This window comes from Schistocerca serialis, chromosome 6, assembly GCF_023864345.2.
Source record: "Schistocerca serialis cubense isolate TAMUIC-IGC-003099 chromosome 6, iqSchSeri2.2, whole genome shotgun sequence".
In the NCBI taxonomy this organism is placed as follows: Eukaryota; Metazoa; Arthropoda; class Insecta; order Orthoptera; family Acrididae; genus Schistocerca; species Schistocerca serialis.
In genome coordinates, this window is record NC_064643.1 from 209,559,942 (window position 1) to 209,969,407 (window position 409,466).

The 409,466-nt window shown below is 43.3% G+C and overlaps 2 protein-coding genes and 1 long non-coding RNA gene across 4 annotated transcripts; 1 reads left to right on the forward strand and 2 right to left on the reverse strand.

The window, feature by feature from the left end:
- Nucleotides 1–79,863: 79,863 nt before the first annotated feature.
- LOC126483819 (SET domain-containing protein SmydA-8-like) lies at nucleotides 79,864–268,807 on the forward strand. Of its 2 annotated transcripts, none has more exons than XM_050107017.1 (8): nucleotides 79,864–79,997; nucleotides 144,111–144,799; nucleotides 156,671–156,867; nucleotides 167,680–168,057; nucleotides 176,409–176,733; nucleotides 240,306–240,401; nucleotides 245,465–245,535; nucleotides 268,513–268,807. In XM_050107017.1, exons 2-8 carry the CDS (start codon nucleotides 144,130–144,132, stop codon nucleotides 268,636–268,638), a joined length of 1,863 nt encoding a protein of 620 aa, XP_049962974.1. In that variant the 5' UTR covers nucleotides 79,864–79,997; nucleotides 144,111–144,129; the 3' UTR covers nucleotides 268,639–268,807. The 2 variants fall into 2 exon arrangements, with proteins under 2 accessions (XP_049962974.1, XP_049962973.1); XM_050107016.1 differs by having other exon boundaries at nucleotides 79,904–79,997; nucleotides 144,108–144,799.
- A 10,106-nt stretch (nucleotides 268,808–278,913) lies between these two features.
- LOC126484755 (SET domain-containing protein SmydA-8-like) lies at nucleotides 278,914–367,271 on the reverse strand. The gene is made up of 7 exons (XM_050108350.1): nucleotides 367,236–367,271; nucleotides 355,915–356,031; nucleotides 348,929–349,273; nucleotides 323,314–323,638; nucleotides 294,991–295,086; nucleotides 286,951–287,036; nucleotides 278,914–279,481 (listed from the first exon to the last, which is right to left on the reverse strand). The coding sequence occupies exons 1-7, from the start codon at nucleotides 367,269–367,271 to the stop codon at nucleotides 279,302–279,304; spliced, it is 1,185 nt and encodes a 394-aa protein (XP_049964307.1). The 3' UTR covers nucleotides 278,914–279,301.
- Nucleotides 367,272–369,711: 2,440 nt separating this feature from the next.
- Nucleotides 369,712–393,565, reverse strand: LOC126483886 (uncharacterized). The gene is made up of 3 exons (XR_007587783.1): nucleotides 393,384–393,565; nucleotides 377,342–377,712; nucleotides 369,712–369,781 (listed from the first exon to the last, which is right to left on the reverse strand). It is a non-coding gene; the product is annotated as an uncharacterized LOC126483886 (long non-coding RNA).
- Nucleotides 393,566–409,466: the final 15,901 nt, after the last annotated feature.

The window sequence follows — 409,466 nt, forward strand, 5'->3', positions numbered from 1 at the left end:
AAAGTAACACAAAAGAGGACGAGGAAACAAAACTCGGCGGATTAAGACTGTAAGTGATGTTATTTCAGCGATTATAAAATCGAGTTGAATTTAAAAGGAAGTTAGTAGTAGCAACACACTTATCAGTACAACGTTGCACTCCATCTGGACAGGATGTATTCACTGGTTTGAGTGGAAAGATGTCACAAAGCCATTGTATTGTCTCCAGAGGCAAGCTGGCCCAAATATGCTGCAACTGGTCTTTGATGTCCTGACTATTGTGCTAGGATGGAGTAGTGCGAGCTGGTCCAAACCGTTTCCTATGGGGACCAACTTGGGGTTTTGCTGGTTCAAATGGTTCAAATGGCTCTAAGCACTGCGGGGCTTAACAGCTGAGGTCATCAGTCCCCTAAACTTAGAACTACTTGAACCTAACTAACCTAAGGACATCACACACATCCATGCCCGAGGCAGGATTCGAACCTGCGACCATAGCAGCAGCGCGGTTCCGGACTGAAGCGTCTAGAACCACTCGGTCACATCGGCCGGCGATTTTTCTGGTCACAGGAATACCTCAGGATTTCTTTCCTGAGTGGACGAGCAATGTCCCGTTGATAAATGGTACCACGATACTGTCACGTGAGAGGTAACACATGATGAAGCAGGATGCCTGCGAGGTCCCACTGCGCCGACGGAGATCGTTCATTTACCACCAGTGTAACGTTAAGTTCTACCCAGTGGCTCTCCACATGATGAAGCAACGAGTAATAGCCACGTGCCTCTTCTAGGCCGCTGCCTACCCGCCAACGATGGTCATCCGTGGCAGTGCAGAACTGCGATTCACCGTCTAACACAGTGCGACGCCATTTAATAACAATCCATGGATCCCAGGCGCTGCGTCGCTCGAAACGGGGCCGTCTGTGTTGTGGTGTTAACGTCAGCGGGGACGGTAACTGCCTAGTGCAGCTGCTGCTAGTCTGCTACCAATGGTGCTGGAGACACAGATGTTGCAGGGTTGGGGGAGGGGGGAGGGGGGCGTTACTTGCTATGGCGGTCGCAGATGTACGTGAAGATGATTGTGAACTGCTTGGTGCACAATAAGGCGATGGTCCTTTATGATGGTCAAATGTGATCGACTGGAACATTGACGAGTATGTCTGCCCCAGCGTTCCCATTAAGTCCAACATTTGAACACTGTCACATATCGAGTATCCCGAAATTCTGGATCTTGGATGACTCGACCGGCTGGTCAACTGGAGGTACACAATAAGTAATATATAAGAAACTATCAGCCTCCACTGCGGTAATGAAACCAACCTTTACCTAGGTTTCAGCCCAAGTAATTCAGCCTCCTTCAGAATATAAATCTGATTCTATAATATGTCTACGAGGGCATGTTTTAGTTTTATTTCTAGACCATGCCCTCGTTTTCTTATATATTACATTATCACGATTGCTGACTGGGCTCCAATGTTGAAAGTACTGAAAAGTAGACAATAGGATTCCTTTTAAACTCTCTTAGGTGCTGATAACGCTGTCTCACACGATTACGAAGCGTCTCCGTGTCCTTCGCAGTTATCACTCAGTATCAGAAGCTGTTCATCCCACTCATAGACTCTACCACGAATGGCAACAGCAGTACATACGAAAACCATTAATGTATTCTTTTGACTGTTCTACTTCTAACACAGAATTGCAACTCTGTAATCATTTACATACCCATCGATGTTGTGTACATGGACGAATCTGGTGGATCATGACATATTCTTAATATCGAAGGTACTGCAGCGTAATAATAATGTTATCCATATCGGCAACGGGATATTTATTGTCTGAACTTCTGGGAAGAGAATTTTGTTGCGCTTGTCTCTGTATCGTGTCCTTCTTGCCATAAACTGTTCACCACCGACTTGCTTACTTTTAACATTTTGCCTTACATATCCATTCACCCTTCCCGCCTGCGCTGCCACTCCTTTCTCCTTCCCATCATCTATAAATTTAATGATGTTAATGGAAAGAAGCCCCCAGCTGCCGGCAAAAGCATTTTCTGCGGTCTCTTGTAGTGCAAGCTGCACTGCGAGGTAACTACTTATTACACGTTTTTTAATAGCGCTCTAGTGAATATGACTAAAATGACGTATATGCGCACATTCAGATACTGGAATTACCAGTGGACGTGTCCCAGGGTCTCAGATACCACTATGCTTAAGACATCGTCTTTGTTAACTGCCAGGTGGCAGAAAGTATTTATCTGTGCTGGATGCCCGCTGTGTCATCACCCACGCAGTACTGCCAATGCCACCAAGATGCACTGTGAATTTAGACACGATGCAAGACCTAGATTATCCAATTTCATCTCAGTAGTTCTTACAAATACTCCGAATCTAGCTGCTCACATATTTATGATAACTACGGTATTTGTAACACAAAAACTGAGGATAATAAATATTGTTTTGCATGTTACTCATTAACATGAAGCAAGCTTAATTTCTTTCCGGGTTCTGGAAACTGTTAGGAAGTATAGTTGATTGGAAAAGGCTCTAAGGCGGAAGAATCTGTAGATTGTTCCAATGAGAAATCGCAGTTAGCTTGACAACAAGTCAGAAAAACAGAAAAATATATATTTTCAACATAAAAGAAGTAGTGACTTACTCAGGGGAAAAGTGGATTCATAAACGCTACACTGTGACTAAAAGTTTTCAGAATGGTACTGTGTGAGGAATATTGTCAAATGAACGTGCCGGTCGGTGTGTAATTGTTGCGCTATGCAGGGCATTTGTTGTATACAACTGCCCCTTCTGACAGCGCTCAATTTGTAACAGTGCTGCATCGTTATCTGTTACTGCCTTTCTAGAGCCTAAGCGCGATGTGCTTCCCATCAAGTCTCTAATTCATTTCGCAATGCAAGACGGCTGACACACCACTCCGACCCTCTAAGCGAACCATGTCATACGACTACTTATACAGACGGTAACATGTTTTACTAACCGTTCATCCCAACAAAGTTTAGCCATATCCCCTTAAGTTACCTTGAAATCCGCCCTAGAACTGCTCATTTTCTAGGTTTATTAGAATACTTCTCTTCCTCCTCATATCAGGTCCCTCTTCCCCCATCCAGTTCACCCTCCTCCAACTCCCTCCCAAGCTTCCTCCCTCCCTTTCCAAACGGTTGGTTCCGAGTCTTCTTCTCCAAATCTTCCAGTCCACATCGTTTCCAAAACACGCTTCTTCCAGCAGCCCTTCTCATCTACTGTTCACTTCCTGCACTCCCAGTGAAGTGAAGTGCTCCGTTTTATCCATCTTCAATCATTAATTAATATGTTTTGTAAACTATGTATTACTTACATTCTTGAATGTACAATTGCCTGTTTTAAAAATTGCCGAAACATGTAACTAATTTATACATTAAAATTTTTAGACATTATGTTTCATATTGTATTAATGCTCTCAGCTGAAGAGCAGCAGCCCGCAGCAATAACACTGAAGGTATAATAAAAACGTAATTAACAGAGACACATGGGTCTCGCTGTTATTTTGCTGAATATTGTGCTCGAAGACCGCCTCTGTAGCTGAATGGTATTAAGCATATGGTTGTGTCAGGAGCTGTTTGGCAACATTTGTTTAGCAAGATAGGCGGGGGTAGTTAATTTGTAGCAAGAAAAGAGCTGTTATAATTTTTTCCAGTTTCAATTGTAGTAACGAGCAGCTTCTAACAGCGGCTCATTCAGCAACCTTTCTTTCTTTCTCTCATCTTTTTCTTATCTTTTGAGAGTCTCTTTATCTTCTCACTGTGGTTTTTCTTGCATACGTCTGTCCATATCCTTTTCGATGTAACAGTTGGTTTAGCTTTAAACTTGATGCTTCTCAATTAAAGATGCAGCTTTGTCCTGTACAATTTTGTTTGTAATGCCTATTTCCTGAAGATCTCTTTCGGTGTCATGTATCCAGTTCTCTTCAACTTTCGGTCTGAGGACAAGGTAAAGAATCTTTCAGGTAAGTTTTTTATCGTTCATTCTGAAAATGTGGCTGTAAAATTTAAATATTGTTTTCCTGAGAGTAGTTCTTTCCAGTTTGTTGTAACTCTTTAGACTTCGGTCTCATTCAGGTTCCCTCAGCACAAACTGGACCCAAAATTTTCCTTTTCATTTATCTTTCTGCTTTTTCTGTGTCTTTAGTTAATGATCTACCTCCAACAATTAAAGGCTCTGTTGCACATAACGCCTCAGGTTTGGCTAATGTGAAGTAGTGTCTTAATTTTGCGTTGCGAGATACTGATTTTTTGTTGTACTTGTTCCGCGTAATTCCTTAGCTTTTTTGTAACCACACAATTCTCTTTGCTTCCTTTACGATTTCATTCATACTGTTGAACGATTTCTCCCAGGTATTTAAATTTAGATACTTGAGATATTTTGTCAAACTCTGAATATGGATTGCCCACCTACGCTCATTTTTGTATCATTTGTCTCAACATAACAGTACAGTTATGTCAACATCCAAATAAAAGAAACCCAGATTACTGCAAATTCATTTTTGAGTGGTGGATTTTCATGTAATAAAAGAGGAAGTAAACAGTTAAGAAATTAATTAATACTCGAAGCCATAGAATTCTTTAATATTTGACTGTTATTATTTCTATGTCATATCTGATCCTGAACTACAGAAAGAAGAACGCGCCATCCTGACATCGCTTTACGACGGCGATCAGGCCTTTCACCAGCTTACAGCCACATCATTTCAGTGCCAATGGGGACCCGAAGATATTTCCCTCACACAATGAAGAGACAAAAGCCATGAGATAGCAATATGCGCATATACAGATGGCGGTAGTATCGCGTATAACAGGTATAAAAGGGCAGGCCATTGGTGGAACTGTCATTGTGATTCATATGAAAAGGTGAACGACATGATTATGGCCGCACGACAGCAATTAACAGACTCTGATCTCGGAATGGTACATTACTGACCGTTAAAGTTGTTACACCACGAAGATGACGTGCTACGGACGCGAAATTTAAACGACAGGAAGAAGCTGCTGTGATATGCAAATGATTAGCTTTTCAGAGCATTCACACAAGGTGGCGCCGGTGGCGACACCTACAACGTGCTGACATGAGGAAAGTTGCCAACCGGTTTCTCATACACAAACAGCAGTTGACTGGCGTTGCCTGGTGAAACGTTGTGGTGCCTCGTGTAAGGAGGAGAAATGCGTACCATCACTTTTCCGACTTTGATAAATGTCGGATTGTAGCCTATCGCGATTGCGATTTATCGCATCGCGACATTGCTGCTCGCGTTGGTCCAGATTCAATGACTGTTAGCAGAATATGGAATCGGTGAGTTCAGGAGGGTAATACGGAACGCCGTGCTGGATCCCAACGGCCTCGTATCACTAGCAGTCGAAATGACAGGCATCTTACCAGCATGGCTGTAACGGATCGTGCAGCCACGTCTCGATCCCTGAGTCAACAGATGGGGACGTTTGCAAGACAACAACCATCTCCACCAACAGTTCGACGACGTTTGCTGCAGCATGGACTACCAGCTCGGAGACCACGGCTGCGGTTACCCTTGACGCTTGCATGGGGGCTAAATTAATTAAGATTGAAAATATTTTTAGTTTTTAGTAGCTGTATGTCCGATTACGCTGTGTCTCGTAATCGGTTGGCCCTGACTAGTTTTTGTACGCAATCTGACTGCATAGAATAACAACAAACAATGAAAGAAAATTTTCGTTAACACAGTTAATTAATTAAGTCCCCAGCAACTATGAAACCTACGAAACCAAAGCACAAGTATAACTGTTCTGTATGTGGAAGTATGACTCAACGCACATCTGGCACGGTTCTTCTTCAACAAGACAAGAATTTTTAAATACCAGTTTTACTGACGTGATAAAAGAAAATTACAAATACTATAATTGCGTAAGGAAAGCAGAATTAAACTCTAATACAAGAACACACGCCAGATGCTTTGTTGACTGAACCTGTAATGACGCATTATTTAGGACACTGAAATAATGAGAAAAAAAGAAACGGAGTTTGTTACCTCATTTATATTGATGAAAATCACTCTAATCCTTACAATATATCTCACACCGACTCTCTACTATCACATCTCAACCAGAACTCTCCAATATCACATCTCAGCAAGCACTGCCTACTAGCACATCTCAACAAACACTCCTCACTACAACATCTCAGCAAAGACTACCCCGAGTCCTCGACAGGCACTGACTACTACGAGCTCTCGACAAGCACTCTACTACGAGCTCTCGACAAGCACTGTGGAGGCGGCTTAATAATACTCTTTGGCGCAATCTCTGGCGCAGTGGCTCAGTGTAGCCACCTTTCATATGCCCCTCCTCCACAGGCCAGAATTTGATGGTATTTTTGCCAGCATTGGTGGTGAAAATACCACCAAATTCGTCCAGAAAAATACAGACAAAAATAAAAGATAATATTAATACCTAAATATCACATAATTAGTTAAAATTTTGGCTTTGCACTGACTTTTCAATAACCTAATATATGAAATACAGTAAGCAATACAACTTCTTTTCATACATGTGACTTTACATAAGAGTTCACACAAGACACAAAAAATCAATTTATACAAATGTTCACATAAAATGCTTTCAATGATTAGTTTATACAAAAAAAAGACACCAACAGGTGACATCTTTTCAGTAGAAGCAGTCCATCAGTGGCACCCAGTAAAGTTGAGCAGGTACACCCAGCAACAAGTCACATTTCTCAGCAAAAGCAGTTCCATTAGTGGCACCCAGCAATGCTGAGTAGGTGCAGACAGCAACAAGTGACATTATTTCAGTAGAAGCAGTTCCATCTGTGGCACCCAGCAATGTTGAAGAGGTACACACAGCAACAAGTCACATTAGTTCAGTAGAAGCAATCCATCAGTGGCACCCAGCAATGTTGAGTAGGTGCAGACAGCAAGAAGTAACATCATTTCAGTAGAAACAGTTCTAACAGTGGCACCCAGCAATGTTGAGTAGGTGCAGACACCGGCAAGTGACATCATTTCCATAGAAGTAGCTTCACCTGTGCACCCAGTAATGTTGAGCAGGTGCAGACACCAACAAGTGACTTCATTTCAGTAGAAGCAGTTCCATTAGTGGCACCCAGCAATGCTGAGTAGGTGCAGACAGCAACAAGTGACATTATTTCAGTAGAAGCAGTTCCATCTGTGGCACCCAGCAATGTTGAAGAGGTACACACAGCAACAAGTCACATTAGTTCAATAGAAGCAATCTATCAGTGGCACCCAGCAATGTTGAGTAGGTGCAGACAGCAAGAAGTAACATCATTTCAGTAGAAACAGTTCTAACAGTGGCACCCAGCAATGTTGAGTAGGTGCAGACACCGGCAAGTGACATCATTTCCATAGAAGTAGCTTCATCTGTGCACCCAGTAATGTTGAGCAGGTGCAGACACCAACAAGTGACTTCATTTCAGTAGAAGCAGTTCCATTAGTGGCACTCAGCAATGTTGAATAGGTCCAGAGAGCAGTACATAATATTCACTATCACTGATCACACAGTTCATCAGCAGAAATTAAACGTTTCTAAGTGGCACCCATTATGTTGAAGAGGTGCAGGTAACAGTTCATAATATTCACCATCACTAATCAGACAGTTCAGGCATGAACAATAGTTTGAATACACATACAAATCCTTGTACACACTAGACATATAAATTCTAATAAACACACAAATGATATCAGATAATTGTCATATTAACTATTACAAATACTCAAATATCAGTAAACCTATAATATTTATGGGTGTCAGTGCAAGCCACAACAAACAAATAAAATAATATTTAGGAGATAGGTGGGTAGGATTAGGAAAGGAAAACACACAAAACACACTCACTCATCTTTCATCCATATTAAGTACTACTGTGTAATTGAATAGTGTTAACTGTGTAAATGCAATTCTGTCAAAATTTGATGTTCATCTTATTTATCAAGTAGTAGTGGCAGCAATGTATAACAGTCAATAATAGTTAAGTCAACGTCATAGTCATCATGTCAAGACCAATGTTTGCCAAGCCAGATCAAATGTACTGTTGTTGAACAACTGTCAGTGAGCCAAGATATGCAAATACTTCCTCTCTTCAAAAAAAAGTATGTACTGCTTAGTGATTTAACAAAGTGTGTGTATAGACTATCTTCCTTCTACTTTAGTGTTCTAGTCTGCTATTTTCATCCTCCTTGTTCCATATAGACCAACAACAACAACAAAAAAAAATGCTCCTCACTTACTTTACCTCTTATACACCAAAACTCCAATAATCATCAGCATCACATAATCTCAATACTTCAATAATACCTCTTACGTCGATACATATAAATCTTATCATCAATATCATTTACCTTACCCCTTGTCCACAAAAACTCCAATAATCATCAACTTCACATAATCTCAATAATACCTCTTCAATACGTCGATACATGTAAACCTTATTACCAATATCACTTCACTTCCATAACAACTCTTTCCTCTAGCCAGTCTCCTCGAACAAGTACAGATAAAATCCTAATGCAAACCTCATCATCCCATACAATCCGAAGACACATTGTCAACACACAACCTCTGTGTAATCCATCTGACCCAAATCTTCTACTCAATATGAATTATAAACAAAGAAATGCATACATGACCTCTAACAGACTTAGTTCTAATAACTCTCAGTAATTAAGTACGATTACGGAGTGTGAATGATCATAATATTTCACAGTGTGTACACCACTTCAAGAATTATGGCAGAAGCAAACATGTGGAGTATTTCTTGTGTCAAGTGTCACTTCCTATTTCAATTGCTCACGAAGAATGCAGTGTAATAATTGTTAATGGTCTAAACCTAGTAATGGTATGTCATGTCGTTAGCTTCTTTCCTATTAGCATAAAGTTATACAGCTTCCATAAAACCTCCAGCTCATGTGACTTCAACGAAGTTCTTTGTACCAATGTCGTTCGTCGAATTATAGCAGTTCATTTTCTTATCTTAAAAATATAAGGCACTGAGCGTAAGCAAAACATGCAATAGCGAGTAAATATACCAGTAGTGAACAGAATGTCAACAAGTGGATGCAGCACAATTCTTGCAACGAGGCTCTGCCAAGCGAACAATCTGTAACTAATACCATAGTGTAACCTAAACTCTATGTTCGTACACTGTACATCAGCATTGCTATATACCAAATTAAAGAGTAGTTGTGACAACAACAGATATGTATAAATATGCAATCCATACGCATAGCAGCAAACAGGTCATTAGCATCATATCAGCATAAGCAAATAAGTGTTCATATGTAATCTTAATAAGTAAACATGAAGGCGCAAGCAGATAAATCACAAAGTATAACTTACATACATATCAGCACAACTAATCAGGTGACAATTATAATTTAAATAAACAAGCACAGCAGACACATAATAAAAAAATATGACATCAGTGAAAAAGCAGTGCAGCCAAGCGATGCATAATACACACAAGTTACAACCCAGTTCATTAATAATCATTGTCAAAATCAGTTAACGTACGCAAGCACGTCGCTTCACACGTAAATTCATAGAACATGAAATTAGCACAAAGTATGAATCACGTAATCGCGAGCAGCAAATTACGTCTAAAGTACGTACCTAAGTGGAAATATGTTACCTGAAAAATAAACTCAATTAATAGTTACCTTTTTAGTTTATTAGTTTCTTCTTGGAAATTACATTCTTCCTGAAAATTTCTCGATAGCAAGTCGTCTTAACGTCGGACACGCACAGAATTTACCTGAAGTTCTTAAATATTTTATAGAACCGTATCCTGAAAAATACTGAATGTTAATAACAGAATTCATTGAGTCACTATAGCTTTATACTGAATTTAATCGGAGAAATTAAACTGTGTATTTGTTTACGGCTGTCAGTGCATTCGCACTGAGCGCTCGATCAGCTGTTGATGCGTGACGTAGGAAGCAATTGTTTGCGGCCAACGACTGCCTTGTGCGGCGCGCAGACTTGACTGTTGCTTTGAGTATGTGCCGCCGCCAAAACACAGCGCGGTATCCTTGCATTCTCCGTGTGTTTACGTAAACTGTTGGTTTCTCGAAAGTATGTCATTCCACAAATTTTTTACGTTAGATATATGATGTATTCCTTTAGAGCGTCGAGATTTAAGAGTTTCTACTTCGATAGTGTTATCATGAATAATTTTACGAATTCTATATGGACCGTTATAAAGCAGAAAAAATTTGCGACACGAGCCTTTTCCTTTGTGAGACAAACGATGAGACTTATTTAACACCTTCTGACCAACTGGCAAAATTTTTGTACGACCAGGACGCTTAGCTGATTTCTCTCTTCTAGCAGCCGCAGATGCAATATTTTGTAGAGCCAGGTTGACAACTTCAGAATGCCGTAGTTTCCGTGTAGGCGGAAAAGGAACGATTTCAGAAATGCGATTTGTCGGTGCTTTGTTTTTTAATATCAGTAAAGGCGGTAAAGAAGTTGAATCATTAGGGAGTTCATTCAGAATGTTTTGAAAAATATGAAGATACTGATCCCAAGTTCTGTGATTCTGATGAGAATAAAGACGACACAATTTATTGATTTCCTTCATCCATCTCTCTGAAGCGTTAGATTGAGGGAGAAAAAGTGAAATGAAAATTGGTTTAATTTTACGATGCTGTAGAGTACGAAGCCAAATTTTAGAACGAAACTGTGATCCATTATCTGATATAACCTTATCAACATGACCAACTTCTTTAAGAAAATGGTTAATGAAAGCATTAGATACTGAACGAGCTGTTGCTTTGCGTAAAGGTGTAAAACACACATATTTTGACGTCAACTCCACTGCTACGAAAATGTACGCAAAACTATTAGTAGAACGAACCACTGGACCGAACAAATCGACTGCAGCCATCTCCTTTAATTTCGCTGGAATGATAGGAAACAACGGTGCTCTGTGAGAAACTGTTGGCGGCTTAGCCTTTTGACATAATTTGCATTTGGCCAGAACAGATCGAATACGTTTTTCCATATTACTGAAGTAGCAATTTTCTCGTAATTTATGAAAGCATTTTCTGGGACCAAAGTGTGCATAACTGAAATGCGTCTACCAAATCAGCTTATTAACCCACTCATCAGGAATACAAACTAACCAAACAGAGTTGTCGACCGATTTTCGTTTAAAAAGAATGTCATTGCGGACTAAATAATGCTGTCTAATCGCTACGCTTTCCTTTCTCCTCCACTTCTCCTTAATGTCCTTCCAGATTGGATCCTTATTTTGCTTCTTAGCGATGTCCTGGAGCGAAGACGAAATAAAGTTCTCAAACGCAACACCGTGAATATACATCAAACAATAATTGTTTTCTATGCAGTCCTCTTCAGCACTTTGTTTCAAACCCATAGGTGCACGTGATAAAGCATCAGCAACAATATTTGAAGAACCCTGTATGTAAACAATACTAAAATCAAACTCCTGTAGGTACAACGCCCATCGTGACAATCTGCCGTGAGTTAATTTTGTTGACATAAGAAATTCCAGAGCTCGATGATCAGTATAAACCTTAGTATGTCTGCCAAACAAAAATGTGCGAAATTTTGTGAAAGCCCAAACAACAGCCAAAGCTTCAAGTTCCGTAATCGAATAATTCTTTTCAGATTTAGAGAGAACCCGACTTCCAAATGCAATAGTCTTCTGTACTACAACGCCGTTTTCTTCTATCTCTTGAAATAAATGTGCACCTAGGCCTTTGTATGATGAGTCCGTCGCCAAACAAAAATCTTTAGATAAATCCGGATGTGAAAGAAGTGGAGCAGCAACTAAAGCATCACGGAGTTGTTCAAATTCTGACTGAGCTTCCTCATCCCAACACCAATTAGAATTCTTTCCGGATAGTTCACATAAACGAGGTGTGGCCAAATTGTCCTATCTAACAAAGCGTCTAAGAAAATTACAGACACCAAGGAAACTACGAACCTCACGTTTTGTGGTAGGAACAGCATAATTACGAATAGCATCTAATTTTTCTGGATCAGGAAGAATACCTTCTGTAGAAATAATGTGACCGAGAAATTTCACCTGAGAACGACCAAATTCAGATTTTTCTAAGTTCACTGTAATGCCAACTCTTGCAAAGATACGTAATAATGAATCCAAAATTTTGTTGTGCTTACTCCAAGAATGTTTAGCAATAAGAATGTCGTCAACATATGAAGCAATATTGTCACGAAGATAAACAGGTAAAATTTCATTTAAGCTACGAATGAATGCTGCTGAAGATACAGTAAGTCCAAACGGTAATTTCCGAAACTGGTAACAGTTACCAAAGGATAAGAAGGCAGTGTATTTTCTACAATCAGGGTGGAGTTTCTATTTGCCAAAAACTTGCGCGCACATCAATCGTGGATAAAACTTTAATTCCATGGAAATGTAGAAGAAGTTCATCTAAATTTTGTGGGCGGTCGGTTTCAGGAATGATGATATTATTTATCTGTCTGGAATCCAGAACCAAACGAATTGACCCATCCTTTTTAAGAACAACGTGTAATGGGCTGGTATAAGGACTGACTGCTGGCTCAATAATGCCCTTATCTAACATGTATTGAAGTTCATTCTTAACCTTGTCTCTGTAAGCCAAAGGAATAGCGTACGTTTTCCCCCGAAATGGTGTGTGTTCTTTTACTTTAAACAGATATTGTAGGCCTTGTGTAGTTCCTGTGTGATGACTAAATACTGTAGCATGTGAAGTCAGAATGTGGTACAGCTCTTCTCTTGCAACATCATCTGGCACTTCAGCTTTCTTAACCTTTTCATTAATTAATTCTTCGCTATTAATTATATCATCCATCGCGTCTCTGTATCTATTGTCATTGTCATGAATAAACACACTGTCGTCATAATGCTCAACGAAAACATCAGAAGTAAGAAACCTTAAACATTTTGTATCTGACTCAGATCTTGTTAAACACTCGAAACATTTCAAACTTTTCGGCATTCCGGCAACAGTCAAATTCACACTTCCTTCTTTAAAGTTCAAAATTGCCTTATGTGCGTTAAGAAATTCCGTACCTAATATAATTTGGGTACTGAGTAATGGAACAATAATAAAATTAGCAGAAAATTCGTATCCTTGACAAATGAAATTTAAATTGGTCTGCTGTTTGACTTCCACACTTTTTCCAGAAATCGCTCCTCGAATTGTAGTTTTTGAAACAGGTAACACAGGACAGGCAATAGTTATTTCACATATACGAAAAACTGATTCACTAATGACATTCAGTGGGCTCCCAGAATCTAAAACTGCAGTGAACTTATTCTTACCCACACGTACTTCAATAACAGGATGTAAAAACGCGTCTACATTATTTTCCTTTTCGTCTAACAAAATGTCTCTCATGTCTTCCAGGCGTACGTAGTGTAAAGTCGTAGTGTCATTACTTTCTGAACCGTCTATATTGCTGCCAGAAGCCGAAGCTGCAAGTCATTGTCGATTGTTTGCGTCACGTCTTTGATTATTCGCGTCATTTCGAGGATCAATTTCTACTATTTGCACTTGTCTCTCTGAAGTTCTGTCACGTGGAGGATGCCAATTAGGTCCCTCCTGTCTGTTAGATGCAAATTCTGGGTTGTGTCTGTTATTAAAATTTCTATTTTCCTGTCTGTCTGCATAACTACTTCTTGTATAATTTCGACTGTCACTTCTGAAATTATTGTTGTATCTACTACCCTGATTATTTCTGTAGTAAGAATTTCTATTACTGTTTGAATAATTTCTGTCTTGATGATACCGATTACTGTTTCCGTATGATTGATCATTCCGGTACGAATTACCGTTATTATAATTGTCTCTGTAATTTCTGTTATAACGTCTGTTATTGTCATAAGGCTGGTATCTATTGTCCTGTCTGTTACGTCTGTCATTCTCAAAGTTACCCATATAACGCCCGTTCCGATCACTATCTCTTTTCTCTGAAAATCTATTGTAAATGCTGTTACTGAAAAAGTTACAAGAAGTCCCGTCGTCGTTGTCATACTCAAGTTCTTGCAACAAAGTCTTAAAAGTCTCGATGTCGTCTTTACATCTTCCGGCTAAAGCAATTTGTCTTATGGATTGTGGCAGCTTAGTTAAACAAATGCGAATTAATTCAGTCGGGCTGTAAGGGTTGGAAAGGAACTGATTCTTTCGAATCATGTCTTCAAAATATTCTGCTGGCGTGCGGAACTCAGACTGTTTGAAATTACGCTGCATAATAAGACTGTGTTTGACTCTGTCTTGCGTGTTTTCGGACCAATATGCCGATAGAAATGCATGATAAAAATCATTCAGATTATTACAATCTCTAATGAGTGCGCGCATCCGCGTCGCCGGTTCGTTTTCTAAATATCCACACATAAATTCCAGTTTGTGACTTAGTGGCCAATTTGGTGGGAGTGCGTACATAAATTGATCTAACCATGCACATGGATGTATGTCATTCTTAGAATTGCGGAAGATCTTAAATTTCCGAACAGTCAAAAAGTGTTTATAGTCAAAATTTTCGCCTCGTGGCGACAAAGACCTACCGCGTCTGTCCCAGTCCCAATGTTGATTATTGTTAAATTCACGCGCCTGGCGCTCTCTTGTTGCATCCCGTAAATGAAACATATTATTTTCTTCAAACCCCTCTGGTATCTGTGATCCTAAATTTCTTTTGCCGTCTTTTCCTATAATTTCGCCTTCGATATGTTTGACTTGCTTTCGTAATGCCTCAACTTCCCTTTTAACGCGTTCATTAAATTTTCCCTGATTTTCAACATGGTTATTTATGTTCTGGTACTCTTCGGTTTCTGCGAATGGTAATGGAGCTGTATCATCCGAATCTCTGTCCCCATGTAAACTAAGATTTGTCAATTTATCTGATATCTCCTCAACTCTTTCCGCTAAATCACCTATTTTTTCTTTCTGTTTATTTACGTCTTCCGTAAGTGTCGCAACTCGGGTTTCAGTATTGACACATTTGGTAGTTAACTGTTCATATTGTTGTGTTAGATTATTTATTCTGTCATTTGGTACAGATTCCTCGATTCTCTCAAATATTTCTTTCTTATCGTGTGCACCTTGTAAATTTAACTCTGAAAATTTTTGTACTATCACGCGATCTCTTTCTTCCTGTTCTTTATCCTGTTCCCTTTGTCTAATCTCTACTGCAATTAATCTATTATTGTGAGAATTCAAAATCGGTTGTACTTCTTCTCTGATTTCTTTCTTTAACTCATCTTTCATATTTTTGAAACATGTCCCTATTCGTGAGTCTAACCGTGTTTCCATTGTTTCCATCTGTGTTTTTAATTCAGATATAAACTGTGTTTCCATTGTTTCCATATCATTTTTTAATTCAGATCCCAAAGTTCCCATCTCTGTTTTAATTGTTCCTATCTCTGTTTTAATTGTTCCCATCTCAGTTTTGATTATTCCCATCTGTGTTTTTAATTCAGATCTAAACTGTGCTTCCATTCGTGCTCCCAAATTTAATATAGCACCCATCAACTGCTCCATATCAGCCGGTTCGAAATTCTTTTCGCCCGTAACATTTCACGCAAAACTAACTTCCTTCTGCATAGCTGTAAAGCTATCTGTGTTCGATACTATTTCAGAATCTTCTATCGTTAATCTCGTATTCTGTGAATTTTCTGATTGAGAAAAATTTTGAAATGGTTCCGGACTGTCTTCCCGACTTATTAAATTATTTTCAACTCCATTATTCATCATACTGTTGTCCTGTGTTGGCGAGTTCGCCATGTGAAAAATTTCGTCATTCTCACTATTCATCATTTTTGCCTTTTTCATAGATCGAGTAATCATTTACAAAACATACAAAAAATTCGTCACTGTACGAAAATTGCACACAATGACTCTTTATCTCCAATAATACCATTCACATGAAATGTTGCCCTCAAACACGATTAATCGAACAATTGAAATAATTGCACTAAATTGTCAAACGCGTATACAAGACAACAAATCAAATTCTGAGAAAAAATACCATTAGAAGAATGACAATTACCAAATCTACACATGCAAAATAGACTACAATTACTAACTACAATTACTACAACAATACTACTGTCAACTATTTTTACAATCAGAAGAATTCCAAGGGACGATCCTGGCAGGGTCGCCACGTGCATGGGGGCTAAATTAATTAAGATTGAAAATATTTTTAGTTTTTAGTAGCTGTATGTCCGATTACGCTGTGTCTCGTAATCGGTTGGCCCTGACTAGTTTTTGTACGCAATCTGACTGCATAGAATAACAACAAACAATGAAAGAAAATTTTCGTTAACACAGTTAATTAATTAAGTCCCCAGCAACTATGAAACCTACGAAACCAAAGCACAAGTATAACTGTTCTGTATGTGGAAGTATGACTCAATGCACATCTGGCACGGTTCTTCTTCAACAAGACAAGAATTTTTAAATACCAATTTTACTGACGTGATAAAAGAAAATTACAAATACTATAATTGCGTAAGGAAAGCAGAATTAAACTCTAATACAAGAACACACGCCAGATGCTTTGTTGACTGAACCTGTAATGACGCATTATTTAGGACACTGAAATAATGAGAAAAAAAGAAACGGAGTTTGTTACCTCATTTATATTGATGAAAATCACTCTAATCCTTACAATATATCTCACACCGACTCTCTACTATCACATCTCAACCAGAACTCTCCAATATCACATCTCAGCAAGCACTACCTACTAGCACATCTCAACAAACACTCCTCACTACAACATCTCAGCAAAGACTACCCCGAGTCCTCGACAGGCACTGACTACTACGAGCTCTCGACAAGCACTGTGGAGGCGGCTTAATAATACTCTTTGGCGCAATCTGTGGCGCAGTGGCTCAGTGTAGCCACCTTTCACGCTGCATCACAGACGGGAGCGCCTGTGAAGGTGTACTCAACGACGAACCTGGGTGCACGAATGGCAAAACGTCATTTTTCGGATGAATCCAGGTTTTGTTTACAGCATCGTGATGGTCGCATCCGTGTTTGGCGACATCGTGGTAAATGCACATTGGAAGCGTGTATTCGTCATCGCCATACTGGCGTATCACCGGGCGTGATGGTATGGGGTGCCATTGGTTACACGTCTCGGTCACCTCTTGTTCGTATTGACGCCACTTTGAACAGTGGACGTTACATTTCAGATGTGTTATGACCCGTGGCTCTACTCTTCATTCGATCCCTGCTAAACCCTACATTTCAGCAGGATAATGCACGACCGCATGTTGCAGGTCCTGTACGGGCCTTTCTGGATACAGAAAATGTTCGACTGCTGCCCTGGCCAACAGATTCTCCAGATATCTCACCAACTGAAAACGTCTGGTCAATGGTGGCTGAGCAACTGGCTCGTCACAATACGCCAGTCACTACTCTTGATGAACTGTGGTATCGTGTTTAAGCTGCATGGGCAGCTGTACCTGTACACGCCATCCAAGCTCTGTTTGACTCAATGCCCAGGCCTATCAAGGCCGTTATTACGGCCAGAGGTGGTTGTTCTAGATACTGATTTCTCAGGATCTATGCACCGAAATTTCGTGAAAATGTAATCACATGTCAGTTCTAGTATAATATATTTGTCCAATCTGCATTTCTTCTTGATGTAGCAATTTTAATGGCCAGTCGTGTTGTTGGAGCTAGACGCATGGGACATTCCATTTCATTAATCGTTGGGGAACTCAACATTACGAGAACCGCTGTCTCAAGAGTGTGCTGAGGATACCAATTTTCAGGCATTGCTCCTCACCTTGGCCGACCGGCTTCACTTAACGACAGAGAACAGCGGCGTCAGAGCGACCACACAAGCAACACTGCGAGAAATAACCGCAGAAATCAATGTGGGACGCACGGCGAACGTGTCTGTTAGGACACTGTGACGAAATGTGGCATTAATGGGCTGTGGCAGCAGATGACCGACGCGAGTGCCTTTGATAACAGCACGATACTGACTTCAGCGGCTCCCTTGAGATCGTGACCATATCGAATGGACTCGAGACAACTGGAAAACCGTGGCCTGGTCTGATGAGTCACGATTTCAGTCAGTAAGAGGTGATGGAAGGTTCGAGTGTAGCACAGATACCACGAATCCAAGGACCCAAGTTGGCAACAAGGCATTGTGCGAACTGGTGTTGGCCCCGTAATGGTGTGGGCTGTATTTACATGAAGTGGACTAGGTCCTCTGGTCCAACTGAACCAATCCTCGACTGGAAATGTTTATGTTCGGATACTTGAGACCACTTACAGTCGTTCACGGACTTCATGTTTCCAAACAACGATGTAATTGGTATGGACTATGCGCCATGTCAGCGTGCTACCTTTGCGATTGGTTTGAAGAACATTCTGGATGATTCGAGAGAATGATTTGATCACCCAATCGCCCGACGTGAATCCCATCGAACATTTATGGGACATAATACAGAGGTCAGTCCGTGCAAAAAATACTGCACTGGCAACACTTTCGCAGTTATGAACAGCTGTAGAGGCAGCAGGATGACTCAGTATTTCCGCAGGGGATTTCAAAAAACTTCTTGAGTCCATGCCACGAAGAGCTGCTGTACTAAGCCCGGAATAAAGGGGGTCCGACAGGGAGGTATCCCATGACTTTTGTTACCTCACTGTAAATATCATGGGGTAAAACATATCCGAACTACAAGCCGAAGATAAATATGCAAACTTTTATAGCAACCACGTATTACCAGAGGTGCAAGCTCATACTGTATCGGAAGTTGATAAAGAGGTTGAACGCTATTTAGGAATAGCTTTGACGTATTGTTTGTTCGAATTTGTTAAAGAAAAAGAACGAGATCTAATGTCATCACAACCAGAAAGCACTGTAACTGGCATTTCGTCTGCTGTAGAGAACATTTCTCTGATTCACAAGCTAGTAACCAAGAAAGCAGTAAAACAGGACCCGCTTAGCAAAGCTCAGTAACGGAACCAGTGGGACACAGTTGATGCAAAAGGCGATCGTCTACGCGGATGAGACTGGGAAATACGAGGGCAGTTCAATAAGTAATGCAACACATTTTTTTTCTCGGCCAATTTTGGTTGAAAAAACCGGAATTTTCTTGTGGAATATTTTCAAACATTCTCGCTTCGTCTCGTATAGTTTCATTGACTTCCGACAGGTGGTAGCGCTGTACGGAGCTGTTAAAATGGCGTCTGTAACGGATGTGCGTTGCAAACAACGGGCAGTGATCGAGTTTCTTTTGGCGGAAAACCAGGGCATCTCAGATATTCATAGGCGCTTACAGAATGTCTACGGTGGTCTGGCAGTGGACAAAAGCACGGTGAGTCGTTGGGCAAAGCGTGTGTCATCATCGCCGCAAGGTCAAGCAAGACTGTCTGATCTCCCGCGTGCGGGCCGGCCGTGCACAGCTGTGACTCCTGCAATGGCGGAGCGTGCGAACACACTCGTTCGAGATGATCGACGGATCACCATCAAACAACTCAGTGCTCAACTTGACATCTCTGTTGGTAGTGCTGTCACAATCGTTCACCAGTTGGGATATTCAAAGGTTTGTTCCCGCTGGGTCCCTCGTTGTCTAACCGAACACCATAAAGAGCAAAGGAGAACCATCTGTGCGGAATTGCTTGCTCGTCATGTGGCTGAGGGTGACAATTTCTTGTCAAAGATTGTTACAGGCGATGAAACATGGGTTCATCACTTCGAACCTGAAACAAAACGGCAATCAATGGAGTGGCGCCACACCCACTCCCCTACCAAGAAAAAGTTTAAAGCCATACCCTCAGCCGGTAAAGTCATGGTTACAGTCTTCTGGGACGCTGAAGGGGTTATTCTGTTCTATGTCCTTCCCCATGGTCAAACGATCAACTCTGAAGTGTATTGTGCTACTCTTCAGAAATTGAAGAAACGACTTCAGCGTGTTCGTAGGCACAAAAATCTGAACGAACTTCTCCTTCTTCATGACAACACAAGACCTCACACAAGTCTTCGCACCCGAGAGGAGCTCACAAAACTTCAGTGGACTGTTCTTCCTCATGCACCCTACAGCCCCGATCTCGCACCGTCGGATTTCCATATGTTTGGCCCAATGAAGGACGCAATCCGTGGGAGGCACTACGCGGATGATGAAGAAGTTATTGATGCAGTACGACGTTGGCTCCGACATCGACCAGTGGAATGGTACCGTGCAGGCATACAGGCCCCCATTTCAAGGTGGCGTAAGGCCGTAGCATTGAATGGAGATTACGTTGAAAAATAGTGTTGTGTAGCTAAAAGATTGGGGAATAACCTGGTGTATTTCAATGCTGAATAAAACAACCCCTGTTTCAGAAAAAAAATGTGTTGCATTACTTATTGAACTGCCCTCGTAGTTTTGAAACGGCTTGAGAATACTGCTCCCTCAACAGGCTGATTGAAGCAAAATAATAATACTTCCGGTCATATTCTACAGTGGGACTGCTGGTGGCAAACGGGATAGGCAATATTATGATCCAAAATATGAGGCGTGTCCAAATGGAAAGGGTACGAAACGTCGTAATAACCAAACCGGATCAAATTTGAATATGCTGATTTAGGGTAACGTAGCGACAAATGCATGCAATGGAATCGTGCCTCGTCACTTTCCACTAAAAGATTCAACGCCTGGCAAGGTGATGCTTATTGTCCTTTTCGATGGCCAAGGTCCGATTCTTCGAAGACGGAGCTGCTCACGGAAGAAGTGATTCTGCTCCACGATAACGCGCGTCCACATGTCTCCAAGGTAACACAAAGTGTAATGGCCAAGTTCAAGTGACAGCAGTTTGAGCCTGGATATGTCGTGTGACTAGAGCCTCCCGTCGGGTAGACCGTTCGCCGGGTGCAAGTCTTTCGATTTGACACCACTTCGACGACTTGCGCGTCGATGGGGAAGTCCGGACATGTCGCCCTGCGACTTCCAAAAGCTCTTCAGCTTGGAGGACGAACTGAAGGACACAGTGGAGGACTGGCTCCTTTCACAGCCAAAGGAATTCTGAGAATTCGGCTCGTGAAATAATGGGATTGTGCTGAGACCTCTGGTGATTAATTTTGAATAAAGCTTCCAGTTATATCTACCGCATTATTTCGTGCATTTTCTTTTGAATATCCCTTATACTTGTTCAATAAAAATATTAACACTAAAAATTAAGTTGGCGTCGCTGCCTTCGGTGCGGAAGGACTCGGGTTCAATTCCCAGTACCTTCTCAAATTTTTGTCTGAGTCAGGAAGGACTAGACCGGAGTCCACTATGGCTCTTGAAGTCAAATGAGGACGTGCTTGAGTGAAGAAGCAGCGGTATTGCCAGGTTTTATCTACTGGCAATAGCGACTGGAAGGATTGGCAACATGCTAGCTCCCTGTCACATGTCAGAGATGGCTCCTCGTACTGCCTTGTAGGCAGTGGCCCCTGTGTAGTGTTTACTTTTATTGTACTGCATCAAGTGTTGAAGGCACTAGATATACCATGGAAACGTTCCTTCTACGTTACTGAAGGAATGTTTAGAGTACAGTGTGGCGAAGAGAACATCAAGTGCGGGCTGTACGGTGATGGAGAAGAAAATTAGTCGTGACTTATTGAAAGCAACCATGCTTTTAACGATTAAGAGAAATAATAGAAGCGCTACATTCATGTCATCAGTTGAAGATTTGAATCACGACCGTTCTGAAATGGTGGATGTATCACTGGGCTGTGATATATTAACATGGAATCACTGCCGGACCTGATGTTCCCTCTAACACCTCTAAGCACAATCAGACCATACAGTGACTCACGATGTAATTTTAATCCTTTCTTATAGGCTACTGCCCTTCTGTGCAACCTTCGGGATGGACACAGCTCATATGAACTGAATATCAACATGACGATTTTCTGTCGTCTTCGACAATTTATGAGTGACCTTGAAACTTCTTTATTTAAATGTGTGTCTCTGTACTTAAATTGCTGAATGACTGAGAAGATGAAACTTCTACTTTATTTGATTCTGAAACAGCTGAGTAAAACTGAGCGTACTGGGCCTACTTTCTCTTTACTTTTTCTTATCATGTCAACACTGACCCACAATATTCTAGCGCAACGCAATCTGAGTGCTCAAAAAAAATTAGAACCTGACTTCAAATAATTAATTCAAAAGAATAGCCCTGACTAAAAAGAAATCCTAACAATAACCTATACATTTCATTAAGCACTTACCTCACAAAAATCTTCATTACGCGAACTACTGCAATACAGCGAGCGTCAATACTGCAAGCTAAATAAAAGATTCTAACTACTAAAGCCACTAGCTACTAATAGTCATGTGGTTAGCAAAGGAAAGATTTTGTTGCAAACCAAATAATGTATTCTTTACCTTAATAATGTGACAGTCAGTTCAAACACGAATATAAATCGTCATTGTCATCCAGTACAAATACATATAGTCATGAATAATTTTCGATCACCAAGTCAGATACTTCCAGATCGTTAGCCTACGCTAGCACTTCAGACCTCTACCCTCCATCAATGCTAACTTCTCACATCTAACATCCATCACTGCTGGCTGTTCACCTCCAACTGCCCAGCAGTACTTCCATCTCTGCTGGTGACTAACTTCCAACTGCCCATCACTACTGCCGATTAACTTCCAACAACGAGTCTGACCAGCCACAGAGTCTCTTACAAAGAAAGCGCGATCAGAGATCAAATGCAACGCGTTGCACAGTGCTGCCAACACAGAAGCAGCCCACTTACAACCTGTGGAACACACCTCACTCCTCACATGATTGTACGCTTGTCCCTAAACATGGCAGTTCTACATAATCTGAATGCATAAGAAGCTTTCAGTGCACTCTATTTTATGTCTAGTCCCATAAACGTTCTAAGTGGCCCGCTTTTATCACTGTCTATTCTTCACTAAACTGCTAGTCATACTCAAAATCACGTAGATTAGAAATCATAGCAGCAGATCAATGCAGAAGTAACGTTTTCGGAGTAATGATCGTCACATCTTCGTGTCACGTGACTGCCGTTCACATTTTTTGATGAAATATTATTTCTTGCACATCCATTAATTTTCACAAACAGCATGTCAACTTCACTAACACTTGGAATAATTAAATCGCAACTCTATAATGCACCAACCTCTATTTACCACAAAACTTGCCTTTCCCTTCAGGACCAAAAATTTTTCAGCTGATGGACTCCGTTCCAGTTGCGGTACTGAATTAGATTCGACATTGTCACATCTGCATTGTCAAAGCAAGACTTATTGACGACAGAAATGTGGGTCGTGCGTAGACTGCTGGCACTCTGTTTCCACTAAACGTTAGTCGTGAATGTTGTACAAAGACTCTCCGCCCTTGTAACAGGAACTTTCTTCTGCCTCCCTAACTCTTCCTCACAGTTGATCGTAGTTGATGGAACTGACTCGTTACAAAGTAAAACTTGCTACATTCATACACTACTCCAGTTTACCTTGATATCCGAACACAGCGCTTTGGCCAAAATTCTGAAAGGCGACAACTGTCTACATGGAAGAAGCCGAGTCCATATCTAATTAACGAGATGAGAAATAGAAGATTATTACTAGTTTTACTACTGACGTTTTAATGAAAGTTAATATTAATTAATATTCCACCGACAACCCACAACAGCGACAAAGTCAATCAAAATATTTCATATAAGAAAAAGATTTCCGGTGAACAAATATTGCTATCGTCAGAATCTCATTTCCATGAACCAAGTCAGGAAGCTCCCCCCATCATTGATGTGCTGTCTTTTTTCCTAAGAACCGACCCGTAGGCCCTGTCAAAAGGAATGCTGAAAAATGTTGCGACTAATATTTCATCACATAGCCCATGTCACCGATCATGCGCAGAGTTATCAATTTCCCAAACACTTAACAACCACTTAGGACAATAGGCCGCTTGTCAATGTGACCGCCATTTCCTTGCAACATTGGCTGCTAGAATAGACGGTTAATCACAGCTATTGTGACTGTTCACTCGATATCAGCCAAGCTTTAGGAGTCAGTTCAAAGGTAGCAGTATAGCTATATGTCGAATTCTAGTGCGTATTTCGTGGAAGTAGCTAATTGGATTTAAAATAAAGTGAAAGGAGTCCCACCATTCCCATGTACATCTAATTGATTATTAGTGATAGCAAGATACCCCATAGAAGTGATTCGCAGAGTTTCTCGCTTCTAAAGTAAGTAGTTCCAGTAACGAAAAAGATTCGAATTTAATCAAAGTTGTCTCGCATATTCCTCTGCTCCTATCATCAACGTTCTAAACGCAAAACGATAGTGTGTAAGTATCTAGCTGATTATCTCACATGGGGCCTGACCTGAATTCTTTGGAATAATGAGGAACGACTACAACCTGTTGTTCGTTTGGAGATTTTAGCCAACGATAGCATGAAACTAAAGAGAAATGCAGACTGTGTGCGTATAACCCACAGAATTTTTAAGTATCATGAGCAACAGCTAAAATCAAATGTCAGGTTCCTCAGAAAACTGATATCAGGTCATAAGAAAGCCCTAAGAGCTGCCGGCCGCTGTGGCCGAGCGGTTCTAGGCCCTTCAGTCCGGAACCGCACTACTGCTACGGTCGCAGGTTCGAATCCTGCCTTGGGCGTGGATGTGTGTGATCCTTACTTTAGTTTGGTTTAAGTAGACCTAAGTCTAGGGGACTGATGACCTCAGATGATAAGTCCCATAGTGCTCAGAGCCATTTGAACCATTTTGAACCACAAGAGCATCCGTAGAGGTATCTTGCTTAATCTACTAAATCCAAACGATCATACGTTATTGGTGAGAAATTACTTCTTCCCGTCGAAATGTGCGAAATCATGCATAGAGAAAGTTTTGCTTAGAGTTTTAAGTCGACACTACTCTCAGATGATACCATGGCTCTTGCTATTGATGCATAGCCACTGACATGAAAAATCAATTGATACCATGTCTTCAGTATAGCCCATAATTCGCCTTGCAACTTGATGACACTACTAATATCAGAAATACTTCCCAGATTCTTTTCTTTTGCACGCTACTGTTACGAAAATGAAAATGAGCAAAGACTGTCTATTTTGCAGAGCTTTGGAAAGGAGAACACCAGCAGAAGATGTTTTCTTTCTTGTGAATTTCTGTGTTGTTGACAACAACCTGTCATGGAAAAATTGTGTTACTATATGTACCGATAGGGTAGCGGCATTTTCTGGAAATGAAGGGGGGTTCATGGCAAGAGGGTGTGCTGTTTCTCCTTCTGTAAAATTCGCACACTGCATGGTACACAGGGATGCATTGACTTTTGAATAGTATAACCGGAAGCCAATAAAGAGCTGAACGATGTAATCAGTGTTGTAAATTTTGTGAAAGCACGAGCTTTAAACAGTAGGCTATTTTCCATTCTTTGTAAGGAGGTGGGTAGTCCTGATTCTCTTGTATTGCATACGAAAATACGTTGCTTGTCTCGTGGTTAAGTTCTTCGTCGCGTTCTGTAGCTGAAGGATGAACTCCATCCTATCCTTCTGAACAGTTGTGCTACACTCACGTCAGTAATCTACAGTGTTTCAGGAAGATGATAATTGACTGGTTCAAACGGTTTTTATAAATGCTGTATTCTCAGCAAACATGTTAGTTCATGTATATGTATTTCTGATCGATCGCTGCATGGTGAAGGTCAGTTAGTAAAATGTCCTTCCAGGAAGTCTTTGAAGCTACAAGGGTCATTTCACAAAATGGTGGCTATCCCTTCCTTTAAGTGGCGCAGTAATCGGCTTGCATCTTCACTGTAGAGACTAGTAGCCATCTAAACCATGCAGCTTGGGAGATACGAATTGAATTCTGGTTGGAGTCCGCAGAACGGCAGCGGATGCGTCTCTTATGATGGTAGCGTCAAGAAGAGTCAGATATGACGGCCTACTCCAGATCACGTAATACTCGTGCGTGATGTGGGCTCTTGCTTTCTCCAGATAGCGCCAACAGATCCCTGCTGATTGTTATTGTCGCCACGGGTTTTGCCGACACACAATGGCGAGACTCTGCGCCTGGAAACCCTTTCCCCCTGCTGACACAAAGGATTCACTCTCGCGTCTCTTCCAACTTCGGCTGCCCCCACAAAGAATGATCACGTTGGTTTTGAGTCATTTTTCTTGTTTTACGTGAATGACTTAGATCCTTACGTGCTTCGGAGTAGTAGAAAAATTTAGTAGTTTTTTCTTTGTCCAAAATAAAAAAATAATCTTATTTGAAAATGAATGTTCGGTTCAGTCCCTTCAATGTGAGCACCACCTTTGTTCGACGTCAGCGTGCAATAACAACTGAAAGACGGCAGGTGACATCACTAGCAGTGGAGGGTATATAAAGTGCGACGCGGGGACGCTAAAAAAATATTACAGTTATGGTCGTAATGCGAAATGGAGCGATCTGTCTGACGTCCAGAAGAGCATGACCATTGGCTTTCGGGCCATGGGTGGACGCATTTCCGTAACAGCTCAGTTTGTAAACTGTACGCGTGCCGCCATGGTTAAAATATACCGGTGACGAGGCATCTGTGGAACACCACAGACCATAGAAGTCAGGGGCGAACTAAGGCTGAGGAGATGAGTATGGGCGAATCGACATGCAACTGTTGACCAACTGACCATCGTTGGGGGTGTTGTCGTTGGGGGTAGCGGTGTTGGTGTGAGCATTGGCAGCATCTGGGTTTGGGTTCAGAGTGGCATCCCAAAGGCCCACATGCCTGCCTTAGGTGTAGGATATTGATAACAATGGATCCACAACAAGCTACTTCCGGAAATATTATCAGGTGTGGATACAGTCTACATTATGTCTGGACATACCGCTCAGGGTAGATCACAGTGTGTAAAGACTGGGATAGCGGTTGTGCTGGATCCATCTGCACAATAATTCCTCGATAATGTTTGGTATGGATCCACCAACGTATGATCTGAGGTAGTGTCTGAAAGGTGGATCCAATCTGAAAACATTGATGACGATGTTTGGTGTGTGGAGTGCTCAACTGTGCAGTCATCAGCACCGGTACAAAGTCCCAATTTTTACACAGTCCAAATTTTTTTTCGCAGTCCAATCTAGTCATTGTCACGAATAATGATGTTGATGAAATGATGACAACACAAACACCCAGTCCCCGGGCAGAGAAAACCCTCACCCCGTCCGGGAATCGAACCTGGGACCCAATGATCCAGAGGCAGCAACTCTAGCCACCAGACCACGAGCTGCAAACAATGTGGAAACATTTTTCAGATCAGCACCACCTGCACAAAGTCCATGATAATGGTTGAGGGGGATTCTATCTGGTCAATAATTTCTGGATGATGTCTGGCATGGGTCCACCAATTTATGATCCATGATAGTGCCCAATATGCGGATCCAACAGCGCTACGTCCGGCTCTACCGACGCTCCCATCGCCACGGCAACCACTGCTACCTGGTTACGTAAGCTATAAATACAGAGTGAATCACCTAAAACTTGCACCACAGATATTGTAGAAATGAAAAGTGATGTGTCGTGTGGTTTTCATAAAGAGTATTGGCAGTTAGGGGCACGTATTTTTAGCAAATAAACAAATTGTCATATTTGCAAAGTGCTTTTTCTGTGCTAACATACACTTTTTAAATAGAACGAAACCTACTGCCATTAAAAAAACTAAAATTGGGGTAAATTAGAATGTCAGTGATGTTTGTTAAAGAATTCCATCGCGAGTCATTTACGAGAGGCCGTATTTCGAAAAGTTTCCAAGCCAACAGTTGTTTGTGTCATTCAACCTGCGTAGTTGTTACGTACGATGTTGTTATGTTTGCTTACAGTGTGCTTGTGTGTCCCTTGAGTGCAGTGCAACTTGCTAGTCAGTTAGTGTGCAACAGTCCAAACAGTTGGTCGTGGGTGGATGCTGGGATTTACCTGTACTGAAAAAGCCGGCAGGCTCATGGTATATGGAGAGTGTAGGAAGAATGCATTTCGTTCTTGTACGATGTACGCGGTAAGATATGCCATTAGATTTCAACCATCTCGGCAATTATTTACGAACCTCTTCAACCAGTTGCGTGAAAGTGATATTGTAATATCTAATCAACTTATTAGGCGGAAACAAGTGACGACAGAGGAGGGGGAAATTAATGTTCTTGCTGCTGTAGCAGTTGATCCGCACATTAGTTCTCGTGCCATCGCACGAGTAAGTGTCATGAGTCAGGCAAGCGTCCTGTGGATTCTCCATCGACATACATTCCATCCCTATCACGTATCTCTCCATCAAGAGGTGCATGGAAACGATTATGAGAACCGTGTTAACTTCTGTACGTGGGCATTACGGCAGGGTACCCCAGATCTGTCATGGTCAGATAAACCGCCGAAATGTGCACTATTGGTCTGTTGACAGTCTCCGTTAGCTTGTAAGGTGGAACGTTAGCGTCCATGGAGTGTAAACGTGTAGGGTGAAGTAGTCAACCATCAGCTTGTAGACCTCTTTTTCATAGACGTATCACTTGCTCTTAACAGACCATCTTCCACAGATGATAGAAGACGTTCCACTGCAGACAGGAGTAATCTGTGATAACAACATAATGGCTGTCCAGCCCATAGTGCAAGAAGTACTACAGCGTGTCTTCACGAATTGTTTCCAGATCATTGGCTTGGACGCAGAGGACCTGTACCTTGACCGGCCAGTTCCCCTGATTTGACGGTTATACATTTTTTTTCTGTAGGGAAAGCTGAAAGACGCTGTCTACAAGGACATACGAACTACACCCAATAATATGCAATGACGTATTACTGCAGCCTGCTCGGACATCTCCGCTGAAATGCTAGCACCTGTGCAGCAGTCGTTCCACACCAGACTGGGAGAGTATATTGCCGCTGCCGGTGGTCACTTTGAACACAAACTGTGATGGTCAGATATCTCGTTACTGATCAGAATCCACAAAACTAGTTTATGCACTTGTTTTATTCTTTAGTGTGTGCTATCGCAGGTACTGTACAAGTGTCAAGTGTATGAAGTTTTCAAAATACGATTTCTCGCAAACGACTAGCACTAGGAGCCTACGACAAACACCACTGACATTCTAATTTACCGTACGTTTAGTTTGTTAATGTCAGTGGTATATCAGTCATTTACGAAAGCGTATTTTTCCACAAAACATACATTTTCTATAACACTTTCCATTTCCGCAATACTTGTGGTGCAAGTTTTAGGTTATTAATCCTATGCTGCTCGTATTGCTTGGTATACACTATGAGGTCTAAAGTATCCATATCTACAAACCCCCAAAAATATACTTTTCATATTAGGTGCATTGTGCTGCCAGCTACTGCCAGGAACTCCATATCAGCGACCTCAGTAGTCATTAGACATCGTGAGAGAGCAGAATGGGGCATTCCGCTGAACTCACGGACTTCGAACGTGGTCAGGTGGTTGGGTGTCACTGGTGTCAACCATCTGTACGTGAGATTTCCACACTCCTAAAGATCCCTAGGTCCACTGTTTCCGATCTAATACTGAAGTGTAAACGTGAAGGGACGCGTACAGCACAAAAACGTACAGGCTGACCTCGTCTGTTGACTAACAGAGACCTCCGACAGTTGAAGAGGATCGTAATGTGTAATAGGCAAACATCTATCCAGACCATCACACAGGAATTCCATACTGCATCAGCATCTACTGGAAGTATTATGAGAGTTAGGTGGGAGGTCATAAAACTTGGATTTCATGGTCGAGCAGCTGCTCATAAGCCACACATCGCGGCGGCAAATGCCAAACGACGCCTCGCTTGGTGTAAGGAGCATAAACATTGGACTATTGAACAGTGGGAAGACGTTGTGTGGACTGACGAATCACGGTACACAAAGTGGCGATCCGATGATAGGGTGTGGGTATGGCGAATGCCCGGTGAACGTCATCTGCCAGAGTGTAGTGCCAACAGTACAATTCGGAGGCGGTGGTGTTATGGTGTGGTTGTGTTTTCTGTTGTTTAGCATGACACTATCATAGCACAGGCCTACATTGACGTTTTAAGCACCTTCTCGCTTCCCAACTGTTGAGCAGTTCGGGGATGGCGATTGAATCTTTCAACACGATCGAGCACCTGTTCATAATGCACGGCCTGTGGTGGAGTGGTTACCCGACAAAAAGATCCCTGTAATGGACTGGCCTACACAGAGCCCTGACCTACACCCTATAGAACACCTTTGGCATATTTTGAAACACCGACTTCGTGCCAGGCCTCACAGATCGGCATCGATACCTCTCCTCAGTGCAGCACTCCGTGAAGTATGGGCTGCAGTTCCCTAAGAAAACTTCCAGCACCTGATTGAACGTATGCCTGCGAGAGTGGAAGTTCTCATCAAGGCATGATGGATGCACGACATGTGTATTTTGAATCATAAAAAAATACTTGCATGCAGTGTAAAGTGATGTGATTCCCGAAACGAAGGAAACTGACTGCTTGTTGACGTTACTATAGATGAAATCACGAAAAGTTTGCAGATTCGTGATAAAAAGAGGCTCTGCGGACAGCAAGGATAGAACAGTTTTTTTATTTACATCATTTAGATTAGCATCTAACACTATTCCTCATCGTTTGCTTAACTTTTAAAATCATTTATCCTACATTTAACAAATTTCAAATTGTTCTTGTGTGGAATTTATTGCTTTTCACATAAATACGATTAAGTGTTTTAGAGGAGAATTAACGCGCACTGGAGAGTCTCCAGAGATGCTGTCAGCCTGACTGCTGTTTCCTGTCACCTTGCTACGGTTATGTGTAGTCGGTCCCGTCTATCTCACAGACTAGGACACGTCTGTCTCACAGCTGAGTCGTCAGGGTCACTCACATTGCTCTATCTGCCTGCCTGCAAATTTCTGTAGCCATCCCCTGTTATATATTTTACCATCATACCTTATTATTATTTAAAATAAAAGCAATTTTGCTCTTCCTACAAACTGACATTGGTGTATTTTAAGGGAATTTCCTCCATTAATAAATATTTTGGGTAATGTCATGCATACGAAAACAAAACACATCCATACTATTGCTGGTTCTGCCCCACATCATAGCACACAGTATCACACTCTTCCAGATAGTAGTCATGTTTGGGAGCTTGTGAGGTAATGTGCGAATTGTGGCGCCCTGAAAATATTCTAAGTTCGGAGTTGCGTGACCGCACGGGTCAGTCGGCGGGCGCAGGCCTCTCGGCTGGCCGAACACGTGGTGGCTGATGTTAGCCGGACGAGAGGGGGTAGCCCCAGCGCGTGGTCTAGCCGCGTGGCTGGGAATTCCGCTGTGACGAGGACGGTGCTTTGTGTCGATGTAGGAAATGTCTATGCCTTGAGTGCCAAAGATGGCGGACTTTGTGAAACCCTAATGGCAGACAATTCACAGTTCGTATAGAAATTAATAGTAGCCAGATGAATCATGGTACCTCAAAAAGAAACATGTACATTACTGTTATTTGCACGACGATTCTGATGGTGTAATCAGATTTTCAATATCTTTATTAGTTTAAAGTTTAGTATCCGACGGTAAATTATACAAGTAACACCCAGCAACGAATTTCCAAAATATAAACACTTCATCTGGTTTTGTCAATCGCCGAGTCTTCAGAAAGCTATTGGTGTAAACCTAAATTGGTATGAATTACAGGCATGTAACTTAAATAGTACATGAGTTGTTGGAGGTCAAAGTGGCCGATTACTATCGATCGCGTCAGGCCATAAGTACTCCACAGTTACACGAAACAACGGTAGCAGCATGCTTATAAATATATTGATTCATCCATGTTTTTGTTAATATCCGATATATTCCATTCATGAAGAAATTGGTTAAATATTTACTGTGGTTTAGAAAGCACAGAGACATTAGGCTCCTGGCCTACCTTTATCTTCTTTTCTTTTGATATATGTTTATTTAATTGTTTATGTTTTTAATAATGTGTGTTAGAGCGTGATTATGGTCCAGCCGTAGATATATTTATTTAATTTCAAGTATTTACATGTAAATCCTGTATTTCGAATGTGTTTCATTACGTTTGTGTGGGTGCGTTGGAATGAAGGCATGGCGCGAGCGCTTTAGCCAATCACAGAGCTCGTGAATGGGAAGATTTCGATGGAAGCGAGTACTGCCTGTGGGCAGTTCCGGACAGGGCGGCACAAGACGAAGTGCTGGATGCGGACAGTATAGCGCGACGGACGCACAGTCGGCGGAAAGACTTGGACAGTGGAGCAGTTTGCGCGTGGTCGCGGAGGATAGACATATTTCTGAATGCCGACCTGTGCTCTGTGTGATTTCCGTGGCTTCTGCAGTGAAGTCGTAGTATGCGTCCAGAAGTGAATATCTCGCGAGCTATGTGGTTGTTCATAACTAATTACGTGGAGTAGAAATCTATTATTTCCCTGCTATTCAACTTATGATGATGATGAGGTCCCATATTCCGAGGAGCGTAGGGAACGATGCGGGAGACCCGCACCGCCGACTAGGCAAGGTCGTAACGGAGGTGGTTTGCCATTGCCTTCCTCCGACAGTAATGGGGATGAAATGATGGCTTAAATGGCTCTGAGCACTATGGGACTTAACATCTATGGTCATCAGTCCCCTAGAACGTAGAACTACTTAAACCTAACTAACCTAAGGACAGCACACAACACCCAGTCATCACGAGGCAGAGAAAATCCCTGACCCCGTCGGGAATCGAACCCGGCAACCCGGGCGTGGGAAGCGAGAACGCTACCGCATGACCACGAGCTGCGGACGATGAAATGAAATGATGATGACGACACAACAACAGTCATCTCGAGGCAAGGAAAATCCCTGACCCGGCCGGGAATTGAACCCAGGACCCCGTGCGCGGGAAGCGAGAACGCTACCGCAAGACCACGAGATATTATATTGTATTTAATTGCTGGACCACCGACACCAATAAGTGTTTTGCAGAAATTACCGCATTCTCATAAGTACTTCACTATTGTACTCATCATTTGCAGTCGCTAAGATAGTAACTGCAGATTTTATTTGATTGCAGTCTTTGATTTATAAATTTATATGTTACTTTCATAATTAGCTATTGCCGAGTGATAGAAACCTTCGACCATTCGAGTCATGTGTGTATTCTTATCGTATACTGTAGACCCAGCAGTATTGGGACTGTAATGCGGCAACTACGTATCCCAGCCCCTAGACAACGAAACCAGCTAAAACTATTAACATTGCAACTCCGAGTCGGAGGGTGCGTATTTATTTGAAAGCCCGCAAGCTGCATCTTGCATTTTTCACAGACTTTGGGCTGTTACTTTAATACGAGGGGCGTTCAATGAGTAATGAAACACATTTTTTCTGACAGCAGGTTGGTTTTATTCAGGATTCCAATACTCCATATTCTTCCCCACTCTCTTGGCCTTAAAACCCTATTTTTCAACATAATCTCCGTTCAGTGTGAGGGCCTTGCGCTACCTTACTGGGAGGCCTTTGTGCCCTCATAGTACCACTCATAGTACCACTATACTTGTCGACGTCAGAGTCAACGTCTTGCTGCGTAAATAACCTCCCAATCAACCCCGCATCACTTCCCGGGGCGTGCATGTTTCAATACATCAAATGGATGGAAGTCGGAAGGTGCGGGATCCGGGCTGTAGAGTGTATGAAGAAGAACAGTCCAATAAAGTTTTGTGAGCTTCTCTCGAGTGCGCCTTCCACTGCTGTCGTGTAATATTTGTTATTATTATTTTTATTTATTGAAGGAAAGAACAGGTACTTTATTTCAGTTTCTATAGCAATGTGTTACATCACCAACAACTTTAATCTTGGCAAAATTCAGTGCACCATTAACCCATACGGACACAGACTCTGATTCATTTACTTTACTACGGTTCCTTATCCTAAGAACCAACGGCGTTGTAGACATATAGTAAGATGAACCACGATCTCTGGTACACACTTCACATATCTGAAATGTACGATAAGCAATAGCTTCTCGGCTGTTAAAAGTCTCCAGGCCTGATACAGTCTCCACTTTACCACCACGAACTAGAGCCACAGTAACCCAACCGTTACCATGTGCACTAGTTTCAGCACTGGTAAGTGTAAAATTCAGTACGGATCCACAAACACTGAAGGACCATCAAGAATAACTTGCACACCTACTCCGCTCTTTGTAGTAATCGATATACACTGCTGGCCACCGTAAATGCAACACCAAGAAAGACAAGAGGTAGCACAACAAAATTTATTTTGTAGATAACATGTTGACCAAGTATCAAATGATTACGTTTACAGACGTCTGTGACATGTGGTTCCTGCCAGAATCAGTAGCCAGAGTAGCCGCCATTGTTGGAGATCACCGCTGCCACACGTCTCGGCATAGAGTCAAAGAGACGTTGGATGTGTTCCTGGGGTACAGCAGCCCAAGCAGCTTCCACACGTTGCCAAAGATCATCTGGTGTGGCAGCTGGGGATGTAATCTGGGTCACTCGTTGAGCAACCATGGACCACATGTTTTCTATCGGCAAAAGATCCGGAAAGCGAGCCGGCCAGGGAAGCAATTCAATCTGGTTATTGACGAAGAACCTTTGGACAATGCGTGCCACGTGTGGTCGCGCATTATCCTGTTGAAATATGGCTGTGGCCGAGCCCTGAAGGTACGGAAGGACAACTGGCTCCAGCACCTCGGATATGTAGCGCCGGCTATTTAAAGTACCGGCAATGCGTACTAGAGGCGTGCGAGAGTAATATCCAATACCGCCCCATACCATAATACCCGGTGCAAGACCAGTGTGGCGGTGCATAATGCAGCTGTCCAGCATCCTCTCTCCACGGTGTCTCCCCACTCGAATCCGACCATCGTGGTGCTGCAGACAGAAGCGTTCCTCGTCAGTAAAGACAACGTCATTCCATTCTGCCGTCCACATCCGTCTGTCATCACACCATTGGCGACGGAGACGTCTGTGGTTCTGCGTCAATCGTAGACGAAGCAATGGACGTCTTGCGGACAGACCACTCTGCTGTAAACGGCGTCGAATGGTACGCGCAGACACTGGATGGTGCGTTACAGACGCAATGTGCTGTGCTATGGTTCGGGATGTCACTGAGCGATCTGTCACTGCCATGCGCACAATTTGCCTATCAGCAGGTGCAGTGGTGCACCGAGGTGAATGCGATCGATCACGTCGGTCCGTCGTACCCTCCTGCATCCAACGGTCACATATCCGCATTACAGTTGTTTGGTTTCGTCCAACACGACTAGCGATTTCTCTGTATGATAATCCACAATCTCGGTAAGCCACTATCCTTCCTCTGTCGAACTCGGATACTTGATCAAAATATGTTCGCTGTTGTCTACGAGGCATAACTGATCGTCTTGTGGAACAACCACAAGGTAAACACACGTGCCGAACGTACACTCGTCGAAATCGCCAAGCCTTAAATGGCGCTATGAGGTGGCGCCTCAGGCGCGCGTGATGTGCGTCTGCGCTGAAATTCTAATCAGTTGCATATCTCATCGCTGCAAACTCATGGTGTAAATTTCACTTGATTCGGATGCTTCCTGCAGGGTGTTGCATTTACGGTGGCCAGCAGTGTATTATCAATAGCTTTATACATTGCAAGGCGCGAACGCCTTCTCCTCCTAAAATGACACAACTAGTCTGAAGCCTTGACTGCTATGGACAATGAGGAGCTCGTTTGCATTTTTGTGGCAACGAACTCACTGAAGTCGTTTCTTCTGTTTCCTGGGAAGCAGAACAATACGCTGCAGATGTGATCGTTGCACCACGAGTGAGGACATCAAACGGAATAACCCCTTCAAAGTCCCAGAAGACTTTCGCCATGACATTACTGGCAGAGGGAGGGACTTTGAACTTTTCTTCAGAGGAGAGGTGGTGAAGAGCCACTGCATGGATTGCCGTTTTTCTCCGGTTCAGAGTGATGACCCTGTGTTTCATCACCTGTGACGATCGACCATAAATTGTCAGGATCAGCCTCGTAATGCCTTTATGGCCTTCTGTTAGGCGGCGAGGAACCCATTGGCCGCACACTTTTGAGTACTGCAACTGGTGGACGAATGTGGCAACACTACCGACAGAGAGGTCCAGTTGCGCACCGAGACGTTTGATTGAGATCTGTCGATCAACTCGAATAAACTGTCCACACGTTCCAACATTGCAGGAGTTACGACTGTAGCTGCCGACCGGCACTCGGGAGATCGAACAGTTTTGCGGGACCTTGTTGGGATGCTGACAGACGCCTAGGCCAATGACTCACCTTGCTTTTGTACACTGGCAGGTACCTGTAGACATTTTGAAAGCGCCTGTCAACATCACAGATGCTCTAGTTTTTCGCCAGCAGAAACTCAACGACAGCTCTCTACTTATAATTCACCTCCTTTACAGACGCCATTTTGAAGGATATGTATGGCACCCCCACCTATCGGAAATACGAGAAACTATATGGGCTGCAGTGGTAATAGAGCATGATGTTCTGCAACAAATTCTGCATTTATTCTTCCGAAATGGATGAGAAAAAAATGTTTTACGTTACTTATTGAACGCCCCTTGTAAATATACACCGCTAAGTATGCTACTGTAGTGTGCAAACTGACACTATGCCACTATGCTAAGTCCATGGCTCTAGGGTATCCATGTCGTGGCACACACAGTACAGTCTAATTGGATTTCAAGTTCGATCACATTTTGAAGATCTCGTGACTGGAAGTGTTTTCGTCATGACCTATATCCGATGCATTTTTTTCCTACTAGAGTGAATAGCGGTAAGTGAAAAGCATTTGCTCCTGGTGCTCAAATTTCAGTGATAAGACGTATTCCAGTATTTCTCCGAAACTCTTACGAATACTAAGGCAGACTTCTGAAGAATGAAAATAATACTGTTACCTTGTGTGGCTGTGTATACATTTCTTATAATCAGGTCCGACAGTTGGTTATAATTATATGTTCTGTACGTCTATAGTTTTAATTACTTGAATTTGAAATCGATTACCTGAGTTACCGATTAGCGATGCTGTCACTTCTGTCCTAGACTATCTCTAGGTTCGATGACTGTTCTTCGTAAGCACCCCAGTACGGGGTACATTAAATTCCCAGAGTTCTTTTCTTTTAGTGTTAAGAATATGGGAGATTCTAGTGACGTACATATGAGAATGCAAAGAATGGTTACACATAGAGGGTCTATTTATCTTGCTGGCAGAGATGTAGAACAAATTACATCTTCCTGATACGTAAAGGAGGCAATGCGCGTCGAACAGACTTAGGCCGTTACCAACCGAAGTTTTCGTATATGCTGTCTTATAGAGGAAGTAATACTACCTTAGATGTTTTTGATCATGAAATGTTTTCTGGTTATGATTCCTAAAATTGGAACAAATAAGTGTTATATTTTAGATACATGTGTACTTATTGTAGAAAACCAATTTTAATGGTCTTCAGTGTTCATCTTGGGTATTAATAACTGCTTCAGCTGTATTTAGTCCCTTATTACTTGATCACTACCGGTTTCGTGGCAGTAAAAGCCACAGCTTCAAATGAATTTTAATGGCTTATTCAGTAACGCAGATGAAATATCCCGATACTCTACTTACAAAAAAAGGCAATCAGGGTCTGTAATGGTTTACAAAAATATGTACTGTATGCCTAATGTCGAAATCGATTACACAGAAACATCGATAACGGCAGCTATTTTGCAGCCAATCTGATGGTGAAAATCAAAGTTACTCCGCCATATCACTGAAATCATCTCGTTTGCTCACGTAACTTCCTATACAACCAAGACTGGCAAACTTGTTTTATTATGCACTTGCAACAATGGCTGGAATTTATAGTATTTCCAGATCTGTTATGGTTCCATCACGCAGTGTAATGTCAGTATGGTGTTGTAAATAGATAATAACGACTGGCCTTCGAATCTATAATTATTTATCATACACATAATATGTTTAGAATTTTCGTGGTGTGTTATAACAAAGTACGGCATTTGATCGACAGAGACATTTAACAGCTTGGATTAATGTATGTGGGCGATAAATATCATCTCTCCTCCTAACGCACAAAGCGAAATGTATGCCGACTACGAACATTAGTTATCAATAGTGTTTCCGTGAAAAGAGCGTTGTACGATTTGAGTTCGCGTAATATTAGCACGTTGATTGTACCTACTGGTACCAACTGCAGTATTAGTTTAAAAAAAAAAAAAAAAAAAAAAAAAAAAAAAAAAAAAAAAAACGGAAAGCACAGAAATGTGCACTTACCTATTTATTTACTGTAGGTAACTTCCAATCTAAGTACCTCAGGCAAATTAATTTTGTGAAATGTAATTATTATTTCATAAATAATACCTTTGGAGATAAGAGAACCACTTGCATGAACATAAAGAGCTCAGATGGAAACCCAGTTCTAAGCACAAAAGGAAAAGCAGAAAGGTGGAAGGAGTATATAGAGGGTCTATACAAGGGCGATGTACCTGAGGACAATATTATGGAAATGGAAGAGGATGTAGATGAAGATGAAATGGGAGATACGATACTGCGTGAAGAGTTCGACAGAACACTGAAAGACCTGCGTCGAAACAAGGCCCCCGGAGTAGACAACATTCCATTGGAACTACTGACGGCCTTGGGAGAGCCAGTCCTGACAAAACTCTACCATCTGGTGAGCAAGATGTATGAAACAGGCGAAATACCCTCAGACTTCAAGAAGAATATAATAATTCCAATCCCAAAGAAAGCAGGTGTTGACAGATGTGAAAATTACCGAACAATCAGTTTAATAAGCCACAGCTGCAAAATACTAACACGAATTCTTTACAGACGAATGGAAAAACTGGTAGAAGCCGACGTCGGGGAAGATCACTTTGGATTCCGTAGAAATACTGGAACACGTGAGGCAATACTGATCTTACGACTTACCTTAGAAGAAAGATTAAGGAAAGGCAAACCTACGTTTCTAGCATTTGTAGACTTAGAGAAAGCTTTTCACAATGTTGACTGGAATACTCTCTTTCAAATTCTAAAGGTGGCAGGGGTAAAATACAGGGAGCGAAAGGCTATTTACAATTTGTACAGAAACCAGATGGCAGCTATAAGAGTCGAGGGACATGAAAGGGAGGCAGTGGTTGGGAAGGGAGTAAGACAGGGTTGTAGCCTCTCCCCGATGTTATTCAATCTGTATATTGAGCAAGCAGTAAAGGAAACAAAAGAAAAATTCGGAGTAGGTATTAAAATCCTTGGAGAAGAAATAAAAACTTCGAGGTTCGCCTTTGACATTGTAATTCTGTCAGAGACAGCAAAGGACCTGGAGGGGCAGTTGAACGGAATGGACAGTGTCTTGAAAGGAGGGTATAAGATGAAAATCAACCAAAGCAAAACGAGGATAATGGAATGTGGTTGAATTAAATCGGGTGATGCTGAGGGAATTAGATTAGGAAATGAGAGGCTTAAAGTAGTAAAGGAGTTTTGCTGTTTGGGGAGCAAAATAACTGATGATGGTCGAAGTAGAGAGGATATAAAATGTAGACTGGCAATGGCAAGGAAAGCGCTTCTGAAGAAGAGAAATTTGTTTACATGGAGTATAGATTTAAGTGTCAGGAAGTCATTTCTGAAAGTATTTGTATGGAGTGTAGCCATGTACGGAAGTGAAACATGGACGATAAATAGTTTGGACAAGAAGAGAATAAAAGCTTTTGAAATGAGGTGCTACAGAAGAATGCTGAAGATTAGATGGGTAGATCACATAACTAATGAGGAAGTATTGAATAGGATTGGGGAGAAGAGAAGTTTGTGGCACAACTTGACCAGAAGAAGGGATCGGTTGGTAGGACATGTTCTGAGGCATCAAGGGATCACCAATTTAGTATTGGAGGGTAGCGTAGAGGGTAAAAATCGTAGAGGGAGACCAAGAGATAAAGGCGCCAAGCGGATTCAGAAGGATGTAGGTTGCAGTAGGTACTGGGAGATGAAGAAGCTTGCACAGGATAGAGTAGCATGGAGAGCTGCATCAAACCAGTCTCAGGACTGAAGACCACAACAACAACAACAACAACAAATAATACTTCAAAGATAAAGCGGCAGTCATTCATAGGCTGACTGCGATCGACGGCAATACTTTTTTGTTTTGTTTTATAAAGTAAGTGAAGAGAGTTCCTAATCGGATGTTTCTCTCTTGTCTGTTAGCCTTCATACTGACAGTGCGCACGACAGTTGCATTCCTTGACTATCTTCAATTAATCTTACTTCTGTGTAGAGAACTGCGATGAAGTGTCATGTATTAGCTTTAGAACCATTTGCAATGAAATTAATATAAATTAATGTAGTCTCATGAGTTCTCATTTTAACATTTCTCCTAATAGATATATGATACATGAAGTGTTTTAATGCTTTATTGTTACAGCCAACCACCAATACCAGCTTAACGGATCACGGCGTGGACACGCAATGGCCGAACATAATTCTTATCCTGCCATTTATTCATTTGAAATCTAGTAGTTGCCGATCGTCACGACGCGATTTTGCAAACTTTATGCAAGCGCGGAATCTTAAATGACCTGGCCACTGTCTCCTAGCTATGATTCAGTTTCGCCGGGATGACACCGTATCCGAACAAGACCATCCATGCGATGTAACAAGAATCGCGATGCACCCCACCAGACTACACTGGTCCACAGTCCAATCTCGATGATCCCGTGTCTGATGTCGTCGTAATTAACAGTGTCGTCTGGTCAAAGAGGCAACACGTAGGGTTCGTTTTCCACGGAGCCCCATGTTCCACAACGAGAGCTGGACTGTGCTCTCAACAATTTACCTTGTCGTCATATCTGCCACAGAGATATGCTTACAGAGAGAGCAAACGTCCGCTTCCTGTGATGAGGACTAGCTGTCGAAAATCATGTCATCGTCTTAAACCATTCTCCATAGATGCAGACGACAGCTCAAAGCCGACCCCTTCCGCCGTTTCGGAGATACTCGTTCACCGGCGCCTGGCTGTAGCAATTTTCCCTTTACAAAGTCGCTTATGTGAGCGGATTTTCACATATGCGGCTGGTATCGTTGCTAGAACGATTTCCTCTCATCTGTGCTGCGCGTGTGTATTAGGTTGGTGCACAAGTTCGTAGTTTTTTTGTTTTGCATGTTGGTATTCCGGTTGCTACGAATTTATTTATCGGTCGTCATTTTTATTTGTAGTTCACTGTTGCGGTTTGAGTTTAGACATTGTTATTTTCACATTTGGAGCAGTGAACGATAGGAAATGGAGTTCCAAATGGAGGAATCGGAACATTTCCGGCATATTCTTCTGTTTAAGTTCAGTAGACGGATGACAGTAGTGGAGGCAGCAGAAACTTTTACGCCGTATATGGAGATAATGCCGTTGGACAGAGTACGGCAAGAACATGTTTTTCTCGTTTTAAGGATGATTCTTTCAACGTTAGTGACTCTCCACGTTCAGGAAGACCTTCGGGGTTTCACGCAGAACGTTTAAATGCATTATTGCACAATGAACCACGTCAGCGTACCCGTGAACTGGCAGATGGGTGAACTGTTAATAATTCATCACTCTTTCTCAGTATCCTTGAGAACGGTCGGAAAGCAGCGTTATTTCGCTGCTAACTAAAGACAACACCATTTTAAACATATACAACTGCAAACTAGCAAGCATTACTGGGAACAATTCATGCCGGCACACACACAACAGATCATTTGGGAGGAACCATGTGAGGGGTCCACTTGTATGTGGAGCCCGATTTTGTAATATTTCATGAAAAATGACATGTAATAGTTATTACATGAAGAAGAGATCGTATCTTTGACACCACGGAACCAAAGATGTTGCCTGAGCGGCAGAATCGATTGTAAGTAGGGGCGCAGAACGCATTAGCAGTTGCGGTTGTACTCTGTTAAAGGTAGCATGTAAGACTTTAAGCTAGAGGTTAGCTGTAAGAATTTAGCTAATGTATCCAGAAAGTCCCGTACAGGACTTGCAACATACGTTCGTGCATTATCCTACTGAAATGTAGGGTTTGGTTGGTTTGGGGAAGGAGACTAGACAGCGTGGTCATCGGTCTCATCGGATTAGGGAAGGAAGTCGGCCGTGCCCTTTCGGAGGAACCATCCCAGCATTTGCCTGGACTGATTTAGGGAAATCACGGAAAACCTAAATCAGGATGGCCGGACGCGGGATTGAACCGTCGTCCTTCCGAATGCGAGTCCAGTGTCTAACCACTGCGCCACCTCGCTCGGTAAATGTAGGGTTTCGCAGGGATCGAATGAAGGGTACAACCACCGGTCGTAACACATCTGAAATGTAACGTCCACTGCTCAAAGTGCCGTCAATCCGAACAAGAGGTAACCGAGACGTGTAACCAATGGCACCCCATACCAACATGCAGGATGATACGCCAGTATCTCTATGACGAATACACGCTTCACCGCGATGTCGCCAAACACGGATGCGACCATCATGATGCTGTAAACAGAAGGTGGATTCATCCGAAAAAATGCAATTTGGCATTAATGCACCCAGCTTCGTCGTTGAGTACACCATCGCAGGCGCTGCTGTCTGTGATGCAGCGTCAAGGGTAACCAAACCATGGTCTGCGAGCTGATAGTCCATGCTGCTGCAAATGTCGTCGAACTGTTCGTGCAGATGGTTGTTGTCTTGCAAACGTCCCCATCTGTTGACTTAGAGATAGAGACGTGGCTGCACGATCCGTTACAGCCATGCGGATAAGATGCCTGTCACCTCAACTGCTAGTGGTACGAGGCCGTTGGGATCCAGCACGGCGTTCCGTATTACCATCCTGAACTCACCGATTCCATACTCTGCTGATAGTCATTGGGTCTCGACCAACGCGAGTAGCAATGTCGTGATACGATAAACCGCAATCGCGTTAGGCTACAATCCGACCTTTGTCAAAGTCGGAAACGTGATGGTACGCATTTCTCCTCCTTACACGAGGCATCACAACAACGTTTCACCAGGCAACGCCGGTCGACTGATGTTTTGTGTATGAGAAATCGGTTGGATACGTTCCTCATGTCAGCTCGTTGTAGGTGTCGCCACCGGCGCCAACCTTGTTTGGATCCTCTGAAAAGCTAATCATTTGTATATCATAGCATTTTCTTCCTGTCGGTTAAATTTCGCGTCTGTAGCTCGTCATCTTCGTGGTGTAGCGATTTTAATGGCCAGTAGTGTATTTATCAATCGTCATTTTTATTTGTAGCTCACTGTTGCTGTTTGAGTTTAGACATTGTTATTTTCACATTTGGAGCTGTGAACGCTAGGAAATGGAGTACCAAGTGGAGAAATCGACACATTTCCGACATATTCTTCCTTTTAAGTTCAGTAGGTGGATGACAGCAGTGGAGGCACCAGAACAAAAAAAAAAAAAAAAAAATAAAAAGAAAAAGGAATGGTTCAAATGGCTCTATGCACTATGAGGTCATCGGTCTCCTAGACGTGGAACTACTTAAACCTAACTAACCTAAGGACTTCACACACATCCATATCCGAGGTAGGATTCGAACCTTCAACCGTAGCAGCAGCGCTGTTTCGGACAGAAGCGCCTAGAACCGTCGGCCACAGCGGCCGGCGCAGCAGAAACATTTACGCTGTGTATGGAGATAATGCCATTGGACAGAGTACGGCAAGAAAATGTTTTTCTCCTTTTAAGGACGATCGTTTTGACATTAGTGATTCTGCAAGTCCAGGAAGACCTTCGCGGTTTCACGAAGATTGTTTAAATACATTAGTCCACAATGAACCACGTCAGCGTACCTGTGAACTGGCAGATGGATACTGTGTTCATTCCACCATCGACGGAGATTTACGTGCAATGAGGAATGTCTAAAAATAGGGTGTACAGGCACCACATGCTCTAAGTCAAATCACAAAAATCAGTCGGCGGCCATATATGCATCTCTGCTTGCTCGTCATCGATTGGTTCGTGAACAACACCGACCATCCCTATGCTGTATCGTTGCTGGTGACGGGAAATGGTGTCTTTATGCTAACATAACGAAAAAGAAAAAGTAATGGTTGTTCGGTGAGTAGCTGCTTTCTATGATCATAGAGACCTGCAGGCAGCCACAAAAAATAATATTGCGCATCTCGTGGAACAACTACAGTTTTATGTACTACGAATTTCTTTCTCGAGGTTTAATGATCACTGCTGGCATGTACTGTCAACAACTGATACTTCTCGCAGACGGAGTCCAGGAACAACAACCAGGAATACTGCGTGAAGTGATGCATGCTACTCCACGGTAACGCCAGCCCGTATTCTGCTAGAGTCACCAAAACATTACGCAGGAGTTGGATGGGGAAATTATTCTGCACCCATCTTATTCACCTGATCTTGCTTTCTCAGATTTTCACCCTTTTCCACTCTCTATCGAGCAACTTTCAAGGAATTTTCCTTCCGGGTGAAAATGCGCGCCGAATATGGCTCGGCGAGTTCGTCGCCTGAAAACCACGTGATTTCTACTGTCACTGAATCGAAAAGTTATCCCAGCGTTGGCAGACAATTGTAAATAGTGAGAGAGACTGTTATTTATGACCTAAATCTCTCTATCTGTTATGATTATTAAACGTATGCAAAAACACTACTAAATTATGCACTAACATAATACTTCCATAAGGCGTTACATACCACAACTCTACCAGGCCCCATTCAGTCTCGCAGTGTACAGTAGATATAACGTTTTGGCCCGTTAGTGCGTGTGTGTGCCTCTTGTCTCTGTAAACAATTCGTACTAAGCAAGTCTGCAAGCTTTCGTGGCCGTTGTCACTGAAAGTAAAATCTTCCATGTTGTTAGACCGCATCATATTTCTTCTATGTGATCAACATATCGATCCCTTAGCTAGAATCTTCTTCAGGATCTCGTAGTGTCCACAGCTGACTGAACACTGTCACCACACCGTACACACCATAGTATTCTGAAGAAGATTCCAGCAGAGAGATCGAAACGTCGATCGCATAGAAGATATGTGACACGGTCTAACGACATAGAAGATTTTACTTTCAGTTAGTATTAAACTAGAAATTTTAGAATAATAGCTATGAGAGCTCGCTCTCTCGAGGGCTGTGTTGAATTAGCCTCATCTGTATTAAGGTCTTGCGCAGCTATGGGAGTGACCACTTAGCTTTAAGGGGGACGTTCATGAATTTTGGCCGAAGATGTCAATTTTGAATTTATTTTTTATTTATTATTGCACCAAGGGACAGTAAGTTTTCAAAGTTTCAATGGTGAAATCGCATCCGAGGTGGTTGAGAAATAATTAAATGCGTGACTCGATCTTTCTGCGACGCCCACTTTTTGAAGCAACACTACCGTGTTATCTCGGTCAACAAAGATTCCGTGTATTACTGTCAAGCAAACTTGCAAGGGCTACATCTAGAAGGCTGTGACGTATAATATCTGGTTTTACAGATCATCTGCAACTGTTTCGTATCTTAGAAACAATTACAAACTAGCTGCTCTATTTACGAACAGACAGTTCTTGTTTTGCCTTGTGCTATTGACGGAGATGTACGCAAGTGTATTACGACTAGGCCATCAGACAGAACCTATCCAGTGTAAGTAACATGAAAAGTACAGTGTGGGTCACATATTTCCACATGGTGTCAGCAGATGAATATCCCATTCATCGTCTGTGCAACATTAGATGTTGTAAATATCTACAGCCTCAGAGGGATAAAAACCCGTACATTCACGAGAAGAGGCTTTAAAATTGTATCCTGGATGTTAAGCTCATTTACAGACTTCTGGCCGAAGCTGAACTTTCAGAAATGTGTGTTAGTGCCCGGAATCCAAATGACTCTCTAAATTCCCTCGTATGGAAACGATGCCCTAAAATCACATTTTTATCTGTTACAGCTGTCAGAATTGCAACTTATAAAGCAGTTCTTGTAATTAATGAAGGGTACATAGGAAGGTTGAAGGTATCATAGAAAATGGCCTTTAAGAGAGGAAATTTCAAAATAGATTTACCGCGCCTCTCTGCAACTGAGAAGTCAGTTGAAGACCTGGTAACGGAAAGAAGGAAAAAACTAGAAACTAGAAGAGAAGCCTTGAAGGGAAAAAGGAAACGAGTAGAGACCTGGGTTCTTCTGAAGAGGTGACATAAGAAAAAAAAACGTTAGGTTGAACTTTAAGTTGCATTTCCTGGAAATCATATTTGTTATAAAGTTTGTGTACCTTTCTCTCAGAATATATGAAGGCTAGAATTATGAAAATTGGTACACTTTTTTCTATAAACCCAATAAATGTTGTCTCAAGAGTAAATCTTAAAAGTCTGAGAGATGGCTGAGATATGGGGAAAAGTGCTTGAAATTTTGCACGATTTTTACGTTGTACTTATAAAGTACTAACTAAAAGTTATTAAAATTCTCCTATTCGATACATTCAAAAAGTCTCATGACAGACGTTCACTGTATGCAAAGAGATTAAACAGAGAAAATTTTGTAGAAATCTCTCTGATAGTTTCTGAGAAAAAGTACGTATGCTATTTTTTGAAGATAAAATTTTTAAATTACATAAATAAGGTAAATGTATATAATCCGAGTAACTTTACAGTAAATGCGTTAATTTCATGTAATGCATGTGACAAAATTTCATGGCCGTATCTTCATAACTGTGGATTTAATGCATTTTTAAATAGTGTGTGTATTTCATGAACGTTCCCCCCTTAAACCTTCTTCTTGTGTATAAACTCTGTTCCGTTTCTCTCGTGTCGTAACCACACTCAGGAATTCAACTGCACGCTCCCGCAGTTGCCAGTGCGTTTCTCTGTGCCCTGGAACGCGCCTCGGAGCGGAGACAAAGCTCTCTCCATCTCAGAGAGCCATGCCTGGCCTTGGAGGACAGCCAACAATGCAAAATACTTTAGGTGCCACGAGATGTTGCTTTGTTGTGTTTTTTTTTTATTTTTGTCTGTGACTCTCTACCTTTACCAAGATAAACAGTGTATCTAATTTTGGGCAGCAACCTCACACATCCACTTAAATGAGAAGATAAACTCAGTTGCATCCGAAGCAGTGTCGACCCGAAGAGCACATTAAATGGAAGTATGCCGCAGGTCGCCAGAGAGCTATTCTGTGCAGTGTAAAGTGGGTTGATTTGTAAGAGTGCAGATGCTATGGAGCTAATGGGGGGGGGGGGGGGGTGCTGTTCCTCATGAATATATAAGAAAAAACCTATCTTCAGTCATCTGATAATGAGATGACGATAGCTGTACCTGCATTCTAGGAATCTTTAGAGCAGCAACAACTTGTTCCCTTCTGTCTATGAAGGTGCTAAATGAAGGTAATCGGTATATCTACGTCCTTCAGTGCTTTAAAATATATGTGCAATGTTATTGGCGTTTTTCTAAGTTTTCTCCTTGCTATCCATTAACCTGTCTCATGGTTATCAGAAATATTTATTGTCAGTTGGAAAAAGCTGGTTTAGAAAAGCGCTTATAGTTGCCGAAATTTTGTTCTTACTTATTGAGATAGAAACAGTAGTTTATTTTGCATTTCTTCATTTGTTTACTTCAATTTCTCTACATCTCCTGCATGTATTCTTCATTTTCCAGACTGAAGTCGTAGTATACAGTATAAGATAGAGTTTAACATGGTACACTTCCCAGAATTTCGGATATAGCCACCCCTGTAATTGAACTTTATGCGCTCCTAGATTTATCAGAAATTACAAAAATTAGTCAGGAAAATTCAGATTTTTTCAAATGTGAAACATATTCCAAACTACAACATGATCATGAACTTTGGAACAAAAATGCTTTTGAGATTGAAAAGCGTTGAAATCGAGAAAATATTGTCAATACCTTATTTAATCGTCTGTCTGTTACATTATTGCTCTATTACACACCAAAAATCAGTAAGTGAAGTCAAATTAAATATAAGTATTATCAAGAACCAGCTACAAGTAAAGCATACTTCGAAGCAGAAAGTATTGGAACCTAACATAAATTTCTATTTTCAAGAGAAGTAAGATTGTTAAAACATCAGAGAAATGTAGCTCATTTGCAAATATTACATGTTCTACCTTCCTCCGTTTCACGGTACAAGATGGTGCTCGATGGACGAAGTATGGTTTGATCGTCCACACATTAAATAATTGATTCTTAAAATGTATAGAATTTTACTCAACATAAAATCTTGTAATTGAAGAATTAGTAACATATTCCAAATTGTTTTAATATATTGCCGCGCGGGATTAGCCGAGCGGTCTGGGGCGCTGCAGTCATGGACTCTTCGGCTGGTCCCGTCGGAGGTTCGAGTCCTCCCTCAGGCATGGGTGTGTGTGTTTGTTCTTTGGATAATTTAGGTTAATTAGTGTGTAAGCTTAGGGACTGATGACCTTAGCAGTTAAGTCCCATAAGATTTCACACACATTTAAACATTTTTTTTAAATATATTACACAGAACTTAAAAGCATAAAACGTGAAATAATTTCAAATCCTGCACGAAACACAACTTTATGTCTAACAGCAACAAAAATTATAGAAAGTCGGGGAAACCGCTCATGGCTGTCTCTAGTGCGCTTTCCTTCGTGTGTTTCTAGATTCAGTCGGTTGACTGATGTACCGTGCAAAACATATCATATGTTCCTAGATACGAAAGAAAGGAAGATTAACGTCCCGTCGACATTGAGGTCATTAGGGACAGAGCACAAGATCGGATTGTTAGTAGCAGTAGTCAAATGAACACGGAACACCTGCCAAAGCGGGATGGTGGAATGGTTCCATGCAAAAGTAATCACCAGTCACAACACGCGGTAAGACATTTATCCCACTCCCGACGAAATGATCGATTCCTGTTTAGTAAAACGCGGTCAGTCGATGACGGAATCACAACCGCATCCACACTTGCAATTCCTCGTCCGAGTTAAACCAACGTCCACGCATGTCTTTCTTCAGATCGCCAAAGATGTGAAAAGCACACAGTGAAAGATCCGGGCTGTATGGATGATGCTGAAGTACACTACTGGCCATTAAAATTGCTACACCACGAAGATGACGTGCTACAGATGCGAAATTTAACCGGCAGGAAAAAGATGCTATGATATGCAAATGATTAGCTTTTCAGAGCATTCACACAATGTTGGCGCCGGTGGCGACACCTACAACGTGCTGACATGAGGAAAGTTTCCAACCGATTTCTCATTCACAAACAGCAGTTGACCAGCGTTGACTGGTGAAACGTTATTGTGATGCCTCGTGTAAGGAGGAGAAATGCGTACCATTACGTTTCTGACTTTGATAAAGGTCGGATTATAGCCTATCACGATTGCCGTTTATCGTATCACGACATTGCTGCTCGCGTTGGTCGAGATGCAATGACTGTTAGCAGAATATGGAATCTGTGGGTTCAGGAGGGTAATACGGAACGCCGTGCTGGATCCCAACGGCCTCGTATCACTAGCAGTCGAGATGACAGGCATATTATCCGCATGGCTGTAACGGATCGTGCAGCCACGTTTCGATCCCTGAGTCAACTGATGGGGACGTTTGCAAGACAACAACCATCTGCACGAACAGTTCGACGACGTTTAGAGCAGTATGGACTATCAGCTCGGAGACCATGGCTGCGGTTACCCTTGACGCTGCATCACAGACAGGAGCGCCTGCGATGGTGTCGTCAACGACGAACCTCAATGCACGAATGGCAAAACGTCATTTTTTCGGATGAATCCAAGTTCTGTTTACAGCATCATGATGGTCGCATCCGTGTTTGGCGTCATCGCTGTGAACGCACATTGGAAGTGTGTATTCGTCATCGCCAACTGGCGTATCACCCGGCGTGATGGTATGGGGTGCCATTGGTTACACGTCTCGGTCACCTCTTGTTCGCATTGACGGCACTTTGAACAGTGGACGTTACATTTCAGATGTGTTACGACCGGTGGTTGTACCCTTCATTCGATCCCTGCGAAACCCTACATTTCAGTAGGATAATGCACGAACGTATGTTGCAAGTCCTGTACGGGACTTTCTGGATACAGAAAATGTTCGACTGCTGCCCTGACCACCACATTATCCAGATCTCTCAACAACTGAAAACGTCTTGTCAATGTGTCCGAGCAACTAGTTCGTCACAATACGCCAGTCACTACTCTCGATGAAGTGTGGTATCGTGTTGAAGCTGCATGGTTAGATGTCATAGAGGGACCGATTAACCTAATTTTGTCAGGTTGAGTAAATTAATAAAAAAATGAAAAAAAGTTTAAAGAAGGAACGCAGTACCATCTTACTCAGTGAAACAATTTGGAACAAAGAGTTTTGTATTTCGACCGTCTTTTTGTTATCTCCTGCTTCGATCTCATTACGAAATAAGAGCGTCTGAATATATGGCTGTGACCCATTTACTGACCATTTACTGTACCTGTACACGCCATCGAAGCTCTGTTTGACCCAATGTCAAGGCGTACGAAGGCCGTTATTACGGCCAGAGGTGGTTGTTGTGGGTACTGATTTCTCAGGATCTATGCACCCAAAAATGTAATCACATGTCAGTTGTAGTATAATAAATTTGTCCAATGAATACCCGTTTATCATCTGCATTTCTTCATGGTGTAGCAATTTTAATGGCCAGTAGTGCATTTCCCACCCAAATCGCGCAAGCATAGCCTTCGTCCGATTTGCAGTGTGGGGGCGGATGTTATCATGCGACAGGATGATTCCGTCCTCGTGAGTGTTTTGACTTCATGGCGTGTCGCAGTTTCTGAGAAGTGCCTTCACAGCGCTGCGCGGGCCCCTGCACTCAAACAAAACGGTTATCATGACCTTACAGGAACTCGTGCAGACAGCTTGGGATTTATTTGGCCGGAGAGATGGGGGATGTTTCCATCGTTGGCTTTGCCGTTTACCGTCGGATTATCGGAATGCTGTCGGACGGATTCATCCTGTTAGAAGGTAACGCCCGCCTCCTCGCTGCCAGTCGGACGTAGGCTACGTTTTAGCGATTTGGTTGGGAAACACTACAACATCCTCCGTGCAGCCGGGCAGTTTCAACGTGTGTGTTTCATATCTTTGGTGTCCCAACAAAAGACATGCATGGAAGTCTGTTTCAGTCGGACGAGAAAGTGCGAGAGTGGGTGCCGTTGTGGACCCGTCAGCGGCCGATTGCGTTACACGGAACAGGAATTGGTTTTAAGGTTAATTCAGTAAATGGGTCACAGCCATATATTCAGACGCTCTTATTTCGTAATGAGATCGAAGCAGGAGATAACAAAAAGACGCTCGAAATACAAAACTCTTTGTTCCAAATTGTTTCACTGAGTAAGATGGTACTGCGTTCCTTCTTTAAACTTTTTTTCATTTTTTTATTAATTTACTCAACCTGACAAAATTAGGTTAATCGGTCCCTCTATGACATCTAACCATACGTTCCATACATTTCACATCTGTATTACTGATCGACTATCCCAGAACGCGGAATCCATTTGCAGTTTCTTTTTGCCTATCTAACGCCTTCCAGGGGCAACAAAAATTTAATATTCAGTATTGCGCCTTATATTGACCGTATCCGAAAGTTTAAAATTCTGTCGTAAGCTATTCAACACGAGGTATAATATTATGTTAAATCTTTAAAGCTGTAAGACAAGAATTAAAGTTAGAAACTGTGTGTTTGGCTTCAGCCATCCTAACTGATGGTTCGCAAATAACCGGAGCCTATTCATCCAGTATTTGAGATTGAGAACACTTAGCGACTTCAAACAAACTTTTGCAATGACTGAAAACCTTTATAAAACTTTTTCTGGCTGACACGCCTCACAAAATGATGAAAGGATAAAAACGTTTATCGCTTACTAAGTTGTCGCTGTTATGCAGTAAAATTTCAGCGTCAGGCATTGCATTTCAATTTATTACTTCTTTAGTATCGACTCTCGCAACACAGTTTGCTGCAGGCTCCACATACACCACTTGATGCACTACAAACTTATATCATTGCACGACGTTTAGTTCAGGAGATACGACATCGTAAACATTGAGATGCGTGAAAAATTTGCTTCTGCGTGAAATGGAGCGCCGCGCGGAATTAGCCGAGCGGTCTCAGGTGCTACAGTCATGGACTGTGCGGCTGGTCCCGGCGGAGGTTAGAGTCCTCCCTCGGGCATGGCTGTGTGTGTTTGTCCTTAGGATAATTTAGGTTAAGTAGTGTGTAAGTTTAGGGACTGATGACCTTAGCAGTTAAGTCCCATAAGATTTCACACACATTTTTTTGAAATAAAGCACAAATTACCGAGATTACATTCATCCAGTGTTTCACATTGAGAACCCTTAGCGACTACCAACAAACTTCAAGCACAGTTCAAACCTTTTCTAAGCTTTTTGTCGCTCAAATGCTTAACGCCAAATATTCAACACATTAACACATTTGTAATCGGTCGTTTCGAGCTGTTTCATACATGATAGTTCGATTGTTTAAAGAATCTAAGGTTTACTGGTTACACATATTATGATAAGCATGTTATGAGCTACATCTCATCTCATGTAGGACACAACATTGAGAAATTACAATACCGCAGAAAAGACTCAATTTGCATTCATTCATGATAAATACAACAATAAATATAAATTACAAGAAAGTATGTTTAAACGATGAGCGCTGGCGAAAACGCACGTGATAGGATTGGATGGAAAGAGAGAGAGAGATAAGGATGGACGTAATGACACACAGTTAAAGGAGATAAGGGTAAAGAAAATAATATGACTGAGAGAGAAAGGAAAAGAATTAAGAATTATGATGTTTTTGGGAAACGAAAGGCTCCTCTATAAAAATCAACATTAATCCCTCAAGCAGAAATCCTACGAAAATCAGCTCATTGTTTTCCTCAGAGATATCCATAGTGCTACAGATTGCTGCTCTCAGGTCTATGTCGTATTCAATGACATCAGGAAGGCATTTGACAGTGTCTCGCACTGATGTTTTGTGGAAAAAAATCGGACCAGATTTGGACTGAATTCAAAACTTCCTTGCAGACAGAACTCGACACGTCGTTCGTAACGGAAAAAAATCGACAGGGGTAAAGGTAACTTCCGAAATATCCCAAGGAAGTGCAGAAGAACCGTTCTCGATTAACATGTATGTCAATGATACAGTAGCAAGTGTCGGAAGCTGTTCAAGACTGTTCGCAGATGATGTAGTTATTTATAAGAAACTAGCGACGCCAGAAGACCGTATCGATTTGCAGAGTCACCTGCTTGGTGCTGGCTCTGGCAGTTGACCCTGGACGTAAATAAATGAAACATATTGCGCATACATTGAAAAAGAAATTCACTACTGTGTTGCTACACTGCTGATGATAAATTGCTGGAAACGATATCTATGGTAACTGTCCAGGGCAAACATAATTGGAATGACCACATAAAACGAATAGTGGGAGTAGCAGATACCATATTGAGACTCATAGGAAGAATCGTAAGGAAAAGTAACTCATCTACGAAAGAAGTGGCTTACAACTTGGTTCTTCCACTGATTCTTGAGTACTGTTCATCAATCTGGGACCCTTACAAGGTAGGACTGATGAAGGAGATGGAGAAGATCCAACGAAGAGCGGCGCTTTTCTTCACGGGATCGTCTGGTAGATGCTCAACAGACGCCAATGGCAGACGCAACACGGATATGTTTACTGCTGAAATTTCGGGAGAGTACTTTCCGGGAAGAAACGGACAACGTATTAGTTGCTGGTATTTAGCAATTATCTACAACCACTCGCTCACAGAAAGATCCGTACCTAAAGACTGGAACATTGCTCAAGTCACACGAATGCCCAAAAAGGGAAGTAGGAGTAATCCGCTGAATTTAGGGCCTATATCACTAACGTCGATTTGCAGTAGGGTTTTGGAACATATACTGTATTCGAACATCTGGAAGTACCCCGAAGAAAACGATTTATTGACACATAGTACGGTTTCAGAAAGTATCGTTCTTGTGAAACACAACTAGCTCTTTATACTCATGAAGTAATAAGTGCTGTCAACAGGCGATGTCAAATAGATTCCATATTTTTAGATTTCCAGAAAGCTGTCGACACAAGCGCCTTCTAACCAAACTGCGTGCCTGCGGAGTATCACCTCAGTTGTGCGACTCGATTCGTGATTTCCTGTCAGACAGGTCACAGATCGTAGTAATAGAAGCAAAGTCATCGAGTAAAACAGAAGTAATATCCGGCGTTCTCGAAGGAAGTGTTACTGGCCCTCTATTGTTCCAGATAGGAGACAATCTAAGTAAATATCTTAGATTGTTTGGAGATGATGCTGTCATTTACTGTCTTGTAAAGTCATCAGATGATCAAAACAACTTGCAAAATGATTTAGGTAAGATATCTGTATGGTTCGAAAAGTGTCATTTGACCCTGAATAAGGAAAAGTGTGATGTTATACACATGAGTGCTAAAAGAAATCAGCTAAATTTCGATTACGCTACAAGTCACACAAATCTGAACGCTGTAAATTCAACTAAATACTTAGGGATTACAATTACAAATAACCTAAATTGGAACGATCACATAGATCATATAGTAGGTAGAGCAAACCAAAGACTGCGATTCATTGGCAGAACACTTCGAAGGTGCAACAGGTCTACTAAAGAGACTGCTTACACCACGCTTGTCCGCACTATTCTGTAGTTTTGCTGTGCGGTGTGGGATCCGCATCAGGTGGGACTGACGGATGACATCGAAAAAGTACAAAGAAGGGCAGCTCGCTTGGCATTATCGCGAAGTAGGGGAGATAGTGTCACAGACATGATACGTGAATTGAAGTGGCAATCATCAAAACAAAGGCGTTTTTCGTTGCGACGGGATCTTCTCATGAAATTTCAATCACCAGTTTTCTCCTCCGATTGCGAAAACGTTCTGTTGGCACCCACATACATAGGGGGAAATGATCATCACGATAAAATAAGAGAAATCAGGGCTCGCACAGAAAAATTTAAGTGCTCGTTTTTCCAGCGTGCCGTTTGTGAATGGAACGGTAGAGAGACAGCATGAAGGTGGTTTATTGGTTCGTCTGCCAGGCACTTTATTGTGAATAGCATAGTAATCACGTAGATGTAGATGTACATCTCGGGAAATGCCCACAACAACAAAATTTGAGAAATTAGAGATAATATGAGGTGCCTGCTATGTTTCTATGTAGTATGGAGTGATCCAACGGTAAACTAATGAACTTAATCTGTGATTTTGGTTAAGAATAGGCAAAAATTGGATTTGAATATATTAACTACCAATCCCTATTGCTCTTTTTATAACATCCACTGATGCTGGTGTGTGCCCTATAAGTGCAACAGCCACTCTGTGACTAGTTAAAGTAGGATAAATTTACGCCCTGAAAGCATGCAAGGAATTTTTTTTACCTTGAATCAAACAGCATATTATCGCCTTATGGGAACGAAAACAAGTTGAGCAGTATCCTAAAAACGACCTGGGAGGCTTGAAATAAAAGATTTAATTTAAACCTCGGTATTTATTGAAGTTACTTATACATGAATGAAGTTTAATTGCATCATAAACAATAGTCTTACATGCTCCTGTCTCTTAGGAGATGCAGCCATGATACAATGATCAGATAAATTGATCAGCTTGGGGCGGAGGGCGGGGGGGGGGGGGTGTCTCTATGGCAACAAGGGAAAAGATTTTATAATTTTGTGCATGATCCAGCATGCTGCAGCGTAGATAAGTATTGCCAAGGGCAAAGGACAAGAGAGAAAACTGTTATTACTCATAACAGAAATTCGCCATGCTGATAAACTTAACGCTTCGTTAACCGATGTGCACGGGACAGTAGCAGGACGAGAGAAAAATTGATGCGAGTTACAGTAATTTAAACAAGAGAACGAGCACGCTTCTCAGCCTAAAACAGAGCGGTGTCAGGAATTTAGCTTACGACACACGTGGTAAAGACATCAGCAATTCGGAAAGAGGTTGATGCAAAGAACTGTGACAACAAACAAGCTATGATCGTCACTACCCGTGCGCCAGCAAGCAGTTGCATCACGTCTCATTCTGCCTCTTGGAACAGCTGCACAGTGTGTCCCCATCAGCCTACAGCATCTCATATGCGCCCAGCCTGTAGCACATCCAGTCTTCAACTGCCCGACCGCTCCTCTACACGCGTGAGTGGACACACTTTTTGGCGCACCTTCCGACCAATCACAGCTCTAGTTTCCGTGTGCAACGCGACGGCTCAGTCAGATCACGTTCAAAGCGCGCCCGGTGGGTTCCTTGGCCACCTGCTTTTAATGGACAAATTTTATCGAAAGATCTCGAAACTTCTGCCGCAAACATCCAGCAACCAATCGAAACACGCACCCACAAATTATTCGGGAAAGATCATTCCACCTACGTGCCCCAAGTCACGTTCACCAAGGCAAAGATGGTTGATGTCCTCTGCTACCATCTCTCTCTTTGCTCTGCCACTCCTCTCCCTGCTATTGTCCTGTGCATTCCAACCGTTCAGCCCTCCGTTTCTAAGCTTGGAGAGAGTGGAAAATTCGCCTAAGCCCACAGCCAGACTAAGTGAATGGATTTCATACAAGACATGGAGTGCTCACATAGTAGAGGCTGCTGATCATAAAGGGAAAATCAGGATTAAATAAAACACATAACCCACAGATCACTTTTTTTAGGCATGGGTCAGAGGGGAAAATGATAAAATGGCATATGAAAATGAAACACTGAAGAGCCAAAGAAACTGGTACACCTGCCTACTACCGTGTAGGGCCCAGGCGAGAACACGGAAGTGTCGCAACATGATGTGGCATGCACTCGACTAATGTCTGGAGGGAAGTGACACCATTAATCCTGCAGGGTTGTCCATAAATCCGTAAGAGTGCGAGGGGGTGGAGATCTCTTCTGAACAGCACGTTGCAAGGCATCCCAGGTATACTCAATAATGTTCTTTTCTGTGGAGTTTGGTCCCAAGCAGAAGTTCTTAAACTCAGAAGAGTGTTCCTGCAGCTACTCTGTAACAATTCTGGACGTGTGGGGTGTCGCATTATCCTGCTGGAAATGCCCAAGTCCGTCGGAATGCACAATGGACATGAATGGATGCAGGTGATGAGACAGGATGCATACGTACGTGTCCCCTGTCAGAGTCGAATCTAGAGGTATCAGAGTCCGCATGTCACTCCAACTGCACTCGCCCCACACCATTACAGAGACTCCACCAGCTTCAACAGTCCCCTGTTGACATGCAGGGTGCATGGAATCATGAGGTTGTCTACATACACGTGCACGTCCATCCGATCGATACAATTTGAAACGAGACGCATCCGACCAGGCAGTATGTTTCCAGACATCAAAAGTTCAATGTCAGTGTAATGCTTTGTGTCGTACAGTCCTTAAAGGTACACGATTGGGCCTCCGGCTCCGAAATCCCATATCGACGATGTTCGGTTGAATGGTTCGCACGCTGACACTTGTTGGTGGCCCAGCACTGAAATCTGCAGCAATTTGCGGAAGGGTTGCACTTCTGTCGCGTTGAACGATTCTGTTCAGATGTCGTTGGTCAAGTTCTTGCAGGATCTTTTTCCGGCTGCAGCGATGCTTGAGATTTGATGTTTTACCGTTTCTAATACTCATGGTACACTCGTGAAATGGCCGTAAGGGAAAGGCCCCACTTCATCGCTACCTCCGAGAAGCTGTGTGCTATCGCTCATGCCCCTCCTATAACATCACATTCAAACTCACTTAATTCTTGATAACCTGCCATTGTAGCAGCATAGCCGATCTAATAACCGCCCCAGACACTTGTTGTGCCGTATTCTGCCTGTTTACATATCACTGTTTTTGAATACGCATGCCTATATCAGTTTCTTTGTCGCTTCAGTATAAAATACCATATCTAGATGATAGGCTAGGCTCTGATGAAAGATGTACTCAAAAAATGGATGTCTTTCACTAATACAGAAGCCTACCGACACTCATTCTCCCACGCGCCATTTGCGAGTGGAACAGGGAAAGGGGCATCACTTAGTGGTACCAGAAGTACCCTTTACCACGTACCGTCAGGTGGCTTGCGGAGTATTGATCTAAATGTAGATGAAGAAGCGTAACTGGCAGAACAAAGGAGCGTTGGGTCTACTATTTGAGAAAGGGGAATTTGGCCATGTACGTTAATTTTTGGGGAATGTGTGACGAGGGTGATGGAATGAAGTGCGTCAGTTCCCACTTAAAATTGGCAGGGCGCAAAGTGCAGTGTAGGTCGTTCCCAAGATGAATGGCAGCAGTAGAGGAGTTTGCGAATGTTGTCGTTTTGCGGGTGGGTCCAGATAGGATACTACACTCATTCTCATAAATTCATAATGCTGATACATGGTGAAACAACGCTCTGGTGGGCAGTTTGCGGATATAAATCACCTCGAGGTATGACCATGCGGTGTATTTGGCCTGTGGTCGTCGCACGGTGGCGCTGGCAGCAGTCCACATACGTAGAGGTGTGTTGGTGCATGTCAGAGTACGGTGCAGCGAGTAAGTTTGCAGACGTTTTCAGACGTGCTAATGGTGACTGTGTGTTGAAAATGGCTAAAAGATGACATATGTATGACATTATGAGGGATAGAATACTAGGGCGATTGGAGGCTGGTCAAACACAGCGGGTCGTAGCACGGGCCCTCCGCGTGCCACAAAGTGCAATCTCAAGATTACGGCAACGATTCCAGCAGGTAGGAAACGTGTCCAAGCGCTTCAGTACGGGACGTCCACAGTGTAAAACATCACAAGAAGACCGATATCTCACCATCAGTGCCCGCAGACGGCCACGGAGTACTGTAGGTAGCCTTGCTCGGGACCTTACCGCAGCCACTGGAACAGTTGTCTCCAGACGTACAGTCTACAGACAACTGAACAGACATGGTTTATTTGCCCGGAGACCTGCAAGGTGCATTCCACTGGTCCCTGGTCACAGGAGAGCCTGTAAAGCCTGACGTCAAGAACACAGTACACGGTCATTGGAACAGTGGTCTCAGGTTATGTTCATGGACGAGTCCAGGTATTTTCTGAACAGTGATTCTCGCCGGGTTTTCATCTGGCGTGAACCAGGAACCAGATACCAACTCCTTAATGTCCTTGAAAGGGACCTGTATTGAGGTCGTGGTTTGATTGGTTGGGGTGGGTTTATGATTAGTGCTCGTCACCCCTGCATGTCTTTGACAGAAGAACTGTAACAGGTCATGTGTATCGGGACGTCATTTTGCACCAGTATGTCCGCCTTTTCAGGGGTGCAGTGGGTCCAACCTTCCTCCTGATGGATGGTAACGCACGGACCCACCGAGCTGCCATCGTGGAGGAGTACCTTGAAACAGAAGATATCAGGCGAATGGAAATACCTGCCTGTTCTCGAGACCTAAACCCCATCGAGCACGTCTGGGATGCTCTCGGTCGACGTATCGCTGCACGTCTTCAAACCCCTAGGACACTTCAGAACTCCGACAGGCACTGGTGCAAGAATGGGAGGCTATACTCCAGCAACTGCTCGACCACTTGATCCAGAGTGTGCCAACCCGTTGTGCGGCCTTTGTATGTGTGCATGGTGATCATATCCTACATTGATGCCGGGGTACATGGGCAGGAAACAATGGCGTTTCGGGTCGGGTTTCTCAACTTATCACCAATACCGTGCACTTACAGATCTGTGTCGCGTGTGTTCTCTATGTGCCTACGCTATTAGCGCCAGTTTTGTGTACTGCCACGTTGTGTGGCACCACATTGTGCAATTATTCTTAATTTATGAGCATGAGTGTAGGTAAGTGAAGCCTTGTGTCTGGATTACAAGGAGATGACAATTATTTAATCTCTGAGACTAGGTAATGGTTTGTGAGCTCCAAATGTACATTTTTCAAATATTAATAAATGCAATGTATTGAGCATTACTTTTTTGCAGTATAAACAATGTAGGAATTGAAAACAAAAGTGTTTCTACATAGGGACTCGACGGCACGACCCTTGGATTATAGTTCTGTACTCTTTTCGCTGCGCAAATCGCTTCCTTAGCATAATGTCTCATGCCTCGTCCGACCCGCGCCACATATGTTATTACACTCCTGGAAATTGAAATAAGAACACCGTGAATTCATTGTCCCAGGAAGGGGAAACTTTATTGACACATTCCTGGGGTCAGATACATCACATGATCACACTGACAGAACCACAGGCACATAGACACAGGCAACAGAGCATGCACAATGTCGGCACTAGTACAGTGTATATCCACCTTTCGCAGCAATGCAGGCTGCTATTCTTCCATGGAGACGATCGTAGAGATGCTGGATGTAGTCCTGTGGAACGGCTTGCCATGCCATTTCCACCTGGCGCCTCAGTTGAACCAGCGTTCGTGCTGGACGTGCAGACCGCGTGAGACGACGCTTCATCCAGTCCCAAACATGCTCAATGGGGGACAGATCCGGAGATCTTGCTGGCCAGGGTAGTTGACTTACACCTTCTAGAGCACGTTGGGTGGCACGGGATACATGCGGACGTGCATTGTCCTGTTGGAACAGCAAGTTCCCTTGCCGGTCTAGGAATGGTAGAACGATGGGTTCGATGACGGTTTGGATGTACCGTGCACTATTCAGTGTCCCCTCGACGATCACCAGTGGTGTACGGCCAGTGTAGGAGATCGCTCCCCACACCATGATGCCGGGTGTTGGCCCTGTGTGCCTCGGTCGTATGCAGTCCTGATTGTGGCGCTCACCTGCACGGCGCCAAACACGCATACGACCGTCATTGGCACCAAGGCAGAAGCGACTCTCATCGCTGAAGACGACACGTCTCCATCCGTCCCTCCATTCACGCCTGTCGCGACACCACTGGAGGCGGGCTGCACGATGTTGGGGCGTGAGCGGAAGACGGCCTAACGGTGTACGGGACCGTAGCCCAGCTTCATGGAGACGGTTGCGAATGGTCCTCGCCGATACCCCAGGAGCAACAGTGTCCCTAATTTGCTGGGAAGTGGCGGTGCGGTCCCCTACGGCACTGCGTAGGATCCTACGGTCTTGGCGTGCATCCGTGCGTCGCTGCGGTCCGGTCCCAGGTCGACGGGCACGTGCACCTTCCGCCGACCACTGGCGACAACATCGATGTACTGTGGAGACCTCACGCCCCACGTGTTGAGCAATTCGGCGGTACGTCCACCCGGCCTCCCGCATGCCCACTATACGCCCTCGCTCAAAGTCCGTCAACTGCACATACGGTTCACGTCCACGCTGTCGCGGCATGCTACCAGTGTTAAAGACTGCGATGGAGCTCCGTATGCCACGGCAAACTGGCTGACACTGACGGCGGCGGTGCACAAATGCTGCGCAGCTAGCGCCATTCGACGGCCAACACCGCGGTTCCTGGTGTGTCCGCGGTGCCGTGCGTGTGATCATTGCTTGTACAGCCCTCTCGCAGTGTCCGGAGCAAGTATGGTGGGTCTGACACACCGGTGTCAATGTGTTCTTTTTTCCATTTCCAGGAGTGTATTTTCTAAGCGCTTGGCGACATGGAGCTTCCACTTCTGTCACTTTCGTTTCTGCCCAGCACTATAATGTCATAAATTTGGACGAAACCAGTTACGACGAGTAGGTGAGGTTCCCTTGTGACCTGCTTAGAGAACTCCACAAGAGAGGCATTCCTCATAACGATTTGGTTTACTGTTCATCGAGAGCGTACGTTTCACGAAGAGTAAACAAATATGCTACTCACTCCTGGGTATAATTCATGAAAAGTCCATGAAGGCAAAATTAGAGATACGCGAGTTGACACGCAGGCTTACCAACAACTGTTTTTCCCGCGTACCATTCACAACTGTAACAGGAGAATGGTGTGACTTCACACCGAGCGCGCCGCGGCCTTCTCTTTAGAAGATGGTTGTAAGTGACAATGGTCCATATGACAATGTCCGCCACTCATTATGAGGGAGCTCGTGGAGTGGAGATGTACACTGCTGTGCAAAACAGCCCCTCTTCAGAGGCGCTTTCTGCCCTCACTTCATTGTTATTGAGGACTATGCGCGACTGCACTGAATTGTGCAGGTGAAGGAGCTGTTGGAACGACAGGATATTCTGCGAATGGACTGGCCTTTTCGTTCCCTCGGCTTAAAACCCATCGAACAGATTTGGAGTGCGTTGGGGATACGTACTTCAGCATGTCCACGAGCACCAATGACTATCCACCAATTTTCAACCCCACTGGTGGTGGAATGGAACGCCCTATCACAAGAACTTCTGCATCTAAATGTCTACATCCACACGGATATTCTGCAAATCACATTTAAGTGCCTGGCAGAGGGTTCATCGAATCACCTTTACAATTCTCTATTATTCCAATCTCGCATAGCGCGCGGAAAGAATGAACACCTGTATTTGTCCGTACGAGCTCTCATTTCCCTTATTTTATCGTGGTGATCGTTCATCCCTATGTAGATCGGTGTCAACAAAATATTTTCGCATTCGGAGGAGAAAGATGGTGATTCGAATTTCGTGATAAGATTCATCCGCAACGAGAAACACCTTTGTTTCAATGATGTCCATTCCAAATCCTGTATCATTTCAGTGACACTCTCTCCCCTATTTCGCGATAATACAAAAAGTGCTGCCCTTCTTTGAACTTTTTCGATGTACTCCGCCAGTCCTATCTGGTAAGGATCCAACATCGCACAGCAGTATTCTAAAAGAGGACGGACAAGCTAGTGTAGGCAGTCCCCTTAGTAGATTCTAGAAGCTAAGTGTCCTGCCAATAAAAGGCATTCCTTGGTTAGCCTTCCCCGCAACATTTTTCGTGTGGTCCTTCCAATTTAAGTTTTTCGTAGTTGTAATTCCTAGATATTTGGTCGGATTTACGGCCTTTACATTTGACTGATTTATCGAGTAACCGAAGTCTGACGGATTCCTTTTAGCAGTAATATGGATGACATCATACTTTTCATTATTTAGGTTCAATTGCCAATTTTCACACCGTACAGATATTTTTTCTAAATCGTTTTGCAATTTGTTTTGATCTGGTGATGACTTTGCTAGTCGATAAACGACAGCGTCATTTGCTAACAACGTAGGACGTCTTCTCAGATTGTCTCCCAAATCGTTTATATAGATAAGGAACAGCAGACCGCCTGTAACACTACCTTGGGGAACACCAGAAATCACTTCTGTTTTACACGATGACTTTCCATCAATTACTACGAGCTGTGACCTCTCTGACAGGAAATCGTGAATCCAGTCACGTAACTGAGATGATATTCCATAAGCACGCAATTTCACTACAGGTCACTTGTGTGGTGCAGTGCCAAAAGCCTTCCGGAAATCCAGAAATACGGAATCCATTTGAAATTCCTTGTTAGTAGCACTCAACACTTCGTGCGAGGAAAGAGGTAGTTGTGTTTCACAAGAACGATGTTTTCTAAATCCGTGTTGAGTGTGTGTCAGTAGACCGTTTTCTTCTAAGTAATTCGTAATGTTCGAATACAATATACAGGGTGTTACAAAAAGGTACGGCCAAACTTTCAGGAAACATTCCTCACACACAAAGAAAGAAAATATGTTAAGTAGACATGTGTCCGGAAACGCTTACTTTCCATGTTAGAGCTCATTTTATTACTGCTCTTCAAATCACATTAATCATGGAATGGAAACACACGGCAACAGAACGTACCAGCGTGACTTCAAACACTTTGTTACAGGAAATGTTCAAAATGTCCTCCGTTAGCAAGGATACATGCATCCACCCTAAGTCGCATGGAATCCCTGATGCGCTGATGAAGCCCTGGGGAATGGCGTATTGTATAACAGCCGTCCACAATACGAGCACGAAGAGTCTCTACATTTGATACCGGAGTTGCGTAGACAAGAGCTTTCAAATGCCCCCATAAATGAAAGTCAAGAGGGTTGAGGTCAGGAGAGCGTGGAGGCCATGGAATTGGTCCGCCTCTACCAATCCATCGGTCACCGAATCTGTTGTTGAGAAACATACGAACACTTCGACTGAAACGTGCAGGAGCTCCATCGTGCATGAACCACATGTTGTGTCGTACTTGTAAAGGCACATGTTCCAGCAGCACAGGTAGAGTATCCCGTATGAAATCACGATAACGTGCTCCATTGAACGTAGGTGGAAGAACATGGGGCCCAATCAAGACATCACCTGCCCAAACGTTCACAGAAAATCTGTGTTGATGACGTGATTGCACAACTGCGCGCGGATTCTCGTCAGCCCACACATGGTGATTGTGAAAATTTACAATTTGATCACGTTGGAATGAAGCCTCATCCGTAAAGAGAACATTTGCACTGAAATGAGGATTGACAGATTGTTGGATGAACCATTCGCGGAAGTGTACCCGTGGAGGCCAATCAGCTGCTGATAGTGCCTGCACACGCTGTACATGGTACGGAAACCACTGGTTCTCCCGTAGCACTCTCCATACAGTGACGTGGTCAACGTTACCTTGTACAGTAGCAACTTCTCTGACGCTGACATTAGGGTTATCGTCAACTGCACGAGGAATTGCCTCGTCCATTGCAGGTGTCCTCGTCGTTCTAGGTCTTCCCCAGTCGCGAGTCATAGGCTGGAATGTTCCGTGCTCCCTAAGACGCCGATCAATTGCTTCTAACGTCTTCCTGTCGGGACACCTTCGTTCTGGAAATCTGTCTCTGGCGTGAGGTCAGGCGCTTGACGGCGCGTTTCGGCGCGGGCCCGCCCGTTGCCGACGCGCCGTAGGGCACGGAAGCTCGCACTGGGGCGTATCGCTTCCAGTCGGGCGTGCCGCGGCAGTCCTCACAGGGGAAGTGATGCGTCTCTCATAGCCTCTCCTTCCCAAGTGGCTCTTTCCGCCTTCCCGTGGTGCCAGACGTTAAGCTCGGCATTCTGCCTTGCGACAAAAGGGAGAGCTGCGACTCAACCCGATGCGAAAGCGAAGGGTGCGTGGCACAGGGGGAACTGTGTCGAGGGACCGAACATCTGTCCCTTCTGTTCACAGGGCACAGACCAACAGGTGCTCTGCGTGCCGGCGACCTCGTTTGTCGGCGTGGGATCGCGGCGCGAGTCGACAAGGGTGCTTCGCCGCGCCCCTGGGTAACCGGGGCGTGTTCTGCCAAACCCAGGAGGTGGTGACATCGCCTGGGCCAGGTTAGAAGGGTCCAGACCGCCGAACGACTGGGAGACCGACCCGCCACCTGAGTAGGAGTGGGTCCTTGGCCGAGAGGTGGAAGCTCGGGCTAGTAAGTGGCGATGGGCGAGGGGTGCATCCGCCTCTCCGGAGTGCGGGGTGCACTTGCCGAGGAGCGTCGCGTGAAATCGTCGATGATGGGGCCACCGAGGGGGACCAGTGCGCTGGCAACGGCGCGTTGAACCCGGCAGCTCGGGAGTGCCCTCGACCTAGGGGCGAGGTCGGTGGGCGAGCTGCAGCAGTCCGCTCCCCCCCCCCCCCCCCCCCCCCCCCCCCATGCCAGAGGAGCCGGTCCGGGGCAAGAGACGGGCTCCCACATCTTTTTATCACTCGTTACCTATGATGGCTGAAAACGAAGCGAGTGATTCGAGTGCGCCTTTACGGGCATCTACGATGTCTGCTCCCTCTCCACAGGACGGGATGGGACAGGCAGAGGATGAGAGTGTCGTACAGAGGCATGCAAGGATTGCCATGCTCTTAGAGCAAAATGTGAAAAACGGGAAAATTAGTCAAGCGGTTCTTAATACAATCAAGAATGAGCTATCGGCCTGGGCCATAGCTCATGCAAGACTTGCAGGCCGCGTTTTGGAGTTAGAAAAAGAAAATGAAAGGCTAAGGAAGCAACCCACTAAGACTTGGGCGGCTGTGGCTGCACAGGCGCCAACTAAACAAATCTCAACCAAAGACACTATTGAAAGAGTTGTAAAACGGTCAGACACGGCAGTCTTCATGAGGACCCTGCCCGGCCAAGATACTAGTGTTAAAAGAATACAAGAGCTGTTAACAAAAACAATTGACCCAGTCAAGGATAAATTTAAGATTAAGAGGGTTAAGCCCAGCAGAAACTCTGTAATTGTGGAAGTTGCTAGTGAGGAGGACAAAGAGAAATTATTAAATAATCAAAAACTAAATTCTGTTGTGAAATGTGAACGACCCAGAAAGAGAAACCCACTAATAATACTATATGATGTACCCACAATAATGACGAATGAGGAGCTACATGAGACAATTAGAACACAAAATTTCGATGACATGGACAAACAGGAATTTAAAAACTCTTTCAAGTTGAAATTCAAAACAGGGCCTCGAGATCGTGATGTGGTACATCACGTGGCCGAGGTCTCTGCGCAATTGTGGAAAAGAATAAGATCAATTGCCAGACTAAATGTAGGCTTTCACGCCATTAACACCAGAGATTATATCGTGGTACCTCGTTGTCATAATTGTGGCGACCTGGACCACATTCTGAGGCACTGCACCAGGGGGTCGGCTTGCTCCAGGTGCGGTGAGAGTGGACACAACCGTAAGGAATTTAAAGCAACAGGGGTCTGCATTCCGTGTAAAAATCGTGGGAAGAAATCCTGTGGTGCCACGGGACGGAACTGCCCACTTACCGGATGCTAGAACAACGCCTCATTTCTAGAATTGACTATGGCTGAGCAGGGCTCAGTTAACAGGATGCTTAAACGCAAGTCCCCGAGTAAAAGAGGGCTAATAGATTTAGGGAATTTTTAGGGTCGCTTTCGGGCACCGTAAAAATTACGACAGTCGAGAAAGAAATTCAAACAGATCCCTTTATGGTGGACAGATGTATGCAAACTGATTTCCCGGAAAAGAACACAGCTCCCCCTTCCCCAAACTGGGGAGAAAGGCCGAATAAAGATCTACAACGGCAGAAGAATCCTGTGGTGGTGGCGGCCTCCCTGGCCGCTACTCACGAACCTAAGCATACTGAACGACAGCCACTCCAAGAAAGTACAGTTACTAGCACCAGTGCAAACCCAACCGTGGCATATACCCCAGTAATCAGGCTACGGCCTGTAGGCCCGGTTAGGGTGTATCCCAACATTGAATTTACAATGCAACTGGCAAGATTGGAGCAGCCGGCTATCCTGACCACTGCCTTACGACATGTGGTCCGGGTAGGACATGAGAATGGAAGAAAGGTCACTTTCTCGATAATGGAGGCTGTAGATAGAATATAATTAAAGTATGTGAACCTTCCCACCGACTTCGGAGCCCTGCGAGACTTACTCAAGAAAGTGTTTGAGAGACGTGGGGAGAAATTTGACCTAGACGACATCTACATTCAATCAGTCCTAGCTCATGGTCGAATCGCCTTTGATTGGAGCAAGACTTTGCCTGACGATAGAATGCATACTTACTTCCCATAATGACTAAACTAACTGTTGGACAACTAAACACGCATAACAGCAGACTTGTGATGCAGGAGCTCCGAAGGGAGGTGGAGGAGAGGAGGCTTGACGTACTCTGCTTACAGGAGCCGTACTCTCAAGCTGGGAAACTTTCATTTGCAGCCGCTACATGGCAAACAGCTAGTAGTGGGGACGCCCCCAAAGCGGCAATTGTCATTAAAAACCAGTCTCTACGTGTAACAACACTCGCACAATTTTCCACAAGTCACTGCAACGTCGTGGAGATACAGGCTCCCATGGGAATTATAACCTTTATAAATATGTATTTCCAATATGGAGACAATATTGAACAACGTCTGGATCACCTAACAAGAGTAGCCACGGCGTTGCGGGGACACAAACTGGTTATAACAGCCGACATAAATGCAAAATCTCCCCTATGGTACAGTGGCACAAGAGATGAAAATGGCGAAAAAGTGGAGGATATGATTATGGCTTTACAACTTGTGGTTGCAAATAGACCTGGCAACCCTCCCACCTATACGGCGGGAGGGGGCCTCGGCACCAATATAGATGTAACGCTAGTTACACCCAGACGGCATTGTGGCGGAGGTGGTGCAGTTCCTAGCACCCCAACTGGTGGCGCCACTAACCTAGCTATACAATGAGTGCCTAAGACAGGAAAAATTCCCGAAAATCTGGAAAGAGGCAAACGTTGTGATCATCAAAAAGGGACCCGACAAGGACCCAGAGGATGTCAAGTCCTATAGACCGATCTGCCTACTGGACATCTTTGGGAAATTACTTGAGAAATTGCTAGCTCACAGACTGACTGCACACCGAGTGCTGTGCGGGATGAGTAGCAGGCAGTTCGGCTTCAGGCAACCGATGCGATCGCTCTGGCGGCTGAGGTCTGCGGCTCTACCCCATAGAAGTACGTTGTTGGCATCATGGTTGACATCAGTGGCGCCTTTGACAACCTGTAGCGGCCTTCGCTCTTCTCCTGCTTGCGGGAGAAGGAGTGTCCAGGGTCGCTATATGGTTGCCTGAGGAGCTATTGTGAAGGGTGGGAGGTCTGGCTATCATCCCCTAGCGGCAGAGTAGGAAAAACTATAACTAAGGGATGTCCCCAGGGTTCCGTCTTAGGTCCCCTGTTCTGTTCTGGGACATCCATATGGAACCGCTTTTAGATAGTTTGCAGCAGAGTGGAGAAGTGCTAGAGGTGATAGCCTACGCAGATGACCTCCTTCTGCTGGTCCGCGGCCGGAGCCGTGAGGACATTGAGCCAAAAATAGACAGAGCAATGACCAAATTACAACTGTGGTGTACAAATACTAAGATGACGATCTCACCAACAAAATCGACGTACTTATTACTGAAGGGACAGCTGGTAAGGAATACTACAGTCAAAATCGGAGGCTCACCAGTTATAAGACGACAAGAGGCTCGCTACTTGGGCGTCATCATCGATGAAAGGTGGAACTTTGGAAGGCACATTGAGTCCGTGACCCAAAAAGCACTACAAGTACTTAACAACCTTACTTCCATAGGCCACAAACGATTTCACCTTCCACCACACCTAATCAAGCTGTATCACAATAGTATATTAACGTCGATAGTGGGTTACAGATCGGGAGTCTGGGCACATAGGCTCACGAGGGTGGTGCCTGCCATGGCAGTGAGAAGAGTAGAGAGAAACATGCTATTAAGATCTATAGGGGCGTACAGAACATCCCCAGGAAGTGCACTATTAATAATAATGGGGCTCTGTCCTTTAGATATAAAAATACGGGAGCAAGCAGCATGGTATTGGGTTAAGAAGGGGAACAACACGAAAATAGAGAATATCCTGGAAGCACTGGTGAGGGACAAGGGAGAAATACGCAGAAGGGGTGAGGACTTATGGCAGCAGTCTTGGGAAACGGAAGAAACTGGCAGAAGAACCTTTGGGTTCCTGCCAAGTGTAAAAGAAAGGCTAGGGATGAAGTACTTCGAGCCAACGCGGGGTCTAATACACTTTCTCACTGGTCATGGGCCCTACCCGACATACTTGTGTCGGTTCGGGAAAAAGGCTACACCCGAGTGTGACTGTGGCGCTTCGGAGGGCACTCCCGACCATGTGGTTTACGAGTGCCCCCTTTTCGATGATGTAGCAGTGACACTAAGACAACAGCTTCCACACAACAATACATATGACCTATTAAGACATGAAGAGACTTTTGAAACTCTAAATAAACTGGCAAACGAGGTATCACGGAAAGTACTGACAGCATACTTGAGGGACTTTCACGACTAAAGACAAATACTGAACGTGTCCAATTACCCTGATCCTATACCGCCTGTGCGTGGACAGGTCGACTTTTCAGTTGCAATCCGCCACGTGCAGGACTAGGGGGACCGGGGTACACTAATCTAGACTATATAGCACCGGAATTGACGTAGGTTAGTACAGTAGTTGTAGCTTTAGATATAGACATTAAGTTAGGAACCTGCAGCGACGAACAATCTTGGCCTGCCCAGTGTCAGGGGCACGCTCATCGGGATTAGCTCGATGAGCAGGGCCTAAAGCAGTAGGTTTATATCTACGCTGACACTCCTGTAACGCTGCAGGCAGTTAGGAATTAACAAGTAGGTAAGAAAACTAACAATTAGCGAGTAGTATAGATTAATAGCTGTAGTCTGCCTATTACTCTGTATTGTATCCTGTCTGTAGCTCACAATAATAAACATAGTACCATTGTAATAACAATAAAAATAGCTGCTGAATATATAACATTGTAGTATTGTTATGACCCACTAATCATTAAGGTGGTGGGTTCCTTTTGTATAAATATTATAGATGTTGTAATAAAGATTTAAAAAAAAAAGAAAAAAAAATTGTCTCGATACTAACGTACCGCGCCACGGCTATTGCCCCGTGCTAATCCATACATCAAATGGGCATCTGCCAACTCCGCATTTGTAAACATTGCACTGACTGCAAAACCACGTTCGTGATGAACACTAACCTGTTGATGCTACGTACTGATGTTCTTGATGCTAGTACTGTAGAGCAATGAGTCGCATGTCAACACAAGCACCGAAGTCAACATTACCTTCCTTCAATGGGGCCAACTGGCGGTGAATCGAGGATGTGCAGTACATACTGACGAAACTAAAATGAGCTCTAACATGGAAATTAAGCGTTCACATAACACCTTTTCTTTATTTGTGTGTGAGGAATGTTTCCTGAAAGTTTGGCCGTACCTTTGTGTAACACCCTGTATGTTCCAAAATGCTGCTGCACCAACCTTTTGACCAGCATGCGTGCACATTGTATGCCATGCATTGCCGTCCATGTTGATTACACACTCTATTAATCTTTGATTTAATGAACTATAATATTTTCAACTTTTGCTGAGTGGTTAAATTTCGTACACACTTCTTTTTTTGAGTTTGTGCCTTATTTCATAATGTGAATTATTATCTAAACTTTATTATGATTGCGAAACACATTCCGACATAGTTTTGGATGCCAGTCACCGAGTACACTATTGAAAGGTACATTAAGCTACATTTTTATTCAGATCTATTCCATATACAGTATTTTAACAGCAAAGTTTAATTTAAATCCTACAATGTGATGTTAGTCTATTTATTTCGTTGCCAAAGAGAAAATTTAATTGAAAACACCAACATTATTTGGAACAGTTTCTACAAACTACACATATTATCTTATAGAGTGATCGCTGCGAACCCATTCATTATATTCGTCGCACTTCGAGTCTGTCTTGCTGTTTTTTTCTTGATTCACATAGAAGGTAACTTCCACGCCGCCTGCCTATAGTTTTTTCTATTGTTCGGCCTTGTTGAGTTTTCGTAGATACGGCCATCAAATTTGTCGCACTGACAACATGTTTGCCCAAGTTCTTTCCATTTTTTGTCTTTGTTCAATGTGAGGTCTTATCATTTCTTGTCCCAAAGCAAGCAGAAACAGATGCCCCGACATTTCTTCTTTTGCTGACAGGCTAGATTTTTCGTTGCAGAGAACGGTTCAAATGGCTCTGAGCACTAACTTAACTTCTGAGGTCATCAGTCCCCTAGAACTTAGAACTACTTAAACCTAACTAACCTAAGGACACCACACACATCCATGTCAGAGGCAAGATTCGAACCTGCGGCCGTAGCGGTCGCGCGATTCCAGACTGTAGTGCCTAGAACCGCTCGGCCACTCCGGCTGGCACGGAGAACGGAAATATGGATACTGGCAACATCGATCAGATTAAAGAAGTCATACCACACATATTGCCTCACTAACCTGTCCATTACATCAGCACCACTCTTCGCAGCATTATAATGCATGATGATTCACAGCTTGTAGTCAGTTGCTTTGGTAGTACATTAATCATCATAATTTTCGGCTGAAAGAAGTATTTCAATTGTTGGCATGTAAGACGCCAACATTAGTTGGAAGAGTGTATTGCCCTGGAATCTCTGACTTATTTTCTCGCATTGTGCTTATCAGCGTCACATTGTTAGAAAGCTCACAGCTAGTAACAATATTATCAGTAATCTCGATCCTGCCCGTTCCAAACAAATTACTGACCAGATTCATGACTGCATGGAGACGATGCTTCTTTTCTCTTTACCCGTTATTTTTTTCCCCAGTATATACCTGCATACTGTGTGCATAGAAAATTTAGGCGTCCACTGCGTATTTTCCTAGTTTTGATTTCATAAGACAAAAAAATGGGCATCTACCCCTAAATGCAACAAGTTGTGCGCCTACCGTAACATTCGGATTTGGTGTGTAAGTCGTTTCAAATCTGCTGACAACACTGTCAAAAAATTTTCTAATCGGAGCTAATTTGTTTCTACGTTCATTTCTTGTGGTTTTATCATCAAAAGGAAAGACACCTAAAATTTCAACTAATCTATCTTGTCCACCTGGGCTTACTGTAAAAATGTGATGGTGTCTGCGACGGCTTTGAGGAGGAATTACCTTTTCCATAATTTACCATTTTTTCCTGTGTAATTTTTGACCATCTCATGTGTGTTAGAACTGTCTTCATTTTAAGATAAATGATTCACTACTTCTACGTCTGAATGTTCACTCGGTATATGGTCAGCATTATCGCCAGTATTACCACCAAAGATACTCGTTTTGCTATCATTATCTAAATTTTAATCTAGTACCTCTTTTAATTATTTTTTTTCTTTCGTACTCTCTGAATTGGAAGCCATTTTCGCTAATTAAATGCCTGCAGCTGTTAGTGTGTCGCTTGTCAACAAACAAGTGAACGTAACGTTTATTTTTAAATGATCAAGTTTGACAACAGTCTAATTAGAACGACCAGAGTATAAAATACAAATTAACTGCAACAAACACTAAGTAGATACACATTGGTACACCGCTACTTTTATCAGTGCATAAATATATAAATATAAGTTTGACTATATGTATGTAATAATAATGCCTTAATCCACAATTACACAAACTGCTTAAAAGTTTCTTCCACAAAATTGAGTAATAACTAAGAAAATATATGACCGGGGTGGAATATGCCCTCACTTACACTGACGGAAAGAAATCAGAACATCAAGAGAGAGTTGTGCGACAGAAACGAAAGTTGGTAGGTGCGTTTCTACATCTGAACGGTGATGTCTGTTCCGGTTTCGCGCATAAGAGTGGCGCTAGTAGCCCGCTAGGAGGATACAAATCGGGTTTGCTTTAGCAGTAAATTCACGCTGCAACGATCGTCAGCGCTGGTTACCTTTGAAACTGGACGTGGTAAGTTGTAAGTCAAGAATGCCCTTGAGGCGACAACGACGCCTTTATGAATCCCTCACTGAGTTTGAACGAGGTCGTGTAACAGGCCTACGAGAAGCTTGATCTTCCTTCTGCGACTGTAAAAGGCCTTGGCAGTAAAGTAGCCACTGTTGCTTCAGCCGTAGTCACGAGAAGACTGGACTCTGGACGGCCACGTGGAACTACCAACAGGGAAGACCGTCTTTTCGGCTTATGGATCTCGCTCATCTTACTGTATCTGCAGCAGCAATTTGAGCAGAAGCTGGCACCACAGTGACGCAAAGAAATGTTTCAGACTGATTACTTCAACGACAGCACCGAGCCGGATGCATTGTACGTGCATTCCACTGATCCAGAAGCACCGCCATTTGCGACTTCCGTGATATCAAGCGAGAGCCCATTGGAGGACAGGATGGAGGTCCATTGTGTGTGGTGGTTCTGCCTCCGTGCCAGTGATGGCCGTGTGTTGGTTAGAAGGCGGCCTGCTGAGGGCGTGCAACCAAGCTGCCTGCGTGCTAGACACACAGGACCTACACCTGGAGTTATGAATCGTCTTGGATGCGATTTCGTATGACAGCAGGAGCACCCACGAACCCTGACTGCAAAATTTATACGTTTATCTGGTGATTCGACCTGTTGTGCTGCCTTTCATGAACGGCATTCCAGGGGATGCTTTCCAACAGCATAAAGTTCGTCCAGTTACCGCTGTTGTAGCCCAACACGCTCGACAGGTTGCCTTGGTCTGCCCGATCACCAGATCTGTCTCCAGTCGAGCACACATGGGACACCATTGGACAATATCTTCAGCGTCATCCACAATCAGCATTAACGGTCCCTGCATTGACCGATCAAGTGCAACATACACGTTTGCATGCTTGCATTCAACATTCTGGCGGCTACACCATTTAGAAGTGTACCAGATTTTCTCATTTTCGCCGGCCGCGGGGCCGTGTGGTTCTGGGCGCTTCAGTCCGGAACCGGGCGACCGCTACGGTCGCAGGTTCGAATCCTGCCTCGGGCATGGATGTGTGTGATGTCCTTAGGTTTAATTAGTTCTAAGTTCTAGGCGACTGATGACCTCAGAAGTTAAGTCGCATAGTGCTCAGAACCATTTGAACCATTTTTTCTCATTTTCAAAGGCTTATCTCGGCGCTTACATTAATCTGCGATCTTGCAATGTTAATCACTTAAATATGTTACCTAGACAAATGTATTCCCGAAATTTCATAACTCTACATTAATTATTTTTTCGGTGTTACGATTTTTTTTTCAGTCGATGTACATGACTGGGGTACAATATGTCTCCGCTTAGCAAATCACAAGTTTAGGACCATGTCCTACTTTTTGTAATATCCAGGGAACCATCCTGAATCACGTGCCTTCAGTGTAATCATTGCCTTTGAACAAAAGTGTCGTTTCTGTTTACCTCATTGCGAATTTATTTTATTTATTTTCTGTGCTATGCTGTCATATTCTTTTTCCGTGACCCGGTTTTCATCGAGTTATATTAGTTTGCTGTGACACATACGAAAGTTACTTTCGTCCTTAAAAGAGCATTGCACACTCACCAACCGACCGACCGACCGACAAATTGGACACGTCTTTGGGGGTTCGACAGACCGACGGATGAACTGATTAAATGCTGTTCTAACATAGATGACAGGGTGCGAGATGGACGAAACTTCGATAGATTTTCTGGAGAAATTTAAAGACAGCAGCTGTTTGTCGGACACTTCATGCGATGAGTATAGCGACATAGATGCAAGAAATGAAGTACTTTTTTCATTTTTTAACGAATCCATAATTGTTTCGCGTTGCTCACAGTGAGAATAAAATTCCGTCGACCTTCTGTATTACTGCTTTTAGGTTTTAGTTCGGATACTTATCGGATATGAAATCTAAAAACCGAAGTACCGACATTCAATGCACGTCAATTCATAAAATATACTTGCTTCGATGTTCTAAGAGTTTAAAAAAAGTCCACCGTACATCCAAGCGGTCTATTATGAACAGGAAAGCGTGGAATGTTTTTACGATTCTAACAGTTGCTAAATGCTTCGTTTCTTATGTACCTTTTCTTGTACTTATTAGACAATCTGCGCTACTATCACGTGTAATCTTTCTTCTTCGAATATGAAATGAGTTTCTTAAAGTTACAAGTCATCTCGTGCGCTACATATATAAATAACTTAACGACGTTTATCAGAACGTCTTTTATCTATTTTGCTTTGCTATGTTGTATTTCCTCAGTCAAATAAAAACACGTCGCAGGTTTCAGGTATCGTTTTAGTTAATAATATTGTAGGGATGCAACAGCACTGAATCTGAGGTCATCTTAACTTCTGCCAGTAGTTAGAAACCGTAATGTAGCTAACAGCCACTCCTTGCAGCTTACAGCCCGTCTCATGACAGCATTCTTATTCGTGAAGAATTTTTGATGATGCCTGTCTCATCACTCTATTCTTTTTTGTTAAGAATGGTTTGATGATGTTCAGCAGCTTCAAAATTCCTGAGTCATCCATTCTTACAAGGGAAACTCCCCATTGTACCCCCCACAGATTTAGTAGTAAGATGGCCCAGTGGACAGCACGTGAAAATCTGAACACAGATCAAGCACGAAAACAGGAAGAAGGTGTACTGAAATGTGAAAAAAGAAGCAAAATAGAAACAGTGAACGGTCCAAGCTCAAGATGTGCAACAGCGAGCGAATTTAATGGTCACAGTGTTGGAGGTTACGGTGTTGGACTGCGAACGCGGAGATCCGTGTTCAAATCTCCCACGTACCTCATTTCTTTTTTCTTTTACAAAATTATGAACCGTCCGTCTGTCATTTACGTGTCTGTTCGCTGTATTCAGTTACGTGTCTGTGTCGTGGTGCAACGTCAGTTTGCAGCAGTGAGGTGTAAGGAAGGGACCTCCAGACATACGTATCTCCTATCTTTTGCGTTTCGTTTCGAAAATTTTGACTCTTAAATTCCTCTACTGTAACATAGGCTACACTAGTTTAATTATTGTTTTCATTTCTGTTAGAGGCACATGTGACACATCGCCTGCTCTCACTATTCGTTGCATTTACCTCCTACGATAATAGGTGTAGTCTTACTACCTGACTCATATTCGATAATCAATGTATAGTAGTATGACAATTGCCAAGATCACAGAAGGAGAACAGAATGATCAGACGAAAAGTCCATAACTTTGCTAGACTCGTTATCCACTGGGCCATGTGGCGGACTGGTTTATAGTATTTCGTTACTTTAATTACTTACAAATGAAATTTCAGGAAGATCAAAAAAATATATAACCAATTACCTATTGTCAGCGTAACAATTCGTTTGATCTCGAAAATGATTATCCCGGCTAATATTTGTCACTTTGCTAAAGAAATCTCCATCTGACGTTGTGTAGAAATGTTGTCTGTAAAGTGGTGTGAGTGGCACTAAATTGCATATCATTTATCAGATTTTACACAACTGTTACTTAACATGGAAGCACTTTTCTCTAGCAAAAGAAACATTTAGTCGCAAAATACTACCCGCGCACAACACTGACATATGTCTCCCATTAAAAGATTTCATGTAAATCGTCAGAAATAATTAGGCTTCATAGATCAGCAAATAAGAAATTGATACTACGTAACGTGCTGTGAACACTATTTTTAAAGATTCAGTCTAAGTTGAATTCTGTCTTTTAAAGTAGATTCGGGGCCACCAGTGCACATTTATTTCCATTCATTTATTTCTAACTACATTTATGTTTGCTAAAATTCTCGATTCAAAACTGCCGCAGAGATATTTTTGCTAAGATGGCGGCAGACAGACGATAGTCAATTTGTCTATTGATATTCTCGATTTATGTTATCAAGGTAAAAAATTTAGATAAAACTCTTTAAGCCTTTTATCTCTATTCTTTAGCATTTAAAATCATTTTCAATGATAAATACCGACATATTTTTTATACCAACTACTATTAAACTCCGCTGTAAGTTACTTGCGCTAATGGCTGCGCTCCTAATTGCGGAGCTGAAAATTAACACTTAAAAACATTAATTAGATTGGCTTACAATTGAAATAAATACAAATCCGCGTCTACACAATAGCGACTCTATTTTTCAAATAATAATTAACAATACATAGTTACAGGTTTTCTCTTTACAGACCTCACACGTCCCACGTCGGAACAGTTCATCCGTTAGCCCAGGAAGAACAACTGAACCACAACTATCACAGATAACAAAAAGAGATTATAATTGTCGTTGTCTATGAATGTAGTTCTCTGATAATAGTTTTAATTCACACAGAAATTAAATTATTACAGAAATAATGAAATAATTACCGTCATTTTTACACGATACAGTCTTTTTATACGTCGTTGTTGTTGTTGTTGTGGTCTTCAGTCCTGAGACTGGTTTGATGCAGCTCTCCATGCTACTCTATCCTGTGCAAGCTTCTTCATCTCCCACTACTTACCGCGGCCGGCCGGTGTGGCTGTGCGGCTCTAGGAGCTTCAGTCTGGAACCGCGTGACCACTACGGTCGCAGGTTCGAATCCTGCCTTGGGCATGGATGTGTGTGATGTCCTTAGGTTAGTTAGGTTTAAGTAGTTCTAAGTTCTAGGGGACTGATGACCTCAGACGTTAAGTCCCATAGTGCTCAGAGCCATTTGAACTACTTACCGCAACCTACATCCTTCTGAATCTGCTTAGTGTATTCATCTCTTGGTCTCCCTCTACTATTTTTACCCTCCACGCTGCCCTCCAATGCAAATTTGTGATTACTTGATGCCTCAGAACATGCCCTACAAACCGGTCCCTTCTTCTTGTCAAGTTGTGCCACAAACTCCTCTTCTCCCCAATTCTATTCAATACCTCCTCATTAGTTACGTGATCTACCCATCTAATCTTCAACATTTTTCTGTAGCACCACATTTTGAAAGCTTCTATTCTTTTCTTGTCCAAACTATTTATCGTCCAGGTTTCACTTCCATACATGGCTACACTCCATACAAATACTTTCAGAAACGACTTCCTGACACTCAAATCTATACTCGATGTTCTTCAGAAACGCTTTCCTTGCCATTGCCAGTCTACATTTTATATCCTCTCTACTTCGACCATCATCAGTTATTTTGCTCCACAAACAGCAAAACTCCTTTACTACTTTAAGCCTCTCATTTCCTAATCTAATTCCCTCAGCATCACCCGATTTAATTCAACTACATTCCATTATTCTCGTTTTGGTTTGGTTGATTTTCATCTTATATCCTCCTTTCAAGACACTGTCCATTCCACCGAGCGGGGTGGCGCAGTGGTTAGACACTGGACTCGCATTCGGGAGGACGACGGTTCAATCCCGCGTCCGGCCACCCTGATTTAGGTTTTCCGTGATTTCCCTAAATCACTCCAGGCAAATGCCGGGATGGTTCCTCTGAAAGGGCACGGCCGACTTCCTTCCCAATCCTTCCATACTCCGATGAGACCGATGACCACGCTGTCTGGTCTCCTTCCCCAAACCAACCAACCAACCACTGTCCATTCCGTTCAACTGCTCTTCCAAGTCCTTTGCGGTCTCTGACAGAATTACAATGTCATCGGCGAACCTAAAAGTTTTTATTTCTTCTCCATGGATTTGAAGGCCTACCCCGAACATTTCTTTTGTTTCCTTTACTGCTTGCTCAATATTCAGATTGAATAGCGTCGGGGAGAGTCTACAGCCCTGTCTCACCCTGTTCCCAACCACTGCTTCCCTTTCATGTCCCTCGACTCTTATAACCGCCATCTGGTTTCTGTACAAATTGTAAATGGCACTTCGCTCCCTGAATCTTACCCCTGCCACCGTCAGAATTTGAAAGAGAGTATTCCAGTCAACATTGTCAAAAGCTTTATCCAAGTCTACAAATGCTAGAAACGTAGGTTTGCCTTTCCTTAATCTTTCTTCTAAGATAAGTCGTAGGGTCAGTATTGCCTCAGGTGTTCCAACATTTCTACAGAATCCAAACTGATCTTCCCCGAGTATTTTGCAGCTGTGACTTATTAAACTGATAGTTCGGTAATTTTTATAGGTAGTATCGGTTATATTGGTTGAAGTTTGTACACTTAGCTCATTTTAACATCTCGTGGCTAGGACACACTGTCGTGGATATTACAGCCATTTTACCACTTCATCTGAGGGGGATGCGATGCAGAGATTCTCTTGTTACGTAACTACGAGACTCGTCCGCTCCCAGCTGCTGAAGTAGCATAACGTGGTCGAATTTGTTTCATTAGCCTCTTCTTAGCCAACAACTCTCTCTCGGCATCCTTTGGCTTTGTTGCCTCTAAAACAGCTAAAGCTAATCCCCGATTTTTCTGTTGTCTGAATTCAAGTTGAATCTCGTAGAACATGAGGTCAATGAAATTGAGATGAACAAATAACAACAGCGCGGCGCTGTAATCACTGAGTGCAGTCGGTCGGGATATTTGTAGGCTGCTACCAAATTGGTCGGTCGGTCGGTTGGTCGAACGGTCTGTCGGTCTATTTGTCTGTCGGTCGGTCGGTCGGTTGGTCCGTCGGTCGATCGGTGGACCGATAAATTGGTGCGCGCGCGCGTGTGTGCGTGTGGGCGTGTGTGTGTGTGTGTGTGTGTGGGGGGGGGGGGGTCTTGAGTTTTGCACATGCCTGCTACGGAGACCTGCGCGCGATCACAGAGGCGGAGCTCGGTGACGTGGTTTGGGTTCACCGGCGGGGCGACAGAGACGGATGCTCGGGGCCGCGAGCCGCGGCGAGAGGGCGCGACGAGTATTTCTGTTTACCGGCGCGCCGCAGAGGCCGGCCAGCAGCGGTGGGGCAGTGCGCGCCGGCCCACCGACTCTGCGGTTGCAGCCACAGCGTGGCGACGGCCACCACTCGCAGGTAGGCCGCGCGCTGCGTCCTGACAACGCCTCCAAAGCTCTCCCCATACGCAACCTAGAGGATGCTAATTGTTCACGTCATGCATTGTGGTCTGTTGCGCAACATTACGAAACTAAGTGAAAACAGGAATCTGAACGTGGTGATATACTCTAATCGGACTTCAGTGTGGGCGATCCCTAGTTTTCCCCTTATTCCACTGGGTTTTTTTTTTTTTTTTTTTTTTTTTTTTTTTTTTTTTTTTTTTTGCCAGACAGAGAAAGGTGTCAAATTACGGCTTAAGGCGCAAAGGGGCGCCCACGGGCTGTGCATGTTCGCAGTGTAAAACAGATGACAAAATCTCTGTGTCTAATTGAAGACGATAAACAGTTGATAACTAGATATGTCTTAATATCGCTGACATACGAATTAATCGCATTGTATAATATTTTGTCGTTAGGCCTATTACAGCATTAGACATCACATGCATAATATACAGTTAATAATGAAAAGTAACAACAGGCTAGGTAGTGGCGTAACAATTTCCTGTTACGGTTGGTAAATTGCTTTATATCATAGAATTGGTGGGCTATCAACCAGTCATTGCATTTTTTTTAACACTTGTTCTGGTAAATCTTGTACAGTTTCTGGAAGCTTATTGAATAATTTGTGCCCCATGAGGCCATAGCTGTTACATGATTGTGACATTCTGTGGAACTGAGTATTAAGGCAGCTATGCTACTTGCGTTGTAACTGAGTATATTTTCTCTGCGTTTTGCTTCCGGTAACTTATTAATTAAATTAAAACATAAGTTTGTGTCAACCTCTTCTGTTTACATGAGAAGTTTACAGCGTGCCTTATGTGAACCAGTAATTACCCTAATAGCTTTCTTCTGCAGTATTAAGATGTCGCGCACACAACTCGTTACCATAAAATAATACCATGTGATATTATGCTTTAGAAACATGAAAAATAAAATTTTCTGACATGTCAAGTACACAATCCATAAGTCGCCTTAGCTTGCAAATTTCTCTTGATAACTTGCCACTAATGTACTATGCATGTTGCCCCCTAGATAATTTATAGTCTAAATATATGGATGGCCTTTATTCAAATTCTGATTTAGAGGCATACCGATGCTTGTTGTCGATATTTGTACGTTTGATTTTGAAATGCTATTCGTCACTCCGTCTCGAAAACGAATGCTGATTGTAGTGACAAAATGGTACGATTTACTAGCACCCATTATCTGATTTTGCCGCTTACCGAAGTTTCCTTCACTGTGTTGAAATATTGTTTCGTCTTAAAGGCGGAATCTAGGGTGTAGCTCCCGTCTCGAGCCATCCTGATTGGGATGGTTCCTTTGAAAGGGCACGGCCGATTTCCTTCCCCATCCTTCCCTCACCCGAGCTTGCGCTCCGTCTCTAATGACCTCGTTGTCGACGGGACGTTAAACACTAATCTCCTCTCCTCCTCTAGGGTGTAGCGGTGGATTGATCAGCAACATGGCCCGTGGTCAAGGATAGGTCGGAAGGAGACTACATGAAATCTTCGTTAAGCGTATTACACTGATCTATAGCGTTGCCGGAGGTTTGTTACCTTGGAAGCTAAAGTTTCATTTTTCATAATCTTGAGCTTATTGCGTCGAGGGTCCTGCAGTATAATCAATAAAAGGTCTAGATGTGCCAAAAGAAATTAACTGTAATCACTTAAATTTCTTATGCGTTTTTGTCTTTTTGCACCTGCTTACGGAGTATTTGGTAATTTCCAAGAATCATTGCCTATCGAAGTTGGAGCGCTCCAAACGATACATATGGAAGTTGCGATAGTAAATCGATTATGGAAGTCTCGTGGCGCGTGTTAAGAGTGTGTTTGAAGGTGTCACTACAGAACGACAAATGAAAAGCGTTAGAGCAGCACTCGCATGTTCAAAGGAGACGACTTACCTCAGTCGTCGTCGGTGTTATCGTCCTGTGACAGTTCGCGTGACGTATAAGCTGCAGCGACAAGTCCTTTTGTCCCATACCCAGGCTAAACTCTGCCAACATCGCGTAGGATTATCGGCAGTGTGTCGCAAGCGTCGACTTTCCCCTGCAAACGCAAGTTGTGAAAGTATAGGTACTGGAACAAATACAGTTGGTCCATCTGTCCTGGACGTCCTCTTTTTTATGGTTGACTGACAGACTTCCACATACGTTCTATGTTCTGGGTATGGACACTAGCGTCATCTGAAGAGAGAAACTCGACAGAGTGGTTCACAAATTCGTACTCGATTCCTTCAGCTTTGAGACTCTGGTATGACTGAAACCCGTCGGTGATGACTTTTGTTCCTGGCAGTATGAAATGCTTTATAAGACCCACTAGATCCACCTTGTCTCGCGACAATACCCTGACAACGAAACACTTGCGTGACTACCTTTCTATGCCATCAAAAACCCAAATATGATCTACTTCAGTTTTTGTAGCCCGCCCTCTCTGATTCTTTCGCCTAGCAATGTGAAACTCGTCTACTTCCACTACTTTATGCGGTCCACCAATGACCACACTGTCGTTTCACTATGACGCAGCACACTTCTCGGCAAAATCCAAAGTAATCACAGACGGTATTCGCCAATAGCCCAGTTTCTGATGCTGTGGCTTGCAGAGTGTACTAACGAATCCAGCACAACACAAGAATTATGCTCGTCTCAATCGATAATTTAAAGGACTCTAACCACGTATTTTTCCTGATGCTGGTTCGCTTTCCACAAAGCCCGCAATGAAATTGCAATGGAATCTGTGTCCGCACTCCCCTTACGCAGTTTCACAGACTTGGCAGCACCACAGTCAATACAGTCTCTCCTGTCGTTCGGCAGAAGTCCATATTTCCGGGAAAAGTCAAACATTTGTCTACACTGCATATGCATGGAATTAGTTTTCCATGTGAGGCAATCCGCAGAAGGAACTTGAGAAGCAGGACACATTACACTCGCTATGAAGAGAAACTGTCACAAACAATTATGGCGGGAACGTAATGTACTCAAACTGAAGAAACAACGCAAAACTGATACAAATGACGATCACAAGTAATTTATCATAACGCGCGCCACGAGACTTCCATAATAGATTTACTATCGCAACTTCGATATGTATCGTTTGGAGAAACTCTATAGGCAATCATTCTTAGAAATTATCGAGTATTTTTCTCCGATTTAATTCGTTCCAATCTAGTACCTAGTATGTTAAAGTTTTTCCTAGGGTTCAATATTTCTCCTGTGATCGAACCGGAACCCCCCGCCGTTAAGTCATCGGTATTCAAATCAGCCGCTTTTCATCTCAACTTCCCATGATACAGTGTCACGCCTTGCTAAAATAAACTTTCGGGTTAGAACGCGGAGGAACCCTCGTAAAGTTTTCCTTCAATTACCAAGACGACCTGCATATTCAAATAAGTGTGATGCGGAATTGCGGCAAGTGTGGTGTCCTCGCTAAGAAATAGTTTCCATTGACTCGCCAGTGCACTGGGTTCTTGAGTGTCGGTGAACAATCTGCCCTTACTTGATCGGCCCTGCAAAGAAAGTTCTATATTAAGGTGGCCATGTGCGTAATTGTAATAAGTTGCTGTCTAAACTTTTGTAAAATGCCAGAACCGGTGACGTAATTGCCCCTGATATGTAGTACTAAGTTAAGAGTATGATCCTAAGCTAATCGCAAAGTTCGTAAACGGGCACCGTGACAAGAACAATTTTTGTGGTAGCTCAGTCGTTAAATTTGACAACTCATAACCAAGCTGTCATTTAAATATCCTTGAGGCCACAGTGCACGTTACAGTTAATTTTGTTACCGCAACACTGCATTCCAAGCAATAGCAGCAAAATAGTGTTTGCTTTCTTTTATAGATAATTCGTGTTTGTATTTTCACCTAAGACGCTAATATTGGTTGTTTGGTTACTTCGCACTCCTCACGTTATTTCTTTGGAACTAGGAGTACGCTTCTTTCTTTGTCTGATGGGGTAACGCATTCTGATGCCTTGTACCAGGTGAGTAATATTTTCTCAATTTTGAAAGAACGTCGTGTACTCCAGGTACTCCACCTCGTCTAGATGTCTTTCAGTGCTGTCAAATCCCTCTCCCTGTGTCACCTTCAACCTCATCTATTCCTCCTTCCCTTTATATAACCTTGTCTTGAAGTTTATTTCCTTCATATTGCTCTCCGTGAACTATGTCTCGCCCTGTCTTTAGTACTGGCTTGCCATCTGAACTCATCTTCGTACAGCTACTTATTTCTCCAAAGATATCTTTAGTTTTCCTATACGCGGCATCTAACTCTCCGGAATCCATGCATACTTCCACAGTTTCGAATTTTTTGTCCAGCCATTTCTCTTGTTACTTTGCACCTTTGTCACTCATTTTTTATACGTCTGTATCCCTTATGAGTGTTTGATGTGTTACATTTTGTCAATTCTCCGTTCATCTATTAAATTTAATATTTCGTGTTGGCAATGGTTTCCTACAGAGCATTCTTTTTGCTTAGCTTCCCCTCTGATACCTTTACTATTGCATCTCTGAAATCTATTCGTCGTCAGATATATTTCGTCTGTCACTCGGTTTTAATGTTCTAATTGAAACTCACAGTAATCTCCGGTTCTTTCAACAGATCGAAATACCTTTTCCATAATTACCTACCAATCTGCAATTTTTCCAGCTTTAGTTTGCATTTCGTAAGTAATAAATTGTGGTAAGAATCCGCATCTACTTCTGGAAAGAATTCGTAGTTCAAAATAGGATTTTTAAATCTTTCTAACCCTTACTTACCCAATCTATCTAAACCTTCCAGTTTCTCCAGGTCTCCTGCACGTCTACAGCCTTCTCAGATGTCCTTTCAGCTATGATACGGCTACCAGCACAGTTGCAGTGCATAAATACCACAGCAGGTCACGCCCCATGGTTCGTAAGAGAACCTTATAACACAAAATTTCTAAAAAATAAGCATAGATGAGTTTCTTTCTACATTGCTTTGCCCCTGTGATTGGTACAAAGGATCTCGCATGAGCAAACTAATCTTTCACGAAATGATACGGCCATTGGCAATAGGTATAAATTTTATCATTGGCAGCAAGCATATTAGGTGGTCCTCAGACTGTCATTTTTTATATAGTCGACTCTCTTATCGAAACTCTGAAACTGACTGCTGAGCTAAACGAAACAATTTTGCAGACAGCGCTCATATACCACTGACTGTACCTGCAAAATTGTCATTGTAAGACACAGTTCGAGAGATGACGTCATAAACACTGATACATGAAAAACTGCCGCGTCGTGCATGATGTTTGATTTTATTACTACTTTAGTACTAACTCTATTCACCCACATAGTGCTGACTGTACCTGCAGAGTTATTTGATTGTACGGCACAGAGAGACGGGGAAGAGAAGATTGAGAGGAAGGTGAAGAAGAGGTGGACAGAGAAAGGAAAGAGATGGGCGGAGCGGGGAGAAGAGGTGAACAGAGGAGGAGTTGGAAATGGTCAGAGGGAGGGGGGAGGAAGAGACTAATATAACTGAAATATATACCGGGTGATCAAAAAGTCAGTATAAATTTGAAAACTGAATAAATCACGGAATTATGTAGATAGAGAGGTACAAATTGACACACATGCTTGGAAAGATAAGGGGTTTTATTAGAACTAGAAACATACAAACGTTCAAAAAAGTCCGACAGATCGCGTTTCATCTGAGCAGAATAGCAATAATTAGCATAACAAAGTAAGACAAAGCAAAGATGATGATCTTTACAGGAAATGCTCAATATGTCCATCACTCCTCAACAATAGCTGTAATCGAGGAATAATGTTGTGAACAGCACTGTAATGAATGTCCGAAGTTATGGTGAGGCATTGGTGTCGGATATTGTCTTTCAGCATCACTAGAGATGTTGGTCGATCACGATACACTTGAGACTTCAGGTAACCCCAAAGCCAATAATCGCACGGACTGAGGTGTGGGGACATGGGAGGCCAAGCATGACGAAAGTGGCGGCTGAGCACACGATCATCACCAGACGACGCACGCAAGAGATCTTTCACGCGTCTAGCAATACTTTTTTTTTTGTTCTAATAAAACCCCATGTCATTCCAAGCAAGTGTCAATTTTTACCTCTCTATCTACATTATTCCGTGGTTAATTAAGTTTTCAAATTTATACTGAATTTTTGATCACCTGGTACATATGCGGGCAATGTCGGGCACTCAGTAGTGAATAAGATTAGTTTTGGTTTCGATTTGTATTTCTTTGAATTTCCGATATTCAAGTAAGCAGCCCAACGGCATGTTGTTAAATTAATCTGAATGCTTGATTAGGTTTTAAATTTAAAAATTAGCTCACGTAATGATGCAGTTTGCAATATCGCACATCGAAAATAATCAGGAATGGTTTTTGATGTTGGTTAACTTTAATGTAATCAGCGTCCTCCGCTGATTCTCAATCACGTTTCTGTTTCCACAGTTATTAAAAATTCACAAATTAACTTCTTTCTGTTATAATAGTATCTGACAATACTCGACGATTTTACTTCCGATTATTTCTCTACTTTACGGGAAGTTTATTCACCCACGGACGGTACTGCACATGATGCATGTGTAATAGCATTTGGCATGCGATCTCGTGCGCTATTAGCAGTGACCTGAATTACGGAGTACTGATTTGCATATTGTACTCCATTACAATAATGGAATAATCTGAATAATGATACTAAATTCCGTTAGACTGCTGACCCATCTCAAGCTTTTACGTTACGAGATTCTAGTGTTGATCGCTTCACGACTACAAAAAAAGGCTGCGCGTCGAAGTAATAGCAGTTATCTAACGCAACACATACATAGAAACACTAATTACTTAAATTAAACATGTATATATTACCAGCCTTTTTTGCGCATCGTGTGTCCTCTGCGTACAAAAATCCCCTACATGAGATTGTAGCAACATCTATATGGTTTTCATCTATAGTTTTATAAAATGATTTTATGTATGCACATACGTTTCACATCTCGTAAACTACGGTACAGATTATCAAGCTTGCTACGCATATCACTATCTGAAAAGATGGAAGGTGTGCTGAGATCCATCTCCCACCCATAGCGGTGGGTGTGGGAGTTACTAGGGGTGACCTATCAAAACCCAGGGACGCTGAAGCAATTTCAAACAAATTCATTTACACCTGACTCATCACTTTGTTAAATATACTCGTACTGTGGGGGTCATACACCTCTACCATCCCTTGGGCTGGCGGTGAGAAGCTTAGTTATCTAATACCTGAAACTATTTCTAACAAACTTGGCTCACGTCACATGCTATGTGGAAAATGTTACTGTGATAGCAAGGTACCCCTAGCACATCTATAGTTGGAGGTGAGGGTGAAAAAACGGCTAACACTTAAGACCTGTCGGTCTTTTTCCTTTATGTAGTTTGTTTTGAAAGTATGAAGTGCGGTCTGCCATGAGCACTGTTGCTGTCAATTTGTCAGCTGAACAGCATACGTAAATTTACCGTCTCTGAAGCCGCATGTGACGTGTAAAATAGTCGAGAATCACTGTTACCAGCGACAGTCCTTTTCAACAAAGTCACTATCGTCGGTATTCCTCAAACGAAACGGAAGTGTGTATGTCAGATGAAACGGAAAGGAAATATGTGAAATTGTTACGAATAAATTATCAACATCATCGATTTTAGGCTACGCGTCAACATGTCACAACATTGCAGGCTAACAGAACAATAATGCTTGTACCAAAATTTCATCCCTTACACATTTTTGGTAGCAAGTAATTTCAAGAAAAGGGCAATTTGACAACATTGTCACATTTGCAGCTAATATCTTCCTCCAGTACTTCGTAACTGTGCTGTACAGTTAGTGCAGCTGGTACAATTTTGCGTTACAACATCACAAAAAATGGTTCAAATGGCTCTGAGCACTATGGGACTTAACATCTGAGATAATCAGTCCCCCAGAACTTAGAACTACTTACACCTAACCAACACACATCCATGCCCGAGGCAGGATTCGAACCTGCGACCATAGCGGTCGCGCTGTTCCAGACTGAAGCGCCTAGAATCGCTCGGCCACACCGGCCGGCTACAATATTACACTTCGGGTTTGGATCTAGGTGTATTTTTATTATTTTTCCTAATTTTGATCCGATCAATAATGCTGTAGTACAGTCTCTTAGATGATAAATGCCCTTCCACAACTGTTTTTCTAATCTTGAACACAATAATCATTGATAGACAAATCATAAATATTCATGAAGAGTAATAATCAGTCAAAAATAAGTTACCTGTCGGAAGACACAAAAAAATAACTACGGAATTGATCGCTGTGGGGTGATAACATGCATACTAAAATCTGTAAGGGGCCAGTCGTCATATTTTAAATACATTATCAATGAAATGTCAGTATCCCGGAAAATGTGAAAGGGTGTAGTATGCAGAAGGTAACATAATGAACCTTAAAAATCTAATTACATCTTTAAAATTGGAGTGATAGAAACGCTTGTACTCCAATTCTTCAGTTAGTATTAAATAACTGCATGTTTTTCTCGTTGAGAAAGGATATAATTACCCTGTAACAATAAAGATACCAAGCAGCATCGTGCAGTATATCACTAGAAAAAAATATTGCATCTAGAACAAGACTCTATCTGGTAGTCTAACGAAAAACTTTATCAACTGTGAGTAGCGACGGAGGAGGTATGGTAAGAATAGGTTGGACGCCAAAGTTAGCGGCATATGGATTGCAGTATAGAATTCGATAATATCTACTGAGGTTATCACGGATTTGTAACGTGACTTAATTTGAGTTTACTCAAGCATCAAACGTGTGTCAGAAGTGGTAATCGGATGCTTTTACAAAGCACCTGCGACGGAAGTTCTACTGCTAGAGAGCTTTACACAGAATTTGCGGAAGTTTGTGAATGTTTCCCGCGCATGCTATTCTAATAGGATGAGAGTTCAACTGATCAGGTACAGAATGGGAGTTAGGAGATTAAAATTGGTGCCAGGGACGAGGATCTGTGTGACATTATCCTGGATGTGTTGCGGAAAATTACTTCGAGCAGATGGAGACCCAACTCGTGAAGGAGGGGCTTACACCTCCTAGCAACAAACAGATCTGAACTTCTTGAATCAGTTAACTTAGGAAAGGGTATGAGTGATCATAATGAAGGGATAGCATCTGTCACTACGCGTATTAAAAGAAATGTCAAGAAAGGTAGGAAAATGTTTTCGCTTAGCAACAAAGACAAGATATAAATTTCAGAATATCTGTGTAGTCATCAAATATTCAGTGCTATGACGATGATGTAGAGCACAAAGGGAAAAAGCTCAAAAGCATCGTTAAATATCTCTTAGACAAGTACGTTCCGAGCAAGGGCTTAACGGACGAGAAAGACCACTGTGGTTTAACAACCGTGCTAGAAAACTGATACCTGAGAAAAGAGCTTACAGATTCAAGAGAACTTCTTAAAACCTAGTTGACAAACAAAAGCTGAACGAAGTGAAAATAAGCTTAAAGAGAGTAAAGTGCATCGCGTTCATGGACTTAGGAAGCAAAATTTTGTCAACCGATGTGACTAAAAAAATTCGAGGTTTTGTCTTAACGTAAAATAAGCCGATAGAAATCATCTATTCAGTCAATTAGGAACTATTCCGGCAACGAAAGGGAGGATGACAAAAAGCCAAAATACTGAATTGTCTTCCGGAATTTTCACCGCGGAGATCGTAATACGGTACCTCCTTTGTCATCGTACGAACATCGAAATAAATACTGAGAACTGATAGCGGAATAGAAAAGCAGCTACAGTCGCTTAGTAAAGGAATCAGGACTATATGAATACTTCTAAGATTCTAGAGAGATTATGCGAAGGAACCACTAGCAGCAGTTTATCGTACGTCGCTGGGGCAATAAAGGGGACCTGGTGACTATAAAAAAATCATTCCAAGAAGGGTCGTAGGACAGATGCACATAATAATAGGCCTATATCGCTGACGTCAGTCTGTTTTCTCCCCGCTATTATAACGTTTTTGGAAAACAATTTTCATAAAAATAAACATGGATTCCGCAGACAGACGTCTTGTGGAAAGCAACTCGCTCTGTTCCACCATGAGATCCACAGTTCTGTAGACATCATCTCTCAGATTGATGCTGTGTTCGTGGTCTTCAGGAAGGCATTTCATACCGATACTGTCATTAATGAAAAAGATGACTTTGCCGAGTATCGGAGCACATTTGCGACTGGATTCAAGACTTCCTTGCAGAGAGAACTCAATGTTATTTTAACAGAACAATATTGACAGATGGAAACGTAATTTCAGATACCCCAAGGAAATGTCACGACCGTTATTGTTTACAATGAGGCCCTTATTACAAAAATTGGGAATGTCCAAAACCGGACAATTCGAGCCAATGTCCTCCTTCGTTCTTCTGTCAGCTAATCTGATTCATAGCAGAATTTGTTTCGGGCATGTCCAGGGTTCTTGCATTTCCGAATGAAGTCATATGCGTGATTTTCAACTACATAAACATCCCATTAGAAAACAGTGGTCAACTCGTCCTCCTAAGAGATGAATGTCCTGAGGAAAACAGTTACGCTTCAGTTCCCTGGATTGCAGACGAAGGACGATGTTTTAATCATGCAGCTGCATTTTCCTAAGAACCGAGAACTGAAGATAGGGATATTCCTATTTGTAAAGTAGCATTCGTTAGATTTCATGGAATAACCAGAGACTGTACAGAACTCAGAACAGTGTTATAATGTATGGGCATTAGGGCAGCCCTTAGCTACATATGTTTTAGAAAGTTAGAATTTCGATTCTCCCACCCCCAGTTTTGTGAAAATTGACATTGTATGTGAAAAATTCCATCTCAATATAAAAAAATTCTAGGTGGTCCTCAAACGCAACACCTACAGGGTGTTTCAAAAATGACCGGTATGTTTGAAACGGCAATAAAAACTAAACGAGCAGCGATAGAAATACACCGTTTGTTGCAATGTGCTTGGGACAACAGTACATTCAGGCGGATAAACTTTCGAAATTACAGTAGTTACAATTTTCAACAACAGATGGCGCTGCAAGTGATGTGAAAGATATAGAAGACAACGCAGTCTGTGGGTGCGCCATTCTGTACATCGTCTTTCTGCTGTAAGCGTGTGCTGTTCACAACGTGCAAGTGTGCTGTAGACAACATGGTTTATTCCTTAGAACAGAGGATTTTTCTGGTGTTGGAATTCCACCGCCTAGAACACAGTGTTGTTGCAACAAGACGAAGTTTTCAACGGAGGTTTAATGTAACCAAAGGACCGAAAAGCGATACAATAAAGGATCTGTTTGAAAAATTTCAACGGACTGGGAACGTGACGGATGATCGTGCTGGAAAGGTAGGGCGACCGCGTACGGCAACCAGAGGGCAACGCGCAGCTAGTGCAGCAGGTGATCCAACAGCGGCCTCGGGTTTCCGTTCGCCGTGTTGCAGCTGCGGTCCAAATGACGCCAACGTCCACGTATCGTCTCATGCGCCAGAGTTTACACCTCTATCCATACAAAATTCAAATGCGGCAACCTCTCAGCGCCGCTACCATTGCTGCACGAGAGACATTCGCTAACGATATAGTGCACAGGATTGATGACGGCGATATGCATGTGGGCAGCATTTGGTTTACTGACGAAGCTTATTTTTACCTGGACGGCTTCGTCAATAAACAGAACTGGCGCATATGGGGAACCGAAAAGCCCCATGTTGCAGTCCCATCGTCCCTGCATCCTCAAAAAGTACTGGTCTGGGCCGCCATTTCTTCCAAAGGAATCATTGGCCCATTTTTCAGATCCGAAACGATTACTGCATCACGCTATCTGGACATTCCTCGTGAATTTGTGGCGGTACAAACTGCTTTAGACGACACTGCGAACACCTCGTGGTTTATGCAAGATGGTGCCCGGGCACATCGCACGGCCGACGTCTTTAATTTCCTGAATGAATATTTCGATGATCGTGTGATTGCTTTGGGCTATCCGAAACATACAGGAGGCGGCGTGGATTGGCCTCCCTATTCGCCAGACATGAACCCCTGTGACTTCTTTCTGTGGGGACACTTGAAAGACCAGGTGTACCGCCAGAATCCAGAAACAATTGAACAGCTGAAGCAGTACATCTCATCTGCATGTGAAGCCATTCCGCCAGACACGTTGTCAAGGGTTTCGAGTAATTTCATTCAGAGACTACGCCATATTATTGCTACGCATGGTGGATATGTGGAAAATATCGTAATATAGAGTTTCCCAGACCGCAGCGCCATCTATTGTTGAAAATTGTAACTACTGTAATTTCGAAAGTTTGTCTGCCTGAAAATGTACTGTTGTCCCAAGCATATTGCAACAAACGGTGTATTTCTATCGCTGCTCGTTTAGTTTTTATTGGCGTTTCAAATATACCGGTCATTTTTGAAACACCCTGTATTTCCGTCAAAACGCCCTTTTTCTTCCTTACTCCACTGTACACTAGTCATTTGTAAGACTAATGTATGTGACACATTCAAGCAAATCCAGTGTTTGTTTAAAATCATTTTGACTTATATTACTGAAAATCATTAGAGGAGAGCAATAAACGCACAAAATTTGAGAAGTATCAAGTTTATTTTTGATGTACACACTTTGCCTGGGAAACTTTTTATTTACAACAATCATTTTACGTTAATCTGTGTATAATCAAAATATAAATCGACTGAATGAACACTATACGTTACTTACAACTAAGAGAAAATCTAGTAGAACTGCTGCGTATTATTTACGGTCTCCAGCAATAAGTGAATGTTTTTGTATTCCTGAATGAGTTTGATGCCTCTTTCTGCAACATTCTTCCCAGCAACCATCTCAGCAAGTTTTGGATTGCTGTGACGGGACTCGTCTTATGTTGAATCTTTGTGGAGAAAATCGGTACTGACAGGAAACCTCACGAAGAAAGTTTGAGGCAGGTGTTACAAAAGACGAAAAGTGCCTTAATTTTGTCAGCTCTACCCCGCTTCTCGACTGCCCGCTAAACATAAACAACCATGGCTTGATTTTCTCCAGGAGATGTTGGGATTTGACACTCCCAACAATTACTTGCCCTAGAAGGTTGCAGATGCTGACAGTCTACCTTTTCTATACCTTTGATTGTTGAGAATCACTTTCCGTCCTAGTACACCAGTAATTCTTGGCAATCATATAGGTTAAATTTGTGCTGAATTTCTGTATGACTCTTCCCTAATTTTTTTTTTCCGAGACGTCGATAAGAAGTTAGATTCATAACCACGTTTCCATTGTCATGTCCGGAAGCTTCTGAAAGAGTCCTTTATATATAAACATCATTTCTATCACTGATTTTACGCCTGTCAAACGCTACAGTGAGACGGGGAGCAAAAAACTCCAGTGCAACCCGATATTTTGTTACTGATGTTGGTTTTGCTCTTAGTTATATTTGCTGAATAACAGGAATTTTCGCTGTCGTCACGGTCACTCTTGCCTCATTGATGCTGAATACTCACTCCCTGAAGTAGTAAACTCGTAATCTAAAAAATGTTGTTAAATTTCGTCATTCGTCCTTTTTCTTCTGGTAACTTGTATTGCAGTTAGCTTCTATGGTTGATCTTCCTTGCGTCTTATGATAAACATCAGCCATGAATTCAGGTCAGCCTCTTTGGCACTCAAGTGTTACAAATGTCTAATCTTCATTTTTCATCTGTGTCAAAGAATCAGCATGAGCTTCGTCAAAGAGATGTTACACGTTTTCCACAATGATAGTGCTTTACTTTTTTCTTCTGTTCTACTAGGAATTGGGGCTTTTTGCCAACAAATGAAAACTTTCTAAATCGCAAGTTCTGCACTTTGCCTCGTTGTAAGATTTTAAACTTTCACATTATACTGCAGAACAACACACTACAAACTGGATAGCGTAGGTAGTTTGGCTCGAATAACTTAATTGGGAGCAGAATCAACAAGATATTGAAGTCGTTTCGTAACATCCATAATGAGAGACGTAAAGATCTTAACGCCATTTTCGTGTAGGAAGAATGTATTATGACAGTTACTTTTCACCAGCAGGACAAGCAGGTCTGGAAACAATAATTTGTCTTCTTCACTGCGTTCCTCAAAAAGCTTCTTGTTGGACTTCACATTTTTCGAAACAAGACAAATTGCAAAAATACCGCAGTTTTTCCATGACTAGCAACTGACGAGGGACAACCATCCCCGAAGGGACGCCATTGTACTAACGTTGTCTGTATTGAAATGACATCAAAGTTACAAAAATATAGTTGCTACGTTTAGAATATAGCAGGTTTGCTAATACTGTAACTACTAACGATTATGATATTTATTCCAATACGAAATATCTTTCACTTACCTTACTTCACACATACAGGAAACACAGTAACAGCAGGCGATAACATGCAACTGTAGTTTCGAAACTCGTTGGCAGTACTACAGCAGACTCTTCGTTTGGTTTCAAATGCCCCCACTAGGCTGCAGCACTCTCCAAATCAATAAAAGGAGTCATTTTTATGTCCACCTGACTACTATGGCCGTATTTATTTACTTTTAACGATTTACTGCTACTAAAATTATCTACTACCTGACAAATCCGGCATTGCACAGGTATAGATTTATGTCAATTTCCTATTAGAAACGTATATTATCTGTGCGCTGGGTGCTGCTGCTTCTCGTATGTATAACGCGATTTTGTAAACGTCTCTGGGACAACGCCTCTTCATAGCTCTATAGACGACTAGTGTTTTCGCTCGCAGCTGAAAGCCGTCAAAAGCGCTGTCAAGTGTCAGATATCATTAAGGTGCCTCGACAGTATGTCTTAGCAGCAAACAAATGTGTTAAAACTTCATGCACGTTGCTGAATTCTTTCATGTTCTAAATTTTTCGTGCATCTCAGTGTTTATGACGACATATCTCCTGAACTTTAATAGGTAGGCGATTCGTACGCCCAGACTGTTGCGTTACAGTGGGAAATGTGTGTACAAAGTTTGGATGAAATCGGTCGAGTAGTGGTTTAGGAGAAGTAAATCGATCAAGAGCTTTTGAAAATCATTGCTAGCATCATTTCCCTATTCTCCATCTTACACACATGGCGCTCCAGTAGGTATATAAAAACACGCGCGTTTGAGTGCAACGTTCTGTCAGATTTCAAAATCAATCGGTGATGAACTTGGAGGAGCCACGGCCAAATGACAAGTTTTGTGTAAGATGCGGAGTACCAAATAGCAGTAGCCTCAAATTTTGAAGTACGAAAAACCTATATCATTATAAGGCCAAAAGGCCATGACGTACAATTTGATCTTCATTGATTCATAAGGAATAAAATGAAATGAATGAATGAATCACCTTCGGTGACTATCTAGACCCTGTGGGCGAGTTTCAGTAATCTGAGAAATGCATCGCTGACTTTCCTGCCTTGTAGACAGAGGACGCGACTTAAGTCTCCGCAAGAGTTGGTCAGCGAGTGCGGGCAGCTGACGAATACGTTGGACTTCCCAACAGGTGCGAGCCCTCTGCTTGTGTCCGCTTCGACCGTATGAAACGACGCGTAAGTTGGAGGGCAGCCGAGCCAGAGCGAGCGTGTGGTGGTTTATGCCAAGGATGAGATTGCCAGTGGTGTGTGGTGGTACCGACTGGTGCGCTCCGAATCCTATCATGGAAGGTGTCGAGAAATGGTATATCTGGCAGCGAATGAGCTTCCAGGCTGCGTGTTCCAACATAATTTACGTGCCACAGTAGTAATTGTACCGACGACAGCACCTCTAGAGTATTTATTAAACACAGCTTTCTGAAATGCCTTCACCGAAAAAGGTGCAGTAAACATCAAACAACTCCTTATGAAGAAGAGCAGCTGTCAACATGAGTGATTCGGAATTAGAGTACATTAAATAGTTCGTTATTGTGGGCCGATTTGGTAACTCTGTGAATTCCAGCTCCAGTACGCGCAGCAGTTATTCAGTGAGTGCACCGTTCGGCTCCCCGTCAAGAATCGAGCACAGGTACGCCATTCCATTCCGTACCTTCGCCATCGACGCCCTACAACAGTAATGGCGACAACACAAATAGTGTTGAAGTATGGCTCATGAATAAACTTGCTGATACGGAAATGAGATAATAAACAGTTAACACAGAGCGAATGGCCCACTTAGATAAAACTCACAGCATTAATAACTGTCATTCCACATAACGGAACTCTGTCGTTCCCTAATTTTATCCGACACAACACGCCACGCCGCAAGGAATCTACCCCAGACGTATTTAGTACCGCTGCAGTGACCCAGTTACTGTTACCCAGATTGCTAGTACGATCTTAGCCAATACAGACAAATATTAATGGAAAACGAATGAGCTAAACGTAGCTAACACGCCATGGTACTCGTGGCTTTCAGAATACCTCAGAGAAGTATCTGTGAGGTCGAGGACCGAAGGGCACTTCACGATTCCAAGTTTATTTTGATTTTTTAAATTCCTTCCATTCTATCAAGGGACAGGTTCAATGCGCCTTCAATTCCATGTCATCTACGTTTTGTAATTAAAGCGATGAAAATAGCTGTCCTGCAAATGGTGGTAGACGTAGGAATTCAATGCATGTTTTTCAAAAAACTAAAGCTGACGGTAAATGAGTTATTCCGAAGGCTGGTTTCCTCTAGCATTTTCTAACGACGGCGTTAATAAAACATTCACGTTCTCTACTGCTGCTGGTTTTTACAATCATATCACATGGTGATTCTCTTAGTTCACAATAAAACGAACTGCGTGGCGTATTAAGGGTATGATATAATGTCTGATTGCACTGACTTGCGAAGAAGCATTATGGACTACAAATTATGTAGACCAAAAAGTGCACCTTAGATAAGAGACATGTACGAGGGACTTTGAAAAAATCCGTGCAAAATAAAAACTACTTACATGTTTGGGGTAAACCTTTTTATTTTTCGACATAGTCTCCTTTTAGGCTTATACACTTCGCCCAACGATGTTCTAATTTGTTGATCCCTTCCGAATAATAGGAATTGTCCAAGTCTGCAAAATATCTATTAGTTGCTGCAATCACCTCCTCGTTTGAATAAAATCGTTGTCCAACCAGCCATTTCTTCAAATTTGGGAACAAATAGTAGTCAGAGGGATAAGAGTCTGGAGAATAGGGGGTGGGGGGTATGAAACGAGTCGGAAACCTGTTCCCATTAATTTTGCGACCACGACTGCTGAACTGCTGAGGTGTGTGCTGGTGCATTGTCGTGATGGAAACCCCCCAGGGGGTCCACAACTCTTTCGTGGATACGTGCGTGGCGAGCACGGGGCCCCGAGCCATTGCAGCCTTCTTTCTCTCCCGGGCTGCATTTCCTTTCCCTTCCCCTCCTTTCCCCTCCATACCCCTTTCCCCTCGCCCTCTCCTCTCCCTCTATTGGTGTCCTTGCTTATGTTGCCCCCTGCTATCCTCCTGGTTCTGTTGGTTTTACACTCTGGCTTTGTTGCGTAATCATCTCCTCCTTTTGGCATTCCTTGGTCCCCCTCTGGGGTTTGACCTCCATTCCAAAATTTCTCTTCCGTAGTGTGAGCCATTTGGGGAAGAGCACCTTACCTAGTGTCTCCGACGTGTGCCGTCCTAGTATATTCCACCTTTTCTTCTACGTCGTTGTCTGATGCTAGGGTGCATAGCCAGCACGGTAGCCAGCCCGTGTGGTGGGGTCGCTATGTACCCTTTTGGTTGAGCCCCCTGAACACACAGGGATCACACTTCTGATACCTGAGCTGTGACCTCCTCATGCATGCCTTGGAGTGGTTGCTCGTCATCCTGGAGCATCGGAACTCCCGGCAATGGCCGCCGTGCCAGACGGCCCTTGCTGTGGCTGGGTGGCGCCCGTGAGGAGAGCCCCTGATCGGAGTGGGTGGTATCAGGGCGGACGCTATGCAGATGAAACGCATAAGGGTCCAAACCTCTGGCCGCTCTTCTGCGGCCGTCTCTCTGCGTGGTACTGATTCCTCAAGTGCTGCTTCTCTTGCCCCTTCGGCCTTCCCTTCCGTGGCTACCCCCTGGGAGGAGGGTCAGGCCCGTCGTCTAGGGGCAAAACCTTTCCCCCGTTATCTAGTTTGCACCAGGACTGATGGAGATACTTTCACCAGTGTCAAACCTTTATTCTTTGTGGAACACATTGAAGACAAGTTCGGCGAAGTGGACTCCCTGAGCAAGATGCGGTCGGGTTCATTACTGATAAAAACTGCTTCGGCTGCCCAATCTGCGGCCCTTCGTGCCTGTACACATCTTGGCACAATTCCCGTGTCCATTACCCCTCACCAGTCTCTAAATATGGTACAAGGTGTGATTTTTCACAGAGACCTCATCCTTCAAACTGATGAGGAACTTCGGGACAATCTCGGACGGCGGGGTGTTCACTTTGTTCGGCGTGTTCAGAAGGGTCCTAAAGATAATCGTATTGATACTGGTGCCTTTATCCTGGCCTTTGAAGGGGATACCCTTCCTGAGAAAGTTAAGATTATGGTCTATCGCTGTGATGTGAAGCCGTACATCCCACCTCCTATGCGGTGTTTTAAGTGCTTGCGTTTTGGCCACATGTCTTCTCGCTGTACCCAAGACCCTCTCTGTGGTGACTGTGGACGTCCACTCCATGAGGGGAGTCCCTGTGTTCCCCCTCCTGTATGTGTAAATTGTCATGGTAGTCATTCTCCACGTTCAGCAGATTGCCCAGTCTATAAGAAAGAAAAAAAGATACAGGAGTATAAGTCTCTTGATCGTTTAAGCTACACAGAGGCCCGTAAGAAATATGCACGATTGCACCCTGTGTCCATGACATCTAGTTACGCCTTGGTTACATCTTCATCCCTTCCTCCCCCTTCCTTACCCCCGTCCCGGACCCCTCTCCTTCCCCCCTCCCCTGCGGCTCCCACACCTTCTCCTCTGGGCGCCGCTCCCCCTCCCCAGCCGGAGAAGTGTCCCACTCCTTCGGCGTCTGCCGGTCAAGGGCGCCTCTCCCGGGATGCCCCTTCCCGGCACCTTCCAGGTCAAAGGTCTGCTGCAGCGCGGCGACCGCGAGAGCCGCGGTCTATCGGCCCCCAGGTCGCCCGGTCTCTTTCTGTTCCTGATCTTGCTGCAGCTGGCTCCATTATGCCACACAGCCCTCCTCGATCTCAGCCTGAAAAGAAGAAGAAACATAAGTCCCGGGACAAAGAGCCTCTGGTGTCACCGGAGGTCCCTTCTCCAGCTTCACAACCGGATTCTGACCTGTCGTTTATGGATGTCGCCCCCTCCTTGTCGGTGACGGGTGGGGACCCGGCGGTATGACTGGATTTAGCGTGTTCAGCCCTCATTTAAACCATCGTTCTGTGGTTCTCCAATGGAATTGTAATGGCTACTATCGTCACCTTCCGGAATTGAAATCCCTTCTTTCGTCCTACTCTGCAGCTTGTGTGGTTCTCCAGGAATCTCATTTTACTGATGCTCACTCACCGACCCTCCGTGGGTTCCGTGTTTTCTGTCGAAATCGGGTCGGACCCTTGCGGGCTTCTGGTGGCGTTTGTACGTTGGTCCGTACAGACATTGCTAGCACGTGGATTCCTCTCCAAACTACATTGGAAGCAGTTGCTGTTAGGGTCCACTTAGACTCTGCAGTCACAGTATGCAATCTTTATCTCCCTCCTGACAGGACTCTTACACCTGCTGCCTTAACCACCCTTCTTCAGCAACTTCCTCCTCCCTTCCTCCTCCTTGGGGATTTTAATGCTCATCATCCTTTGTGGGGCAGTGCCTTTCCATCTAGACGAGGTCTTCTTATCGACCAATTTATTGCAGACCACGACCTGTGCCTTCTTAATGATGGCTCCCCTACTCATTTCAGTGCTGGTCATGGTACTTTTTCTGCCATTGATCTTTCTCTTTCTTCTCCCTCTCTCCTCCCTTCATTACACTGGTCGCCACACGACGACCTTTGTGATAGTGACCATTTCCCGTTGATTATCACGCTCCCTTCCCGCTCCCCGATGGAGAGGTTACCTCGTTGGTCTTTCCACCGCGCCGATTGGCCTCTATATACTGCACAGGTCGAGTTTTCTCCCTCTTTGTCGGGTTGTATTGATGACGTCCTACGTGACGTGTCTGACGCGATTGTTCGCGCTGCTAACCTTGCTGTCCCGCGCTCATCTGGACAATTTCGTCGTCGGCAAGTCCCGTGGTGGAGTACGGCCATTGCCATTGCCATCCGTGATCGCCGTCGAGCTTTGCAACAGTTTAAGAGGCACCCATCTGTAGCCAGCCTTTCTACCTTTAAGCGCCTTCGCGCTAAAGCCCGTTATTTAATCAAACAGAGCAAGCGGATATGTTGGGAACGATTCGTTTCTTCCCTTGGTTCCACTGTCCCTCTGTCACGGGTATGGGCTACACTTCGCTCTCTCCAAGGTTGCCATCGGCAGTCCACCCTCCCAGGCCTTCACCTCCCAGATGGCATTTGTACGGACCCAATAGTTCTCGCAGAACATCTTGCAACCCATTTTGCAGTGGCATCAGCGTCGGCCTCCTATCCAGCTGCTTTCCTTCATCAAAAACAGCAGGCTGAAGCTGTCACCTTATGTTTCACCACTTGTGAGTCAGAATCTTACAACGAACCTTTCACTGACTGGGAATTTCTTTCTGCTCTATCTGCTTCTCATGATACAGCTCCTGGCCCAGATTCCATTCATAACCAGCTGCTTCAACATCTCAGTGCTCCACAACGGCACCATCTTCTTCGGGTGTTTAACCGTATCTGGCTCCAGGGTGACTTCCCTTCTCAGTGGAGGGATAGCATTGTGGTTCCTGTCCTTAAGCCTGGTCAGAACCCCCTATCTGTTGACAGCTATCGGCCAATTAGTTTGACCAATGTTGGTTGTAAGTTACTTGAACGATTGGTAGCCCGTCGGCTCACTTGGGTCCTCGAATCTCGGGATCTATTGTCCCCTTACCAGTGTGGCTTTCGAGAGGGACGATCTCCAATCGATCATTTGCTTCGCTTGGAATCCGCAGTTCGGCAGGCTTTTTCCCAGCGCCGCCATTTGGTTGCAGTGTTTTTTGACCTTCGCAAGGCCTATGACACGGCCTGGCGCCATCACATCTTACTAACCCTTCATCAGTGGGGTCTTCGGGGCCCACTCCCGATTTTTATCCGCCAGTTCCTGATCCATCGGTCATTCAGAGTTCGAGTTGGTACTGCTTTTAGTTCTCCACGGACCCAGGAGACGGGCATCCCACAGGGTTCTGTCTTGAGTGTCCTTCTTTTCCTCATTGCTATCGATGGACTTGTGGCCTCTGTCGGTCCCTTGGTCGCCCCTGCCCTGTATGTGGATGATTTCTGCATTTGGGTTAGTTCCTCCTCTATGCCATCTGCAGAACGGCAGCTCCAGGTGGCTATACGGCGTGCCTCTGCATGGACCCTCTCCCACGGGTTTCAATTCTCTCCTTTAAAATCGCGGGTGGTCCACTTCTGTCGCCGTACTACGGTCCACCCTGATCCAGAGCTCTATCTCGCTGCACAAAGATTGCCTGTGGTTCCACAGTTTCGTTTCCTAGGTCTTCTTTTCGACAACAAGCTCACTTGGCTGCCCCATATCAGACTCCTGAAGGTAGGATGTTTCCGTAAACTCAATGTCCTTCGCTTCCTTGCCCGCTCCTCCTGGGGTGCGGACCGTTCCCTCCTCCTCCGTCTTTATCGTGCTCTAGTTCTGTCACGTTTGGACTATGGTTGTCAAGTTTATGGTTCAGCTGCTCCTTCCACGCTGCACGTGCTGGATCCAGTCCACCATCGTGGTATCCGTTTGGCCACCGGTGCCTTCCCTACTAGCCCTGTTGATAGTCTCCTGGTTGAAGCTGGGATCCCCCCCCTTTCTGTTCGGCGGTCCCAGCTTCTGGTGTCTTATGCCCTTACTATCCGTTCTTCTCCCGCTCATCCTTCCTATTCTATCCTATTCCCAGACCATGGACGTCGCCCGCCTGACTCCCGCCCTCGGGCGGGTTTACCGGTTGGGCTGCGCCTTGCGTCTCTTACCCGTGATTTTCGGCTTCCTTCTTTGTCCTGTCTTCCTCGCTCCCTCCCCTCCACCCCTCCTTGGTTAGTTCCTCGGCCTCGAATTCGGATGGATCTCCGCCGCGGTCCGAAAGATTCCATCCCCCCGGTGGTGTTCCGTTCCTTTTTCCGCCAAATTTTATGGGAGTTTCGGGATGCTGTTGTTTTTTACACTGATGGCTCTAAATCTGCTGATCATGTTGGGTATGCCTTCACGTCCTTTGTTGGAACGGAAAATCATCTACTGCCACCCTCATGTGGGGTGTTTACTGCGGAATTGATGGCAATTTCCCGGGCCCTTACCTTTATTAAACAATCCCAACACAACCGCGTTTTGTTATGTACGGACTCGATGAGTGGCCTTCTTGCTATTGACCGGTGTTTTTCGCGCCATCCCTTGGTCTCTGCCATCCATGACCATCTCGCTGATCTTCACCGTGCTGCTTGTTCCATTGACTTCCTATGGGTCCCGGGCCATGTGGGTATCCCGGGTAATGAGCTCGCTGATCGTTTGGCTGGGGGAGCAGTTACTTACCCCCCGTTTTCTGTAACCCCTCCTGCAGCGGATTTACGGCTTCACATCAAATCCCACTTTGCACAGTCATGGGCCAATTCTTGGGAGGCTACTCCACTGTCTAATAAACTTCGTGCCATTAAGGTGAATACAGGCCCATGGCGTTCTTCCTTTAGCCTCTCCCGCAAGGACTCGACCACACTGTGTCGTCTCCGCATTGGCCATACCAGGCTGACCCATGGTTTCCTTTTGCGTGATGAGCCACCCCCGCAATGTGGTTGTGGAGCCTTCCAGTCAGTGGCCCACATTTTGGTTGAATGCCCCCTTCTTTTGGCTCTGCGTGCTAAGTACAGACTCCCCCACACTTTACCTTTGATGTTGGCTGACGATTCCCGGATGGTCTCTCTGGTTCTAGGTTTCCTCTGGGAGAGTGGTTTTTATTCTCAGTTTTAAAGTTTTTAATCTCCCTCTGGTGTTGGGGCAGGGCGGTGAGTGTTTGGGTGTCTCCCACTGTAGGCAGTGTTCAGAGATTCCCGATTCACCTCCCTGACCGGAATCCTCTTCTCTTTCCCTTTTACTCTGTTTTTACCCCTTCTTTTTAAGGCTTGGTTAGTTTTTCTATTCCCATACGTACTTTCTGCATTATAGCAGTTGTACCTTTTAAGTCACAGGTGGTCTTGCCTATGCTGTTTCAGCATAGTGTTGGGTTCGTTCTCTTGCCAACTTCCCTCATTTGTTTTTACTAATGACAACGTGACTGCCCTTTTACGTTTCCCCTTTATCCGTTTTATTTTTCTGACTATACTGAGATGTCCCGTTAGCAGAATGGAGTCTATTTGAAACAAGGGACTGATGACCTTGCTGTTTGGTCCCTTTAACCTCAAACAACCATCAAACCAACCATCGTGATGGAAAAAGACATTTTTGCGGTTCAATCCCCGGCGTTTTTCTTGCAGCTCGGTTTTCAAACGGTCCAGAAACTATGAATAATATGCACCTGCAATAGTTTTACCCTTTTCCAGATAGTCGATGAGGATTATCCATTGCAAATCCCAAAAGACAGTTGCCATAACCTTTCCGGCCGCAGGAATATTCTTCGCCTTTTTCAGTGAAGATTCTTCCGTGGTAATCCATTGTTTAGACTGTTGTTTGGTCTCAGGAGAATAGTAGTGTATCCATTTTTCATTCACAGTGACGAAACGACGCTTAAAGTCCTACGGATTCTTCCTGAACAGCTGCAAACCATCCCATCATTGCAACACTTCACACGATTCCGGTTTTGGTCAAGCTTGAGCAATTGCGGATCCCATCTTGCAGATAGCTTTCTCATGTCCAAATGTGTATGCAAAATATTGTATAGCCGTTCATTCGAGATGCCCACAGCACTAGCAATCTGACGCACCTTAACTCTTCTGTCATCCATCACTGTATCACGGATTTTATCAATGATTTCTGGAGTCGTAACCTCCACAAGGCGTCCAAAACGTTCAGCATCACTTGAGCCCACATGGCCACTCCGAAAATTTTGAAACCACTTATAAACTGTTCTAATCGAAGGTACAGAGCCACAGTAATGTTTATCAAGCTTCTCTTTAGTCTGCTGAGGCTTTTGTCTTTCTTAAAGTAATGTTTAATCACCACACAAAATTCTTTTTATTCCATTTTTTGATAATCACTCGACTTGATTCACATGAATGCCAAACACAAAGTAGTAGACCAATATGGCTGAAACTGGGTGTGCGTTCTTTCCGAAGAGGCTACTAACTAAACATGACCTCGATACGTGCAGGTGGTGCCATCTCTCTGACTTTGCACTGACTTTTAGAACGCCCCTCATAAAAAGAATCACAACATATAAACCAGTTACAGGCTACCTTTTAATTTCTCACAAGCGCTACTGCAATGTCTCTAAATACTTTGCCGGAAAGACGACGTCGATTTTGATCAGATGACTGCATATGCAACCTAGGGGAATAGTAGACGTGCTAATAATGGTTTCAGCGTCGTCCGCCAACAGACCGCGTAGTGGCGTAGCTACCAGAGCGCCATCTGTGCCTACCGGTTCATAGGGAATTCTCACAGCCAGAAAACTCTGTGTGGTGCAAACGTGTGAAGAAAGCAGGCAAGCATGCCACGGCGACGCACTCGTGCTTCCTACAGCTTGGCGAGGCTCAAATTTGGCCTTCCGAGTGGCTGGATGGTCATTGCGGAGAATTTCCACACAAGCTGGAGATGGTACTCAGTCGTGAAACGATGCTGGTATCAATGATCAGCTGAACATTCCCGAACCGGTAGACGAGGTTCAGGACGTCCACGGAGCACAGACGCCTGCCAGGATCGATGTATTGTAAGAGTAGCAGTAGAATGAAGTACACCAAGCAGATAAGTAGGTACCCCGTGGAAACAAATGGGAACAAGTATGAGAACAATGGCTCACTCACCCCCTGTCCTTGTTGTGCATTGTTGTGCTTTGTTGAGACCTTGGCGTGTCTGAGGTCAGTGCACTGCCAGTTGGCTCGCAAAGCGCTTGGTTATGTTAAGTTATCGATCGTTGGCACGCGTAACAGTTGTATTGTATTCGTTCAGGTGTAGTGGTGTACGTATTTTCGTCATGAGTAAACGGAAACATACAGTGTTGACTCTCAAAGAAGAACTGAATGCTTTGAAGCGGATACACAATGGTGAGACTGGCAACAAAACTGGGTGTTGGTAAAGCAACCATTTGTGATTGGAAGAAGAACCGAGTGAAGCTTGAACAGTCCTATGCAACATCTTCGGGAAAAACACTCGAAATTCGGCAGACTTTGAAACAGTCCCAGTACGATAAAGTGGATGCTCCTCTTTTCCTTTGGTTTACGCAGGAAAGAGAAAGGGGAACTCCTTTGAGTGGAGCACTGGTTCAGGAGAACGCTGCTTACTTGTTAAAGTTAATGAATGGTAATAACTCTTTCAGTGGGAGTACGGGTTGATTGGACAGATTCAAAAAACGTCATAGAATCCGTCAGCTAACAGTTGTTGGAGAGAAGCTTTCTTCTGACCATGATTCAGAGAAGGAATTCTTGGGTGAATCTGAAAAAATAAGAGAGGGAAAGTATTCTCCCCAACAAATTTATGAAGCTGACGAGACTGGCCTTAATTTTAGGGCATTGCCAACAAAAAGCCTGGCATCAAAAGAAGACGACCATGCTCCTGGTTTTAAAATCAGCAAAGATCGTGTGACTTAATTTGCGAGCAGCAACGCTGATGGTAATCACAAGCTGCCTTTAATGTTGTTCGGAAAATCTGCTAGGCCTAGAGCTTTTAAAAACTGCAACATGAATTCCCTGCCCGTATATTATCGCAACCAGAAAAAAGCATGGATGGATGGTAAGCTGTTCAAAGAATGGTTCCACGGCCAGTTTGTTCCCTCTGCTCGACGGTATTCTAAGGAAAATCATTTGTCTCCCTGTGCAATCCTTTTGATTGATAACGCGCCATCTCACCCCCCCCCCACCCCCCCCCCCCCACCCCTCCCACGCACACACAGAGGAATTATGTGATGGAGAAATTGTGGCGAAGTTTCTGGCGCCGAATGTTACACCACTTTTACAGCCGATGGACCAGGGCGTACTACAAAGATTAAAACTGATTTACAGAAAACAATTTTTAAGAATAGTGATCCAAGATGATAGCAGTCCTTTAGTGGACAAAATAAAAAGACCAATGTGAGGAAAGTTGTTTTTTGGGCCGCTGAGGCTTGGCAGAATATTTCAAAAAATACTCTGATAAAATCGTGGAGAGAACTGTGGACATCTCTTAAATTTCAGGACAACATAGTTGAAAATGAAGAGGAAAATAGACAACAAATGATACAATCCCTGGATGTGAAGAACTAGTGAAGAAGACGTAGATGAGTGGATGGCAGCGGATGGGGCATTTGTGAAGAACCTTACTGACGCTGATTTAGTTTCTGCTGTCACTCAAGACCATGAAGAAGTGGACTTCCGTGCCTCAGGAACTAGCTGACCAACAGGGCTCCTAGTAACGTCTTTACTGTATCGTTTTCTACTGGAGCAACGAAGTATATCTAGGTAGTTGAAGAAAGAGCAGGTCGTTCCCATTTTCAAGAAGGTTAATCGGACAGATGGAGATAATTTTAGGCCTTTATCGCTGACAAGAACTTGGAAGTAAGCGATCGAAAGGAACAAGCTGGTTGTTTAGGGAAATTTCAATGAAATCTCATAAGTAAAACATTTCAAGCATTGCAATGTTGTTTTCAAAGTGGTAAGTCACTGTTTTCAAGTATATTTACAAGAAATAATGATTTCACCCAAACTCTTTTCTTAAAAATTTGTAAATTCGTACTAAGCCCTGTTTACCTGAAAAGTTGGGCTGGTATTGGGTTACCACAATTTACTTCCTGAAAGAATTAACGCAACATTACTGCGAAACTTCTCCAAAAACTACTTAAAAAGGTTCGAATTACTTCAGGTTTTGATACTATGATTCGCATTATCAATTCTTGCAGTAACAGACGATAAAAGCCTCAAAAATCATTTTGATTCGGCACAACATGAAATTAATTTTAACAAGAATCTTACTACAATGTTAAAAACGGCCCTTAACGGGTCTATCGCCATTCTGTCACTTCAATTTACGCAAAGTATGGTGACACAACTTAACATTGCTCATTTGCTTAAAAAAAATACTCATTTTCCTTATTCACAACAACTTTTGAAGCACATTTTGCGTTCAGGAACTTCGAGCAGTAGTTATTCACATCACCCTCGGATTCGTACAAAAAAGTTTACCTGGCACGAATTCTATACGCATTAGCACTACTACTAACAATCATGGTTTTGGCGTTCACCATTGTTTACATGCTCATATTCTAACATTCTGCGTGGTGTGTCTGTCTGTTCTATATCGTGTCTCCCTACCACTTTCGCGCAACGACGCTCTGAGTGTTTTTTTTAGGGAATTGACTAGTTTGAACCTGGGACCTGTTGCTGGTAAGGAGACGACAGACCACACATGACATGTAGAATTCAGAAGAGTTCAGTGAGACTAGCGATGATATAACCAAACACTTAATGATTTCAGCGTCAGCTCCATTGCACTCCCTGTAAAAGAATCTTAATACTGACTAAATTTAGTGGAAGGGGTTCAAGGCTTTCCTATTTTTAGTTAGCTGGTAAAAATAACGTCGAAAAAGCAGTTAAGTTTACCATTGGAAATTTTATTCTACTCACAAAACATCGTTTACAAATTGCACTATTGATAAAAGGAAATGTTTTAATACAGGATGGTAAAAACCAACTGCGTTTAACAAAAATGTGAACGGATATTCCCTGAATGGGTTTCCAAGTTCTAGAATGGATCGAAGGATGACCTATGCCATATCACATCTATAACTTATAGCCTTCATAAAGTGTGGATGACTGATTTGTAAAATCTAATTACCGTGCACATAGCTACAGTTTCGCAGGTCTCCATGTTCATTATCATCATCATCATCTTCCTGTGGAAATTTGTTATTCGTCTGCCAGAAGTGCATTCAGTTCGACAGCTGTGCTATGGTAGTCTTAGGCACGCAGAGCTGAGATATTTGTATGCTTACCTTCTGATTGGTATCGTTGCTCCGTGTTCCTACTGCATTCCATGGTTTCTCTAAGACTTTGTTGACTGGAGATTGATGCATCTGTTACTCGACAGTCGTCTCGTCTCAGACTGATGCTAAACAACGGCATGTTCCTCTGCAGACACAAATTATTGAAGAGTGCGTCTTGTTGCGATACTCAGAGGAAAATATCGAAAGATAATAGTAGGGTTGTAGCTAGGCTGGAATGACAGGAGCAATGCACTTCAGGAGGAAGTGTCACATGACAGAAGAAATAGGGAAAATTAGGAAATTCATACCGAAACAAAATGTAGAAAAACGAGGAAAGTTAACAAAATTCGTTCGGTATGTTGTTTTGGAACTCATTCTTACGTAAAGATGTGTAACCACGACGTAGCTCCATTCTATTAATGATATACTCGTTCGTATTTCTAATGTTCAACTTTACTGGGAAGCAATGAGCCAGACATTAACATAAAACATCTAAGACAAAATCAAACACAAAGCAAAGAGTAAATGATAACGTGCCCACTAGAGTCTTTGCCGCTACCCCTGTACTGCACACACGCAACTATTCGTCTGCGTGCTCCCGCTCCCACAGATGCGAATCGTTTGCCTCCTCGACGAAAGGTCAAAGATCGTTGTGCATTACCACTGCAACATCAATTAGCTGAATTTTTCGACGTATTTCAGGGTTCTGATTCTTCGTAAAAGTATTATTGGTTTAATACAGATTCTCATTAAGAAACAGATAGGTTTTGGATTTAATTAAGATGTCTCTTCGATAATATGTATTACGTTACGCATAATCATGTAGGGATGAATAGCTGCTTCATGTGCTGACAGATCAGGGAAAAATATCTCGTTTCAACAAAGAATTTGAAAGAAGGAAGCATATAGAATAGATTTATTTCCGTCTACGATCACAAACTTGTTAGGTTCTCAGACTACCGGTTTTCGTCTGCAATGACCATCATAAGCAAAACATTGTGGAAAAACACACACAAGTAGTGGACTGTCCACAGTTTAAAACAAAACAGGTCATAATGAAAAGTATTAATGACATAAAAGTGAAAATTATGCGCTTCAAATATGACGAGACAAACCTACCCCCAGGGTCGTTCTCCGCCACTATTATGCTCTCCTGCCCTCGCACGCCATCGAGTAACCACTTCCCGATCTGATCTGCATACGCTAACCAGTTAAGACCGTCCAGTAAGTCTGTAAGTAGGCTGTTTAGGTTTTTATGTTGGTAACGTCACGTAGCGCTCTGTATGAAGATCGCTGACTGCGCTATGGGCAGCCTGTGGCTGGTTGGACTTATTGTGGAGCATTCGCTAATGTGTAGGTTGGGCTGTTGGATGTGAACAGCGCGTAGCGTTGTGCAGTTGGAGGTGAGCCGCCAGCAGTGGTGGATGTGGGAAGAGAGATGGCGGAGTTTTGAGAGCGGACGATCTGGACGTGTGTCCATCGGAAAGAGTAAATTTGTAATACTGGATATCATGAACTGATACATATATTATGACTTTTGAACAAAATTAAGTTAAATGCATTTTGTTCTTTATCAAAATCTTTCATTTGCTAAGTATGCCTATCAGTAGTTAGTGCCTTTAGTAGTTAGATTTTTTATTTTGCTGGCAGTATTGGCGCTCGCTGTATTGCAGTAGTTCGAGTAACCAAGATTTCTGTGAGGTGATTCATGAAAGCTATAGGTTATTGCTAGTCACGGCCATTCTTTTGTAGGGAGTATTGAAAGTCAGATTGCCTTGCGCTGAAAATGTGTCTCAGTTTAGTGTTGATGAGAATAAGTAAAGACAGAAATGTCTGAGTACGTTCAGTTTTGCTCAGCTGTTTGAAAATCAAATAACGTAAGAGGTTTACCAGCACAGTAATTCATTAATTTTTATAAGGCGAAGCTTCAAGACGAAATGGGTGCTGAAAAGTAAACTGGATTTGTTCTTCGGTAAAAGTGGTGCCCAAAGGAGAGAGGGCCACATGACCGGCAGGATACTCCGTGCTAATGATGCATCCGTGCCAAAGTCTTGGGAATAAGTTAGAAGACAACCTATCGCTCGGTGGTGTGACGAATGCTACTCTCGAGCGAGAAATTTGTTAGCGGTTCTTCTGGAATGTAAGATCATATGGTGAGAAAGTTACAGCCTTCCTGATAACGAGATCAAAATTCTCTTCCCCCCCCCCCCCCCCTCCCACTTGCATAACTACATCCGTGGCTCCTCCTCTGCATGCTGTCTATAAGGCGGTATTTACGGTGACTTTACGCTCAGGCGACTAGTCTCATCTTCGAAAGTAGACCCCTGTCATCCTGGGAAAGTACTAACAGTTCTGCTCTTTGGGCAGCAAAATAACTGAAGATGGCAGAAGGGGAGAGCGTATAAAGTGCGGACTCGCAATAGCAAGAAAAGTGTTTCTGAAAAGAGAAATGTAACTAATAAACGTGTTTGGAGTCTCTCCTGAAGGTACTGGTCCGGTGTTTAGCCCTGTTTGGAAGTGAAACAATTACCGTAAACATTTCACACAAGAATAGCTTTTAAAATGTGATACAGTAGAAAAACACGGAAGACGAGATGGGCAGATCGGGTAACTATTGAAGCCTACCGAATCCATTGAGGGAGTAAAGAAATTTGCGAGAGCTTGACTGACAGGAGGAATAGGTTGAAAGGGCACACTCTGATGCATCAAGAAATAGCCGTTTTGGTAACATACGACAGTGTTGGGAAGTGAGGGTGGGGAGGGGGATACTGTACAGGGAGACAAAGGATGGAGTGCAGTGAGCAAGTTCAAATGGACGTGGATTCCAGTAGTAACGCAGATTACAGGACTCAGTCAGGATAAATTAGCATGCACAGATGCATCAAACAAGCCTTCGTGCTAATGACTACAGCAGTTTGATCCCCACACACGATATTTTCTCCGGACTCGCTCGTCATGTGCGTTATTAGAATCCAAATTCTGCTTAATACATTTCTTTTACGGTGTTGCTGTACACCTTCAGCACCTCTCATTTTTGGATGTGTCGATGCAGACTGTTTTTAGTATAAGAAAAGTCCAGATGTCAACTATCGGTACACAGTTTGCCATCTCTCTTCATCCACACTGAACATTTAATTTTACCATACACGCGGAACTAATTTCCTTGTTCTGTACATACCTTTTCCACGTTATTAAATACAATCAAACTTCCCGACTTACGGTATTAGTTAGAATAAGTTGATTCCAGCTTTCTCTACATTAGCAAACATTAAAACATGTCTTTGATTTTCGTTTCTAACATTTTATCTTACATTAACACGTCGACTATGTTACTGCAACGTTATTTCCGAAGTACAGCTCAAAATTTTAACGAATTAAATCAGGTGACGCTGTAAAGATTATTAGAGAACGACTCTAAAAGTAATAAACCAGTTTTGTTATTTGAGTAACAAAGTAAATGATGGTTGAAATAGAGGCTAGACAATGCAGACTGGCAATAGAAAGTACCTCGAGAAAGAGGAATTTGTTGACATCGAATAAAATTGTTGAGAGATGTTTCCTGGGTGTATTTGGAAATGAAACGTAAACGGTAAGCAGTTCACACAAAAAGAAACCTTTTGAAATGAGGTTGTAGAAAAGCGCTTATGATTAGTCAGATGAAAAAAACAAATAAGGAGATACTGAATAGAAACGCGAGAGAAGAAATTTATGGCACATCGTGACCGAAAGAAGGGGTCGGTTGATAGGAAAAATTGAGGCACCAAGCAACTGTCGGTATGGTACTAGAGGAAAGCGTGGAGAGTAAATAGTGAAGAGGGGGACGTAGGTATGAATGCAGTAATGGATGTAGGTTGCGGTAGTTATTCAGAGATCGAGCCACAGGATCAACTATAGTGGAGAGCTACATCAGACCAGTCTTCGGAATGAAGAACACACAATACTCACATATTACGGAAGTCAATTTAAGTCTAAAGTTTGTCCGGTAAAACTTAACACTATGTAACGTAACCAGCCACGGATAGGAATTTAAAGTTGCTTGGAATTACTGTTAAGATAAAACCATTATAATCTAATTAGTAACTGAGATCTTCAGCATAATAGAATATTAAATGGAGCATATTAGTTCAAAGGCCCAACGTGTTAGCTTGCCTCTGATCGACTGTAGTTTTATTGTGGTAGGTCCACAATGGTGCATTTCAGACCTGTGGATACCTGCAAATTGTTGTTTAATTAGAAGTCTCCTATCCTGATCCGACCTTACCAGATTGTTTTACTCCACCACGTACTGCCATTAGAGTTGAACTGCTTTAAATTAGAAATTGTTCGTAGGATTACAAAACGTGGTAAAGTCATTTCGAAAGTAGCGGGAAGCGTTACGTGACGTAATTTACACCATAAAAGAATTTTATGGTTTCATGCACTGGGCGAATTTTTGTCTTCCGTTCTCTTTCTGCCTGCAACTGACCAGAATTTCCGAAATAGAACTCAGTCTTTAAATATAAATCTACCGCCCATGTGCTGCCATTCATACTATCAGACATTCCGTCCCACTCCAATCCACTAAGATTAGTAATAGCACCTTTATATAATTGGCAGCGTTCCATGTGAGATCTTTCACCTCTGAAAAACTGTGTGGCCTGACAGAAGTATTCGCGAGATGCATGTGACATATTGCAAGGTCGATCCATTTACTATTTCATCTGGTTTCAGTAAATGTCAGACAGTAGCAGTTCACAGGAACTCTTCAGCCACAGTTACGTATAGTGTGCCTGTAGAGTAACTTACAAACACGAGAGGACTATTCAATATAGTACTTCGTCTCTGTGCTACCTTAAGCTTCATAAACAACACTAAAACATTATGGTGTAATATTTTCTTAGCTCATCTGCAGGAAAAATTACTGAATTACACACAACGTTTACAGAGTTCATATTAACCAGGTGCCCTTCAGTACGTGACTGTACGAAAGACGAGCTACCCTCTAGTAACAGACTTTCGCCACTAGCAACAGTACTAGCCTACACACAAATGTCAATCTATTTCGGTCGGGAGTTACATCGCGTCATGACTTCTGGCTGTCACAATCTGAGTCGCAAACAGCAAACGAAATATACAGTCATTACTGTAATTAATAGTTGGATACTGTAATCTTACCACTACATTTCTTTGTCTGAAATTTAGCCCAACTTTACCTTCCACTCTATAAAAGTCTACGTATTATCAAAACTATGTATTTACAAACTGTTATTCACTCATATAACCTTTGACTAAACAGAACCTAATTTGAACTGAACTGAACTGTAACTGATCTGAACGCAGTTGATCTTTGTAGTAAATGCGCAATTGACGTAAACGTTATCTGGCCCTAATCAAAATTTACATTTACCTTGCGTTTTGACAAGTGTTGCAGATTTCTCGAAAGCACAGCGGCAAACCAGGCAGCGGCTATACTAGATTTCTATTCCTAAGTATATATTCAAACAGTTGCGTGGGGTAATGCGTATGGCAAACAGTGGGATGGAAGAGTAAATATTCCTATGAAATAGTATTCCAAGACAAAGATCTAGAATGAAGTATATATTCAAGAAGACAGTAAAATTTCGCATGATCTACACACATTGGTCTGAACAATACTACGCTTAAGAAAGTGAAAAATTATTTAAAAACCGTAAAAGGTCAACAGAGAATTTTTTTAAAGCTTAAACAGCTTACTCAATATGTTAATGCATGTTTCAAGGAAGTTGGTCTTTCTCAGCTCTGACCAAGTTAACTAGCTGACAATAATTATTCCGACAAATTAGGTGTGCAGTGCTGCAGTCTTACGTCAAACTACTTATCTTCAAAAGGAATTACATTAGTCAAAATTTATATTCCTTTCATCTTTCATTGTCTACATGACATTCATCCTTGCTGTCCTTTCTTCATCTAACAGACACAATCACAAATTCACACAGCACTACTGAATTCGTCCCTCACCTACCACACTTCAACTAAGAATGTATCAGACTGCTCAGAGCCAAAGCCTGTGCCTGTGCCACGACAGAGTGTTTAACAGTGACGTAACACACTCTCTCTCTCTCTCTCTCTCTCTCTCTCTCTCTCTCTCTCTCTCTCTCTCTCTCTGACGTGCACATAGATGACACACAAAAATCAAAATGACATGACCACCTTACAATACGTATTTGTAATGTTCATTTTTCTGGGACTCAGCTCTTCATACAGTGCTGGATAAAGTGAATTTCCAAAAGGGGAGGAGGAAAAGTGAAACTTCACTGTTTGAGAAGGCGTATTATTTGTGATTCCAAAATCCATTCAAATTTACGAACAACTACGCAGTATAACACCATTTATCAGTATGACGTCTCACCCCCCAAGCCGTTGTACCATCTTCTAAGGCAAGCTATCCCACAACTGTTGCAACTGCTCCTTGACGCCTCGGTACTGTGGTGTTGGAATAGTTGATGTTCGACTTGATCTCTCACATGTTCTGTTGGGGACTGTGCTGATATCGTCTTGGCCACGGGAATACCTCAACATCACACACAGTCCACACATGTCATACGAGGACGAGCATTGTCCTGTCGCTCATGAGATGACATGTGGGAACGCAGTATATCCGTGATGTAGCATTTTGCCGTAAAGTTCCCTCAATCACAAGCAGTCATGAACTAGTCATGCCCGGTACCTCTTCGCACCATGACTACAGGAGTAACACAGCTGTACCTCGCCAAAATACTGAAATACTGGGATCTCTCCCTAAACCGCCAACATAGCTGTCACCGATGGTCATCCGAGATATCGCAGAACGGCGATTCGTCGTTGAAAACACTTGGCGCCATTCTTCGGCAGCCCATGCTCCACTGTCACGGAACCGCTCCGAAGGCAAGCTTTTATGTTACCGACAGCCTACGCTTGGGACGTTAATTTCTGGCTGCTGCTAGTCGCCGACAAATGGTGCGATATGACACAAATGTTGCAGGGAGTCATTTACTTGTTCTCGTATGGCAGACGTAGATTTGAAGGGATTATGATTAGCTTGTGGCACAATATGGCGAGCCTCTCTTCTGCTGGTCAGACCTGGTGACTGGAACCTTGGTAACTAGTATGCCTGCCCCCACGTTCCCCTGCACTCCAACACTGGGCCCCTGTCACATTCATAAGCCCAACACATCTGGACATGGCACGATTTGACCAGCCGGCAGTATGGACACCCTCAGTGAGCCCCTTGAAACTTTCAGTTGCTGATAACGCTTTTCCATAAGAGTACATCGTATCTGTTTCCTTGAGTAACTACTCAGCACCTAAAGCTGTTCACGCCTCTTATACAGTGACCAGAAAGTCTGAAAAGGTCGTAAGGGTGTTGCAGGGGAGATCGTGCTGAGAAATACTTGTTAAGGGGAAGAAATCGGTACGTTCTGCCGTTTGAGTTATTTAGCAGTGAAATTAGCCTACTTTGAAGTCGCGAGCGTAAATACAAGCAGCCTGCCGAAGACAGTGTCGCCACATTTTTGCCGGCCGCTGTGGTCGAGCGGTTCTAGGCCCTTCAGTCCGGAACCCCGTTGCTGCTACTGTCACAGGTTCAAATCCTGCCTCGGGCATGGATGTGTGTGATGTCCTTAGGTTTATGTAGTTCTAAGTCTAGCGGACTGATGACCTCAGATGTTAAGTCCAATAGTGCTTAGAGCCATTGAGCCAAACTTTTTCTTTATTTAGTTTCCTTAAACCGAACAAACTTAGTTTTTGCTAGCCTAGCTTAAATCTGAGGTCCGAAAAAGCACATTTTAACTTGTAATCAGGATTTGACAAAGTGTTAACTCGCGGACCCACAGATATCTGTGCATAACCGCATTTTAACGCGTGCAAGTGCTTAATTTGCGCGTGCAACGACCTGGATTGGCTAACGTCAGTGCCAAATAATTCGGAAACAGCGTAACGTATAATTTTTTTTCTGAACAACTATTTCTCAGCACGACCTTACCTGCAATAAACTTAGTTCTTCAGAGTGTTTCTGACAACACTGTACATCCTAGCAGGACTGGTGGTAGCACTACGTATAACTGTACTGCGATGGCCGTTCTACCTTTTGCAGAGAATTGAAACGCTATTCATTAATATACCCGCCGATGGTGTACACCTATTCGCAGTTACTTTAATATCCAACCATCTCTTCTGGGTGTTTCGCTTTTATCAGGCTGTTTGTGTGGTCGGAAGTTCTGCTGGGTGCAGCTCCAAGAGTGTAAATACTGTCACAAGCTCAGTGTCTGAGCATATATTTAATATTTAATTGCGAATAATGTCATTCCAAGCCCTACAGACGGTTACAAAATGCTAGAGTTTCTTAAGAAAACAGGCTCGTTGTTAACGGCGTTCATGTCACTCATTGTGGTATGACCGTCCTTGTTTTGTCGAAATACCGATAAAAACAACTTTCCATGAGATTCAGCTTTCTAAATGTCTGATGATGTCTTCTCTTGCAGAAACAGCACCACGTGCGATACGGTACAGTACCTAAGAGGGCTTAGTGTGGGTGAGTGCTCTCACAGCATCTGAGAGTTCTTATCCGCGATCCACATTTTCTTGACACTGCCTCCCCACTCGCCAAGACGGGGCCACCCGCGATACGGAGATCATCCAAGCTCGAAGCACGCCCAACAGATGACTCCAGGTAAACGTCAGTCCACACGCCCTTCCGCACACAGGAAAAAATCGCTGTCGTTGGCTACGCTACGACTCTATTTGCTTGCGGTATCTGGCTAATTTTGTCCAAGTATACCAAGTCATTAAAAAGATGCCATTATAGGGAAGCTGAGTCGCCATCAGTCATGTGTGTCTCCTTTGAATATCAAACTCGCAACATACGACCACATAAGCGAAAAAACTCTACCTAATAGACAAACAAGCACAAGTAATTCAATCGAAACGGAAAAACCAAACATTCATAGGCAAATTGGCCAGTGGTTACAGATGGTATGACGTTCAACGTCTCTCTCTTTTCAGGAGGGATAGTGTGTCCTAATGGAGAAAATTTTTATACAGAGGCCAGAGATGTAGTAAAAGTCAGCTACTTTGACCAGTTATCGACCAAAAGCAGTGCTCGTAGGAGAGTCCTTCCCTTGCGCCCATTTTCCCACTCTTGCTTGCTGTGACGTAAATATTTCCTACTCCAACATCACGGACACGAGAAAGAATCGTAGGGGCAGAGCACCTTCAAATTCTTGGAGCACAAAACTCTCCAGCCAGTTTACTATCCAAATTAATAGTCGACGTAATTGTTAATTGCTTGATGCAACTCTCTTGGTACCTTTAATTTCCAGGGTTCCTTTCATATCCATTCTAATCCCGATTGGTCGGAGTTAAAAACAAATTCCTAACCGAACGATGGGATAAGTTTGTTTCATCTACAGATCTTCATGTAGATTCCGCAGTTTGCTGTGCATCGTCAAGTTGACGCTTTGTTTGAAATTTCGCTATCTTATGTCTTCCAATTCTGTAGTACTGTTTGAAGTTATGCAACTATCCACGGTTTCCCTTTTGATCACTGTAATCTGTCGCGCAATTTGATGTGCATTGCGTAGTAGGTCACTATCACGCACATCCTATAAATTGTTTCGAGCATCCTTGAAACTCGCAAACACCAGTCTTAATAACGAATGTGGCTTGTCTTCCCTTGAATATCGGTAGGTCTTATTATGCACTGCACTGTCGTATCGCTCTGGACTTACTCGAAATCTGCTCATAATTATGTTTTTACGTTGCTGCTGGTTATCTTCCATGTCCGTCATTATGATTAGTATCTGCTCCTTGGACAGCCATTGTCCTTAATTACGTTTCACTGGAGACGAGATTTGTACCACCCTGTCCGACAAGTCTGATGAACTACACGGTTTTACACCTGATTCCGTATCGCCTTAACTTGTTAAGAACTCATCTTCATTATTGAACTCCTTACATACTGTCCTCACATTTTGTCCTCACATTCGAGCGTTTACGACACCACACATTCCACTGACTCTTCTCGCAGAAAGGCTAATATTTCATTTGCCACTTCTCACTCAGCAAAATTGCTTTTGTTCTTTTTCCACAAAATGTCAACTTTGCAACTCTTGATGTAGATATGTTTGCTTTGTCTATTCTTGCCATTGTTCTACTTTGTAGCAACGTCACTAGCACTGTAACACTGCCATGAGTTACTCGTGCACTAAGCAGTTAAACTACCCACCGTAGCCTCATGCCATGCTCGCCATGGGATACTTCCAGTCCCGCCCGCTGTTGCCATTAGCAGGCAGTATTGTGGTCGCATAGTAGACAATGTGGGGCCTCTAATGCCGTAAACGGCGTTGGCCTTTTACGACATCGCTCTAAAGGGGCTCCTTGTAAGTCTAACATTGCCACAATTTCATAGCCCTACGGGATGTAGTCACCAATTAGCGGCTCCACCGGAATACAGCCTACCTGAAGAAACTCGTGCACTCTCTAACCGAACTGAGGATGTGATCAGCGCTCGGGCGGCTCTCTCAGCCTTAGCGTAATGTCTCTTGGGAATGACTTCTCTGTGCTGTGTTTGCACTGTAAATACATGCTTGTATCATAAGAAGAAACGTATGATTTACCGATAAGGCTTGTCACTGAGTATAAAGTACCTGGGTAAATTCTGTACTAAACATTCTTCAGAGAGTTGTTTACTCAGCGTAACTGTTGACTCTGTTCCCATGTCATGAGAACTGCCTTTTGATCAGCTGGATGAGAGAACATTGATGCCCTGGTCACTGAAGACGAACTTGTATTAAAACGGTTTCAGTTCCCAATCTCTTAAAGCATGTGGATGTCAACGTAATGGGTGAACAACTTTTAGTCCATTCCTCCAAAGGTTTTTTATCCTGGGTTTGGTCAGTTAACTACGTTTCAACGATCAATTTTTGATATTTCTTGATAAATCATGTTGCACATAAAGCCCACTAGATTTAAATTGGAGAATAGAAACGAGCTGAATTGTGAAATGGTGTCTAAGATGTGCATACTTGCTTAGGCTTATCTTACTTCTTTTCAATTGCTCATGTCTTCTATCACTGAGCTATTGTTCCTCTCAGCTATAGCAGCATATTTTATTTGCTTGAAGCTAGGGTGGAACTTGTAATTTCTAGTGCTGTGCGTTGTGCAATATTTTACATTAGAGCATTTGGAGCAAATCGCCCCTGCAGCCTCGTTACGCAGTCTATGGCGTTCGCCTCTTTAACCTTTCTGCACCATAACAGTGAGGTATTTCTTTATTATTTACAGAACTTAAGATCCTTGTGGATAGGCGTGGCTGCGTGGGTTTCCCCGGCGTGGTTATTAGTGGTTTGTAAATCGGGTTTGCAGACAAATTCTCAGATCAGTCTGACGTATTATTTCGCTTTGCATCTGGTCCCCGCGTTCAGATGCAATGCAAAGCGAGCTGTTGAGAAGCCAGAGCCGTCACCCCTTATTGAAGTGGCAGATCGTCCACGACATGTGCTTCACAAGCCATCAGCGTAGACAGCACATCCGGTGTCTAGCCTTGACCTCTCAGCGATGTGAGTAGTCGCCGGAAACGACGTGGTCCTGATTCGACCTTGAACTGTAGGTCCCATTGCTCCAGTTGGATTACTGGGACAGGGTAGGAACACGGTAGCCGCAGAAGTGGCGTCCAGTAGCAACACCAGCACCACGCCGTCGAGCCACACGAACATTATTATTATTTTTCTTTCCTGTCTCAGACGTGATGTCTGGTTAAAAATTGAAAGTGACGCGGACCTTGATCAAGCGTGACTCCCTTTTAACTGTGCAGTATATGTTACATTGCATTTAGGAACTTTCGGGTAATTGAACATGTATCAATAATTACAGATTCCTGTAGTTGTATATGTACGTTTGGATGTAGCTGTATTGCGTTGATGTACTGATGAATTTTGTGTGGTATGACTCCTGTAGTTGATAGTATAGTTGGTATGTCAACTTGATCCTGATGCCACATGTCTTAGACTTCCTCAGCCAGTTGGATGTCTCTTTCAATTTTTTCTCCTGTTTTCTTCTGTATATTTGTTGTATTGGGTATGGATATTTCGATTAATTCCGTTAATTTCTTCTTTTTATTGGTGAGTATGATGTCAGGTTTGTTATGTGGTGGTGTTTTATGTTATAATGGTTCTGTTCCAGTATAATTTGTATTCATCATTCTCTAGTACATTTTGTGGTTCATACTTGTATGTGGGAACGTGTTGTTTTATAAGTTTATGTTGTAAGGCAAGCTGTTGATGTATTATTTTGCTACATTGTCATGTCTTTCTGGTTATTCTGTATTTGCTAGTATTGTACATCCGCTTGTGATGTGATCTACTGTTTCTAGTTGTTGTTTGCAAAGTCTGCATTTATCTGTTGTGGTATTGGGATCTTTAATAATATGCTTGCTGTAATATCTGGTGTTCATTGTTTGATCCTGTATTGCAATCATGAATCCTTTCGTCTCACTGTATGTATTGCATTTTTTTAGCCATGTGTTGGACGCGTCTTGATCGATGTGTGGCTGTGTTAGATGATACAGGTGCTTGTCATGTAATGTTTTCTTTTTCCAATTTACTTTCTTCATATCTGTTATCTGATCTAAAGGGTTGTAGAAGTGGTTATGAAATTGCAATGGTGTAGCCGATGTATTTATATGAGTGATTGCTTCGTGTATTATGCTAGTTTCTGCTCGTTCTAGAAAGAATTTTCTTAAATTGTCTACCTGTCCATAATGTAGGTTTTTTATGTCGATAAATCCCCTTCCTCCTTCCTTTCTGCTTAACGTGAATCTTTCTGTTGCTAAATGTATGTTACGTATTCTATATTTGTGACATTGTGATCGTGTAAGTGTATCGAGTGCTTCTAGGTCTGTGTTACTCCATTTCACTACTCCAAATGAGTAGGTCAATATTGGTATAGCTAGGTATTTATAGCTTTTGTCTTGTTTCTTGCTGTCAATTGTTTTCTGTATTATTGTTAGTCTTGTCTATATTTTTCTTTTAGTTCCTCTTTAATATGTTTATTATCTATTCCTATTTTTTGTCTGTATCCTAGATATTTATAGGCATCTGTTTTTTCCATCGCTTCTATGCAGTCTCTGTGGTTATCCAATATGTAATCGTCTTGTTTAGTGTGTTTTCCCTTGACTATGTTATTTTTCTTACATTTGTCTGTTCCATACTTATCATTGCTGAATACTTCTGTTATCTTTAGTAATTGGTTGAGTTGTTGAATTTGTTGCTGCCAGTAGTTTTAGATCATCCCTGTATGGCAAATGTGTGATTTTGTTGGTATGTACCAGTAATATTGTATCCATAATTTGTATTATTTAACATGTTAGATAAAGGGTTCAGAGCAAGGCAGAACCAGAAAGGACTTAATGAGTCTCCTTGGTATATTCCACGCTTAATCTTTATTGGCTGTGATATGATATTATTTGACTTTGTTTGGATATTAAGTGTGGTTTCCCAATTATTCATTACTATGTTTAGGAACTGTGTCAATTTAGGATCTACTTTGCATATTTCCAATATCTGTAGTAACCATGAGTGGGGTACACTATCAAAAGCTTTTCGATTATCAATGTATGCGTAGTGTAGCCACCTTTGTTTAGTGTTAGCTTGATATGTCACCTCTGCATCTATTATCAGTTGCTCTTTACATCCTCGTGCTCCTTTGCAGCAGCCTTTTTGTTCTTCATTTATAATTTTGTTCTGTGTTGTATGTGTCATTAATTTCTGTGTAATGACTGAAGTAAATATTTTGTATATTGTTGGTAGGCATGTTATGGGGCGATATTTTGCTGTGTCTGCTTGACCTTTAGGTTTCAGATAAGTTATTCCATGTGTAAGTGTACCAGGGAATGTGTATGGGTCTGCAATGTAACTGTTAAATAATTTAGTTAGATGTGAATGTGTTGAGGTGAACTTCTTTAGGCAGAAATTTGCTATTTTATCTTTTCCAGGGGCTTTCCAATTGTGAGTAGAATTAATTGCTTGGCTGACTTCATGTTGCAAAATTATCACTTCAGGCATTTGTGGTATCATCTTGTATGTGTCTGTTTCTGCTTGTATCCACCGTGCATGCCTGTTATGTTGTACCAGGTTTGACCCTATGTTGCTCCAGAAGTGTTCAATGTCTGTTACGTTTGGTGGATTGTCTGTTTTAATGTGTGTGTTATCTATTGTCTGGTAAAATTCTTTCGGTTTGTGTTGAATGTTTGGTTTTGTTTCCTTCTATTTTCACCTTTTTTGTATCTTCTAAGTCGTTTGGCCAATGCTTGTAATTTCTGCTTCTTTTCATCTAATTGCTCTATCGCTTATTGTTGTGAGATTTTACGTAACCGTTTTCGTTTTTCTTCTGACATTTCATTTCTTTTAAATTGTGTTAGCTGTCCGATGTCTTTTCTCAGTTTTTCTATTCTGATATGTAGCCTGTGTTGCCATGCTGGTTTAGTGGGTTTCTTCTGTGTATTGGTTGGTTCTGATCTCTGCCTAGTGTGTGTATTTAGTGTAGTGAGTGCTCCTATATAAACCAGTAGTTGTAACTCTTCCATAGTTGTGTTTTCATTTATTTTGTTGTGTATGATTGTGTTGATAGTTTTTATTGTTGTTTCGACTTGTGGTTATTCTGCGGTCTATGCAAGAATGGTCTAATGTCTGTATTTATGTCTTTGTATTCTATTTATGCCAGCTGAAATTTTTCTTCTGTATCTAACATGTGTGTTACTTCGTGTTCTATTTGTGCTTGTTCTGGTGGCTGTCTTAAGATTTCGTTTTCCTCTGATTGTTTAATTGGTGCGTGTTGTTCTTTGTTTGTTTGCCCTGGGATGTTTGAGTCCATTACTGTATTTTCTTCTTCTTCTGATTGCACATTATTTTGTTCCAGTATTTGTTGTACTTGTTGTTTGATGTTTTCTAATTCTGACTGGGGTATCCTGTTGTTTTTGATTATTACAAGGATCTGATCAGCTAGTCGTTGTTCTGTTAAAAATTTTAATTCTGGGTATCTGGTAATAAATGTTGTGTATACTTGCGATCTGTATCCAGTTGTGTTGGTTCCTAGGTTTGTTACTTGGTAATAACAGAACATGAGGTGTCGATTAACTTCATCTGACCATCTCATCCTCTGTCTTTGTTTTCCTTCTAGGGTGGTTGCAGGACGCATATCCTGCAAAACACCTCTATTTGGATTTAAATCATTTTCCAGTTGGCTAGCATTGTCGTTACCATTGTCGGCGGGCATAGGGTTCAAGCATCGTCCCCGACCATGACTGCGCTTGTCCGAGGCTTCTTTAGTTCTGTCCTGAACCAACTAATCACACTAAAAGGGGGTTAGGCCTATTAGTGGTTTGTTCTTTTCGTCGCCTTTTACGACTGGCAGAACATACCGGAGGCCTATTCTTTTCCCGGGCCTCCAGGGGGTTTATTATTTTTTTTGTTATTATCATTTTCATAAGGGAAATCCATTGTCACTGTTAACTAGATAATCTGTAAATCAAATTTCCTTCGTCTCCTTAGGACGCAGTCACTGCACTTGGGAGCGCCAGCAGCTGCCTGAATGTCCTTATGTCAAACACTGCCTCTCGGGTAAATAGCCATCGGTCAACGGAGATTTGTCAGATTGTTGGTGCTTCATGTAGATCGACTCGAACAGCTGCGCGCTTTAACATACCACCTCCGGGATTCGGGGAGAGGTGATGGCACCGCATAGAATCCACCTTGGGAAGTAAAAGGACCGATCTGCCAGCCAGCTTGGATGTGGCTTATAGGAAAGTTCTCACATCCGACTAGGTGAATACCTGACGTACCCACGTCCCGCATCAGTTCGCAAACAATCAGAAAACTTTCGCACACTTTCGCGTGGGATAACACAAAGCGCAGACTATTCGGGTACACAAGCTACAACCTGGAAAGAAAGGGTGACGACAAAAACATCGGGCCGCTCTGTACCACAGGTATTGCCAAATTGAAAAAATTAACATGTCCACTCTGTGTAAACAGGGGATAAAGGCCAGGAAAAAGCTGATTCCTTGTGTAGCGGCGGTGTTCCACACACCTGCTCTGCACCATACATGTTGTCTGGTCAATGTAAACTGTCAGAGGGACACGGCATTTTGCACAGGTTGTGCTTCCTTACTAACAGTTCGTCTCTAACTCAACCATATAATGCTCCGCTCTTGGCTGGTGTACGGAACAGTGTTTTAATGTTAAATCCTCTTAAATTTCCTCTAATTTTGTAGGATACGCACCCAGCTTACATACATCTTCCTGTGCATCCAGCGATGTCCAAACGCAAATCTTACCACAGTAGCCATTCTGCTTGAACGCAAGGTTTAGGTGTTCATTTCGTGTGACAGCCTGTCAACACTGGAGGTGGCATATGCTCTCCGTGTCAATGTACTCAGGACCTCATTGCATTGATGCCACGTCTGGCGGCTAATTACAAGCACAAACTAGTCAGTGTGTGAGGAATTGTGATAAGCGCTGCATATTAGCTTCATGAGTTGATCCACAAACTAACGCATCCACGAAAAGCAGCTTTATTAAATCACTTAAAACTTCCATTCTAAATGTAATGCATGCATGAATAAATGCTACGTGACTCACTTAAGAGCAGCCACAGTATGGGGTAGACCATTTAATTATCATTCACTTATGACGAAAAACAGGTTAATTTAAAAGCTGCCATCCTCAGAACCCTGTCCTGCAAGTATTTCGTACGCAAGTTTGCAACTATGAGTGATGTAGTCCCAATACAGGTTAGACTCTCAGACAACAAACCACTAATAGGCATCTGTTTGGAGGTGTCCACCAATATAATAAACGAAGACACACAGAAAACATTTTGCAGCGTACGAGAATAGCAGATATACTACTCAAATACAAATTACACGTATCATTCGTGAGAGCGCACATGTTCACAACCTCTGCCCCTCAACACTTCTGTGATTAGTTTTGGTATAGGAGATACGGATATTGGATAGTCGGACAGTATAGAAGACAGGCATTTCTCCTTTGTTAAGCGCTGCCGCCTCGCGGGGATATCGTACACTACCTGTGAGGTCCCCAAGACGCTCTGTAGTACCAACCCATTCCTAGTCTTGATTTTCCAATTCAAAAAAGCTTGTGTATGTGTTTGTTTTGTGAAATGTCTGCAGATGAATTTGTAGTGTATTACAGTCGGTACAGGAACAGCAAAGTCAGCTTCGCTGGAATCGCAATGTCACTGATACTTATTCCTGGAATTCTTACCACCACCCCGACCCCCGTATTCCAACTGTTGTGGCAGCTCCTCCAGCCAGAAAACCTACGATCTGCAGCTTTTGTTGCCTAAACTGGCCAGAACACCCTCTAGTGCTGCTTTGGTGGCTGCAGTATCCATACGCTCTCATCCAGCAGCTACATGAACAGACAGGCTAGGGGACTGAAACTTCCTGGCAGATTAACCTGTGTGCCGGGCCGATACTCGAACTCGGGACCTTTGCCTTTCACGGGCAAGTGCTCTACCATCTGAGCTACCCAAGCACGACTCACGCCCCGTCCTCACAGCTTTACTTCTACCTGTACCTCGTCTCCTACTTTACAAACTTTACAGATGCTCTACTGTGAACCATGCAGAAGTAGCACTCCTGAAAGGAAGGATATTGCGCAGAGTGAAAATCTCATTCTGGAAACATCCCCCAGGCTGTGACTAAGCCATGTTTCCGCAATATCCTTTCTTTCAGGAGTGCTAGTTCTGCATGGTTCGCAGGAGAGCTTCTGTAAAGTTTGGAAAGTAGGACACGAGGTACTGGCAGAAGTAAAGCTGTGAGGACAGGGCGTGAGTCTTGCTTGGGTAGCTCAGATGGTAGAGCATTTGCCCGTGAAAGGCAAAGGTCCCGAGTTCGGGTCTCGGTCCGGCACACAGTTTTAATCTGCCAGGAAGTTTCATATCAGAGCACACTCCGCTGCAGAGTGAAAATCTCAATCAGGCTAGGGGAACTAGAACAAAAGCGTATACCTTCTCCCAACTCTTACGCTCCATACAATCAGAGAAAAAGTTATTAGCTAGGTATATTTTTTGAACTACATTCTAAATACTCACAAGGCGGCTGTCTTGCATCAGTGTGTGTTGAGGGCTCACGCCAGGCGGGTGCATCAACACTGTTTTTGGTGCCGCGTAATACATCGACGAGAGCTCAGACTTTTCTGTTAATACTAAAAGTTTCTCTCAACTATTCTTTCTGCAGCACATTATAGCTCCGAAATTATGTAGGCCATCCAAGACCTTCAGCCAATGACCATAATGGTGTTAACGGCAGCCATTTTGAAGAATATGCTATGACATCATAAATTTATAACTCCAAAGTGTCTTATTTACAAAGTAAACCGTTCACTTCACTACAGAATATAAATACAGTTGCTCAAAATGTGTTTGACTTATTTTGCTATCTAAATGCTGCCAATTTTTGCGCACAGCAATTGTTTTACCCGTTATCTGTGGCACTTCAATATTACTTCATTTCATTCAAAAAATCTGCAGTCGTTTGAATATGGCGATAGATATGAAAGATTCGCATATTAAGCATATGGCAAAATGCTCTCCTCTTTGCGTACTGTCATTTACCAACATCTTGTTTCAATATCTGAAACCGTTTACGAGATACGAGGAATTTTGATTATTTCATTTTGGCTTTCTCGCTGGCGCGCGAGTTAGAGACGAAGCGGTTTACATACGATCAATTTTCCCCAAGACTGGCAATAGATAAGAATATCCTTCAAAGTTTAAAGAAAAATTCAGTGTGTTAATTACATTTCATATGAGGAACATACGTCATAACATGCACGAAACGCAAATTAATAAGAACCCGTATTTTTCACTGCAAACTTTTCAAAATTCTTGCAACAGTTTACTTTATCCCAAGATATCACAAATATGACGATTAACCAAATGATAGGCAGTTCATCATGAAGCTGACGAACGAAGCTGTAAGAAGTGCGAAAATCAATCTTTTATCTAATAGTTTCTTTACAATCGTTTGAGAAACATTGCAGTTCGGCCAGCTCGCGCGCCCTGCCATTCACAGCATCAAACTAGCCAGCTAGCTTCTGCGCCAAATCACACATTGTGAGAGAGATTCACCATGAGAGGTAGCTATCATCCCACCTAATAGCCGGTAGCCATGCGCGCCATCCAGCAAACTTGCGGAGAACCTTACTGTGTGCAACACAAAGCCATGCCTGCTAATGCATGGATTGTGCAACCGCCACACTGATATGCCACACCCGTCGACTACAGCAAAAGGTTAAGAACTTCATTTAGAACTGTAATAACAGCTTGAACCAGTAAATTTTATGTATGTGAAATGATCATTTATAAAATGGTTCAAAGAACTTAAATTTCCGTAAGACGTATACCTACAGGGGTCATATTGTAATGGAAATATTCTCAGTATCCTAAAATTATAAATAAATGATTAGGAAACATAATTTAGTGAATATTTTGAAAGTTTTTTATATAGCCAATAAATAAATAGAGTAATTCGCACTGATCAGATTTCTGCACCAATCCTGTCTGCTCATCACGTAATGTTCATCAATGAATCACTTCAGTGCCCAAAGAATAAACAGCAAACTTCGACCTTCAGAGATCTTGAGCGCACTAATTTGCCTGAACTTAGAGCGGACGCTCATGATACTTCTTGGCAGACAACAGGAAATGACGTAGACATAAGTCTGTAATTTCGTTAAGAGACTCGGTAACTTATACGATAAACATGCTCCCCTAAAAAACGGTAAGAGTAAGCAGAAAACCTGTGCCCATGGCTCACAGATCATCTCAAACGCCTCGTGAGTGTCGAAGATGTAGCACACAGGCAATTCAAGCTGCACCAGACATTTGAAAATCGCACCACATCGCATGCAGGAAGCTACGCAACTAAGTAACTCAATCCGTCAAGAATGTAAAACTCAGGTATACCCACTCGATAACCGAGGACTTTCACAGTCCTGTCGTACTGTGGAAAAATCTAAGAGGCCTAGGAATAGGCAAACCCAAATCTGCTACTGAACCTCTACTCTTTATTGAAGACCTAAATGAACATTTCGCAACGCCGACATCTCTACTTGAACAATACACTAGGGTACAAACTATAGATTCCCTTAATGCATCAGTGCTTGGTAGATACGAGAATTTTCTCTGCAGACCGTAAGCCCTAACACGATCAGGAAGTATGTTTCACTAATTCGTTCTGCAGCTGCAGGACACGATATTACAACGCCAATGATAAATTTTCTCGTCAATCCACTACTGCCAAAAAAGGAACATTTCTAACAATTTCTTAACTTCTTGCACCTTCCAATCAGATGGGAAGTAGATACTCATAAAATCATTACCAAAGTAGGAATCTGCCAGAGAACCCTCAGATTACAAACCCATTTGCGTTCTGTCGGCACTATCAAAGACTTAAGAATATATAGTTCACAAACAGCATACAGAGCATTTAAATCTCGTAACCTTCCAGATGTATACCAGTCTGGTTTTCGGCAAAATCGCCCCCATGGACAAACAGCTGGGTACTATAATGTGCTTTTTAGATTTCAGCAAAGCACTCGACACTGTGGATTCTGACTTTCCACTTGCTAAATTCGAAAACCTGAACATTTCTTAAAGTGGTGTAGGATGGTCCACTTACACCTTACATCGCGCCAGCAAAGTGTAATGATGTGAACAAAAAGGTCACAGCGGAAGAACATAGTCTCAGGAGTCCTTCAAGGCTCAGTATTTGGCCTGCTACTATTGTTACTATATGTTAATATGTCTCAGTTGTTCTCTCCCACTGTAAATATCACTTGTACGCTGATAACCTCCAGCTACATCTAAGTAAAACCCAACAAAACTGTGCACAGCCATCCAGCATACAAATAATAATTTAGTTGCATTGTCAGACTGGGTGCAGAGATTACGTTTGAAACTTAACCTGTCTAAAATAGTCTTACTCGCTCATTAGACTAATAACCCCTCGATACAGAGAATCTCTTCCACCATTAATCCTAAACAGCACATAAATAACTTTCCTTCTTCTGCAAAGGACTTGGGAATAATTCTAGTCCCACCTATACTGGACTCAACATATAATTACAGCCTTTAAGAATGTGTCAGCGTCACTTCGCTTGCTACAGAAGTACAAAAAATTTCCTTTTGAGCTTAACAAGAAGCTTCTAGAATCACTTATACTCCCTATACTCAAATGTTCTGATGCTATTCTCCAAGGATTTTCATAGAAACATTCATGCAGGTTGGAATTGGCGACGAATGCTTGTGCACAATAACTTTGTGACATTCGCTTTTTCGACCATATCAGTCCTGCCTACAAACAATTATTATGGCTACGTGCCTATAGGCGTAGAGACTGTCAACCCTACTTGCTCTGTTGTTTTCTCAATCACTGCACTCCCTCTTATTGATCGTCAACTTTTACGCTACTATCTAAACAGCACAGCAGAAAAACTGCTCTCAACAAAGTATAATCCTCTCTGTACCAGCACATAACACTGCCATATTCCCTAAAATATTATCCGTACCAGTAACTCGACTTTGGAACAATCTTCCACAAAATCAGAGAAACCATATCCCTTAGAAGCTTCAAGACAGCTGATGGCCCACCTACTGTGACAGTAGCCATCTATCACACTCAGATCCGCAGCTTAGACTCGCAAATTCCTTCTACCCCACAATTCCCCCACACCACCTCTTGTTAGCAGAATTCTTGTTTGTATTTTATTGATCTCATTGTCATTTCAATCTTCTCCATCTATATTAACTCCTGATAACTCTAATCATAGACTCAAATGTACTAAAATAATTTATATTATTCCTTCTTCCATTCATTTTGTTGTTATTAGTGTCTGTTGTTACTGTTACTGTTATTGCTGCGAACTTTTTGTGAAATCGTTTGCATGTGTTGTTCTTGGTCAGATTTAGAAGAGGGCCTTAAGGTCATAATCTAGTCAGGCTAAATAAAAATAAAAAATAAGTGTTGTTTGTGGAACATAAATTTTTTCTAGAAATTACAGTTTTGCTGAACTCAACGTGTTAGTTGTGAAATGAAAGATCTGCCTAATGAAATCAAAAACAGAAAAAAATTATTCATTTAAGAACAAAAGATTTTACTATTGTGACAAATAACTTTGAGTGTAGCATATTCTGATTATATAAAGTAGTACACTAAAAGTGGTTACAGAAATATTATACTGTTGCAAAAAAGATTTAACAGCTTAAATCTATTGATGTAATCAAAATAGGACTGTCAAATTTCTTATCTTTTTGAACAGTGTGTAACACCCCACCCATCACTTAGCTGGTTTTGGCGTGTGTTCACCCCAACTAATTGACTAACAGATCAACAGAGTGCAAAATTGCCGCAATATCGGATAACGCAAAAAAGTAATATGGCCCTGCGACTCCTGATTGAACTGCGGTGACAGTGTTGACATTAATTTATTCAGAATTGATCACTTTTAATTAAAAAGGGGTGCACATTGATGTTATATTCAGCTATTGAAAACCAGATGCAAGTGTAGAACATAAAATTTATGAAGAAAGTGACTTGGGATTTCAACTACTTGATTGAAAACAGATGCAGTCGATTAGCACAAATTTATTATTTAACTCCCGACCTTCAATCATCACATTACAAGACTCTATCAGGCAGTGGTAATAAACTGCGTTTGCATGGAGTAAAGTGCGACGACTCAAAAGTAATTCCTATCGACTGACCCAGGCGTAATGCGAAGTGCGAGAAGAATTCTACAATACGCGGCCCATGAAATCCTCGTGGAAAATTTGCCGACGTTATCCAGCAAATTAATCAGTGTCCGGAGCGGGCGCAATATCACCGAATTCAGTGTGGCGGAGCGGCGGCGTTGTGTGGACGTCGGCCGACCTCGTGGTGCTGCAAGGCTGCGCTCGTCTATTCACTCCTAGCTATCTTGCTCAGTACATAGCTGAACCAAAACTTTCTATCTCCAAGCTCAATCATTCCATTTGCCAATCCTAAACTGCAGAGATGCTCACTCTTTCTCAGGCAAGCTGAGTAAAGAACGCCACGTCTGCACTCTATGCAAGCTGGGAACAGAAGACCTCTACGGAGACTTCTCACAGTCCTCTCTTCGCCTTGGTTTCCCCTCCAGCAAAATCACTTACGCCAATTGCAGCGCAAGTCGCGTTAATTATGTGTCGCTTCCCAGCGCCGACCAATGCCTCCTCTGGGAAGTGAACAAATTCCCACAAAATTTCCCTTCCTCTCACCTTCTGTTATTTAACTCCTCCCAGGCCACCCATCAAGGTTAGCGTCTGCACATACACCATTTTTCCGGAATCCTGATTCCCAGCAGAGTACTTCAAATTCCTCGGTCCTACGTTCCCATCGGAGGCTGGCGTATTTCATTCTGTCGCTCTTCCCTGATTTTCTTCAGACTCTGCGGACCGTGAATTCAGTGTGAAGTTGCTATAGTCACGAACACGTATATTTTGACCTCTGTTGACTGCTCCACCATAGCTTTCTCGCATGTTTCACTGAAAACGGGATGACGGACATTTATCAACAGGCGTAAAAGTTCTCCGTCTGCGTTCTGGTACAGCAGCATGGGGTCAGGGTCAACCACCCATGCTGTCACTCATCTTAAGGCGGCTGGAGGCCACGCCCCGTTACCGCTTTCTCAGAGCTTGAGCTGCCCTAAGCTGCCTATTGTCACTTCCCTTCGCCACTCCACAGAAGTGCACCACGGTCATTTTATGGGTACTTCCCTGGGATAAACTAGCCTCCAGTAAATCGACGCATTTCCACAAAGTTTTCATGTGGTGTGAATTACTTTAAAACCATCACCCGATAATTATTATTCCAATATGTCCATACTATGCCATCTACAAGATGCATTGTGCTTTGTCAGTCATTTTGTTCAGCCCTAGTGTTCGTTCAACGTGAGTTAGGTGATCTTTAATGACTTCATGTAAGGGGCATGGTTCTTGACATCTTACAAGTGGTTAATGAAGATTTTATAAAAAGTTGAAAGTTTCATTCTCACTTAAAATACAGTTTAAGACCACAGTTTGGTTAAGTGCTGAAATGGTCCATAAATGAAAGAATCATTATTTCGAAGTATATGTTAGTATTATAAGATAGTAATTTTGCTTAACTAGCTTAGAATGATAATTGTTTCTTCAAGTCTCAACTATTTTTCATTGCCTACACATAAATATTATCTATGTAAAGAATAGAGGAAGTGTTGATGGATCTTGGTGTTGTAGTATAATTCCTCTGGAGTTGACAAATTAAGAATGAAATTTAAGTTCTATGTTGTATATGCCAAACGGGTTATGGTTTCCTAAGTTCAGTAAACTATATATACAAATAGCTAATAAGAATTACATTTCAGAGTAACCTAATGAAAGTAACTTCGTGCCTGATCAGGCTGGCGATCGTTCATAAATAGTTTTGACAACATAAAAGGTCTAGAATCAAAAGGTTACTGGTGGTGGTGGTGGTGGTGGTGGTGGTGGTGGTGGTGGTGGTGGTGGTGGTGGTGGTTAGTGTTTAACGTCCCGTCGACAACGAGGTCATTAGAGACGGAGCGCAAGCTCGGGTTAGGGAAGGATTGGGAAGGAAATCGGCCGTGCCCTTTCAAAGGAACCATCTCGGCATTCGCCTGAAACGATTTAGGGAAATCACGGAAAAACCGAAATCAGGATGGTCGGAGACGGGATTGAACCGTCGTCCTCCCGAATGCGAGTCCAGTGTGCTAAAAAGGTTACTGATTCCATCCCTGATTACTTGTAATATTGCATCATATGAATTGAGTCTTATACTTGTAGCCATTAGGCATATACTACACGGTCAAACTAATGGCCAATAATGGTAACATTAACTTACGGAGGGTAAGATTTAGAAGCTACTTTAGGAGTAACTTTCATAGGAATTATTAGAGAAGCTACTGATTCGAACATTTCTACAGGAGGTCCCCTTCATAAGAGAAGGCTATACATGAGTGGCGTTATACTTGTCTCTGTGTGACAGGACGTTGTAATGTTAAACAGGGTTTATTTCTGCTGCTACTGTTAAATTTATTTCAAAAAGTAACAAGCAGTCACTGGCTCAAACTTACACACAGGATGATTTTGCTTAATGGCGACAAGCTGTAGGTAACGATCCCTGAGAGAATTAGTAAAAAGATCATAAGGACATGTGGCTAAAGTGTATTCCAAGGGAGCTACTCTTACATGAAGGTGGGGATAAAGGATCTTTGATAGTGTAGGTTACAATGACTGAAAGTGCTCATGAGAAAATACTAGGTAGGTGGAAGTGTTCTTTCTGTACTAGTGTTTAAACTCCACACTGAAGACGGTAATGAGTTGAAGCACTATCATTTAGTAGCCATATTAGCCTTCGTACCACCGAGAAGGGGGAGGGGGGAGGGGGGGGGCACGATTTCCTGCAGAAAATGCATATATGCCTTGTCTATGAGGTATTGTAGAACAATTGGTCGCACAGGAGTGTCGCCAATAGCGCTGGCCCGCAGTGGTTTCTTTGCAGAAACGGAAGTAGACGGTTTTTATATATTTAGATGCGCTGAACGCGAACATCACTATTAAAATTGTATCCTAGCTCATGGTTACAACGAAGGTGGAAGTTAATGTTTCACATATATTGCTACTGCCATCAATATATTTATATTAATTGAACTTACCTAGTTTGTTTGCACCGTTTCTTTGCCTTCCTCTTGTGGGTGGTGTCTGGATCATCTCACTGTAACATCTAGCAGAAATCAGCCAACATAACAGCAGTCCAATGTCCTGTGTACAGCTCACCGATATTTCATGAGAGCAATATACTGATCGAACCGCTCGTCTTGCTCATTACTGAATGCACCTCAGTTCTCTGGGAACACGTCGAGGTGGGAGCAAAGGAAGTGCATCTTGAGCGTCATGTTTCAGTGCCTAATGAGTATGAATGAGTTTGTCCGCGAGGTCTCTGTAATTTTCAGCTCCCCCGTTTCCTCCCCCAGGGGGTCCACAACTCTTTCGTGGATACGTGCGTGGCGAGCACGGGGCCCCGAGCCATTGCAGCCTTCTTTCTCTCCCGGGCTGCATTTCCTTTCCCTTCCCCTCCTTTCCCCTCCATACCCCTTTCCCCTCGCCCTCTCCTCTCCCTCTATTGGTGTCTTTGCTTATGTTGGCCCCCGCTATCCTCCTGGTTCTGTTGGTTTTACACTCTGGCTTTGTTGCGTAATCATCTCCTCCTTTTGGCATTCCTTGGTCCCCCTCTGGGGTTTGACCTCCATTCCAAAATTTCTCTTCCGTAGTGTGAGCCATTTGGGGAAGAGCACCTTACCTAGTGTCTCCGACGTGTGCCCTCCTAGTATATTCCACCTTTTCTTCTACGTCGTTGTCTGATGCTAGGGTGCATAGCCAGCACGGTAGCCAGCCCGTGTGGTGGGGTCGCTATGTACCCTTTTGGTTGAGCCCCCTGAACACACAGGGATCACACTTCTGATACCTGAGCTGTGACCTCCTCATGCATGCCTTGGAGTGGTTGCTCGTCATCCTGGAGCATCGGAACTCCCGGCAATGGCCGCCGTGCCAGACGGCCCTTGCTGTGGCTGGGTGGCGCCCGTGAGGAGAGCCCCTGATCGGAGTGGGTGGTATCAGGGCGGACGCTATGCCGATGAAACGCATAAGGGTCCAAACCTCTGGCCGCTCTTCTGCGGCCGTCTCTCTGCGTGGTACTGATTCCTCAAGTGCTGCTTCTCTTGCCCCTTCGGCCTTCCCTTCCGTGGCTACCCCCTGGGAGGAGGGTCAGGCCCGTCGTCTAGGGGCAAAACCTTTCCCCCGTTATCTAGTTTGCACCAGGACTGATGGAGATACTTTCACCAGTGTCAAACCTTTATTCTTTGTGGAACACATTGAAGACAAGTTCGGCGAAGTGGACTCCCTGAGCAAGATGCGGTCGGGTTCATTACTGATAAAAACTGCTTCGGCTGCCCAATCTGCGGCCCTTAGTGCCTGTACCCATCTTGGCACAATTCCCGTGTCCATTACCCCTCACCAGTCTCTAAATATGGTACAAGGTGTGATTTTTCACAGAGACCTCATCCTTCAAACTGATGAGGAACTTCGGGACAATCTCGGACGGCGGGGTGTTCACTTTGTTCGGCGTGTTCAGAAGGGTCCTAAAGATAATCGTATTGATACTGGTGCCTTTATCCTGGCCTTTGAAGGGGATACCCTTCCTGAGAAAGTTAAGATTATGGTCTATCGCTGTGATGTGAAGCCGTACATCCCACCTCCTATGCGGTGCTTTAAGTGCTTGCGTTTTGGCCACATGTCTTCTCGCTGTACCCAGGACCCTCTCTGTGGTGACTGTGGACGTCCACTCCATGAGGGGAGTCCCTGTGTTCCCCCTCCTGTATGTGTAAATTGTCATGGTAGTCATTCTCCACGTTCAGCAGATTGCCCAGTCTATAAGAAAGAAAAAAAGATACAGGAGTATAAGTCTCTTGATCGTTTAAGCTACACAGAGGCCCGTAAGAAATATGCACGATTGCACCCTGTGTCCATGACATCTAGTTACGCCTTGGTTACATCTTCATCCCTTCCTCCCCCTTCCTTACCCCCGTCCCGGACCCCTCTCCTTCCCCCCTCCCCTGCGGCTCCCACACCTTCTCCTCTGGGCGCCGCTCCCCCTCCCCAGCCGGAGAAGTGTCCCACTCCTTCGGCGTCTGCCGGTCAAGGGCGCCTCTCCCGGGATGCCCCTTCCCGGCACCTTCCAGGTCAAAGGTCTGCTGCAGCGCGGCGACCGCGAGAGCCGCGGTCTATCGGCCCCCAGGTCGCCCGGTCTCTTTCTGTTCCTGATCTTGCTGCAGCTGGCTCCATTATGCCACACAGCCCTCCTCGATCTCAGCCTGAAAAGAAGAAGAAACATAAGTCCCGGGACAAAGAGCCTCTGGTGTCACCGGAGGTCCCTTCCCCGGCTTCACAACCGGATTCTGACCTGTCGTTTATGGATGTCGCCCCCTCCTTGTCGGTGACGGGTGGGGACCCGGCGGTATGACTGGATTTAGCGTGTTCAGCCCTCATTTAAACCATCGTTCTGTGGTTCTCCAATGGAATTGTAATGGCTACTATCGTCACCTTCCGGAATTGAAATCCCTTCTTTCGTCCTACTCAGCAGCTTGTGTGGTTCTCCAGGAATCTCATTTTACTGATGCTCACTCACCGACCCTCCGTGGGTTCCGTGTTTTCTGTCGAAATCGGGTCGGACCCTTGCGGGCTTCTGGTGGCGTTTGTACGTTGGTCCGTACAGACATTGCTAGCACGTGGATTCCTCTCCAAACTACATTGGAAGCAGTTGCTGTTAGGGTCCACTTAGACTCTGCAGTCACAGTATGCAATCTTTATCTCCCTCCTGACAGGACTCTTACACCTGCTGCCTTAACCACCCTTCTTCAGCAACTTCCTCCTCCCTTCCTCCTCCTTGGGGATTTTAATGCTCATCATCCTTTGTGGGGCAGTGCCTTTCCATCTAGACGAGGTCTTCTTATCGACCAATTTATTGCAGACCACGACCTGTGCCTTCTTAATGATGGCTCCCCTACTCATTTCAGTGCTGGTCATGGTACCTTTTCTGCCATTGATCTTTCTCTTTCTTCTCCCTCTCTCCTCCCTTCATTACACTGGTCGCCACACAACGACCTTTGTGATAGTGACCATTTCCCGTTGATTATCACGCTCCCTTCCCGCTCCCCGATGGAGAGGTTACCTCGTTGGTCTTTCCACCGCGCCGATTGGCCTCTATATACTGCACAGGTCGAGTTTTCTCCCTCTTTGTCGGGTTGTATTGATGACGTCCTACGTGACGTATCTGACGCGATTGTTCGCGCTGCTAACCTTGCTGTCCCGCGCTCATCTGGACAATTTCGTCGTCGGCAAGTCCCGTGGTGGAGTACGGCCATTGCCATTGCCATCCGTGATCGCCGTTGAGCTTTGCAACACTTTAAGAGGCACCCATCTGTAGCCAGCCTTTCTACCTTTAAGCGCCTTCGCGCTAAAGCCCGTTATTTAATCAAACAGAGCAAGCGGATATGTTGGGAACGATTCGTTTCTTCCCTTGGTTCCACTGTCCCTCTGTCACGGGTATGGGCTACACTTCGCTCTCTCCAAGGTTGCCATCGGCAGTCCGCCCTCCCAGGCCTTCACCTCCCAGATGGCATTTGTACGGACCCATTAGTTCTCGCAGAACATCTTGCGACCCATTTTGCTGTGGCATCAGCGTCGGCCTCCTATCCAGCTGCTTTCCTTCATCAAAAACAGCAGGCTGAAGCTGTCACCTTATGTTTCACCACTTGTGAGTCAGAATCTTACAACGAACCTTTCACTGAATGGGAATTTCTTTCTGCCCTATCTGCTTCTCATGATACGGCTCCTGGCCCAGATTCCATTCATAACCAGCTGCTTCAACATCTCAGTGCTCCACAACGGCACCATCTTCTTCGGGTGTTTAACCGTATCTGGCTCCAGGGTGACTTCCCTTCTCAGTGGAGGGATAGCATTGTGGTTCCTGTCCTTAAGCCTGGTCAGAACCCCCTATCTGTTGACAGCTATCGGCCAATTAGTTTGACCAATGTTGGTTGTAAGTTACTTGAACGGCTGGTAGCCCGTCGGCTCACTTGGGTCCTCGAATCTCGGGATCTATTGTCCCCTTACCAGTGTGGCTTTCGAGAGGGACGATCTCCAATCGATCATTTGCTTCGCTTGGAATCCGCAGTTCGGCAGGCTTTTTCCCAGCGCCGCCATTTGGTTGCAGTGTTTTTTGACCTTCGCAAGGCCTATGACACGGCCTGGCGCCATCACATCTTACTAACCCTTCATCAGTGGGGTCTTCGGGGCCCACTCCCGATTTTTATCCGCCAGTTCCTGATCCATCGGTCATTCAGAGTTCGAGTTGGTACTGCTTTTAGTTCTCCACGGACCCAGGAGACGGGCATCCCACAGGGTTCGGTCTTGAGTGTCCTTCTTTTCCTCATTGCTATCGATGGACTTGTGGCCTCTGTCGGTCCCTTGGTCGCCCCTGCCCTGTATGTGGATGATTTCTGCATTTGGGTTAGTTCTTCCTCGATGCCATCTGCAGAACGGCAGCTCCAGGTGGCTATACGGCGTGCCTCTGCATGGACCCTCTCCCACGGGTTTCAATTCTCTCCTTTAAAATCGCGGGTGGTCCACTTCTGTCGCCGTACTACGGTCCACCCTGATCCAGAGCTCTATCTCGCTGCACAAAGATTGCCTGTGGTTCCACAGTTTCGTTTCCTAGGTCTTCTTTTCGACAACAAGCTCACTTGGCTGCCCCATATCAGACTCCTGAAGGTAGGATGTTTCCGTAAACTCAATGTCCTTCGCTTTCTTGCCCACTCCTCCTGGGGTGCGGACCATTCCCTCCTCCTCCGTCTTTATCGTGCTCTAGTTCTGTCACGTTTGGACTATGGTTGTCAAGTTTATGGTTCAGCTGCTCCTTCCACGCTGCACGTGCTGGATCCAGTCCACCATCGTGGTATCCGTTTGGCCACCGGTGCCTTCCCTACTAGCCCTGTTGATAGTCTCCTGGTTGAAGCTGGGATCCCCCCCCTTTCTGTTCGGCGGTCCCAGCTTCTGGTGTCTTATGCCCTTACTATCCGTTCTTCTCCCGCTCATCCTTCCTATTCTATCCTATTCCCAGACCATGGACGTCGCCCGCCTGACTCCCGCCCTCGGGCGGGTTTACCGGTTGGGCTGCGCCTAGCGTCTCTTACCCGTGATTTTCGGCTTCCTTCTTTGTCCTGTCTTCCTCGCTCCCTCCCCTCCACCCCTCCTTGGTTAGTTCCTCGGCCTCGAATTCGGATGGATCTCCGCCGCGGTCCGAAAGATTCCATCCCCCCGGTGGTGTTCCGTTCCTTTTTCCGCCAAATTTTATGGGAGTTTCGGGATGCTGTTGTTTTTTACACTGATGGCTCTAAATCTGCTGATCATGTTGGGTATGCCTTCACGTCCTTTGTTGGAACGGAAAATCATCTACTGCCACCCTCATGTGGGGTGTTTACTGCGGAATTGATGGCAATTTCCCGGGCCCTTACCTTTATTAAACAATCCCAACACAACCGCGTTTTGTTATGTACGGACTCGATGAGTGGCCTTCTTGCTATTGACCGGTGTTTTTCGCGCCATCCCTTGGTCTCTGCCATCCATGACCATCTCGCTGATCTTCACCGTGCTGCTTGTTCCATTGACTTCCTATGGGTCCCGGGCCATGTGGGTATCCCGGGTAATGAGCTCGCTGATCGTTTGGCTGGGGGAGCAGTTACTTACCCCCCATTTTCTGTAACCCCTCCTGCAGCGGATTTACGGCTTCACATCAAATCCCACTTTGCACAGTCATGGGCCAATTCTTGGGAGGCTACTCCACTGTCTAATAAACTTCGTGCCATTAAGGTGAATACAGGCCCATGGCGTTCTTCCTTTAGCCTCTCCCGCAAGGACTCGACCACACTGTGTCGTCTCCGCATTGGCCATACCAGGCTGACCCATGGTTTCCTTTTGCGTGATGAGCCACCCCCGCTATGTGGTTGTGGAGCCTTCCAGTCAGTGGCCCACATTTTGGTTGAATGCCCCCTTCTTTTGGCTCTGCGTGCTAAGTACAGACTCCCCCACACTTTACCTTTGATGTTGGCTGACGATTCCCGGATGGTCTCTCTGGTTCTAGGTTTCCTCCGGGAGAGTGGTTTTTATTCTCAGTTTTGAAGTTTTTAATCTCCCTCTGGTGTTGGGGCAGGGCGGTGAGTGTTTGGGTGTCTCCCACTGTAGGCAGTGTTCAGAGATTCCCGATTCACCTCCCTGACCGGAATCCTCTTCTCTTTCCCTTTTACTCTGTTTTTACCCCTTCTTTTTAAGGCTTGGTTAGTTTTTCTATTCCCATACGTACTTTCTGCATTATAGCAGTTGTACCTTTTAAGTCACAGGTGGTCTTGCCTATGCTGTTTCAGCATAGTGTTGGGTTCGTTCTCTTGCCAACTTCCCTCATTTGTTTTTACTAATGACAACGTGACTGCCCTTTTACGTTTCCCCTTTATCCGTTTTATTTTTCTGACTATACTGAGATGTCCCGTTAGCAGAATGGAGTCTATTTGAAACAAGGGACTGATGACCTTGCTGTTTGGTCCCTTTAACCTCAATCAACCAACCAACCAATCCCCCGTTTCCCAAGAACAATGCTGTCACGTTACGGAAACAATGCCACGTATGAAGCTGATCAGGGGTTAGTGGACCCAAAGTGTGCGTCCCTCAACAGTTGGCGTATCTGTGGACGAATGAATACCCGCTTTAGGATCTTCTCTGTGCTGAACCGTGGGAACTTCTTACACACATACTGTTATGCTGCTTCACTCCTGTGCACAGCATTAACAAGTGCTATAATGACTCCCAGCTTAATGTGCAGCTACGGGAAAACAATTTTGTTCTGACACACTTTTCGACCATATTTTTTGATCTAGGCACAAGAGCTATTCGTGGAGGCCATTCCCTCTGTGTGTAGTGTTCTTCTCTTGCGCAACTCTCCCACTCACATAGGTAACAGCAAAACTTAGTGTAACTCCCCTTGCAAACACAACAGCGTGGCACTGAGTTTGAAATCTCCACATACCAGTCAGTCATGCTTATTGTAATTACAATAGCCATGCTGCAAAGGCAGCATATGGGTACGACCTCTCATTACTGTTGAGTAAGAGTACTGCCTTCAGGCTTGTTTTTGAGCTGTCTATAGTCTCCATGATCTGGTTTGTATGTAATGTTTAGGTCTTAGAACAAACTGTCAATGTCACTGCAGAATGTAATGTTACCATCAGTTCTGAAATGACGCTGAAGTATTTCCTGACTTTCTCCAAATACAGAGACTCGTACTGTGTCAGCGAAGAGATTCCGCAACTGCATCGTCGGACCAAGTCAGGTTTTACGCTTTGGAAGATCTAAATACCTGACAGATCGCCGAGATCACGCTGTGCAACTTTGGGTGGTTCTCCAGATGACGTTCGCGTAGATGTAGGGTCAGTGTCACTGTCAGGTGATAGCACTTTTTCAGCTGTATGTGTCTTCAGAACCATCGGTATCACTGCTAGATGGTGGTACGTGTGGGGAACAAGAACTGGCAGTCCTTCACCATGAGCCATGGGATGTCACGGTACTGAATATTTCTGTGCCTCTTCAAATTGACTCCTTTCTTCAAGGGAGGTAGTGTACGAAAATAGCAAGCTGATGCATGATCTGTGGGTTCAAATAGCAGGCTCAGGCAAACTTCATGGAGGCCTTTTTACCGCCCATCCAAACATGCAGTGTAGACGAACAAGAGATGCATGTGTGGAGCCCAAACTTCGTGTTGGACTCCAACTCGAGACACGAAATACAAGGCATGTGCTATTTTAACAGCTTTAGTCACTGGTCGCCTTCTTCAACCACAAATGTAACAAAACCTTTTTTACTGCTAGTGCGGGGGCTTTTTGTGAGTGTGCAACGCACAATAACGAAATTCTTCATGTTTTCGCGTCGCATACATTCACAACCAACCGCTGCGACGCTCACTCGAATCACAAGTGAAATCTCACAGCCGTGACAAACAACTACTAAAATCGCGTCTGGTTTCTACATTCTACAACGCTCACGTGACAAACGACACATACAGCCGAAAAAGCGCTATCACTTGAGTGACACTGACCCTACATCTACGCCAACGTCATCTGGAGAACCACCCAAAGACGCACAGTGTGATCTCAGTGATCTGTCAGGTATTCAGATCTTCCAAAGCGTAAAGCCTAACTGTTGGCCTCATGATTGCAGCTGTGGAATCTCTTCGTTGACACAGTAAGAGTCTGTGTTTCGGGAATGTCCGGAAAAATTTGAGTCTTCAGTACTGAATGTAACATTACATTCTGCAATGACATTGATGGTTTGTTCTAAGTCCTAAACATGACATATAAACCAGACAGTGGAGTCAATAGATAGCTCAAAAGCAAGCCTGAAGGCATTACTCTTACTCAATACTAATGAGAGGTCGTACCTAACTTGTCGGACGTTACAAGACATAAAAAGCATGGCGACGGGGATACCTCTGCTGTGAGTGAGGTGGACGCTTCCAGTGCAATTTGGCAACACTGCCTTCCCGCATGACTCGCATGGTGCACATATGAGTCACGTGGTAAGGCAGTGTTGCCAAATCGCACTGGAAGCGTCTACCTCACTCACAGCAGAGGTATCCTCGTCGCCATGCTTTTTATGTCTTATAATGTCCAACAAGTGACACTGTGAAATGCAAATACCTCATTTACTTGTAACCCTGAGCGAGGGGACAGTTTTAGCCTTGATATTCGCCTTCAGCGCAACTAAATTTACAAGTCACGGCTACTTCCGTTTCTGTAAAGAATAAAAAGTGAAAATTTGTGGACCAGTGTAATTCACGCCCACAGATTGAGGCTGAACCAATACCAGTCTAGCATAGGAATTCCCTGTAGTGCACAGGTGGATGATATGAAGGTTCACGAAACCTCCTGTCGTAAATGTAGCCTCGTCTGTGAATAGGATGGATGACAGAAGTGCCAGCGCCATGGTGGCCTGTGGGACCAGCATGTGACAAACCCTGGCCATGAGGGCAAGTCAGTAGACAATAAGGCCTGCGCATGTTGACACAGATGGTGGCAGTTGTCACGGGAAATGGTCGTCTCACCCCTGCTGGCAGTCCATCTGCCTCATGCTATTAATGGAGTCGCTTTCAAAGATCTTTTATCTCCGCCTTTAAGTGCGTGTACCTTCTTCGGAGCAAACTTCTGGCCATATTTCCTTGTCGCTACTTGCTCCTTACCCCTTTAAGGATAGTTTCCTGCAGTTTTTGCTCATGTAGGAAAACCACTCCATGTATATGCTTTTGTTACTCACTGGTTTGGGGTAACACAGTCGTTAGCACACTCGACCCAGTTCAGATCCGCCTCCGGTCATCGTGATTTAGTTTTCCTGTGATTTCGCCAAATCACTTAAGGCAAATGCCAGGATGGTTCCTTGGAAAGGGCAAGGTCGCTTTCGTTGTCCATTCTTCCGTAATCCAAGCCGGCTGGAGTGGCCGTGCGGTTTTAGGCGCTACAGTCTGGAACCGAGCAACCGCTACGGTCGCAGGTTCGAATCCTGCCTCGGGCATGGATGTGTGTGATGTCCTTAGGTTAGTTAGGTTTAATTAGTTCTAAGTTCTAGGCGATTGATGACCTCAGAAGTTAAGCCGCATAGTGCTCAGAGCTCTAATCCGAGCATATGCTCTGTCTGTAATGACATCATTGCCGATGAGATGTTAAACACCATTTCAGATGAGAATAGCTCGAGGTTGTACCGAGACCTTCTCATCTGAAATAGATATAGGCCATTACTAACCAACATGCTACGTATACTGCATTACTCATCCAAATACAGCATATCACTTCCCTCTATATATTACAAATTACTCTTAATCACGCTCATTGTGTTACTTTTTTCTTTGACATTTGCATTGTATAAATTAAATTACATTCTCATCAAGTAGGTAGTAACAAATTATGTGGAACCATTTTAACAACTGTTAAGAATTCAATTCGCTGTAACCTAGAGAAATCTTTATATACGATGTTCTTTATATTATTTTTAAAAAAGCATTAACAACTGTATACCAATAAAACAATGAGAAGTCTTCGCTATTAGATTCAGAAGCATCCGACCCACCTTACATTTCAAGGCGGTGGGTTACTCTGTACTGTTAATGAAATAAATAAGTAATAAATAATTTCCTCCTCAAGAATCATTTATGTAGAAGCTCTGGGAATGATTTTTATATTTTTTATTCAGCAGACTTGGCGATTGCCTTCCGATGGAAGTCTCGGCAGCAGCTGTTCCAGCTGCTAACAGCGACAGAGCACAAGCAAAGGATAGCACCGTGAGTGGGCTGAAGGCTCGTGTGGAGCCAGAGCACCTAAACGGCGACTGGCAAACGCAGCACTGCAAGGAAGATGAGGTCCATATCAAAGGGAAGGTGTTGGCCAACGGTACCCTGTTGGAGAATGGCTCCATAAGTCACGACCGAGTGTCGGACGAGTACAAGGAGCCTGTTATCTCTCCATCTGAGAGGCCGGAGGCTAGTAGGAATATCAGTGTGGTAAATGGGAGTGATGTGGACGACGGAGGATGGGACAGATGCGACGAACAAGTGCGGGAAGCATCCCCAGGAGAGGAGGAAGAGGTGGACCCGGCTAGCGGAGAGCTGCTGACGGAGGAGCGGCTGGCGGAGACGGAGCGGCTGCTGCGGCGGCACTCTGGGTGCTCGGGCCCGTGGCGGCTGTCTCGCTCGCCGCTGGGCGGCCGCGGCCTGGTGGCGGCACGGGCGCTGTCTGCCGGGGAGCTGGTGCTCAGGGACCCGCCGCTCGTGCTGGCGCCGCGCGCAGCCTCCGCACCACTCTGCCTGCGCTGCCACCGCCGCGCCGCCCCCGACCGCCTCCGGCAGTGCGCCCGCTGCCACATGCCCGTCTGCTGCGACGCTGCAGGTACGTCTGGGTATCAGGGGGTATTTCACTCTGAAACACGTCAGCACTTACCTTATAAGGGAACCGGCCCATCGTATCCCCCTCAGATTTAGTTATAAGTTGTCACAGTGGACAGGCCTTGAAAAACTGCAGACAGATCAATCGAGAAAACAGAAAGAAGTTGTGTGGAACTATGAAAAAAATAAACAAAATATACAAACTGAGTAGTCCATGCGCAAGATACGCAACATCAAGGATAGTGTGAGCTGAGGAGAGCCGTGGTCCCATGGTTAGCGTGAGCAGCTGCGGAACGTGAAGTCCTTGGTTCAAGTCGTCCCTCCAGGGGAAAAGTTTAATTTTTTTATTTTCAGACAATTATCAAAGTTCAGGCACTCACACATAATCAACTTCGATCTCCAATATTCCAGGACGTGTTCCGATTTGCTTGGACATACGCAGGATTTGACGGTTTGCACACGGAAAAATTTGAAAACGTTAAAAACATATGTTTTGACAGAGCACAGGGAAAACTGTGCGACTGTGAAACTGTTGCATTCATTTGTTGCAGTTTATGTGACAAACTCTTATGTTTTCTTCACTTTTTTTGGGAGTGATTATCACATGCACAAGAAAACCTAAATCGGGCAGCGTAAAAGAGTGTTTTTACCCATTCGTCAAGTGTACTAGTTAGCTGGGTCGACAACATATTCCTGTCATGTGATGCACATGCCGTCACCCGTGTCGTATAGAATATATCAGACGTGTTTTCCTGTGGAGGAATCGGTTGACCTATGGCCCTGCGATCAAATGTTTTCGGTTCCCATTGGAGAGGCACGTCATTTCGTCTACTAATCGCACGGTTTTGCTGTGCGGTCGCAAAACAAAGACACTAAACTTATTACAGTGAACAGAGACTTCAATGAACGAACGGACAGATCAGAACTTTGCAAAAATAAAAGAAAGTAAACTTTTCACTCGAGTGAAGACTTGAACCAAGGACCTCTCATTCCGCAGCTGCTCGCGCTAACCTCGGGACCACGGCTCTCCTGAGTTCACACTATCCTTGATGTTGCTTATTTACGCATGGACTACTCAGTTCGTATATTTTATTTTTTTCATAGTTCCACACAACTTCTTTGTTTTCTCGATTGATCTGTGTTCAGTTTTTCAAGGCCTATCCACTGTCCCAACTTATAACTAAATCTGAGGGGGGGTGCGATGGGGAGGTTCCCTTCTTAGAAGAGAAACTACGATAAAGTGGTTTTCTTCTACATTGCCACCACGCATTCAGAAAATATCGTTCTTGTGAAACACTACTAGCCCTTTATACTCACGAAGTAGTGGTTGCTATCGACAGGCGACGTCAAATTGATTCCATATTTTTAGATTTCCAGAAGGCCTTCCACACCGTTCCTCACAAGTGTCTTCTAACCAAACTGCGTGCCTACCGAGTATCGCCTCAGTTGTGCGACTCGATTCGTGATTTCAGACAGGTCACAGTTCGCAATAATAGACGGAAAGTAATCGATTAAAACAGAAGTAATATCCGGCGTTCCCCAAGAAAGTGTTATAGCCCCTCTGTTGTTCCTGATGTATATTAACGACATAGGAGACAATCTGAATAGCCGTCTTAGTTTGTTTCTACATCTACATTTATACTCCGCAAGCCACCCAACGGTGTAAGGCGGAGGGCACTTTACGTGCCACTGTCATTACCTCCCTTTCCTGTTCCAGTCGCATATGGTTCGTGGGAAGAACGACTGCCGGAAAGCCTCCGTGCGCGCTCGAATCTCTCTAATTTTACATTCGTCATCTCCTCGGGAGGTATAAGTAAGGGGAAGCAATATATTCGATACCTCATCCAGAAACGCACCCTCTCGAAACCTGGACAGCAAGCTACACCGCGATGCAGAGCGCCTCTCTTGCAGAGTCTGCCACTTGAGTTTGCTAAACATCTCCGTAACGCTATCACGCTTATCAAATAACCCTATGACGAAACGCACCGCTCTTCTTTGGATCTTCTCTATCTCCTCTGTCAACCCGACCTGGTACGGATCCCACACTGATGAGCTATACTCAAGTATGCAAGTATTTACTCAAGTATTTGCAGATGATGCTGCCATTTACCGTCTTGTAAAGTCATCAGATGGTCAAAACGACTTGCAAAATGATTTAGATAAGAGGTCTGTACTGTGCGAAAAATTGCAATTTACCCTGAATAAGGAAAACTGCGAAGTTATTCACCTGAGTACTAAAAGAAATCGCCGGCCGCGGTGGCCGTGCGGTTCTAGGCGCTTCAGTCCGGAACCACGGGACTGCTACGGTCGCATGTTCGAATCCTGCCTCGGGCATGGATGTGTGTGATGTCCTTAGGTTAGTTAGGTTTAAGTAGTTCTAAGTTCTAGGGGACTGATGACCACAGATGTTAAGTCCCATAGTGCTCAGAGCCATATATCACTCTCAGAAGGTGCAACAGGTCTACTAAAGAGACTGCTTACACTACGCTTGTCCGCCCTATTCTGGAGTATTGGTGTGTGGTGTGGGATCCGCATCAGGTGTCACTGACGGATAACATCGAAAAAGTACAGAGAAGGGCAGCTCGTTTTGTATTATCGCGAATTAGGGGGAGAGTGCCACAGACATGATACGTGAATTGGAGTGGCAATCATTAAAACAAAGGCTTTTTTTCGTTGCGACGGGATCTTCTCATGAAATTTCAATCATGAGTTGTCTCCTCCGATTGCGAAAACATTGTTGGCACCCAACTACATAGGGAGAAATGATCATCACGGTAAAATAAGAGAAATCAGGGCTCTCAAAGAAAAATTGAAGTGCTCGTTTTTCCCGCGTTCCGTTAAAGAGTCGAACGGTAGAGAGACAGCATGAAAGTGGTTCATTGAACCCTTTGCCAGGCTCTTTATTGTGAATAGCAGAGTAATCACGTAGATGTAGGTGTAGATGTGTCATCAGCTTTGTGGCTTCTTGAGGGATGTCGCTGTGCCGTGTAGGCTGATTTTTAGTGTTTCGTTCCTAGACGGTAATAACGAAACCCTCTCAGGATCATTTTGCTGCCAGACGTTGCCAGACTTTTTTTCCTCTGTAACTGGTAGATGCAGCATTCTGAAATTTGCCACATACTAGTGTGTCTGATAGCTTGGCGCTGCAGAAAACTGAAGTTTCTGGCTCAACGAAATTAAAAGATTCTGCCATTTGTCACAGATTTTCGTACTCGCAAACTCATCAAACCCTATAAGATACTTCCCGCTGAGCTAGAATCAAGAAATTTCGCAACAAGTAAGGTTTCACAGTAACGGTACAGGGGAAAAAATCTTAAACTGTTAATTTCTAATTATAGCACAAAAAATATTTTCTTCATTTATGTCCGTCTTTCCATCCATTAAGAACTCTTTTTCTGAGGAATTACAATAGCATTAAACCATTCTCGAAAGTGAGGGAATTCTCAGGACCGAAATCTTGCCTTATCGATATGAGAACCAAAATCGTCGAGATTCTAGAATCCCGCGGTGGATGTACTGTGTATAAGTTTGTACTGAATGCTCAAAGCGCAAGTGCTGTTCGTACCTGGCCAATTTTTTAATCACAAAATAATGCTCAGCATTGGTCATTGAAGTAATCTTTGTTTCTGTTGCAAAGCTATTTCAATAACTACTTGACCATCAGTGCTAGTATCACAGCCCCGTGCACTTGTAATACTAGCAGTAAAACTGCAATATCTGCGCATATCAATGAAGAATACTTCTCATACCGAAACAGTTGAGACAGTCTGGACGGATCGTGCGACTGTCTACACTTTCCAAATGCGACAATTCGTGCAAAGTTATGAGTTTTTGTAGTTGATTGTTTTCATTTTCGCCAAACACCGACGAAGTGTCCTGTAGCTAGTGCTTAGGGATAGTTTATGCAGGGTGCCAAAATCATCAGTCTCTGGAAACGTCATCCATCGAGGCAAAGGAACATCGCATTCATACGAGACAGGAACTGTCTACCCAGCAGCTAGCCCCCATCTTCTCGACTGGCGATCGTGGCAATGCGTCGCGATCACTGCGTCGTTGGATGAGGTTTTCGGACATGGGTGCCTATCCTTGTTTTGTTCTTAAAGACTGCCGCTACAGCCCTCAAAGTTCGTCGCAACATTTCTGGCACACAATGTATATCGGTTTTGTTGAACGAGTGTTGCTTCCTTCAAAGGAACTCTTTTTCGTCCAGACATATCATGGCGTTAGTTTAAAATCTAGGATTTAGGAACACAGACGTACATTTGCTATACTAGGCTGAAATTCTGTGCATCTGTTTCACGTATTTGATAAACAGGAGAGACCGCTCTTTTTCCTGTTGTGCGACGCTATTTCACTGATTCTCTACATAAATATGAGTTAGGAAAGACTCAAAATCTGGAGCGTATTCAGTATGCAGTCTAATAGGAATTCTACTGGGTCTTGTGAGGTGTCAGTTGAGCTGTTTATCAAACCTGCTAACATGGTACAAATCCAATATCTGGTGCTCTACATGGAAGTGAAGCTCCCCATAAAATCGAGCAAGACTAATAATCTCGCACAATGGATAACGTCTCATTGAATGAAAACTATGAGTAGAAGCCCAATTAAGCATGAAAGTATGGGTACCACACCTCAGACGCATATATTAATGGACTCACCTAAATACGAAAGGAAACTTTGTCACTTTTACAATAAGACGTCAAATAAATGTTTACCCACTGAATCAAGCACATAAACATTTAATCAGTAGACAACAGGTTGTGATTATCCAGGATAGCCTTGGTGGGTGGACACATGAAAGCATAACGTGGAGCTATATCGCGGGTTTGCCGGCCGGAGTGGCCGAGCGGTTCTAGGCGCTACAGTTTGGAACCGCGCGACCGCTACGGTCGCAGGTTCGAATACTGCCTCGGGCATGGATGTGTGTGATGTCCTTAGGTTAGTTAGGTTTAAGTAGTTCTAAGTTCTAGGGGACTGATGACCACAGCAGTTAAGTCCTATAGTGCTCAGAGCCATATATCGCGGGTTTGGCAAATGACTGTGAAAGAGGTAAGGGGACTTAAGGACAGAATCGCAGAAAATCAAATATGAGCACCAATAGATTCGCCAAAGTGGATGTTGGTAACAACTACCTCGTTTCGAAAATTAAAACCGCCCAGTTAAACACTGATATAAATTATCTAGTCTCACATTCCCCTCTGTTCAATGACTGCATCGTCAGCTCGTGCTTACCACTCTAAATGGAGCGAGAAAGCGGCAGTAACGGCTGGAAATTCTGATTCCAACTCGACCTCTGTACTCTGCTCTAAGGTGGAGGCACATCTCTGCAGTTGCCTAAGCCGAAGTGCATTCTCGACGGCATCCCTGCAGCAAGTGTCCGCGACTTTACTGTCTGAAACTTACCTGGATCTGCCAGCATAGGAATGGTAGACGACCTTGCAAGTTCCGACCAATTTTATAAAAAAGTGTAACCGATTCGTACATTCGTTTATAGTGGCGCGGTTAACCAGTAATGGTGTGGCATGGTAAGGTAGGCACAAAATCTCTCCCACTGCGTGACATGGTTGTAGCTCCAGCCAACCAAACAGCTTGCACGTAGACGTGCAAGAAAGCGTGCCTTGTATCGAAATAATTATTGTGAACAAGAGTCCCTCTCCACATTAAGTCAGTATCTCTTTGTGGTATGACTGTGGACACTGGCCGATCCAACACTCAAGTTTGGACTGCACATCTGCCTTTCAAACTTTTATCTCTCCAAAAATCATTTCTCCTAATACCTCGCACAATGCAGTTTTAACGGAACGCATGCCATCCACGATTCGTCTACAGTGTACAGAGGGGATATAGTGAATTCCCTGTCCTATACCTGCTCGAGGGTTCCTTTCAGCACCGAACAAGTTTGACACCCCGGTCCTTTTAACTTCAGTTGCATGTCAGGAACCAGCTAAACAAAGCTCCCAACGCTGCAGAAAATAACAGCCTCCTCTCACTATAAAAAAAGGAAATGCAAGGTAGAAGTAATTAGCTGTTGAAGTAGTGAATATTGTCTGCAGTTACCATGCAGTTCGAAGGAATCGACTCTATTGACTATTGGGGTGTGCTTATTGCATTATAAAATAGACTGTGTGGCAATTTGTGCGTAAATGCCATGTAACAGTCTGTTTCCTTACTACCTATGCCAAACCTTACATTGACATGAAGGCAAAACGTAGTTTTCTGCACATTGTTATAGGAATCAACTTGCAGACTCCAATCGGCGTTGCAAGCCCATGGGTTGCCTTCTATGGGTGATAATACTGATTTTTTTCATCTAAAATTCTCCAAGCATTTATTCTGCTTGTATTCAGTTACCACACAATGAACCATTCAGTTAATAGTTGTTTAATATTTAATAATAGCTTTCAGGTATTCTAATATAGACTGCTGTGTTGTTAACCTCCAGTTTAGCGCAGAAATAACGGTTTCCTAGTAACCACCTGCGTACAGAGAGAAACCTTTGGTGATAGGTTCTCTCGTTGTGGAAACAACACATCATTGCGTTTTCCTTTGCGTCTCATGAGCGGTTCACGAGCTGCATGTTGGCCTGCCCTGTATACAGAGACCTGTCGATAGTACAAAATGGTTGCTAGTTAACACCCTAGGAAACAAAATCCTAGGCACGACTAACCAGTACGTGTTGGAGTACGAACTTGGAGGACAGTGGAGCTCACATGTGTTTTAATAGCGAATATCATAGGTAGATAAAACAATTTTCTTTTTAACACGAAAACATTCCGCGTTACACCCAATTTCGCTGGTACTGTATGCATTATTAGTGCAGAATAACGAAATCAATTGTTGTTACATGGAAGATGAATGGCTGTTGCAAACATTTATGTCTAGAAGTTCGTCATAAAATGTTCGTCATATTTAAAATATGACCTGATCAAACGCTATCAGGTGAGCTGGGACTCGTCCTGTGTGTCATATTTAGTATTACTTCTGCAAGTTAGTGCAAAGAGCGATTCCTTGAGAGTCTGAGGAAGTACTTTCAGACAAGACACGTTTCAGGAATCACGTTGCAGAAAGCAAATTGTTCCACTTTACTCCTGAAACCAGACTTGCTGCTGTGTATGTTTAATCTGAAACTGACGGATATTAAGACTACAATGGGCAGACCAATATTAGCAGGATAGTGAACTGCTATGTCTATGCACGCTATTGCCATAATACAATCCGTTATTGATAGTAGTCATTTATTTTCAAGAGATTAACATAATATTTAACTGACAAAATGAAGTATGAGCCGTGTTATGACGTAGTAGTGATACGGATCAACGTGTCGCGCGGATCTTAAAGTAACATGCCAGACCAGCATATCCGAGAATAGAATACATGCCAAAGTTGATCGTAACGTTAATCTTGAGTGCCACTGTCGAATGTATTGTTAACTGCAACGAGCAAAGTGTCTAGCGACCAAAGGGCCTAAACTTCGCAGTAAATATAGAACCGAATCCTTTGTCACTAGTTAAGGCTGGTATGTAGGCCTAGCCTGTGGAAGGACAATTGAGGATAGTTCACACACATCGTGACTATCTGCCCCAGGCGCTAGTTTGTGTGTAACATCAGGGGTCTGTTATAGTTTTACATTACTTCACCTTACTTTCTGTCTCGAAAAAATTTGTATAGTTTTGGACCCCCCACCCCTAGTGTCGAGAATGTTTGTGAATCGGCTGCTATCCAGAACGTTCCATGTGGCAGAAGCAGAATGTAACCTTCAGAACAAGCAAGCTGAAAACTCATTGCTCTCCAGACAGCATTGTTTCAGACAATCTGCAGGGGTCTTAAGTCGCTGCAATGAAACACTCATTGCCTACGTGAAGGCGTTGTTTAGAAGCTGTGGAACCAGTGTCGGATTACGGTGTAAAAATTTTGTTGTGGCTCCTCTTCATTTGGGAAGCAAAGAGAATGAAAACTTTTCGTGAGTTCAGTTCCGTGAGAGTTTACTTACAGAAAAACAAAAATAAAAAGTAATCAGAAACACGAAGAATTTGTCGCTTTCCAAGCTTTACAATACCTTTTCCATCTCCCTTCAGTCAAAACTGTTATTATTTCTCACTTTTTACGTAGATATCCGGAGGAGTTCTAAAAGGTTTGGCTATAGAAGCCAAAAGGCAAATGCTTATCGAAATTCAGAATAATTTTTAACTGTTTCCTGTTATTTCTGTTTCTTAATGCTATTTGTTACTAGGTGTTTGGATTGTATTGTATAAATAATTTTTTTTCTAAAGTGCTGGGACATGTACTTGATCCATTACTGATTCTCTTTAAAAAATATATTTTTTTGCTGCTACCTCCACATTTTTGTATACTTCGACAAACTTCTTAATGTCAGTTTTGTCTTGCATTATTTTGTCTTGCTACTTTTCTTTCTAGTGTCTCTTTTTTTTATAATTAATTTGGACACGTTTGAAAGCTCTCATCGAAATGTGGCGTAGTGACTTTGTTCAGCATTAATAAACACATCTTATTACATAGTGAGCCATATGCTCTTTCCTTTCTCCTGACACTTTCTAGATTCGTTTTAGGAAGATGAGATACACACTTTATTTTTGTATTTCATTTTTGTCGATGTATATTGTTGTGCTTACGTCGTCATGAATTTTTTTCAGCGTTAGTACTCGAGATACCTTCTCTCCGCTCAAAGAGGTGAGGCTTCTATTAGATTTCCAAAAGTGTTATCATAGCTTTGAGTAGTTTCGTTAACACCTAGAACCATATTTTTTATTGCTGGGGATCACGTGTGTTGCTTAGAGTGGTATCACTAAACAGTAGCAGTGTTTCGACGAAGAACCTCTTATAATTGAAAACAGAGACTTTACCACATTTATTACACAGGGAAACCGTGACTCAGCATGTTTAATGTTTACTGTGCTTGTGAAAGATGTTGATTAGTTCATTTTTATTTATTCATCACTATTTGCCTTTAACTTGCCGTCTAAGGGCTAAGACAAGTCAAATTCAAATCTGCTTGCAACTGAACATTTTCTTTGGTAAATACCATATAAATAACCAGCCATTATGTTCATAGTGGGTACTGCATCAAGAAATTTAATTAAAGATGGCGTTTTTCGCTACTGTTTCTATTTTATTGATAGACGACTAGTAATTTTCTAAATAAAAGAAAGGACACTACAGTGTCTCCACGAACATGAACACAGTGACGTGAATGTACCTTAGGATAGTTTCATGCAGTAGAAAAATTTCCATATTCTTTGAAATGGCAACGTCTTTAAATTTGCGAGTTCTATCCGTTGTTGTTAACCCACATGCTATCTCCTTCGAAAAGTTGACATTTTAATAATGTGCAAAATTTGAGAAGATATTACGTTGACCAGAGTAAGGCTAAGTATGGGCTAATAATTTTAAAAAAATTGACTAAATTTACGTGTGTATTTGAGCAAAGTTAAAGTTCTGCAAAATTAACGGCACTTAATAAAATGAAATTAACGTGAGCCTATTCTAACTAAAGCTGTTCTTTAAGGAGGTAACAATAGAAGAGAATAGAACAGTTCTGCTGCCGAAGCTGGTCAGAGGTGAACCTCTTGTGAAACTTCAAATCCATCGCTCAGGTTAGGCTGCTGCTTTCTTGTTCTAATTTCCTAAAGCTAATCTAAAATGTAATGTATGGCTTGAAAGCGCCGTGTTCCCTTCAGGAGGAGGTTGAGGTAATTACTCATTATCGAAGGTTGCTTTTACTGCAGTTTGCAGAATTAAGTTACTGTTAGCTATAAGCTGATCGAGATACAGTCCACCTAAATTAAGTGTACATCGATGTGTTTATCTATTGGTATTTGTCTCTGGGTCTTCGGCCGACGTTTAACGGTCTTCCTGACGTTTCACAGACACGATGGCTGTCATTGTCAGGTTCAACCTCCTTTGTTGGTGACAGACTGGAATCGAGCCGGCCTTAGGATTTTTACATGTAGGATACCTGTTGCTCCAACGCCTGAACCACTGTGGTTCCCCCGACTGATACAGCACAGAAATCCGGGATCCGTTTACCTTGAGGATTTATTTTTACTCGTTAAAACTCTTTTCATATTTGTGAATTTCTATGACTTGGCTGAACAAACAGCTTCCCCTACAGCGAAAACCTTATGTTAAAAAACTTTGTGGTCAGTGGCTCACAGCGCGTGGTCTGCCAGGACAGATTTCGCCATCTGTCCCAGCCTGTATTACCGTTTATGTTCGATGACCCTAGTCTTGTTGAACCGTCAAGACATTACAACGTAAACTTTTCCACGTGTACACGGTATGTGTTAGATTCCAGACGTTCCGAATTGGTCCCTTGTGTCTTTGATCTAATTGGTCGGCTCATAAGAAATCTTTACGCTGTGTTTGTGCAATATACGTCACCATGGGTACGAACTGCAGAAAGATTGTAGCTGATATTTCTTCTTCCTTAGCATCATTTCACCTGATACTACGTTTCGTGACATTTCTTGTGCAACTGATGGAGTACCCATTCCTCCTCAGACCGCATTTCTTGGACGCTACATGCAACATGCTATTTGAGACCCACCACATCATAAAAATCGGCGACACAGAGGTTCCCCCTGTGGAGAAGAGCTTCCGTACACACAGGTTAAGGAAAGTCACAGAGATCGCGATCATGACAAAAATTTCGAAAAGAGAGGAGAAATCCTTAGTCAACTGATCTTAGATTCCTGTCCTACAGCGAACGACTGTTGCAGGTTGAAACTACTGAGTCTCTCTACTTATTTATATCATTTAAAACACTGACCTACAGAATTTTCCCTGACAAATGCAACTTAACCTATTCATTTATTACCAACATTATACAAGCCCAACGCAATCTGACTGTTGTACAGTGACAACATGGCTTCAAATAATTGACACAAAAGAATGGTCTTGATTTGAAAGAAATCCTAACAATAACCCACACATTTTCATAAGTCTCTTACCTCACAGAAAATCTTCATAACACGAACAACGACAATTACAGCAAGCAGCAACTACAGCCAGCCAAATAAAGTGTTTCTAACTACAGTAGACTCTAACTACTGTGAGGCATACGGTTAGAAAAAGAAAGATTTTGTTGTTGAAGAGCAATGTATTTAGATGATTTTACTGTACTCGCGTAACATCCAGTTCCCAAAATTATATAGTTGTCAATAATTCTATTACACAAACATTACCAACTACATCCATCCTCATTTTGCAATGCATGTCCTTACAAACACTGAGTTTCCACATAAGAAAATCATGTCCACACCCTTCTCTATCCGCTCGCTAGCTGCTAGTCTGTCCACCCAAAGAATCTCTTGCCGAGGCCATAGAGCGCTGTCTGCTATATTAATACAGTCTGTAGCACTGCCAACATGCAAACACACAAATAGGCTACTTACAAGGTAGGAAAAGGTGAACCACAGCGGTAATGACTTCGGGAAAAGCTGTCAGACGTTACACGACAGATACAGTCGAGCAAAATCTCCGGCAACAGTATCGACTCCAGTCCGGCCCTAGCAATGAATGGTGAATCTTTAACAGCATCAGCCACTCATGGTGGCGCAACGACAGGAAAATCGTTAAACGTCGGCAGAAGAACCCGAGACGAAAATACGTCAAATAGTGTTCACATAAGGCTTAACAATGCAGCTTTACGTTGCGTTCATCATTTCTAACCTCAGTGTCACACTCGCGCCACTGTACCACATTCTTGATTACGTTTAATAAGTTAGTTTGTGTGTTACGCAAAATACGTTAAAATATGTTGTGTCCAGATAGTCTGTAAGCTAGTAGGGATTAATCGTGTTGGTAAAATGAAATTTATATTTTTGTTGTAAGAGTGGTAACATGTGTGATGCTGCAGGCGACGGCCAGGAGGACCACCACTCTGGGGAGTGCGCGCTGCTGGCGGAGTGGGGGGTGCGTCCGCCGGCAGAGGGCGGCTGGCCGCGGCCGGTGGTTCGCGCCTGCGCCGCCGTGCGCTGCCTGGCGCTGCCCGCCTCCGACCAGAGGCTGCTGGCCGCGCTGCAGGCGCACCAACACCCGCGCTACCGCCATGAGGTACAGCGTCCAGTTTCGCTCCTTCACAAGGAAAGGCTCAGCGACATAGCTCACATCATAAGAGTTGCTGAATGTTAGACTAATGTTGCACCATATCTAGCACAGTTCACTCAGTGCTGTGAAAGTTACTAACATCCAATAGACACTCGCGCCGCCCAGGTGACTAGAAAGCCGGCCGCCTCCTAAATCACACGCGGCAATAAAATACTTATTTTCAAATTTTTTTCTACTTTTGTCATTCATACCAAGAGACATGAATTACAGTTAAATAATTTGGATTCCGCAGAAATATTGAAACACGTGAGGCAGTGCTGATCCTACCACTTATCTTAGATCAATTAAGGAAAGGCAAACCTACATTTCCAGCATTTGTAGACTTAGAGAAAAATTTGACAATGTTGGCTCGAATACTCTTTCAAATTATGAAGGTGGCAGGAGTCAAATATAGGGAGCGAAAGGTTGTTTACAATTTGTACCGAAACCAGATGGCAGTTATCGGAGTCGAGGGACATGAAAAGGGCGCAGGGTTGGGAAGGGAGTGAGACAGGGTTGTAGCCTATCCCCGATGTTATTCAATCTGTATATTTAGCAAGCAGTAAACTAAAGAAAAGAAAAATTCGGAGTAGGAATTAAAATCCATGGAGAAGAAATAAAAATTTTGAGGTCCGCCAATGACATTGCAGTTCTGTCAGAGAAAGCAAAGGACCTGCAAGAGCAGCTGAACGAAATGGAAAGTGTCTTGAAAGGAGGATATAAGATGAACATCAACAAAAGCAAAACGAGGGTAATGGAATGTAGTCGAATTAAGTTGGGTGATGCTGAGGAATTAGATTAGGAAATCAGACACTCGAAGTAGTAAAGGAGTTTTGCTATTTGGGGAGCAAAATAACTGATGATGGTCGAAGTAGAGAGGATATAAAATGTAGACTGGCAATGGCAAGGAAAGCGTTTCTGAAGCAGAGAAATTTGTTAACATCGAGTATTGATTTAAGTGTTAGGAAGTCGTTTCTGAAAGTATTTGTATGGAGTGTAGCCATGTATGGAAGTGAAACATGGATGATAGTTTGGACAAGAGGAGAATTTGGTGCTACAGAAGAATGCAGAAAATTAGATAGGTACATCACATAACTAATGAGGACGTACTGAATGGCATTAAGGAAACAAGAAATTTGTGCCACATCTTGACTAAAATAAGGGATCGGTTGATAGGACAACTTCTGAGACATCAAGGGATCACCAATGTAGTATTGGAGGGCGGCGTGGAGGGTAAAAATTGTAGAGGCAGACCAAGAGATGAATACACTAAGCAGATTCAGAAGGACGTAGGTTGCAGTAGGTACTGGGAGATGAAGCTTGCACAAGATAGAGTAGCATGGAGAGCTGCATCAAACCAGCCTCTGGACTGAAGACCACAACAACACAGTTGCAAACTGACTTTAAAAATCAGGAATAACATGACATAAGCTGAAATATTTCTATTAGGAAATTTACAAATGCGCCATGAATTAGCTGTACTCGGTAAAGTTGATCTCCCTTTCCAGCCGGAAGCTGCCGCAGTGTGTCTCTGGCGTCCCTGCTACCACTGGAGGTGCACATGTCCGATGGATACGTCGATGCAGCGCCACGCCAAGGAGTGGTGTAACCATGTGACATGAATGGGTACTCTGGCTCATAGGACCTTAATAGGCAACTACTACTTAAAGCCAATGTGTGGTGCTGCGGACATTAGTGGACAAGTCGTCAGTTCAGTGGCGGGGCCGTGCATGGTGCAATGCCCACGCTGGTTTTTGTGTGTCAGTGTGGCTGGCTCAGGTATTGCTGAGATGGTGTATAGGGGAGATTTCTGTAGCGAACGGATGGATAACCTCAGTGAAGAGAAGGCAGTTAGGAACAGCCAGTGAAGAACACCACCAGCAGCTTGGAGTACAAGCGCTGCCGCTTAGAGACGAAGCAGGAAGCTTGAGGCAAAGCAGCGAGACAGCCTCTTATACGGGTATCCGAGGTTGGTGGTGGCTGATTGTCAACAGCGGCCATAGTTCTGGCCAGAGCATCAGATGGTGTTGGGCGTCTCCGTTCCAGGGAACACAGCATAGCTGGGAGTGAAGAGCTGACACCTGTCCATTGTTTTCGGATATGACTAGTATAGGAAACCTCTGCGGCCAGTACAGGCTCCTAATGCACACAGTTGAGTCAGGAGTGGCCTACTGAAATAGTCTATTCATCAAATTTGTGACGCACAAGAAGGCCGCCATTAGGTCTAGTGCTTTCAGTTGAAAAAGTTTTACTTGGTCAATGTGTCTAGAGCGATTTTATTTGCCATTGCTGTTGAATTTCCTTTTCCCGTTCATGCCTTCTGCGTGCATCTGAGTAGGTTTTACAGCTAATGTTCTCTCTTTCGTATTGCCTGTCTAGTACAGAGTTGAACCTATTGCTGGTGCATTTAAGATTCGGTTTATGGGTAATAGGTTTTATTTTATTAGGTATTCTCCTTTTTACTATGGTTTTTTCATGTTATTTGGGGCCCCTTTTACTAAAAGGCTTCTCTGTTTATTGTGTAAGGGTGTTACTTTAGTATATGAATCTGTGCCTCCTTTATTGTAGAGTTGATTCTTGCGGGGAATGTTGTTTAATGGTTTATAATCTTGTATTATGTCGTACTTGATATTTTGTTAATCTAAGCATTGAGTTCTTTGCTTGTTTCTTATTCTTTACGGGCTCTGGGATTTTTAGACCCAGTAACAAATTTTGTTAAGCGTTCATAACCACACAAGCCCCACGCACCTTCCACTTCCGTCGTGCCACACAAATGATTTTCATCTTCCATTTTGCTCCTTGTGCTCTCTTCAGTGGAATCGTGATAAGACTTCAGAAAAACATAAACCTATTTTATCGGAAAGTACCGGAAGTCAATATGTTTAAAAAATGCTTTTCTTTTATTATTTGAATTTTGTGCCAATCCTTACGACTAAAAGGACTAACCTTATTCCATAATTCACATGGTGTCTATTGGGGGAGATACAACACTTCTCTCCATTTTCCAACGCATCAATAATGTAAAGAACGGTATCACAAAACCACCAAACGCTGACACGTCTCCACTAGGAGAATCAATTTTCTTCATTAGACGAATATCGTTACAAGGAACCTTCCTTTAAGTTTATGTAATGGTATCCGTGGCTTTAAGATAGATGCTTGACGGAAACTGCTGTTTGTCCGTAAATACATAAAAATTACAGCAGTTTTCGTATTCCATACCACTCTTCTGTATTAACAAATAGTTTGGCTCGTGATCCCATTCTTTTAATACGGCGAAGTTGTGTCGCGCTGTTTAGACAAAAAAGTTTGGATATGAATAATTTTGTTTAATCTAATTACTTCATCTTCAAAAGACGTCTTTGCTCAATATTCAGATGTTGGGTCAGACGCAGCTACAGGTTTCGAAATGGTTTCTTCTGTGTCGGGAACAGCTTCTATTACTTTTGACATTTTATCAATGACAGCTGCGCTCGCTTATTTTGTACATTAAATATTTTAGGTACCGTATCCCATACCGGTCTTCTGCATTCATAAATCGTTTTGGCTGGAGATGCGATCATCAGATTTTTGCTCTGTTATAAAGGCATTATAAGTCTTACTGCAGGAGCTAAAGTTGTTCTATTTACTATTTCGTGTCCCCAAAAGGAAACGTTAGTCTTCAGTGCATGTGCGCAGATTACGACAGAGAAGAAACTAAACAATACTGCATTGCGAGACTTCGTACTTCTCAGGGAACTTACGAAACCTAAAAACACAAGTTTTTAATGTTTTCTGAATTCGTTGTGCCGTGTACACCTTTTTGTGAAAATTGTTACAATAAAAACTATACAATACGCATTCGTCAAATATTGTATTGAACATTGTAGTCTACAAGCCGCTTGTCACAGTGTACAACAAAACTTAGCAAACGCTTAACTGCAATTGTTCTCTATACGGAAACTGAAGATTTAGCGGGTAATACCCCACTCACAAGAAGCGCACAGAGGCTGTTCGACAAAGTTATACCGATCTTTCTCGAACTTTTTTTTTTGCGTGGTGCACAGTGCGCAAACACGCTTGGAGTGTTTATCAGTAAATTCTTCAGCACTATACACAAAATACAAATAAGAAACTAACGTAACTGAAGCAAGGAACGCAAGTGAAAAGAATCCAGGCACATCACCATGCACTGCACTACACTGCTGGATGGAGTACTGTCTCTTGGTGTCCCACACAGCAGTTTCATGGTTCTTCCGGGAAAGTCCACTCTCCCCACGAGCAGCACTGCTAACTATACGGTTTACATGCTACACACAAATAGTGTTAGTCTTCTGAACGTGAAAGCTGCAATACGAGAAAAGATTTAAAACGATATCTTATTTTGAGTACCATGTATAGTCCCATAGTGCTTAGAGCCATTTTAATGTATAGTAAGTGCAATGCGTGATTAAAACTGTAGGCGCTTTGGGTGTGTGTAGGGTGTGAAATTTAGTACAGTTCCCACCACAGGCTAGTTGGCCATCGAGCCAAACTGAGTTTGGATAATATATAATGGTACGTCACTCCAATCTGCTTGATCTCTAACCCGGAATCCATCAGCTGTAGTGCCTGGCGGCTGATGGCATGCGGTGCTCTCGGCAATCCACGATCAGATGCTTTCTGGCTGATGAATCTGAAAAACATGCTTGCTTGAGCAACAGTCGAACACTCTAAAAGAGCTGGATCGGGACAGCACGTACAACAGCGGTTTTGAGGTGCCTTGTCGGAAACTCATTAACTCATCGAAAGTAAGTCACACCCACTAGCCTTAGCTCGTTAGAAACGTAACACCTGCAATGCAAACTACTGGCCATGCGATTCAAAGGAGATCGTTTTGTGTACCCAATGGTATAGCATAGCGTCACGCAAAGTGCTAGGCCAATATGACGATTATGAAGGTAATATGGCAGCGTCCACTCTTCTCGGTTCCTATACACAGTCATGCGCTACTGTAGTGCGGTGGGCAGACCAGGGTTCATCCTGAAAGACAACATGGTACCAGTCCTGTGTCCAGTGGTTGTTGAATGGGGCACCACTGACAGCACGCCCTCTCAGCTGCCACATCTAGAGAAGCCGCTTCAGTGGTCACCGTACCAATAGTTCGTGGTGCTGCGGAGTTCGTCGCTCTGTTCTGTGTACCTGCATGCTGAACAAACCCCCACTTCTTGACTCGTGACGTGGCTGTATATGCAACAACACGGTCTTTACCATTGGGTGGCAGTCACGTTGGGCTGCTGAGATCTTACATTAGGTTGAGTGTGTGAAAGGCGGCAAAACTTATGGTTTCGGCGACTTCCACATTATCGACATTTGAGATGTAATTTATAGTCATATGTCGATAGAATTCATTTGATTTGAAAATAGCATATTCCTTTAATAAAAGCAAAGATTATCCGATAATGTGTGCCAATGCATGTAGTACTCGTAGGCTTTTATTTCTTGAGAATTACATTTGGCTGGGCTAGCAATGTCACAGACAGCAGATCACACGACCACAGAGGGACTGTTGAAATTCTAAGAGATTACTATCGACCTCACGTTCCTAAAGCGTTTCTGTGCAGCAAGGGTGTTGTAAAGTATGGTTAAACTCCCGGAAGGCGGGCAACAATGAGCCTTGAGTGTCGAATGCAGAGAAGATAGCGCCAGTATGCCGGTGGACACTATGCAGGCTCTGTGGAAGCTACAGGTGTTCATGGCTCCATACTCTAGACAGAACACGGCAGGCGAGCTGTGAGGATACTGAAAGTGAGAGACTGAAACTTTCTCGTCCCAAAATACCTGCAGCTGGCCGCTGTTGTATATAGCAGATAGAAATCTTATGAAGGTCGTAGGAAATATGGTTTAACACAAAAATGCGCTCGTTTTGAGGTACCGACAGGACAGAGCCAAAACAGATTCCTTTCTTTAGCTGTAGGCCTCTGGCCGCGAAAATGCGGGAATTTCCTTGGTCAGCCTGGTTCGACGTAGAGAAGTGAGAGGACGCTCCCGGAGAACTGACATCTGTCATTGGATGCCTGCTGGTGAAAGGCTCGTATTGACCCTCGAAGAAGGAGCGAATGTTACGGGGAAGACAGGAGGAACTAAGATGACACTTCGTCCGCTGGTAGTGAATCACTTCGAATTCTGCTCGCAGAATTCGTGGTGGATAGTAGTTATTCTACTCTTCAGCCCCAACTGGGGCATGCTGTAAAGTTTGTGTTAGGTATCTTTTCGGGAACTGTAAGCATCGTCCGACACAGTGGCCGCCGACAGCTGCACTCTATGCTTCGGCCTCCATCAGTTACTTTGCTGCCCCAATAGCAAAACTCATATATATTTAGTGTCTCTCTTCCTGATCTAATTTATGACAATTTTCTCTGTCCTTTTACATAATTAGCTGTAAATAGTTTTTCTTGCCGTTTTAACATATGTTCACAACAAGCTTGTTTTGGCATTTGTGCCATTTTCGAGTGTTCCTATTTGACAATTCATTTATAATGCGTTTTATTCTACACCTATGTCACAGTACAATGATATTATACTTCCGTCTAGATGGAATGAGTCCATAAAACATTTTGGAAAGTAATTTCATTTATTAACTGCACTGTTAATATAGATCATGTATTTACGTTCCTTAGAAATTTTGGGTTACTTTTTGACACTTGTGAAACGACGGTCGTTCCAGTGATGCATTGAAGTAAATTATACCTTAGGTAGTCAGATTTTTTTGTCATGGATATTTTGCATTATGTAGACATGTGATCTTAATACGTCTAGTTTTTTTTTCTATCATGGTAATAAAGTTTTCCACTCAATTTAAATGTTTGAGATCCATTTGTTCTTTTAAGATCTCTTCGTACATCTGTCTGTATGTTCGTATAAATTTCTAATTCTTCCAAAATTTTCTTGCTTTGATATTTTAGTTTCCTATGTAGAATTTTCAAAGTATTTTCTATTATGTTCAGTTTGTGATTAATTGTTAAGTGTAGGTAAAAACTTGATTGGTTGCTTTTGCAGTCTCTGGTGTGTTCTTTAAATCTTATACTAAAACTTCGTTCCGTGTGTCCAGTGAAGAAGCTGTTGCTGTCGTCACAGGAAATTTTGTATACAACTGGATTAGAGGAGATCGCTTGTTGTTGTTGTTGTTGTTGTTGTTATCAGTTTTGTAAGTTGTTAGTTCAAAATGTTAGTTGTATTTCTGTATTTTTAACAATTTGTTTATTGTGTATGATGTGTTACCTATACATGTTGTTGGTACATATATCGGTTTGCCTTTGGTATTGTCATCTCTTCTCAATGTTACGTCTTCATGTATGTTGTTTGATTTAGGCTTACTGATAGATTTTGAGTGCTACAGATGGGTCGAAATTAGTTTTTGTGCTGTTAATTACAGTGTTGAATCTGTTTTACTGCTTTTTCTACCAGCAGCAAATTTAGTTCTATTGATCATTGATTTAAAGTATGCGTATTTGTGACCTGGGATGGAATAAATTTTTATTGATGTTTGTAGTTGTAAGTTTTCTATAAATCTAAAATTTGTACTGCTAATTGTAGTTGCTTATTTTTAGGTCTAAGAAATTTATGGATTTGTTGTTTTCTGTTTCTATTGTAAATTTTACTTTTGGGTGCAGATTGTTTAATTGCTGGTGAATTGTCTGTATATCATTGTCTTAATTTAGTAGTAATGTATCATCTACATACCAGTAATAAATAATTTTGTTGAGGGATGGGGAACTGGAGTTAAGAAGTTTTTCTTCTTCTGCACTGAGAAATGTCTGCGATAGTACCTGCTACGCAATTTCTCATTGGTACCGCATTTTTGTGTGTGTATTCTCTTATAAAATTCAAAGTAATCATGTGATAGTGAGTTATAGTAATTTCATGCTTTGATAAGTGTCATCAGAGATTTCCTTTCTATGTCTGAGGAGATTGTCCCTTATAATTTTAGTTCTCTCAGCTAATGGTATTTTCGTGTACCGATTTATTATATTGAAATAGATGAAATTGCCAGCTTGGGGGATTTCTTTATTTTAAATTCTATGGGCTAGTTTTAGAGTTTTTCATGCCATATTTTCTATTTTATGTGTAGTTCATTCAATACAGTGTTAACCTTTTTACTTATGTTGTATGTCAGGCTGCCTATGTAATTTATTTTTGGACCGACTGGGACAGTTTACTTGTGCACTTTGCGTGGCTATGCCTTATTATAACTAACTGAGACTACTTCTACAGGTTAATCAATCGTTAACTCAATCGCTTTCAGGGCTCGCTTCTGGCAGGATAGGCCAGCTATGGTGCCCACTGCGGGAGTGATAGGTCTGAAAGAAATATTAGTATGGTTTGTCGTGCCAGTTCTTAGTTACATACAAAACATAAACACTTAGAAATAAATGTAAATTACTCACGTTTCATAAGCAAGGAGATGCTGGAAGTGTCTCCCTCCGTTGTTGAATCATTTCTGACATCTAGTTGGGAAATTGCTCGTTACTCTGTTCTGTCTGAGAAATGGCAGGAATATCTTGACGAATGTTAGTTTTAAGTTCATCTGAAGTGTATGGATTTGATTTCTACACTTTCTCTTTTAATGCCCCCAAAAGACAAAAATCACAGAGGGTTAAATTGAAGAATGAGGAGGCGACTTGTTGTTAATGATCAATCTACATTGGAACACGTCATGTGAATTTCCTGTAGCAAGAAATTGGCTGTATGTGTTGTCACAGAGCCCTGCTGAAAAGTCGCAAAAGCACATTCTCTTTCAGTTAATTGGCCAAAAAGGTCCCAAATTTTTCTCACATATCTCGCTGTTGTTTCCTGGAAAAAGTACTCTAGCCACTAATAGCATAATACACTATTTCTTTATCATGCAAGAGAGCCTCGTGTATTAAGTAACGCTTTTGAAAACTCGAGTAACGGTTATTTTGTGGATTAACTTTTCCAGTTAGGAAAAACCATGATTCGTCCAAAAAGTAAGCTGAGGGTAAATTGCTCCCATGCACCTTTTTCAAATTTCTTTCACAAAACCGTAACGTTTTTGGTCAGTCACCCTGTTTAAGTTGTTGCACTGTGGTTGTTATATAGGGCTGTAACTTCAGCAACTTCGTAACAGTTTGAAAAGAGCCATAGGAAATTGCCCTTTGCTGAGAAACATATCGACGTGATTTTCTAAGAGATCTTACCAGAGCATGCCCAAAGTTATCGATAGTTTTTCTGCGAGAACTGTACATGGTTGTCTGTTTCCTGTGAAGAAAAATCCTCGTTCCACAAAATTTATCAATCGATGAAACTCAGTCCGATTAGGAACCTGAACATCGTGAAATTCCTCTGGAATAACCTGTTTACGGCACGTGCTGATTCTGCACTAAAGAGTGAATCATGCATGAACACACTTTAGCGAGTAGAACACTTGCATTTCGGCAGTTTCGCTTGCATTTCGGCAGTTTCGCTTGCATTTCGGCAGTTTCGCTTGCATTTCGGCAGTTTCGCTTGCATTTCGGCAGTTTCGCTTGCATTTCGGCAGTTTCGCTTGCATTTCGGCAGTTTCGCTTGCATTTCGGCAGTTTCGCTTGCATTTCGGCAGTTTCGCTTGCATTTCGGCAGTTTCGCTTGCATTTCGGCAGTTTCGCTTGCATTTCGGCAGTTTCGCTTGCATTTCGGCAGTTTCGCTTGCATTTCGGCCGGCAGTTTCGCTTGCATTTCGGCCGGCAGTTTCGCTTGCATTTCGGCCGGCAGTTTCGCTTGCATTTCGGCCGGCAGTTTCGCTTGCATTTCGGCCGGCAGTTTCGCTTGCATTTCGGCCGGCAGTTTCGCTTGCATTTCGGCCGGCAGTTTCGCTTGCATTTCGGCCGGCAGTTTCGCTTGCATTTCGGCCGGCAGTTTCGCTTGCATTTCGGCCGGCAGTTTCGCTTGCATTTCGGCCGGCAGTTTCGCTTGCATTTCGGCCGGCAGTTTTGCTTGCATTTCGGCCGGCAGTTTTGCTTGCATTTCGGCCGGCAGTTTTGCTTGCATTTCGGCCGGCAGTTTTGCTTGCATTTCGGCCGGCAGTTTTGCTTGCATTTCGGCCGGCAGTTTTGCTTGCATTTCGGCCGGCAGTTTTGCTTGCATTTCGGCCGGCAGTTTTGCTTGCATTTCGGCCGGCAGTTTTGCTTGCATTTCGGCCGGCAGTTTTGCTTGCATTTCGGCCGGCAGTTTTGCTTGCATTTCGGCCGGCAGTTTTGCTTGCATTTCGGCCGGCAGTTTTGCTTGCATTTCGGCCGGCAGTTTTGCTTGCATTTCGGCCGGCAGTTTTGCTTGCATTTCGGCCGGCAGTTTTGCTTGCATTTCGGCCGGCAGTTTTGCTTGCATTTCGGCCGGCAGTTTTGCTTGCATTTCGGCCGGCAGTTTTGCTTGCATTTCGGCAGTTTCGCTTGCATTTCGGCAGTTTCGCTTGGATTTCGGCAGTTTCGCTTGGATTTCGGCAGTTTCGCTTGGATTTCGGCAGTTTCGCTTGGATTTCGGCAGTTTCGCTTGCATTTCGGCAGTTTCGCTTGCATTTCGGCAGTTTCGCTTGCAACACTTTCAATCAATACACAGTATTCCGTTGTCTAACACACACATGCTATCTGTGCAATAATTCTACAAATAAGCCTCGCAGTGGAGGGGAAGTATACTCTCCACCAGCTAGCTGGCTGCCGGCGGTTGCGTTAAGGGTTGGTCACCCTGTAGTGTATCGCTGATACTGTGAGCTGGGTTTCTCACGATCTGCGCCTGCCGGAGGCCTGTGAGTGAAGGTGGTGCCGGCAGATGGAGCTGCTGTCGCGGCTGTGTGGGGGGCGGGTCCCCCCGGAGCGCCTGCGAGCGGCGGGGCGCGCGGCGCGCGTGCTGGACACGAACGCGTTCGAGACACCGCTGGACGGCAGCCGGCGGCCGGAGGCGCTGTCGGGGCGGCTGCGCGGCCTCTACCCGCTGGCCGCCATGATGAACCACGCGTGCTCGCCCAACACCACGCACGGCTACGACGCGCAGCACGCCATGGTGGTGCGCGCCGCCGTCGACGTAGCCCGCGGCCAGGAGCTCACCACGTCGTACGCGCCGCTGATGTGGGGCACGGCCGCGCGGCGCGCCCACCTGCTCGACACCAAGGGCTTCCTCTGCCGCTGCGACCGCTGCCGCGACCCCCAGGTACCGTCTGCTCATTCCCTCCACTTTCAGAACGGTTAAGCAGTCAGCTCACGGGACAAAATCTTAGTCGCTCCCTTAAGGGGAGTTTTACAGTATTTGGCCCGAAAAAAGCATGTTCTTTCAGACATTTTCCTGGGATATTTGGTCAAAATGTTTATTGATGTTTCCTCTAAAAACTGGAATTTTTTCGACCGGAAATGTCGAAGAGCAAAGGCGGAAGTGCCGTCGGAACAAAACACAATTTCGATGCAGACCACCACTCGCAGTATGTCACAGGTTAGCTGGCTCGCCTCAAATCAAAATTGAGTTGACGTTGGTGAAGTATATAAGGTTCTTTAGAGTTGTACCTCGCTCAAGTCATTTGGACAATAGGAAAAAAATGGCGGCCATTTGAAAAAATAGGGCTTTTTCATCGATTTTTCGACTTCGTCGGCCAAGTAAAATTATTTTTTAATGTTTATATTTTATCACTTTACAGATATTCAGTTTATTTTTCTTTACAATAACACACATTCTGTTCACAATGAAATTTGTTGTGGACTGGCAAGACAGCCAATCCACTAGGAGGAAGCCGACAGGCACGCGTTTAAGCTCACGCAGGCTGGCGTGAGGTCTGGAACAGTTAAAGGAATTGAGACTAGTAAAAAAAAGTACGGAGCTGCTGGAATACTTTAATCCATAATTGGTGAACATCGCTCTTGACGGTACATGTTTTACAGCATCAATAGTAATTGGTAATGGCGCCTTGCTAGGTCGTAGCAAATGACCCAGCTGAAGGCTATGCTAACTATTGTCTCGGCAAACGAGAGCGTAATTTGTCAGTGAACCATCGCTAGCAAAGTCGGCTGTACAACTGGGGCGAGTGCTAGGAAGTGTCTCTAGACCTGCCGAGTGGCGGCGCTCGGTCTGCAATCACTGATAGTAGCGACACGCGGGTCCGACGTATACTAACGGACCGCGGCCGATTTAAAGGCTACCACCTAGCAAGTGTGGTGTCTGGCGGCGACACCACAAAATTTACATTATATTTGCCTCTGAAACAATTACTTCATAAGTGGAATAACTACATTTTATACTTGACAATTGGTCTGTTTCTGACGTACTGAGGCTTTTTGCCCATTTGGAACTTTTTCATACATTTCTATTTCGTCAGGAGTACTAGTAAGAGCTCTTCGTACCATTGAATTTTCTGTAGATCGGTTTACGATGATAGTTCTTACACATACCTTTCCGCAACTATTATTGTTATAAAAGTAATTCCATGTAAGTCTAAAACACAAAGGTATTCCACATGGGCTGCAAGCAGCATTAACTGAAATCGATAGGGCGATTTGAAAATTCGTGCTGGATCAGGATTTGAACCTGGGTCTCCAGCTTACTATGCAGTTGCTCTGACCACTAAGCCATCTGGACAATTGGTCATAGCAACTGCGCAGACTGCCCTAGCACGCCTCCTGTCAGACTCAGATTCTCAGCTTAACCACACATTACTAATTTAGTGCCCCTTGCGGTTGCAATGACCACTGTGTCCGGAGTGGTCAGAGGAAGTGCCAAGGAGGAGACCTGATTCGAATTCCTGTCCAGAACAAATTTTCAAATTTCCCCGTAGATTTCAATCCTTGCCCACTTGCAGCCCAAGTCTGTAGTTCCTTTGCGTCTTAATTCATAATGCCTGCTGGATCAGAAATGGTGTCTGTTCTTTCGGACTTGTCCGAAAGAACACACACCACATACAGAAATCTAAAACACACTTTACAACATTTACAGTGTCTGCAGCACGAAGTTAATATAACTAGTATAATTAAGGTTACAATCACATATGGAGTGATAGAATAGTATGTCATTTACTTAGTGTGTTATCCTTTTCTGCTGTTCATTAATCATTTGATCTAAACAATTAGGTGCTTTCAAGTACCCTTTAATTCATCTGTGTGACCACAAGATCTAGTGATAACTCTAAATTTAGCAAAGAAAGGTTTGGTTTCTGTTTTTAACTTCGCAACAATAAATTTGCAACTCTATTCGTGGTATTGCCTCATTTTCATTTGTGTTGGTGCGTAGTTACATTTACTGTATTATATTATTTTTCCCAATTCCTCTTAGCACTACATCTCTCAGGGCTTGTTTAACGCTGCCAGACCTTCCTTACAAACTGTGCATAACCACTCATTATTTAAAGATGTCCATATACTTTGCTATAATACGATAATTCTGTTGTCATATTCACTCTTCCTGGTCGAAAGTACGTGAGAGAGAAATTGGTTGTCTACAAATTGCTCTGTCGATAATTAGTCTAAGTACTTCTTTTCTCGCTGAAGAAAATACACTTACCTTCTGAGTGGTTTCCTGTGGTGAAAGGAACATTTTGTATAAGCTAAACATGTTATCTACAAGGAGACATTTATCAAACATCCTAACATGCTTCCTGCTGTGAAATTTAAAATTTTCCCGGTAAATTAAATGTTCGAAGAGATTTTGGGATTGCAGCTTGTCGTCTAACGTGTAACGGCTCACCTGAAGAAGACTGGCAGGTGTCCCACCGAAATATCGTAGAGTGAAATTTACGATGAGTAGCTGCAATCCCGAAATCTCGTCGAACATGCTTCTTGCATCAGACTGAGAAATTTCACAATTTGTGACTGGTTTATGATGTGAGGCTGCAATACACCTTTCTATGTATAAACTATAGCACTTCTCATTTGTTTATACTATTTTATATACCGAATACATCTGCTAGTGTTACTTCTTGTTGATGTGTGGTTACGTACGTTGCAACTCTTTTAAATCCGATGTCTACCTCCTCAACATACGAAGTAATGAACCTTTCTAGCTTTCCACCACAAATTTTAACGTCTTCGTTTTTTATTGCTCTTAGTGTTCTGTTTACCCCTGATAATGTTGCTCTTACCATTGCCAACTGCTCCTTAAAAGATCTTTCGTATCCCTCTACATATCCTCTGTGTATTCCTGTAATATGTAGCATCAGTCTAATGTAGTGTAAAAAATAGCATTTTAATTACCTCACCGAGCAAGTTAAACAGGCCTCTCTTGGTTTTTTGTCTCATGGCGTATCATCTGGTGAACCAGCCTCTGAACTATTAGCTTTCCTATGTGACATGTCACCTGTTGGTTTTGCAAACAACAATCCGTTAAAACTACATTAAGTTCTTTTACCGTGCCCCTACACCTCCGTACAGTTATTTTACCGTATCTTTGTCTTCTGAAAACGTTCAGTTTACGTATGTTTCAATCCTCTGTGTGGTACTGTGGATTTCTACTTTTCCTTAATTATCATACTAAGGTCCTGAAGACGTACTTATTTTTGAAACTCCATAATCTGTTTTCAGTTGTTTAGCTCTTGCTGTATTTGCTACTACTGCTACTACTGCAGCAGTAGTAGTAGTAGTAGTAGTAGTAGTAGTGGTGGTGGTGGTGGTGGTGGTGGTGGTGGTGGTGGTAGATTTTGTCGTTAATCATACAGTTTATTTGTTAGCCCATTCGTTTTGTATCATTGATTCTCTAGCTACATCTTGTGTATCTTGATTTCTAACTTTGTTCACATAGGGGTGTAGTGATAACTTACCTTTGCGCATTCTCGTTGCAATGTTCCTGGGATGTTTAGTTTCCCGCTATACGTAAATTCAAATGGCGTGTAGTTCGTAACGCTGTGTGGTGTGTTGAATACGAAGATTGTACGCGGTACCCACTTGTCCCACTTTGGTCTCCTGTCGCTGTCTCAGATACTCTAGCAGTGTGTGGAGACTTCTCTCCAATGCACTGTGTGGCATGCCGTTGCGTGTATCTTACTACTATGCAACAATTTACAAAATCTCTTGGAAAGATAACTTAAAAATTTTACCGTTGTTCAATTAGAGCTACTACCGGAATTCCATACCTTAAAACTGTTGTAAAAACGATTCTGCTACTATCTCAGCATATTGACGCTCTATTGGCATGCCTGATGTAAACTTACTGAAGTTATCTTGGAATGTTAGCATGTATTGCTCACTTGTGCTTCACGAATTTAAAAGGCCTACAATGTCAACTGAGCTCTCTTCGAATAGACTTTCCGCTGTGTCTGTTATTTCTGACGGCATCTTGTCTTCGACTGTGTAAGCTTATTCTTTTGGCAAGACGGACACTTACACCTGTATTCGTCCACATCATGTTTCATTCCTTTCCATTGCTTAAACTTCTTTATCCTTTAGAACGTTTTATGTATGGCCTGGTCTCCTCCCAATAGATTATCATGCATTTAATTAGCATCCGGCGCGTTTCCTCAGGATTTTTCATCATTTGTTGCTTTTGCATTAACTGATATCTCATCACGTCCTATTTCATTGCTCGCTTGGGTTTGTCCCACGTTCACCTAATTACCCTTGTTCTTTCCCTCCAGCTGACCTCTGTCATTATCGGTATTCTCAGTAGGCCGTGTCCTACTAAGAGCGTCTGCATTGCTATTCGGCCTACCCGGCTTGTAAATTACGTCATAGTCATATTCCTCAAGTTTAAATCTCCACTTCGGGTCTTGGACTTGGATCCTTTACACTGAATAGCCATTTTAATGGCTTGTGGTCTGTCACCTCTACAAACCATTCTACGTATATGTATAGTAATAACTGCCTTCCTGGAAGTGCTACAGCCAACAGTTCTTTATGTACCCTGTTTAATGATCTAGATGTGTACGCAATGCGCAAATCTTCACCACTTTTTTGCCTTGGGCCAAGATCGTCCTACAGCTGAACTGCTCTCATCTGTTGCCACGATATTTGTAAAATGTGGGCACTGAAGTAGCGTTGGATTAACTAGTTTCTCTTTTAGTTCTTGAAAAGCATTATTTTGTCTGTCTGTTTCAGTTCTTGAAAATCATTCTTTTGTCTTTCTTTAGCAGTTCGTGTATAGGCTTCTCGATTTTACTAAAATTCGCAAGAAATTTGCGAGAGTACGCGATAAATCCAAAGAACCCTTTGAATTATTTCTTTGTCCTTGGCTGTGGAAAGTACTTGACTCTCGCTCCACCCATATCATGTAAAGGGTGATCCCTTTATTAGTTAGACAATGACCCAAGATCTCGTACTTACCAGGTCGCAGCTCTAACTTTTCCTCTCGCAAGCCATTAAAAATTAAACAGTTTCTCATTATGCTTCCATAACACACAATATTGTCTAGGTATGTTTGACGATTGCGATTACGGTCCATTCATCTTTACTTTTTGAATAGTGCAGTTTACGCTTCTAAGGTAGTTGTTTTTATAAGTTACTGAAGTCAATAATTACTTAGGAGGGGCAGGATGGGCTCGTGGTCACAACTTTATGTAACACACTTGTTCTTAATCTACAGAAATTTTGAAGATACGCCACTAGTGCGAAATGCATCCATTTTAAAACCAATACCTGCAACAGACACTGCCTTTTTATTTGAAAAACGGCTATTCTGTTCGTACCTGTTCTGTCAGTCGTACTGCAGAAACGGCAATGCTTCCTTTTAAGGGATACCCAGTGGGAGACGACACATTTCTTTCAGGTGATCACGCACGGACCTTCTCTGCCATTTCACGTCTCATCCACGGACCCGGCGCGTTATCATGAAAGATGACGCAGAATGTGTTGCCCACGTGGTTCAAATAATATTTTATCTCTTTACCTCTTCTGCCAGGGCTAATTAGCCATAAATGTAACAAGCTCCGCCAGCACACCATGGATTGTTGCAGCATATTTCTCCCCATTCAAATACCGAAAACGGATTGCCATATGATACTCCATTTCGTCAGTGGGTGGCATTTTGTTTTCGCTCCTCTAGTGTCGTGCTACGGTACTGCGACGCAGGTCTTTCTGTAAACATACAAAGAATTAATTATAACATTTTCCGATTAATCGCGGTAGGGTACAAGAACCAGTGCTAAATGTTTTGAAGGGATAAACAGTCTTGGGTGCGAAACAGGTTTTATTTTTTTTTCTTTGCCAATAATGCTTATCGCCTCATTTGAGGCATCTTCAGAGTGATTCGTATAACAGATTTTAAGCAAATATGGTGCTGTTCATGCAAATGTCGTAGATGGCAGTCGAGGGACATGAAAGGGAAGCAGTGGTTGGGAAGGAAGTGAGACAGGGTTATAGCCTATCCCCCATGTTGTTCAATCTGCATATTGAGCAAGCAGTAAAGGAAACAAAAGAAAAATTCGGAGTAGGCATTAAAATCCGTGGAGAAGAAATACAAATTTTGGGGTTTGCTGACGACATTGTAATTCTGTCAGAGACAGTAAAGGACCTGGAAGAGCAGTTGAACGGAATGGACAGTCTTGAAAGGAGGATTTGAGATGAACATCAACAAATGCAAGAAGAGGATAATGGTATGTACTCGAATTAAATTAGTTTTGCTATTTCGGTAGCAAAATAACTGATCGAAGTAGAGACGGTACAAAATGTAGACTGGCAATGGCAAGGAAAGGGTTTCTGAAAACGGGAAATTTAACATCGAGTATAGATTTAAGTGTCAGGAAGTCGTTTCTGAGAGTATTTGTATGGAGTGTAGGCATGTATGGAAGTGAAACGTGGACGATAAGTAGTTCAGACAATAAAAGAATAGAAGCTTTCGAAATGTGGTGCTACAGAAGAATGCTGAAGATTAGATGGGTAGATCACATAACTAATGAGGAGATATTGAATAGAATTGGAGAGAAGAGAAATTTGTGGCGCATCTTGACCACAAGAAGGGACCGGTTGGTAGGGCATATTCTGAGGCATCAAGGGATCACCAATTTAGTATTGGAGGGCAGCGTGGAGGGTAAAAGTCGTAGAGGGAGACCAAGAAATGAATACACTAAACAGATTGAGAAGGATGTAGGTTGCAGTAAGTACTGGGAGATAAAGCAGCTTGCACAGGATAGAGTAGCATGGAGAGCTGCATCAAACCAGTCTCTGCACTGAAGATACAACAACAACATGCTGCTGTTGATGCAAATGACTTAGGAAGCAAACATCGTTCTCAAAATTTTAAGAACGTTGTGTGGCGCCCTGATATAGTGTTTAGTACACGGTCAGTCACGTTTAAAATACTTAAAAAGCCTTAGTGGGCAGTTGACCTTGTAAAGTTTTAACCCTTTCGTGAGCCGTGGGAAACATGCTTCCCACTACAATGTACTCGCTCCTAGTCCCGTGAGATTCACATTTCCCACCTCTGTACGGTGCTACCACCTAGTGAACAGTATATGGTACTACTTCCAATCGGAAGTTCCCGCCGTTTTTGCGTACCTTCGCGCAGAGGCATTGTGTAGCTGAGTGTTGCTCTGTAGAGGAGCCTTTCAGTGCTGTTTGCGTGACATCTTGTGATTTTTCCTCAAAGCTATAGTATAAGGTAAATACTATTGATTTACCCAAATTTACGAAGGAAAACGTAAAATTGGAACGAGGAGAATTCCAGTTTGAAAGAGAAGGAACCATTTCTGCAGTAAAATGGATGGATAACCGTCCAATCACTTTCCTGTCCTCAATTCATGACCCATGAGAAACAGCCACAGTGAAGAGGAAAAACAAGGATGGTACTAGTCCAGAGATTTCTTGTCTTGAAGTTGTGGCAGAATACAACAAAACAATGGATGGTGTCTATACATTTGATCAATTACGAGAAAGGTATGCTATTGGCAGACGTTCCGTAAAATTGTGGCACAAAATATTTTATTTCCTGGTGGACGTTGCTGCAGTGAACAGTTTTATCTTGTGGAAAATAAGTAAAAGAGAAAGTGGACAGCATGATCAGCTCACATACAGGATCCAGCTAGCCAGACAATTGATCGCTGGCTTCTCATCCCAAAAAAGGCGTGGACAAAAACCTGTCTTTCTGGCAAAAAGGGGTAAAGTACCTAAAGATTTTAGTCATGTGGCTGTAGGGGAGCATCGACCCATTTTAGGAGAAACCTACTGGACGTGCCGTCATTGTGGTACCAAAGCTGTGGAAAAGAGCACTCGGTGTGTTTGTACATATTGCGTATACCCGAGTTTCAGAAAATTTCTTGGCAACTAATTTTGAACAATCATTGTAACGAGATAAGTAAATTTATCAAATAAATATGACATATATTGAAAAAGTTGTTTTTGTCATTTAACTCCAAGGCAGGCAGTGGGAAGAATACTTCCCACCTTGTTGTGTGACCTCACTTTCACAGTTGGAGCAAATTTGATATTCTGTATGATAAATATACCTATTGTTAGCTATCTGCTCTCCATTCATTAAAAAAAACTGGTCAATAATTTTGCCCAAGAAAGGGTTAAGACACTTGGCACAGTGCCGTTATAGAGTATAAGCTTCTCTCACTGAGTACCCCTTGTAAGTAGGCTACGTGGTGCACGTTGCAGGAGTTCGGGTCGCTGCTTTCGGCGCTGCGGTGCGGGCGCGGCGGCTGCCCCGGCGCCATAGTGAGCGAGGACCCCCTGGACACGGCGTCTCCGTGGCGCTGCAGCGGCTGCGGACAGCAGCTGAACGCCACCAAAGTGCGGGTGGTACAGGCCGCGCTGGGCTCCATGCTGGCCAAGGTGGACACCGGCAGGCCGGAGGCCGTGGCCGCCTACCTGCGCAGCCCGCGCGTCTGCTCGGCGCTCCACCCCTCCAACCAGGTCGCCGTCGAGCTCAAGAGCTGCCTCGTCTGGCTCTACGGCCACACCGACGAGCACAGCTGGCAAGGTTCGTAATGCTGGCGATCGACATTAGATCCCGGTTTTAAGGGAAATGTGCGTCATTTATGACGGCGGCCGAGTTTAGGTTCGTTCTGCGCATCTGACGTCACAAAACACAGTCGGGCAATGAACAGAGAACGACGTTGCCAGAGCTCGACTGCAGTTTTAGAAACGTTCAGTCATAAATCAAGTAATTGAACAAAAGTAGTGTCTTGATAGCAGACTTATGTTCATAGAAAGTTTGGAAAAAGCATTCTTTATACCAATTGCTTCATATTCTATTAATTAATTAAGCCAAACAAGCAATAAGCCTCCTAATTCAGGCGATAGCAAGGAAAGGTGTTTGTATCATACTCACTAACCGCTTCTTCGCAATAAAGAACAGCTGTAATTGTTTATTTCCTATTGTATTTCGATGAAACGTGAGTAATTCATAGTCATACCAACAGTGTTTGTCGGTATTTTGCGTGATATTTTAAAGTCCTCCGGGAGATATGTTGAAAGACAAGCAGCGGTAGTGTAGTGGTTAAAGTGTATGGCTGCTAAGGGAAAGGTTCTGAGTTCAAAACTTGTTCGGTGCCTAAGATTTTCTTTGTTTAAAAACAATATCGAAGTGTCTTACTTCATGAATTTTATTCGTTTGAATGTAATTTTTTGAAATTTCTGGTGGCAACTAAAATCGACCATACAGAAAGTATACGCTATGGACTTACACCTCTGCAAACTCTTCAAAATTTCGTGCAATGGTTTACTACATCTAATGCTGCACAATAACTGCTTTGAACTTCGAAACAAAATTAAGGCATTTACTGGGGGGGGGGGGGTGGTATGGTATGGGTGGTAAGGTATCAGTCAAGAAGATGTGTAAAGATCAAATTTTTGGGCCAAATAGTTTTTGTGAAATCGAATGATAAACTGTGTCAAAGCAGCCGAAACATCATGTGTCTGAACAAGCCAGCAGTGCAATGATGACAAAATCGCGCACATCGCGGAATGCGGGGAGCACGTCTCTGTAGCAGCGAAAGGGTTAATGCGGCAGTGGTGGTTTTACTTCATAAACTGTGCGCTCCCCCCTAAACGTAAGTTTGCGAACTATACTATGGCGCTGCTTCTCTTGGCGCGTACAACTGGCAACGCAGCAATCTCCCGCGTCTGGGCGGGCACGCGTGAACCGCCAAGATAAAAGAATTGAACTATAACATCTGACCACGATTTTAGGGGATGCTTAACCCTTTCGTGGGCAAAATTATTGAGCAGTTTTTTTTAATGAATGGAGAGCAGATTGTAACAGGTAGGTATATTTATCATACAGAATATCAAATTTGCTCCAACTGTGAAAGTGAGGTCACACAACAAGGTGGGAAGTATTCCTCCCACTGCCCTTCCTTGGAGTTAAATGACAAACTTTTTCAATGTATGTCATTTTTTATTTGATAAACTTACTTCTCTTGTTACAATGATAGTTCACAATTACTTGCCATCAAATTTTCTGAAACATGGGTCTATGCAAAGTGGTATTTGACAATATGTACAAACACAGCGAGTACTCTTTTCCGCAGCTTTTGTACTACAATAACGGCACGTCCAGTAGGTTTCTCCTAAAATGGGTCGATGCTCCCCTACAGCCACATGACTAAAATCTTTAGGTACTTTACCCCTTTTTGCCAGAAAGACAGGTTTCTGTCCACGCCTTGTTTGGGATGAGAAGCCAGCGATCAATTGTCTGGCTAGATGGATCCCGTATGTGAGCTGATCATGCTGTCCACTTTCTCTTTTACTTATTTTCCACAGGTTAAAACTGTTCACTGGAGCAACGTCCAGCAGGAAATAAAATATTCTGTGCCACCATTTTACAGAAAGTCTGCCAATATCATACCTTTCTCGCAATTGATCAAACTTATCGACACCACCCATTATTTTGTTGTATTCTGCCACAACTTCAGGACAAGAAATCTGTGTACTAGTTCCATCCTTGTTTTTCCTTTTCACTGTGGCTGTTTCTCATGGGTCATGAATTGAGGACAGGAAAGTGACTGGACGGTTATCCATCCATTTTACTGCAGAAATGGCTCGTTTTCTTTCAAACTGGAATTCTCCTCGTTCCAATTTTACGTTTTCCTTCGTAAATTTGGGTAAATCAATAGTATTTACCTTATACTGTAGCTTTGAGGAAAAATCACAAAATGTTACGAAAACAGCACTGGAAGGCTCCTCTACAGAGCAACACTCAGCTACACAATGCCTCTGCGCGAAGGTACAGCAAAAACGGCAGGCACTTCCGATTGGAAGTAGTACTACTTACTGTTCACTAGGTGGTAGCACCGTACAGAGGTGGGAACTGTGAATCCCACGGTACAAGGAGCGAGTACATTGTAGTGGGAAGCATGTTTCCCACGGCTCACGAAAGGGTTAAGGGATATTTAGTCGCAATAAATTTCAACTGCACAGGTACACCGAATTTCCTATCTAGTGGCTAGCATTGCTGACTTTGGATCGCTGGGTCTCTGTTTAGATTCCCGGCCGGTCCGAGGTTTTTCTGCGCCCAGCGGCTGGGTGTTTGTGTTGTCCTCATCATTTCATCATGGACAGCGAAAAGATTAGGAATTTGTACGGCAATAACCACACAATTAAGCGCCCCACAAACCAAATATCAATCATCACCAATTTTTCCTGGATTGGATGTCAATGGAGAAATATAAAAAAGGCATTTTTCTTATTTTGTAAGGAGCGCTTTGTGCTCATGTGGGAGCGATCTAGATGGTTGTAAAACAATAAACTGGTAGCCAAGATCGCAGGAATTATTTTTATTCCATGATTACCGGTTTCGGCGAAACTAAAGCCGCCATCATCGGATCTTAGGACACATACGGGTTACAATATCAAGGCAAACAATGGTGATATTACTAGTTACCTATAATACGCAGACCTTACAAAATTGTCATACGTAGCACATAGGCGTCCAAGAGAGAGCTAGCGCTTGTGTGTGATGGAGACGCATAAAATTTATAATGTCATCTCTCTTGTACGCCTATGTGCTACGTATGACAATTTTGTAAGGCCTCCATGTTATAGGCAACTAGCAATATCACCATTGTTTGCCCTGATGTTGTAACCTGTGTGTGTCCTAAGATCCGATGACGGTAGCTTTAGTTTCGCCGAAAGCGGTAATCGTGGAATAAAACGAATTCCTGCTATCTTGGCTACCAGTTTATTGTTTCATATTTTTCTTGCTTCTATTCTCGTACGGTATTATATTTTGAAGGACTTCACAAATTGAAAGGGAGCTATCACAGAAAAAATCGTGTAATAAGAATCATTTGTGATGTAAATTTAGAAATGAGTGCTACGTTAAAGTGCTTTATATATTTAAAGTTTAACGTGTGTCGCGCCTAAGAGTATCCTCTCATTCCTAGGTCTGTGGAGTGGAAAATGAATCTAATCCAAACAAAACAATTTTTGTTCATGGCATATCGTACACAAATATAATCACACATTCATATTGTACCCTACAAGCGCTTATTTACACAAGCTGCAGTACTCTGCAATTTATTATCTTGCTGTGCAAACATAAAATACTCATTGCAATTGATTTCAATCGTAAGCTTTGCCTTTGTCTGCTGCTGTTTCTCAGAAGAGTCTTCTTACTGTGTGTTCAGAGGGGGGAAATTCCTATGCCTGCCGCAACCGGTCAACGAAACAATTCATTGGCGACAAACGAAAATTTGCACCAAGGCCACGGTTTCGAGCCCTGGTCTCCTACTTACTAGGCAGATGCGTTAACCATTTACGCCACCTTGCACAAAGGCTAAATACGATTGTACGGACTACCCAAGCACGCCTCCCTCCTCAGTCCACATTCTCATTTACCACACACTACCGAAGTAGTGCCCCTAGCCCTTTTTCCTGTTTGCTCGTCGCATCGCGTCAAGTTCCGCTGCAGGATTAAACACAGAAATGGTGTCTGTTTCTTCTGAAGTGTCTGAAAAAACGCACGACTCATTAGTCACCTCGTTCATAAGAGAGAGAATTCTTTCGAAGCGAAATGTTTTTGTGTCGTATGAGACAATTGACAAATAACGCAACGAGCATTTTTAAGCATAGAAGTCGGCATAATCCGCTTTTGCGTACCGCCCGAAGTGGCCGTGCGGTTAAAGGCGCTGCAGTCTGGAACCGCAAGACCGCTACGGTCGCAGGTTCGAATCCTGCCTCGGGCATGGATGTTTGTGATGTCCTTAGGTTGGTTAGGTTTAACTAGTTCTAAGTTCTAGGGGACTAATGACCTCAGCAGTTGAGTCCCATAGTGCTCAGAGCCATTTGAACCATTTGAACCTCTTTTGCGATTCCTTGTTATTCCACGTGTTAAATGTACAACAGTTGCTGATCGGTACGAGGCGAGCACATCCGTAGGGTGCCAGTACACCACTGACGAAAGAACAAGTGACCATTCTCGCCGTCACGACCCCTCTAAACGCCTAGGCTGTGCGCCATACTTTCTCCACTCCACGCATTCCGTTGAGTCCATCCGACTTCTTTTCGTAGAAGGATGAAGAGCAAAATGATTGTCCACAAAAGTATGACCAACAGATTTCGAAAAACCTTATGAAATCTGTTGGTTAGGGAACTTGTATTATCGATAGTACTTTGCGGGATTATATATTACAACAGTGTTCACTGGCGAAATACACGGGAGAAACAGGCGGTCAACAAGGGAACGTGGGGGATTAAGAGAATATTGCTCAAATACGGGAGATCCTGGAATTACGCGAAAGTTGGCTATCCTAGTGTTGGCATTTGGCTGTTTGTGATACTTCCAGGTTTAGTTTGATTTTTTTGAGGACCTCTGATTTTGTCTTCATCGATTTGGATTCGTATTCCGTGGAAGTATTCGTATTACTGTAATGTGTAAAAGGTGGTGGGTAGAACTTACTAACTCGCAACATCTGTATATCGTTTTTCTTTTTATAACTTATGAACGTTTTGAATGTAACCATGTGTACAAATTACCTTGCGATGTGAATGAAAAATGACTCGTCCCAGTTCATTACGATCTACTGTGAAAACTTATCCATGGAACATAAAACTAACCAACCCATTGACCGAGTGACCGATAGGCTCGCAGATTCCTTAAAGAGTCGAGCTCCCACGTATAAAACAGCTTCAAACGTCTGATTAGCTCATAAATGAGTTAATGTATGAAATATTTGACGTTAGGCATGTAAAACCAATATGACAGAAGATGCGAAACCCCAATTATGTTGCCCGCATCTCGTGGTCGTGCGGTAGCGTTCTCGCTTCCCACGCCCGGGTTCCCGGGTTCGATTCCCGGCGGGGTCAGGGATTTTCTCTGCCTCGTGATGGCTGGGTGTTGTGTGCTGTCCTTAGGTTAGTTAGGTTTAAGTAGTTCTAAGTTCTAGGGGACTGATGACCATAGATGTTAAGTCCCATAGTGCTCAGAGCCAGCCCAATTATGTTGATTTTATTAGCTTCGTATTATTCTCCCGTAGAGTAATGTAGTTTCCAAAAGTTTCCAAATTATGTGCAAAGTTTGTTGGAAGTAGCTGAGTGCTCTCTTTCTCAAATACTGCGGCCGAGTTGACAGGAATGGTTTGCTGAAGTAGTAAGATATTACTATCTTCAATCATTTTGTTGTTCTAACAAGCACATTTGTTTAGTGAGATGTCGCTGAGCCGTGTGCAGCTCTCGTTGGTACCATTGGCATCGTGTAGTAGGGATAGTCCCATCTGGTTTTCTTCTTGTGTGTTTCTGGCGCCACTAAGTTTGCTAGCATTGTCTGTCTGTGAGTGGCGGCGGCAGCAGCAGCAGCGTTTATCGATATCTAGTACCGAGTTACTATCTTTGGAAGGACGTCAAGTGTTTTCCGGGTTGGGTGTGTCGGTAGTTCGGTTCGAACGGAGCTGGAGGGAGGTCCAGCAGCGCAGGGACTTGGCGGGACCGCTGGCGGCACGCAGGCACTGCCGGATCGAGGGGCTGTAGTTGGGGGGCCACAACCTCGTTGTCCACCGGACCCAGGACGTTTGAGTGAACATTAACCCTGTCGTGAAACCTCTATTTTGAGGTCACGCCGTTCGTTCCTACGTTGCTGCCTGCAGGATGACTGAGACAAATAGCAACGAGTGGAATGTTTGGAGTTGGCGAAATTAATTAGCCATCCTCTACCTTTTATTATTAATCATTTAATTCCTTGTGTTTATTGATGAAGTTCAACTACTGGTATTTTTCTGCCTAGTGGCCGCTAACGCCCAGTTACCTGCTCTGTATGTTAGCGTATTTTCGCGGCAGTGTACCTTTCCTCGCCTTGCCGCTGCTGTCCGGTAAAGCGTGTAGTTAGACAGCCTCCTTGATTGTGGTTCGGATATTTTATTTTGGACTACCTTGGTCGTAGTGGTTCCTTCTGATTCTGGATGTTCTAAACACCGGTTTCCGAAGACACAGTGCTGTCCGCCGGTTCCGCCTTGCCTCGGTTATTCCATCGCTCTGTTTGTTACCAGACGTTAGGTAGATTTTGCAAGAGTGTTGGTCTGCGTTTAAACTGTCACCTGTTTGAATTGCCATCCGGTTAAGTGAATACAACTCTTGGCTGCCTGTCTCGTCGGTTACGAAGTTGAATGACTTTTCCCAGGCCGATCCTTGAAGCACTGTCTGAGGCCCACTTCTCTTGGTCTGATCACATTGTGGTGATCTTTTTTTAAATATTTTATTCTCTCTTGGAGAAGTTTACCTGTTCTTAAGAATTGTTATCTAGGCCTTCAGCCGTTAAATTGTTTGAGTTACTAACATTGGGGCCTTCAGCTGACAAATAATTTGAATTTCTGGTCAATAAGGCCTTCAGCTGTGAATGCAATTTCTCTAAAGAATTTTTAATTAGATATTGTCTGAAGTGAAATTTGATAATTGTTTCTTATTGTCAAATTTATATGTAATTGGTTCCAAATAGTGTTCGTGATTTAAAAAGAAAACTGAGCAACCAACGGTAACTGAGTAAGGCTCCGTCCACGCTGATATCCGCCTTTCCCTAAGTACCACGTTTCAGTAGCACCAAAATATCTTATCAGAATGTCAGATGCTCTTAATAATTACTAGAAAGGATCTCTATCAGAGACCAGTGCATTCACTATCGCTCGGTCTGCTGACTACTGGCAACTTGGCTTAACAGATCAGTCATCAGCACTTCGAACTACGTCACTAGCACTGAAGGGCCGCTTGGCCTACTGCACAAGAGAAAATTGCAAAGCAGTGACTTGTTCCTACTATTCACTGAAATTCCTGTATTCTAACTCTTTGAGACAGACAGGCAGTCTCTGTTCAGCAATATTCCAATGATGTCTATAAAACGCTAAATACCTTGCAGTTTGAGTCTGTCACCTTCTCGTAATTGAAGTGTCTACTGCTCCATCAGGTGCTACTGCGAAGTTTTACTGCCCTCTGGCCTCTTCGTACTGACACACTCACTTCTAATCTGCTGCTGGCTGAGCTGTTATTTCGTTAAGTGACTCTGGGAGCATCTGGCCCTCTCCAGTATCTGTCTGGAACATTCACTTCGGAACTTCCCTCGATACGTGACCACCTTAAAGTTCGATTATTGTTCTAAATTCCGCCCGAGATTCTTACATTACACATTTTGGAACTCGTCCTCGACCCTTCGCATAGTTTGGCGAGGTATAAAGTGTATTATTCACTCTCGTATTTGGCCACCCTCTCCGAATCGGTGTCCATTTATTTGGGAAGCATTATCTTCTCCCAATACCCTGTTTTTCTTCGATCTCTCACGTACGCAGGTCGGCCTGACTATGAAACCCTGGATAATCATTTTTGTTACGACCTGACATGCGATGAAAATTATTAAAGGTTTCTAAGGTCGCGACAGTACAATGGACGTGAGTCAGGTCAGTTTTACTAGAGTACTCTTCAAACAGCACAAACAAGTCTCAGCACGAACTGGCAGTCTTCCACTCTGCAACGTGGCGTGCACTATTTCAAACCTTCTTGGTAGATTAATTTGCATGCCGAACTAGCACTAAAATTTCCGACCTTTAAGTTCTACAGGTAATGCTCTGACGTACTTAGTACCCAGTCCCGATTCATGACACGACAAGTTCCCACTGCTCTACTTCTTTCTCTCCTGCTTTCCAAACTGCGCAGTTCTCCTGCATATGGACTAGCACTGCTGGAAGAAAATATGCTGCGAGACCTAGGCTGTGGTTAAACAATTTCTCCAGTGACCTCCCTTCTATGAATGCTACTCTCGCAAAGTATGCAAGAGAAATAATGTGCAGTTCAGGATGTATATAAGACGTACTGGCGAAAGTAAATTAGTGAGGACGGATAATGAATCATGCCCGAATATATTTGTTCCCTAAGAGCATTGCCTGTGATAGGTAACATCCTGGCTTATTCCAGGTTAGGTACGAAGTTTGAATTTGCCTGGACTGTATAAAGTTGATACCAGAATTAGTGTGAGCAAGAAATAGGTAGCAAGCAGAAGTATTATCGAGACACCAAATAAAGAGAAAATCCAGTCAGATCGATTTGAATTTTTACTATGCAGCAAATCAACTTGTGCCTCTAAAGCGGACAATAAAATAGGCCTCACCATAGCTAGCTATTTCAGTTGCTGACGAAATCAGTCCACCCTGCTAGATATAAAAAATAGGTAGGCATCAGGTAGGGGGTGGGGGAGAGGGGGAAGAGGTGATAGACGGGTGGTCGTAACGCAGGGAAGTATACGAAGCAAAACAGACTGGTTTTATCAGACAAAAGATGATGATGATGATGATGATGATGATGATGATGATGATGATGATGATGATGATGAAATAGCTTTCTCTTCAGCTTTCTAGTCTAACGAACTTTCTACCTCTCTCTGTAATTTATCGACTCACTTAATACTGTTTTCTGTTACACAGTGGCGACTCATACAGTTGGTAATGAAATCTGTGAAATACTGGAAATAACGGTTTTCGCAACCAACTTTGTACTGTAGGTTCACTTCAGATTTTTTGTCTGGAAATAACTTGTTCATCGTAGCGGCTCTATCATTTGATTATAGAAAGGAACAATACTTTCTAACGAATGGTCTAACCCACTTCTCTACTAAAATTGGTTATACTCTCAAAAAGACACTATCGCATTAACATGCCCATGTCCATCGCAGTCTCAGTATTTGATTTAAAAGCTAAATTGTAACGACTTCCTAAGTCTTTTACCATATGTCACACTACCGAATTTGTTACATCAAAAGTCGTTTACACCACTAGCGTGTTAAATATACGCTTTCTGCAAAGCAGGCGAATGTTTTTTTGGAACGACCCACTTACAGAATATACGCTACAATAAAAAGCCCTTGAAATGTTTTCTGCAGTCATTTGTTAGGACGTTGCGCACCTGGACACAGAGCCCAATACGTGCTGATACTGTGAATCAGTGGTGGATGGGAAAGTAATCATTTCCTTACACTGTAGCAGCTGCTAAAACAGATACGTGCACAATAAAAATAATCTTAATATTACGTTTGAAATTGCAGCAGAATGTGAGTACTAAGGACAGAGGAACTAAGTTTAAAATGTGGCGTCAAATAATGATACTGAAGAGTTTTATATGAACATAATCTGTATTTTTTTAAATTTGATTGGGATAGCGGTTTCTTGTCTCTGGTTTGACCCTTCCGGAAGCGGCAGGTCATATCGCTCGCCTGTTACTGTTGTAGGATGAGTAAGTGGTACAATCTCACTCCCTGTGAATATGAGCACGTCTTCACTCATTCCAGCTCGCGCAGGTCCGAAAAGTCCGGCAGAGCTCCAAGAATAAAAGCGCCACACAGGCCCCTTTAGTGGTCACTGACATGGTTCCACACTGTTAGCAGTCAATTTCTTCTGACCTTGCATGGGCTGACTCTCCCCTTCGTTCAGTGTCATCCTTAGTTTCTCTCTCCTTTGGTCCTTAAAATTCTTTGCATACTGCTGATTGGCACTAGCTGGCACACATTGCTTTACGGATTATTCTAAATGCTGAAGGAGCCACTTGTGCTCCCCATTTTATGGTGATTTTGTAAGGAAAATAAAATGTATGAATTTACTAGCTAATGGTCTATTTACTACCAGGAAACCCAGAAAGATATTAAATTTATTTTCTGTATTTTATCAGAAAGTAAATGCCATATATAATTCAAATTTCATTTTGTGAAATCTGACTACAAATTTATTTTACTGCAAACTCAACTTACATGAAACATTAGTCACAAAAATGCAACTCTTTAACTGTAAGTCTGTTAACACATCAGTTACTCATTCTTTCTTTGTATGACATATGTATTATATGGAAGCAAATAATACATTTTCATTATATATATATATATATATATATATATATATATATATATATATATATATATATATATATATATATATATATATATATATATATATATACTTGGGCTAGAAAGACACAGTGAGTTTCATTAGATCATAAGACAAACCACACACACATGTGATGGTAGGGGGGAGGGTCAGGGGGGTGTTTGTCTTTTATGATTTAATGAAATTATAAAAATGTTTGAAGTCCAACTTCAGTCTATCATTGACCATTCCCTTGTTTCATCCATTCAAGTTTCACAATTTATTTTTGGTCAGTATCAACTAGAGGACCCACTCAATATACTTTGTGAGTCTTCTCTCACTCTGGAGCCTGCCTGTTGCAACAGTAGTAACTCCAGTGAGTGTCACCTTCCCCGTAAGGGTCAGAGCTGAGTCACTTCACCTATTTTGACATCTTTTCACTTTTAAAGCAACATACACTACTGACACTTTGTCTTTGCCTCCTTATCAATGAAACTCTTCCTTATTTGTTTCTCTGCCTGAGTCTTAAAATTTAAATTACATTTAACTTACTATTTTTCAACCCATCCTGTTGACATTTCACGAATGGTATAATGATTTCAAAAATACGTATTCAGATTCACTCCTTCCATCTTACATACTCTTCAGTTGTGTACCACATTTTCAGCTTAAGAAGCAAATAAATGTATACGACTTTCCACATGTAATATCCAGGTGAGTCTTGCACTTAGCTTGCAAAGCTGCCCCTTTCTGCTTCATTCTTATACTTTTCCACAACTCTTCTAATTTTCTTCTAGGCTTGATGTAAAACATTTTGATATCATTTGTTAAATCCTCTCTGTTCATCTTCCAATCCAATTCGAAAGCAGAACAAAGCATCATGTGTTTTGCCTTGTCCTGAGATGAATTCCCTCTCATTCTGAACTGTTGCAGAAATAGCACCTATCAAGTCAGTCTACTATGCATCAACCTGCACACCTCAAAGTTTTATGTGGTCAACGTTCAACGTGTCTTACGTCCCATAGGAAGTTTCTAAATAACTGTAAACCCCCAGACAACGGTCTCTGTTTCACACTCTGACACACCTGAAATGCACTCAGATTTCGTCACAATCCTACTGGTGAAAGCTATGGTTTTGTGCATATGTTATCCTCTATGCTGGCCAAGTTAAGTTCCACCCCATTATCACAGATACTTTGAGTGGCCATGCAGAATCGTGGCTGAGGTAAGGACTAATTAATAATACCTCTTTAGCTAATTCACTCTTAAAATGTTCAAGGACTTACTGCCATTAGTCACTTCAGACGATTGTAGCATCAACTTTTCACAGTTCTGTGAAACACGTTATTCAAAGCTTGGTTTGACACACATTTGCAAAAGAACTGCATAATCCTTGAAGTGGACTCGTGTTTTTCTTTATTCTTAGAAGTACACCATTCTTGTGTCCCTATCTTCTGGATCTTTGCTAATCCCAAAGCAAAAGAAATGAGGTTTCTCCTCACAAATGTCTGGAGCTCGTGGTCGTGCGGTAGCGTTCTCGCTTCCCGCGCCCGGGTTCCCGGGTTCGATTCCCGGCGGGGTCAGGGAATTTCTCTGCCTCGTGATGACTGGGTGTTGTGTGATGTCCTTACGTTAGTTAGGTTTAAGTAGTTCTAAGTTCTAGGGGACTGATGACCATAGATGTTAAGTCCCATAGTGCTCTGGACATTTGAACCTCACAAACTTAACTTTGACCATGACAGGGTCATGACCCCTCTAAGAGCTACAAATACTGCTCTCACTATTTCACAATGTTCCTTCTACGTCTTGGTGGTGATCAACAAATCTACGTACACGTTCATTTGAGAACTTAGCTCCAAAGACTTGATCTCAATCTATATTAAAGTCTGAAATTGAAATATTGCAAACAAACAGCATCAACGTAAACTAAAACCTTTCCCCCTGTGTAGAAGTGCTGTATACTTCATTTTTCAGGTTTCTGAAGATATCTAGCTGTCAAATAGAAGCTATGCATGCATTTTACACCATGTAACTTAAACATCAACTGATGTTCGTTCTCTGAGCAGTTAATTCCTTTCATTGTTGTAGCATTGTTTTTGGGCGTCGAGGAAGTCTTACCACCCTCTTCTTTATTCCGCATAACTATGGGAAAACTATTATAGTATCTTATACTCTCAATAATGCCTCATTGTATGATTTATTCCAATTACTGAGGAACTGGTCCCACATGGAGGGCCACCGTATGGTGACTTGAGGAGTATCTATATAGATGTAGAAGCAGAATTGTTTGTTCTTTTATTCCTAATTACTTGCGTAATCAAGGATGTGTCCAGGCTTATCTGAAAAGATTTCCCTGTGTTTCCTTATTAAATCTTTTAGTTGTTACCTTTATGCTTCTGTAATTGTACTAATTAGTGACAAAACTTCCTTTACTCTTCTTGCATATATTTATCCATATAATTATCACTGTGTATGGTTTCAAAGTAACCTTCACTTTCAGTTTACACTAGCTGAGAAGCCCAGTGTTGCTCAGGTATTTATAAATTCTAGTCTTCTATTAATCCATCTCCTCCTCCACCCCCCTCTATTCATCTCCTCCTCCCCCCCCCCTCTCTGCACAGTCGTGGCTAACCACTTCTATACTGCCTGCAAGGCATTCCATTGGTACCTGCACAGTGCATCAGTCATGAGGAAATCCAGTTGGACAAGAGGTTCTCTCTACACTTCACAGTAAAGAAAGAATTATTTCTTCATCCTCACCCACACCTCTATGGGAAATAAGTTTTCTTACCTCTACAGCACTTCTTTTGAGACAGAGTGTGCTGTGTCTACGAATTTCATTGTTTGGTTGAGATTGATCTGGAGGGGCAGAATGAGAGGTCGTGCATACATGCAAACATTTTCATAATACAGGGGTATAGAGGTAATAAGCACAACTTTGACCCCTTAATTACCTCAAAATGGGATACTCATTTGTATAGATTTCACCTTAATTTTTCATAAACGCATTGGTCTTCTAACAATTAATTTCCACTTTGTATTTGCTTAGGCACTACCACAAATTATTGTTCCAGCAACAAATCTCCTGGATAAAATTCCACAAATACTTGTTTCTAACTCAGTTTGCCACTAATTCGACTACAGTTGAAGGCATTTACATTGATTCTCCTGTTACCTAATCCATTTGTATATACACTCAGAACTGTCAATTATTTCACTTCCAGCATACTGTTAGAAATCTTCGCTTTAATGAGAGGTAATTTTTTATTTCTTCTGCACTTCCTCTTACAAGAGATCTCTTCCAATTAATTTGTTTTCTCTGTTTTCTAACCCATACCGCTTTTGCGAACTGCTCCCTCCATTCCTATTCACCAACAAGTGACAGGTCACCTTTAACCTGGTAGCCGCCACTGAATAAACTTTCAGTCCAATCTGTACCCTTATGAAATCCTAACCTCCTGTACCATCTCTGTTTCTTCACTTGCCTACTTACTGCATTCTCATGTGGTGACTCTTTTTCTTCCTCCTTTCACATCTTTCTTCATGGTTTTTACAGCTCACCAACTCTCCTACACCATCTCTCCTACACCATTGCCTTTCTATTAATTACTGTCACACTATTGTCTCCCGTTTGTCCTATACATATATAGTTGAACTTACTCTCACTATCACGAATTTCATCTCCCAAACGTTAATCTACTATGGATGTTGCTGCAAATTTATGGTCTACGCCTCATCTCTCGACTTCCTTTACGTCCTCCTCACTGCCATTACTACTGTAATCTCTTTTGCACTCATTATCATGTACCCCAATTCTTGATACGTTAGTGCAGTTATTCTCCTCATTATTATCAACTGCGAGACAGTTTGTGGTGACCATTGTGAAGTTCAAATTCAACCAAAGCTGCCACTGATATTTTATATTCGCTCCACCTCATATTGTCGCCATATTGAAACTGAAGGGTGCTCCAGAGGATTAATAACATCATTTTTGGCTACCATTGATACAGAAGGAAATCGGACTGGCCGATCATGTAGCTGGTCTATATCAATCAATCACTTCTTGTCATTTGTCAATTCTCATATGAAGAATTCAGATATTTGTATTGTTGATGGTATGTGTTTTAAAAGTTGGAATTAAATTGTAGCTTTTAAGTACAATTGCACGCAAAATAGGTTTCCTATTACAGTTTGAAATCTAATTGTTAACGTAAGGGGGCAAATGTATTTATTTCAGTAAGATTCTAAGAAATTTTGTGTTGTTGTTTGTATTATTCACTACATAACTGAAGATTTTTAAACTTTTAAGAGGTATGTTTAGACTAGCTGTATTTTTATAACCATAGGCCAATAAACAAAATAACGTCCCCTAACAATCAGCTCTCTTTCTTCCTTTCCTCTTGCATCTCTGCTTCCCAAAACTCCACTAAATTATCAGCAGAGGCCCACAGCTTCTCTCCTCATTCTGCAAAACTTTAACCTGGACGCATTTTCCTTTAATTATTCGCAACATCCAGTGTCCTAGGAGCCTCACTCCCCCTTATGTGTTTCCTTTCCACACTATCAGTTAACTCCTGCTTCTCCTCCCGAATAAAAATTTCCCCATTCACACTGATAAGTATTATTTCGCGATTTTTCTGGCCTTTTGACCCACATATAACGTTTATCCAAACTAGCTATGTAAGCCATGCCATCTCCTCTGATTTCCTGATTCGAACCAGTTAATTGTTTCTGCATCAGGATTACACCCTTTAGAAATAACTGGCCTTTTTCTGAACAGTCTCCACCATGTTGATGGTAGAGATTGTACCTAAGTCTTCCTCTAGTACCATGATCCTGATTGCTTGTTGTAGCTCCCATCTTACATTAATAATTGGCTAGAACATCCTGGACATTCCACCTTCTCTCTGGAACTCTGAGCCCTCTCCGCTGTAGCAGCCATCGACTTTATTTATAATGTTAAAAAATTGCCCTGTGTTTTATCCAGTAATGCTCACATGCTTCTGCATTTCCTTGGAAACCTTATTATGTAGATCATCGATCATGTCTTTTTCGCCAGCAGGTTGTTAAAGTTATTTTCTTATCCTACAAAACCTTTCACAATATTACTTCATGGAACATCTAGTTTCTCCCACACTGTGGAACATCTCGAAGTTCCACTCGATTCTCCCTTTGCTGCTTCTTGGATCACAACTCTGATCGAAACATCATGAGTTCACCTAACATGTCTCTCGCCTCCAATTCCTTGACTGCCGATTGTTTAAATCCAAACTGCTCCTTTGCTGAATTTCTTTCGATTTTATTGTTCACTCGATTAGATATTATTCTTATCGATAACTCAGATACGTGGTGCTATGGTGCGATATTCCTTCCATTTTATAGTTTGATTTCCTGTTAGGAGACATTTAAAAATATTTTTCGATTCTCTACGTTTCACAATTTCCATGATAAGTTCAAAAACAGTCGCAACTATTTTAATTTTAGAGATCATTGATCTTTGCTAGGCCTGAATATAATTTTTCTCTGTTTCACTTGCAGTTCTCTCTGTTGTTCATTTCCGATTTCATTTAATATGCTGTTAATATGTCCATTAATTTCTTCAGATTGGTTTCTAATCAGTTCATAAGCTTTTTGTAACCTTCCTCCGTTCTTTCCCTTATTTCACTGCATTGTTACATTACGTTCTCTACTTTGGCCTTATTCAGTTCTCTATTGAATGGATTTCGGATACTCTGTAATTACTTCTTATATCTTGGAGCTCTTGAAATTTCTCATTTCCTCCAGAAGTTCAAGAAAACATCAGTAACATCAGACTGGGTCGGTCAGGACAGCTCAATGACTCTCAACGTGGACACGTCATTGCCAGTCACATGGTTAACAATGTCATCAAAGGTATTCCGACCTTTCTTAATCTGCCCAAGTCGACTATGGGTGATGCTGTTGTCACTCGAAAGAACATCCACAGCTAAATGAAGACTAAGCACATTTCATGTGCTGATGAACGGCGACCGTCGTCCATTGCGGAGGTCGGTTGTAAAAGATCGCAAGAAATAAATGGAAGGAATGACTCATGAATTTCAAAATGCTACAGAGGTCCAGCTAGCACTATGACTGCATAGGGAGCTAAAAAGTATGTGGCACAATGGTCGAACATTTCCTCAAAAGCCACATATTTCTATAGTCAGGCTACGATTGGGGTGCAGTAAGAGTGACATCACTGGACAGCAGATGACTGCGAACCAGTGATTTGGAGCGACGAATCACGGTATAGCCTCCGGCAATCCGATGGGAGGGTTCGGGTTTAGTCAATGCCTGGAGAACGTTACCTGCCATCATGCGTAGTGGCAACGGCGAAGTATGGAGGAGGCGCGATGTATCATTGTGTTTCTCGCCGTTACTATGTGGTCCCCTTACTGCCCACTGTCGTCGTCGTCGTCGTCGTCGTCGTCACTCCAGAGACTGATTCGTTGCAGCTCCCCATGCTACTCTATCCTGTGCACGATTCTTCATTTCCGAGTAACTGCTGCAATCTACATCCTTCTTAATCTGCTTAGTTTATTCATCTCTTGGTCTACCTCTACGATTTTTACCCTCCACGATTCCCTCCAATACTAAATTGGTGATCACTTCATGCCTCAGAACATGTCCTGCCAACCGATCCCTTCTTTTAGTCAGGTTGTGCCACAATTTCCTCTTCCCCCCAAATCTATTCAGTACCTCCTCATTACTTACGTGATCTACCCATCTAATCTTCAGCATTCTTGTGTAGCACCACATTTCGAAAGCTTCTATTCTCTTCTTGTCTAAACTATTTATCGTACACGTTTCACTTCCATACATGGCTACATGCGCACAATAAAATGGCAAATGCGGAGGATATGAACGCATATTTCACCATTGTGTACTGCACCCAGTAGAGGAACAGTTGGGAAACGACGATCACTCCGCTGTCTCTCTGGCATGTTTTGTGGCCCTTTCTCCAAAAGAGAATCCCTATTTTTTATCTGTCTTTCCTTCCGTCGCTTAGGCTTAAGGTGTAGTCACTTTTAACTCCGCTTTCGTTTTCGTGTTCTGTGGTTCTCACAAGAGCGAGTATGGCCTTATTTATTTCTGCGCCCTAAACCAGAACAAACAATACAATCTATGATCGACATGACAATGCACCCTATCCTAAAGTGGCATCTGTGAGGCAATGATGTGTGGGCAAGAACATTGCTGAAGTGGACTGACCTGCCCAGAGTCCCGACGTCAACCGAATGGAATGAGTTATAACGTAGGCTTCATACCAAGTCACAGCTTCCAACGTCGCTATTGAGCCGTGCGCACTCCCACCTATGCGATTTCCCGGACTTCGCTGTCTATCTGTGTTTGGTTTCCCACCCTTGTTGCGGTTACGTCGTAGTTCTTCTTCCTTCTACGTGTGTCAGCAGCGATGTGTACCATCTTTGGTTTTGTGCTTATAGTTTCCGGCTAGGGGGTCTGCAGTGTCTCGGTCGGTTGCTCCGGGCCAGGGAAGTTATCTCCTTGTGGTGCAGTCAGCTGGGTCCACTGGCGGTCCCTGCGCAGTCTCGGAGCATATGTGGAGCTGTCCGATCGCTACGAGCTTCGTGGTTCACGGACTCAGGACGTCAAAGTTGAGTAGTGGTTTCAACTACCCAAGCCACGTCCATTCATGTTGTGTGGTTCGTTTCGGTGGTACGCTATTGGGAAGATTTTCCTGTGAGTAACACAGAGTGTTTATATTGCTGAAATTTAGCCATCGTGCGGTGCAACTAACTATATTGGTTGACTACAATTAATGTGCACCAGCGGAATTTTCTGCCTTGTGGCCGTTAATGTTCCGGTTACCTGCCCTGGCCACTAACGTAATTTCAGGGAGCGTTCTTTCCTCACCTATTGTCGCTGTCCAACGTGGTGTGTAGTATTGACGGCTAATACATATTTCATTGTGGATAATCGCGCTCGTAACTTTGTGTTTGAGTGCTCATGTACCGATTGGTGAAAAGCAAGTCGTTTTGTCGGTCGGTCCGTGGCTGTCCTGTCTCACCTCAGTGGTCAGACCGACCCCCTGGAGGCTTTTGAGTGCCGTTTTCTTTATTGACCTTCTTACCAGTGTTTGTCCATTTATAATCTACCATAGCCAATGATTTAAAAAAGTTCTTGCTTTTACTGGATTTTATGTATTTTGAATTTTGGAAAATTAGTTGTGAGCCTCCTGCCACTTAAATCCTTACTGTAAAAACAAAGAAAAACATTGAGGCCTTCTGCCTTTGAAAGTTTATAGTAGTTTATTTCAAAATCTTGAAAAATTTATTGGGCCTTCAGCCGTTTGTGTTGCATCTTGTTTATGTTTGTGTATTCACTTTTGCCTTGAATTTTAACTGCATGTTCTTACCATTTGAGATTTATCTTGTTGCTTTAAGATTTCTTGTTTGGAGGCCTTCAACCGTGAAATAATTGCCTTTATGAAACTCTTAGTTCTAAAGATTCGGCTATGTGCTGCTTTGGTTTAAAGGCATTAAAATAAACTACAATTTTGAATGAACCTGACCGACAACTTATTTGGTCCTTTCTACAATCCTAATCACCTGTTCGGCCCAGCGGGTTTAGTGGGCGTTTCAACTATCTTTTCTGGTTTTGGCTATTGAGGAAAAATTGGCTGCCATTCCTCCAGATATTGAGATACCTCATTGCGTGTCCCCAGCAGAGTTCAAGTCGTCTTAAGAACGGCGAGAGGACAGAGCGCATGTTAACGCCCATCAGTTGGTGACTGAATACTTATTGATCAGACCGTGTACGTAGGTAATGGGTACAGGTTACAGAGACGGAACGTGTCGCATTCGACGTGTTCCTCGCCAGGTCTCTACGTAAACAGTGCAGTTACACGGCTGGCGGGGAAGCAGGTTGAGCGCGGTACGGAGCTGGCAGGCGGGCAGGCGGACAATGGCGATGGTGCGCGCCTCGTGGCGAGTAAACGAGCCCAGCCCAGCCCCGTCCCGGCAGCCGGCCAGCTGGGGACAGTCCGTCACGACGCGTCACCGCGCTCGGCGCCGCCGCCTGGTCTCGAAATAAGCGGCACGCATTAGGGGCATAACTCCGCGACCGCAGCGCTGGCTCAATGGCCGCCTTGCTAGTACTACGGCCGGCCCGACCGGAGGACAATGCCACAGAAATACCTGCGTGGTTGGGGAAGTGGAAGTCGTGCCAGCAGGGCTCAGAAATAGTCCGGGGCTGGAAACTGTCCGTCCATCGGAGTGGCCGTACAACAGGCATAGCAAACCAACGCGTGTGGCGAGCCTTGAATTGCTGCCTCCGTGAATAGCTCTCTCGATCCGCACTGACATCAAAGTTCATAAGTGCACTTCCAATATTACACTACTGGCCATTAAAATTTCTACACCAAGAATAAATGCAGATAATAAACGGGTATTCATTGGACAAATATATTACACTAGAGTTGTCATGTGATTACATTTTCACGCAATTTGGATGCATAGATCCTGAGAAATCAGCACCCAGAACAACCACCTCAGGTGGTAATAACGGCCTTGATACGCCTTGGCATTGAGTCAAACGGAGCTTGGATGGCGTGTACAGGTACAGCTGCCCATGCCCATGCAGCTTCAACACGATACCACAGTTCAACAAGAGTAGTGACTGGTGTGTTGTCACGAGCCAGTTCCTCGGCCACCATTGACTCGACGTTTTCAGTTGGTGACAGATATGGAGAATGTGCTGGCCAGGGCAGCTGTCGAACATTTTCTGTACGCAGAAAGGCCCGTACAGGACCTGCAACATGCGGTCGTCCATTATCCTGCTGAAATGTAGGGTTTCGGAGGGATGGAGGGTAGAGCCACGGGTCGTAACACATCAGAAATGTAACGTCCACTGTTCAAAGTGCCGTCAATGCGAACAAGAGGTGACCGAGACGTGTAACCAATGGCACCCCATACCATCACGCCGGGTGATACGCCAGTATGGCGATGACGAATACACGCTTCCAACGTGCGTTCACCGCAATGTCGCCAAACACGGATGCGACCATCATGATGGTGTAAACAGAACGACCATCATGATGGTGTAAACAGAACCTGGATTCATCCGAAACAATGACGTTTTGCCATTTGTCGTTCGTTGTTCAGGACACCATCGCAGGCGCTCCTGTCTGTGATGCAGCGTCAAGGGTAACCGCAGCCGTGGTCTCCGAGCTGATAGTCCATGCTGCTCCAAACGAAGACGTCCTATTCGTGCAAGTGGTTGTTGTCTTGCAAACGTCCCCATCTGTTGACTCAGGGATCGAGACGTGGTTGCACGATCCGTTACAGCCATGCGGATAAGATGCCTATAATCTCGACTGCTAGTGGTACGAGGCCGTTGGGATCGAGCACAGCGTTCCGTATTACCCTCCTGAACCCACCGATTCCATATTCTGCTAACAGTCATTGGATCTCGACCAACGCGAGCAGCAATGTCGCGATACGATAAACCGCAATCGCGATAGGCTACAAGCCGACCTCTATCAAAGTCGGAAACGTGATGGTACGCATTTCTCCTCCTCGCACGAGGCATCACAACAACGTTTCACCAAGCAACGCAGGTCAATTGCTGTTTATGTATGAGCAATTGGTTGGAAACGTTGCTCATGTCAGCACGTTGGTGTCGCCACCGGCGCCAACCTTGTGTGAATGCTCTGAAAAGCTAATCATTTGCATATCACAGCATCTTCTTCCTGTCGGTTAAATTTCGCGTCTGTAGCACGTCATCTTCGTGGTGTAGCAATTTTAATGGCCAGTAGTGTAGATATTAAGGTCGGAGGGCGCGTAAAGTAGGAAGTAACTAAGAAGGGCGCTCAGTGTCGACGGCATCACCGCCGGCTGCGAATCACGCCCCGCTCACAGCTACGCGAGAGGCGGCACTTCTGAACCTCCCGCCAGCTCTCCGCCGTGGCGAGCCCGTTATGCACTGCTCGCTGATCTGCGTCGGGTGGCGGCAGGCTTTCACACCACCCGAAGACGCGGGACTGGCGTGCAATCGCTACTCGCAGCTCTGATTGATCGGCACATCCTTTTAAGCAGCCGCACTTCAGATCTGTGCCTAGATCAGCATTAGTGTGTAAGACGACCGTGGGGATCAATACGAAGCTACTTACAAAGGGAGGTCCCCAACGGTGAAACCAATTTTTTGGAACTGTCCATACGGTATGTAGATAAAGATCCTATTTATCACTCACTGCAGCTATCTACCCTGGTCAGGCGTCGTTAGCGCGTAATTGATGAAAAAAATTCCGAATTCTGTGTGACAATAGTGTTAAAAAAGTTGCGGTATATATCTGGTTGCTTCGCATGCAGGGTGTTGATTCGAATCTCATCCGGCGCAGTATGTTTTATGTTTTCAAATCCTTATCGAAATGATTTCGATCATAATTTTTATTCGATTTATTGGTTTTAATGTAATTTATTTCTGTTCTTTACCACATTTTAATCACCATACGAACTTTTTCATTCTTCATTTTGTCTTTCTCACCTTTTTCCAATAAAAATTTTTTTAAAACAAAAGACGAAATAATGTGTATTTTCGTTACCAGATGCGAAATATTTTTGCTCGGTAATCGTCACACAAACATGCCTAGATACCTATTGCACCACGAAAAAATAGCGTAGATGAAAATTTAAATGAGAAATGCGTTCATAGGTAAAGAAAATTCAAGCAGAGTTAAAAACAGATATAATTAATGCAGCAATGTGGATGAAGAAACAGGGTGATAAAACAAAAGAAATTACGTCGAAATTCATTGCATACAAATAAATTAAAGACAGATGAACAAAGAATTCAAATGGAGAATGAATGATAGGAAGAAAAATGAGAGCAAATGAAATTGATACGAACAAATTTATCTGACAAAGTAATGGAATTAAAAATTACATTTAAATCAATTAACTGAATAAAAATCTTGATCAGTCATTTCGATAGATTTAAAAGCAGAGTTCCTGCACCTGATGATATTCGAATCCACAACATCCTGCATGCGAAGCTCTTGCCCTATCCATTCCACCAAGCAACCAGATTATACAACGCAACTATTTTTAATGCTACGGGGTGTCACACAAAATTCAGAGAACTTTCTTTTGGTCAAGTATTCGCAAAGGAGGGCCCATCAGTGAATAGCGGCTGTGTGTGATACCTGGGATTTTAACCTACATCACAGAATTCTTAGTTTCAGAATGTAGATCGCACCGCTGGGGACCAGTCCTTGTAAGTGTTATTAATTTTGAGCGACTTATATACATTAATCAACATTAAAGACGATTTGGTCCTATCATCGACGTTATCGTTTCTATAGAACTCAGCACCACAGAAGTACCAACAGCATTTCAAGTTACACATAAGGGGACCTTCCATTAAATACTTGATATTTCCTTTACAATTTGGACTCCCCCCCTTTTCTGTCTTCCCCCCCCCCCCTCCGCTTCGTGACATTTGGAAAAAATTGAGTGGTGACTCTCCCCTTCCATCCTCAGGTGAGGTTTACCCCGCAGTCGCGTAAAAAAATAGGTGAAAATTAAATTCGAAAGAAATTGTTTTAAACGTTGATTGAAACACTTTAATAAGGCCAGGTTTTATTTAGAAAGTGTGTTTTTAAGATGTGATTAAAATACTTTAAACATGCCAACACTGAGTAGTATTCTGACGGACGAACAAAAAGACTGCACGAAAACATTCCTCCAAAATTGACCTTTATTTGTATATTACATTAAATATCATGAAACCCCTACTTTGCAGATGAAGTACTTCATTGTTTGTACCTTCCTTTGAACCGAATGATTCCGTAACTCTTCGCTATCTAGACCTACATTCTCATTAAGAGGCTACTTCACGATGAACTTCAGCTTAGCTTCCTTCCACAGACGGTTAATTCTTGCTCGCACGTGTGTTTCGACTTGTCGGTATGCCGCTTAACACGCGCACTGTAAAAGTTTCAATACAAATTCATGCTGAACAAAAAAATCGGACTTACATGCGTTGCAGAATATCACGAGCTATTCAGTGATTACCACGAGTGATTTCGACTAGACGCGGTAGAGAAATCCCAGAATGAAATCTGACACCCTTGCTGCGCTTGTTTCGACTCTGGGAATCCCAGGCATGCACACCCCGTTCAGTTCAGGGATGGCCCCCAATATTAGGAGGCGCTATAATATTGTCTACGCTCGAGATTAATTATACAGGGTGAACGTTAAAAGGAAAACCGACAATCTTAAGGGTCGGATTCCTGACTGTAAACGGAGGAAAAATGTGTAATGAACATGTGCGGAAATGTATCGTTGCCGTAGTAGATAGCGTTGACGAATGAAAATCCATCTGACCAGTGTCGTGCGTTCCTAGTTTTTTGCATGCAGTATGTTTGACGTAGCATACTGTAAGGAGCACAATTGTGCGGTATTCATGTCCGCAACAAGTCGAGATGATGATCGTGTACGGCCAAACAGATGGAAAAGGCAGAGGCACCACGGCTATACCAAGACAAGTACCATCATAGACATCAACCATCTCTCTCAACATTTCAACTCCTTATTGGGGGTTTGTGTGATCATGGGTGCTTTCAGACGAAAGTACAGGGAGCCGACAGACTGTGCCTACACCAGATTTGGAGGACCGGATTCTATAGGCTATTGAGACCATTCCTGGTACAGGTGCCAGGCAAATTGCCCATCAACACTGTGTAAGCCAAAGTAAGACTGTGTGTATCCTTCATGCACACGCTGCTAACCCTAACCCTTGAAATGAGTGCAAGAACAATCAGCAGCGAATTTCCCTCTACGGGAAGGATTTTGTCGATAGTTTTTGCACCAGACCATCAGAATTATGGGATTTCTGTCATCAGTCCAGTTTACGGCGAAGCATCCTTTACCAGAACAGGCACCATCCATCTGCTTAATCGCCATCAACACGGAACGTGGTCAGAGAAACTGTCATTCACCAGCGTGGCTACGATGTATTTCTGGACCATGTTCGTAGGACTTTTTTTTCCTTCATTTTCAGTCAGGTATCCGTCCCTGCAGTTTGTCGGTTTTACTAATGTTCATGTGTAATTCTAAATGCTATGCGTTGTAATAACGTATATTCTCCGAATTAAAACGTTTATACGAGATTTCCATTGCCTCTCCCCTTCTCAGTGTTGTGAACATGCTGTTACTGTGTCTGTTGTGGGTTTTCCATAAAGTTTGGAAGTATGTGTATTTGTGGTGATATCTATGTTAAGGTCTAAAAAGTCAATGGATTTTTCGTCTAGCTCCATGATGAATTGTATGTTTTTGTGTTGTGAATTTAGATGTTCTAAGAATGTGTTCAGTTGTGTGTTGGTACATATCTGTACTAGTATTTAATATTATTACTGAGGGGTTCATTTTCTAGGAACTCTTTATCAAACTTGGCCATGAATATTTCAGCTAAAAGGGGACTGAGAGGGGACCCATTGCCACTCCTTTTAGTTGCTTGTAAAGCGTACCTTCATATTAGAAATAATTTTGTTTCAAACACGTTTGGGTGGAAAAATTTGTCTTCTACTTGTACTGGGGTGGCACCTGCTCTGTGTAATAGTTCTGTCAGAATGTCAAGACATTTTTGTGTAGGTATGTTTGTAAATAAGCTGCTTACGTCAAAGGATGCTAGTTTTGCACTATGTGATATTGGAAGGTTTTTAATTTTTTTGACAAGGTCCACTGAGTTTACAGTCCCAAACTTAAATTTGAATTTTGTTTTGGTTTTGATACAGAAATGTAATTCCTTGCCAGTTTTGTAGTTTGGTGCTGTGTAGGTTGGGACAAGTGGTCTTAGAGGATGGTCTTTTTTGTGTAGTTCAGGGAGTCCACACTGTTCGGGAGCTGTTGGATTCATATTGGTCAAATATTTAGCTTCATTGTCGCGTATTATACTTTTGCAGGACTTGGTTAAGTTTTTAATTTAATGATTAAAGGTTTTTGTGGGGTCTTTAAGGACACAGTAGGTATTGGGTGTGAGGGGGTTTTCACTTTTCAACATATTTACATTTGTCGAGGAGGACCACGATATCACTTTTATCTGCTCTCGAAATAATTGTTTTGTTTTGGATGATTTTCTTCTTTAGGTTATTCAGTGTGTTGTGGTCACTAGATTCAGTTGTTATACACTCGAGCAATTTTTATATTTCACGCGTTGCTGTGTGTTTAGTTGCAATGTCGTTATTTATACTGTATTCTATATCAACTTCTAATACATCTAACTGCTTAGTGGAAGGTTTATGATGAGAAGCATATTTGAAACCTTTAGCTAACACTTCGATTTCCTTTGTGAGAAGGACTGTTTCTGATACATTTACCACTCGTTCAGAAAAGTTTTGTTTCGGTTTTGTGTGTAAGGTTGCACTTCGATGACGCAGGTTGTTTATACGATTCTGGCGTTTCAGCGTACTCTGAGAGGAACCTGACTGGTAAACAATCTTTAAGTGATTTAAGCTGCCTTGTGACACCAAGGATATCTATTTCTATGTCTCCCATCTTGGTAGTTGTTCCTGATTGGAATTCAGGTATACTTACTTCGTCTTCTTTGATGAGAGTTTCGGAAAACCATGTTTAATAACTCTGCTTTAGTGGCACTGTTATCAGTGATTTCACAGTTGTTATCGCGCAGTGAAGGTATTGATTGCGTCTGGCCAATGGTTTGCTTCGTGTATGAGGTGAAGACTCTGGCGTCTGCTGAGGACCTATGTCTCGCTGGGCGCTCAGACACAATGGATGTCGATCGCACAGGTACTCATCTGGTGGCAGCAGGTGACACTTAAGCGTAGACTGCCTCATTCAGTGTTCCATTCCTTCCCAATCTCACGATTACGTAATCCTCCAGGGGAAATGTGGCGGTTTTTCCGCCAGCTGGCTGAGCTATGGCAACTATTAAGCTTTACACCTGCTTTCTGCATTGCCCTCCAGAAAACCTAGTTCTCGACAATGGAGACCCCTGCCCTCCACGGCTATAAGGGATATTACAGGAACCATAATGACTTTAACAGTTTGTCAGGTGCAGTTTGCACCTATGTCCTGAACTCAGTATGTAATGAACCTGTGCCCCTTTAAAACCCTCTTGAAGCTGTGGCTGTCAGGATAAGGATGATGCGTGAAATAACTGTCTGCAATTTTATATCTCCATCCAGATGGTGCGGTACCTCTGAACGTATTGGCTGCACTGATTGATCAACTCCCTAAACCTTTCCTACTTACGAGAGATTTTAAAGAGCATAATCACATGTGGGGTGACACAGTGCTTACTGGCAGAGGCAGAGATGTCGAAACTTTACTGCCTCTGACCTCTGCCTTTTAAATACGGGGGCCGCCACACACTTCAGTGTGCCTCATGATAGTTACTCGGCCATTGATTTATCAATCTGCAGCCCAGGACTTCTCCCATCTATCCACTGTAGAGCACATGACGACCTGTGTAGTAGTGACCACTTCCCCATCTTCCTGCCGCTCCCCCGGCGTCATGCCCACGGACGCCTACACAGATGGGCTTTAAACAAGGCAGACTGGGGAGCCTACACCACTGCTGTCACCGCTGAATCTCCCCCACATGGTGCCATAGATGTTGTCGTTAAGCTGGTTACTACAACGATCGTTTCTGCGCAGGAAAATGCGATCCCTCGTTCTTTAGGGTGCCACGGCGAAAGACAGTCTCTTAGTGGTCGCTGAAAGTACTGAGGCAATTAGAGAGTCGGCGAGCTCTGCAGCTACATAAGTGGCACTCTTCCCTAGAGCAACTCATAGCTTTCAAGCGGCTGTGTGCCCGTGTTCGCCAGCTTATAAAACGACGCAAACAGGAGTGTTGGGAGAGGTACGTGTCGACCAGTGGGTGCCATACAGTCCTTCCGAAGTCTGGACGAGGATCAGACTTCTTTTGGGTACCGCAACAGGTGCTCCTAGAATTAAAATTAATGGCGTGTTACATACCGACGCACACGCGATTACCGAACACTTTGCTAGAGCCTCTCCGTCGGAGATCAAGCCCCCAACCTTTCGCACACTCAAACGGCGGATTGGAGGGAAAGTCCTCTCGTTCACTACACGCCACAGTGAACCCTATAACGCCCCATTTACGGAGTGGGAGCTCCTCAGCGCCCGTGCACATTACCCCGACACAGCTGCTGGACCAGATCGGATCCACAATCTGATGATTAAACATCTCTCGTCTGAATACAAGCGACATCTCCTCGCCATGTTCAACTGGGTCTGGTGCGATGACGTCCTTCCATCACAATGACGGGAGATCACAATCAACCCGGTGCTCAAACCTTGTTAAAACCCGTTTGATGTGGATAGCTACCGACCCATCAGCCTCACCAACTTTCTTCGTAAGCTGCTGGAAAGTATGGCGTGTTGACGGTTGGGTTGGGTCCTGGAGTCAGGTGGCCTACTGGCCCCATATCAAGGCGGCTTCCGCCAGGAGCGCTCTACCACTGATAATCTTGTGTCCCTCGAATCTGCCATCCGAACAGCCTTTTCCAGACGCCAACACCTGGTTGCAGTCTTTTTTTGACTTATGTAAAGCATACGACACGACCCGGCAACGTCATATCCTTGCCACATGGCATGAGTGGTGTCTCAGGGGGACCGCTCCCAATTTTTACCCAATACTTCCTGGTCGCTCCGTACTTTCCGTGTCAAAGTCGGTGCGTCCCCTATTTACCCCTGTGTTTAGGAGAATGGCTTTCCGTAGTACTCCATAAGGAGTGTCTCTTTTTAGTAGCTATTAACGGTCTAGCAGCAGCTGTAGGGCCGTAGCTCTTTCCTTCTCTGTACGCGGATGACTTCAGCATTTCGTACTTATCCTCCAGTACTCGTGCTGCTGAGCGGCGGCGCCTACAGGGACCCATTCACAAGGTGCAGTCATGGGCGCTAGCCCACAGCTTCCAGTTTTCAGCCACGAAGTCGTGTCATACATTTCTGTCGGCGTGTTATTCATCCGGAATCAGAACTTTACCTTAATGAAGATCCACTCAATGTAGTGGATACATATCAATTCTTAGGACTGGTTTTCGACGCCCGATTGACTTGGCTGCCTCACCTTCGTCAGCTTAAGCGGAAGTGCTCGCAGCACCTCAGTGCCCTCCGCTGCCTGCGCAATACCAGCTAAGGTGCAGATCGCTCTACGCTGCTGCAGCTCTACAAAGCCCTTGTTCAATCTCGCCTTGACAGTGGGTGTCTGGTTTATGGTTCGGCGGCGCCCTCAGCGTTGCGTATACTCGACCCAGTGCACAACTGTGGCGTTCGCTTAGCGACGGGAGCTTTCAGAACGAGTCGGTGACCAGTGTCCTGGGGGAGGCCGGAGTCCCCCCACTGAATGTTAGGCGTTCACAACTGCTGCCCAGCTACTTTGCACACGTTCGCAGTTCTCCTGAGCATCCGAATTACCGTCTCCTTTTCCCAGCCATGGCAGTTCATATCCCGAATCGGTTCGCGTCCGTCCCCCTCCCGTCTGAACTGGAGTCCTTGCCGTTACAACCTCTCCTCGAGGTCCATTCACGTACATCTCCATGGTGTACACCTAGGCCGCAGATTCTTCTGGACCTTTCGCATGGCCCTAAGGACTCCATTAACCCTGCGGTTCTCCGCTATCACTTCCGCTCGATCCTAGACATGTCTGGTGCCATGAAGTGGTTTACACGGACGGTTCGATGGCTGATGGTCACGTCGGCTTTGCGTTTGTTCATGGAGGACATATTGAACAGCACTCCTTGCCAAATTGCTGCAGTGTTTTCACTGCAGAGCTGGCGGGCATATCTCGTGCTCTTGAGCACATCCGCTCATGGCCTGGCGAGTCATCTCTCCTGTCTACTGACTCATTGAGCAGACTACAAGCTATCGACCATTGCTACCCTCGCCATCCTTTGGTAGCATCCATTCAGGAGTCCATCTATGCCCTGGAACGGTCCCGTCCTTCAGTGGTGTTTGTGTGAGCCCCAGGACATGGCGGAATGCCCGGCAACGAACTTGCCGACAGGCTGGCCAAACAGGCTACGCGGAAACCGCTTCTGGAGATGTACATCTCCGAAACTGGCCTGCGTTCTGTCTTACGCCGCAGGGTTTTTCGGCTTTGGGAGACGGAATGGCATAACAGTACGCACAAAAAACTGCGTGTCACTGAGGAGACTACGAATGTGTGGAAGTTTTCCATGCGGTCCTCTCGCAGGGAATCAGTTATCCTCCGCCGGCTCCGCATTGGCCATACATGGTAAACGCATGGTTACCTCCTCTGTCGCGAGGACCCACCTCGGTGTCGCTGTGGCTCGTAAACGATGGTCATCCACCTCTTGCTAGCCTGCCCAGTTGTAATGTTTCTGGCTTTACAGCCGTCAAATTCGGCTACAAGATGATCTTCTCAGAGCAGTTGCGAAGGCGACACTGGAAAGATGGCAGTTTGTTCGTATGGGTATCGTGAGAAAGACCGCCTAAATTGAGGTCCTTCTCCGCGATTGTCTGCGCTCCAATATGATAATCTAGTGTTACTAATATTAGAAAAACTAAATAGTATATTTACTTGTATTTCATGCAAAAGTATCAATAGCAGGCTATCATTGCACTATTTCAAAAATGTTAATTACCAACGGAATAGCAAACAGTTGCTAAACAAGGTACAAGAAGCACTTCGGTGATCTTCAGATCGCGCGTAGCGTGGATGGCAGGCGAAGTGGAGCCGGTTCGCCAGACACAGAGGACAGACATGTCGCCTGTCGCGGTCGGTGTCAGCTAAGAGTTTGTTAGCAGTTTATGTTTACATGTGATTGAGAACAGTTTGATAGTAATTGCTCGAACAGGCAGTTCATTGCTTTGTTTTTATGAAAGTGTGACGATTGTAGATTATTTGTGCCTCATAAAGTATAAGATCAATGTGCAGTTTCTCAAATTCTGCTAATGAAAAACAAGAGGCATTCCGTATAAACAAAGTAATTGAAAATGTAGTTATTCAAACAATATCAATTGTTCGCTAACAGTCTATTGCAGCCTCAAGATAACGGATTGACGATCTACGTACCATATTCTGCGCAGAGGACAACTACTATAGAAGACTGCAGGTTGGTGAACATTAATTAGAGCTTATGTACTCAGGGCGGTGGAAGCACGTAGGCACCTCCCGTGTACTGCAATCTTAGTACAAATGAGATCAGTGACATGTCATCTGTGTTAACACAGAGGAGCTATGAAGGAGAGAAAAGGTTTATCACACGAACGTATGTATCGCCGTCTCTCTTTTACAACTTGCCGTATCCTTCCTAAACTTTGGACGCAAACGGTTATCTACTTTCCCGATATAATTGGTAATGTTCACTCAGATTTTACTTTGCACATCCGAATCTAGTCAATGCTAGAGCCAGTAATGATCACTGTGTGAAAGTTCAGTCTTATAGAAATACTGCTATTTCTGTGTGCGGTGTATTGTTTATTCAGTGCAGTTGTGCTGTGGTATTAGTCAACCACAGTATTATTGTACCTGGGAATAAGGGAGCTTCGGAGGGCTTACCTTGAATTTTTATCGTAATAGTCAGAGAACACGCTGAACCACTTGATAGCTATGCACAACTATCTTGAAATCATTCACAATACTATGTTTTCTCAGCCAGCAATGTGATCGTTCACTGCGACGTCACCGTGGTATTTCCGATAACGGCTACGTGAGATAAAGTGCAATAGTACCGTGGCCCCGTAATTTTCACTGAACCGTGTACGTTATTGCACTTGTTGCCAGGTCGTGGAGCACGTATAATTCCAACAAATCATGACATCATCTGATAGTGCTTTCGTCCTCGATCTGGTTTTGTCTTGTAATGACTGTGTACGAAGCCTTGCGTCTTCTGGTTAACATTGTTGTCATAAATCCGCTCTGCGTACAAAGTCTATATTTTTATATCTCTTCGCTGTAATTTGTATCTGTTAATATTTTCTATAAATTATAATTGTCGTCTTCGCCATGTTGTGTTTGCCGTTATTTAGAGCATGATTTCGTGTAAGAATTCTCACGGTTATAGCAACCTTATAAATGGTGCTCTGGTCTGGTTACAATACTTTCTTAAACATTTCAGAATTTTTTGATTGTACTTATTGTAGTGGGCAGTCCTGTGTAATTCAGTTATTCCAGTTGTTTTTGACATTATGCGGATATTCTTGGGGCCCGTTAGCTGTTTTTATTTTCATTTCGTTTAATTTGATGTGATGCCTTGGAATTCCGGCCTGATTCAGAGACACTCTCTTAATACCACTGAATGATGCAAATTTATAAGGCATGTCATTCTTAAATTTGTGGAAATTATTATAAAATTGTGTTTTTTTATTAAATGATAATTTGAAGAGTGGATTACTCGCAGGTCAATCCAGTCCTACCACTCCCACTAATGGCACACTTGGTTCAAAATACAACCGTCAATCAGTTGTTTCATTTTCACCGAAAATGGGCCAATAATTCGTATTTGGCGAGCGCGGGTCGAGGTGTTTTACCCAAAGTGCGTACAAGCACAGGGCCGTGCGCTAGATAGTAAACACTCGATTATTTTCATATGGTTTCTCTCTAGGCGTACATTACTTTTAGCTCTATTGTGTAGCTAAGAATAACAGAAGATAGGGAAAAATAACTTCGAGTTGGCGGTAAACAGGCGGCTACCTCTGGTGCCAGAAAGGTCGCCTTCATGGGGACAAAAGTCGCACCAATGACTAAGGCTTTTGGCAGCCGCCCTTTCACTCGGTCACAAGTACTGGAGGGCTAAGAAGTTAATGCCCATAGCGCGAAAACTATTCTGCCATCAAGAAATTTCGATTGACATGTCAATTTTCGTCCTTGATCAGTCACAGTACAATTTAATAAACGTGTAAGTTCGTGTTTAATATAGTTAAGTTACAAAAGAAGGTATATTTTGAAATTTGTTAAAGCTAAACTGTAAACTTCAAATCGGTACGCGGATCAAAACAAAATGTCCAGACAATCTGACCAAAATGGTACTGAAACAGAGGATGACAGACTAAAGATCGAAATACTACATGTCTTTTTTCCAAAGCTGTTTCACAGAGGAAGACTGCACTGCAGTTCCTTCGCTAGATTGTCGCACAGATGACAAAATGGTAGATATCGAAATAGACGACAGAGGGATAGAAAAACAATTAAAATTCCTTAAAAGGGGAAAGACAGCTGGACCTGATGGGATGCCAGTTCGATTTTACACAGAGTACGCGAAGGAACTTGCCCCCCGTTCTGGCAGCGGTGTACCGTAGGTCTCTAGAAGAGCGTAGCGTTCCGAAAGATTGGAAAAGGGCACAGGTCATCCCCGTTTTCAAGAAGGGACGTCGGACAGATGTGCAGAACTATAGACCTATATCTCTTACGTCGATCAGTTGTAGAATTTTGGAACACTTATTATGTTCGAGTATAATGACTTTCCTGGAAACTAGAAATCTACTCTGTAGGAATCAGCATGGGTTTCGAAAAAGAAGATCGTGTGAAACCCAGATCGCGCTATTCGTCCACGAGACTCGGAGGGCCATAGACATGGGTTCTCAGGTAGATGCCGTGTTTATTGACTTCCGCAAGGCGTTTGATACAGTTCCACACAGTCGTTTAATGAACAAAGTAAGAGCATATGGACTATCAGACCAATTGTGTGATTGGATTGAAGAGTTCCTAGACAACAGAACGCAGCATGTCATTCGGTATGGAGAGAAGTCTTCCGAAGTAAGAATGATTTCAGGTGTGCCGCAGGGGAGTGTCATAGGACCGTTGCTATTCACAATATACATAAATGACCTGGTGGATGACATCGGAAGTTCACTGAGACTTTTTGCGGATGATGCTGTGGTATATGGAGAGGTTGTAACAATGGAAAATTGTACTGAAATGCAGGAGGATTTGCAACTAATTGACGCCTGGTGCAGGGAATGGCAATTGAAACTCAATGTAGACAAGTGTAATGTGCTGCGAATACATAGAAAGATCCTTTATCATTTAGCTACAATAAAGCAGGTCAGCAAATGGAAGCCGTTAATTCCATAAATTATCTGGGAGTAGGCATTAGGAGTGATTTAAGATGGAATGACCATATAAAATGAATCGTCAGTAAAGCAGATTACAGACTGAGATTCATTGGAAGAATCCTAAGGAAATGCAGTCAGAAAACAAAGGAAGTAGGTTGCAGTACACTTGCTCGCCCACTGCTTGAATACTGCTCACCGGTGTGGGATCCGTACCAGATAGGGTTGATAGAAGAGATAGAAAAGATCCGACGGGGAGCAGCGCGCTTCGTTAGAGGATCATTTAGTAATCACGAAAGCGTTACGGAGATTATAGATAAACTCCAGTGGAAGAATCTGCAAGAGAGACGCTCAGTAGCTCGGTACGGGGTTTTGTTGAAGTTTCGAGAACATACCTTCGCCGAAGAGTCAAGCAGTGTATTGGTCCCTCCTACGTATATCTCGCGAAGAGACCATGAGGATAAAATCACAGAGATTAGAGCCCACACAGAGGCATACCGACAATCTTTTTTTCCCCACGAACAATATGAGACTGGAACAGAAGGGAGCACCGATAGAAGTACTCAAGGTACCCTCCGCCACATACCGTCAGGTGGCTTGCGGAGTGTGGATGTGGATGTAGATGTAGTTTGTCATTGATGACCCTAGATTTTTCGGGCCTGTGTGGGGAAATCCTATGCAGTGGAAATTCCTGTTACATGTCATTTGATCATTTGACCTCCATCTTACCTCTCTGACCTGGTTCAAGCCTCATTCACGAGTCTGAGAGAGTTTAGGCAACATGGTTGAGTAGACGTTTACAAAATACACCGACGTGACCCTTCTGAATGGCGAAGCTGACGGTCATGGAAAAGCTGCTCATAGTCTTCATCAATATCGTTCTCCATGTCAGACTACATCGCATAAGCTTTTCGCCACAATTACGCAACGGCTTCAAAAACTGATACACGCACTGTAAGGAGGCGTGACAGGTGCTCCAAGGAGACGCTACACACCCGAACTGGTAGCCGTACTGCATCACGTTGAAGAGAACGCGTCAAAGAGTACACGAGCACTTTCTTTGGCTATTAATGAATGGAATTGTAAATAAAGTGATGTACCGGGTCACGTCTAATCAGTTGCTTACAAACGTGGCCCGTTACCGACTGGTTTTAAAATGGTTGCTTCCGGATATGCGTTGCTGTTCGTAATACGATCTACTCACTCCTCTCTACAACTTGGTAACGGGCACTCCCGAACGCTCTGTATAACTGTAAACGCTGCATTTTTCATGGATTACCATTAGGCACTACAATGGAAAGTTATATGTTTAGAAGTGTGTGGGTCTTGAATAAGTGGCAGCGATCATGCTACAAAAGAAAAAATAGAAATCCCAATCTCAAGATGTGCTGTTTGGCGATGGGATTAAAGGCTGTTGAACTGATACAGTCGATAGAGTACATAGAAGGGAACACAGTGGATTTCGATAATGTATTGGAGATTTTAATGCCTACAGTATGGGGTAGCAATTTCAATTGGGGATCTTCTTCAGTAGATCTGCCTTACAGTAGGCACTAACTGGACGTTTTCTACTTTCCTCCTTCCCTTGCCTTTCCCGTAAACAGGTACTAACTGCGTCTATTATTTTATTGTCTCCAGTATTCCAACCCTTCTTTTTCCTACCCCGCCCTGAGATATTTATTTCTGTGGCTATTTGTTGCAGAGAAATTCTTCCCGTTGCACGTCCCAACGAAGATATCGCTCTGTTTTCCACTCTTCTTTCCTCTACTGTACAATGTATTTCATCATTGAGATCTATCGGGCCAATTTACTTCGCCACTGCCGAACAGTCTAAAGGACTTTTTCTGAATGTCCTTAGATAAGTCATTACAATACTACTCCACAGAAAGCGATTTGTGGTCATCTTCCATATCTCTGTCGCAATTTTCTATATAATCGCATCTCCCACCATACGAGAAATAGTTTTGGCTGCAGATCGAAAGATAATGAAGGAAACGCATTTGGCTGTCAAGAGAATAATGCGTGAAGCCTTCTATTACTATAGTAGAATACTATCGAAAGCTCTCGTACAAAACATAGAATGCTCTAGTCGTATATTTAAAGGTTGTTAGTGGCACCAAAGTTTGTGTCCACACACGTGCACAAGACAGTAACGGAAACTGAAGGTATCAAAGCAAAAACAAAATGCTGCACTCCCTTTCCCAAACAAAAGCAGTGTTGTCCCAATTTAATTATCGAACCACTCAATGATGAGTGACATGGATACCTGTTGAGGAACAACTGGAAACACTAGAATTGAACAAAGCTCCAGTGTTCGATGGAGCCTGTCAGATTTTATACAGAATTATTCGGGTAAGTTAGACCCTGTTTTAACCACAATGCGCCGTAGATTCTTCGACGAAGGAAACACAGGTCACACACGTCTACATGAAGAGTGGCAGAAGTGATTGACAACACTGCCGTCCAGCATCCTTGATATCAATTTATTGTAGAATCTTAGTACGTTTGTTAATTGAGGTATCTGGAACAAAATGAACTGCGTGATGATAACCAGCATGGATTCCAGGCACATCCATCTTGTGAAACCCAGCTCGCATTTTTTTTCACGTGACATACTTAAAGCCATGGAGCAAGTCAGTCATGTAGATGTAGTATTTCTCGATTTCCTAAAACCATTAGACTCAGTACTACATCTATGCTTATTATCAAAAGCAGGATCGTGTGGGGTATCAAGCAAGATTTGTGACTAGATTGAGAATATTTTGGTAGGGTGTACGCAACATGTTATCTTAGACTGAGTCATGGATAGATGTAAACGTACCTCCAAGTACGCCCCAGTGACGTGTATTGGGAGTTCTGCTGTGCATGTTTTATACTTACGACCTTGTAGACAATGTTGACAGTAACGTGCCACTTCTCGCAAATGAAGGTTCTACAATGATACGGTGAAAACAAAAGAAAAAAGGAAAAGCCCAAATGTTCACTCGCTTCTTGATAAAATTTTTGGAGTGGTACAAATGTTGGCAGACCCTTTAAACAGTCAGAAATGTAGAACTGTGTACTTCGGAAAACGAACTACTTGAATCGGTCAACATACAGAAATATCTGCGTGAAATAATTTGTAGGCATATGAAATAGAAAGACCACATAGGCTCAGTTGAAGGCAGAGCAGATGCAGATTTCGGTACGTTGGTAAAGTAATAGACACATACAATCAGTCTACAAAAGAAAGGTCTCAAAAAGACACTGGTGCGAGCCATTCGGAAATATTGCTCAAGTGTGTGGGACCTGCATCATATAGGACGAGCAGTGGATGTGTAACATACAGGAAAGGACATTAGGAGTAGTCACAGGTGTTTGGACCTGTTAGAGCGAATTAGCCATAGTGACGGTAAAGAAACGGAATTGGTAGGTTACTCAAGATAGACGCAAATGATTTCGAGAAAGCATACTTACGAAGTTTCAGATACCGGCTTTAAATGATGACTTTAACAATACACAACAAGTAAACTAGCTTACTTCAGTATAATGTCTAGGCTACCAGTTATTCACATTGCGATCTACCTGGATCCTAAACACTGGACTCTATCTGTTGCTTGTATTAAATTAATTGATGGTTCAAACATTTAGCTGCCTTGCACGTTTACCACAACAGGAGTGATTTTAATACATCTGCAAACAGATTCGTGCATGATTTTTCACTCTTTCTACTACTGCCTTGGTTGTCATAGGTCTGTTTCCGAGCAGCAATTCTCTTGCGATTTCCTATTCTTCTCAGAGTGTTGGTCTGCACTTTCGTTCTTTGTTGCACTAGAAACGTCACCTAAGAAGAGTGTTGCTGTATTGCTACTGTACACTTCCATCAGCACTTTTTTGTGCACCTTTGTTCTTTTTCGAATGTGCCATTTTGTTTTGGATCCCCTACAGAATGCTGTGGTACTATGGTGTGGGGTTTCATTGCGTACCACGGCTACAAAGGAACAAAACGTTACTTGGATAACTTCACCTTCTTTTCCGAGGTGAAAAGTGAAACAAGTAAAACTGAGACCACCTCTCGCCCCTCAGCCGTTATGTTCAAAATTAGCTGCCGATGCTCAAACTTATTTTTTAGTCTCCACGAGTTGCATACACTCTATTAGCAACACGTGGGGCGGTGCTCTTGAGAGAACGGAAGTTTTGGCGACGGGCTCCCGAGAAGCACTCGGAGACCGTTTCGCTTAGGGAAGCGATTTGTCAGGGCTAAAGGTCTATTTAGGTGTGGGCCAAGTTTACGCGGCCAGCGCCCGCTATTTAAAACGTGTTGGACGCCAAAGGACGCGGATGCCGCTGACAGGTCGAGTGGAGTCGCAACCCCACACCCTGACGGACGGCGGCGCCAGCTGCGGCGGCGGCGGCGCACACACAGGCGCCTTGTAGCGACCCAGTCTACGTCCGTACTGGGACTGCTGACATTTTTAAAAATATCAGTGATCCGGTATATCGATAATTCAAAGGACATCGTTATTGGCTCTCGAAATGCCGGAGAAAAATAACCATACATCGAGAAAAAAATGTCGATATGTCAACGGAAGAAATACCGACATATACCGGTCTATAAAAACATCGGTTGAACATTGTAAATATACTGCCAGTTTTAGAGCTGTATAGATATTGTGTACATCAACAAGCTATCAGTCTCATTATCTCACTTAGCGCAAGAACTGAAAGGAAAACGATGCACGTTCACGCTTCGCGATAACCACATACCTGTAGCTGCGTGGAAGTGACAGGACAAAAGGTGTCCTATGGGTTCGTCGTTCGGTTTTGTGCATATCTGATTTGTCTGGAACACTTCATGTCGACTTCCCTCTTTTTTTTTTTTTTTTTTTTTTTCATTTCTGCAAATGCTGCCGGCCTAGCAGTTGTAGCGTCAAAATTACGTGAAGAAGCCGCGTGTAGGTTGCGTCACTATTTACTCTCGCACGTCTCCGCCCGTGGTGAAGACCGGTCTTATCATTTAGATTTTTGCTCATGATTCCCAGCAACTGTTTTGAAGAATGCCGATGTGAAGAAACAGCTACTTCCGTTAAAAAAAAACTGATTTTAACGCAGCTGGTATGCTATTTCGTCATATCGGAAATCTTGTTATTCCATTCACTCCACCACCACCCTGACCAATCGGACAACTTTTTTGTGCCACCTATAGTTGCTTCACACAGTCAAAGAGAAAGAGTGGGCGTGATTAAAGCTTAAAAACCATTAAGACTACTTCACGTAGTAAAATTACGTTCTATTGCAATTTCAAAATGACGATTTCAAATATTTTCCGAAAATTGCGAAAAAATACAAAATAAAAATCTCGGCACGCGATATTGTCATTTCGATACCGATATTTCAATACATCGTTGGAAGAACTATCGCACATATATGTCGATATTTTTTTGGAAAAAATATCGGTATATCAATATTTTATCAACAGTCCTAGACTGTGTCATTAAAAAGAGCGCTCAACTGCGCCGCCAGGTAAGACGGGTAGGGGGAGCAGCACTGCTCTCGATAGCGTCCTTAAACTTTGAAAACGTCATGTTTCTCCACCAAGAGCTGTTGATAAACTTCATAATGCAAGCAGTTTCGATCCACAGGCCACCATAAGGTACCATAGAATGTATACAACAAATTAAAAGGCGATACAAAATCAGTTGCGTTAAACAATATAAACTCTCTAATACGCCACTGTCATCAAATCTACGATATAAATGTATTTTACATTTCTTGAAGCTATTGATTTTCTAGGCTTGTTAATATTTTAAGATTCCTGATGATGGTCTGTGCACCGAAACTCGTATTGTAAACAAATTTTCCCAGATTTATTGGAACAGTAGAATACTTAACTTCGCAGTCGTCGAAATAAAGGATGGTATAATTCGTTTGAATATGTAACTCGTACATTGGAGATACTGCCTCTGGTTCACTTCCTTCCAATATCAGGCGATTTGTGACGTGCTAACTAGTACAGTTGTTTACACCGAAAAGAGAATTTTACTTAAAAACATTTATTAAAAATTTTTAAAGTCTCATGACACAATGTCGACAACACAAATTCTGTTAAAACACGAATACATGCATGGAGACAACAATGCTGCTTCTATGATTTTACAATACTGAAGGTCCAACATACATTTGAGTACATGTTACAAATTATCTTTAAGGTTTAAATATTTTGTATAGCTGATTAGCAAAGCCATATACTTTTTGTATAAATTTTCATGTGTGACAGCATCATTCACCTTGCTCGCCAGACTGCAATATTTTCAGAAAGAGAGGAAAATCATGGAATATAAGACCCTGGACCGATTGACCTACACTGATGCTAAGAGGAAATTTGAGCGCCTACATCTAGTGGCTATGACCACCTCTTACGTCGCTGCTACGAGAACGGTTGTCGCACCATCAGATCCTCGCATTCTCGTCGCCTGTCAGAACCGGGAGATTACACCTGCTGTCTTGATGGTGAGGGACACTTCCCTCCCTGTCGCTCCCACACCACCTAATTCGGGAGCAACACCCCCCTCCCCCCCCCCCCCCCCAACCAGCGGGGATTTCAGTCCCCACTTGTGAGCCAGAGAAGCGTAAGGCTTCTTCGGCTCCTCTCGCTAGGAAAGGGTCCCTTGGGTCACTCCCTTCCCAGGTTTCTGCTAGTGGGAAAGATGACACCCGCCAGCGGCTGAAGAACCCAAAAGCAGCTGGTCATAGGGCTTCACACTCATCTTAAGTCATGGAGACTGATTCAGTGAAGTCCTCCCAGCCAGGGAAAGTCAAGGAACACTGTGATAAATCGAAAAAGTCCCCCAAGAACAAGAAACTTGCAGTGGCACCCACACCACTGCTACCTATAAGCTCTGCGTCTGAGGATGGGGTGGAGACCCTCAGACACAATGGATATAGTCTGCTCAGGCAGCAGGTGACCCTGAGGCGTAAACTGCTTCACTGAACTTTCCATGCCTTCTCAGTCTCGCAATGATGTCATCCTCCAGTCGAATTGCGGCGGTTTTTTTCCACCGCCTGGCTGAACTATGGCAACTGTGAAGCTTTACACGTGCTTTCTGCATTGCCCTCCAGGAAACCTGGTACCCAGCAACGCGGACCCCTGCCCTCCGTGGCTGTAAGGGATACTACAGGAACCATAGCGACAATAATAGTGTGTCTGGTGGAGTTTGCGTTTGTCCTAATCTCAGTCTGTAGTGAAACTGTGTCCCTTCCAACCCCTCTTGAAGCCGTGGCTGTCAGAATACGGATGAAGCAGGAAATAACTGTCTGCCATGTATATCTTCCTCCAGATGGTGGATTACCCCTGAATGTACTAGCTACACTGATTGATCAGTCACGTGGCCTACTGGCTCCATGCCAGGGGCTTTCTGCCACTGATAACCTTCTGTCCCTCGAGTCTGCCATCCGAACAGCCTTTTCCAGATGCCAACACCTTGTTGCCGTCTTTTTTGATCCCAGCAAAGCGTATGACTCCACCTGGCGACATCATATCCTTGCCACAATTTACGGGTGGGGTCTCAGAGGCCCGCTCCCGATTTTTATACAGAATTTCTCGTCGCTCCGTACTTTCCATGTCAAAGCCGGTGCCTTCCATAGTTCACCCCATATCCAGGAGAATGCGGTCACGCAGGGCTCTGTATTGAGTGTACCACTATTTTTAGTGGCCATTAACGGTCTAGCAGCAGCTGCAGGGCCGTCCGTCTCACCCTCTCTGTATGCAAACGACTTCTGCATTTCGTACTGAATGGTTCAAATGGCTCTGAGCGTTATGGGACTCAACTTCTGAGGTCATCAGTCCCCTATAACTTAGAACTACTTAAACCTAACTAACCTAAGGACATCACACACATCCATGCCTGAGGCAGGATTCGAACCTGCGACCGTAGCGGTCTCGCCGTTCCAGACTGTAGCGCTTTCGTACTGATCTACCAATACTGGTGTAGGTGAGCGGCGCCAACAGGGAGCCATCCACAAGGCGCAGTCATGGGCTCTCGCCCACTGCTTCGAGTTTACGGCCGCTAAGACGTTTGTCATGCACTTCTGTCGACGTGGTACCGTTCATCCGGAACCAGAACTATACCTTAATGACATCCATTCACTGTAGTGGATACATATCGATTCTTAGGACTGGTTTTTGACATCCAATTGACTTCGCTACCTCACCTTTGTCAGCTTAAGCGGAAGTGGCCTTCGCTGCCTGAGCAACACCAACTGGGGTGCAGATCGCTCTACGCTGCTGCAGCTGTTCAAAGCCCTTGTTCAATTCCGGCTTGACTATGGAGTCTGGTTTATGGTTCGGCGGCGCCCTCAGTGTTGCTTGTACTCGACCCAGTGCACCACTGTGGCATTCGCACCGTGGCAGGAGCTTTCAGGACGAGTCCGGTGATCAGTCTCCTGGCGGAAGCTGGAGTCCCCCCATTTGCAGATCCGACGTGCACAACTGCTTTCCAGTTACGTTGCACACATTCGTAGTTCTCCTGAGCATCCCAATTACTGTCTCCTTTTTCTATCCGCGGCAGTTGTTCTTCCGCTTCGGCGCCCAGGTGAGGGCTAACGATTTTAGGTTCGCATGCGGTCCCTTCTGCCTGGAGTCCTTCCCTTTACCACCTCTCATCCAGGTTCGTCCGCATACGCCTCCACAGCGTACAACTAGGCCGAAGATTCGTCAGGACCATTCGCGTGACCCTTTGGTAGCGTCCACCAAGGAGCCCACCTATGCCCTGGACCGGTCCTGTCTTTCAGTGGTGTTTGTGTGGACCCCAGGACACGTCGGCATCCCAGGCTACGCGGAAGCTGCGTTACTCCTGCCGCTCTCCGCTGTCACTCCTGTCACTTCCTCTCGATTCTTGACGTATTCCGAGACTCTGAAGTTGTTTACACCGACTGATTGATGGCTGATGGTCATGTTTGCTTCGCCTACATCCACAGAGGCCATTTTGAACAGCATTCCTTGCCCGATGGCTGCAGTGTTTTCACTGCAGAGCTGGTGGCCATCTCTCGTGCGCTTCAGTATATCCGTTCATGGCCTGTGGATTCGTTTCTTCTGTGTACTGGCTCCTTGAGCAGCCTACAAGCCATCGACCAGTGCTACCCTCGCCATCCTTTGGTAGCGTCCATCAAGGAGCCCACCTATGCCCTGGACCGGTCCTGTCGTTCAGTGGTGTTTGTGTGGATCCCCAGGACACGTCGGCATCCCAGGCAACGAACTTGCCGACAGGTTGGCCAAACAGGCTACGCGGAAACTGCGTCTGGAGATAGGCGTCTCTGAACCTGACCTGCGTTCTGACTTAAAGTTTTTCGCCTTTGGGAGACGGAATGGCATAACATTACACACACAAAACTGCGTGTCATTAAGGAGACTACGAATGTGTGGGAGTCTTCCATATAGGCCTCTCGCAGGGCATCAGTTTTCCTCTTCCGGCTCCGCATTGGCCACGCTTCGTTGACCCACGGCTACCTCCTGCGCCGTGAAGACCCCCCTGAGTGTCGGTGCGGCGTCCGGTTGACAGGGCCCATATCCTGGTGCACTGTCCCACTTTGACTGCCCAGCGACGAGATCTTGAGTTACTAGACTCGTTGTCGCTAGTTTTATCTGACTACGCCTCACCGGTTGATTTAGTTTTACGTTTTATTCGTGAGGGTGGGTTTCATCACTTCATCTAAGTTTTAGCGCATGTCCTTTGTCCCTATGTGTCCTTCATCCTTGTGCTTCTAGGGTGGAAGTTTTAATGTGTTGCAGAGTGGCTGGCTTCTCCTTTTTATTCTCATGTTCAGCCAGCCGTGGTAATCTGCTTTGTTGTTTTAATCTCTTCATTCTGTTTCTTGCTTTTCTGTGGTTTTATTGTCCCCTTTTGTCCATTTACATGTATGTTGCCCTTCATCGTTCTTGTGATTTTTCCTTTCATTCCGTTTCGAGTTGTCAGTCTCGTTTGTTTTATTCTAACACTTGTGGCATTGGTTTATTCGGAACAAGGGACTGATGACCTCGTAATTTGGTCCCTCCCCCCCCCCCCTCTCTCTCTCTCTCTCTCTCTCTCTCTCTCTCTCTCTCTCTCTCTCTCTCTCTTAATCCAACCAACCAATCCATCGCGCATCCTTTTTCGCCACAGTTACGCAACGGCTTCTGCGAAGGGTAGCTTCACCGTTACCAGGCGTGACTGTTGCTCAAAGGAGACACCGCACACCCGAATTGGAAGAGGCTTTACTGCATCACATCGAAGAGAACCCAACGAGTACACGAACAATTTCTTTGACTATTAATGAATGTAATTGTAAAACACGTGTTGGGTCACGTTTACAAAATTTCTTGTAAATGTGGTTGCATTAGCAATATGTTTTCAAATGGTTGTAGCATGGAAACTGTACCTCTCCGAACACTGGTCCCATTTCAACATATTACTTGCTCACCTGCTTCTATACGTCCTAGAATTTCGTATCGGCAATTTCGGAACACCCTGTTATATCAACTGGTTCAGCGTGTACTCGCGAAATACAACCATAGACACTAACTATAAGCCGACAGAAGCGCCCCCACCCCACTGGTGTAACAGTAACTCGTGCAAATATGAGATTTGCCCGTGCAATGCTTCACATCAAATGTTGATTACTTCAGTATCATTTAGTAGTAATTCTTTCTAATATGTTTCCGCTGTAACTTCGTCATATATTATTCAATATTATCATTACTTTTGTATCGGTATTCGAAATCCCTGTATATCAATAACTACGTTTCATTTTACGTGGATAAAAAGCGTAAAAAATTAAATGTGCTTCACACACGTAGCGATTCATAAGGGGACTGCAATTCCCGATAGTTCTGGCATTGATCTGTTCGAAATGTTTGATTCCATGAACTGGTATCGATCTGTTCACAATGAACTGTCCTAGTCAACCAACTTGCAAGCAGCTGTTGGCGGTGAATGATGAAGTTTTACAAATATTTAGGCACTGGGAAAGCACCTTGTTAAAATATGTTGGGATCTTTAATGTTCTCGATGCATCACTACTCACTTGCACTTAACATTATACCAGTGAGTTTGAGGTTACGTCTGTGCTCAACTGAATGTTTTGCCATATGCAATTCGCCATCATGACTATAACACTAAATTGCAGCGAAACGCATATAATAAGGCATAGATTGCACATATTAATACGTTTTGCAAATAAAACCGCCATTTCTTGCTGAAACTTGATTTATTTTCCCCTGACGCGTTTCACCTTTTTCTTTTCTAAGGCATCTTCAGTGGGATCTAGAACGATACAGTTTTGTTTTGAGATTATGGAACAGTTCATGTCGCGTTTATTTATGTAAATAAGTAGTTACTAACAATTGATTGGCATCTGATTTTCCTCTCTGGCCAATAAACTGTAACTACTTATTTACACAAATAAACGCGACGTGAACCGTTTGGTAATCTAAAAATAACAAAAAAAGGCGAAAAGCGTCTGGGAAAAATGTTGCAGCAACAAAAGGCGGTTTTATTTTAAAAAAAAAGTATTTCTGTGCTTGCTGCGAAGGATGGCCATGCAAACTAACTTTGTGTTGCATATGTTCAGTACCACACTGACATAACTTGAAAATTATTAAAGTATCTGAATTTCGTGTTCGGAAATTTTCATCATGCAAGATCTTAACGCGGTCGTTTTTCTTCAGGCGTAACACCAGGGTCTAAATAGCAGAAATGTTGTAATATATCTGTAAAATCAACAGGATCGCTCAACAAAGGAAAGGCATCTACACCTGAAGAAATATCTGTTCGATTCTGTACCGATTATTCGGAAGAACTGTCTCCCCAGCAGTATTTTTTTCCTTAAAATGGTTGTTTTTACTGGGTTAAGATGCTTCAGAGGGACCGCGCGGAGACTCCTCTGCATGTAGTCAAGACAGCAACTCGATACCTGTGAAGCGTCTCTGGCGCTAGTAAAACATTGTCAAAGTTCAGTTATTTATGAACCATGTTTACAGTCGTCTTGTTCTACACAGTGCCTCGTTCAGTTGCGTGTTGGATTCCCGCTGAAGGCTGCCAAGTCAGCTCGTCGTCTGCGCAGCGGCCATGGTACAGCACGAATGGTATCATACTAGCTGCTGGTGTTCGCTCGATCCCGTACCGAATTCTATGTTGACCTTCGATGACCCAACCGCGTGTTGTCGGAAGTCGTGTGGTCGTTAGATCTCCTTCCTACCGGCCAGGCAGTTTTCAGCACCCTGAGGTGCCTAAGTGTCGAACAAGGACGTGGACCCCGTGAGGCCCTGCTGCCGGTTTCCACGCTGTTGTTTGGTGCTGTCAGCACTCTGCGATGTGGTGCTGTCGGAAGACGTCAGCTTGCAGCCTGGCCTGGAGGCCAGCGATGGGCGTGTCCCCCCCCCCCTCCCCCCTTCTTCCTACATTTTGTCTTGTGCCGTTTTTTCTCATTTTCTTGTGTCTTCTTTTCTTCATTCCCTGGTGTCGTCCACACTGCGTCGCCATTGGGCTGTCGCCCTTCCTCAACCCCCTCCCCCTCCTTACTGTTCTTTACTCTTTCTGCTACCCTGATGTTCCTTTTGCCTCTTTCCCTTTCCCATAGATTAGAATGTGCTGTTTATTGTTCTTCACTTAGTTTATCACCTTAAATCGTGGGCTGAGGCCTCCCTGTTTGGTCCCTCCCCTGACTGCCGTCCGCGTCTCGTGGTCTCGTGGTTACGTTCTCTCTTCCAGAGCATGGGGTCTCGGGTACGATTTCCGGCGGGGACAGGGATTTTCACCTGCCTGGAGATGACTGGGTGTTTGTGTTGTCCTCATTTTATAATCATTCATGCAAGTGCCGAGACTGGAGGTTGGGAATTTGTACGGCCACTGATAACCACGCAGTTGAGTGCCCCACAATGCGATTATCGACATCCCCACAGTCAACCAAGCAGTCAGTTATTGTCCCCCATTTTTGAGTTCTGATTGAGTATTTGGAATCCCCACCAGGTCGGATTTAGGGAAGACGTCGAGAGTTAAGCTAGATTTGTCACAGGTGGTTAGATCTACTCATGATCATTAAGAAAATGCTCCATGAAATAGGGTATCCCTAGAGGGAACACGACGTCGTTTTCGCTAAAGAGTGTTTAAAAATTTCCTGGCAGATTAAAACTGTGTGCTGGTCTGAGTATCGAACTCAGGACTTTCGCCTTCACGGGCAAGCGATCTACCGACTGAGATACCAAAGCACGACTCACGACCCGTTCTCAAAGCTTTACTTCCGCCAGTACCTCATCTCCTACCTTTCAAACTTCTCAGAAGTTGAGATGACCCGCCAGCAGGAGTGGCCGAGCGGTTGTGGGCGCTACAGTCTGGAACCGCGCGACTGCAATGGTCGCAGGTTCGAATCCTGCCTCGGGCATGGATGTGTGTGATGTCCTTAGGTTAGTTAGGTTTAAGTAGTTCTAAGTTCTAGGGGCCTAATGACCTCAGAAGTTAAGTCCCATAGTGCTCAGAGCCATGTGAAGCTTTTTTTTTGAGATGACACACTGGTGGAACTAAAGCTGTGAGGATGGGTTATGAGTCATGCTTGGGTAGCTCAGTCGGTGGAACGCTAGCCTGAGAAAGGAAAAGTTGCTGTGTTAGAGTCCTGGTGTGGCACACAGTTTTAATCAGCCAGGAAGTTTCATATGAGCACGCATTCTGCTGCAGAGTGGAAATTTTATAAGATTCAAAAAGTTCAGTGACCTGGCATTTGTAATACACAGCAAAACAACACTATTCCCACCATTCTTATATGAACCACTAATAGAAGACAAACAATGGCTCGTACAGAAGCATGTACCCAATCGTTTTTCTCTGGCGCCATTTGCAAGTGGACAGGAAAGGAAATGACATGACTTAATGTGGCGCAACGTATCCTCCGCAACGCACTGTGTGGTGGCGGCTTGAGGAGTATGAATATTGATGTAGACATTCTTCTCTCCAGAGATAGCCATTCAGGTCGTTGGGATCTCCGTAACACTTTATTGCAAATCAGATAGACTATTTAGGGGTATGAGACAGGGTCTGTTCACACCATTCAGGTGTCTACAAGTGAAGAAACCTTTTGTGTATTCGCCCGATTGCTACGGAATAAGAGACTGTTGGTTGGCAGAGGACCTTCCCTTTGATGTGTCCGGGAACATAGCCGGTGACGGAGTCTTCGCGGGTGGTTTGCCACCGATATGCAGCAGAGTGACGCTAAGTATAACCCCGGCGGCAGCGGCAGCGGCAGCTCGGCCCTATATATTACGGCGGCCAGGTGCCCACTGCCCGGCCCCGCCACTTGCCGACGCCCGTCGCCGACGTCAATTTGGGACGCACTGCTGGGGAGCCGCCAGCTGAAAGGCCGCGGCCACGCTGACCGAGCGCTAGCGACAGGCCTCATTTACAGCTAATTTGTCCTCGCTGTGTGTCTGTGCTGCTCGCCGGCTCTGCCGAGGCGAGTGATTCGGTACCTCCAAAGTATGAAATCGTTGTAGATTTATAGAGGTGGACGCACGTATTAAACGGCCGACGACTTACTAAGAGAACTCGGCAAGTGCCATAATCCAATTTCCCAGAAATTGCACAGAGTGGAAGAGGGGACAAAATAAGCGATCACTGGTTTTGGTTTATCCATGGATACTCTATTTAATTTACATGCATTTTATCGCGCGGTAATCTCAGCTGAGATGGTGGCACAAGAGCTAGCATTACGGCTTCTCGCTTTTTGCAGCCCGTGTTCGAAACCCGGTTATTGTTTCTATTCTTTTTTTCTTCGTTTATGTACCCACGTCCGTAGCATAAAGCATGACGTTTTGATTTATTTCTTTACTACTAACTGCATTCGCAAAGTCATTTCGCGGGTAGTATCCACAAACATCGCTCAAAATCACTGCAAAATCATATCACTGTGTGACACACAGTTAAGGTCGGAATTAACGAAACTGTTATATGAAAGGGAAGACACCACACGAAATCCGCAGCTGTGGTACATATTATGTAAATTGAAGGTGGAGGGAGGGAGAAAGGAAAGGGAGGAATGTATGATGCCAGCTGCATCAGCAATTGTGTAGAGTCAGCGACGACGAGCGAAAGTGTGCCGGGAACTTGTTATTAGGCAGTTAAGTTAACCATTGCGCCACCCGGACACAGTGTTGATCGCAATACCGCACATTACCGCCTAGCAACACCTATCCACAAGCTCTGTCCATGTCCTCAAAGCTCGCTGCTTTGATATTCCCACAGGGGGACGAACGTGATAGTGCATTCGGTTTTGGAGTCATAGCCCATCGAGGCAAACCAGTTGCTTTGCTTTCCCCTTCCCGCCCCCCCCCCCATTGCTTTGCTTTCCCCTTCCCCCCCCCATTGCTTTGCTTTCCCCTTCCCCCCCCCATTGCTTTGCTTTCCCCTTCCCCCCCCCCCATTGCTTTGCTTTCCCCTTCCCCCCCCCCATTGCTTTGCTTTCCCCTTCCCCCCCCCCATTGCTTTGCTTTCCCCTTCCCCCCCCCCATTGCTTTGCTTTCCCCTTCCCCCCCCCATTGCTTTGCTTTCCCCTTCCCCCCCCCAATTGCTTTGCTTTCCCCTTCCCCCCCCCCAATTGCTTTGCTTTCCCCTTCCCCCCCCATTGCTTTGCTTTCCCCTTCCCCCCCATTGCTTTGCTTTCCCCTTCCCCCCCCATTGCTTTGCTTTCCCCTTCCCCCCCCCATTGCTTTGCTTTCCCCTTCCCACCCCCATTGCTTTGCTTTCCCCTTCCCACCCCCATTGCTTTGCTTTCCCCTTCCCACCCCCATTGCTTTGCTTTCCCCTTCCCCCCCCCCATTGCTTTGCTTTCCCCTTCCCCCCCCCCCCATTGCTTTGCTTTCCCCTTCCCCCCCCCCCCCATTGCTTTGCTTTCCCCTTCCCCCCCATTGCTTTGCTTTCCCCTTCCCCCCCATTGCTTTGCTTTCCCCTTCCCCCCCATTGCTTTGCTTTCCCCTTCCCCCCCATTGCTTTGCTTTCCCCTTCCCCCCCATTGCTTTGCTTTCCCCTTCCCCCCCATTGCTTTGCTTTCCCCTTCACCCCCATTGCTTTGCTTTCCCCTTCCCCCCCATTGCTTTGCTTTCCCCTTCCCCCCCATTGCTTTGCTTTCCCCTTCCCCCCCATTGCTTTGCTTTCCCCTTCCCCCCCATTGCTTTGCTTTCCCCTTCCCCCCCCATTGCTTTGCTTTCCCCTTCCCCCCCCCATTGCTTTGCTTTCCCCTTCCCCCCCCATTGCTTTGCTTTCCCCTTCCCCCCCCATTGCTTTGCTTTCCCCTTCCCCCCCATTGCTTTGCTTTCCCCTTCCCCCCCATTGCTTTGCTTTCCCCTTCCCCCCCATTGCTTTGCTTTCCCCTTCCCCCCCATTGCTTTGCTTTCCCCTTCCCCCCCATTGCTTTGCTTTCCCCTTCCCCCCCATTGCTTTGCTTCCCCCCCCCCCCCCGCTCTGTTTCTTTCACAGACAGCGCACTGCAAATTCGCCATCCCACCACGCGTCACGGACCAATCAGATATCGATCTTGGTGCTGTCTCTTTGTCATTGACGACTGGGGAGCCACGGGAAGTTTCTTGCTACTGTCGCTCGTGCCCTACAGCACGTGTACACAGGCTGCGAAATCGCCATCTGTCGACACAGACTCTGCTCGCTGCAGGTCTATAGCGAGATTAAAATTACTTCATGACTGACGTCGGCCTAATCGCATCTTTGTGACAGGCAGTGCATCCTAGAAAATGGCGATCAGCAATCTACAGCAGAACTAAAACCACCCTCGCTTTGTTCACGGACTTTAAAGCTAAGCTCTACGACATAGCTCAAGACGGAAAAAATTCTCCTCTCACTGGCTACACGAGTTGTCGCTTTACCAACTGATGAACAGTCCGCGTTGGCTATAGATTGTAGATCATGGGTGCCACAAGAGGATACCAAATGTAAAAGAGAATGAGAAGGAGAAAAATAAGAGCAAATAAAGTCAATATGATGCTAATGACGCGGCTAAGTATTGGAAATAAAAAATTACATTTAAACCAATTAACTGAATAAAAACAGTCTTTTGATTAGGTTCAGAAAAATAAAATATATTCACTGCATATGACGAGATCCGAGCCTATGATCTTTGTCAGGTTTATACACTAACCACTGTGATACGCCATTATAATGCGTAAGGTTCTTGCATTTATGACTCCTGTGATGCAGTGGCAATGATTAATTGCAGCCAACAAAATTTAGGTTCCACGTAAAGTGGAACTCATCTAATGTAAGCCAGCCTCTGTGATTACAATTACTGACTATGTGACGCTGAATCGTGTCTTGAGCTGAGGAATGCAGCAGTGCTTAGCTAGTGTGTGAAACGTGTGTATTTCGTTGGTGCGTGTGTGTTTTTGCTGTAGTTATCATGTGTGATGAAATACCAGATAAAAGGACCAGAAAGAAGGGATCCAAACAAATCAAGAAAGGAAACCGGAAAAGAATTGGAAGTGAATTAATTGTAATGGCTGTGTGGCAACGGGTAGCGGTTCGGACGTTACGTTGAGCGCTGGCTGGAGGAAACCATCTGAAATGCGTAAAGTGTCAACTATCAAGTAATTTCAATCGGACTATAGGCAGACTTATACACTTCGCAGATAGCATAAATCGTATACCAACTTGTGATTTATTAAAAGTTGTTTCCGTGCACCAATCGTAAAGAAGTTTCAGGAATTTGTTCTATACCTGAAATAATTTCGGAGATACTAAAATTAAGTACTAACAACTAGATGGTATAACTTTCCACTACGAGCAACATTCTGACACACTAATATATTTCTGTGCGTACCTAAGATGACTTAAAGCCAACACTATTTCAGTTAAACAGTATTTTGTTCATGAAAATTCAAGTTATGTAATGTTTCCAGCAGCAATCAATCATTACACTGGTCAACGATGGAAAAACTTTTTTGCTGAAAAATACCTTATAACCTCATGTTCTTTAGTGTGGGAAATCCAAATATGATACTTAAAAAACTGTATCACCCACCATTTATTCACATTTTACAGTTAAATTTATTAAATTAAGCAATTTTTAAAGAATTTAACAGCTTTTATATAGTTAAAAGAATTTAAAAACGAGGTTAATGAATCTAGATGACGTTGGTAGCACTGTTGAACAACATTCGCTGGCAAAAAGGTCGATTCGATTTTTGTGTTAACAGATTGTGTTTTGTTCACTGTCAACCTAACCTCACTTTCCAGTTTCCTGTATGTACGCTGAGTACAATGTCTTAATCATGGTTGTAAGAAGTCTGCTGACAGTTTGTTATATTGGTGGTGAATTTATGATTAAAAAACACCAAAGCAGCATTACAGACTTTGTGAAAAAGGTGTATCTGTCATACTTTGGATCTAAACTTGATAAAGATAAATTTTGGGCGCTGTATAAGGTATGTTATGTGTGTGTTGAAGATCTGAGGAAATGGTCCAAAAAGGAGAAAAAAGCCTTTACATTTGCTGTTCTTCTGATATGGAGGGAGCCAAGGAATCATTCTGATGATTGTTGCTTCTGCCATGTTGATATTACTGGTTATAATTCAAAAAACAAGAAGGTAATAATCTACCCTAGCCTTCCATCCAGCATCCGACCAGTAGGGCATGGTGTAGATTTGCTGGTTCCTGAACCACCAGATGATTTAAATTCTATTCCAACAGAAGTATTTTCTGATGCACAATCTGATTCAGATGAACCAGATGATGATGAATTCCATTGTAATACAGAAAGTCTATAACCCAAATTATTTACTCAGACATAGCTTAACGATTTGGTTAGGGATCTGGGCTCAAAGAAAGAAAAATCTGAATTGCTTGGCTCTAGATTAAAAGAAAAGAACTTATTGACAGTTGCAACCAGAATATACGTATATAGAAAGAGAGCAGCAATTTTCAAAGATCTTTCAGCAAGGTGATTTAGTGTACTGCTCAGACAGTCCCCGTCTTATGGATGTGTTTGGTATTGAATTCAAAAAGGAAGACTGGAGGCTGGTTATTGATTCATCCAAAACTAGTGATGGAGAAACGCTGCCAAGGACTCTGGAACACCAACACGAAGGGGGACAACTGTTGATCACTTAAACGAGAAGTTCAGCAAGCGACTCATCATAGAAAAAAAGTACACAAGAAGCTCTAAAGAAAAAGAGAGACAATACAAACCAATTCCAGCTGACAAGTTGAACCTATGGTAGCACATATCATTGTTTTAAGTAGCTTACTGTAAATACAAACAAAACTTATTTTGTAACAAAGCGTTTCATTAATTTCCCCGTTTACTGTGTAGCATAGGGTCTTTATACTATACTAGCGATACCTGGCGTACTTCGTTCAACCTCTGAAAATCTTTAAGTGTTACAGCTGACCCGGTAAGTGTGTTTTGCCGTATAAATTGTCTCTAGTCTATAATAATGTATACGTGTAACACAATAGTAGTTGTTGGCGGGAGCTCGTGACACAAACAATAACAATGACCAAAAACTGTGTAGGGAGTGAGGAAAAGCTTAGGGGGAAGTCCAGCAGTATTGGCCACTATTAGTTCGTGTTTCTATGGTAGATCGCGCGGATTGAACAACTGCAGCCGATACACGGTTCATCCATTAGCATACAAACATAGCGGCAATTTCATGTCGAAACGTTTTCGCCAGCATTCTGAATAAGGCCAAGCGCACAGGCATAGATTTTTAACGTACGTAAAAATATTGTACGATTAAATTCTTTTAGGGGAACAAAGGAGAGCATAGGAACTTCTTTGTTCCACTAAAATAATTTAATAGTACACTATATTTCCGTACGTTAAAAATCGATGTGTGTGTGCTAAGCCTAAATGTCGGTTTGGCGAATGACGCGTGCTACCTAGTTAAATTTCTCGGTCTAGCTATGTAGATTCAGAGGGATATTAGTTGTTGCTTTTGGTACGTTTTCTTCTATTACTTATCTATTGAATAGTGAAAGACTAACACCGGTAGACACTTCGTGGGGATAACTGATCAAGTGATAATTGATCAGTTATCTGCAGGGGTCGAAAATTATTAAATTACTAAAATCGCTATTAAAAAATAGCGGTTGTTGGTAGAAGGGTGAAAATTTAGGGTTGTGTGTATTTTTTAATGCCACATCAAAAAAAAAAATTGAAATTAAAAGTTCTGTCAAAAAATAAATTTTTTGGGTGGACCACCCTTATCACTTAGGGGTGTGAAAAATATATTACGACCGATTCTCAGACTTAGCGAATATACATGTGAAATTTCATCAGAATTGATCGAGCCGTTTCGGAGGAGTATGGCAACTAACACTGTGACATGAGAATTTTATATATAAGGATAATAAAAAGCATATTACTCTAAAACTACAGGTGATACAAAAAACTAAGGTTATATTTGGACTCGGCTTATAAAAATCTAGAAAGATCAGTTACCAAGTAAAGTTTTCCCAAAAATTTTCCTTTGGCCCGTGTTGTTTTCATCATTTTCAGCCGCCCGGTGTGGCCGAGCGGTTCTAGGCGCTTCAGTCTGGAACCGCGCGACCACTACAGTCGCAGGTTCGAATCCTGCCTCGGGCATGGATGTGTGTGATGTCCTTAGGTTAGTTAGGTTTAAGTAGTTCTAAGTTCTAGGGGACTGATGCCTCAGATGTTAAGTCCCATAGTGCTCACAGCCATTTTTTGAATCGTCGCTTTCGTCTGACATTACTTATTTCATTCATTATGCTGTCAAAGAGAGAGGCTCAATACACTATGTGACTATACGATTGTCTGAATGAATTTTGGATTTTGTCAATAACTAATGATGAATGAGAGAGTGACTCACGTTGTGTAATCATATACTTTGCATAATGTTGTAACTGTTTAATAGGCGAATTAGGTATTCTAGAAACAAAACCTTTTGCAACTGTCACTAAGATTGTATTTTTTAGTTTGATCTTCGTAAAACAAAAACTGTCTTATGAACCAATTAAATTCGTTGCTGAGGACTAGTCAAATAAGGAAATTACCGTGCTTTCGGTGAAAGGCTATGAAATTGATTGGCTACAGCATGTTTCAGTCAGAAGAGAACGACCACGCGTTCCAGAACCGGGAGATAACTGCCTGCGGTGCTCTCGAGGTGTTACAATCCAGCTTTAGCAGCGTGAATACTTACCGCCCTGTTTAGTAGTAGTTTTGTGAAAATGTTTTAATTTCCTTCTGCCGAGAAGATGAATAGGTCGGAAGCGAATGATACCGGTGTAAACTAAGTTTACGGAAGTTTTGGCACTTTAGAGAAGAGTGACTTTCAGCCGGCAGGCTAAGAAAGTGCGTGTGACGTACCATGCAGTTGTAGTACAGAAAATACAAATTACTGAATAGTGGTGAACAGCCAGTGTTGAAGTGTGTTTTGACTGCTTCGTAAGCAACATGTGACACTGGAATCTGATGTGCAACACAAATTACATTTTACTACCCCTACCAGAGTCGACAGCTTACGGGAAGCCCAGTGTTACTCTTAAAGGCCCCGCAGTGAGGAAACGGTGCACCTTTGACATTTGTGCCACGTAACAGGATTTCTTTTATCTCCTCCAGTAAACACGAACTATAGGAAGTACAAACAAAATAATAAAATCTACCTATCTACGTCGTTAATTTGTATACATTTACTTTTTGTTCTTTCCGCGTTCCCGTGCCTGTCAGAAGTTCACTGTGTATGAGATATTCACCTTTGAAACATCCTACATACATACCGTACGTTCGTATAACAGTTCCCATTACAAGCTTGTAGTAGTTGTAGAGCGGACGTAGAAGATACATTTTATAAATCGTGACCGGAAACGTAACGTGTATATGGAAAATAAGTTTTAAGATGGGATCACTTCTAAATCTCCCGCTTCATTGTATCGAGGAGACAGTAAACTCTGACCTGTTCTCTCTGGAGCAGTCTGTGGCATGGACAACATTTCTGTCGTCGGGTCCTCTTCAAAGTCGAGAGCGCAGAGTGACCGTTGAGCAGCCGTCAGCCCTCCTAGTTCCCAACGTGTCTCATCCTTTCAGCCATTGTTGAAGTCGGATGAAGAGGTTACGTGATGTCATTAGAACGTGCACAATGTGCCAGAATCCTGCAAACCTGGCAAACATTTCAAAATTGCGCAAATATGGCAAAAAATTAATGTAGTAGGGTTGCAGGCACTTCTGATATTTTTATATCAAAACTGAAAAATTCAGATCGGTGGATCAAATAAGGCGAAAAGAAACTGGAAAAATGCTGAAGTGGACAAAAATATTTTCGGTGAACATTTATCGTTTTAATGGCAAACTTCATTAAAAAACTACTTCTATAACAGTCTTCATTACGGTAAGTATATATCGGTAACAAAAATTAAAAGTTTTATATCTTCTTAATCTTCCTCTTGTGCTTCTTGTTCGTCCTCATTTTCATCAACTTCTTCATTCACATTTGTATCCTGTTCATCATGCGTAGCCTCTGATCCTTCGTAACCGTCTGCAGCAGGTACCAAGAGGGCAATGGCTTCCGACGACAGATATTTTACTTTCCTGAAAGGAAGTTTCCGCAAGGAATAAATATGTCTCTGTTGTTGCCTGAACTCTCCGCAGCACATCCTCCATACTTTTGCACGCGGGAAGACGTTCCGATAAAGCTCGCCTTGCTAACTTGTTTGTTGATACCCGTCCATCTTCCAACACCTCACCTATTATTGAAAGTGTAGACGCAATTATATACGGTCCATGGATCAACATTTTATGGACTCTCGTCATATTTTATCGTGGGAAATTTTAGACATAATGTCTGCCTGTTCCAATGGCATAGTTTCTGAACTTTTCGGTGTCAATTTCTATTTTCTCAGTATAGATGACGTCATTTTGCAACTGTCACTTAAGAAATGGTTCAAAGCCGAAGCTGCGACTGACAGCTCGATTTTAAGACTGATTCTTGAAGGTAATAGTACATACTTCAGGACCGAACGAAAAATAAGGCGCAATGTCATGGGACCTAAAACTTTTTTGTTTTCCGCTTGCATTTTACAATTTTTTGCTTGGATTCCGATAAGAAGTTAATTATCAAAAAGTGATTGCTAATAAATGATTAAAGACTAATTAAATATCGTAATCAAGTAAATACCTTCTGGAACATTCAATTTTTTTAAAAAGGGTCTGATTTCGCTGAACAAAAATATTTCTTCCTAAAGATGCAGTAGTTTTCCAGCCTGGCTAATACGTCGCGCGGCTCACAAATGAATGCAGCGTTGAACCTGAAATCTTGTGGAAACACGTGGCCACTTCTAAGACCGGGATTCTATTATACTTCCACCATAAATCTACCGAAACTACTAATCGAGCTTTCTCAACTATTTTGTTTATGGCCACATTTTCGGAAGTCTGGCCCAACGTACGACGTCCCCTCTTCAGTTTACGAGCACTGCGAAGCGGGATATTTGAAAGTGTTCCGATCTTCAAGCTTATTTTTTTATTTGAACGGCACACATCCAAACATGGTTTCCTGTCATTATTTGTATCTATTGGCCTTTGGTTCATATCCACAGGCCGATACTTCCCCCTGTTGAGTTCACCTTAACCTTAGACTCAAGTGTACATACTTAATTGTGCCGTGTTTGAGACTAGCTCTTTTTAAATTGATGGAATAACGGTAGTAAGGCCCGGTTAGGAACATCCACGCAAAGGTCCAACAGACCAGTATCAGGAACTTACTTACGTCACTGCAGGATGTCTACCTACAATTAGAATTTATAAGAAGTGTACAATCTCTCATTCCAGCCTATCTGCTATCTCCGCCGCACCCATTAAAACAGCTCATGCTGTACATTGTGCTGAAGCACAGTGGTTAAGGTAGGCCAAGTTGGCTTTCCGCAAGCTTCACGGGAACTGTTCAATCTGCTGCACCTAACAGGTTGCGTTGCCAATCCAACATGACTAACCAGGTATATTTTCCTTGGGCAGTTTTACTGCAGCTCAGTTAGCAGTGGGAGCAATAAAACGAACACACAAACTTAAAGGTGACGGAGCAGAAATTAAAAATTGAGGAATATATAGTAGTCAGTCCAGCAGAGAAAAAATTTTTCGTATAGGAAGTACAAACAAAATAATAAAATCTACCTATCTACGTCGTTAATTTGTATACATTTACTTTTTGTTCTTTCCGCGTTCCCGTGCCTGTCAGAAGTTCACTGTGTATGAGATATTCACCTTTGAAACATCCTACATACATACCGTACGTTCGTATAACAGTTCCCATTACAAGCTTGTAGTAGTTGTAGAGCGGACGTAGAAGATACATTTTATAAATCGTGACCGGAAACGTAACGTGTATATGGAAAATAAGTTTTAAGATGGGATCACTTCTAAATCTCCCGCTTCATTGTATCGAGGAGACAGTAAACTCTGACCTGTTCTCTCTGGAGCAGTCTGTGGCATGGACAACATTTCTGTCGTCGGGTCCTCTTCAAAGTCGAGAGCGCAGAGTGACCGTTGAGCAGCCGTCAGCCCTCCTAGTTCCCAACGTGTCTCATCCTTTCAGCCATTGTTGAAGTCGGATGAAGAGGTTACGTGATGTCATTAGAACGTGCACAATGTGCCAGAATCCTGCAAACCTGGCAAACATTTCAAAATTGCGCAAATATGGCAAAAAATTAATGTAGTAGGGTTGCAGGCACTTCTGATATTTTTATATCAAAACTGAAAAATTCAGATCGGTGGATCAAATAAGGCGAAAAGAAACTGGAAAAATGCTGAAGTGGACAAAAATATTTTCGGTGAACATTTATCGTTTTAATGGCAAACTTCATTAAAAAACTACTTCTATAACAGTCTTCATTACGGTAAGTATATATCGGTAACAAAAATTAAAAGTTTTATATCTTCTTAATCTTCCTCTTGTGCTTCTTGTTCGTCCTCATTTTCATCAACTTCTTCATTCACATTTGTATCCTGTTCATCATGCGTAGCCTCTGATCCTTCGTAACCGTCTGCAGCAGGTACCAAGAGGGCAATGGCTTCCGACGACAGATATTTTACTTTCCTGAAAGGAAGTTTCCGCAAGGAATAAATATGTCTCTGTTGTTGCCTGAACTCTCCGCAGCACATCCTCCATACTTTTGCACGCGGGAAGACGTTCCGATAAAGCTCGCCTTGCTAACTTGTTTGTTGATACCCGTCCATCTTCCAACACCTCACCTATTATTGAAAGTGTAGACGCAATTATATACGGTCCATGGATCAACATTTTATGGACTCTCGTCATATTTTATCGTGGGAAATTTTAGACATAATGTCTGCCTGTTCCAATGGCATAGTTTCTGAACTTTTCGGTGTCAATTTCTATTTTCTCAGTATAGATGACGTCATTTTGCAACTGTCACTTAAGAAATGGTTCAAAGCCGAAGCTGCGACTGACAGCTCGATTTTAAGACTGATTCTTGAAGGTAATAGTACATACTTCAGGACCGAACGAAAAATAAGGCGCAATGTCATGGGACCTAAAACTTTTTTGTTTTCCGCTTGCATTTTACAATTTTTTGCTTGGATTCCGATAAGAAGTTAATTATCAAAAAGTGATTGCTAATAAATGATTAAAGACTAATTAAATATCGTAATCAAGTAAATACCTTCTGGAACATTCAATTTTTTTAAAAAGGGTCTGATTTCGCTGAACAAAAATATTTCTTCCTAAAGATGCAGTAGTTTTCCAGCCTGGCTAATACGTCGCGCGGCTCACAAATGAATGCAGCGTTGAACCTGAAATCTTGTGGAAACACGTGGCCACTTCTAAGACCGGGATTCTATTATACTTCCACCATAAATCTACCGAAACTACTAATCGAGCTTTCTCAACTATTTTGTTTATGGCCACATTTTCGGAAGTCTGGCCCAACGTACGACGTCCCCTCTTCAGTTTACGAGCACTGCGAAGCGGGATATTTGAAAGTGTTCCGATCTTCAAGCTTATTTTTTTATTTGAACGGCACACATCCAAACATGGTTTCCTGTCATTATTTGTATCTATTGGCCTTTGGTTCATATCCACAGGCCGATACTTCCCCCTGTTGAGTTCACCTTAACCTTAGACTCAAGTGTACATACTTAATTGTGCCGTGTTTGAGACTAGCTCTTTTTAAATTGATGGAATAACGGTAGTAAGGCCCGGTTAGGAACATCCACGCAAAGGTCCAACAGACCAGTATCAGGAACTTACTTACGTCACTGCAGGATGTCTACCTACAATTAGAATTTATAAGAAGTGTACAATCTCTCATTCCAGCCTATCTGCTATCTCCGCCGCACCCATTAAAACAGCTCATGCTGTACATTGTGCTGAAGCACAGTGGTTAAGGTAGGCCAAGTTGGCTTTCCGCAAGCTTCACGGGAACTGTTCAATCTGCTGCACCTAACAGGTTGCGTTGCCAATCCAACATGACTAACCAGGTATATTTTCCTTGGGCAGTTTTACTGCAGCTCAGTTAGCAGTGGGAGCAATAAAACGAACACACAAACTTAAAGGTGACGGAGCAGAAATTAAAAATTGAGGAATATATAGTAGTCAGTCCAGCAGAGAAAAAATTTTTCGTAGGTTTGTGTTGTAGCCCCAAATCAATCGATAGGCGTCTCCCACTACAAATTGTGGAAAAAGTTACTAAACACTTATTCAGGAACCTCGAATTACATATTTGTAAATTTGACGGAGTTTCCTTATTCCATAAATATTTTGTACTTAGGCTGAAAAGTGTTTCGGAATGTATGCTAGGGACTTCAGGCCATTTAGCAGTATAGTGGCTTTCTAAATTTAGGACAAACATTGACCGAAATAGGAAAAAATATAGATTAGTGGTATTAAAAGCCGCATTATGGTAGTATGCAAAGTAGTGCAATGAAAGCTTATTCTTTCAGACACATTTTTTAGATTAAAATAATACGAAAACTAAAAACCAAACTTAGTAGTTCCTAAAATGCATCTGGAGAATTCAGAATGAACTATTTTGCCCACTTATAATGCATTAAGCGAACCTGCCATACACATCCTGGAAAATTAATACTGGTATAATTGGGATCACATTCTGCTAAACACACTAAAGTTACAGAAACAATACTTTCAAAACCTTAAATTGGCATTGCAGTACAACAGTGTTGTTCAGGTTCTTAGGTGGAGAGGATCTCGATTTTCAGAGATAGTTTCACTTACTACAAAAAACATGCATCAGAGGTGAACTGATGATGGGTCAAATTGAGAACACCAAGTTCTAGTTGAGAGATGAAGTAGTTGCAGAGAAAACTATTCATATCTAAAATAAACTAAGAAAAGCCTCAAAACGTCTAAAAGTAAAAGAGGAGTAAAAGCGACAATTTTCTGGTCTACAGTGACCAAAAACGAATATTTGTTATACTGAGCCTCGTCCTGTGATACTTGGATAAAAAGATTTCTCATCAACTTCTGAAACTAACCTAACATAACCTGTAACCTACAGCAAAAAGACAGGCAGGCAAGCAACACTCCTTTAACTTGCTTGGGTTGGTCACAGCTTCACTTGAGAGTAAAGTAGCCTGCCCGTTCCGCTAATAATGTGCGGCAGCTTGTACACCACTGGAATTTATCGAGCTCCAGTGCGAGAGGGAGTGGAGGGAAAAATTTCGTAATAAAAATGAATCTTCTAGAATCGTATAAAAACATTACTCAACATAACTTACCACGACTTCACAAGTTCTGAAGCTATGATTATGTCTGGGTTTGGACCTACATATTTAGCGAGTTGCTTTTTTTCCTCAGTGGAGAATGCGAAATCTGCCCTAAAAAGGTTAGTAAAAGACTTCAGCTTAAAAGCTCATTTTGGAATTATCAGTATTCAGGAAGTAGACACTGATGCTTTAGTGAAAGCAGAATAAGTAAAATTCGTTGACATCCTGTGTTTTGATGTTTGGCACATAAGTCAAATAGTCATGAAATGCAAGTTGTCAGTATAAACTTCGTCCGAAAACTACATTCACCACAATGCAGCACCAGTCGTAAAAATTGTCACGTTCCGCATCTAGCTCCTCCATTTTTGCCATTAAAAGAAATGTTTCATTTGTCATTTTCTCATCAGTGTAATGTGACAACGTGCCGTCTAGTGAATGCCAGGCATAGTCAAGGCGCAACGGTGGAGAAAGTGGACGCTTATGCCATCTGTGGACCAGAATCGAAGGCAAAGCGGAAGTGCTTCCGCCTGGTGGCAGCTAAATTAAAGAACGCTATGCGGGAGACAGTGTCTGGCTTGTGCTGCACTCTGACAGCGAAATAACAAAAAAATTAAACTAAATACTATTGTTACGTGTAGTAAAAATATAAATGTAATATTACTTTAATATAATATTGTAATGCTATGGTATGTTTAATTGTAAATAGAGAACTTGGCGTAATGTAAAATAATGTTTAGGTGCGAGGTTGGGGTGAACCCCGAGAATGAGAACAATGAACAGGTTGGCGCGTAATATTGGCGGTAGAAGTAAGTTGGCGTAGCTCTGAGGCAGAACAAGTGTTAAGTGGCATAAAAGTGTCTGCCGGTGTGTGCTACGGGAACGTTGCTAACAGACCATTTAGAAGTGAGTTGAAAACAGATATGGACTTCGTTTATCGTATGGCTACAAGCTGAATGGACAGTAGGGCTTGAAAGACGCTGTATTTCGACGGAGATGGGCTGTGGGTGGCAAAATAGTACGGTTTCCCGCTCTGAGGTACATGGCACTGCATGGTGCAATGCTGTGTTAATTGCGACGAGTTGCTTGTGCCAACGGGGACGTGTGAAGGGACCAATAACCGCATCCAACGGCGTATTGTGATCTCAATAACTGACGAGGTCCATTTGTGAGCTCACTTCGGTAGCAATGAACTAGAAGCTATCTTACAAGAGTATTATGAACAGTGGTTGTTACACCGACGCCATTACCAGTACATTTATATTCTGTGAATCAGTTTGTGTAGTAGTCAAACCAAGTTCTGTACAGTGTGTAAAGTTTGGAAGCAATGATAGTTTTGTGGTTTAAATTGCATTCCCTGAGTGTACTCAATTATTTAAAGGAAATAGCTTATTATTATCCCATATCCAGTGATTTCTATGTGCTGCAACATCATTGAAAAGTTATGGTGCGTGAGTATCGGTGTAGCTATATTACAAGAGAAAATAGTCGGAATTAACACTGAAATTGCCGGCAGACGCCGCATCATGCAATGGATGGAAGATGCCAGGTACTGCACCACCTTAATTACTATCCAACTCGATGTGGTGGCTTTTCAGTACATTGCCATAGTCAAAAATTACTCTGTTCTGTCCGAGCAATGTGATTCTCAATTAGTGTTTCCAGTAACTATATTGACAAGCAGACCTATATCTTTCTTTAATTAAGCGTTCAAGGAAATTGCTGTCACCACAGTACACATTGTGCCTTCAGCAAAATGCAGGCTCAATAACATTAAATTCAGTAATTACAATTTGTGTAGTTTATATTAACCTAAAACAAGTTAAAGTGTTTATCATGTGTGTTTATGTATTGTGAAACGATTTCAGGCTGTGGTATTGTTTGAAATGAATGTCCTCCTGCTAGGCAATATCAAACATACAGAATTAAGTGCTCCCTGTTCAGTTACTTCAAAGTGATTATCAGTGCTGCTAATAATCAAATATAGACGTAAAAATAAATTTGTTACGGGCCATCATCATTATTTATTCCAAAAATTCCATGTAGTAGTTGGATCACCATAGGGTGTCTATTCAAATCTATTACACGTGAGAGCCGCTTTCTGGAAGTCCGATGCCACGTGGTCTAATAATAATACAGTAAATTCGAGTAGTGGCATCGTAAATCATATGCTTTAATTAGCCACACCAAATAGCTAAATCTCCGCAGAACCAAAGTTAGTTGCCGTAGAGTAGATCCGTTGAAAATAATTGGTGCTGTGTACCTTGTTCCTGTTCCCCCCCCCCCCCCCTCCTCCCAATCCAACACCGCTACTCGTTGTGAACCACCCGGTTGCTCACCGCTGATGCGTGAGCTGGGTCAGCACGCACGAGCAGATCGGTTAGCAGTCCTGGAGTGGCACACGCAACAGACACATTACTGTAGCTATGGAGAGGCTGTAGGTGCGCCTACTTGTAAATCGCTGGCTGTGTGTAACTTGATGTGTGTTGTTGCAGAACTGAGCGATGAGGACCTGGAGCTGAAGGAGTCACTGTGCCGGGAGCTGCTGCAGCTGCTGGCGCTCACCAGGGTGGGCCGCTGCCGCCTCAGGGGTGAGTCCACTCATCCTACCTCTCCAGCTGCAATCAGTCCCACCGCCACAGTCCGTAAGAGAACACCACATACGGGGCACCTAGAATATTACTAGGTTCCATACCCACAACTGGTCCTTGAGCCTTTCTGACTACACTTTCATTGGTTGGTTCACGTCAGTCTTCACCGTTTTTCAGCATTTCTGAGAAACTCTGCCGCGCGTGGATCACACAGTCCCGTACTTCCAGAATGAAATTTCTTTCTGCAGCGAAGTGTGCCCTGTCTTGAAATTTCCTGACAGATTAAAACTGTTCCTCATGTCCTACCTTCGAAACTTCACAGAAGTTCTCCTGCATACCTTGCAGGATTAGCTCTCCTGGAAGAAAGGTTACTGCAGAGACATGGGTTGAGATAATGGCGGCAGTGAAGCTGTGAGGGCGGTTCGCAGACTAAGCTTGGATACCTCATTAGATAGAGCTCTTGTCCGCGAAATACAAAGATCCCAGATTCGAGTCCCGGTCCATTCCTAAATTTTACTATGTCAGGAAGTTCCAGTCCTGTAACTGTCCAAGCTGCCCTCCAATGTACACGTTCAGATTGTTAACAAAGGTACGAGCATACGGAATGGGTTTCGAGATATGTGAGTGGATCGAAGACTTCTTAAGTAATAGAACCAAACATGTTGTCCTCAACGGCAAGTGTTCGTCAGAGACAAGGATATCGTCAGGGATGCCCCAGACACGTTTGATAGGACTGCTACTATTTTCTTTAAACATAAATCGTCTGCAGACAGGTAGGACAACAGTCTGAGGTTGTTTCCTGATGACGCTGTCGGATGGTACAAGATGACTTACACAAAATTTCTATTTGATGTGATGACTGGCAGATGGCTCCAAATATAGATAAATGTAAGTTACTGCGGACGAATAAGAAAGACAAACCCATTAGTAGCGCCCAGCTTGATGCAGTCACGTCGTTTAAATATCTAGGCTTAAGGCTGAAAAGTGATATGAAATGGAACGAGCACGTGAGAATTGTGGTAGGGAAAATGAATGGGCGATTTTAGGTCTTTGAGGGAGTGTTAGGGAAGTGTGGTTCATTTGCAAACGTGACCACACGTAGGACGCTGGTGCGACCTATTCTTGAATACTGTTAGTGTTTGGGATTGCACCCAGTTGGATTAGAGGAGGACATCGAATCAATTAGCAAGCGTACTGCTAGATTTGTTACCGGTAGTTTCGAAGAACATGCAGGTGTTAAGGAAATGCTTCGGGAGCTCAAACGGGAATCCCTGGAGGGATTTTCGAGAATCTCTACTGAGAAAATTCAGAGAACTGGCATTTGAAGCTACTGCCTAACGATCCTACTGCAACTAACGTACATTTCTTGTAAAAGCCACGACGATAAGATTAGAGAAATTAGGGCTCATGCAGAAGCAGACACAGACCTTTCACCTCTCTCTGTCTGCAAGTGGAACAGGAAAGGAACGTCTAGTAGTAGTGGTACCCTCAGCCACGCACCGTGCGGTGCCTTGCGGGTTATGTACGTAGATATAATTCCCATAACCGTTACAGGTCCCATATACAGCCTGCTCCCATGGTTTACCTACTACTTAACCCATCCCTATCCATTTCATTTCTTGGGTATTTGTATGAATTGACTGATTCCAGCTAGGAATAATTTATATTGTAATGACAGGATATCATGTTTCTGCGTTTAGTGAATCGCACAATCGTACAGTTAGGGCATATAAAGCAAAGTACCTAACCGCTTTGAAGTCCTATAAGGATCAGAATGGATATTTCTGTAGCTTTTGCGATACTATATCTGAATCATACACAAATGACTCGGGTTAATATTGATAGACCATTAATAAAAGCCATGAGTAGCGTAGCTCATGAGACCTTAAGTAATTTCTACGAGGGGCGTTCAGTAAGTATCGCAGCACATTTTTTTTCTCCCACCACATTTAGGTTGGAAAAATGCAGACTTTGTTGTGGAACATTGTGAAATATTCCCGCTTCAGCCCCTATACCTCCATGAAGTTCCGACAGGTGCCGACGCTATACGTAGCTCTCAAAATGGCGTCTGTAACGGAGGTGCGTTCCAAGCACAGAACTGTCATTCAGTTTCTTTTGGCGGAAAACCGTAACATCGCCTTTCAGAATGTCTACGGAGAACTGACTGTGAACAAAAGCGCGCTGAGTCATAGGGAACATCGACGCATGTGATGAAACAAACAAACCATAACAAAACAGCAACCCATGGAGTGTCGTCATAACACATGTCCTCTTTAGAAAAAGTTCAAAGCCCCACGCTCAGCTGGTAGTCATGGCGGTGGTCTTTTGGGACTGTGAAGGGTTTATTCTGTTTGGTGCCCTCCCTCATGATGCAGATAGCAGTTTTGAAGTATACTGTGCTATCGTCGCGAAATCATAGAAACGAATTCAGGGTGTTCATCTCTACAAAAATGCAACCGAACTACTACTTCATGATAATGCGAGGTCTCGAACAATTCTGCACACCCGACAGCAGCTGACAGAACTTCACTGGACTGTTCCTCTTCGCCCACACTACAGCCCCGATCTTGCACCTTCCTTCTGTTTGGTTCGATGAAGGTTGCACTTGGTGGGAAGCAGTACGTGGCTAGAGGGAAGATAATGAATTTCCTTGAGACAGAGACACGGCTTTAGAAAGCATCGCTCCTGCGAAACGTAACTCGCCATTTTTTCACATGATATCTTGCGAACCATGGATGAAGGATATCCGACGGATGCCATATTCCTTGACTTCCGGAAAGCGTTTGACTCGGTGCCCCACTGCAGACTCCTAAGGTACGACCATATGGGATTGGTTTCCAAGTATGTGAGTGGCTTGAAGGCTTCTTAAGTAATAGAACCCAGTACGTTGTCCTCGATGGTGAGTGTTCATCGGAGGTGAGTGTATCATCTGGAGTGCCCCAGGGAAGTGTGGTGGATCCGCTGTTGTTTTCTATCTACATAAATGATCTTTTGGATAGGGTGGATAGCGATGTGCGGCTATTTGCTGATGATGCTGTGGTGTACGAGAAGGTATTGTCGTTGAGTGACTGTAGGAGGATACAAGAGGACTTGGACGGGATTTGTGATTGGTGTAAAGAATGGCAGCTAACTCTAAATACAGATAAATGTAAATTAATGCAGATGAATAGGAAAAAGAATCCCATACTATTTGAATACTCCATTAGTAGTGTAGCGCTTGACACAGATACGACCTATTCTTGAGTACTGCTCGAGCGTTTGGGATCCCTATCAGGTCGGATTGAGGGAGGACATAGAAGCAATTCAGAGGCAGGCTGCTAGATTTGTTACTGGTAGATTTGATCATCACGCGAGTGTTACGGAAATGCTTCAGCAACTCGGGTGGGAGTCTCTAGAGGAAAGGAGGCGTTCTTTTCGTGAATCGCTACTGAGGACATTTAGAGAACCAGCATTTGAGGCTGACTGCAGTACAATTTTACTGCCGCCAACTTACATTTCGCGGGTAGATCACAAAGATAAGAGAGATTAGGGCTCGTACAGAGGCATATAGGCTGTCATTTTTCCCTCGTTCTGTTTGGGAGTGGAACATGGAGATTATGATGTTAGTTGTGGTACGAGGTACCCTCCGCCACGCACCGTATGGTGGATTGCGGAGTATGTATGTAGATGTAGGGAGGGGGGAGTTGTCAACCAGTGAGGTACCATGCTGGCATACAGGTTCTCCCAGTAGTGTGGCGTGAGGACGTCGCATTGAATGGAGATAGTTGAAAAACAGGGTTCTTTTAGCCAAAAAAGTGGGGAATAATACGGTGTATTCGAATACTTAATAAAACCAACCTGCTTTCAAAAAGAATATTTCCTTACTTATTGAACGTCCTTCATACAGGTTTATGACTTTCCATCCAACAGAATATGCTGCGGCCTCCACATTAAGGTATCCTCAACGTTTGATACTCCGTACAATTTTACTTCAATTAGAAACCGTTGGTTTGATAATGAGTCTAGTAAGCTACTGATGTTCAGACGTTTACCAAGTCGAGGAGGTGAGCCTACCACGGACGTGACGACGTCATTCCTTCTGCATTACGTCCCGCTAAATCTGTGAGTTTTAAACAATCACTTTCCGAGTGAACGTTCGTTGATACTGGGTGTCACGTCTAAGTTTATGCATTCCACTTACAGGAAAACACCGAGGTAGCACAAAATTAAGGTGCTGGACTGAAATTTGGATGGAGTGTGGCCTACATTGCTCTCGGACCGCCCAGTTTTATGTTTCTCGCAGTTGTCTAACCCACTCCAGAGAAATGCAGAATGGTTGCTTTTGAAATGTCACGGTAGATTCCTTGTCAGATTCCTTCACAGTTGAACTTTGGGGCTCTGGTATCCTTTCCTACTTTTGAAATATAAGAAAAGAGTTCTCCATTTCCAATGACCCAGCCAAATTCAGTGAAAGTGTGTAGTATAGGAAAATAAGAAAATCGAGCAGTAAAGAACTGTCTAAATCTTGTATAGTAGATGATGTACTAATACGGAAAAATACGAAGCGTATACACTTGGGGTCATGCTGGGACTCGCTGTGCAATATTTGAACAAATTTTGGGGGTAGGTTCTCATGCAGAAAAAAGAAATTCATGTAAACATATGTGCTAAGGCCAACAACATGTTTTGATCTTGATGCAAATTGTAAAAGTCACGGTATCTACTCTCAGCACAGAAATCCACATTTTCCAATATCTCTTTATAATTGCATGACTTATCAGAAATGACAAACGTTAGGGGACACGACAACACAGCAGAAAACTGTTATGAAGTGATAATTCACGTTGTACCAAGTTATATTCTTGTAACTATCGTTCGGGTTTTGGGATGGTACAACTAAAATCTATCGCGAGAAATGCAGGAAGCTTCAGTTGTTGTATAGATTCAAAGCTGAAAGAACTAAAGTATAAAATAACTAGAAAGAATAGACAGAATTAATTTAAAGAAAAAAAAACAAATAAGTGGTTCATTGAATCTGAAGGCTCTCTACAAATATATTTACTCCAAAATCTGTTTCTTTCCAGGTCTCTTCTTGTACGAGCTGCACTGCACCTTATCTGAAAAAATGCGTCGAAGTCCATCACATTCCATCAAGGTACGCAGAACAATAGGCTAAGAAATAAACGTAAGTTCCTTTACACCAAACTGTTCCGTTGAATTCACGTTGATTTTCATGAACTTCCAAGAACTCAAGGATTCTGGGCACTGTTTTAAGTAATATTTTATAAGATACAGTCTTCAGACGTAACGAGGAAACTAATTAACTTCACATTACTGGAGCAGTGTTTGATGCGTATTTACAATGTCTTCTTTGAAAACCGTCTTGATAGATACTTCCTTACGTCTCTGTTGCAGACCGGAACTCGAACCCGGTACCGTATTTTCGCGGTCGATGATCCAATTGAGAAGAGGACCACATGGCAGTCGGATTTTTTAAATTTTAATATTTATTGTACGTGAAGTTCGGAACTCAAATATCAGTCGCTAGCAGCACTCCGCTGCAGCTCTCAAATTTTAGAGAAATCCGACCCTAAAGTAACGTCGAATATTTTCGACAAGCTGCGTGGGTGAGAGATAGATTGTGCAATATATGTGGGAAACCTGGATTCGGTTCCTGGCCTACGCAAATTTTAAATAGAAATGCTTGTTCTACGAGCATTTCCGTGAAATATCTAAAGATATAAAAAAAGAAAAAAAGAAAAATATTAGCGCTCGAGACTGGTAATCACTAGATCGCTGGTTAGTCTCACTTTCGGTCATTACCTTCTCGTTATTTTAGGATTCCGGGCCTCAGCCTGTAAAAGCAGAGGCCGTGTGTGTGTGTGTGTCTAACGAGTAGACGTATAAAGTTCAAACTTGTAACATTCTACATTCTATTATTCCTTGACTGTGTAAAACATTTGAGCTTCTAAGTCAGTTCAGTCATAAGATTCGTCCAGTTGTCACATATTTTGACACAAACTGATTAACCAAAACCTATAGTGTACTTTCTGTTGAAGCAGGATCATAAAATTTAGCATGAAGCAAGGTTTCACTATACAAATAAAGTAAAAAAAAATCTGAAAATTGTTAAATTTCAGTTATATCCCACAAATATATCTTTCTGCTCTTAGAACATACAGTGCATTCCTCATCCGTCAACTGTATAATAGATAAACATTACTGCATGCAAACATAAAATGTAAGTATTAGACGTGTTTTAGTAAGCGGACAAAAATGTTTTAATCAATCTTCACTACGTACATAAATAAACTGAAGTCTCCTGCTCCCTTGCTCTTCTGGGTCCTGGCTAGTCTCAGGAACTACTGTAGAGGTTCTGATCCAGCCTTGGACTTCCCAGTACCGATGTCTTTCGGTATCTACATCGAAAACAGGCAAAAACTGTGTGTGTGTGTGTGTGTGTGTGTGTGTGTGTGTGTGTGTGTGTGCGCTAGCACTTGGACAATTTTTTTCCCTTCAGTTCGAACACCGACGTTTAAACATAATTCCATCAGGTATATATTAATTGATACACATTTGTCAATTTTGTGTAAAAAGGACAGCGTGTTACTTCCAATTACATATCGCACACAAAAATCCAATTTTTGTTGCAAATATAAATTCTTAAGTAACGGTTTATTTTTGTAAAAAGTTATTTGAACTGAAAATATCTAATTTTTTTGCCCTTACGAATTTTCGAATAACATACGCATGGGACATGCACCTTTATTTAAAAATTTGCTCCAGCTGCGAATCAAACTTGGACTGCCCTCCTTATAGGCGTCATTCTAGCACAAAGCCAAACAGAAAGTCGGGAGAAGAAGAAGAAAAAGATATTCTCGATAACTTTTGAGAGCTGCATGTAATGACTTTGGTTGATTGGCATTTGAGTTCAGAACTTTACGAACCATTAAAAAAAGAAAGATTGCCACATTGTCTTCTCATGAGCTATCCAGACACGATGCACTACATACCTATGCAGATTCATTCTTGCAGTATCTCTATGCTGTTTTTCAACAACAGAATCCATTGTGTACACGTTACTGAGTTAATGCAACTGGAAGAAAGCAGCTTGCGGATTGTTTCCTAAGTTTTGTTACTTTGTCATGTTACAACTGAGTCGGTTCGAGTTCCTATATGGCTCATAGTTTTAATCTGCCTCGCAGTTTCAAAACTACGTACATACTGCCACTGGTAGATTTAAGTTGCGCCATGCCTGCAGCACTGCTGAACTGCGGGAGTAATATGTAATCATATATTTTTGATGAACTATTTTATTTCCATTCAAGATGTGAATCAAAGTACTGTAAAATTTTCATGTAATTGATTTGCTTCGAAGGCCAATTAATCACAGCCTTCAGTGCCGATGCACATTTACGTTTGACCTCCAGCAGGAATCTAAAAGCAGCGAGCGTGGAGGACATGGGCGGGACTGCAGATAGGTGGCGCTACGTGAAAGTGGAGATCAGCCGCGTAGTGTACAGAGATATTCGTGCATTTGCGATAAAAACTGTATCCAGATGGTGCATTTCTTAACACAACTGCCGAGTAAGCAGGAGATCCGAGGTTTGAGTCCTGGCCTGTTACATATTTTCGCTTGTCGCTGCTGATTCCACATAAAGACCCAATGTAGCTGACATTATTAATTGTTTTCCCTTCCCCCTTTGCCATACTCCCCCTTTGCCATACTCCCCCTTTGCCATACTCCCCCTTTGCCATACTCCCCCTTTGCCATACTCCCCCTTTGCCATACTCCCCCTTTGCCATACTCCCCCTTTGCCATACTCCCCCTTTGCCATACTCCCCCTTTGCCATACTCCCCCTTTGCCATACTCCCCCTTTGCCATACTCCCCCTTTGCCATACTCCCCCTTTGCCATACTCCCCCTTTGCCATACTCCCCCTTTGCCATACTCCCCCTTCTGAGGTGTTGTCCGTCACTAAAGGATGTGCCGAGGAAGTGCAATCATAATTTTCAGTTGCAGACCCTCTTCACTGCTTGCAGATGCCGGTTTGTCCTTCAGCCATTTCAGCAGGGGGTCCCTTGCCTTGCTGGCTTCGTTTTCACCGTACTTTATTCATCAGGTTTACGCCCAGCTCGATTTCAATAATACCCGTTATGATAGTCCGAGAACCTGGGAGCCTTCCTCAGCATTACTTTCCGTGGATTGCGTGTATTGCAGATGGTTTTCATCTACTTCAGAATTGCTCGGGTGTCCCGGACTAGTGTAGCGTTAGAGTTCGGCGCGCTGAACTTAACCTTCTCTGGTTGTTCGTAAAGTGTCTAATATAGCACGTTCGCCAGGGATGGTGTAGATTCCTGTCTTTCGTAAGCCAAAATTGTCCTTAGTAGGCGGCTTTTCTTGGTATTGGGAGTGCCAAAGATTCGATGACATATTACTATTGAGTTCTGTAGATCTTCGCAGAGAGAGAGAGCCCTTTGTAGGGTATACAAGGTGAATCACCTGAAACTGTGCTATTGATGCGCGGTTTTCACACAACGGACTGGTAGTCACAGGCTCCCACTGTTAGCCAACAGACAAATGTTAATAGTTCTTAGAAGGTATAATTTTTGTGCAGACACTCTTTTGAAATAGAACAATGCCTATTGACTTTATAAAACTAAATGCAGGGTAAACTGGAATGTCAGTGGTGGTTGTTGCAGGATTATAGTGCGAGTTATTTACGGGATATCGTATACCGAAAAGTTCTCACGCAGACTCTTGAACAATACCCGTGGTAGCACACACTAAAGAACGACACAACTGCGTGGACTGCTTATGTGGATTCTGAGCAGTAACAAGATAATTGACCATCACAGGCTGTGTTCAAAATGAAAAACGGCAGCGGCAATACAGGCTTCCAGTCAGGTATAGAAGCATCGCTTCACGCACGCCACCATTTCAGCGGAGATGCCCGAGCAGACTGCAGTAATACGTCGTTGTGCGTCATCGGATGTGGTTCGTATGAACTTCTAAACAGCGTGTTGTAGATTTCCCCGCAGAAAAAGGTCTCCAGGCGTCAGATCCGAGGAAAGGACTGGCAAAGGTACAGGTCCTCCGCGTCCAGCCCAGCAGTTTGGGGACAATTCGTAAAGACATTCTGTAGTACTTTGTGCGCCGTGGTCTGAGCATTCCTGGTGTTCGTACCACAGGTTCCTCCTAGTCTGCAAGGGAATGTCTTCTAACATCCGTGAAAGTTGGTCTGTTAGGATGCTGCGATACTACCGTGCGTTCAGTGTATCGTCTATGAAAATCAGTGCTGTGAGCTGATGGTTCACTATCCCACATCACACGTTTACGCTCCATGGGCGCTGAAGTTCAGGATGATGATGATGATGATGATGACGACGATCTCCTTTCAAGACCCAGACTGCAGGGTCGACATGCAAATGTAGAAATCCGTAAACAAATACATAGCGCGCTGGTGGGGCGCGATAGTGGCGTCACCAAACCGAGCACTTCTAATATATTCACCAGGCTGAACAGTACACCAAACAGTTTAAAAGCTGGTAGTGAATGGAATTAAACACAATATTATGAAAAAATAGCATTTTTAATCTGAAGTGAATCATAATTTCACCTTAAATCACATTACAATCTTATACACGAACTTCTTGTATATCGGCCCATACGAGGAAAAGCAAGACGACGACTGTGCCTACTTCACTATTTATAAAAAACGGACAATCAAAAGTTAATAGATAATAATCGTAACACAAAAGTAAACCATGCATTAATTATTACACGTTGACAGTGAAATGTAGCGGTTAGTTTCAAGTAGGATTTTGGAACAAATACTGTGTTCTAACATCATGTAACACACAAAAAGAAGCTTTGACACACAACCACCACGGATTCAGAAACTAACCCTCTTGCGAAACACAAATGGCTCTTTATTTACTCGGAGTGACGGAGTGATAACTGCTATCGAAACAGGATCTCAAACGGATATCATATTTATACATTTCCAGAACCAATTTGACACCGTTTCTCATAAGTGGTTTCTAAACAAGTTGGGTGGAAAATCGGCGCAATTGTGCGACTGAATTCGTGATACGCTGTCAAAAAAGTCAGACTGTAATAACTGGCGTAAGGTGACAGAGTAGAGCTAAGTGAAGTGATATCTGGCGTTCCGTTAGGGTTACGGGACCTCTGATAAAAATATACAATGAATTTTTTTGGACGAACGGGAAACTCAAACAGCTTTTTTAATAGCTTTTCATAGGTGTTAAACATGCCCCCGTTGACACCCACGGCATACGTCAATGAGGTATTCAAATTGTTTCCACACTCCAGTGAGCATGTCTTGAGTTACAACTTCCACAGCTGCTGTTATGCAATGTCTCAGTTCATTCATTGTTGGTAACTGAGGCACATGAACAGTCTTTCATAAACCCCCCCAAAAAAATCACATACAGTCGGGTCCGGTGACCCTGGAGGTCAATAATGTATGGCTGAATCATTTGGTCCAGAGTGACCGATCCATCGTTCAGTAATCCTTCGATTTAAAAATTCCCTCACTTCCAGATGCCAGGGTGGCGGTGCCCCATCCTGTTAGTAAATGAAGTTCGAATCAGTCTCCAAATGCGGGAAAAGAAAGTTCTCAAGCATATCGAGATATGTGCTCCCTGTAACAGTGTTCTCGGCAGAGAAAAATGGACCCTACACCTTTTCCCGTGAAGCTGCACCAAAACATTAAATTTTGGAGTCCCTCTCATGTTGTACAACTTCATTTGATTGTTCCGTACCCCATATTATCACATTGTGACGGTTCACTTTTCCATTTAAATGGAATGTTGCCCCGTCACTAAACACAAAGCGTGGAAGAAAAGTCATCCGCCACCTTGCCAAGAACGAAATTACAGAACTCCACACTTTGTTGTTTGTGACCTTTACGTAGAGCTTGCAGTAGCTGAATTTTGTATGGTTTCATGCGTAAATATCGACGCAACACGTGCCAGACAGACATCGCGGGCATGTTGAGCTGTCGATGTGCCTGGCGAACTGATTTATGCGGACTCCTTGTGAAACTGTGGCGAATGCATTCGACGTCTGTGTCGGACACTCGGGGACGACCCGGCGATTTGCCTTTACACGGACAACCTGTTTCTCGGAATTGTTTATACGATCGTCTAATGCTCTGTGCCGTAGGAGGATCCACACCACACCTAGTACGAAAGTCACGCAGAACAGTTATTACTGACTCGCACAACGCTTTCTGTTGTCCCGATAATATTTTTACTAGAACTGAAGTTGCGCAAACTGCTGCAAGCCTAGCGAGAACCATGTAAAACTCGAGAGTTTGCTCTTCCAAACAATAGGCTGTTCATGCACGTATCTCAAATAACATAATAGCTGATTTTTTTAAAGAATCGTATGATTTTTTGATACACCCTGTATTGTGTATGGTATGAAAAGTGGCATTGATACTAAACAATAAAAAGTGAGAAGTCACCAACATGAGTACTAAAAGGAATCCGCTAAATTTCGGTTACCAGATTAAGCAAATACATTTTTAAAAAGTCAATTCAACTAAATACGTAGGGATTAAAATTATGAACAACTTCAATTGGAATGAGCATATAGAAAGTGTTGTGGGGGAAGGCGAAACTGAGACTGCATTTTACTGGCAGAAAACTTCGAAGATGCAACAAATCTTGTAACTACACTTTCTACATGACACTTTTCCGTCCTCCTCTGGAGTATTGTGCTCCGTATGGTATCCTTAACAGAAAGTGGTGACGGAGGACATCGCAAACCTTCAATGAAGGGCAGCTCGTTTCGTATTATCGCGAATAACGCAAGAGTGTCGCGGATATGAGACGCGAATGGGCGCGGTAATCATTGAAACAAAGGCGTTTCTCGTTGTGGCGCGATCTTTTTATAAATTTTTGGTCACTAATCTTTTCTTCCGAATGCGAAAATACTTTCTTGACTTTGCTCTGCCTAGAGAAAAATCACCATAGTAATACACTGAGTTCACAAAAGTCATGGGATACGTCCTGATGTCGTGTCTGACTTCCTTTGGCACGCCGTAGTGCAGCAACCCGACGTGGCATGGACTCAACAAGTCGTTGGACGTCCCCTGTAGATATATTGAGCCAAGCTGCCTCTATAGCCGTCCATAATTGCGGAAGTGTTGCCGGTCGAGGATTTCGTGCACGAACTGACCTTTCGATTATGTCCAATAAATGTTCGATGGGATTCATGTCGAGCGATCAGGGTGGTGAAATCATTTTCTCGAACTGTCCAGAATGCTCTTCAAATCAATTGCGAACAAATGGGACCTAGTTACATGTCGCATTGTCATCCATAAAAACTGCATCTCCGTTTGGAAACATGAAGTCCATGAGTGGCTGCAAACGGTCTCCAAGTAGCCGAACATAACCATTTCCAGTCGATGATCGATTCAGTTGGACCACAGGACTCGGTCCACTCCATGTAAACACAGCCCACACCATTATGGAGCCACCATCAGCTTGCACAGTGCCTTGTTGACGACTTGGATCCATGTCACTGTGTGATCTTCGCCAGCACGCGAAGCCTGCCATCAGCTCTTACGAACTAAAATCTGGTCTCATCTGCCCAGGTCACAGTTTTACTACTGTCTAGGACCCAAGCGATATAGCCACGAGCGCAGGAGAGAAGCTACAGGCAATGTCGTGCTGTTAGCAAGGCACACGCGTCGGTCGTCTGCTACCAGAGCCCATTAACGGCAAATTTCGCCGCTCTGTCCTAACGGATACGTTCGTCGTACGCCCCACATTGATTTCTGTGCAGTGTTGCTTGTCTATTAGCACTGACAACACTACGCAAAGGCCGCTGGTCTCGGTCCTGAAATGAAGGCCGTCGGCTACTGCATTGTCAGTGGTGAGAGGTAATGCCTGAAATTTGGTATTCATGGCACAACCTCCACACTGTGGATCTCGGAATATTGAATTCCGTAACGATTTCCGAAACAGAACGTCCCACGTGTCCAACTCCAACTACTGTTCTGCATTCAAAGTATGTTGATTCTCGTCTTGCGTCCATAACGACGTCGGAAACGTTTTCACGCGGACCACCTGAATACAAACGATGGCTCCGCCAATGCTCTGCCCTTTTATACCTTGTGTACGCGGTACTACCGCCATCTCTGTGTGCATATAGCTATCCATTAGCCTCTGTCATCTCAGTGTAAAGTAAATAAGATCTTGTACGAAAAGATTAGCTGCGAATTTTCCCATATTCTCTGGGACAGTGGAATGGTAGAGAAACACTCTGACAATTGTTCGATGAACCCTCTACGAAACTCCTAAGCAAGATTTTTTTTCTAACAATTTCTCTGAAGACAGTATGTCAGTTTTTGTCTCAAAGAACTGTAGAACTGCTAAGGATACATATGTTAGAGTTTCGATAAACTAAAAGGATGTGGAAGTGAGCAATAACTTAATCAAAGCACTGACTTCAGCTTTTATGAGGCGTTCATAATTGAGCTTTGACAATTAGCAGAGCAGATACTTTGGCTCCAGAATGGAACTGAACGTAGTTCTAAATTCAGCACGTGAGATTTATCATTTATTTCGTACCGTACTTGTTGAAAAACAAGATGGTGTTCGAATAACACTTCATTCCTGAAACCCACAATAAGGCAAATACATTATACACTGAAAAAAGTAAACTGCATGTGTTTTATTAACTTTTTTCCTTTCAGAGATCTGTATTCTTGTCAGTCAGAAACCTTGTGTTTTCTTTTCGTGATGGGCTTGCAACTCCTGCGAAGTAAGAACGGTAACAAATTATATGGAAAAATTGTCTGTCAGAATTAAAACATTCCATTTCAGAAAGAAGCGGCTGATTACCACAGTGTTTGATATGTTCCGAACTGTTAAAGTTTCAGAAACGGCAAAATTTTCTGTCTGGACAGATATTTAACGTATTTATCCACCAAGATCGTAATTTCGGCCTATTATGCCATTCTCAAGTGATAACTCACTGTGAAGTACGTCAGTACATCTTTCCTTTTACGAGGGAACCGTTCTCATGTCATCTGTCTGTAAATATTCCTTGTCTATATTAAAAAGGTTCATTGTAGCAATTCGTAATAAGCTATCAGATTATAGTGACACTATAAGCCGAAATCCCGATCATGGTGAATAAGCAGTCCAAGAAGAGAGTATTGTCCTCTCTAAAGTGTCGAAGGAATGTGTATATAACAGAAAATAACTGATTAGGAAGTCCTTGGGGTTCTATCTTGTTAAAAGGAATGGTTGCTACTAATTATATAACACAAAGGTTAATGTTGGTGGTTGCGTAGATCTAATCGATAATGGAACGTTTACATCTTCAGCTTTCTTTCTACATTTGTCAGACGGAAGACTGAATACTCCTGATTTCAGGAAGAACTGTGACTTATCTGACCTAATCACGATTCTAGACTGAATTTTTTCTCTGTAGTAGTGTGTGCACTGATTTAGGACTTACTGTAAAATTAAAATTCTATATTGAAACAATCCCTTAGGCTAGGGTAGGCCATGTCTCCCCAATATCCTTTCTTCCAGGAGTCCTAGTACGGATATTATGGCGGAGAGCTTCTATGAAGTTTGGAAGGTAGGAGATGAGGTACTGGCGAAAGTAAAGCTGTAATGGCGGGTAGTTGGTCGTGTCTGCGTAGCTAAGTCGTACGAGGAACTACCCACGAATGGAAAAGGTTCCGAGTTCAAGTATCAGTTTTCATCGGTTAGGGAGTTTATAATTACGGTATGGTCCTTATGTATCGACAATGCACGGCTGGTAAGTACCTTCTGAGACAGCAAAAAAGACTCATCACGAAGGAATTATCCGAACGGTACGGGAATCGGTAGCTATGATCTAAAAGTACAGATAAACAAACCATTGCGGTTTCAGAAAAATAGGATGACTGATTCCAGAGAAAGAGCTTCACAATTTGAGAAAGTTATTTCCGGCCCTCATGCAAGCAGTTATTCGGTTTGTCACTGACTGAAAGATGTTAGACGACGTCCTGAGGGATATCGTGTACAATTCTGTCCAGATGGCGCGTTAGATCGTCTAAATCTCGAACTGGTTAAGTGCCCTTCCCATAATTCCCAACGTTCTCAACTGGGGAGAGATACTGCAACCTTCCTGATCGAGGCAGTGCAGTGTGTGTGTGTTACTGTTAACGGTTGTTACAGGGTTGTTCTTATCAGAATAGACAGCAAACCAACAGCGAGAACGATGGTTCAGGTATACAGGCCGATGTCGCAAGCTGAGGATGAAGAGATAAACGTCATGAAGATATTGAAAGGGTAATGGAGTACGTAAAGGGACATTAAAATCTGTCATGGAGGACTGAAATGCAGTTGGAGGGGATGGAGTAGAAGAAATTCTTACAGGAGAACATTGGCTTGGGACAAGGAATGAAACAGGAGAAAGACTAATTGAGTTCTGTAATAAATTTCAACTAGTAATACGAGTACTCTGTTCAAAAATCTCAAGTGCAGGAGGTACATTTGACAAAGGCCCGATGAAACGGCAAGGTTTCAGATAGATATCATGTTAAGACAGAAATTTCGAAATCAGACACTGGGTTGTAAGGCGTATTTGGTAGCAGATACATACTCGGATCACAATGTAGTGGTGAGAAAGAGTGCGCTTAAGTTCAAGAGATTAGTCAGGAAGAATCAATACGCAAAGAAGTGGGATACAGAAGTACCAAGAAATGAGAAAATACGCTTGAAATTCTCTGAGACTATAGATACAGCAATAAGGAATAGCTCGGTAGGCAGTACAGTTGAAAAGAAATGGACATATCTAACAAGGGCAATCACATAAGTTGGTAAGAAAAACACACGTACAAAGAAGGTAACTGCCAAGAAACCAAGAGTAACAGAAGAAATACTTCAGTTGATCGATGAAAAAAAAAAAAAACGAGGTACAAAAATGTTCAGGGAAATTTAGGAATCGATAAGTAACTCACTGAGGGGTGAAATAAATAGGAAGTGCAGGGAAGTTAAGACGAAATGGTTGCATGAAAAAGTGAAGAAATCGAAAATAAATGATTGTTGGAAGGACTGACACAAAAGTCGAAATAACTTTAGGTGACATTAAAAGCAAGGGTGGTAACATAAAGAGTGCAATGGGAATTCCATTGTTAAATGCAGAGGAGGTCGGATAGATGGAAAGAGTACATTGAAAGCCCCTATGCGGTGGAAAAGACTTGCCGGTGGTGGTGGTGGTGGTGGTGGTGGTGGTGGTATTAGTAGAAGTAGTATAGAAGTAGAAGAAATAAGAGATCCAGTATCAGAATCAGAATTTGAAAGAGCTTTGGAGGACTCAAGATCAAATAAGGCAGAAGGAATCGATAACACTGCATCAGAATTTCTAAAATCATTAGAAGAAATAGCAACAAAACGACCATTCGCGTTGGTGTGTGGAATGTAAGAGTCTGGCGACATACCATCCGATTTTCGGAAAAATATCCACACAAATCCGAAGACTGCAAGAGCCGATAAGAGCGAGAATTATCGCACAATCAGCTTAATAGCTCATGTATCCAAGTAGCTGATAAGAATAATATCCAGAAGGAGGTAAAAGAAAACTGACGAGTTAGATGACGATCACACCAGAGGGGCAATTATGATGTTGCGGTTGATAACGGAAGCAAGACTAAAGGTAAATCAAGGCACTTTCTTAGGATTTTTCGACCAGGAAGAATGCTTTCGACAATGTAAAACGATGCAAGTGTTCGAAATTCTGAAGAAAATAGGGGTAAGCTATAGGGAGAGACGGGTAATATACAGGGCGAGTCAAAAGTCCTTAGACACCTTCATAAGTTGGAAGATTAAAGGGAAAATTGATATAACTTGATGGAAACATAAGTTTGATGTGGGGCCGCGACTTTTGGAGTGAACGTCATTCATGGCCGCCATTTTGAAATCCGCTATTTTGGATTCATTTTTTTAAATGGGAAGGGTAGTGTATGACACATCAAATAACATTCGCTTGAGCTCTGGAATTTAGTGGTGTAATTTGTTTTTGTCTATCTTGTACAGTTTAGAGATTATTAATGTTCAAAGTTGGGAAATTACCTCCATACCGACTGCTACAACACATGTTCTACGTGTTGTGCATCCCGTGCAATGCACAACTGTAGTCGCTGCAGCCACTCTGACTGCACACGGAGGAGAGTGCCTCCTGCAATTTGATCACAGGCGTGTTGTATGCGTTCCTCCAGGTGTCTCAAATCACGGGTGCTCTCACCATACACTATCTGCTTAAGATGTCCCCATAGACAAAAATCAAGGGGCGTTAAGTCAGTGGATCTGGGCGGCCACTCCACGGGACCACGGCGACCAATCCACTTCCCTGGCAGTTGTTTTTCCAACCATTCACGCACACCAAGAGAGACATGAGTCAGTATCAAGGTAACTCTGAACATTAATAACTTCTAAACTGTACAAGATAAACAATAACAATTTAGACCACTCGACTCCAGAGCTCAAGCGAGTGTTATTTGATGTCACACACTCCCCTTTCCCATTGAAAAAACAAAGTGACTTCAATCCAAAATGGCGGATTTCAAGATGACTGTCATGAATGACATTCACTCCCAAAGTTGCGGCCCCGCGTCAAACCTATGTTCCCATAATCACATTTCAATTTTCCCTTTAATCTTCCAACTTATGATGGTGTCCAACGACTTTTGACTCGCCCTCTACAATACGTAGAAGAGCCAAGAGGGAATAATAGGACGACCAAGAACAAAGTGCTCGGATTAAAAAGGCTGTAAGATAGGGATGAGGTTTCGCCCAAACTGTTCAATGTGCACATCGAGGAAGCGATGATGGAAATAAAATAAATGTCCAGGAACGGGATTAAAATTCAAGGTGAGAGGATACCAGCGATATGATTCGCTGATAACATTGCTATCCTGAGTGAAAGTGAAGAAGAATCACATGATCTGCTGAATGGAATGAACAGTCTAATGAGTAAAGAATATTAAGTGAGAGTAAATCAAATAAAGATGAAAGTAATGAGAAGTTGCAGTAATAAGAACTGCTAGAAACTTAACACAAAGATCGATGGTCGAGAAATTGATGAAGTTAAGGAATTCTGCTACGTAGGCAGCAAAATAGCCAAACACGGAAGGAGCGAGGAGGACATCAAAAAGAGACTAGCACTGGAAAAAGGACGTTTCTGACCAAGAGATGCTACTAGAACCAAACATATGCCTTAATTGAGGAAGAAATTTCTGAGAATGTACGTCTGGAGTATTGCAGGGTAGTGAATGGCTCAAATGGCTCTGAGCACTATGGGACTTAACTTCTGAGGTCATCAGTCCCCTAGAACTTAGAACTACTTAAACCTAACTAACCTAAGGACATCACACACATCCATGCCCGAGGCAGGATTCGAACCTGCGACCGTAGCGGTCTCGCGGTTCTACACTGTAGCGCCTAGAACCGCTCGGCCACTCCGGCCGGCTAGGGTAGTGAAACATGGACCGTGGGAAACTGAAAGAAAAGAGAATCGAAGCATTTGAGATGTGGTTCTAGAGACGAATTTTTAAAATTAGATGGACTGATAACGTAAGGAATGAGGAGGTTCTGTGAAGAATCGGAGAGGAAAGGAATATGTGGAAAACACTGACAAGGAGGGGGGACAGTGTGATACGACATATGTTAAGACATCAGGGAACGACTTCCATGGTAATAGAGGGTTACAGAGACCGGAATATATCCAGCAAATAATTGAGGACCTAGGTTGCAAGTGCTACTCTGAGATGAAGAGGTAGCTACAGGAGAGCAATTTATGGCCGGCCGCTTCAAACCAGTCAGAAGACTGAAGACTCAAAAGGGTTTGGCAAGCACAAAGACGAGCAGTAGTATCTCTCGCCAGATTCGAGCGGTCATTATCTTGCTGAAATGTGAGCCCACGGTGGCTTGTTATGAAGGGCAACAAACCGGAGCGTACAATATAGTCGACGTACCGCTGTACTGTGACGGTGCCGCGGAAGATATTCAAAGGGACATTGCTATAAATTGAAGTGGCACCACAAACACACTCACACACATGGGTGTCGGTCCATATACCGGGCAACAGTCATGTTGGTATCCCACCATTGTCTGGGGCGTCTCCAAACACGTCTTCGCTGCTTATCGAGCCTCAATTCGAAGGGAGTGCTCAAAATACTGATCCTGTCATAACTATAATGCATTTTCAATTTCATGTGGACTTATCATAGCGTTGACCCATATTACACGGTATGTCTCTGGCAAAAGTCGATGTTTCCCTGTAGACCTTCTAATTTTCTCTCAGATTAAAGTCCAGAAGTGTTAAGCCCGCCAGTGTCGGCCATTTTATGTTTCCCGAAAGATCGATCTGACGACATCCATATTTTGCGTTCACAACTTCTTGTATTGATACGTGCCTAATGGCCGAGACATCAGTCACGTTGATACCTCATGGATTACCTGACGTCCAGCGGGAAGTCCGCCCTTAAATGCGGTAGCATATCTCTTAGACACTGTAAATTATTCTGGCTATTTAGAGTCCTGTTCGTAAGGAGAGTGCAATGATGCGCTTTTTGAAAAGTGCGCTTCGCATGTAGACACGCGAAGGACGGTGTTTATCCACTTGGCTCAACCAGTGTTGATTTTCAACTGATCTGTAGTGCATACTGCTAAGATTGATTCGTCCGTGTTTTGTAAACGTTGTTTCATCAGTAAATAACATATTACATAGAAACGTCGAATATTTTGAAGTTTCGTAGACACCACTCGAAGTACCATAGCGGATTTTTAAAGTCACTACCACGAAGTTCTCGATGGAGCGTGAAGGATGAGGAACGTTAGAATACAGTACTCGCAGACGGAATCTGATAATGTTCCACACATGTTATGTGGCTGAAATCCTGTTCGACATCCCGCTAGTGTCCCCTCTCTCCCTATTTGCGCTGTTGTGCACAATTCTGAATACAACACAGATTTAAAGCTAATTGGAGCTAGGAACCAAACGAAACGCAATAACTAGGAATGAGCAGACAGATGCAGTGGTTTCCTCGTAGCAAAATATTGACGAGATATACCTAAACAACCTCTGAAAGCTTGTGGTGTTCTGGTTCATCTTGAGTTTCCAGCAAAAAGAAGAAATAAAGGAGGCCAATGTCAGAATTGGGCATCTATTAGATTTGTGCATAAGCTCCTAGCGTTTTTGATTTGCGTGTTGGTCTTCCTACTGCTGTGATTTTATTTATAAATTGGTTTTTTTTTTTAGTTCACTGTTGCTGTACGAGTTAACATGTTTTCATCTTGGCATTTGGAGACAGTGAGTGGAGCTGTGAACGCTAGAAAATGAATTGCCAGGTGGAGAAATCGGAACATTTCTGACATATTCTTCTGTCTGAATTCAGTAGAGGGGTGGCGGAGGCGGCTAGAAACATTTGCGCCGTGTATGGGGATAACGCCATTGGACAGAGCACGGAAAAGTAATAGTTTCCCCTTTTTAAGGAGGATCGTTTCGGCATTACTAACACTTCACGTTGCGGAAAACCTTCAGGGTTTGATGAAGCTCGCTTAAACGCATTAATCCACAATGATGCACGTCAGTGTACTCTAAAACTGGCAGATGTGACGAACTGTGATCACTCCACTATCGTGACACATTTGCATGCAATAGGGAGATTCAAAAATCGGCTGTAAGGGTTCCGCATGCTCTAAGCCAAAATCAGCGGGCGGCCATACGTGCATCTCTGCTCGCTCGTTACCAATTGGCTCGTTAACGTAAGAAAAAGAAAGGAATGGTTGAGCTCAAATAAAGTAGCAACTCCCCACATAAAGACCAGTGCGTATCCACAAAAGATGATGATATGCATCTGGTGGAACAGCAACACTGTGGTATATTACGAATTGCTCCCATGTCAACAACTGAGACGTCATGTAGACGCAGTCCAAGAACAGCGATCAGGAGAACTGACTAGGTGATGTGATGCTAGTCCACGATAACGCCCGCCCGCATTCTACTAGACTGACAGAAAACACTATGCAGGAGTCGAGTTGGATCTTGTGCCGTCAGATTTTCAGCTTTTCCAATCTACATCGAGGAATCCTCAAGAAACTTCCTTTAGAGGTGAAAATGAGCCCCGAACATGGCTCGGAGAGTTCTTCGCCTCAAAACAACGAATTTCTTCCGTCGCGGAATCGGAAAGTTGGCAGACTGTTGCAAATAGTGAAGGAGAATACGTTACTGATGTCTAAAGTCTCCGTTATGTGTAACTTGTGTTTATTAAACTTATGGAAAAACGCTAAGAACTTATGCAGCAACTTAATACAAACGCTAAAAATTACTTCAACTCACCAGGAAATTCGCCAAACTGTTCGCTATAACACAGCGATGACCACGTCTTTGTATACTTAATCCTTGGGGATAATTTTGGTTTTTCCGTCTAAGCTGCCACGCAGGGAGGCCAAAATAAAACTGGCGAAAGAAGTGTTTCGTGCATTTTTTGGGAACATTAAACAATAAAGAAACAGGCATCTTCTACATATAAACAGCAGTTCTCCTATTCATTAACTACGGTCCACATTTCATGTCAGGCATGTGAACGTTTTACGAGAGTTTTACATTGGCCACTCATCGTATGCATGATAAACGTAGCTGAATAATACAGGGGCAGTACATCGTCCGTCTAAACGGTCGTAAAAATGGCCTAGAAGCTACACACACCTTCCTGTGTAGCAGACTTCGGCTTCTCTCAGCATTGGCACCACGCCAGGTAGAGCCTGTCCTCAACTGTGGCTTTTGTTTTCCTCCCTAAACTCGTTACCTTTGTATAAATTTAAGCTTAGTCAAGTAATACTACAAAGCCAAGCATTTAGCCACGGCGTTTTGCTCGCATTATCTGCGATATTTTGGTTAAAGAGAGGAGACGAGCAATGCAGCAACCACGACACACATGTTCAGCGGGTTGCCTTAACTGAAAGGCGTACTCTACACTGCAGCGGAGAGTATAGGCGGTTTATCCACGTTACGTGCCCCGCGCTATCAACGGCCTCATTGCCGCAATGCCTATTTTTTGGGAAAAATCATCTGTTACAGTTTGTACTGCGAAAAACAGTGGAATTTCTCATGCTCTTCCGGGGTCCAGAAAAATGTTTCCACTGTTTAGAAGTCCATAACTGGCAAACTAATTGACGGAGTTGTCTCATCTTTCGTAGTGTAATAGTTTGTAGTTCCGGCAATCGCCACACAAGCGTTGTATTGAATTGTTTTGTCAGATGACAATCGCCAGATAGTCAGTGTTTTGTTCTTAGTTGCACCTAGTTACTCGAGTAAACATGGCTGGCGCAAGGCTTACATTCGATGAAAGGAAGTCTGTTTTGAAGTGGTATTTTAAGTACGAAAACATTGAGGTTCATCGGCAGTGGCGAAATGAGTATCAAACAGAGCCACCGACGCGTTTAACGATTCTTCGCATTCGTGACAAATTTGAAGCCGAAGGCTGTCTTAAAGATGTACACAAACAACGATCTCGACTACCGGTAACAGTAACAAGTCCAGATAACTCCCATCGTGTGTTACAACAATTCACTCGCTCAGCACAGAAGTCTATGAGGCAGTGTGCCTGTGAAACTGGAGTGAGTCGCTCAAGTGTTCGGCGAATCTAGAAGACAGCAAAGTGGAAGTGCTACATCCCACGATTGCTACACGCAATGAACGAGGACGACCCAGATCGTAGAATGGAGTACTCCGAGTGGTTTACTAACATGGTGCGTAACGATGAACAGTTTGCAGAGATGATTGTGTGGTCTGATGAGGCACAGTTCAAACTCAGTGGTACAGTAAATCGCCACAATCTGAACGTCCACGTAGACAAAGCAAAGCTGTGAATTTTCCAGGAGTAAATGTGTGGTGTGGATTGTCTGACCGAGGCTTGATTGGACGATTCTTCTTAAACGGCACAGTTACCGGCGAGGTGTACCTTCAGACATCCATTTTACCTGCCATCCTTCACTTGTGTGGAGACGGAAGAGTTTACTTTCAACAAGATGGTGCCCCAGCCCACTACCAAAATCGTGTTAGGGCGTATCTCGATGAAAATCTACCAGGAAGATGGATAGGCCGTAGAGGTGCTGTGGAGTATCCACCACGTTCCCCAGACATAACTCCTCTGGACTTTTACCTGAGGGGAACACTAAATGACGTCGTTTATCGACAAAAGCCACGCGCATTGGATGAACTTCGAGAATCCCTCGTACATTCATGTGCAAATACCCAACTGAATACTTTGCAGTCAGTAGTTCGTGCTGCAGTGTTCGGCGGCATCGTTTGTGTGTGGATGTTAATGGTGACCATTTCGAACACCTACAGTGATATCTTTAATTTGGACTTCAAGCTACACTTTCACCAATAATGAGACAACTCCGTCAATTAGTTTGCAAGTTATGGACTTTTAAACAGTGGATAAATTTTTTTGGACCTACCCCCCCCCCTCTCTCTCTCTCTCTCTCTCTCTCTCTCTCTCTCTCTCTCTCTCTCTCTCTCTCTCTCTCTCTCTCTCTCTCGTGAGCCCAGTCTTGCCCTGATTATAAAAATGTATAACAGAATAACCGGTTGACATAATAAGTAACATTTGATGCCCTTACATAGGTTAGTGTTACTAGTTTAAGATCACTTACGTTAGTAAACCTCAACGTGTGCTCCCTCGGTAGCTCGGAGAATGTCAAGACGGTATTCCACTTCCCGCCAGATGTTTCGTAACATGTGTTCCGTCACAATATCCACAGCAGCTTGTATCCTAGCCTTCAGTTCGTCGACGTCAGCAACTGGTGTGACGAAGACACTGTCCTTGATATAGCCCCCAGAAAAAAAACGTCAAGGGGGCTAACGTCTGGAGAGCGGGATGGCCAGGGTGTTGGACCGTTCCTTCCAATCCACCGATCCGGACATTACGCCCCTTGACTTTTTTTTCTGGGGCTGTACAAGTTGAACAGTAGTAGAGCGAGTCCATCTCTTTGTCTTACTCCTGTTTTGATCAGAAAGGGTTCAGAGATTTCCCCCATAAACTTGACTTTAGATTTTGTGTCTATCAATGTCTGTTGTATGATTGCAAGTGTTTTCAGATCTAAACCCTGTTCTTTTAATACTTGGAATAATATTGACGATCAACTGAATCGTAGGCTTTTTTAAAGTCAACAAATGTGCAAACTACATCTTTGACACTTATTCTCTGATGTCTTAAGATTAGTTTTAAGTTCAGAATTTGCTCTGGACATGAACGGCCTGGTCTGAATCCTGCCTGATAGTCTCCAAGTTTTGGTTCTAGTTGTTGCTGTGCTCTATCGAGAAGGTACTGGGATAGAATTTTGTAAGCCACCGATACCAAGGAGATTCCCCTATAATTGCTTACATTCGACCTATCTCCTTTCTTGTGTATAAAATTAATGCATTTTTCCACGAACGTGGAAAGTCGCTTCATCACTGAACACGATGCGTTGTGCGAAAGTGTTATCATTGTCAATAGCATCAAGGAACTCGTTACAAAATGCCACACGTTTGCGTTTGTCATCAGCACGCAGAGCTTGTAACAGCTGTAACATGTACGGCTTCATAACCAACCGACGTCTCAAAACACTTCAAATTGTTGTTGTAGGCAACTGCAACTCCCAATTGGCACGACGGGTTGATTTTGAAGGACTACGTTGGAAAGCAGTTCGAATTCGTGCAACATTTTCTTCGGGAACACGAGGGCGGCCAGGACTCTTCCTCTACATACACATCCTGTATCTAGAAACTGTCGATACCATCTACGAATGTTCCACCCATTCGGAGGATCAATTTGGCACTTCAACCTGAAACGTCTTGGTACTGTAATCACGGAATTACACTTCGCAAACTCCAGAACACAAAATTATTTCTGCTGAGGAGTAGCCATTTTAAAAATATGACGGTTACCAAGCAAAACAGAAGACGAGACATCCAGCGGCTATTAATATAAACTAGACTATGTTTTCGTTTCTCCAAGAGCCGAGCCGACGCGCAGCGAGCGATCGATAGCTTCAACAAAACAATACTTTGTAATATGTATATTCTTTTTGAAACACCCTATATAATGCATGCTTTCAGATGACTTCATTTGCTGTTCATACAGCAGTCAAAATGCTATGTTTTTGGTCTACTTTCACGAATCGAGGTCAGATTTACCAAAGAACTGGCTCTTTGCTTCCTCTAGATTATCACCGCCAATGAAGTAGACTGTGGGTGTAATAATATCAAAGACGTGGAAAAAGAAGCGGTTTTGAATATTCAGAGAACTTATTCATTATATACCTACATACCAGCATTACAAACATTTATTCATACACACGTTGATATCTGTATCGCTATATGCTCAGATACTCATAAATTACTAGCGTATCTCCTCACCATCACTCGTAACAAAACCACTAATATGCCAGCGCAGTTGGGAGCAATAGTATAATATAACCTGAAGGCGAACAGTATCTGTCACATTTTTGTAATTTATGATGTAATTTACATTACTACTAGCGACCCAGCCCGGCTTTGCACAGATAGTACTAAATATGTGCTCCCGGATGATTCGTCTGCGTAGCGATAATGTTGTTTACGGCCGCTGCCTAGAGTTATTAATAGAAATCGGAGAACACGATTAGGTAACTGAATATCGCCACTTTCTCATACACACATCAAAAAGTGTTTTGGATCACCCTGGTTCCCAGAACTCCCGAAGACAGACGTTGACTGTGGATATCGTATCACAGACACAGTCCCTTTCTGTTTTCAGAGATGTCACTAAACCCTACCAAAAATGTAAACAACCATGCATGAGCAGTGCCTATTAGACTGAGGGGGTCCGACAGCCGGCTCCAGTCATTCCACCATGAAGGAGGTACATGGCTCGTGTTGTCTGCAGTTCAACCATGCCTAGACGGTCAATACCGCGGTTCGATCGCGTCCGCATTGTTACTTTGTGGCAGGAAGGGCTCTCAACAAGCGAAGTGTCCAGGCGTCTCTGAGTGAACCTGAGCGACATTGTTCGGACATGGAGGAGGTACAGAGAGAGAGGAAATGCCAATGACATGCCTCGGTCAGGCGGCCCAAGGGCTACTACTGCAGTGGATGACCGCTACCTATGGATTATGACTCGGAGGAGTCGCGAACTTCACCCCACCAGGCGAAGAAACATACCCGCACCTGGGTTTAATTGAAGGAAAGCTAAAAGCTGAGTCATATGCTACGGTGCTGGAAAACTTTATTGGTGTAAGTGAAGCAAAGTTACAAACCTTGCTGAAATAGTTTCCTGGAAAAGATTAACTTTTTGCATAAAAACTTAAAACCCACCATATTTAGGGAAATTTGGTTTCCTTTCTCTACCCTGTTACATCAAGCAGTTGCAGAGAAGATATCTGGTAAAAACATTAGATTCTTTCGCGTTTTATAGTCACTTAATGTAGGATGAAGCGGTTCTTTTCGTTATTGGCCATATTTTTTATGATACATCAAAGTTATGGGTCACTCTCCGTTGCACAAAGGATTTGTGAAGTGAATTATGAGCACGAGTTGCGACTGCTAACGTGAAGAAAGTATATGCTGGCAATTTGAAGTTGTTGCCTTTTCGTAATGCACTCCTCACCCATCTGTAGAAGTCTTTCGAAATCTTCTGTAGAAGGCCTAATCAACAAATTTTGTGACTCCCATTTCTTCCTTCATGTGTAAGGTACCAAGATCATGCCGATGTGTTTCCTTCAAACAAATAATTTCTGAATACGTTAAGACGCTTCCACACCTAATATGTTGCGCCGAGCACATTCCACCTGTTGTCCGTATATCAAACGCGCGGTGCTCAATTTGATTGAAGCTGTGTCGTTCACCGCTAGATGGGAATGGCATCGTTTTCACAGCGGTGGTGGACTTTATTTCATTATACGTCAGCCAATTTGCACAAAATACCAGGTGATCAAAAAGTCAGTATAAATTTGAAAACTTAATAAACCACGGAGTAATGTAGATAGAGGGGTAAAAATTGACACACATGCTTGGAATGACATGGGGTTTTATTAGAACAAAAAAAAAAACAAAGTTCACAAAATGTCCTCGTGAAAGATCTCTTGCGCGCGTCGTTTAGCGATGAGCATGTGCTCAGCCGCCACTTTCATCATGCTTGGCCTCCCAGGTCCCCAGACCTCAGTCCGTGCGATTATTGACTTTTGGGTTACCTGAAGTCTCAAGCGTATCGTGATCTACCGACATCTCTAGGGATGCTGAAAGACAATATCCGACGCCAATGCCTCACCATAACACCGGACATGCTTTACAGTGCTGTTCACATCATTATTCCTCGACTACAGCTATTGTTAAGGAATGATGGTGTACATATTGAGCATTTCCTGTATAGAAAATCATCTTTGCTTTGTCTTACTTTGTTATGCTAATTATTGCTATTCTGATCACTTGAAGCGCCATCTGTCGGACATTTTTTGAACTTTCGTATTTTTTATTTTTTATTTTTTTTTTTTGTCTAATAAAACCCCATGTCATTCCAAGAAAGTGTCAGTTTGTGCATTTCTATCTACATTATTTCGTGATTTATTCAGTTTTCAAATTTATACTGACTTTTCGATCACCCGGTATTTATAAATTATATACACAAAGATTACTTTTGAATCTGTTCGTCTAATACAGAAAACGGTGTAAAATCTCTATAGTATTAAACCGAACGTACAGACAGAACAGTGCCAGGTGACTTTAACTTACATGTGTGTAGATAGGCGGCGAATCATGAATTTTACGTTATTTGGTGGCATTGTTGTAAATGTTTTATGATACATCATGATGATGATGATGATGATGATGGCGATGGCTGGCGGATCAAAACCGGCTGTATAACAAATAAAATTTTGTCGGTGGCTCTTGGCGGTAAATCGAAAAGTTTCTGCAAAAATCTGATCTGCCTCTGACAATAAATAGTGCGTTCAGAGTCTTTCTTCAAAATATGTTAAGCAATTAGAATGTGTCGTAAGTGGCGATGTGTCTAGACAGACCCCGACCTCATCCTGCGGCTTATCGTCTGAAGTAGTACGCGGTTGTTCGCAGACTGGGGAATTGGAAGTGCTGGAGTGCCTGGAAGAGGCGGCGGACATCTTCCGGCTGGAAGCGATGGCGCCACCGGACCTGTCTTCGCGACTGGAGGCCTGGAGGGAAGCCGCCGACCACCGCTGAGCGACGCTGCAGTCTGCGAACAAGCCGGATACAGCACTGGTGGCGCTCTCGAGTGCGTCTGGAAGTGGCTATGAGATTTGGCAAAACTTTATTATGTTACAATGTTTACGTGTTATACCTCATTCATTATTGGTGAAGAAAATACAAAAATTGTTTCTTGAGCAGTTTATGTGTGTCAGATCTCACTAAATCCTTCAACGCAGAGACGCGTCATACGACGTACAAATGAGTGTGCAGTCATTACGAGGCGAAACGAAAAGTTCTTCAATATTATCAGAGTACAAAATTGTTAGGGCTTTCGTGGCCACTTGTTGACAAACTGTCTATTGGCTTCTGTCTCGGGTTCTTCGGCCGACGTTCATCTAATGATTTTACTGACGTTTCGCGAGCACGAGTGACTGGCATTGTTAAAGCTTCACCCTCCATTGCCGGTGGTGAACTGGAGCCGAGCTCGCGGCCGCAGGCTACAAACTGGCAAAACACTTGGCCTCTCTGCTCCAGCCACACGTGGGGAAGAAAGATGGAAGGTCCCAGGACATTTCATTGAGAAGCTGAAGAAACTGAAACTTGCACCAAACGACATACTGGTCAGCTTTGAAGTTGTTTCTTTGTTTACGAAAGTGCCACTCAGTGACGCTCTGGAGCACATCGGTTCCATTTTCCCGCAAGACATCAAAAAGCTCTTCCATGCATGTCTCACCACGAGTTATTTCACGTGGAATGGCGATTTCTACGAACAGCTGGAAGGCGTCGCCATGGGTAGTCCTCTTAGTCCAGTGGTGGCCAACTTCTTCATGGAACAATTCGAAGCACAGGCACTGGACTTGGCGACTTGCAAACCCAAGGTGTGGTATAAATACGTCGATGACACATTTGTTGTGTGGATCCATGGAAGTAGAAAAGGACAAAAAACTGCCATTTATAGATGTGCTGGTCACGAGGAATGGCGAAAACCTGGGACACAGCGTGTGTAGGAAACAGACACACACGGACCTGCACAAACTATCAAACCAACACCTGAGCCAGAAAAGAGGCATGATCAATACGCTCGTAACGCGAGCAGGACGAATATGTGAGCCGCAGCACCTCAGACGAGAAATAAAACACCTGGAAATTGTTCTGAGGAGTAATTTGTACTCCACAAATTATATTAGAACTGTAACAGAGCCACACACTCGGCGAAGTAAGGAATCAGAAAAAGAAATGTCGGGTACGGCCTTTCTGCAATACATTCCTAGAGTGATGGGCAGAATCGGCCGTATATTGCGCAAACATGGCGTAGAGACGATTTTCAAACCGACAAAGAAGATCAAAAGAGAAAAGGGACCCACTTGCAATGTCGGGAATATACCGTATACCATGCACATGTGGAAAAGTTTGTCGGAATAACTGGACGATCAATCAACACCAGGATCAAAGAACATAAGCGACGTACGCAGGTTGGGGCAGGTGGAGAAATCGGCCGTGGCAGAGCACGCACTGAGACCGACCACGTAATAAAATTCGCCGACAAGTAAGTTCTGTCTGTAGAGAAGCACTATCACACGCGCTTGTTCAGAGAAGCTGTAGAAATACAAAAACACGCGAACAGCTTCGACAAGAAAGAGGAAAGCCTTAACGTAAACGGGTCCTGGCTTCCCGTACTGCAGCAAACGACCGTCGCAGGTAGCAAGAGGAGAACCGCACCGGAAATGACCGCGGAGAAGCCCTCGGACGTTGGCGCGCCAGGTACATATAGTCTGCGCCCGCGAGCTCGGCTCCAGTTCACCACCGGCAATGGAGGGTGAAGCTTTGACAATACTAGCCACTCGTGCTGGCGAAATGTCAGTAAAAATCATTAGATGAGCGTCGGCCGAAGAATCCGAGACAGAAGCCAAAAGGCACTACGATTATCATAGTAGTCTTACGCAGTTCCTTCCTTCCTCTTCCTCCTCTTTTTCTTGTTCTACTTCTCATTCTTATCATGTATTTTAAGACAATACACAAGGTGATTGCGTGATGTGACAAACTTTCAGGGAGAATGGTGAACGGTAAATTTATCAATTTGAGGTAAGGGGCCCTGTTCCGGAAACCGCCGAGCGGAAAGTTATAAGCACAAAATGGTTCTGACATCTCTGACAGTTGACATACAGAAAACAGAGCAAACGGGCTGCAACTGTAGAATATGTGGTTGGAGGTGACTTAATGCATTCGAGTACAGTGCTACACTATGGCGCCCGACCGGAAAAAATAGTGCATTTTTGCTGGGCCTTGGTAGCTGTACTACATTTACAAACAATTTCAGAACTCTGAACGAGAAGTGATGACATGATCGCATGGATAGAAGTGACATTAAATCGATAAAATTACGAAAAATCACGGATAATATTCCAAGCTCTTTGCTTCCCATATTTTGGGATGAGGTAGTAAGGATCGAAACAAGAAAAACTGTCTAATAAACATGTGCTATAAATTCTTAGCTTAAGAGCCCATGTTTACTAGAAATTTGTTCAAATGGCTCTGAGCACTATGGGACTTAAATGCTGTGGTCATCAGCCCCTTAGAACTTAGAACTACTTAAGCCTAACGAACCTAAGGACACCACACACATCCATGCCCGAGGCAGGATTCGAACCTGCGACCGTAGCGGTCGCACGGTCCCGGACTGTAGCCTAGAACTGCTCGGCCACTCCGGCCGGCTAGAAATTTGTCTTTTAGTTCATACTACCTCCTCCAACACTACTGAAAGCAAAGAATTTATAGCGGAAGAGGTCCACTGTCAGAGGTATCAGAACGATTATCGTTTATAACTTTCGACTTGGCCGTTTCCGGACCAGGATCCCTTACCTCAAACTGATACATTTATCATCATGAGTCGTCGCTGAAAGTTTGTAACATCATCACCGAATCACCCCATATAGACACATAGTTATTGACATTATAAATTCCGATCATATTTTTCTTAATGTTTCTTCTGTTTCTAGACTGTCGACTAACAGTAAAATGAAATAATAAAATAATACCTGCAAAAGACAGCACAACACAACCGTAACGAAAGAAAGCATACAAAAAGGTGCTTAATTTTTTCACTTTAAACCACCTACGATCCTTTAACGGAATCTGTAATGTCCTCACTTTCGCGAAGAATGACCAGGGTTTCATGAAACAAACAACAACGCGCTCTCACAACTTCATTAATAATCGACATATAAGCTAAAACTTTGTTCCTGATTTTAAATGGTACAAGGAACCTTTTTTTTTCCAGAATATTTTCACTCTGCAGCGGTGTGTGCGCTGATACCAAACTTCCTGGCAGATTAAAACTGTGTGCCGGACCGAGACTCGAATTCGTGACCTTTTCCTTTAGCGGGCAAGTGCTCTACCGACTGAGCTACCCAAGCACGACTCACGCCCCGTCCTCACAGCTTCAATTCTGCCAGTACCTCGTCTCCTACCTTCCAAACTTCGCAGAAGCTCTTCTGCGAAACGAGAATTCGAAATCTCCAGAATTTTCGTCGAACGAATCGCGAGAAATTGTGGCCTGATTACGTGGCGTATTGTCATCCAGAAAAATTCCATTGTTGCTTGGGAACACTAACTTCATGAACGGCTGCAAATGGTCTCAAAGTTGCCGAACACAACCATTTAGTCAATCATCGGTTCAGCTGGACCGCAGCGCCAAGTTCATTCCATGCGAATAGAACCCATACCATTACGGATCCACCACCTGCATGCGCACTGTCTTCTTGACGACTTGGGTCCGTAGCTCACAGCCGAACCTTATCAGCTGTCACTAACTTGAAATGCGGACTCATCTGACCGTGCCACAGTTTTCCAAACACCCAGGGCCCAACCTACATGGCTACAGGCCCAGGAGATGCGCTGCAGGCGATATCGTGCTGTTAGCAAATGCACTCGCGTCGGTCGTCTGCTGCCATGGCCCATTAATGCCATATTTAGCAACAGTGTCCAAACGGATTCGACCCTATGTTTACTGAGACTTTTTTGCTTCTAGTATCGTGTAGTTTCAACTGTATGAGTTTACGGCATTGATTGATACACCCTGTATACCATATTAGACTTTTCGCCCTAAAAATTAATCATATAGAACTGTTTCTTTTCTCATCGTGCAAGCGCGATTGATAATCACTTAAACCCGATGCAGGTTTCTTAATGCAGTCTTGTTACTGCTCTGTCACCGTTAAATTCTTTAACATTATTAACGCATTTTCATTTTTTACCACCCCAATATTTATGTCGCTTTTAAGACCTGTGCTCGTATCACTTTGTTCCACTCAATACACCAACCACCTCTGCTTGCGACTCCACGTACTGGCTCACACTTTTGCATTCGACTCCCTGCTCCAAAATGCATGAAAAACGACCGCACCCTCAGATCCTAAAAGTAGCATTGTCAGCGCGACAGTGTTCAACGAATGTCCGCCTCCCACAGAACTTGATCGCCGGTAGGTACGGCATCCTGTAAATAGGCCGCTATTTTGTGTAATTCAACTACTAGTAACAGTGGAACTTGTACCACTAACTGTACTTTACCAAGCCCTGATCTAGTGAAACTATGCCTTGTATTCAAATTCATGACCCAGTTAATCAACTTTATAACGCTATCTTACTTCGCCAGTGTAAAAAAAAAAAATAAGACTAGCTCACACTTAAGCAGTGTAATGAAAGAAAAAGTATAACTGTGCGTCAAAGAGTAGGAAGATCGCTCCTAAGATCCTATAAAAGTGTAATATTGACTGATTTATAATAGACCGCTGTGCAGTGGCGCTCTAGACATTATCTTTGTACCTGCTGTACCTAAACAAATAAGAGTAGTGAAAAATTGTTTGCAGTACATCTCAATCATCTGAATAACTTGAATTTCAAAACATTTGAAAATGCATGGCCTATTACGTAATATCGGTCACATCGACGTAAAACACTGCAATCTAGCAACGGAACATGAACATACACATACTATCCGATACAAGCGACTTTGCTTCCGAGAAATACATGCGCATGTATTAACAATACAAGCAACCACACACACTCCAATAGTTCTGCACTAAGAAGCTGCATAAAATGAGCGAATTTACTGGAGAGATGGATTGAGTTGAATGCGTAATGTTACTAACTGAAAGATAAGAACCTGACTCTGAGGCTTACTTCAGTCTTAAGAAACGAACAGACGCAGAACTGTTCCAACATCGTGTGCCAGGAAACACACTCTCCTCCGCAATTTAGTAGCAAGTGTCTCTCACGAAATTTACGAAAATTAAGCCGTGAGACACAAACGTCTCACAAATGTAATGATAGCAGAATCTTCCCATGAGCAACAACTTCAAATAACTGTAAATGAACGAAACATTCTGACCAGTAGCTGAAAATACGGTACGCTGCGTATAGCCCCCACCCTAATCAGTGCCTCGAACGCAGCTGACCTGACTAGACTCGTTCAAAGCGTACTGCAAGAATGTTCTTTTAAAGGTGACGACGCTTCCTCCACGCCGTCATCTCAGTCCAAATCAAACAATCCATACTATATATGTCGATACTGCTTTCGAGCCAGCTGTACCAGGTGTCCACTAAGATAAGATTGCAGAATGAAAACTGACAAATTGCAAGTGGCCGTTTAGCAGGAGACTTGCAACCCTTACAGCATGTCACAAAAGGCGACGCATCTGCAGAACACAGTTCCAACCACCTTGGCCGCAGAGCAGCAACAATTGGAGCACCCTTGCCGTCCACTGCAATACACAACGGTGAAATTTTCCTAATCGGTCCCTGCACGTTGTCCTCATTCCACAACGCGACATGGAATGCTATCAGCCGCATCGTCACGAATGCCAGAAGCGGAAACAACGTAAACATTGGCGGCCCGCAACAGTTTCCGAAATACTACCGCAGCCAGTTCAACGCTGCAGCTACACCACACATTTTTTTTGTAAATAAGATATCACGAACATGGTCAAAAAAATAAAACTGAGAAATGTGTTCAATGTGAAGCGAGAAGCTACGACAAAAATTTCACAAAAAATTAATTGAAATAAATGTGCGAATAACATAAATTGTTTCTATAATTCGTCTTTAATCTTGTAAAATAATAGAAGATACAAGAACTACAAGCCTTTGATAATCTATACACAATTTTTTTCCAGGTCGCAATTCATTATTCCTTACAACGCTTTTCGAGCATAGCCGTAAACAGACGTACATAAAGGGAAATTAAACATACAAGCACCAAATTCATTGTGGGCTAATAGGCAAACTGATGTAAAAAAACCTGAAGCCCACTTACAATTTACCAAGTCATAAAGTGCACTGAGCCTCGTGGGAGCTGGCCGAAGCACTACCGACGACGACCAACTTGCCGCAAGGTGGCGTGAGTCAGATAAGGATTGGTGTACTAGTTAAATATCTTTATTCAGACTATAAAAAAAGAACGGAAGGTACATTACATAACTTGACAGAAAAAAATCGCGCCCCCAATGCATATCACAATTACAAGGTGTGATTACATAGTACAGTATTACGTTGTTTTTGTTCCTCAATTTTAGCCATAAAATAAAAAATATGAAAGAAAACGGGGAGAGATCGATAGGAAAAGGACGGAAGTGAAACAATACGAATTTAGTTTATTAGCGTTGTATTAAAAGTACGGATGCAAATTTGTCAAAAAATAGACGAATTTCGCCTAAAAATTGAATGGGAATAAATACATAATCCTTACACATTACATACAAATACCGAAAGCTTTCATGGCTAAACATGCACATTCAATACAATCTGAGTACATTTGTTGTGCTCGGCTGTCAAAATTCCCAGTACAGGCTTGTGAAGGGTTAAACGTACGTTTTTGTATTTGGAGATATTTCAGTGGATTGCTTCTCAGTAAATGATATAAAAAATATTGCTAATTATATAAAACTTCGCATAAGCTAATTATCACAACGAGAAAGCATGTCTCAATGACGGTGAGACGAGATGCAAGTGAAAATGATAATTCTGAAAACTGATTAATATAGATAATTAGCTGACAAACCTGGCATTGCCTGGATACTGATTTTGCAAATTTTCTATTAGAAAAGTAGTTTCCGTACCCTGAGTCCAGCTGCTCCTTGAATTTACAACACGATTTTATAAACGCCTCTATGGCAGTGCCTATTGATAACTATTGTTGTCGCCTACAGCCATTAGAACTTGGTGGTTGAAAACTGTTAAAAGCGTTGCCAGGTGTCTGGGATCTCCTAAAGTTGACTCGACTATAAGTCGATCAAGCATATACATCTATATGATGCGGCATTTTTTCACAGATCTCAGTATTCATGACGTCATATCTCTTGAATTGTGTGTCGTAAAATTACTTATTCGTATAGGTATTTTCAGCGACATATGTGGTTACTGTCCGCGAATACAGTTATTAGCAACGAAGTAATGAATTTAAACGTCGTGAGGCGGTATTTCACGCATCTCATTGTTTATAACGTCATATTTCCTGAACTATGTGGGTAGACGGTTCTTACTCAGACTTCGGTTGTTGCCTGACAGTAAAGCGGACAAGGTACCAAGTTTGGTTGAAATCGGTCAATCGATTTAGGAGAGGATGTGGAAAACACACATGCGCGCACATACGCACATATATATGATTTTTATAATTTTTACATTATGTTTGGATAACTTAATTATCGCTACAAGAAAGCATGTTTCAATGATGGTGCGAAAAAGTCCTGGTATGAAAGCACCGTGAGGTGCAGTGAATGATAATTCTGAAAAACGGTAATTACAGATAATTAATAAAACACTGTCAGTAAGAAAAGTGTGGCGGTCCGTCAGGCCAGTGAGGATGTTGGGTGGTGTCATTGTTCGATGACGTGTAAGCACGCAAGAAATCATACGCCGAAAATTACCTACGATAAAGTTACCAGAGAGAGAGAGAGAGAGAGAGAGAGAGAGAGAGAGAGAGAGAGAGAGAGAGAGAGGAAGTGAAGAAAGTAATTGGTTTTGCAGTAATTATGCACAACTAAGTATAATAAATAGGTTAATTATTTCCAGCAACGGAAATAAGCAAGTTTACATCCAATCTTTTCGAGCCCTCACTAAAAAAAACGTGTACAGGAATGTTTATTAGACAAGTGCAGTTACACATTCGCTTGTTAAAAATAACATAGATAGCAGTTTAAAAAAATTCACAGGAGGTTTGGCATCTTTGACAGAAATTGTTGGTTTTCTTTGTTTTTTCTTATACAGTAGTTTAAAGAGTGTATTGTGTATTGAACTGGGGACCTAGAAACGACGGAGAGGCTCCGTCCCGCCGTAGCCCTCAGTGGTTCACAACCCCATAACAGGCCACACCAGTCCACCCACTCCACCGCCGCCCCACACCGAACCCAGGGTTATTATACCAGACGAGTGTAACGCCAAATGTTTACATGGTAGAGTAATTATGGTGTACGCATACGTGGAGACAGTGTTTGCGCAGCAATTGCTGACGTAGTGTAACTGAGGCGGAATGAGGGGTACCAGCCCGCATTCGCCGATGCAGATGGAACACCGTCTTAGAAACCACCCACAGGCTGGCCAGCACACCGGATCTCACCACTAAACCACCAGGCAGCTTCGTGTCAGGGACCGGCACGGCTTCCCACTCGGGAAGCAGCGCGTTAGAACGCGCGACTAGCCAGGTGGGCAGTTTTAAGGGTACTCAGAAAATTGTGTTTCAGGAGGACTTGGTGGATGAAGTTTTTTGAGAAGGAATCGATGTCCGGTGCGCCATGTGGATATAAAGTAATTTAAAGATCGGAGCACTTTCAACTCTCCAGGTTCACGGTGCTCGCACGAACTGGAAACAGCGCACTGCCGGCAGTGCGTGTTGTAATAACGACGCTAGACACCATTGTCTTCCGACTATAACAACAATGGCTGCTAGTAACTGGTAAGTTGGGAACGGAGGATTGTCTTCTGCTGCTGCTCGGACGCACCGCACTCGCGACTTTGCGACGGAGGATGTCATCTTCAGAGGACAGGGCACGAGGAAGGGTACTCGAAACACGACCCATACCATAGACTCTTGTCGAGCACAGACGCTACTGCTCATTGCCTCCGCTGTGTGCTTGCCGTAAGGTGGGAGATTAGAAAGTGATCTGGTCTCCGAATTTCTTTTACATCAGAACAGTAAATTTCTGAGGGTGGTTTCCTTATCACACCTTTATCTACCAAAGCCTGTAACGGGAGTAGTGTGGCACGTCCTGTACAATGCTTACAAGTACAGCATCATCTTAGAAGTTTCATGCATACGAAAATTAACGTACTTTCCTTATAGCAAAACATTAAGTACACTTCTGCGATGTAACTTGGGAAGCAAAGTAAGTTTGGGTAGAGATTTCACGACAAGGAGTTCCCATAAGATAAGTTTTTTTAGTAGGTATGAGAGACACGTTTTGTAAAAGGGATTGAAATGTCATGGTAATTATACAGAGACCATTTTTCTAGTCCTAAAAATTAAAGTGTTTCATCAACTGATTTTTATTTTTTCAGCGTATTATGAAAAGGTTATGAAGAAATATGTAAAATGATTTTCTGTACAAACATTTAAAATTTAAGTCTTTATCACTGATACTGTAGTTCGCTTCAAAATGTTCCTTACGTTGCAAATAAGCGCATTTGCGAGAAACTGTTTTCGAAATTTCAGTAACTGTGAAGTTCCGACTGCACGAAGGATGCTCTCAGTCACTAGCCATTTCTTCACCTGCGCTTCTTTTAGCATGTTTTGTTCTTTGTCTAGCTTGCCTCTCCAAATAATTCTGTTTATTCTCGGCATTCTCTTTCCTCTGCCTATGAATGACGTGCCAATGATCATGTACTTTCCAGAGCACATTAAAATAATATTACTTTTGTTGTATGTCGCAATAGCACCGATTACTCCAAATCGTAGGGTATAGTTTATTCTGCCTATATATCTTGAATCTTTACATGGATTATTCCCAAAAGGACAACACAAGTGATGCAGATTGAATAGATGTCAAGTGTCAGGGTAAGTTTACCCTTTTCATAACTCACTTTACACACGTTTCATATTATTTGTCATTTCATCCATATTTTCAGGTCATTTTAGTAACAATTTACCAGGTGCTTTAGGTGCTAAAAATCAGGCTTTTTGCCATTAGAGGTACTTATTCATATTTATGTGCTAAATGAATTCCCACTAGGGGCAGCTGTCTCCATTAACCGCTCCCCCCCCCCCTCCAATCACCCTCCTCCTCCTCCTGCGAGCGCCCCTGCTTAAAAAATTCTTTTTAATGTCTTTTAAGGATTGGCAAGTCCATAAATGTCCTTCACAGTATTCTAAATAAATAAAAAAAAAGAAAAACACTGTGTTCTTAGCTGTTGATCGAATTCAGTGTTATTCATTCTGCCCCCATGTATGAAGTCGCTGCTCCATGTGGATGATTAGATCATCCGTATTTATACAGAAGTATCTTGGTCCACGTTAAGAATTTCTAGTGAAAGAAGTGTGGCCCTTATTCCTTACAGCCTTACGCCACAGTGCAGACAGGGGTCTTCAGTCCGCCGTGTTTCTGAAACATCAGCTCCTAAACACTTAGAACTTTGCAAGATATTTTTTTTTTATCAGTTAATACACAGTAGCCAGTCGCAGCTGCTTTTGTGAGCAACACCGGTGTTATGACTAGGTACAGCAGTTGGACATCACGGCTGCCTGTCCGTCTGGTGGCGCCTCTAGCGGGCAGCTGCTCCACTCATTGGCAGGCAGATTCCGGCCGATGGCCGCTACGCAGCGCCACAGCTCGGGCGGCGCTGTGACGTCACCTGCGAAAACAGAGGCCGCGTCCCGCAGGTAGCTCTCCATCTGAAACACAAGTTTGGAAGACTTATAAAACTGACACGTCTATGTTTTATTCACTGGAAGCAGGTGCGGATCCAGGGATAGGAAAGGGAGGGTGGAAAGAGGGGGGGGGGGGAGGGTAGGAAAGAGCAACCGGGCTTAGGACAACTCTCTCTCTCTCTCTCTCCCTCTCCCTCTCCCTCTCCCTCTCCCTCTCTCTCCCTCTCCCTCTCCCTCTCCCCCCCTCCCCCCCACCCTCTGTCCTCCTAAATTTAATTTTGTCACCCCCACTTTTAATTTGTCACACGTATCTATGATGATCCCCCCCCATGAACCATGGACCTTGCCGTTGGTGGGGAGGCTTGCGTGCCTCAGCGATACAGATAGCCGTACCGTAGGTGCAACCACATCGGAGGGGTATCTGTTGAGAGGCCAGACAAACGTGTGGTTCCTGAAGAGGGGCAGCAGCCTTTTCAGTAGTTGCAAGGGCAACAGTCTGGATGATTGACTGATGTGGCCTTGTAACAATAACCAAAACGGCCTTGCTGTGCTGGTACTGCGAACGGCTGAAAGCAAGGGGATACTACAGCCGTAATTTTTCCCGAGGGCATGCAGCTTTACTGTATGATTATATGATGATGGCGTCCTCTTGGGTAAAATATTCCGGAGGTAAAATAGTCCCCCATTCGGATCTCCGGGCGGGGACTACTCAAGAGGATGTCGTTATCAGGAGAAAGAAAACTGTCGTTCTACGGATCGGAGCGTGGAATGTCAGATCCCTTAATCGGACAGGTAGGTTAGAAAATTTGAAAAGGGAAATGGATAGGTTGAAGTTAGATATAGTGGGAATTAGTGAAGTTCGGTGGCAGAAGGAACAAGACTTCTGGTCAGGTGACTACAGGGTTATAAACACAAAATCAAATAGGGGAAATGCAGGAGTAGGTTTAATAATGAATAGGAAAATAGGAATGCGGGTAAGCTACTACAAACAGCATAGTGAACGCATTATTGTGGCCAAGATAGATACGAAGCCCACACCTACTACAGTAGTACAAGTTTATATGCCAACTAGCTCTGCAGATGACGAAGAAATTGAAGAAATGTATGATGAAATAAAAGAAATTATTCAGATTGTGAAGGGAGACGAAAATTTAATAGTCATGGGTGACTGGAATTCGAGTGTAGGAAAAGGGAGAGAAGGAAACAGAGTAGGTGAATATGGATTGGGGGACAGAAATGAAAGAGGAAGCTGCCTGGTAGAATTTTGCACAGAGCATAACATAATCATAACTAACACTTGGTTTAAGAATCATGAAAGAAGGTTGTATACATGGAAGAACCCTGGAGATACTAAAAGGTATCAGATAGATTATATAATGGTAAGACAGAGATTTAGGAACCAGGTTTTAAATTGTAAGACATTTCCAGGAGCAGATGTGGACTCTGACCACAATCTATTGGTTATGACCTGTACATTAAAACTGAAGAAACTGCAAAAAGGTGGGAATTTAAGGAGATGGGACCTGGACAAACTAAAAGAACCAGAGGTTGTACAGAGATTCAGGGAGAGCATAAGGGAGCAATTGACAGGAATGGGGGAAATAAATACAGTAGAAGAAGAATGGGTAGCTTTGAGGGATGAAGTAGTGAAAGCAGCAGAGGATCAAGTAGGTAAAAAGACGAGGGCTAGTAGAAATCCTTGGGTAACAGAAGAAATATTGAATTTAATTGATGAAAGGAGAAAATATAAAAATGCAGTAAGTGAAACGGGCAAAAAGGAATACAAACGTCTCAAAAATGAGATCGACAGGAAGTGCAAAATGGCTAAGCAGGGATGGCTAGAGGACAAATGTACGGATGTAGAGGCCTATCTCACTAGGGGTAAGATAGATACCGCCTACAGGAAAATTAAAGAGACCTTTGGAGATAAGAGAACGACTTGTATGAATATCAAGAGCTCAGATGGAAACCCAGTTCTAAGCAAAGAAGGGAAACCAGAAAGGTGGAAGGAGTATATAGAGGGTCTATACAAGGGCGATGTACTTGAGGACAATATTATGGAAATGGAAGAGGATGTAGATGAAGATGAAATGGGAGATATGATACTGCGTGAAGAGTTTGACAGAGCACTGAAAGACCTGAGTCGAAACAAGGCCCCCGGAGTAGACAATATTCCATTGGAACTACTGACGGCAGTGGGAGAGCCAGTCCTGACAAAACTCTACCATCTGGTGAGCAAGATGTATGAAACAGGCGAAATACCCTCAGACTTCAAGAAGAATATAATAATTCCAATCCCAAAGAAAGCAGGTGTTGACAGATGTAAAAATTACCGAACTCTCAACTTAATAAGTCACAGCTGCAAAATACTAACACGAATTCTTTACAGACGAATGGAAAAACTAGTAGAAGCCAACCTCGGGGAAGATCAGTTTGGATTCCGTAGAAACACTGGAACACGTGAGGCAATACTGACCTTACGACTTATCTTAGAAGAAAGATTAAGGAAAGGCAAACCTACGTTTCTAGCATTTGTAGACTTAGAGAAAGCTTTTGACAATGTTGACTGGAATACTCTCTTTCAAATTCTAAAGGTGGCAGGGGTAAAATACAGGGAGCGAAAGGCTATTTACAATTTGTACAGAAACCAGATGGCAGTTATAAGAGTCGAGGGACATGAAAGGGAAGCAGTGGTTGGGAAGGGTGTAAGACAGGGTTGTAGCCTCTCCCCGATGTTGTTCAATCTGTATATTGAGCAAGCAGTAAAGGAAACAAAAGAAAAATTCGGAGTAGGTATTAAAATTCATGGAGAAGAAATAAAAACTTTGAGGTTCGCCGATGACATTGTAATTCTGTCAGAGACAGCAAAGGACCTGGAGGGGCAGTTGAACGGAATGGACAGTGTCTTGAAAGGAGGATATAAGATGAACATCAACAAAAGCAAAACAAGGATAATGGAATGTAGTCTAATTAAGTCGGGTGATGCTGAGGGAATTAGATTAGGAAATGAGGCACTTAAAGTAGTAAAGGAGTTTTGCTATTTGGGGAGCAAAATAACTGATGATGGTCGAAGTAGAGAGGATATAAAATGTAGGCTGGCAATGGCAAGGAAAGCGTTTCTGAAGAAGAGAAATTTGTTAACATCGAGTATAGATTTAAGTGTCAGGAAGTCATTTCTGAAAGTATTCGTATGGAGTGTAGCCATGTATGGAAGTGAAACATGGACGATAAATAGTTTGGACAAGAAGAGAATAGAAGCTTTTGAAATGTGGTGCTACAGAAGAATGCTGAAGATTAGATGGGTAGATCACATAACTAATGTGGAAGTATTGAATAGGATTGAGGAGAAGAGAAGTTTGTGGCACAACTTGACCAGAAGAAGGGATGGATTGGTAGGACATGTTCTGAGGCATCAAGGGATCACCAATTTAGTATTGGAGGGCAGCGTGGAGGGTAAAAATCGTAGAGGGAGACCAAGAGATGAGTACACTAAGCAGATTCAGAAGGATGTAGGTTGCAGTAGGTACTGGGAGATGAAAAAGCTTGCACAGGATAGAGTAGCATGGAGAGCTGCATCAAACCAGTCTCAGGACTGAAGACCACAACAACAACAACATCTATGATAATGATTTTTATAATAATAAGAATAATGATTTTTTTAAACCAGGGTAATATCAACTGTGCCAATAAATTTAGATACCTAAATCAGACAACCCAACAGCGTGGCTTACAATAGGAAATGACCAGTCTTACGGTCTGCAAACTAGACCGAGCATTTCAGCTGACGAAAAGCTTCTATGATACGTCGCTCAGTACTGGAGTCAAAATCAGACACCACGGTACGCTTGGCGAAGCACAACGACTATAAGCGTCGTAAACATTGACTGTGAATGGACGGGGACGAGTCAGTTTATTAGTCCAAAGAGAGCGCAGGATATTAAAGAAGATGTCAACCAACAGATGTTTAAGATCAATTAAGGAACTGTACAGAAAGATAAACCAATAACATCGTCGCCTAGCGAGAAAATGTTGTTCTGTGGGCGCATCTTCAGAATGACCAATGATCGTGTAACAAAGGAAATGTACAGTTTGGTAAGACCAAAGGCAAAAAAGATTGGAATGATTCTAAGAATATGTGAAATATCTTAAATAAATCGGTCCCGGAGTACAACAAACTCATGGATAGGTTGGTAAAGTTGGTAAAGTACCGGAACTTCAAGCGCTGATAGAAAGCACCGAAGCTGAAATCGTTATAGGTACAGAAAGCTGGCTTAAGCCAGAGATAAATTCTGCCGAAATTTTTACAAAGGTACAGACGGTGTTTAGAAAGGATAGATTGCATGCAACCGGTGGTGGAGTGTTCATCGCTGTTAGTAGTAGTTTATCCTGTAGTGAAGTAGAAGTGGATAGTTCGTGTGAATTATTATGGGTGGAGGTTACACTAAACAACCGAACTAGGTTAATAATTGGCTCCTTTTACCGACCTCCCGACTCAGCAGCATTAGTGGCAGAACAACTGAGAGAAAATTTGGAATACATTTCACATAAATTTTCTCAGCATGTTATACTCTTAGGTGGAGATTTCAATTTACCAGATATAGACTGGGACACTCAGATGTTTAGGACGGGTGGTAGGGACAGAGCATCGAGTGACATTATACTGAGTGCACTATCCGAAAATTACCTCGAGCAATTAAACAGAGAACCGACTCGTGGAGATAACATATTGGACCTACTGATAACAAACAGACCCGAACTTTTCGAATCTGTATGTACAGAACAGGGAATCAGTGATCATAAGGCCGTTGCAGCATCCCTGAATATGGAAGTTAATAGGAATATAAAAAAAGGGAGGAAGGTTTATCTGTTTAGCAAGAGTAATAGAAGGCAGATTTCAGACTACCTAACAGATCAAAACGAAAATTTCTGTTCCGACACTGACAATGTTGAGTGTTTATGGAAAAAGTTCAAGGCAATCGTAACGTGCGTTTTAGACAGGTACGTGCCGAGTAAAACTGTGAGGGACGGGAAAAACCCACCGTGGTACAACAACAAAGTTAGGAAACTACTGCGAAAGCAAAGAGAGCTCCACTCCAAGTTTAAACGCAGCCAAAACCTCTCAGACAAACAGAAGCTAAACGATGTCAAAGTTAGCGTAAGGAGGGCTATGCGTGAAGCGTTTAGTGAATTCGAAAGTAAACTTCTATGTACCGACTTGACAGAAAATCCTAGGAAGTTCTGGTCTTACGTTAAATCAGTAAATGGCTCGAAACAGCATATCCAGACACTCCGGGATGATGATGGCATTGAAGCAGAGGATGACACGCGTAAAGCTGAAATACTAAACACCTTTTTCCAAAGCTGTTTCACAGAGGAAGACCGCACTGCAGTTCCTTCTCTAAATCCTCGCACAAACGAAAAAATGGCTGACATCGAAATAAGTGTCCAAGGAATAGAAAAGCAACTGGAATCACTCAATAGAGGAAAGTCCACTGGACCTGACGGGATACCAATTCGATTCTACACAGAGTACGCGAAAGAACTTGCCCCCCTTCTAACAGCCGTGTACCGCAAGTCTCTAGAGGAACGGAAGGTTCCAAATGATTGGAAAAGATCACAGATAGTCCCAGTCTTCAAGAAGGGTCGTCGAGCAGATGCGCAAAACTATAGACCTATATCTCTTACGTCGATCTCTTGTAGAATTTTAGAACATGTTTTTTGCTCGCGTATCATGTCATTTCTGGAAACCCAGAATCTACTATGTAGGAATCAACATGGATTCCGGAAACAGCGATCGTGTGAGACCCAACTCGCCTTATTTGTTCATGAGACCCAGAAAATATTAGATACAGGCTCCCAGGTAGATGCTATTTTTCTTGACTTCCGGAAGGCGTTCGATACAGTTCCGCACTGTCGCCTGATAAGCAAAGTAAGAGCCTACGGAATATCAGACCAGCTGTGTGGCTGGATTGAGGAGTTTTTGGCAAACAGAACACAGCATGTTGTTATCAATGGAGAGACGTCTACAGACGTTAAAGTAACCTCTGGCGTGCCACAGGGGAGTGTTATGGGACCATTGCTTTTCACAATATATATAAATGACTTAGTAGATAGTGTCGGAAGTTCCATGCGGCTTTTCGCGGATGATGCTGTAGTATACAGAGAAGTTGCTGCATTAGAAAATTGTAGCGAAATACAGGAAGATCTGCAGCGGATAGGCACTTGGTGCAGGGAGTGGCAACTGACCCTTAACATAGACAAATGTAATGTATTGCGAATACATAGAAAGAAGGATCCTTTATTGTATGATTATATGATAGCAGAACAAACACTGGTAGCAGTTACTTCTGTAAAATATCTGGGAGTATGCGTACGGAGCGATTTGAAGTGGAATGATCATATAAAACTAATTGTTGGTAAGGCGGGTACCAGGTTGAGATTCATTGGGAGAGTGCTTAGAAAATGTAGTCCATCAACAAAGGAGGTGGCTTACAAAACACTCGTTCGACCTATACTTGAGTATTGCTCATCAGTGTGGGATCCGTACCAGGTCGGGTTGACGGAGGAGATAGAGAAGATCCAAAGAAGAGCGGCGCGTTTCGTCACTGGGTTATTTGGTAACCGTGATAGCGTTACGGAGATGTTTAATAAACTCAAGTGGCAGACTCTGCAAGAGAGGCGCTCTGCATCGCGGTGTAGCTTGCTCGCCAGGTTTCGAGAGGGTGCGTTTCTGGATGAGGTATCGAATATATTGCTTCCCCCTACTTATACTTCCCGAGGAGATCACGAATGTAAAATTAGAGAGATTAGAGCGCGCACGGAGGCTTTCAGACAGTCGTTCTTCCCGCGAACCATACGCGACTGGAACAGGAAAGGGAGGTAATGACAGTGGCACGTAAAGTGCCCTCCGCCACACACCGTTGGGTGGCTTGCGGAGTATCAATGTAGATGTAGATGTAGATGTAGATGTAGGAATGAATTTAGAGTGAGTAACGAGCAGGACTGACGGGACACAAAGCTGGCGACGAACAAGAGCTATCTGTGGTAAATATATTTATCGTTAACTCGTGGTACACAGCGGGTCATTTGTAATGTAAAATAATAATAATAATAATAATAATAATAATAATAATAATAATATATAGGTCTACATCAGTCCTTAGTTCATCGCTTCAGCATTAACTTCCAAGAAATTACAGTTCCATATAATACAGCATTTGAAAACAAGGCGCTACAGTCTGGAACCGCGCGACCGCTACGGTCGCAGGTTCGAATCCTGCCTCGGGCATGGATGTGTGTGATGTCCTTAGGTTGGTTAGGTTTAAGTAGTTCTAAGTTTTAGGGGACTGATGACCTCAGATGTTAAGTCCCATAGTGCGCAGAGCCATTTGAACCATTCGATATCTTGATTGTGGGGAATTACAAAAAGAACAAAGCTGGCTAGGTCGGCTATAGTGACGCGCCGCCATAGCGTCTGCAATGAGTGTCCGCACCTGGGCGTGTAATGCGGCATCAGCCTCCCCCTGTTGTCTCCTCAGCTTCTCTTCCAGGGTGCAGCTCAGCTCCAGCATCAGCAGACCTGGAAGTGGGAGAGGGTAAACACAGTTAAGTACAGCACTCATGTTCCAGGAACACCAGGCGGAAGTTACTATTGCCTGGATTTTACGCGAAGTTAAAATTCCAGTACTTCATTCATCTCAACACTACTGTAGAAAAGTCGCCACTGTGTAATGTAGAATTCTATTTGTGAGATGTTTTCAGTACTGCATACGACTGGACAGTATACTGACGGTGATCTTACACTGCAGCTCATTTTTGTTCATCACAGTTTTATCAAGTTTTAACATCCTTTGAATGTACCTATCTTCGCTACAAGATATTTATGTTTTGCTTCCTACTTTAGGAAAACAGGTCCAGGTGGTAGTGATATAATAGATCTAAATCTATGGTAAAAGAAAGGAAAATTTGACAATGAAAGACTCATTTGGATCTCACAAGTTCTTAAATAATATTTCTCTGCATACCTCTGCATGATTATGTTGCACTTCATCCTCCAATATGTCGTGCTCGTAGGGTACAGACTTCAGCATTTTAACTGAATTTATTTCATCTTCACTCAAAAGAGACTGTAGGTTGTTTAATCAATTGATCATCCCTCTATTAGCGGACAGTGGAACTAATATGGTAAGAATTTAGAGATTTTGTAAGATGCCTTGCTCCCTAAACTATTTCGGAGCAGTTTTTAATGTGGTGTTAGGGCATCTTGCTCTTCCTGGTTTTTCTGTAAGTGAACAGGCGGCAACATTTTCCAGAGCTTTTTTTTGGCCTTTATTCTATAATTTACACTGCGCAAAAGAAATAAAGGGTCGCCTTTTTGAAACCCCATCTTATATTCCCACTGCCATGTAAGAGTTTGATATTTGGTTCAAAAGTGCCCACAACCTTCCTCTGTTATGGCGCGAAGGTGTGACGTCCTACATCACCCCCAGACTTGGCGATGCTTCAAACAGCAAGGCATCGACACATGCGGGAAAAAGGCCACAGCTCGGAAGTTCGCGTGAGTTGTAAAGCGGATTAATGATGTCACAAGGACGGCAAATTTCACCGTAACTCTGCCCAACTCCACTCTGGAAGTGCGATGATGGGAAGGTCGTCGCACCCCTGCCCATTACCCGCATCTCACGCCCCTTCTCTTGATACCTCTGCAACAGACGTCAGAACTGCGACTCCAAACCTTGAAAACACGTGACTGTTTGATGAGTGGCCGGGCTAAACATTTCATACAGACCGCCGCTTGTAGTCAACACGAAAAGACTCAGGAAGTAGCGTGAAAGGCGTCATTAAATCCATTCCTTCACTTGGTGCATTCATTTGTACATATTTCGTCATTCAAAACGGCAGTTGTCAGTGTAATGTGCACCGGAACGATGTTCTTGATAATCTTCAACCCTGCTGATCCCCCGCCCCCTCCCCCCGGGATGATTCAATCCTTCTCTAAGGACATCGTGAGTCTGCAACCCCATTAAACATGATCTGACCCCATGGCAGTGCAGCGCAACTCCAAATTTTGCTCTGGTAGATGGGGTAGGACCACTGGGAGCCATTCACAGCCCTTCGACGAAATGCGATGGTGATCAACAGCAGTAGGAGGTGTTCATACTTTTTCGGCCCTCCTGTTTTGTGCCCTGCTCTGGCGTGATCATCGATGGAGTGTGACATTTGCAGATGCAGGAATAAAACGACAAAAGGTCCACTGAAGATCGCCGGGTGCAGTAACACCCACGATACCACCAACGCACCTCTGACAGGCGCTTTAAAAATATACCTGTACAGGGACAAACCTTGACCAATACCTAGACCCATCACATGTGCATCTACATCACAGCCATACTCCGCAAGCCACCTGACGGTGTGTGGCGGAGGGAACCTTGAGCACCTCCATCGGTTCTCCCTTCTATTCCAGTCTCGTATTGTTCGTGGAAAGAAATATTGTCGGTATGCCTCTGTGTGGGCTCTAATCTCTCTGATTTTATCCTCATGATCTCTCCGCGAGATATACTTAGGAGGGAGCAATATACTGCTTGACTCCTCGGTGAAGGTATGTTCTCGAAACTTCAACAAAAGCCCGTGCCGAGCTACGGAGCGTCTCTCTTGCAGAGTCTTCCACTGGAGTTTATCTATCATCTCCGTAACGCTTTCGTGATTACTAAATGATCCTCTAGTGAAGCGCGCTGCTCTCCGTTGGATCTTTTCTATCTCTTCTATCAACCCTATCTGGTACGGGTCCCACACCGGTGAGCAGTATTCAAGCAGTGGGCGAACAAGAGTACTGTAACCTACTTCCTTTGTTTTCGGACAGCATTTCCTTAGGATTCTTCCAATGAATCTCAGTCTGGCATCTGCTTTACCGACGATTAATTTTATATGGTCATTCCATTTTAAATCACTCCTAATGCGTACTCCCAGATAATTTATGGAATTAACTGCTTCCAGTTGCTGACCTGCTATATTGTAGCTAAATGTATTCGCAGCACATTACACTTGTCTACATAGAGATTTTCAGTTGTCGTTCCCTGCACCATGCTTCAATTCGTTGCAGATCCTCCTGCATTTCATTACAATTTTCCATTGTTACAACCTCTCGATATGCTACAGCATCATCCGCAAAAATCCTCAGTGAACTTCCGATGTTATCCACAAGGTAATTGATATATATTGTGAATAGCAACGGTCCTACGACACTCCCCTGCCGCACAACAGAAATCACTCTTACTTCGGAAGACTTCTCTCCATTGAGAATGACATGCTCCGTTCTGTCATCTAGGAGCTCTTCAATCCAATCGCACAATTGGTCTGATAGTCCATATGCTCTTACTTTGTTCATTAAACGACTGTGTGGAACTGTATCAAACGCCTTGCGAAAGTCAAGAAACACGGCATCTGCCTTGGAACCCTGGCTATGGCTCTCTGAGTCTCATGGACGAACAGCCCGAGCTGGGTTTCACACGATCGTCTTTTTCGAAATCCATGCTGATTCCTACAGAGTAGATTTCTAGTCTCCAGAAAAGTCATTATACTCAAACATAATACGTGTTCGAAAATTCTACAACTGATCGACGGTAGAGATTTACGTCTATAGTTCTGCACATCTGTTCGGCGTTCCTTCCTGAAAACGGGGATGACCTGTGCCCTTTTCCAATCCTTTAGAACGCTACATTCTTCTAGAGACCTACGGTACACCGCTGCAAGAAGGGGGGCAAGTTCCATCGTGTACTCTGTGTAAAATCGAACTGGTATCCCATCAGGTCCAGCGGCCTTTCCTCTTTTGAGCGATTTTAATTGTTTTTCTATCCCTCTGTCATCTATTTCGATATCTACCATTTTGTCATCTGTGCGACAATCTAGAGAAGGAACTACAGTGCCGGCCGGAGTGGCCGAGCGGTTAAAGGCGCTACAGTCTGGAACCGCACGACCGCTACGGTCACAGGTTCGAATCCTGCCTCTGGCATGGATGTGTGTGATGTCCTTAGGTTAGTTAGGTTTAAGTAGTTCTAAGTTCTAGGGGACTTATGACCACAGCAGTTGAGTCCCATAGTCCTCAGAGCCATTTGAACCATTTTTTTTTTTTTTTTAACTACAGTGCAGTCTTCCTCTGTGAAACAGCTTTGGAAAAAGACATTTAGTATTTCGGCCATTAGTTTGTCATCCTCTGTTTCAGTACCATTTTGGTCACAGAGTGTCTGGACATTTTGTTTTGACCCACCTACCGCTTTGGCATAAGACCAAAATTTGTTAGGATTTTCTGCCAAGTCAGTACATAGAACGTTACTTTCGAATTCGTTGAACACCTCTCGCATAGCCCTCCTCACACTACATTTCGCTTCGTGTAATTTTTGTTTATCTGCAGGGCTTTGGCTATGTTTACGTTTGCTGTGAAGTTCCCTTTGCTTCCGCAGCAGTTTTCTAACTCGGATGTTGTACCACGGTGGCTCTTTTCCATCTCTTACGATCTTCCTTGGCACATACTCATATAATTGTACGATGGTTTTGTACTTTGTCCACTGATCCTCAACACTATCTGTACTTGAGATAAAACTTTCGTGTTGAGCCGTCAAGTACTCTGAAATCTGCTTTTGTCACTTTGCTAAACAGAAAAATCTTCCTACCTTTTTAAATATTTCTGTTTACGGCTGAAATCACCGATGCTGTAACCCTGTTCTGCATTAACTGTTTCAAATAGTTCGGGTCTGTTTGTCATTAGAAGGTCTATTATGTTATCGCCATGAGTCGGTCCTCTGTTTAACTGCTCAAGGTAGTTTTCAGATAATGCACTTAAAAAAATTTCACTGGATCACGCAGGCAACCACTTCAACATCTTCGGCTGAGAGGCGCCGCTGCGCTAACCCCTGTTTGCAAGTGTGCACAATCTGAGCCGTGTAGGAATCGATGCATTAAAGTGCTCGACGAAGGTGTGCGGGTGGTACCGAGCGTGTTGTCGAATTGGGATGTCTTAGAGAAGTCTTTGCCATTTTATTCGTGCGTTTGTCAATGTCGCATCCTTCCGTGATCAGGAGGGCTTAGAAAGCATAAACACCCTTTGTTAATTCAGATAATGTTCAAATTTCGTCGAATGGTGTTGATGTTCCCTAGTGGTTCCACTACGTGTACCAGAGCAAACATTGCAGTCGCCTTCCGTGTTACGTAGGTATCTATTTCCATGTCCATGTGACATAACTGGATCCTGTCTTTGTAATCTATTTTTGTAAACGGATTTCGGTATAGGCTGTGTTTACTCCTATGTAATCAATTAGAAATGGAATTACACGTTTCTTTCTTGTTATTTACGTACTATACTTTCCTTTTAACTTTCATAATTGGGTCTTTTGTCTGCTTGTTGACAAGTTTTCCTGTGATGCTGCATGGTTTGAATTTAGCTATAGTATCATTTCTTGTTGTCCCGTATTATTTGTTTTATGCATCTGTCTACAGTCCTGGTTGAAAATTTCAATAAAGTTCCATATGCATTGCCAGTGTTTCGGGTCGATTTTCTCATTCGTAATTTTTTGCGGCTAGTTGTGTGTATTTACATAGACTTCCATCTCTTTCAGAATGTCCGTTAACGATCCTTTTGATGTTACGTGTAAAAGTTGCACAGCTTGCTTTATATACTGTGTGCTGTTCGGCCTTTAGGTGATAGAAAAAAAGTAGATGGATTGCTGTTACTGTCACTATTGTGTTCTTGGTATCTAATGGTGAGGTTTCTACCAATCAGAATTTATCAGAATCTTGCATTCAGATACATTGGTGATTTTGCTTTACACGACTGAGTTTGTGATCTAAAATTGTATCTTTTTTAGTATGCGAATTTACAGCTCAGGACCGCCTATTGGTACACAGCACAACACATCTTATTAGCAAAAAGTTAAACAATCTTGTAACATAAAAAACAGCAAACAACTGAAAACGAAGAAGACGACCTGAAACACAGGCAGTACATAGGGAACTTTATTGAAATTATCAACCAGGACAGTGGACAAGTGCATAAGAACAAATAGTACGAGGCAGCTAGAGATTACATTATAACTAATTTCAAAATAAGATATAGATTCGAACAAACAATGCTGTAACCATACACCATTGCTAGAAAACCTGTCAACAAGCTGGTAAAAAGACAAACCATAGAAAATCAAAAAGACTGTGTAGGACACACATGGCAAAAAAGAAATATTTAATTCCATTTATAATTGAATACAAACAAATACATAGGACTAAACACGGGCTACACCGAATCCGTTTACGAAAATAAATTTCAGTGATAACATCCAGCGGTGTCACATGGAAAATCGATACCTACGTAATAGCAATGATAATCAATACTGCCTATCACCATACAATATCGCTGGATTCTCTCTGAAACAAGCTATCACGAAAATACTTACTCAAAGATTATAACCTGACAACTACATAAGGTAATAAGTCAGGTAAGGTGGTACTAAACTAGAAACTAAACTCCTCCCGAACAGGCCGTGAAGGCCCAACGGTACCGATCGGCCGCCGTGTCATCCTCAGCCCACAGGCATCATTGGATGCGGATATGGAGGGGTATGTAGCCAGCACACCGCTCTCCTCGCCGTATGTCAGTTTCCGAGACCGGAGCCGCTACTTCTCAGTCAAGTAGCTCCTCAGTTTGCCTCACAATGGCTGAGTGCACCCTGCTTGCCAACAGCGGTCGGCAGACCGGATGGTCACCCATCCAAGTGCTAGCCCAGCCCGATAGTGCTTAACTTCGGTGATCTGACTGGGTATTACCACTGCGGCAAGGCCGTTGGCAGGTAAGGTCGTAACCAACCATTATTACATCAGTTTTACCAACGGAACGTAACTAATAAGCAGACAGACAGTGACGGAACCACCGATATCGCATAGATGTCAAATCCATCAGACGCATGTAAAAAGTATAATAATGATTGGTTGGTTGTTTTGGAGGAAGAGACCAAACTGCGAGGTCATCGTTCTCATCGGATTAGGGAAGGACGGGGAAAGAAGTCGGCCGTGCCCTTTCAAAGGAACCATCCCGGCATTTGCCTGGAGTGATTTAGGGAAATCACGGAAAACCTAAATCAGGATGGCCGGACGCGGGATTGAACCGTCGTCCTTCCGAATGCGAGTCCAGTGTGCTAACCACTGCGCCACCTCGCTCGGTGTATAATAATGAAATCCATATAATAATTACCTATAAAATGAGAAATAATGTATCAAAATTATGTACCATTTACTTTACTGCCTAAACAGGCAGTAGTAATAGTAGTAGTAGCAGCAGCAGCAGCTTTATTCATCTGTAAATCTCTTTTTACAAGGTTTAGGACATGTTAAAGTATTTACAAGTTTAGATGAATTTAAAATAAGCTAATTCGTATACACATATATTTACAGACTTCTAGCTAGAGACAGTCATTAAATTTACTCCTGGTATACAATACATTTTTTATATCGTATTGAATAATGTAATGCCACACTGTTCACTCATATCTCACACTCAGTCACTGCACACACTATACACACATTTTTTCATAACACTTCACTCACTCACCACACAGCCCGCATCTCGTGGTCGTGCGGTAGCGTTCTCGCTTTCCACGCCCGGGTTCCCGGGTTCGATTCCTGGCGGGGTCAGGGATTTTCTCTGCCTCGTGATGGCTGGGTGTTGTGTGATGTCCTTAGGTTAGTTAGGTTTAAGTAGTTCTAAGTTCTAGGGGACTGATGACCATAGATGTTAAGTCCCATAGTGCTCAGAGCCATTTGAGCCACTCACCACACACACACACACACACACACACACACACACACACACACACACTGATGATCTCTGGACCATTTTCTGCACTGAAACTTCCCATTTTCTATCATGAACTGAGTCAGCATCCCTCCATAATGAGTGAGATGTTGAGCTCAGAAAGAGGATGAGGTGTTAGCGTTGTGCTATGCATAGCTTGGGGGTAAGTATTTATAGAAAGAAAAAGAGAAGGAAAAAAAAATCATAAAGTGAAGGTGTTATGTGGAATTTTGGGTGTTTTATAATCATTGTTACTATTTATTTGTATAAAATTTTTTATCAAACCCCTACTCTGTTTTATCCAAGTAATCCTTCAATGTCTAAAATGTATTGCATAATAGGTACTTTTAGCTGCCTTTTTAAATAAGTGCATTTTTGAAATTTCTTTAATCTCTTTTAAAAGCACTCAAACTTAACAGCCTACTTGGAATTAAATATTATAATGATACATTGTAGCAATGATAAAGTCTGGAATTTTACGCTCTCCATGGCTGTGCATGTACTGGGTAGGTGAATATGGGATTAAAGGGGAGAGAGTGATTTTAAATGGAATTTAACCATATTCACTCAGCCTCTTTTGAGCAACGGCGCTCGTGCCTTCGCTTTTGAAAGTCCAATATCCACTGACACAAGAGTAAGATCTATCGTGATTAGAACAGATTAATAGCAGGATAAGTGGGAAGATGATGACGCAACTGACCTGTGAGCCTGGTGCGGCCCGCGCGCAGCTGCCGTAACAGCGCCAGAAGTTCACCGCATGCTGCCTCCTTCCAGCTCAGCTGGTCGTCTGACAGCTCTGCAACAAGGCGTTCCAGTCACTCCGCACTGTGCGCGGCTTAAGTACTCTTTACTGGACATTTTTAAGGCGATTGCCAACAGCTCTTAAGTACTGTCTTTTATGAATGCAAGACACGCCACCTTCTATTAATTCTTCATCATCACCACTATCGACATTAGTTAATAACCATCATCACAATATCTGCATGGCGCAAAAAAGGAATGGAACAACCGTAAAAGCACAGGATACAGTTGGTGTACATGAGACGGTATAATCTAATACTTCAAAAGTTCATACTTTATTTACTAATCATATCATGTCATATAAAAAACACAATATACTAGCACAGCCTCATCAGTGTTGCTGAATGTCAAATGTACAATCAAATACATATACTCAACAGATGGTCTGTCACATGTGTGAGCACAGATACACTCCTGGAAATTGAAATAAGAACACCGTGAATTCATTGTCCCAGGAAGGGGAAACTTTATTGACACATTCCTGGGGTCAGATACATCACATGATCACACTGACAGAACCACAGGCACATAGACACAGGCAACAGAGCATGCACAATGTCGGCACTAGAACAGTGTATATCCACCTTTCGCAGCAATGCAGGCTGCTATTCTCCCATGGAGACGATCGTAGAGATGCTGGATGTAGTCCTGTGGAACGGCTTGCCATGCCATTTCCACCTGGCGCCTCAGTTGGACCAGCGTTCGTGCTGGATGTGCAGACCGCGTGAGACGACGCTTCATCCAGTCCCAAACGTGCTCAATGGGGGACGGATCCGGGGATCTTGCTGGCCAGGGTAGTTGACTTACACCTTCTAGAGCACGTTGGGTGGCACGGGATACATGCGGACGTGCATTGTCCTGTTGGAACAGCAAGTTCCCTTGCCGGTCTAGGAATGGTAGAACGATGGGTTCGATGACGGTTTGGATGTACCGTGCACTATTCAGTGTCCCCTCGACGATCACCAGTGGTGTACGGCCAGTGTAGGAGATCGCTCCCCACACCATGATGCCGGGTGTTGGCCCTGTGTGCCTCGGTCGTATGCAGTCCTGATTGTGGCGCTCACCTGCACGGCGCCAAACACGCATACGACCATCATTGGCACCAAGGCAGAAGCGACTCTCATCGCTGAAGACGACACGTCTCCATTCGTCCCTCCATTCACGCCTGTCGCGACACCACTGGAGGCGGGCTGCACGATGTTGGGGCGTGAGCAGAAGACGGCCTAACGGTGTGCGGGACCGTAGCCCAGCTTCATGGAGACGGTTGCGAATGGTCCTCGCCGATACCCCAAGAGCAACAGTGTTCCTAATTTGCTGGTAAGTGGCGGTGCGGTCCCCTACGGCACTGCGTAGGATCCTACGGTCTTGGCGTGCATCCGTGCGTCGCTGCGGTCCGGTCCCAGGTCGACGGGCACGTGCACCTTCCGCCGACCACTGGCGACAACATCGATGTACTGTGGAGACCTCACGCCCCACGTGTTGAGCAATTCGGCGGTACGTCCACCCGGCCTCCCGCATGCCCACTATACGCCCTCGCTCAAAGTCCGTCAGCTGCACGTACGGTTCACGTCCACGCTGTCGCGGCATGCTACCAGTGTTAAAGACTGCGATCGAGCTCCGTATGCCACGGCAAACTGGCTGACACTGACGGCGGCGGTGCACAAATGCTGCGCAGCTAGCGCCATTCGACGGCCAACACCGCGGTTCCTGGTGTGTCCGCTGTGCCGTGCGTGTGATCATTGCTTGTACAGCCCTCTCGCAGTGTCCGGAGCAAGTATGGTGGGTCTGACACACCGGTGTCAATGTGTTCTTTTTTCCATTTCCAGGAGTGTATTATCAGGTGATTGTAAACAAGTAGGAATCGATCATATGCAAACAAAAGTAATGCAGGTGCTGCTTCATTCATTTAGTTACTAAATCAAGTTGCAAAAAATCTATTCTAGACATAGAAAAAAGTTAAATATACACTACAATAACAAGTCAGTTTCACAATGAAAAAAGAAAAATTGGCAGTGTGATAACATGAATTGGCAGATAAGTCTTGATAATGAAAATAGGTAAGGTGTGTAACATTAGATAATGGTATAACAACTGTATTAATATTTACACATACATATGTGTGTGTCTAATCATATCAATGTAGAAACAGGTTTTGGAGATAGTTGTGGAAAAATTACATTCAGTGCAAAAGAGAGCTATCCTTCATTTTATCCTGGGTACAAATGATATGCAAGGGGAGCAGATAAAACTGCCCCATCAAACAAAAAAATAAAACTAAAAGTGTATCTGAAGCTAAAATTCTAAACTATTAGTATCAAGCAACCATATCTCATTTTGAATGTATAATCTCTAGCACAGTGGTCTGTAGGAACCATGATGTTTTTGCTTGTTTGAGAAACAGAACTAATAACTAATTTGCACAACAAGTGTTAACTAGCGCATTTGTAGCTTTCAACATCGAATGTATAAGCAGTACTAGCTATATCTTTATTTAGTTTGTTGTTCATAACACAGATCTATCGAAGGTTACTCTTTGTTTCGTTTACAATTAGCTGGTGATAGTTGCAACTGTGCTTTCATGTCTGACACTGAACCTCTTCAGTACTGATACCTGTTTGTTCAATCGATATTCAGCAGTTCTGGTGCGCCTGTATTAATGTTTCCATATTGATTGGCATGACACGACATGATATTTAAATAACATATGAACATTTGGAAGTACTACGTTATACTGTCTAACATATAATTGGTTGTACTTCATGAGTTTCTGGTTGTTTCATGGTTTTTTCTCTCTACTGTGATGATAGCTACTATCCGAGACCAGTAGCGATACTAAAAGACATATACAAAGCTGTGTGTTACACTCTCATTAAAAAAATCTTTATTGACATGTGCTGTTCATACTATGCAACTAGAACCTTATTCGCAGCAGGCACATTTCAAGATTACAAATTACTGCGTAAGGACACAGAGTGCACATAATAGCTCATAAATAGGGCCAGAATTTCCATAACCTAAAAATTACCATAACATGCACAAATACTACATTATTATGACCAAATACAGGAATATTCACAATAATAGAAGGTATGACCTAACAATATTAAATGAGGTAAAATTTATGTTGTAAAATAAATAACTGAGTTTATGGTAATGAACTACTTATTTAAGAATAAAATGCTCATGACAAGCACTTTAAACTAAGGCATTTGACTGTAAGTAGCCATCACGGGTTTGCCACTGGATCACGGTGTGCAAATTCCACAATATTTCCTTGGAGCAACTGTCTGTCATCTTCGGGTGATTCAACCTTACTGGTGGCTAGGTACGACTGACGGTATCCGTTTTTTTTCCCTTTATTGTTATTTTCAAACCTTTACAGAAAGGTAGGCCTGCAGCGGGTTATCTACGCCGCCCTTTGGCCATAGGAAAACATACATTAAACAGGAAGACATAAAAACAAACATACATGGAGGATAAAAACAGAAGACATACATATCAAAATAAAGGAAGGCGTTCACAGACACACTGGTTGTACAAAAAAGTTCAGCACTGTATACAAATGGAGACATAGAGTTTCACGCATGAACGCAGGAGCACTGAAGGAGAGACACTGATGAACTGAAGGGAACAGAAACACTAGCACAGTAGCGACGAACATTGGCGCATTAAAACATACTATTTGCACGAAAAAGTCGAGGGCCTGCCATAGGGACGAGGGTAGGGTAGGAGCGAGGGGCGGAGGGTGCCAGTGGGAGAGAAGAAATGGAGGGGAGGGGAGAGGGTATGGGGGGGGTGTGGAGGCCTGGGAAGGGGGGAGGAATTGAGGAGGGACAGAGGGGGAAAAGAGGGAGTCCTGGGGGAAAAACACAGGAGGAGGAAGGGGAGGATCAAAGCTGGTAGGAGGGGTAGATGGAGGTGACGAGTGCATCATCAGGGAGGGGGAGTTGGCAGAACCCACCTTGAGCGAGGGTATGGGGTGTTTTAAGATGGAGGGTGGGTGTGATGCAGTAGTACAGGCGCGGCAGCGGACGGGGGTGAGGGGGATCAAGTTTACAGGAGGTGTAAAGGAACCGTATCCATTCAAGGAAGAGGAGGAGGTGGGGGAAAGGAATTAAGTCGTAGAGGATACTCGTGGGGGATGGGAGGCAGATGCGATAGGCGACGTAGAGCGCATGGCATTCCAGGATTTGAAGGGACTTGTAGAAGGTAGGAGGAGCGGAGATGGTTCAAATGGCTCTGAGCACTATGGGACTTAACTTCTGAGGTCATCAGCCTCCTAGAACTTAGAACTACTTAAACCTAACTAACCTAAGGACATCACACACATCCATGCCCGAGGCAGGATTCGAACTTGCGACCGTAACGGTCGCGCGGTTCCAGACTGTAGCGCCTAGAACCGCTCGGCCACAGTGGCCAGTGAGGAGCAGAGATCCAGGTGGGATGGGCATTACAGAGGATGGGGCGGATGAGGGATTTATAAGTGTGGACGATGGTGGAGAAGTCCAGACCCCATGTGCGGCGGTATCCACACGTCGACTGCTTTTTTTTTTTTTTTTTTTTTTTGTAGAAAATGTTCGCGAAGAAAGCGCAGGCATGGAAATCATGCATTCCCAGTGATTTGGAGATAGTTGGTGCCATACTCAAACGCCCTCTGCCGAAAATCACAGAGCGGCTCTCCTGTGCGTGTGCTATATGTTGTGTTTATTTACAGTGCTGCCAGACGTTACTCACTAAAAACCGTACTATACCAATGTTATGACGGGTTTGATTTTCGCGTCGTGATTTAATAGCAGCCAGTGCAGAGTTCCAGGCTGTGCTCAGTTGAAATCCGGTATCCCTGTTGATGAGATTATCGGCTGCACAGATATGTGTTAATTCCTTAATGACGCAGTCCCAGAAAGATGATGCCGGGAATAAATCTCTCATTTTTTTCTTCATAAATCATGCGATGTTCTGTATTCAGACTTTTTCGGTTGACGAAGGCGTGTGTGACGCTGATTTTTATCGCAGCGTTCTTGTACTGTGCGACATGTCTGACCTGTTTACGCTGCCCCACATTGACAAGGAATCTTATACACCCCACATTTCCTCAGGCCAAGATCATCCTTAACCGAACCCAACAGGTTTCTCAGTTTTGCAGAGGGTTGAAAAATACACTTAATGCCATACCTTCTGAGGACTCATCCGATTCTTCACTACATGGCACCAAAATACGGCATAAACGCCGAAGTGGTGGGTGTCTCAGTATCTTCGTTCTGCTCCATAGATTGAACTCGCTTGGGCCTGAATTCATTACGTATCTGTCTCGCAGAATAACCGTTTTGTCGGAACACTGTCCTCAAAAGCTGTATTTCACTCGACAGGCTTTCAGGATCAGATACCACATGTGCTCCACGACCTAACGTACGTAATGCAATACCGCATTGGGCAGGATGATTGCAGTTTGTCGTCTGCAGATATAGCTCTGTATGCGTTGGCTTCCGGTAGACGCTGTGTCCCTAGGTTCTACCTGCTTTCCTTCGTACCAAAACATCAAGAGAAGGTAATGTACCATCTTTTTCCACTTCCATTGTGAAGTTTATATTTGGATGGAGCGAATTCAGATCCTGAAGAAACGTCGGTAGAGTATCAAGTCGATGTGACCACACCATATTGTGGAATTTGCACTACGTGAAGTGGTGACAAATCCATGAAGACTATTTACAACATATCCGCCGGGAAAGCTTGAAGAGTCATATATAGTTTGTTGTATGTCATGCATAGTATGCTTTGTGTGCTTTTCTTAAATCCCCGTTTTTACTTCAATTTACGAGATCTTAGTTCCACTATACAATGAATACCTTATGCAAATTTTCAAAGAAAAAAAATTTCCTAATGTCAGACAATTAAGCCTTACACTTCGAAAAACTTGTTTCTACCTCAGATGACGCAAGAGGGGCATATTTAAATGATGAATCTAAATCTAAATGATTAAGAGAGAACTTTTCCCCTAACTAAATCACTGAAATGGAAGTGTATGATGCCCTTGAATTTTGTTCTGACATATTTTCCATTTTCTTTGACATTTCTTTTCCCACTTTACTACAACACCTTCTAATTTGTTCACAATTTTTTCCACATTTTCTGTCTGCTTCACTACTGGCAGTTCTGATTGTCCAAAGCAGTTATGGCACGAGGAATAAATCCAAAATTTGATTTTGTTTACGACAGTTGGCCTGAAATTTCAGGATTAGACGTTAATTCTTGGCCCAGTCCAATTGAAGCGGCATCGCTGCTGCAAATGAATCAGTGATGCTTTTTCCAACGTTTAAGTTCTGGCAGTAGTAGTTGCCAGTATCAGTCCAAGATCTCTTGTCAGATGGGAGATGGTGGTAAGAAAAAGTCTGGAGCTAACAACTTAATGCTGGAACACATGAAGCGACTTTCAAAATACCTTTGCGACACACCAAATAAATTTGTCAATATCGCTGAATTTACCACGAATTTATTCTGCAGCTCTGGGTAAGTCCTGAAGGAAACAAGTAACATGTACCTTTTTATTTTATACTGCGTTTAGCGAATCGGCGGCTTTCCCCGTATGAGGCGCAACATCCTCAACATACATTACAAAGAGTAGTACATTGTCATTCTTAATGTCGTAGGGTCGTATGGAACCCATAGATTTGTCGAACAATTTGCTAATGGTGGAAAAATTTGCTTCTTCTAAACGTTCACAGTTCATTAGAAACTTTTCGCCTAGACCATCTTCTTCCAAAGTCGCAGAATGATATTTTCAATATATTTTCCCGTACAGTCGGTTTACTGACACACACATTTTTGTTATTTGTAATCCGTTGTCTGATTTGTTGCATTTCTTTTTCCTAGCTTTGGCTGGCATAGCCTTTCCTTAATGTGAAAGAATCAGGAAGAGATTTTCCTGTGTATTTTTCTAAGTTCGGATTGTTCAACATAGTTAATGGAATGTCATCACAAAGAAAAGCTGTGCAAAGTTCTTCACAGAAAAGTGATTAATGTTGGTGCGTCCTAGGGGCGCAGGCTGTAGTTTAGTTTTTATATGGTTTTTTTTTAATATTATTTTCAATCCTTTGCATTCCAAGTCTCTGTTTTTCTGTTTGACACATGGTGCTGAACGTTAAATGACTTCTCAGCAGTTAATCTTAGGTCGCACAGATTACAACACAGTACTTTGGCATCAGTTACAAGCTTTCGACTTCAACAAGACTGAATAAGACAATTATAGACTTGTCTTGCCAATTTCCAGTAAACAAAATGAGATGTGCAGTTCTGAGAAACGTACACGGAAGAAAGAAACCGCAAGAGAAACCATTTTTACTTCTTGAAAGAGTGAAAATGTAACGAATGTGACCGTTTACTTACTAAACTACGCTCTGACAGATAGAAATGGTCACATGTGCCAAAATATGACTTAACAAATTATAGTTTTTCATTTCGTTTTTTCATGACAAACATGTATTTAAGGAATACGCCAGTCTTACCGAAAAAATATATGCCCCATGAAAAAAATCATAGTTCTACTCACTACTCATGATAAAAGAGATCATGTTAACTGGAGACGAATTCAGTTCTTTCTGTTGATTGATTGATATAGGCGAAGAATAGTAGGAGTTAACTAATGTTTCCTGAAATGAAATTTCTGCATTATCTTTTGTTTAATGCAGTGTCCTCCATAAGATCTGGCAGATCGTAGATATGACATTATCACTTGACAGGCAGTTCGGGAGATGGTACAGGAGCTCTCCGTGGAAATAAACAGTGAGTAGTATGAATAGGTTAGAAACTCAAGTCCATGGTGTAACAAAGACTCTAACGGCCTCCATTCTGTGTGGAAGAGAACCCACGAGATTTATCAGGCATGCCTTATGCAGCTGAAGCTACCCACTGATTATTAGGTTACTAACAACCTTCCACACGGAGCACGTCTGTATCTCACTACTGGCTTTTAGTATCAGCCGCACGCAGTTGACGTCAACTAGTGTATGGGATTGAAATGACGTTGTTACAACGTTCAAACCAGTTGCCAAAATAAAATCGACATTTTAAGTACAGCTGGAAGAATTTATTCATTTTTAATATACATTTATACCATCTGACGTTCTACTGTCCTCCATTTCAACTATGGATGTACGAAGACTAAATTGTTTGGATGTTAACATTGCGAGTAGAACGCTTCTTTGGCTGTCGATGCACTCTGCGCTTCGTATCATCTGAAAAAAAAAAACGCCATCTCGCAACTTTCTGCTCACAGAAGCTCCCAGGCAACTAACGTCCACTTTCTGCGATGTTTGGGCCGGTGAAGACGTGTAGCTTTTAATGTATCGCTATGAGCGATGGACCTTAGCGACATACCAGCCTCCAGATGTCCATCGTAAGCAGTTCGCTTCGCAATCTTCCCTCGGAGACTAATTAACACGAATCTGTATTCATTCACAATAGTCCGCAGCTCGTGGTCGTGCGGTATCGTTCTCGCTTCCCGCGCCCGGGTTCCCGGGTTCGATTCCCGGCGGGGACAGGGATTTTCTCTGCCTCGTGATGACTGGGTGTGGTGTGATGTCCTTAGGTTAGTTAGGTTTAAGTAGTTCTAAGTTCTAGGGACTGATGACCATAGATGTTAAGTCCCATAGTGCTCAGAGCCATTTGAACCATTCACAGTAGCATTGCCTGTGGGTTTGAAACCGATTCTTGTTAGTAAAGCGTGACCATAGTCTCGGGGTTCATGTTTGTTAGGATATTTTTTACGACCACTGTTTTTATGCCAAGTTACTTGGATGCGATTGGTACACCATTCCTTATAGATGTTGTTGTTGTTGTGGTCTTCAGTCCTGAGACTGGTTTGATGCAGCTCTCCATGCTACTCTATCCTGTGCAAGCCTCTTCATCTCCCAGTACCTGCTGCAACCTACATCCTTCTGAATCTGCTTAGTGTATTCATCTCTTGGTCTCCCTCTACGATTTTTACCCTCCACGCTGCCCTCCAATACTAAATTGGTGATCCCTTGATGCCTCAGAACATATCCTACCAACCGATCCCTTCTTCTAGTCAAGTTGTGCCACAGATTTCTCTTCTCCCCAATCCTATTCAATACTTCCTCATTAGTTATGTGGTCTACCCATCTAATCTTCAGCATTCTTCTGTAGCACCACATTTCGAAAGCTTCTATTCTCTTCTTGTCCAAACCATTTATCGTCCATGTTTCACTTCCATACATGGCTACACTCCATACAAACACTTTCAGAAATGACTTCCTGACACTTAAATCTATACTCAATGTTAACAAATTTCTCTTCTTCAGAAACGATTTCCTTGCCATTGCCAGTCTACATTTTATATCCGCTCCACTTCGATCATCATCAGTTATTTTGCTCCCCAAATAGCAAAACTCCTTTACTGCTTTAAGTGTCTCATTTCCTAATCTAATTCCCTCAGCATCATCCGAGTTAACTCGACTACATTCCACTATCGCCGTATTGCTTTTGTCCTTTCAAGACACTATCCATTCCGTCCAACTGCTCTTCCAAGTCCTTTGCTGTCTCTGACAGAATTACAATGTCATCGGCGAACCTCAAAGTTTTTATTTCTTCTCCATGAATTTTAGTACCTACTCCGAATTTTTCTTTTGTTTCCTTTACTGCTTGCTCAATATACAGATTTAATAACATCGGGGAGAGGCTACAACCCTGTCTCACTCCTTTCCCAACCACTGCTTCCCTCTCATGCCCCTCGACTCTTATAACTGCCATCTGGTTTCTGTACAAATTGTAAATAGCCTTTCGCTCCCTGTATTTTACCCCTGCCACCTTCAGAATTTGAAAGAGAGTATTCCAGTTAACGTTGTCAAAACCTTTCTCTAAGTCTACAAATGCTAGAAACGTAGGTTTGCCTTTTCTTAATCTTTCTTCTAAGATAAGTCGTAAGGTTAGTATTGCCTCACGTGTTCCAACATTTCTACGGAATCTAAACTGATCTTCCCCGAGGTCCGCTTCTACAAGTTTTTCCATTCGTCTGTAAAGAATTCGCGTTAGTATTTTGTAGCTGTGACTTATTAAACTGATAGTTCGGTAATTTTCACATCTGTCAACACCTGCTTTCTTTGGGATTGGAATTATTATATTCTTCTTGAAGTCTGTGGGTATTTCGCCTGTCTCATACATCTTGCTCACCAGATGGTAGAGTTTTGTCATGACTGGCTCTCCCAAGGCCATCAGTAGTTCTAATGGAATGTTGTCTACTCCCGGGGCCTTGTTTCGACTCAGGTCTTTCAGTGCTCTGTCAAACTCTTCACGCAGTATCTTATCTCCCATTTCATCTTCATCTACATCCTCTTCCATTTCCATAATATTGTCCTCAAGTACATCGCCCTTGTATAAACCCTCTATATACTCCTTCCACCTTTCTGCCTTCCCTTCTTTGCTTAGAACTGGGTTGCCATCTGAGTTCTTGATATTCATACAAGTGGTTCTCTTCTCTCCAAAGGTCTCTTTAATTTTCCTGTAGGCAGTATCTATCTTACCCCTAGTGAGACAAGCGTCTACATCCTTACATTTGTCCTCTAGCCAGCCCTGCTTAGCCATATTGCACTTCCTGTCGATCTCATTTTTGAGACGTTTGTATTCCTTTTTGCCTGCTTCATTTACTGCATTTTTATATTTTCTCCTTTCATCAATTAAATTCAATATTTCTTCTGTTACCCAAGGATTTCTATTAGCCCTCGTCTTTTTACCTACTTGATCCTCTGCTGCCTTCACTACTTCATCCCTCAGAGCTACCCATTCTTCTTCTACTGTATTTCTTTCCCCCATTCCTGTCAATTGTTCCCTTATGCTCTCCTTGAAACTCTCTACAACCTCTGGTTCTTTCAATTTATCCAGGTCCCATCTCCTTAAATTCCCGCCTTTTTGCAGTTTCTTCAGTTTCAATCTGCAGTTCATAACCAATAGATTGTGGTCAGAATCCACATCTGCCCCTGGAAATGTCTTACAATTTAAGACCTGGTTCCTAAATCTCTGTCTTACCATTATGTAATCTATCTGATACCTTTTAGTATCTCCAGGATTCTTCCAGGTATACAACCTTCTTTCATGATTCTTGAACCAAGTGTTAACTATGATTAAGTTATGCTCTGTGCAAAATTCTACAAGGCGGCTTCCTCTTTCATTTCTTCCCACCAATCCATATTCACCTACTATGTTTCCTTCACTCCCTTTTCCTACTGACGAATTCCAGTCACCCATGACTATTAAATTTTCGTCTCCCTTCACTACCTGAATAATTTCTTTTATCTCGTCATACATTTCATCAATTTCTTCATCATCTGCAGAGCTAGTTGGCATATAAACTTGTACTACTGTAGTAGGCATGTGCTTTGTGCCTATCTTGGCCACAATAATGCGTTCACTATGCTGTTTGTAGTAGCTAACCCGCACTCCTATTCTTTTATTCATTATTAAACCTACTCCTGCATTACCCCTATTTGATTTTGTATTTATAACCCTGTAATCACCTGACCAAAAGTCTTGTTCCTCCTGCCACCGAACATCACTAATTCCCACTATATCTAACTTTAACCTATCCATTTCCCTTTTTAAATTTTCTTGTAGTATTCAAGTAGGGAGATACGTAAATAGGCAGAATACGGCGGTGAGTCGGCAATGCCTATATAAGACAACAAGTGTCTGGCGCAGTTGTTAGATCAGTTACTGCTGCTACAATGGCAGGTTATCTAGATTTAAGTGAGTCTGATTGTGGTATTATAGTCGGCGCACGAGCGATGGGACACAGCATCTCCGAGGTAGCCATGAAGTGGAGATTTTCCCGTTCGACCATTTCATAAGTGTACCGTGAATACCAAGAATCCGGTAAAACATAAAATCTCTAACATCGCTGGGGCCGGAAAAAGATCCTGCAAGAACGGCACCAACGGCGACTGAATAGAATCGTTCAACGTGACCCAAGTGCAGCCCTTTCGCAAACTGCTGCATATTTCAGTGCCGGGCCATCAACAAGTGTCAACGTGCGAACCATTCAACGAGACATCATCGATATGGGCATTCGGAGCCGAACGCCGACTCGTGCACCCTTGAAGACTGCACGACACAAATCGTTACGCCTCGCCTGGGCGCGCCAACACCGGCATTGGACTGTTGTTGACTGGAAACGTGTTGGCTGATCTAACAAGTCTCGTTTCAAATTGTATCGAGTGGTATGGAGACAACCTCATGAATCCATGGACCCTGCATGTCAGCAGGGGGCTGCTCCAGCAGGTGGACACTTTTTAATGGTGTTGCCTCATGAATCCATGGACCCTGCATGTCAGCAGGGGACTGTTCCAGCTGGTGGACACTTTTTAATGGTTTGGAGCGTGTGCAGTTGGAGTGATATGGGACCCTTGATACGTCTAGATACGACTCTGACAGCTGACCCGTTCGGAAGCATCCCTCTGATCACTTGCATCCATTCATATTCCATGTACATTCCGACGGACTTGGGCAATTCCAGCAGGACAATGCGACAACCCAAACGTCCAGAATTGCAACAGAGTGGCTCCAGGAACACTCTTCTGAGTTTAAACACTTCTGCTGGCCACCAAACTCCCCAGACATGAACATTATTGAGCATATCTGGGATGCCTTGCAACGTGCTGTTCAGAAGAGATTTCATCCCCCTCGTACTCTTACAGATTTATGGACAGCCCTACAGGATTCATGGTGTCAATTCCCTCTACAACTATTTCAACATGAGTCCATGCCACGTCACGTTACGGCACTTCTGCTTGCTGGCGGGGCACTACACGATATTAGGCAGATGTACCCATTTCTTTGGCTCTTCAGTGTACAAATGTGACTGATGCAGGAACAGAAACGTAGATTCACCGAATTTGCATTATGTCCGCTTGCTGGCGATATGAGTGCAGTGCCTTGACAAAATGGCGAAAAAGCAAGGAAAGAGGTTCTGTGTGTTCGAATATGCGAGACGTTTGTCAGTTACAACAATTCAGCGTGGAAAAGAACTGCCATATAAACAGAACATTCTGCGTTGATATCGGCTGTTTAGGGACAGTAATTGTCTCTGTAAACAGGTGCCAGATGGAGACGGCGAGAGAAAGTTTAGTATGGAGTAAAATAGGAAAAAAGAAAAAAAGATAAACATACCGACTGTGTGCAACAATTACAAACGGAAGATTGTGGCGGGCGCCTTCTATTTTGTGCATCGCAATGCAGGAAGCACTTGAGGATGAACACGTTTTTCTTTTTTTGAGAGGCTGTCTTTTCTTATTTCTGCAAGTCTGTTGAGTATCACAGACGACCGATAGAATGGAGTGATTTTCTGTAGTCATCATTCAACTTAACACATTCGCTAGATAATAAGTTCACCGAAAAAAATATTAGTTACTCCATTAAGAAGGCACTCTGCTTATTTTTAGCCTGTATGTGAGACCTTTGTATGTTGCATTTGTGATTGTTTCCACAATTGACTACTGTTTCCGAGAATTTCATGTTCGAACGCAGCGGAGCACTCCCTCGCCCGACCGTCTGCATTGGTGGTTTGCTTCTAGTTGTGAAGATAAGGTTGCTCTGTTCCCTTGGTCCCCCAGTTCGCCTGACGTAATTCTTTGCGGATTTTTCCTTTGGGCGCACATGTAGGACCGTGTTTACGTAAGCCTACTGCCAAGAAAACTGAAACAGCTCAAAGAGCTCATCAATGTTTCTGTGATGACCATTGACGTTGCTACCTAAGGCATGGAACGAATCTGATTACCGCTTCGACATGCGTCGTGTGAGCAAAGGTGCAAAATGCAAACCTGGTGAGTTTATGTTTCTATTGATGTATCAATCATATTTGCAAGTGTAACGGTGTGGAACTAACGAACCATTTATATTAGTCCTTCGTATTAAGCAATCTAGACAGCTTTACTCGCAAAACACCAGTTTTCTCAACACGTACGTCAGCTGCTGGGGGCTACATGACTACCTGGTACCACCTACAGGCTCCAAAGTAACCAATCTGCCTTTTCGAGGGAGTGACTAATATTTTATCGGGTGGCTTATTATGCAGCGAATGTGTTAAGTTGAATGATGGGTACAGCAGATCACTCCATTTTGGTGGTCATCTATGATACTCAACAGGCTCGCGGAAGTAATCGAACCTCGTCTGAACCAGGAACAAGCCTACTCAGAACAGGCTAACATTGCCATATCACAGGTTCTGAAACTAACGCTACACATCGAGGCTAGAATCATCTTCATAGATTCATCAGCTGCTTACGACACGGGCAAGCTATGATTGCTGTTATGAAAAGTATAAGCACTATATAAAGATTATGGTATGGCACAAATGGTTGTGATTCTCCTCCAAAACAGAAGATTCTTTGTAGACTTTCACGGAGGAAAACGCTGATAGAGAAGACAGAAGAATGACTTACCGCAGGGTAGAGTTACTGGTTTTCAATACTTACACCCAATGTCTAGCCACTCTCTGAAGATAGTCAAAGTTTTATAAAAGAAGAAGACTGTGTCATTGCAGCCCCGTCAAATACCTTTGAGACAAACGAAAACAGGGTATTAGAAGCCCTTGAACACCTGGAATTTTGCTACAAGGAAAACCAACTCAAGCTTAACCCTCGGAGACCTAAACCTGGGTTTTTCACGTAGGGAATATACAGGCGTCAATGACACAAGATACATTGGTGAGGAATACCGCTAGAGCATTTCCCAATCGCAAAGTACATGGGTGTCACTTTAGATAGTGCACTCACTTAAAGGGAACACTGCCTGAAGATGAAGCATAAAGTAGCTGCTAGCAGCAACTTTGTGCGCAAACTCTCAAGCACTACATGGAGTGCACAACCCAGGGCAGTACAGACTTCAGTTTTAGCCACGTGTTATTCCACTGCATTGTATGCATGTTAAATGTAGCGTAACTTTAGCCGTGCCAAACATGTGGACATGCTAGTCCGTGAGTCATGCCGCCTCACCGTAGTCCACGCCGACAACCTATGCGGTGTAGCCGGTATCGCTCGCCCTAGTATCAGATGCGAAGTGGCGAGAACGAGAAGACCAGATCATTCACAGCTACGGTCCACCCGGTCCACCGCAGTTTTGGATACGAACCAGCCTTCCGCCGGCATAATCCAGAAAGAGTTTGTTGCACACGACAGAAAACTTCACTTATACACCGCAACAAACCAGTATAGAAATGTGACAGGAAAAAAGTCCACCGCTGAGATAGATCTACGCAAGGGGAAGAACTTCCCCCAGGACACACAGAAACGAGTGGCATATGAAGATCTCTGAACAGACTGCGTTCTGGGGTTGCAAGAATCAAAAGTAAAATGAACAGACGGGGTTTTCGAGACGAACCAGAACTGCGCGATAGTGGACAACAGCAGGCTACTACCTACAGTACGAACTATCGCTAACCATCTGCTTTGTTGAGCAGCTCGTGTAGGTTATCCCAAATGTGCTAGGTGTGGCTAGGTTTCGTTCCAAATTTTCTTATCTTTATAACATTACAGATGCATGTATACTCATGCTCATAAATTAAGGATAACTGCAGAATGTGGTTCCACATAACGTGGCACTACATAAAACTGGTGCTAATAGCGTAGGCACATAGGGAACACAAGCGGCGCAGATCTTTAAGTCTACGGTATTGGTGATAAGTTGAGGAAACCGTCCCGAAACGCCTGTGCTACAAAACACCGCTCTTTCCTGGGCATGTTCCCCGACAACAATATGGGATATGATCGCCATGGACACGTACACAGGCTGCACAACAGGTCGGCATACTCTGAATCAGGTGGTCGAGCAGTTGCTGGGATATAGCCTCCTATTCTTGCACCAGTGCCTGTCGGAGCTGCTGAAATGTCGTAGGGATTTGAAGACGTGCAGCGATACGTCGACCGAGAGCATCCCAAACGTGCTCAATGGGTTTTAGGTCTGGAGAACAAGCAGGTCACTCCATTCGCTGATATCTTCTGTTTCAAGGTACTCCTCCACGATGGCTGCTTGGTGGGACCGTGGGTTATCATTCATCAGGAGGGAGGTGGGACCCACAACACCCATGAAAAGGCGAACATACTGGTGCGAAATGACGTCCCGATACGCCTGACCTGTTACAGTTCCTCTGTCAAAGACATGCAGGGCTGTACGTGCACCAATCATGATCCCACCCCACACCATCAAACCACGGCCTCCATACAGGTTCAAGACAGATGAAAATCCGGCGAGAATCACTGTTCAGACTCTACCTGGACTCGTCTGTGCACATAACCTGAGGCCACTTTTCCAATTACCATGTACTGTGTTATTGACACCAGGCTTTACGGGCTCTCCTGTGGCCAGGGGTTAGTGGGATGCACCTTGCAGGTCTCCGGGAGAATAAACCCTGTCTGTTCAGTCGTCTGTGGACTGTGTGTTTGGAGACAACAGTTCCAGTGGCTGCGGTAAGGTCCCGAGCAAGGCTACCTGCAGTACTCCGTGGCTGTCTGCGGGCACTGATTGTGAGATAACAGTCTTCTTGTGGTGTTGTACACTATGGACGTCCCGTACTGTAGCGCCTGGACACGTTTCCGGTCTGCTGGAATCTTGAGATCAAACTTTGTGGCACATGGAGAGCCCGTGCTATGACCTGCTGTGTTTGACCAGCCTCCAGTCGCCCTAATATTCTATCCCTCATAACGTCTTCAATATGTGTTCTTTGAGCCATTTTCAACACAGAGTCACCATTAGCATGTCTGAAAACATCTACAGACTTACTCGCTGCACCGTACTCAGACATACACCAACACACCTCTGCGTACGTGGACTGCTGCCAGCGCCACTGTGTGACGACCGCAGGTCAAATGCACCGCATGGTCATACCACGAGGTGATTTAAACCCGCAAACCCTCCCACCAGAGCGTTATTTCACCATGTATGAGCATTATCCTTAATTTATGAGCATGGGTGTACAACGCTGGACAAAAATACGGAAACACAATAAACTTAAAACACTGTCGTACCTAATACAGGAATATTGTTGGCATTGATAACAGCTTTCAGTCGTCACAGAACAGATAGGTACAGGCCCTGCATTATTTTCACGGGAAACTTCTACCATTCTTCCTGCAAAATAGTGGCACGTTCAGGTAACGATGATTGTCATGGACAGCGACCACGCAAGCTTTTCTGCAAAGTAGACTACAAAGGCTCAATGTTATTGTGGTGGCCAGGGGAGATGCGACAATTCATCATCGTGCTCACCAAAACCAGTCCTGGACGATACGACCTGCGTGAACAGGGACCCTGTAGTCTTGCAACACTGCATCACCATTGGGGAAAAATACGGTACCTAATGGACTTGATCAACCAAAATGCTCTCATAATCATTGGTAATAATGTGACCTTCAGAGTAAACATGAGGCCCATGGAGTACCAGGGTATGGTTTCCCAAATCATCAAATGGCTCTGAGCACTATGGGACTGGTCATCAGTCCCCTAGACCTAGAACTACTTAAACCTAACTAACCTAAGAACAACACACACACCCATGCCTGAGGCAGGATTCGAACCTGCGACCGTAGCAGCAGCCCGGTTCCGGACTGAAGCGCCTAGAACCGCTCGGCCACAACGGCCGACCCCAAATCATCACCGAACCAGAACCATGTTTCACTCGTGGCAACAAGCAGTCTGTATGGTAGGTTTGGGATGAGGTACGCCAGACGTAAACTGGGCCAAAAGTGGAAAACAGCGTGGAACACTTTATTCCGTTCCTGCGTATTTCAGTTTTTATGGCTTCGGGGGCACGTTTTACTGTGACAAGTATTTACACACTGATGAGTGGTTTTGGACATTCAGCTTGTAGTATGTCTGGCAATGTCATTGATTTTTTGACTGTATTGTATTTGAAAAAAATTATTGTGCCCCAGTTTGGGTAAATCTAATAATAATACGCGCATGATTTATAAAAGGTAATACATCTTCGAGGGAGATGAGCGCTCTTTGGAATCCAGAACTTACTCATTGTAATGACAGTTTTACGAAGAAGAGAATTAAGTAGACTGACTTCGGTCTGAGAACTGTAACAGGAGGGTCGATGATCAAGGTTAGAAATTTGTGATTTAACCATTGTTGGCCGGCGCCATTACCGAAATTTTTACTTCCTGTAGCTTTAGAGTAACTAACCAAAATAAGGAATGTGTACTACTCACTCGAGAATATACACTGTGTCCCAAAAGAATGTATAAACTCTCTGAAACTGAATATCTCTTTAACTAAAGAAGATGCACTATATTTTAATGTTCCTGGTGTACCTTAAAGACCCAAATAAAAGCGGTAAATGTTGAAAATGACGACCTTCAACCAGAATGCACTGTCAATGACAGAACGACGTGCCGACTGTATTGTTCCTAATGTAATAGCATTGCAGACGAATTGAGAAATCTCGTAATGAAAGGCTTAAATTTCTGAGTCTGAAAACTTCTATGGACACTGCTTTTGCAGATGCCAGCCTTGTAAGACCATTGCCTCACATTTTTCTTTGGGGATTGTGTGTACGCCTGCACCACTGCATCAACACTTTCATTGCCTGTAGAATGTCTCTTTCTTCTGCTACGGCCCTTCTTCATATCGTGCACTGTTCCTTCGACATAAAACTTATCTTGGATTCTTGTAATTGTTACTCTTGGTGGCGGTAGTGTTCCAAATTTAGCTCTCCTATGTTGTCATACGTCACTTACATTCTTGGTTTCCAGTAACCCTTTTGCACCCATTTTCATTGATCCAACGATAACGCAATGTTTGTTTACAATCCTGAAACGAAAGTGTTGTTACGTTTTCGCTGCCTTCTGAATTGTTACGAACAGAAATTTTGCTTCGTATTGAAAAGGTACGTTCGTGTTTTTACTAATCAAAACATAGCCTCATGGTAAAATTTTTTTTTTATGGTGGTTCATAGATCGTGCGGATCGATGGTTAATGGGTGTTTAGTAAGATCCGCAGCCACGGTCATATTTGCTTTGGGAATTATTTTTTTTTCTTTTACGGATTTTATATTATCTAAAACCACAAGACGAATGTCATCCACTTCTCGTCGAGCACACGGACGGACATTCTTTTAACCTCCAGTTACAAAACAAAGTCTCAGCACCATCGCCGAAAGTACTATGAGACTTCCTCAGAACAAATCTACGGCAACTCCAAGGAACTTAAGGTGTATTTGATAATTAATTGCCGGCTGGAGTGGCCGAGCGGTTCTAGGCGCTTCAGTCTGGAACCGCGCAACCGCTACGGTCGCAGTTTCGAATCCTGCCTCGGGCATGGATGTGTGTGATGTCCTTAGGTTAGTTAGGTTTAAGTAGTTCTAAGTTCTAGGGGACTGATGACCTCAGCAGGTAAGTCCCATAGTGCTCAGAGCCATTTGAACCATTTTGAGCCAAATTTTTATTGCTGGGTAAGAATAGTGTACAGAACGACAGTACATCAGCATTTATTTCATTTGCAAAATAATAATTATAGCCATTAGAGGTAGTATGTTTTTAGATTGGTTAGTACCTTCTAAGTACATCTGGCGAGAGCAAGCCATGAATGCTTATTTTTTCCTGGGGAGCAGATCAGCTGCTAAAGTATTGATGCATGGATACAAAACAGTTAGTCTATGCTGACTGGCGTAGTCCACTTAGTGGTGCAGTTACCACTGTGCAGAAAACATGAGGTAGTAAGTTAAGTGACGTGTTTGTGGGAAGACTGCCCGACACAGAGGAAAAAACAAGATACATACATATGTGTGCACATATTAAGGTACCACACATTAAAATTCTGTACTTCTTCGTGAAAGGATATCAATAGTAAGTTTCGCTGATATTATTGCTACCCTTAGTGAAAGTGAAGAAGAATTGCCGGATTTGCTGAATGGAACGAACAATCTAATGTGTACATAATGTGGATTGAGAGAAAATCGAAGGAAGACGAAAGTAGTAAGAAGTAGCAAAAATGAGAACAGCAAGAAACTCAACACACGATTTGTGGTCACGAAGTAGATGAAGTTACGGAATTCTGCGACCTAGGTAGCAAAACAACGAATGACGGACGGAGCAAGCAACATTAGTAAATAATGTTAACATGGTTGACATTACTAAACAATGTTAAAGTTTTGTGTTGTGAACAGTTTCATTTAATGACTTCACTTACATTTAAATATCTCTGTCTTACCAGACATGGAGTTTTCTTTTGCGTTCTTTGCCGCAATGGAAAATTGTTATCGTTGCTAAGCGTCATTCTGCAGACTTCTAATAAACCAGTGTGTTTTATTTGTTATGAAAAACTTGTGTCATCCCAAAATAACAGAACATGTTATGGGCCCAGGTGTGCTACTGCGTAATTATTTAAGGGAATTGAAGAAACACAAGTCGCAAGTTTCGTACGTAAGTGAAGTTTAATTCGCATATTGAGACTTTCGTACGTCTGGAATAAAGTTCGACTATGGGTTCGACAAGAGTAATAAGCATTGCTTTACTGGAAGGACAATCGAATTGGCATACACGAAAATACAAACAAAATGTCTGTCTACGTGGTATTCCTGGAGCTCTTGACGTTTTCGAAGGTAGATTAGTTAATCCCGTAGGATCTGCGGAAAACGCTGCTGCTCAAGTAAAAGAGACGTATAAGAATTCAGTAAATAATCGTACTCACTACGAATATGACAGAGGAATCGTTGAAGAAAATAATGCGTCTTAATACAATTCGAGAAGCATGGACAGAATTGCATAAATCATTTGATGGCGTTTCTGAAGACTAAGTTTATGATCTTTGTTTACGATTTTTTGGATGTGTGAAACATTCTAGTAATGAAGTAGCAACTCATATACCAAAGCTCGAAAATGTGTGGAATCATTTGAAACAAGAAATGGCCAAATATGCAGAAAATAATCCAGAATTGCCCGATTTATTTTTAATCTGCAAAATTTTAGGCACACTATTAGATTACTATTTTTCATTTAAATCAAGTTGGATGTTTATGTCTAAAAGTGATAGAACTGTTGACAACTTGATAACTCAATTTTGTGCAAATGAGAAAGCTTTGTCGAGCAAAGGAGGAGATTCGACACCTCAAGAGGCTCTTATGAGTACCTCATTGAAACAGTGTTCTAAACAACAGCAGTGAAAAAAGAAAGTTGTCTGTCATTACTGTAAGAAGCCAATATGGTCAAGAAATGCCGAAAATGGATTGCGGATGGTCGACCGCAAAAGCCTCAGAAAAGTGATATGTCAGAAGGTGCTGAAACTTCAAATGCGAACGTGGTTCTCTTCGCCGGGACGTCTGTTGTTATGTCATCTGAGTGTGATAATGATAACCATTTTCTACGACACATACAGTTACATCAGCAGATGGCTGGCGTTAGCGTTGAGACTATTGGCGAGGGTACAATAGAAATGGAAGCATCAGTTAATGGAAAGTGGCACAAAATCACTTTGAGTGATGTATGGTACGTATCAGAAATTAAGAAGCATCTATTTTCCGTCTTAGCAGCACAAGACAAAGATCCAAAATGTACACTTTTCTCCACAACAGAAAAGTGTTATTTTAAAATTGGCGAAGTCACAAAACTAGTTGGCCATCGTGGTCGTTATGGAGGGCTGTTTAAATTAAAGATGAGAAACATTCGTGCTGAAGTAAATGAAATCAGTTGAGAAAATTTACTCCAACTGCACCGCAAAAAAATTTGACATCAAAATAAGCGACATGTCAAGAAGTTGTTCTCCAAGATCTTAGGCATAAACGTGGGATTGGACTCTGAGCTCTGTGAAAGCTGTATTTATGGTAAAGCACATCAGCTTCCATTTGGCACCCGTAAGAGAGCTTCTAAGCCGACAGCTCTGATTCACGCGGATGTTTGTGGTCCTATTGAAAAGTCCAATACTGAGTATCGTTATTGTGTGTTATACGGTAAAGTTCGAGCCTTTTAATTCATTAATGAAAAATCAGAAGTTCCTAACAAACTAAGACATTTATAACTGACACCAAGACTGCTGGGCATACAATTAAAAACCTCTTAAACGATAATGGAGGAGAGTTCAACAAGAAACAGACAAGGGAAATTTTACAGGAGGAGAACATAATCCACCGTTTTATTATGCCATACGCTCCACAGCAAAATGGATGCAGTGAAAGAGAAAATCGTATTGTTGTTGAAGCAGCCAGGGCTATAATGCACGCTCATGGAAACATTGGTCAGTTGTTTTGGGCCGACATGATAACTTCTGCAGGCTACATCCTGTATCGAACGGGACCATCCAGTATTTTAGGGACTTCTGCATATGAAATACGGCATCGAAAGAAGCCCGGCATAAAGCACCAACGTATAGTAGGGTCTAAACATTATGTTCACGTTCCAAGGACGAAAATGGATCGAAAAGCAGTAAAACTGATTCTGAGTGGCTATGACCACGACGGTGGTTGTCGGATCTGGTGCGAAGAAAATCGCCAGTTAATGAGATCACGAGATGTTATTTTCGCAGAGAAAACTATGCAAAATAAAGTCCAGTTGCTCCTGCGGATCTCGATCTCACTCATCGGAAGTCTCAAGTCTCATCAGAAGAAATTAAGAGCAAAGTGAAATTTAGTTTTCCAAGGGAAAATGACTTCGATAATTATGATGGTTTTCAGGATGAAGCAGAAGAGAGTTTAGAACAGTCTGACGATGGAGGAATTAGGCCACAACTGCGTCAACGTTTAACGCTAAAACGTCCAGAAAGACTTTAAGACTACGTAACGCAGTTAGTGAACTTTGAGGAACCAGAATCTTATTGTGACGCCACAAATTCGAGTCAATGAGACGACTGGAGAGCAGTAATGGATCAAGAAAATAAAATAAAACTTGAACTTTGAAAGATTTACCTCCTGGAAAGAGGGCAATACCATGTAAGTGGATCTATGAACTGAAGATGAAGCGGATGGATCGGTAGACAGATTCTAAGCAAGATTGGTAATAAAAGGATTTTCTTAAAATAAATGGATTGGTTATGAACAAGCTTTCAGCCCTGTGGCGAAAATGTCGACTATTCGAACATTACTCAGCGTTGCAGCCAAAGAGAGGATGAACATTGTACAAATAGATGTGACTACTGCCTTTCTTTACGGTGACCTGAAGGAAAGGATATTTGTGACACAACATGAAGGCTATAATGAAGGTTCTATGGAAGTTTTTCGACTAATAAAAAGCTTATATGCCCAGAAACACGCAGCCCGCTGCTGGAATGAGATATTCGTTGTATCCTTGCCTCTTTATGAGACAGAAAGGTCCTTACGATATTTTCGTTGTACTCTATGTTGATGACGGATTGATTAGGGCCAACAATGACAGTGAAGTTAAAAAGTTTATTGAAGGTCTTGGACGAGAATTCAAAATGAAATCAAAGCCAGCATCATATTTCTTAGGCTTGGAAATTGATAGAAAAGAACGTGGTTCCATTCAAGTCAGTCAGACTCACTTCACCAAAAATGTTTTGGAGCTCTTTGGCATGAGTGATTGTAGAACTGTAACAACTCCAATTATTAAGGCCAACTGCACTGAAGAGAATCCTGTCAAAACTGATATCCTTATAGACAAGCAGTTGGATCCTCGATGTACCTTATATGTCGGACAAGACCAGACACATAGCATATACTGTTGGAGTAGTATCTAGATGTCTTGGAAACCCAACAGAACGTGATACAATAAGGGTAAAAAGAATTTTTCGCTTTTCGAGAGGCATATGTGACTATGGACTTACAAAAGCAGTGAAGACAAAGGCATTCTTGAATGTTATGATGGAGACGATATAGGGATTGGACGATATACCTCAGGTGTTCTCTGCCTGTACTTTGAAGCACCTGTCAGTTGCATGAGTCAGCTCCGAACTTAACTTGCAATCTCTATCAGAGAAGCTGAAATTGCAGCGGCTAGTGAAGCAGCGCGAGAAATGGTCCGGATGAAGAGAGTTTTTAACTGAGCTTTGCCAGCTAAGGGTTTCTTGCCAACGAGTGGACAATGAAGCTACTGTTCGACTCGCACAGAATCCTGAATTTCACCGACGGACAAAAGATATTCGTCTCAGACACTTCTTTGTTCGAGGATTAGTTAAAGCTCCTGAAACAACTATTTCAAGAGTAGATACTAATAATCAGCTTGCGGATTTATTACCAAAACCATTATTTACTGCATAACTAAAAAGATTTTGCAGAAATTTGAGTGTGTGTAAGTTATTAAATAAGGGAGAGAGTTAAAGTTTTGCAATATGAACTGTTTTGATTAATAAGTTTACTGACATTTAAATATCTTTGTCTTACCAGACACGGATTTTTTTGCGTTTTTTGCCGGAATAGAAAATTAGTATCGTTGTTAAGCGTTTTTCTGTAGGCTTCTAATAAAGCAGCGTGTTTTTTCTACGAAAAGCTTGTGTCATTAGTAAATAACAAACAAAAATTACATTCCTGGCCAAAAGAAGTCTAGTAGTACGTAGTGGAGCATGGACTATGGTAAAACCGGAAAAGAAGAGAATCTAGGTATCTGAGATGTGGTGCTATAGACGAATGTTGAAAACTAGGTGAACTGGTGAAGAAAGGAGTGAGGAAATTCTCTGAAGAATTGGGGAGGAAAGTAATATATGAAAAACACTGACAAGAAGAAGTGACAGCATGGTAGGACATCTGTTAAGACATCAGGGAATAACTTCCATGTCACTGGAAAGAGCTGTAGAGGGTTAAAACTGTAGAGGAAGACACAGATTGGAATACAGCCAACAAATAATTGAAGACATAGGCAGCAAGTGCCGCTTCGGGGTGAAGAGGTGGGCAACATCAAAACAGTCAGAAGACTCATGACTGAAAGAACTAATTTATACCGGCTACATCCTTTGTAGTGTTTGATGCTTCTGACACGACTGAATAAAATTATGTATAGAAAGAAAGGCTCGTTAGAAAAGGGGGGAGCGTACAACAGGAGCTACGCATTTCATACCGTCATTGAAAAATGCTCTCCCATTGTCAGTCTAAAGTACGCAAACTCGTAACAGCGCTCTCTGCAGACATGTGTGAGCCGTGGCTGGCTCATGCTAAGCGCTCGATTAAACGTTCGTTGCGATTTTGTGTATAGTTTCCCGCGGTTATCGCGATTATGCTGCTATCCTCTCCTTCCGCAGGTGGCAGCAGCGGTATGTATTAATATTCGCACCTTCGTCTATCTTTGACCTGGCGCTTATAGTTTCCGGCTGTGCGGTGTGCGACCAGTCGGTCGGTTGGCGTGGAGCAGCGAGGAATTCTCCGCGGGACGTAGTTTGGCCGGGTGCGCTGGCGGTCTCTACGTGGTGTCGGAGTGTGTGGTGCTGTTCCCATTGCTACGAGGTCCGTGGCTCACCGACCCAGGACACGAAAGTAGAGTTTTGATTTAATCAACCAGCAAGTGAAGACTGTTCACAATGTGTCGTTTGAAGTTCGTTGCCGGCTGTTGGGATATTCCCACGAGCAACAACGTGGTTTTCAAGTTGGAAAATTCTAGCCACCCCCCGGTGGAGTTTATCTGTACTTGGTTATTTTGAATTGAAGTGCACCAGCGGAATCTTCTGCCTTGTGGCTGTTAACGTTCCGGTTACCTGCCCTCACCGTTGATGTAAATTTCATGCAGTGTAGTTTCCTCATCCTGTTGTTGCTGTCCAGCATGATGTGTAGTTTGACAGCTCCATGTAAGATTGGTTGTGGGCGGCAATATCCTCTACGTTGTTCCGTTGAATTCCCTGTTGTGCCCCGGTCGGGTGAAGTGGAAGTTATCTTGTCAGTGGATCCGTTGACTGTCGGTCGGTTGGGTTGTTGTCGGATCGTGAATGGCTGGCCACAATGCCTGTCTCACCTAAGCGAGCGTTAGTGTTTGAATTCCAGGCCGACCCCCGAATATCTGAGCTCCCTTGGGTGTACTGCCTTTTTTTATATTTGTTCTTGTTATTTGTACTTGTATGGCTTCTAGCCGATTTTCTTAAATTAAGTTTGTTTTGCACTCTAGGCGTAAGATTCTTTAGGCCTTCAGCCTAATTTAAAAAACTGTTCCACGTAAGACTTTTGCATCTTAACGGTTTTAATGTTGTTGAATTTTAAGTGTTGGCCCATCAGCCGTTTTTGAGCTTAAGTTGTTTTGCTCTTAAGGCCTGCAGCCTAGTTCAAAGAGCTGTTTCACGTAAGGCCTTTGGCATTTTAATATTTTAAAGTTGTTGAATTTTAAGTGTTGGGCCTTCAGCCGATTTTGAGTTTGAGTTGTTTTGCTCTTAATGCCATCAGCCTGAATTAAAGAACTGTTTCACGTAATACCTTTGGTATTTTAAAAAAATAATGTTAATGAGTTTTAAGTGTTTGAATTTAACTTGTTTGCTCTTTGAGTATCTGATTCTTTGGACCTTCAGCCTACCTGAAGAACTGCTTTGAGATAAGACTTTGCCTTTTAAATTTCTGTTTTGGTTGAGTTTTGCCTAATTAAGAACTGTTTTATGTAAGGCCTTTGCTTTTTTTTAAAAAAAAATAATGTTGTTTAGCCTTAAGTGTTGGCTTTCAGCCGATTTTGAATTCAAATTGTCTGCTCTGAAAATCTCAGATTCTTTGGACCTTCAGCCTAAATAAAGAACTGTTGTAAGATAAAGCACTCTGCCTTCAGGCCACAAATGGCCCATCGGAACCATCCGACCGCCGTGTCATCCTCAATGAGGATGCGGATAGGAGGGGCGTGTAGTGTTTTTTTTTTTTTTTTTTTTTTACCGGAGCCTCTACTATTCGGTCGAGTAGCTCCTCAGTTGGCATCACGAGGCTGAGTGCACCCCAAAAAATGGCAACAGCGTATGACGGCCTGGATGGCCACCCATCCAAGTGCCGGCCACGCCCAACAGTGTTTAACTTCGGTGATCTGAGGGGAACCAGTGTATCCACTGCAGCAAGGCCGTTGCCTCGTTGTAATATAAGGCCAGCCTTTTTAATTTCTGATTATGCTTGTGTTTTAAGTTATTGGGCTTCAGCCATTTTTAAACTAAAGTGGCTTTCAGCCGGTAATTAAGTCCCAAAGATTAAAGCTATGTGTCAAAAAAAAATTTCTGGGCTCTTGTAATGTTTGATCAAATTATAAAGTTGTATGTGTCTTGAAAGGAGGATATAAGATGAACAGCAACAAAGTCAAAACGAGGATAATGGAATGTAGTCGAATTAAGTCGGGTGATGCTGAGGGAATTAGATTAGGAAATGAGACATTTAAAGTAGTAAAGGAGTTTTGCTATTAGGGGAGCAAAGTAACTGATGATGGTAGAAGTAGAGATTAGATAGAATGTAGACTGGCAATGGCAAGGAAAGCATTTCTGAAGAAGAGAAATTTGTTAACATCGAGTATAGATTTAAGTGTCAGGAAGTCGTTTCTAAAAGTATTTGTGTGGAGTGTAACCATGTATGTAAGTGAAACGTGGACGATAAATAGTCTGAACAGGAAGAGAATAGAAGCTTTCGAAATGTGGTGCTACGGAAGAATGCTGAAGATTAGATGGGTAGATCACATAACTAATGAGGAGGTATTGAATAGAATTGGGGAGAAGAGGAGTTTGTGACACAACTTAAGGAGAAGAAGGGATCGGTTGGTAGGACATGTTCTGAGGCATCAGGGATGACCAATTTAGTATTGGAGGGCAGCATAGAGGGTAAAAATCGAAGAGGGAGACCAAGAGATGAATACACTAAACAGATTCAGAAGAATGTAGGCTGCAGTAGGTACTGGGAAATGAAGAAGCTTGTACAGGACAGCATAGCATGGAGAGCTGCATCAAATCAGTCTCTGAACAACACCAACATGTTCGAGTGTAACTGACAGCCCCTTATTTTGGCCCTTTTCCACAATTTAAACTACCTGCCCTGTCCTGCGGGTGAAGCAGGTCGTTCCAAAAAAATGGCTCTGAGCACTATGGGACTTAACTTCTAAGGTCATCAGTCCCCTAGAACGTAGAACTACTTAAACCTAACTAACCTAAGGACATCACACACATGCATGCCCGAGGCAGGATTCGAAACCGCGACCGTAGCGGTCGCGTGGTTCCAGACTATAGCGCCTAGAACCGCTCGGCCACCCTGCCGGCCAGGGCGTTTGAATGTGTTCACAGAGTAGCAGCTAGACTGAAATTTGCCCGACTGCTACATGTGGACGTGTGACGAGGCAGGGCAGAGCGGTCTCACCTCGCCAGGTGTAGCTGGCGGAGTGTCCGTAGTGCCAGACGAGGCAGCTCTTGAGCTCGACGGCGACCTGGTTGGAGGGGTGCAGCAGCTGGGCCAGCGCTGGGCAGTGGAGGCGCGCGGCCACCGCCTCGGCGCTGCCCGTGTCCACCCTGGCCAGCACGGCCCCCAGGGCTGCCAACGTGGCGCGCGCCTTGGCCGCACCCAACTGCCGGCCGCAGGTGCCGCAGCGCCACGGGGACGACGCGTCCAGCGGGTCCTCGCTGACCACGGCGCCTGGGCAGCCGCCGCGCCCGCAGCGCAGCGCAGACAGCAGCGACCCGAACTCCTGCACACGGCCACAGGCAGCCCGCTGGGGATATACTGTCACAGCACGTCTCTATCTATAAGCAAAACATTAGTCTACCCAGTCTGCACACACAGACGAATAGTTAAGGGCAGACGCAATCCAATATGCATACCGACATTTAAACATCGATATCTCCTACGCTACTACAGTGAAAATATTAAACCTGGAGACTGTTACGTGAACATTGTGCGTGGTTTTCTGTGCAGTTATTGTTTGATAATGTTCATGGTGCGACGGGGCGGTAAATAATAATGTGCGGTTGCAGAGTTCACACAAATGTGCATATACAAATGTTGGTTCAAAAATGTTATTGCAGTTTTTGGCTCTCACGTAAGTCTCAGGTGATGATTTCCACACTTGGCGCATTGATACACTTGAAAGGTATCTGTGGGATTCCTTTCATGTTAATTTTTTTAAACTGTTGTCATTTACGGCATAAATTCCACTTCTAAATTTACTGTGGTATTTCTGACTATCTGGGAGGAGATTGAGCAGTGAAACGTGTTACTTTTACACATAATCAAGAACGATCTGTCACACTACTACACTTTAAAACACAGTTTATATGTAATTCATGTCACACAGTCTCATACGGAACCTACATCCGCTTTCCTTTATATACTGTATATGATAAGATACTGTCATCCCCCTTCCCTTCTGTGTGAAAGGATGAATTAGCAAATGTATTTCTAGTTGCATGCTTGATGGTAGCAGACAAGCCTGTCTGCTAGAGAACAGTAGGACCAGCGTCGGAAGAGGTAGCTACGCTTTCTAAAAGCAAAGAGGTTTCTACTCTTAGTATGGTCCTGTCCATCCCTTGTCATGTTGGGTTAGGAAGTTGCCTCGCTGGTCACTTCCGTTTTGTATCTCGAAGCACCCTTGGTAGGGGCCCACGGCAGTCGGTCCGCGATGAGCGTCTGAAATGGTAAGATCTCCGGCTAAGCGCGTCTCTGCTAAGTCCGTAGGACAATGGATTTCTTAAGTTCAGCCTAACTGAAAATTTAATCACCTTTATTTCAGATTTAGATCTAAAATATCTAATGTTATCTTAAATTGCAAGGCAGTGTAATTCGAGTGTGAAGTTCATAAAGTTGTGGACTGACAAGACAGCCAGTCCACAGTGACGGGTAACCGAAAGGCACGCGCTTAAACTCACGCAGGCTGGCGTGAGGTCTGAAACAGGATACGTAATGAATGCTATGAAGAAAAGTATGTAGCTTCTGGAATACTTAACTTTAATCCACAATTGGTGAACATTGGTCTTGTTACTGTACATGCTTCAGTAGATACATAGCAAAGGATAAATGGCGCCTTGCTAGGTCGTAGCCATTGACTTAGCTGAAGGCTATGCTATCTATATTCTCGGCAAATGAGAGAGTCTCCGTCCGTGTAGTCGCTAGCAAAGTCGTCCGTACAACTGGGGCGAGTGCTAGTAAATCTCTCTAGACCTGCCGTGTGGCGGCGCTCGGTCTGCAATCACTGATAGTGGAGACACGCGGGTCCGACGTATACTAGCGGACCGCGGCCGATTTAAAAGCTACCACCTAGCAAGTGTGGTGTCTGGCGGTGACACCACACATAATATCTTCCAGTAGTTGCTTTGTCACTACTTTGTGAGTAATGTGGGACCACCTGTGGGTGATTCGTAACTCTAAGATCATCAGTCTTAAATGCGAATGTGCGTGAGATTATAACGTGTCGTCTTGACAATATTTTTCAATATAGCAACTTTTCTTTATGTTCAACCACGTGGGCTGTACTTTGTGATACCAGTACCACGTGCTTATACAATTGTTTGACCCATCAGGCTAATAGTAACACAATAGTAACCAGTTCGAGATTTTTCTTTTATAAATTGCGTTTCGATGTAATTTATTTTGACTATCAAAACTATTGTGGAGTTATACTCTTTGTGTGAACCAAGTTGACCACACGAAGCATGTGGTGTCAGCATCAAAGTAGCCCTCAGCTATTCTTTTCAGGAAGATTTCACAGAGAGTTAGTACGAATTTAGTATACCAGTGTGTGGTAATTTCATGACGTACAACATTGCGCTACGACTGTAACTTCTTTGGGTGAAAATTGAATCAGTTGGTTGTGGTTAATTTCCTCTTGCATATGTTTCAACGTTCTTCGTGTGTTATTTCATGAATGCAGTGTTGTATGCAGTCTCCCAATCTTGGCTCAATATTTGATGTGTTCCGTGAGATTACAAACTCACATTTTTACAATCCTAAATAAGGTACCAGTTTAGTTATGAATAAAGTTTAATATGCTTATATTTTAACGGAACAATGATCAATGTTAAAATAAATGTCCAAATATAAACCGATTTATTTATTTTTATTTATTTAAATTGTCTTTTATATATATATATATATATATATATATATATATATATATATATATATATATATATATATATCACCGGTTATCGTAAGATGACTACTGAAAGATTATAATTAATGTTAGTCTGGTTGGGAATTTGGTAAGCTAGACTGGATACCTGGTGAAACAGTTGCTCAGTAATGCAAGGTTAACTTCCCCAGATAGCTCACAGCTTTTAACCCGCCGTTATTGTCTTGAATATCAGCACCGATTTCAGAACAAATTAATGCATCAACATTACACACTGTTCCACACCCGCTCATTTGTTATAGTTTTTCAATTAATTATTCACTCAGACATGAGTACAGTTTATGCTAGGGAACAAAAATTAGGCGATTATTACAGCAATATCAGTTTTTCAAGACACAGTTCAATCACTATTTATTGGCGTTGTCCTTTTCTTTCATACAATGAAATTAGCACTGGTGAGACGGTTTACAGTTTTACTTTAATAATAATTTGACTCCGAGCCCCCAACAGCAGTAATGTAGGCTGCCATAAACGAAAATAACTCAATCAATTCGAACAGAACCACAAGTCCCACTGTCCTCTTTGTTCTAACAGTTTTGGGGCGAAATCACAGGTCGCCACATGTTCACTTACGACGATGTATACCTCGTAAATCGTACTCACACAAATAATCGTAGCACTTCCAGTTCACCAAACATATGCTTGCACACATGCACTGTTAAACAATTCTCTTTGTCGAAATAAATCGGCGCGAAAAATTCTTACTGAATCGACCACATTGGCCACCCAAAAGTGGGGCTTGCTCGCCACCCACCCTCCAAAACGACTGGCCAACGACTGACCCCTGGCCAAGATGGCCGCTCGCTTATATAGGCTCGGATGTCCACCCCCTGGTTATGCAAGTACCAATCTCACCAGTTAAGGTTACAAATTTTGATACATACACCCCTTGACAGAAATAGGTACACTATCGGAACCGTGCTAAAAAGTACATCTTATTTTCTATGTTACATTAATTTCTAGCATTATTCTATCGGCTGTAAATGAAGTTTTAGTTTTTGCAAGATTTCGCCACTTAGCGCAAATTTGTTTGCTCACATCTGTGCTGCAAAGTTTTAACACAGAACTGCATAAAGCACCATCTTTAGACGTAATCTATAGCGATGTACACATTGCGCTGCTCAAAATCTTCATGTCTATAATAATTAATTAATTATAAGCGATAAATGTTAATATTAATTTGCAAACAATGAAAACTATTGCAAGTTAAGTGTATAGTATAACTTAACTAGTTTAAAATACGTGTAATGCCATCCAAAATATTATATAGTGCCGTTATTTACGTCATGAATTTTCTATTGAATTTTATAAACAATTTTCCCTCAAACTTTGATTATTGCTCTTTACGGGCTTAATTATTTATGAATCTTAACATATAACTACAGCACTCGATCTGCTATGACGATACGTTTTTGATGAGTGCTCGCTCATCCCTGTTAGTTGTTATTTACTATTTTTATTAATCTTTCAGTATTAGTGATATTAACCGATTTTGAGATTACTATAACTTTTGCGTCTCATGACTTGAAATAAAGATCAATCTTTCAGAAGTTGCATATTGCTGAGCACAATCCACTGCCGAGTCGCTCTTCACCATAAGTTACATAGTTATCGCGTAATTCGCGAAAAACAAAACAGTGCCCCAAGCTGCGGGCCACATGGCCACCCGACGCCGGAGACCATCTCACCGACCATTGCAAATCTCGCGCGGGCGCGCCACGTGCTTCCGCGAATCGCTCACCATGTAGCGCGCTCGATCTCCACAAAGCTGTCCGCGCATGCTAGAAATATTCGTCTAGTAAGGGGGTTTGTACCGTCACAATGGACATTCATTTTATAACGATTTGAATTCGTAGTTGCCATTGTACGTATACTGTACCTGAGCCATGCACGGCTCGTGTTCGTGCCATTTGTTGTTTGTCATCTTCGATTACGGTACTGCCGCCTCGTTTTCTTATTCCGTGTACTGGCGTCACTAACTTCGTAGCTTACTTGCCCGTGAGTGGCAGCAGCAGCGCGTACCGATTGTGCACTGGAGCGGCCGATAGTATTTCCGGGTCGTTGTGTGTCGGCAAGTCGGTTGGAGACGTAGCAGCAGTGCAGTCGGACTCGGAGCAGCAGTCGGGGACGAAGGAGCGTCGGGCACGGTGGGCCAGTGAAGTGTGGACGACCAGCATTTGCCGACCACTGGCGACACACATGTACTGTCAGACTGAAGAAGACTGGAGCTTCAACGACCGTTGGTTGGTCGTTGTGTCATCGCCGACGTGTATTTGATCTTTTGACCGTTTCCGGGTGTTGGGGAGTCGGTCGGTTGGCGGCAGAGCAGCCTTGCTTAGGCCTTGGGCCCTGGATTTTCGTATGTGGCTTTCAGCTGATTTAAATCAATCAAAGGTGCTCTTTCGTTAAAACCTTGAGAGTTTTTAATTCTTGCTTATGTTATTGTGTGTTTTAACTAATAAAATTTATGTGTTGGGTGTAACTGACAGAAACTTATTTTTATCCCTTTCCACAAATGTAACCTCACTCGCTCTTTCCTGCTAGTCCAGGGATTTCAGTACCTTTTCTCATAACTGAATGAAGTATTAAACTTTAAACTTCACAGTGTACATCTAAATCAAACGCTGGTAAAATAGGTGCAATAGATTTTTATTAAAGCTCTTAGTTACTTTCAAACCAGTTTTTCTGTTTTGTATTAACCGAGACTGCTCCACATTCGTAATTAAGTAAAGGAGAACATTTATCAGACACAAGGTAAAAAAAAGTACCACAAAGGATTATTTAGTAAGTCATTTTTAAGCATTATGAGAAATTTCAGGATTTTAGCTTCTATCATCCCTGAGAAAACGTACATTATATCTCAAAAATAAGGCAGATGTCAATTAAGGTTTTTATTTCATTTTCTAACAACACTCCCACACGTCTAGTCCTTGAATATGTCCATATTCATAATCTTAATTCTCTTCTTTGTCATACTGGGGTATTCTCTTCCTCTGGTTCCTCTCCCTCCCACCCCTATTTTACTTTCTTCTGCTGCTTGGACATTGTCAAGTCTTCTTCATCAATGCCTCTGACTATCTTCATTTGAATGCACTTGGTGGAATCCTACTCTGTGCAGAAATCCTGCTTACATTTTCACTATTAAACACTGGACAGGCATCACATGCAGCTGTATACACAATACTTGGGGACACAAATACTGTTTACGGGAAACGCATCCATGTAAGGTGATTATAGCTCTCATTCGTATTTTGTGTTTTCCGCTGTACACATTTTTTAAGTAGTTCAGGGTTGGCTAGGTATCTGAGAATTGGCTTTATAACATTTAAAACTGCAAGTACCAAACCATGTGGGTATATAGATTTCCACTAGCTTCTGCTGCAGATGTTTTCAGCGCGATATGTCATACATAAAGTGCTGGGGATTCTCACCTGTGGAAAGTTTCTGTAAGAATATTTCCCACACTGCTTAATGCATTGTGTGCACACTGTGTGCATTGTCACTGATGGCTTTTCCACAATATATTTGTAATGTGTTAATTTCTTTGTCTGCCAGTCTGTTAGCACCTCCCAGTGGTTATCCGTCTTCTAATTTCTGCCACTGCACGGGCTATTATAATCATTGTCACAATGTTCTATGTACCTCTGTAGTTCCTTAGGATTGTGTGATCGAAAAATTAAGACAAAAAAGAAGTCAAGCGTAGTGATGGTGTGGATCACAGCATGGGAGAAGGAAGAGTATCTGGCAAAGATGGCCAAAGAACATTTTTTTTAGACCACGAAACTGTGATATGTCGTTCTTAAAACATCAATCAACAAATTGACCACTAAAAACTTCAAAACTTTCCCTTTTTTGCCCTAGATCTGCCCTTAAACCTTGAACATGTTTTTTGTTCGAGTATCATGTCGTTTTTGGAAACCCAGAATCTACTATGTAGGAATCAACATGGATTCCGGAAACAGCGATCGTGTGAGGCCCAACTCGCTTTATTTGTTCATGAGACCCAAAAAATATTAAATACAGGCTCCCAGGTAGATGCTATTTTTCTTGACTTCCGGAAGGCGTTCGATACAGTTCCGCACTGACGCCTGATAAACGAAGTAAGAGCCTACGGAATATCGGACCAGCTGTGTGGCTGGATTGAAGAGTTTTTAGCAAACAGAACACAGCATGTTGTTATCAATGGAGAGACGTCTACAGACGTTAAAGTAACCTCTGGCGTGCCACAGGGGAGTGTTATGGGACCATTGCTTTTCACAATATATATAAATGACCTAGTAGGTAGTGTCGGAAGTCCCATGCGACTTTTCGCGGATGATGCTGTAGTATACAGAGAAGTTGCAGCATTAGAAAATTGTAGCGAAATGCAGGAAGATCTGCAGCGGATAGGCACTTGGTGCAGGGAGTGGCAACTGACCCTTAACATAGACAAATGTAATGTATTGCGAATACATAGAAAGAAGGATCCTTTATTGTATGATTATATGATAGCGGAACAAACACTGGTAGCAGTTACTTCTGTAAAATATCTGGGAGTATGCGTGCGGAACGATTTGAAGTGGAATGATCATATAAAATTAATTGTTGGTAAGGCGGGTACCAGGTTGAGATTCATTGGGAGAGTCCTTAGAAAATGTAGTCCATCAACAAAGGAGGTGGCTTACAAAACACTCGTTCGACCTATACTTGAGTATTGCTCATCAGTGTGGGATCCGTACCAGATCGGGTTGACGGAGGAGATAGAGAAGTTCCAAAGAAAAGGGGTGCGTTTCGTCACAGGGTTATTTGGTAGCCGTGATAGCGTTACGGAGATGTTTAACAAACGCAAGTGGCAGACTCTGCAAGAGAGGCGCTCTGCATCGCGGTGTAGCTTGCTCGCCAGGTTTCGAGAGGGTGCGTTTCTGGATGAGGTATCGAATATCTTGCTTCCCCCTACTTATACCTCCCGAGGAGATCACGAATGTAAAATTACAGAGATTAGAGCGCGCACGGAGGCTTTCAGACAGTCGTTCTTCCCGCGTACCATACGCGACTGGAACAGGAAAGGGAGGTAATGACAGTGGCACGTAAAGTGCCCTCCGCCACACACCGTTGGGTGGCTTGCGGAGTATAAATGTAGATGTAGATACATGACGCATCGATCAAGTTACGTGCTAAACGAGTGCGCCCTGCCTCTGCTTGAGCGTCAAGCAAAACAATCGTAATATAGGCCTACTAATCATCATTTAAAACGTGTTGTATACTTGCAATGTGGCATCGTTATCAGATGCATGATAAATAGCTGTTACCAACCATCATGCCTTTAACCAACATGTGAATGCAGATTGGTTCTAATGCCTCTGAGCCCTATGGGACTTAACATCTGTGGTCATCAGTCCCCTGGAACTTAGAACTACTTAAACTTAACTAACCTAAGGCCATCAGACACATCCATCCGCGAGGCAGGATTCGAACCTGCAACCGTAGCGGTGGTACGGTTCCAGAGTGAAGCGCCTAGAACCGCTCGGTCACAGCGGCCGGCTGTGAAAAGCTACATCACTGGAGCACACACAGCATCTACTGTTGTGAAGCCCATGGCAATACTGAAGTGGCATTTGACCTTCATTCATAAAAACATCGGAAAGCTAGAAGAGTAATAAGGCACTTCAGTCTTGCCATATTCTTCGTCGCAGAATCTGTTGTGTGCTATATGTGCTCCAGTGTAATAGCTGAATTAACATGTTCGATGATGCTTCGTAATAGCTACGTTTTCTCATGCATCTGATTATGGTTCTACATTCTAAGCATAAAATACGACACAAATAGTGATCAGTAAATTATAACTGTTTTCCTAATTACTCGCTGTGCCTAATTTTCGCCTTTTGCGTAGTATGAGGATGGTCAATTTCTGATCGATACCCGTTGTTTAATAATGTGATAATACAGGTGTGCGCAAACAATGACTTTCTATACGTTGGTTTTAACGTAAAAGTTCAGAAATTGAAAAATACCACTAGACTACAGAAATTGTCTGACTTAGGTACCAATCACACTCAAATATTGTTCCACCGCTGAAAAACTAAGCCCGAGGACCCTTCAAAAAGATCAAAAAGCACTCTAGTATTCTCAGAGGAAAGTGGCTGGAACTTAGCAGGTGTCGTGGTTTCTAAACAAACCAGTAACAATTTGTGCAAACTTCATTTCTCCTAAACTATCACTCGTACAGTGATATAATTTTGCATATACATTCAGTGGTATATATGGATACTGTCTGCAAAATGTGTTAGCAGTAAATAAGTTATAAATTACAACGTCATGACTGATGCTAAAGTTTTACTACATAAACAATGGAAACGTAGCTAGCAATAACCCTTTTTCCTTTCATTAGTTTGTGGGAGGGAGTCAGCTAGGAAAAGTTCGAAAATTTTAGTAATATGAGTCAAGTTTGTCAGAAGTCTGTAAATTCTTCCACTCTCAAATACTAGATGAATGTAGACTGCGGAATTTCCGCGTCGTGAGTTCCTCGGTCTCGATACATTCACACAGTCTCTAACTTGAATGCTTGACTTATTTTGCTAAACCTTGAACGCAATATTACGCCTCTTAATACGAAGATTATAACCGTATATAATTTATTTTTAAATTCGGTCAGTAACCATACGAAATACTAAGAATCAAATTTTCCTTGCTGCGGAAAGCTGTTAGATAGCTTCCTGCAACTGGGACAATACACCGTCTTAGCCATTTAGTAATACGGATTACACCTAATTACCCCTATTACTGGATGCGTGTTCGTGATAAACAAGATTGAAGACCAAACCTGAAGGGATCAGATTTAGTATCTGATCGGCGTTGCTGTTATTTTTGTTGTTGTCTTCAGTCCTGAGACTGGTTTGATGCAGCTCTCCATGCTGCTCTATCCTGTGCAAGCCTCTTCCTCTCCCAGTACCTACTGCAACCTACTTCCTCCTGAATCTATTTAGTGTATTCATCTCTTGGCCTCCCTCTACGATTTTTACCCTCCACGCCGCCCTCCAATACTAAATTGGTGATCCCTTGATGCGTCAGACCAAGTCCTACCAACCGATCCCTTCTTCTAGTCAATTTGTGCCACAGATTCCTCTTCTCCCCGATTCTGTTCATTACCTCCTCATTAGTTACGTGATCTACCCATCAAATCTTCACCACATTTCGAAATCTTCTCTTCTTGTCTAAACTACTTATCGTCCATGTTTCACATGGCTACACTCAATATAAATACTTTTAGAAAAGACTTCCTGACACTTACATCTACACTCCATATTGATAAATTTCTCTTCTTCAGAAACGCTTTTCTTGCCATTGCTAGTCTACATTTCATCTTCTCTCTACTTCGACAATCATCAGTTGTTTTGTTCCCCTAATAGCAGAACTCATCCACTACTTTATTTGCCTCATTTCCTAATCTAATCCGCTTAACATCATCTGATTTAATTAGACTACATTCCATTATCCTCGTTTTGCTTTTGTTGATGTTCATCATATATCCCCCTTTCAAGACACTGTCCACTCCGTTCAACTGCTCTTCCAGGTCCTTTGCTGTCTCTGACAGAATTACAATATCATCGGTAAACCCCAAAGTTTTTATTTCTTCCCCATGGATTTTAACTCCAACTCCGAATTTTTCTTTCGTTTCCTTCTCTGCTTGCTCAATATACAGATCGAATAACATCGGGGATAGGCTAGAACCCTCTCTCAATCAATTACCAACCGCTGCTTCCCTTTCATGCCCCTCGATTCTTATAACTGCCATCTGGTTCCTGTACAAATTGTAAATAGCCTTTCCTTCCCTGTTTTTGGCCCCTGCCACCTTCAAAATTTGAAAGAGAGTATTCCAGTCAACTCTGATAAAAGCTTTTTGTATACAAATGCTAGAAACATAGGTTTGCCTTTCCTTAACCTATCTTCTAATGTAAGTCGTATGGTCAGTATTGCCTCACGTGTTCCAACATTTCTACAGAATCCGAATTGATCTTCCCCAAGGTCGGCTTCTACCACTTTTTCTATTCGTCTGTAAAGAATTCGTGTAAGTATTTTGGAGCCGTGACGTATTAAACTGATAGTTCGGTAATTTTCACACCTGTGACCACCTGCTTTCTTTGGGATTGGAATTATTTTATTATTCTTGAAGTCTGAGGGTATTTCGCCTGTCTCACATATCTTGCTCACTAGATGGTAGAGTTTTTTCAGGACTGGCTCTCCCAAGGCTGTCAGTAGTTCTAATGCAATGTTATCTACTCCCGACGCCTCGTTTCGACTTAGGTCATTCAGAGCTCTGTCAAATTCTTCACACAGTATCACATCTCCCATTTCATCTTCACTTACGTTCTCTTCCAATTCCATAACATTGCCCTCAAGTACATCGCCCTTGTATAAACCCTCTATATACTCCTTCCACCTTTCTGCTTTCCCTTCTTTGGTTAGAACTGGTTTTCCATCCTCCAAAGCTCTCTCTAATTTTCCTGTAGGCGGTATCTATCTTAACCGCAGTAATTTATGCCTCTACATCCTTACGTTTTTCCTGTAGCCATCCCTGCTTAGCCATTTTGCACTTACTGTCGATCTCATTTTTGAGACGTTTGTATTCCTTTTTGCCTGCTTAATTTACTGCATTTTTATATTTTCTCCTTTCATCAGTTAAATTCAATATCTAATCTGTTACGCAAGGATTTCTACTAGCCCTCGGATTTTTACCTACTCGATCCTCTGCTGCCTTCACTACTTCATCCCTCAAAGCTACCCATTCTTCTTCTACTGTATTTCTTTCCCCCATTCCTGTCAATTGTTCCCTTATGCTCTGCCTGAAACTCTGTACAACTACTGCTTTAGTCAGTTTATCCAGGTCCCATCTTCTTAAATTTCCACCTCTTTGCAGTTTCTTCAGTTTTACTCTACACTTCATAACCATTAGATTGTGGTCAGAGTCCACATCTACCCCTGGAAATATCTTACAATTTAAAGCCTGGTTCCTAAATCTCTGTCTTACCATTAATCTATCTGAAACCTTCCAGTGTCTCCAGGCCTCTTCCACATATACAACCTTCTTTCATGATTCTTAAACTAAGTGTTAGCTATGATTAAGTTATGCTCTGTGCAAAATTCTACCAGGCGACTTCCTCTTTCATTCCTTAGCCCCATTCCATATTAACCTACTACTTTTCCGTCTCTTCCTTTTCCTACAATCGAATTCCAGTTATCAATGACTTAAATTTTCGTCTCCCTTCACTATCTGAATAACTTCTTTTATCTAATTATACATTTCTTCAATCTTTTCATCATATGCAGAGCTAGGCATATAAACTCGTACTGCTGTGGTAGGTGTGGGCTTCGTGTCTATCTTGGTTACAATAACGCGTTCACTATGCTGTTCGTACTAGCTGACCCGTGCTCCTAGTTTTTTATTCATTATTGAACCTACTTGCATGACCCCTATTTGATTTTGTATTTATTACTCTGTATTCACATGACCAGAAGTCTTGTTCCTCCTGCCACCGAACTTCACTACTTCCCACTATATCTAACTTCAACCTATCCATTACCCTTTTTAAATTTTCTAACCTACCTGCCCGATTAAGGGATCTGACATTCCACGCTCCGATCCGTAGAACGCCAGTTTTCTCTATCCTGATAACGGCGTCCTCCTGAGTAGTCCCCGAGCGGAGATCCGAATAGGGGACTGTTTTACCTCCGAAATATTTTACGCAGGAGGACGCCATTATCATTTAACAATACAGTAAAGCTGCATGCCCTCGGGAAAAATTACGGCTGTAGTTTCCCCTTGCTTTCAGCCGTCTGCAGTACCAGCACAGCAAGGCCGTTTTGGTTAGTGTTGCAAGGCCAGATCAGTCAATCATCCAGAAGTTGCCCCTGCAGCTACTGAAAAGGCCGCTGCCCCTCTTCAGGAACCACACGTTTGTCTGGCCTCTCAACAGATACCCCTCCGTTGTGGTTGCACCTACGAACGGCCATATGTATAGCTGAGGCACACAAGCCTCCCCACCAGCGGCAACGTCCATGGTTCATGGGGGGAGTTGAGTGTTTGGCGCCTTGCGACCCATTTGCCGGTGTAGGCGTGGTGCCAACACAATTACTGCAGACTGTAGCCTCTACAGACACTCCCCATACACTGAACTTTCAGCATGTAAATTACCATTGCACACAATGGTAGCTCCGTTGTGCTGCTCTACTGTTGCATTACATAATTACCCAGTCTGAAATTTTATGAATAGGTGGTCAGAAAAGGAGATGGTTAGTCACCAAAATAATGTAGTTGAGACTATAATGAAAATAATATTTACACTTAAGGACTGTAGTGTTCTCCTGATCGGCAACAGATGAATACATGGGTTTCGTAGCCATAGTCACATTTGTCACCTGCAAATTAGCGAATACACACGAGGGACGTTGACCTCAGGCGCCCACCTCCCCGTGCACACCTTTATGAGACGTCCGTACATCATTTAAAGATACTGAGCGAAATACTCACAAAGTAATAATTACTAACACGTTAGCCGGAATGTGAACGAAAGTAATGTCTAACAAAATTCTGAATTTTTTAAATGTAAAACTTACAAACAATAGAATTTGAAAATGCGCTATGAAGTGGGTCTTTAGGTCGGCCTTTTAAAACAGAACTTGAAATTAAACTTCAGAATGAACGACTTGCTCATTTGCATTAGGAGTTAAAACTTCATCTTGATATAGCAGTGGCACACCCATCATTCTAAACATATTAACAGGCAAAAATTATACTTCTTCTCTCAACTAAAGTCACTACCCGATCGACTTACGTGTATCTGGGTGGAACTAAAACCTGCTACTACTCAGAAATTGTTTCGAACACTGAACGTAGTGTTCAAACAGCGTTAGCATTTGTAAAAGCGCTTTATTAGCACCGAGACTAACATTTTCATGGATAGTTAAATTGCACGTCCGTCCGCCATGGAAATTGTTTATGAAGGCTCAGTGGACTGCGCACCAAGCCTTTAAGCAATCGGCTCTATTCTATTAGCGTGTGCTTCTGCGAGGTAAATTACACGTGTCAGTCTCAGAATTATAGGCTGATGAACTGAGTTTGTTTGTGTGGCCATCCTCCGCTGCAAGCATACAAATACTTGTACTCTTCAGGCTTTCCCGGCGAGATCTTGACATGTGGAATAATCGAGTCTACTGCCGGATGTTTGTGTCGCTCTGGTACAGTATTTCGAGCACGGACGACCGTCGGAGCACCAGGGAAGTGCCAATACCTCAGGAGCAGCGCCAGGCGGGCGCGGACCGCGAATGGAGCGCCCAACAAAGGACAGGCCTCAGAGAACTACCACAGATGGAGACCAAGTCGGGCGCGGACGTCCGAGGGAGCACCGGGGAAGAAACATCACCTTACAAGCAGCGCCAGGCGGGCGCGGACGTCAAAGAGAGCACCCAGCGCCCTCTGGGCATAAATACTGGACAAGATCCTCCAATACGGCAGTCTCAGGTAGCACCTGAAGAAGGCAACGAGTTACGTGGCCGAAATATTGTGCCAGAGCGACACAAACATCCGGCAGTCGACCCGATTATTCCACATGTCATATAAATACTTGTTTTGTAAATAAAACTGCCTTTTCCTGCTGCTAGTTACTTTATCTATCCCATATTTCCAATTCAATAATGAATTTTATTTATAAGAAGATGGATTGCCAGTATGGTCCCCAGTTTCAGGAGCCTTAGCAAATATTTTTGTAAACCACATTGGACAGATCACTTTCACAAAAATAGTAGCAAAGGAATACAACATGTTATATTGGTTCAGGTATATGGATGACATCCTTTGCTTACTAGATGAACCACAAACAAAAATTGAAAAACTACATACTGACATCAACAAGATACATAAATATATAAAATTCGGAATTGAGAGAGAACAGAACAACAAAATTAACTTACTGGATATAACAATCAAAAACAAAACAATAAGCATACGTTTGAAAATTACTGTAAACATACAGCAACAGACATTATCATTCCCCAATTCTCGAACCACCCACAAGCACGAAAGCAAGCAGCACTTCGACACATGCTCCATAGAATCAACACAGTGCCACTCACTGAAGAAAGCTGCCAAAAAGAACTAGACAGAATAATGCAGATAGCGCAAAATAATGCTTACAATAATAACACAGTCACAAAGCTAAACAACAAAATTAAAAGTAAAATAAAAGCAGAAAGATCCAAAGCACAGACAACAACATAACAGAACCAAAATCAACACGCAGTCCCATAACAACTACACAGGATAATCAGAAAAAGATTAAAGAAAACACACGATGGTACACAATGACATACAAACTCAAACTCACCCATAAAACCACCAACATTTTCAAAAGACAGGGAATAAACAGAGCATACACAACAGACAATTCTATACAAAAGTACACCCCAAAACTGACAAAAAACAGAGACATATACCAGAAAGCAGGTATATACGAGCTACAGTGTAACACTTATGAAGACACATACATAGGGCAAACAGGGAGATCATTTGATGTCAGATACAATGAACACATGAGAGCCTGGAAATATGGGACAAAGCACTCCACATTTGCAGAACACCTAAGAGAAAATGACCACAAACCAACCACTAGAGAAGATGACATGAAAATAACTAGAATCAACAATAAAAAACGCTTCCTAACCATGCAAGAAAATCATCACATACAGAAAACCAAAGCAGAGGGGAAAGTCCTGTTGAATGACCAAGTACACATGCCAAGCAATCCATTATTTACACTAATCGATAAAATAATAGGATAACGTTCGCAAAAAGTATTAATATAATAATACTGTCCAATATAATAATAATAGAACCCAACATCTTTACGCTCAATCATCCATGAGCCGCTTCACGGAATATTGGAACGAAAAGTCAAATCAGCTTTCACCAAAGTTTTCAACCACTCGCTAAACAGCTAGTACACACGCCGCCCCCCCCCCACCAAAAAAAAAATCTCGTCGGCTCTATCCCCCCCCTCTCTCTCACTCATACACACACACACACACACACACACACACACACACACACACACGTTATAAACATCATAAATAGAAGTTATTCTCGAACATACACTTCGTTAGGTTGGCAACAAGTAAGTAAACGTACCAAAGAAGATGAAAACACGTAATGGAGTCGCAATATTTACGTTGTGAAAAACAGTGTACGACGAAACAGTTGTATTGAGTGACAAAAGAACAATAGTCAACCACAAAAAAGAGTGAGAAACATGGTGAACAGTATATGGAAGGCGAAAACACAAAGATGTGATTATGTTGTTGTTGTGGTCTTCAGTCCAGAGACTGGTTTGATGCAGCTCTCCATGCTACTCCATCCCGTGCAAGCTTCTTCATCTCCCAGTACCTACTGCAACCTACATCGTTCTGAATCTGTTTAATGTATTCATCTCTTGGTCTCCCTCTACGATTTTTACCCTCCGCGCAGCCCTCCAATACTAAATTGGCGATCCCTTGATGACTCAGAATATGTCCTACCAACCGATCTCTTCTTCTAGTCAAGTTGTGCCACAGATTTCTCTTCTCCCCAATTCTAGTCAATACCTCCTCATTAGTTATGTGATCTACCCATCCAATCTTCAGCATTCTTCTGTAGCATCACATTTCGAAAGCTTCTATTCTCTTTTTGTCTAAACTATTTATCGTCCACGTTTCACTTCCATACTGGATCCATGGCCGCTCATTCACCATCCAAAACTCTCCGATATTGTTTGGAGCTGCATCCAAAGTACACACACCTCTCTCGACGACGTCGGAGATGTTCTGAATCGTCAACTGACTTTGGAGTACACACCCTCATCCCGTGGAGTCGGCCTCAAACCATTCTGACAGTTTAGGAGAGGCTGAATGATCCGTTACCTCTCTCAATGTACACGTCACGAACAGGGTACCGTACACAAACAAACAGATGCAAAAGATTACCGGTGGCGTGAGACGGAGCGAGGCGTATCGGGGACCTTATTTCATCTCATCTATAAATCCATAAAATTATAATACTTCTTCTAGCTGTCTGAATGTTGCCTTTTTGACAAGCAGCATGCATCACAGCAAGTCCAATGAGTACCCCATAATGGCAATGCAGATGCTCTTCTGCGGTACTTCGCGGGTCCGGTCGCAGTCTTTCGTCAACCTTGTTGATCTATATGACCTGTGAAATGTGACTGAAATATTAATTAATATTTATCTCTTTTTTTGTGTGGTCACCACACTCGTTTGACGAGATCCGTAACGTCTCTTGTGGCAACCTCTTCCTCCCGAGTAGCACTTACTACCAACGTACTCAATAATTTATTGGATATATGCAGAAACATTGATGAATGACAGTGCCCTTGACGTTCTGAGAGGTTGTAGGTACTACGATAAGGAATACCACAGTTGCCATTTCAGCTGAAGATGAATAGCTATCTCTAAAAATGGCAGTTATAGAAAGTGGACGGACAAATGTGGGTACAAGAACGGCAACAGCGAATAAACCTCCGGCAACAAACGAAATTCTTCAATTGATTGATGAAAGAAATGAGTACAATAACTTTCACGGAAATACAGGAATAACGCTATATAAATCACTTGGAAATGAAATAATTAATAAATACAGAGTAGTTAAAGCAAAATGGTTGCAGGAAAAGACTGGAGACATCGGAAACGAAATGGTCGTCCGAAGGACACATTTAGCATATAGAAAAATCAAAACATTGTGTGGTGGAATTAAAAATAGTAAAGGGCATCAACATGAAGAGTGCAAAGGTGAATTTCACTGTTAAACACAGAAGAGAAATCAGATAGGTGGAAGGGGTACACGAAGGCCTCTACCAAGGGAAGTAACTGTTGAGTGACATGATAGACAAAGAAATGAGAGGCGACTTGGAAGATATAGGTGACCACTATCTGCCAGATTCTAATAGAACTTTGAAATCTTGCGATCAAATAATGCAGAAGGTGCAGATGACATTTCCTAACAATTTCGAAAATCGTTAGGGTAATTTCCAACCAAGCAACTATTCAAGTTGGTGTGTAAATCGTAAGAGACTGGAGCTGTATCATCAGAAATTCAGAAAAATATTATCCTGACAATCCAAAGTAATCAATGTCAGATAAATACAAGAACTGTCACACGATCACCTTACCAGCTCATGCGTCCAGTGTGCTGACAAGAATGGAAAAATAGAAGAATGGAAGATAGAATTGAGGAGCTGTTATAAGAAGATCAGTTTGGATTTAGGAAAACTAAAGGCATCTAGGACGCACTCCTAACGTTGGGTTTAATAATAGAACCGAATGCTAAGAAAATCAAGACACTTTCGTAAGATCTGCGTCGTGGGAAAAGCGTTGACACTGTAAAATTGTGCAAGATGTTCGAAATCCTCAGGAAAAAAGATTTAAGCTATTATGAAAGGTGGGTAATATAAAGTATTAACAATACTTCACCGCCAGTTACCCAATGATAGAGTGGACACTCAAACTGCAACTGAGATGCGAGGCATTCCCAAAAGCCAAATAGGAGTGGTTTAAATGAATTGTTTGGCTTGCTTGGAAGGTGATGCCCCATTTAAACTTTGATCGATGGCAAGAGGGGTCACTTGGGAAAATCACTGTCATTCACATTAATAATGAGTGAGTTTGTTCTCGGTTTGTTGCTTTTTTGACAACTTAATAATGTAGGTAAACATCTGAAGCGACAAACTATGGGGCTGCAGTCCACAGCGTGAAGTACCGCAACATAAACACCGAAGAGCGATACGAGAATTTTCTAGCTACATATCAGCCTGCAAGATCGGAAATTTTCACCCTGTACAAAGACTGAGAGGCATGGTTATATAGCGTCGAGCGTTCATTGTGTAAATTGAAAACTGAGCCCAAGAATGACAAAGATGAGATAACAGAAAATTCAGTATCCTGGAGACAGAGTTGGGGAGATGGGTTACAAAACTGTCTAGCAGGAGGTGAGACAGTCATATGAGTGCTCAGTCACTGAGTAGGCAAGCAGGCAGTCAGTAATAAACAGCGAATAACCATTCAAAGATCACAGAGTGATTTACCAGTCAGTGAAAAATGTATCAGTGGGCAGTCAGTCAGTTAGTGATCAACGCAGAAAGAGAAGAATCGGAGGAGAGACAGTGAGTATGCCTTCGACCGGTCGTCGAATCAGTTTTTGGACTTTGAGTAAAGTCCCTGATTCATTATAATGTTAATCGCTACTTGGTGACGCACTCATTTTCCGATGCGTGTTGAGTTGACATTCTTTGCAGTCCGATGCGCAACTATTTTGAACTTCTGACTCCATTGCCTGTTTAACATCGACTTCTTTTCCAAGATAACCACTACGGACAATGGTCGCCAACACTGAAGCACAATATCACCGTGAAGACCGCCAGGGCCGTGCTATACTTGAAGGTAATTCAGCCAGGGGTCATCCAGCGTGGAAGATGGAAGAAGGGGGGACGGTGATGAAATTGATCGAAAATGACAGTTGTCCGTTTATTTTTTATTAGTTAGTACAGCTCATGGACAATAAGTTCCAAAGTTTCAATTCTGAAACCGCATCCGAAGTGCCTTAAAATTAATTAAAAGTGTGATGCTGCCTGACTGCCACGCCCACGTTTTGAGCAGCATTTCAATACCAGCTCAGTCAACGATTCTGTGTATTACTTTCAACCAAACGTGTGCGGGACATCTAGAAGGCCGTGATACGTACTCTTTGGTTTCATAGATCATCTTTGACTGTGTTCCGTATCTTATAAACTCATATGGAAACGATGCCCTAAAAACACATGTGCATCTGCTACAGTTGTCGGAATTGCAACTTATGATGCAGTTACTGTATTTAATGATGAGACCGCCGGGAGGATGAACGTATTACTCAAGACATCCTGAGAAAAATAGATTTACAGCGAGTCTCTGCAGCTGAAAAGTCAGTTGAACACCTGGTAAAGGAAAGAAGACAGACAGCAAGAAACCAGAAGAGAAACCTTGAAAAGAAAGACGACCCAGAGTACAAATGTGGTGCCTTCTGAAGAAGTGACATAAGGAAAAAAGTTAGGTTGAACTTTAAATTGCGTTTCCTGAAAAGTTTGCTTTTTAAAGTTTATGTACCTTTTTCTCAGATTCTATGAAAGCTAGAATTATGAAATTTTGTACACATATTTGTGTAAACCTAATAAACGTTGTCTCAAGAGCAAATTTTGAAACACTGCTTGCAAGTTGAGATATGGAGCAAAGTGCTTGGAATTTTGCATGAATTTAAAATTGTACTTGTGGAATTATAATTAAAAATTATGAAAATTCTCCTATTTGACCTATTCCAAAAACCTCATGAGAGAAGCTTACAACATTTAAAGAGATGAAACAGAGAAATTTTTGTGGAAATCTCTTGAATACTTTTTGAGAAAAACGAACATACATTATTTTTTGAAAAACAGCTGAATATATATAATCAGAGGATTTTATATGTAAATGTGTTACTTTCATCTAAACCTTGGTACAAAATTTCATTGCCACAACTCCAAAACTGTGGATTTGGTGCATTTTTGCAATAGTGTGTGTATTTTATCAACGTCCCCCCATATGTCATCCAAGGCGCCACATTAAATTGACATAACATCGAACTGAAAGCTGTTGGTTGTCAACCCGCAGCCAGACAACCCTATAAGAGGTAATCTGTGCATTGCAGTGACAAGGAAATACCTGTCTATGCCTGCAAATGGTATGCTGAAGTGACTAAACCACCTCTATCCCATTTACCCAGTTACTGGGTGATGTTTATGTCCAGTCAAATCCACCCTGAGTTTATATTTGTGCCGTTGATATACACTGAAGCGCCAATGAAACTGGTATCGCCATGCGTATTCAGATACAGAAATATGTAAACAGGCAATATACAGCGCTGCCATCGGCAACGCCCATATAAGACGAAAAGTGTCTGGCGCAGTTGTTAGTGCTGCTACAATGACACCTTATCAAGATTTAAGTGAGTTTGAACGTGTTGCTATAGTCGGCGCACGAACTATGGGAGACAGCATCTCCGAGGTAGAAATGCAGTGGGGATTTTCCCGTACACCCATTTCACGAATGTACCGTGAATATCAGGAATCCGGTAAAACATCAAATATCCGACGTTGCTGCTGCCGGAAAATGATCCTCCAAGAACGGGACCAATGACGCTGAAGACAATGATTCAACGTGACAGAAGTGCAACCCTTCCGCAAATTGCGGCAGATTTCAATGCTGGGCCATCAACAAGTGTCAGTGTGCAAACCATTCAACGAAACATCATCGATATGGGCTTTCGGAGCGGAAGGCCCACTATGTAGCGTTGATGACTGCACGACACAATGCTTTACGCCTCTCCTGGGTCCGTCAACACGGCCATTGGACTGTTGGTGACTGGAAACATGTTGCCTGGTCGGAAAAGTCTCGTTCCAAATTGCATCGAACGGATGGATGTGTACGGGTATGGAGACAACCTCATGAATCCATGAACCCTACATGTCAGCAGCGGACTGGTGGAGGCTCTGTAATGGTGTGTGGCAGGTGTAGTTGGAGTGACACGAGACCCCTGTTGCGTTTAGATACGATTCTGTCAAGTGAGACGTACGTGAGCATCGTGTCTTATTACTTGCATCCATTCATGTCCATTGTCCATTCCGACGGACTTGGGCAATTCCAGCAGGACACATGCAGAACTGCTACAGAGTGGCTCTAGGAACACTCTTCTGAGTTTAAAGACTTCTGCTGGCCACCAAATTCACCATGCAGGAACATTATTGAGCATATCTGGGATGCATTGCAACATGCTATTCAGAAGAGATTTATGGACAGCCCTGCAGGATTCATGGTGTCAGTTCCCTCCAGCACTACTTCATTCATTAGTCGAATCCATGCCACGTCGTGTTGCGGCACTTCTGCTTGTTCGCGGGGGCCCTACACGATATTAGGCAGGTTTATCAGTTTCTTTGGCTCTTCGCTGTAATAATAAACGTAAATGTTACCATGTTTTAACGTTGAGTCTATTCGTTTTCACTGTCACCCGGTTTACATATCAATTTCAGTTCACTACATTACATACAAGACCCAAGGGGGAAAAACGAGAAAAGAAAACCAAGAACGGATTAGTAATTGTGTAAGGTAGGGACGCAGTCTTTCGCCATTACTCTTCCTTTTGCACATCAAAGAAGCAATGATGGAAACAAGAGAAAGGTTCAGTCGTTAAAGTCAAATTCAGGGTGAAAGGAAACCAACGAAAAAGTTAACTGATGGCATTGCTATCCCCAATAAAAGTAAGGAAGGATTGTAGGATCTGTTGAACAGAACTAAAAGTGCAATGACCAGAATATGAGTGCAGACTAAACCAAAGAAAAAAGAAAGTAATGAGGGGTAGCATAAATGAGATCACCAATAAACTTAACATCAAAACTGGAGACCACGAAGCAGACGAAGTGAAGGCATTCTGCTACCTTGGGAGCAAAATAAGACATGGTGTACAAAGCAAAAAAGCACACCGGCACAGGAAAGGAGGCCATTCCTGATCAAACAAGGTCTGCCAGTATGAAACATTGGCTTTAATCTGAGGAAAAATGTTCTGGGAATACATGTATGGAGTACACGATTGTAGGGAAGTGAATCATGGGCTGTGGAGAAACTGGAAAAGCACAGAATGGACACATCTGATATGTTGTGCTGCAGAAGGACGTTGAAACTACGTGGGGACATGTTGATACGACGTATGTTAAGGCCTCTGGGAATATTTCTCGAAGTACTAGAACCATTAGGTGCTGTAGAGGGTAGAAATTGTTGTGGAAGACAGAGACTGGACTGCATCCAACAAATAATTGAGGGCGGTGGATGTTAGTGCTACAAACAGATGAATGCAGTCAGAACTTTGCTGACCAAAAAGAAGAAAAAGATCCAAGCCGTCCTATATCCAAACCATTGTATGAAATCGGTCCACATCGTGATTTGGATTCTTTGTATGTGGTACAAGCCTTAGGTTTTGTAGTTGTTTTAGGACAGATTCATGTGTCTGGCACTCATCTTGCACAAAGTATTTTGACAGTTATCCAAGTAAAATGTATCCTCTTCTGTCTTATGATATGCCTATGGTGTCATATCTTTCATGTAGTGCTAATTATTAATTGTCCAATACAACATGGTGCATTTTTTCTGTTTTCGTAGCAGTAGTTGCAGCATTTGGGCTCACTTCACATAGATAACCGTCTAAAGAAATACTTTAAGTACTAGGGTAATTCAGTAGGCCGTTTCCTTACTGCTGACAACGGAGTAGCAGACTCCGTATAAAACTTGGATGATGCCAATGATAAACAATCCAATATAATGACTTTCTCGAAGCTGAGGTATTTCAATTTGTTCATTTGATCGAAAAATACGTTTATGTTACATAGATGTGGCATAGTTTGCTCTCTAATCCAATACACATATTTAAGACACAAAATTAAACCGGTAAAGCATTTTGAATTTAGACAATTTCCAAGTGGTGGCACGTATGGATACTATAGCAATACATCGATTTCTTTTCCTACGTGTGTGAGTGAAATGGTTCTTAAAGTTTTATATACGAGTGTTTCGTTTAATAAATGCTGTTTAATTTTTGTAATTGGATGGCCTGTTATGTACATGGCCAGAGAAGGCGAACTTAATGTATGCATGAGGAACTGTAAGAAAAATCAACAAAATGTTATTTCTGAATTTTTTTGTTGTTTATCACTTGTACTTAATAAACTCTCTCTTGCCTTCTTCTTAGCTAGCCCGCTCTCTACTGCCTTGGCCATTGCTTGTGCAAGCATTTACGATCATTAGATAATAATAACTAAATTAACTGGGAATTGTGTATGTGTATTATTGTAAGACTAGTTACCACCATTTTCACAGCTGACAGACCAGATGTTTGGATTACTGTAAGCACTTGTAGCGCTTTCTGGAACAACTGCTTACCGACAAACAATTAGCAGCCATTTTCTACACCTCATCCAGATCACTGTCTGTAGTGGTACATCTTCTCAGAGCTTGCAGTTATTATCTCGTTACGAAATCCGATGTCCTAAAGTGAATAAAGTTGGCGCGTCTGTAATAATTAATATGTACGCGCTCACGAATCAGGAAAGGCGAGCTTCCTCTTCTCGCCAAGTCTTTTCAATAACTCCTCGTTAGTTATGTGATCTACCCATCTAATCTTCAGCATTCTTCTGTAGCACCACTTTCGAAAGCTTCTATTCTCTTCTTGTCCGAACTATTTATCGTCCATGTTTCACTTCCATACATGACTACACTCCATACAAATACTCTCAGAAACGACTACCTGACACTTAAATCTATACTCGATGTTAAAAAATTTCTCTTCTTTCCTTGCCATTGCCAGTCAACATTTTATATCCCCTCTACTTCGACCATCATCAGTTATTTTGCTCCCCAAATAGCAAAACTCCTTTACTACTTTAAGTGTCTCATTTCCTAATCTAATTCCCTCGGCATCATCCGAGTTAACTCGACTACATTCCATTATCGCCGTATTGCTTTTGTCCTTTCAAGACACTATCCATTCCGTTCAACTGCTCTTCCAAGTCCTTTGCTGTCTCTGACAGAATTACAATGTCATCGGCGAACCTCAAAGTTTTTATTTCTTTTCCATGGATTTTAATACCTACTCCGAATTTTTCTTTTGTTTCCTTTATTGCTTGGTCAATATACAGATTGAATAACACCGGGGAGAGGCTACAACCCTGTCTCACTCCCTTCCCAACCACTGCTTCCCTTTCATGTCCCTCGACTCTTATAACTGCCATCTGGTTTCTGTACAAATTGTAAATAGCCTTTCGCTCCCTGTATTTTACCCCTGCCACCTACAGAATTTGAAAGAGAGTATTCCCGTCAACATTGTCAAAAGCTTTCTCTAAGTCTACAAATGGTAGAAACGTAGGTTTGCCTTTCCTTAATATTTCTTCTAAGATAAGTCGTAGGGTCAGTATTGCCTCACGTGTTCCAACATTTCTACGGAATCCAAACTGATCTTCCCCGAGGTCGGCTTCTACTAGTTTTTTCATTCGTCTGTAAGGAATTCGCGTTAGTATTTTGCAGCCGTGACTTATTAAACTGATAGTACAGTAATTTTCACATCTGTCAACACCTGCTTTCTTTGGGAATGGAATTGTTATATTCTTCTTGAAGTCTGAGGATATTTCGCTTGTCTCATACGTCTTGCTCACCAGATGGTAGAGTTTTGTCGGGACTGGCTCTCGCAAGGCTGTTAGTAGTTCTATTGGATTGTTGTCTACTCCCGGGGCCTTGTTTCGACTTAGGTCTTTCAGTGCTCTGTCAAACTCTTCACGCAGTATCATATCTCTCATTTCATCTTCATCTACATCCTCTTCCATTTCCATTATATAGCCCTCAAGTACCTCACCCTTGTATAGACCCTCTGTATTCCACCTTTCTGCCTTCCCTTCTTTGCTTAGAACTGGGTTCCCATCTGAGCTCTTGATATTCATACAAGTGGTTCTGTTTTCCCCAAAGGTCTCTTTCATTTTCCTGTAGGCAGTATGTATCTAACCCCTAGTGAGATAAGCCTCTACATCCTTACATTTGTCCTCTAGCGATGCCTGGTTAGCCATTTTGCACTTCCTGTCTTATCTCTCTATCAAAACTAAACATTAGAAAAATACACACTTCAGAGTAGGCAGTAATCACGGGTACTGACATGTAGGGCGTCGCCTACAGAAACCAGTGAGCTGTACTCTGCCTGCCGGGATGGAAGCAGAGCAGACAGCGGCGGATAGTCACCTGGGGGTCCGTGCAGCGCTCGCAGCGACAGAGGAAGTGCTTGGTGAGCTGCAGGTGCCTCTGTCGGGCCGGCGTGCCCCACAGCAGCGGCGTGTACGAGTTGGTGAGCTCGCGGCCCTCCGGAATGTCGACAGCGGCGCGCACCACCATGGCGTGGCTCTCGTCGAAGCCGTGCGTCGTGTTGGGCGAGCACTCGTTGTTCATCATGGCCGACAGCGGGTACAGGCCGCGCACGCCCGCGCTCACCTCGAACGCGTTCGCGTCCATCACGGCGCACGCGCGCCGCATGAAGCGCAGCTGGCTCGGCGTTGGCGCACTGCGCAGCTCTGTGGCCAAATCCGTTACCTGCAACAGTGAAGATGCAGGTAGCGCTTGGCGGAGAGTACATCTACATCTACAGCTACAGCTACACAGATACTCCGCAAGCCACCGTACGGTGCACGGCGGAGGGTACCCTGTACCAGTATTAGTCATTTCAATGATAAGTAATTGAGACCCTCAGCTGCCGACAGATGTTGTTGACATACCTCGATGCGGACGGCTGAAAGTGTGCGCCCCGACCGGGAGTCGAACCTGGGAACTCCTGCTTACATGGCAGACGATCTATCCATCTTAGCCACCGAGGCCACAGATGAATAGCGCGACTGCAGGGACTTACCCTTGCACTCTTCCCGTGAGACCCCCATTCCCAACTGTCCACAATCTACATACGCAAATATCCATTAGGAACAATACATATGTAGATTGTGGACAGTTGCGAATGTGGGTCTCACGGGAAGAGTGCAAGGGATAAGTACCTGCAGTGGCGCTATTCATCTGTGGCCTCGGTGGCTCAGACGCCGGCACGGTAGCTCAGCGCGTTCGGTCAGAGCGTTAGCTACCCTCTGTAACAAAAAAACTGAGTGAACAGATCAACGGAGAACCTAAATGGGTGTCATCGGACGTCCAACCCGAACAAATTCAACGAACAATATAGAACAAAATGAGATAAAAAAAAGTTGGATAGAGCGTCTGCCATGTAAGCAGGAGATCCCGGGTTCGAGTCCCGGTCGGGGCATACATTTTCAGCTGTCCCCATCGAGGTATATAAACAACACCTGTCTGCATCTGAGGGTATCAATTAATTATCATTTCTTCTAGAGAAGCTGCACTGTCATCAAAGGTATGTTTCTTCGAGAACAGTTACCATCTTCATATATTAGTCATTTCCTTTCCTGTTTCACACGCAAATAGAGCGAGGGAGAACCGACTATCTGTACGCCTCCGTATGAGTCGTAATGTTTCGTATCTTCGTGGTCCTTACGTGCAGTGTATGCTGGCGACAGTAGAACCGTTCGGCAGTCAGCTTCAACTACGGGATCTCTAAATTTTGTCGACAGTGTTTCTCGAAAAGAACGTCGCCTCCTCTGCAGGGATTCCCATTTGAGTTCTTGAAGCATCTCCGTAACACTTACGTGTTGTTCGAATCTACCAGCCCACCTCTGAATTGCTTCAATGCCTTCCTTCAGTCTGACCTGTCACGGATCCCCAAAACTCGAGCAGTACTCAAGAATAGGTCCCACCAGCGTCTCCTCTTTCCTAAAATTCTCCCAATAAACCAAAGGCGACCATTCGCCTTCTCCACCACACTGCTCACATGCTCGTTCCACCTCATATCGCTTTGGAACGTTGCGCCCAGATATTTAAAACACTTGACCAACTGGAAATTTTGTGTAAGTCGCCTTGTATCTTCCTACAGTCACTCAACTTCGACACCTTGCCGTATACCATGGTATAATCAGCAAACAACCCCACACTGCTGCCCACCCTGTGCGCCAAATCATTTATGTATGCAGAGACCAACAGTTTGTACAGAACCTTCAGTGCGCCAGACCTACTCGCATCTGGCCAGTTGTTTTTTTCTCTGTTCAAGTAGCAATCGTATCATATGTTTTGTATGCCAGCACAACTCTTTTACACAACTACACAGCATCGCCTCTCATAACGGAGTTACTACGAACTAAAAAAATAGCAGAATGGCCGGAAACAACCATTTATTGAGAGCTAATTTTTCTCATGATTGTATCACTACTTGCCGTCTGATTAGCTGTGTGTGCACTCACTACCCAATGCTAGTCCCTCCTCTTAAAAATCGGTTACTTCCATACAATTAAACAACAGAATTTCAGTATTGTTAAGCTATAGTGGCAACGGCTTCGCCGCAGTGGATACACCGGTTCCGTGAGATCACCGAAGTTAAGCGCTGTCGGGCGTGGCCGGCACTTGGATGGGTGACCATCCGGGCCGCCATGCGGTGTTTCCATTTTTCGGGGTGCACTCAGCCTCGTGATAGCAACTGAGGAGCTACTCGACCGAATAGTAGCGGCTCCGATCAAAGAAAACCATCATAACGACTGGGAGAGCGGTGTGCTGACCATACGCCCCTCCTATCCGCAGCTCATGTGAGGACCTGAGGATGACACGGCGGTCGGATGGTTCCGATAGGCCACTTGTGGCCTGACGACGGAGTGCTAAGGTGTAGTAAGAACGTTCGGTTGCACAGAAGTAACAATACTTGTATCTGGACTGCAGAGTGAATTCTGATCTACCTAGAATTTACCGCTAACTAGAGAGAGCGTGGACTCGCCTTGTTCACTCTTCAGTTAGCAGACAGACAAGAGCCTAAGAATAAATTCCGAGCTGGGAAATGGCTTTATCAGTTGGCCACTTTTTTTACCGTGAGTTATAGTGAAGGAGAGGTAAGTCCTCGATGTGTATGCCCAGTATTCATAATTTGTTATTTATTCACAAGATTTCCTTTGTAAGAAACCGTACGTTAAACTAGGCGGCCATCTGGTATCTTCCTGTTAGTTCCGTGGCGTACGCCAGGATTGCATCGCACGGCGAGAGAACCAGCGAGCTGCAGAAACCTGAGAAGCGCTTTGTTTCGCAACAGGGGGGAAACAGAAGCCTTTGAAACTGACACTCTGGAGTCACACAGGCTGATAATCTTGCTCCGTGTAGAGGCGAGTAGAAAAACCTGTGCCCACGGATACTGCTCCGTCAAATCGTTCACCCTGGTTCATGAGAGCTATCTAGTTCTTACCTGTTCTCCGAAGGAAAGAAAGTATCTTCAAAGTCTTTTATTTAAAATTTTTTAGGTCTGTAGTAGGAATCTAAACGGGACTAAGAACAGGATGGCACAGCACCTGAGAGCTCATGTGAATGCTAGAAGTAACAGGCGATTCCCCTTAGTTCACGGTCTATTTCTGAATGGCGTGGCCTGGTTTAAACTCATGCCAATTCTTGGGCTTTGGAGAACGTGTATCAGTCAGTAACTTGTTCATGTCAGGCACACGTATAAAACCTCTCCCTAGGAAGTTGGATAACAGCTGGATTTTCTCTACTACGGACAGATGACTTGTCAGATAATAGCGAACGCCAAACATCCCACACTCATATCAATCTCCGCAATTTGCCCAGATTACGAGACCGCCAGACTGGCGTACCTGTGTAGTGCAGGATAGACTCACCGAATGTCAGATTGAGCTGACAGTGGAGACTCTTGATCAATGAAGATGGAAAAAGTCTGTGGTATTCAGTGCGAAGACTGGTTTGATGTAACTTTCCACGCCAGTGTAGCATGGGCAAGAATCCACACCACTGAAGACAGTTGCACCCAACATCTGTTTGAATTTGGTTACTGTAAAGCCTTGGTCTCCCTCTACAATGCTTATAACTTATTTCCCTCCATTACCAAACTAACTACTCCTTGATGCCTCAAACATCTTGTGGCACAGACATAAGGCTAAGAATAACTACAGTCAAGGAATAGTTCAACAGAAACAGGAAACCGGTATGTGGCCCACTGGATAAAAGTCTGAGAAAAATATCGGCAAAATGCTGTATATGTTGCACAGTTTCATGAATGAACTTGGAAATTATGAAAACGCGAGGAAAGCAACTAAAAGACGTAGATGTAGAGGAAACTAGAAGGTATGAATTGGGATGTCTGGGGAAGACACAAGGAGGTGTTGTGAAACCTTAGGACAACAGAAACCACTCAGACGTCATAAGCAAAATGAAGAGAAGTTGGCTAAGAAACACGTTGAAATGACAGTCCTTGCACCAGCAAAGAATTCAGGGGATGATAAGGGGAAAGAGATCGCGAAGAAGAAGAAGAAGAAGAAGAAGAAGAAGAATATACCAACTAAAAGACAGTGTCAAGGAGGAAGACGATGACTACGCGTGACTACGGAGGAAACCAAAAGACAGAACTGGCTAGTTATCATGCCTGGACATGCCGCCAGGCGCAACAAGTACTGATCACGATGTTTATGATGATGATGAAGCCTTAATACACTGCCTGGCAAAGAAAAAAGAAACAAAACTAAAAAAAACGGAAGCACCCGGAACAGGAGGAGAAAGCGAAATGAAACCTTTCGCATCTTGAGAGGGTATGTGATGTTATTTGAGTAGTTACAATTTGCAGTCAGATTTAAAAAGAAGTAGGCAGCATGGCCTGGATGCATGCATTGATTCGACTGGGAAGGGTATCAGAAAGCAGTCCTGTCTTCTCCTGAGGCTAACTGACACACAGATGTAACCAGTCCTTGATACTGGCTGGCACTGCGCCGGAGATGACGTCCGAGATTGTGCCAACCATGTTCTATCGAGGACAGACCTGCGCAAGGGAGTATCTTAGCATCAGGCAGACACTTCCTATGGGACACGTCTCATGTGTGAACGAGCATTGTGCTGTTGAAGAATGACGCCACACCACTGTCATATGAGAAGTAACACATGACGACGCAGGATGTCTTTGACGAACCGTTATGGCGTTACAAATATGTTTACCTTTGAAGAGAAACTTCTTGCCTTTATTTCTAAACTTTAATTACGGATAGATAAAAGTGGTGAAAACTATTATTCTGCATTCCCGACATTAAAAGCACTCTTTTGATGACATGATTAGGGCAAACAAACAAGAAACATTAAGAGTTATCTGCAAATGCTGGCTGATGAATTCAATCGTTACTACCCACAATACAAGAAAATGGAATCTAAAGTTGACCCAAAACTGACTCACAACCCTTTCAGCTCTAATGTTGGAGAAGTTACAGGAGAAATTCCAGAAAGACAGAAATTGTAAGGGCGTATTTGAATCTGCTTCTCTTCAACAATTTTGGTGCAATAGAGAAGTTTCGGACACTAAAATTCGAGAAATCGCCTTGCGCTATCTTATGCTTTTCTCCACAACTTATTTATACGAACAATGCTTTTCTGATATTCTGGTAGTTAAAAGCAGCTCCAGTGATCGACTGAAAGTAAGTGATAATATGCGGGTAGCTCTGAGCACCATTATTAGCCCCAGGACATCCGAAATTTTACGGAAGATGCAAGCTAATAGCACACTGAAAAAACCTTATTTAATTTTCCACCAATAACGTTGCGTTTTAAATCACACTACTGGCCATTAAAATTGCTACACCAAGAAGAAATGCAGATGATAAACGGGTATTCATTGGACAAATATATTATAGTAGAACTGACATGCGATTACATTTTCACGTAATTTCGGTGCCTAGATCCTGACAAATCAGTACCCAGAACAACCACCTCTTGCCGTAAGAACGGCCTTGATACGCCTGGGCGTTGACTCAAACAGAGCTTGGATGGCATGTACAGGTACAGCTGCCCACGCAGCTTCAACACGATACCACAGTTCATCAAGAGTAGTGGCTGGCGTATTGTGACGAGCCAGTTGTTCGGCCACCATTGACCAGACGTTCTCAATTGGTGAGAGATCTGGAAAATGTGCTGGCCATTTTCTGTACGCAGAAAGGCCCGTAAAGGACTGAAACATGCTGTCGTGCATTATCCTGCTGAAATGTAGGGTTTCGCAGGGATCGAATGAAGGGTAGAGCCACGGGTCGTAATACATCTGAAATGTAACAGCCACTGTTCAAAGCGCCGTCAATGCGAACAAGAGGTGACCGAGACGTGTAACCAATGGCACCCCATACCATCACGCCATACTGGCGATGACGAATACACGCTTCCAATGTGCGTTCACCGCGATGTCGCCAAACACGGATGCGACCATCACGATGCTGTAAACAGAACCTGGATTCATGCGAAAAAATGACGTTTTGCCATTCGTGCACCCAGGTTCGTCGTTGAGTACACCATCGCAGGCGCTCCTGTCTGTGATGCAGCGTCAACGGTAGCCGCAACCATTGTCTCCGAGCTGATAGTCCATGCTCCTGCAAACGTCGTCGAAATGTTCGTGCAGATGGTTGTTGTCTTGCAAACGTCCCCATCTGTTGGCTCAGGGATCGAGACGTGGCTGCACGATCCGTTACAGCCATGCGGATATGATGCCTTTCCATATTCTGCTAACAGTCATTGGATCTCGACCAACGTGGACAGCAATGTCGCGATACGATAAACCGCAATCGCTATAGGCTACAATCCGACCTTTATCAAAGTCGGAATCATGATGGTACGGATTTCTCCTCCATACACGAGGCATCACAACAAGGTTTCACCAGGTAACGCCGCTCAACTGCTGTTTGTGTATGAGATATCGGTTGGAAACTTTCCTCATGTCAGCACGTTGTAGGTGTCGGCACCGGCGGCAATCTTGTGTGAATGCTCTGAAAAGCTAATCATTTGCATATAACAGCATCTTCTTCCTGTCGGTGAAATTTCGCGTCTGTAGAACGTCATCTTCGTGGTATAGCAATTTTAATGCGCAGTAGTGTACAATAGCGCTTTTAATGCATTTAAATTTGAGTTTAACGAACATGTTAAAAGTTTTGATTAAAGTTTTTTTTTAGATAGATATAATTTATTTTTGTTGAACCTTGTTGTGGTCCCTGCTAACAACAAGGAAAGCGAACCGTTCCCTGGTCAAAAAAAGATTGGGAACAAGTGCTTTAGAGCAGTTGACCCTCACTGAAACGGTGAGGTGCAAATAACTGCGGGTAGCCTTGCGGCCGTACCTCCCAGCCGTGCCTCGGGTGCGGGTGTGCGTAGAGGCGAGCGACCAGCCGGCGCGCCCCCTCCGGCAGGGCGAGGCAGCGCAGGGCGGCCGAAGCGCGCGCCAGCACGGCCTGCTGCTGCGCACGCGCACACGCTCCGACGCAGTCGCGCACGCCCCACCCCCGCAGCAGCCGGCACTCTCCACGGTGCCCATCCGGCGCGCAGTCTGCAACAGGCCGGGTAGCGGAGTAGCAGCCGCGTCCTGGCGCAGGCCGGGACACGCCGGACGTCAGCTGAAGATAAACCCCCCTTTGCGCCGAGGCAGCGACAGGGAAATCTACCTGGTGTAAACGCTAGGCACGCGCGTGGAAATGGCATGCGGTCAAACGCGGTTCACATTCGCAGTCGTTCGCTCGGGTTTCGCTTTTCAGCGAACCGTTAAAGGACCTTCACATCCTCTCCGTTTCGGTGATAACAACACAGAAAGCTTTCGTCTGTTATCTTCTCTACTTTTGTTGCTGTTGACACGAGTTACGTGAACAAGTGGTCCGAAGCGATTGTAATGTGGCTGATAGAAGACAAAGTATAAACGAGCAGCTCGTTATCAAAGATGGGCCGGACGGCCGGTTCAAGGTGCTACAGTCTGGAACCACGCGACCGCTACGTCGCAGGTTCGAATCCTGCCTCGGGCATGGATGTGTGTGATGTCCTTAGTTAGGCTTACGTAGTTCTAACTTCTAGGGGACTTATGACCACAGCAGTTGTCTCACAGTGCTCTTTTAAAAAAAATATAATAATAAAAAAATGGACGACTCCACTTTTCCATTTTTTTCAGAGGAGTGACCAAAGACGAATGTTCAGAGATCTATGTGGTGTAGAGTAATGAACGCTTTTCGGGTCATTCTTATGATCCCATAGAAGTAAATTTGTGAAAAAATATGGGAGTTTCCCGGTTTTGTGGCACCACACGTAAAAATGTTTTGGTCACCTTCCAATTGCTTTTATCTCTGAACTTTTCTCGCTCGTTTATAACGAACTTTTTACGCATTTTCTTCAGTAATTCCACTTTATTATGATAAATTAAAAACGTAAGACATGACTGAAGACACAACGTCGTACAACAGAGGAGCTTTGCAACACTGTGTTTACATTGCAGTATGGGAACGTCAGAGACTCATCCCAGTCATCTTATTGGTTGCTGCTGGAGTAGGCCGAATATGAAGTTGAAATGTAATGGCGTTGTCCAAAGTTTACAGAGCAGATCGCGAGTCACATTCATTTTAAACACGTTACAGTTCGTTTTTGAAAATTCAGAATATTATAAATATATTCGACTTCAAGAATGTTACTGGAATCAGTTAACATCGAAATTTTGTGAAAAATAAAGTTTTTCACATTTGATACTGAGTCCTCAAGTGTCATACGTGCTTCTGGGATCCAAGAGATCCACAGCACAAATGCTGAAGGAAAATCAGTATGATTCATGAAAAATTGCTCAAGCACTCAAAGGTCTTACCGGGGACGTGAGAAAGACATTAAATTCATTAGATTCCTGAATCAGGTGCGAACGGAGCGAATAAGCACAAGCATTGTAACTCTTCCTATTAAAAAGGAAAAGTACAATAATATTCAAAAATGGCTCAAATGGCTCTGAGCACTATGGTACTTAACATCTGTGGTCAGCAGTCACCTAGAACTTAGAATTACCTAAACCTAACTAACCTAAGGACATCACACATATCAATGCCCGAGGCAGGATTCGAACCTGCGACCGTAGCGGTCACGCGGTTCCAGACTGAAGCGCCTAGAACCGCACGGCCACACAGGCCGGTCAATAAAATTCCTTGACAGTAAATAAGTCCGAGTATGTAGCTATTGCACTGATGAAAATTGGAAATATACGAAACACCTGATCATTCTCGCTGCTTACGTTCATGGTATCTGTAACTACATGCCTGATGTATAGCTGCTGTTTCAGAGATCCTTAATGATAAATAAAAATGGTTTATCCCGGATCGTGCTATCTGCCCTATAACAGAGCATATAGCACATTTTATCACGTAGCGAATGTGAAAGGTTGTACGTATATTTCACATTTCTTAGTTCTATTTTAATGACATTATCTTTCTCACGCGTACTTTAACAAAATCGTCACGTGCTTCACCTGTGTCACTGCAGACATCAGAAACTATCTGATATAAAGTAGCTACCGGCTATTATGGCAGATGAGTGTTGGTCCCACTAGAGAACAGATCTGTGTTGATAAGTTCCTGGTGCATGATTCAGGTTTGGATTTACAATACAGCAAATCTTCTGTTGGACGTTGTCTTCTAAAACAGCATATTGGAACAGTGCAGTGACGGATTATTTCGGTGTGTTAAACAGTTTGATTTAATATCGGAAAAGACAGAATGATATGTGGCTTTATAGTTGTACTTTGTTGAGTATTAGTGTTGAACAATGCAGTGGACCTCACACACGCATTTCTACCACATTACTGCATCTGGACCATTTAATATCGCCAGTGTAGTATATGTCCTACCATCGGTTAGCTGTAGTTGTAACAACAAGGCTTATTACACCGAATATTGATCATGAGCTCATAAGATACAGGTTTTAAAGTGAACAAATCTACGTACTTACTTTACTTCAGTTGTGGCCTACATCATTGTAGTGAAATTCCGTTATGGTATCCTGTATTTATTGAACAAGCATATTTTAGCTCATGTATGCAGTCGTCAAGGGACACCGAAGGCAAGATATTCACAGGTTCAAATGGCTCTGAGCACTATGGGACTTAACATCTGTGGTCATCAGTCCCCTAGAACTTAGAACTACTTAAACCTAACTAACCTAAGGACATCACACACATCCATGCCCGAGGCAGGATTCGAACCTGCGACCGTAGCAGTCGCGCGGTTCCGGACTGAGCGCCTAGAACCGCTAGACCACCGCGGCCGGCTATTCACAGGTACTTAAACCATTTTTTAACTACTCACTAATCGGTGGGAAGTTACAAGCACAAAATCTCAAACGCTTCGATTTTCTTCTTTTCCTCTTTTCCTACAATCGGTGATTCACTAGGACACGAACGCCAGCGGCCTTGCCTCGTGCAACACACCGTTTCTCCTCAGATCACGGAAGTTAAGCAACGTTCGGTGTGGCCCAGTTCATGGATGGATAACCGCCTGGGTAGGCCACGTGCTTTTGGCTACGTTCCCTTTGCATTTACAGCAAAGGGGGCGAGGGGTGGTGGCGTAAATTCATGATCACCAAACTTTGCGCCAACGTCCTGTGTTAAATTCCAAACCCCTCCGTAGTGTCACATGAAACGAGTGCATTTGACACTGTTTATCGTGAGCCGTTCGTCAGATGGGAACGTAGAGCTCGGCCGCCCTGTTGGTTCTCTTCGAGTGGAGTAGACTGTGCCGGCGCCGGTTTCACCCTTTCCATTCTCTCATTGTCATACACTACGTACACCCATTACAATCACCTACACCTATCACACTTAAACAAACAACTCTCACTGTTCGCAAAGGGAAGGTGCCATTGTGCGTGGAGAAGAGAAAAACCTTTCCATTCAAGCAGTTAAACCTGCCCTTCGGGTTCTCCCAGCCAACAATAGCAGAGGCCTATGACATTACTTTTACGTTTGCTGTCATACAACGCTGTGCTCCAAACGTACAATCAGAAATGTCGTCCTCAAATTAAGATTAAAAAGACACAAAAGCATATAAGCCCACTACTATAACACGAGTGAGCACAGCCATGATACGTCAGCTTCCGATGTTGTCAAACGAGGCCACCGTTCCCCCAGCAACGTCTAAATCAAAAATATCTTTCCGAGAAAGCTTAGCATTGGTGTCCCCTACCGTCATTCTATTGATGGCCTAAATACTGCCAGTTCACGGTCGAATAAAGGACAGCTGGTAACATGAGCAACTTAGAAGTAGATACCCCCGATGTTGCGAAGCAACTGAAGTCAGATTGTATACCAGTTATATTTCTTTCAAACTATGCTGACGAAATAGCTCCATTTTTAGTAATCATACGCAACTGCTCGCTAACGGAAAATCCGTACCTTAAGGCTGCAGAGGTGCACAGGTCACACCAATACACAAGAAAAGAATAGAAATAATCCGCTCACTGAAGACCCATATCACTGACATCCATTTGCAGCAGGATTTTAGAACTTATATTGTGATCGAGAGTTATGAAATACCTTGAAGAAAACGATCTGTTATCACATACCCCCATGCATTTAAAAACTATCTCTCTTGTGAAACACATCAGGCCCTATATTCAGACGATGAAATGAGTGCTAACGATAGGGCACGTCAAATTGACCCCGTGTTCCTAGATTTCCAGTTTTTGACTCCGTTCCCCACAAGCACCTTCTAATGAATTTGCGTGAGCGTGGAATATCTTCTCCATTGTGCGACTGGATTCGTAATTTCCTGAGCGAACGGTCACAGGCCATAGTAAGTGAAGGAAAGTCATCGAGTGAAACAAAAGTAATATCTAGCGTTCAGCAAAGAAATATTACAGGCCCTCTGCTGTTTCTAATTTATATAAGCGATTTAGAAGTCAATCTGATCAGCCTTCTTAGACTGTTTGTATACGATAATCAAGAAAAGTCATCAGATCAAAACCAATTCCAAAATGATGGAGAGAAGATATATGTACGGTGCGAAAAATGGCAGTTGACTGTAAACAATAAAAATGCGAGCCCCTCCACGTGACAACTGAAATGAATCCGTTAAATTTCGGTTACACGGCAAATCACATAAATTTAAAGGTTGTTGATTCAGCTAATCTAGCGATTACAATTAGCAACAGCTTATTTGGCACAACACACAGAAAATATTGTGGGAAAGACGAATCGACACTGGGTTTTATTTACAATACGCTTATCGGATACAGCAAACCTACTAAAGTGACTGCCAACAATAGGCTTGTCTGTCCTCTTATGGAACACTCCCGCGCGGTACGGGTTTCTCGGAAGGTAGCATTGACAAAAGACATCAAAAACGTACAAAGAAGGGTAGCTCGTTTCGATTATCGCGGAACAGGCGAGAGGGTGTAATAGATCTGAAACGCGAGTTGAGGTGTCAGTCATTAAAACAAAGGTGTGTTTAGTTGTGTCAGGATCTTTCCACGAAATTTCAATCACCACCTTTCTCCTCCGAATGCGAAAACACACTGCCTGATAAAAAAAATGAAGTACGCAGAAGAAGAGGAGGAAACGAAAGAGATTTCATGGGTTGACAGGCCATGAGATGTTATTTCACTGATTACAAAACTAAGCCAAACTCACAAGGCATTTGGCAGTATGGGCCCTCTTATCAATATGACATTGCACCCGGTATAACCTGCATGCCTGCACTCATTCGGTTGGGAATGGTGTCTTAACCTGTTGTATCCTGTTCTGAACACTGAAAGACCTGAGTCGAAACAAGGCCCCGGGAGTAGACAACATTCCATTGGAACTACTGACAGCCTTGGGAGAGCCAGTCCTGACGAAACTCTACCATCTGGTGAGCACGATGTATGAGACAGGTGAAATACCCTCAGACTTCAAGAAGAATATAACAATTCCAGTCCCAAAGAAAGCAGGTGTTGACAGATGTGAAAATTACCAAGCTATCTGTTTAATAAGTCACAGCTGCAAAATATTAACGCGCATTCTTTACAGACGAATGGAAAAACTGGTAGAAGCCGACGTCGGGGAAGATCAGTTTGGATTCCGTAGAAATGTTGGAACACGTGAGGCAATACTGACCCTACGACTTATCTTAGAAGCTAGATTAAGGAAGGGCAAACCTATGTTTCTAGCATTTGTAGACTTAGAGAAAGCTTTTGACAATGTTGACTGGAATACTCTCTTTCAAATGCTGAAGGTGGCAGGGGTAAAATACAGGGAGCGAAAGGCTATTTACAATTTGTACAGAAACCAGATGGCAGTTATAAGAGTCGAGGGACATGAAAGGGAAGCAGTGGTTGGGAACGGAGTGAGACAGGATTGTAGCCTTTCCACGGTGTTATTCAATCTGTATATTGAGCAAGCAGTAAAGGAAACAAAAGAAAAATTCGGAGTAGGTATTAAAATCCATGGAGAAGAAATAAAAACTTTGAGGTTCGCCGATGACATTGTAATTCTGTCAGAGACAGCAAAGGACTTGGAAGAGCAGTTGAACGGAATGGACAGTGTCTTGAAAGGAGGATATAAGATGAACATCAACAAAAACAAAACGAGGATAATGGAATGTGGTCAAATTAAGTCGGGTGATGCTGAGGGAATTAGGAAATGAGAGATTTAAAGTAGTAAAGGAGTATTGCTATTTGGGGAGCAAAATAACTGATGATGGTCGATGTAGCGAGGATATAAAATGTAGACTGGCAATGGCAAGGAAAGTGTTTCTGAAGAAGAGAGATTTGTTAACATCGAGTATAGATTTAAGTGTCAGGAAGTCGTTTCTGAAAGTATTTGTATGGAGTGTAGCCATGTATGGAAGTGAAACATGGACGATAAATAGTTTGGACAAGAAGAGAATAGAAGCTTTCGAAATGTGGTGCTACAGAAGAATGCTGAAGATTAGATGGGTAGATCACATAACTAATGAGGAGGTATTGAATAGGATTGGGGAGAAGAGGAGCTTGTGGCACAACTTGACAAGAAGAAGGGACCGGTTGGTAGGACATGTTCTGAGGCATCAAGGGATCACAAATTTAGTAATGGAGGGCAGCGTGGAGGGTAGAAATCATAGAGGGCGACCAAGAGATGAATACACTAAACAGATTCAGAAAGATGTAGGTTGCAGTAGGTACTGGGAGATGAAGAAGCTTGCACAGGATAGAGTAGCATGGAGAGCTGCATCAAATCAGTCTCAGGACTGAAGACCACAACAACAACAACATCCTGTTCTGATGCAAGCTAGCCCACAATAGTAGTAAGTGGTCCGTGATATCCAGGATACTGGCATTGGAACGGCGTTCAGTCGGAGATGGTCCCACATACGTTCAACCGCTGACACGTCTATGTGTATTGATGGCCACGGAGCACTTCAGCGTAACGCAGGCACTGCATAGAGCGAGCACTGTCCTGTATGAATGCATAGTTCCACGACGATATATACTGACAAAATTCTTTCGGACTTCCAGTCGCGTCAAGTCGTTTGAAAACCACGAGCTTTCCGCCGAGTGCTTCTCGGCCATTTTCAAGTGGTGACTGTTGAATGTTTGCTGCTGGCGTCCTTATATACTCGCGGTGCTTTCAATGACGTCACTGGCGATCGCTCCCGCTTCAACATTCCGATGGCCGGGTTTCAAGCTGTGCTTATGTGCATACTGCCTTGTTTATTGAAATCTCTGTCAGCAAAGAAGGGAAATGAAGTCGCCTTTATGGTAAGAGCTGACTATGGCTCGAGCATCCGGCTGATGCTGGAGGAGGAGACATATCAAGAACAGTCAATGGATCCAACATCATCTCTGCCTCGTGATGACTGGGTGTTGTGTGCTCAGAGCCATTTGAACCACTTTTTTAACAAACATCTAGAATAACGGGAAAAACGCCGTAGCTTCTTGAGCGGTCTTCATTGGAAGAAAATGTCATTAAGAACCTGCTCCCTCAGGCACCTCGATTACTTACATTATGGCCTTCCAAATGTTCATAATAAAAGCATAACCCTACGTCCCATCGTGACCATCATTGAATCACCGACTTAAAAAAATGTCTCTGAGCACTATGGGACTTAACATCTGAGGTCGTCAGTCCCCTAGAACGTAGAACTACTTAAACCTAACTAACCTAAGGACATCACACACATCCATGCCCGAGGCAGGATTCGAACCTCCGACCGTAGGGGTCGCGCGGTTCCAGACTAACGCGCCTAGAACCGCTCGGCGATCACCAACTTACAGGCTCGCAAAAATCTGGCCACTCTCCTTACTCCGCAGATTGGTCACTGTGTACACCACATCAAGAATACGACCGACTTAAATGCTTGCGGCTTGGAGAAGGAGATATGATGGTCAGTTTTGATGTGGAGTCATTATTCACGCGCATTCTCATCACAGAGTCTGTAGATCTGCTCTCCAAGTTATTTGACGACACTGTTGTGGATTTATTTAAGCACACTCTGACGTCATCGTATCTTTTGTGTGATGGAGAACATTTTAACGAAAAGGACGGCTTTGTAGCCAACATGTTTACGAGTACTTCAAGGACATCGCCCTGGACACGGCTCCTGGAGATCCTAGTCATTTTTCGTTACGTCAACGGCACGTTCGTTGCCTGGTTTCATGGACGTGAAAAACTAAATTCCGCCCGAACAGGGCATGAAGGCCCAATGGTACCGACCGGCCGCCGTGTCATCCTCAGCCCACAGGCATCACTAGATGCGGATATGGAGGGGCATGTGGTCAGCACACCGCTCTCATGGCGGTATGTCAGTTTACGAGACCGGAGCCGCTCCTTCTCAATCAGGTAGCTCCTCAAATCTCCTCACAAGGGCTGAGTGCACACCGCTTGCCCACAGCTCTCGGGTCCGCAGCTCGTGGTCGTGCGGTAGCGTTCTCGCTTCCCGCGCCCGGGTTCGATTCCCGGCGGGGCCAGGGATTTTCTCTGCCTCGTGATGACTGGATGTTATGTGCTGTCCTTAGGTTAGTTAGGTTTAAGTAGTTCTAAGTTCTAGGGGACTGATAACCATAGATGTTAAGTCCCATAGTGCTCAGAGCCATTTGAACCATTTTGAACAGCTCTCGGCAGACTGGATGGTCAGCCATCCAAGTGCTAGCCCAGCGCGACAGCGCTTAACTTCGGTGATCTGACGGGAACCGGTGTTACCACTGCGGTAAGGCCGTTGGCTATGGACGTGAAAAGCACGCAGAATTCTTGGACCACATCAACATCATCCATGATAACATCATGGTCACGGCAGAGGTTGAGACAGATGGTGCCTTGCCTGTTCTTCACATCCTCGTCCATAGCCACAATGTTTCCGGAAATCTATCAACAGGAACCGATGTCTGCATGCGACCAGGTATCACCAACCATCGCAGGAAAGTTCTGTTCACAGGACCTTGATGCGTCGAGAGGGAGCCGCTTCAGACGCTGAAAACCTTTCGAAGGAACTGAGCCACTTACGAAAGCTATTCAAGGAAAATGGCTGCAACGACGGCCAAATTTAGAATGCTGTCTTCCCGAAGTAACGTAAGTAAAAGGTCCCTGAGGGGGACACAAAGAAGCTCGCGTTTATGCCGTTCAGTAGCTGAATAACAGGAAATGTTAGACGGCTCGTAAAGAGTGATTAAATCGATTCGGTCTTCAGGGTCCCAGAAGAAATTCGACAACTAATGAGGCCTGTGAAAGCGATGTAGGCCTCAGAATGACAGAACTGTACAAAACACCGTGTGGGTGTGGACAGTTTTACGTCGGACAGACTGTGCGCATTATTGAACAGCACTGGGTACAACACGAGAGATGTTATCACCTACGGTGTCCTGAGAAATTATGTGTAGCAGAACATGCTCTAGAAAATGGACACCGTATTGCAATCGACAAACTATCTGTTTTTACACGGACTAATAGTTTTTGGGCCAGAGTCATAAAAGGAGCGAACTTTTGACAGCATTCTGAATAAAGGCGGCGGCCTGCAGCTAACCACAGCTTGGAACCTGGCCGTCAGAAGGTTGAAGCGGACGCGGCAAGCGCGCAATGAAAAAATTACCATATATGGCTCTGAGCGAGCATCAGTGACGTCATTGAAGGCAGCACAGCTATATAAGGATGGCAGCAGCAATCATTCGACTTTCACCACTTGACAATGGCAGAGGAGATCTCGGCCTAAAGCTAGTGGATTTTAAACCACTCGACGCGCCTGGAAGCCCGAGAGAATTTTATGAGCATTATCCTGTAGAAGAATGGCACCCCCCAGTACTGTCGCATGAGAGGGAACGTATGAGGACGCAGGATTTTCGTGACGTACAGTTGTGCCGTCAGAGTTCCCTCAGTCAGTACGAGCCTGACCTGAAATCAAACACGATGGCTTTCCAGACCATGACGCCGATAATAACAATGCTGTGCTTCTCCGAAACATTGTAAGCTTGGGAATTCTGCCCAAGACGGCGCCACACTCGCTGAGGTTGGTCATCTGGAGTTGTGCAGTACTGCGGCACATCATCTAAACACAATCCGACGCCATTCATCGTCAGTCCATTGTTCCTGTTCACGGGACCACTTCAGACGCAGCCGTTTGTGTTGTGGTCTTGTGCGGCTGCTCTTAGTCTCCGAGGAATGCTGAGAGATGACACTGAATGTTGCAGGGAGTCTATTACTTGTTCTCTGGTGGCAGGCACAAGATGTGAAGGGTTTAAGATGTGCTTGGTGCACAAAACGAAAATCTTCCTTTGTGGAGACCAGACGTGGCCGACCAGGTACATGCCTTGCCTCAACGTGCCATGCAGTCCGACGTCGAGTCGCTGTCGCATCAGTATGTCCTGGATATTGCACGATCCGACCAGTTGGCCAAATGGAGACCCACAATGAGGCCTCTTTGAAACTCTCTCAGGTACTGATGACATTGTCTCACACGAGTATACGGCAGCTTCCTGTCCTTCACATTGATCACTCAGCATCTGACTCTGTCCACGCTCCCTACCACGCCTTGTGACAACAATTAACACATGCAACGGTAATGCTCTCTGATGGCCGTTGTGCCTGCCACAAAGAACATAACAGAACTCAGAACTCGCACGGAAGAATTTAGTTGTTTATTTATCCCACTTTCTGTTCGAGAGCGCAACGGTCGAGATATAGTAGCGAAGTAGGCTATATAATAGTGACCGCTAAGGGTCACAAAAGCAGGTGATTTTATTTTGTGGACGGCTGGTTTGCGCTTGTGAATGTCTTCAGATGGTTTTACATCATTGTTGGAGACCACTGTTTAAATAAAAATCAGATAATGTGATGATAATTAAATAGACCCAACTGAAACAATTGGAAGTTACTAAGCGACATAGAAGTATCAGTATTTACTATATTGTATAACACAGTTCGATGTGTAAACAATCGAAATATTTTTGTAAAAAAAGATGGTAAATGTAATATGGAAACGACGTGGACAGTCCAGCTGTATGTCAGTACTATAACACAGGGTGGTCATAAATTATCTTTAGAAATTAAGGCTTTAATGTCTTTAAAACTATACTAGACATTAGCAAATGGTTTTCAATATGTGATGCAATTACTCATAAAGCTTTTTTCCTTATTCACACACACCAGTGTGTGCGTCCTTAGTGCGACGGATAATGTGTAGTTGGAATTCCATTTTTCTCCACGTACGATTCGAGATCTCCACGGTGGCGCATTCAGCCGCATTACGAATTCGTGCCTTCAAGTCGTGCAGGTCTGAAATCTTGGTTCGGTACACCAGATCCTTAGCAAACGCCACAGGAAGAAGCCTAGTGGTGTGAAATCAGCGATCGTGGCGTCTGTACCTATAAGGCCACACACTGAGCTTTCTCCTGTGGCGTCCACATTTTCAAGTTCAATTTTGCTTCAAAATTGCGTCACCTGGAAGGTAAAAATAACTTTATGAGTTGTCTTATCACATGTTAAAAACCGTTTGTTAATATCTAGTATAGTTTTAAAATGATTGAAGTCTTAAGTGGTAAAGATAAATTATAGAAACCCTGCGCTTTATAACGTATGTACTTCCACTTGCTTCAAATGGATCTATTTAGTCATCATCGCATGATACGGCTTTTATTTAAAGAGTGATCGCCAATATTGAGCACAGAAACATGTAAGTGAATGTAAAACCACCTGAAGATGGGCGCAAGCCCGAAACCGTTCGTGCCTCAAACAGAATCATCTTCTATTATCACTGGCAGTGGTTATTATTCTCCACCCTATAAGGGAGTTCGACTGTATCCATTATGGATAGAATTCACTTAGTGTCAAACTCGTCCCATAAATCTCGTGCTAAGAACTTAATTCTGAATTGCAGAATAGTCACGTAGTGTCCAAGGAGTAGAAAAGCAACTGGAATCACTCAACAGAGGAAATTCCACTGGACCTGACGGGATACCAATTCGATTATACACAGAGTCCGAGAAAGAGCTTGCCCCCCTTCTAACAGCTGTGTACCGCAAGTCTCTAGAGGAACGGAAGGTTCCAAATGATTGGAGAAGACCACAGGTAGTCCCAGTCTTCAAGAAGGGTCGTCGAGCAGATGAGGAAAACTATACACTTATATCTCTGACGTCGATCTGTTGTAGACTTTTAGAACATGTTATTTGCTCGCGTATCATGTCGTTTCTGGAAACCCAGAATCTACTCTGAAGGAATCAACATGGATTCCGGAAACAGCGATCGTGTGAGACCCAACTCGCTTTATTTGTTCATGAGACCCAGAAAATATTAGATACAGGCTCCCAGGTAGATGCCATTTTCCTTGACTTCCGGAAGGTGTTCGATACAGTTCCGCACTGTCGCCTGATAAACAAAGCAAGAGCCTACGTAATATCAAACCAGCTGTGTGACTGTATTGAAGAGTTTTTAGCAAACAGAACACAGCATGTTGTTATCAATGGAGAGACGTCTACAGACACTAAAGTAACCTCTGGCGTGCCACAGGGGAGTGTTATGGGACCATTGCTTTTCACAATATATATAAATGACCTAGTAGATAGTGTCGGAAGTTCCATGCGGTTTTTCGCGGATGATGCTGTAGTATACAGAGAAGTTGCAGCATTAGAAAATTGCAGCGAAATGCAGGAAGATCTGCAGCGGATAGGTACTTGGTGCAGGGAGTGGCAACTGACCCTTAACATAGACAAATGTAATGTATTGCGAATACATAGAAGGAAGGATCCTTTATTGTATGATTATATGATAGCGGAACAAACACCGGTAGCAGTTACTTCTGTAAAATATCTGGGAGTATGCGTGCGGAACGATTTGAAGTGGAATGATCACATAAAATTAATTGTTGGTAAAGTGGGTACCAGGTTGAGAATCATTGGGAGAGTCCTTAGAAAATGTAGTCCGTCAATAAAGGAGGTGGCTTACAAAACACTCATTCGATCTATACTTGAGTATTGCTCATCAGTGTGGGATCCATACCAGATCGAGTTGACGGAGGAGATAGAGAAGATCCAAAGAAGAGCGGCGCGTTTCGTCACAGGGTTATTTGGTAAGCGCGATAGTGTTACGGAGATGTTTAGCAAAGTCAAGTGACAGACTCTGCAAGAAAGGCGCTCTGCATCGCGGTGTAGCCTGCTGTCCAGGTTTCGAGAGGGTGCGTTTCTGGATGAGGTATCGAATATATTGCTTCCCCCCTACTTATAGCTCCCGAGGAGATCACGAATGTAAAATTAGAGAGATTCGAACGCGCACGGAGGCTTTCCGGCAGTCGTTCTTCCCGCGAACCATACGCGACTGGAACAGGAAAGGGAGGTAATGACAGTGGCACGTAAAGTGCCCTCCGCCACACACCGTTGGGTGGCTTGCGGAGTATAAATGTAGATGTAGATTTAGACACAGCTTGTAGTGTGCAGCCGCGGCTCACCGTCAGGTGTGGGGCAGCAGACGGCCATCCCGCAGCCGGCGGGACACGGGTGTAGCGAGTCCGCGGGGCGCGTGCGCAGACAGCGCGCGCACAGTGGGCGGGCGCTGGCGGCGGCTGCGGTGGCGCGCGGCGCCAGCACGAGCGGCGGGTCCCTGAGCAGCAGGTGGCCCGCAGACAGCGCCCGCTGCGCCGCCAGGCCGCGGCCCTCCACCGGCGACGGGAACAGCCGCCAGGGGCCGGCGCACCCCGAGTGCTGCCGCAGCAGCCGCTCCGTGTCCTCCAGGTCCTCCTCCTCCCCCTCGCTCCAATCGCATACCTGTCCAGTTACAGTACAAGTGGCCACCACGTCAAACAGCTTAAACGGCGACTGACATTTATTTACAACGGTCGTTAAATATCGAGCAAAGTGTTTCCGTAATCCCATTTACCACCACAATATCCAAGATAAAAACGTTAACTACGCTTCTTTAAAAAAGAAGTATCCTGTTTTTACTCCAGAATATAATTCGCTACTGAGATAAAGAGTAACAATACTTCTGAAACTGTAATTTTTCTGTAGCTTTCTTATCTTATTTGGTTTCAGGCAGTTGACCTTAACCCTATAAACACTTGAGGAAGGGTATATGGCCACGATAGAGTCCATTATCTCGTGCTAAAAATAAAATGTCTTATCTCTGCGGTTGTTGTTGATGAACATCAACAAAAGCAAAACGAGGATAATGGAATGTAGTCAAATTAAGTCGGGTGATGCTGAGGGAATTAGATTAGGAAATGAGACGCTTAAAGTAGTAAAGGAGTTTTACTATTTGGTGAGCAAAATAACTGATGATGGTCGAAGTAGAGAGGATAAATGGCAAGGAAAGCGTTTCTGAAGAAGAGAAATTTGTTAACATCGAGTATAGATTTAAGTGTCAGAAAGTCGTTTCTGAAAGTATTTGTATGGAGTGTAGCCATGTATGGTAGTGAAACATGGACGATAAATAGTTTGGACAAGAAGAGAATAGAAACTTTCCAAATGTGGTCCTACAGAAGAATGCTGAAGATTAGATGGGTAGATCACGTTACTCATGAGGACGTATTCAATAGAATTGGGGAGAAGAGGAGTTTGTGGCACAACTTGACTAGAAGAAGGGATCGCTTGGTAGGACATGTTCTGAGGCATCGAGGCATCACCAATTTAGTATTGGAGCACAGCGTGGAGGGTAAAAATCGTAGAGGGAGACCAAGAGATGAATACACTAAACAGATACAGAAGGATGTAGGTTGCAGTAAGTACTGGGAGAAGAAGAAGCTTGCACAGGATAGAGTAGGATGGAGAGCTGCATCAAACCAGTCTCAGGACTGAAGACCACAACAACAACATCTCTGCGGCACACAAATCGTCGAAAGCAGATATTAATCTCTTCAAAATTCGTATTGGCACAAACACCAGATTATTATAGAGACTATATCGACATCATTTTTAATCAACATAAATACTGTCCCGTGTTTGATCTCATCCACTGCTTAAAAGTTGAATCAAAAGTATCAGGAACGGCTGCTGAAGACCTCCCGATTAGGAGTCACATTCGCTCTGCCAAAGACCTTGTACAAGAGCGAAGGGGGGGACAGAGATGGGGGCACGCTATTGTCCTTAGGGTGGGAAACTGCCCCTAAAAGGTGGAAGGATCAGCAATGATCAACGACACGAAGACCCCGAAGGCAACGGAAACCACTGCTTTACAGACACACAATGTTCATCCACAGAACATGTTGACTGTAAGTGAAAAAATGTCGTGAGGATCTCTCCATTGGCAGAATAAACCTGTCCTCGTCTCCTGAAGCGGACTGCCAAATGGGAGCTAGCCAAGAGAAATAGAATGAATAACAAACAAAACCGTAACAATCTACGAGCCGTAGCGTAAAATATCAGAACGTGATAAGAAAATTAGAAAACCTGAAAGTGTAAATGAATAGGCTCAGTCTACATACATTGACCGAAAAAAGAAGGGAGCGGCAGGAAGGAGTTGTGCGACATAAGCGGAAGCTAGTAGGTGTGTTTCTACACTACTGGCCATTCAGATTGCTACACCACGAAGATGACGTGCTACAGACGCGAAATTTAACCGACAAGAAGAAGATCCTGTGATATGCAAATGATTAGCTTTTCAGAGCATTCACACAAGGTTGGCGCCGGTGGCGACACCTACAACGTGCTCGCATGAGGAAAGTTTCCAACCGATTTCTCATACACAAACAGCAGTTGACCGGCGTTGCCTGGTGAAACGTTGTTGTGATGACTCGTGTAAGGAGGAGAAATGCGTACCATCACGTTTCCGACTTTGATGAAGGTCGGATTGTAGCCTATCGCCATTGCGGTTTATCGTATCGCGACATTGTTGCTCGCGTTGGTCGAGGTCCAATGACTGTTAGCAGAATATGGAATCGGTGGGTTCAGGAAGGTAATACGGAACGCCGTGCTGGGTCCTAACGGCTTCGTATCACTAGCAGCCGAGATGACAGGAATCTTATCCGCATGGCTGTAGCGGATCGTGCAGCCACGTCTCGATCCCTGAGTCAACAGATGGGGACGTTTGCAAGACAACAACCATCTGCACGAACAATTCGACGACGTTTGCAGCAGCACGGACTATCAGCTCGGATATCATGGCTGCGGCTACCCCTGACGCTGCATCACAGACAGGAGCCAGGAGCGCCTACGATGGTGTACTCAACGACGAACCTGGTGCACGAATGGCAAAACGACCTTTTTTTCGGATGAATCCAGGTTCTGTTTACAGCATCATGATGGTCGCATCCGTGTTTGGTGTCATCGCGGTGAACGCACACTGGAAGCGTGTATTCGTGATCGCCATACCGGCGTATCACCCGGCGTGATGGTATGGGGTGCCATTGGTTACACGTCACCTCTTGTTCGCATTGACGGCACTTTGAACAGTGGACGTTACATTTCAGATGTGGTACGACCCGTGGCTCTACCCTTCATTTGATCCCAGCGAAACCCCACATTTCAGCAGAATAATGCCCGACCGCATGTTGCAGGTCGTGTATGGGCCTTTCTGGATACAGAAAACGTTCGACTGCTGCCCTTGCCAGCACATCCTCCAGATCTCGCACTAACTGAAAACGTCTGGTCAATGGTGGCCGAGCAACTGGCTCGTCACAATACGCCAGTCACTACTCTTGATGAGCTGTGGTATCGCGTTGAAGCTGCATGTGCAGCTGTACCTGTACACGCCATCCAAGCTCTGTTTGACTCAATGCCCAGGCGTATGAAGGTCGTTATTACGGCCAGAGGTGGTTGCTCTGGGTACTGATTTCTCAGGACGTACGTACCCAAGTTGCGTGAAAATGTAATCGCATGTCAGGTCTAGTATAATATATTTGTCCAATGTATACCCGTTTATCATATGCATTTCTTCTTGGTGAAGCAATTTTAATGGCCAGTAGTGTACATCTGAAAGATGACGTACATTAAAATTTCACGCCAGTCGCATAAGAGGGGCGCTGGCAGCGCCGCTATGGTGATGAATATCGAGTTCGATTTAAACACACGCTGTAACGGTCATGACCGTTAGTTACTTTTCAGACTGGTCGTGGTGAGCCTTTAGGGCGGAAAAGATGCCATTATCAATACCTCACTGAGATCGTGTAATAGAGCTACGAGCGACTGGATGTTCCTTCTCGACACTTCAGAAACATTTGGCAGGAGTGTAGCCACTGTACATGATTGCTGGCAGTGGTGGTCATGAGAATGTACAGTCGCAAGAATAACGGGCTTGGACGGTCACGTGGCACCACCGAGAGGGGAGACCATCGTGTCCGATGTGTGGCTCTGGTGCAAAGTATTATATCTGCAACAGCAATTGACACCACGGTGACATAATGAACTGTTTTAGATCGGTTACTTAAAGGACAGCTTCGAGCCAAACGCCCTGCAGCATTTTATTCCAATTACTCCAGACCACCGTCATTTGCGGCATTAATTGTGTCAAGTGGGAGCTCATTGGACGGAAGAGAGGATAGCTGTTGTCTTTTCTGACGAAAACCGGTTCTGCCTTGGCGACAGTGATAGCCGTGCTTTGGCTAGAACGAGTCCAGTTGAAGACCTGCAACCAAACTGCCTGCGTGTTAGACTCGCCGGGCCTACACCTGGAGTTATGACCTGAGGTGATTGCAAATTTCTACGTCAGTCTGTTGGTTCGACCTGTTGTGCTGCCATTCATGAACAGCATTCCAAGGGGTGTTTTCCTACAGGATAACGCTCGATCACATACCTTTGTTGTAATCCAACATGCTCTAAAGAGTGTCGACACGCTGCCTTGACCTGCTCGATCTGTCTCCGATCGAAAACATATGGGACATCATCGGATCAGAACTCCAGCGTCATCCAGAACCATCAATAATCATCCATGTATTGACCGATCAAATGCTACAGGCATGGAACTCCATTCCACAAACTGACACCTGTACAACACAATGCATACACGTTTGCATGCTTGCGTTAAACATTCTAGCGGTCTCACCGGTTCTTAATGTAGCAACATTTCATATTCGCAATGGCTTATCTCGCGCTTATATTAACCTGTGATCTTGCAATATTAATCGCTTAATTTTGTTACCTACGCAACTGTACTCCCGTAATCTGAATAATCTACACTGATTATTTTTTGGTGTTGCGATTTTTTTTACATAGCATATATTGTGGCGTCAGTGCAGAGAAATGGAAAGAAGATAAGTATTTGTGGTCAGACTAATACAGGGTAATATCAATATCAAGGGAAATATTGTAACGGGAATAGGATTCGTTATGAAGGTAAAGCAGAGCATGAGTTATTGTGAACATTTCAGTAATACAATTACTCTCATCAGAATCGAAAAAAAACTCGTCATGAACAATATTTGTGACATACATTCTGACGTCGCAGGTAGAAGATGAAGAGATAGAAAAAAATATGTGAGGATAGTGAACGTCTCAGTCCGTAAATGAAGAAGAAAATCTAGTAATCGTGGGTGATAGGAAGGCTGTAGTAGGAGGAGAAATAGGAGAGGAAACGAGCCCGTTAATAGGCACGAGAGAGGAGAAAGCTTAATTGAGCTCTGTAATAATGTTAACTAATAATACAGAATAAGTGTTTAAATATCACAAGAGATGGAAGAATATCTGGAAGAGACCAGCAGACACTGGAAGTTGCCAGCTGGATGACAAAGATTCCGAAATCCGATACTGAATTGCAAGTTGAATCCAGTTGCAGATGTGGACTGAAATCACAATTTACTAATAATGAATCTTCCAGATAAACCAGTCTGGGAAGCAATAATTTACTGAACTACTGAAGAATGATCGGAAGCGTTTGAAGTTCATTAAGGCTGTAGATATTGCGATAATGAATACCACAAGATGCAGTTAAGATGAAGACGAATGAACATCTCCAGAAATGGCAGTGGCAGCTGAACAGACAAATATGAATACAAGGAAGGTAATTGCTAAGAAATCTAGTATTACAGAAGAAATACTTCAATTTATCGACGAAAGAAGGAAGAAAAAAATGAGCAGGAAACACAGGAATAAAGCAATATACGTTACTTATTAATGAAGTGAATAAGAATTACAGGGAAGCCAAAACGAAATGATTTCAGGAAAAGTGCGAAGAAATCGATAAGACGATTGCCGTCGGTAGGACTGATGCAACTAAGTCAAAACAAGCTTCGGTGAAATTAAAAGCAAGGACGTCAATATTAACAGTGGAAGATGAATTCCGCTGTGAACGTAGAGAAAGGACAGACACGTGGAAAGAGTACACTGAATGCGTTTACGAAGGCAAAGAACTGTCTGATGTGATAGAAGAAGAAATGGAGGTCGATATGGAAGACACAGAGTATCTGATGTTAAAGTTTAACCGAACTCTGTACGACTTGCGATCGAGTAAAGCGTAAGATACCGATCACATCCCTTCAGAATTTCTAAAATCATCATAGAAAGTTGCAACAAACAAGTGCTATCGTAAGACATAGATCACACCCCTTCAGAATTTCTGAAATCATCACAATAAGTTGAAACCAAACGACTGTTCAAGTTCGTGTGTTGACTATAAGATAGGAGGCATACCATCCAACTTTCGAAAAAATATCATCCGTACAATGCCGAAGTTAGCAAGTACAGAGAAATACGAGAACTATCCCACAATCAGTTTAGCAACTCATGCCTCAAAGTTTGCTGGCAAGAATAGTGTGCAGAAGAACTGAAAATAAAATTGAGGATCTTTTATACGACGGTTAGTTTCACTTCAGGACAGAGAGGAAAGTCTGACGGTGCGCTTGATAATGGAAATAAGACGGAAGAAAACTATACACTTTCGTATAATCTGTTGACCTAGAAACAGCGTTCGACAATGTAAAATGTTGCAAGACGTCCGAAATTCTCAGGAAAGTAGGTGTAGGCTATAGGAAAAGGCGGGAAATAATATACAACATGTGAAAGGTTATGCTGAAGGAATTAGATTAGGAAATGAGACACTTAAAGTAGCAGATGAGTTTTGCTATTTTGGAAGCAAAATAACTGATTATGCTCGAAGTAGAGAGGATATGAAATGTAGACTGGCAATCGCAAGAAAAGGGTCTTCGAAGAAGAGAAATTTGTTAACATCCAGTGTAGATTTAAGTGTCAGGAAGTCGTTTCTGGAAGTATTTGTAGGGAGTGTAGCCATGTATGGAAATAAGAGACGGACGACAAACAGTTTAGACAAGAAGTGAATAGAAGCTTTTGAGATGAGGTGCTACAGAAGAATGCTGAAGATAAGATGTGTAGATCACGTAACTAATGAGGAGGTACTGAATAGAACTGGGGAGGAGAGAAATTTGTGGCACAACCTGACTAGAAGAAGGGATCGCTTGGTAGGATACATTCTGAGGCATCAGGGGATCACCAATTTAGTACTGGAGGTAAGCGTGAGTGGTAAAAATCGTAGAGGGAGACCAAGAGATGAATACAGTAAGCAATTTCAGAAGGATGTAGGTCGTAGTAGTTATTCGGAAACAGACAGGATAGCGTAGCATGGAGAGCTGCAGTCTTTGGACTGAAGACCACAACACGATGTAAAAGAATTAAGGGCAAAAATAAGAACGAAAGACCGGAAAAGAAGTGTTCGTCTTAGAAAGACAGCGCTTGAATCTTTTGTCGCTACTTTTCAATCTACACTTCGAAGAAGCAAGTATCGTAATAACAGCAAGGTTCAGGAATGGGATTAGAATTGATAGTGAAAAGATGTCAGTGGTAAAATTCGCTAATGACATTGCTGTCCTGAGTGAAATTGAGGAAGAATCGCAGCTCGTGTTAAATGGAATGAACACTCTAATGACCAGGTGTTATGGCTTGAGAGAAAACCGAAGAAACGCGGATGCGTAGCATCAAAATTGGAAACCATGAAACAGACCCAGTGAAGGAATTCTGCTACCTTGGAGGCAAAATAACAGATGACAGACGAAGCAAGGAAGACATAAAAAGCAGACTTTGTACAGGCAAAGAGGGCCTTGCTGGGCAAAAGAAGTCGTCTAGTATCTGACATTGACCTTAAGCAGAGGACATAATTCCCCAGATTACACGTTTGGAGTATAGTAATGTATGGAAGGGAAACACGAAGGTTGTGGTGAATAAGAAATGTTCAGAGCACATACTTGTGACTACATGACCACAAATACACGGTTCCAGTTTTGATTACAGTACTAATTTTTTAAACTGACTGAGATGTTTCCCTTCTTTTTCTAAAGTCATGTTGTGAAAAATGTTAAGAGTTTAAAGACTTAAGTTATATACTGAAACAAGATGAATGTGAGTCTGCGAGTGTTATGAAATCTACATATGCTGATCTGTACTTACAGGCTCCACACCGTTGCACTGTGGGGACGCGTCAGCTTCTCCATTGCAGAAGTGGTTGCTGTTCGCCTGAGAATTCAGTTCTTTGGCTGGAAGGAGACTCTTATGGTTTGAGTGCAACGCTACACGAGTCTCCTCACTATCCTGTAACTTTTTCTCATTTTGTGTCACAGTCTCCATATTTTCTTGGATTTTCAAAGGAAAACTTGACCTGGAAGATTTGTCCTCGAAATCACTTTGTCGTTCCTCATTAACTGACTGTCAAAGCTCTAATTTTTGTCAGTACACCTTCACCGAAATGGACTTGACAAGGCACCAGATTATATCAACGATGAGCTTCCAAAGCTATTTCCGCTGAAGGCAATCTCGTTCACCTGAAAAAAGCACGTGCCATCAATGTAAATAATTCCACAAACTCCCATTCTACATTTATAAGTGACAAAAATAAAAAAATCGCTATTTTTGTATTCTTTAGTCCAAAGACTGATACTAATTTGACACAGATCTCCACGCCAGTCTACTCCCTGTAACACAGACCCGAAGACGGCAACAGAGAATTGCCGAAACTGGTAATTTATGTGGATAAATGATTTTAACGTTAAATGAAAAGCGCTAGTTTGATTTTGTTCTGTAGTATTTCTTTTACTGTGTTAACTCGTATTCGGCTTACAACACCATCTTCAGACATTAACTGACTATTGTCACCGAAAAAGTTACAATGTTTGTAAACGAAGGCCACACCTACCAGGGAGAGTCCCATGTCATTCACTTAGCAAAGAAAGGCAAAAACCTCAGCCTGATGGAAGCCCTAGAAATTAATAAACATCTATCTCAGAGTCCAGATCTAATCTTAAATGACCTATCGCAGGTTAATACTTCTAAACTTCACATAATACTCTTTGTTTCGCGTTACTTTGCACATTGTCTGTTCCTACGTATTCCCCCATTTTCCCGTATTCATTTTCTTTGTTATATTAAAATTATCGATGTAATTCATATAGACCGTAGTTACAATTGTTAAATCTTTCTTTTAACTGGTACTTGTATCACTTTCCAAGTTTAATACCTCATGTAGCTGTCTCATCAAGTAAGGTGTTAATTTTACTTGGTTCATTTATTTCATGCAAACTGTTACATAGGCACAGCTTTGAGTATAATGTTAATGTTTTTCCTGTTTGCTTCTTTCATATTGTTCACTTTTTACTTTTTAAAATGCAGTACAACATCCCTGTATGTTTTCCCTCACACTCCTCTATTTTCCTGAATTTATTTATTTCTGTTTATCTTATTGACATTGGTGAAGTTCCTCATATATTCTGCTGTTACATTGTTAATTCTTTCTTTTAGTTGTGTGTCACTCTCCATGTTTTATACCTAATGAAATAGCATTGTCAAGTACTAATTTTATTTTACTTAATTGGATTTGTTTATTAATATAAACTGTTATATAGGTTAATGTACCAGTTTCCTGTTTCTCCCTTTATATTTATTTACTGTTCACATTTTTACTTTTTACCACCACTGTGTCAAAGATGTTATTTACTGTGTATTTCGTCTTCACTCTAGATGTATAACTTCTTTTCCAGTGCCATTTTCAAACGTTGTAACTTTTTTAGCGACAATAATCAGTAAATGTGTGAAGATGGCCTTGTAGGCCGAAAAACCGGTTATCATAATAAAAGTATTACTGTAGAAAAAAAACTAGCGCTTTTCGCCTATTATACCGTTGTTCTACCAGGAATCGCCTGAAGATTCAGTTAACATGAGTATGGTTTTGAGGTCAAAACAACAACTGTGTAAGCTGTAAATATTTTTTGGTTTAATGTTGCAATCTTATCACAGAAATAGACGCATTTACACAGTTTACAATGTGACAATATTACGACACTTGTCAAATGAAAGCATCTCGTTCTCAGAAAGTGAAATAATCCTAAACACAACAATGGTAAATTTTAACTAGAACTACCTTTACCAAATTATTCTTAGGACTATATCATGACGTTGGCCAATACTACGATAAATCATCCGATTCTGGTTCAAAGTTCAGTACTATTAAGGATGACAATCAAGTCTACAGAGGATGGTTAGTTTTGTGACATGGGTCGCCCGAGTTTACAGCGGATGCAAGCGGGTGAACCAACAAATTTACACCTTTGCTTGCGGCATTTACCTTAGCTGCTATGAGCTGTCATCTGCATGCTGCTCTCGCCCACTGAAATTCCTATAAAAACTAATTAAGCCTTTGCTGGTTTTTTTCAGCAGAAACTCCATGTTTCTCGTTATGTGAGAAAACATGTACTCATCCCTAGTCTTGGAATATGGCGATATGCACGCGCACGGTTGGAGCAGCGTGCATATTAAGAAACCCTCTCAGTTCTCGCAAGGACAATTAACTAACTGGCTGGTTCGTCTCAACGACGCTTCAGCTAATATCTAGCTGAATGTCAGCTGCAGTGAACGCGAAAAGCTTCTTTCTGTCCTACTTCTGGTGGTCCGCTACTTGCTCCCCAGTATGCGTCACCTGTCCACTCGCTGACTCCCGCTGCGGGACGCCCTCTAAGAGATTTTCATGGTGCCTCCCATGGTGTGGCCTCTGCTTCTGTCCACACTTGTTTCCACACAAAACGTTTTCTCTCGCTGCTTGTTTCACCTTCTGCTCAATGACATGCATTATATAGGAGCAGTGTGTTAATACCGTCGATTGAGTGTCATCCCTTTTGCATTACATACTTGTAGGCAAATCTGCTCATTACCGCCGAAGTAAGTTGGGTGTCAGATTCACCTTCCTGTTACGATGTATAAAACTCTTATGTAAGGAGAGAAATTGACCTTCATTTATTCTGCTACCTTACACAAGATTTTGGTGACGTTGGCAGCTGAAACCTTATTTGGTGTTTGTACTCCCTGTAAGCATCTACATCTCTGTACAACTACTGGAGACTACGCCCAACCGAGCGAGGTGGCGCAGTGGTTAGCACATTGGACTCGCATTCGGGAGGACGACGGTTCAATCCCGTCTCCGGCCATCCTGATTTAGGTTTTCCGTGATTTCCCTAAATCGTTTCAGGCAAATGCCGGGATGGTTCCTTTGAAAGGGCACGGCCGATTTCCTTCCCAACCCTTCCCTAACCCGAGCTTGCGCTCCGTCTCTAATGACCTCGTTGTCGACGGGACGTTAAACACTAACCACCACCACCACCACTACGCCCATTTGAACCTGCTTATTGTATTTGAGCCTTGCTGTCCCTCTACAATTTTTAGGCGCAACAGTTGGCTCCATTACGAAATTCCTTTTTCTGATACCCTTAGTTGAAGCCAGGTATTCCGGCTATGTTCTTCGTCCATGGTATCAACTCTCCTGCTACTCTTGAACAGCGGTTATACATTTTGTGCAGAAGATAATGCAGACTGCAGCATCATTGGATTACGTGTAGTGCTTTCATGCAGAACTGAAGTCGTTATGACATATTCTCTTTGCATGTCTGTTACTTTATTATTTCTTTAGCTACTGCTGTTTTTATGGTACTTAAATCTGATGTCGGTCTTGGGGATGCTCTTCTACGATTGACTGTTGTGGGTACTTATATTTTACCACCGAAGATTTAGTCATACAGTGAACCAAAGTTTCTTGTGCTTGTATGCTACGTCTGTGTTTACTGAAAATCAGCTGGCAGTTTTTGTACCAAAAACTGTTCGCCAGAAAATCTTCGTTGCACGTAATTCCACTGTCTATACTAGCACATTTCACAATGGTCAATAAATTAGCGTATCAGGGACAAAGTCTTGAGATGTCATGTTTGGGACAGGTTGGAGTTCAATCATTCCGTTTTACCATGGCTGAGGAGTGTAGCATCACTCAGATGTTTTTAAAGCTTCAGGAGTCGTCGGTGTTACGTGTTAGTGTCCGCTTCGAAATGAATGAAGATGGCACGAAGTCTTATGGCAACAAACCTCTGTCTCACTTCATTTCACGAATTTGCCTTTGTTTGACTGATACATATCAGTCACTGGGGGTAATAAGGCAGCTGCAAACATGTTATTCAGATTCATTAAGAGCTCCATAATGATCAAATAAGATTTACTGCTATTGCCATTTCTTTCTTTCTTGCCTTCGGCCTTTGTCCCGCGCCAACGCGGGGTCGGCCGTGTTACGACGGATTTGGCAGTGTTACGTGCAGAGGGTGACTGGATGTCCTTACTGACGCCACCCCGAGACGCCCAGGACATAAGTAGTGTACCCCAGCTGTCTACGTCTCATGGGAGCCATGAAATAGTGCGAACGTCTGCAAATGTGTACGAGTCGTGTAACTGAGGCGGAACGTGGGGACCAGCCCGGTATTTACCTAGAGGGATGTGGACACCCCCTAAAAACCACATCCAGGATGGCCGGCTTACCGGCCCTCGCCGTTAATCCGCCCGGCGGATTTGGTCCGGGGCCGGTGCGTCTGCCCGAGTCCAGAAAGCAGCGCATCAGTGCTCTCGGCTACCCTGGCGGGTACTGCTATTGCCATTGGAGGAGAAATAATAAATGAGACCATCTGTTTTCAGGAATCCATTTTCGATTTAGCATAGTTATCATTAAAGCAGTGACTGTCATCCACCATCAGCTTTGGACTATCTAGATCAACTTCATGTACAGCTGAGTCTCACTTTTATCTACGAAAGTGATGTAGGACGAAGCAATGAGTTAAAATTTTCACCAGCACGGGGATTTCAACGCAAGTCTCCTGCTCATTATGCAGATGCGCTAGCTGTTACGTCACACTGGCATTGCAGCTACGGTAGCTGCACAGACTATCCTAGTATGACTCCCTCACCAATTCAAATTTCAATTCACGCCTCAGCCCATTGCTATTCCCCTTCTAGTTTCATATCGGTATTGCCAAGACTCTCCAGTATTGGAGTAGCACCTAAGCAATGAGCGAAGTGGGGTGAATCATGCCTGTACCTTAGGCACAGCTGATATATTAACCATATATAGTTGATATTCCTGAGACATCTATAATAATGATGTAGCCTGAAGCAATGGTGAACCCCATTTCATCCAATGCTACGATGCTGTTCCAATATTGGAGAGCCTTGGCAATATTGATGCGAGATTGGAAAGGGAAAAGAAAGGGGCTGAGGTGTGACTTGGAATCTGTATCGGGGAGAGAGATGTATTACGGCAGTCCATGCAGCTGTCGTAGCAGCTGTGCTAGTGTAGTGTAATGGATAGCGCAACCTCCTACTATTCAGGAGATCGGGTTTCAATCCTGATGCTAGCAAAAATTTTAATTCATTGCTTCAGTCTCCATCATTATAGCAGTCCAACTTAATTCAGTCAGAAGTAACATAAGGTAAGCGTCATTTATAGTCGCTAAACAGTTCTACAGATGGTGACCTAAAACACTGTATTCCCTTCCTTGCATTCCGCAGATCTTCGAGGTTTTATGATACCTGGAGATCCGACTGACAGGTAAGTGTTTCTCTGGACCTGAGTTTCAGAGACAGCCCATCTCTTGAGGCAAAATCCAAACAGTTCCCTCAGGCAACTAAACACCTCGGCACCACCGGCAGCCATGTACACTGACGGTTCATCACTGTAGTAGTATGTCATAACAAATTCAAACCAAATGAAACACAAATGTCATAGTAATAGGTGCCCAAACAGTCGTATTAATACGCAGTGTGCCCCTCTCTGCGATAGACTGTCCCAAGCCTTTCGTTGCAATTTCACCACGTTTCTTACAAACCCTGGAGAACGAGTAAGTTCTCGCGTCATCACGTCTGATATGTATTCAATTGCCGAAAGTTCAGGCGATCCTGCTGTCGGCAACGCCTGTATAACACAACAATTCTCTGACGCAGTTGTTAGATCGGTTACTGCTGCAAGTTTTGAGTAAGTTTAAACGTAGTGTTATAGTCGGCGCACGAGCGATGGGGAAACAGCATCTCCGAGGTAGCAATAAAGTGGCGATTTTCCCGTACGACAATTTCACGAGTGTACCGTGAATACCAGAAATCCGATAAAACATTAAATCTCCGACATCTCTGTGGCTGGAAAAAGATCCTACAAGAACGGGACGAACGACGAGTGAAGCAAATCGTTCAACGTAACTGAAGTGCAACCTTTACGCGAATTTCTACAGATTTCAATGATGTGCCATCAACAAGTGTCAACGTGCGAACCATTCAACGAAACATCATCGATATGGGCTTCCGGAGCCGAAGGCACACTCGTGCACCCTTGATGGCTGCACGACACAAAGCTTTACGCCTCGCTTGGGCCCGTCAACACGGACATTGGACTGTTGATGACTGGAAACAAGTTGCCTGGACGGACGAGTCTCGTTTCAAATTGTATCGAGCGGATGGACGCGTACGGGTATGGAGACAATGTCATGAATGTATGGACCCTGCATGTCAGCAAGGGACTGTTCAAGGTGATGGAGTGATGGAGGCTCTTAAATGGTGGGGGGCGTGTGTAGTTGGGGGTGATATGGGTCCCCTGATATCTCTAGTACGACTCTGACAAGTGACACGTTTGTAAGCATCCTGTCTGATCACCTGCATCCATTCATGTCCATTACACATTCTGACGGACTTGGGCAATTCCAGCAGGACAATGCGACACCCCACGCGTCCAGAATTGCTACAGAGTGGCTCCAGCAACACTCTTCTGAGTTTAAACACTTCCGCTGCCATCAAACTCTCCAGACATGAACATTATTGAGCGTAACTGGGATGCCTTGCAACGTGATGTTCAGAAAGATCTGCACCCCCTCGTACTCTTACGGAGTCATGGACAGCCCTGCAGGATTCATGGTGTCAGTTCCCTCCAGCACTACTTCAGATGTTAGTCGCGTCCATGCCACGTCGTGTTGTGGCACATCTGCGTGCTCACTAGGGCGCTACATTATATTAGGCAGGTGTATCAGTTTCTTTGGCTCTTCAGTGTAATAATAAACCTAAATGTTACCATGTTTTAACTTTGAGTGTATTTGTTTTCAGCGTGCCAGTTTCTTTGTTTCTTCAGAGTATTATACCTTGGTGCTACTGAACACTGTCCTTGAGGGTGCTGAATGTTTTCCGGCACTGTACATGCAACGTGTTTCGACATGTTTGTTCTTATACCGATCCCGCTCTTGAAACAATAGAGTGCTGATTTTAACAGTATAATCTTGCATTTGCCTCTACATTTAGTTTGTTTTGATCGATTTCGTCGAAATTTGATGATTTTTTTTTCGGTGGACTACAGTCAGAGTAATTGAAGTCGTAATCTATTTCTGGCAGGAAATGGGTCTGCACCTTTAGTCAACAAAAATTTGAGTTTGTTTTCTTTATGTCGAGTCGCTCTCAAGCAGCTACAGTTATATGAAGAAGGTCATGGAACGACTGTCCACGAGATATTATGACCGGTGGCTGTAGTTACATCTTGTTCACAGATCGTCATAGTAAGTGGCATAAACACACTCTTTCCTGTCTCCAGTTGCAATTTGAGGCCCTTTCCTGGGTTCTGTACCAGTCAAACAATCAATCATTGCTGGCCAATATAGGAGAAGATTCAGGATGATAGGTCATGCTTTAAGACATCAGGAAACAAGTTCTATGGCATAATGCTTTGATAATCGTAATTCCAACCTTAATCCAAACAAACGCCCGCTCAGTACGCCCAGAGACTGGACGTCGGGTGTAACGCACTTGCACCGGCCGTTGTGTCGCCACTGAAAATGGGGCCTAGTTACACTGAGGTAATAAGAGTCATGAGATACATCCTGATATAGTGTCGCACCTACTTTTGCCCGGCATAGTACAGCAACTCGACGTGGCATGGACTCCACAAGTCGCTGGAAGTACCCGGCAGAAATATTCAGCCATGCTCCCTCTATAGCCGTCCATAATTGCGAAAGTGTTGCAGGTGCAGAATTTTTTGCACGAACTGACCTCGCCTCTATGTGCCATAAATGTCCGACAGGATCCTTGTCAGGCGATCTGGGTGGCCAAATCATCCAACCGAACTGTCCGTAATGTTCTTGAAACTTGCAGTAGCATTTTGGAGCATATGCTGTACTAGAACATTATGAATCACCTTGAAGAAAATGACTTATTGATACATAACCAACAGGGATTCAGAAAATATCGTTCCTGTGCAACACAGCTAGCTCTTTATTTCCATGAAGTAACGAGTGCTGTCGACAAGGGATCTCAGATCGATTCCATATTCCTAGATTTCCAGAAGGCTTTTGATACCGTTCCTCATAAGCGACTATTAATCAAATTGCATGCATATGGAGTATTGCATATGGAGTATCGTCTCAGTTGTGTGACTGGATTCTTGATTTCCTCTCAGAGAGGTCACAGTTCGTAGTGATAGACGGTAAATCAATGAGTAGAACAGAAGTGATATCTGGCGTTGCGCAAGGTAGCGTCATAGGCCCTCTGCTGTTCCTGATTTACATAAATGATCTACGTGATAATCTGAGCAGCCTCCTTAGATTGTTTGCAGATGGCACTGTAATTTACCGTCTAGTAAAATTATCAGACGATCAATTCCAATTACAAAATGATCTAGAGAGAATTTCTGTATGCTGCGAAAAATGGAAATTGGCACAAAACAAATAAAAGTGCGAGGTCATCCACATGGGTACTAAAAGAAATCCGATAAATTTTGGGTATACGATAAATCGCACAAATCTAAGGGCTGTCAATTCGACTAAATACCTAGGAACTACAATTACGAGTAACTTAAATTGGAAAGACCACATAGATAATATTGTGGGGAAGGCGAAACAAAGACTGCGATTTGAGGGCAGAACACTTAGAAGATGCGACAAACCCACTAAAGAGACAGCCTACATTACACTTGTCCGCCCTCCGCTGGAATATTGCTGCGCGGTGTGGGATCCTTACCTTGACGGAGGACATCGAAAAAGTGCAAAGAAGGGCAGCTCGTTTCGCGTTATCGCGCAGTAGGGGTGAGAGTGTCGCTAATATGATACGCGAGTTGGGGTGGCAGTCACTGGAACAAAGGCGGTTTTCTTTGTGGCGAAATCTGTTAACGAAATGTCAACCACCAACTTTCACTTCCGGATGCGAAAATATTTTCTTGACACCTACCTAAGTAGGGAGAAATGATCATCATAATAAAATAAGAGAAATTAAAGCTCAAACGGAAATATTTAGATGTTCCTTTTTCCCTCGCGCCATTCGAGAGTGGAATGGTAGAGAAGTAGTATGAAAATGATTCGATGAACCCTCTGCCAGGCACTTAAGTGTGAATTGCAGAGTAACCATGTAGATGTAGATGTAGAAACCAATCGAGAACAATTGTGCCCGGTGACATGGCGCATTTTCATCCTTAAAAATTCAATCTTTGTTTGGAAACTTGAAGTCTATGAATGGCTACAAGGTGTCGCCAAATATCCAAACATAACCATTTCCAGTCAGTGATCCACGTAAGAGAAGCCCACACCATCATGGAACCACCATCAGCTTGCACAGTGCCTGGCTGACAACTTCGATCCATTGCTTCGGTGGAATCTGCACCACTCTCGAAACCGACCATAAGTTCTTACCAACTGGAATCGGGACTCGTCTGGTCAGCTCACGGTTTTCCAGTCGTCATGTGTCTAAACAGTATGGCCACGAGCCCAGGACAGACGCTGCAGGCGAAGTCGTGCTGTTCCAAGATTGGTTTATGTAGTTGTTTCTGGCAGTGTTGCTTGTCTGTTAACACTGACAACTCTATGCAATCACCACTGCTCTCGGCCGTTAAGTGAAGGCCGTCGGCCATTCCATTTGTACATAGTAAGAGACAATGCCTGAAATTTTTTATTCTCGTCACGCTCTTGACAGTGTGGAACTACGAATATTAAATTCCCTAACGATAAACGAAATTTAATGTCACGTGCGTCTAGCTCCATCTACCATTCTGCTTTCAAACTTTTAACTCCCGACGTGCGGGCATAATCAGGCCGGAAACCGTTTCACTTGAATCATCTGAGTGCAAATGGCAACTCTGCCAATATGTGCATATAGATATCCAGTGTATTTATCAGTTATTGCATACTTATTCTAGCGTGAATGACGCACTGAAGTACGCTAAATCACAGCGTTAAATGGTGAAACAACGCTCTGGTGGGCGGTTTTGGGGTTTAAATCATCTCGCGGTATGACCATGCGGTGCATTTGACCTGCGGTCGTCGCACCGTGGCGCTGGCAGCAGTCCACATACGCAGAGTTGTGTTGGGACATGTCAGAGTACGATGCAGCGAGTAGGTGTGCAGACGTTTTCAGACGTGCTAATGGTGACTGTGTGTTGAAAATGGCTCAAAGAAAACATATTAATGACGTTATGAGGGGTAGAATACTAGAGCGACTGGAGGCTGGTCAAACACAGCAGGTCGCAGCACGGGCCCTCCGTGTGCCACAAAGTGTGATCTCAAGATTATGGCAGCGATTCCAGCAGACAGGAAACGTATCCAGGCGCTACAGTTCGGGACGTCCACAGTGAACAACACCGCAAGAAGACCGATATCTCACCGTCAGCGCCCACAGACGGCCACGGAGTACTGCAGGTAGCCTTGTTCGGAACCTTACCGCAGCCACTGGAACAGTTGTCTCCAGACACACAGTCTACAGACGACTGAACAGACATGGTTTATTCGCCTGGAGACCTGCAAGGGTCTTGCAGGATTTTTTTCCGGCCGCAGAAATGGCGGAGATTTGATGTTTTGCCGGATTCCTGATATTCACGGAACACTCGTGAAATGGTCGTACGGGAAAATTCCCACTTCATCGCTACCCCGGAGATGCTGTGTCCCATCGCTAGTGCGTCGACTATAATACCAAGTTCAAAATCACTTAAATGTGATAACCTGCCATTGTATCAGCAGTAACTGATCTAAAAACTGTGCCAGACACTTGTCGTCTTATATAGGCGTTGCCGACCGCAGTACCGTGTTCTGCCTGTTTACATGTCTCTGTATTTGAATACGCGTGCCTATACCAGTTTCTTCGGTGCTTCAGCGTAGAAGGCAAAGCTGTATGGGAAGACAGAGATTGTAGAACATATACAGGGTGTTCAAATAAGTGTAACAGTTCCCCACGGTGGGGAGCGGGGGAGAGGGAGGGGGGGGGGGGGAGTATTTGTCAATACTAGAAGAAAAGCTCCTGTAATGAAATGTCCGGAAACCAATTTCTGTTGAGATATGGGCAAATCCGTCCCCTCATTCCCATCTGTCTATTACGCCGAAACAGACCCTATAGGGAGTGCTGCATGTTGTTACCACGCATCCTCACACAGCCTTCGCAGTGAATCAAGCACTCTTTCAAATACAGCTGGCCCCATTCAGATTACGTCTCATGCGTTGGTCACACGCTCCCGTAATGTCCGCACATTCTCAACTGGTTGGGCACACATTGGGCACACACCAATTCCAGTTCCAACAGCGAGAAATCCAACGTATCCGGTTCCTGTGAACAGGGAGGCTATACTACTGGACCTCGTCGATCAGTCCGTCACACGTGAAACGTTGCGATGAAGTATCGTAGCACGGTGTGGAAAATGAGGTGGTGCCCCGCCGTGCATAAATCACGATAGTTGTCTTTCCACAGGTGTCATGTTCTACAATAGCGCTGGTAATTCATCGCGCAGCAATCGGTGATACGCAGCACTTGGTAATCAGTTTAGTAATGTATATAGCCCTATGAACAATCACCGACAGTTCCTGCCCATACACTGGCACTGAAGTGGTCCTGATGTCTCACCTTCGTGATTGCTCGAGGATTTGCATTTGTCCACACGTGGATATTGTGATAATCTACAATGCCATCTCTTGTGAACCCTGCCTCATTTTTAAATCAACTGCGGGCTCTGAACTGAGAATCTACGGCCTATATCTCGACAGGTATTGGTTTCCAGACATTTCATTATATGTTATTCTAGTTTTGCCCAAAACATCTGCATGTACCAATGACTTTGGGTGTAAGTGCTACATAGTCCGACAGGAAGAGGTTAGCATAGGAGAGGAAGTCGTGGTCGCTCACATCAAAACATTCGAAAAGACTGGTGAGAGAAAAACCACAAGATATCTCGACTGCAGAGAGTAGTGTAAACGGGCGAGATGCCACAATATATAAATCCGTAATGAGCTATTTTCAAATCTCCACCCGATCATTCGGGACAAGATTTTCGTCATGCTTTCTAAAAGTCTCGAAGCGAGTGTTGTCATGTTTCCTTGAACAAGTCCGCAACCGATTTCCTTCAGTATCTTGGGCCAGCTGAACTAGTGTTTTTCTCTAAAGCCCACGTCTTCGATGGAACGCTAGACCGCTCACCTTGCTTTTATTTTTAGTACAGCGGAAAGACCAGGGCGCCAGCCTTGGAAACATGAGCCAAACTCTGGTACAATCCGCTTACATCATTAACTGCTGTAACAGTCCGCCTCAGGCTGATTTTTGGCAGCCTTCCTCACCTATTTACTTAAAAGCTGGGCTAATTCATTTCTCTCCAGCGGACAGATTGTACACGAACAGCCACAATAGCAAAAACCACAGAATAGCTACCGCACAGCTCATAGAAACATATTATCCATTTCCGCTTCCTCGCCATTTCCAAAAGTTCCTCTTCTTCTCTCACGCTCTGCAGCTTATCATATGCGCCAAAAATGTCATCTGGCCAATAGTGTATAGCGTTATTTCCAGGACGAGGAAATGGCTAACACTTGCAATTTCTACAAATTCGGGAACAACACGAAGGAAAGTAGTCTGCAAATGGGTCGCAGCACTACAATAGTGCAGTGTGCCACTCGAGTTAATTAACCATCGGAAGGAAAAGAGAGATGAATGAGATAAGTGTCAGTGTGTCAACTGAGATAACTCAGTTATTGGTAGCAGCTCATTTAGATATTGTCCGCACTGCAGAAAAATGCTTACTTAATCGCAAAAAACCTCCATCTGATAGGAAAAAATGTAACAAGTCATGGTTTTTCATCGATTAGTATTTCCTTACAGATCGGAAAAAAAGGAAGACAATGTGCAATAAACTAACAACGTAAAACTACATTTAAAACTAAATACAAACGTTTTTGGTGTAAGCGCTTAGTGTAACATTTAAAGAGATGAATAATAGAAATAAAAACTGTATGGCATGTTACATGGAGTTCCTAAGTATCGTGGTTATCCCTAATATTTCAGAAACATTTCAAAATATAGAAACGAGGTTTAATGAAATTTGCTAGTTCGGAAAGGAGCGACTGTTTCGTAATATGGTTAGCACTTGTAAGTGTCTCCTGAGTTATTTATGTTTTTTAATGATATACTTTCCTTAACAAAACGCTACTTTCCACAGTTAAAAGAAGTAATGATTTTAATCCCAGTCGACTGGATTTCGATATCAGTGTCTTCACAGATATACGGCTATCGGCATTCTAACCATTTGCGCTAGGTTTACACAGTTTTTTGCCGGTAGACTCATGTCTCTTACATAGCACACATGGTGCCTGCTTCGGGGAAGCTTCGCTGGAGACACTAAAGTGTATTACCTCAACGCACTCACTGTTACACTGCTGCCGATTGCCGTTAAAAATTGGACGCCTTTGCGTGTGAAACTTGTTTCACTGCCCCTGAAGTTTTTTTTTTTTATGAAAGTAAACAATGGTGCAAAAAATCTGTCATTGTGCATGCTATCACTCATCAAAAATCTTCGATATCTTACACGGGACACATGTCGCTTCAAACCATGGAAGAAGTAAGGAGGTATTGTGGCGAAATAGAGTTACCCATGCAACTTGCCATTTCCAAAGTTGCGAGTACTAGTGAGACGTCAGAAGTGGCCCCGAGAAAATGGTTCAAATTGCTCTAAGCACTATGGGGCTTTAACATCCGAGGTCATCAATCCCCTAGAACTTAGAACTACTTAGACCTAACTAATCTAAGGACATCACACACATCCATGCTCGAGGCAGTGTTCGAACCTGCGACCGTAGCAGCCGCGTGGTTCTGGAATGAAGCGCCTAGAACCGTTCGACCACAACGGCCGGCTGTCCCCGAGAATTCCCAGCATTTATTACTCCACTAAAGCGACACTAGTGCGACAAAATCGACAATGGCGATGCTGTTTAAGCATGAAAGAACTGCCATTCGATGGTAATGTACTGCTGGAAACTCCTGCGACAAGGAGCAACTGTACCACTGCTTAAAGTACATAGTTTATGACTTTTCTGTTATTCCACATCCTATGCGATTCCTCACAACTCAGATGTCAGGTGGGAAAAACGGCACGTATCGAGTTTCGGATCAAAGTGGTAATGTTAGATACAGTTCAGAAGAAGCTTATTATTCACTATCTGCAAGCAGATATAAGGCGAAGAGTACGTTATCAGCGTTATGAACCCACTGAAACACCAGTCAGTCACGGAATACCTATTTCAGACAATATTTACTTCGGTAACCGAACCATTCGCCTAGAGTATACCAGTAAACTGCATGGTATAATATACATGGGTAATAACGTAATGATTAACTTCTGGAACTGTCAAGCCATTACATCATATATTTTGAATACATCCTAACTATTTGAATAACTGAGAATCTAAAAGGAAACCAGTTTCAAAGAGAAATTCAAATTATAAAATAATATATTTTACTCGAAGTTGTAACCAGAATCTTCAGGTTGAACTGTGTATTTTACTGTTACGGAACACCAAAAAAAGGTTTAAAAAAATTGTTTCCCTAACGGTGCAACGCCACTTCATCAAACTGTGATTGATTTTCTTCATTTAAATAGACTCTGTATTGGTGCCACATGGCTGAGTGTATCCCGTTAGAGACCTCTCTACCTGATATAAGTTAGGAATCGAACCCATCCGCTCCTGGTCGATTTTTGCACTAGATGTAAGTCTACCAATGCGAAGGCGTGAAATCCATTGATAAATACCAGGAAAATCACAATTTTTGGCTGTACTTGTGAAGCAGGACCTACTCGCGAACAACAGTTAATATTTATAAAAAAAATGGTTCAAATGGCTCTGAGCACTATGGGACTTAACTATTGAGGTCATCAGTCCCCTAGAACTTAGAACTACTTAAACCTAACTAACCTAAGGACATCACACACATCCATGCCCGAGGCAGGATTCGAACCTGCGACCGTAGTAATATTTATAACGCTAGGTCTTTTTTTATATACACATCCAAGCGCTCTAACGCTACAGCAACGTCCCTATGGGTGTTTTATGTCAAGCAGAAAAATTTGCATATGTGGCTCTTAAGATATAAGTGACAAAGAAACATTTCAGAACAGAATTGTCTATTTACTACCTATAAAGAAATACAAAAGGAGTTTATTATCAACGTTATAAACGCAGATGAAGCATCAACTAGTCAGCCAATACCGATCTCAGGCAGTTTTTAATTCGGTAACGCTATCATTCGTTTAGAGAATGATAATAAGTTGCATGTTATCATATACTTATATAATAATGTAAAAATAAAGAACTGGAATCGTTAAACCATAGTGTCGTATATTTTTACAACAACTTCACTACTTCAAAGAAAATCTGAATGGAAGACAACTAAATTAAAAATTTACAACCAATATCTTCGCATTGGGCTGCCTTGTTAAGTTCCGTTGCACATAGAAAAAGGAAAAATGTGTCGTTATAGTGCAGGCATATTGATTCGATGGCAATTTAGCGAGTTATGATTTTCTTCATTCAAAAAGATTCTATTTTGACGCCACACGTCCGAGTGTATTTCGTTTGAGACATTTCCACTCAATACCACGTCGTCTTTTGCACTAGATCTGGAAGACTGGCATCGCAGAGGAGTGAAATCAACGGAAAATAACGAAAATAATCACAATTTTTTGGTCTACTTATGGAATAGGACCTATTCGCAGACTACATTTGTGGAGTTTACAACTCAAAAAAAAAAAAATATTCTAGATATTTTCTAACTATACATCCAAGCGCTCAAACACTATTATAAATTGTCTATGGGTGTTTTCTGCCTTAAACGGAAAGATACGAGGGAAAGGGTAAACACCAGAAAGTGTACTGACCTATACAGAGTTGATCATCATGACCGTTCTTGTACGTGTTTTCCTCCGGCAATACACGACACGATCCAAAACGTTAGGTGGTGTGTGACGTAACTGCCGGGTTATTCCAAAAGCACTATTTTGTGGGGCAAGCACCGAAGACGTCCCACTGGCTGCAGATAGTCTACGCGGCAGCCGTATTCACAGACTCGGGTGTTTCCACAGTAGGTGTGGATTTGCCTGCGTCCGGCGCAGCCCTGGAGAGATTCGCGCGGGCACTGAACGGGTTTGGCCTCCCTCACCACAGCCGGGGCCACGTTGGCCTAGCTGCCGATCTGCAAGTGGAGCTCGGCGCACTCATTGTATTTGGGCAATTGAGCAGGCGATGAGGCTTATAAATAAAAGTCTGGGTCCCCAGCGCCGCACGTGTGGCGACTGCCGGCCAGCGAGCGGGAGCACCAATGCGGTAACCAACCTGCCAAATGATTTAGCGGTCAAGGGGGAGGGGGGAGCCTTTCGCGCGTCCATTGTCTGACGCGCGCAAATCTGCTCACGTGGCGCTCGGAATAGCTTCACATGATGGAGGCGAAGCCGCGTGAGTTACTACACCGATAGACTCGCTGGCTAGTCTATAACCTGCACCTGCATTCAAGCCGAAAGTAAATCATTGTCTATTATCATCACAGTGGCGTTGCTCTCGGCATATCCGAGCAGTTTACCTTTCGTCCAGTAATGAACCGCATCTTGATCGCATTCGAAACTAACCGTGCCTTTATCATCTACACATACACTACTGGCCAATAAAATTGCTACACCACGAAGATGTGCTACAGACTCGAAATTTAACCGACAGGAAGAAGATGCTCTGATATGCAAATGATAGCTTTTCAGAGCATTCACACAAGGTTGGCGCCGGTGGCGACACCTACAACGTGCTGACATGAGGAAAGTTTCCAGCCGATTTCTCATACACAAACAGCAGTCGACCGGCGATGCCTGGTGAAACGTTGTTGTGATGCCTCGTCTAACGAGGACAAATGCGTACCATCACGTTTCCGACTTTGATAAAGGTCGGATTGTGGCCTATCGCGATTGCCGTTTATCGTATCGCGACATTGCTGCTCGCATTGGTCGAGATCCAATGACAGTTAGCGCAATATGGTTCAAATGGCTCTGAGCACTATGCGACTTAACTTCGGAGGTCATCAGTCGCCTAGAACTTAGAACTATCTAAACCGAACTAACCTAAGGACATCACACACATCCATGCCCGAGGCAGGATTCGAACCTGCGACCGTAGCGGTCGCTCGGTCCCAGACTGTAGCGCCTAGAACCGCACGGCCACTCTGGCCGGCTAGCACAATATGGAATCGGTGCGTTCAGTAGGGTAATACGGAACGCCGTGCTCGATCCCAACGGCCTCGTATCACTAACAGTCGAGATGACAGCCATCTTATCCGCATGGCTGTAACGGATCGTGCAGCCACGTCTCGATCCCTGAGTCAACAGATGGCGACGTTTGCAAGACAACAACCATGTGCACGAACAGTTCGACGACGTTTGCAGCAGCATGGACTATCAGCTCGGAGACCATGGCTGCGGTTACCCTTGACGCTGCATCACAGACAGGAGCGCCTGCGATGGTGCACTCAAGGACGAGCCTCGGTGCACGAATGGCAAAACGTCATTTTCTCGGGTGAATCCAGGTTCTGTTTACAGCATCATGATGGTCGCATCCGTGTTTGGCGACATCGCGGTGAACGCACATTGGAAGCGTGTATTCGTCATCGCCATACTGGCGTATCACCCGGCGTGATGGTATGGGGTTCCATTGGTTACACGTCTCGGTCACCTCTTGTTCGCATTGACGGCACTTTGAACAGTGGACGTTACATTTCAGATGTGGTACGACCCGTGGCTCTACCCTTCATTCGATCCCTGTGAAACCCCACATTTCAGCAGGATAATGCACGACCGCATATTGCAGGTCCTATACGGGCTTTTCTGGATACAGAAAATGTTCGACTGCTGCCCTGGCCAGTACATTCTCCAGATCTCTCACCAATTAAAAACGTCTGGTCAATGGTGGCCGAGCAACTGGCTCGTCACAATACGCCAGTCACTACTCTTGATGAACTGTGGTATCATGTTGAAGCTGCATGGGCAGCTGTACTTGTACACGCCATCCAAGCTCTGTTTGACTCAATCCCCAGGCGTACCAAGGCCGTTATTACGGCCAGAGGTGTTTTTCTGGGTACTGATTTCTCAGGATCTATGCACCCAAATTGCGTGAAAATGTAAGCATATGTCAGTTCTAGTATAATATATTTGTCCAATGAATACCCGTTTATCATCTGCATTTCTTCTTGGTGTAGCAATTTTAATGGCCAGTAGTGTATTTTTGTTTTCATTTTCCTTCCACATCATTAACTAATCTTACCCTATTTTATCTGCCTCTTCCTCTGACGCCACTTTCTCGTCCATATTTATTCCTTGTGTAGTGATCCTATAGATAACTGCCGTTTCAGTTCTGCAATATGGTGCTGTAATCGCCCCAAACAAATACCGCTCATCACATGTTTCATATGACGCCCAGATTTGATTTTTAAAGAGGAAGTTTAAAATATTCTCTATCAATTTGGGAAAGTCACAGTAAACCTAAATCTGGATAGCAGGACGTGGATATGACCCATCGTCCTCCCAGAGATGGAACAAATCGACCGCTTAAAACCGATACCAGTATTTTAGATGTGAAAAACCAGTATTTTTCGATATTTGTTTGTCCTCGGTTATAACAGGTGCTTAATTTTCTGCTGGTTATCGGGTGAAAAGTAGAATTATCAATCAGCCGCAGCAGTACTGCTAAAATTCTCGTTTTTAAATAAACCTTTTTTTAAAGAACGTACGAAATATCAATTAGCCATTGCGGTAGTGCTTAAATTACCGTTTTTAAATAAGTGTTCTGTTTTAAAGAACAAGTAATTGTTCATAAAGTTTGTATTGCTTTGAAATATAGCGTTATTATACAAAATTGGAAAAGAGATAAGTACAACATCAGTCTAGTGCGACATTCAGTTTAGTGATTTGTATTAATAGGAACAGAAAAAAAGAAGAATAGCAGCGACTGAATAGTACTGCTGCGTGGTAGTAGCGGGGCATGGCGGCACGCGAGACACAACTGAGAACCTGATAAAGACCTCAGAAAAAGTTTTGCACCACCTGGATATCAGCAAACGTCTGCTCACTTCGATTCTAGGCCAGAAGGGTATGAAAGAATAAATGCTGTAGAACTAAAAACGTAACTTTACTTCCAAGTAAAAAACGAAGGAAGGAAGATTAGTTTTAATGTCCCGTCGCTCAGTGGTAAAAGAAAATAAAACATCAAAGTAAAGGTTAATGATGAAGTTTTTTCAGTTTATCAGTTAAGACAAGGCATCGTTCCTCGGCAACGTTTCGACAAGTTTCCTACTCGTCTTTTTCAGGCGAAATATCGGATTCATGTCCACTCAACATCTACATCTAGAGGGATACTCTGCAAATCACATTTAAGTGCTTGGCAGAGGTTTCGTCGAACCATCTTCACAATAATTCTCTATTGTTCCAATGCCGAACAGCGCGTCGAAACGGGGTCAGGGATTTTCTCTGCCTCGTGATGACTGGGTGTTGTGTGATGTCCTTAGGTTAGTTAGGTTTAAGTAGTTCTAAGTTCTAGGGGACTGATGACCATAGATGTTAAGTCCCATAGTGCTCAGAGCCATTTGAACAAGCGCGTCGAAGAAAACAAACACCTATATCTTTCCGTGCAAGCTCTGATTTCCCTTTTGTTTTGGTGATCGTTTCTTGCTATGTAGGTTGGCGTCAACACAATGTTTTCGCGTTCGGAGAAGAAAGTTGGTGGTTGAAACTTCGTGAGAAAATTCCGCTGTGGCGAAAAACGCCTTTGTTTTAATGATGTCCACTCTCTCCTCTATTTTGTGATAATACAAAACCTGTTGCACTTCTTTGAACTTTCTCGATATACTCCGTCAATCCTAGCTGGTAAGGATCCCACACCGCGCAACAGTATTCTAAAAGTGGACGGACAAGCGTAGTGTAGGCAGTCTCTTTAGTAGATCTGTTAAACACCTGCCCGATAACATTTCCTATGTGTTCCTTCAAATTGAAGTAGTTCGTAATTGTAATTCCTAGATATTTAGTTGAATTTCCGGCCTTTAGATTGAATTGATTTATTGTGTAACCGAAGTTTAACGGATTCCTTTTGGCACTCATATGGACGACCTCACACTTTTCGTTATTTAGGATCAATTGCCAATTTTTGCACCTTACGGATATCTTTTTTAAATCGTTTTGCAGTTTGTTTTGACTTTCTTATGACTTTACTAGTCAATAAACGACAGCGTCATCTGCAAACAACCTAAGATGGCTGCGCAGATTATGTCCTAAATCGTTTATATAGATAAGGAACAGCAAAAAGCAAGGGGGACGCCACAAATCACTTTTATTTTACTCGATGACTTTCTGTCAATTACTACGAACTGTGACTTCTCTGACAGGAAATCACGAATCCATTCACATAACTGAGATGATATTCCATAAGCACGCAATTTCACTATTAGCCGCTTGTGAGGTACAGTGTCAAATGTCTTCAGGAAATCTAAGAATACATAATCAATGTTCGAATACAATATACGTTCTAAAATCCTGCTGCATATCGACGATGTGGGCCTGTAATTTAGTGGATTACTCCTACTACATTTCTTGAATATTGGCGTGACCTGTGCAACTTTACAGTCTTTCGGTCCGGATCTTTCGTCGAGCGAACGGTTTTATATGATTGTCAAGTACGGAGCAACTGTATCAGCATACTCCGAAAGGAACCTAATTGGTACACAGTCTGGACCAGGAGACTCGCTTTTATTAAGTGATTTGAGTTGCTTCACTATTCCGACGATATTTACTTTTAATTTACTCATGTTGGCAGCTGTTCTTGATTCGAATTCTGAAATATTTACTTCGACTTCTTTGGTGAAGGAATTTCGGGAGGCTGTGTTCAGTAACTCTGTTTTGGCACCACTGTCGTCGATAATACTTCCATTCCTATCGCACAGAGAAGGCATTGATTGTGTCTTTGGATTTTCTGCCAGGTTTCGAGACAAAGTATTGTTATGGAAACTATTATATCTCGCGTTGAAGTCCGAGCTAAATTTCGAGCATCTGTAAAAGATCTCTTATCTTGGAGATTTTACGTACATTTCAATTTGGCATGTTTTTTACGTTGTTTCTGCAACAATGTTCTGACCCGTTTGTGTACCAAGGAGGATCAGCTCCCTCGTTTGGCAATTTATTTGGTATAAATCTCCCAATTGTTGCCGATACTATTTCTTTGAATTCAAGCCACTCCTGGTCTACAGTTTTATTGTTAATTTGGAAGGAGTGCAGATTGTCTCTCAGGAAGGCGAAAGTTGAATTTTTATCCGCTTTTTTGAATAGGTATATTTTTCGTTTATTTTTGGAGGATTTGGGGGTTACAATTTTCAATCTCGTAACGCCAATCCCGTGGTCACTAGTTCCTGTGTCCGTTTTGATGCTTGTTATTAGCACAGCATTACTTGTTGTTAATAGATCAAGTGTGTTTTCACAACCGTTTATTATTCGCGTGGTCTCATGAACTAACTGCTCGAAATAATTTTCGGACAATGCGTTTAACCCAATTTCGGATGATGTTCTATGCCTACCTCCGGATTTAAATATGTATTTTCGCCAACATATCGAGGGTAAATAAAATTCACCAACAACTATAAAGAGGCAAATACGTGTTTGAAATAAAACTCAAGTTTTCTTTGAACCTTTCAGCAATTGTGTCATCTGAATCGGAAGGTGGGGAAAAGGACGCTTGTCAAGAATGACCGCTAATCATACTAACTCACAGGAGCTATCTACTTCAATTTTTCAACAAGCTAAATTACTTCTAACAGGAACAGACACGGCACCGCCAACTGTGTTTAGCCTATACGTTCAGAACACCGTTAGGTTCTTCGCAAAAATGTCGGCTGAACTTATCTCCAGCTTTAGCCAGCTTTCAGTGCCTATAACGATTTGAGCATCAGTGCTCTCTATTAGCGCCTAGAGCTCTGGCACTTTCCCAAAACAGCTACGACAATTTACAACTTTTATATCAATGATACCTGTATCTACGTTCTTCCTGTGTTCGGCGTGCACCGTTTCAGACTGAAACCCTTTTTGTGTTTCCCCAGGACCCTCTAATCTAAAAAAAACCGTCCAGTCCGCGACACAGCCCACGCTACCCGTGTAGCTACCTCCTGCGTGTAGTGGACTCCTGACCTACTCAGCCGAACCCGAAACTCACTGATCCTATGGCGCAATTCAAGGCATCTGCATCCTACACGGCCGCCGAACCGTCTGAGTCTCTGAATCAGACCCTCCACTTAGCCCTGCACCAGAGGTCTGCAATAGGTCCTGTCGACTATGCTGCAAATGGTGAACTGTGCTATCATTCGCAAGCAAGACTGGCAGCCTGTACCACTTCTGTTAGCCGCTCGAAAACAGAGAGTATCTCTTCTGATCCAAAGTGACACACATCGTTGGTACCTACGTGAGCCAACACCTGCAGTTGGCCGCTCCCTGTGCTCTTCACGGAATCTGGAAGGACCCGTTCCACGTCTGGAATGACTTCACCTGCTATGCATTCGGGGTGCACACCGGCTTTCTTCCCCTCCTGGGCAGTCTTGTCCCTAAAGGGCCCCATAACGCGCCTAACATTGGCGCCTGTGACTGCCCAGATCTTGCAGGCTGAGAGGCTTCCTCTGAAACAGGACGGGCGACTGCATCTGGCTGAGTGACAGTGTCAGCCACAGACAATACCTGGAACCTGTTTGTCAGACTAACCGGAAGGCCTTAAGTGTGGCCCCCAGGAAGCTTTTCGCCGCCTGCCTCTCATCGAGGCGACCTCCCACTCGACCACGGGTGAGGGGTCAACCTCAGTGCGAGCAGTAACTGGGGTGGCCACTGGTGAGGACTGATCGGAGGACTTGGACGTGCTGCACGTCCGGTGGATCCCCGCGACTGGACCACAACAGTGGTGACCATCCACTGCAGCTTCAAGCTGCGTAACCGACACCATCACAACCTGGAGCTGAGAGCGAAGTGTCACCAACTCGGCTCGCATCCGCACCTAGCCATCACTGTCCCTAAACATACTAAAGATTGTGGAAAAAAACTACAGTACTCAGTGAAACTGACTACCGACACGTTCTGCGGAACTCTACTGTAGGCCTTGACGAAAACGCAAAAACTGTGTCTAATAAATTAGATTAATACGCAGAGATTCAAAAACCGAACTACTGAAGCACTCACGTGAGACTAAATTATTCACTCCTGATTTGGAACTTTTGTAAGCGAAAACCCGAGTACTGTGTCTATTAGATATTAAATTAACACGCAGAAACTCAAGAAACTAAAGTATCAAAGCACACATATGAAACTATAGAATTCATTCCTGGTTAGTAACTCGTAAAAGTCACAAAATCGTTTACTTCCCTGTTGCTGCTGTTGTGTGTCTTTATAGCCACTAGACCACTGGCTCTTCTTAAACGACCGTGAGAATCGCACGAGTCGGAATGGGTGTCGTGGGCGGTGGTGGGGTGAGCCGTGAACGTTTTTTTTTTTGGGGGGGGGGGGGAGATGGGGAAGGGGCGCAATCTCGTGTGGCTTGCTGGAGGGTCCGGGCGTCGCATCCTATTGCTACCTGTCTATTCCATCTGCTGCATCCGTCTTCGTCGCCTTCGCATATGAGCTCTCTTGGCGTATTCATGCAGCCGCCACATCCATTGTGGAGCTCCATCTGGAAACCGCTATCCGCGTTGACAAGATCGTCATAGACCTCTATCGCCACTGCTTCTTTGATGATCGAGTCCCAGAACCTATTGGCCCTGAACAGCACCTTGGTCTTTTCAGTGTTAGACATATGACCTTCCTTGAGGCTGTGCTCTGCGAACGCAGATTTGTCCATTTGGCCGAGATGAACGCTTCTCACATGGACAAATCTGCAGTCGCAGAGTACAGCGTCAGTGAAGGTCATATGTTTAACTTTGAACAGACCAAGGTGCTCTGCCAGGCGAATGGCATCTGGGACTCGTTCATCAAAGAAGGAGTGGAGATATGGGTCCATGGCAATCTTGTCAACTGGGATAGTAGTTTCCAGATGAGCTCCATATGGGATGTGGCGGTCGCAAGATTGCGCCAAGAGCTCTCTTATGTGAAGGCGACGAAGGCAGCAGATGGAACAGACAATTAGCGCCAAGATGCGACACTCGGACCATCCCATCGCGCCCCAAGTCCTCTCCCCCATCATCCGTGACAACCCTCCTGAGTCATGCGATTTTCACAGACAAGAGGAGAGCCCTCTGCCTAGCGGCTATAAAGACGCATAATGAGTATGAACCCAACACTTCGCCTGAAGATGACGAGTAGAAAATTAGTCGGAAAGCTGCAGCAGAACGACGGATTGACTCTGCTGATAACTCGAGAAAGCTTCATTATCGAAATTCGCCGAGAAAGGCTGCATTTCCATATAGCAAAGAAAAGTGACTGTGTTCTAAAGATCACATGTTTCCATATCTGTGAATCCAAAATCTGCTGCCGGGTAACATTCAATACAGTGTAGCTGCACTCTTTACATGGTGACTTCTTTGGATCCTCTTTGGCATGCTGTTCTCATGGTGGCGGAGATGTTTCTGTTCGAGCCTGTCCCACTCTTCGACAGCGACTCCAGCCACGTCATCCAGCGTCTGAGGAGGGTTCCTTGGATGATCACAAGAAAAACACATCTTCACCTCACGAGGGGTATGAGGAAAAAGCTGGTGTTTTATTTTTTAAGAAACCATCCCACTTTTAGCAGAAGTTCTTTAGAGAGGCCACGAAAACCTATATATGGATGGGCGGACTGTAATTTGAACCCAAGTCAATCGCGTACTCGAGCAATGAGGGTTGAATTGAGTGTAGGGAACTTGTTATTTGGGGCAAGAACATAGTGGATGGTGGTGTTTCGTTGCCTTGCTCTGACCAGTTGTGTGTAGCTGTGTCTCGTAAATCACTAGGATGGCAGCTTCTACAGTGCAGAGTTTATTTTGTAATACAGGAAGGAATGAAAATATACCGTGCAGCGCAGTGTGGGACTCAGGGGCAGCGCAGGATACTATTCCTACCTGATGTACATTAACCGTCAACAGCATCACACTCTGTCACAGTGTAAGACACTGAGGAGTGGTTTAGGATTTAACCATGTTATATTCATCTGAAACTATACAATACCACCGCTTCACCCTTTGGAGGCATACTGCTGATTATGATAATTTATCCCGCCAACGTGATTCCATCTTCAAACCGAGCACTATTGGTGCTCATTTACGACCTGAGCTACCAAAGCAAGTGACATGACTGAACTCCACAAGAGCAAGGTAGCTTCTTGGCTAGTGAATTGGACCCATATTCGGAAGAAGTGGTATTTACATAAAAAACATATCTGTTTAGTGTAGATGTATGAAGTGCACCTCAGCTGCTGGAAACGAATACTGTGAACCTAGTATAGTGCAGATCAGTTCTCGTGTTGAATACAAACATGGACAGATGTGACTGCGGATCAGAAAAGGCGCTGGATCATTGGCAGAAGATAATCATTTTGTAACATTTATGGCTAATTGACCTGGTGCAAACCGTAATGTTGTGCGATATGGCTTAAATCCGCCTACTGCGTCGAGGTATGCGTCATGGTCGCGAGCTAAGGCGTGGCTTTTCTCGTCGAGACAGTGTCTTGACGTTATTTCTTGAGCATAGCATGGCCCTATATGGTAGCCTTGCTTTTCCTGGTGTCTGATTGGCCAGAATTAAGGGGTAGATACTCCACTGCAACTTGACAGGGATTGTGTGGTGGCCGTAGCCGATGGTGGATAGTCAGATGTCACTGTTCATGGCCAGAGAAGAGGTATGTTTACTGCTCAGGATATTTATTTTAATACTTTGTGTATCAACATTAAATTCAGTTCTATAAGTTTTGGCTTTGGTTCCCATTAGAAGAGCGAACGAAACAGTCATTCACGTGAAGATATAATGTAGTATAATTACACTCCTGGAAATTGAAATAAGAACACCGTGAATTCATTGTCCCAGGAAGGGGAAACTTTATTGACACATTCCTGGGGTCAGATACATCACATGATCACACTGACAGAACCACAGGCACATAGACACAGGCAACAGAGCATGCACAATGTCGGCACTAGTACAGTGTATATCCACCTTTCGCAGCAATGCAGGCTGCTATTCTCCCATGGAGACGATCGTAGAGATGCTGGATGTAGTCCTGTGGAACGGCTTGCCATGCCATTTCCACCTGGCGCCTCAGTTGGACCAGCGTTCGTGCTGGACGTGCAGACCGCGTGAGACGACGCTTCATCCAGTCCCAAACATGCTCGATGGGGGACAGATCCGGAGATCTTGCTGGCCAGGGTAGTTGACTTACACCTTCTAGAGCACGTTGGGTGGCACGGGATACATGCGGACGTGCATTGTCCTGTTGGAACGGCAAGTTCCCTTGCCGGTTTAGGAATGGTAGAACGATGGGTTCGATGACGGTTTGGATGTACCGTGCACTATTCAGTGTCCCCTCGACGATCACCAGTGGTGTACGGCCAGTGTAGGAGATCGTTCCCCACACCATGATGCCGGGTGTTGGCCCTGTGTGCCTCGGTCGTAGGCAGTCCTGATTGTGGCGCTCACCTGCACGGCGCCAAACACGCATACGACCATCATTGGCACCAAGGCAGAAGCGGCTGTCATCGCTGAAGACGACACGTCTCCATTCGTCCCTCCATTCACGCCTGTCGCGACACCACTGCAGGCGGGCTGCACGATGTTGGGGCGTGAGCGGAAGACGGGCTAACGGTGTGCGGGACCGTAGCCTAGCTTCATGGAGAAGGTTGCGAATGGTCCTCGCCGATACCCCAGGAGCAACAGTGTCCCCAATTTGCTGGGAAGTGGCGGTGCGGTCCCCTACGGCACTGCGTAGGATCCTACGGTCTTGGCGTGCATCCGTGCGTCGCTGCGGTCCGGTCCCAGGTCGACGGGCGCGTGCACCTTCCGCCGACCACTGGCGACAACATCGATGTACTGTGGAGACCTCACGCCCCACGTGTTGAGCAATTCGGCGGTACGTCCACCCGGCCTCCCGCATGCCCACTATACGCTCTCGGTCAAAGTCCGTCAACTGCACATACGGTTCACGTCCACACTGTCGCGGCATGCTACCAGTGTTAAAGACTGCGATGGAGCTCCGTATGCCACGGCAAACTGGCTGCCACTGACGGCGGCGGTGCACAAATGCTGCGCAGCTAGCGCCATTCGACGGCCAACACCGCGGTTCCTGGTGTGTCCGCTGTGCCGTGCGTGGGATCATTGCTTGTACAGCCCTCTCGCAGTGTCCGGAGCAAGTATGGTGGGTCTGACACACCGGTGTCAATGTGTTCTTTTTTCCATTTCCAGGAGTGTATTTCGATGTGTATATGAGGCTGCAATGATGATTGTATCAGTAATTGAGACAAGCGTTGCGTCGAGCATTGCAACTGTGGAATACATGTGTGGGATGCCTTAGAAATTTATGTACTCATTACTCGAAAGTAGACCTGCACATTCCTATAACAGCTTCACAGAGGCAGATTATCGGCGGAACCACGACCATCATGATTTCCTGTGAGCGGGACTCAACGTGAGAAGACTAAGGCGAACTACCAGAACTTTTTTAGCGATCTGTGCCTAAGGTTGTGCCTGTGCACCTGCAACTCTCACGTGAGCTGTTATATTGTTACAACTATCCGCGGGGTTGCAAGTTAACCCCCGCGCGAATGTTTCTGACAGGTAAGTCGCCTACGTTGAATACCATTTAGGGGCGATAGAAAGCAGATGTAAATACGTGCTGTTGACTGCTACGTTTCAATAATAGCGAGTCGTCATAGAGGAGGGTATAATGTTACATAACACCGGCTGATTCAAAGAGAGAGAACAGATATCAATCGTTTATTACAGACAAACTACAAAAGACAGAAACACATTGTGCATGTCACTGGATAGAGGAAGGTTCAAAGCTTTGACACAGCTGCACTGTTGTTTGTTTGTAGCAACATGGCGACTACACCAGAAGAGAAATCATTTTGTGTGCTGGAATTTGTGCGAAGTTAGTCCACTGTCCAAGTGCAACGTGAATTCCGTCATCGATTCAGCAAGAAGCCGCCTCTGCACAAGCAGATATATGACTGGCATACAGAATTCTTGGAATATGGTTACACACGCAAAAAGAGAAGAGCACTGGCCGACCATAAACGTCTGATGAAAATGTCGAGCATTTCGGAGATGCGTTCACACGCAGCCCTTGGAAGTCCACAAGACAGGCAGGCCGGGAACTTCAGCATCGTCAAACAACGGTGTGGCGTTTTCTGAAAAGACGCCTGCTTATGAAGAATTACAAGTAGTAGCTACTGGAGCAATTGTGTCCCCCTACCAATACAGAAGGTATGGATTTTGCATTTCATTTCTCCAGGCTATGGCAGAGGACATGTTTTGCGAGTGACTCATCTTTTTGGATGAATCGACGTTTCATCTATCGGTTAAAGTGAACCGTCACAATGTAAGAATTCAGGGGTCACAAAATCCGGGCGTCGACGTCAAATATGAAAAAGACTCACCGGAACTGAATGTGTTTTGTGCCGTTTCAGTACACAAAGATTATGGACCTTTCTTTTTCGCAGTGGCAACTGTGACAGGAATGTCATAACTGTACGAATACATGCTGGAAAATAGGTTGTTCCTTCAACTTCACAAAGATTCCAGTGATTTCATTTTTATGCATGGTGCGACTTTTCCTGCAGGGGGTAGACAAAAGACAGAGTCTTTGTCCCACTCCTGGCAGCTACTCTTCAAGAGCTGAGAAACCGAATTGCTGAAGCTGTCCATTCAATAAACGCGTACCTGTTGATTTGTGTTTCAAATGAAATGGACTACCATTTCGATTTTCCTGAGCAACGCATGGCGCCCATTTTGGGTGTATGGTACAGTGTATGTGCGAAAATATAACTTTGAACCATCCTCTATCCAGTGCCATGCACATTTTTCTATGTCTTCTGTAGTTTCTCGGCCGGCCGGTGTGCCCGTGCGCTTCTAGGCGCTTCAGTCTGGAACCGCGCGACCACTACGGTCGCAGGTTCGAATCGTGCCTCGGGCATGGATGTGTGTGATGTCCTTAGGTTATTTAGGTTTAAATAGTTCTAAGTTCCAGGGGACTCATGACCTCAGAAAATAAGTCCCATAGTGCTCAGAGCCATTTGAACCATTTTTTGTAGTTTCTCTGTAATAAACAACTGAAATCTGTTCTTGCTTTTTGAATCGTCCTGTAGTTCAAGAAATTGGCCGCACATGGAGCTCAGCGAACACGACAGCGTTAAAAATACACAGTAAAAAGTGTGTTTTCAACGCTGTCGCGTCCATTGAGCTCTGTCAGCACCGAACGAACATCAGAACCAGAAGTTGGCAAGACATGTTTGTATGAATTATGTTACCTGCGAAACAATGCAAATAATCAGGACCCTTGCGTAGCATAGTCGATCACACTCTACTTACAGTATAGTGTTTATCCATATACTGTGTGTACAATGAAAGTAAAATGTTGGAGAGTTGCATGCAGTGGCCTTTGGCAACTTACTGCACCAGCTGGACGACATAAATAAGAAAGAAGGGCTTAATACAAGCTCACTGGACAAAATATTAATAACCCCCTTAAAAGGGCTGACTCGTCACTTTCTAGCACTGTAGATAGCATAGAACTTAGAATTTTAGACGTGGCTGTCAATCAACAGCTGTCAAGCACGTTTTAAGAATCTAAATAATCAGTCGTCAGCTGCACAAATTTTTTATTAAATTAACTGCTTGACTAGTTTCAGCAAATTAATTTTCCATCCTCAGAAGATCATACAATTAAGGTTACAACAGAAAACAATATTCCAATTAACCTTACGTCGAAATTAATCATTAAATTAATAAAAAATTGTGCAGCTGACGAGTAATTATTTCGAGTCTTAAAATAGTGTAGAACTGCTAACAGGCAATCTGTCATGGATTGGATTGGATTGTTTGGGGGAAGAGTCGAAATAGTGAGGTCATCGGTCTCATCGGATTAAGGAACCATCCCAGCATTTGCCTGGAGCGATTTAGGGAAATCACGGAAAACCTAAATCAGAACGGCCGGACGCGGGATTGAACCGTCGTCCTCCCGAATGCGAGTCCAGTGTGCTAACCACTGCGCCACCTCGGTCGGTGGGTCAGTCATGTAAAGCTCCACCAGTTACATTAGTCACCGCAGTGAAGTGGTGTCTATGTGTCATTCAGTCGTGTGGGACCAGCGTAGCAACATGGGTCGACCTAAGGACGTGACACAACGGCAGAAAGAAGCTGTCGTGTTTTGACGTGCCCATGAGCACACCGAGGACGAAGTTGCCGAATTTGTTGGTATATCAACAAGAACAGTCCAACATGTCTTCAAGGAATGGTGTACCACTGACAGCCATGTAATAGGGACTAAGAGCTGTGATAGTTAAAATATCTTAACCCATGGGGGCTGGAGACATGTCTCACTCCTTGTCAGTGGCAGTCGTTTTCAAACCCGACAGGAATTGCTATAGTCAGTGAATGCAAGTCCATCTCAACCATTTCCCGAAGGGAGATTACAATGGTAACAGCATGCAAAGGGCATTTGGAGTTCAGTACGCCGCAGAGGGTCATTGTTCAGAATAGCAAATAAATCTCTACTTAAGAGCCGCGCGGGATTAGCCGAGCGGTCTCGGGCGCTGCAGTCATGGACTGAGCGGCTGGTCCCGGCGGAGGTTCGAGTCTTCCCTCGGGCATGGGTGTGTGTGTTTGTCCTTAGGATAATTTAGGTTAAGTAGTGTGTAAACTTAGGGACTGATGACCTTAGCAGTTAAGTCCCATAAGATTTCACACACGTTTGAAAAGTTTTTTCTACCTAACTCGGAAACTGCGATTCCGATTCCGAATCAGATGTAAAATATTTCAGAACAAATGAAAATTTGTGCCGGGCCAGGAGTCGAACTCGGATTCCCCGCCTGTCGCGAGCGGTCGGTTAACAACTTCGTGTATGCTTCAAAAGTGGCGAAATCGTCTTGTGTTCTGGTGTCCAATCTCTTTTGTGCTCCCACTGTGTGGAAATCACACTAATACAGTGCGAGCACAAAGGAAAGTGGACACTAGGACAACTGGTGGTTCGGGTCACTCTTGGAAGTGTGCTTGGATAGCCAAGGGGGAAATCTGTTAACCCCCTCCTCCGGCACAAATTTTCATTTGTTCTGAAATATTCTACAGCTGATGCGGAATCGTAATTGTGATTTGCGGGTTCAGTCTTAACCCTTTCGCTGCTGTGGGTGTGTATAAACGTCCTGCTGCCGTATTTGCCAGGTGCTGTGTGTGTGAATACGCGTACCGCTTATGTTTTCCTACAGTGCTATGGACGTCTGTATGCGTCCTGAGCCGCCGACTTCGCACTGCTGCGGACGAGTTACTTCCATATACCGATGAGTATATATATATATGCCTAATTACCTGCTGTCGTTTGAAAAAAGCCTCGTTTCGATACCATGAATCCTTTATGAGATATGACGATTGTCATGACCACATAACTGACGATGCACAAGGACGTGAATGTCTGCGTCGCGCGTGACCTCCATCGGATACAAAACCCAATAACTCGAGACCTAAGCAGTTTGGTCCCATAAAAAAAGTTTTGATTGGTTTGATGCAGAGCTGTAACAATGGCATACAACGAGAAACAATTCAGTTCTTTATCGAGTGAAGATATTAGACTGTAGGATGGCAAAAATCAATTTTTACGCCAAATAGTTTTCTGAAAATCGGATGATAAGTATTCCATAGCAGCCGAGAAGTCCGCAAGGACAGACTTCACTGCGTCGTACCTGACCATCTGTCGGATATAAAACCCAATAACTAGAAAACAAAATGAGATATTGTTCT

Excerpts from the sequence above, each read along its gene's own strand:
- LOC126483819 (XM_050107017.1), top strand. The coding sequence starts at position 144,130 with ATGGAAGTCTCGGCAGCAGCTGTTCCAGCTGCTAACAGCGACAGAGCA. Across the intron at positions 144,800-156,670 it reads CGTCTGCTGCGACGCTGCAG|GCGACGGCCAGGAGGACCAC; the intron begins GTACGTCTGGGT and ends GTGATGCTGCAG. Across the intron at positions 168,058-176,408 it reads ACCGCTGCCGCGACCCCCAG|GAGTTCGGGTCGCTGCTTTC; the intron begins GTACCGTCTGCT and ends TGCACGTTGCAG.
- LOC126484755 (XM_050108350.1), bottom strand. The coding sequence starts at position 367,271 with ATGCGGCTGAATGCGCCACCGTGGAGATCTCGAATC. Across the intron at positions 349,274-355,914 it reads ACCCGAGGCACGGCTGGGAG|GTAACGGATTTGGCCACAGA; the intron begins GTACGGCCGCAA and ends TCACTGTTGCAG. Across the intron at positions 279,482-286,950 it reads ATGCCGCATTACACGCCCAG|ATGGAGAGCTACCTGCGGGA; the intron begins GTGCGGACACTC and ends CTTGTGTTTCAG.